General features: G+C 40.1%; 5 protein-coding genes, 3 long non-coding RNA genes, 1 other non-coding gene and 6 pseudogenes across 45 annotated transcripts in view; 6 read left to right on the top strand and 9 right to left on the bottom strand.

Annotated features, from left to right (window-relative positions):
* Positions 1–13,927: 13,927 nt before the first annotated feature.
* On the bottom strand, positions 13,928–19,047 carry LOC111561307. 5 transcript variants are annotated; one of them, XR_006600452.1, is made up of 6 exons: positions 18,894–19,047; positions 17,493–17,602; positions 17,023–17,127; positions 16,706–16,789; positions 15,794–15,931; positions 13,928–14,653 (listed from the first exon to the last, which is right to left on the bottom strand). It is a non-coding gene; the product is annotated as an uncharacterized LOC111561307 (long non-coding RNA). The 5 variants fall into 5 exon arrangements; XR_002743733.2 differs by having other exon boundaries at positions 13,928–14,211; XR_002743732.2 differs by having other exon boundaries at positions 13,928–15,934.
* A 36,412-nt stretch (positions 19,048–55,459) lies between these two features.
* Positions 55,460–55,632, top strand: LOC111561599 (annotated as a pseudogene).
* A 30,583-nt stretch (positions 55,633–86,215) lies between these two features.
* Positions 86,216–268,293, top strand: CECR2 (CECR2 histone acetyl-lysine reader). Of its 5 annotated transcripts, none has more exons than XM_045061150.1 (20): positions 86,217–86,682; positions 187,549–187,643; positions 209,682–209,865; positions 211,067–211,206; positions 212,159–212,263; positions 214,316–214,365; positions 215,379–215,548; positions 223,070–223,153; positions 232,916–233,069; positions 244,074–244,203; positions 244,709–244,746; positions 244,835–244,926; positions 245,142–245,268; positions 246,015–246,403; positions 247,022–247,150; positions 247,340–247,399; positions 248,081–248,186; positions 258,808–260,224; positions 262,433–262,544; positions 263,292–268,293. In XM_045061150.1, exons 1-20 carry the CDS (start codon positions 86,557–86,559, stop codon positions 263,295–263,297), a joined length of 3,714 nt encoding a protein of 1,237 aa, XP_044917085.1. In that variant the 5' UTR covers positions 86,217–86,556; the 3' UTR covers positions 263,298–268,293. The 5 variants fall into 5 exon arrangements, with proteins under 5 accessions (XP_023112356.2, XP_044917085.1, XP_023112359.2 ...); XM_023256591.2 differs by having other exon boundaries at positions 258,805–260,224; XM_023256588.2 differs by having other exon boundaries at positions 86,216–86,682; positions 247,340–248,186.
* Positions 181,597–181,664, bottom strand: LOC111561564 (annotated as a pseudogene).
* LOC101082669 lies at positions 200,570–201,381 on the bottom strand (annotated as a pseudogene).
* A 2,561-nt stretch (positions 268,294–270,854) lies between the features above and the next one.
* On the top strand, positions 270,855–300,909 carry SLC25A18 (solute carrier family 25 member 18). 12 transcript variants are annotated; one of them, XM_019834231.3, is made up of 12 exons: positions 270,856–271,561; positions 277,540–277,651; positions 277,867–277,940; positions 288,962–289,065; positions 290,417–290,539; positions 290,784–290,839; positions 291,983–292,073; positions 294,646–294,764; positions 297,898–298,063; positions 298,880–299,034; positions 299,622–299,697; positions 300,131–300,909. In XM_019834231.3, the coding sequence occupies exons 4-12, from the start codon at positions 289,046–289,048 to the stop codon at positions 300,270–300,272; spliced, it is 948 nt and encodes a 315-aa protein (XP_019689790.1). In that variant the 5' UTR covers positions 270,856–271,561; positions 277,540–277,651; positions 277,867–277,940; positions 288,962–289,045; the 3' UTR covers positions 300,273–300,909. The 12 variants fall into 12 exon arrangements, with proteins under 12 accessions (XP_011281997.1, XP_019689790.1, XP_044917084.1 ...); XM_045061149.1 differs by having other exon boundaries at positions 288,865–289,065; XM_019834233.3 differs by having other exon boundaries at positions 288,811–289,065.
* On the bottom strand, positions 271,715–277,555 carry LOC109501413. Its single transcript, XR_002159449.2, has 2 exons — positions 277,247–277,555; positions 271,715–271,966 (listed from the first exon to the last, which is right to left on the bottom strand). It is a non-coding gene; the product is annotated as an uncharacterized LOC109501413 (long non-coding RNA).
* A 961-nt stretch (positions 300,910–301,870) lies between the features above and the next one.
* ATP6V1E1 (ATPase H+ transporting V1 subunit E1) lies at positions 301,871–333,610 on the bottom strand. Its single transcript, XM_003988246.6, has 9 exons — positions 333,451–333,610; positions 327,850–327,915; positions 325,613–325,722; positions 325,171–325,237; positions 310,812–310,901; positions 310,160–310,228; positions 307,417–307,511; positions 303,959–304,046; positions 301,871–302,475 (listed from the first exon to the last, which is right to left on the bottom strand). Exons 1-9 carry the CDS (start codon positions 333,481–333,483, stop codon positions 302,413–302,415), a joined length of 681 nt encoding a protein of 226 aa, XP_003988295.1. The 5' UTR covers positions 333,484–333,610; the 3' UTR covers positions 301,871–302,412.
* TRNAR-UCU lies at positions 315,786–315,858 on the bottom strand. The gene has a single exon. It is a non-coding gene; the product is annotated as a tRNA-Arg (tRNA).
* Positions 333,611–333,639: 29 nt separating the features above from the next.
* LOC123386504 lies at positions 333,640–340,019 on the top strand. Its single transcript, XR_006600450.1, has 3 exons — positions 333,640–333,851; positions 335,882–335,916; positions 339,877–340,019. It is a non-coding gene; the product is annotated as an uncharacterized LOC123386504 (long non-coding RNA).
* Positions 340,020–343,876: 3,857 nt separating this feature from the next.
* BCL2L13 (BCL2 like 13) lies at positions 343,877–436,237 on the top strand. 18 transcript variants are annotated; one of them, XM_045061131.1, is made up of 9 exons: positions 343,877–344,046; positions 355,411–355,581; positions 378,364–378,453; positions 383,161–383,317; positions 387,428–387,521; positions 395,878–396,021; positions 413,078–413,115; positions 413,955–414,036; positions 429,688–432,082. In XM_045061131.1, the coding sequence occupies exons 2-9, from the start codon at positions 355,461–355,463 to the stop codon at positions 430,504–430,506; spliced, it is 1,545 nt and encodes a 514-aa protein (XP_044917066.1). In that variant the 5' UTR covers positions 343,877–344,046; positions 355,411–355,460; the 3' UTR covers positions 430,507–432,082. The 18 variants fall into 18 exon arrangements, with proteins under 18 accessions (XP_044917066.1, XP_044917069.1, XP_044917068.1 ...); XM_045061133.1 differs by having other exon boundaries at positions 343,879–344,046; positions 387,452–387,521; XM_045061132.1 differs by having other exon boundaries at positions 344,043–344,179; positions 429,688–436,237.
* On the bottom strand, positions 373,091–373,260 carry LOC123386502 (annotated as a pseudogene).
* On the bottom strand, positions 401,681–402,226 carry LOC123386793 (annotated as a pseudogene).
* LOC109501410 lies at positions 404,529–406,421 on the top strand (annotated as a pseudogene).
* Positions 436,238–437,455: 1,218 nt separating the features above from the next.
* Positions 437,456–453,476, bottom strand: part of BID (BH3 interacting domain death agonist) — a 29,050-nt gene continuing 13,029 nt past the window's right edge. Inside the window, exons 2-6 of the mRNA XM_003988294.6 lie at positions 449,767–449,842; positions 445,795–446,008; positions 442,528–442,667; positions 440,097–440,309; positions 437,456–438,910 (exon numbers count right to left, since the gene is read on the bottom strand). Coding sequence (XP_003988343.4) covers positions 438,899–438,910; positions 440,097–440,309; positions 442,528–442,667; positions 445,795–446,008; positions 449,767–449,778 — 591 coding nt within the window. The 5' untranslated portion in view covers positions 449,779–449,842 and the 3' untranslated portion in view covers positions 437,456–438,898. The remainder of the gene's footprint in view (positions 438,911–440,096; positions 440,310–442,527; positions 442,668–445,794; positions 446,009–449,766; positions 449,843–453,476) is intronic.

Genomic DNA, 453,476 nt, shown 5'->3' with positions numbered 1-453,476 from the left:
CGGACGCTTAACCGACTGCGCCACCCAGGTGCCCCCTGAATCTAAACTTTTCATGCTGAAAATGTGGGTTAAAAATTTGTGAGCACTGTGAACCTCCAACATGTAGAGACAGCCCTCCTTCCCCAGGCATTATGGAGCATTAGCAATGGTATTTTCAGTGCACCGCACTCAACAGCAGTATATAGCCCATCTCCCAGGAAGGAAAAGGAGAGGCCCACAGTCCAGGCTCAAGATGGGTAGATATGCTTTGTGACAAGAACACCTAATAATAAATGTATTCTTACTTGAAGGCTTCTATTGTGCCAGATGTTTTTACATGTTATTTCATTTAATCTTCTAGGTATTATTATTAAGGCGAGTTATATGATCTGAACAGAAACCAGAATATAGGTATTATTATTACCATTCCATTGTAGAGATGAAAAAACTGAGTCTCAAGAAGGTAACTAGCTTAGAGAGTTAACTTGCCTCAGATCATGTGGCTAGTAATTGGGGAAGGTAGAATTGAACTCAAATGACTCCATGGCCCACATAGTAACTACTAGGATTTACTCCCTCTCTCATAAACTGATATTGTCAATTCTCAGCTATCAGCAGGGTTGGTGCCTTTAAACACCAAAAGCAGGGCTGGAAAGACCTTAGGAATAACACAGCAGGCCTACAGCCTACAGGTCAAAAATTTTTTGTATTCTTTATTGAGGCATATTTTACATAATTCATCTATTTCAACTGTACAATTGAATGATCTTTAGTAAATTTACCAAGTTAAATTGCATAAACATTATCTTCAATACATTTTAAAACGTTTCCATTGCCCTAATAATGTCCTTTATACCCACTTACCTGCAATTCAAAATATGACCCACAGATGTTGTCTTTGGTCCATCAGATTTAAAATACTAAAAAAGGTTCTTTTTGCTAGTTTTATAAAATGAGACAATTTCACACAAAAATTTAAAATTTTAAGTTCTTGAAAAAACAAGATTGAACAAAATTGGACCTTCCTTTATGCAAGGCAAAACTGGTAGCTGGCTCCTTTCAAACAAAATGTACTTGCTGGGAATTAAAAGCAAAAATGAACTATTGGGACCTCATCAAGATAAAAAGTTTCTGCACTGCAAAGGAAACAATCAATAAAACTAAAAGGCAACCAACGGAACGGGAAAAGATATTTGCAAATGACATATTGGATAAAGGGCTAGTATCCAAAATCTATAAAGAACTCACCAAACTCCACACCCAAAAAACAAATAATCCAGTGAAGAAATAGGCAGAAGACACGAATAGACACTTTTCTAAAGAAGACATCCAGATGGCCAACAGGCACATTAAAAGAAGCTCAATGTCATTCCTCATCAGGGAAATACAAATCAAAACCACACTGAGATACCACCTCACACCGGTCAGAGTGGCTAAAATGAACAAATCAGGAGAGTATAAATGCTGGCGAGGATGTGGACTCGCCACACTTGCACTTTGCACTGTTGGTGGGAATGCAAACTGGTGCAGCCACTCTGGAAAACAGTGTGGAGGTTCCTCAAAAAATTAAAAATAGATCTACCCTATGGCCCAGGAATAGCACTGCTAGGAATTTACCCAAGGGATACAGGAGTGCTGATGCATAGGGGCACTTGTACCCCAATGTTTATAGCAGCACTCTCAACAATAGCCAAATTATGGAAAGAGCCTAAATGTCCACCAACTGACAAATGGATAAAGAAGATGTGGTTTATATATACAATGGAATACTACTTGGCAATGAGAAAGAATGAAATCTGGCCATTTGTAGCAACATGGATGGAACTGGAGAGTGTTATGCTAAGTGAAATAAGTCAGGCAGAGAAAGACAGATACCATATGTTTTCACTCATATGTGGATCTTGAGAAACTTAACAGAAGACCAGGGGGGAGGGGAAGGGGGAAAAAAAGAAGACCAGGGGGAGAGGGAAGGAGGCAAACCATAAGAGACTCTTAAATACTGAGAACACACTGAGGGTTGATGGGGGGTGAGGGAGAGGGGAAAGTGGGTCATGAGCATTGAGGAGGGCACCTGTTGGGATGAGCACTGGGTGTTGTATGGAAACCAATTTGACAATAAATTATATTAAATAAATAAATAAATAAATAAATAAATAAATAAATAAATATTGTTTTCATCTTCAAAAACAAACAAACAAAAACAAAACGTACTTGCCAGTTCCTCATGAAATTAGTGAGGGGGCCCAGGAGGGGGCCCCAGAACCATGGCCCCACATTTGCCCTACAGCCCCAGGCACCTGGCTGTATGGCTCTTGGCAGATGGCAGAGCCATTGGGTCTGCGTCGTTGTTACAAAGATAGCTTTTGGTTCTCACCGAAAAGGAGCTGCTCTTTTTACTTGGGCAAATTTCTGTGAAAGCAAAGCCACATGTCTTATTTTGAAACTTCATAATTAGGGTTTGTACCTGATGTGACAAAGGAAAGCTCAGAGTTTGCTTCTTTTCTTGCCGTCTCTTTGGAATCTACCTCTCCCTGCACATAAAGATGGCATTTCTTGAATCTTGCTTTTTGGCTTAACTTTGCTAGACTCAGTGCAGACACACTTCTCAGGGAGCTCGTAACGCAGCTGATCAGAGGATGACCTTCTTTAGTTACTAAGGTAGACTTTGCTGGTTGTCTACTCAATTTCTCCTTTGTTCCTTACCATTTTGTTCAGAGTGGCAATATTTTCAGGGAAGGTGGAGCCAGCCCTTGGGAGCCAAATACGACTGGCCTGACCCATGCTAGGGACCCAGGTCTCTTTGACAGTGATTGGCTTAGGATAGGTATATGACCTTCTCTAGTCAGAGACATAAGGGGATAAGGACATTGGCTGGGGGACATTTAGAGCAGATTCCCCCTTTTTGTCATCTTTGTTTATTGTCACAATGGTACGTAACACTTGGTGCTACAGCAGCCACCTTGTGATCATGAGGGCAAAGCCAAGAGAATCACAGAGAGGATGAAATAGAGCCCTGATGTTGTTGAGCTGCCAAATCATCCAGACATCTCCTGCTGGACTTCCAGTCATGTGAAATCAGTTATGCCCTTATTGTGCAGGCCACTTCTACTTATGCATTCTGTTATTTAAAACCTAAAGCATCCTGACCAAAGTGTAACATTCTAATCATAAGTCCTATTGCCAACTGGGACGCTTCCCTGCTCCCTATCACTTGCTCAACTTTTTAACCATATTTTGGGGTGGGTTTCTCATGTAGAAAGCTACGTTCAACCAATTTATGTTGGTATTGTTTTTAAATTTCAAGAGGTTGAGTTTTTCCTCATTTTGACTCCAGAGTTTATGTGCAAATGACATGACCCAAAAACTGTATTACAAAAGTCTCTGAGGTTAACCAAGGAAACAAAGGACAAATGCACAGACCTTGCCATGGCAGATGTACTTCCACCAGCAATCCCGGATTAAATTAGCAAGCAGGCAAAGAAGGTCACCTGCCAAACCATGTACTGGTGGCCAGCTCTGAAGGCCTGTGAAATGGCTTTGTTTGCTGCCAGCCTCCACCCATGGGTTTGTTTTAATTAGAGAATTAATAGTCCCTTATGTCAGGAAGGCTACAGCTGCTTCAAGCCTCACCCCACCCCAACACCTGGGGGAATAGTCTTCGGTCACCCTGTTGCTGGGCTGAGAAGAGGGCAGCCCCAAGCACCGGCCATGGGCCCGTTGCTGTGCCCAAAGCTCTACTCACTAATACCAGCTTCTATCTACTGAACACCCACTACGTGCCAGTTATCCCTTGTCATGATGCTACTCTCTAAAACTACACTACTATGTGGGATAATTACAGGGCCCATTTCATAGACAAGGAAACCAAGGCTCAAAGTGTGCAAGTAGGTTGCTTGAAACCAAAAAGCTGAAAAATTGCAGCGCTCCCTCTGTCTCTGAAGTCTGCTGGCCAATGCCACTCAGATCCAGAAGAAGGGGCCAGGGTTGTCACCACACTCCCAGGAGAGGCCTTCACTGCAGCTCACGGCTCTGAACAACTGCTTTCTGGCCATCAGGCTTTTACCCCTGAGTCCTGAGCCTGAGCCTGCCTCTTAAGCTCCCAGTCAGTAAAGGAAGGCTCCTGTGCCCGGGCACGCATGCTGAGATTTGTTATAGTAGCCAGCTGAGGGAAGTGCCAGGCCCTTTCATCCCACATTCTGCCTTTCTCACCTGTCCCCTACTCTGGAAATAGCCTCCTGATGACAACCTCTGTTACTAAGACAGAACCAGAGGCAATACCTAAGATGTGTTCTTGCCAAGAAGTTTTAACCAGAATCTAATCAAACCTTGTAGATTTAACTTTCAGTTTATAGGAAATATAAAGATAAAGGAACAAGTTAAACAATACAATGGGGAAATAATCAGACAAAATCATGGTATGAAATTGTGTATGAGATATACAGGTCAGTACCTGTCTCTTCAGGAATTGATGACACTGGGGCCCCTGGGTGGCTCAGTTGGTTAAGCAGACAACTTTGACTCAGGTCATGAACTGGTAGTTTGTGGTTTCAAGCCCCACATCGGGCTCACTGCTGTCAGTGTAGAGCGAACGTCGGATCCTCTGTCCCCCTCTCTCTACCTCTCTCTCTCTCTCTCTCTCTCTCTCTCTCATAAATAAACATTAAAAAAAAAACAAAGAAACAAAAAACAAAAAAAATGAGGGGCACCTGGGTGGCTCAGTTGGTTAAGTGTCTAACTTTGGCTCAGGTCGTGATCTCGTGCTTGCGTGGAGCCTGCCTGGGATTCTCTCTCTCTCTCTCTCTCTCTCTCTCTCTCTCTCTCTCTCTCTCTCCCCCTCCTCTCCTCTCTCTCTCTCTCTCTCTCTCTCTCTCTCTCTCCCTTAAAAAATAAACTTAAAAAAAAAAAAAGAATCACCAACACTGTAAAAGGAGAAGTGATTGTTCTAGATTAAAATGGATGAGAAAAATAACAACAAAACACAATTCATGATTCTTGATTGTGTCCTGGTTTCAAAAAACCAACTTCGAAAGATATTTGGGGGCAGATGGGAAACTTGAATATGGCCCTGTTATTAAATTAAATTAGATAATTAGTTTCTAGGACAATATCCTTACTTTCTGGAGATGTTTCTGAAGGGGAAAATCACTGTTTGTAATTTACTTTAAAATAATTCGAAGACATAGAGATAACAGGTAGGGGGATAGAGAATAGATAGAATGAGCAAATATGGCAAAATATTTACCATTGTTGAATCTGGGTGGTAGATATATGAAGATTCTTTGTACAGTTCTTTCTATTTGTATGTATTTCAAACATAATAAAAATGGGGGGGGGGGCTTTCATAACAAAAAGTTTACAAACTAAATGAAGATGATCATAGGATGGAGACCTGAAGCCAGGGCCTCTGTTGGTCAAGTTTTGCCCAGCTGGTCTCCTCCCTTGGTGTTCTGCCCAGCTGTTGGGCTCCCCTGATGCTTCAGCCTGGACTCTCTGAGGCTTGAAGGAGCTTAGAGTCTGCTGAGGCCCCTAGAAGCAGAGCAGGAAGAACTGGTTCTAGGGCTAGACAACCAAGGTGGGATTCCTAATTGGTGACTTGGAATGAAGATAAATATGTCTCCCATAAAGGGGCCCCTGAGGAAGACAGACCCTATACAGAAGAGCAAAAGTCCCTCCTGGGCATGCCTCCCAGCAAGAATAGGAACAGAGTTAAAAGCATAGTAAGATATAAATGTATCAATCAACACACTGTACACTTTAAACTTACAGGATGTCATGAGTCAATTTTATGTCAATAAAGATGGAAAAAAGAAATAGCACAGTAAGATAACGGGCAGCAAGTCTGGGCCCTGAAGTTAGAATGATTTACTAGAGTAGAAAGTCATTCCTGGCTATGAAGACCAAAAATGAGGTTGAGGCTCCCCAATCAATTAGCAGACTTAGCACATTTTCCATAAAACACCAATGAACTTAACAGAATTTGAGAAAATGATCACATAATTCATATGGAAAAGTGGGCCAAAAATACAGATTTGAAGAATATTTTTAGAGATTATAAGCTCCCTGAGAAGAATCACGCCTGACTTGTCTATCTCCCCACCCAAACCCTCATTCTGCCATAGGAGCTTGCATACAACAGGTCTTCAAAAAAGTTTTTTTGTGGGGTATTTTTTGGTATTCAAAAATTTTTTTAATTTTTTAAAATATTTATTTATTTTTGAGAGAGAGAGAAAGAGCACTACAGTGTGAGTCAGGGAGGGGCAGAGAGAGAGGGAGACACAGAATCTGAAGCAGGCTTCAGGCTCTGAGCTGTCAGCACAGAGCCCAATATGGGGATTGAACCCATGAACCATGAGATCATGACTTGAGCCAAAGTCAGACTCTTAACCAACTGAGCCACCCAGGCACCTCTTCTTTTTTTTCCTTTTAATTTTTTTGTTTATTCATTTATTTTGAGAGAGAGAGAGAGAGAGAGAGAGAGAGAGAACAGGTGGCAGAGGGGCAGAGAGAGAGAGAGAGAGAGAGAGAATCCCAAGAAGGCTCAGAGCTGTCAGCATGGAGCCTGATGTGGGACTCAAACTCACAAACAGTGAGATCATGACCTGAGCTGAAACCAACAGTCAGATGCTTAACTGGCTGAGTTACCCATGAGCCCAGATAGAGTACTTCTAAGTGCAATCTAACTGAATAAATTTCTCATAGCCAGTTTTCCTTTTTCTTTTTTAATTTATTTATTTTGAGAGAGAGAGAGAGAGAGAGAGAGAGAGAATCCCAAGCAGGCTCTGTGCTGTCAGACAGAGCCCAGCTTGGGGTTCGAGCTTAACGAACCATGAGATCACGACCTGTACTGAAATCAAGAGCCAGATGCTCAGCCAACCTGTGCCACCCAGGTGCCCCGGTCACAGCCAGTTTTCTTAGACATAGGAAGAAATTCCACTCTCATCTTCTTTTCCCATGTTCATTAAGGTTGTAGGGAGAATGGGAGATGTAGGACAGAATAGTCCTCTAATGGTCTCATATGTAAGCATTGGCTACCAACAGGTCAGCCAATTCTGTTAGGATCAGGACCAGGTCATATGTCCTCTGCATTCCTTTGGGTCCAGCAATGTTGGTCACAGACTAAGTGCTCAAAAAACATTTGGAAAATTGAACAGATTACATCTGAAGCCAAAGAGCACTAATCTTACTGGTATAAGGTGGAGCTCAGGGAACTTTCCAAAAGAGGGAGAAGGTATACATGGCACAGGAGGTCTGGTGGAGGGGCCGTTGATTCCATATAAAACTGGACAGGAATTGCTCAAAGTTGGTGTCCTGGCTCTTCTGCCCTTTGGAGCCCCCCGAACTGTAAGAAGGAAACTTCCAGAGCTTCCCCATGATGAAAGTTTTAACTGGGCTACAGCTAGAGCATCTGGGTTCAGGAAAACAGGCAGTCACTTGAGCTGGCTATATTAGTAACCACCATTAAGGGGTGATTTTATTTGGTTACCTGGCCTCTGGAAAAGGAAATGGGCTATAGGCAAAGAAATTAGCAATCTAAAAGCAAGCAAATTTGTCAAGTAGAAAAGGACTCTGAGATCAGAGGCTCTAGTCCTGCATTTTACACAGCAGGGTCCAGAGAAGGGAAATACCTAGCCCTGAACCACTTCCCTTGTTAGGAGCAAAACAGGTACTAACTAGAAGCTAGCCACTGACCCCACACTCCCACCCCTTCCCACTCGGGCCAGCCTCTCCCACGAGACAGTCACTCTGCCTCACCACCCCACAGACAGTCTCACTGTTCTTCCTTCCCCAAATCCATCCATCCGCCCACAGGCCTTTGCCATCCTTCCCACTCTGTGGGTGCCATACAGTTCTGATGGGCATTGTGCTCAGAGAGCAGCAAGCTGGGACTTGTGGTCTTCCTGAGTTGTTGTTTTGGGCTGTTAAAAAAGCTGGTGGCCACTGACTGCATCGGAGACGTATGCAAAAGGCATCTGTGTTTCTTAGTGTCCCCAAACACCAGGCTCAGTGCCAAAGAAGCAGACCCTTTGTCAACAGAGATGCCTTGGCTTTGTGCACTCAGAGGGAGGCAAAAAAAAGTCTGCTGGCATCAGACTCATCTCTAGGGGAGGAGGGAAAGGGAGTCATCTACAGAAGTTCCAGTAAATGTTCTCATTTAAACAAACAACAAGAAAATAATAAGACGGAGAAAGAGCCAACGGGGCGGGGACAAGCAAACTCTTGAAATTGCATTATAATTAGAGCATAACTTTGTTCCGGATCCTCAGGTGCAGAGAGGGCTGGTGTGTTTATTAACCTGGTCAAAAGACATCAAGGCAAATTGAGTTGCAGCCTAGCCTTGCCAACGAACAATTTAGCATGCAAATGTGACTAGCACTGGGGCTCGAAGGAGACCAATAAGGTCTTGGGCAGTTGAAGAGGGAAATCCAAACTGGGCTGCCTTGAAAGTGAGGGGAGTCACTGGGGAGAACAGAGCAGGGGTGGGGACAGGTATCCTGTTTCCACCAGGGACAATTTTCATTGGTTTGGTCCGGCTGATACCAAAGCTAAGAGCTAGCTGGTTGGCCCCCAAGGACCGTGCCAAGCCACATATGGGAGTACAGCAGACTAAGGCCCAGGAAAATTTACGTGATTCTGTGCCAGTATTAACCCAGCAGGAATGCCTACCCATCAGCACCGCTGCTCCAAGGCCAGGAGGGCATTGCCAGGGTGTTTGCCCAGCAGAAACTAGCATATGGGCCCCAAAGAAACCTTTCAGAGTAGGCGGAGGGCAGCCTATACCCCTGTGAATCACTCTCTGGTGGTTTTGCTGTGGTTTCAGAACCCGTGGCTAGGGCAGAGGGACCACGAGGGCCCCTGGCCGGGTTGCTTTCTCTTCTCCCAGCTGCTTCTGTCTCTCTCTCAGGCTCCTGGACACAAAACAGCTGAGCAGATAAACAAGTCACCACCTGCTCCCTCCTCCCCCATGACACCGCCCCTGTCCCCAAGTCCCACCCCTTCTTCCTAGCATTCTCTCCCTCCATTCCTCCCTGAAGCCAAACTTCCCAGCAGCAGCAGCTGCCGCCGGCTCTCCCCTCCTGTGCCTGCCTCCCCAGCACACCCTCAGCTCGCCCCTCCACAGCCCCCCTCTGCCCCTTGCTCCCCACCAATGGCAAATGAGGAACATGTGTACAGAGCCCTGGGCTCTCCCCCTTCCCAGAGCCATTTCAAACAAAACAGTTGTGCTTTCTGAAAGTAATTCGTGGAGCTCTGGGTCCCCAAGGAAAATGAGTTTATGGCATCCACAGCCCTGGAGCCAGTGAGTGTCTGGCCACTTGGCCCAGAGCCCCTCTGCCAAGCACAGGAAAGCTAGAAGGAAGGGGTTAACCTGAGCAGAAGCCAGGAGGGGCCCAGCTCCAATCCAGACTGCTGGGGAGGCAGATCCCTGGGATGGAGGGCAGCAGGAAACAGCTTAGAGAGGCCAGGAGGCCAAGGCCCAGTTTAAACCCTGAATAAAGGCCATCTTTTTGGTAGCCTGCATGCATGCTCTCTCTCTCTCTCTCTCTCTGTCTCTCACACACACACACACACACACACACACACACACATACATGGTATATTCTTATTACCAAAATAAAGGTTGTCACAACAGACTCTGGTAGGCAGAAGCTCTGAGTTGGTGCTGTTTAATAAGTCCCCAGTGCCAATGGTAGGCATTACTGAAGACCTCGGTGGGTGGGTGAGTGCCTCCCAGGGAGGGGAGGTGTGTGTCAGGAGGATCCCCCAGAGGACTCCTTGGCAATTTAGAGTTTAAATTTGGGTTACTACTGGCTCACCTGAGTTCTCAGAAGCTGAAGCCAATGTAACTGGGAAGACAGTGTACTAGCCTGTCTTCACCCTCAGGCTTCCCTATTTCCTCAGAGCTCTCAAAAAAAAAAAAAAAATTTGTAGGGGCACCTGGGTGGCTCAATCAGTTAAGTATTTGACTTTGGCTCAGGTCATGATCTCATGGTTCATGGGTTCGAGCCCTACAGTGGGCTCTGTGCTGACAGCTCAGGGCCTGGAGCCTGCTTCGGATTCTGTGTCTCCCTCTGTCTCTGCCCCTCCCGTGCTCACACTCTTTCTCTGTCTCTCAGAAATGAATAAACATTATAAATAAATAAATTGTAAAAATTGTAATTGAAGTATACTTGACATACAACTCAGAGCTCTCTCTTTACTGTTTTATGGACAAGCAGGGAGTGGATTTGTTTGAGGAAAATAAACCTGGCTTCCATTTGCTAAATGTTTCAAATCTGTTTGCAAAACCAATGCTGTTTTGTGGAAAGTAGCAGCAACATTAGACTGGATAGCAAGGAGCTGGGTTTGAAACGGTGAATGGTGGAATGACCCTGGACAAGTTACATTACCTCTCTGAGCCTGTTCTCTCATCGGTAAAATGGAAATACTATCACTACTCCATATTTTTCAGGTGAAGTGAAGTGACAAGGCAAAGTTAATGAAACATGCCTGCAACACCAAGCATTCTGCTGAGGCCCCACCTGGTGCTCAGTAAAATTGTTTATATTCTGTGGGAGACAAAATGGAAACACCAAATGGAAAATGGACAGTGGAAAGGCGGGTGCAAACCCAGAGACTCTGAAAAGGTCCATGTAGAACCACTGCATGAGGTGGGAGGAGGCAGGTGAAATATTCCAGGTAGAAGTAAGTGAACACTTCTTCCCTCCTTCTCCTTGGAGAGCAGGGTTTCCCAGCCTCAGCACTACTGACATTTTGGGTCAAGGAATTCTTTGCTGTGGGGACCTGTCTGGTGCCTTACACGGTTTTCGGTAGCATCCCTGGCCTCCACCCACTAGATGCTGGTACCACCAACCCCTCCTTATGACAATCGAAATGTCTCCAGACACTAGCTGGGTGTCCCCTGGGGGCAAAAGAGGACCTGGCTGAGAACTGGTGTCAGGAGCTAGGAGAACAGGCCTCCTTTTAGGAGTCTGAACCAAGGCTGTGCTCACAGTACGGAGTCAGTAAATGTTAGGATAGATGCTTGCTGATACCTTTCTTTTAAGCAAGAGAGGCTCTCACAACCCGAGAAGGAAGATGTAGTCATGGAAAAGGCAATGAGTGACCATTCTAAGAAATATGGTGGGTGTGGGAGGGGGAAGGAGAAGCAGTGGCTGCTATTGAACAGGCTGGAAGGAGAGGCTGGCCAGTGCCCACCACTGACGTCCCCCACCCTCCATCCAGGAGGCACTCACTGTCTTAGAGGGAATTCCCCACTTCTGGACTTTCCTCTCACCTTATTTGAAGAATGGAGTTGAATTTGTGCATCAAAGTGGAGAATGATTCAGGGTGGTAGGAGTCAGATCTGTTTCTGCCCTTGCTTTGTAACTAATGAGACGTGTGCCCTTAGACAAGCCATTTCATCTCTCTGCAACTGTTTCTTTGGCTGTGAAATGTGGGAGTTAAGAGTTGATGAGAACTAAGGTCCCTTCCAGCTGGAAGTTCTAAGGCCTGTGAGCACCACAAATGTGATTAAACCAACTGGCTAATTAGGGCAACGTAAAGTTCCGTCTTACTGCACTGCAAGCCAGCAGTGTAATTCTCCACTTGTCTTTGTTAAGACCTATTGCTGCCAGAAAAGCTTTTGCAAATTCCTACTAGAAAGCACTGTGCTAGCCACTGTGGGAGAGAGAAGACTTTCACTCTTTCCTTCACAATCTAATTAAAGAAAAAAATAATTCTAATTAAAGGCCATGAATTAAAAATGCCTCATACCCCCCAATGGCTTCAAAGTGAGACCAACCTGCGTTAGAAGGCTAGCTCCGTACTAGGATTCCTCAGGCAATCCACTGAATCTGTTTCTTCATCTGTGAAACTGGCATAATAATAGCACCAATATTACAGGGTAAAATTGTAAGGGTTAAATACTTGCAAGAAAATTAGCATGGTGCTTGGCATGTAAATAAGTGCAAAAAATTTTTTTTTGTTTGTAGCAAACACTTGTTGGATACTCTGAACCAGGCACTGTGCTAGGCCCTGGGAACATGGAGATGGGAGACAGGGCTCTACCTCTGGAGAAGCTCACCTGATGCTGGGGAAAGAAACAAGGACCAGCTACAGTATCCTGAGAGGGCTATGATGGAGCAGGGTAGGAGGACTGTGGACACAGGGAAACATCCGGCCCTGATCACAGGACACGGAGCGGAAATAATGTCTGTGCTGGATCTTGAAGCACGGCCAATGGTCTTCACTCAGATTAAGGAGGCAGAACATTCCAGATGAGAGAACACATGTGCCAAGGACCCGATGCCCTGTGCTTCTGCAGAAACTGCGTGCACTGGATCACAGCTGAGTACATATGGGATAGTGGTCATAAGTGAGCCTGGATGTTAGTTCCCAAAGGGACCTGCACAAGAAATACTTCTTTTTTTTTTTAATATTTTTTAACATTTATTTATTTTTGAGACAGAGACAGAGCATGAATGGGGGGAGGGCCAGAGAGAGAGGGAGACACAGAATCTGAAGCAGGCTCCAGGCTCTGAGCTGTCAGCACAGAGCCTGATGTGGGGCTTGAACTCACAGACCATGAGATCGTGACCTGAGCGAAGTCGGACGCTCAACCGACTGAGCCACCCAGGCGCCCCAAGAAATACTTCTTTTATCAGACACACTATTTCCCTTTTTGACACAACCACCAGGCAGCTCAGAGCTGATTTTTAGGCTCAGTGTTACACACTTCCCTGAATCTAGGTTGTCTGGTATAACTATTCTCTTGCCCTAGCTTCCTTTACAGCCTGGACCTCAACTATTAATCTGGTTTTTGGTTTTTGGTTTTATCCATTAATTATAAACTACCTTAATTCCTTTTTGAGTAAGGATGGCACATAAGTAAATGAATGAATGAACTGTGAAATACAAAAGTGCATGGATGAGAATGAAGTCAAGTCTTGTAGGGTGAGCTCCCCCAGGGTGGTGAGTTTGTTGTGTTTGCAGCTGTATCACCAGTACCTGGGCCAGTACCGGGCACACCATGGGAGCTCAACAAACCACTGCTGACTCAGAGAGTGACATTAGGAATTTTCACCTAAAAAAAGCCTTCTCTGTAAGATACAAAAGAACTGACCTGTGGGGCCATTCCCTGGCCCTATCACACCTTTGGGCTCCATATTGGACTTCCTTGTATATTGTTCCCCACTTGTTTGGGCTCATGGCCTTGCTGTTCCAGCCAGATGGCATGCTATACCTCACGGACAGATGCTTTGCCATATATGTCAGTGTCTCCCAAACCACACTTAGCACAGAGCTTGTCCCAAAGCAGCCTCCCTAAATTTCTGTGGTTTTAGCCTGATAAACACCTGCAATCCTTTGTAGTTGAAAAAGGGTGAGCAACCAGGACCCTTCCAAGTCAGGTTGGACTGGTTTTCCTCCCTGACCATGCATTTGACTGCATGGAATAGTATTTCTTTCATTCATCCAATTGATCAATGACTATTTGCTGGATGAAAGAAGGAAAGAACTGCTTCTTATTGGTGTGTTGAAGGCCTTTGTGCATTTTCATCAACTGCATTTGACCCCCCTCCCACAAAAGGCAGGGAAGGCAAGGAGGAGCTGCTGGTCCTCTGGAGAAGGGACAGAGGCTCCAAAGGAGAGAGGACAGAGGGGGATGGCAGGTGTGTAAAAGCCACGGGCACTGCTGCTCTCACACCCGGTAGACCTCTTCTCTCAGCTCTCCTCAAGAGTCAGCATCAGGCCAATGACTGGGGTAGGTGACACACGGAGCACTCATGGCCTAGCTGGGCCCAGTGCTGGGTCCCGAATGGCCTCTCTCACACCTTCCTTCCTTCCTCCTTCGCCTTCTTCCTCCCTCTCCCTGTCTCTCCCTGCCTCTCTTAGTGAAAGGACTCCCTTGACAACAGTATAAGGTTTCAATTGTCTGTGTCCTGGGAAATTACAAGATCTTTCCCCCTTTCTCTTTTTAACCAGGATTACACATTCAGAGTAAGCTGGCTCTCAGGGCCTGCCCAGCTGCTGCAGGGCTGGAGGATGCCAGAGACTTCTGGGCTTGGCCACCCAGTGCAGGGTGGTCAGGTCACAGTGAAAGCCACCAGGCCTGCTCTCCCCTCTTCTGAACTCCAGAACCCCCCTTTCAGAATTCTGAGAGTCCCAGGCGTCCTTGCAGAGGAGGGGGGTGCAGCTCAGACCTGCCCTCCCCAGTCAGGCGTCTGGCCACCAAGTCTCCTTCCATTCCAAGGACAACTACAGCAGCAGGGAAAGATGGGAGACACCAGGTTATTTGTGATCTGACCATTCTCCTTTAGAAAGAGAAGCATTTCACAATATATACATGGAGCAAACCGTTTTTTTATATCTTAAACTCATACAAATTATATGTTAATTATATCTCAATAAAAAATGGGTTAAAAAGAAAGAGAAGCAGGCCAAGAGGGTAGATAAGATTATGAGAACAGCAAAGGGGAGAGAGTGAAGAGAAACAAAAAAAAAAAAGGAGGGACTCTGCAAATTTCCGGTAGCCGTGGGCCCTGAGCTCTGGCCACCAAGAGGAAGTGGGGTTCTGAGGACATGGCCTGAAACAGTCTTCTTCAGAAAATTAGAAAGGATCAAGGGGCACCTGGCTGGCTTAGTTGGTAGAGCATATGACTCTTGATCTTGAGTTCAAGGCCCACATTGGGCATGGAGCCTACTTAAAAAAAAAAGAAAGAAAATTAGAAAAGTTCAAAATAGCGATTTTGGAGCGCAGGAGGAAGGCTGAGCTCTTCCATCATCAGTAACATTCACTGGGTACAGCTCTTCTCTACACTGATAATCAGAGCAAGTTGCTCCTGGGTGTAAAAGTGCACATACTGTCCCCTAATTTGAAAGGCCTGGGAAATGTGGCCACGTTTTGGCCATTCCCCCCACTCATGGACAGTGGAGGTTGTGCGCTCATAGCACATTGGAGGCTAGGCATCACCAAAGCCCTGATTGTACAGGGGGAAACCCTTGTTCTAGTGATGAAACCTACTCCAAGACCCAGGCCCCAACACACTGCCTCCCCCTCACACACCAGAGCAGGGGGTGCGGGGTGGGGGGTGGCCAACTAATGCCTCAGTGCAAAGTGATTTAAACAAATGAAATAGACACAGTGCCAAGGTACACAGGCTGTGGTTGTGGAGTTGGGTTCTTGAGGCAGAGGTTGGAAGTGGAAACAGTCAACTTTTGGCCTTTGAAGGTCTCTGAAAGGCCAGGCTGCTGTCAGCCTTCCCCAGTCCCCCAGGGCTCCTGCTTGGCTGCTGGGCGCTTGGTATTTTCCAGGACACAATATTGGGCACCTTAAAAGAGGACTGAGGGGAGTCAGGATCAGCGTCTGGCTCAGATTTCCTTACTCGGGGCGGACACGGTCTTAGGAAACTGCCCACAGTGCACAGTCCTATCATTCAAATGAAACATAAAACCCCAGCCCTGGGGAGTCACACGTGGTCACCAAGGACACCCCGGCCTGGGGCTAAGCCAAGGGCATTAGCCTGGGCGGCTCAGGACTGCTCTGCAGCTGGGATCAGTCCTTTTCTCAGACCCCCCCAGTACCACCCCACTCAGGACCCTCTCAGGACCCTCCAGCTGGTCCCTCTTAAGTGCAATATTCCCTGTGCTTACCTTGGGGCTCACTGTGCTATGGAAACAGCATGCAACTTCCCAGGTTATGAGAAATAACTTTCCTAAGAGTGTCACCAGCTGCAGACGCCCCTGTCATAAACTGTCCCAGCTCTAAGCCGCCTAGGGCTTTTATCCCCTCCCTCTTAGCTACTCATTACCCAGCTTAATTAGGCCAGGAAATGCTCACGCAGAGGACACTCTCGGCAGGAGGCGAGGCTGGAGGAGAGATTCTCAGCAGCTCCACTTCCTGAGGCTGGAACTGGGGGCTGGGGAAAGCCTGGTGAAGGACTGTGGAGATGGCAGGGCTGTGTCCTCCAGCGAACAGCTGCTGGGAAGGAGGCAGAGATGCGCACATTTGCTCCTCAGGCCCTCCAGGGAGCTGAGGGTTGTACTTGTTTACGGGAACAGCACCGGATCTGAAAGCTTGGATGCGCCTACTCACCCCCACCTTCCCCTCCCATCTCAATTAACCAGCCCCACCCCCCCAACCCCACGCTTTCACCCTCCTAACCACTTACAGTATTTCAGCCCAGTCTCTGACATAATCACAGCCAGACACAGCCTGAGACTGCCTCCCGTGTTCGGCCAGCCCCTGACCTTCACCCTAAACTGCTTTGGTTGTTTGTGTGGCCGGCTAGGCCTCCCCAGGAAGATAACGCCAAGGTTCTTATGAGGTGAATGCAGGAATGAGTTTGCCTTTCTGCTGCAGTGGTGGGCGAGAGGCAGGTAACACTGTCTGGTGGTTAATACAGGGGATTGAGAGTCTGAAGTCCAGCCTTGCTGTCCTCTGTAATTCTGTGACCTTGGATAAACTGTTTCATCTTTCTGAGCCTCAGTTTCCTTAGCTGTGAAAACAGAGAGAGTGCTACCGACCTCCTGCGAGGCTAAGACTATCTACTATATCCTCATGGCAGAGAACGTTCAGGAGGAACTAGCGAGTGTTACCTCGTCAGGACTTTGGCCAGTGGGCTTTGCCTCTGAGCAGTGAGGAGGTCTGCGTTTAGGGATGCCCCACCCCCACTTCTCTTTAAGGGAAACCTAAGAAAAGGGGAAAGTAATATTGGAGTTCTTAAGATCTGTCAGAGCCATTCATACTTACATGATTTCACTTAATTATTCAATTATCTGTTGAGGCTTCTGGATACAAGTGAGTGAACTGAGGCTCAGACAGGGTGGGTGATAGCTGAAAGGCAGAGCAGATCACGGGTTACAGGATCTGGTAAGTCTGAGACTGTGCCATGGCCTGGAAATGTCAGGCCACCAACCTACAGTGAGGAGGGTGACCTGAATCCCAGCACCAACCAGCAGATCGTCACTCTCCAAGAGAGGATTTTGAAGGCTTAGAGTCAGAATGTCATCCAAGAATGAGTCTGTCTGTGGTGGCTCTCTAGTCCCAAGGAACACACACCCACCGACCTTTTCAACAGTTCCTGGGTTCTGTTTTATGCCTTGCTGCTTCCATTGCAACAATGTTTTCTGAGAAAATGTACATTTCTTGACGAGTGACCTCATTTCCCTCACCTGTAGGAAGACAAAAATGATTCTTGGCTCTCGGATATCCAATAGTGCCATGATCAGAAGGTTCTTGTAACTTTGAAAAGTGCTTCCCATTCTACCAAGAAAAAATGAAAATGTTCCATGGTAGAGATGGGGTGGGGGTGTTGAGGAGGATGGGGACCTCCAATTGTATTCAGAGGAGGGCAGTAGTCTGTTTCCCCACAGAGAACACCTGGGGACCTAGGTCCTCCCCCACCCCAAGGGAATCTTCATCTGCTTTTGATCCACCTGAGAAATGGCACCCCTACCTCCCTAAACTCCTGTCCAGTGGTTTTGGGGGTCCACTGTTTTTAGGGGTCCATTTACTTGACCGGTAAAGTGGTTCTCACTTGAAATCCATAAAAGCAAAGGAAACTCCCAGCTGAGCAGTCAGGCGCACACTGAACCTTGGAATCCTAAACCTTGAGGGTCTCCGGCTTCATTGCTCTCTACTTGTGATCTGAGGTGAGTGAAGACAGGATAACGCAAACAACTCAGCGATTTCCCAGGATGCTAGAAATGTTCTCGTGCAGAACTTCTCTGCAGCTCTAGGGAATAAGACTTGAGTAAAGTTCCAGGGAAGCAGTGTGGGCTTTAGGCACAGAAGGCCCTAAGCTGTTGGCAAATCATTCTGACTGGCCAAGGAGGCAAGGCCCATGCGGGTGGGGGATGAAGGTTTAGGAAGGCCTAGGATGGCCTGTGCACTGGGCAAGGTGCGGGGCCTTCCACCCCAGGACTCCATTTACGAGGGTGTCGTGAAGTATGAGCTCAGAAGGGTGAGGGTGGGGGAGAGAGCTGCTGGGACACAGAACCAGGACACCGTCTCTGGCACACAGGAATTTCCCTTTCGGCACCATCTGCCGCACCTTGTAGGCCTGGCTCTCCTTCCTTCAATCTATGCCCCACCCCTCCCTCTTCCCACCCACTGGGAGGCATCCTCTTCCTCCAGGGAGGGGGGGGGCTCCCACACCAAGGCAGGAGTGGGAGATGCTGCCTCGCCCTGAGCAGCTTGGGGGCAAACATCTGCTCACTGTCATTGTTTCTCGCTACTTAGGGGGTGGGAGGGATCTGGTGGAGCTCAACAGAACCACACACAAGAGCTGCACTTCGGTGTCTCCTCCTCCAAGGGAGCAGGGAAAAGCTGAAAATTCCCCTGGGTCTCGGAGGAGGGATTTTCAGCGTGTCGTTCCCACAGGGCGGGGGCTGCTGCTGGCGGAGGAGCTGGAGGAAGGGTGATACTCACCCTCCTTGGCAACACCCCTCATTTGTTCCCTGGCTCCCTGGTGCCTGGCAAGGCCACGTGGCTGAGGGATACAGTCACCTGTGTCCCTCCCTCCCCTCTGGGTCTGCCCCTGTGCCACTTCTAACCACCAGGCTTGCAGCTGAGCACCTGGAGTCTTGGGTGTAGGCGGGCGTTCGTCTCACCAAACGGCCGATTGCCAGGGTGAGGGCACTGAATCACACATACCGCGGGGACTGTAGGTTCACATAGTCACCAGCTAACCCGCTCAGGAAATGCAGGGATTTGTTCCAGCATCTTCCTTGACAACCCCACCTACCTAACACCAAGTTTCAAATACCAGGTTTGAGATAGAGGGAACCACTGTGAAGTGATTCTGGAAGTATTGGTGTTAGGGATGTAGTGGTAAACAGAGAGGATGAAGCAGGCCCCTGTTCAGGGGATGCCCTGCAGTCTGCTGGAGGGGTAAGCGCCACAGGTGGTAAGCCCCAATGCAGATAGAAGGACAGACCGTGGGGAGCCCAGGAGGTAAGTGAGAGCTGCAGCAGGTGAAGGGAAGGTATCTCTGAGGATGTGACGTTTAAGCTGAGGTGAGCAGAGGTTAGGCAGGCTTGGCTAGTCTGGCAGGTGGCTGCCAGAGTTAAAGTTCTAAGACAGTATGAGGCAACACATTCCAGAACCCAGGCAGGCTCCAAGTCAGAGTTCTGATTCTGGGCTTTCTAATGATTCATTGTGTGGTCAGACTAGCAGCCCTTAATTACCCTATGGACGATGCTATCAGACTGTCTCCCAAGGATAAGAAATGTGTGCCTTAAAAGTGTTCTGAGATCTCCAGACAAGACCCAGCATATTGTTATTATCAGTGGCAACATGTTATTTCTAGTTTCTACCCACTCCACGAAAATAAGAGCCTTCTCAGAGTGGTGCCCCATCCCTTCCCAGCCTCAGCCAGGCACTTCCCCTTAAGGTTAATATAGATCATGCAGATGGTTCCAGGTACCTTTATTCCCTCCTTCCTAATGGATGTTCTTGCAAATGTAGAGAGATTCCTGTTTCTGCTGTCTCTCCTTCCATGTCATCTTTATCATGATTTTTTTTTTCAAGGACCGAAAGTATTTGGAGTGAGTCAAGTCACTGCCTCCCCCCCCCACCCACCCAGGGCATTATCACTGTCTACAATTCAGGGCATTTCCCATGGTGACCTCATTTGGACATACACGCATATCCACTGGAATCAAACTCTGGGTTTATGATTTATCTTCCAGTGTATGTCCTCATCTCTTGTTTTTAGCTACTGCATAGTATGACTTAGTCTGGGTATTATCACTTGTTTCTTATTTATTTGTATGCACTCCCATGTTTACTGCTACATTATTGACAATAGACAAGATATGGAAACAACGTAAGTGCCAGTCAATGGATGAATCCATAAAGATAAATACTGTATGATATCAACTTTATGGTCTATCTAAAAAGCCAAACTCATAAAAACAGAGTGTCAAATGGTGATTATCAGAGGCTGGGTGGTGGGAAAGTACGAATGATTTTTTTTTTTTTATGGTACAAACTTGCAACTAAGACACAAACAAATTATTTGTTCCTTATTGATGGATATTTGCCTCCCCTGCCCTTTTTTTTGCTATTGCATATGGGTGACTTCTTTACAAGGAGGGTTGGATTTCAGATATTTTTATTTTCTTAAAAAAATTTTTTTTAACGTTTATGTATTTTTGAGACAGGGAGAGACAGAGCATGAACGGGGGAGGGTCAGAGAGAGAGGGAGACACAGAATCTGAAACAGGCTCCAGGCTCTGAGCTGTCAGCACAGAGCCGGACGCGGGGCTCGAACTCACGGACCGCGAGATCATGACCTGAGCCGAAGTCAGACGCTTAACCGACTGAGCCACCCAGGAGCCCCAGATATTTTTATTTTCTAGAAAACTTTCTTCAACAGGGCAAGATGAGGTGAGAAATCCACCACTGATAATGCTATTTTTGTTTTTTCTTTTAGTTAAGTGCTGTCTTTGGAATCATGCCCATTTACTCAAGGGCCCGGCAAGCTCACTCTATGATGACCTTAACCTCATTGTCCAGTGCCACCCCCCAGCTCCCCATCAGTGATCATCCTCACCCTGGTATAAGGTGGTGACCATTCATTTCCCTCAGTTTGTCTGATACCCTGCCCCATCTCTGATGGACTAGGCTCATCATTTCCAGCTTGTGTGTGTCTCCCTCCCACAGTGGGAGGAAATTGGGGCCCTCACCCCTGCCCTTCAATGGAGCCCTTTGGACCAGAGTCATCTCTTACCTCAACCCACACCCCATCCTGAAGCTCCCCTCCCCTGGCAGGCTGTCCTCTGTGGCTATCTTTCTCTATTGAAGCTTTTCTCTGCCTGTCCTGATATCATTTGTCCATCTATATTTCCTCTCTATCTTCTCAGAACCTTGGTGTCTGGAGTTTCCCCCTCTAGCCTGAACCCCTCCTGGGCTCTCCACTCTGCTGCCTTTCTTTTCTCCCACCTCGGGACCTTTCGTTGCCCCCCACTATACTTTCCAGCTTTTGCCCCCTCCTCTTTCCCCTGTGGTCTCTTGTCCAACAGCCTCTGCTCCCAGCATCTCTTTCTTCAACGCGTCTTCGGTGGCCAGGTCTGTGTGGCACAAAGTGAAGAAGAAGGTTGGCAATCATCTAATGAGCCCACACAATGCAGACTGCCAATTAAAATATCATCGACACATTGATTCCCCTTCACTGAGCGTAAGGCTGAGCTCCAGTGAGGTCTGCCCTTCACAAAGTCTGCCACACCATCCAGATGATCCGGGTGACATTAACTCATGTTTATCTCACCATCAAGTAAAAATTTCAGGACCTCTCTGTCTGACTGCCATCTCCCCAGAGTAAAGGGTATTTAAATACACTGCAAATAAAAACAAAAAGAATGAAACACACAAGAAACTACTTTCTTAGAGTTGGTGTATAACTGTGAACTGAAATGCATCCTCAAAACAGGAAATTTCTGTGGAAAGTGCTGTTTGGGGGGCACCTGGGTGGCTCAGTCGGTTAAGTGTTCAACTCTTGGTTTCGGCTCAGGTTGTGCTCTCAAGCCCTGCATTGGGCTCTGTGCTGACAGCATGGATCCTGCTTGGGATTCTCTCTCTCCCTCTCTCTCTCTCTCTCTCTCTCTCTCTCTCTCTTCCCCGTTCACTCTCTCTATCTCTCTCAAAATAAATAAACTTAAAATAAAATTTAAAAAAAAGAGAAAGTGTTGTTTGCATGGTAATTTAAATTCCAGCATTTTATTCATAGATATGTCCTTTTGCAAAATACAGAGCAGAACTGAGAGCAGCAGCTTTTGTGGCTCCAAAGACCTTAACGTTCCTCCCTCTTTGCCTTGTCACAGAGGTACACACCAGAAGAATGCTATGGAATGAAACCCAGTTAGTTAGCATTGGTTTAGGTGCTAGGGGCTGGTTAAGGACAGAACCACTTCTCTAATTTCAGTACATTTAGTTTCTACTTGAAAATAGCAATCATAGAATATTTAATATTCTATCTCAATAGTTTTAGTAAACACTTAAATGATTTCAGTTGTTTTCCTGAGCTGACAGAGATACTATTTTATTTTGTTTTTGAAAATAAATCAATAACCAGGGACTTTTATCAATTTAAAAAGATTTGATTATTAATATTGAACTGGATTTAAAATAGCTTTGGGGAAAATATTAATTTAAAACATGGAGCATGCCTTTTTTTTTTTAAACGTTTATTTATTTTTGAGACAGAGAGAGACAGAGCATGAACGGGGGAGGGTCAGAGAGAGAGGGAGACACAGAATCTGAAACAGGCTCCAGGCTCTGAGCAGTCAGCACGGAGCTCGATGCGGGGCTCGAACTCACGGACTGTGAGATCACGACCTGAGCCGAAGTCAGCCGCTTAACCGACTGAGCCACCCAGGCGCCCCGAGCATGCCTTTTTGAATAAGTAAAACAAAAATAGATTTGAAGTTTTTCTGAAGCACATTCTCTAAAACAGCATCCTCTTGGGGCACCTGGGTGGCTCAGTCACTTAAGCATCCGACTCTTGGTTTCGGCTCAGGTCATGATCTCGTGATTCCTGAGTTCCAGCCCCACATCAGGCTCTGTGCTGACAGTGTGAAGCCTTCTTAGGATTCTCTCTGTCTCCCTTTCCCTCCCCCCACCCCCACCCCCGTTCTCTCTCCCTTGCTCTCAAAACAAATAAACTTAAAATATAAAATGAAATAAAACAGAATCCTCTTTCTTCCCATCTTTACACCTATTCTGGGCTATCAGCCTTGAAAATGGGATTTAGTAAAAGCATCCCTATACCAAAGCAAACACTCTCTGCCCCCACCTCCCTTAACCTACCTGCTGAGGCATCTCTCTAAATGTGAGCTGTAATCTAGATTTGGAGATCTACGGGTTGGTCTCAGGCCAACCACTAAGTGATTCAACCACTGTGTGTCTTTGGGCAAGTAACTGTCCCTCTGTGAGCCTCAGTTTTCTCACCTATATTACAGGAAACATAAGAACCACCTCCCAGGGTTGTGGTAAGACATAACTGAGACACCATATTTGTAAAAGTGCTTTAAAATAAAGCACAGGAGGGGCGCCTGGGTGGCTCAGTTGGTTGAGCGTCTGACTTCGGCTCAGGTCGTGATCTCGCAGTCCGTGAGTTGGAGCCCCGCGTCGGGCTCTGTGCTGACAGCTCAGAGCCTGGAGCCTGCTTCAGATTCTGTGTCTCCCTCTCTCTCTGACCCTCCCCCGTTCCTGCTCTGTCTATCTCTGTCTCTCTCTGTCTCAAAAATAAATAAACATTAAAAAAATTTTTTTTAAATAAAATAAAATAAAACACAGGAGCTCTGGATTGGGGTGCCTGGCTGGCTCAGTTTGTAGAGCATGTGACTCTTGATACCAGGGTTGTGAGTTCAAGCCCCACATTGGGTGTAGGACTTTAAAAAAAAAAGAAGAAGAAGCATGCTCTAGGGCATAAAATAAAACACAGGATGTCCCTGATTGGTTCTAATGTGGATAAAATTACAAGTACAAGTATTCTAGTGTGGATAAAATTACAAGTATTCTTTGTTTAATTGTGTGAGAAATACTCAAAGATATGGGGAGGGTCAGATTTAAACCTCCATGACTTATTAAATAAATTAAGAAAAATATCACAAAAACACTAGATTTTCTATGTTAGGGAAGGCTTCAGCAAACTTTCAAAAATGCCATCTTCATATTTCTCCCTTGTGAAGAATAAAATCTAGGATTTATCTAGTCTCACAGATCTTCAGGATTAGCAAAGAGACCCAAAGTTAGGAGGATAAACCAGGGCACATTCCTACAGAAACACCCTTTATGAGAGCATCACCCAGAGGAACAAAGATGTCCCTTCAGACACCTGGACTTGAGGACAGTCACCTTTCCTTTTTGTTTCTGCCCAGGGTCCCTCTTCTATGGTTCTTCTTTTACTGTAAGGTGAGAAATGTCTATGGCACAATCTGCACCCACTGGAGAGGCAATGCTGTGTGACGGGACAGAACAAAATCATCAGTGGCTTATGAGTTAGGAGAGCTTAGATGAGTCTCAAAGCATTTGGGCCTCAGCTTCCTAAAACTATGAAATGAAGATCATGATACTACCATTGTAGGAAATGTGTGAAGAGTAGATAAAAATGCATAATTGAAAACAGTCTGTATATTATATACTACTCTACACTATAAGCCATTATTATCATGATAGATAAATTTTTTAAGATTTATTTATTTATTTATTTATTTTACTTTTAAGTAATCTCTACACCTAACATGGGGTTTGAGAGTCCTACGCTCTACTGACCGGGCCAGCCAGGTGACCCATGACAGACAAATTTATTATTAGTTTGACTTAGTGTAGTACAATAATTGAATTTTTTATTTTTTTTTATTTTTTGGAGAGTGAGAGGGCATGTGAGCACACACACACTTCTGAGCAGGGGAGGGGCAGAAAGGATCTTTTTTTTGTTAAGTTTATTTATTTATTTATTTATTTTGAGAATGAGAGAGAGAGAGAGAGAGAGAGAGAGAGAGAGAATCCAAAACAGGTTCTGCACTGTCAGCACAGAGCCAAATGCAGAGCTTGAACCCGTGAACCATGAGATCATAACCTGAGCCAAAGTTGGACAATTAACCAACTGAGCCACCCAGGCACCCCTGCTTTTCAGTTTTCAAGGACTCTATTGATATATTCCTTAACTCAGAGATTCTTGCTTCAGCCGCATCCACATTCTTCATTTCTGTTACAGTGGTGCTGTTGTTGTTTACCTGGAGCATTTTGGTTGGGGCGGAGGTTCTTTGCATCTCTGTCTCTGCTTACTTTATCCATTAACGCTCTTCACATACTGATCATTATTTTAAATTCTTAATCTGATAATTCCAACATCCTTGCCATATCTGGTTCTGATGCTTGCTCTTCAAATTGTGTTTTTTGCTTTTTGGCATGCCTTGTAATTTTTTCTTGGTAGCCAGGCACATACTGGGTACAAGGAACTGCTCTAAATAGGCCTGTGGTAATGTGTTGGTGAGGCGGGGAGGGAGGGAAAGCATTATATAGTCCTATGATTAGGTCAGTCTTTTACTGAGACTGGGCCTGCATTGTGAACTTCACAAATTCTCAGTTCTTTTTCTCCCCCTGCCCCACCCCGTGAGTGGGACAGGATGGCTAGAGGGGCTGAAATTGGGTATTTCCCTTCCCCAGGTCACTTAGGCTCTGATAACACCATAGCAAGTTAGGTTTAGGTTAACTAGTGTCCCCTGAGGGTGGGCCTCATTAAGAACAGAAAGTTCTGGCTATTTCAAAATGGTCTCTTTCATCGTCCCCCTTCTGGAAGCCCAAGGGGATTTTCCTTCCTTTACTATGGAATCTGGAAGAGCTCCTGAGGCAAATCTCACCATATTGTCAGGGACCCTCTATTACTGGGTCCCCCTGGAGTTTTTGACCCTCAGACTTGTCCACAGGAGCCTCCAGCAATTTGTCAATTATAGTTCAGGTTTTCCTACCCTGGCCCTGGTTTCCAGTTTCTGCTTTGAGTCTCTGCTTTGGGAAGACATGACTTCCTGTACTTGTCTGTCTGTCTTTCCAATCTTGGGGGCAGCAGTTTACCCTATGTCCTTCCTCTCTTACAGATCCAAGAAAAAAAAGAAAAAAAAGAATCGTTGATTTTTCAGTCTGTTCAGCTTCTTACTTGTTGCTAGGATAAAGGGGCAACTCCTAGGCTCCTTTCAAGTTGAACCAACAACCAAAGTCTGGCCCCATTTTCCAGTGAGGTAAAAGAAATTCAGTTCTTAGCCTATAATTCCTTTCTTTCTTTCTTTTTGTTGTTTTTGCTGTTGTCTTGAGGTGTTTAAGATTTATAGCTCAGTTTGAGTGAAAGATGTAACTAGATATGTCTTAAATTGCTGGTGATTGATATGGTTTTTTTATCGTGACTTGAAGTTTTGCTTCTCCTCTCTCTTACTTTTAAAGAATTTATTCAATCTTTTATCTATTCAAAACTGAAGTAAACAAAACTTAGTGCCTAGGAAGGGAGGGAAAAAAACACGTGTAGCCTGAATCACAATACAAATGTAGATTCATGTTTGTGCTTGCTTCTCCTCTGTACCTGTCAGAGCTGTTGGCTGCAAACAACAACCAACTATGGATAACTCAGGAAGATCAGAAATTGACTGAAGGTGATCTCCAGGAAAACTGGAGAACCAGGCCTGGAAAATGGGCAAAATCCAAATCTACCCATGAACGCTAGCCAGAACCTGCCTCAGAAACAGTCTGGCTGATAAACCCCTGTTAGGCCTCTAGGGGACACTTGGCTCCATTTTTGTGAAGAAATAGTATTGGTAACCATTTCCACATCTCTGTGACACTCCTTCAAAGAATTGGGCTAAACCAGATTATTTTTCTCTGTGGGAAGAGGGAATACTAGGTCAGCCTTCCAGGTGGAAGACAGGATCCTTCATCTCACTAGGACTCCTTCACTAGGAAAGACTCATAAGTAGAATGGAGATTTGGAAGTGGACAACCAAAGCAATGACCCATGTTCATTATAGCCTACCTTTTTTATAGCCCAATATCCACATGTACTTCCCATACTTAATACTTCCCAGGAGGTGGGAGGCCCACACCTCTGGATCTACGTTGTCTAGCAGCAATCCTACTTCCCTTGAAGGAAGGAAGGGTCAGTGACCTAGCCAATGCTCCAACTCCCCTTTTTTCCTCTTTGCTTGATGACACAAGGAGACAAAACATTAGGTAGCTATATTAGCTGATATTTCAATATGTCTCCTGGTGGAAGCTTTCTTCTCATGGGCACTAAAACCTCTAAACCAGCAAAGAACAGGTACATGGGAATAGGAAACAAAAACATTTGTAAATGGGTCACTGAGTACAATTTTACCCACTTTCATTTCCTGATTCTTATCTCTGTATATTTTTTAAGGTAATCTCTACACCCACCATGGGGCTTGAACTCATGACGCTGAGATCAAGAAGTCACATGCTTTACCAACTGAGCCAACCAGGTGCCCTAGCTCTGTGTTCTTTGGTCATTGGTTCCAAGCATAAGCTACATCCTGCAGTATTGCACACCAATCTCTGAAAGTGCTATGTCTTTGGTAGCACGTGCAAACCAGTGTTCTCTGGCTTCTTGACAATGGGGTACATGATAAGACTACTGAATCTTATGACATCAGTGCATCACTTGTTTCTTTCACTGTAAAACAATGTCTGTGGGACAACTTGGGGATGTTTAGGGGCATTCATTATATTCACAATTTTTTAAATTAAAATTTAATTAAAAAATTTTTAAGTTTATTTATTTTTGAGAGACAGAGAATTACACAGAAGAGGGGGAAGAGGAAGAGGGAGGGAGCAGAGAGAGAGAGAGAGAGAGAGAAAGAGAGAGAGAGAGAGAGAATCCCAAGTCAGTGTGGAGCCTGACATGGGTCTCAAACCCATGAACCATGAAATCATGACCTGAGCCAAAATCAAGAGTTAGATGCTTAATAGATTGAACCATCCAGGTGCCCCTCTTTATTATTTTATTTTTAAGTAATCTCTACACCCAACCAACATGGGGCTCAAACTTACAACCTCAATCAAGAGTTACATGCTCTACCAACTGAACCAGCCAAGAGCCCCTAACTTCACAATTTTTATGTTAGCAGAATCAAGGAAAGCAAAAACAATCCAGGCTAAGCGTTTATTCTGATAAGGACAAAATAGAGGCACCCTTTTGATGACAGAAGGGGTCCAATGTAATAAAGCTGTCACCAGGTAGCTGGCTGGTCTTCCCAGTGAACAGAACCATAGCAAAGAGTCAGTGTGCTAAAAGTTGGTCTTACAGCAGTGGTGGGGGGCAGGTCAGCCTTGGTAAGAAGAAGTTCATATTATTGAGACCATTCATACATGATCTTCATTTTCCTGCCACCATGACCTTTATTCCTGAGCCCTGGGGTGGTGGAGAAGGAAGCTCCCTGACATCCACCTGGTGGTCATCTCATTATCTCACCCACCTGATTAAAAACTTTTTGTGAAATGGAAGCCTTTTGATAAGAATTCACAATGGGACACCAACCTACCACCCAGGAACACCCCCCTCCCTGGGTTATTGGAAGGGATCAATGAGCCAATAAATGTCAAATGCATGGCACATGGTTTGTGCTCGATAAATGGCACTTAGTACCGCTAAAAAACAGAATATGTAAATTGTATAAATACTCCCTGTAACTATGTTGAAAGAATATAGTAGAGAGAAAATATAAAGTATACCATTTATATAGTGCATAAAACAGCACTCATGACAGGCTCTAGAACATAAAGAAACTGTGTTTCTTTTCTGGGAAAATTTCTACTAACTTTGATCCAATCCAATAGCAGTTACTTTAATTAAAAAAAAAAAAAGTATTTTCATTTTGAAAACAAAATCCAAATGTCAAGTTTAGGTGCTGTGGTTGCTCAGAATTAAAAAAAAAAAAAAAAAGTTTTTTTTCCGTTTTGAGACAGAGTGGAGGGAAGGGCAGAGAGAGAGAGAGGGAGAGAGAATCCCCAACAGGCATTGGGCCAACAGCACAGAGCCCGATGCCGGCCTATCACAAACCGGGAGATCGTGAGCTGAACCGAAATCCAGAGTCAGATACTTAACCTATTGAGCCACCCAGGTGCCCCTGCTCAGAACTTTCTGATTGTATTATATTCATGAGTATATGTAAATTATAGTAAGGCTTATTCATGTGATACAGAAAACCACAAAGAGGAAACTATTAAAGGAAATTGTTTTGTAAGTTAATAATTTACTTTTATATGACTCTTTTGCCCCTAATGATCTAGAACTGCTTGGTGGGCAACTGTGGTCACCACTTTACAAAAAAGGCAATAAATTTCATTAATAATCCAATTGATATTTATTGCCCAGGACATTATGTGGGTTGTGGGCCCAGGCCAGAAGAGAAGTTTGCTCCAGCTGCTGGACAGCTGCAGTCCAATGTGGATGAGACACAATGTGATGTTGACAGTGGCACGTATACAGAATAATACAATAAAATAAAGAGCACCGGGATACCCAATACACGTTATATGATGGGTGAGTGTCCACAATATCCTTCTCCTTAGCCTTTGGGAAATAGCCTGTGTGTGAAGGGGGAGGGCAGTGTGGTGGAGGCTGAGCCCTTGACACAGCATAGCTCACTGGAGGTGGGGAGCAGGTCAGACTGAAGGAGAGGGTTGATTGAGCTGCCAGGGCAGTAGCAGGAAATGAAGGGAATGAGGCAGGATGAAGGTCTTAAGGTCACACTATATGTCAAGGACAGAGCTGGTCAAGAAAACTAGAAGTCAACACTCCCAGGCTCCTAACATTACTGGGAGACCCAGCTTCCTTGATATCTCATAAATCACAGTTGCCAGATAAATAAACTCATGTAATTCCCTCTTTTGGGGCTACCACTAACCTGGCATGTTTTCCCAGAGTTTCTAGCCTTATCACAGATTTGAGAGGTGGCAACCTGAAGGACGCTCACTAACTACAACCAGATGAAACATTGTCAGTTGGAAAACGCTATGATAGTCTGTAGTGCTCGTCTTCAGCATTACGGATGTGCCCCCACCCAGAGACATCCCAACCTTTACACCTTCATCCTAACGCTGGATGGCCACTTCAGGCCCGGTCCCTTTCCACACTCTGCACGAATGTGTGTGAGCGTGTATGCACATGCGTGTGTGCATGTACTACATTTGCCTTGAATGCTCAAGGTTTGTAGTTTTAACTCCCCTACATCCATTATCATTGTAGCAGCCACATAACTGGTTCCCAAAAAACACTAGCTCATCATCTGGAAAAAATTTATGGGTGAAGATACCCTTTTGGTGTTATTCCTTTGTTCTCTATTTGTAAGTGACCTTCAGTGAAATCCCTTGCTCTCGTGTTAATGTTCCCAGTATTTTCTGTTCAGTCTAGAAAGAGTCCATGAGTTGTCTCCCACACAAACCAGCCATGCAGTGCAAGTTTGACTTCTAAGAGTTTGTTGCTGCCTTTGAAGTGTGATTTGAGAGGCTAGGCATTTCTGCCTCCCTCCACTGATGCCTAAAATGTAACCATGAGAGATTATTCACCTGCACTCAGTATGTCATTTTCCCGATACCCTTTGTTCAGGCTTTTCCCTGAGCAGCAAAGAACACTGCGTGAGGAAGCCGGATGAGTCCTTCAGGAAGCCTTGAGATCTGTGAGGCCTTGGGCAAGTCACCCAAACTCTTCTGCTCTGAACACAGGATACCACCCCAGCCACACAAAACTACCTGAGAAGCAGGTGAAATAAGTCAGGAAGGTAGTTGGCACAGTGCTTGGCACAAAGTCAAGGCTCCAGTAGCAATTGCTTTCTTCATAACTTCCTCAGTTTGTCATCTATAAAATGGAGCGTATACTTGTCTACCTCACACAGATGACCTAAGAATCTGCCTCCATGCCTGTCCCCCTTCAGGGTCAGGTTCTCTCAGCATTATGGCTTTCAAGCATTCTAAATCTCAACTCGCAATAAGAAATATGCCTCATATGCACACCCCCAGTCTTGACTGGCTCCTTATCCCAAGGATTGCTCCTCTTTGCCAAAGTATCTGTGTATTCCACCTCCCCACTCCCCCATCCTACCTCGTAGAAAACCCCACCCCTGACCAGAGGCTTGATCTCCTTCTCCAGGAAGGAACATGCCCCTCCCTCCTGAGTACAAGTCGACGCCATGTGTTCATGTGATGTCATGTGATAATCAATGACCTCATCCCACAAGCCCTACTCATCTGTTGGAGTCTATTCTGGGCTCTAAGTCTTGCAGTGAGGTCCAAGGAGGGAGGATGGTGTCAGCCTATGAGTCAGAAGGTCCCTTTCGAATCCTGCTTTCAGTGTGAGTACACACGGCTCTCCCCACTCGCCAGCAGGTTACTGATGTATCAAACACACAGTTACACTGCTCGAGGACAAGCACTTCATAGAGGCAATTTAGTTTAAATGTCAGGTGGCACATCTCTCCTCAGAGCCAGCCCAGTCACATTATCATGCCAGACAGGGTTTAGTTCCTTTCCTTCATCACCCGCACACCTCCTTGCCCTTTCCCCTTCAGACCATCTGGTAGCAACACACAGGCCCTGGGCTAGGCCACACATCCCAGATACACCTCCCTTAGCTGTGCAAAAAAAAAAAAAAAGGAAGAAAGAAAGAAAGAAAAAAATGCTTACAGACTATGGCTCTCCTCAGACTCTAATAAATTCTTAGCCAGGAGCCTTCTTTCTCCATGGTGGCTGCTATCTGCAAGAAGAAAAAGGGAAGGCTTTATAAAAACCTCTGTAGAGGTTTTTATAAGAATGCAATGAAATAATAAAATTTAAAAGTTATCTTCATTATTGAAATACACCTTATACCATAGTTCCCCACACCTTAATACATGTGCATTTATCAGGCAATTTGCAACAAGAGATTTTATTTTTTTTAATTTTTAATGTTTATTTTTGAGAGACAGAGACAGAGACAGAGCACAAGCAGCAGAGGGGCAGAGAGAGAGGGAGACACAGAAACTGAAGCAGGCTCCAGGCTCTGAGCTGTCAGCACAGAGCCAGACACAGGGCTCAAACTCGTGAACTGCAAGAACATGACCTGAGCCAAAGTCGGATGCTTAACCAACTGAGCCACGCAGGCACCCTGCAACCAGAGATTTTAGAGAAAAGAAGAGCAGTAGGGGCAAGAAGGCAGAGAGGGGAGGAGGCAGTAAAAATAAAGTGGGGCATTGGAAAGTAAACATGGACACTGAACACAGGATGATTTTGAGCCTCAGTTCCAGAACCCAGCAACATATCTGAACTCCCTACCAGCCCACCAAAAAGATTGCTTCACAGATCCTTCTGTTTATTGAGACCTTCCTAAGCACATCCAACCAGGCACTGAGCTAAATCCTGGGGTCTCAAAGACACAGCCCCTGGCCTCAGAGAGTTTACTATTTAATGGAGAAAAGAAACGCAAACAGTAACAATATGGTAGTATATGTCTAATGGTATAATTTTTCACAGTGGAGAGGGTATCACTCCTGAGGGTCAGTGAGTCAAGGGAAGCCCCTAACTAAGGCATTTGAAGTAGAATGCTGAATGGCAGATAAGAGGTCGGTTGGACAAGGTGATGGGGGAGAGCTTTCAAGGCAGAACATCCAAGGCAAGGACACAGTCTATTGTGGAAGTGCTCAGTCTTGTGGAAAGCAGTGGGATAAGGGCAGACAAGCTGGCAGGGAGCCTCTTCTGTACCATGGGTGGGGGCTTAGGTTTCTCTCTTGGGAGACAGGCAATCGTGCAAGATTTTAAACAAGGCGGGTAATGGTGTCAGATGTGCATTTTTGAAAGACCCTTATAACATGTAGATGGAAGAGACGCCATAAAAGGGGGGCAGTAACTGCTATTAAGCAAACCATATCTGTGCACAAATGAACCAACATGGGAGATGTCAGAGCTATGGTTAACCTCCACGCGAAAGGAAATAATACCGGGGAAATGATGAGGTAGAAGTCATGGAGGATTGGAATGATGGGAGAGAAAAGGCCGATCGATTCACATGCATATTGCTCACTCGAGCAACTACTAGAGCACAGAGCAGTTTGTGGTGATGCAGATTCGTGAAAGGGGATTTTTAGGGGATGGTGAAGGCTTAGGTGTGGTTGTGTGCTGAAAGGGGAGAACCAGTGGAGCAGAATTTGAACATGGTTTTGAATAATGCATAGGAGCTAGGTAGGCAGAAGAGAGAAATGATCCCTGTAAAACTCATATTAACAAAACCTTTGGGACTAAAACTTTTTTGAACAAATTCATGCTGGGTCAGTGGGGGGGAAAGTTCTAGACTCAAGACTGGCTTCACAGCATGGACTCTGTTGGAGCCCGTGCTAGGAGTCTCAGGTGTGGCCTTTCAGGTGAGACTCCTGGGCTCCTGCACCTCACAGAATCCCGTCCCCAGAGAACTGGGGAAAGAATGCCTAGTTTTAACCATACTTCACTCTGAGTGAGGTAAGAATACCCTCTTCCAGGGTTGGGAGGCAAAGCTCACCTCTCTTGGAAGGGAAGACTTGTGGCTCTCTGTGAGAAGCCACCCCTGGAAGGCCTCCTGGGCCGCCCACCTCTGACTTCGACAGCCATTTGTCCTCACCTGTCAGGTGCGCCTATCGCACTGCATTGTAATCCTTTATTTACTTGACAAATAATTTGTCTTCCTTACCAAACAATAAGCTTCCTCCTTACAGAAACAGACTTAGTCATCCTGGCATCTCCTCCAGTGCCTGCAACCCAGCATGTGCTAAGACAGTCAATCAAGATTAGAAATGAATGAATGTGTACTGCCTGCCCTAGTTCCAGCCACCATTGCCTCTTCCCTAGATTAAGGCAACAACCTCTATCAGGAGCTCATCTCTGCTCTGGCCTCCCTCCCTGCTGCTTGCCACATGAAAGAGAGACCAGAGTGGCCTTTCTAATACACAAATCCTATCCCACTCCTTCCCTCCCCTCCCCTGCCCCAAACCCTTTGAATGATCACAACCCACCCAACAAGCCCAATGTGATCTGGCCAGCTTTTCTGTCAGACCCACTCCCTGCCTGGTCCTAGTGAACACCTTTAGGTCACCAGTGTGTCCTGCTGTCTTTATTGCCTCTGGTCCTTCACATATGCTGGCAACATCCTTAAATTCTCCTCCCCCTAGAAAATTCCTACAGGCCTAACTCACTTTCTTCCTATTGCCTTCACTAAACTCCCTAGAGAAGGTTAGATACCCTCTACTCAGTTTTCACAGTGCTCTGTGGGTCCCCTAACAAAGCACTTGTCTCTCTGGATTACAACTGCCTGCTGACTATCTGTGTCCTCTATTCAGCTGTAGAGCCTGCAGGAGCCGGGAACTTGTCTGTCTTGTTTGCCATGATAGCCCCAGAGCCTAGCACAATGCTTGGCACTCAGTGTACTAACTGTGCAATAAACAAATGAATTCTGGAAGAGGCAAAAGAAAGTGAAAGTTGCCAGCAGAAAAGGAATTGAAGGAGGAGGGGTAAATGTAAGAACAAAAGAGAAATACAAGGATATAATCTAGAGTCCGTGAGTAAATGAAATGGGGCTACAGGTGAAAGGCAGTAGGTCTGAGGGAGAATTCTGAGTTTGTTTAGGCAACGTTGAACTTTAGGTCCCTGTGGCATATCCAAGTAGAAATGACTAATAGGAAGTTGGAGATCAGCATCAAGAGAGGGGACAAAGTGAAACTAGGACCTTAAGAGTCTTAGGAGCAGAAGATGAAGTGAGGATATGCAGAGTAAGGGTGGACCCTGCCCAAGAGGGGATGGGAGGGGCAAGCGTGAAGGAGGGAGAGAGGGGGAAGGATCACAACAGTCAGGAAGGGTAATTTCAGGGCAGTGAGGTTTGGGGGCAAGTTGATAGGAAAGCCGCGGTGAGAGTACAAACCTCAGGGACAGGATGAGTGTAGGAGCAAGACCCTGGGGGAGGAGGGGGGAGGGGCTGGGTGCAGGGCATTGGGGGCAAAATTAGCTCTGGAAAGGAGTAAGGATGCCCCTTCTTTCTCTGAGCAAGGCAGAGAGAAGGAACCAATGAAGACAAAGATATCACGGATGTTGCAGGGAGGAAAGCCGAGGGAGTTCCTGCCAGACCACCTCTCTTTTCTCTGTGAAATTGAAGATTATCTCAGATAAGAGTCTGAGAGTTTAGTTCTAGCCCTATCAGGAATAGCCATGTGGCCTTGGGCTGTTCATGGAATCAATCTCCCCAGGCCTCATAGTGATTTGAAAACAACACCATCTATCCTGATGATTCAACAGCCTCCTTTATGGAGACTCTTCGTTTCCGTAAAAACCTTTATTTGCCACATAACACACATTTCAGCTAAACTGTCTGAACCTTGAAGGAATTGCCTTTTTGTTGAAGCAGAGTGAGTTCAAAGGGACAATAAAACAGGGCCACAAGGGGAGGAAAATAAGAAATTTGCTAGTCTCTAGCCCTGATATTCAGAGACGGGTTTAACCCTCATACTGGTGTATAGCATTGAGTGATCAGAAGGTAAGTACTGACTATATGAGTTATTCATTCTTATCATCTCTCTAGTAAGGAACTCTACATGTGGTGTAAAACTGCTTTGACTACATTGAATAATTTATTAATTTGCCCAACAAAAATTTATTGAGCACCTGCTCTGTGCAAGGCAAGGAGCCTATAGAGATGAATAAAAAACCAACCTGCATTACCAAGCCAAGCTAGGATGTTAGAGTAGAGCACTGTTCAGTAGAAATAGACTGTAAACCACATATGCAATTTATTTATTTATTTATTTTCATGAAATATTTTATTTTTAAGTAATCTCTACACCCAATGTGGGGCTCAAATTTACAACCCCGAGATCAAGAGTTGCATGCTCTACTGACTGAGCCAGCCAGGTGCCCCCACATATGCAATTTAAAGTTTTCTACTAGCCACGTTAAAAAAAGAATCAGTTGAAATTAATTCTAATGTTTTCTGAAACCCAGTATATCCAAAATGTTATCATTTCCACATATAGTAAATATTTTAAAATTATTAATAGTTATTCCATGTTCTTTTTTTTACAGCCCTGAAATCTTGATGTATTTTACCCCTACAACACATCTCAATTTGTTCTAGCCAAGTTGCAAGTGGCTCCTGGCTACTTTATTGACAGCACAGTTTCAGCATCCCTAAGTTTTAAGGTGAATGTCGAAGGGGGCTTCTGGGTCACCCCCATACCCTTGGTGCCTGTCAGAGGCTGGATAAATCAGGGGTATGCCTAGCAGTCATGTGTTTGTTCTGAGCTACTCACGACCAAGGAGGAAGACTGGCCTCATCTTTACCCCATTCTCCAGTCACCTTGATCCCCTTCTGCAGCCAGAGGCAGAGCCATAGCATTAAGCTGTCCAATCTCAACAAGCAATCACTGAACCAAACTTCCTCCCCAGGGGACAAAAGCAAAGATAGTTACTGTCTTTCTTCTTGGGGCCCATGTAGTCACCACAAGTGGTGAGGCTGTTTGTTCCATGCCTTGCAAGTTCAGTTACAAACGGCTTGCAGCTGTGAGATTGTTTTCAGGCCTCCTCTGGTCTCATTGGCTGGCCACACTCTGCTCCTCACCACCACTGTATTTACTCACAGTACTGGACCTCTGGGATTTTCTTTTTATTTGCCCAGCGTCCTTTCTTTTGGGGAACAGCCCTACTCCACTACCCCCATTTCATCTCATTTTAGTGGGTGGTCAATCTCAGGGGCCTTTTCCTACTCCTACCATGCAGATGGGCCCTTAACACATCCTCAGACAATAAGATATTCTCTCCTTGAAATTTAAATACAGGGGTACCTGGGTGGCTCAGTCAGTTAAACATTGGACTCTTGGTTTCGGCTCAGGTCATGATCTCACAGTCATGGGATGGAGCTCTGAGTAAGGCTCCCTCTCTGGGTGTGGAGCCTGGTTAAGATTCTCTCCTTCTATCTTTGTCCTTCCCCTGTGCACTTTCTCTCTCTTTCTCTCTCTCCCAAAATAAAATAAACTAAAAAATTGTAAAAAATACATTAAAAAAAAGAAATTTAAATATTAAGCAGAAACAGAGGGGCAGAAGGCAAGTTGGAACCAGAGTCTACAATCTAACCAAGTGACTGATTCCTGTCCTTTCAAAACTTGGTAGTTTAATTCTTCCTTTGATTCTGTGAGCTATCCTCCCAACATCTGTCTTCTCTCCTTCCTTTTTTCTCTACCTCACATTAGCCAGAATCCATTTCTGTTGCTTATAACCAAAGAAGCTTGATAAAAAATTTAAAAAAAAATTTTTTTTGAAGTTTATTTTGAGGGGGGAGGGGCAGGTGGAGGGGAGAGAGAGAGAGAGAGAGAGAGAGAGAGAATTCTAATCAGGCTCCTACTGGCAGCACAGAGTCTGACTCAGGGCTCCATGTCACGAACTATGAGACCATGACCAGGGCCGAGATCAAGAGTCAGAGGTTTAACTGACTGAGCCACCCAGGTGCCCCCTGATAGAAAATTTTAACTGTAGTTCTGCAAAAAAAGCTAAAAGTAAATACAGAATATATACATATATATTTGACTTCTGTCATATATATGCATGTATATGTATGCATGTATAATTTCCCTTTTTAAACTATGCTAAATATAAGCTTTTTGAGTTTTGCAACTAGGTTTGTTTGGTTTTATTTTTTGAAACAAGGATCATTGGAAGTTTCTTATGTCTCACCATACTCTAAAATCAGTATGTATCCAGGTGAAATCACACCACCTGCCACCTCCGGGCTTAGCAGCCAAGTGGCCAGAGGGATATTGAAATGAAGTGGGCCACCTTGGCTCTCAGCCTCTGGTGGGGAGGCTGCCCTTCAGACCACTTCCTACAGCAGCTTGCTCTTGGTGTTTGTCAGCTCTTCTTCTTCCCATTGAGAGACTGAATTCTAAATACTTTATTCAGACAGCTTCAGCAAAAACAAATGTATGATGAGGTGAATAACATACTTGTAGAATAAAAATACCATGCAAGAATATTCTTAGGGAGCCTGGCTGGCTTCTTCGATGGAATGTACGACTCTTCATCTCAGGGTTGTGGGTTCAAGCCCCACATTGGCTGTAGAGATTAAAGATAAAATCTTAAAAAAAAAAAAAAAAAGAATATTCTTTGTGTTCCAAATCATTGTGTGATGTAATCCCTGGGAGTGCATGGATTAGTGTTGCTTCAGAGGTAGTATATTTCCCGAAGTAGGAAAAGGTAAATAACACTCTTTATCTTAAGTGTTATACATTTAATTGAGAGTATGATGAAGGATTACACAAATTAAAATTCTGTTATTTAACCCACTCCCCTATGTATTAAGTATACATAAATATAGTTATGAATATTTATACATAGGATATTTGTAAAGAACAGAAGAAAGGGAGAATATTATGTCAATAATTGGATACTACACATTACTTTGTAGAAATATGTATCTATATAAATTTTGGTCTGTGATATTTTGGTCAACGACATAAAAACAACAAAAAAATCTAAGAGAATCTAAGAGAATAATAACCTTTCTCAAGTATGGAAGCACATGGTATCACAACAGCTAACAATGTAGGAGAGGTAGACCACTTGACTGTACAATTAACTTTCACACAGAAGACCAGAAAGTGGATTTAACCATAAGGAGATGAGAGGCATTTAAAAAATTTTTTTTAATTTTTTAATGTTTTAAAATTTATTTTTGACAGGCAGAGGGAGACAGAGCATGAGAGGGGAAGGGGCAGATAGAGAGAGAGGGAAACACAGAATCCGAAGCAGGCTCCAGGCTCTGAGCTGTCAGCACAGAGCCTGATGCGGGGCTCAAACCCAGGAGCCATGAGATCATGACCTGAGCAGAAGTCGGACACCTAACCGACTGAGCCACCCAGGTGCCCCTAAAAATTTTTTTTAATCTTTATTTATTTTTGAGAGAGAGAGAGAGAGAGGGAGAGATAGCCAGCAGGGGAGGGGCAGAGAGAGGGGGAGACCCAGAATCCGAAGCAAGCTCCAGGCTCAGAGCTATCAGCACAGAGCCCAACACAGGGCTCAAACTCATGAACTGCGAGATCATGACCTGAGCTGAATTTGGATGCTCAACTGACTGAGCCACCCAGGGGTCCCAGAGATGAGCTGCATTTTAAAGTTTGATGGCAAGTTGGGAATCATAAGAACTGATTTTTCCCCCCTGTTTATATGCTACTATTTACTAGCTGGGAACCCTTGGTGATGGTACTAAACCTCTTTATGCCCAACCAGCAAACAGAAGCGATGTGTGGATTCAGGTTTGCACTGGTGCTGCAGTGTAAGAACATGCGCCCTGAGTCAGACTGTCTGCATGTCCTGGCTCTGCTCCCCGCTTGCTTTTCACCTCCTGGGATCTCAGTGTCTTCAGCTGTCAGGTGGGGAGGTAATACCTCCTAGCATTGTTGGGATTATTAAATAATTAAGGCACCTAGCATGGTGTTCATGCTTAATAAATGCTAGTTCCTTTCCCTTTTCATTTTTTGGTTAAAATTTGAAATTTGCATGTTTTATTTTATGCAACTTGATTTAAAAATACAAAAGAAATAAATCTATACAAGACTTCAGGAATAAATCAGGGAGACACGGGGAATATAATTCAGACCTGGCACCCAGGGGATTCTTGCTTCAGCATCTCCTTCTAGGAAATTATTGCTAGTGAATCCAGTAGAGCCCAGGTGACCTGGCTCCAACATTAGGACACAAACAAAAACAGTTAAGCAGTGGAGACATCGTACTGCAAAACAAAAACAAAAAACACAGCATTTGACCCTTGCTGCTGCAACTAGACAAGGGAATGAGGGGGAAGCTCTTATGTGATTCGAGAAGATCCTCCTGAAAGCTGAGTGGCCTTAAAAACCCTTGCACTCCACAGCTTCATCTCAAATGCATTTGCATTAGAGAATTCTCTAGCATTTCTAATAGAAATTAGGAATAGGAACAGCTAGAAATAGAAAAATAATTGATGAAGGCAAGAAAGTCCATAAACAATGATGTTTCTGCGATTAATATGAATACTGAGAATTAACCAGCCCAGTAGTGCTTGTGGCCAGCACAAACAACAAAGGCTGAAGGGGCAGCTGACTGGGGCAAGCAACCTACACTGGGCCAGAAACTTGGTCCTAGTTGCCTCTGAGTAAGGGTTTTAAATAACATCCCAGTGAGAAGGGAACATTGCCTTTTTTACTTTCTATTATTTTCAATTTGGCTTATTTTTCCAAAAAAAGTGAATATGGTTAATTTCATGGTAAGGCTTCAACATAACTTCCCATTGGCTTTCTAAAGCTCTGAATTAAACAAACTGCCCTGCCCCCGTCACTGCTGCAAACTGAACCCTATTAGAATAGTTAAGGAGAGAGCTGAGTTCCTCTACAAGACTGTAAGCTCTTGGTCGTTGGACTCCCAGAGCCCAGTGCTGAGCCTGCACAAAGTCATTCTCTTAGCCTGCAACTCTGTTGGGTGGAAAGAGATGGACCCAGCCTCGGGTGTGGCAGCAACCAATTGCCCACAGCAAGCAGACAATGGGTCCTTCCCCGCGCGGAGTAGTACCTGTGAGGGTTTCTCTCAGTTTACGCGTAGTACTCCTTACAGCAGGAGTTAACTGAGGCAAAGAAGAAGGGTAGAGAAAAAAAGAGAAAAGAATATTTCGCGGTCCTACTACCAGCTGAGCCAGCCTGCCCTCTGTGGCGCAAATACTCCCATTCTCCCCACCCCCAGCGCCATGAACCTTTCTCTTCCCAGGATGACTCTCTTGGTGTGGTAATTTGCTAATGGCTAATAGAACACTAGAGGTGATATTCTTAGGCTCCTAGGTAGCAACTTCATTTTTAGTATTGGTTTTTGGGGAGACAATGCCTCTGCTACTGGAATTGTGAAAATACTGGAAATGTTGGAATAATCATCTTCATAATGGAGACGGATTCTTTGCAGTTCTGCCAAAAGGTTACAAGGCTGGTGTTGTAGAGTGAATTTTCTGAAATTCACATGTCAAAGCCCTAAGCCTCCAATGTGGCTGTTTTTGGGCCTTTAAAGAAGTAATTAAGGTTAAATAAAGCCATAAGAGTGGGGCCCTAATCCAACAGGAGTCATGTCTTTATAAGAAGAGGAAGGGACACCAGGAGTACGTGTGCACAGAGAAAAGGCCATGGGAAGACAGAGAAAAGGTGGCTGTCTGCAAACCAAGAGGAGAGGTCTCACAGAAACTAACTCTGCTGGCACCTTGATCTTGGACTTTCAGCCTCCAGAACTGTGAGAAAATAAATTTCTTTTATTAAAGCTACTCAATCGGTGGTATTTTGTTATGGTAGCTTAAGTACCACTGACTAATATAGATGGTCAGTGACTACATGGGGAGATCCCTATCAGTACACTAAGGAATAAGAAAAACAGTGCCACAGAACAAAGGTGAGGCATCTTTCTGGAGCTTCAAATTCACATTATAATTTCTGGGAAACAGGGGTGCCTGGATGGTTCAGTTCGTTAAGTGTCTGACTTCGGCTCAGGTCATGATCTCACAGTTCCTGAATTCAAGCCCCATATCAGGCTCTGTGCTGATAGCAAGGATCTTGATCTCCCTCTCTCTCTGTCCCTTCCCTGCTTGCACTCTCTCTCTCTCGAAAATAAATAAATAAACATTAAAAAATTTTCTGGGAAAATTATTTTCCTATTAAAACAAACACAGATATAAGCAAAATTCACTTGGTTTTTTAAGCAGATCATGATGTAGCATGTAGCATGTAGATCATGTTGGCCCTTCAACAGTGTTCTCTACTGTATCCGTCTGAATCCAGTCAAGAAAATAGACATTCCATGCAAGAAACTGGTTACATGGGTGTTGGAAGACCAAGGAGTTGAACAAGGGATAATGAGTTAATTGAGAGATTAGCAGAAAACATTGCCCCCACTAGAGTTAGAAGTACGCAGGGACCAGGTGATGTTCCCAGGGATGGTTGCTGGTGTTTAGGTGAGAGGGATACTCTGACCGTGAAAGGAGGCATGTCCAGATAGAGACGGAATATGGAGGAGACTCTGCCTTTGCAGCACATTCGGACTTTGTAGGAAGAGAAAGAGAAGCATTCTGGCTTCTTCCTTCTTTCCACCCTCCAGCCTAGGGAAAGGATGAGGGGCATTTCATCATCTGCCAGTTGGGGTACTTCTTCAGCCTCATTTACCTTTGACATGCAGAAACTTTAACTGGTGAATCTCTCTAGATGTTGTGTGTGTGCTTGATGTCATGATCAACCTACCACCTCTGGGTTCACACAAAAGCTTGGCCTCTCTGTGCCGGTTCCCAGTTCCCGTCCTCTCAAGTCAGGGCAGAACAAGGGCAACTTCAGTTCCTTGGGAATGTCCATGCAGTCAAATGTTCTAATTATTCTATGTCACAAAACAGATCAGGGCATTGAAAAGGCATTTGCTAACTCCTGGAGTCTCCTAGGTTTTTCTGGCATGTTGAGCCTCCATGGTTTTTCTCCTGCTGGTGCCTCAGCTGCTCCTGCCGGTCCAAATCCCACCTATTCATTGAGGCCCTGGCAAACGCCTTTCCCAAGGGTGAATGTGAACCTTTTCTTCCTCTGGGCTTCTTCAGCATGTTGATTTTCCATCTGCATGGCCCTTACTTTCACCTTTTTTTTTTTTTTTTTTTTTTTTAGACTGTTGCTGACAAGGCTATCTGTAACTGGACTGGAAAACCCTGGAAGGCAAGGACCCTGTTTTTTCATCTTTGTCGCCTTAGCAGTGCTTGGAGCAGTGCCTCACACTAGCACTTAATTTTGTCTATTGGAATTAAATCGGGGAGAATTTTGTATGATTTTAAAGGACGGGGCCTGTTATAAACCGAATGTAGCCCGCCAAAAAGTCTATGTTGACATCCTAACCTCCGATGTGATGGTATCAGAAGGTGAAGCCTTGGAGAGGTAATTGGGTCATGAGGGTGGAGGCTTCATGAATAGAATTATTGCCCTTACAAAAGAGACCCCAGAGAGCTCCCTCTCCTTCCTGCCAAGTGAGGACACAGGGAGATGATAACTATCTGTGAACCAGGAAGTGGACTCTCACCAGATACCAAATCCACTGGCAGCTTGATCTTAAACTTCAAACTCCAAAACTGTGAGAAATAAATATTTGTTGTTTATAAGCCACACAGTCTGTGATACTTTTATTAGAGCAGCCTGAAGAGACTAAGTCAAGGTCATTTCCCCATACCCTTGTGCCAAGCTATAAAGACCAGAGTGTCAAATGTACTGCCACGGTGCTGGGTGGCTGCAGGCTTCACAATAACTTGTTGGTGACTACGGAGTTAATTTTTACTTGAAGCAGATCCTCTATTTTCAGTTCTATTGCTCCTCCCTGCTTCTATTCTAGCAAATTAAAAATCACACCTTTACCTGACAGAAAGAATCTCACCCATTTTCCAGCTCAGGGAAAATCTGACTCCGTGCCTTAGTAACTGAAGGTTCAAAAAGGAAGGTTAAGTTTGCTGAAGTGCTCAGGCCATTGTAGCTAGAAGACAGAGTAATTCAGCCAAGAGAACTCACCTCTGATAGGGAAATCCTTTTCCTGACCTGCTGACAACCTTTAGTGAGTCATTTGTCCATTGAGTCTATTTGTCCATTTTTATAAAATGAAGGAATTGAACCAAATACCTTAAAAATCAGTTTCAGATCTAGAAATCTGATTCTGGGGCACCTGGCTGGCTCAGTCAGAACCCATGCGACTCTTAATATTGGGGTCATGAGTTTGAGCCCCACGTTGGGTGTAGAGATTACTAAAAAAAAACAAAAAATAAAAAAACTTTAAAAATCATCTGATTCTATAATTTATCGAGTCTGTAAAACTCCCTCCCCCCAGCTTTATTGAGGTATAATTGACACATAAAACTTGTATATACTTAGGGTTTGCCATACATATACATATGAAATGATTACCATGATCAATTCATTAACACATCCATCACTTCACATAGTTATCTTTTCTTGTGTGTAGTGAAAACACTTAAGATCTACTTTTTTAGCAAACTTCAAGTGTACAACACAGTATTTTATTTTTAACTATAGTCCCCATGCCATACCAATAATAATTTTTATGATTAAATCGATTTTTAAGTTTAAGTTCAGTTCAAAAAAGAGCTCTTATTGAATTATCCCAAAGGCAACAGTGCACCTTGGTTACTGGGAGGCTTTTCCAGCACCTGCCTTGAATCCCTGCTTTCAAGCGCATGGCTTACTTGTTCTCCCAAACCATGCTGCAGCTGAGCACTGACATGCTACTTGGAGAAACTAGAAATAGCTAGGGAGAATAAAGTGAAGAGAAAATTCCCCTTTATTTCGATTTAAGTCTCCTCTCCCCTGGCAGGTTGATCTCTTTCCTGTTCCTACCATTCAATCATCCCTTTGGAATCTGGTTAATTGCTCTTTCTTTCCCTTTTCTTTCTTCCTTCCTTTCTTTCTTTCCTTCTTTCTTTTTTTTTTTTTTTTTTTTTTTTTTTTTGCTTGCTCAGATAACACTCTGGTATCATCTTCAAAGACCAAAATGTCTGGTAGTAATAATTTACTGGCCTCTGCTTCTGATTAATAATTTTGGATGCTTTAACCTATAAGATCTGTTATTAGGAAGCTCAAAGTTTTAATTAGAAAGGGCAAGGAGATTTGTGTATTAAGAAGGGGTTAGTAGTTACTCTGAATTTTTTCTGGGAACACTCTAATGTATAAGGAAAGAAAATATAAATAAAAATAATCAAGAAGTGTCTGACCCAATGGGTATTTGTTTGTATTTTAAGTTGCTTTATTTTTAGAGATTTATTTTTCTAATTAAAAAAATTTTTTTAATGTTTTTTAGTTTTGAGAGAGAGACAGACAGAATGTGAGCAGGGAAGGGACAGAGAGAGAGGGAGACACAGAATCTGAAGCAGGCTTCAGGCTCTAAGTTGTCAACACATAGCCTAACGGGGGGCTCAAACCCACAAACTGCAGGATCATGACCTGAGCTGAAGTCAGACGTTCAACCGACTGAGCCACTGAGGCACCCCTATTTTTTTTAATTTTTAAAAAAAGTTTATTTATTTATTTTTGAGAGAGAGTGCAAGTGGGGGAGGGGCAGAGACAAAGGGAGAGAGAATCTCAAGCAGGCTCGGCACTGTCAGCACAGAGCCCAACTCAAGGCTCCATCCCACAAACTGTGGGATTATGACCTGAGCCAAAATCAAGAGCCAGACGCTCAACCAACTGAACTGCCTAGGCACCCCTTAACTTGTTTTATTTTTAAACCAAAGAGCAATTCCCAGGTGACAGTCCCATTACTCCCTTTTAAGAGTTACCTTAAAAAGCAAAGGAGCCACCAAACTCACATAGCATAGGAAGCTGATTTGAGATAAATTGTCTTTGTTGACCTGGAAAATATATCAGAAAACTTAATAGAGGTTAAAGTGGGTGCTTTCCTAATGCTTTGTCTGTGGTGTTCCAGAAACCAGCACTGGAAAAAATATTGGTAGCCTGTGAAGCCCTTCAGAAGTAAGGAGCCCTAATGTTTGCTGATGAACAAAACCCAAAATGGTTTCTTAAGGATTTTTTCCTGGCTTCTTTCCTCTGCAGTCAGCCACAAAGACATGGCTATGGCTGTTCACTAGCATTAACCAACCTTGCCTTTTTCTCTGGAGTCAGACTGCCTGGTTTGAGTCCTGGGTCCACCCTGGGTGGTGACTTATTCTTTCAGCCTATTTCCTCTATCATGTGCCAACATTTACAATAGATTGCACTGACAGATGAGACCAACAGGGAATTTTTCATAGCCCATGCCATTAAATCACTCTCTTGTCAAACTTGTCAGCTTGTGGGATGCATCAGCTATCTATTGCTGTGTAACAAATTACCCAAAACATAGCTGCATAGAGCAACAAATATTTATTTTCTCACTGTTTCTAAGAGTCAGGAGCCCCAGGCGTGGCCTAAGTGGTGATTCTGGCTCAGCATTGCTCATTAGTTTTAGTCAGAATGTGAGCTGGGCTTGTAATCTAGTCTTAGAAGTGATATCCCACCATTTTTGCCCCTCTTGTGGATGAAGAATTGAAAGCCCAGAAAGGGAAAGTAAATTTACCTAATTGTCTTCATCTTGTTCTTACAGATTTAGCCTGACAATTTTTTGGAGAGTGTCCTGCAGGGTAGAGGTAAGGTTTCAGGAGATTGACATAGATTCCTGGTGCTCAGACATGCTGGCTTAAGTCAACAGTGCTAAGAAAGTGAAGCAAATATAACCAAGCAGTGTGGCATGGTGGAAAGAGTGGTGCTTTAGACTCAGATAGGAATGGGTTCAAATCCAGGCTCTACCACTTTCCTATGTGACCATAGTTACCTCACTTATACATAAGAAACTACCTTATAGTGCTGTTGACATGTATAAATGAGATCCATAATAGTGGCAGTAAATATCAGACCCAGTTCTACAGTTTCTTTCTTGAAAATCTCTTTTAGATTTGTTCTTCCTGTTCTTTCAGCCATGGACACTCTAGTAGTCTGGTCCTCACCAGCTCATGCCCAAGTCCCCGACAGTCTTCCAAGTGACCTGCTGGCCTTGTGTTGGCTCTGCACCCTTATCCTTTTTCTTTCTCTTTCCTTCTCTGTATTACCTTCTCCTTTCTTTCAGCTTTGCTGTGTGCCACCAGGTTCATGTTCCTTTGCTACTTTCTCCTTTCACCAAGACATTTTCTGTTCTTATACTGCCTCCCAGTTGCCTGTGGCCTTAAGTATAATTTGTCTGCCTACCCACCTGTCAAGGCTTCCCACAGGCCTCAGTCTCCTCCTTGATGATCCCTGGGGCCCACACCATTCTCCATTCAGGGTTGCGTCTTCACTGCTCTTCCACTCCTGGACTCTTGCTCATTATTTCCCCAGGCCACAATGACCCCTCCCCACACTGATGAAAATCATGTCCCTATTTTAATGTCCAGGCCAAATACCACTTGCCACAAAGTCTTCTTCTATTACCCTAGCTTAACCCAGTTCAACCTCTATTTATTGAGCAACTGTTATGTGCAAGGAACTGTGATAGGAGAGGTCATACAGCTAGATAAAATACATAACATGTGTCTTTCTAAGGAAAAAAATTTTTAAGTGGCATTTAATCTGGGATTGGAAGGAGGGTTAGGATTTTTCTAGGATGAGGTTAAGTAAGGTAGAATGCAGTGGATCTGTTTGGTTGGATTTATTTTTTCAAGAAATTCTCCTCCCATCACCAAATGTCCCACACATAAGGAAGGGTTGTAAAGGCCATGTTTGTGTGATGAGACCCTACCCTCCCTGGCCATAGATGACACTTGACGCAAGCTACCATTCAGTTTTCTTATTCGTGAATTTGAAATCAACGTCCATTGGTATTGGTTAGTCTCTACCCTTGCAATTGAAGATTTTGAACTTAGAAAAGTAGCACAGCAATCCTCTACCATGTACCCAGGAGAAGAGGGGGAAGGAAATAAATATTCAGACAGGAGTTGGGACCATAAGGGTTCAGGGAGGGCCTGCATTTCCCAGGTCCACGTTCCAATCTCTTTTGAAGAGATGTTAGGCTGTGAGGTTAAATGAGATTTCTTTATATCCTTATAATAAGGTTTCACCTTTAAAAAAATTATTTTTTTAGGTAATTTCTATATCCAGTGTGGATCTCGAATTCACAACTCTGAGATCAAGAGTCACATGCACCACTGACTGAGACAGCCAGCCCCCACACCAAGCTTTCACCATTTTTGCTTGTTTATATGTTGCAGTTGCTTACAACCAAAAATGTCTAAGACACAGAGGCCTGAACATTGGGTTTTATAAAAAGAGGTGGAGTCTGAGATGCCCTCTTCCACCAGACTACAAGGTGAGGAGTACCTGGCCATGGGGCTGGAAGGGTAGGTTATTGTAGACACAATGTGGAGGGTTTTGAATGCCATATTTAGAAGTTGACATCATATTGCTTAAGAACTACTGAGGTTTTGTGTAGAAGAATAATACACAGTTTCAGAGGTAGACTTTAAAAAGTCCAGATGGAAGCAGTGGTATGTGGATTTGCCCAGCTGGTAAATGACAATATTTTCTAGCTATGTTTCTAGACCTTGGGCAAATTACCTAATCTCTTAACCTTGGTTTCTGCATTTGTAAAATGAGAATACTAATGCTTGGCTCAAAAGACTTGGGGAGACATTATATGAAATAAATTATAATAAATTGTCAAATGCTATGCATGCAAATGGTGACTAGTATTATTTTTATCTTTTCTTTCTCTAAATTCCTGTGACACTTATTACCAATACTATGCACATTAGCCTTATTTATTTTTAAATTATTTCAAGTATGCTGATTTTGTCTTATAATCAGATCAAAGGCCTCCATGAAATAATAACATCTTAAACTGTTTTTATATTTCTCATAATTCCTATACAAGCTTCTGGACCCAGAGTATGAAGAGCTAAATACTGTGATTGATTGCTTGTTGGCAGCAGCCAAACCATTCTGTTCTGGCATTTAGTGGCTGATAAACATTTCCACATGTTGCCTCTTCATGAACTGATGGTCTGTGTTTGGGGCTTAGCAGAAAAATGACCACATCACTGAAGCCACTTCCCAAATTACGAGATTTAATGAGCCAAGGAAATTTAATTATCCTCTGAAGTGTATTTTCTGTTTTAGATTATGACTCGGTGGCAGCAGTTGTTATCACCAAATCTCTGGGAAAAATTATACACAGATAAAAGTAGGCATATGATTTCATTCATTCATTCACATTAAGAATCTACTCTGTGAACAGTATTAAACCAAGGAAGTCTGATGCAAAGATATATACAGAAGAGGATCCCACCCACAAAATGTTTGCAGTCTATCAGGGGAGTCAAGCCATGGAAATAAATAATTACAATACAGGGCAATATGTGGTAACTATAATGTACTTATATATAAGGTAGAAATCTTGAAAGAGCTTAAGGGAACTGAGAAGTTAGGAAAGGCCTCCTGGAAGAAGTGGTCTGTACACTAGCCTCTGAAGGGTAAGTAGGACTTAGGATTTCAATAGCTGGAGTTGGGTAAAGAGCCATCATAAACTGAGCAATGTGATTAAAGACACAGAGACTGAAGAAGTCAAGGTGGCTAGAACGTGGGGTCCATGCAGATGTATGGGGAAGAAGGGGGAGACAGTTGGGAGCCAGAGCCAGGAAGACCTTAAATGCTAAGTTATGGATTTGGATTTTATATGCTAGACAAGAGATAGGTCCTAAAGTTTCCTGAGTAGAAGAATCTTGGGAAATTTTTTGTACGTTCTGTGATTAATTGATGTGCAGGTAAAAGAAACTCAAAGCAATTGGAACAATGCAGGTGTGAGGTCAGAAAGGCTGATATTAGGGGGTAGCACTGGAAATGGAAGGGATATAGATAACAAAGGATTATAAAGGGCTCATTAATTGTTTGAACATGGAAGTCTGGGAAGACATCAAAGAATATGTTTTCCTGAGATGATGAGTCTGGGATATCGGGATGTCAATTTTGGTACTATCGAGACAACCAAGTAAATGTCTGGTTGGCACTGGAAGTATGGCTGGAGTTCAGGAGGGAAATCAGAACCATCACAGAGTTCACCATCCTTTCCACACAATCATTCCCAGAGGAAGGATTACATACCTAAAAGAAAGAAAATGTGTAGAGAAGAAAAGATAAAGAGGCAAATTTTGAATCATATTCAGAGAACTGGAAGAGGAGCCAGAGAGAATTCAAATATAAAGTAATGACAACTAATCAAATGCTTATTATGTTCCAGGCACTATTGTCAGTATTTAAAATTTATTCACCCATTTAATTTTCATGATGATTTCATAATGTAAGAACTATCACTTAAAGATACCGAGAGTCAGAGAGCTTAAGCAACTTGCCTGAGCTCACCTAGCAAGGCTCAGAACCCAGAGTCAAACCCCAGCAGTGTGACTTCAGCATGTGTGTTCTTTTTTATTTTCTTCAGTGTGTGTTCTTTTTTATTTTTTTATTACAAAAATTTTTATTTATTTTTTATTTTTTTAAACTTCTTTTTTAATGTTTATTTATGTCTGAGAAGAGAGAGACAGAGCACAAGCAGGGAAGGGACAGAGAGAGAGGGAGACACAAAATTGGAAGCAGGCTCCAGGCTCTGAGCTGTCAGCACAGAGCCCCATGAGGGGCTTGAACTCATGAGCTGTGAGATCATGACCTGAGTTGAAGTCGGATGCTTAACCAACTGAGCCACCCATGCACCCCCATTACAAAAAAATTTAAAAATAATCTCTACACCTAAAGTAGAGCTCGAACTCATAAACCTGAGATCAAAAGTCACATGCTCATCAGACTGAGCCAGTCAATGCTGCCCCCTCCACAGTGCGAGTTCTTTTTTTTTTTTTTTAAATTTTTTTCAACGTTTTTATTTATTTTTGGGACAGAGAGAGACAGAGCGTGAACAGGGGAGGGGCAGAGAGAAAGGGAGACACAGAATCGGAAACAGGCTCCAGGCTCTGAGCCATTAGCCCAGAGCCTGATGTGGGGCTCGAACTCACGGACCGCGAGATCGTGACCTGGCTGAAGTCGGACGCTTAACCGACTGCGCCACCCAGGCGCCCCCACAGTGCAAGTTCTTAACTTCAATTGATTTTGCTTTGAAAGTAGTGGTACAGGGTTGTGTCACTGAAATCAAGGGATATAGGAGTTTCAGGGAAGGGGTTGGTCAAAAGTGCCAGTGCTGATGACAGGTCATGGAGAATGAGAGTCATTACCATGAAGCAAGACCTGGAAGGGGTATTCTAAAATGAGACACTGATTTTACAATTTCATGTATGTACAAGCACATACTCCACACTGGACTGATACCAGCCCAGCTCCCTTTAACAAGATTGATCAAGGATGACAAGAAGGTTTTCACTCAGGTGATTGTTCTGGAAACAAGGTGGCTAAATGCATTAGTCACCAGCCTTCTCTGTCATCATCTTAGATCCATTAAGCCCATTTAACCTGCCATTCAGGTGGTTGGAAAAGAATGCAAACCACATCCCAATTGTCCACCAAGCACCCTCTAATAAAAGGCCAGAGTAACTTAATGAAAGCTTCAGCTCTCCTCTGTGGTTGAGGCCAAAGAAAGGTGGGGAAAGGGACCTTACAATCAAGAGAATTTAAATAGGGCTTAAGTACCACTGAGAGTTCTGAACATTATCCTACAAAAACAATTGAGGACTATTGAGTTTTTAGGTAAACTTATATTGGGGCACTGGCTTGGGTTTTGATCCTAGCCAATTATCTTTGTGTAGAATTCAAGCATACCTTCAGGTTGTTGGGCAAACCCCACTTAGTCTCCTATAAGCTGGTTAAGGATGATTTCTGACCAATGTAAAGCACATGAGGCCTCTGGTCTATACTTCATTATGACAACTTTTCAAACTTCCCCATCTCAAATTCATATGTTGTAGAATTTCTGATTCTTCAGGCCCACATATCCTATTTGACCTTCTGTATTGTTCATACCACACCCTATAATATGGGATGCTGCAGCCATTCCTTTCTTCTTCATTCATTCATTTATCCATCTGAGAGCCTATTATGGATCAGGTGCTGTTCTAATTGGATAATATGAAAAATAATAAAATGAATTTGTAATTTGGCAAATGGTGGTAAGCAATATGAAGGAAAATAAGTAAGTGTAAGGGAATGAAGAATTAGGTGCGGCAATGGTGGCTATTTTAAAAAGTGGGATCATGGGGCGCCTGGGTGGCGCAGTCGGTTGAGCGTCCGACTTCAGCCAGGTCACGATCTCGCGGTCTGTGAGTTCGAGCCCCGCGTCGGGCTCTGGGCTGATGGCTCAGAGCCTGGAGCCTGTTTCCCATTCTGTGTCTCCCTCTCTCTCTGCCCCTCCCCCGTTCATGCTCTGTCTCTCTTTGTCTCAAAAATAAATAAATGTTGAAAAAAAAAAATTTAAAAAGTGGGATCAGAGTATGAGGTGACATTTGAGCAAAGGCTTGAGCAAAGAGAAGGCTCCAGACATAAGGAGTTCTGATTAGTTTATAAGCCACTCAAAAACAGGGAGTGTGTCTTGTTCATTTCATATCCCTCTAAACATCTACTGCTGTGCATCCACGGTTGGTATCTCAGGAAATACCAGGGGAATGGCTACTTGAATGTATAGGGAAAAAGAAAAAAAAGCAACCTACTGACTGTTACATTAGACTAGAGAAAACATTTATTGCACAAAAGCTTTCTTTAGAGGGAAGTTTTTGTAACTAGATGAACACAATATTTTTACACGGGACATAAATGATCATGGATTTGAAAAGGGTTCTTTTTGTTTGTTTGTTTTGTTTTAAGATTTTATTTTGGGGCACCTGGGTGGCTCAGTCCGTTAAGAGTCTGACTCTTGATTTGGGCTCAGGTCATGATCTCAGGGTCTTGGGAAAGAGTCTGCATATGACTCTTCCACTGGGCATGGATCCTCTTAAGAAACTCTTCCTCCCTCTTCCTTTGCCCCTCCCCCACTCACATGAGAGGACTTTCTCTCTCTCTCCCTTAAAAAAAAGAGAAAGAATTAAAAGTTTTATTTTTAAGTAAGCTCTACAGTGAACATGGGGCTCAAACTCACAACCCTAAGATCCAGAGTCACTGAATGAGCCAGCCAGGAGCCCCTGAAAAAGGTTTTATTATATTTTTATATAGAACTCTGCTTTGTAGCAATAATTATAATAATGAATTAACCAATTATTAGTTCAAGTTTTGTACACTTCATTACCTGTAAATTCCATTACAATTTTCTGCCAATTTTCTGCCTTTCCTATAAAAATAATTATTTCAAGTAGGCAATACATTTATAAGACTTAAAAATTAGAAAGTATAAATAGGTACACAATGAAAAATCTTCCTCCTACCTTTTGCCTTTCCACTGCCCAGTTCCCAACCTCACCCTTAATACACACACACACACACACACACACACACACAGCTATTACTATTATCTTGTGTATCCTTCCACAGTTTCTTCATGCGTATACAAGTAAGTACAAATATGTACTCTTATTCTCCCTTTTATTTTATTTTTTTTATTTTTTTACAACGTTTATTTATTTTTGGGACAGAGAGAGACAGAGCATGAACGGGGGAGGGGCAGAGAGAGAGGGACACACAGAATCGGAAACAGGCTCCAGGCTCTGAGCCATCAGCCCAGAGCCTGACGCGGGGCTTGAACTCACGGACCGCGAGATCGTGACCTGGTCGAAGTCGGACGCTTAACCGACTGCGCCACCCAGGCGCCCCTCCCTTTTAACACAAATAACCCATTCTGCACTTTTGCTGCATCTTGGAGGTCTTTCCATATAAATACATGTAGGATTTTTCATTCTATTTTACTGTTGCATAATGTTCCATTGTATAAAGGACCATGATTTATTTAAAGAGTGTCTCGCTAACGGATGATTAGGCTTTTGTTATTAAAACAAAGCTTCAATAAATAATGTGGAACATTTATCATTTTACATATGTATGACTATAGCTATAAAATCCCTACAAGAAAAGTTATTTGTTTTTTGCTTTTTATAAAGTGAGGCCACATTAAAACTTTTTTTTAACATTTGTTTATTATTGAGAGAGAGACACACACACACACAGAGCATGAGCAGGGGAGGGGCAGAGAGAGGGGGAGACACAGAATCTGAAGCAGGCTCCAGGTTCCGAGCTGTCAGCACAGAGCCTGACGTGGGGCTCGAACTCACAAACTGTGAGATCATGACCTGAGCCGAAGTCAGTCGCTCAACCAACTGACCCACCCAGTCTCCCCAAGAAAAATTATTTGTAACTGCTAAAGATATTGCTAAGTTGTATTCCCTGGAGCTTGTACTATTTAACTGCCCCACCAACATCAATGAGAAGGACATTCATTTCTTCTTGCCTTCATTCATTACATAAATATTTACTGAATATCCACTGCCTCTTAGGCAGCATGGGAAATATTAGGGATGTAACTAAGACATGGTTTCTGCCCTGAAGGAGCTCATAGTCTGGGACAGTAGTGCTTAACGGGGGCAATTTTACTCTCAAGGGGACATTTGACAATGTCTGGGGACACAACAAAGAAGTATGTGGTCCAAAGTGTCAACAGTGCTAAGACTGAGAAACCCTGGTCTGGTGGGAGTGACAGACATTGAAATGTAGAAAAGTTGTGTTCTTGAAACTTAGAGGAGAGGCTTCTGAAGGCCAATCAGAGAAGCAGGGATGGGAGAGAAGGAAAAGAGAACAGCCAGTGTGAGGGCATGGAGGTATGTAAGTGGCCTTGAGTGGCTAGCCTAGCGAAAGCTGTGTGAATGAGGCATGCGCAGTAAGGCCAGAGAAATCGTCATGGATCTCACTGTCAAGGGCCTTAGTTGCTAGGCTAAAGGATGTGATCTTTAAGCAATGTGGAGAGTCACTGAAAGGTTTTAAGCAGAGAAGTGGGGGTGCTTGGATGTGCATTTTAGAAACTTGCCTTGGCTGCAGGAGGGAGGATAGTTTGAGTGGGGGCCAGATTGGTGACAAGCAGAAGAGTTAGGAGGCTTGGCAGTAATCTAGATTGGAAGTGACAAGAGCCACAACCAAGGTGGAAATGGAGGGTAGGGGTTCAGGTGATACAAAGGAAGGTAAACTCAGAAGGACATGGAGCTAAGAAGGGAACTTATAGGACAATTCCTGGGTTTCTGATATGTAAGCAATAGGGTGGACAGAGAGGTCATTCTGTAGAATACAGAATACCAAAGAAGAGCAGATCTGGGGAGGGAGAGAAATGTTAATAGATGTGTTGAATTTGAGTCAATGAGCAGGGAATATTCAGACATGCAGTTCAGCAGAAAGTCCAGGACTAGCATACCCATTTAAGAGGCATCAACAAAGAACTGTCCTTTGAAACTTTGGGAGTGGATGAGGTCATCCAGGGGGAATGCAGAAAGAGAAGTGGGTGGAAAGCCACTCTTGGGAGCAGCTGTTGATTGGCCTCCATGAAAACTGAGGAGCTGAATGCTCATCTCTTTTACAGATTGCTATTCTCATTTCCTCTGGCTATGTTGACACTGCTGTTTCTCTATTCTCCTCAAAGTAAGCATCCCAATTTTTGACAACTCTTTAAAAGGCTATGCAAATCTAACTTGCTATTAATGCTATTATTTTCATTATCCCAATTGTTCTTCTGGTACCTGAAAGCCTTCTACAACATACCTTCTGCCACCTCCTGCAAATCCTTTGGCAACACTTTGTTCTTTAAAAACTCAGTTTAATATTACTCAGCAATCAAAAAGAATGAAATCTTGCCATTTGCAACTACATGGATGGAACTAGAGGGTATTATGTTAAGCCCTGAGAAATTAGTCACACTCAGAGAAAGGCAAATATCATATGACTTCACTCATATGAGGACTTTAAGAGACAAAACAGATAAACATAAGGGAAGGGAAGCAAAAATAATATAAAAACAGGGAGGGGAACAAAACATAAGAGACTCTTTAATATGGAGAACAGAGCATTACTGGAGGGGTTGTGGAAGGAGGAATGGGCTAAATGGGTAAGGGGCATTAAGGAATCTACTCCTGAAATCATTGTTGCACTATATGCTAATTAATTTGGATGTAAATTTTAAAAATAAAATTAAAAAAAACACGTCAGCTCAAGTATATTTCCTGCCTGCCTTACAGGGAACCCTGGGCAAATATCTGTCATAAAACTTAAATATCTCACTATAGTTGTCTGGGTTTTTTGTCTGCTTCCCCAACTATACTGAAAGGTCTTTAGTGCAGGAATCAGTTAGTTATCTTAGACTCTCCACACCTAATACAGAGCTTGGTACTTAGGCTTTTGAAAAATGGCTGTTGAATGAATGACTTTGATTGAGTTATAAGAAGTTTATTAACAGGGCTGCTATACATTCCAGGGCACTCTTGGTTTACACCTGTTGTCCTGGCACAGTTATTAATAATTACCCATTTTCATCACTTCTTGACCTTTTGGCCAAGATCAAGTGTAGTATCTGTTCTTATCAGTTTAATACCTGATATGCCTTCTATCCAAGAACAATATATTAAATGGATTTTTGGAGAAGGGAGATGGAATAGCAGCTTGCCCCATCTACTCTTCACATAAAACAGGTATTGTGATATTTCAGGAACAGTCCACTCCCTCAGGGACAAAAAATAATAATAATAATGTTATTATTATTATTATCCTTTTCAATCTCAAAAGTGCACTTATTTGAAAGATAAAATATATGGTTACCCTATTTATAGAATACCCGATTGTCATAGCTGCTCTTAACTTTTGGCAAGTGTCTCTGTTTACAAGACATTTCTACCAGGGAAACCAGAAGACAGAGTAGGGTCTGTTACTGGTTCTAGTCAACATTAAATAATTGGAATCACTTTTCTGAAATTATGAGACAGAAATGAGACCCCAGAGTTATGGGAAAGAGAGTGTGTAACATTGATAAAACTTCTTTCAAAACCAGCAAGCTATAAAATCAGTATGAAAAATGATTGACACAAATAGAATGGTGCAGTGCTAAGAATCTAAGAACCAACAACTATAGGATATTATAGATATGAGGCCTCACAAATTAGGTAGCTACAATAATTCATTATGTAAATAAGGAACTGAGGCCCAGAGAGATTATGTTGAATTGACCAGTTATAAAGTTAGTGTAAAAATGGGGCCTAAACATAAGGATAATCAAATATAACAAAGAAAGAAAATACAGAATTCAAAACTACACCCACATATATGCAATTATTTGATTTTCAGTGAAGGTACCAAAGCAATCCAATGGGGAAACTAAAGTATTTTCAACCAAATGGTGCTGGAACAACTAAATATCCATATGAGAAAAAAAAAATGAACCTTGACCCCCTACCTCACACCATTCACAAAGACTAATTTGAGATGGATTAGAGACTAAAATATAAAAAATAAAACTATAATTATAGCTTCTAGAAAAAAAAACCCACGGGAGGATATCTTTATGACTTGAGGGTAGGTAAGTATTTCTTACAGAGGACACAAAAAGCAATAAAAAGTTGATGAATTCAACTTCATCAAAATTTAAAATTTCTACTCTTCGAAAGATATTGTTAAGAATAGAGTAAGCAAGCAGGGGGAGCCTGGGTAGCTCAGTCAATTAGCCCTCCGACTTTGGCTCAGGTCATGATCTCACAGTTTATGAGTTCAAGCCCCACAGTGGGCTCTGTGCTGACAGCTCAGAGCCTGGAACCTTCTTCAGATTCTGTGTCTCCCTCCCTCTCTGCCCCTCCCCTGCTCATGCTCTCTCTCTCTCTCTCAAAAATAAATAAACATTAAAAAATAAAAAAAAAAAGAATAGAATAAGCAAGCCACATAGTGAGAAAAGAATTTGCAAAAGATATATCTAATAGATACCTATTAGCTACAAAGGAAAAAACAGTAACTTTTCAGTGCAAAAATAGAGCAGATTTTACCCTAACCAAATGATTAAAGTTAACAGTACCAGTAATGGTACAAATGGACATCATTTACCTCCTGATAGGATGCACTGAGAAGGACCCAACTTTCCTTCTGTGGTATTCCTGCCAAAAAATATATAACCTCAATCTAAACATGAGGGAACATCAAACAAACCCAAAATGAGGGAAATTCTATAAAATACCTAGTCTGTAATCCTAAAAGTGTCAAGGTTATAAAAGGCAAAGAAATACTGAGAAAGTGTTCCAGACTACCAGAGACTAAAGAAACATCATAACTGAATGAAATATGTGATCCCAGATATAATAAAGGGTATTAATGGGATGACTGATAAATTTTGAGTATGGTTAAAGTTTAGGTAATAGTATTATACCAATATTAATTTCCTAAATTTGATCATTGTACTGTTTTTGTGTAAGATAATGTTCTTTATTTTTTAAAAATGTTTATTTATTTATTTTTAAGAGGGAGAGAGAGAGAGAGAGAGAGAGAGAGACACCAGGAGAGGAGAGACCTTCTGCCCAGGAGAGGGGCAGAGAGAGAGAGAGAGAGAGAGACAGAAAATCCCAAGCAGGCTGCAAGCTGTCAGCAGAGCCCAACATGGGGCTCAAACTCACCAACTGTGAGAGCATGGTGTTTAACCAACTGAGCCACCCAGGTGCCCCAAGAGACTATTCTTTAAAGAAAAAAAGTAAATGCACACTGAAGAATTTAGAAGTAAAAATCATCATGTCTGCAATTTACTCTCAAACATATCAGAAATTGTTATATCTATCCATCTACCTATACTTATACACATATTATATGTACACATACATATATACACTGAAAGAGAATAATTGATATAGCAAGTAAGGTAAACTGTTAACATGTGAGGAATATGGGTAAAATGTATACGGGAATTCTCCATGTCATTTTTGTGACATTTTGGAAGTCTGAACTTAATGCAAAATAAAAAATAATATAATATCAATTATAATATACTATAAATAATAAATAATAAATAATATTATTAAATAATAGCATAAATAATAAATTAATATAATATAATGTGTAATATATAATATATATGACAAAATACTTGAATATAAAAAATACCTATGAAACAACAGACAACCCAATTAAAAACTAGACAAAACAGTTGAGGGACACTTCACAAAGAAAGATATATATATATATAGAGAGAGAGAGAGAGAGATAAATACACAGGAAAAGATGCTTAAAATCATTCATTATTAGGGCAATGCAAATTAAAACCACGACACAATACCACTGTACACCTATCAAATCAAAAAGGTTGACAACATTAAATGTTGATGAAGACATGGAGCAACTGGAACTTTCAAATACTGCTAGTGGAGTGTTAAGTGGTATAATTACATTGAGAAAAGTTTTAACAGTTTCTTATAAATCTTACTCTTTTTTAAGTTTATTTATTTACTTTTGAGACAAAGAGAGCAGGGGAGGGACAGAGCAAGAGGGAGGAAGAGAATTTGAATCACAATTCCACGCTTTCAGCAAAGAGCCTGATGTGGGACTCTATCAATGAACTGTGAGATCAGGCTTCACATGGTACACATTTTTTTGTGGACATGTGCTTTTATTCCTTTTGGGATTATAAAAGAGGCGTTGTTTAGTTTATAAGAAACTGTTGAGTGGGGCCTGGGTGGCTCAGTCAGTTAAGTGTCCAACTCTTGATTTCAGCTCAGGTCATGATCTCATGGTTCATGAGATGGAGCCCTGTGTCAGGCTCTGTGCTGACAGCACGGAGCCTGCTTGGGATTCTCTCCCCTCTCTTTCTGCCCTCTCACCCCACTTTTTCACTCTCTCTCTCTCTCAAAATAAATAAACATTAAAAAAATTTTTTTAAATGTGTACCAGAATGCTCATAGAAGCTTTATTCATAACGGTCCAAACCTGGAAACAACCTGAATATCCATCAACAGGAGAATGAATATAGAAACTGTAGTGTATTGAAACAAATATGTAACAACATAGATGAATCTCAAAAACATCATGCCGAATGAAAGAAGACTTATAGAAGCATTACATACAGTCTGAGCCCACTTAGAAAAAGTTCTGGAACAAGCAAAATTTATCTATTTGAAAAGAAATCAGAATAGCAGTTGCTTCTGGGAAATGTAGACACTAGAATTGACTAGAAAGGCTATGAGGGAACTTTCTGGGATAAAGGTAATATTCTATATTCTTGTTGGAAGTTTGGGTTATGGAGATGTCATCTGCCAAAGTTCATTGGATACAACACTTTAGATTTTTTTATTTCATTATATATAAATGTTACCTCAATAAAAAGAATTATAAACAGCTATTGAGCTCTAGTTATTAATATGCAGGTTGAAGTGTTTAGAGGTTTGGTATACTGATATCTGCAACTTATTTTGAAATGGATCAAAAAATAAGATCAACTGACACATGGTTAGATGGACTGGTAAATGATAAAGCAAATAAAGCAGAATGTTAACTGTAGAATGTGTGTGTGTGTGTGTGTGAATGTGCGTGTGTGTGTGTGTGTGTGTGTGTGTGTGTGTGTGTGTGTAATAGGTATATACACATACAATTCTTTCAACTGTTTTTTCCGTATGTTTGAAATTTTTCATAATAAAATATTGGGGGAAAGTTGAGCCCAAAATCCTGGACTCCAATCCCCATTTTGTTCTTTCCATTATATCATAGTTATCAAGCTTTCAGTGTCTAATCATCAGACATTAGCAATCCTTTTTGAAAAGTCAGACCAGACTAACAATAACATATAAAGGAGACATGACAAGATATGCCAGGAAAATCCTCCATAAAGCCAAGGAGATTTGTAAGCAATTCAGATCTGAAAAACAGTCCTCCAACTTAATTAAGGCCTAAGAATGCACGAAAAATCTAAGAGGAAACATCCCGAGGAAGGCCTATGTTGCCTTTTGGGGAACTGGCAAGTACAGTGTAAATGACGTCACCATAGCTGACATAGAATTTCAAAATATGTTAAGGACTTACATTGCCAAGATGAGGTTTTATTAGGCTTTATGTTTGTATGACTTCTGCCTTCCTTGGACTTCATATCTAATTTCTTAACACTTTCATCAACTTCATTCTTGAGTCAAACTTACATCACGAACAAGACAAGATCACCAGCAAGAAAGGTGCAAGGACATAACTGGTTTACCTGCATAGGAGCAAGGTATTTTGCAACTCCATTCGCTGAGCAAGACTCAAGAGGATGACTAAGAGGAATACCTATGAACAACTGCTGTGTAGTAAACAGGACCACAGTGGAGTGAGCTATCCACAGAAGCTCAGCTTTAAGCAACATTCTGTAACACTGAGTCACAGAATCAGCACACAATCCTGTTTGGCACAAGTAACACAATAATAGAGGACATCTTTGGCCAGCACTGTAGGACTTCTCCAGAGGTGAAAAGGCTGGGCTACGAATAGCTACCAATATTGATTCAGGCTTCAATAATGGCTGAATCCAAAAACCAAAGGGCAGCCAATCTTGACTTGTTTCTAACCTCAAAAGGATGGTCAAGCCTCATTGACCACTCAGACATCTGGATGGTACTTACTGACAGTGTCAACTTTGAATATTAAAGATATACAGAAGTAAACAGGGGCATTTAATACTGGTTTAAGCCTTAATTCGTTTGTAAAAATTCAAGTTTAGAAAGGACTTTAGTTAGGGATGATTTTTAAAAATATTTTATTGTAAAAATAATACATGCTTATATAAAAGAATTAGAAAAGTGGAAAATTGAGGGGCACCTGGGTGGTTCAGTCTGTTAAGCATCTGATTCTTGATCTCAGCTTAGATCTTGATCTCAGGGTGGTGAGTTCATGCCCCTTGAACATTGGGCTCTGTGCTGGGTGTGAAGCCTACTTGAAGAAGAAGGAGAAGGAGTGAGGGGAGAGAGGAAGAGAGGAGAGAGGAGAGAGAAGGAGAGAGGAGAGAGAAGGAGAGAGAAGGAGAGAGGAGAGAGAAGGAGAGAGGAGAATCAAATTGAAAAACGAGAGCTATTTTAATTTTTAGGTTTACAAATAATATTTCCCTATTATAAGAGTTAAGAGTTATACTTATTATGACATATTTGGGAAATAGAAGTGTAGAGAAAAAATTTTAAGTGGTGATTATTTTCATCTAAACAATTAACTGCAACATTTCTTAACATTTCAGCATCTCTTTTTCTCAAATGTTTAATATATGATTGACTTACACAACTCTTTCAAGAACACGTCTGTTATAAGCCTTTTTTTTTTTTTTAAGAAGCAGGGTATAATCAAAATCATTACTAAGTAACATTAAAATACTGATATTGTTAGTTCTGGTTTCAACATAATACTAACTTCCAAATTCCACCTCCTTAATCAAATAAATTGAATAAAACTGGACTCTACTTCACTCTCCCATGCTAAGAAAATGAATTTGCTGCAACGATGATGACCTCTATTCTGCTGTGCGGCCCCTGTCATTAAGGGAGCAATATGAAGATTTCCGCCCTCTTCACAGAGCAGACATGGTGGTGAGGCCACAGAAGCATCCCCAGTGTACTTGAACTTCGCTTGCTCTTCATTGGTACACCTGAGGGGGTGGGTCTGGGTTGTGCTGACTCTGGTGACCTGGGTTGTCTGCAAAGACCTGAGGCAGTGGTAGCAGGCCTCCTCGCCTTTTCCCTCTGGTCCGAGTGTGGAAAAACACAAAGGCTTCTTCCTTTCTCTTCCTAACACAGTTTGGGACTAGTGAGGATTTGCCAAAGGAACATTCCTAAAAATTCAGGGAAGCCAAAAAGAAAATAAACAAGGGAAACTCAAAAATAACAAAGTCAACAGACAGCATACAGGTTCTGAACTTACAATAGCTAACTCACTTACATGCCCATTTCCTGTTTTCCAGGGGCCTCTCAGTGTTTGGAAGTGAAACTAGAGTGGGACCCAATCTTCTAGGTATTTTTTGGTGTGTATAGTGTCCTGTGTGAGGAGAATGTCTGTGCACCAAGTTCTGTTTGAGAGATGGTACGATGATGTAATAACAAGAGCTGGCCCTGAAGTCATCCTCCTGGCCCAAGTCTGAATCAGACTTGGATGCTTCTTGGCTGTGTACTCTTTTTGTTTTAACCACTTTATTGAGACATAATTTACATACCATACAATTCGCGTAAAGTGTACAATTAAATGGTTGTATTATAGTCACTGAGTTGTGTAACCATCACCATAATCAATTTTAGAGCATTTTCATCACCTCTCTGAGAAGTGTCATATCCATTAGCAGTCACTCCCATTTCCCCCAAACCTATCCCCTCACCCGCCTACCCCTACCCTAAGCAACCACTCATCTTTCTGTCTCTACAGTTTTGTCTATTCTGCCAGTTGTGTACTCTTGAAAGCAGTATTTAACCTCTTTGACCCCTAATTTCTTCTTCTGTAAAATGGAATTTCATAGCTGCAGGACATAGGAGGCATTTAAAAATGTTCTTTCCAGGGCACCTGGGTGGCTCAGTCAGTTAAGTGTGTGACTTCAGCTCAGGTCATGATCTCACGGTTCACAGGTTTGAAACCCACTCAGGCTCTGTGCTGACAGCTCAGAGCTGGAGCCTGCTTTAGATTCTGTCTCCCTCTCTCACACTATGTATTTCTCTCTCTCTCTCTCTCTTTCTCTCTCTCTGTCTCAAAAATAAATAAACATTAAAAAAAATGTTCTTTCCTCCCCTTTCATCATGGGCCTTAAGATACTTGAGATACTCCTAATGGGCCTGGAGGAATTTGAAGCCCAGAGGAGTTAAATTACTTGCCCCAGTTACACAGCAGGTAGGTAAGTGGTGGAGCCATGTTTCGACCCAGGCAAGCTGCTCCAGAGCCTGCACACTGGATGGGGTCACACTGTACCTCTCCAGTACAAACCACCCTGTGCCTGCCACTCATCGTCCACCATGGTCACCGACAGAAAGTCTGTTGCAGCTCAAAGAATTTGTCCATTTCAGAACCATTCTTTTTGTTTTTGTTTTTTTAAGAGAGAGAGCATGAGTGGGGGAGAAGGGCAGAGAGGGAGAGAAAGAGAGAGATCCCAAGCAGGCTCCACACTCAGTGCAGAGCCCAACTCAGGGCTCGATCCCACGACCCTGGGATCATGACCTGAACCAAAATCAAGGGTCAGATTCTCAACTGACTGAGCCACCCAGGCGCCCCTCAGAGCTATTCTTTAATAAAACATTTCTATTCCACAGCAATAGCCTAGATCACCCGGAAAACATTTGTTTCTAGACTATACAGTGTATGAGTCTGAGTGATTTCGGGGAACTCAGAGGGCAGTCTATGAATTCAAATCAGGGAGATATGAAGGTATTTGTTTCTATAACATATCACTAAGCACAAAACCACTCTAGGATGGGAAGATCCTATTATTTCCAAATAGTGTGCAACTGTGCTGAACTGGCAGTAAACTTTGACCCTCAGTGAATGCCTTTATTATTGCTTACTAGACTGATTTCATACCCTCTACTTGTCTTAGTACTGACAACCCTTTATAGTTCATTTAAATTATGTATCTGTCTTCTCTTGATTTTCCAAGCTGTATGAGGACAGTGTCCATAACAGATCTATGTCTGTGTTTCTTAAATTAGTACAGTTCCTAGCACATAATAGATGCTTATGTTTTTTGAGGAGACTTAATTGAATTAAAGTGAACTGAATCAAATTTCCCTAGGCCTCATGGACCTAACCATTTATTCCTGAAAGATATCTCCAAATTCTTAACATAACTTCAGTTCTCTTCATATTTTGGCAGAGGCAAATTCCTAAAGTCTACTACCATAATTCTCTCCTGCTTGATGGTTGTTCTCTGGGGACCAGAAAGTCAGGTTTCAGCATGTGGTTTTGAGTCCTGTAGGAACAGAAAATCAGTTGAAATGAAAATTTAGGCTTCCCTTTTAGATCTGGCCTTAGTAAGAAATACAGAGTAAAGGAGGAAGAAAAAGGGAGTTTCCTGCACATTGTGAGGAAAGAGAGGGAGCACCCCTTCCTTCACTGTGCCCAGTTCCTAAGTTTATTGACCACAAAGTCTTGTGTGTGAACTCTGGCTGCTTGTCCTGGGCAGTTGGTCTCCCAGCCATGCTTTTACATCCTCTAGAACATGACTGCTCAGAATTGGTCCAAGAAAGCCAAATATTCATGACTATTTCCTATTTTCTTTTCCTCACCAATGACATGTGCCCAACTTGTAAGTAGACTTTCCTTTAGTTTCTAGCATCTTCCTGACTTGATTTTATGCAACAGACCAAGGAAGTTCTACTTCAATTGCTTTCTGTTAGACCAAACATCAAGTCTACCTTCCTTTGGCATACTTATTATTCTAGGTTTATGAATACTGCATGTGCATGTGGGTGGGAGGGTGTACATTCCCTACATATTAGGAATTTACTAATGTAAAGTAATTTATTCTTAGAATTGTCTAAACCGTGTAATTTTTCTTTGCTCCTTCATAAAAGAGGATTGATCCCTTATGGCCTGTTGTTTCATTTTGATTACCTATTTTACTCTTTCAGATATAACTGAGATACAAAAACAATAATATGCAAAGTATATGTACAAAAAGTTTGTAATAGCCTAATAAACACCCTCAGTCTAAAATAGCAAAACTGTTCCTAGATCTAGTCCAAAAGTCTCAAAAATGTTGGGTTTCTGATGGGTAACTGGGGGTGACCAGAATAGTTGGATTTGAGAGATACCAGCACTTTCCTTTCCTCTACAAACAGACAGACAGACAAACAATTTTCAGATACTTCTGAGTGTAAAGAAGCCGGCAATTCTACAGTGAGAAACCCATTTTGAAGGTTAAGCATTGTCCTTTCAAGGAGCTACACTTTTAAAATGGAAATGAAGGGATAATAAAAGAAGTTGCTACTATCATGGTATGAATTGCCTTGTAATATAGTGTTTCTCTCACCCAGGGTGGAAATAGAACAATATGAGGATATTGTGGGCTTGGAGGATGGGGAAGAGTGTTTAAAAGAAAGTAGAACAGTGAGGGGCACCTGGGTGGCTCAGTCAGTTAAGTATCTGACTTCAGTTCAGGTCATGATCTCACAGTTTGTGAGGTCGAGTCCCACATCCAGCTCTACACTGACAGCTCAGAGCCTGGAGCCTGTTTCAGATTTTGTGTCTCCCTCTCTCTCTGCCCCTCCCATGCTCACACTATGTATCTCTCTCTCTCTCTCTCAAAAATAAAACATTAAAAAAAAAAAAAAAAGAACAATGAGATGTGCCAGAAATACACGTACCTACTTTGAAAGTTTGCCTCAGATCCACTCTGGTTGTAAATAGAAGGAATCCAGTCTGAAAAAATAATATCTAACAGATGCTTTTACAAATCTCTATTCTCTCATTTTAATTAATTCATTTTACCTGGGTTTTTTTTTTGGGTTTTTTGGTTTTTTTGTTAAGTAGGCTTCATGCCAGTGTGGACACCAACATAGTGCTTGGAACTCGTGACTCTGAGATCAAGACCTGGGCTGAGACCAAGAGTTGGACACTTTCTTTTTGCTTTTTTAAATGTTTGTTCATTTATTTTGAGAGAGAGAAAGAGAAAGGGGGACAGCATGAGCAGGGGAGGGGCAGAGAGAGGGGAGAGAGAATCCTAAGCAGGCTCTCCACTGTGGGCATAGAGCCCCACGCAGGGCTTGATCCCAGGAGCCATGAGATCATGACCTGAGCCAACATCAAGAGTCAGACGCTCAACTGACTGAGCCACCCAGGCACCTCTAGAGTCAGATGTGTTAGTGAATTCATATTAAAGAGGGATCTTTTGTTAAGGAATCAATGTAGTATCTGAAAAATTCAGTATGATTTTCAGAATGTTCCTTTGAGTAATATTTTGACAATACATATACACATAATTTCATCTGGATATATACATTTCCAAAATATAATGAATGGAATATTTCTAGAATGTTTAAAGAGCAAATAACCAAGAAAAACAATTTGAATATGTATTGTTTAAATCAATTAAAGTTAACAGAGCAACAATTAAAGTCCTTCACCCTAACCTAACTACATTTCTATTATTTTTCAGCCTCTGCTAATCTTAGGACCAACACACAGAAAACAACTTTCTGGAGTCTATAGGAAGGGAAACCTTTAAATGGAATATAGTCCAACCCTCTCATTTTGCACATGAGGAAACCAAGATTCAAAAAGTGAGCTGATTTGCCAAAGGTCCCTTGCTTAGTTTACAACTAATGGAGAACTAGTACTCATTCTTAATTCCCAGTTCTTGGACTTTCCTAAAATACCTTGTTGCCTTATGAACAAAATACTAATTTTCTGTTTTTATAAATACATCTTCCAGCTTATTTAAAATTATTTACCAGGGCACCTGGGTGGCTCAGTCAGTTAAGCATCCAGCTCTTGGTTTTGGCTCAGATAATGATCTCACGGTACCTGTGTTTAAGCTCTGCATCAGGTTCTCTGTTGTCAGCAAGGAGCCTGCTTCAGATCCTCTGTATCCACCCCCCTCAAAAATAAAATTAAAAAAATTTTTAAATTAAAAAAATTAAAAAACAATTAAAAATTAATAAATTTATTAAATTTATTAAATTAATAAATTTATTAAAAAATAAATCGTTTACCATCTCAGGCAAGGCTGAGAATTTGGAATTGCTGTATTTCCATCCCTTCCTTTGACAGATATTGCAAATTGTCTCCCAACATTCATTCTTTCCTTCTTCCCTTAAAATGAAACCCCTAATTTTAGCTGGACCCAGGAATACTCAGAATAAAGAGGTTATTCCCATCCTTCCTTGTAGCTGGGTATGGCCACATGATTCATTTCTGGCCAATTGGGTGTAAGCCAAGGAGGGAGCATAATCATTTTCACCCCTTCTCCTTCCTGCTGATTGGAACACAGAGGTATGGCTGTGGGGATCATGAGATAGAAACTGTGTGCTGAGGATGTTAGAGTCCATAGAAAAAACCTGGGTCCCTGGTGACTGTAAAGCCTCTGTATCTAGCTTCCTTTGGACTATCTTCCTTTTTGAGAAATACACCTTATGTTGTTTAAGTAATTGTTGTTGTTGTTGTTGTTACCTGCAGCCAAATTCTCCTGAATCTAACTGTCACAGATGCGCCATCACGCCAACTCACATCTCTGCTCACAAAGGCCCTGTTTCCTGCTCTGTGCCTAAGTTCTATATCTTGGCTAAGAAGTCCCTCTCTGCCGGGATACTTGAGCCCTGCCTCTCTTGATTTCTAATCCTCTATACCTCTATTACAGACTAGCACATTGTCGGGCTGGTTATTCTCTAACACCTTCCCCCCCCCCCCATTCATCTTCTGACTCTTCTCCAGCCTATTTAATGATCCAACAGGCTGAGTTCTACAGACTTTATCATTTGAGCTTCCACCCCTGAGAAGTACCACCAAGGACCAGAAGCAGAGAGATATGGGAACATTTCTTACTCTGCCCTTTCCCTGCTGTGGTACCTTAGCTCTGGCCATGTTTTTCTATGACTATCACTCTGACAAGAGGTTCCTCCTCCTGACTCTGTTTCTCTCTGGGGCCTCATTGACACTGTTGCCACCCCTTGCCCTTTCAGGCTACAGATGGTGATGGCTGCCTGCCACTGCTCATTCCTGAATGCCTCAGCATCCCCTGTTGATCCCCCTCAGCTTGTCTACCCCTCTGAAAAAGTTTTCCACTTCCTGAAGAATTTCATTCTGAATTCCATCTGAAGGTACCTCTGCAACCTGCAGCAATCAAGACTAATAAAATTACAGTATGATCGTTTGCTCACTTCTCTCCTCTCCTTGACTGGAAGTTTCCTGAAGGTAGGGAGCTTCATCTCTCTTTTCACAGCTTATAGTATCATAACATGATTTTTGGCACATGAGTATTAGTTGAAGAATGAGGGGTGCCTGGGTGGCTCAGTCAGTTAAGCATCAACTTCGGCTCAGGTCATGATCTTGCAGCTTGTGAGTTCGAGCCCCACATCAGGCTCTGTGCTGACAGCTCAGAGCCTGGAGCCTGCTTCAGATTCTGTGTATCCCTCTCTTTCTGCCTCTCCCTGGCTCTCTTTCTCTTTCTCAAAAATAAATAAACATTATTTAAAAATATTTCTTTTAAAAATAATAAAGTATCTCCCTTCAGTGTACTTTTATTTAGACCTAAAAAAAATTATTTTATTTTAGGGTCATCTCAGTGGCTCAGTCAGTTAAGCGTCTGACTCTTGATTTCGGCTCAGGTCATGACCTCACAGTTCATGGGTTTGAGCCCCACATCGGGCTCTTTACTGACACTGCAGAACCTGCTTGGTATTCTCTCTCTCTCCCTCTCTCTCTTTGTCCCTACCCTACTCATGTCATCTGTCTCTTTCTCTCAAAATAAATAAATTAATTTTTTAAAAAGATTTTATTTTATTTTATTTTTAAAAGTTTATTTATTTTGACAGAGAGACAGAGAGAGAGAGCGTGTGCACATGCACAGGCAGGGGAGAGGCAAAGACAGAGGGAGAAAGAGAATCCCAAGCAGGCTCCATGCTATCAGCATAGAAGAGCCCAATGTGGGGCTCCATCTCACAAACTATGGGATCATGACCTGAGCTAAAATCAAGATGCTTGACCGACTGAACCACCCAGGTGCTCCCAAAAAGATTTTATTTTTAAATAATCTCTACACCCAATGTGGTGCTCAAACTAACAACCCCAAGATCAAGAGTCACACATTCTACTGACTGAGCCAGCCACTAATTTAGACCTTGAATTTTAGGTATTTTATTTGGAGTAAATTATGTCTTCCTTTCACAATTAGATCCCTTTCCTGAGGCAAACAATGTTTGCAATACCATTTGAATAAAATCTCTCTATATGAAATCAATGTTCAGCCAGATCTTTAAATTTAGTTACCACTGATTTAATATACTTTTTAATTTCTTGTTTTTTCAATATATGAAGTCTATTGTCAAATTGGTTTCCATACAACACCCAGTGCTCATCCCAAAAGGTGCCCTCCTCAATACCCTACTTTTTAATTTCTTAAGAAAGTGGAAGTCTTTGCAGTTTTTCTTTCTTTCTTCCTTCCTTCCTTCCTTCCTTCCTTCCTTCCTTCCTTCCTTCCTTCCTTCCTTTCTTTCTTTCTTTCTTTCTTTCTTTCTTTCTTTCTTTCTCTTTCATAGGCTCTATGCCCAACATGGGGCTTGAACTCATGACCCAGAGATCAAGAGTTGCATGCTCTACAGATTAAGCTAGTCAGATACCCCTGTAGTTTCTTGATTAAGATAAAATTTGGAAGTTTCAAAACATTATAGGCTCAAAGGACTTCCAAGGATACTAAAAGTTTTTAGTAAAAAAGAAAAAATGCATCTGAGTTGTTCTTAGCAAAAGTCCTCAGGAGTTTGGTGTGTAGAAGAGCTAGAGCAGCCCTCAAGCCTATGTCACTAGAGGAAGCAGACAGAACAGGCTGTTGGGGCATGCTATCCTCTTCCTAGAGGTGTTGGAACCTGGATTAGAACCTGATTTATTCACTTTCTCTGGTTTAAAATGTAGAAGGTATCTTTGACTCATCCATTTCCTTTAGACTAGATAGCCAAGCCAGCTTTCTGATTTTTATCTTCAAAACTTCTCTTCAACCATTGCTCTGCCCTCTCACTCCTGCAAAGCTAATCTTGGTCCCTATTACCTCTGTTCTGCCTTTTGCAACTATCCTAAAATAGCTGCACTGATTCCAATGCTTCTCTCGTAAGTCCTTCCTGGCCCTAGGCAACCTACCCAAGCTGTTTCTCAATCCTCTCTAACAAACACTCTCCACCAGAGAGCCTGGTCTAGTCCACCTCACAAGCATGCTTGCTCAATCCTGTCTCTGCCTGTCCCTTTGTTTATGTTGTTCCCCATATCTTAAATGCCTTTCTGCCTCTTCTCTGGCTATCCAAAATCTCACCCAAAGTTCAAGTTCAGCTTAGATTTCATTTTCCTTCCAGCAGCTCTAAATCGCAATAAATGCTCCTTTTCCAGTCATCCCATAGCACTTAGTTACAAAATCAAAGAGTTAGGAGGAAACTTAGTAATAAAAAAATCAAATATCATTTTACCAAATGAGAAAACAGAGTCAAGGAGATAATGAAGTGACCTATCCAGGGTTATATAGCTATTAAATGACAGAGGGGGGAAACAACCAAGACCCCCAATCTTAGTTTAGTGCTATGGCGTTTCTCTTCCACTTGTCTTTATATCTAATAGGAATTTGCTTGTATTATTCACATTTGTTTTGTGGAACAAAGTTGTATCTCCCTACAAAGATTGAAAGTCTCTCTTTTTTTAATTTTTAAAAATGTTTATCTATCTATTTATTTATTTATTTATTTATTTAATAAAAATGTTTATTTATTTATATAAATTTTATTTATTTAAAATCTTTATTATTTACTTTTTAATTTTTATTTTTTATTTTTAATTATTTTTAATTATTTTTAATTTTTTAATTTTTAAAAATGTTTACTTATTTATTTATTTAGAGAGTGGGAAGCAGAGGGGCAGAGAAGGAGAGACAGAATCCCAAGCAGGCTCCGTGCCACCAGTGCACTCACGAACTGTGAGATCATGACCTGAGCCAAGGTCAAGAGTCAGACACTTAACTGATTGTGCCACTCAGGCACCATGAAAGTCTCTCTTGGGATTAGAAACCATGTCTGTAAAAGAAGTAAATTCTTGATATTCCCACAGCAAATAATGGGCACTCAGAAAAAATCTTTGTAGTACTGAAATTCAAAATTTTAAAGTCTTTCGGCAGATCTGTTGTGCACATGGTGAGCACATAATAGATACTTCGAAAATACCAGTTGATTGACTAGCTGAGTGAAAGATGAACATATACTCTCATTCCTTCATTCATTCAGTTACGAAGTTATTATGTATCAAGCACCATCTAGCTGCTAGTACACAGATTATGACATGCATGAGGGGTATGCAGTGTGTCAGGCAAGATGAATATGTATACATCATGACCATAAAATAAAATAAGAACCTACTAGAGGTGTGCACGGGGGGGGGGGGGGGGGGAGGATAAGTATTGCAGGGGTGTGAGGAGGGAAACACAAAGACTTATCTTTTGAGTTAAGTTTTGGAGGAATAAAATCTAACTAAGTCTAGAAAAAGAAGAGGAATTCCTAGAATCAGGGTCAGCAGACACACAGAGGCAGGCAAGTGTGCATTGTCAAGGGACAGTGAAGAAGAGAAGAACTCTTGGAGAAGGTGAGTTTAGACAGGTGGATGGCATCAGCTTGTAAAGAACCTTTCGAGCAGGACTAAAGAGCTTGGACTTTATCCTGAAGGCAATGGGAGTCAGGAAACTTTTTTTTGAAGTTTTATTTATTTAAAATTTTTTTAAATCTTTATTTATTTTTGAGAGAGAGATAGCATGTGAGCAGGGGAGGAGCAGAGAGAGAGGGAGACACAGAATCTGAAGCAGGCTCTAGGCTCTGAGCTGTCAGCACAGAGACTGACTTGGGGCTCAAACTCACGAACTGTGAGATCATGACATGAGCCGAAGTCACACACTTAACCGAGTGAGCCACCCAGGTGTCCCTTATTATTTAAATTTTTAAAAATAAAAAAAATTATTTAAAATGTATTTAAAAATGTATTTAAAATGTATATTTAAAAAATAAAAAAATTAAAAATAAACATTTTTTCTTTTTTTGAGAGAGAGAGAGAGAGAACATGAGCAGGGGAGGAGCAGAGAAAGAAGGAGACACAGAATCCGAAGCCACCCAGATGCCCCAAAAGATTTTATTTTTAAGTGATCGCTACACCCAACATGGGGCTCCAACTCACAATCCCAAGATCAATCTCACACTCTGCTGAGTGAGCCAGCCAGGTGCCCTTACAGTTATTTTTAAGAAGCATTTACTGTATATCAGGAATACTTCACTCACTCAGTCCTCACCATAAAACTTGAGGGATAGAGAAATTAAGAAATTAGTCCAAGAAGAGAAAAATCGCGAATAGTGGAACTGGGACCATGTATTATTACTTAAAAAAAAAAAAAGCTTTATTAAGAAAATTTACATATCATCATATATTAATTTTAAATGGAACAAAATACATTTATTTATTTAAAAATCACAGAACACTCCAGTTCCCAGGGGAAAAAAAATCACTGTTGACATTTTGATATTCATCCCCCTTCTGTGAATGTGACCTTCTGTCACTGAGATCTCCCCTTCCCAGGCCTCAGAGAAAGGAACAGTATCAGATCCATGCCGTGAAGACAGCGAGAAGGATGGACTCAGAAACACAGAGGGGACTAGCACAGGAGTAGGGGGAAGGAGGAACAGAAGATGTGACCATAATTTAAGGACAAGAAAAGAGAAGTCAGGGAGGTGATCTCTGAAGCCTCTCTTTTCTCAACAATAGATGAGGGTGTCTGCTGACAATGAGATGGAGAGCCAGACCAGGCTTGGATTAGGGTCATGAGGCGACGTGGGAATAGGTTAGAACAGCTGTTATATGACTAGGAAAGGTTTGCTAACTTGGGACTCAGGAAAGGATCCTAACCATCCTCAGGACCCAGATGAGACAGAAAATCATAACTGTTTTTGGCAAAGCCAATTAGCACATGTGACATAATTTTTTTTCCTCCAGCAACAATACAACATAATCTCATTAGCTTCTTCCTCTAGGTCCTATTTTAAAATGCTTTTCTATAAGTACAGCGTAGGGAATATAGTCAATGATATTGTAATAATTTTGCATGGTTACAGATGGTAGCCCTAGTTACTGTGGTGAGCATTTTGTAATGTATAAAATGTTAAATCACTATGTTGTACACTTGAAACTAATACAATATTGTATGTGAACTATACTTCAATTAAGAATTTTAAAAATTGCTTTTCTGAAACTTCTTTACCTTCTCTACATGATACTAACATGTGGCACCTTTATTTTGACAGCGGGAAAAGGCCTGTTTAATGAGGGTTGAGGAGGTTGTCTTCTAGTAGGTAATTGTGAAATTGTGTAATCAGTTTCCAAATATCGATTATCGAAAAATAGTTGGAGAAGCCCTTGACCTCAGCATTTATTCCAAAATTTGGAGGTTTCAGTCGTCAATTAGCTCAATATGAACCAACAAGGTGATGAGCTGCAGAAAAGCTAATGCCATGTTGGTTGTTATCATATCGATACGCTTACCAGATCAGGGAAAGCAACACTATTGTACATGCGTTGGTGAAATCACTTCTGTATTTGTTTATTTGTTTGGTTATGTGCAATTCCAAGAAGAACCTTGGCAAAGAGTTTTTACGGGACTTTCAGAAGTCTTAAATCTACATTATGTGAGGAAGGAGTAAGGAAAGTCCTCTGCCCTTCGCCCTTTGTACGTCCCCTCGGGGGAGCCACACCAAAGTCTTGTACACATGTTGATGGTTCCCTCAACTGTATCTCTACCAAGACCTCTCTGCTGGTCTTATGTATCCAGCTGCCTGCTGGCTGTCCACCCTTGAATACCCACAGTGCCTCAAGGTCACTATGTATAAACCTGCTTGCATCCATATCTCTCAGAAATGACATTCATAATTTCAGGTAGTGATGTCATCATTGGCTCAGCCACTGAAGTCATCTAGGACACCTATTTCTTAAGCCACACACAGCAGTCAGCAAAGCCTACAGATTCTAACTCTGCAGTACTATCCCTGCTTTCCTTGTTCTCCATTTCTTCTGCTACTGCCTTCAGTTAGGATCTCACAGCGTTTTGGCCTGAATCACTGAATTCTGCATTTGTGACTTCAGTCTGTTTTCTACCTATTCTTTTAGACTTCAATCTCTCTTTGCTCCCTTTGCTGCTTCAAGCCATAACTTCCCAATTTTCTAAAAATAAAAACCCACTTATGTTATTCTCTTACTTACGATCTTTTAGTATCTTCTCCAAATATTTTAGCATAAAGCTTTCACTCTGAATGTAGCACTAACGGCCCAGGTTATGTTTCTACCCTCTTAGCACAACCAACCAAAATGCTCCACTCCAGCCACTCTGAGCCACTGTGGCTCTTTGCTTCCCCTCCTCTATCCAGCTGTCACTCTATCCTTCAAGCTCCACCCAAGTAGCTCCTTGTCCAGGAAGAATTCTCTGGAGTCCCACTTCAGTTTGGATATCCTTCTCGTGTGCTCCATACCACATTGTGCCTACACTTAAGACCGTAATACTTGATTTATTTGTTTGCCTTCCTCTCTAGACTTTAACTGCCAAAGTGCACGGACCCTGGTTTATTGAACTTCATAAATCTAAACCTGAAGCCAAATACCACGCATGGCAAGGAAAAGGCTCTCAGTAAGTGATTTTTGTTTTTGTTTTTGTTTGGCTTTACTTTACTACACTGGAGCACTGCTCTAGGTGCTAGGAATACAATAATGAACAACCCAGGTCTGAGCCCTACTCTAAATAACTGAACAAATAAATACTAACTAAATGAACTAAATGACTTATTTGGAGAAAGGAGAAATCTAAGAGTGACAATGACTAGCTTTCTATTAGGTACAAGAAAGACTAATGTATTTTTATCTTGCTGTTAAATTAAAAATCCTTGAGTAAAATCTACAGAGAGGTAGATTTCATTTCTTTGGGTAATTAGAAATGATAAAAACTGGACCGGTCTGGCTGATGATGTAGTGACTCCCCATCCCCGTAAGTGGAAAGTGATCAGGTAAAGGCTGACAGCACTCCTCAGTGGGTGGGTAGTAAGCTAACCCAGAGCACCTTTAAGGCATGTCTGGAGCATGAAACCATGATGCACTTCTAACTTGTGTTCCTTCTACTGCTCCATCTCGCCTTTGCATGGTGGCAGTCATAATCTCACCAACACTTTAAGTTCAATGATTTAATGTATTCCATTTTTACTTTCCACTTTATTTTTCTCATAGCCTATCCTTATTATGCATAAGCATATCCAGAAGCTTATCTGTACTCTTTACACCCATACCCAGCTTATCTGCTTCTGTTCTTGGCTCCTCAGTAATGGTGGCGAGGAGTCTTTGTTTCAGATGATAATGTGGGAAGACCTGAAAGAACATGGCTGGATTATTTCATATCCCACTTGGGTGGACAGGGTTGCTAGCAGCTGGGAATTATTCTTTTATATCAAACAGAGTCAACTGGATTGGAAAGCCAATGGGGAAGAAAGTAATTTTGTATCCTATAGTATTACGTTTATAGCTCCCATAGTTACCTATAGGGAGCACAAAAAAGAGCAGCTGCTAGCTCAGTACTTCAGTGACTAACCTGCAGACTGAGGCTTACTTAACACCAATGGCCAGGTACCAGGGGCAGCGTCAAGCGAACAGTTGTTGCAAGGTTTCTTTCTATTAGAATCAAAGAACTCTTATGCATGAAGGAAATAGAATGAGAGACGTGGAGATTCTGTGTCCAAGTCCTTGCTCTTCCCCATGAAAAGAGCAAGAGATGCTCAATCTTAGCACAGGCCTTTTTCACTTGCCTCATCACTGGGCTTCAATCCACACTTAGGGGAAATAATAATGTTTTTCACTTATATGATCTTTCACTCTTCCACCACTGCTGGCCATCATTAACCATCCCACCAGTACTCCCCTATTAGCTGTGGATGGTTCTTTCACCTCCATTGTTGGCCTCAGTGAGAATTGCCAACAAGAAATATCATTCTTTGTCATGTGTTATGGGTTTTGAGGTACAGACAGACACTTATACCCCTGAAAATGGATTGATGACATCAATTTATTTTTCACAGTTCACCATCCAGCCTTTAGTTAAAAGCTTGGTTGGGGCACCTGGGTGGCTCAGGTGGTTAAGTGTCCAATTTTGGCTCAATTCATGATCTCAAGGTTTGTGAGTTCGAGCCCCACAGCAGGCTCTGCAATGTCAGTGCCTGGAGGAATGAAATTAGAAAACAATGTTAATTTCACAGTTTTATTCCTGAAAAGTAGAAACTTTGGGGGGAGGTTGATAAAAGAATGAGGTAAGCTTAAACAAGGGAATAATGTGATCTTATATTGTAATAAAATGAATAGTATTTACTGTAGTTATTGAAAGTTACTCTAGACTATTAAAAATGTTTGCTCTTTATTCTAAGTTCAAAAATGAAGATAATAAGCAAAGAAAGTTAATTTCAATGTTATGCTTTTATTTATCTATTTTGAAAATATATTTATTTAAGTAATTTCTATACCCAACATGGGACTTGAACTCACAACTCCAAGATCAAGAGTCACATACTCTTCTGACTGAGGCAGCCAGGCACCCCTTCGTGTTCTGCTTGTAAAAATATACTCTTACTGGGGCATCTGGCTGGCTCAGTTGGTACAGCATGCAACTCTTGATCTTGAGGTTATAAGTTCAAGCCTCATGATGGATGTAGAGATTACTTAAAAATAAAATTTTAAAAATATACACATATACTCATTTCAAGAAATCAAGAGCTTACTTTTTTTTTAATTTTTAAAGATGTTTTTTATTTGTTTTTGAGAGAGAGAGAGAGAGAAAGCAGGGGAGGGGCAGAGAGAGAGGGAAATACAGAATGTGAAGCAGGCTCCAGGCTCTGAGTTGACAGCACAGAGCCTGATGTAGGCTTCAACCCATGGACCATCAGATCATGACCCAAGCCTAAGTCAGACGCTTAACTGACTGAGCCACCTAGGAAACCCAAAAACATACATGGTTTTTACAGTGATGGCACCTGAAACACATTTCATCCTTTTACTTTCTATTTTCTTATTAAAGGTGATAGGTACTTGGGGTGCCTGGCATTCTTAGTCGGTAGAGCATGTGACTCTTGACCTCAGGGTTGTAAGTTCAAGCCCCACATTGAGCCCCACATTGGGTGTAGAGATTACCTAAAAAAATAAAATCTTAAAAAAAAATGGTGATAGGTACTCAAAAAATGCTGTATGAATTAAATTCATCGGTTAATCCATACTCTACCAGAGGGAGATTTCATTACTGTTATGGAACACCTCTCAGTTTATTTAATTTTCTGAGCTCAACTTTGCAGACTTAATTGATATTTAACAATCAAATCAATGAAACAATAAAATAGATACTTGGTGCTTAATTAGAGATCCCAGAGAGGACATAGCTCCCACCTTCAAAAAGATTATGTTTGTTCAAATGTAAAATATATTATTTATTTATTTTTATTAAATTTTTTTAAATGCTTATTTATTTTTTTGAGAGAGAGAGAGACACGTAGAGACAGTATGTGAGTGGGGGAGGGGCAGAGAGAGGGAGACAGAATCTGAAGCAGGCTCCAAGCTGTCAGCACAGAGCCTGACACAGGGCTTAAACTCACAAACAGTGAGATCTTGACCTGAGCCGGAGTTGGATGCTTCAACTGAGCTGCCCAGGCACTCCTAAAATATATATTTTATGGTCCGTCCCACCTTCATCTTAAATATATGGGCATGGAATATAAATCAACAGAGAAAATATCTCACTTGAGACCTGTCTGGATAAAGTGAAAAGCTCATGTTTTTATGGAAATATATCACTTTTGAATTGACTAGGTTTAAAACAAAAAAAAAAAAATTTTTTTAAGTTTATGTATTTTGAGAGAGAGAAAGGGAGAAAGAGAATCCCAAGCAGACTTCATGCTATCAGTGCAGAGCCTGACGTGGGGCTTGACCTCATAAGCTGTGAGATCATGACCTAAGCCAAAATGAAGAGTCAGATTCTTAATGAACAGAGCCACACAGGCACCCCTAAAATTCTTTATATGTATATGGCAGTTTATTGTTTAAGTAATTATCTCCTTTGCTCCACATATCAATCATGGAGGCAAATGGAGTGAGAGTGTGTGCTATTATTATTTATTATTTGAGAAAATGCAATGTAATACTCAAGCTCACATAGATGCCGGGAACGAAAGTTATAATGAGAAGGTTAGGTCTTTTTGAATCCTAAAAAACATTACTCTTGCCTTTGCACTATGCTTCTTTCTCTACTAAATGTTACTTTAAGTTAAAAAATTTATTCTAATTTAATCAGTTTTGAATTCAGTAGAATTTTATTCAAGATGTTAAGCTCTGAACGAAGATAGCTAATAGGGTTTCTTGCCAATTCAAGATCCATCGTCCTTGTGAAGCCTCCCCAAACACTCAGTCTCACACTAAATATTTTCTTCCCTGAACTCCTCTCTAAAAGAAGCCAAATGAACTAGATTATTTCTTACAACCTTTATGACTTTAACATTATATAATATACTCACATTCTATACAACATGGATAATCTTATCAATTGCATTGCCAACTCCTTAAGGCTAGAGACTGAATTTTCTACCTAAATGTATATTTCTATATAGGATGAATCAAATTGGAGAGACAACTCTGGCCCAGCTAAGGAGTTTGAGGCCAGATTGTACACAACCCTGGGCACTTTGTCAACCAAAATAATGTGACCTTTAAACTGAGTAGGGACGGTTTGAGGCCAAAGGAACAACACAAGGAGCTAAAATAATTAAAAAGAAAGTTAAAGAAATTAAGGATTGTAGTCCCTTTGAAAAGAGATTAAGGGAAGAACTCATTAAGATTCGCCAGCTTCTGAATGGCACTGAGAATTGAGATGCTACAAAGCTATTTGACCTAGTGTCAAGAACAAGGGGAGATGCCACAATAAGATAGGCTAGGGATGGACACTCCAGGAATTCAGAGAGGAATTTTGGAACAGAACAGCATAAACATGGGCTAAGCCACCAGGGCAAGAGAGCTGATTCTTAGATATAGTTTCTAGAATAGAACTGAAGAAGAGTTCTTTGGCAGGCAATAAAATCTGATGAAGTTCTGAGCCCTGAATCAAAGAGGGGGGCCCATGGTAGAAAGGACCCTCAGCCCCCTTTCTATTCTCACCCACTGAGTACTGACATTTGTAATATCTCCTTTATGGCTACATGTGGTATTAAAACAGTATTTGTTAGCCCTCAGCTCTGGTCCAAGCTGGTTTAAGCCGGAACAAACAGAAGCAATGCACAGGAGAGCCACAGCCTCCATGCTCAGGGCTGAGCCTCCAAGAGTGCCAGCAGGCTTTCTCAACCAGGGTCAGGAGGGTTTCAAACCTGACACCTCAGTTTCTTGGCAATAACAAATTACCAGTCTTAAGGTCAAAAATAAAGAGAGCTGCTCCTGTAGCCCTGGTCCCAGGCAGCCTTGCGGCTGTTATTAAAGTGCGGTAGAAGGACACGGAGGCTTGCAAGCATCACAGTTCACAGTAATGAGAGTCCCCATCCTAAGAAGCTCTGAGGAAAGGTGTGGACAGGTGGAAAGGAGAACCATATTACTCTGAGTGTGTTTGTACTTCAATCTGGGCTTTAGGGAGGGCAATTAACTACAGAAATGCCAAAAGAAATTGCTGGAAATGTGGGGGGCGCTGGGGGGAGACATTTACACAGGGCACAATATGGTTAGTCAAATAATTTTTTTTTCCTTTAAAAAAAGTTTATTTATTTTTTGAGAGAATTCCTTTTTCTTTTCTTTTTTTTTTTAAGTTTTTATTGAAATTCCAATTCATTAACATACAGCGTAATATTATTTTCAGGCATACACTATAGTGATTCAACACTTCCATACAATACCCGGTGCTTATCACAAGTGCTGGTTAGCTAAAGAATTCCTGGGGCGCCTGGGTGGCTCCATCGTTTAAGCATCTGATTCTTGGTTTCGGCTCAGGTCATGATCTCACAGTTCATGGGTTCAAGCCCTGTGTCTGACTCAAGCTTGCTTGGGATGCTCTCTCTCTCTCCTTCCCACTCCCTCTGCCCCCTCCCCTGCTCTCTCACTCTCTCTCAAAATAAGTAATAAAATAAACTTTAAAAAAATTTTAACAAAGTCATTATAAATTGTTTACATAAAAGAAAATTAAGTTTATATGAAAGGCTTGAAAGTAATCTTAAAATTAGGTGGTTAACTAGATTGCATAGTAATAGGAAGCGTGTTGACACTTTAAAAGTTATAATCTGTGTTTTATCACAGACCTTTATGATTAAAAAAATAGTGAGATAGAGTAACTAATGTTTTCTAAGAACTTATTAGCAATGCACAATACACTTATTTCACAAACATTCATTTATGATCAATTATCTGTAGACTACTTTAAGGGAGCAGGTGGAGGACAGAAATAAAGGAGCTCTATGGGCTGTTCCCTGTGGAAGAGCTGAGATTTACTTAGTGAAATTAAGTATTCATGAAAGAGGTAAAATGGGAGATGCAGCAGTAGGCCAGGGTGGTTAGGGATGCCTCCCTGGGGTCTATAAGGAGGAGAGGCAGAGTTTGGATAGGTCAAGAACCAATGATTTAGAGGCGCACAGTGAGTACTGATCATTTTGGTTACTGTAGATCTGTAAGACCCAATGTGTGGCAGGTTGAGCACTGAAATGTGGCTAGTCCTGACTGAGATGTGCATCTAAGTATAAAATACACACCAGATTTCAAAGAGTTGGTATAAAAAAATGAACATAAAATATTTCATTGATAGTTTTTATATTGATTATGTGTTGAAACTATAATATTTTGGATATACTGGGATTAAGAAAATATATTATTAAGATTACATTCACCTTCTTGGGGCACACGGATGATTCGGTTGGTTAAGCATCTGACTCTTGATTTCATCCACGATCTCATGGTTCGTGAGTTCAAGCCCCACCTTGGGATCTGTGCTGACAGTGTGGAGCCTACTTGGCATTCTTTCTCTCCCTCTCTCTCTTTGTCCCTCCCCCGCTCATGCTCTCTCTCTGTCTCTCAAAATAAATAAATACACTTAAAAAAATAAATTCACCTTCTTCAAATTAATGCACTGTTTTAAGATAAATATGACTATTCTGGGCAAGACAGAGTAGGTCAGAGGCAACATGGAAAGAAAGCTAGTGAGGAAGCTTGCAAAATAGATGAAAAGGACTTGGATTAGAGTGGAAACTGAGGTTATCAAAAGGAAAAGGGATGCAAGAGACATCATGAAGGAAGAACTAATAAGACAGTGATTATTAACTAAGAGAAAAGGGAGAAGAAAGTGTCAGAAAAAAAGTGAACCCAGGAGTCTAGGAATACAGTTGTTCCATTAAAGGAATTAGGAAGTCAGTAAGGGTGTGTGAGGTGGATAGAAAAATTTAAGCTACTTGTTGCTGTTATTCTCCTTCCTTTCAAAGTTTTGAGTTTAAGGTAATGGGAGGCATGCAATTGGCATGTGAGGAAATGACACTGGAACTCAGGAGAAAAGTGAGACTGAAGATGTGTACTGAGAAAAACATGATGTTTAATGCTGAAAGAATAAGTTTCATGACGAGAAAGCAGAAAGGCAGAGGAAGGAATGAGGGAAAATAAATGAATCCACAATAGGCATTTAAAGAAGTTCTGAATTTCTTTTTTTTTAACTTATTTATTTATATTATTATTATTTTAATTTAAGGAAGTTCTGAATTTCTTGTTTTTTATGCCATCGCCTACATCATCATTATGTAATCAAATTAATCATTTAATTGCTGCATGTTAGGGAGAGTTCCCCCCCCCCCCAAAAGTCTAATAACCTGGCTGAGGAGAGGACAACCCCCATTATAGTAAAATATTTAAGTAGCACTTCAAAATAAATAGTAAAAGATGACCCAAAGGAGTGTTTGATAAGTGAATTATACAAACTGTAATTTCTTGTATAAGAGTACATGGAGAGACACCCAAGCTGGAGTGTTTCAGGAAAGCTTTAGGGAGGAGGTGAGTTTTCAGAGGGTCATGATCTGAGAGGTTGAGTTGTCTTTCCAAGCAATTGAAAAGGCATGATCAAAAAGGAGGAGGCAAGGATATCCAGGTGGGTGAGTGAACCAGTTTGGCAGGAGAAGTCATTGGATGGATGGGGATGGGGGTGGGGATAGCAGATAAGTCTGAGAAGGCAGGTTGAAGCCAGATTGTGGCAGGTCTTGAATAAGAATCTATCAGAATTGGGACTTTCTCTCATGGTCAAGGGAGACTCATTGAATTTTGAGTAAGTGAATGGTATGATTGAATTTAAATTTTAAGAAAATTAAGTTGGCTTTATTTTTTTAAATTTTCATTCTTTTTTAAATGTCTAATTTTGAGACAGAGAGCAAGTGGGGAAGGGGCAGAGAGAGGGAGACACAGACTCTGAAGCAGTCTCCCGGCTCTAATTGGGGGGGCTCGAACTCACGAACTGGTAGATCATGGTCTAAGGTGAATTAAGACACTTAACCTGGACATTTAACTGACTGAGCCACCCAGGCACCCCTATAGTTCCTTTCTTTATTTTTGAGGTCTTGCTCAAACTTGTTCAGCAAGTGTTGGCTCTCCTCCTCACAGTCAGGTTTATCTTCCAATAATAGGTTATTTTGGGCATAAGGCACAGACATTTGTTTTATAAGGTTCTGGTCACCGCCCGTCCCCCCAGTTTGGTTCTAGTTTAAAGGCAAAGCCAACAGAACTCAGGGACCATTTAGCTCAAGACCTTTTTCTCACAGAGGAAATACAAAGAGATTAAGAGCCTTTTCTAAGAGAGAACCCATGTTTTCTGACCTTTAATCTAATTTACTTTCTACAACTTTTAATTTTTAAAATTTGTCTGGCTTGCAGCACTCTTTGGGAATAGGTCCATTATAGAATGTAGCTCTCTAATGAGAAAGGAAGGTTGTATGTGAGGGTGTGTCAAGAATTTGTGAGGTACTTGGACATCAGTTATACACAGGCAACTAAAGTGACAAAATAATGGTTATACTGCATTCTCACTCCAGTTGGATTCTGGGACTGAAACAAGGAGTATCCAGGTCAAGTTGGTTACCCAAAAAAAAAAAAAGAAAGGGCAATTCAAGTAGAAGAGAGAAGCAGTATAACCCATTAGAGAGAAAACTGGATGACTAACTAGAAATTGGGGTTCTAGTTCTGGTTAGCTGTGGTTATGGGAGAAGCCACACTTTTATTTGTCACATCCCTTCCAGATTCAAATAAATGTTTTAGCCGATCATTTGGAACTTACAACATATTTCCTAAAGAAGTGGTTATTTTCCCAGATTATCCTCCAGGAATCTATAAAGATTCCATCAAAACTGAAATTAGTGCATATTTGCAATGAGAAATATAAATGTTTTTTTCGCAACATTAATGAATTAGCAAAATAGATTAGCCAAACTAATTATTGTGGGGTTTTTAAAATGGAAAACATTTAATTAGAAGAGGATATGGAACTGAAGGCTGTGGCAAATGTAAAAGACTATTACTTCTTGGCACTTTCAAGGTAATCTGAGGTTAATGGCACCAGCTCACAAACAGAAAAGATGCAAGAGAGAGAAACGGAAAGAAAGTATGAGCTGTGTGTGTTTTTAAGGAAGATGGTACAAACAGTGTTTAGAGGGTGAATGAATGGGCCAGGCTGGAAAAAGCCAGGAATGAGACACCACTCTGAAACTAAGGGAGAACTGATGGAGGGTCAGTGACCAACATATAGGTATAGAGGTCTTAATCTAGACTGTAGGAGATTAGGTCAAAAGTGGGTCCAGAAAGTAAATCAGAGGTAGTGAAGTCCCAGGGGAAAGGTGAGACAAATGTTCAAAGCAGGGTCAAAGACAGCCTATCAATTCCAACAGAGGCAGAGGCAGAGGCCTTGGCCTCCAAATGTGAAGCTCTAGTTGGAGTCCAAACTCAAGGAACTCAGAGGCCACACTTTCCATCAGATCAGAGACATAGAAGACTGCTTAGCCCCAGGGCCAGAATTGGTTCCAGACTGTTGGTGAAATTTGGGGTGGGCAAAGAGCACAGTGAGGGGAGGAACGAAGCAAAAAGTACAGAGACTGAACCAAAGAGGACAGAAAGAAACAGGTCAGGAAGGAAGGAAGGAAGGAAGGAAGGAAGGAAGGAAGGAAGGAAGGAAGGAAGGAAGGAAGGAAGGAAGGAAGAAAGGAAGGGGAGGGCGTAAAGTTGGTGTGCGGGTCCCTATGAACACTGAGGGGATCCTCAGAAGAAAAAAAGGCAGCACAGGGAAATAAACGCTAGTAAGAAAAAGGTGCTGAGAGATAGAATGACGACTCTCTAACCACCACCAGGGGGCACCTCCAGTTCCACGACAGTTTTGTTGATTCACAGGACTGGGCAGTGGTGGGGAGGGTGGGGGAGGGAAGAGGACAATAGACTAACTTCTACTTGAGGGGGGGGTTGTAACCAGTACTCAAACATACTAGAGTAACCACATCATCTCACCTTTCTGCTTCCTGGTATTGTTAACGTTCTAGGCACTATTATTACTTGGCCGGCTAGTAGTGAGGCAAGGTAAAAGGTTAAATAATGATAAAAGATACAGGCAAAAATGAGAAGACAGATGGAGAACCAGGAAAAAGAAGTTGGGGAAAGAAGAGTCAGGATATAATGGATTGGAAATGAACATGAAAAGTGGTAACCGTTTAAAAAAAGACAGAAGAAAAGGTGTGGAAAGTCAAACAGGTCTGAGGAAATGAAGAAAGACTGCAGAAGAAAGTCCTGAAAACCTCTAATTCAGGTTATGTGATTAATTCCACAGTGGCTTGTCACCCTTTTCACATTTCATCTATTAATAGGATATCTACAGAGGAGCTGTGCTTTATAAACACACTAAAATGTAGCCTTTGCTTTTGGGGAGCACTTAGATATATGCTCATTTTTGTCAAAGATGAAAGCATATAGTAGAATTTGGGTGGGAATTTTAAATCATTAGGTAGTCCCAGGTAATAAAAGAACAAACCTATGTAACTTTTGGGCTGTTTCTATGACAAGAGAGGGAGTGGGGGAGCCAGTGTTGGAAGTATTTTGACTCATAAAAGATACAATGAAATATATTTTAAGAATTTGGGGTTTTTTTCTTAATGCTTCCTGATAAAAACACAGCAGGTTATTAAACTGACCAGGAAAAGTGAGGGAGAAGTGGAGGAGAGACTCCAGATAGCCCACACCAAATTCTATTACATCAAGTGTTCATCATTTTTCTCCAGGTTTTACACTGCTCAAGATGGAGGAGAATCTTTGATTTAACCACTGTACACTGTATGACTGTGCCTGTCATTCAAGATATACTTGACTACTTTTGGGGAAGCATCAGGGGTAGTGTTTCCTAACTGAGAGGTGGATACAGAACCCAGCTAAGGCCCTCGCAGACCGAGGAGAATGCCGTACTAAAATACGTAAATTGCAATGACCAATACAAATATATAGGCATTCACTGTAGTTTTTCCACACTTCCGGTCTGTTTGTAAGGTGTTTTTTTTTTTTTTTTCTTCCTTCGGGCTTAGCAGAATTCTAATGTACTATAGAATTTAGTATCTCTGAAGCACATGCCTCAACACCCTCCTCCCTAAGTACATTCCCTTAGCCTTGTTGTGCAGATCTCCAACCCACCAGAGTACACTCCTCAGACTATCTCCCATTTCCCAACCCCCCCACCCCCACCCCCCGGCCCCCCAGCTTTCTAACTACATTGTGCTCACTCTTCCAGGCAGCTATTCCGCAGCCAGGGCAATTGCTGAGCTCCAAGATTGTCTTCTCTGGGGCGGTCACACGTGTCCATTCCCTGGGGTGGGCGGCCGGGGCGGGGGGGGGGGGGTTGTGGCTCTCCGCTCACGGTCGCTGATTGGTGCCTCCCCCTACCCCACCCTTCCCGCCGCACTCCGGCCTCCATCATACTTGGTTCCAGCTTAACCAGCCCCACCACCTTCTTTTCTTGGAGAAAAGAGCCACTTCAGAGCTCCTTGAAACACCGTTCTTGGATGGAATAAAAGTGAGAACAGGTGGAAATCACTTTATTTCTCTAGGCCTCATATTTCTGGAGTGCACAACCCACTGGTTCTCTGGTGCTATTACCAGCACCAATAATAACTGAACTCTCACACGTGCGTATTTCTGGATCTAGCCCCTACCGAAAGCACCACCCAGCGGGCCCTTTAAAAGGACGCGACCACTAAGGCCATGTGGGGGGGTGGGAAAGACCCTTATTGTCCTCATTGATCAAAGTCATTAAACTTCTCAGTCCCAAACACCTGGAAAACGGAGTGAGTATCATGGCAGTTCATGAGGTGCACCATGCTCCCTTCAAGTCACACTCCTCTTTTTTCTTGGGGTGCTCAGTTCCCTCTCCCCTCCCCCTCTCTTCCAGTGCAGCTGTCCGGACTGGGGGTGGGGAGTGGGGGCGGGGGTTGTTGTTGTGGTGAGGGCAGCCCCGCCCCCTCCTCGTGGGCGGCCCCTCCCCCAGGCCCTCTGTTCGGCCCCCTCCCCCCGCCCCCCCAGCCCCATCTGTTTTCCCCAGCGGTGAGATGATTATATTGTATGGTACTGGGGGCGGCCGCAGCCGCAGGATGGGGCGAGCGCGCGGACCCCGTCGGCAGCCGGAGCAGCAGCCACCTCAGTAACTCGGGCCCTCGAGCCGCCGCCCCCCGCCCGGGTCGCCCGCCCTCAGCTCATGCACTCGCCGAGCGGCGGCAGCAGCGGGAGTAGCAGCCGCCGCCGCCGCCACCCCCGCCCGAGGAGCTAAGGCGCTGCGCCGCGGCGGGAGTCCGAGGCGGGCGGGCGAGCGGTGCGCGGGCAGCGTGGGGCCGCCGAGGCGCGCTTGGGGTTCGGGGCCGCAGCCACCGCCGCGCCTGGGAGATGTGCCCGGAGGAGGGCGGCGCGGCCGGGCTGGGCGAGCTCCGCTCCTGGTGGGAAGTCCCGGCCATCGCGCACTTCTGCTCGCTCTTTCGCACCGCGTTCCGCCTGCCTGACTTTGAGATCGAGGTGAGTGGCCGCGAGGAGCGGGCGAGGTGGCGCACCCCGCGTCCCTTTCTCCCCTGCTCCCTCGGGAGTCCCGAAACACCGTGCGGGAGGGAGCGGGGCACGCGGAGACTTTGGCCGGTAGTCCGCAACCGGAGGAAGGGCTCGGAGGTGGGGGCACGAGGCGCGCCAGGGCCGGAGCGCGGCCGGGGGCCGCGCCAGGCTCCCCAGGGGACGCCAAGTGCCGGCGTCCAGGCTCGGGACGTTCGCTCGTGGCCGCCGTGCCCACCCGCGCCTTCCGGGACTTGGCGAAGCGGGCGGCGAGGGGGCGGGGGCGGAGTGCGCTTTTGTGGGAGCGGGACCCGGTCGGCTCTCCCGGGACTTCTCGGGCTGGAGGCTGAGTGTGTGGGGAGAGTGCGTGCGCGCGCTCCCTGCCCGGTGCCATTGAAGCGGCGAGCCAGCTGCTCCGGGCGGGGACGGGGTTGCGGGCTGGATTAACTCCGACCGGGCGGGGAGGCGGCCTGCGGTCGGTTGGGGGAGGGGTCTGTCGTGCCGGGGAGAGGCTCGCCCTCACTTCGGCGGGCGCGTGGAGGGGCAGTCGCACTTTGCAGACTGCCGGAGGCCCGCGACTCTCGGGGGCGCTTTGGGTTAACTTCGGGCAGGCGGAGATGGGGGCCCGGGCTCGGGGGCGCGCTCTCATCCGGGGAGCCGCCCGGCGCTCAGCCCTTGCCCAGAGCTCCGAGGCTGCGGAGAGAAAGTTTAGGACTCCGTTATTCTTTAACAGCGCCTTTCCTTTCGGAGCATACAGCCCTCTTTATTCGCGGACCTCGGGAGCTCTTTGAGTTGATTTCGCCACCATTATCCCTCCAGGCGGGCGTGGAGTAAAGGGATGGCTTTTCTGGCCAGGCCGAAGGTGCTTTCAAACCCGAGGCTTTGTGATAACCGGACTAAAATCAGGGGGTCCTAGTAGCAGGGATGGTGGCGGGAGTGTGAGGAATGGAATGTATTCGATGGCCCCGACGAGCAACTAGCCCTAGCAGCATCCATCCTTCTTTCTTTTATTTTTATTTTTGGAAGGGGGTGTGAATATTTGATTGGTTAGCAGGTTGAATTGCCTGTCCTCCTATGGCAGTATATATGTATTCACTTAATCACCTTTAGCCTTGGACAAAGGTAAATGGAAACTGTTGGTCAGTTTTTCTTCTCAGCTCTGCCAATGAGTTCGCCAATGGAGTAATCAAAATAAGAATTAACTCTTTAGGAAGAGCAAATCGTTGTTGCCTCCCCACCCCCACCTATCCTACTTTCTGCCATTTTCAGATTGATTTTAATTCGTTTAATCTTGAGGATTTTTGCCTTACCTTTATTTTTAGATTCAGTGTTGTTTGCGGAAATATCATTTGCTTCTCATATGAATGAAGTGTTGGGACTTGCTCTTGTTGCAGAGTTAATGAAATTGGAAAATAAAAAGATCAAAAGGGGTACGGTGGGAGAATGAAGCGGAATGTAGGCTGATAAACTAGGACCGCTCACTGGCTTTTGGCGATTCTTAGTTCCCGAAGCTAATTAAAACAATGTGATTAAATCGTAGGCTTCTGTTTTTAGGAAGATGTAATAACTTGGGCATTTTAGATAGCATCATAGCGTTTGTTTTCAAAGTTTGAACGTTATTGTAGCAAGCATGACTTTCACTAAAAATTTTAGTAGGGTGTTTGAAGAAGAGAAACAAGGCCACAAAAATGAAGGATTTGGGAATGCTTAAAGTCAAGAGATGTTTAACAGTTATTCTGATAATCATGTTTTCTTTTAGTTGGCATAAAATCGTGAGTAGTTTAATTACATCCTGCTGCTCAAAATGGTGGCTGTCGTGGAAGGTGTTGCTTGTGACCGACTGTGCCATCTTGGGTGCTGGCAAACTTGCCCCATAGACCATTTTCTTCCTTGCAAGATAATACAATTGAGGTGATGTTGAATTACAAGTTTAAAGCTTAAGGGCCCAGTCTAAAACTACTGTGGGAAAATTCATCTTTCAGCATCCATATAGTCCCATTTTGTTGATGGAAAAATAGAGGTAACTAATTTTGCCTTAAATTGTTGTGGATATCTAGAGTAATCTATAAATAACTTGTTTTATATTCTAAGAAATAAACTTATGGATTCTAAGTATTAGCTGGTATAATTCGTAAAGGAAATGTAAGCTGACCAAAGAGGTCAAATTTGTGTGTTTAATAGAAATGAAAAATCATTGTTATAGGGGAATAATTTGGGCTCTTTTAAATGACTGTCGTTTCTTTTGATTGGAGAGGTTCTTGGAAGTGACACTATTGTTTTTGAAGTGCATGCTGTGTGAAATACACGCAACACGAATGAATGTTTGAAATCTATATACACGTTTTTTAGAACTATCCATATCTGTTTTTATTAGATGTTCAGTAGATGGATAACAAATGATAGGGACTTTTAACCTCTGCAGTTCTTGTGTAATTCTCTCATGTAAGGTATGTTTTGATACAGTTAATGCAAATGGTGATTTAAAGTTTTCAGCAGTTATCAGAAATAAAATTAGCCTTTTTTTTTTTTTTTGGCTTTTAACAAATTTGACTCAGTGATGGTGCAGAACTCACTGAAAACATCAATTTTAGTTCAAGTGTAAAGCAAATTTATTATTTTTCTTAGATGATTTTTTAATTTAACAGTTGATTGTCCTGACGGTTTAAGAAACAACCCCTTGGGGCGCCTGGGTGGCTCAGTCGGTTAAGCGTCCGACTTTAACTCAGGTCATGATCTCGCGGTCTGTGAGTTCGAGCCCCGCGTCAGGCTCTGGGCTGATGGCTCAGAGCCTGGAGCCTGCTTCGGATTCTGTGTCTCCCTCTCTCTCTGCCCCTCCCCCATTCATGCTCTGTCACTCTCTGTCTCAAAAATAAATAAATGTTAAAAAAAATTAAAAAAAAAAAAAAGAAACAACCCCTTGGTTAGAGTGTATGATGTAATGGAAGGCCCTTAAAACAAGCAGACAAAAAAACCAATTCTGATGCTGAGTCGTACCTGTTAGGCCAACTGAAAAGGCCCTACCATCTTTAATTTACTGTAGCTTTAAAAGGTAAAAATGATGAATAATACCAAGTGGTAGAAATTGTATATCAGCTTTTTTAGGAAATCAGTTTTCAGCTATGGGGAAAGATCTTGTTTTACCCTTGACCACCAAGCTGAACTAGATTTATAGAAACTTTAGGTAGTAGAATTAGAATCCTCAAGGACTTGGCTTCCATTTACCTAGAGTGAAGTAATCTCTTAGATAGGTGAAGGGCTGGGAGGATTCATGATGCAATTCTGCAACTCCCACTCATAGAACTGGTCCCCAAAACATGGATAGTTTTATTTTTGCTTATAAAAAAGTCCTTTTACTCTGTTAATCAACCTTGAATGTACAGGGATTCTGTAATCATCAGATGGAAAATCTGTGAATGTATGGATAATGTTTCAAGTTCAAAATTTCTGGTGTTAAAAATAATGCAGATATTGGGGCGCCTGGGTGGCGCAGTCGGTTGAGCGTCCGACTTCAGCCAGGTCACGATCTCACGGTCCGTGAGTTCGAGCCCCGCGTCAGGCTCTAGGCTGATGGCTCAGAGCCTGGAGCCTGTTTCCGATTCTGTGTCTCCCTCTCTCTCTGCCCCTCCCCCGTTCATGCTCTGTCTCTCTCTGTCCCAAAAAATAAAAAAATAAAAAAAAAATAATGCAGATATTATATAAAACTTGAAAATTATAGCACACTGTAGGTAAGAGAATTAAAATCACCCATAATTCCTCCACTCAGATAAAAGCTGTTAACTGTTAACTTTGTATCCCTCCACTCAGGGATAAATGCTATTAATTGTTAACATATTTAGAAATTCCCAAATATGCTCACAATGTATTTGTGCCTTAGATTAGGTATTTTTATTTTTCAGATGAAGAGATTGAGGTATAGCTGGGCAACAATAGGTTAATGACACTGAATTCTGTAGTTGGTGTTACAGAAGCACACCTACTACTAGGTGCTTAACTTAGAACTGGGAGATTGCCAAAGAAGCTCCTAGCTCACCTCCTTTGCATCAGAAGATTATCTGTTAATAGTTCAGAACCACTTCATTTAAATCAAGTATTTTACAATTGTTTAGCATTCCAGTGGGTTAGGTTGGTTAAGTTTTGTCTTGATTTGAGAAATGAAGAATTGTGACTTGACCATTTAATGATAATTTAAAGCTAATTTTTTTCTTCCCTACCAGGTGTTCTTTATGGTGACTATAGGGGTCTTGATCAAAGTAAGGGAAGGGAATATAGAATCATTTTCAACAGTTTGGTCTGGAGTTAATAGTGATGGGTGTGGGGTTGGGGGCAAAAATCCCATCACAAACATCTTGGGAATATTTTCCTCTAGAGAAGAGAGCATGGTGCCTCTAGGTGGCTCTTTGAAAATGGGCATGTAGAATTATCTGAATGGTTTGTATATTAGCAACATGGTAAAAATAATCTGTCCCATCTACTTTTTCCCTAAGCTGCTTGCTGTTGAGTACAGAATCCTTTGCCTTCTTTGGTTGTATGATAGATAAAGTCCCTCACCTAATGGGCATGATGACCTGGGGTCACTATCTTTAATTCAGATTCCTGAGTTCCAGTCTTCGTGTTTCCTTAATCAAGGGCACCATGGCATGAATTATTTTTATTTTTTTTAAATTTCTTATATTTTTGAGTAATCTCTACACCCAACGAGGGGCTTGAACTTGGGACTGTCAAAAAACGAGAGTCGCGTGCTCTACTGAGCCAGGCAGGCTCCCCAAGGCATAAATTATTATTAAGCATAGAAAATAAATAATTAGAATTGCTGAGAGTAACTTATTAGTATAAACCAGTCATATCAGCAGTTCCTTAAGCCTGGGCCCATTGTTGGGCTACAGGAGATTTTGTGTTGGTATACATATGTGTACTTTGCTGGAGGAGAAGGCCTGTCACTTTCATCAAATTCTGAAAGAGGTCCCCAACCATACGAAGGTTGGAAAGCCCTGAACTAGATGAAAGAATAAGTAAACCTTGAATAAGGGAGCCAGAAACCTAGTTTTAGGACATAAGATGCCTTGCACTAGGAGTTAGAAACTTGAATTCTTACTCTAATGGTGCAACTTACTAGCTTTTTGACCTTGGGCAGGTCAGAATAGCTTAATGATAAATGACACTTATATACTACTTGGTACATTTTCTAAATGTTTTTTCACTTATTTATTTTAGTAAGCTCTATACCCAACCTATAGTTTGGACTCACCACCCTGAAATCAGCAGTCACATGCTTTACCAACTGAGTCAGCCAACTGCCTTCAAATGTTCTCATTTAATCCTTGGCTTGCTTGCTTGCTTGCTTGCTTTTTTTATTAAAAAAAAAAAAACAAAAAACTTTTTTTAATGTTTTCATTTATTTTTGGGAGAGAGACTGAGCACGAGCAGGGGAGGGGCAGAGAGAGAGGGAGACACAATCCAAAGCAGGCTCCAGACTCTGAGCTCAGCACAGAGCCCGATGCGGGGCTTGAACTTGTGAACCGCGAGATCATGACCTGAACCGAAGTCAGATGCTTAACCGACTGAGCCACCCAGGCACCCCGGCTTGCTTGCTTTCTTTATAAAATGTTTATAAATATATTTTATAAATTTTTTAAAGTTTTGCTTATTCTGAAAGAGAGTGTGCTCATGAGCAGAGGAGGGGCAGAGAGAGAAGGAGAGAGAGAATCTCAAGCAGGTTGTATGCTGACATCAGGGAGCCCAGTGTGGGACTTGAACTTGTGAACTGTGAGATCATGACCTGAGCCAAAATCCAGAGTGGGAGGCTTAATGGACTAAGCCACCCAGGTGCCTCATTCCTTGGCTATCTTTAACCATCACTATGAGATAGGAGTTATCCTTATTTTATTTTATTTTTAAAGTTTATTTATTTTGAGAGAGAGAGGGCATGCATATGAGCTGGAAAGGGGCAGAGAGGGAGAGAGAGAATCGCAAGCAAGCTCCTGTCTGTAAGCACAGAGCCTGATGTAGGGCTCCATCTCAGGAGCCATCAGATCATGACCTGAGGGGAGAGATCAAGAGTCAGACACTTAACCAACTGAGCCACCCAAGTGTCCCATTATCCACCTTTTATAGATGAGAGGCTGAGTTGCTTGCAGACTGACTCTCACCTGGATTAGGTTCTTTCATAACAAATTCTGTGCTGTTGCTACATTATTCTTTATATTTCATTATGTAAAATGAAGGGCTATACCTGTAAGTGATGGCTGGGCTTCCATAGTACAAATCTTGAGTTCTTTGATTCTTAATAATGTGGGGTACAGAAGATACTTTTAAAACTTCTGCTCAAGTAAGTACAGAGTCACGTTCGTGATTTCATTTCTTTCAGCAGGTATTTATTGAGCATCTGTGTGCTAGGCACACTGTATTAGATAATGGAGGTACAGATCTGAACGTAACACAAAAATACCTATCCTCTTTCCATTAGAAGGAGACAGACAGTAAATGAATTGGTATAGTATGTCAGAGGTTAGTTAAGAAACAAAGCAGTATGGAGGTATAGGGAGGCCCAGTTGAGGGAGTGGGTTGTAATTTAAAATAGGTTGGTTAGTATGGCCTCACTCAAGAAGATGACATTTGAGCAGGACTGAAGGAGATAAGTGATTTAAAATGCTTTAAAAATTAGTATTTTGTGACACTGTTCTATTTAACGTAAGATACCAGATGATAAATATTTTCTGAAGATTCAAAAATCTGTTCCTCCTCTGAGGAATAAAGCCCAAAAACAGATGTGAATTATAGAGTGGCAAATCTTTATGCAGTTTGAAATCCTGAAAGAGGAGAATGTTCTGTCAGAGCAGGTCTGTCTCCAAAAGTGAAGGACGCCTGGCTGGCTCATTCAGTAGAGCATGCGACTCTTGGTCTTGGGGTTGTGAGTTCCAGCCCCACATTGAGTGTGGAGATTACTTAAAAATTTATCTCTTTCCAGAAGTGAAAGAGATTCCCTTTCTGCTTATTTTGAGGGGGTGGGGGGCATCTTTTTTTGCCAACCATGTGAAGCTTCAAAGGGGTAGTTGGGAGCTTCTGCAGTTGCAGAAAGGGCAATACCCTCTCATCTCTGAAGGACAGCCTGTGTTACCATCTGGCTGGCTTTATGACGGAAGTTCAGTACGGTGTTGCTTAATTTTCTGGAACATAGTTAGGATAGCCGAAAATACACTTTGGCACCATTTGGTACAGCGGACAGTCTGCCCTTTGATCAGGAGAGGCTGGGCTGGAGTCTTGCTGTGTGTTAGGAGTCAGAAAGAAGAGCACTGGCACAGTGCTGAGAAACTGCAAGTGCAGAGGCTGATTTTGGTACAAATTCAAGTGTGGACAGAGCCGAGGGGGACAGAACCACACAGCTTCCAAACTATGTGGTTTTATAGCTAGTCGATGTGATCGAACATAGTCTCGGAAGGGATCAAGCAGAAAGTCAGAAACCTGGATCGTGGGCCTGTCTCTGTCATTAACTTGAGTTAGGATCTCAGGCAGATTTTTGGTTTCAGATGCTCCATACATATAATGGGAATCTTAGACTAGGTTTTTCCTAGGTCTTAAGTTCTGTCATTCTAGGAGTGTTTCTCACATGCATAGCACTATTAATTGATCCAGAAAATCACCAACCTCACTTGTTAGGATCAGGGTTGTGACCTGTGTTAGGATCCATGTTTTACAAATTAATTTTGTACCAGATGAAAGCCGCAAACCTGTACTTCATGTGTTTGTGAATTATATGAACTTCTTTTTCTGTGGAAATCTTGTCTGCAGTCATGTTACTTTGAAAGTAGCTTTTAGGGCTTGATGAGTAGTTAAGATTTTGTAACTACAATTGAAGGAATTGTGGAGGATGAAGATCTTCAGTTATGTTATTTTCCCTTCATTTTTGTTATATTTAACAGCATTCATACTTTGAACTTTGAATGAGATCCAGTTAGAGCTTTTAGGCATGTGGCTCGCTTTTCATTTGATACTGAAATCTTTCTAGATAACTGTGTCGTCCTCCTCTATGTTCATATTTCAGTAGATATTGTTCCTTGGATGCTTTTATTATACTTCTTTACATTAGCCTCTAACCAATATTAATTTATATTGGAAAGCTTTGGAGAAGTCTTTCAGTAATTCTTACAATTGAGAAAAGAATTGTTAGATAGTATTGAGCTCAGGATTCCGTGGGTTTCTTTAATGCTTGAGGTTTCTCAGCTCAGCACTCTTGATATTTTGGGCTAGATAAGTCTTTGTTGTGGAAAGCTGTCATTTGCATTTTAAGCTGTTTAGAGGCATCTCTGGCCTCTACCCTCTAGGTGCCAGTTGCATCCCCGGTCATGACAAAATTGTTCTCCAGACATTGCCAACTATCTCCTGGGGGCCCAAATCACCACATTTGTGATTTACTGCTTTAAGGTATAATGAGGGAAGACTTGTTTAGTGTAGGTCATTGTATAAAAGGTACACTGTGAAGAGGGTAAGTTTTTCTTTCTGATGCTAATTTTTTCCCCTAAACGCAAATCTTCAGTATATTTGTATATAAAAATTGAAGGAAGTTAAAGTTGTTCTCAGATATGCATGTCAGAAAACTGGGAAGCAGATGTTTTGTTACTATTATTTTTTCTTTCCTGGAGTCATTTAAGGGAAGAAGTGGTTTGGGGGCAATAGAGAGGGCATTGTGGGGCTAACTGGGTCCTTAAAGAAAGGCCTCCCTTTTGCAAAGCCTGGCTGCCTGGCACTGTTGGGGAAGCTGGGTGTTGAGCTATATAGCCTCAGGCTGGCTTCCACACTGCCATTGCCTGTCAGGGCACAGGCTCTTCTTGACAAATCTCTTGAGCCTTGCGTAGTGGTGGACTGTGGGGAGTGGGGGTAGCCAGTTATGACCAGGTCAAAAGTTCAGTGAAACCTAAGTTGAAGGGGTGTGTGTGCGCATGTTCCTATATGCTTACATGCCTGAGACGGATGTGTATATTGTTATACAAAGTTTATTCTACCAGAATCTTCAACTTAGAACACACCAATCACAGATTCTTTCTTGAGGTCACTCTAAATATTTTTCTTGATTTCGCCCATTGGATTTTCCTTGTAGGCAAGTATGGCAAAATATTTTATGGATCAAGTAGATTTTCATTTTGGTTTGGAGAAAAAAATGTATTGTGATGGTGACTTAGCAGTAAGCTAAGATAGCAGTAAGCTACAGAAAGATACTGTAGAACTTCCAGGGAGATGGTAACATTTATCTGTGGCTTCCAAAGGTGTCTTTCACATAGAGCATCCGTCTCAGACTCCATTTTTGCCATCTTGGGGTATTTGGTCCCCACAGGGATCCAGCACCTTAATTTTTGTTTTTATCTCTTGATTGGGAATGAAGTAAGTCCTGACCATATTATTTTTTCTCTCTTACTCCACATTGTTGTGCTAATCTACTGATGTCCTAGGTTTGTTTTGGGCTGTGGTGGAGTTAGGTAGAATTTCTGGTCCAAATCAGGATATTAAATTCCAGAATCTGTATAAATAAGTTGGTGTGAAGTTGGTCATGCTGCAGCGAAAAGCAGTTTTCTTCTAAAGGGTGAGTGACCCCTCTGAATAATTCTGTTATGTGCACTGTTTTGCACTTAATTACTCATGTACCCTTTAAAATGGAATATTGTTTATGTAAAAGTATATGAAATACAGTATTTCATTCTCCTTTTTAAAGCCCCTGACCTCATGTGACGTTTATGATTTGGTTGGCTTAAATGATGTCATGTTCTTCTAATCGTCAGCTTTTAGCTTTGATTCTACAGCCCAGACTCTTTAGGAGCAGTGCTGTTCTACTTTTTCCCTAGGGTGGGTTTGCTAGAGTAACTGCCTGACTTGGCAATATGTCACTGAGGCATGTGGCCACCTGAATTAAATGTGTGAATGGTTGTCATAGCAGACTGTGTGCATCCTTCAGTGCCCCTCCCCCCACCCATAACCTCTAAAGATAAGTGAAAATAGAGGAAGTGTTAGGGTCACAATTACACTAACCACTTCATGTTTTTAATGTTGAACATTTAAGTCACCTCTAATTAATAATTCCTAAGAATGGAATAAGTTCTTACAATTAAGAGGCTGTTAAGCAGTTTGGTTGGCCACAAGACTGTTTTTTTCTTCTGACCAGTTCCTCTTAATGAACACCCCTTCCCTGAGTGTTCATTGTTTCAGCAACAATGGCACTAAGGACAGTTGATTTGCTTGACAGAAAATGTGTTAAATTAACAGATCTACTTCTTTAGCAAATCTTTTCTGTCCCTCCTTCCCCATTGTGTCTCTTCTGTCTCCCTGAAAGGTTGTGTTTGCAGATTCTTTTAGGTGTGGGAGACAATTTCTATAGTCAGTGTCCTGAAGTTCTTTGTTCAGGGTACACTGTTTTATGGGAGAAAGGTGATTTAAAGAAAAATTTCACCTGTTGACATAATTAAGGGATTTAACTTTGGATGTTTTTACACTCTTAGACTGGTATTGATTTGGGTTAATATCCTACACAAATCTATTTTTTTTCCACATTGTTTCTCAAAGACTTTTCTCCCCTCATTTTCCATTGTGTGGTTAAAGCAGGCCTCCTTACAGGACATTGGGATTGGGAGTGGAATGTTCTAATTGATATTGGGGATACGTCTGTCCTCATAACACTATATTTTCATCACTTTAAGTGATGGAGCTCATCTTCATAACTGTACTAATTGCTGTACTTGGATTTCTGTAATCTGCAACTCTTTAATAGTGGAATTAAAAAGAAAAGGAAAATCTCAAATCTCAATCAGTCTTCTGTCTATTGTCATTGTTATTAATATTAAGGTTGCAGAGGTATGTGACAAAGGTTGCTATTTTCCACCTGCCCTAGGAAATTATAGTATTTTAAGAAAAAGCAGGTGAGTGGGTGGCAGTGATAGTGTAAAATTGAGTTATAGAGTATATGACTATGTGCCAAACGAGTTATAGAGTATATGACTGCTGTAGGAGTGCAGGGGCAGGCAGTGATCATGAATGAAATGCTTCCTGGAGAAAGCAGGATTTGGAGGTTCATAGTGAGTAAGTCAGCACAGAGCTAGCCAGGTCAGAGAGTTCTTTTATTATAGAGGGCTGATGAAAATGAGGTTGAGGAGTGCCTGGGCAGCCCAGTCTGTTAAGCGCCCAACTCTTGATTTCAGCTCAGGTCATGATCTCACAGTTCATGGGATTGAGCCCCATGTTAGGCTTTGCGCTGACAGCACAGAATCTGCTTGGAATTCTCTCCCTCTTTCTCTGCCCCTTTCTGTCTCTCTCTTTATCTCTCTCTCTCTCTCTCTCTCTCGAAAGAAACCTAAAAAAATTTTTTTTTTAAATGAGGTTGAGAAATAGTAGGCCAGACATTACAGCAAGCCTTGAATGGTAGGTTCACTGGTGTTAAACATTTTTTATTCAGGCATTGAAGTGTTAGACAAGAATGACGACAACGTTTCAGGCTAAGAATGTCCTGTGTGCTAAATGTTTTAGATTAAATCTAGTATTGGAAGCTGGGATAGAACAGTGGAGGAAGAGAGGCTGGTTTAATTATTGGGAGTGGAAGGAGCATAAAATGCCAAAGGTAGCAATAATAGGAAAGGACATTCATCACTGGCATTACTGAAGAATAAGTAGGACTATGTGATCAACAATGTTGGGTGCATAAAGAAGGTTGTATCCGTTGAGAATGTTTTTGGCTGCAAGGAAAGAATGCTCTACTAGCAGCAGCTTAAACCCTGGCACAGCCTGTAACGTAATCTGGAGGAACATGGTTTCTGGCAGGTGTGGCAGCTCTGTAAAGAATACAGCATTCCGCCATTGGTGTTCCTCATGGTCACAGGATGGATTCTGCAGCTCCAAGGTCTGCATTGCTGAGTGATGCAGAGAAGTCACAGGAAAATTACCATGGAAAACAGCCATTGAATTGGTGATTTGAAGAGGTCTGAGGTGACTTCAGAGACGCCTGTTTGAAAGAGGAGGAGAGGCTAAAACTGCATACTTCTGGAATGAGAGAGGAAAAGAGCTCTTTAGGAATGGTGGAAAAGAAAGAACTTTAAGAAATGTTTTTTTCAAAAATAACATATAGCCATCACAAGATCTCAGTTCTTACATGGTTAACATTTTAATGTACTGAGGGAGTCCATTGTAATTCCTCCCCACTCCTGCCTTTTTTTTTTTTTTTAGGCCATCCTGTTTCCAAACTCTTGATTTAAAAAAAAATTTTTTTTTCTTTAACATTTCTTCATTTTTGAGAGAGAGAGAGAGAGAGACAGAGCATGAGCGGGGGAGAGGCAGAGAGAGAGGGAGACACAGAATCTGAAGCAGGCTCCAGGCTCTGAGCTGTCAGCACAGGGCCCGACGTGGGGCTTGAACTCATGAGCTGTGAGATCATGACCTGAGCCGAAGTTGGACGCTTAACCGACTGAGCCACCCAGGTGCCCCAACCAAATTCTTAATTTTTTATACTAGCAATCCTAATCCTCTTTTCTTTCTCCCTCTGATTGTTGGGAGGGGGCTGGTAGTTACCCTACCCCAAGATTGTTAGTTGCTTAGTGTTTTAAAGATTTTTTTTTTAAGTTTGTTTATTTTTGAGAGAGGGAGAGACAGGGTGCTAGCAGGTGAAGGGCAGGGAGAGAGAAGGACAGAGAGACAGAGAATCTGAAGCAGATTCCAGGCTCCAAGCTGTCAGCACAGAGCCTGACCTGGTGCTTGAACCCACGAGCTGTGAGATCATGACCTGAGTCGAAGTCAGATACCAACTGACTGAGCCACCCAGACGTCCCCCGCCTTGTTGCTTAGTGTTTTAAACACTTCCTATTTAGTAAAATGAAAATCTGGATTAAGAAATGTACCTTTTTTATCATTAGAATTTTAGATTTGTTTTTGCTTAACTATTGAATGTTCGGAATACTTCAGATTTTAGTTTCTCTCTGTTAAGTATTTAATGATCTGTAAGACTGCTACTTAATGCAATTCTGTGATCCTTTTGTAATGGGCATTTGTGTACAAATAAGATAGTTGGGTATTAATAATAAGTGTTCTAATACCATGGTTTGCATGCCCAGGGAAGTTACAGTTCAACAGAAGGCTTTTTTTGTTTGTCTTATCTCCCCACTGGCTCTACAAAAATTTTTGGAAGTTATCTGGTAGTTCTTGCAGTGCCTTACCCTTTTTCCCCTTCTCCTGGGTCAAGTAAATCTATAGCCTGCCTAGTAGTCTTAACACATCTTGCAAGTAAAGATGAACTGGGTCAATCAAATTCCTGTTCTTGAGAGTGTAACCTAGGAAATGTAAGGATTATTGAATTAGTGTGGAAAAGAAGCTAAAAGGTGAGAAGCCATGAAACGAGCCAAAATGTTGCATGTGAGAGAGCGGAAACCGACAGAGATCCAGCATTAGAGCAATTTCTAGGAAGCCTCCAGCTCCAATCCATTGGTTTCTATCCTGTAGGAACCCCCAAGCATCTGAGGCATCAAGAGCCTAACACTTTGGGGTCACCTGGTTGATTCAGTCAGTTAAGCGTCCAACTTCAGGTCATGATCTCATGGCTTCTGAGTTCAAGCCCCACATTGGGCTCTGTGCTGACAGCTTAGCCTGGAGCTTGCTTTGGATTCTCTCTCTCTTTCTCTCTCTCTCTCTCTCTCTCAAAAATAAATGAAACATTAAAAAGAAAAAAGAGCCTAACACTTTCTTTTCTTTATGTGCATACATTAAATGTTTATAAAGGTAGGATCATACTTTTACATACTTTACAGCATTTTGTTTTATTTAGTTAACAATATTACGCGATATAGACTGCCCTTTTATCTCCTACATTATGACTTTTAATAGTTTCACATTATTGGCACTCTTATTTAACCAGTCCTCTATGGGACATTGAGGTTATTTTTAGTTGTTTTCTATCTTAACAGCCATGAACAGAAATCTTTTTTCTCCATGATGAGATTAGTGTTTTTATTTTTCTTAAGTTTATTTATTTTTTTTAGCAATCTCTTACACCAAACTTGGGGCTCAAACACATGACCCCAAGTTCAAGAGTCACGAACTCTTCCAACTGAGCCAGCCAGACACCCTGGGATTAGTGTTTTAAATCATTAGACTTTTCTTATAACCTACTGTTTTAAGTCTTTTTTAAAAAATGTTTTATTTATTTGTTTTGAGGGGCGGGGGGGGGGGGGTCAGAGAGAGAGGGAGAGAGAATCCCAATTTGGTTCCGCACTGTCAGCCCAGAGCCTGACACAGGGCTCAAACTCACGAACCCTGAGATCATGACTTGAGCCTAAATCAAGAGTCAGAAGCTTAAACCAATTGAACCACCCAGGTGCCAACCTTCTGTTTGAAGTCTTAAGTTTTGAGTTTTCTTCAGTCATTTTTAAATCTTCTGTTTCATGATATAAGCTAATATGAATTTGGTGCCCATGGTGGGTGCTCCAGGCACTACATCAAGTGTTTCTTATGCATGAACTTATCTATTCTTTTTCTTTTTTTTTTAATTTATTTATTTATTTTGAAAGAGAGAATACCACGAGCAGGGGAGGGGCAGAGAGAGACAGAATCCCAAGCAGACTCCGTGCTGTCAGCACAGAGCTAGACACAGGACTTCAAGTTCACAAACCGTGAGATCATGACCTGAGCTGAGATCCAGAGTTGGACTCTTAATCATCTGAGCCACCCAGGCGCCCCTATCTATTCTTTTTTAAAATTGTGATATAATTGACATACAGCGTTATGTTAATGTTTCAGGTGCACAACATAACGATTTGATATTATATACTGTGATGTGACAACCACAGTAAGTCTAGTTAAAACTACGTCCATCACCAGACATAATTGCAGACTTTTTTTCTTGTGATGAGAACTTTTAAAGACTTACTGTCTTAGGGGCACCTTGCTGGCTCAGTCAGTACAGCATGTAACTCTTGATCTCATGGTTGTGAGTTCAAGCCCTATATTGGGCGTGGAGCCTATTTAAAAAAAAAAAAAAAAGATCTACTCTTAGCAACCTTCAAATATATAGTATTGTATACTATGGTCACCATGCTATACATCACATCCCCAGGACCTATTTATTTTGTAACTTTTGACTACCATATTGCCCATCCCCTACTCTGCCTCTGGCAACCACCAGTCTGTTCTCCCTATCTATGAGTTTGGTGGAATTTTTGTTTTTCTTTTTTTTTTTTAAATCTTAAGGTTTTACATATAAATGAGGTCATACATTATTTGTCCTCTATCTGACTTATTTCACTGAGCATAATGCCCTCAGGCTCTATCCATGTTCTTGCAAATGGGAAGATCCTTCTTTTTTTTTTTTTTTTATTGCTGAATAATATCCCATTGGTGTGTGTATACCACATTTTCTTTATGGATTCATTGGTGGACCCTTAGATGCTTCCATACCTTGGCTGTTGTGAATAATGCTGCAGTGAACATGGCGTGCAGGTATCTTTTTCAATGTAGTGTTTTCACTTCTTTTGTATACACCTAGAGGTGGAATTATCGGATTGTGGGGTAGTTCCATTTTTAATTTTTTGAGGAACCTCTATACTGTATTACATAATTGGCTGCACCAATTTATATTCTCACCAATAGTGCAAAAGGTTTTCTTTTTTCCACATCCTCACTAAATGCTTGTTATTTTTTGTCTTTTTGATGATAGCCATTCTAACAGGTGTCCAGTAATATCTTACTGTAGTTTTGATTTGCATTTCCCTGATGATTAGTGATGTTGAGCACCTTTTCATGTTCCTGTTGGCCACTTGTGTGTCTTTGGAAATATGTCCATTCATATCTTCTGCCCATTTTTACTTCTTTTTTAAAATTTTATTTATTTATTTATTTTTAAGTTTATTTTGAGAGAGAGAAAGAGAGCGTGTGCGCAAGTAGGGGAGGGAAGAGAGAGGAGACCAAGAATCCCAGGTAGGCTCCACTCTGTCAGCACAGAGCCCAATGTGGGGCTTGAACCCATGAACCAAACTGTGAGATCATGACGTGAGCCGAAATCAAGAGTCAGACGCATAACCAACTGAGCCACCCAGGTGCCCCTTTCTGCCCATTTTTAAATCAGATTGTTCTTTTTTTTTGCTATTGAGTTGTATTTATCTATTTTTAATTCCCCCATGAGGTAAACATCACCTTTATCTCACCCTGCAAATGAAGAAATGGAGGCGTACAGGCGAAATGATTTGTCCAAGGTCACATAGCCAGCAGGTGGCAGAGCCCAGACACGAACCCAGAAAGTTCTCCGTAGAATGCCAAGACCTTTATTGGTAAAGGAACTGAATGTTAGTGTTTCTAAGAGTGGAAAATTGATATCCAGTGCAGGTTTTTTATGGGCTTGTTGGAAGGTAGGTAAAAGTAAATTTTCTTTAATATTGTGGCATTGAAAAGAACTTTTAAGCAAAACTGTCAGAGAAAAAAGAACATTAAAAAAGATTTTTATTTTTAAGTAATCCCTAAACCCAACATGGGGCTCAAACTCAAAACCCTGAGATCAAGAGTTGCATGCTCTACCAACTGAACCTGCCAGGCTCCCCAGGAAAAACGACATTTTATTTTACTATTTTTTTTTAAGTGTATTATTTATTTTGAGAGAGAGAAAGACAGAATCCCATACAGGCCCAGCGCTATCAGCATACAGCCCAACGTGAGGCTCGATTTCATGAACCATGAGATCATGACCTAAGCCGATGTCAAGAGTCGGATGCTCAACCGACTGAGCCACCAAGTGCCTCAAAAATGACATTTTAGAAGTGAGAGAAATCCAGTTTTTTCCCTTAATACTTAAATTATGTGCAGAGTGTATCAATATCTTTTAAGAATTATTTACTTTTGTTATTTTCCCATTCTACTGTAACACTGGCTAGTGCTCTTTAAACATTATTTAATTTTTAAATAATGTCAAACTTACAGAAAAGCTGTAAGACTAGTGCAGAATTCCTGAATCCCTTCACCCAGGTTCTATGTTTGCTTTATCATTAGCTCCCTCTTCCCATCATTCCTCCTCTATCCATCATCTGTTTGTTCATCCACTGTTTATACCTATATAATAATTTCTCCCCCCTGTACTGAGAGTTTCAGACATGTTACCTCTTGACATTTTCTCACATGACCATAGTACAGTTATCAAAATCAGGAAATTTAATACTAAATAAGATCTATAGATAATACATCGAATATTACCAACCTACCCCATACTAATATACATGTGATTTATATATTATATATTTTTAATGTATTATTTTAGAAATTATTTTTGTGGGTCAGGTTTTTAATCTAGGATCATGCATTGCATTTAGTTATTGGGTCTCTAAAGGCTCCTTTTTTGTTGTTGTTTTTTTAAGTTTATTTATTTTGAGAGAGACAGAGCCAGAACAAGTGGGGGAGTGGCAGAGAGAGGGAGACAGAGAATCCCAAGCAGGCTCCACACTGTCAGTATGGAGCCTGATGTGGGGCTCGAACTCACCGAAACTGTTGAAATCATGACCTGACCTAAAGCCAAGAGTTAAATGTTTAGCCGAATGAGCCATCCAAGTGCCCGTCTTTAGTCTCCTTTAATCTGGAATGATTTTTAAGCTAGTCTTTCATGACCTTGACCTTTTGGGAAGAGTACATTTTATTGATTGCCACTTAATTTGGGTTTGTTGAATATACACTCATGATTAGATTCAGTTCCTGTGTTTTGGCAGGAATGCTAAAGAAGTGGTGTAGTGTCCTTTGTGCATCATATCAGGAGTTACATTGATGCCATTTGGTCACTTTATCGTTGCTGGTTGTTATTAATTTTGGTCACTTGGTTTAAGATGGTATCTGCTAGGTCTCACCAATGTGAAGTTACTGTTTTTCCCTTATAATTAATACATATCTGGTGGGGGAATACTATACAAACATCCTATTTCTCATCGAAATTTTACCCATTAGTAATTTTAATCTGTGTGTGATTCTTTGCCTTATTCATTACATCATAGTTGCCAAATAGGTGATTTCAAGTTCATCATTCCTTTTTTCTTTTTTTAAAGTAGGCTGTACACCCAATGTGGGGCTGGAACCCAAGACTCTGAGTTCAGGAGTCGTATATTGTACTTACTGAGCCTGCCATGTGCCCCTCCATCATTCCTTTTATATTAAGTCAGCATTCACAATTTTCATTCATCAATTCTAAGTATTTGATTCAAAACTGTTTTTAGTGTCTTATAAGAATATAATTTTATAAATTTTTTTTTTCTTGGAAATTTTCTAAAGTGAATGTACATTGATATAACAATATTAAGAGTGAAGTCATTTTTCAAAGATTCAGATCTGTTTTTCTTTTTACTTTGAAAAAATTCAACCTCTAGTGAAGTTCAGAGACCTAAGTATAAGCGAACCCCTGTAAGTACTTGACTTTAGATTCACCAATTGTTAACATTTCACCATATCAGCTTTTTGTTTTCTTTTGCGCTGAACCATTAGAAAGTAAGTTGGCATTGTGATGATACTTTATCTAGAAAATATTTTGGTATGCACTTCTGAAGAATAGGGACCTTCCTCTAAATGACCGCAATAGTGTGTTCACATTTTAGAAAATTCTTTTTTTAAGTTTATTTATTTCTTTTGAGGGAGAGAGTGGGGGAGGGGCAGAGAGACCATCCCAAGCCAACCCTGCACTGCCAGCACAGGCCCAACGTGGGGCCCAAACTAACTGCAAGACCATGACCTGAGCCAAAACCAAGAGTCGGATGCCCAACTGACTGAGCCACCTAGGTGCCCCCAAGAAAATTAATAATTCTATAATAATATATTCAGATATCCTCAGTTGTCCCCACAGTGACTTTTACAGATGTTGTTCCCATCTCTATACTGGTTCTAACATTGTGTTTGGCTGTTAAGGGAATAGTTTTTAAGGGAAAGTTTGGTAAAATGATTTAAATTTCAAGCTGCAAGTTAATTAGGTGAAATAATAAGGAAAAAAGAGACAGTTTATTGGAATAACACTGGCTCCAGTCCAGGCTGTACTCAAGGTCTGGACAGCTAGCTACTTAACTTGTGTGAGCCTCAGTTTCATCATTGGCAAGTTCCTCACTTAGTCCTTAGGGTTAATTAGGAAATTTGAGTGAGCTAAAGCATATGAGGGATTTCATAAGTGGATTTCAATAACTGGTTATTATTACTAATTTTTTCTTAATATGGATTTTGAATTATGATAATGATACTATAACTGTGAATCATTTGGGAGAAAGGCATTTTATAATAAAGATGTTTTTTGACTTCCCGTATTTTGAAATCAAATTATAATGCAGTAAAATTGTTAAAACAAATCAGTGCGGTGTATTGTGCTTATGTGGATTAACGTGATCACAGAGTACAATTGAATAGTTTTATTGAGATAGAATTCAATACCATATAATTCACACATTCGAATTGTGAAATTTAGTGATTTTTAGTATGTTTACAGATAGGTGCAACTATCACCACAATCAATTTTAAAACATTTTCTTTGCCTATAAAAGATCCCTCTTTTGCTATTACTACTTCTGCTTTCGTAGTTACTTCTCCCCCAGCCTTAAGCAAACACTAATCTGCTTTCTGTTTCTATCGATACCCTTTTTCTAAGTTTTCATAATGAAAAAAAATCATATAATATATGGCCTAATGTGACTGTTTTTTTTTTCTCACTTAGTGTATTTTTTCAAGGTTCATCCAAGTTGCTGCAAATACCAGTACTTCATTCCTTTTTATGGCTGAATAATGATATTCCATTGTATGGACATACTATATTTTATTTACCTGTTGATGGGTATTTAGGTTATTTCTACCTTTTGGCAGTTATGAAAATACTGCTATGAACAGTGGTATAAAGTTTTTGTGTGGTCATATGTCTTCATTTTTCTTGGGTATATACCCAGGAGTGGGATTGCTGGGTCATACAGTAACTGTATTTGAGCATTTGAGAAACTGCCTGTTTACCAAAGAGGCTGCATCCATTGTCTTTCCCACCAGCAGTATATGAAGGTTCTGATTTTTCCACATCCTTGCCAACACTTGTTATCTTGTTATCTGACTGTAGTCTAGCCATCTAGTTGGTGTGAAGTAGTATCTCAGTGTGGTCTTGATTTGCATTTCCCTGATGAACTAATGCTGTTGTCATCTTTTTATTTGCTTATTGGCCATTTCTGTATATCTTGGAGAAATAGCAAATCACATTCTTTACTCATTTTAAAATTGGGTTGCCTTTTTTATTATTGAGTCAGGAGTTCTTTCTTTTCCTTTCCTTTCCTTTCCTTTCCTTTCCTTTCCTTTCCTTTCCTTTCCTTTCCTTTCCTCTCCTTTCCTCTCCTTTCCTCTCCTTTCCTCTCCTTTCCTCTCCTTTCCTCTCCTTTCCTCTCCTTTCCTCTCCTTTCCTCTCCTTTCCTCTCCTTTCCTCTCCTTTCCTCTCCTTTCCTCTCCTTTCCTCTCCTTTCCTCTCCTCTCCTTTCCCTTTCCTTTCCTTCCTTCCTTCCTTCCTTCCTTCCTTCCTTGCCTTCCTTGCCTTCCTGCCTTCCTGCCTTCCTGCCTTCCTTCCTTCCTTCCTTTTTTAATGTAAAATCTACTCCCAGTGTGGGGCTTGAACTCATAATCCTGAAATCATGAGTTGCATACTCTACTGGCCGAGCCAGCCAGGCACCCTGAATTATAAGAGTTCTTTATATATCTTAGATATAAGTTCTTTATCAGTTATATGAGATGAAAATATTTTCTCCCATTCTGTAGGGCTGCCTTTTCATCACTTTTTTGACGATGTCCTTTGAAAAACAAGTTTGAAATTTATTTTTTCTTTTATTGCTCATGCTATTGGTGTCATAGCTAAGAATCTTTTGCCAAATCCAAGGTCATGAAGATTTACCCTTGTGCTTTCTTCTATAAGTTTTATAGTATTTGGGTCTTTGATCCATTTTGTATTATTTTATATACGATGTGAGGTTAAGGGTCCAACTTCATTCTTTTTCATGTAGCTGTCCAGTTGTCCCAGCACAATTTGTTGAAAAGACTATTGTTTTTTTCTTTCTGTATTGAATTACCTTGACACCCTTGGCGAAAATAAGTTGACCATGCATATGTGGGTTTATTTCTAAATTTTTAATTCTTTGTCAATGAACTGTATGTGTGTCCTTGTTGTGCCCATATTCCATTGTGTTGATTAATGATGCTTTGTAGTGGGTTTTGAAATCTGGAGCTGTGAGCCCTCTTCTTTTGTTCTCTTTCGGGTTTGTTTTGGCTATGCTGGGTCCCTTGAGGGTCAGGTTGTCAATTTCTACTAAGAGGTCAGCTAAGATAGTTGTATCAGGTTCTGATAGGGATTGCTTTGCCTCTGTAGATCAGTTTTAACAATGTTGAGTCTTCTAACCCATGAACGTGGGATGTTTTCCCTTTTATTTAGATCTTTTATTTGACAAATGTTTTGTAATTTTTTTAAAGTTTATTTATTTTGATGGGGGGAGGGGTAGAAAGAGAGAGGGAGAGAGAATCCTAAGCCGGTTCCATGCTGTCAGCACAGAACACAAAGTGGGGCTCAGTCCCACAAACTGTGAGACCATGACCTGAGCTGAAGCCAAGAATGGAACGCTCAACCGATAGAGTGACCCAGGCGCCCCTGTAATTTTCCAAATACAAGTTTGGTGCTTCTTTTGTTAAATCTGTTCAGAAATATTTTGGGGTTTTTTGATGCTGTTGTGAATGAAATTGTTGTTTTTTTTTTTTAATTTTTTTTTTTTTAACATTTATTTATTTTTGAGACAGAGAGAGACAGAGCATGAACGGGGGAGGGTCAGAGAGAGGGAGACACAGAATCTGAAACAGGCTCCAGGCTCTGAGCTGTCAGCACAGAGCCTGACGCAGGGCTCGAACCCACAGACTGTGAGATCATGACCCGAGCCGAAGTCGGCCGCTTAACTGACTGAGCCACCCAGGCGCCCTGAAATTGTTTTATATTCAGATTGGTCATTGACAAATTTTTAAAATCAATTTTATTGAACTATAATTTAAATACAATCAAGGACATCCTTTTTTAAGTATGTAGTTTGAGTTTTGGTAAATGCATCCAACTTGTAATTACCACCATTTAAATCAAGACGTAGAACATTTTTTTTCATTTCCAAATATACGTATATTTGTTTTATCCCTTGGCAGTTGACCCTGACTTCCACTCTGGTGGATTACTGATCTGCTTTCTCTCACTATAGATTAGCTTACCTTTTCTAGAATTTCCTGTAAATATAGAGTGTGTTTTTTATATCTGGCTTCCTTTAACATAATGATTTTAAGATGCAGCCCCATTGTGTGTATCAGTGGTTAATCTTTTCTTTTTGAGAGAGAGTGGGCACAAATGAGGGAGGGGCATAGTGGGAGAGAGAGAAGCAGGGCCCCTTCTCATCAGACACAGGGCTCATTCTCACCAGAGAGGCTCAAACTGAGATAAAGTCCAATGCTTAACTGACAGAGCCACCCAGGTGCCCTTCGGTGGTTAGTTTTTTTTAATTGTAAAGTAGTACAAGTAAAACCTTGGGTTGTGAGTAACTTGTTCTGCAAGACGAGCAAACATTTATAAAAAAATTTTTAAATGTTTATTTATTTTTGAGAGAAAGAACAGAGCACGAGCAGGGGAGGGGCAGAGAGAGACACAGAATCCGAAGCACACTCCAGGCTCTGAGCTGTCAACACAGAGCCTGATGTGGGACTCAAAACTTACGAACCATGAGATCATGACCTGAGCTGAAGTCCATCCGATGCTTAACCAACTGACCCACCCAGACACCGCAAAGAGCAAACATTTCTAATACATATTTCATTATGTGGCTGTACCTCAGTTTATCCATTTTCTTACTGATGGACATATGGGTTATTTCCAGGTTTTGGCAGTTGTAAATAAAAGTGCTGAGTATATTCACATACAGGTAAGTCTTTGTGTGCACTTGTTTTTAATTGTCTTGAGTAAATATCTAGTAGAATTGCTAGATCATATGTAAGTGTATGTTTAACTCTATAAAACACCAAATTATTTTCCAAAGAAACTGCTTTTTTTATTATTTTTATTGATGTATAGTTTAGGTATATTAAAATCTTCCTCCTTCAGCTGTTAGTGAACATTTCTGTGACTTTTCATAGTTGTATAACCACTACCACAATCAAGGTGTAGAATAGCTACATCACCCAAGAAATTTACCGTATGCTCCTTTCCTCTAGTCCTTGGCAATCACTTGGTTTTTTCCCTTGTAATTTTGGCTATTGTCATAGAAGTGGCATCCTACAGTATGTAGCCTGTTGAGTGTGGTGTCTTTTATGTGGCATAATGCATTTAAGATTCATCCGTGTTGTTGTATGTTGTCAGCATTTCATTCCTTTTAATTGCCAAATAATTCCACTTTGGGGAGACAAGTTGGTTTTAGTGGAAGAATGTTTGAGTTGTTTCTAGTTTTGTTGATCATGAATAAAGTTCCTTAAGCATGTTTGTGTGAATACCTAGGAATAGAATTGTTGAGTCATATGGTAGGTAAGTGTATGTTTACCTTTGGAAAACACTTTGGTAGTTTGTGGTATTCCCACCAGCACTGTGTTTTGGTTCCTCTGCATCCATTGTTACTGTCAGTGTTACTGTTTTTTATTTTTTTATTTTTATTTTTATTTTTTAATTATTTTTTTTTCAACATTTATTTATTTTTGGGACAGAGAGAGACAGAGCATGAACGGGGGAGGGGCAGAGAGAGAGGGAGACACAGAATCTGAAACAGGCTCCAGGCTCTGAGCCATCAGCCCAGAGCCTGACGCGGGGCTCGAACTCACGGACCGCGAGATCGTGACCTGGCTGAAGTCGGACGCTTAACCGACTGCGCCACCCAGGCGCCCCAATGTTTATTTATTTTTGAGACAGGGAGAGACAGAGCATGAATGGGGGAGGGGCAGAGAGAGAGGGAGACACAGAATCGGAAGCAGGCTCCAGGCTCTGAGCCATCAGCCCAGAGCCTGACACGGGGCTCGAACTCCCGGACCGCGAGATCGTGACCTGGCTGAAGTCGGACGCTTAACTGACTGCGCCACCCAGGCGCCCCAGTGTTACTGTTTTTTAATCTATCCTAATTTGTGTGATGATATTGTGGTTTGATTTTTATGTTTACCTAACGACTAATTATACTGAATATCTTTTCATATGTTTATTTGCCATCCATACACTTGGTGAAGTATCTCTTAAAATCTTAACGCCCATTTAAAAAGTTGAGTTGTTGGGGAGCCCTGGTGGCTCAGTCCATTAAGTGTCCAACTTCTGTGCTAACAGCTCAGAGCCTAGAGCCTGCTTCAGATTCTGTCTCCATCTCTCTCTGCCCCTCCCCTGCTCTAGATTCTTTCTCCCTCTCTCTCTGCCACTCCCCCACTCATGCTTGCAGTCTGTCTCTTTCTTTCTAAAATATAAACATTAAAAAAATTTAAAAAGGAGCACCTGGTTGGCTCAGTTGGTTAAGCATCTGACTTCAGCTTAGGTTATGATCTCGTGGTTCATGAGTTTGAGTCCCACATTAGGCTGATCAGGCTCTGCCGCTGATAGCATGCAGCCTGCTTGGGATTCTGTCGTCTCCCCCCCCCCCCCCCCCCCCCCCCCGCTCCTGCTCTCTCTTTCTCAAAATAAAAAAAACAAAACCAGTGTCTCTTTAAGAGCAGAAATTTTTAAGTTTGAGAAGCTCATTTTGTCCAGTTTTTCTCTTCTGGATTATATTTTTGGCATTGTTTTTAAGAAATCTCTGCCTAATTTAAGATTGCAACAATTTCTTCCATGTTTTCTTCTAGAAATTTGAGGGTTGCTTTTCAAGTGTTTTTGTTGATAGTGTATAAAAAGTATTTTTATTGTTCCTCATTTAATTTCTAAGAAATGGGCGGTATTTCTATATTTGGATGGAACAGTTTTGTCTAGGACAGCCTACTGGGCTCTTAGAGACAAAGTTCTCATTTCTTTTTCCAGCTTAATTCTGGAGCATAGAGAATCATTCCACATTGAAAAAGACCAATCTTCCTTTTAGGTTGATCGAAGGGGATTTTCCTCCAAAGTTGGTTGCAAACTGGAATTTGATGGTGAAAATAAAGAATAGATTATCAAAATAGTTGGTACAGGATAATTTAAAAAGCCAACACAATTAGTTTTTTGTTTATCTTTGATTCCTCTAGTACTTAATGGCTTATACTCTGTAGATTAATGGGATAAAAAGTTATGAATGAACACTCAAATGTAAATTAGTATAAGTAAAAACTGGAAAAATGTGAATAAAATTTGTAGATGATATCAATGTCAGTGTCTTGGTTGTAATGTTATAGTTTTGTAAAATGTTACCTTTGGGGGAACTGAGCAAAGTATACAAATATCTCTCTCTGTTATTTCTTAGACCTGCATATGAATCTACAATTAGTGAAAAATTCAATTAAGACAGTAAATCTGGGTGGGTCAGTCGGTTAAGCTTCCGACTTCAGCTTAGTTCATGATCTCGGTTTGTGAGTTTGAGTCCCGCATTGTGCTATGCTGTCAGCAGATCCTGTCTGTCTGTCTGTCTGTCTGTCTGTCTCCTCTGTCCCTCCCCCACTCGAGTTCTGTCTCTCTCTCTCTCTCTGTCTCTCTCTCTTTCAAACATAAATAAACGTTAGAAAAATCTGTTAATTGGAGAAGAGGAACTAATCTGTTACCTTGATACTTTATAGATCATTTGATTATATGAATTATTTACGTAGTTTTTATTTTATTTTCCTTAAAGATTTCAAACCTACAGAAAATCTGAAAGTGGTGCAACGAACACCCACATACTCTCCATTTAGATTCAGTAGTTATCGGGGCGCCTGGGTGGCGCAGTCGGTTAAGCGTCCGACTTCAGCCAGGTCACGATCTCGCGGTCCGTGAGTTCGAGCCCCGCGTCGGGCTCTGGGCTGATGGCTCAGAGCCTGGAGCCTGTTTCAGATTCTGTGTCTCCCTCTCTCTCTGCCCCTCCCCCGTTCATGCTCTGTCTCTCTCTGTCCCAAAAATAAATAAACGTTGAAAAAAAAAATTTAGATTCAGTAGTTATCATTTTACTACATTTGTAGTAAATTTGTGTATGTGTGTGCATGTGTATATAAACATTTGTATATTAAACACAATTACTCATTTTTCTTCATGCATGCATCATGACATTTCACTCTTAAAAACTTTAGTGTACATTGCCTAAGCAATAAAAAAATAACATTCTCCCATACAACCACAATACCATTAATGCTTCTAAAGAACATTAAAAAGTTTCATAATATATTGGGCGCCTGGGTGGCTCAGTCCATTGAGTGTCTGACTTCCGGCTCAGGTCATGATCTCCCGCGTCAGCAGATTCTCGAGCCCTTCATCGGGTTCTGTGCTGACAGCTCAGAGCCTGGAGCCTGCTTCAGATTCTGTGTCTCCTCTCTCTCTGCCCCTCTGCTGCTCATGCTCTGTCTCTCTCATAAGTAAACGCTAAAAAAAATTTTTTTTTTAAACTTTCATAATGTAATGAGTTTTTATAGTATTATCTAAAAATATTTCATGATATTATTTAATTTAACATTCAAATCCCCCAACCCTGCATTACAAAAATACCATCATTGTATTTGTTGGTTTTTTGTCAAGGATCTGATCAGGGTGTCATGTTTTGCAGTTTGATACTACGAAATTTCTTTTTATCGAGAATAGTTCCTTTCACTGTTTGCTTTTTATAACCCTTTGAAGAGTCTGGGCCAGTTATCTTATAGAATATTCTACACTTAGGATTTTTCTGATTCCTTAGATTACATAGGTTCAAGTTAAACATTTTTGGTAAACTACTTTGTAGGTGGTGGTTGTTACTTATTGTTTCACATAGGAACCTCCATAATTTCAAGTTGCTTACTGTTAGTGATGCTTATTTTCATCACTTGGGTAAGGACATTTATCTTTTTGAGTGAGTGGTATTGAGTGAGGTTTCTTTTCTTTTCAATAAGGTTATCCCTGAGAGGATAGTTGTGTACACTAACCAGTGCCAGAAAGTGAGGTGAAAAGACATGGTTACTGCCTGTAAAATTTAAGAGATCAATGTTCAAACAGTAGTAGTAGGACAATAAGATGTTTGTTCTAAAGGAAGCGTGCAAACTACAGTGGAAGAAATGGTGAGGCCTGTCAAGGTTTCACAGCTTGAACAGAGCCTAGAGGGTTAAGTATGAATCCACAGTTGGACAGGTGGAAAGAAAGGGTCACTTGGCAGAGGTAACAATGTCTGTGGAAACATGGAAGAGAGCAAGTGTACCGGAAAGACAGACTAGGGAATATCAGGTTTTGGAGGAGCATATTTGCAAGGTTGATGGGAGTGGGAAGAAGAGAAGAGAAATATGTCAGTAGTGAGGTGGTGGTAAGATATGAAGACTACTTGATTAATTTAGATTTTATTCTGATGATTGGGGTTTTCAGACTTCTTTTAAAGCTGTGAATTATTTTGTTAAAGTTATGAATCAAGTTTCCTTTGCTAAAAGGAATCAATATATGAAATAGATAAAAGTGAAGCACTGTTTGAACAGTGCTGTAGATGATGAGCTGTAAAAGTGAGCAGGGGAGAGTGACGTGACTGAGTATTTAGAATGGGTCTGGTGTGTAATCTGTGTACAATAAATATTTGTTGATTGAATAGATAAATAATCTTTGGAGAGTATACAGTTCACTGTTAGTAGAGCAGTCTGGAAACAGAAAGGCAAGTAGCAAGGCTGTTATAATACCCTAGGTGAGAAATGACAGGACCTGAACTAGAGAAAGGATGACAGAGGTTGAGGAGAGGCCAGATGTGAGAATAGGAGATAGAATTAACTGGACATGGTTGGACAGTAGCTTGTAAGAGAGGAATAGTCTAGCTCAGTTGTACCATCCACAGGGCCAAATCATCCCCAAGGAGTGGTCTGAGAATTTATGGAGCCAGTTTTGGTCACAGAGATTGGAAGACAGTACTGGCATTTAGTGGACAGGGCAGGCATACTGGATGTTATACAATGCACAAGACATTCCCAACAGTGAAGAAATCACCCCATCCTACGAAGTGTCTCTTAGATGGGGAAAAATTTACATTTGAATCTAAATCCAAATTTCTATTTTACATATAAACACAAAGTAGTTTTTCACTGTTTTAACATATATTAAAAGATTTAGGAGTGTGACTCTTGCGTGAACCAAGAGAGTATACTGTTTTGTTTGGAATATTGCTAAGAGTTTTTTGCCATTTTGGAAAATTCTGTATCTATATCATCTTGTTTATCACTGGCTATATTTGGTTTACTTATACTAGAAAACTCAGTCTGCATTTGTACTTTTAGGTTCTGTGTTTAAGAATAGACATTTGGGGGGCACCTGGGTGGCTTAGTTGGTTAAGCACCTGACTTTGGCTCAGGTTATGATCTCACGGTTCGTGGGTATGAGCCCTTCATCGAACTCTCTCCTGTCAGGCTGGAGCCCCCTTCAGATCCTCTGTCCCTTTCTCTATCTGCCCCTCGCCTCCTCTCTTGTGTGCTCATGTATGCAATTTCTCTCTCTCTCTCTCAAAAATAAACATTGAGAAAAAAAAAAAAGAACATACATTTGGGGCACCTGGCTAGTTCAGTTGATAGAGCATGTGACTCTTCATCTTGGGATCATGAGTTCAAGCTCCCACATTGAGTGTAGAGCTTACCTAAAAAAAAACCAACCTGTTAGGTCATACTCAAGAGTATTCATTTTATTATATATTTTATTTTATGTCTCCTTTGATTACAGTTGTGGTAATATACTGATTGTTTATATATATGGATGTAGGAAGGTTTTATTACCTATGAATTTCACATCAGGATAATAAAAGGGGGGGCGTTACATAATTTGCATTACAAAGAAGGGAGCATTGGGTCTGACACAATTGAAGAATCACTGGTCTGGTGAGTCCCAGGTTTCTGGCTTGGTGACTGCCTAGATGTTGTTACTCTTCATCGAGATGGGGAAAATGGAAAGAGGTTTGAGGCTGGGGTGAAGGTAGTAAGATTGGGAATGTTAGTTTGAAGTCTGTGTGGGACATTAAAGTATTATGAATGGGGATTTGGAGTTAGGAGAGAGTTCTTGGCTGGGGAAAAAGTAACAGTTAACATTTATTGAGAATGGTTAATATTTATTTATTTATTTATTTATTTATTTATTTATTAAATTTTTAGTGTTAATTTTTGAGAGAGAAAGACCGAGCATGAGCAGGGGAGGGGAGAGAGAGAGGGAGACAACAGAATCTGAAGCAGGCTCCAGGCTCTGAGCTGTCAGCACAGGGCCCGACGTGAGGCTTGAACTCACGAACTGTGAGATCATGACCTGAGTCAGATGCTTAACCGACTGAGCCACCCAGGCTCCCCAAGAATGATTAACATTTATTGAAAGTTATGGGGTTAAGAATACAGAATGTGAGACCTGATTGAGTTTGTTTCCCATTGCCAAACTCAGTACCTGTCAATTTTACAAATTACTTAACTGCTCTTACACCTGGTTTCCTCATCTTTAAAAATGGGGATGAGAGTACCTATCCATTGACTTAATGTGAGAAATAAATGCCGTAAAACATGTAAAATACTCCTGTAGTGCCAACTTAAAAGCTGTACTCAAATTAGCCATTATTTACCAAACATTGAGTAAGTGCCAAGAATTACGGGTTAATATGTGAATTATCTCATTTGGTCCTTACTGAGCAATATTTTAATGAAAAAACTGGAGCTTAGGGAGATTTAATACAGTTTTGAGAGTCATAAATAACAGTCGTAAATAATAAGCTTAGATTGGATAGGATTGAATCAAATGCTATCAGACGGTTGTACTCCATCTCCATCTCTGTTCTAAGACCAGCAGCTTCAGCATCATCTGGGAACTTGTTAGAAATGCAGGACCTCAGACTTCACGCTAGATGTGCTGAATCAAACTCTACATTTAAATGAAGTTTCCAGTTCAGAAAATGTGGAGGCCTCATTAAATGGTGTAGTTAAAAGGCCCAGGATGTAGAACACCAGATTCGGATGGGCCTAGCTCTAGGTTTTAGCTTTGTGACATTGGCAGGTCTGTTTCTTCCTGTGGACCTCAATTTTCTCACCTTTAGGTGAGGCAAGTTGTCTTTTAGCTCTAACATTTTACGGTTCTAAGTCCCAGGTCTTCTACTGGGAAGGTGCTTCTGAAGGATGTTTAGAGTTTGGATAATGGAGGAGGTAAATGGTGGTTTGGGGTAGGAGGATCAACATAAGTACACTTAGGAATTCCTGAGTATGCCATGAATGGAAAATTGTGGATTTTACCAATTGTGGATTTATGAATTTCCATATAATTTTATCCTTTCTGAATTTTGTGTTTGAATTTAAGGGAAAATTTCTCCAGAATCTTAAAATTTAGGAAATACATCCTTTCAGCATGTCTTTAAATTTTGGGCCCCACATTTAATGCTGGCATGCTAATGTGGCAATTATTTTTTCATTATTAGGCTTATTGTAATTCTTAAGTTAACATGTCATAGTTGGATACATTTTATATTAAGTTCTAAAATGGTATTTTTTAATCTAAAATTCAAATTTTGTTTCCATATTTGCCAGAGTTTTGTCACTTTCCTTTAGACTTTCTGAAGGCATTAACAGTGTCTATTTCTTTGAACATGCAGGGAATTGTCTAAAATAAACACATTTTTGTGTGACTTTGGTAATCAGATAATAATGTTTAATTTGTGAGTGTTTTATTTACATACTTTTCCATAAAAATGTAATTAATTTCTTTGCAGATGAAAAAATCCAGATCTTTCCCCCTTGAACATAGTTTCAAAGTGTTCTTTAGGATTACCCTTAATTTTAATGTCAAACTCAGGTTGAGTGACTGAGGAAGAGGGATGGTATATATAAAAGTAAAGAAAGGTATGTGGGAAGTGGAGAACTTAGTGACAGGTGTATCTGATGTATAGTAAGGTAGAGAGTAACTTAGTGGTATAGGTGCTTGTGAGGGAGCTGAGTGAGGTTAAATTAGAAGCTAGAGATTACAAGTATACCTTGTTTTATTACACTTTGCAGATACTGTGTTTTTTACAGATTGAAGGTTTGTGGTAACCCTGGGTTGAGCAAGACCGCTCCATTTTTTCCAACAGCATTTGCTCACTTTGTGTCTCGATGTCATATTTTTGTAATTGCACAATATTTCACACTTTTTCATTATTTTATTTGTTACAGCGATCTGTGATTGGTGATCTTAGATGTTGGTTTTGTAATTGTTTTGGGGTTCTATGAACCACACCCATATAAGATGGCAGACTTAATGGATAAATGTGTGTGTTCTGACTGCTTCACTGACTTTGTTGTTCCCTCATCTCTGCTTCTCCTCGGGCCTCCCTATTCCCTGAGACTCAACAATGTTTAAGTTAGGCCAATTAATAACCCTGCAATGGTCCCTAAGTGAAAGGAAGAATCTCATGTCTCTCCCTTTAAATCAAAAGCTAGAAATGATTAAGCTTAGTGAGGAATCGTGTTGAAAGCCAAGATAGGCTGAAAACTAGGCCTCTTCTAGTTAGCCAAGTTGTGAATGCAAAAGAAACCTCTTAAAGGAAATTAAAAGTGCTACTCCAGTGAACTCAAGAATGACAAGAAAGCAAAACAGCCCTGTTGCTGATAGGGGGAGTGTTGTAGTGGTCTGCACAGGAGATCAAACCTGCTACAACGATCCCTTAAGCCAGTGCCTAATCCTGGGCACAGCCCATCTTTCAATTCTGTGAAGGCTGAAAGAGGCGAGGAGAGGAAGCTGCAGAAGAAGAGTTTGAAGCCAGCAGAGGTTGGTGTATGAGGTTTAAGGGAAAAAGCCATCTCCATGATATAAAAGTGCAAGGTGAAGGAGCAAGTGCTGATGTCGAAGCTGCAGCCAGTTATTCAGAATCTTATCTAGCTGAGATCATTAACAAATGTGACTACACTAAACAGCTTTTCAGTGTGGACAAAACAGCCTTCTGTTGGAAGGAGATGCCATCTAGGACTTTCCTAACTAGAGAGGCAAGGCAGTGCCTGACTCAAAACTTCATTTTGTTTTATTTATTTTAAATGTTTGTTTATTTATTTATTTTGAGAAAGAGAGCATGTGTGCAAGTGGAGGAGGGGCAGACAGAGAGAGAGGGAGAGAGAGAATCCCAAACAGGCTCTGCACTGTCAGCACAGAGCCTGACATGGGGCTTCAACTCAGGAACCATGAGATCATGACCTGAGCTGAAATCAAGAGTCAGATGCTTAACTGGCTGAGCCACCCAGGCTCCCCCTGGCCCAAAACTTCAAAGGACAGGCTGAGTCTCTTGGGTAGGGGCTAATGGAGCTGATGACTTTAAATTTTGATGCTCATTTACCATCCTGAAAATTCCAGGGCCCTTAAGAATTATGCTAAATCTACTCTACCTGTGCTCTACAAATGGAACAACAAAGCCTGGATGACAGCACATCTGTGTACAACATGGCTTACTAACTATTTTAAGCCCGCTGTTGAGATCTGCTCAGAAAAAAATATTCCTTTCAGAATATTCTTCTCAGTGACCTAAGAGCTCTGATAGTGTTGTTTTCCTGTTTGTTAACAACATTCATTCCACAGCCCGTGGATCAAGGAGTAATTCAATTTTTAAGTTTTATTATTTAAGAAATACATTTCATAAGGGTATATAGCTGCCATAGATAGTGATTCCTCTCATGCATCTGGGCAAAATAAGTTGAAAACTTCTGGAAAGGATTCACCATTCTAGACGCCATTAAGAACATCTGTGAGTCACAAGAAGAGGTCAGAATATCAACATGAGCAGGAGTTTGGAAGAAGTTGATTCCAGCGCTGGTGGATGACTTTCAGTGGAGGAGGTAACTGCACATGTGATGAAAACAGCAAGGGAACCAGAATTAGAAGTGGAGCCTGAAGACATCACTGAATTCCTGCAGTCTCATGATAAAACCGGAATGGATGAGGAGTTGCTTCTTGTGGATGAACAATGAAAGTGGTTTCTTGAGATGGAATCTAATCTTGGTGAAGATGCTGTGAAGATTGTTGAAATGACAACAAGGGTTTAGACTATTACATAAATTTAGTTGATAAAGCAGCAGAAGGATCTAATTTAGAAAGAAGTTCTCTGGGTAAAATGTTATCAAACAGCATTTCAAGCTACAGAGAAATAAGTTTGTGAAAGGAAGAGTCAGTCAATGTGACAGACTTCATTGTCTTTTTTTTTTTTTTTTTTAAATGTTTATTTTTGAGACAGGGCACAAGCGTGGGAGGGGCAGAGAGAGGGGGACATAGAATCTGAAGGAGGCTCCAGGCTCTGAGCTTTTAGCACAGAACGTGACATGGGGCTGGGACCCACGAGCTTCGAGATCATGACCTGAAGTCAGACGCTCAACCGACTGAACTGCCCAGGCGCCCCTTCATTGTGTTATTTTAAGAAATTGCCGCCGTCACCCCAGCCTTCAGCAGCCACCACCCTGATTAGTTAGCAGCCTGATCAATGTGGAGACAAGACCCTCTACAAGCAAAAAGATGACAACTCACTGAAATCTCAGATGATGGTTAGTTTAGCATCTTTTAGTAATAAAGTATTTGTAAATTAAATTATGGTATGTAGGGGTGCTGGGTGGTTCAGTCGGTTGAGCATCTGACTGCAGTTCAGGCCATGATCTCATGGTCTGTGAGTTGGAGCCCCGCATCGGGCTCTGTGCTGACAGTTCAGAGCCTGGAGCCTGCTTTGGATTCTGTGTCCCTCTCTTGCTCTGCGCCTCCCCTGTTCATGCTCTGTCTCTCTCTCTCAAGAATAAATAAAACATTTTTAAAAAAATTAAAAAAATTATGGTATGTACATTGTTTTATAAGACATGCTATTGCATACTAATAGATTAGATAGTGTAAACATAACTTTTTTATGCACTGGGGAATAAAAAATTTCATTTGACACACTTTATTACAATATGTGCTTTATTGTGATAGCTTGGGATTGAACCTGCAGTGTTTTAGAGCTATGCCTGTATCATCTCCAAACTCTTCTTTTATCCTCTAGGATAAAAAGCTGCGTTCTAACTCCTGTGCTGGCTACCATTTTCTTTTCTCCCAGGTTTAGGAACATAAAGAAAGACAGCAAGTCTGGGAGGGCCAGAGATAGAAGAGAGGTTGTTCTAAAGGTGGATGATAGGGGGAGGAAGTTTGTTCTGTAAGTAACATGCTTATCTGGGTAAGTGTGATCTCATTTGCCTCTGTAGCATTTGTTGGCAGGACCTCAAGAGAGTCTTGTGCTTGCAGGATTGTCTTTAGACTTCTTCTAGAACAAGTGTGGCTGTGATTTAAAACCCTCCTCCAAACAATAAATATTCTAGAGGAAGGAAGAAGTGGATTACAGCAATTGACAGCTGAAGAGATTTTGTTGATGGGTTAGTCTGTTTCTCCATACAACTGCTTGAGATTAGAAGACTAGATTTTTTTTTTAATCAAAGTAATTTGTTAAAAAAACAGGTTTATTGACATATAATTGACATACAATAAATTGTGTATATGTACACATATATGTACAATATGATAAGTTTTGACATGTAGACACTTGTATATCATCATCACAGTCAAGATAGTGAACATACCCATGATCCCCAAGAGTTCTCTTGAGCCCCTTTATAATCCTTACTTACAGTCCTTCCCTGCTTCCCTTTTCCTAGGTAACACTAGATCTGTTTCTGTCACTATATATTAGTTTGTATTTCCCAGAATTTGATATAAGTGGAATCATACAGTACATATTTTTCTGGAGGGCTGCTCTTCATCTACTCAACATAATTACTTTGAGATTCACCCATGTTGTAGAATGTGTTAATATCTCATTTCTTTTTATTGCTGAGTACTGTTCCACTTTGTGGATGTACATTATTTATCTAGTTCACCTATTGGCAAACATTTGTGTGCCATTCTGTGAGCAAGTGCTTTCATTTTTCTTGAGTAAATACCTAGAAGTAGAGTGACTAGATAATATGGTAGGTGAACTTTTAACTTAAAAGAAAAATAAATAAAAACTTTTAAGGGGCGCCTGGGTGGCTCAGTCAGCTAGTGTCTGACTCTTGATCTCAGCTCAGGTCTTGATCTCAGGGTCGTGAGTTCAAGCCCGGTGTTGGGCTCTGCACTGTGAAGCCTACTTAAAAAACAAAAACCAACTTTTAATTTTAGAATCATTTTAGATTTACAAAGAACTTACAGTGACAATACAAAGAGTTCATGTGTATTAGGAGTCAGGAAACTTCTCCTGTAAAAAATGGGATAGTAAATATTTTAGACTTTGTGGACCCAGTGATCTTTCTTAGAAGTACTCAACTCAGCCAACATAGGGCAAAACCAGCCATAAGACAGTAAGTGAATGAGCATGACTGTTCCAGTAAAACTTTATTTATAAAAACAGTTGGCAGATTGGATTTGGCCTGTGGGCTATAGCTTGCTGACCCCTGCTATATACCCTTTATCCAACTTCCCTAACGTTTAATCAGATACAGCTGTGGTGCATTTGTCAAAAGCTAAGATACTAACTTTGCTACAGTATTATTAACTACAAACTTTATTTGGACACCAGTGGTTTTCCTTCAGTGTCTTTTTGTTTCTGGTTTAAATCCTGCATACCACATTATATTTAGTTATTATGTCTGCTTAGCCTGTTGTTATCTGTATAGATTCGTGGATGTTCATTTTATTGTGGGTTTTAATCTAATACATTTTTTTTCTTGCTCATATTGTTGGTTTGACCATTGGGTTTTTTAGGTTGACTGTGCTATAGACATGTCTTCATTTTTTCTTGTTTGAATACTTACTTTCTGGCTGAATAGCATTCCCTTGTATGAATGTACTCCTTTTTGTTTATCCATTCATCAGATGGTGGACATTTGGGTTTCCACTGTCCACAACATTTGTTGTTTCTCCTTTTTGGCTTTTATGAATAATAGACATCCGTATGCATTTGCTAATAGGTGTTTGTGTGGCTGTGTATTTTCTTTTCTCTGGGGTGGGGACCTAGGAGTAGGATTAGTTACATTTAACTTTTTAATAAACTGCCAAACTTGTTTACCAAGTGGCTGCATCAGTTTATATTCTCAACAGCAATGTGTAAGAGTTCGAGTTTCTCCACATCATCAATATCTCTTATTGGCTGTCGTTTTGATTATAGACACCTAGTAGTTGTGAGGTTGTATTTCATTGTTGCTTTGATTGGTATCTCTCTAATGCTAATAACGTCCAGCAACTTTTTATGTATTTAGTAACTATTCACATATTTTTTGTGAAATTTCTAAGATCTCTTACTCATTTAAAAAATTGGGGAGGGTAACACCTAGGTGGCTCTGTCGGTTAAGCATCTGACTCTTGTTTTTTGTTCAGGTCATGATCTCATGGTTTATGAGATTGAGCCCCATGTTGGGCTCTGTGCTGACACTATGGAGCCTGGTTAAGATATTCATATTCTCTCTCTCTGTCTCCCTCTCTCTCCCTCTCCCTCTCTCTCTCTCTCTCTCTCTCTCTCCCTCCCCCCCCCTTGCATGCATGCCTGAACTCTCCCTCTCTCAAAATAAACATAAAATTATTTAAAGATTGGGCTGTCAGTATAAGTTATTTATATATCCTGGGTATAAGTCTTTTATCAGAAATATTCTTTTTCAGAAATAAGATAATACATTTTTTCTTAGTCTGTAGGTTTTCTTTTCAGAATTTAAAATTTTGATCAATTCTAATTTATCAATTATTTTGTAGGTGTGCTTTTATTATCATATCTAAGAAATTGTCCTTATTCAGGGTCACAGAGGTTTTCTCTTAAGTTAGTTTTTAGAAGTTTTATTGTCTTAGAGTTTATATCTAGGTCTATGAACCTTTTTTTGGGGGGGGGGGCATAGAGGGAGAGAGAATCCCAAGCAGGCTCTGTGCTATCAGTGCATAGCCCAACACAGGACTTGATCTCATGAACTGTGAGATCATGACCTGAGCCGAAACCAAGAGTAGGTTGCTTAACCAACTAAGCCACCCAGGTGCCCCTGTCTATGAACCATTTTGAGTTAGTTTTTGCATATTGCGTGAGGTATTGATCAAAGTTTTTGTTTTGGGGGCAGGTTTTTTTTTTTTCATACATTAAAAAATTTTTTTAATGTTTTATTTATTTTTGAGAGAGAGTATGAAGAGTAGGGGAGGGGCTGAGAGAGACGTAGACACAGAACTCAAAGCAGGCTCTAGGCCCTGGGCTGTCAGCACAGAACCTGATGAGGGGCTTGAACCCACAAACTGTGAGATCATGACCTGAGCTGAAGTGAGATGCTTAATCAACTGAACCCCCCAGGCGCCCCTGGGGGGAGGTTCTTTATTTTTTGTTTTTTGTTTTGTGTGTGTGTGTGGGGGGGTAGTTTTTGTTGTTGTTGTTTTTGCATGTGCTCTAGCACTATTTTGTTGAAAAGGCCATTCTTTACTGAATTGTCGTTCTACTTTTGTTGAAAATCAGTTGCTTATGAGCTTTTTTCTGGACTGTGTAGTCTATGTTATTCAATTTGTTTGTAGGCCATACCACATTGTCTTAATTACTATAGCTTTGTAATAAGTCTTAATATTAAATAATGTTAATAATTTTCACTCTGATGTTCATTTTCAGTTATGGCTATTTTTTGTCCTTTTTTACATATTCATTTACATATGAATTTTAGAATTAGTTTATCAGTTTCTATTAAAAAAGCCTGTGAGATTGTGTTGAATGTATGTATCAATTTGTGGAAAGTGGGTGCAGTAACAGTATTTAGTTTTCTGGCCAATAAAAATGTATCTCTATTTGTTCAGGTTTTCTTTAATTTCTCACAGAAAAACTAATTATTTTAAAGACTCCATTTGTTATTTGCTAGTATGTAAAAATACTATTGAGTTTTGTATATTGGTTTTATATCCTGTAACCTTTCTATACGCAACTCTTTTAGAAGCCTTTTTGTAGATTCCATTGAATTTTTTACATAGGTGATCATATGACCTGTGAATAAGATACTTTTCCTTCTTGTTTCCTAATCTGAATACCTCTTTTTTTTTTTTTTTTTTTTATGCACTGTCTAGAACTTCCCATAAAATAAATGTCTAATAGAAGTGGTCAGATCAGACATCCTTGTCTTGCTCCTCATTTTAGGGCAAAGCCTTCTGGTGTTTTCACTGTTGCCCTTTGATTTCTTCCTTCATTGTTTCCCTTTGATAATCCTTCCCATGGATTATTTAGAAGTATGTTATTTAGTTTCAGATATTTGAGGTTTTTTTCAGAGAACTTTGTATTGATTTCTGATTTAATTCCATTTTTGTCAGACAAGGTAATTTATATGATTGACATCCTTTTAAATTTATTGAGACTTGTTTTATAACCCTTTATTAGTAACAAGACACCCATGCCCCCTTAATGGCTCTGAATTTTTTCAGGAATGTGAATGAAGAACAAATATGTTTGAGAAATATATTTTGGTTATCTGAGTAACCAAATACATATTGCTTATAAATCATTATATTACAAGGTAAAATTAACATAAAATTAACCATTAATTATTTTTTTATAATGATAGTGATTCTTTTTTTTTTTAATTTTTTAAATGTTTTTATTTGTTTTTGAGAGAGACAGAGACAGAGACAGAGCACAAGGTGGGAAGGGACAGAGAGAGCTTGAGACACAGAATCTGAAGCAGGCTCCAGGTTCCAAGCTGTCGGCACAGAGCCCAACACAGGGCCCGAACTCACGAGTTGTGAGATCACGACCTGAGCTGAAGTCGGACACTCAACCAACTGAGCCACCAGGCGCCCCAACCATTAAGTATTTTCAAGTGTACAATTAAATGGCATTTAGCAGATTTGAAATGTTGTGCATCTATCATCTCTGTCTAGTTCCAAGACATTTTCATCACCCCAAAAGGAAACCTGTGACTTTATCTCCTGTCTGTATAGGTTCCAAGTTACTTTTATGTTTGCTTTTTTATGATGCTTTGGAAAGAACATTGGACAAGAAATCAAGAAGTGAACTTCACATACCAACTTCCCTGTTTTCCTCTTATCTGTGTGATTTGGGCAAGTCATTCATCTGTCCTAAGCCTCCGTTTCCACTTTATTTATGTGACAGCTTTAAACGAAATCTTTAAAGTCTGAAATTCTAGCCCACATTTTGTTTGATCGGAAGTTTTGTTGGACATCTGTGACAAATTTTCAATTCTACACTAACTTCTTTCTCACCCAGGGTGCTTCTAAGCCACCTTTTCCAGGTACTGAATTAAGTGTCCTTAGATTGATGTGCTTGGACTTACAAACTAATTTCAGTTTCAGCTTAAATAAAGTGATTAGGGAGGTAAAGATGCTTCAAGTTTAAATTCATCCAATTATTAAACAAATATATTTTGGGTTACCTGGTTTAGTTCCTAATTACCTTGTTTTATAATTTGGAAAACCAAAATTAAGGATATTCTATATTCTCATTCCTGTTTAAAATCCTCCAATAGCTTCATGCATTTAGAGTTAATTCTAAATTCCTTACCATTGCTTAGTGGGGTCCCCACAGAATCTTTCTGCTTTCACAGCCTTGCTTTGTGCCATTCTCTACCTAGTGCATGTGCTTGTCACATCAGCTTTTTTTTTTTTTTCCTCATAAAGGCTCTGAGCTTCTTAGGCCCTTTGCACCAGCTGTTTCCTCTATCTGGAAGTCATGGGGGAACATGGCCTATTACTACTTTTTAAATCTTAGCTCGGACGTCAGTTCATTGAAACCTTCCATGATTATCCTACCAATCTATGGCTTTAGAAATTTAAAGTAAATACTGTAGAGAGACTAATACAGTGAATTCCCATCATCAAGCTTCAGTAATTGTTAACATTCTGTTGTTTGTGATCAACCAACTTAAAGTAGTATCCCTGCATCTCCTCCTAACCCTGTCACTCTCTGTCATACTGCTCTTTTCATTTTTCTTTTTCTGCAGTTATGTTTTTTTGTTTACTTTATTGACTGTGTCCCCCACCCCCCCCCACCCCGCCTCCCCAAGAGTGTGAGTTCATTTGGACAAGGATCTTGTCTATTCTTTTTACTCTTAAGTCCCGAATACTGGAATTGTCTCTGTATATAGTAGGTGCTCAGTAAATATTTACCAAATGACATAATGAAATAAACTTCCTTAAAAGCAGGGACTGTGTTTTATGCATATTTGTATTCTTTTTTTTTTTTAATTTTTTTTAATGTTTATTTATTTTTGAGACAGAGAGACACAGAGCATGAATGGGGGAGAAGCAGAGAGAGAGGGAGACACAGAATTAGAAGCAGGCTCCAGGCTCTGAGCCATCAGCCCAGAGCCCGACGCAGGGCTCAAACTCACGGACTGCGAGATCGTGACCTGAGCTGAAGTCGGACCCTTAACCAACTGAGCCACCCAGGCGCCCCAATGCATATTTGTATTCTTTTTTTTTTTTTTTTAATTTTTTTTTTCAACGTTTATTTATTTTTGGGACAGAGAGAGACAGAGCATGAACGGGGGAGGGGCAGAGAGAGAGGGAGACACAGAATCAGAAACAGGCTCCAGGCTCCGAGCCATCAGCCCAGAGCCCGACGCGGGGCCCGAACTCACGGACCACGAGATCGTGACCTGGCTGAAGTCGGACGCTTAACCGACTGCGCCACCCAGGCGCCCCCATATTTGTATTCTTAACTGTGCCTAAAGAGATTCTTTACATATAGTAGATATTCAGTAAATACTCTAATTTTTTTAAAAAAAATTTAATGTTTAATTTTGAGAGAGAGAGACAAAATAGGAGTGGGGAGGGGCAGAGAGAGAGGAAGATCCAGAATCTGAAGCAGGGTCCAGGCTCTGAGCTGTCAGCACAGAGCCAGATGCAGGGCTCGAACCCACGCACTGTGAGATCATGACCTGAGCTGAAGTTGGCCACTTAACCAACTGAACCACCCAGACGCCCCTAATATTTTTCTTTTTCTAAGCTCTTGTTCCCTTTTACTGACAGTGGTCTTCAGGATTTTTCTAATAGAAGGGAGAAGAGTATACTTTTGTTTACTTTTTGATCACCCTGCTTATTTAATGAGAACAGATTTCTTATTGACTGGAGATTTTTTTCCCTTGCCAGGTTCACTTGGTTTTTAATCTTCCTTGTCTGCTTATAGGTGATTTGTAACATTCTGGAAGGATTTGTTGCAAGACCATTTATCTTTCCTTTCCTGATCTATTGTTTCTAGAACTATAGAAGGTTAAGAGCTGGAAAGGATGTTAGAGATAATTTAGCTTAAACTCACAGTTTTACAGATGAGGACATTGGCCAAGGTCATACAATGAAGTAGTGGGTTGAGTTGGGGTTAGAACCAAGATGGCCAAGCCTAGCAGTTAATAGTAGGCAAAGACTTAAAACATTTTCTCATTGTTTTGTATTTATGAGATCTGTTTTATCAGGTGGACTCTTACATTCTTTGTATTATACCCTTTTAATACCTTCTATAGCTTTTAGCACTAGGCACAGAGTAATATATTTGGATTTAAGAAAATAATGTGAAGGTATTGCTTTGAGAATTAATTTAATTTAATATTATATCTCTACCTGCCTTATGGGAAGAGCCACCTGGAGGGCAAATCTTGATTACTTGTGCAATGGGTATATAAAAAGAATTGGGAATGGGACAGATGAGATGGAGAGGATTAACAGAAGGCTGCAGATGGTGGCTTAGCATTTTGGAACGAGGCCATCAGTTCCTGCTGTCCAATCCAGTGTGAAAGATCCATCTGCGCCTCCCTTGAGTACAAGAATGTGATGTAATGGACTTAGGATGTAAAATCTGGGTTTTGTTGAAATTGTCAGGTTGAATAGACTTGGAAATGCTAGATATAGAGATGAGATACAAAGAACTGAAGACTTACGCAATGTAGGTCATGATAGAGTTCTCTTTCCATTCATCTAGTAAAATCCAGACCATTGGCACTTTGGTTTCTAGTTTAAGTCTTTATCAAAAAGCAAACTTAAGTAAATGTCCAATTTTTAAAATAGTACCTTTTTTTTGCAAAAATTTTATTGGAAAAACTTTAGAAAATTGAGGTAAGCAAAAAGAAGAAAATAAAATGATTATAATTAGTTCTTTTGAGCCTATATAGATCTATATATAGGCAGACACATAATTTTTCAATATATGATATCATTTTATGATATAATGTTTTATGTCCTTTTAAATTATTTATTTATTTATTTTTAGAGAGAGAGCTCACATAGCAGGTGAGGGACAGAGAGAGAGGGAGAGAGCGCGAATCCCAAGCAGGCTCTTGCACCAGGCACAGAGCCTGATGGGGCATTCAAACTCATTAACCATGGGATCATGATCTTGAGCTGAAACCAAGAGCTGGATGATGCTCCACCGACTGAGCGACCCAGGAGTCCATTTTATGTCCTTTTAAAAGAAGGGGCGCCTGGGTGGCGCAGTCGGTTAGGCGTCCGACTTCAGCCAGGTCACGATCTCGCGGTCCGTGAGTTCGAGCCCCATGTCAGGCTCTGGGCTGATGGCTCAGAACCTGGAGCCTGTTTCCGATTCTGTGTCTCCCTCTCTCTCTGCCCCTCCTCCGTTCATGCTCTGTCTCTCTCTGTCCCAAAAATAAATTTAAAAAAGTTGGAAAAAAAAATTTTAAAGTAACATATAATATAGTTGTGGTATTGTAATAGCATTGTATGGTGACAGGTGATACCTATACTTGTGAGCATAGCATAACTATAGAGTTGTTGAATCACTATGTTGTACACCTGAGGTGTGTCAATTATGCTTCAGTTTAAAAATAAGTAAATAAAGGTAATATACAAATTTTTTTCATATTCATATTTGTAATACTGTCATAATCAGATATGGCTATGCCATCATTTATAATCATTCCCCTGTTGTTGGGCATCTAGGATTTTCCCAGTCTTAAACTAATAGTGCTAAGATGACATCTTTGTTTATATGTATGTACGTGGCTTTTCCTTATGATAAAATTGATAGTGGAATTTTTGTGCTCAAAGTTATGTACCAGTTGTGTGTGTGTGTGTGTGTGTGTGTGTGTGTGTGTGTGTGTGTGTTTAGTGATATTTTCGATTGTCAGTTGTTACAGCTAATACTCTGATAACTTGCTTCATTTCTTCTGCATGTCAAATAAATGATGACCCATAATTGTGGTTGTAGTTCTGGTGTTCTATTATGAGTAGCTATGATTGGGAAAGTGTATTTTCTATTTACTCAAATAGAAGCTTCCCCAAATAAGCTAATAGGCATTTGTCACCACTGAGTCTTAATAATGTGATTAAGTCCAATTAATAAAGTCATTCTATTATTTCTTTTGACTACTCTTCATTTTTTGTTTCTAGCTTTTCTTTCCATTTTAATTTTCTACCCCACCCCTCACACTTATTCTTCAGCTACTTGTGTGTGTGTGTGTGTGTGTGTGTGTGTGTGTGTGTGCGCGCGCGCGCCTGAAGCAGCCTTGGGTTTGGCTTGGTTCCCATTCATAGTACTGAAGAAGCCTTTGGCTCCCAGTTCAAAATCCTGTGGCATTCACAGGTGGAGGGATATGAGGGCTATTTCCATTCTGTCCGACCTTCAGCACAAGTAATTGCTGGAAGGATACTGTTGTGGGACCAGAGAAAAGGTGGGAAAATCCTTTTCTTTGGAGGCTCTGCTAAAGGTAAATTAGGACTTCTGAGGTTGGGAAAATTGTGTCTAGGAGTCCTCAGTATGTCTATAAAAGCTTTTGGAAGTAAATGATGAAGATTAAATATGATTTGAGTCTCCATTAGTGGTATGTTGTGTCTTTATGAGGAGACGGTGGGCTTCCTTGGTGCACGTCTATTTATGTGTGCATTTACATTCCCTTTTGAGGAAGATGTTCTCCTTTTGCAGATAGGCTCCATTCTGACTTGTGGTTACCATTGTAACAATTTTCTTCAGGAAATGCCTGACACCCCTTTCAAAACTGCTCTGAGGCGGAGATTGTCTGGCCTCAACCTCCATACCCTCTCTTGGAGCAACAAACTTTCTTTGACCTTGTCGGAAATATACTTTTTGCAGAGCCTTAGAATTTTTGCAGCCTTTGCAGTTAGTTTTGAGGTTGGCTTTAGATGAGGGATATCTGTAATTATTGTGGAACCTCCTATAAAGGAATTAGAATCAGAAAATTATTCTTGTGCGAATAAAGAATAAAAATATTCTTGTGACCTTGGGAGCTAGAGTGTGAAGGAAAACAGGGATAAGTTGTATACTCATAGCGGCAGAGGATAGGAGTTACTCCTTTGCAAGATTTTTTTGTTTCCAGGCAAATACTCTTTATAATCTAGCACCGCACTTTGGAGAGGCCATGGGTCTATTTTTGTTTGTATTTTGCTTATAACTGTTCTTAACATATGGTCTTAATGTGTTGGCCTATGTTGGCTCTTGGCTGTGATTGCCCCATTTGGTCAAGCTTGCTATGCTTGCTTAGCTTGCTTACTCCTTAAGCATTTTTCAGATCCGAAGATCTGAGCAACAGGAAAAACAAAATGTTTGATGTCAGAGGATTTTCATCTGTCATTTAGCCTGACATTTTGGATATCCAAACAATTCTGTAAGCTAGATATATGGTTTAAATCTAGTCCAAATGTCATGTGAATTTGGAAGACAGATTCTAGAATCACTGTAGATCTCTAGAAAGACAGAGGTTCTCAATGACAGAATTGTGAAGTGTATTGTAAGTACTTTGTCAATTACCTTAGTTGGCAAATGACACACCTGAAAAATTAATTTGAGTAGATAGAAGGTTATTCTTGGACTATTTTCACATGCTTTCTAGGGAGAAAAATTGTTGGAGTGGATTATAGCTAGTATGGGCCAGAGACTGTATGTAATTTACCTTCAGCCTTTCTTTTTTTAAAAAACTTTTTTTTGATGTTTATTTTATTGTTGAGAGAGAGAGAGAGAGAGAGAGAATCCAAAGCAGGTTCCAGGCTCTGAGCTGTCAGCACACAGCCCGACGCAGGGCTTGAACCCACAAACTGCGAGATCATGACCTGAGTCGAAGTCAGACACTGAGCAAACTGAGCTGACTGAGCCACTCAGGCGCCCCTTACCTTTAGCCTTTCTTAATTAACATACCTATTGTGGAGTGCTTACATGTTTAAGGCATCTATTTCTAACCAAGAATTAATTCCTGAGGTGTGGTTTATAAAGTAAGAGCTGCTTGTTCACAATGTTAAAATATTTTTTTTTATTAAATTGTCTCTTATTTGGAGAGTAAAAATGTGTGTAAGGCAGTGACTTAATTCACCTAGAAGCCACTTGTGTTGGTGCCTACAGTGCTTCAGTATTTGAATAAATGAGAATTATTTTCTTTTTACTGTGGAATCTTATTAACAGATGTGTATTTAGCTTTTAGTCTTTGACTTTAATATTATATTAGTATTATTTTCTTACCTTCTTTATTCAACATTCTACCTTGCCATTTTGGCCCAGTTTTTTCATTCAATATGCTACTAAGGTAGAACATTAGGTGAACTGCTTTCTGCTATATATTTCAAATAAAGACTGTTTGTTTTTAAATTAATATTCTTGAGAGAGAGGGAGTGCATGCGTGAGCCTGGGAGGGGCAGAGAGAGGGGGAGAGAGAGAATCCCAAGCAGGCTCTGCACTATCAGTGCAGAGTTTGATGTGGGGCTCAAACTCAGGAATCAGGAGATCATGACCTGAGCCAGAATCAGGAGTCCGATGCTTAGCTTACTGAGCCACCCAGGTGCCCCTCAAATAAAGACTTTTATAACTTAACAGAATAATTCAGATGTAAATTGGTTCATGACTGGCATTTTAGATGCAATTCATTCATTTAGAGCACTGGCAGTATGACATGGCCCGTAGTTTCCTTCATATTTTATATGTTCCTCCAGAGAAATGCTGATAGACAAACAACATTCTCTAGATGACTCCAGGGTAGTAATTAACAGTTCCTAGTTTTACAAAATCCTCGGTTTTTCTGGTTACTTCACAGTGTTTTGAAACTCAAGGCACTTAAGATAAAATTTTAATTCACCCTAAGATGTAAGTCCATATAAAAAGATGTAAGGTACAGGGCTGCCTGGGTGGCCCAGTCGGTTAAGCATCTGACACTTGGTTTCAGCTCAGGTCAAGATCTCACAGTTTATGGGTTCAAGCCCCACATTGCACTCTATGCTGACAGTGCAGAGCCTGCTTGGGTTCCTCTCTCTGCCCCTTTCCTGCTCGTGGTCTGTCTCTGTCTCTCTCTCTCTCTCAAAATAAAGAAATAAACTGTTAAAAAAAGATGGAAGGTACAAAGCTAAAGTATTGTACAATATCTGAAATCTGAAATCACTCCTTTCACTGTGAACTAGAGAGAAGGGAAAGTGAATTGTTTGTACTTACAGAAGAGTCAGATTGTCTTGTCTTCTCTTTAAAATGTGCTGGTATAAAAATAAAAATAAAAATAAAAATAAAAATAAAAATAAATTAAAAATGTGCTAGTATTCAATAGTATTATCATTTAGTACCATGTGTGAAATATCTGGGCCTGCAGTTGAAATGAGATAGAGCTCTGGGAATGCAAGCTGGTGTAGGCACTCTGGAAAACAGTATGGAGGTTCCTCAAAAAACTAAAAATAGAACTACCCTACAACCCAGCAATTGCACTACTAGGCATTTATCTATGGGATACAGGTGTGCTGTTTCAAAGGGACACATGCACCCCCATGTTTATAGCAGCACTATCAACAATAGCCAAAGTATGGAAAGAGCCCAAATGTCTATCGATGGATGAATGGATAAAGATGTGGTATATGTATTCAATGGAGTATTACTCGGCAATCAAAAAGAATGAAATCTTGCCATTTGCAACTATGGGGATGGAACTGGAGGGTATTATGCTAAGTGAAATTAGTCAGAGAAAGACAAAAATCATATGACTTCATTCATATGAGGACTTTAAGAGACAAAACAGATGAACATAAGGGAAGGGAAATGAAAATAATATAAAAATAGGGAGGGGGACAAAACAGAAGAGACTCATAAATGTGGAGAACAAACTGAGGGCTGTTGGAGGGGTAGTGGGAGGGGGGATCGGCTAAATGGGTAAGGAGCACTAAGGAATCTACTCCTGAAATCATTGTTGCACTATATGCTAACTAATTTGGATGTAAATTCTAAAAAAGAAATGAGATAGAGACCAAAAGCATATGAACTCTTGGAAACAATGTTGACATATCTAAATATAGTAAAGTCTGAAAATCCAGTATTTAATATTCTGGAAAATCCTGGTGGTATGGCATCTATGTGCTAAACCATTAGGCATACAGAGATTTTTATTATAATTTGTGGATTGGTAGAGTGCATTTATTAGAACTATTTGGCTTGCTGGTGATAACAAAAATGTGGCAAATCTTTTTTTTTAATAAGTAAGCTCTATAAGCAGTGTGGGCTTGAACCCTGAGATCAAGAGTTACATGCTCTGCTGACTGAGCCAACCAGGTGCCCCAAATTGTGGTACATCTTAACTGAATGGAAGAGTATATCTTACATTCTTGATATATTTGCCATTTTATGTAATGCAGTTTGGAAGTCAAATGCTATATTTAGTTGTGATTATCTCAACATATTTTGACTTTTTATTTTGTATATAGTTTATGAAGGCCCTGAATAGCAAAGGTGTAGTAATGATGGTATGGATTAATTTTAGTCATACCATCAGAAAATAGCACTAGTAAAGTGACTTGAACAAGATGAAAACAGAAATGTGACCATTCAGAATTTCATTATAGGTTATCTACATTGCCTGTAATAATTTTCATATGTAAAGTTAAAGTTTATTTATTTTAAATTTTTTAAAATTCTTTTTAACGTTTATTTATTTTTGAGACAGAGAGAGACAGAGCATGAACAGCGGAGGGGCAGAGAGAGAAGGAGACACAGAATCGGAAGTAGGCTCCAGGCTCCGAGCCATCAGCCCAGAGCCTGACGCGGGGCTCAAACTCACGGACCGTGAGATCGTGACCTGAGTCGAAGTCGGACGCTTAACCGACTGAGCCACCCAGGCACCCCAATGTTTATTTATTTATGAGAGAGAGAACGTGAACAGAGGAAGGGGGGAGAGAGAGAGGGGGACACAGAATTCAAAGCAGGCTTCAGGCTCTGAGCAGTCAGCACAGAGCCCGACACGGTGCTCAAATTCACAGACTGGGAGATCATGACCTGAGCCAAAGTCAGATGCTTAACCGACTGAGCCACCCAGACACCCCGTAAAAGTTTATTTAAATAGGAGAAGAAACTTACACTTCAAATTTGTTATACTCTTTCAATGTTTGCAGTCCCCATTAGTATGCAGCACTAATACATTAATTCTATCAATAAATTCTCTTTTACAAATCATTTCTGTGGCATTGAAGAATTATACTTTTCTTTGTATTTGTGGATTTTATTGGGGCTTTTTAAGTTTTAATTCTAGTAAGTTACTACACAGTGTTATATCCGTTTTAGGTATACAATATAGTGATTCAACAATTCTATACATCATCCGGGGCTCATCACAAGAGTGCACTGCTTAATCCCCATCACCTATTTAACCCATCCAGCCCCCCTCTGGTAACCATCAGTTCGTTCTCCATAAGTCTTTTTCTTTTCTTTTCTTTTCTTTCTTTCTTTCTTTCTTTCTTTCTTTCTTTCTTTCTTTCTTTCTCTCTCTCTCTCTCTCTCTCTCTCTCTCTCTCTCTCTTCTTTCTTTCTTTCTTTCTTTCTTTCTTTCTTTCTTTCTTTCTTTCTTTCTTTCTTTCTTTCTTTCTTTCTTTCTTTCTTTCTTTCTTTCTTTCTTTCTTTCTTTCTTGTAATGTGTATCATTTATTTCTGAGAGAGAGAGGCAAAGCATGAGATGGGGAGGGGCAACAAGAGAGGGAGACAACAGAATCCAAAGCAGGCTCCAGGCTCTGAACTGTCAGCACAGAGTCCGACATGGGGCTCAAACTCACAAACTGGGAGATCAAGACCTGAGCCGAAGTCGGCCGCTTAACCAACTGAGCCATCCAGGTGCCCCAAGGGTCTGTTTCTTGATTTGTCTCTCTCTCTTGTTTTCCCCCTTTGCTCATTTGTTTAGTTTTTTAAATTCCACATGAGTGAAATCATATGGTATTTGTCTTTCTCAGATGAATGGGGTAAAGAAGATAGCGTGTGTGTGCGCACACACACCCACCACCCACCCACCCACACCGGAAAATTACTCAGCCATGAAAAAAATGAAATCTTCCCATGCAGCAGCGTGGACAGAACTAGAGAGCATAATGCTAAGCGAATCAGTGGACACTTGGTCTTGGTATATGGATCTTAGTGGGTATTTCTTCATATACGATGATTTAGTCAATGATTGAGGTACTCAATAAAGAGTACCTGAGTTCTATTGTTCTATGATAGTTCATTTAAATTACTATACCTTTTATAGTCAAAATGTGCACCATATGTGGGATATTGAGGAGATATCTTAAGGTAATGTAGAATAGTCTCAGTCTGGAGAATCTGATGCTGGGCTGTGGGAGATTAGCAATTATTCTGACTTCTTCTTTTGGCCTGCCTTATTTGTGGGAAGTAAATAACCTGATAGCATATCTTTTGAGATGGAGGGTTGTATTTCTAAGTGAGTCAGAATTTGGAGTTTGAAAATGTTGGCCTTAGCAATTTCAGTTTATCTAATTATTCTTTGCTTTATTCTGCAAATAATTTGAAGCTTTTTATCATTCAAACAATTAATTCATCATCCATCATTCCATCCCATCTGTAGCATTCACTGGAGATTCAAGTCCTCACCACTTCTCGAGGTCCAGGTTTTCCAATATATTGATGATTTCTGGGAAGAAATTGTTTTTAGGATTGCTTTTCTTATTTCCAGACTCTTTGCATTCTGTGTTGGAGAGGTTGAAGTGGTGGAATTATGAAGCCAGTAGTTAGCACTAAGGGAGTTGGATGGCATATTTACTGAAATACCTTTGAATGTGGCTCTCTTAATCATAGTTAATTTCAAATGAAAATACTTGAACCTAGGTAGCTAAGTGTTTGTGTAGAGTCAAAGTAAGCTAGAGACACAAAGAAAGGGGTAGTGATTTTTTTAATGCTTAGTTACGCTTCAGAATGATGACTAATACTGAATTTAGATTTTTAAAAAAATTTTGTGAGTCAGGAAGGTGTTCATATGTATCCGTTTTATTGTTTTCTTTTCCTAGATATTTATTGTCTCTTAACCATTTTTTGTGTTTGTTTCTTTGGCTTTATTTTTATTTATTTATTTAAAAAGGTTTTTTTAAATGTTTATTTTTGAGAGAGAGAGACAGACAGACAGACAGACAGACAGAGTGTGAGCAGGGGAGGGGCAGAGAGCAAGGGAGACACAGAATCCAAAGTAGGCTCCAGGCTGTCAGCTGTCAGCACAGAGCCCAATGTGTGGCTCAAACCCACGGACCGGACCGTGAGATCATGACCTGAGCTGAAGTTGGCTGCTTAACTGACTGAGCCACCCAGGCGCCCCCGTGTGTGTGTGTGTGTGTGTGTGTGTGTGTGTGTGTGTGTGTGTGTTTTTTTTTTTTTTTTTTTTTAAACATAAAGCTCAACCTGCCAACAGCTAAGTAGATTGAATGCACTGGGACTTATCCAATTATTCCTCCACAGTTTGGACCCTTAGATTGTTTCAGTGCCTTAAAAAAAAAAATAAAGTACCGGTGGATATCACATGTATGTGCACATTTATAATTATTTCCATATGATAAATTGCTAAAAGTATGAAAGGTGTGAATCTTTTTAAGGTTTTTTTAAAAAATATTTTTGATGTTTCTATTTATTTTTGAGACAGAAAACACAGGCTGGGGAGGGTGAGAGAGAGAGGGCGATTGGAACCTAAGTCGGTTCCTGGGCTGACAGCAGAGAGCCCAATGTGGGGCTCAGACCTAGGAAACCACGAGATCATGACCTGAACTGAAGTCAGATGCTCAGCTGACTGAGCCACCCAGGTGCCCCTAAAGTTTTAAGTACCTATGTCATATTGACATTGTTGTCAGATATGTTCTCTCACGACAGAGTAACATTCTTTAAGAATTTTAAAATCATTTTATCACAGAGCTAGCAGTTTGGTGTTTTCCTCTTGCTAATTATCAAAGAATAGACAATTTTTGATGGGCTTTATTAAATACATTCAGGTATGTGTTGCATGTGTTGTACATACTAAAACCTGTATTCAGGTTTTAGTAGAAATAGCACTTACATAATTTTAATATAAGCCTAGAAACAGTCATTGACTGGCATTATGGATTCTTTGAGGGTCACATCTTTTTTTCCCCCCCAATAACGTTTATTCAGTTTAGAGAGACCGAGACAGAGTGTGAGCGGGGGAGGGGCAGAGAGCCTCGGAGAGACAGAATCTGAAGCAGGCTCCAGGCTCTCAGCAGTCAGCCCAGAGCCGGACACAGGGCTCAAATTCAATGAACTGTGAGATCATGACGTGAGCCAACGTCAGCCGCTTAACTTACTGATCCACCCAGGCACCCCACGTCTTTTTTTTTGTTTTGTTTTTAAAGATTTTTCTTAAAGTACACCCGATGTGGGACTTGAACTCACAGCCCTGGAAATCAAGAGTCGCATGCTCTACTGACTGAGCCAGCCAGGTGCCCCAAGGGTCACCTCTTGATCATTTAGTTTTACTTTATAAAATGGGAAATTTTCTGTACTTTACTTGCTTCTTAGGCAGTAATTACTTTTATTTTTATAGAAGGAAAAGTTTTATAGTGGGTTAACAAGTTGTAGTTAGTGAAAGTAATATTATTGGTGAATTTGCTGACCAAGTTTTGCAAAGAGTAAGGGGAAAAAATGTTAGGATGCAGAATGTTATTGCTACAGTCTCTGCTTAGGGTGAATGGTAAAATTGTGTCTCTCTGGAATTTCCAAGGAAGCAGAGCTTTCTTGGGGGTAGCTGAGGTATCTATATATTGTGGAATTTACTACTGTTTATCACTTTCTGGCCTAAGTTTTTAATTTATGAATTTTGAGAAGAAATGTTGATAGAAAGTATTGTAGTTCCCACTCTTTAAAAACAAAAATCAAATTTATTGAAGTATAATATACTTACATTACACAAATTTCAAGTATACAGTTGAGTTTCAAAAACTATACACCTATATAACCACCACCCCAAACAAAATACAGATCATTTTCATTCCCTTAGAGTCATTCGTGCCTCTTTGAGTCATATTGACCCCCCATACATACACATGCACACACACATGCACACCCTGCCCTATGCAGTCACTGATCTGATTTCTGTCACTACAGATTAGATTTGTTTCTTAGAAAATAAATAGAATCATACAGTATGTGTTCTTTTATGTCCTTCCCATCCTAATACAGTGTATGGGATATACTTTTATCTAGTCCCAGTAACTGCGTTCTGATGCCTGCACTGCATTGATTTACTTTATTTCTGTTGACCTGTGTATGTCCTCGCCCACTTCGGTAGCTCCACACTTAGGTTTGGGTGTTAGGGTTCTGTGCTAGCTTTTTAGAAGATTGTTTCTGGCTCTTCACTTCGTCAGACAACTGACTACTAGATACCACTATGTTTCTTGCCATTTTTTCTGCATTTATATCTTTCATAGGCCAGGTCTATTAAACTTTCAAACTTTCCACTATGGTGATACATGATAAATGCACATAATCTATACTTATATTTGTTTAGCAAAATGGTGAACATGGGTTCCTGATAAGCATTGCAAATGTGAGTCTGCAGGAGTGACTTACCTTTCTGCACCCTTATCCCTGCCTTTCTTGCCACATGTCCTTTGGCCATCATTCCATGTGTCACTCTTATTTTGTCTCCTAATTCTCTAAGTTGTTATATCAGCCAATTTATCTTCCATCAGCTTTTGTAATTCATCACACTCAATTATCTCTAACCCTCTCCCCTTCTACCCCCAAACACACACCCCAGTGCTCCTGTCTCTCACGCTGTGATTGATTTCCTCTCCTGCCAGCTTTCTCTCTAGTCTAGGCTGCCCTGTCAGATTTTAATACTGGGGAAAGAAGTGTTCCACCCTAAGACTAAATTGTACTTTGTGCAGCCTGACTTGTTTCTCAACATCCAGCCAAGGCTTCTTTGAAAACATCCAGTGGGGGGGAGAAGAACAAGCTTGCATCATTCCTGTGGGTTGTGGCTACAGTGTCTTTGGCTGGTTTTAAAAAACAGCTACCTGCTTGGCTCTCAGATGATCCTATAAACAATTACTTTGTCTGTATAAGTTGCAGTAGTTAATACACCATTACTACCCATTATTTAATTATTACTTAGCAGAATTATGATAACACACATCATTAAATATATGCCAGATTGCCTCTGTTAGTTTATTTGACTAATACAGTGATCTTTGTTTGTAAATGCTTTGTTTTCATCGTTTGTTCCTTATGTTGCATGGTTAAGTGCTTATAACTAACTTAAAGAGAACCCTGGTGGACATGACAGTATTGATCTTTGAATATTGATCATAACCCTGATCATTTATACACGTGTTGCTAGCTTTCTGAATGCCGTACCCGTTTTTGCTGAAGTTAGGGTAAAAGAAACAAATTTGAGTGACTTTCATGTCAGGCTCTTAATATACCTTCTTTCATTTAGCTTTTATAATAACTCTGATGTAGATAGCATTGTTTGTTTTTTTTATTTAAAAAAATTTTTTTTAATGTTTATTTTTAAGACAGAGAGACAGAGCATGAACGGGGAGGGCAGAGAGAGAGGGAGACACAGAATCGGAAGCAGGCTCCAGGCTCTGAGCCATCAGCCTAGAGCCCGATGCGGGGCTCGAACTCACGGACCACGAGATCGTGTCCTGAGCTGAAGTCGGACGCTTAACCGACTGAGCCACCCAGGCGCCCCAAATAGCATTGTTACTGAACTGTTCTCCTCTTGTCTCGAGGATGTTGGGTCTTTGAACTATGTTATTTTATTTTATTATTTTTTTAAGTAATTTTGAGAGAGGGAGACACAGAAACTGAAGCATGCTCTGGGCTCTGAGGTGTCAGCACAGAGCATGACACGGGGCTCGAACTCACAAATCGCGAGATCGTGACCCGAGTTGAACTTGGATGCTTTACTGAGTAAGCCACCAGGCGCCCCAGTTTTTTGAACTGTTTTAAATGAAGACTGTAATACCTACCTTGCAAGGTTGTTGGGAAGATTACAAATAGTATATATGTAAAGCATCAAGCATAGTGCCTGACACTGAAACTTACACAGACATGTTTCCTGTTCTCAGGTACATTTATGATCTAGAACATTTTCTAAAACATACTAGCACTTGCTAGAATTTATTCATCTTCAAAGGTAGTTCATTTCATCTTGAACCACAGCATAAAATTATTTGTATAAAGGTCTTGAATAACTACCATCAGTACTTTGCTTTTATATACTACTGTTCAACTTGAATTCAATATAATTAAAATATAAGCATTAAAAAACCACATATCCATTTGAATGGTATCAGTGGAGCATTACTTTAAAATGAAAAACAACCACAGCCACAACCACAACCCATTTCCGATATTTTTTCAAAGACTGCCCTCCACCTTGCTCGTAACAGTTCATTGAGATATTCATACCCCATACAATTCAGTGGTTTTTGTATATTCACAGAGCCAACCTTTAATCACCACAATCAATTTTAGAACATTTTTCATCACCCCTTAAAAAAAAAACCAGACTGTTGGTAGTCACTCTCCTCTCCTCCCCACCCCGCTGTCTGGAAACCACCAGTCTATCTTCTGTCTCTGGATTTTTGCTTGTTCTGGGCATTTCCTGTAAGTGGAATCATTCAAAATACAGTCTTCTGACTTCTTTCACTTAACATGTTTTTAAGGTTTATCCATGTTGTACAGGAATTAGTACTTATTCCTTGATTGCGAAGTAGTATTCTCTTGTATGGATTTGCCACATTTTGTTTATCCATTCATCAACTGATGAACATTTGTGTTTCCACTTTTGGCTGTTATGAATATGCTGCTATGAACATTCATATGTAAGTTTTTGTGTGAACAAAGGTTTTCATTTCTCTTGAAGAACTGCCAGATTGTTCCATAGTGACTGCACATTTAATATTCCCACCAGTAGTGTATGAGGGTTCCAGTCCATATCCTTACCAACACGTTTTTATCTGTATTTTTTATTATAACTTTCATAGACTTTCACATATTGACCTTGATGACAGATGCTTCAATGATACTTGTACATGTAACATACTCTGCATCGTGTTTTCCTGGGCTTCTGATCGCCAAAGTGCTGCACTGACTTTGGGGTGGAACACTTCTGTCATTGGCAAACTGGAGGAGTAAATTCTTTGACTTAATATGAATGATACCACTTACTGGTTAAGATGTGTACGAAGGCCTAGTATTGCTGTATCTTAAAAATCTTCAGAGATATTTTTCATAAGTAGTTTATTTCAATAATAGATTTTAATGGGAATGCTGTTCTTCAGTTTGAGCAAAGTTTATGTGGAACTGATTAGAGTATTTTAAACTTTGTTGGTAACATATCAATTCAAATCATGTGGTGATCTGGTCAAAGAAGTTAAAATTAACTATTGTTAAGCATTAATTAGATTGATATTTCCCCCTTGTGACTCCATTGGTGTTTTGTTTTTTGTTGTTGTTGTTTTAAGCTTGTTTGTTTACTTAAGTAATCTCTGCACCCAACATGGTACTCAAACTCAGGGCCCTGAGATCAAGAGTTGTAAACTCTTCCTATTGAGCCAGCCAGGCGCCCCGCATTGTTAATATCCAAACACTATTAAATGCATTCTCAAGGGGGTGGTATTCCCCAAAGGGGTTAAAAACTGTTTTGGCGGGGTATGGAGTGAAAAAAACCCTTAGTTATTACAGTGATTTGTGACCCTTAAAAGGACCACAGTACGTAAACTGATACATAGTATATCTATAAGACTAAAATTTTATGGTTTGGGGATGATTAGGAAAATAATATCTAAAAAAGTTTCTTAAGGGGGTGGTAATGAAAAACAGGTTGAGAAACACTTCTTTGCTGCATAAAACAGATGCTAGAATATGCAATCATTAGAGATCATTTAACCAGATTACTTCCTAGAATAAAATGAGCGCCTCATATGTGCTAAGCACTCTATTATCCAGGAGGGTAAAAAATGAAAAGACCCTTTGCTTCTTTTGGGGGAAGTCTTATATATTAGTTAACATGGGATGATTATTGCTTTAGTTTAAGGAGGTATACTCAAGGTGAGAAGGCCATATAAGTTAGATTGAGGGAGACAGGGAAGAAGGGTCCAGAATAAGTATGGTGTGTAAGCTCTGAATCTTGACTTCTAGGCCTCTGTAGTAGAATTTATTTTTCAAACTTTTAGAACCACTGGATTATTGTTTAAAATGCAGCTTCTGGGGGGCACCTGGGTGGCTCAATCTGTTAAGCGTCCGGCTTCAACTCAGGTCATGATGTTGTGATTTGTGAGTTCAAGCCACACGTCAGGCTCAGAGCCTGTAGCCTGCAGCCTGCCTCGGATTCTGTGTCTCCCCCTCCCCTGCTCATGCTCTGTTTATCTCTCTCAAAAATAAACAGTAAAAAAAAATTAAAATGCAGCTTTCGAAGTCCCACCTCATGTAATATGATTTGGGATTGGGTCCTAGAGATTGTGATATGGGTAGCCTAAGGACCTTTTTTTTTTTTTTTTAATTTTATTATTATTATTATTTTTTTCTAGGGGTTGGGACCTGTCTTAAATGGTAGCAGTAGAAATTTCTCAGGGACAAACACTGGTCTAATTTTGTTTAATGGGAACTTCACCTATCCTTTCCTATTCACCTTTTCCAGCAACTTAGAAATAAACGCCCCCCAACCCTGTATTAGGACTTTTTATTCCTGGCTAAGCTGTCACTGTTTCTTGATTATGTTTTGTTTGTATATATTTTCTTTAGCAGTATCTTTTGTAGCCATTTAGGGTGATGGAATCCTTTACTTGTGTTCAGAAATAAAGACAGTGTTAGTCCTCTTTTCTTAACTAGTTGAAGAATATGTGTTAAATTCTAGATGCTGCAGGTGAAAGGATAGTGTCCAATCGAGGGTGACTTGAAGAGGAGAGGAGATGAGCATTATCTGGAACTGATGGAAAAAAGGAACCATGAATATTTAACCTGGGAAAGTACGCATACAGGGCCTAAACCTCTGCTCACTGAAGTTGTAGACCTGGACATCAAATTCAGATACCTGCAGGGCTAGACAGGTAGTTCAGCGAGGGGGGTGGGCCTGATGTACAGTCGATAAACTGGACGGTGCGTGTCCATCTTCAAAGGGGGCAGCCCCACTCATTAGCTTCAGCTGAATCTTGTCACGAAGGACCATGAGTCGGAATCAGATCCCCTTTTTCAAGAGAAGTGAGATATCCAGACTTTTATGTAAACTCTGCCAGATTTTTTTAACATTACACGACCAAATAAATAAAAACAAAACTACAGACCAAAACATTTCTCCATGCTATAGTTTGCATTCTTATATATCAGATGAATTTTGACCCATGAGTCTTTTCAAATTCTGTGATTAAGGTAGATAGCCCAAAATAGGGATTTATGTATTTGTAAGACCCAGACCTTGGCAGCAAGATTGTAAAGCAAAGTAGAGTTTGGAGAGGGTTGTGTAACATCAAGAGCATACTTCTATGAATTGTTGGTTGAAGTTAGGTCATCTCAAAGTGAGATTTATGGTGCACTGTCTCTTCATCTCTCTTCTCTAAATTTAGAGGACCCCAATTAGAGTTATGTATCCTGACAGAGGCAGGTTTTTGGGGAATTAGCAAGTGAGATTGGTCACAGAACATCCATTTTTGTTTAATCCAATGAAAATTCTGGACAGGCCATATGTACATTTAGCATAGAATAGGCCCACTGAATCTCCTTGTACTCCCTAAGAAAAATTAATAGGAGTGGGACTTAACTCACATAAATGATTATTTTCTCATGGTTGTATCCCCTTAGACTATCCAGCGTCTCTCTGGCCATTAATTAGTATGTCAAGATGTTCTGAAATACACTGTAATTCTGTTTGGGGCCATAGAATATGAATTCTCTACAGGTATTGGTCATCAGGAAAGTTGAATTCCCCAACTTCCTCACTTCGTTGGATCACAATTTGCTGTTAATTTTAATTATGCTTAATTACAGTCAGCTGAATTTGGTCTTTAGGTAACATTTTATGTACAAAAATGTACAGTATTTTGGTTATAGTAACATCACCTATGTTTAGTTTATCACATAAAAAGTTGGAGTGGCTTAAGACTTGAGTCAATTAAGAATTCTTTACATGCTGCTTATTTGTTCCTACCTTTGACATGTGTTTTAGTAAACTTGCTTAGTGGTCTTTCATCAAATGTGTAAGCTATGTCCCTTTTGAATAATTAACGTCCCTTTTGAATTAATTAATTACTCTTTGGGTAACTGATTTTGAAAAACCTATATGTGTATTGCTACTGATTCCGACAACCCTTTTCTCAAATTGAGATGCCTTCTATGCCTACTCATTGTTGACTGAGTTTGTCACCACTGAGTTTTTCCCAAACAGGGAAGGCTTATGGGACCAATATCAGTCCTCGGTCAGGAAGAGGTTGTATAAATAGCTGTGCACACACTCTAGAGTAGGGGAAGGAGGAGAATTTAAGTGTCTGTCCCCAGATGTGAACTCCTCCTGTTTTTGTTTTAGGGTAATTAATGTTTCCTTAGATTGAGCTAAACTTTGGTCTCTTGGGTTTCTGACTTTCAGTTCTGAATCAGCATCCTTTAGGCATAGGTTGGGGGTGGGGGAAATGGAGTTTGTATTTCATGTCATCCCAAAATGAATGAAGTAACATGAGAGCCATGCTTTTTTAAGCTTGGACTTGAGGCTAGAAAATTGGCTATATAAAGGTGAAAACTGTCACCCTAGAATCATAGGGACTTGAGAGGGATTAGACTGTAAGCAGTCTCTTGTTACACTATTGTGACTCCAATTCTTAAAGATCATGTTGGGTTTTGTGGTGTTTGCTTCTAGGTTCTCTGGTTGAATATTTGTGTTATAAGGTGGTCTTGTTCCTGCCTGCCATTCTGCCTCCCTTGGCCTTCTAAATTAGATACATTCCCCCTTCTGCTCCCAGACGTCTCCATCTCTTCGTCCCCTGACACAGCAATCATTTATCAAGTTGTTTCACGCGTTGTCGGGAGGGGGGCCCTGGGGACTCGAGTTTGTTTCGTCCCTTTGTTGGAGCTCCACAGGATCGTCCAGCTTAGTCTCCAGCCAACTGCTGAGAGTTGCTGGACTCCAGGAGCAAATGTTAAAGGGGCCCCCTTTCATCTACTTGCTGCTACTTCAATCTTTTATTTTAAATTCCAGCTTATTGCAACTGTAATCACACATACAGTTTCTAGACATGTATGTAATCCTGAGAGGGTTTTTTCCCCCCTTATTCCAGTCATTGAAGATATGGAAATAGATTTTTAGTCTGTCTTTTCTTTGTTGTTTCTTGTCCATTTTCTGTTCTCCCTTCATTACTACACTGCCTTTTTCCAAGTGGTAGATTATTATAGATAGATTTATTAAGTGGGAGTTTGTTTTTTTATTAAGTGGGAGTTTGTTTTTTTATAAGACACCTTCTTTTGGATATGCTGTAATTTATCAAGGTGTCCTTTTTTCCTGATGACATTTCATTATCAATAGAAATATCTAAACAGTATAGGAATAAAAAGATTTTAAAGTTAGTGAAATTTTAGTGCAAGGTGAAAGTTACTGTTTATTACTAGGGGTTATGCAGGTTATCTAAAGTGTCTTAAAAAGTAAAAGGAAAAATATAATTAGACATGTATGAATGTTAACCAGTTACCATGAATTTGAAAGATGGATATTGCTTGCTGTAACTTACATAGTTTAAAAGAACAGTGTTTCTTTGTGGGGTACTGGAAGTCAGACTGTAATAAGGTTTACGAGAATTTTTTTGGTGATTCTGGAACATTTCCTCCTAGTACTTTATTATAAAACTGCCAAATGAACAGAAAGGTTGAAAGGATTGTATGTTATATTTTGGGCTTAAATTTGTGTTTTTCTTTGCCAAGCTGAATAAAACATGCAGTAATCTCATAATGTATTATAAAGTTACTCTTGGAAGCAAAGTAATGAGAAAGAAAATACCCCAGATGATATGTGTTAAAAAGCCTGAATTCTGCAATGAGCCTATTTACTGTAGACAAGCTGAGCCTAGAACCTAAAGTTGTAGAGTATCACTAATCATCAAGTTTAGTGGGGAAAACTTGTGTTTTCCCTCCTCTTCAGGTATTTTATGTTGTAAATATAGCCATCGTGATTAGATTTGTCAGCTGAAAAATAGTTTATAATGAAAACTAAATTGTCTTGAGTGCTGTGACTTTAACATCAAAGTGAGCCCGATGATTTCCCTTAGAGTATATTCTTATTATTGGAATATTTTTCAGCTGTGAAACTGTAGTGCATTATTTCTCATTGATTTTCACAATAAAACTATAAAATTGCAATTGCTAATAAAAAGGATTTTTTCATATGTAATAGTACTATCCAAATATCAATAATATTCAGCTATATTTCAAGTCAAGAATATGAAAGCATGGCGACCTTATATTCTGAAAATTAATATGTATTATTTACCAGATGCTGTTTTAAACAGAGTATAGCAATAAATAAAATACACAAAAATCCTCTTGGAGCTTATATTCTATGGAGGGAGACATATCAGGTACTTCATCTTCTTTTCTTCACATTCAGTGGCAAGGTTGGTGAGTTTTTTTTTCTGTAAAGGGCCAGACCATTTTTTTTACAGTTACTTGACTTTGCTATAGAAATGATTGGGTAAGGCTGTGTTTCAGTAAAACTTTATTTAGTGGTACCAAGGAGCAGACCATAGTTTGCCAACCTCAGTTCTAAGCTGTAGAAGAAGGACAACTAGTAGATCATAAAATTTTTAAAAAGTGTATTTGTATAACAATAGATACTGTTAAGTGAGTGGACATAGATGAGGTTTAAGAAAAAAATTGGCAAAGCAGATGGCAAGGTGTCAAATACTGTTAGTACACATACATCCCAAGGGAACATGGGCAAAGGATATGAAGAAACAGGTCTTAGAAGAACAAATCTAAATGGCAAACAGATATCTTAAAAGATGCTCATCTGATTGGCAAAACTTACAAGGATGGTAGGTAATATGTATCAAAGTAGGCTCCCCTTATCCTCATGTTTATCTTCAGTGGTTTCAGTTGCCCACAGTCAAATCAGATGTCTGGAAGCAAATGATCCTCCTCCTAACTTCAGAAGGTTGGGGTGTGGCTGGCCCAGTCCAAAGAGTCTGCAACTCTTGATCTTGGAGTCTTGATCTTGAGTTTGAGCCCTATGTTGGTTGTAGAGATTACTTAGATACATTAAATTTTTTTAAAAAAAGGTTGGTAGTAGACTAATGCTGTGATACAGTGCCTACGTAGTTCACCTCCTTTCATGTCATCATGTTAGGCATTTTATCATCTCACATCATCGCAAGAAGAGTATGTACAGCATGGTAGGATATTTTGAGAGACATTGAGAGACCACATTCACGTAGCTTTGTTATAATGTTGTTATAACTTTTGTTATAATTTTTATTGTTAATAATCTTTCCATTTTATTTTATTATTTTTTTAATGTTTATTCATTTTTTGAGAGAAAGACAGAGCGTGGATGGGGGAAGGGCAGAGAGAGAGGGAGACGCAGAATCCAAAGCAGGCTCCAGGCTCTGAGCTGGCAGCACAGAGCAGGACTCAGAGCTTGAACATGAGACCATGACCTGGCCAAAGTCAGATGCTCAACCGATTGAGCCACCCAGGTGCCCCTCCACTTGATTTTTTATTATTAATTGTTTATTATGCTTAATTTCTAAATTTTTAAAAATGTTTTATTTATTGAGAGAGAAATAGAGAATGAGCGCGGGAGGAACAGAGTGAGACAGGGACACAGAATCCAAAGCAGGCCCCAGGCTCCAAGCTGTAAGCACAGAACGCAACGTGGGGCTCGAACGCACAAACCGTGAGATCATGACCTGAGCCAAAGTCGGACACTCAACTGACTGAGCCACCCAGGTGCCCCTACTGTGCTTAATTTCTAAGTTAAACATTATTATAGGCATGTAGGAAAAAATATAGTATATACAGAGTTTGGTACTGTCTGCAGTTTCGGGCATCCCCTGGGGGTCTTAATGTATACCCCTCAGATAATTGGGAAGTACTGTATTGGAAGATTAAAGGGTATTCTTATACATTGCTAATGTAAAATGAAATTGATGCTGCCATTTTGAAAAAATAATCTGACCTCTGTTAATAGTAAAACTACTTTCTTTGTCTCAGAAATGCAGCTCCTGGGATGGGTGTGTGTATGGTGGTATTTCATTGTGTTTTTATTTTTTTTTCTACTTTTTTTAGATTGTAGTAGAATACATACAACAAGTATATAGCTCATTGGTATTAAATACATTTGTAATATTTTACAGTCATCACTACCATATCCATCTCCAGAACTTTTTATCTTACTAAATTAAAACCTCATACCTATTAAACAGTAACTGTCCATTCCCCCTCAAACCCCCCTGCCCTGGCAACTACCATTCTACCTTTTTTTTTTTTAATGTTTCTTTATTATTTTGGAGAGAGAGACAGTGTGAGCAGGGGAGGGGCAGAGAGAGAAGGAGACATAGAATCTGAAGCAGGCTTCAGGCTAGAGCTGTCAACATAGAGCCCCGTGTGGGCTCGAATTCAGGAATTGTGAGATCATGACCTGAGTTGGAGGCTCAACCGACTGAGCCATCCAGGAGCCCCACCATTCTACCTTCTAAGATTTTGACTACTCTAAGTACTTCATATAAGTGGCATCATACAGTCTTTGGCCTTTTGTGACAGGCTTATTTCATTTAGTGTAATCTCCTATTTCATCCATGTTGTAGCATATGTCAGAATTTATTTCACTTTTAAGGCTAAATAATATTCTGTTGTATGTATATATCACATTTTGCTTGTCCATTCATCCATTGATGGCCACTTGGGTTGCTTCCACATACCAGCTTTTGTGAATAATGCTGCTGTGAACAGGAGTGTACAAATATCTCTTTGAGACCCTGCCTTCAGTTCTTTGGGGTTTATACCCAGAAGTGGAATTGCAGGATCATAGGGTGATTCTATTTTTCATTTTTTGATGACCCACCACATTGTATTTCTTTCTCAGTATCTCTTTGATAGTATATATTCCCATCAGCAGTGTACTGGGTTCCAGTTTCTTCGCATCTTTACCAACATGTTCTTCTATTTTTTTCTTTTTTTTACAGTGGTCATTCTAGTGGGTGTGAAGTTATATCCCATCGTAGTTTGGATTTGCATTTCTCTAGTGATTAGTGATACTAGGCAGTTTTTCATGTGTTTATTGGTCATTTGTCTTTTTTGAAGAAATGTGTTTTGAAGCCTTTTGCCCATTTATTTATTTTTAAAGATTTTATTTTTAATCTCTCCACCCAGTGTGGGGCTCAAACTCAGAACTCCAGGATCCAGAGTTGCATACTCTACCAACTGAGCTACCCAGGCACCCTTCTTTCACCCCCCCCTTAAAAAATTTTTTTTTAATGATTATTTATTTTTGAGACACAGAGACACAGCACAAGTAGGGGAGGGGACAGAGAGAGAGAGAGAGAGAGAGAGATACAGAATCTGAAGCAGGCTCCAGGCTCCCTGCTGACAGCACAGAGGCCGACAGAGCATAGAACCCACAAACCACAAGATTATGACCTGAGCCAAAGTCAGACACTCAACCAGTTGAGCCACCCAGGTGCCCCTCTTTTGCCCAGTTTTAAAACAGGTTCTTGGGCTTTTGGTTGGTTGAGTTGTAGTTCTCTATATATTTTGAATTTTAATCCCTTATCAGATACATGATTTACAGATGTTTTCTCACATTTGTGAGTTGCTTTTTACTCTGTTGATTAGTGTGTTTTGATGCATAAATTTTTTTTTAATTTTTTTTAAATGTTTATTTATTTTTGAAAGAGCGTGAGCAGGGGAAATTCAGAGAGGGAGACACAGAATCCAAAGCAGACTCCCGGCTCCAAGCTGTTCTCACAGAGCCTGACACGGGGCTCGAATCCACGAACTGCATGATCATGACCTAACCTGAAGCTGGACACTTAACCGACTGAGCCATCCAGGCACCCCTGATACATAAAAAATTTTAATTTTCATGAAGGTGATATTGTCAGTTTTTTCTTTTGTTGCCTGTACCTTTGGTGTCACATGCAAGAAAGCATCATGAAGATTTTTTGTCCTATTTAACTTTTAGGAGTTTTATACTTTCAGGTTTTACATTTAGATCTTTGATCCATTTTCAGTTAATTTTTGTATATGGTGTGAAGTAAGGGTTCAAATTCATTGTTTTGCATGTGGATATTCAGTTTTCCCAGCACCATTGATTGAGAAGACTCCTTTTCCTAGTGAGTGGTTTTGACACCCTTGTCAAAAATTATTTGACTGTATGTGCAAAGATTTATTTCTGGATTTTCTATTCCAATCCATCAGTCTATAGTTTTTTGTTTGTTTTTTTAAGTATAATGCACACATACCATGTTATTAGATTCAGGTATACAATATAATAATTCAGTGATTCTGTTCATCACTCAGGGCTCATCACAATAAGTGTAGTGTCAATCCCCTTTATTCTACCATCCTCCCACCCATCACTCCTTTGGCAACCACCAGTTCTTTGTATTTAAGAGTTTGGGGGTTTTTTTGGTTTGTCCCTTTTACTCATTTGTTTCTTAAATTCAACATATGGGTGAAATTGTATATTTGCCTGACTTAGCATTATAACCTCTGAGTTCCATTCTTTTTTATGGTTGAGTAACATTTGATGTGTATATATACTACATCTTCTTTAAACATTCATCTGTGGACGGGCTCTTAGGTTACTTCCATATCTTGGCTATTATAAGTAATGCTTCAGTAAACATAAGGGTGCATATATCTTCTCAAAGTACTGTTTTAATTTTCTTTGGGTAGATACCCGGTAGTGGAATTGCTGGATCATATGAGTAATACTATTTTTAAGTTTTTGAGGAACCTCCATACTGTTGTCCACAGTGGCTGCACCAGTTTGCATCCTCACCAAAAGCACACAAAGTTTCCCTTTTCTCCCCATCCTCACCACCACTTGTTATTTCTTGTGTATTTTTGATGGGTGTGAGGTGATACCTCATTGTGGTTTTGATTTGCATTTCCCTCTTGATAAGTGATGTTGAGCATCGTGTCATGTCATCTGTCTGTTGTCTATTTGTGTCTTCTTTTCAAAAATGCCTATTCAGATCCTCTGCCCATTTTTAAAATGGACTATTTGTGGTTTTTTGGTGTTGATTTGTGTAAGTTCTTTTATATATTTTGGATATTAACCCCTTATCTGATAGGTCATTTACAAATATCTTCTCCCATTCAGTATGTTGCCCTTTTTTGTTGATGGTTTCCTCTGCAAAAGCTTTTTATTTTGGTGTAGTCCTAATAATTGTTCTTTTGTTTCCCTTGCTTGAGGAGACCTATTTAGAAAAATATTTGTACAGCAAATGTTAAAGATATTACTGCCTATTTTTTTCACCTAGGATTATTATGGTTGCAGATCTCACATTTAGGTCTTGATTCTATTTTGAGTTTATTTTTGTGTAAGGTGTAAGAAGTGATCTGGGTTCATTCTTTTCTGCAGGCAACTGTCTAGTTTTCCCAGCAGAGACTGCCTTTTTCCCATTGTGTGTTCTTGCCCTTTTGTCATAGATAAGTTGACCATTTCAACGTGGGTTTTATTTCTGGGCTCTCTATTCTGTTTCATTGATTTATATGTCTGTTCTTGGGCCAGTATTATACTATTTCAGTTACTATAGCTTTGTAGGCTATCTTGCAATCTGGGATTGTGATGCCTCCAGTTTTCTTCTTTCTCAAGATTCCTTTGATTATTCAGGATCTTCTTTAAAATTTATTTATCAAGTTATTTATCAAGTTATTTATCAAGTTATTTATCAAGTTATCAAGAGGGGTTGGGGGGAAGAGAATCCCGAGCAGTCTCTGTGCTGCCAGTGCAGAGCCACCCGTGGGTCTTGAACTGACAAACTGAGATCATGACCTGATCTGAAATCAAGAGTCAGATGCTCAACCAACTCATCCATCCAGGTGCCCCTGACTATTCAGGATCTTTTGTGGTTCCATACAAATGTTAGTATTATTTATTCTAGTTCTGTGAAAAATGTTGTTGGTGTTTTGATAGGGATTATATTAAATCTGTAGATTGCTTTGGGTAGTATGGACATTTTAACAATATTGGTACTCCAGTCAGTAAGCATGGCTCCATTTTTCCATTTGTTTGTGTCATCCTCATGTCCTTTCATCACATGTTTTATAGTTTTCAGGGTACAAGTCTTTCACAAACATGGTTAAGTTTATTCCTAGGAACTTTATTATTCTTGGTGTAATTGTAAATGGGATTTATTTTCTTAATTTTTCTTTCTGCTGCTTCATTATTAGTATAGAGAAATGCAACAGATTTCTGTAGTTTTGTATCTTGAGACATTACTAGAGTTATTTATCAGTTCTAGTAGTTTTTGGGTGGAGTCCTCAGTGGGTTTTTGGTTTTTTTTTAATGTTTTTAATTTATTTTGAGAGTGCGAGGTAGGGGCAGAGAGAGGGAGAGGGAATCCCAAGCGGGCTCTGTGATGCGGGCTCGAACCCACCAACTGTGAGATCATGACCTGAGCCTAAATCAAGAGTTAGATGCTTAACCAACTGAGCCACAATGCGCCCCTAGTGTTTTCTATATATGACATATCATCAGTGAAAATTTTACTTCTTCCTCACAATTTGGATTCTTTTTATTTTCTTTCTTGTCTCACTGCTTTGGCTAAGACCTCTAGTGTTGTGTTGAGTAAAAGTGGTTAGAACGGTGGACATCCTTCTTTTGTTCCTGTTGTAGAGGAAATGTTCTCATTTTTTTTTACCAGTGAATATGTTAGCTGTTAGCTGTGGGTTTTATATATGTATATATCCTTTATTATGTTGAGGTATAGTTCCTTTAAATCTACTTTGTTGAGAGTTTTAAAATCGTGAATGGATGTTGTATTTTGTCATGCCTTTTCTGCCTCTATTCAGATGATCATATGATGTCTTTCTTTATGGTAGTACCACATTGTTTAAAAAAAATTTTTTTTAACGTTTATTTATTTTTGAGAGACAGAACGTGAGTGAGGGCAGGACAGAGAGAGAGAGAGGACAACACAGAGTCCAAAGCAGGCTCCAGGCTCTGAACTGTCAGCACACAGCCTGACACAGGGCTTGAACCCACAAACTGTGAGATCGTGACCTGAGCTGATGTTGGACGCTTAACCCACTGAGCCACTCAGGTGCCCCAGTACCACACTATTTTGATTACTATAGCTTTGTAAATTTTGAGATAAGGAAGTGTTGGTCCTCCAGGTTTGTTCTTTTTTCAAGATTGTCTTGTTATTTCAGATCCCTTCAGATTCAATATGAACTTCAGGATTTTTAGGATTAATTTAGGGCTTTTCTGTTTCTGCAGAAAAACATGGGGATTTTGATAAGGATTACATTTACTTTGTGGATTGCTTTGGGTGGTATTAACATCTTAATATTAAGTTTTTCAGTTCATGAACATGGAATATATTTTATGTCTTTATTTCAGCAATGTTTTGTAGTTTTATTTGTAGTTTATTTATAAAAGTCTTTTATTTTCTAGATTGAGTTAATTCCTAAGTATTTTATTCTTTTTGATGCTATTGTAAATGGAATTATTTTCACAATTTACTTTTTAATTGTTCATTATGTATAGAAATGTAACTGAATTTTGTGTTGACTTTGTGTCATGCTACTTTGTTGCATTTATTTGTTTTAAATGCTATCTTTAGAGTTTTCTCCATAAAAGATAATGTCATAAACAGAGGTAATTTTGTTTCTTCCTTTACAATTTGAATGCCTTTTGTTTATTTATTTATCTATTTTTGTCTAATTGCTGTGACTAGAACTTCCAGTACTGTGTTGAATAAAAGTGGTAACGTAGGCATACTTGCCTTGGTCTTGATCTTAGAGGAAAACTTTGTCTTTTACCACTCCTGGAATTTTAGCCCATAAATGCAAAACAACACCAAGGGCATATGCACATGGAAGCTCATTTTGACATGGTTCTAAGTGGCAAAAAATGGAAAACAAAATGAGAGGCTACCTGTCAGGGAGTAGATGAATAGAATATGGTATCTTCACACCATGGACTATTAGGTAGCCTTTAAAAGAGTAAGTTGATGGGGCGCCTGGGTGGCGCAGTCGGTTAAGCGTCCGACTTCAGCCAGGTCATGATCTCGTGGTCCGTGAGTTCGAGCCCCGCATCAGGCTCTGGGCTGATGGCTCAGAGCCTGGAGCCTGTTTCCGATTCTGTGTCTCCCTCTCTCTCTGCCCCTCCCCCGTTCATGCTCTGTCTCTCTCTGTCCCAAAAATAAATAAATGTTGAAAAAAAATTTTTTTTAAAGAGTAAGTTGGAGCTATATCCCTTGACTTGGAGGGATTTGCGTAACATAATGAGAAAAGCAATATGCAGGTAGGTATGGTTAACATTAATCTATTAAAATAAAGCTTATATTTATGTGTATATCTCCATGTATGTATGTGTAAATCTTACATGTGTGATTTTATGTGAATTGACAAAAGTGAAAAGGGATATATACTTGTTAACATGGATACATCAGTTATTGATGTTAAAGGTAGAGAAAAGAGGGGAAAGTTCCCCGAATTAATAGCATGATAGCTTTCTGAATTTATGTAGACTGTGTCTGTGTATCTATATATGTATATATTTATTTACAACATTTTTTTTTTAAGGAAAAACAGACACTGTTATTCAGTCTTTACAATTCTAGCAATTTGTCAATGGGCTTGCTAGCTCCCAAACTTGATGTCATAAGATACACTTGCCTTTATTGTGCACCTTTGATTGCTTGTCCAATTTGCCCTGTGGCTACAAAATTGAAGTCTTTTTCCCTGTTTTTATGGCACAAAAACTTTAAAAGATTGAAAAGTGCCTTAGAGAAATGAAGACTCTAGGTCATACAGCTAGTAACTGATGTTTGAATTGAATCCAGACCTATCCTTATACTTTGTACTATATACCATGTTGATAATCTTTGTCTCATGATTTCCTTCAAGCTTCTTTGTTGATGATTCACCTGGTACCTGATCCTGTACAGAATGTTGCTTTCCTTGGGATCAGTGAAAAGTAACGTTGTATAGAGGATTTATAAGAAAAACTTTATTTCAGTTATCTCTTAACAGATTTAATAAGAATGGAGTAATACCATTTCTTCACCACCCCCTCCACTCCCTCTCAGTCTGGGATTGAGAAGCTAGGGGTGGCTGTAGACACTCTTATTCCTCAAATATTAATTTCCAGGGCTAGGTGATTTAGCAGGTAGGTTTTACACACTTCTTGTCTTCTTTGGTCACTGTCTGCTATGTTTTTATTTTGGAGAAACCTTCAAAAAAACAACACTATCCAACATGATAATTGTACAGTCATTGTAGGCTTAATGTTTTCTGGCATATTTATTCAATAACTTAATGTCCAAAAGATAAATACTTTATGTTGATAAATTTGTTTCTATTTCCAGTTATTTTGAAGGTTATCAGGTCTTAAAAATTTTTTTTTTAACATTTGTTTATTTTGGAGAGAGACAGAGAATTATGAGTGGGGGAGGGGCAGAGAGAAAGGGAAACACAGAATCCGAAGCAGGTTTTAGGCTCCAAGCTGTCAGCACTCAGCCAGACATGGGGCTCGAACTCATGGACTCTGAGATCGTGACCTGAGCCAAAGTCAGACGCTTAACCAACTGAGCCACCCAGGTGCCCCTGATTTTGTAACTTTAGATAAGAGATTTTAATATCATGTGGTATTTCCCTTATTTTATTCTTTGTGTAGGATACTTAACATTTTTATGTGTGAATTTGCTTATACAAGTTAGAAACAGTGTGTTTAAAATATCACTGGATAATAATAGTGATTCACATGATTCCATAGAATCATTAGCAATTTTTGTTTAATGAGTTAATGAATCATAGTTGTATATGGGATTTTTGCTGGTATAGTAAGACCTTGGTTTGCAAGCGTAATTCATCCTGGAAACATGCATGTAATCTAGAGAACTTGCTTATCAAACCAAATTTCAAGAACCATTGGCTCAGTTGTAATCATGTGACATTTGGCATCACGTGTTATAAAACATCACTAGTTTATCAAGTTTAAATTCATTAGAAATGTTTGCTCATCTTGCAGAACTCCCTCAGAACAAGTTACTTGCAATCCAAGGTTTACTGTATTTGTTGAGGGGTGTGTGTGTGTGTGTGTGTGTGTGTGTGTGTGTGTGTGTGTGTGTTTCTAACTTGAAAAATCCCTTTTTTTCTCACTTAAAGAACTTATTTTGAATTTAATTGGTCTGTTTTTAATTGCTGTCCAGTCTTGCTCAGTGCTGTGTATTTCTTCATACTGTCTGCCTCTGAGCTCTTCTCTAGCTTGTTTTCTTAAAAAATAAACAAAACGTCCCACCAGCCATTCTACAAATCCTGGTATCTATAATGTATGAAAAAATGAAGCAGGTAGAAAGTTGAACATTACCTTAGAACTAAGAGCATGCTTTTAGAGTTAGTCTTACATGTTTGATCTTACCATTTGGTAATATTTCACAGGGTAATAGACCTATTATAATTCTGCTCAGCTATAAGTTGTTAGCAATTGAATCCTATTTTATTTATTTATTTTTAAAGATTTTATTTTTAAGTAATCTCTACACCCAATATGGGGCTCGAACTCACAACCCCAAGATCAAGAGTCGCACTCTCTACCAGCTGAGCCAGCCAGGAGCCCCCGTAATCCTATTTTAAACAGTTTATTATCTTTGAAATTAATCTTGGAAGATTCAAAAAAGAAGAAAGGAACAAGTTCCTTTAACCAACAGGAATCTTCTAAAGATTCCTTGAGAACCTTAGTGCATATGGTAGAAAGGCACCAGTGGGGAGGAGAGAAGATCATATTCAATCCTGAATGTTTACTCATTTCTAATTTTGACCCAACAGAAGGGAGAGGAAAAAGGTCCTAGCTGAAGTGACTTCAGCAGCTCCATTCCCTGGCTTAGCAGCGAGGGAGGTCTTCTCCCAGCAGCTCAGCTCTTCTCTGTGGAGACTGTGCTTCACTTCCTGTTCTCCCAGTGTCCTTTCTGCTTTAGCCTGCTTCACGTTTTTAGGGTTCCTGCCCCACTCTTGGTGTCATTTAAGTATATGCCCCTAAAATAAGAGGCTCTTGGCTAACCAGCTGACTACAGGAGCAGATGTGTTAAGAGTCTATTGAAACACAAAGATTTAAACTAGAAAAACATTTTGAAATGTAGAACAAAGAGAACAAAAAGCCATAATGTAAAGAAGTCAAATTTGATGATTAAAAGCAAGGTGATTTTTAGATTGTTCACCTGCTTCTTTTGTCTACTAGAAGATTGGTTAAACCCTTTTATGCTTCAAAATCATCTAGGTACCTGCCTACACATACACACACTCTGCTGGTATTCTCATAAGGACTAACAGTGCACCCCGTCTCTGGAGAGATCCTCTCCCATGGAACTGAATCTAGTGTCTTTCTTTCTTTCCTCCCCTCCCCTCTCTTCCCCTCCCCTCTTCACTTTCTTTAAAGTTTGTTTATTTTGTGTGTGAGAGAGAGGGGGAGACAGCATAAGTAGGGGCGAGGCAGAGAGAGGGAGAGAAAAAGAGACAGCATTAGTGGGGGAAGGGCAGAGAGAGAGGGAGAGTGAGACTTCCAAACAGGCTCCATAACTGTCAGCGTAGAGCCCAGTGCAGGGCTCGAACTCATGAACCCTGAGATCATTACCTGAGCTGAAATCAAGGGTCAGACACTCAACCAGCTCAGCCACCCAGGCACCCCCTGTTTCTTATCACTCTCCTCGACCTGGGTGGTTGTTTCTTCCATAGTTGATTGCAGGCGTGAAATTGTTGCTGGCTAATATAGATAATGTTAATTTCTTAGGTGGCACCCAAAGCACCAAATGATACATGAACAACCAAGTCTTTTAGGTTGTCAGGCTGGTAAGGAGTTACCTACAAATAGCTTTGAATTACCACCATCACTACCATAAGATTTCCTATAAGAGAAGTTATGTAAAATGAGAAATAGTAATAAAGTCCTGTAAACCCTGCCTAGAATTACTCTCTGAAATAGTTGAACTAGAAAGAGAAGTTATCCTTCTACACAGAATTAAAGAGTTAGTGAAAACTTACTAAGAAGGAACTTGAATGTACTGTGTTAATAATGTCAGAATAGTAGCAAAACTTCCTAGGAAGGTGATACAGACAGTACCCTCATAGCTACACTAAAAAGAATATTCAACAAATATACCCAAGTATTCTTACTTTAGATGAAAAAATATATATATCATGATTTCCTGTTGAAAAAGTGATTTGTTAATTTCCCAAATAGGTAAGATTTAATTTTTCTCTTGCTACTTTAATGTTCTTAAATGCTTTTGATCTCTACATATTAGTAACTTGGATCTGTTGGACAATTCAGTTACAAGTCTTTAATGTCCTATATAAGGGAAACATACTTTACGCCCTAAGATCTATAGATTTCCCTTTCAGCAGCAGCATTGATTCATAGCAGTTAAATTAGTTCTAAAGCCTTGCATCAACAGCATTAGCATGACCTCGGAGCTCGTTATTAATGCCTTATTCCAGACCTAGATGAATCAAAATCTGCATTTTAAGAAGTTCCCCCATGATTTCTGTGTGTACTCAAGTTTGAGAAGCACTTTCCTAGAGCAGTGGTTTTGTACTTTGACTGCATTTAAAAATCAGCCTAGTTTAAAAAAATATTTTGCCTAAATCTCATTTCTGGAGACTTAAAAAAAAAAAAGGCTTTTGACTAGGCATTAGGATTTAGAAACTTCTATGTGGTTTTATCACATAGGCAAGGTTGACAACCATTGTTCCAGAGCTACACTGTGCAGTGTAGTAGCCACTGTCCACATGTGGCTATGTAAATTTACATTACTTAAAATCAAATACAATTTTTAAATTCGTGCCTCAGTCACGATAACCACATTTCAAGTGTTTAATTAGCCATGTGGCTAATGGCTGCTCTATTGAATAGTGCATATTGAGAACACATAGAGATCCATCATCAGAAAAAGTTATATCTTAACATTTTGACAGCATTCTAGATAACTTATTTTCAGAGAGTTTTAATTTTAGGGAGTTGATTTATACTATTCTTATAAATTGTTTCCTGGGGAAGAATGCAAAAATAGGCATTCAAAGACTAGGAAATGAGTAGGCTGTGAAAAAACACCTATATTTTGGTTGAAACTTTCTTTTCACGTCAGTTCACAATAACCAGTTATGCTTTTGCTATATGTAATTAGTTCAAAAGACAAATGAGAGATTGATAGTGCATGTTCATGAGTTAAAAAACTGGTTAGACCTGACTACCTTTGGCAAATAAACACTTGATGTACTAATATGAAAAATGAAGTTAGATTATTTGTGTAACTAGTTAGTGTAATATCCAGCTTTGTTTTGTTACAATTTTTTAAATTTTTTAAATGTTTATTCACTTTTTGAGAGAGAGAAAGAGACTGAGAACGAGTCGGGGGGAGGGGGAAAGAGAGAGGGAGACAGAGAATCTGAAACAAGCTCCAGGCTCTGTGCTGTCAGTCCAGAGCCTGATGCTGTGTCTTGAACCCACGAACCATGAGGTCATAATCTGAGCTGAAGTCAGATGCTTAATCAACTGAGCCACACAAGCGCCCCTGTTTTGTTGTAATTTTTAAGTTAAAATTTTTAAATGTAATTAATACAATTTATTGTGTATAATGCATTTAAGAAAGTGGTACAAAGGAAGGTAACCTTGTTGTCAAACAGCAGTTTCTCCATTTACTAGCTGTGTGACCTTTGGTTTTCCCTGATGAATGTCTTTTTTTTGCATATATATAAAATATGGTTAGTAAAGTTACCTACTAATAGTATTGCTGAGGATTAAATGAAATAGTCAATGTAAAGCTCCAAACACTGCCTTGTATATACTAGGTTTTCAATAAGGGACAGCTAACATTATTAATAGTATATCTATTTATACTCTGGTGCTAAATAAATAGTTCTAGTGTTGATATTCTGCATCTATCCGTTGTTGTCTTCCTCCAGCAGGAGTCCAGGGTCTTTTTTAGGGCTATTGACTCCTAATGCCAAATCAATTGCTTCTTATTTTGAACTCTGTAAAACTTTCATTCCCTCCATCATGGCTTTCCAGATGCCCCTCTACTGACACTCTTTCAGCCTGCCTTTTCTTCTTTTCAAATTCCTTTTCTTTTACCTACCATTTAAATGTTAATATTCTCTTTTCTGCCCTGGGTGGTAAAATCCCTGAAACTATAGGAAGAGACCATTGTTTGAAAACAAACTCATCTCCTGTGCTCTACACTCCTTACTGATAACCCTCACCTGTTTGTTCTTCAGATACTTCGGACCCAACAAGCTTAAGCAGTGAATTCATTTCCCCCAAAACTCTCAAACCGATTATTCTACCTGTCTCCCCTGGATTGAACTGGTACCACCATTTATCTAATTAAGACAGAATTTTAGAAGTTTTCTCAGTTCTCCCGTTTTTCATAGTTGCACACATTTAGTCGGTAACCAGTTCTTACTTCCTAACATTATTCGATCTTTCCTTCTTCAGTACTTCAGCATCTTTTGTCTGAACAGTTGTGGTGGTCTGGTAAGTTTTCCCTGCCTGCAGCATGTCCGTCACAACAATCTAGAGACACACTTCTCTCAAACATACTTCATTTAAGTTATTCATGTGCACATAGCCACATTGCTATTAGACCAGGTTCCTTGAAGACAAACATGTCTCAGCACTGCGTCTTCAATACCATGCACAGTAAATGAATGTGAATAAACTGATGGTCCCTCAAATGCAGGGACTTGTGTGAGAAACCTCATTCTATTTGTAAGGATTGAGAATAATACGAAGCAGGATTCTTTGAACTCGCTCTCTTAGTGGCCTGAATTTTCTGTTGTTTTCTTACATGAAATTTGAATAGTCTTAAGTTTTAAATGTATGTGCAAACAGTTTAGATTCCTTTAGGAAAGGAATGGTATAATCTTTTTTATTTAAAATATATTTAGGCGCATCTGGGTGGTTCAGTTAAGTGTCTCTGACTTTAGCTCAGCTCATGATCTTGCAGTTCATAAGTTCCAGCCCCGTCTCCAGCTCTGTGCTGGCAGTGCAGAGCCAGTTTGGGATTCTCACTCTCTCTTCCTCTCTCTGCCCCTCCCCACTCGCACGCTCTCTCCAAATAAATAAACTTGGAAAAAAAAGTATATATATTTAAATACAATTAAAAAAAATTTCAACATAGTACTACAAGTCCTACCCAGAGCATTTAGGCAAGAAAAAGAAATAAAAGACATCCAGATTGGAAAGGAAGAAGTAAAATTGTCTCTGTTTGTAAATGGCGTGATACCAAATAACAGAAACCCCTAAAGACTCAACCGGAAAACTGTTAGAACTAATAAGTGAATTCAGTGAAGTTCCAGGATGCAAAATCAATATACAAAAATCACCTGCATTTCTGTATGTTAATAGTGAACTGCATTTCTGTACATTAACAGTGAACTATCAGGAAGAGACGTTTGGAAAACAGTTCCATTTATAATAGCATCAAGGGGCGCCTGGGTGGCTCAGTCGGTTAAGCGGCCGACTTCGGCTCAGGTCACGATCTCTCGGTCTGTGACTTCGAGCCCCGCGTCAGGCTCTGTGCTGACTGCTCAGAGCCTGGAGCCTGTTTCCGATTCTGTGTCTCCCTCTCTCTGCCCCTCCCCCGTTCATGCTCTGTCTCTCTCTGTCTCAAAAATAAAAAAACTAAAAAAAAACAAACAAAAAAACCGTTATAATAGCATCAAATAGAATAAGATCCTTAAGAATAAATTTAACGAAGGATGTGAAAGATGTATACACTGAAACTATAAGACAGTGATAAAAGAAACTGAAGACAAGTAAATGGGAAGATAATTCCATGCCCATGGATTGGAAAAATTAATATTGAAAAAATGTCCATACTAACCAAAGAGAACTATAGATTCAATACAATCCCTGTCAAAATTCCAATGGCATTTTTCACAGGAGTTGAACAAACAGTCCTAAAAGTTGTAGGGAACCACAAAATACCCTGAATATCCAAAGCAGTTTTGAAAAAGAACAAAGCTGGACACATCACACTCCTTGATTTCAAATTATATTACAAAGCTATAGTAATCAAAACGGTCTGCTATTGGCATAAAAGCAAAAGCATAAGTCAATGGAACAGAATAGAGAACCCAGAAATAAGCTCACGCATATATGGTTAATTTATTTTCAACAAAGGAGCTTAGAATATACAGTGCGCAAAGGATAGTCTCATCAATAAATGATTTGGGGAAAACAGTATTGGCATAAGCAAAAGAATGAAACTGGATGCCTATTTTAAACACCATACACAAAAATCAACTAAAAATGGATTTAACACTTGAACATAAAACCTGAAACCGTAAAAATCCTAGAAAATGTAAGAGGTAAGCTCCTTGCATTAGCCTTGGCAATGGTCTTTTGGATTTGACACCAATGGAAAAGACAACAAAAACAAAAATATATATGTGGGACTATATCAAACTAAAATGCTGTGCTCAGCAAAGAAATCACCAACAACATGAAAAGGCAGCCTATTGAATGGGAGAAAATATTTGCAAACATCGTATCTGATAAGGGGTTAATATTCAAAATATCTAAGGAACTGGTACAACTCCACAGGGAAAAAAAAATCTAAATAATAAAAAATGCCATTTGGAAAGACCTGAATACATATTTTTCCAAAGACATAAAAATGACCATTTTCATGGTACATGAAAAGTTGTTCAGCATCACTCATCATCATGCAAATGTGCAAATCAAAAGCACATTGAGGTGTTTCCTCACCCCTGTTAGGATGGCTGTTCTCAAAGAGTCAAGGAATAACAAACAAGTGCTGGGAAGGATGTAGAGAATAGAGAACCCTGGTGCATTGTTGGTGGGAATGTAAACTGATACAACCTCTATGGAAAACAGTATAGAAGTTCCTCAAGAAATTAAAAATAGAGCTACCATGTGACTCAGCAGTCCAACTTCTGGGTGTGTATCTGGAGGAAGCAAAAGCATTATCTGGAAGGGATACCTGCATGCATGCCCATGTTTCTTGCAGCATTATCACAATAGCCAAGCTATGAAAACAACCTAAGTGTCTGTCAGCGGATGGATGGATCAAGCAAATGAATCTTGTCTCTCTCTCACGCACACATACGCACGTGCGCGCGCGCACACACACACACACGAATATTATTCAGCCTTTAAAAAGAAGAAAATCCTGTCATTTGCAACATTCTGGATGGAACTGGAAGGCATTATGGCAAAGTGAAATTAAGCAAAGATAAATACTGTATGGTATCACTTACACTATGGAGTCTTAAAACACACACACACACACACACACACACACACACACATGAACTCACAGAAACAGTAGAAAAGCAGTTGCTGAGAGATGGGGAGAATAGGGAGTTTGTTAAAAGGGTAATCAACTTTTCATTGTAAGATAAATTCTGAGGATATGATGTATATAACACAGTGTCTATAGTTGATAACACTTTATTGTATAATTGAAATTTGCTAAGAGTAGAACTTAAATGTTCTCACGTACCCCCAAATGAGGTGATGGGTGGGAAGAATCCTTTCACAGTGTATGTGTATCAAATCATCACATTGTATACTTTAAATACCTTAGTTTTGTCAGTTGTATCTCCATAAAACTGAAAAAATCATTAAAAAATTTTTTTAATGTTTATTTTTGAGAGAGCATGCGAGTGAGGTAGGAACAGAGAGAGAGAGAGAGGGAGACACAGAATCCAAAGCAGGCTCCAGGATCTGAGCTGTCAGCACAGAGCCCAGTGTGGGGCTTGAATTCAGGAACCGTGAGATTATGACCTGAACTGAAGTCGGACACTTAACTGACCGAACCCCCCAGGGGCCCCTGAAAAAATAGTTTGTAATAAAAAATGATACATTAATGAATTTCTTAAAACATTGAAATGGTACAAAATCCTGTGCAATGAAAAGAACTCCTCATTAACCACTGGTCATATGTATCTTTCCAAAAATACTTTATGCATATATAACCACCACCTGCATGTATACATTTCCTTTTTCCTAGTTAATTACTTGATGTCAACTTGATTTCCCCAATCTCTAATCCAGGTTTATTGATTATAATGAATTGCATCATTATTCACTGAATTTTTGCCCACACCAAAATACTGAGTCTCTTTAGCTTCCTTCTTTCCCTTTGCCTCACACCTTTCTACCGACCAGCAATTATGTTGGTTTTGCTGTCAGCATAAATCTCGAATTTGTCCACTTCTGTTCATTACTTGTCCTGCTTTGACTTTATTCTAAACCACCATCATACCATAACTAGATTATCATAGTTCTGTTCTAACTGATCTCCTTGCTTTTCTTTGTCCCATCTAATCTTTTTTTTTTTAATATGTTATTTTATTTTTAATTTGTATCCAATTTAGTTAGCATATAGCGCAATAACGTTTTTCAGGAGTAGATTCCAGTGATTCATCCCCTATGTATAACACCCAGTGCTCCTCCCAGTAAGTGTCTTCCTTAATGGCCCTTACCCATTTAGCCCATCCCCCCACCTGCAATCCCTCCAGCAACCCTTAGTTTGTTCTCTATATTTAAGAGTCTCTTATGTTTTAACAGCCCCCTGTTTTTATATTATTTTTGCTTCCCTTCCCTTGTGTTTGTCTGTTTTGTACCTTAAATTTTATACATGAATGAAGTCATATATTTGTCTTTCTATGACTGACTTATTTCACATAGCATAATACCCTCTAGTTTCATCCACGTTGTTGTAAATGGCAAGATTTCATTCTTCTTGATCGCTGAGTAATATTCCATTGTTTATATATACCACATCTTCTTTATCCATTTATCCGTCAATGGACATTTGGGCTCTTTCCATACTTTGGCTATTGTCAATAGTGCTGCTGTAAACATTGGGGTGCGTGTGACTCTTCAAAACAGCACACCTGTATCCCTTGGATAAATACCTAGTAGTGCAATTGCTGGGTCGTTGGATAGTTCTATTATTAACTTTTTGAGGAAGCTCCATAGTGTTTTCCAGAGTGGCTGTACCAGTTTGCATTCCCACCAACAGTGCTAAAGGGTTCCTTTCTCCACATCTTTGCCAACATCTTTGTTGCCTGAGTTGTTAGTTTTGGCCAGTCTGACAGATGTGAGGTGGTATGTCACTGTGATTTTGACTTGTATTTCCCCGATGAAGAGTGATGTTGAGCATCTTTTCATGTGTCTGTTAGCCATCTGGATATCTTCTTTGGAAAAGTGTCTCTTCATGATTTTTGCCCATTTCTTCACTGGATTATCTGCTTTTGGGGGGTTGAGTTTGATAAGTTCTTTATAGATTTTGGATACTAACCCTTTATCCAGTATGTAATTTGCAAATATCTTCTCCCACTTCATCGGTTGCCTTTTAGTTTTGCTGATTGTTGCCTTCACTGTGCAGAAGCTTTATCTTGATGAGGTCCCAATAGTTCATTTTTGCTTTTTGTTTCCCTTGCCTCTGGAGACATGTCAAGTAAGAAGTTGCTGCAGCCAAGGTCAAAGAGGTTGTTGCCTGCTTTCTCCTCTAGAATTTTGATGGCTTTGTGTCTTACATATAGGTTTTTCATCCATTTTGAGTTTATTTTTATGTATGGCATAAGAAAGTCTTTGGTCCAGGTTCATTCTTCTGCATGTTGCTGTCCAGTTTTCCCAACACCTTTGCTGAAGAGACTGTCTTTTTTCCATTGGATATTCTTTCACGCTTTGTCAAAGAATTGTTGGCCATATGTTTTGAGTCCATTTCTGGGTTCTCTATTCTGTTCTATTGTCTGTTTTTGTGCCAGTACCATACTGTCTTGGTGATTACAGCTTTGTAATACAGCTTGAAGTCCAGAATTATGATGCCTCCAGCTTTGGTTTTCTTTTTCAACATTACTTTGGCTACTCGGAGTTTTTTCTGGTTCTATACAAAATTTAGAATTGTTTGTTCTAGCTCTGAAGAATGCTGGTGTTATTTTGATAGGGATTGCTCATTTGTCTTTTTTAATTCAACCCTCTAGAATACTAAAGTGGGGATGGAGGAGGGAGAACAGAAGGGAATTACTTTTCCTCCTCTATGTTATACTCCGTTAAACCACAAATTATGTCCTAGCAGTATAGGTTTTTATTTGACTCATTTATTATTTTTAACATTTATTATTAGTTTGAATGCTATTTTGTTTTATACTTTTATATATTTTATGTATTTTTCTACTTATTGTGATCCAGTAATTTGCTATTCAAATTGTTCGGCTGTGACCAGTGGGAGCTCTTTCCATTGGTTGATTTGGTTTGGTTAGAGTACTTTATTACTTTCAGATACCAAAAGATGCACCAGGCTCATATATTTCCTACCCCTGTCTTAAAATCTGCTGTTTCTCCAAGGAGCTCTGATTTCTTTTGTTGGATAATGAATACTAGAAACCAAGATTTGGGGATGCCTGGGTGGCTCAGTCGGTGAAGCATCTGACTTCGGCTCAGTTCATGATCTCACAGTCCGTGTGAGCCCCACGTCACGGGGCTTCTGGCAGAAGCTCTTGCCCAAATCACTTGACCCCTGCCGGGGTTTCCGGGAGATGATCCTTCACCGCTGCCTCCAGGGTCAAGCAGTCAGATGGTTTATTGAAACTGCCGAAGTGGGGAATCCTCAAAAGTGCCACATATGTGGCTTGAGCATTCCGTTTTGCTTTAAACACGAGTTCTCCAATATTTTGTCGTAAGACTCAAGACCCCTGCTTTCAATGGGAGCCCTGGTAGGGATGCCACTGAAGTCTTGCTTGGCGTGTCCATCACAGCACAGATGCATCGGCTTTTGATTTCCAGTTTCAGATTCTTCTCAAGTCGAGTGAGCGCTTCAAGGCATGGGGACCCAATCTGTGTGCAGAATGCTCGTATGTCACATTTCCAACTGACCCACCACTAAGACTTTGCAAAGCAATCAGCTTGGGTTTCAAAGAAATAAGAACTCTTCTTGTGCACACGTTTTATCCATCTAGGTAGCGTTGAATTACATTTCAAAAAAAAAAAAAGAGCCCACGTCAGGCTCTGTGCTGACAGCTCAGAGGCTGGATGGAGCCTGCTTCAGATTCTGTGTTTCCCTCTGTCTCTACCCCTCCCCCTCTCATGCTCTGTTTCTCACTATCAAAAATGAGATAAACATTAAAATTAAAAAAAAAACACCAAGATTTGAATGCTGGATATGCTCTTTGCTACTGGGTTATTTTTGCCCTCGGCCCTCTCAGCTGACAGAGTAAGAAGATACATGTGTGTATACTCACCTGTGTAAATACAAGTATGTATAAATATATCTGTATGTGACCATCTCTGTAGTAACATTAAACATTAGTTCACACTAAGGTCTCTAAGTTTAAGCTATTACTCCAGGGATCATCCTTGCCTCTTCCCCTTGCTTAATTGTAAATTCCCACTCCAACAATGAGAATCTTGGCAACCACCATTTGCCATTCATTTGTTCAGTTATTCAGTTCTAGTATATTATTGTATAGCAGTGTAAGAATTGTTAACCCATATCCTCATGAGAAATAGTTTTATCAACTAGAATACAGTGCTTCTGTAAAGTGTCTTGCCTTTTTTTTTTTTTTTAATTTTTTTTTCAACGGTTATTTATTTTTGGGACAGTGAGAGACAGAGCATGAATGGGGGAGGGGCAGAGAGAGAGGGAGACACAGAATCGGAAACAGGCTCCAGGCTCTGAGCCATCAGCCCAGAGCCCGACGTGGGGCTCGAACTCATGGACCGCGAGATCGTCACCTGGCTGAAGTAGGACGCTTAACCGACTGCGCCACCCAGGCGCCCCTGTCTTTTGCCTTTTAAATCTTACAGATCCCACTCATTTCTAAAGTCACTGAGGTCAGCATGCATGTATTTTATAGATTCATTATTTTTTAGACACTCCTTCTTCCTCCAGCACAGAAGGCAGTCTAGTGTCCTCAGTACCCCCTCATTTATGACACTGACCTGTTTACACTTGTAACTTGGAATCTCCTCTGATGTTTCTTCCCTCGTTTTGGACCCTTGAGATGGAGTTAAAGGTTGTTCATGCATGATTCGTGTATTCCCCAATCAGGTGTTTTGATTTTGGAGGTTCACCTTCTTGCACAGTGAGTTCTTTTGCCCCCTTTCATTTAACTTGCAAGCTTTAGGTTGACAAGTCTGGACGGAGACAGTCTTTACATTTATTTTATGGAGCGTCTCTTGTCTCTAGTCGTATGCCGTCACTCTTAGTATGTTAATCTATGCCTGGTAGTTAAATCAACCATCTTAAACACTGTATGCATTGCTACACCTGTATTTCATATCCCATGTTTTTCTCCGTAAACTCTAACTTCATTTTAGGGAGAAAGCCTCTCACATTTGCACCAAATATTCCTGCCTAGTATTTCATTTCTAGGTCTCTTCTGGTGTTAGTAGTCTTCCATCTCCATAAAAGCTAGTGGGATGTGGTTGACAGGTTTGGTTTAGTCTTAGCTGGCCTTTTGCCACATTCTGGAGACCTGTTTGTTGCTTCCCTAATTCCAAACATCAAAGAAACACTGAGTACCAGGATGGGTGTTCCCCCGTGGTTCTAGTAACAGCTGCAGTGCTGGTACCCCTTGTTACTCCTCTGCAGAAGCAGAAAATTGTTTTTATGCAGGTCTTAGTTAATCTTGCATGAGTGAGTTAAGTTCTTATTTTCTGTGTTGGTGCAGAGTTTATTCTTTTCTTCAAAGCCACTTCTCTTGCCAGATAAGTTGCTGACATTAGTTTTGATTCTCACCAATCTCCTAAAATAATGTTGAGTTTTTGAAAAAAACATTATTTACTTGCTCGTCTTTTAAATATTCTCTCTTGAGACAGTATTTTTCAGTCCCCTTTCCTTTTTCAAGCACTCATAGCTGATGGGTGTCTGAGGCAGAAAAATAAGTATAGCATACATCCTATATGCCTCACCTCCTCCCATACTTCCATACTTTCTTTCTTAGGTTAGGGCTCTTGTTTTAAGTTACTGTCATTTAAGAGACTCAGCCTCTTTCTCTTGAAAGTCCTAGGTACAAGAGTATGGTCGCATTCATTATCAGTAGACCAATTTGTCCAGGTGAAGGCAATTAGCAGTCTACAGTTAGCAGAAATCTGTTAGGGACCCAGGCTGACTTATAACTGAGACCAGACTTTCTCACAGGTGATCCTCTATGCGCCAGAGTGTGCAGAAAAGCAACTTTTCTTCCAGATGTTTGCCATGTTTGTCCCCTGTGATTGGATAGGGTGGTAGTGAATGAATGACATTTATTCTAACATGCAAGAGACGACAAGAGTAAAGATTGGGAAGTGTCTGTCATTTCTGAAAAATAACGTGTTTATTTAGCAGCAGGGAATGGATGGCTTTGTGCTTAACTGCCTGAAATATTTCTTTATGTAATACAGCTTTCAAGTAGCTTCCAGATCTATCTGGTAAGGGAGAAGTGTTCTGGAACACTTACCATTTAGTTCTCCACAAGATCTCTAGCTTAATGGGAGAATATTGAAAAGGTACATTGAGGTCTTTTCTAAATGGCTTTGAATGATAAGCTTAGTAGTTTGAGTGCATATGCTCAATTTGGTGAGTTGTGAGGAATCCTTGGAGGCTTCTAAACAAGCGATGTGACAACAATTGGAGCCAATTTAATATGGCAGCAGAGTAGATCAGTCTGTGTTGGAAATGGGAGACTGGAAGTTCAGGTGAGAACTGACAGTGCACAGCCTGTCTGTATTAACGCAGTGGCAGTGGAGATGGGGAAGAATCCATGGAGTTAATACTTAACTTAAAATAGAGCTCTCATTCAGTATTCAGCGCTCCCCAACACTACTAAGACCCCAAGAAGTGCTTCTGTATACCTTGTGTCTTAAACCCATAAGTGAGGTTAATTTTTCCTGAAACCAACACATGTATTTGCTGTGTTAGTGAATACCTACAGATTTAATTTTTGGAGTAAATAGTTTTCACAGACTAGGTAATTGTTTAATGACTTCAGATCAAACTTCAGAGAGTCATAAAACATTTCAGATGCTTTATTTTCATAACATGCTTCTCAATATTCATACCTTTATTATCCCTTGTAATAGCTGGGATTTAGGGCTTCTTTTATTGGGTTATAATCTTAAGGTTAGAATCTTGGCTGATGGATACTGCCTAACTTCTTTCAAAAATATTTCTAAGTACTGTGGGTAGGGACAATTTTGGGGAAATGGGCACAGAGTTCCTCAGGAGATTTACATAATTGCTGTGGAAGAAAGAATATAAATGCATATAATAGGTGAAAAGTGAATTACAAAAATAAAGCATAATAAATGAACTAGAGAATGATGTTCAGTAACTAAGAGGGCAAACCATGCAGATACTAGGGATTATGGTCTTAACAGCCACAGGAAGAGCAAGTGCAAAGGTCTGGGGCAGGAGCATTCTGAGGATCTAAGAGGAAGGTAAGAGGCTGCTATGCTGAGGGGAGTGAACAAGAATGAGAGTAGCACTGAAATGATAGAGGGTCAGCAGGAAGGTATTACTAGGTAAGGTCACGAAGGCCATAATATAAACTTAGCATTTTATTCTGAAGAAGATTTTTGCACAGAAGTGACATGTTCTGACTTAAGTTTTGTAGGTTCACTGGCTATTACAGGAACACATAAGGCAAGAAGCCAGGAGTTGGGTTTATAGGTTATTAAATAGTTGATGCTTAGACAGTGGGTAGTGGAGAAGATGCTAGCGAGATGAGAGATCAGTTTCTAAACCTGATTTGTTGAATGTGAAATGAGAGGAAAAAGAGAAGAATCAGGGATGACTCAAAGTTTACTGCTGGAACAACTGTGGGAAGATTCCATTTACTGAGGTTGAAAATGTCAGAGTGGAAGCAGGTTTAAGGAGGTCAAATAAAAAATTCAGTTTTGGTTATGTTTAGTTTGTTATGCCTGTTTGATTCCCAGTGGTACAGTTCGTTACAGGTACCCAGTTGGATAAGCCAACTTTGAAATCTGAGGATGGGTTATGAAGGTATAAATGAGAGAGAGTGATTGACTAGCATAATGGATGATATTTAAAGTCATGGCTGGATGAACTCATCAAAATGGGTGTAGGCCAAAAGGATAACAAAGAGAGGAGGTTCAAACACAGCCCGAGAGGTATTCACCAATTTTTAGAGTATAAGAAAGGGCAGAAACCAGCAAAGAAGGTTGAAAAGGAATACTAGTGAGGTGAGTGTTGTGAAGCCAGGAGATGAAAGTTTTAAGACGGAGAAAATAATCAGGGTCTCCCGGCTGGCTCTTTGGGTTAAGCATCTGAACTCTTGATCTCGGGTCAAGTCATGATCTCATGGTTTGTGGGTTTGAGCCCTCATCGGGCTCTGGGCTAGTGGTGTGGTGGAGCCTACTTGGGATTCTTTCTGTCTTTGCCACTGCCCCTCTCCTGCTTGTGTGCACACGCGCGCACTCTGTCTCTCTCTTTCTCTCTTTCTCTCTCTCCCTCCCTCCCTCTCTCTCTCTCTCAAAATAAACTTTTAAAAAGATGGGAAGAAATAAGTAGTTTACATACTTCTTCTTTTTTATTTTTTTATTAAAAAATGTTTATTTATTTTTGAGAGAGAGCGAGCATGAGCAGGGGAGGAGCAGAGAGAGAGGGAGACACAGAATGTGAAGCAGGCTCCAGGCTCTGAGCTGTCAACACAGAGCCTGACATGGGGCTCAAACCCATGAACTGCAAGATCATGACCTGAGCTGAAGTCGGACAATTAACCGACTGAGCCACCCAGGCACCCCAACATACTTCTGTTTTAGATCCGGTGTGATGAGGCTGTTGATTACTTTTGACTTGGTTACGGTAAAATGTTGGGAATGAAGATTGATTTGCACCACTAATATTGGTGATAATATTTTACACAAAGATTCTTTTTACCATCCCTTGAGGTTCAATCATTTTAGTGAACAGTTTCATCAAAAATGAACTACTGTTTAATTGGTTTGAGGCAAATAATCAGGAGCTTCATTGCTTACGGCCAGCTGATGAAATTTCTTGGCTAGTAATAAGTTTTAAAAGGTATCTACATGGGGCACCTGGGTGGCGCAGTCGGTTAAGCGTCCGACTTCAGCCAGGTCACGATCTCGCGGTCCGTGAGTTCGAGCCCCATGTCGGGCTCTGGGCTGATGGCTCGGAGCCTGGAGCCTGTTTCCGATTCTGTGTCTCCCTCTCTCTCTGCCTCTCCCCCATTCATGCTCTGTCTCTCTCTGTCCCAAAAATAAATAAAAACATTGAAAAAAAATTTTTAAAAAAAAAGGTATCTACATAATTTTAAAAAATTTTCCCAATTCTTAAGTTGTCAGACAAGTGAGTGTATTGCAGTTGGTTAACTGCTGCACATACTTGAAAAGGAGAGATTTGACAGAGTATCTTTGCTCTGTGATTCCTTTTTACAATTCCTAATTTTGGTAGTGACCACATGTACTTTAGGCTCATTACACTTTTGAGGAATAAAAGTCTTTCCAGTGCTTTCCAACACTTTTTTATTTTCTTTTTTGATGTTCTGGCCTGTCCTAGAGATGCCAGTTTCATCTCCATTTAAATGCCATCAGAATTTGTAATATTCTGCAAAGTGTCTAATATTTTTGTTAGAACCACTTGGTAACCCTATTTCTTGGTTTTGTCCTTTTTTTTTTTTGTATCCATAATCTACTTATATTATTCCTCTGTCCTTCAAGCTGTTTGCATCAAATTCTTTAATCAAATCCAGAGTCTTCTACCTAATATTCAAGGACCTTTACCAGTTTTTTCTTGTTACCTTTCAACTCTTCCCTGCCATTGACATTTCCCACTACAGATGTTGATAAAACCCAATTGGAAAACATTGGATTGTTTGCTTTATTATTCAACTTGATCAAATAGAAAACAGCAGTTCTTATGTGGAGAATGAGGGCAGATGGAAGGAAAAACATAAATAGGGAGGATCGATCTGGAAATTATAAAGATTCCTTCTAGATTGGAGCCCAGAGAACCAGAAGGATATGTATTAATAATTGGTGTAGGGGCACCTGGGTGGCTTAGTGAGTTGAGCATCTGACTTCAGCTCAGGTCATGATCTTGCAGTTCGTGAGTTCAAGCCCCGCATCGGGCTCTGTGCTGACAGTTCAGAGCCTGGAGTTGCTTCGGATTCTGTGTGTGTGTGTGTCTCTCTCTCTCAGCCCCTCCCTGTTCATGCTCTGCCTCTCTCTCTCTCAGAAATAAGTAATAAAACATTTAAAAAAATAAAAAGTAAATAAAAAATAATTGGTTGTAATGGGGTACTTTTTGGAGGATGGGTAATATCATGGGGTATAGGTAGTGATTCTTATCTGTTTGGAAGTTGAATACGTAATATAATGAATCAGGCTATGTTTTATTAGAAATAGGGTCATTGTAAAATATTGTTTTCCATGCCTGTTCCCCTTTCCAGATTTTTATGGTCTCTTCCTTTATGAGAGATGTGATTCTCTTTGATACAGTGGAAAGAGTATGAGTTATGATTCTTGTTCAGTCATTTTCGTAGTAGTATTAACATGTGTAAGTTGCCATAGAAGTTTCAATTTAGGCAATGCCCCATTTCCCAGTGAGATGATTCAATAAAACTTTGGGAGTATTGACTTATCATAGTATATAAAACTTGTAATAACACATACGAAATAGTCAAAGTTCTATTTGGAATCTTTATTTTGGGAATTTTACATGAACATTTGAGTTTTTAAATTTAGAAATAAATGCTTTTTCCATTTTTATTTCTAGAAATAACTTCTTCATCATCATTGGACCACTTTTGAAGAACTCAAAAGTACTCCAGCCTTGCTTCTATCTTAAGTTTCTGAATCAGTTCTTGATATGTTTTCTGAAAATTTTATCCCTAGCCACATGTATTTATTCATTCAATAGTAGGATAGTTTGGTTTTTCACTTGCTCTGTAGGTGTATATTCATGATCATTATAACATAAACACATATATTTCTATTTAAAATGATTTTTATAATGACATTTAACACCTGAAGTTTAGCTCCCACCCCCAGAGCAGTTACTGAGTCATTATAAGGGTTTTTTTACCTCCTTATAAAATAAATTCAATCAAATGACCTCTGTAAGATCCAAAATTAGCATTGATTGAGGTTGTTTCAGGCCAGTGTCTCTTTCCTAATTTCTGTTACCCAAAAGTAAAATGAGTGAGTATCTTTTAATAGAAGAAACTTGGCAAATGTATACAATCAAGGTAAATCTCTTATTTTTTTTTATTTAAAAAAAAAAATTTTTTTTTAACGTTTATTTATTTTTGAGACAGAGAGAGACAGAGCATGAATGGGGGAGGGGCAGAGAGAGAGGGAGACACAGAATATGAAACAGGCTCCAGGCTCTGAGCTGTCAGCACAGAGCCTGATGCGGGGCTCGAACTCACGGACCATGAGATCATGACCTGAGCCGAAGTCGGACGCTTAACCGACTGAGCCACCCAGGCGCCCCAAGGTAAATCTCTTTTATAAGAGAGAATTTTGCTGAGAAACCTTTGCCTCAGCCCAGCAGAATCCTGTCTGTTTGCCAGCTTTACTTCTAAGGTAAAAACAATTTCAGTAGACTCAGAGTTGCAGAATGACATTTTGTTTCTTTAAAATTGGAGGGGCGCCTGGGTGGCGCAGTCGGTTAAGTGTCCGACTTCAGCCAGGTCACGATCTCACGGTCCGTGAGTTCGAGCCCCGCGTCGGGCTCTGGGCTGATGGCTCAGAGCCTGGAGCCTGTTTCCAATTCTGTGTCTCCCTCTCTCTCTGCCCCTCCCCCGTTCATGCTCTGTCTCTCTCTGTCCCAAAAATAAATAAAAACGTTGGAAAAAAAATTAAAAAAAAAATTGGATAGGTATCTTTCCATTGTCGTATTCACACCTGCCATTCAACACACACCACCTTCCTAATACCAAGATCCACTTGGAAATGCTAATCAAGGATCTCAGAGGGGCACGTGGGTGGCTCATTTGGTTGAGCATCCACCTTTAGCTCAGGTCATGATCTTGAGGTTTGTGAGTTCAAGCCCCACGTCAGGCTCTGTGCTGACAGCTCAGAGCCTGGAGCCTCCTTCAGATTCTTTGTCTCCTTCTCTCTGCTCCTCCCCTGTTCGCTCTCTCTCCCTCCCTTCCTCCCTCTCTCTCAGAAATAAACATTAAAAAAAAAAAGCATCTCAGAATCAAAAGAGAATGGATTAGTCTTGAGGGGATAATTTCTTACGGGCCTGATGAAATATTCCTGCCCCATAACCAAGTGTCATCAGTACCTCTCCCTCAGCATCGAGCTTGTTAAACACTGCCAAATTCTTTACCTTGGGACATCTTTCCCATTATAGATAGCATATCCCCTTTCGGTTGTAACCCCCCCCCCCCCCCAACAAGATCTCAGTACTGTTTTCTTAGTTATAATCACACCCTGGTCATTTCTAGTTTGTCCTGCCTTTCCAGATTTCTTGATTGTATTTCAGGCATTTCTGCACTCACACATTCATCTTTTTATTTTATTTTTTTAAGTTTATTTATTTATTTTGAGAGAAAGTGAGAGAAAAATCAAGTGCAAGTGGGGAAGGGGCAGAGAGAGAGAATTCCAAGCAAGCTCCATGCTGTCAGCACAGAGCCCAGTGTGGGACTTAATCCCGCAAACCATGAGATCATGACCTGGGCCGAAATCAAGAGTCGGACGCTCAACCAACTGAACCATCCAGGCACCACACACATTCATCTTTTAGATTAGTTGTTCTCAGTGGCTAATTCCTTTCAGTTTTCTCTGAACATTCTGTGACACTTACTCTGTGGAGGCACTGGGCAGTACCAGGGGTTTTGACACCGGTCATTATTAAGTTTTCATTTTTAGTGGTAACCTAAATTTTATCAAGACCCTTACTGTTCCTACTACCCTTGTGTGAACTGGCTGCACCTTGCTCATCTTTTAGCCTATGCTAATTAATCTCCATAGCAGCATTTTGCTTGCTTATCTCCACAGCACTCTGCTGTAGCAGTCATCACATTGAATGGAAATTACTTATTTTCTTCCTGCCCCTCAGCTCCCCAGTTCTAGATCTTATGCTACATGAAGGTAGGGTTCTTTTTTTTTTTTTTTAATACATATTTATTTATTTTGAGAGAGAGAGAGGAAGCGCACACGCCACCAGCAGGGAAGGGGCAGAGAGAGAGAGAATCCCATGCAGGTTCCGTCTGCCATCACCAAGCCCAATATGGGGATCATGACCTGAGCCCATATCAAGAATTGGAAACTTAACCAACTGAGCCACCCAGGTGCCCCGAAGGTAGGGTTACTATTTTTCTCTTTGCATCCCCAGCGCTTAACACAGAGCCTGGCACATACTGTGTCTTCAGATGCTAGGGATGCCTTTTCACTTTATGGTATCCCACTGGCACATGCCCAAAATAACGTTGAACTGATCAAATTGATTCAAAGGGAGCCCTACCTCCCTGCACACACTAAAGTTTTAAATTTTAAATGTGTATGTACATTTTTCCCACTCTCACATAGGACACAAGGACACTGTCAAATATGAAAAACAGCATTTAGGACATTACAAGATTGTTTCCCACTTTAAAACTTCTAGGACCTTATTTTGAATATCAAGTCTTTGTTGTTTCTTCCCGCTGCCCCCTTCTTCCCATTCACCTTTCAACTTTAATCATCCTTAATTTCTGTTTACCAATTTAAAATACCATAATATTTTTTCAGGGGTGGGGGAGGATTAGAAATTGTTACCTAAAATTTCTTTGCCCTTTTCTTATCCACATACAGTTAGTTGCAAAGTCTTACTTATTGTCCTTCTGAAATCCTCTCCTTTCATCTCATCCTGTGTATTTCCACTATCCTCTTTCTCGTATTGGCCCTATCACTTCTTCCCTGGACTAGAACAGAAATCTTCTTACCCTGTAATCTCTCTCTCTAACAATGCGTCCTGCAAACCACATCCAGATTTTAGCCTTTCTCTTTTGATTATTCTTTTTTTTCCCCTGTTCTTTAGTGGCTCCCCTAAATACCTAAAATAACTTCCAACTAATCCAGTAGTGAGCTTCTAATGACAGGGAATGAAGACTGCGTAACTTGATAGGCCTAGATCTATAGCCGCAAGTGGCTCCAAACAAATTCTCTGATGAAGTCTCCTGTCTTCAATTCATGCAGATGTTTAAGTTAAAAATATCTTCTCAACAAGTAAAACAGTGAAAACAAACAAAAAATAAAAATAAGACTGACTCTCTAGAAGCTGTGCCATTTTAAACAGATGGTTTCCCATATTCTGACCACACATTGGAGCCCCAGGAACACATGTACCCTAGTTGGAAAGCCTTGTTCCAAGTGGTGAAGTCTAGACTACTTGACCTTGTGTCTGAGGTTGTATATGGTCTTTCAAGAACTTGCTTTTCCAGATCTCTTGCCTGCATGGCTATACAGTATACTATGTCCAGTACTGTAGCCTCATAGAACTTATTGAGGAGCTTTCCAAGTTTTTCAGTGCTCAGAAATTGTTTATATAATAATCATGGACATTTCCTTATGGGAGGGAGAATATCTATGAAACTTCTGAGCCTTTTTTTTTTAACTGCTAGAGCCAGTTTTGATAATTTATGCCTTTTCAGAAAATCATATTTTTCTAAATTTCCATATTTATTGGCATAATTAGTATTTTCCAGTTACCCTCATATTTTAGGGTAGCAGTCATTTGAGGGGAGAAGCTATTTTGGTTTCCTTTCTGTTACCCAGCAGCATAGCCAGTGACACAGCTGTTTCATGGATGGTTGAGAGGAATGGTATGGTTGCAGCAAAGCAGCGATACAGACCTGCTGGCCTTTGGGGACTCCTGGGATAAACCACTTGGCCAACTGAAAGTGTTATAATAGCCAGTTTCAGGTCCCTCACCATTATACCCACTCGAGCTGATTTATACTTTACAGTCTAAATTGGCATGGGGCAGGCCTTTGGGATTAAATTAATTTATACCAAGTTAGAAAGCATCAGCTGCCAAAGTCAGGGGTGCCTTCTGGAGGCTAGTGTGCTTATTTCTTCATGTATTCTAAGCTCACACTCCAGGCATTCTCTCTTGGAAAGCAGCTGGGATAGTCCTTCAGGAAGCCCTGCTTTGCATCTCCTTTGTGTAAGCACAGTTCTGGATCCTATACAGAAACCCCCATCTTCTTCGGAGACACTGCATTTCAGTTGGTCCTTGTGCAAATTAGGAAGATTTGTAAACCTTCTAAAATCAAATACAGCATGTATGATTATTTTTTATCTTTAGACCTTTTTTCCCTTCTTAAGTAAACTCAAAGAAATTATTGTACCTGAATGGCAGTAGTACAGATCTATGATCTTGATCCTTTACTTGGAAGTTGAAGAAAAGAAAGTTTATCTCTCTTTACCACCTTCTTTTCTTTAGCAAAAGATTAAAGAAAATTTCGAGAGATGAGAAGTGTGTCAAACAATAAAAAGTTACCTGTAATATTATTTAAGAAAAGGTGTTGAGTGGGTGGTTGTTGTCCATTAAAGGAATTGGTGATATTCTTCCTGTGTCGTTTGACTGTCTCTAGTCAGGCAGGCAGGCAGGACTTTTTAAAGTAACGAATTGTAAATAAACATTTTTCCACGACATATGTTAAAGGCCCTATTTCTCTCCCATTGCCAATCAGCATTCGAAGCCTTTCCCCTTGCTCAGTCCTGAGTTCTTTTCCCAGCAGCCCCTGCTTGTTCTTGAGGGTGGAGGAGGTGGAAAGACGTTAAACAGACTTGTCCCTAATGAGCTGTGACGCCAGCTGCAAAGAGGGCAAATCCTGTTACTCCCTCCAGCTACTCTCTGAAGCTGCAGAGGAGCAGTAGGGATGGGTCTCCCTTCTCTAGGCTGATTGGTGAGTTTTCTGCTCCCCCACCCCCACCTACCCACCCCTGCCTCTTCTGTCCCAGAGCATCTTGGCAAAGTTCAGATTTCTGTGCTCACAGCTCAGTGCCCACAGTGAAAAGGAAATACAAAAGGGGAGGAGAGAAAGTGGGGGGGGGGGTAGGGGGGATTTTAGAAGTGTATTCCTTATTGCCTTACTCTAAGACTTAAGCTCTGGGTTTGAAGGCCTAAGTAGTAAAGCTTTGAATAACCTGGGTTTCCAAATAGTTCCTTAGAGAACTGTTGGCTTTTATTGGCTTATGAACACGGTAGGCCATGTATTAAAAGGATTTTAATTTCTATTGTCCAGAAACCTCTGAATTTTGAAAAGGCCACTTTCTAGCTCTTCAGTCTTTGCCTTTTTCCACACACTTTCATTGTAAGGAAGATGACATAATTGTAATATTAACATGTTATAGAATATTTACTGTGTGTGCCAGGCTCCGCTGGCTTTTATAAGCATTGCCTCATTTAATCATTACAAAACCCTTGGTGGTGGACAATTTTTTGTCTAAATTGTGGTAAGAAGCATAATACACAATTTGGCTTCTTAACCATTTTTAAGTGCACAATTCAGTAGTGTTAAGTATATTCGCAATGTTGTTAAACAGAGTTCCAGAACCATTTCTTCCTGCAAATGTGGCACCATACCCATTAACGTGCACATTTTTTAACTGATGAGCCAGTTCTTCTGTTCAGGAGGATTGAAATTACCTTTCTTCTTTGCTGTCTTCCTATAACATTCTTAATCTTTATTTCCACCACAGGGTGAAAACTGAGGCCTATATATAGTGTGCCTTGGTTTATCCATTTGATCCCAACTACTGGGGTTAACAGTAACTAAGGGGAAAGTGGGGGGGGGGGAAGCTTTGCTCTCCAGAAGCTTCATTCTAATTCTAATTCTTCATTCTAATCTTTACTGATTCTGCATTTTAAGTTCTGCTGAGCTAGAGGGGAAAAGTTTACTGATAGCTTTGTCACCTTACAAGTTACCATGGCCTTGCATACTTTTTTGGTGGGTTATCTAGATAGCTGCTGATTTATGAAGCAAATAGAAATACATGTGAAAAGCAATTTTATATTTTGAGACCCATTTTCTTACTGATTTACAAGTTTACTGTATTCTATGGGTAGAATGGTGGACAAGGGAGAGGGGTTGAATTTTATTTGTAAATAACAGAATTCCTCTCAATACTTGTGTCATTTGAGGGACAATTCAAGTCTGCTTACTTCTCCTTGGAAGAGCGGATCCAAATCCCTGATATTCTACCTTTCTATGTAACCACTTTCCTTAGTTGCTCCCTCATTAGTTCATGGTTGTGCTGGAAAAAACAAACCTAGGTTCGCTGGGGAGAAGTTTTTACCAGTCCCCTTTAGCCTGTCCATCATAGTTGAGTATTGAACCAAGAGCATTTCATATTTTTATTTTTGAATTAAAATAAGGATGCTGGGCCTCAGTTTCTGCTGATAATGTTATGAAAACTATGGTTGAATCACCAGTGAAGCCTGGTTATTGAAGCAGGCAGAAAATACAGTGAAACAATTTTGTCTTTCCTTCTTTTTCTTTTGTAAATTTCAGATTCACAGATTTTATTAATCATTGTTCTTGATTCATGACACTCTCATCATTGATCTAGGAATCATTTTATTCATTTATAAGTGATATCATCTGAAAATCACCTCTATCAGAATTAGATCATCAATATCGATGCTGCTCTCCCATCCAATCTTCTGCCTCCTAGCACCTATGGGAATTTTTAATAATGCAGATAGAGAATAAAAAGTTACCTTAGATTTATTGAAGAAAATATAGATTTGTTAACAAATTAATAATCAACTATTGTGCGTAGTTTAAGATAAACAGTTCTTACACTTACTAATTATAACTTGACTAATTTTGATTTCTGCTAACTACCACAGATTAACAAGATGTTAGTAATTTCAGACTTGAAAATTCATAATCTACATGTAAGTAGAATGTAGGTTTAAGGACATCTTATCTTTTGGCCATATCTCCTGTAACCTTTGTAGGTCTTGGCTTTTATTTTGTCATTGAACATCTTGTTTCACTCTAATTTGTCTGTAATTCTACTTGATGACGCTCTGGAAATAGTGATAAAAGGATATTGGCAGTTGATAGTGTTTGGAGAACACTTTAACCAGAAATTTCATGTTATGTTCATATTCTAAATAGATTTATTGGTAGAAATGAGATTCTTCTATAGGGACCAAATAACCCACTCTTTCCACCAGTCACCACTAATCTTGTATTTAGAGGAGATTATTGAGTGGTTTGCCTGGATATCTGAATTACATTTCATTCTTCAGTCCTTTCAACAGGCTTCAGAGTTAGAGGCAGAACTGTAAATTCCACAGATATTGATAACCACATTTTATCTGCATGGTTTGATTATAATCATACATTCATGCTAGGGCTTTTAGATAAACAAGGGGCTTTAGCTTGAGATTAATCATTTGACTGTGTTTGGGGTTACATTATAAGGATTTAATTCAGTCCTTATGTCAGAAGTTGAATTTTGAGCTTTCTTATATGTTTTAGAGCATTTTTGGTCTATGGCATTATTTCATTTCTTTTGGTAATTATGCCTTTTGTTTTTTAAACCAGATTTATTCATCTTCCACGTGTTCTCAAATCCTCCCCTTCTTTATTCCCACAGCTGCTGTTTTATTTATCACAGACTCCGACCTTTTATCTTCCAGAATAGCACTTCCCAAACCATATATGCATATGAATCATGGGGCTCTCGTTAAAATGCAGATCCTGGATTCTGTAAGTCCATAGTGGCTCCTAGGTGCCCTACTTCCTGCACCCTTCCAGATGATGCTGACACTTGCCTCCATGGTCCTTACCTCTGGTACCACTCACAGTCATTCTGCACCCTGCTCTCAGAACTGTTTTTCTGAGATACAGATCTGATGATTTCACTCTCCTTCAGACTTGATTGCATATAGAAGTAAAATCTACATTCTTTAGTGTGGTTTTCATGGTTTTCAGAGAAGGTCCTCAAAGAATAGGCCTGTCCTATCTATGGTTCTCTAATTACCCTCTCCACTTTGAGGAGGGTCCTTGGTACTTTCTACACATGACATCAACTTTCGCATGCTCTTCCTTACTGTGCATTTGCCAGGTAAGAGTCTTCCCTTCAGGGCTCTGTGCGAATCTTACCTCTTTGGCAAAGTCTTACTCTACACTCCTCAGTTTCTCTAGTTTTCTCCATTTTCCCCTATCACTTTGTATATTTAATGTAGCATTTGTTACATTGTCCCCATAATTCTGTGCTATCATTCAGTCAAGAAAACATTTGAATTTCTACTGTTTCTGGTTGCTGGGGGAGACAGTACTGAACACAATGATAGATAGATAGATGGATGGATGGATAGATAGATAGATAGATAGATAGATAGATAGATAGATAAAATTTTCCATTCTGGCTTACATTTTAGCCTTCCCTCATTCCCTCCCTTCCATCTATCCATCCCTCCATCCATTCATCCATTCATCCATTCATCCATAAACATATTAGGACTTCATTCACTCTTGTATCTATTACCTGGCATATAGTAGGTAAATGAAATTCAGTCAAGAAAATATTTGAATTTCTACTGTTTCTGGTTGCTGGGGGAGACAGCACTGAACACAACGATAGATAGATAGATAGATAGATAGATAAGATTTTCCATTCTAGCTTACATTTTAGCCTTCCCTCCCATCCATCCATCCATCCATCTGTAAATATATCAGGACTTCATTCATTTTTGTGTCTCTATTACCTGGCATATAGTAGGTGAATGAAAAAAATTATAACTTAAAAAAAATTTATTTGAAAATTTTTTTGATGTTTATTTATTTTTGAGGTAGAGTATGAGCCAGAAAGGGGCAGAGAGAGAGGGAAACACAGTCTGAAGCAGGCTCCAGGCTCTGAGCTGTCAGCACAGGGCCCGACTCAGGGCTCAAACCCATGACCTGAGCCAAAGTTGGATGTTTAACTGACTGAGCCACCCAGGAGCCCCTATGTATATAAACTTTTTAAAGTTAATTTGATGACCACCTACTATTTGCTAATTTCTGTGCTAATGTTATAGGTAGGGCCACAGAAGAAAACAAGAATGTTCCTTTTCCATAAGCACCTTATGTAGATGAGTAAAACTAACACTGTTATGTTAATATTAAGGAACAGAAAGGTCATTCAGTGACTCTATTGCTATATTTTATTGTTTCCTCTTCAGAGGACAATACCATTAGGTATAAACTGGACAACTAGAACTTGGGTCTAATGAAAGTTACCCTGAAACATTCTTGTCCAGCGTTTCCACCTAAGCCAGAGGGGAATGTCTGTTGGTGGGAAGCAGGAAATGAAAAAGAAAGGGAATTCATAGCTTTAACTGTTCCTGTATGAATTATTTTTTTTTGTAGTCTCAGCTTAAAAATTAATGCAGATTTTACATTTTTCTCTGTAGTAGGACTCCTATAAAATTAATGTTTTGAATTATTTACTACTGAATAAAATTCATCCACATGTATCCTGTGGCTTCTAGGAATCCTGCCAGACCTCCATTTAATTTGGTACTTCTGTTCTTTAAAAACACTCAGAAGCATCAGTTAGTACTGACTATAGCACCTTTAGTCAAGAATCACATTGTGCTATTTAATTTAATTTAATTTAATTTAATTTAGTACACTGATGAGGAGGACAGCACCTCAACAGGAGCGTATAACAATATGTGAACACACATGGTGTTGAAGGAGTTCCTGGAGGAACCAGCAAAGTGAAACTTGACTAGGAAGATTTTATAGATAAAGGTTTTTCAAGTAAAGGACATACAGTCCTTGGCAGAAGGGGGAGCAGATAGGGATTTCTTTCTCCTTAGGGGAATGGTATATGTGAGGGCTTGGTTGGGAGTGATGGAAGTGGGTTATTGTCGCTATTATAACCATCAGCCTTTCTAGGATAGAGAGCATGGGCCAGTAGGAAGCAGTTTTACTCTGTGGGAAGAGCCTGGGTGGGGTGGTCTGGGTTTCACTGAGTTCTGGCACTTTTTGCTGAGTACAGCAAGAGGAGTCAGTTAACCTTCCTGGGCCTACCTAGTTTATTTATCCTGACATTGGGGGAGTTGAAATAATACAATCTATAATTGACCCTCCAGCTCTACCATTCAGTAATTCTGACTTCTCTATCAAACGAGATGGCCTGGGATTTTTTGCTTCAAGGGTTCAGCTTCTGTTATAATTGCAGTTTGCTTCGGAGTGTTGTCCAGTGACCAAGCCTAAAATATGAACCATTCAAATCTTCCCTTGTTTTGCATCACATTTACTTCTGTCAGATCTTGAGTTCGTGTTTCCTCATTGCTGCTATTTCTCTTGTTTGGGAAGTCCTTCAGAATCTTTCTCCCCAGGCTGTTGTTTGTGTTTAACCTCACCTCCCACCCTCCACCGCTAGAATTCATCTTAAATACACAGCAGCTGTGCCCTCTCAATAAAAATAACTGTAGTGAGTCTTCTTTGTCTTCCAAAGAAAAGCCAAACTCATTAGCTCAGTATTCAGTATCAGCTATCAATCTTAGCTCACATTACTCCCCTCATATGATCTAGAGAACAGTTAAACTGAAGCCAATATCCTCTTGGTGTCCTTGCTCCCGTTGTTCCCTACACCTGGTTATGCCTGCACTCCCCCCACATTGTCACACAGCCACAGTTTTCCCATCTCAGGTGCCACCGTCTTGATGCAATCTCTTGGGCTTCCTGCAGCCAGAAGTAATCCTTTTCTTCTCAATTCCCATAGCACCTATAGCACCTTTCCTGTACCTAATAGTGCTAATTAGTTGGTATGTCTACCTTTTTTGTATTCTTATCTCTCTAAACTAAACTAAACTCCCCAGTGTTTAGGAAGTACTATATTATCTTACACAGGGTGGGTGCCCAGTAAATATTAGTTGAGTGAATGAATTCGGGCTAATTATATTTCAGATCTTTGTTATCTCTGATTGGTAACGTTTCATGTTTTTCTGGATAATCTCTAACTAGAATGTAGAAAAGAACTCTGCAAACAGGAATTAATAAACTAATATAAGAATAAGAACTATTACTATAGATGTGTTATAATTCCCAAGTTTGTAATTAAAGCAAGCAAAATGTTTGCAAGCCTCAGCCTTGTCTTTGAATTTTGAGTCTCATTCACCAAGGCTTTCAACGTAGTATAGGGCAGATGAACCTTTTCAAGTGAACCACCTCAGGGTAGTTTCTGTTTTGCTTATTTGTGTCGGTTAATATGCTTAGCAGTTTTTTGTTTTATGAAAGTTTTACAAGTGATTCCCAACTTGAGAATTTTAAAAAATAATAAATGGAACAGTTAACTTACAAAATTATTTTTTAAAATTATTTTATTACAATTATAATTGTCACAAAAACTTTACTGTTTTTACAGTAGAAGCAGACTACCCTGCTAAGTATGCACTGTCCTATAATTGGTGTTAAGGCCAGAAATTGCTTCTTATGCACACCTCAGGCTTTCAGAGCCATTAATATGAGCCTTCAAAGTTTGGTTTTTCTGTGGTTAGAGATCTGGTCAATACAATAAGCAGTCAAACCATAAGCTTGGCAGACCCTTGGGAGATGGCCTGCATGCAGAAGACATCATCCTGGTTGAAACAGTGCTAGCAAACTTTGTGTCCCAGGAGTTGATGACTTAGAGCAAATTCCACCATCTTAGAAAATACTGGTTTATTATGGGAGATTGAAAAGAGAAATAGGATCTCCTAAAATTTCCCACTGTCACTTTTTGTCCAAATAGCTCCTCTCGACCAATCTTTGGTCAGAATAGTGTACTAAGACCAGCTAACTATTTGGCATTATCTGCTTGAATCCCAAGGAAGGAAAATATATCTCACCTAGGATTAGACCATTAACATAGACATTACCTCACTTCTGTCCAGATGATGTAAGATTAATCTCAGTTCTAGCAATCTCCTGTCATCAGTCCTCAAAATAAGAATCGCTACATTGCTCATTACCAGTGCTTTTTCTTTTCAATAAATTAGTGGTTCTTTAAAGCAGTTGCAGATGGTGTACCTGTTAAAACTGTTAAGTGAATGACTAATACTTTTTAATTATGTATTTGCCCCTTTATTCTCCTCTTATTAAAGTAGAGGGCATTGCAGCATATTTGTAGAAGTTAAGGTCTTTGAAATTATGTTAGCTAGCATGGACTTATAAAAAGAGATATAGGTGTGTTCTCACATGCAGAAAAAAAGGAGTGGAGCTTGGTAGTGGAGCAATGGGAGAAATAAATTCCATGGAAAAACAAAAAGTTGAACTCATTGCTCTTCTAGCAGTAACTATGGGAAGAAAGGCAGAGTTCATCCATGGCAAGCAGTTTGGCTGCTCTGACCATATAGTGGCTTAGAGGGTGATGTCAGTAGTGTGGGTAGTAGGAGGGGAGGGACAGGTAGATTTTAAGGAATCTCTATGTTTGATCTCTCAATTTCTGTCTCTTACCTCTTAGGAGTTAGAAGCAGCTCTTCACAGAGATGATGTAGAGTTTATCAGTGACCTGATCGCCTGCCTACTTCAGGGCTGCTATCAACGAAGGGATATCACGTGAGTAATCCTGATTTTACTATGTATTTTGTGCATAAAGAACTAATTAACCAGGTGCCATGATGTTTCAGGTCTCCTGTAACAAACCAGAACTGATCCTTAGTTGGTGGCATTTACAAATGGATTCCACAGACTTGTGTTTGGCTCCTTTTGCAGTTCAGTTTTAATTTTATTATAATCCTTGAGTTTATTTCACTCTCACAAATCTATATCCTTTACTTTTGGATCCACCAGTTAACATAATCAAGTGTAGAATTTCTTCCTGTCAGTATATGCCTTTCTTCCTCAGTTTTATAGAAATTATAGTCTCTTGCATTACTGGTAAAAGGTAGCCTAACAAATTAAAACTAGATTTTACATTTCTGCCACTTGAGTATCTTCTATTCATATAACCAGTAGTTATAACCATAACTACATAACATACATAATGTTTAACATGGAGCTTCTAGTCTCCCTCACACCATAACTGCTAAGTAAACCTCTTTCCAATACATTTGAGATTTGTAGAAATTTGGAGCAACATTTTATTTGTGTAGATAAATAAAGGATCTTCTTGATAAGCCTCATTCCTTCTTTTGACCCTAACTTGATAACACGTTTTCTTCACTACTACGTTTCTATACGGAACAGAAGTGTATAGAGCCAACTCTCAAAAAGCTGAGACAAAATGGTTTTCCGGTTTTTACCCTCTGGTGCCATGCAGGGCAGGGGTTTGGAATGTTATGGTTTGTATTTTTCATACAGTTAAAGATGGTATCTCAAATACTTCTGTTCAATTAAATCTACTCTTAGGTCTCTGCTTGGGCTGGGAAACTAGGCCCAGTATTAATGTGCAATAAACTTGTCATTACAAGATGAGTGAGAGATTGATGAAATGCCATTTTGTTCAGGGTAGAAGTTTGTATCCCTTAAGGGAGAGTTATTGCTCCTGGACTCACTGTGTTAATATAATGACTTTTTTCCCCGAGAATACCCAGATGGTTGTGCTAGACAAAGAATAGATGAAAGGGGGAAATCATCTATTGTTTTACTACTTGAACATGATAATTAAGTTCTTCCATTCTTTTATTGGGATGTAGATTTGGGAGTTTATGTGGTTTTTAAGCACAGTTGCGGTCATAGCGTGATAGAATTTTACATTTTCATGTCTTGAATTTTTCATTGTAACAATTTATTTTCTTAAACCACCTTTCCTTTAAACATGATTGTCAGATGATTCAATTTGATAGCTGGACATTTGCGTCTAGCTTTTAACTGTTGTAAACAGGCTATAATGCATAGCCTTGGACATAAAAGTTTGCTCATCTAGTGAATTGTCTTCTTAGTTTAAATTTCTGGAATTGTGGTCACTCAGAGGAAATGTCCCTTTAAGATTTTTAAAATGAATTGCCAGGCTGCCTATCACAGGGATTGTTCCATTTTATCCTTGAACCCTCAATGAATGAAGGCATCGGATCGCTTAAAACCTCCATCTGGATATTGCCCACTATTTGCTGGCCAGCATGTACTTGTATAACAAACAGACACTCTCAGGGCCTTCATGGAATTTACAGTATTAGGCAGGGGTGGTAGGGGTTCACTAATAATTACAGTAATGGTTATATAATTACTGTGATAAGTGTTCTAAAGTATAAAAATACAGAGTGTTAACAGAGCATATAACCTCGTATGAGAAAATGATATGTGAACTGAGCCTTTATATTTGGACTTCCTTAGGCCAGTGCCCATGTCTTATAAAGCACAAGAAATAAGTAAATGAATAAATGAATGAATGAACAAATGAAATGACCAAAGATTTACAAGTAGAAGGAGTGATAACCTTAGAGCAGAGCCTAGAGATTATAGACTTAGAAGGTCTCATGTGGTTCAGAGGCGTGATTTGTTTACAGTCTTGGCCCCCCAGTGTTAAATTGTAATTTGTTGCCAACATCTAAAATGAGATGTCACATTTCAAATTCCAGCTTATAGCTTTTAGAAAACATCTAATCGTCTGCTAACTATGAAGACAGCCATCAACTAGAGGGCAAACAGGGTCTGGTCTGCCTTAGTCCTCAGCATTCCTGATTACTCTCCCTTGAGGAGGCTGATTGTCACTCATCATCTGTCATGTTCACTTGGCCCACCATATTTATTTACTTTATTTATTTATTTATTTATTTATTAACATTTATTCATTTTTGAGAGAGACAAGAGTGTGAGTGGGGGAGGGACAGAGAGAGGGAGACACAGAATCTGAAGCAGGCTCTAGGCTCTGAGCTGCCAGCACAGAGCCCTACATGGGGCTCGAACTCATGAACTGTGAGATGACCTGAGCCAAAGTCAGACATTTAACCGACTGAGCCACCCAGGTGCCCCTCATCTTCTTGATTAATTGATTGATTTTTAAACCTCCCAGTCCCCTGCACACATTTTGGTTTAAGGAATCTAATATGGCACAATAGGAATTGGAGCCTACTAGGCTTTGTAGGCTGGGTTAAGAATTTGGGGGTATAATCCTAAAAGCAGTCTCCAGCAGGGGACTGGTCAGGTAAGCATTCTGGGCAAGCAGGGGGGTAAGCAGGAAGACCAGTTAGGGGCTAATCATTTAATCGGGGGAGAAAGGAGAGATGTACACAGAAAGAGGGACTGTTATGAAGGTAAAATTAACTGGACTTGATGTCTCTAATCTTGACCAGTCCAATAGGTATAAAGTTGTTTTAATTTGCATTTCATTGATCAGTCTTCACATGCTCAATATCTTTTCTTAAGGTTTATTGGGCACATTTGAAATCCTTGTATACTTGAACTTCTTGTTGTATGCTTTGGTCATTTTACTGGTGTGTTGATTGAAGATCAGGGAAAAGAAATGCTCACTTAAAATTTGTGAGGCTTGGGGGGCCTGGGTGGCTCAGTCGGTTGGACAGTCGATGATAGCTCAGATTATGATCTCGCAGTATGTGAGTTCAAGCCCTGCGTCAGGCTCTGTCCTGAGCGCTCAGAGCCTGGAGCCTGCTTCCGATTCTGCGTCTCCGTCTCTCTCTTCCCCTTCCCTGCTTGCTGTCTCTCTGTCTCTCTGTCTCTCAAAAATTATAAACAATAAATTAAAAAAAAATTTTTGTGAGGCTTTCCTCCTCTTGGCTCTTCTGTTTCACTCTTGCACGAGAGTCTTCCTTTATCCTTGCTAGTGCTGGACATTGCTCATAACATGCCAGCCCCTAGGTGCTAGTAGGATAAAACAGTGTCCTATCTCTTGTGGAGACTATGGTCTTCAATGTGTGACAGTGGAGGCAGAGGGGACAGTCTGTGGTTAAACATTTAAATAGCTAAAGTCATCTCATCATTTATGGAATAAATCTCCTCATCCCTGTTGGTGTGATATCCTCTTTGATCTTTACTAAGTTTTTGCTCATGTTAGAATCTTCTTGGTTCTTTGTAATTGTACCTGTCAGTCTCTTTTGGCTCTGATACCACACTGTGTGTCCCTAATATTTTCACTAGTTTTGTGAGCTTTGCCTCAGTTTTTTCATGTATAAAATGTGTTTAATGATAGTATCTACTTGTTGGATTATTGTTAAGGATGAAGTAACATTATGTATATGAAACAGGGATATCGTCTGGACACAACAACTAATAACATGAGTGATTATTCCTTTATATTATATTTTAATGTTCAATGAGGATAGTCCCTCTAATTAATCCCTCTATTTAAAAATTGTCTTGAGGCGTGTGGGTGGCTTGGTTAAGTGTCCAGCTCTTGGTTTTGACTCAGGTCATGATGTCACAGTTTGTGAGTTGAGGCTTCACATCAGGCTCTGTGCTGACAGCGTGGAGCCTGCTTGGGATTCTCTCTCCCTCTCTTTCTCCTTCTCTCTCTGCTCCTCCCCCACTCATTTTCTCTCTCTCTCTCTCTCTCTCTCTCTCTCTCTCTCTCTCTCTCTCCTCTTTTTCTCAAAATAAGTAAACTTTTAAAAATCTATTTACAAAAAATAGAATAAATTTTGTCTTTACTAATCTTGCTTCTTCATTCTTCTGGAAAATGATTACTTTATCTCATCATGTTCTGTAAGAAATCCCCTTATATTGATTAGAGTCAAATAAACCTATGAGTAAATTCAAGCAGAATTGACCTCTTCACAATATTGAGATTGCTTTTTTATTCAGACTCTATTACCCAGTAAAATTGTATAGCCTGATTCATCTATGTCAGGTAACATACCTGGCTATCTTAGTTTTTGTTGCCATTAAGAGTAGAATCCCATTCACACTATAAGTACTTTGGAAATATATTCTTCTGAATAGATCTTGAATCTGCCCAGTTTATTGATCCTGATTATTTTTTAAGTTGCTTCTCTTCTGATTTTCTAGGATTATCATCCCTCTTTCCTTTTGGTGTTTTTATTTCTTGTCTCTTTTATGCTGTACTAGTTATCCACTATGATGTAACAAATTACCCTAAAATTTACCAACTTAAAAACCACAAAATATTATTATATCACAGTTTCTGTGGGTTAAGAATCTGGCTGCAGCTTAGCTGGGTGTGTCTAACATAAGATCACTTACAAAACTGCAATCCAGGTACCCAGGACCTTGAATAGGATTACAGTCCTCTCAAGGCTTGACTGGAGCAAGGATCCACGTATTTGTTTTATGTTGCTGCATAACAAATTTCTCCAAACTTAGTAGCTTAAAAAATCTATTTATTATCTCAAAGTTTTATAGGTCAGAAGTCTGCGTGGGGCTCACCCGGATTGTCTGCTCAGTTTCTCACAGGGCTACAGTCAGGGTGTCAGCCGGGCCGTATTCTAATTTGGAGGCTTACCTAGGGAGCAGTCCAAGTTCAGTCAGGTTGACGGCAGAGTCCTCTCCTTGCAGTTGTAGGACTGAGGTCCTCATTTTCTTGCTGGCTGTTGACTGGGAGCTGCTGTCAGCTCCCACAGGTCACCCACAGTTTTTTTCCAAGTGGGCTCTTCATGGCTGTTCGTGTTCAAGGCTAGCAGGAAAATAGAGAGTCTTATCTGCTATAATCATGGGAGTGACATCCTTTTGCCATATTCTGTCGATCACAGGCAAGATATAGACAGTCTGTCACACTTAAAGGGAAAGGATTGTACAAGGGGATGAATACCAGGAGGCAGAAATCATTCTGGGCCTCTTAAAGGCTGCCTGCTATACATGTTTTTATCATATTGACCAGATCTTCCAGAACAAAACTAAATAATAATGGTAAGATGGGGGCACCTGGGTGGCTCAGTCGGTTAAGTGTACGACTTCAGCTCAGGTCATGATCTCACTGTTCATGAGTTCGAGCCCCGCATCAGGCTCTGTGCTGACAGCTCAGAGCCCGGAGCCTGCTTCAGATGCTGTGTCCCCCTCTCTCTCTCTGCCCATTTCTCTCCCTCTCTCTCTCTCTCTCTCTCTCTCTCTCTCTCTCTCTGAAAAATTAATAAACATTAAAAAAATTAAAAAAAAATAATGGTAAGATGTATGTATGCTTGCATCTAATTACATTTACTTAGTTATTAATATTTCATAAATTGTGTGGGTAGTTTGGATTTTTTGTGGACAAGAACCAATTAATTGATTTTTGCATAATCATATTTAGTATTAATGGATCTTATATATATGTGTGTGCATTTGAATTATATATATGAATCATAGCATATATAAACATATAAGAATCATATATATGTGAATTATTAATGAGAGATTTTGACTTGCCCCTTTGTTTTTTGGTTTTTTTTTGTTTTTTAACATTTATTTATTTTTGAGACAGAGAGAGACACAGCATGAACGGGGGAGGGGCAGAGAGAGAGGGAGACACAGAATCAGAAGCAGGCTCCAGGCTCTGAGCCATCAGCCCAGAGCCCGACGCGGGGCTCGAACTATTTAGAAGGTGAATAATTCCTGGGGCACCTGGGTGGCCCAGTCAGTTAAGCATCTGACTTCGGCTCAGGTCATGATCTCACAGTCTGTGAGTTTGAACCCCGCGTTGGGCTCTGTGCTGACAGCTCAGAGCCCTGGAGCCTGCTTCAGATTCTGTGTTTCTCTCTCACTTGCCTCTCCCCTGTTCATGTTCTGCCTATCTCTCACTCAAAAATAAATACACGTTAAAAAAAATTTTTTTTAGAAGGTGAATAATTGCCACAAAGAATTGAAAGAACAAGAGTTTGAATATTAGAATCTGAATTTTAGGCCTATAACTCAGACCCTTTCATATTTTTTCTTAACATAAAACTAATGCATTTTTGCAGTATTAAAAAATTTTTTTTTCATGAAACAAGTGTTGTTGAGGATGTGGAGAAAATGGAACTATTGGTGGGAATGCAAATTGGGGCAGGCATTGTGGAAAACAGTATGGAGGTTCCTCAAAAAATTAAATTAAAACTACCCTGTGATCTAGTAATCACTCTACTGGGTATTTACCCAGAATACAAAAACACTAATTTGAAAGGATATATACTCCCCTATGTTAATTGCAGCATTGGAAGTAGCCAAAGAGTCCATCAATTGATTAATGAATAAAGAAGAGTATATGTGTGTGTGTGTGTGTGTGTGTGTGTGTGTGTGTGTGTGTGTGTGTGTATATATATATATACACGTATATATATATACATATATATATATACACACGTGTATATATATATACGTATATATATACACACGCACGCACACACACACACTGGATTATTATTCAGCCATAAAAAGAATGAAATCTTGCCATTTGCAACAATTCAGTGGATCTAGAAAGTATAATGCTAAGTGGAATAAGTCAGTCAGAAAACAAATATCCTATGATTTCACTCATATGTGAAATTTAAGAAACAAAGGAAAAAAAGAGGAGAGACAAACTGACTCTTAACTATAGAGAACAAACTGATGGTTACTGGATGGGAGGTGAGTGGGGGATGGGTGAAAATGGTGATGAGGATTAAAAGCACACTTACCATGATGAGCACTGAGTAATGTTTAGAATTACTGAATCACCATATTGTACACCTCAAACTAATACGACACCCTATGTTAATTATACTGGAATTCAAATTAAAAAAAAAACAATAAAATTTCAAAAATATAATATAAAAAAAAAATCACCAAACATAGTATAGAGTAGGCATCCCCATCCCCTTCCTGAAGATGGGGTAGGTACAGGATGAGCTGTACAGACTAGGTTTTATTTGTCACATAAGTATATATACCTAGAGGTAAAAATAGCATTTATAGATTTCAGAATGTATTTTTCTCATCAAAAGTGTATTGGCTCACCAGTCACATTCAAATGCCCAGTTTCATTCTGTCATCTGTTTCTTATACGTCCTCTCCACAGTTTATGCCTTTCTAAGACCGCACAGAGGCCAGAAGTGGGAAAAGTGCATTGCCTGCTCCCCTTCCACAGTGCTGAATTATAGCAGCTTTTATAAATACTTTTCCTCCTTATCACAACACTGTATCAGTTACTCCTAAATGATTTCTTTTGAAATGAGGGATTAATTTCTTTAAAAAAAAAAGGCCTCAGATTTCATAAAATTTCAAATACTTGTAACGGGTAAGAAAGAAAGGAGTTTTTCCCCTCCCCTTTTGCCAGCAGCTACTTCTTTGACTTTTCTGCTACTGAAGGAATATATGAAAGAGAGTCTCAGATAGACAGAAGGGAAAAAGAGCCCAGGGCTCTCAGTCCTCTTAATATTCATCATCCTTTGGTAGGGGGGTGTGGGGGAAGCACAGGTCCTACCAGTAGTGATGAAGAGTTCTTCCTGACAAAGCAGAACCTGCTGTTCTGTGCTGGGGCAGGGAGGCAAGCAGTTTTCCAGCATTTTTCAAACCACATTCTGCTAAACACACCTATAAGATGTCAGAGTATTGTGGAAAACAATCAGTTAATTTTATCTGTGTAAGTACAGATGAAATAAAAATATTTCTGGATGGCCAGATAAATTTGGGGACTGGCAGCCCAGAGATTTCTGAATTAATTGTTCTGGAATGAGACTCTGACCTCAGCCTTTTAAAAACTTGTTATTATTGATATATAATATACACACAGAAAAATGTGTATTCTGTAGTTCTACAGTTAAGTGAATACTTACTTACAGAACACACCTGTATAATGAGCACCCAGACTAGAAAGTACACTACAGGGCACCTGGATGGCTTAGTTGGTTAAGCGTCCAGCTTCACCTCAGGTGCTGATCTCGAGGTTCCTGAGTTCAAGCCTTGATTGCGTTCTCTGCTGACAGTGCAGAGCCTGCTTCTGATCCTCTGTATCCTTCTCTCTCTGTCCCTTCCCTGCTCACACTCTTCTGTCTCAAAAATAAATAAACATTTTTAAAAAATGCTACAATGGGTTTTACTTTTTCCATTGAGAGGAATTGCCCAAAGTGATGGTCATTTTGTCCCACGAGTGGTATCCACTAGCAGTTAGAGTGAATGCATGCTTTCTGAAGCTTTACTTTCATCACATCCTAAAGGGAAGTTTGACAAATGAAGTCTTGGCTTTTCTGGTTCTGAGATTTACCTGATATGTGGAGGTAAGACAGCTGCTTAATCTCTTCATGTATAACTTGCCTCATCTCAGAATGAGAACAGTACTAAAGTTATTGTGAGGCTTAAATGAAATAATTTATAAGAAGCCTTAAAACAGTCTCAAGCTACTAATAAATACCAATTTATTGTATCAGTGTATGTAGAAACATTTTCATGAGTTTCTACACGTGCTGAGTAGAAAGCAGACATTGGTTCAAGCAGCTTTCCATCTCTTATCTATTATGGTTTGCATGTTTTGAAACTGGGGTCAGCAGACTTTTTCTGTAAAGGCCCAGAGAATAGATATTTTGGGCTTTGTGTATATCACATGATCTGTTGGAACCACTCCACCCTGTAGTGCAGAAGCGGTGCCTAAATGACTGATTGGGGCTGTGGCATTTTTAGAACTTTATGTACATTGAAATTTGAATTTTATAACATTTTCACATGCCATGAAATAGTATTGTTTTGATTTTTTTTCCCCCCAAAGCATTTACAAAAGGATGGTTTTTTACATTCTTAGCTTACAGGTTGTTTAAAAAAAACAGCAGCGAAAAAGACAGGCAGGCCAGATTGGGCCCACAACCCATAGTTTGCCAGCTCCTGTTTTTAGAAAACTAAAAATGATTACTATTCTAGTTTCCACTAACTCATTCTAACCTTTAAACTAGCATACGGAACCCACATTTGTTTTTCATTGCGTTCTGCAAACTGAGATTCTTGCCTTTACAGGATAGAATAATGCTTGTTTGTTTATTCTTACTGTCCTAGCCAATGCTGCAAATGCTTTTCAGGAACTTTTATTGAATCCTTCTGATGCCTAATATAAATTCCTTTCTCATCTATTAAGGATGATGAGTTTGAGGCACAGAGAGGTTAAATAACTTGTCCAAGGTTACACAGCTGGTAATTGATATAGGATAGATTTGGCCCTTAGCAGTGTGATCCCAGACCTCCAGCTCTAACCCACAGCCCCATTCTATAAAGGAATTAAAAGAAAAACATTACAGGTTTTCATCTAAAACAGGATTTTTAACTATTTTGAACTATGTACTTCTTTGGCATTCTAATGAAGTCTATATCTAAGAATATGATTTGAAATCATAAAATAAATAGAATTACAATAGGATCCAAATATACTGAAATATGGATAGTAAAATTTAATGAAACAAATTTTTGATACAGTAATGTATTTTTTGTTAACTCATTAACATAATCTAGCAGCAGGCTTTATTTCTCAAGATTACTATCTTCCAAGTATTCATGATTACAAATGTTTATTTTGGGATATTTACAGTATCTGTAATGTATCTGTAATGTGATACAAAAATACCTGATTTCTTTTGACAAAAAGTACTCATGCTACTATTTTGTTGCCTACATTTACAATTGAGCAGAATGTAAAATTTCTGTTATAGGTTAGTAAAATAAAAATATTTTCTTAGCTTCATGAACCATGTGAATTGTCTCTGGGAACCTCTGCTTTAAGAGGTTTTCAAATCTCGTATCATCTGGTGTAATTTTTTTTTTAATTTTTTTTTTTAATCTTTATTTTTGAGAGAGAGAGAGACAGAGTGCGAGTGGAGGAGGAACAGAGAGAGGGAGACACAGAATCCGAAGCAGACTGCACAGAGCCCGATGTGGGGCTCGAACTCACAAACCGTGAGGTCATGACCTGAGCCGAAGTCGGACGCTTAACCGACTGAGACACCCAGGTGCCCCATAATTTGTTTTTTTAATCCATGAGGAAACTAAAGTAAGCAGCAAAACTGTACCCAAGTCATGACTGTCACTTTCACATGTGTTCCATTGTATGCTATTGTAATATTTGCTCTCATATATGTCTAAATATTTTCTGCATCATACAGCAGGATTCGTTTGCAAATCTTTGGTTTGGGTTTGTGTTAGTAATAACTGTGTTTAGTAATTTGTTGTATCTGAGAGACATTTAGAATAAAGTCTCAGTTCAGAAGTTTTTCGGGAATTTGTTCACTTTGTTGCCAAGGAAGAGTGGTACAGTAAGTAGTAGTCCCTCATCTGCAGAGGGTACGTTCCAGGACCCCCAGTGGATGCCTGAAACTGGCTAGTATTGAATCCTGTATATTCTGTATTTTTTCCTATACATACTTACGATAAACTTTAATTTCTAAATTAGGCACAGTAAAAACTGAAATTTAGATAAATACTTAAAAATTAAAAATTAGGCACAGTTTATTGACAATAAAAATAAAATAGAACAATAACAATCTACTGTGATGAAAGTTAAATATGCACACACACACTCTCAAAGTGTCTCACTGTACTGTACTTACAGTGTATTATACTTCTGTACTAACCATGATGATGTGAGATGATAAAATGCCTAAACTATGAGATGAAATGAGGTGAATGATGTAGGCATTTTGATGTAGCATTAAGGCTACTGTTGATAAGTCAGAAGGAGTTTCATCAGCTTGGACTTCAGGTTACTGAAACTGGAATGTGAAACCACAAAGACAGGACTGCTGCATCTGAATGGGTAGTGGACTTGGCATTTCGACTCTGAGTAGGTCCTCAGAAATTCTGTGTCTTTGTGTGATTCCTTCCCTTTGAGTGTGGGGTAGCATCTGCTCCTAACCGATAAAATGTGGCAACACTGATGGGATGTCACTTTCCTGATTATTTCATACCATATAGGACTTCATCTTGCTATCAGGTGCTCTAGAGACTCTCTTTATTGCTTTGATGAAGTAAGCAACCATGTTGGGAAAGCTCACATGACTAAGAACTGCAGTGGCCTCTAGGAGCCCAGGGCAGCCAAAGCACAGCTCTATACATAACCATGGATAAATCAGGCCAGAAAATAATGTTGAGCAAATAAATCACAGAAGCATATGTACCAGTGATTATGTTTTTATAAATGTCAAACAAGAAAAACTAAGGATAAATATATGTAGGAAACTTATAAAGAAAATCAAGGGATGGGGCCCCTGGGTGGCGCAGTCGGTTAAGCGTCCGACTTCAGCCAGGTCACGATCTCGCAGTCCGTGAGTTCAAGCCCCGCGTCAGGCTCTGGACTGACGGCTCAGAGCCTGGAGCCTGTTTCCGATTCTGTGTCTCCCTCTCTCTCTGCCCCTCCCCCGTTCATGCTCTGTCTCTCTCTGTCCCAAAAATAAATACACGTTGAAAAAAAAAAAATTAAAAAAAAAAAATCAAGGGAATGATTAACACAATTCAGGAAAGTGATTCTACCTGGTTGGAAGGGAGAATACTGTAGCTAGGGATAAGCATAAATGGTAATAACATCTAAAGTAGTGATTCTTAAACATTAGGGAACATCAGAATCAATTAGAGGACTTGTTAAAAGATTGCTGGCCCCACGGCTATCTAATTCAGTAGGTTGGAATCTGCTGAGAATTTGCATTCTTTTTTTTTTTTTAATGTTCATTTTTTTTTTAATTTTTTTTTTCAACATTTATTTATTTTTGGGACAGAGAGAGACAGAGCATGAACGGGGGAGGGGCAGAGAGAGAGGGAGACACAGAATCGGAAACAGGCTCCAGGCTCTGAGCTGTCAGCCCAGAGCCCGACGCGGGGCTCGAACTCACACACCTCGAGATCATGACCTGAGCTGAAGTCAGACGCTTAACGGACTGAGCCACCCAGGCGCCCTGAGAATTTGCATTCTTTACCTAATTCAGTAGGTTGGAATCTGGCTGAGACTTTGCATTCTTTACAAGTTCCAGATGATGCTAATGTGCTGGTCCGGGACCATCCTTGCAGTGCCACAGATCTAAGGAACTGCTAATTTTCTTTTTCTCAAGCTTGATGGTGGACACATGGGTTCTTATTTTGTTTTGTTTTTGCACTTTCTCTACTGATTTATCCCCTTCAGTATATAAACTTAAAAGCAGAGTAACATACTTTGAGTTGGTAACATACTTGTTATGGCTTTTGAAACACTATGTACTTTTCCTCCTGTTAGTCTCCCTGGAATTGCAATTCTAGCCAGTTGATTTTATGAGCCTGTATCAATAAAAACTGTAGGCATTTAAAGTGATTCTTCAACTACTTGCTCTAAGCAACAGTTCTTTTTCTTCATTGGGAAGTAGCCTACCCTAATTGAGCAAGGGATTGGAAATCAGGAACTTCTGGTTTGCTCTTAGCTGTCAAAGTGAAGATAAGATTGCTTCAGTGTCTTGAGCAATGTCTTTAAGCTTTATAAAAATATCCCCCATCAAATGCTCATTGTGATGATATTTGACACCAAAAGATTTTTTCCTTTTATCATCTTTAGTAGAGTGCTTTTTAGATAATCTAGACTAATTTTTGTTTCAGTGTGGTCTTTGTTTTGCTTTCTTGTGGTTTCCACTCAAAGTGGAAACTCATAACAATTACACATTTTGCTTCTCGGGGTTAATTCTGTACCTAACTTTATGTAATAGATTCTCTTTTTTAATTTGAAAATAGTCGTTTATTAACTGACCAGATTACAAAAATAATCATGGTAGATACCTTAGTTCATTCTTCTAATAAGCCTATTGATCTGGTCTTCCCTGTTGTCAGCATCTCCACCTTCTACAAAATCGGTGGTCTTCTTTTTCATTCCCCCTCGTGGAGAAGATAATTTGAAGGGCCAAAAAAGTTGTTTGCTTCTTTGAAATGTTTTCCAACAGTATAGATCTCATGAATCAGATCCTCCATGCAGATGATGCCGTATTTACCAAGAGATCGAGTGATCAATGTGTTATCTGTCAGGACAATTTGCTTCTTGTTGATTTTGCCATAACCACACTTGTAGATCAGTTCATTCACTGACTTCAGGTTTGGGTACCTCCATGCTATATATGGTTCCACAATCCTTAGCATGTTAACTGAAGCTTTGTTGAGTTTAACAAAGGTGCCATTGAAGATCTGGTGAAGGCGAAGAAGCTGCAACACCTTTTGAACCTTTGGGCTCACACCATTGATACCTCTGATCCTAATGACAAATGCCAATTTGGGTTCCGTAGGTACGTAGAAGTTGCCAATTTTTCTTGCCATTCTAGCCATTCGAATCTCAGTTCTGTACATCTGCCTGTATTCCTTGTGGTTAATGCTTAGCTTTTTCATAAATAACCTTCCTCCTTGCCATTTGAAACATCTTTTGGGCAAACTTCTTTCTCAGATGCTTGATCTTCAACTCTGCGAAATTCCTTCGCTTTTTCTTAAGAGTTTCTGGCACAGTAGGAACTTTCTTTTTCTTCTCTTCTGCACCCTCCATGGTTCCAGCCAGAAAAAGGAAGTTCTGTAATACATTCTCTAAAGACTCTTAAACATTTAATATTTAGAGCTCTTATCTGCCCTCTGTAGAAATATTATTTATCTTTTTGGAAATTACAATACTTCTGTGAAATGAGTCAATTTAGCTCCTCTTTATTAAGATATAATTTAGATACAATAAAATTCACACAGTTTAAGTGTACAGGTTTTTTGTGGACAAATGAATACACCGTGTTTTCACCATCTTACTCAAGATGACAGGACATTTCCACCTCTGCAGAAGGTGCACTTTGCCACTAAATCTACGCTGCCTGCCTCCCCCACGTTGCACCCCAGGCAACCAGTGATCTGATTTTTTATCACTATAAAGTTTTACCTTATTCTAGAATTTTATATGAGTGAGACTATACAGTATATACTCGTGTCTAATTTCTCAGTCAGCATAACGTCTGTGTGATATTTGTTGACACTGCTGTTTCTATCAGTAATTTTCTCCTTTTTGAAGAGGGGGAGTCTAAATTGTATTCTATTGTGAAAGGAAATATCACAATTTGTTTACCTGTTCACTAGTTGATGGACTTGTATGTTCCTTCTGGTCTATGATGAGTAAAGCAACTATAAACATTTGCATACAAATGTTTTTGTGGTCATATGTTTTCATTTTTCTTGGGAATTACTAAATCATGTTATAAGAATATGGTTAAGAAACTGCCTATTTTCTAAGTAGTTGAAACATTAATATTCCTACTAATAACATATAAACAGTCCAGTTGCTCCATATCTTTACCAACGTTTGCCACTTTTAATTTTACCCAGTTTTTAAGTTTACTGATTCTAGTGGGTATAACATGATAACTCATTGTGGTTTTAATTTGCACTTCCCTGATGACTAGATATATAATAGGTTATGAATATTTTTTCCTGGTATGTAGCTTGCCTTTCCATTTGTTTTGCAGAGTATTTTGTTGAAATCCAATTTATCAGTTTTTTCTAAGTATGTTTCATATTTTTTGTTTCCTGTCAAAGAAATCAGGACCTATCTCAACATCAGGATTTTCTTCTAGTTTTAGTTTTAGCTTTTTGCAGTTGGAATATGATGAACTTTGAGTTCGTATTTGTATTGGGTGTGAAGTAGAAGGTAAATGTTATATATATATATATATATGTGTGTATATATATATATATATATACATATATATATACAGGTATAGATATATAAGTTTTATTTATTTTGAGAAAGAGCAAGAGAGGATGAACAGGGGAGGTGAAGAGAGAAGGAGAGAGTCCCAAGCAGGCTCCGTGCTGAGAGCGCAGAACCCAATGCAGGGCTTGAACTCCTGAACCATGAGATCATGACCTGAGCCAAAACCGGGAGTCAGATGTTTAACTGACTGAGCCACCCAAGTGCCCCCTTAATGTTTATTTTTGAGAGAGAGAGGAGAGAACGATCCAGGGAAGGGCAGAGAAAGAGAGAGACAGAGAATCCGAAGCAGGCTCTACGCTATCCGTGCAGACCCTGATGCCAGGCTCAAATTTACAAACCATGAGATCCCTGGGATTGTGACCTGAGCCAAAGTCAGATGCTTAACTGACTGAGCCACCTAGACACCCTTTCATTTTTTCCCCCACTTATGAATATATATATATATATATATATATATATATATATATATATATTCAGTCCATTTCTGGACTTTGCCTCATTCCATAAATCAATATATCTTATATTTGCACATATACCAGATTGTCTTGAATATCCAGAGAGTAAGTTCTCCAATTTTATTGGGAGGGGATTTTTTTTTTCACTGTTTCGACTGTTCCAAGTTTGTTGCATTCCCATATAAATTTTTAAGTAGCTTGTTAATTTCTCAAAAAAATAAATAAAAAGGCAGCAACCTGCTAGAGGCAGTAGACATTTTGAGGAGCATTGAATTTCCCTGTCCTTGAAACCTGTATTTGTTTCTCCATTTGTTTTTCTTCTTTAGTTTCATAAATATTTTGTAGTGTTCTGTGTGAAAATATTGGACATCTTTTTGTTTGCTTTTAAGTATTTTACATTTTTGATGATACTGTAAATGGAATTACTTAAACTTTTATTTTTTCTTAAATTTTTTAAAATGTTTTATTTATTTTTAAGACAGAGAGGCAGAGCATGAGTGGGGAGGGGCAGAGAGAGAGGGAGACACAGAATCTGAAGTAGGCTCCAGGCTCCGAGCTGTCAGCACAGAGCCTGACATGGGACTCGAACTCACGAACTGTGAGATCATGACCTGAGCTGAAGTTGGACGCTTAACCAACTGAGCCATCCAGGTGCCCCTTAAATTTTTATTTTTTAGTTATTTGTTTCCAGTATATACAAAATACAATAGATTTCTATATATTGACCATGTTTATAGTCTTCCTGAATTGACTTTTTAGTTTTACTGGTTTTGTTGTAGATTCCTGATGATTTTTATCTAGTCTGCAATTAAAAACAGTTTTGCTTCCTCCATGCCATTCTGTGTGTCCCTTTTATTTCCTCTCTTGTCTTATTCTACTGGCTAAGACAACTCAATATATATTCTTTTAATTCTAGGGGAAAAGTATTCTGTCTTTCACCATTAAGTATAAAGTGTTGACTCCCTTTGTATATTGCTGAATTTGATTTGCTGATAATCTGTTGAGGATTTTTACCTGTATGTTCATGAGGAATATTGTTCTAATTTTATTTTCTATCTTTGTCCAATTTTGGTACAAGGATTAAAAGTATTCTCTTCTCTTTTCTGAAAGAATTGGTGTAATTTCTTTATACTTCTTTGAGTATTTGGAAGAATTGACCACCTTTGGGTTTGTAGTTTTCTTTGTGCAAGCATTTGATTATTATTGATTCCCTTTCTTTAATAGATTAAGGCTGTCCACATGTTCTATTTCTTAAGTAATTTTTGGTAGGTTGTTTTGGCATTTTTCAAGGAATTTGTCTATTTTATCTAAGTTTTTTTTTTTTAATATTTATTTTTGAAAGAGATAGTGTGATCAGGGAAGGGGCTGAGGAGGTGGGGTACAGAGGCTCCAAGGTGGGCTCTACTCTGACAGCAGCGAGCCCACGTGGGGCTTGAACTCACAAAATTTAAGTTCATGTCCTGAGCTGAAGTCAGACGCTCAACCAACTGAGCCACCCAAGCACCCCTTTAAGTTTTAAAATTTATTTCCATATTGCTGATAATAATACCCTCTTCTCCTTTTAATTTCTGTGTGATTTACAGTGATAACTTCACTTTTTGTTCTTGATATATAATTTGTTGTTCCTCTCTCCCTCTTTAGTCTTTCTGCTGGTTTATCAACTTTTCAAATATTTATTTAAGGAACCAACTTTTTACTTTACCTGCTGTTTGCTATCCTGTTTGTATTTTTGTATTTAAATTGTGTTTTATAGATGATATCCTACAGTTGGTCTTGGTTTTTTTCACTCCGTCTGACAATTTCTGCCTTTTAGTTGGGATGTTTACTCCATTTACATTTAATGCAATTGTTGATAAGGTTGGTTTTCCACTTATTCCTCTGGTTTTTTCAAGTGTACAATTCTGTGTACAATTCACAGAATTGTGTAATATCATTCCCAAAAGACACTTAATACCTCTTGGCAGCCACAACCCATTTCCTCCAATCTGTATTCCCAGGCAACCACTAAACTGCTTCTTATCTCTGTGTTTTTTCCTGTTTTAGGTATTTGTTATAGGGCTTATCATATAATATTTGCCTTTTTGTGTTTGGCTTCTTTCACTTAGCACAGTGTTTTCAAGGTTCCTCTGTGTTGTAGCATGAATCATGTACTTCATTCCTTTTTATGGCTGAAACATATTCTGTTGTATTGATACACATTTTATCTATCCTTCAGTTCATGGACATTTGCACTGCTTCAGCTTTTTGGCTATTGTAAATTATGCTGCTATGTATGCACATGTGTGTCCATGTTTTTGTATGGATGTATATTTTCATTTCTACTAAGAGTGGAACAGTCTGAGTCATATGGTAATTCTTTATTTAACTTTAAAAAGAATTTTTTTAATGTGTTTTCATTTTTGTGAGAGAGAGACAGAGCATGAGTCAGGGAGGAGCAGAAAGAGAGGGAGACACAGAACTCAAAGCGGGCTCCAGGCTCTGAGCTGTCAGCACAGAGCCTGACAAAGGGACTCGAACTGTGAGGATCATGACCTGAGACAAAATTGGTCGCTCACTCAACCGACTGAGCCACCCAGGTGCCCCTGTGTTTAACTTTTAGAGCACCATGCCAAACTTTCCCAAAGTGGCTGCACCATTTTACTATTCCACCAACAGTATGTGAGGGTTCCAGTTTCTCCACATCCTAGTCAGCACTTGTTATTATCCATCTTTTAATTTTCACTCTGCTAGTCTCATTGTGGGTTTAATTTGCATTTTCAAATGATTGATGATGTTGAGCATCTTTTCTTGTTCTTTCTGATATTTTGTTCCTCTGTTGGCCCTTCAGTGCTTTCTTTTTGGGTTATTTTTGTTAGTATGTTACTTTATTTCCTCTGTTGGGTGTGTGTGTGCGTGTGTGTCTGTGTCCGTATCTGTGTGTTTTAGTGGGTCTAGAGCTAGCAATATGCATCCTTAAATTATAAATAGCTATTCAGGGGTACCCGGGTGGCTCAGTCAGTTAAGTGGGTTCAAACCCTGTATGGAGCTCCATGCTATCAATGTGAAGCCTGCTTGGGATTCTCTCTTTCTGACCCTTCCTCTCTCTCTCTCTCTCTCTCTCTCTCTCTCTCTCTCTCTCAGTAGATAGATAGATAGATCAATTTAAAAGAAGATATTCAGAATTCTTATTGTGCCTTTTCACATATTACCTGACGCTTCAGTTTTCTCAATGCCAATATTTAAGGTCCCATCCAGCTTCCATTCAAAAAAGATATTTTGTCTTTTTAAAGATTATTACATATTGATTTCCAGTTGACTTTTAGTACTTTTTTGTTACCCAACATAAATAATCATAAAGGCATGTAAAATTTATATTATATGTATGCTTCTCTGCTAAAAGATATATTTCATATTTTAATTTAAATTCTTTAATTTAATTAAATTCTTTAAAATTACCATGATTTTTTAACTTATCCTGGCTGTCATGTTGATTTTAGGATGTTTGGGTACGGCAGCCACTATATGGCCCTAGAAAAGATATGTTATTTAAATTTTTTTGTTCTGTGTCTTTGTATCATCTTTAATAAACAGTTTATTTAAAAAAAAAAAAAAGAATAAACAGTTTCTCAGATGTTCTTAGCCTTTTACTTGTTGCTTCACTTGGAACCAAAATCTTTCTCCTAATCCAGTGCTTGGTGTTAAATGTGGCTTAACTGTTCACACATGTATTTCATCTGCTTCAGAAATACTTGTAGCCAATGAAAGAAATGTAATTTTTTCATTTAGGTCTCCATTATGCTACCCATGATGACATGTCTTAATTGTTCCCCTGCAAGTAGACTGTGGGATACCCTTTCGTGTCTCAGAGAACTAACACATGCCTCAAAGAACTCAAGAGTCTTCTTTTCATCTGTGATCATTTAATATAGATTGCAGATATTAAAATGTGTTGCCCTGCATCATCAAGAGGCCAGCTCCAAGCAGCCAAGATTTGTGCTAACATACTTTACTCTGGTCATGCCATCCTTGCAAAATTGGTCTCACCCGCAGAAGCATATACTGTCTGAAGCTAATTGGTGGGGTTCTCAAAAATGGCTAACTTTGCGAGTTTGGAATAAGGAAAAGAGCGGTGTTTAAGAGCATTTGGAACTTTTTCAGACCAGAAAAAAGTGTAACTGGTTGTGTTCAGAACTTTTGGTTAGTTTGATTTTTCTGTTAACCATATTCTATTGAGACATTTCATTATAATTCAGAATTTCATTTTAATTCATTATATTTCAGAAAGTTGAGAGGTATTTGAGCCATTAAGAGAGAATTGCATTGAGCTACATAGATGAAAAAGTCAGGAATGTTCCAGCAATTTTCAGCAGCATGGTGCCCATACAGTCTTCTTCAAGAAACAAAATCTGATCATCCACACAAAATTGTGGGCGTGCTCTTTTTCAGGGGGAGAGAGTATATGGTCTTAATCAAATTCTTGAAGAGCTTTATGTCCTATAGATTAAGAACCACTAAATGGAAAGTGTTAGCCTGATTTTTGGCTTCCTGCAGGCTTTTTGTTTTAAATGCCTTTGAAACATTTTTCCCCCTTTTGAATTTATGATGTTTTAAGAAAGGGATATAGATTTATATGAGGCGGTTTATCTAGCTTGAATTCTAAGCCCTCAAGTATCTCTTGGTAAGGTATGGAGATGTCTTAAGAAAACTTTAGCAAAAGCAATGTAATTGAAACTGAGTAGGATAATAGGGCTATTGGAAAGGAATCTCAAACATGCACTTCTTTGAGACAAGTAGAGGCTTTCAGACAGATTGTAGGCACAAAGAACAACACTGTTTATACACATTCAGTGTTTGCAGGACTGGTATGCTGGTGCTTCCTTTGCCTCACATTGGAATTAGAAGTTTCCCTAGCCTGGTCCAGCCTGACTCCTGCCACATCCTCCAGCAAAGCTGCCATTCTGGTGAAATAATCTCAGTATTATAGATTCCATATTTTATTTTACTGCAAGAAAAACATGCCTTGTTGCTTGGAGTACTATGTGTACATCAGAAATTATAGAGGGGTGCCTGGGTGGCTCAGTCGGTGAAGCATTCAACTTCAGCTCAGGTCACGGTCTCATGGCTCCTGGGTGCAAGCCCCACGTCAGGCTCTGTACTGACAGCTCAGAGCCTGGAGCCTGCTTCGAATTCTGTATCTCTCTCCCTCTCTGCCTCTCCCTTGCTTGCACTCTGTCTCTCTCACGTGCTCTCAAAAATAAACAATTTTTTTTCTAGAAAGCATGTATTAAAGGGCTATTGTACCAAAGAGATTGTAATCTTCATACACTTTGCTACCAAAAAAACAATTTTAAAAATACACCCCATTTTATTTTCTAATTCACCATTGCCACAGTATCTGCTTTTTACCGCCAGTTTGAGCTATTCTTTGTCCAGCTCCTCCCTCCTGAAGGGGCAGTAGCAGCTTCACAGGCAGTGGAGAGAGGAAGTAGTCCATACCCACTAAGGTTCAAGCCCAGGTATTCATATGCCAGTGCTTATGCTTTGAATGTGAATGCTGCAATCAAATCAAATTTGTGAGAGCCTTGATATGCGGAGGTATTTTGCTGCATAATAAGCTAACTCTGTTCACATTTTCCCCAGTTGATGTATCAATAGTAAGGAGGTAGTGTCTTCTCTCTTTGAAAAAGCAAAATGTTTAATTTCTTATATGCATAAGGCCCTTTGATTTTTTTTCCCATGAATATTTCCTCTGACTTTTTCTACAAACATAATTACCACAGATTGTCAGTCAACATGGTACATGCCTCTTTTTAAAATTACATTGACATACAACTTCTTTAGAGCTCCTTGCTTAGTGAGAAAAAAATTTTAATCAAGCAATAGGTGAAATTGTGCCCAGATTTGTTAATAGTTGAGAGATAGAATAACCATCCAACAACTAAACCTCTTTATTTTATATTAAATACAAGGCACATTTAGGTACTAATCAAAATGCAGTTTATAGAATTGCCGAACTCTAATCAAGAAAAATTTAAGTTGCCATCAAACTGTCTTAAATGTTTCCTATAGAAAAATCAATCTTCAAAATTTAGAATATAGTATTTTGTGATAAGCTTTAAAGTGTATGTAACAATACAAAATGGTAGTTGCATATAGGAATAGCTGCTTGTATTCTAGAGAAGTTTTTTCCATCTTTGTTTCTTAACCTGAAATATGAATTAATTAGGTTAGGCAAACACTGAATTTCTTTTTTTGTTTGCCATCTCAGTTACAGATCTAATTTTGACTGCTATCCATTCAAACTGTATAGTCTCTTTTTAATTGCATGAGTGAAGGTAAGACTTGCCTGTTTCACAATCTATACCATTGATTATTAGAACTTTTATCTATTCACCAGAACATGCTGTTTGTGGTTTGAAGTACAACAACTTATTCTGTGAGAAACCTCTTACCATATTTATCTTCTTTGGAATTTGACAGTATATGGTCCAAGTAGATGGTATAATAACATGAAACTTCAGTAAGGGGCTTTGAGACCCCTTTTTACTTCCTGCTTTCTGTTTAAGATTTGTCAACTATCAAGCCATCAGTTCTCTCCCCCTTTCCTACCCATCCTCTGTAATTTATACTAATGTATTTTTGTGTTTGGGGCCGTATGGTTAGGCCTCAGACATTCCACAGCTACCTAGAGGACATCATCAACTACCGCTGGGAGCTTGAAGAAGGGAAGCCCAACCCTCTGAGAGAAGCCAGTTTCCAAGACCTACCCCTTCGTACTCGTGTGGAAATCCTACACCGCCTCTGTGATTATCGGCTAGATGCAGATGATGTCTTCGATCTTCTCAAGGTGCTCAACTGGCAAACCTTTTCCTAGAGCAAAAAAAGCAGACAATCAGGATATAAAATCTGATGATGTTAAGAAAAGCTAGTTTGGCTTATGTTCCTAGTCTTGGGACTCTTAATTAATGCTAACAATGTATGCAATGACCGCTGTAGCCAAGGCAATCGAAGCCATACATTTAGATGACTATATGTTATTTTGGTTTAATTTCTAGTTTGGTTTTGTCTTTATGTGGCTGAGTTCCAGCTGACAAAGGAACAGTCAGGCACCTATTTATTCACCCTTTCATCAGCCAAAATTGCAACTAAATTAGCTACTGAATTTTGTTTCCCAGGTTTTAAAATTTGATTTTATTTAATTGAAATATTTATTGAAAACTACAAAGACTATAACCCACATATGCAAGTGAGTGAGTTTCATCCCTACTATATACATACATTCATACATGTTACAAAAAATGCGTTGGAGAAGGAAGATATAATATCTCTTCCCTTCTCCTTATTCTACTGTTACCTGTTTTGGAAGTCTATCTCAGAGGGAGAGTGTGAGCTATTGCTTTTCACTCATAGGAGGTCAGTTTCTAATCCTGTTCAGTCAGAAATGATTAAATGTGTTGATGACTTCTCATTTCAGCCCTGCTCATGGACTCAGTATAAAATCATTGTGCAATTTAAGTACAGTCTTAGCTGAGGACTCAAGATTTTCAATAGCAGTGGGGAGGCCAAAATAGGTCAGAGCCTGGGGTAAATTGGGAGCTGTATTACTGGATCTCAGCTAGAAAAAGAGGTTACTGTAGGTTACGGTGGAGCTGCAGTAGAGCTCACGTGGGACAAAGCTTTCACAACATTGGATTCTACTCTGTTATAATTGTCTTTCCTTTTATGGATACACACATAAATAACAGTAAGGCCAAACCAAATACATGTTCATCAAAATTCCTTTTTTGTTGTTTTGTTTTGTTGGTAAAATGGGGGCAGTGATGGGGGTGGGAAACATTTGAAATATTTCCATATCCTGCTCTTCAAAGAAGGTACCATCTTCCCATTCTATCTGTGTTTCAGATGTCCTGATTGAACATTACATAAGATGCTTAGGCATTTTAAAATATGAGGTCTATCTGACTATAAATTTGAAATTTCATTTTAGTTTTCCCGTTTTGTTTTGTTTCCTACTTCCCCAAACCTCTTTTCCCTGTTCTTCAACCAAGGGTCTGGATGCAGACAGTCTCCGTGTGGAACCATTGGGTGAAGACAATTCTGGGGCACTCTATTGGTATTTCTATGGAACACGAATGTATAAGGAGGACCCAGTGCAAGGAAAATCCAATGGAGAACTCTCTTTGAGCAGGTATAATCTGTGAGGTCAGGGCTGGGATAGCTACGATACAGAAATGTCATTAAAATTAAATACATCGGAATTCTGCAGCACAAATTTTTTTCTTCTGAAGGAGTCAGATATAACAGCATGTGTATAAAGAGTTGGCAAAGAGTTATTTCATGCAGAAATAAAAACGAATTCATAATGTAGCCTCTGCTATCAGAATGGTGAAAGATACTGTTGTTTGGACTTGAGGTTCCCAAGGAGTCCCACTGCCTTAACATAGACTGCTCTATACAGTAGGTTGCCCATAGTACCACCACATCACTGCAGTGGTTTTCCTGTCATAATCGACTCTTGATAGCTCCTTTTTTCTACTAGAATTAACGATCTGCTTCATCAGCATAGGACCGAAAGGACCTTAAAGAATGCCTGAAATGTACGCCTTACTAAATGCTTCCTAAGTGAGGAAGGGACCTTGTTTCCATAGTGTCCCAAAATAATGCTACCATCTAACTTTTTTTTTTGTATTAAAAAAAATTTTTTTTTAATGTTTATTTTTTGAGAGAGCGAGAGAGAGACAGAGAGAGAGAGAGAGAGACAGAGCACGAGCAGGGGAGGGGCAGAGAGAGAGAGGGAGACACAGAATCCGAAACAGGCTCCAGGCTCTGAGCTGTCAGCACAGAGCCCGACGCGGGGCTCGAACTCACAAACTGTGAGATCATGACCTGAGCCTAAGCCAGACGCTCAACCAATTGAGCCACCCAGGTGCCCCTTTTGTATTTTTTTAAATGTTTGTTTTTGAGAGAGAGCGAGAGCAGGGGAGGGGCAGAGAGAGAGAGGAAGACACAGAATCTGAAGCAGGCTCCAAGCTGTCAGCACAGAGCCCAACACAGGACTTGAACTCAGGAACTCAAGATCATGACTGAGCTGAGTATCAATTCTATTACAGAACATTTTGATTTAATGTGCTATTTCGTAGGGAAAGTGAAGGCCAAAAAAGTGTCTTAGCTGTTCCTGGGAAAACCGGAAAAAGAAGAGGAAGACCCCCAAAACGGAAGAAAGTACAGGAGGAGATTATAGTGAGGTAAGACATTCGTGTTAGTCTATGAGGGTCATAAACCCGCACACTAGAAAGGGCCTTAATTCACTTGCTCTTTCATCCTTGATTTTCCTTCGTGCCACTGGAAGGATATAGGACTTAGATTATGAAGGCTTGGGTCAGAATCTTCATAAAATTACCAAGTGTACACTAGGGCTTCCCTAGCTGCATGAACTGCCCTCTCTAAGCCTATTCTTTTACTGGACAGTAGGTATACTACTAATAATAAGGATTAAGTTGAACAGGATAATGAATGTAACAGTATAAATGACTGAAAACCATGCATGACCTACAGAAAGTGCTCAATATGTATTAACTTTCAAAATTGGTTGTGCCACACGTTTTTTTCATAGGAGTGTAGAGCTAAGTTAATTCTGGTTAACTGTTGACTAATAATCAGGATTTAATAGGTTTATATATGCTATATAAGTTTAAGAGTTAATTCTTTCCCTATAAGGAGATTTTAGTAGCAAATATGTTTTATTGTGTTTAGAATACAATTTCCTATGGTAAACTACAGGTAAGAGCTTAATCTTAGCAAGGAAACAGATTGTTACATATGGGAAATTTTGTTTTATACATCGTGATCTTTTAGGAAATTTTACCATGTTAATTTTAATGTAAGGATTTTGAAAATCTGGCCTATACTGTATAAATATATTTTCTTTAAGGATCAGATCTGTCATTCTATACCTATGAAAGTTAAGTCATATTCTTAAAAATTCTAATAACAGAAGACAAACCACTTCTTTCCTCTAAATTATAGAACTACTAAATAATCTAAATGCTTGAAGTAGGCCAGATTTCTCTTTGTTGCTTATTAACTACTAAGAAGTATTTATTTCTAGGAATCATTATGAATAAATCAGTCAGAATTCGATTTTTTTTTTTTAACTTAAGAATCAGTGTTCCACTTAACTTTCCAGGAATTTGATTACAAAGCATAGCTTTCCTCTATTGGTTTTGTGAGAGATGTTTTATAATCATGTTGTATACACATGGCATCCATTTCAGAGTTTTGTTAGCAGTCTAGACTTTCTTATAGATTCAGGAAGCTATTTTATACCTATCTCCATTTCCCTGTTCAGTACCAACAATTAAGGTATCTTACTATGAGGATTTTAGAATCATTTTAACATCATATGTGGACTTGTGCTACCCTCTGCTGGTGATTTTATTCTTTAGAGCTCTGTATGCAGTACAGTATTTGTATATTTTTAAATTAAATAAAATTGAAAATTCAGTTCCTCAGTCATACCAGCTACATTTCAAGTACCTAGTAGCCACATACGGCTCATGGCTACCATACTGGACAGTGACAATACAGAACATTTTCATCCTCGCAGAAAGTTCTATAGAGCAGCACTATTATAGATAATTGAAAACAAACAGAAGGCCATAGAGAGTGACCTACATGATTCAGGTATACAAATGATGATGATACTTAACACTATTTCGCTGAACGCTTCTGTATTTAATAATTTAATCTCCAACATCCCTGTGATGTAGGCATTATTTATAGCCTATTTTAAGGAAAGTTAATTAACTTTCCTGAGGTCACATGGTAAGACGCAAGCCTTGAATGGGGACAGTCTGACTTTAGAGCCTGCGTTCTTAACCTCTACCTTAATATGAGGTTAAATTAAACATGCTTTTCTTCAGTATAGCCCTGATCAGGGAGGAAGACACTAGAATCCCTATTGTTTAGGGCAGGGCAGATGGGGCAGGCATTTAACTGGTAACACTTAACTCCTCTGTTTGACTTCCAAAAAAATGTTTTAAAACCTAATATTTTCCTGTACATAAAGTGTTATCATTACACTGGATTTCTCTATGTCAGTCTTTCCCCTCAATACCAACACACCAACATCCTGGTATTCATTTATTCAGTAGAGTCATTCCTCCTCCTGACTTTGTCCCATTGAAACACACACACCCTTGTATTAATATTAATTGGGTCTAACTTAACGGGGGAAGTACAGAACAATTTTGAACATGTCTTTGTTTTAATTGGTGCCTCCTTTCCCTGTGTTTCAGTGAAAAACAGGAAGAAAACTCCTTGGCATCCGAGCCACAGACAAGAAATGGTAATGACTTTTGTTGGAGTTTAGAAAAGATTGGGGCACCTGAGTGGTAGCTCATTCGGTTAAGCATCTGACTCTTGATTTCAGCTCAGATCACCATCCCAGGTTTGTGGGATCCAGCCCCACATCAGGCTCCACACTGAACATATGTTTAGCCTGCTTAGGAGTCTCTCTCTCTCTCTCTCTCTCTCTCTCTCTCTCTCTCTCTCTCTCTCTCTCTCTCTCTCTTTGCCTCTGTGCCTATCTCTATCTCTACACCCCCCCTTTCCCTCCCCACCCCATGCATGCCTGTCTCCCGCACTCATGCTCTCTTGCTAAGATACAAAAATAACTAGAAAAGATTAAGTAAATATGATTGATTTATATTATGATGACAACTCTTTTTCCGGAGCCATGCAAAGCAATTAAGATTATTGCAGTAGCCTCCTGACTGGTTTATTTGCCCTTCTTCAGTTCTCTCTTCCTCACACTTATCTGTGCCTATCTCTCCATCTGATGGATAACTTCAGATCTTCACTTGTGCTTTCTAACCTGGGCACAGTGTAATGGGCACATTACATTTGGATAAATGAGCAACTTCTCAAAGACCTATCTTTTTAATGTAAAATGCTATGTAAGGGATTATATTGGATTCCTAACCAGATTTCAGTTCCGTAATCCAAATTGCCTAAAACTGGGAGTGGGAGAGGAATATCAATTTATATACAGTATGTCAACATAAATGAAACAGGAAGACTGCAGAAGATCAAATCAGAACCTTTTGAATAGAAAAGTAAGTATATTTAAGCATTTCTATTAAAATCTGTAATTACGATGGTCACAATACTTTTAGGTGTAAATAGTAACAGGAAAATCAAAATTATACATTATCAACTTTTTAAAATTAATACCCTTTTTAAAAAAATTTTTTTTTATTTCCTGGTTTTGTTCATACCCGGGGGGGGAATGAAATTGAGAATAAACAGAAAAAAGGTCCTAGTGGTATCTATCTAATGAACCTATCCTTTCTTTTTTAGGGTCCCAAGGGCCAGGTCAAGGGACCTGGTGGCTCCTGTGCCAAACAGAAGAAGAATGGAGACAGGTCACTGAGAGTTTTCGGGAGAGAACCTCTCTTCGAGAACGGCAGCTCTATAAGCTCCTCAGCGAGGACTTCTTGCCTGAGATCTGCAACATGATTGCCCAAAAGGTATGCAAATAGGTGGTTCCTCCTCTTTAGTAGCTATAAAGCTGCTTTATTTAAGGATGATTCATTAAGTTTTGAATACATTTCTAGTGTCTCCTGGAAGCGCTACAAGCCCTTCACTTTGATCTGGAATGTTAAAAAGGGACCTCATGCCACCCACTCTCCTTCACTGTGGATCATCCAGTATCCTCCTTAGCCCCACAAAATCCTCAGTGACTCGCATTCCATAGTACTTAGGATGGCTTTTCACAGTTTAGAACCAACTTCCCTTCTATAACATTCCTCAGAAAGTGTTCCCCAAGCCCCCAGGTGTATCTCCTATCAGCCTGTGCAAACTTCTGTATATATATGCTGCTTTTTTGGTGGGGGGGCCAGAAATCCTCTCTCTCCCAGTAAGCAGCAAGTTCTGAAGGGTATTTGTCTTTGTAGCTCCAGGGCCACTCTGCCAGCTCCAAATGTGTGATGCTTTTTCTGGTTTCACATTATAGTTCCATAAATCACACTTTCTATATTTTCATGCATATACACCCTCATGTATGCCTTTTTTTTTAAATGTTTATTTTTAAGAGAGACAGAACTGGAGTGGGGGAGGGGCAGAGAGAGAGGGAAACACAGAATCTGAGGCAGGCTCCAGGATCCAAGCTGTCAGCACAGAGCCTGGTGTGGGGCTCGAACCCACGGACTGTGAGATCATGACCTGAGCCAAAGTAAGACGCCCAACCAACTGAGCTACCCAGGTGCCCCGTCTTTTCTCAAGCATCTTTCTCCTTCCACTTCCCTGCCTATTTGAATACTACTCTCTGTAAGATCTCCCGTGTCTCCTAATTTTAGGATTTTCTCCCTTATGTTTTTTTTCTTTTAATGTTTATGTATTTTTGAGAGACAGTGAGCAGGGGTGGGGGAGGGGCAGAGAGAGAGAGACAGAGGATCCGAAGCAGGCTCTGTGCTGTCAGCGCAAAGCCTGACACAGGGCTCGAACCCACAAATCATGAGATCATGACCTGAGCTGAAGTCATATGCTCAACTGACTGAACCACTCAGGCGCCCCTACCTAACACATTTTGTCATGACTTAATTCTGTTTTGAGTTGTTTAAGCTTTGTTTAGATTAGGCACCATATCTCACTGTTTTAAACCCCATAACACCTAATGTAAAGCCTTTTCCATGGTGGATGCTCAAGAGTCATTGACTTTGCTTATTTCATTGCAATAATTCTAATACTTCTGACTGTTGCACATGTTCATAGAAGTCAGAAAATTTTGACCACCTGCCACTGAAATCTGAAGAGAAAGAGTAAATTAATTGCTGTAGCACCTCCAGGGAAAAACAGAAGGAGAAATATATTAATTTGTTGTGAATCCAGTGATATTTCTAACTTTTCTAAGTGGGTTGGTGCTTTAAAAGGAAAATTGTAGAAAGTCACCATTCTTATTAGAGATCTTAAAGAGTGCTTCAATAATTACATTTTCATGGATGAGCAAAAAAAGAATCTCCATTTCCCCATCACCATACTTAATTCTATATACTATAATTATACTTAAGTTTGTGACCTGCTACCCACTGTGACAATTTTTCCAGGAATTGAAACACATAATCTGATTTTTTTTTAACTTTATTTTTTTTTTGAGAGAGAGAACACTTGTGAGAGCAAGTGATAGAGGAGCAGAGAGAGAGAGAGAGAGAGACAGAGAGAGATTGAATCCCAAGCAAGCTTTGCATTCAGCGCAGAGCCCAACACGGAGCTCAGTCTCACGATCTTGAAATCGTGACCTAAGGTAAAATCAAGAATGGGAAGCTTAACCAACTGAGCTACCCAAGCACCCTTAATCTAATTTTCTTAAAGTAACTATTATATGGAGATGGTTTTATAACTTTACGTGACTTTATATATAATGATGACACATTAAATCATCAATAAAGCATATGACTATTCTGCTTAATCCTTCTTTTGTAATTTTTGCCCTTTTTTTTTTTTTTTTTTTAAAGTAATCTCTAGGGGCACCTGGGTGGCTCAGTCGGTTAAGCGTCCGACTTCGGCTCAGGTCATGATCTCACGGCCCGTGAGTTTGAGCCCTACATCGGGCTCTGTGCTGACAGCTCGGAGTCTGGAGCCTGCTTCAGATTCTGTTTCTCATTCTCTGTCTGCCCTTCCCCCGCTTGTGCTCTGTCTCTCTCTGTCTTTCAAAAATAAGTGAATGTAATCTCTACATCCATTGTGTTCAATCCCTTGACCCGAAGATCAGCGGTCACACGTTCTACCAACTGAGCCAGCCAGGTGCTCTTATAATTTCTGCTTTTTTACTGCAGTGTTCAACCTATGATTTTTTTGAATAGATGAACTAAGAAAAAAAAACTTACAAGCATAAAACTGATGGTTTTAATGGGAAAAATTTCAAAAGTTATTCTTTGCAAGAAAAGAAAAATTTTTAAAATAAGATAAACATGAATTATAATTCTCAAGAAACATGAAATTACAAGCCAAATAATAACAGATTTGGTATTTTGAAAGGTGTATAGTGCTATAAATTAGCAAACCTTAGTAAAATAGGGTATTGATTACAAAAACAAGAGAATCTAAATTGTGCAGTAGAAAAATCTAAGGGGCACCTGGGTGGCTCAATCTGTTAAGTGTCCGACTTCAACTCAGGTCATGATCTTGCGGTTTGTGAGTTCAAGCCCCATGTCGGGTTCTGTGCTGATAGCTCAGAGCCTGGAGCCTGCTTCGGATTCTATGTCTCCCTCTCTCTCTGTCCCTTCCCTGCTTGCTTACTCTCTCTCTGTCTTTATCTCTCTCAAAAATTTAAAAATTTTAAAAATGAAGAGAAAAATCTTAGCAGTTCAGTAATTAGGGGAAAAGAGTTATCACAAAGGGATCCCATCAAAAACTCCAGAATCAGGGGCGCCTGGGTGGCACAGTCGGTTAAGCGTCCAACTTCAGCTCAGATCATGATCTCGTGATCTGTGAGTTCGAGCCCCACGTCGGGCTCTGTGCTGACAGCTCAGAGCCTGGAGCCTGCTTTGGATTCTGTGTCTCCCCTTCTATCTGCCCCTCCCCTGCTCGTGCTCTGTCTCTGTTTCTCAATAATAAATAAACATTTTTAAAAATTAAAAACAAAAAACAAAAAAAATTCCAGAATCACTTGAATGTATTCACAGGTAAATTTTTCTAAACCCTTAAAATAAGATAACTTCTAAACATTTCAAAAATGAAGAAAGAAATGGGTACTTGTTCATTCAGATACAGATATCTTAGATTCCTATTCTTCATATAAACACACCCTCTTCATTCAGTAATATAAATGTCAAGTCCTTAATACTAACAAATAAAAGCCATCCTTCACCAAAAGAATAATAATTCTTTTGTTCCTAATAATCCCTAGGTTCTAATATTGGTAACATTGTCTTGGAAGTTTTATCTAGTATAATGATACAAACAAGAGTTAGAGGCAAAACATTTTGCCTGGAGGAATATGATGAATCTGCTTAGAAGTCTGTTAATTAGAAGTTAGTAATAGTGCTGGGTAACTAGACTTTCTGCATCAGAATCACATTGCACACTTATTAAAAGCTCAGATTCTTGACAGTATACCACTCCCAACCCCTATCAGAATTGTTAGAGGTGTTATTTGTTAATATGCAGTTGTAGAAGCTCTCAGGTGATTATTAGGCATACTGATATTTAAAGATTGCTGAAAAAATCCCATTTACAGTAGCAACAAAACAAATTTTGCTGTGAAACTAACTTGAGTTGTACATGGTTGATAAGAAAGAAAAAGCTACAGAACTGTTAGTAGATACATATTTTTAAAATCTCAAGTAAAAGTAGATACATATTTTTTAAATCTCATGTAAATATATTAAGATCTCTGTTCCTAGAAGGAAAGATTTTTTTTTAAGTTTATTTATTTATTTTGAGAGAGACAGCACGAGTGGGGAAGAGACAGAGAGAGAATCCCAAGCAGGCTCTGCACTGTCAGCATGGAGCCCAACATGGAGCTCGAACCCACGAAACCGTGAGATCATGACCTGAGCCAAAACTGAGAGTTGGACGCTTAACCAACTCAGCCACACAGGCGCCATGGAAAGATGCTTAGATATCAATATTCACCAAGATAAATTGAGATTTATTATAGCCTTAGCCAAATCCCAAGATAATAAAAATTTTTCTCCAAAATAATAGGTGGATAAAAAGTATTGTAAAATAGGAGTGTTAGGAGAGGTGGATAAGAAGCATATGTATTATCACTTAAATCAGCATATTGGAAGCGTTCTGAAGGGTCCTTCATGTAACAGACATGCTTATCATAAATGATTTACTCAAGGCAGTACAAATGTACCAATCTTCACGGTCTTTGCTGAACTTGACATTTAGCAATTTTTTTTAATGTTTATTTAGTTTTGAAAGAGAGCGAGAGAGACAGAGTGAATGGGGGTGGGGCAGAGCGAGGGGTACAGAGGATCCGAGGCAGGCTCTGAGCTGACAGCAGCAAGCCCGATGTGGGACTTGCACTCACGAACTGTGAAATCATGACCTGAGCCAAAGTCGGATGCTCAACAGACCTAGCCACTCAGGTGCCTTGGCATTTAGCATTTAAGACATATGTTCATCAACATTTGTAATATTTTTACAAATGTGTTTGTGTTTATTGTACTTGTTACAGTAATTACACAAATATTATGAAGTCAATAAAATATGAGCATAAAAATTTCTTTGAAAATTTTCCATTAAAAAAAATCATTGAATATGAGTTGCTTTAAAAACTTGACTCTCTAGGGGCGCTTGGGTGGCTCAGTCAGTTAAGGGTCTGACTTCAGCTCAGGTCATGATCTCCAGTTTGTGGGTTTGAGTCCCGCATCAGGCTCTGTGCTGACAGCTCAAAGCCTGGAGCCTGCTTTAGATGCTGTATCTCTCTCTCTCTCTGCTCCTCCCCTGCTCACTCTCTTTCTCTCTCTCAAAAAATAAATAATAAACATTTCTTTAAAAAGTTGACTCTCAGGGCAGTGCACCTAGCTGGCTCAATCAGGAGAGCATGGGACTCTTAATCTCGGGGCTGTGAGTTCAAGCCCCATGTTGGGTGTAGAGTTTACTTTAAAAATAAAAAATAAAAAGCTAATTCTCAAATTAGAGCAAAGCAGGAAAAGATTGAATAGGACAAAAATCATTAAAATGATAAGGTTTCTGCATATGGATTACAAATCCAATCTCCTTAACATCTCACTTTCACTTAAACAAAACTGGTAGGACAGATAATGGCTTAAGAGGTTAATTTATATGACTGACTCATAGGAAACCCCTCTCAATGGGGTACTGCATCATATGATTGGTGAATGGCAGGCAGTACATTTATACATTAAGTAAAATACATGCTTGAAGTATATACATTTTTTAAATTCCTTGCTTTAACTATGTCACCCTACCACTACCCATCCTAATTATATTGGCCAAGAGAGATTTTTTTTTTTTTGTAATAATGAAAAACGCCAGTGATTCAAATGTGACATTTGAAACATATTATCAGTAGAACATAATGTGGTGCTCACAGATACACCCATTATATATAAAATACAGTATGGGAACGCCTGGGTGGTACAGCTCAGTTGGTTAAGCATCCAACTCTTGATTTCAGCTCAGGTCATCATCTTAGTATGTAAAAGCACAAAACAGCTAGGACAGTGGACAGAGGGTTAATATGGCATAGCAGGAGTTAAGAGCTTTTCTTTCAAACTTCATTGAATAATGGTGCTTCCTTCCCTTTTCTAGTTATCCCTTTGGATAAGTTACTTGATATCTCTAAATTTTTATTTTTTGTTAGTAAAATGAAAGCTCTAACTTCACAGAAGTTTCTATGGGAATTAAGCAAAAGAAACCACATCAGTGTACCTGGCATAGTACACAGCTACCAGTAGGTACTTGTCCCATCCATTGTTCATGGTTGTAGATAATTGGTGAGAAACCTTGGTAGAAAACTAAATCTTACCAAAATAAATGCAAGTGTGAAGAAAGTTAAAACAGATTAATAAATAAATAATTCTCTAAATGTTGAAATAATAAAAGAATCAGTAAGCTTTCTTTGACCATATAAAAGTTAAGCTTTTATGGTAAGGTTTAAATAAAAGATCTAAGCTAGTAAAAGTATTTGTTACTAATATTACAGGCAGTAATATTTAAACAGCTTATAAACATTAGGTCTTTAACAAATGAATTGCCTTAGAGTATAGATAATTCACACAAAAGAGTAAAGTTGTAGGAAAACAAGTTCATCTTCTTTATCAAGACTACCATTCTCCACATTAGTAACTTTTGTCTGATTTGGCAAAGTTTGGAGTCAAGTAGATATTAGCCGCTATTGCTACTAGCATGGTAAACTCGTACAATCCCTTCAAAAGAGAATTCCATGGTAAATTTTCACATTTACTTAAAATTGAAGAGCTCTTCCTCTTGGGGTCTTTAAGCTCGTAAAGGAGTCGCTCATAGGCATATTTGAGGAAACTGCTGTGGTAGCTTTTGTGAAAAAGAGGGGGTCGTGACACTTTGACGGTTAGATTACATTTGTACTGAGGCCTGGTCATTCTAACAGGAAAGCTTTCTAAAGCTTCTTTTTAAATCTACCACAATTGCTTTGCAGTATGTTTGCATTGTATAGACCACACCTTTTTGTCACTGACTTTTTTTTCTACCCTTTGTGCCTTTACCTCATTGATTCTTCAAGTTTCAAGACTTTGGAATAAGTGGTACTGGAACCAAACCTGGGTAATGCTGATACTGATACTGAAGCCACAAAATTACTCATCTTAACTGCAAATCCTTTGCTTACCACCTCAATATAGGTTACATTGGCGAAGCTATGGGGCTCATTCCACAAAAATTCCAAAACTTATGCTGACCTTAGGTAAATACCTAGCGCTAGTTAAGTTTCAAAACTCCTTTCTTGAAATGTCCTATAGTGATTGTTTTCAAGCTTTTAAATTTTGTCAAGTCTAATCTTCTCAGGCAAGCTCTCTGATTTCTGGTCCCTGAGTCTTTTTCCCCACTTCTGTCTTGCTACTTTGGTTCTCAGCTGAGGCAGCCACCCTCACTTCTCACTGCTGCCACTGAGCTGCCTTTTAGGGGAGTTCTGCCTCCATCTGCTCGTAATGCCTCCTTTCAGAGCCATTCCCTTCAGTGAAAAGTGGTAAAACATGGCTTTCTCTTAATAATTTGCAACAAAATATTTTTTTTAGTGTCTAAATAGTTAAAAGAGTTTCTTGCCAGTGATAAAGATTGATAGAGGAGACACTTGGTGTCTGTAAGTTTTTTGCTTTTTGTTTTTTTCTTTTTTTCTTTTAAGAAAATAAACTGGCTTGGTACCTTATGGAATTGAATAGTCATTTTATTGACTGTCCAAAGGATACCTTTGGCTCTTATTTAGGTAAAGCCGTAACCCATGTGCCTTAAAGGCCACTCTAATCCTGGCAGCAGCAGTAGCAGTAGCTGAGAACACCCTAATCTGTCTTTTCCTTTCTTTTCCTCACTTCTAACTATAGGGAAAGCGTCCACAGCGCACAAAGGCAGAATTGCAGCCTAGGTGGATGTCTGACCACCTGTCCGTCAAATCCATCAAGCAAGAGGTGAGTGTGTGTGAGAGTAGAGAGGAGTTTTAAGTGTTCAAAAGGATTGTTCCATTTTTATTTCAGGTACTCCTTTTATTCCTACTTTTTAATTTACCTTTACCTCAATTTCTAAATCTCAGACTTTTATGGAGGATTCTTATACATGAGATGCACTACTAGAAAAAGAAGTCATTAAAAAGTAAGATATGACATTGCACTCTTTTGGATCTTAACAATTAATTTCCAGTGATGATAAACATATACATATCTAATATAGGTGAGAATGATAAGCACTATAATAGATATCTATGTAGTAGAAATTCATGACTGCAAAAATGGAAAAAATTAGTAGTGGGCAAAGAAAGGGGAGTTGAGGCAAGCAGAACTATACTTCACCTGAACCTTGGAGAATGACTAAGATTTTGATGGTGGATAGTGGGGGCAGAAGAGTAATATACAAGAATAATATAAACAAAGCACAGAGGCATGATGATATATAAATGTGGTAAAAGAACAGTATATATTTGGATGTGTCTGGCATATACGATGTGTTGTTATATATAGTGGAAGAAAATGCCAGAATGATGAAATTTTTGAGTCTCCGGACTCTCAAGCTTATATTTTCAATAGACAGGCAGTAGTTAGTGAGGTTATGTCATTAGAGCTTTGTTTTAGGAAGCTACCTTTCTGGTCACACCATGATAAATGATTTTTGAAGGAAACACTGGAAAGTAGATCCATTAGCAGTGTACTTCCAGCAGGAAAAAATAGTGGAATCCCTGCTACTGAAAATGTAGGTCTAAAATGGAGGAAATGAGGGGTGCTTGGGTGGCTCAGTTGGTTAAGTGTCTGACATCAGCTCAGGTCGTGATCTCACAGTTCGTGAGTTCGAGCCCTGTGTTGGGCTTGTGCTGACAGCTCAGAGCCTAGAGCCTGGAGATTTTGTGTCTCCCTGTCTCTCTGCCCCTCCTTCTCTCTCTTCTCTCAAAAATAGATAAACATTTAAAATAATAAAATGGAGGAAATGGTGGAGGTCGGGGAGTGGCAGGTGAGGGTCATTAGTGCATGAGGGTCATTAGTATCATGGTACTTGTTGTTTTGAAAAATATGACAGTTGGGGCGCCTGGGTGACTCAGTCGGTTGAGCGTCCGACTTCAGCTCAGGTCATGATCTCGCGGTCCGTGGGTTCGAGCCCCACGTCGGGCTCTGTGCTGACAGCTCAGAGCCTGGAGCCTGCTTCAGATTCTGTGTCTCCCTCTTTCTCTGCCCCTCCCTTGCTCATGCTCTGTCTCTGTCTCAAAAATAAATAAAACATTAAAAAAAAATTAAAAAAAAAAAAGAAAAATATGACAGTGAAAGAAAACAAATTGTGAAAAAGTAAAGAGGAAGCAGGGTTGAGGAGAGCTTGTGGAATTTTCATTTTTTTAAATTGAGATGTAGCATGGACATGAAAGATGTCCATGAATGAGAAAGAGACTGCATGTAGCTGACTCTGGTAAGGTGAAGTGCCTACGAAGCAGGGCCTCGCCATGGAGTTTCTCCCGTTTCTCCTAAGTTAAAGACACAAACTTTGATGGGGCAGGAAAACGTTAGGAGTTCACATTGGATGTTCATCTATCCTCTGAAGGTGAGAATGGAGATCTAATGAAGACACAATATTTAGGTCAACAACTAATTTATTAAAAAAAGGGTTTCCCCACATCCAGAAGCCGACTATGTTTGGGCATTTTCATTTTGTACCATAGTTTAGGGTAGTTAAATGACTTTAGCAGCACACGTATAGGAAGGGACAAAATTGATACATTTACTGAGATTTAAAAATTGTCAAGGTGGTAAAGGAATGTGAGGCCAAAGGAACTTGATTGCAGGTGATGATACATTTGATGCTGGAAGTCCAATAGGAGAGTGGAATTCAGGGAGAGACAGTCACAATGAAAGCACCCAGCAAGTGATTTCCCTAGATCCCCCTTCCCAGTCTGTGAAGGTTATATAGAAGGTGCCTTGTACTCACGGCTCTCAATCCTCTGAAACCTCCATTTCCTCACTCTTCTTTTACCAGAGGTTTTTCTTTGTTGCTAATTTCAATCTCAAATCCAGACTCTGTGCTGGGCAGTTCTTACAGTCTCTGTACTTTTTAACTTTTTAATACCTTTTAGCATTATGTTTTGTTGAATATCACATTGTTTAGTGGTCTTAGAAAGTATGGAGCTTCTTACTGCCTCAGAGTAATGTTTTCATGACTTAAATTCAGGTAACAGCATAATTTGTTTTACAGAGATCTTATTAACTAAATACATTCTACCTTGAGCCTATAAAAAGGAAAAAATTAATTTATAAATTTTTATTTACTTAAATATATTTGCATTTAACCTTTATTTCTGTTTTTCAGTTCATAGACATGTTCTTGCCAGTAGATAAATTGCCCAACTTATAATGATTGGCAATTCTGTCATGACTGACTTCAGTCTCCCCAGTCTCTTCTTTCCTATAGCATCATTAGTTTCGGAATGGCCTTTGGTAATTGGTATCCAGCCATAGTTCTCAAATGGTTTTCTAGCTCCTTTTGTTTTGTTGTGTCCTCTCCACTTTCTTCAATACCTTAAGAGTTAACACCTCTTTGAAAGTTCTCTTTCTTATTTTCTGTTCATTGTCCCTGTACTGAGTCCTAAGTGCCTTAATGTACATTTCACATTACATAGTAATCTGAATACAGACCTAAAATTTGTTTTTCATGGCTGTAAGCAAAGCTTACTTCAGATACTAAAGTTTCTTCTTTTAGTTATTCTTTGTAATATTCTTTTTTTTCTGTTTTCTTTAGTTTTAGTTGTAACTAACCATGGAATTGTAGAGCTCCTGAATATCTGTTCCGGTACCCAGTGTCCTAGAGAAAACCTTAGATGTGTTATGAGTTTTGTGCTTTTGTTTAAGCAGCAGAGAATCATCAGGCCATTAAAACCTTTTAGGCAGCATGTCTGACCTATATTGGTTACCTAGGAGTCCAATCTTTTTGCCTCAAAAAGTCTTTTAATTGTGACTCCTGGGGAAAATATTAGCGAAGGGAGATAGTCTTTCTAAATTCTGAGATTAGGGCTGCATTAGTTATTTTTGTCAGGACACTCTGGACGTTACTCTTACTAGGGACCTCTTTGTGGTGGTATGGTCTCAAGTGTGCTACTAAAGGTGGCAAGGGTGCCAGGGTGTCTGATAACCTGCTCTGGGTGAGGGGGGAGCACGGAAGGGGAGTCTAGGCACTGCTTCAACCGGATTCTATTTATAATACTTTAGAGGATTTCAAAGTGGTGTCTCTAATTAGCTTCTCATTAAAATCCCCCCCCCCTTGATTCTAGCAGGTCTCTTATCTATAAAACATTTAAAAAATAAAAAACTAAAAATAAAGAATTTAGATACCCCCTCCCCCCCCCCCCACACTTATACAACTGACCACTTCTAAAGGAAAAACAAATGCAGTGTCAAACAGCATAAGAATTTTGTTAACTGTTCAGGGTTTTTTTGTTTTGTTTTTGTTCCTTTGGTTGTGCTTGTTCTTTAAACTCTTAGTGTTTAAACTATTAAAAATTAAAACATTACTAAAAGTGTCTCCAGGCAGTGAGTCTGATCCTTCAGTGGTATTTTCATTAATATTTGCTTTAGCTTGGGGTGGTGTACTGCTGGAAATGAGAACAAAAATTTTTAATTTTTTTTTAATGTTTATTTATTTTTGAGAGAGAGACACGGAGTTTGAGCAGGGGAGGGGCAGAGAGAGAGGAAGACACAGAATCCAAAACAGGCTCCAGGCTCTGACCTGTCAGCACAGTGCCTGATGCTGGCTCGAAATTCAGGAACGGCAAGATCATGACCTGAGCCGAAGTCAAGACACTTAACCAACTGAGCCACCCACGCACCCCAAGAACAAAAGTTTTAAAACAGATTCTTGGTACATAGCATGGATTTTTTTTTTTCAGATTTGTATGATGCAATTTGTATAAAATAATAATTGTTGAGAATTCATATCAGATAAGAACTGCTGAAATTATAGCACATGATGAAACAAAGCCACACACCAATTTACATTCCCACCAACAGTGCATGAGGGTTTCCTTTTCTCTGCATCCTTGCCAACACTTGTTATTTCTTGTCTTTTTACTGATAGCCATTCTAACAGGTGTGAAGTAATAACATCTCATTGTGGTTTTGATTTTCATTTCCCTGATGATTAGGAATGTTTCATGTACCTGTTGGCTTTCTGGGTCTTTTCTTTGGAAAAATGTTCAGGTTCTCTGCTCATTTTTTTTTTAATTTTTTTTAATGTTTACTTATTTTTGAGAGAGACAGACAGAATGCAAGTGGGTTAGGGGCAGAGAGAGGGAGACACAGAATCTGAAGCAGGCTCCAGGCTCTGAGCCGTCAGCACAGAGCCCAATGTGGGGCTCGAACCCACAGAGCTGTGAGATCATGACCTGAGCCAAAGTCAGGCGCTCAACTGACTGAGCCACCCAGGCGCCCCTCTGCTCATTTTTTTTAAGAAGAAAAAGATTGGGGTTTTTTTTGCTATTGAATTGTCTAATAAGCTTTTTTAATATGCTATAAATTTAAGTTACTCAACTGTTGTATCTTACATGCTTAGTATAAATATTAATTCATTGAAAACACAACTGAAGAGATACATACTGTGTAATTCCAATCATATGACATATTCAGAGCAAGTAAATCCACAGAGACAGAGCAGATCAGTGGTTGCCAGGTGCTGCAGGAGTGGGGAGTAAGGACTGGCTGGCTGATGGGTTCAGTGTTTTCTTTTGGGGTACTAAAAATATTTTGCAACCTAATGTAGGTAGTGGTTACATAACATAGTGAATGTACTAAATACCACTGAGTTATTGAGAGTAAGTTTTATATAGTTTTTAAATGATGTAGGGCCTCTGATTTAGCAGAAAATTTTTTACATCTGTAATTATCCCAAACTTTGGGATTCCTGCTTCATTGTTACTAAAATAACTTAAGCTATTTATAATCAATTTTTAGTACCTCATCTTAAAAAATCTGCAAGTTCTGGGGTACCTGTGTGGTTCTGTCAATTAAGCATCTCACTTCAGCTCAGATCATGATCTGGCCTTTTGTGAGTTCAAGCCCCACATCTGGCTTGCTGCTGTCAGTGCAGAGCCCACTTCAGATCTCCCCCCACCACCACCACTCTCTTGCTCCTGTGCACCAGCTCTCATTTACAAAATAAACATTAAAAAAAAATTTTTTTTTTTTTTTTAAGTAAAAAATCTACATGTTCTAACCTTTGGGTACTTTAACATATTTTAATTTTTGACTTTTAACAGGGATCATATAGAGGGAGTAAAAAGTCAATAAAAATTACATCATTTCAGAATATGTAATACTAGTTCATTCCCCCTTACTTGGGAAGGAGTTATTTTAAATCCAGAAGAATTTACCTGCTCTTCAAGAAAACTTGGCGGACTACATTAAAAGACTATAGTACTCTAACAATTCACAAATCATCAGTACTGCACTTTTACCTATTTGCTTCAGGCTCTTTCTCTAGGCATTTATTACAAAACTGGCATTTTTTTTTTTAATGTTTGTTTAATTTTGAGAGAGAGAAACCGAACTCAAGTGGGGATGGGACAGAGAGGGAGACAGAGTCTGAAGCAGGCTTCAGGCTCTGAGCTGTCAGCACAGAGCCCAACAAGGGACTTAAACTCACGAACCGCAACATCATGACCTGAGCTGAAGTTGGACCCTTAACCAACTGAGCCACCCAGGGGCCCCTAGCGTTCTTGATTTTTATATCCAAACTATCCTCCAAACCACCTGTGCTCCAACAAGTTGATAGCATTCACTTTACCACATTTTTACAAATGTATCACCTTTTATCATCCTTCACTTTTTTGTAAGTGAAAATGCTATTTTAGGAGAAGATATTTGCAAACAACATATCAAATAAAGGATTTTAGCATCCAAAATCTATAAAGAACTTACCAGACTCAACACCCAGAAAATAAATAACCCAGTGAAGAAATGGGTAAAAGACATGAATAGACACTTCTCCAAAGAAGACATCCAGAAGGCCAACTAACACATGAAAAGATTCTCAACATCACTCACCATCAGGGAAATACAAATCAAAACCAGAGTGAGATACCACCTCACACCTGTCAGAATGGCTAACATTAACAACTCAGGCAACAACAGATGTTGGCAAGGATGCAGAGAAAAAGTATCTATTCTGCCCTGCTGGTGGTAATGCAAACTGGTGCAGCCACTCTGAAAGACAGTATGGAGGTTCCTCAAAAAATTACAAATAGAACTACCCTATGGCCCAGCAATTGCACTACTCGGTATTTATCCAAGGGATACAGATAAGCTGTTTTGAAGGGGCACATGCACCCCGATGTTTATAGCAGCACTATCAACAATAGCCAAAGTATGGAAAGAGCCCAAATGTCCATCGATGGATGAATGGATAAGGAAGATGTGGTATATATATATACAATGGAGTATTACTCAGCAATCAAAAATAATGAAATCTTGCCATTTGCAACTACGTGGATGGAACTAGAGGGTATTATGCTAAGTGAAATTAGTCAGAGAAGGACAGATATCATAGGACTTCACTCATGAGGACTTTAAGAGACAAAACAGATGAACATAAGTGAAGGGAAGCAAAAATAATATAAAAACAGGGAGGGGGACAAAACATAAGAGACTCTTATTTATGGAGACCAAACAGGTTGCTGGAGGGGTTGTGTGAGGGGGGGGATGGGCTAAATGGGTAAGGGGCATTAAGGAATCTACTCCTGAAATCATTGTTGCACTATATGCTAACTAACTTGGATGTAAATTTTAAAAAAGAAATTAATTAAAATATGAAAAAAAAAGAAAAGGCTGTTTTACTTTTCTTTTTGATCATGGATGTGGTTTATATATCTCTTCTGAATTTGATATTCATGTTCCATTTGTTTTGTGGGGGGGCTATTGTTAATTGATTTGTAAGGTATCTTTACATAGTAAGAATAATACTTTGTTGGGGTGCTTCAGTAGCTCAGTTGGTTAAGTGTCTGTCTGACTTCAGTTCAGGTGATGATCTGCCTGTTCAGGTGTTCAAGCCCCACATCAGGCTGTTAGCCCCACATGGGCTCTTAGCTATCAGGCTCTTAGCTCTTAGTCTGCTTTGGATCCTCTGCTTCCCTCTCTGTGCCTCTCCCCCCTCTTAAAAATAAATAAACATTACAGGAGTCTGGGTGGCTCAATCGGTTGGGTGTCTGACTTCAGTTAAGGTCACGATCTCGCAGTTGGTGAGTTCAAGCCCTGCATCAGGCTCTGTGCTGACAGTTCAGAGCCTGGAGCCTGCTTCAGATTCTGTGTCTGCCTCTCCCCACTGTGTACTCGCTCTGTCTCTCCCCCTCTCTCTCTCTCTCTCAAAAATAAATAAACATTAAGGAAAAATATTTAAATAAATAATAAATAAATAAATATTTTTTAAAAAACAATAATACGATCACCCGGGTGCCTTAGTCAGTTAAGCATCCAACTTCGGCTCAGGTCATGATCTCACAGTTTGTGAGTTCAGAAACCTTTGTCGGGCTCTGTGCTGACAGCTCAGAGCCTGGTTCCTGCTTCAGATTCTGTGTCTTTCTCTACCCCTCCCTCGCTTGTGCTCTGTCTCTCTCTCTCAAAAATAAATAAGCATTAAAAAAAAATTTTTTTAAGAATAATTATATTCGTTGCAAAAAGAATTTTATAGATATTCTTTTGGTTAATTAAATAATTAACTATTTTTCACCCCTTCCATCGTCTTCAAACATGAAACACCTCCCATGTTTATTTACAGATGATTCTTATGTGACTTAATGCTTCCATTCATAAGTCATTAGCTTGAATTGCTTTAGTCCTTAATAAAATGCTGACCCTAATTAATATCCCCTTGTGCTGGTTGAAGGAAGAATATTTCACATGTTCTCACCTGCTATCCTTTGGCAAGGAGAAGCAGAATACACACATACATTATATAGAAACCACTACAGTTTTATTCAAGTGAAATAATTCCTTTGACCAGGCTTAGTTTTCCTCTCCTCCACTTCTCCCATCCTATCAGTTGTTAGGGGTATCTGTTCCATTATAACTTCTCAGCTGGGTTGCAGTAATTAAGGACTTGGGGGGGGGGGCAGCTACTTGTGTAATGGAGAGAAGGTGCTTAACTAACATTTAGCAGGCCATGGCTAGATTAGCATTCTTCAGAAGAATGTTCCTTAATGTCAGTAGCATCCCCATTTCAGAAAAAATATCCAGTGTATCTCAACTACCTGCTCTGGTTATAGGATAAAGATTTTAGGAAACTTCCTTTAGTTTTACAATGTTAGGTGTGATAATGGTTATTTTGTTTTTCAGTTTGTTTGGGTGTTTTGGGTTTGTTTTTTGGGGTTTGTTTTTTTTTTTCCATATTCATCTCTCCTTTCTCATTCATTTTAGATTTTTACCTTGTAGGTAACAAACTTAGGCTCATAGAATTTGAAAGGTCAAGTGACTTTGGGAAGGTCTACTATCTAGGCAAGAGCACTTCTGAATTCTGCGTCAAATGAGAATCTGAACTTGGTTTCAAAGACCATAAAGAAAATAATAGAAAATTTTAATCAGAGCACTTTCAGTGTTCAGTGGAGACTTATAAGTAACTTGTAAAGGTCAATATGCATTTGTCTCTTTACTCCCTTTAAAAAGAGCACTTGTGTAATGTCTATGGCATAAAATTTTTTGAAAATGTATCCAGTACAGCAGATTCCTTAGGTCTTCTTACTACCAAAAAGATGTGTGATGAAAAGCTTCACATTCCTGATTAAGGTTTCCTTAAAATGGAATAGTTAATGGTATCTTTTCTGTGAGGGTATTGTGAATTCTCCCTTTGTTGATACTGGATTCATTTTTCCGTCTCTGCAATTCTATATACAGGGAACAGTTACTCGTCAATAAAAATTTTTCTTAAAAGTTCTAGCTTTCACATCACAAAAGGCAAAGGAAGAATTGAAAATAAACAATTTCAGCCCTAGCTTCACTATTCTGGTTTACAGAATGGCTTGGAACTAGTTATATTGGAAAATATGCAGAGTAAAACTTTCATACATTATGATGGTAATGGTCCTATTTCCCCTTATCTTTAGTTAGATTTCGTAGATAATCACTTTCCCAGTTACCATCTGAAATGTTTATATTAATTGTTTGTGTGAAAAACAAGGGAAGATGATAGCCAATCTGAGTAATTTTATGAATTTCTGTACAATTGCCTCTAGGTATCTTAAGGCAAAATGGTAGCCCCTTCCACCAAACTCTTAACTTTATTCATTGTTTTGTTTGTAAAGTATTAAAGTTAAGGGTTTTAAAGTCATGCACCCTGAAATCGTGACCCTATGTTCTTCTTTTTTGAAGTTTGTTTAGATGAGAGTACTTTTTAAGATGTCACTTTTCTCAAATAGTAAATCTGTAAGAGTGATGTCTCCAAACTGCCTCAGTTTCTTTTCTCTGGTCCAGCATATTCATAGCATTATCTCCCAAAATGTAGATTGTTGAGACCAACACGTTTACCTTGGTTTAAATTGCCATTGTGTTTTAATGTTCATCCATATATTTATTCTATAGATAAGATCAACTTGTGGGTATAAGCTCCCTACCTAATATTATTTATTAAATAAATTGAATTCAGTAAAAACTTGAATCTTAGAGCAGAGAACTGATCTTACATGATTGTGTATTGACTCTATACACTTGATTGGCTCTTTCCAGGAGACCCCTGTGCTTACCAGAATAGAAAAACAGAAGCGCAAAGAGGAGGAGGAAGAACGTCAGATTCTCCTAGCAGTGCAGAAGAAGGAGCAGGAGCAGATGTTAAAGGAAGAGAGGAAACGAGAGTTGGAGGAAAAGGTCAAGGCAGTGGAAGGTACGTAGGTTCTGCACAGTACATGGGGTATGGGAATAACCCTCCTCTGGCAATTTCTATTAAATATCTTGTTAACTGTGCTGTGTCTTGGATCCAGTCTTCTTACATTTGCTTTCCTTCTACAGCACTTGTATTTGTCATTCTTGGTTTTCCTTTCAGTCTCGTGCTCCTTCCTCTCATCTATATACATTCCTCATGTAACATAGAAAACAATACTAACGTATTGATGACAGGTTTCACAGAAATAGCTTTAAGCACAGTTGAAATGTGCTAAAGAAAAGTCTTACAGATTTTTTTTCATGTATGGCACTATACAAATTTAGAATATTACCATTAATTTTATTAGGACAGAATAGTTTTCTCAGACTTACGTCCAGGTGTTCGTCTGGTGTAATGAGATTTTTCTTTCATTTACAATTAATACGAAGGATAATGACTGTCCCTAGATGTGTCAGATAGCAGTTGTATTTATAAGCTGAACCTAATAAATCATGTGGTAACAGATCATTTGGCTTAGCTGAATATAGATCAGTAATTTCTTTTCTTTTAAGTAAACGTATTGAATATTTTAAGTTTTTTTTTTTTTTTAATTTTTTTTTTTCGATGTTTATTTTTGGGACAGAGAGAGACAGAGCATGAACGGGGGAGGGGCAGAGAGAGAGGGAGACACAGAATCGGAAACAGGCTCCAGGCTCTGAGCCATCAGCCCAGAGCCCGACGCGGGGCTCGAACTCACGGACCGCGAGATCGTGACCTGGCTGAAGTCGGACGTTTAACCGACTGCGCCACCCAGGCGCCCCAGAATATTTTAAGTTTTTTAATAAAACTACATGGCCTGTGTTTTCCTCTTTAATGCAGTGTTTCATTGCAAAATTTAAATAAATTTTGGGTGTGAAATTTAATGGATTCTGGCCTTATTAAGTGCTTTTCTTCCTCCCATTAAGAGGAAGTGGTGCCTTCTGTTTCTTCATAGGTTAACCCCATTCCAACTTTGATCATTTCTTCATTATAAAACCCTTAGGGCATTTAATCTACAAATTTAGCCTGTGTCACAGTATGTAGTATGTCCTACTTGTAAAATGTTTCATAGGTTTTATTTCCAGTGCTAGATTTAAATTCCTTGAGACAGCAACTATGGCTTTTATTCCTTTATATTTTTTAAGGGGATTCTGTAATTTTCACTGGGACTCTTAACTGGCTACACTATTGTCATTTGACTTTTATACAAACAGGTTTAAAATTTATTTTTATGGCTTAGTATCTATACCTGTATGATTAATAATGCCTATGTTATAGATTGTTCTTTAAATCAACAAATATATTTAGAGCACCCATTCTATGCCAGGTGTTGTTCTTGGAATGTAGATATTAAACAGAATAAATTAATCCTTTCATGGAGTTTCCATTTCAGTGGTGGGAAGAAACAATAAACAAATATTGTAGAATCATCAATAGTAGTGAAAGACTTAAAGAAGAAAACAGGTTTAGAGATAAAGAGTGACATGATGCAGGTGGCATTTAAGTAAGATTGTCACGAAAGCCCTCTATGTGGACATCTACGTGGATCGGTCAATTAAGTGTCCTACTCTTGGTTTCAACTCAGGTCATGATCTTAGGATCAAGCCCTGTATCAGGCTCTGCACTGACAGTGCCAAATCTGTATGGGGTTCTCTCTCTCTCTCTCCCTTTCCCTCTCTCCCCCCACCCCTTACTCCCTCCCTCCCTCTCTCCTCCCACTGCCTCCCTCCCTGTCTCCCTCCCTCTGCTTGCACATGTGCTCACTTGCTCTCGCTCTCTCTCTCAAAATAAATAAATAAACTTAAAGCCCTTTCTGAATATGTGACATATAGTAATGAAGTGAATGAAGGTCCCATATGAACATCTGATGGGAGAAGAGCATAGCAAGCAGAGGAAATAGCAAGTGCAAAAGCACTGTGGAGGGAATATACACGGAAGAAGGTCATTGTGGCTGGATCAAAGTGAACAAAGCAGGGGGAAGATTGGCAGGAAGTGAGTTCACAGAGATAACCAGGGGTCAGACCATGGCTTTGTAGACCTTGTTAGAAGGATTAAATTAAAAAATGGGTAGTCCCCAGCACACAACAAGCTCACAAATAATAGTTATCATGGGGGAACTGTAGAGAGAGTTTTTACAGGCTGTAAAATAGCAACAAACTTTTCCTGAATTCTTAGAAGCTAAGTGAAAAGGGCAGGGAGAATAATGGATTTTTTTATTGAGAATTTATTCACTGATAACTTTAAAGTTTAAAATAGTTAATTCAGAGAAATAAGCTTTTTGTGACAGTAAATTCAAAGAGGATTTCATTATGTAGGTCCTTTTACCATAACGAATAATACTTATCTGTGGTGATGGTAAAACAAAAAATTTTACACTGTTTAAGATCAGTCTGTAAAGGGAGCACAGAACCTATCAGTTAGTTTTAGTCTATTATGCGTTTCTCTTTCTACCCTGTCATCCCAGCAGTGTTGACAGGCAGTCACTAGAATAGGGATCCCCTGAAATTGCTGGCAAAATTAATGTGATAGGACATGAACACTTATTTCCAAGGAAAGGGCTCATAGCTTTCACTTGTTTCAAGAAATTTGAAAAGTGAGAAGTGGATTAAGAAAAAGTAGAAGCCAAAAGATGGAAAGAACCGAAATGTTCAGAAATGCATGAATGGATAAGCAAAGTAAGGTTTATACCGATGATGGTTTATTATTCATCCTTAAAAAGGAATGAAATTCTGACACAGTCTACAACATGGATGAACCTTGAAGATATTATAATAAATAAAATAAGCCAAGAGGAAGGAAATGGGGAGTTCTTACTAAAGGTACAGAGTTTCTAATGTTAGGGTGATGTAAAAGTTCTGGAAATGGTAACAGTTGCACAATACTGTGAGTGTACTTAATATTACTGAATTGTACACTTAAAATGATTTAAAAGGTAAATTTTACTCTTTTTTAAAAGTTTTTTTAAGCCGGGTCACCTGGGTGGCTCAGTCACTTAAGCCTCTGACTTCGGTTCAGGTCACAATCTCCGGTTCGTGGGTTCAGACCCCACATTGGGCCTGCACTGACAGCTCAGAGCCTGGAGCCTGCCTCAGATTCTGTGTCTCCCTCTCTCTCTGCCCCACCCTCGCTTGCACTCTGTCTCTGTCAAAAATGAATAAACGTTAAAAAAAAGGTTTTTTTTTTTTTAAACCAAAAGAAAGAAAAGCCCAAATAAATGCACTGCTTTTTATTAGTATGATACTTGTATAGGAAGTAAAACTGGATTGTTACATAAATATTCATACCAAGTTGAACAAATCAGTATGGAAATGGACATCATTGAGACTTTCTCATCTCTCAGTATGGTTGATATGTAACCTAAAAATTCTTCTTGCCTCAAATACATAGAAATTCTTTATTCTCCTTAATGTTTATTTATTTTTGAAAGAGAAAGCATGAACAGGGGAGGGACAGAAAGGGGGACAGAGGATCTGAAGCAGGCTCTACATTGACAGCAGCAAGCTCAATGTGGAGTTCAGACTCACAAACCATGAGATCATGACCTGAGCTGAAGTCAGACGCTCAATCTACTGAGCCGTCCAGGCACCCCTCAAATACATATAAATTCTATTTGTAATATATATGTTACAATATTTTGTCTAACATTGTATAAACACCCTTTTTAAGAACATATCTGAGGGTGATTGGGTGGCTCAGTTGTTTAAGTGTCCAACTCTTGGTTTCAGCTTAGGTCATGATCTCATGGTTTCATGCGTTCAAGTCCCATGTCAGGCTCTGCACGGCCAACACAGAGCCTGCTTGGGATTCTCTCTGTCTTCCTCTCTGTCTCCCACCCCTCCAACAGGCTATCTCTGTCTCTCTCAAAATAAATAAATAAGCTTAAAAAAAAAAAAAGCATATCTGATATCTTAGCCAAGTAAAGGAAGTTATCAGGCACTGTTTTTATGGTAACTAAAAACAGGGTAAGTTGTGGGTATGGAGTGGTCTGTCTAGGGATGCTCTACCCCTACCCCAGAAATGACAACCATCAGTAAATTCCTGACAAGGATGAAAAGGTGATAAGAATTTCAAAGCAAATAAGAAAGCACCACTGTGAGCAGTAGTTGTTGGTAGTTACAGCAGACAAAAAAGAAATAGATTCAGTACTATCAGATATTTAAAAAAGAAGATATTGGAAACATAAGGAAAAAGTAACCTTGTTGAAAATGGCAGGCAGATTCAAGGAAACAAATAGAACTCCTGGAAATGTAAGGTATAGGTTATTGGAATATTAAACAGCTTTGGGTATGTGTGAAAAGAGAATCAGTCAACTAGAAGGTATGTCTGGGATATTACATGGAATGCAGCACTAAGATAAAAAGTTACTTGTTAATCTTTCAGTGTCCAGTCATGAAAACAAAACTTATGCTAGATATTTCAACACAAAGAATTTTACTTTTTTTTTATGTAAAAAAGAGAGAGCTCATGCACATACATGGGGGGAGGGGCAGAGAGAGAGAGAGAGAGAGAGAGAGAGAGAGAGAGAGAGAGAGAGAATCCTAAGCAGGCTCTGCGCTGTAAGCGTAGAGCCCAACATGGGGCTCAGACTCACAAACCACGAGATCATGGCCTGAGCCAAAATCAAGAGTCAGATGCTAATTGACTGAACCACCTCAACACAAAGAATTTCAAATGGATCTTTGGTTAAATGGAAGTCAGAAAAATAAAAAAGTTAAAAGAGACTTGTGAGATAGCACAAAGAAGAGCAAAGAGAAGAAGTTAGGTTATCACATCCTAGAAGTTGAGGGGCTCTGCCCAGTTGGAACAGGCAAGCAGCAAGCCTGGTTCTGGGACTACCAAAAAGAACCCGCTTATCAAAACCAACTGGGTTGGTTCATCTGGTCCCAGATGAAGGACCATTCCTAGCATGGTGTTGAACAGCGATAACAAACAGGAAGAAAGAAAACCCTTCCCCTCATCCTATCATTCTTCCTCTGGTACTCCCTTTTGGCAAAATATAAAACTAGCAAAGAATGGAAGAATAATGGATTTAGAGCTTACAAGCTTGATATTGATAGCTTAATAACTTAGGTGTTATCTAACATGAAAAATCCAGTGTGTGCCTACTATAGGTTCTAAAATGAAAGAATCAAGAGAATGGGGCAGAGAAAATATTTAGAATGGTTGAGAATTTTCTTGATTTGATCAAAAACACAAATCCTCAAAGTTAAAAGAAGAAGAAATGTAAACTGGATATAAATTACATGTAGACCCATGGTAATGAATTATAGAACCTATGACCCACAGATATTTGAAGTAATCAGTTTGGAGAGGCACCTGGGTGGCTCAGCCAGTTGAGCATCCAACTTCGGCTCAGGTCATGATCTCCTGGTTTTGAGTTTGAGCCCCCAGGTCAGGCTCTGTGCTGACTGCTCAGAGCCTGGAGCCTGCTTCAGAATCTGTGGCTCTCTTTCTCTGCCCCGCCCCCACTCACACTCAGTCTCTCAAAAAATAAAGGTTAAGAAAATGTTTTTATAGTAATCAGCTTGGCAAAGATAAATTACCTTAAAGGATGTTCTGTAACAGTGATAGACTTCTCAGGAGTAATAATAGGATTCGGGAGAAAATGGGTTGAATTTTATATTAATTTTCCAAGCCTCCATAACTAGATAGTTTAAAACAGAAATTTAATTTTCTCATAGTTCTGGAAGCTAGAAATCTGAATTCTAGATTATGGCAATCTCCATAGACTTACAATAGAAGGGAACTTCCTTAACCAATATCCACTTTAATGGGAAACGTTAGAGGTATTCCTTCTTAAAGTCAAGAAGAAAAGATTTTTTTCTATCATTGCTTTTATTCTGTATTGTATTGTTTCACAGGGTGTTCTCTACAAAGGAAGAATATTTGTGTATTTATATTATAGAACTATATACATATTAAAAGTATAGTTTAAGGAATGTATGATTTGAAACTCCAATAAAATGTCAAGAAACTTTCATAACTAATAAGAATAAAGCCAAGTAGTTGGATTCATTTTAAGTGTTAATATGAATAATTTGTAAACATGACTTAATAACAATGGGAATTTTTACTACACAGATAGTGGCCTCTAAATATCATTTCCTTCCAGAAGGAACCAAGATTCTTTGGAGAAATGACTGATTTCAGTACTAGGGCAGAAAAAATATAAGGTGTGAGCCTAGATTATTTTATAAGAGAAAGCAAGGAAGCATCAAAGACTCCTGAAAGTTCTATCAAAAGATACATTCTCACTGGCCAACATTGGATTTTTGTTTGTTTGTTTGTTTTATTTATTTTTGAGAGCGAGAGAGTGCGAGTGGGGGAGGGGCAGAGAAAAGAGGGAGACAGAATCCAAAGCAGGCTCCAGGCTCTGAGCTGTCAGCACAGAGCCCAACGCGGGGCTCAAACTCATGAACCATGAGACCATGACCTGAGCTGAACTCAGATCTGAACTGACTGAGCCACCCAGGCACCCGATCATTGGATATTTTTGAGCACTAAAAAAAGAAAATGAACAAAAAACATGAAATAAGTTTAAAATCTAGTTTATTTTTGAGAGAGTATGCACCCATGGAGTAGGCAAGGGCAAGATAGAGAGAGAGAGAATCCCAAGCAACCTTCATGCTGTCAGCTTGGAGCCAGATGCATAGGGCATCTGTAGGGCTCAGTTGGTTAAGCATCCAACTTTGGCTCAGGTCATGACCTCATGGTTTGTGGGTTCAAGCCCCGCGTTGGACTCTGTGCTGACAGCTCAGAGCCTGGAGTCTGCTTCAGATTCTGTGTCTCCCTCTCCCTGCCCCTCCCCAGCTCATGCTCGCTCTCTCTCTCTCTCTCTCTCTCTCAAAATAAATAAACATTAAAAAAAAAGAAAAAGAATGGTAACACTGGTGGCAAGAACTTAAAAAGAAAGAAAGAAAACAACTGTGAGATCATTGACCTGAGCTGATATCAGGGGTCAGACGCTTAACCAACTGACTTACCTAGGTGCCCCCATAATGATATTTTATAAAAATCAATGATTACCTTAGGAGTTTAATGGGACAACTTGTTATTTTCAGACCTAGTAAAATAGAAAGACTGACAGACTGTATTTGAGAATATGCAAATAATTGGTGAGGAAAATAATTTGGTCAATAAATAATGGCAATTATAATAGAATGACAAATAATAAAAAAATGGACCTGGGCAGAGCTTTTCTCCACCGAGGCTTCCAAGAGACTATTAAACCCTAAAGTAGAGATCAGCTAACTTTTTTTAAAGTTTTAAAATATAAAGCTTTTTATTTATTTATTTTTTTATTTATTATTTTAAGCAGGCTCCATGCCCAGTGTGGAACTTGAACTCACAACCCAGAGATCCAGAGTCTTATGCTCCACTGACTGAGCCATCCAGGCACCCCTGAAATCAGCTAACTTTCTATAAACGGTCAGATAGTAAATATTTTAAGCTTAGAGATAATACAGGGCTGTGTTCCCATTAATCTTTCATTCTTTCCCTCTTTTCCTTTCTTTTTCTTTCTTTTCTTTTTCTTCCTTTTTCTCTTTTTCTCTTTTTCTCTTTTCTTTTCTTTTCTTTCTTTCTTTCTTTCTTTCTTTCTTTCTTTCTTTCTTTCTTTTCTTTCTTTCTTTCTTTCTTTCTTTCTTTCCTTCTTTCCTTCTTTCCTTCTTTCCTTCTTTCCTTCTTTCCTTCTTTCCTTCTTTCCTTCTTTCCTTCTTTCCTTCTTTCCTTCTTTCCTTCTTTCCTTCTTTCCTTCTTTCCTTCTTTCTTTCTTCCTTTCTTCCTTTCTTCCTTTCTTCCTTTCTTCCTTTCTTCCTTTCTTCCTTTCTTCCTTTCTTCCTTTCTTCCTTTCTTCCTTTCTTCCTTTCTTCCTTTCTTCCTTTCTTCCTTTCTTCCTTTCTTCCTTTCTTCCTTTCTTTCTTTCTTTCTTTCTACAATCAGCTAACCGTCCTACATTCTGTAGTTTGCTATTTGCAAACCCCTGCCCTAAGACATCCATCGTATTTAATGAACTGACTTCTCTCATGCATTTTTACTAGGTATATGTAGGTATATGTATACTAGGTATATTGAAATTACTGAGAAAATGATCATACAAATAATTTTGTCTGCAGCTTAATTCTGTTTTGGAACTCTAGTTAATCATCAATTGAAAGACTGATGAGGAACTTAGTAATGGAAAGATGAAGTTAACGCTGATATAATACAAAATCACAAAAGACAGATAAGTAGATATTATATCTGCTGATGTAATGAAAAAAGATATATACAACACCATCTATGAAATAATATTGCCCAAAAAATCAAACATGTTTGTCTGATCAAAGCCTCTAGATATAATTCAATTTACAGAAATCCAAGAGGTATGGGAACACATTAACACCACAGTGAGGATGCCATCAGCTAAATCCAGAATGCAGGAAATTACACAAAGACAAAATGACCCAATTTTTCCAACAAATTGGAGGGAACACTATTACAAATTCAGCTAAATTTAGACACAGACAAATGCAGTATATAGACCTTTTTAGTTTTGATTTGAACAAACCAACTTAAAAAAATTATTGCACTAGAGAGAAAGTTTGACCTTGACTCAATATTTGATATTAAATAAATCCTTTTACATTCCTAAAGTTCATACAGAAGAGCAAAGGGCTAAGAATAGCCAAGATAATAATTTCCAAAAACAGTATGGTGGGGACACTTATTTTACAGATAACAAAATAAAAATAACAGTGAATAAAAGAATGGTATTGGGGTGCCTGGGTGGCTCAGTCAGTTAAGCTACAGGTCAAGATCTCACAGTTTTGTGAGTTCTAGTCCTGCACTGGGCTCGCTGCTGTCAGCACAGAGCCTGCTTTGGATCCTCTGTCCCCCATTCTCTCTGCGCCTCCCCTGCTGTTTCTCTCTCTCTCAAAAATAAATAAAAACATAAAAAAAGAGAATGATATTGGCATAGAGATAGAAATGAACCCAGTAAACTACATAGAAACAGGCCTTGGGAAGGAATGTGGGTTCTCCAGTACCACATAACCAGTACAATTGCTTACTAATCAGAGGAAGAAAATTATATGTCTGCTTCCCATTTGTGTTCCAGATGAACTAAAGGCCCAAACCAAATTGAAGACAGTATAGATGAATGTTTTCAAGATGTCAGAATAAAAAAGAATGTTATAAGTACAAAAAACACAAGCTATAAAGGGAGCGAGATTGATGTTCGGCTACACAAATTGTTCAAAACTTACATATGACACAAACATAAACAAAGTGAAAAGATGAGTCAAAGTGGAAGATTTTTTTTTTTTTTTTGAGTGGGGGAGGTGCAAGTGAGTAAGGGGCAGAGAAAGGGGAAGAGAGAAGCTGGGCTCACCTGATGCGGGTCTGGGACTCCTGAACCGTGAGATCATGTCCTAAGCCAACGTCAGATGCCTAACTGACTGAGCCACCCAGGCACCCTGGAAGAAGATAATTTTAACACATAATCAACAACAAAGTCTTATTATCCAGATTATTAAAAGCATTTATCTAAATCAGAAATGTAGCAACCCAAAGAAAATAGGGCAAAGTAATCACTCCAGTCAGGAAAATGCAGATGAAAACATCAAAATTCCTTATCAATACTCAGTAGTTTGTCAAAAATGCGCCTTTTATCCTACCAAGTGAGTGTGAGTTCACTCAAATTGCTGTTGAGAGAAAAGCTGTACCCCTTTGGAAATCACCTTGACCAGGCCTGATGAAGTTCACTATCTGGAAGTTCCGCTGCTGGTTGTGGACCCTAAAAATCTCACATGAATGCGTGAGAAGATATGTCAAAAGAATTGTCATTATAATACCATTTACAAGATGCAGACATATTGCAACCAACTGGAAAGTGGATTATTAAGCTGTGGAGTACTGTATTAAATTAATAAAGCAAAAATCTTAAAATCTGCCAGTTAGGTTCATGGATATTCATTAACTTGGTTACATTGTTCTTTAATCTTGAAATCGTTTTTTAAAAAGTAGTATTACAAGTCATTGATAGCCAAGTGCCTTTCACTAATTAAAGCAGATAAAGATTTAAGTTTATAAGGGATAATGTAAGAACAAAAACAAAATTAGCAGGGTCATGTCATACTCATAGCAGTGGGCAGATGTGGAGTCTGTCTCTCGGGTAAGAAAATAGAAGGTCTGTCCTGGCTTCTCCCTTCCATTTTTGTGTCTTTCTGTCTGACAGTGTTCTTTATCTTCCTGGCTCTTTTCTTTACTCGTGACCTTCCGGTTCCCTGCTGGCAGTGAGTGTCCCATCAGACTAATAGTGGAATGCCAAGTGTGTTTCTCATGGCTGTGGCTGTGAGCCAGAAAAAAAATCATCCATGCCTTCCAGATCTTTGCCCATTCCAGCTGGCATCTTTCTCTTTTTCCCAGCCAAATTTATTACTACCCTGGCTTGGTAGGGTCCAGCTGCCAGTGGTGGGGGTGGATTGAAGAGCAAAGACAATTGGGGTGCAAGGATATTTTTGCAAATGCAAAACCTTGAGTGCTTACATGTGCATATAAAATCTTGTATATGTTTTGGATTGAGAATCTGGTCCTTAAAAGGGGATGTTGCTTTTCTGAGAGAACTAGGAAAGTCCTCAGGTATTGAAAGAAGGATAATCTTCATTCAATCTTTTTTTTTTTCTTTTTCTTCTAATTCTGTTTTTTCATTCTTGCTCTTTCCTCCCTCTCCATCCCAGTGCCTGCCATACCACCCTCATCCCTCCCCCCCCAACCATTGATTTCAATATGCATAAAAGAAATGAGTTCCACAAGATTATATTTTTCATAAAGCATTCCTTCTATAGAATCATCCTAATTATCAAAAGAGGATAGCAGAAGAAGCAAGAATAATTTTATGATACTGTTTTGGTGATCTTTGTTTCTTCTCAAAATGCTTAACATATAATCTAATCCTCTAAAAAGCACTTACCTCACTTGTACCGTAATGCACTGTGTTCATTGTAGATCGAGCAAAGAGGAGAAAGCTCAGGGAAGAAAGGGCGTGGCTGCTGGCCCAAGGGAAGGAGCTCCCCCCAGAACTTTCCCATCTGGACCCTAACTCCCCCATGAGAGAAGAAAAAAAGACTAAAGACCTGTGAGTATTTAATGATACTAACAGTAGCAAACAGTAACATTTAGGAAGCACTCAGGAATTGTGCTAAGCACTTTGCTCATTTAATTCTTACAACAACCCTGTGTGGTAGGTAATATTCAGTGTTCATAAGCTTCTCATTCTTCTGTATGCCTTTCTGTATTACTGTTATTTAGATTATAAAAATATTCATTAAGGGAAAATATAGCCCAAGAAATAATGTGCTATGAAATAAATAACATTATAGAATCATAAGTTATGGATCATCTGAGTCAACCCCAGCATTTTATGGATGAGGAAAATGATACTCCGTTTTTTGCTTAGGTTTACTAACCATCATCTTCACAATTCTTTTCTGGAGATTATCAGTGTCACAAACTTACCTTAAAAACAGTTTATTGGGACTCTTCCAAACCTTGGTACAATCAGCTGCCTGTCTGTGATTGAAGTAAGAGAGCTAAGGAGAGAAGGTTGTCAAAGTTACTATTTCTTATTTTGTGATTCACAGCTTTGAGTTGGATGATGATTTCACTGCCATGTATAAAGGTCAGTTCCCATTCTCAACTATTAACTATTTCTGATAGAAATACTCTTGTGTGACTGAGTTAATGCAGCTCTCTTCTTTGGCTTTCAGTTCTCGATGTGGTAAAGGCTCACAAGGATTCTTGGCCCTTTTTAGAACCTGTGGATGAATCGTATGCCCCAAACTATTACCAGATTATTAAGGTAGAGGCTGCCTTTACAGTTATACCTTCTATGGTGTGTGTTTCTTTCTTGATTTTTGTCACTGTTTTTAAGTTCACCTGTTGTTCTTGAGAATCAGAGTTGCTGGATATATGCCATGCTCCTGAGCATCTCATAATAGCATGATTCCTTTGCCTCACAGGGACTACAAGATGGTTTTTCTCCAGGATGTTATAATTTAATGTGTCCTATTTTAGGTCCCCATGGATATCTCAAGCATGGAGAAGAAACTGAATGGAGGTTTATACTGTACCAAGGAGGAATTTGTAAATGACATGAAGACTATGTTCAGGAATTGTCGAAAATACAATGGGGAAAGTAGTGGTAAGTGGGGAAGGAGTCTCCTATGGATACACTTATTATACCATTTCAACCAAGAATAAAATGCCTTCTTTTTTAGAAATACACAAAAATAGAAGTGCATCTCTTTCAGAAGTGAATCAGACCTTTCTTTGGGGCTATGAACACAATGCACATTAAAAGCCATAGGATTGGCCATTGTAACCACTTACACAATATGTGCCAGAACCACTCCTATCCTGTGTGACAAGAGAGTATATCTGGTGGCTAACTGGGCTCAGGTTAGTTTTCATTATCTTCAAGACCAGGCTGGGCTTAGTTTGTACTGCGCTTCCTTCATTCAGCAAGTTAACCATTGACAAGACTGACCTAGATTTGTAAGTCATCTTGAGAAGTCCATAGAGTATATCTCCAATAATAAATAATATAAAAGGCTCTAGTAGCTTAAATGCTTAAGTTTAAAAACTAAGCAGCTTCTAACTAAATACAGTCACTGTATTTAATAATTCTGCATTTTAGCCTTTATTTGTACTCATTTAAGGTAATAGTCCTAGAGTCATCTTCCAGCCATACAGCCTAGAGCCTCTTAGGACAAAAACAGTACCTTCTTCTTGTGTCCATAGCTGTACAACATAATATGCACTCAAGCCAGATTAAGCTCAAGAGTTTACCCAAATAGCATCTTTTATTGTCTATTGGTAGGAGATTTTTTTTTTTTTTATGTCCTGTAAAAGCTGTATCTGGAAGTCAATCCTTGTATCTTCCCACAGAATATACCAAGATGTCTGATAATTTAGAGAGGTGTTTCCATCGGGCAATGATGAAGCATTTTCCTGGGGAAGATGGAGACACAGATGAAGAATTTTGGATCAGAGAGGATGAAAAGCGAGAGAAGAGACGGAGCCGGGCTGGGAGAAGTGGCGGAAGCCACGTTTGGACCCGCTCCAGGGACTCTGAAGGGCCCAGCAAGAAACAGCAACCAGTGGAGAATGGAGGAAAGTCCTTGCCACCTGCACGCCGAGCTCCCTCTTCTGGAGATAATCCTAGCAGTAGTTCCACACAGCTCCCTCGGGAGGGGAGCACCTCAAACGGCCGAGGCTTTTCTCGTCCCCTACATTATGGGGGTATGCCCAACCAGGCACCCCTTTTAAACCAGATGGTAAGGAATAGCTTAAAATTCTGTTGTGATTGCTCCTAGTTGGTGAATTCAAAGAGAGGTGAAGCCTTTTTAATTGGTTCCTCTTCCAAAATAATTTTTCTGTATGTGGATGATTTCTTTGCCTCTCATCTGTCCATTCTTTCTTCTTTTTTCCTCTTATTTTTAATTTCCTTTCTCTTAATCTGACATACTCTCGGTATGGGCCAAAATTGGGATTTTAAAAAAACTCTTTGTGTATGAAGCGCAGAAATACATACAGTACTTAAAATACACAGCATATCTGTAGCATTAAAATTATATGTTGCAGGGCAGTTAGGGGAAAATTGGCTTAAGAGGCTCTTGGAAGGAAGCAGTTATGAAAAAAAGATTAAGAAACAGCAGTCTGTCCTATAGAGAGAGATTGCTTTCGGCCCAGGAACTAGCCCTGATCTGGGTGAGCCCATGTGCTGACGTTCTTCCCTTTCTTGGCCCTATGCTGAGTTGTTCAAGGTCTTTGTGTTATTTTAGCAGTACATCCATATGCAGGAACATCCTTGTTTTCTACTTAATGTCTTCTGTGCTTTTTTTTTTTTTTTTTTTAAACCTCTCCCCAACTTGCCTTTACTCAACACCCTCCAGAGGCCAGCAGTACCAGGAACATTTGGCCCTCTTCGAGGATCAGATCCTGCCAATTTATATGTCTCCTCTAGAGTCCCAGAACCACACCCTGGAGAGCCTGTACAGCAGCATCAGCCTTTTGCCATGCAGGTAAGCAACCTGATACTCAGAATATGCAGATGCAAAGGATTTCATAATAAATTTCAGAAATCTAGTCTCTTCCCAGGTTAAATTTAATTCATTATCTCCTATTCTGTAGGGTCTGTTATTATAGATTAAGCACATTACTTATTCTATGCGTCTGTTGAACATTGCTTTCTTCTCTTTTCTTGTTGCCAGCCTCCAGTTGGAATTAACAACCACCGAGGACCCAGGCTAGGCACACCAGAAGAGAAGCAAGTGTGTGGGGGACTGACACACCTTACTAACATGGGATCACATCCTGGATCCTTGCAGCTTAGGCAGATGGGTGGCCCCAGTCAGGATGGAAATATTTATCCCCCAACTCAATTCCAGTCAGGATTTATTCCTCCCAGGCATGGTGGGGCTCCAGCCCGACCCCTAGACTTTCCTGAAAGCTCAGAAATTCCTCCCAGCCACATGTACCGATCATACAAGTACCTGAATCGAGTACACTCTGCTGTCTGGAATGGGAACCATGGTGCTACAAACCCAGGACCCTTGGGCACAGATGAGAAGCCCCCCATGGGGCCAGGACCCTCTCACCAACCTCGCACTCTTGGTCATATGATGGATTCCCGAGTGATGAGACCTCCTCTCCCCCCAAACCAGTGGACTGAACAATCAAGCTTTCTACCTCATGGAGTTGCTTCTTCAGGGTATATGCGACCACCCTGTAAATCTGGTGGACTTCGGTTACAGCCACCTCCAGCCCCAACGCCAAGTTCTTTATTTGGAGCACCCTCCCAGGCTCTGCGGGGGGTGCAAGGAGGGGACTCCATGATGGACAGCCCAGAGATGATTGCCATGCAGCAGCTTTCTTCCCGAGTTTGCCCACCAGGTGTGCCTTACCACCCCCGACAGCCTACACCGCCCCATTTACCTGGCCCTTTTCCACAGGTAGCTCACTCGGCATCAGTAAGTGTGTCAGCCCCCAAGCCTACCTTGGGGAATCCTGGGAGGACACAGGATAACAGTGAAACACAAGAGCCTGAAAATGACCGAGGTAATTTACACCATCACTTTTGTCTGACTTCTGACATTTAAGCTATTAATTCATAAGCAATCTTTTTTATGAAGACTATCAAACTCATTTACAGCCTCTTTTTCTTGAACCACTCACTCAGGATTGGGCCAAAGATCTGAAAGGATTTCTGGTGGTAATGATCATTATACAAATGTAGTCCTTACCATAATGTGCAGTCTTTTTGAGACTTGTACGTATAGTAATTCAATTCTCAAAACAAACTTTTGAGCTAGCTACTATTTAATGATCCTTGTTTGTACAGGTGGAAAATCTGAGGCACAAAGGTTTAGATTGGTTGCCCTCATCTCACTAGTAAGTGGTGGAGCTGACATTTGAACCCAGACCTACTCAGTCCAGCACCCATGCTTTCAACCATGGCATCATCAAACTGCCTTTAAAAATGGCTGTCTTGGTGCGCCTGGGTGGCTCAATCTGTTAAGCCTCTGACTCTTGACTTCAGCTCAGTCATGATCTCAAAGGTTTGTGAGGTCGAGCTCCACGCTTCTAACGCAGGGTCTGCTTGGGATTCTCTCTCCCTTTCCCTCTCCCTCTCTCTCTCTCTCTCTCTCTCTCTCAGAATAATTAAACTTTAAAAAAATATTATTAATGGCTGTCTTAAAATTTATCATGAAATAACTTTTTAGTACTTTACTTAAAGCCTAATTATTTCCATCCTTCTATTCCTTGGACACATAGCTATAGCTACTAAGAATGAAAAAAAGTGAGACCTAGCAAATCCTGAAGAAATGTCTTAGAAATGTCATTTAAGAGAGTAAACCTGAAAATTGAGAAGAAAAATTAAAAGAGTAATTTGTGTAATTAGTGCTTTTTTCTGGGATAGAGGTCAACCACGTATTGTATATAATTTTCTTAATGCATGACTGGAGAATAGACACCTAGACTTTTATCAAATATGAAAATTCCACATAAGATTGATGGTAGGCCTAGAATGCAATTACTTTTGTTTTAATTAATGTATTTAGTTACTAGGATATCTACTGAAACTTTTTTTTTTTTTTTTAACTTCCACTGTAGTTAACATATAGTGTTATATTCGTTTCAGGTATACAATATAGTGATTCAACAGCTCTATACATTACAGAGTGCTCATGATAAGTGTACTCTTTGTCTGCTTTGCCTGTTTCACCTGTCCCCACACTCACCTCCCCTTTGGTAACCATTAGTTTGTTCTCTATAGTTTTTCAGTTTGTCTCTCTTGTTTTTCAGTTTGTTTCTCTTTTCTCTGTTTTTTTATATTTCACTTAGCATTAATACCCTGTAGATTCCTTCATGTTATTGCATATGGCAATGTTTTGTTGTTTTTGAATGGCTAATACTCCATTGTACATATGTGCCACTTCTTTATCCATTCTTTTTTTTTTTTTTAATGTTTATTTATTTTTGAAGAGAGACAGAGACAGAATGCGAGTGGGTTAAGGCAGAGAGAGAGGGAGGCACAGAATCCGGGCTCTGAGCCGTCAGCACAGAGCCTGACATGGGGCTCGAACTCACAAGCTGTGAGATCATGACCTGAGTCGAAGTCGGTCACTTAACCAACTGAGCCACCCAGGCACCTCTATCCATTTATCTCTTGATGGTCACTTGGGTTGCTTCCATATCTTGGCTATTATAAATAATGCTGCAATAAACACAGGTGTGCATACACCTTTTCAAATTAGCGTTTCATATTCTTTGGGTAAATACCCAGTGGTGGAATTAATGGATCATGTGGTAATTCTATTTTTAATTTTTTGAGGAACCTCCTACTGTTTTCCACAGTGGCTGTACCAGTTTGCTTTCCCACCAACAGTGCAAGAGGGTTTTTTTTTTCTTCACATCTTCACCAACATTTGTTGTTTCTTATTTTTCTTATTTTAGCCATTCTGACAGACATGAGGTGATACCTCATTCTGTTTTGATTTCTATTTCCATGATAATAAGTGATGTTGAGCATCTGTTCATGTGTCTGTTAGTGATCTGAATGTCTTCTTTGGAGAATTGTCTGTTCATTTCATCTGCCCATTTTTTAATCGGATTATTTATTTTTTGGGGTGTTGAGTTATATAAGTTCTTAATATATTTGGCTACTCACTCTTTATCAGACATGTCATTTGCATATATCTTCTCCCATTCCGTAGGTTGTCTTTTAGTTTTATTCACTGTTTTCCTTTGCTCTACAGAAGCTTTTTATTTTGATGTAGTCCCAGTACTTAATTTTTGCTTTCATTTCCCTTGCCTCAGGAGACTTATTTTTAAAATGTTGCTATGGCCAATGTCAGAGAAATTACTGTTTGTGTTCTCTTCCAGGGTTTTGATTTCGGTCTCACATTTAGGTCTTTAATCCATTTTGAGTTGGTTTTTGTGTAAGGTGTGAGAAAATTGGTCCACTTTCATCCTTTTGCATGTGGTTGTCCAGTTTTCCCAACACCATTTGTTGACGAGACTGTCTTTTTCCCATTGTGTATTCTTGCCTCCTTTGTCAAAGATTAATTGGCCATATAATTGTGGGTTTATTTCTGGGCTCTCTGTTTTGTTTTTGATCTATATGACTTTTTTTGTGCCAGTACCATTCTGTTTTGATTATTACAACTTTGTAGTATAGCTTGATACCTGGGATTGGGACACCTCCAGCTTTGTTTTTCTTTTTCAAGATCACTTTGGCTATTTGGGGTCTTTTGTGGTTCCATACAAATGTTAGGATTACTTTTTGTAGTTCTGTGAAAAATGCTGTTAGTGTTTTGATAGGGATTGCATTAAATGTGTAGATTGCTTTGGGTGGCATGGACATTTTAACAATATCTGTTCTTCTAATCCGTTGGCATGGAATGTCTTTCCATTTGTGTCATCTTCAGTTTCTTTCATCAGTGTTTTATAGTTTTCAGAGTTTAGGCCTTTCAACTCCTTGGTTAAAGTTTCTTCCTAGGTATTTTGTTACTTTTGGTAAAATTGTAAATGGGAGTTTTTTTCTTATTTTCTCTTTCTACTACTAGTGTATAGAAATTGAACAGATTTATGTATATTGATTTTTGTATCTTGTGACTTTTATTGAAGTCATTTATGGTTGTAGTAGTTTTTGGTGGAGTCTTTAGTGTTTTCTATATGTAGTATCATGTCATCTGGAAGTAATAAAAGTTTTCCATTTTCCATACCAGTTTGGATGCCTTTTATTTCTTTTTGTTGTCTGATTGCTGTGGCTAGAACTTCCAGTGCTCTGTTGAATAAAGGTACTGCTGAAAGTGGGCATTCTTTTCTTCTTCCTTATCTTAGGAAAAAGCTCTCAGTTTTTCAGCATTGAGTGTGATGTTAGCTATGAGTTTTTAATATGTGGCCTTTATTATATTGAGGTATGTTCCCTCTAAACCTACTTTGTTGAAGGTTTTTTATCATGAATGGGTTTTGTACTTTGTCGAATGTTTTTTCTGCATCTATTGAAATGATCATATATTTTTAAGCCTTTCTCTTGTTGAGGTGATGTATCATGTTGATTAATTTGCCCTTGCATCCTAGGAATAAATCCCACTTGATCATGGTGAATGATTTTTTTTAGTGTATTGTTGTGTTTGGTTTGTTGAACATTTTTGTGTCTTCATTCATCACAGATACTGGCCTATAGGTCTCTTGTTTTTGTTTGTTTGTTTTGTTTTTGTTGTTTTTTGTTTTTTGTTTGTTTTTTTTGTTTTTTGTTTTTTGTTTTTTGTTTTGTAGTATCTTTATGCGGTGTTGGTATCAGGGTAATGTTGGTCTTATAGTATGAATTTGGCAGCTATCCTTCGTCTTCTATCTTCCAGAATAGTTTGAGAAGAATAGGTATTAACTCGTCTTTAAATGTTTGGTAGAATTCACCTGTAAAGTTGTCTGGTCCTGGACTTTTGTTTGTTGGAAGTTTTTTGATTATTGACTCTATTTGCTGGAAATGGCCTGTTCAAATTTTCCATTTCTTCCTGATTCAGTTTTGTTAGGTTATGTTTCTAGTAATTTATTCATTTCTTCTTGGTTGTTCAATTTGTTGGCATATAATTTTTCATAATCTTTTATAATCCTTTGTATTTCTGTGGTGTTGGTTGTTATTTCTCTCTCTCTCTCTCCTCTCTCTCTCTCTCTCTCTCTCTCTCTCTCTCTCTCTCTTTTTGAGTTTGGCTAAAGATTTGTCAATTTCATTGATCTTTTCAAAGAACCAGCTCCTGGTTTCATCTACTATATTGTTTTTTTTTAGTTTCTATTTTGTTTGTTTCTCCTTTAATCTTTATTATTTTCTTCTACTGGTTTGGGCTTTATTCTTTTTCTAGCTCCTTTAGGTATGAGGCTAGGTTGTTTATTTGAGATTTTTCTTTTTGAGGTAGACCTACATTCCTATAAACATCCCTCTTTTTTTTTTTTTTTTTTTAATGTTTATTTACTTTTGAGAAAATGTGCAAATGAGCAGGAGAGGACCAGAGAGGGAGACCAAGGATCTGAAGCGGGCTCTGTGCTGATAGTGGAGGCCTGGTATTGGGCTCAATCTCACAAACTGTGAGATCATGACCTGAGCCAAAGTTGTATGCTTAACCGACTAAGTCACCCAGGTGCCCCTAAACATCCCTCTTTGGAATAGTTTTTGCTATATCCAAAAGATTTTGGACTGTAGTATTTTCATTCGTCTCCATGTGTTTTTTGATTGCCTCTTTGATTTCTTGATTAACCCATTCATTCTTTAGTAATATGTTATTTAACTTTCATGTGTTCTTTCCAGATTTCTTGTGGTTGATTTCTACTTTCATGCCATTATGGTCAGAAAAGTTGCATGGTACAACTTCAGTCTTTTCAAATTTGTTGAGACTTGTTTTGTGGCCTGTCATGTGATCTGTTCTGGAGAATGTTCCGTGTGCACTTGAAAAGAATGTGTATTCTGCCCTTTTAGTTTGGAATTCTTTAGAATATATCTGGTAGATCCATATGGTCAAGTATGTCATTCAAAAAGCAACTGTTTCCTTGCTGATTTTCTGTTTCGATCTTTCTGTTCATGTAAGTGTGGCATTAAAGTCTCCTACTATTGGGGCACTTGGGTGACTTAGTTAAGCGCCTGACTCTGTTTCAGCTCAGGTCATCTCACAGTTCGTGAGTTACAAGTCCCACATCCAGCTCTGTGCTGACAGTGCAGAGCCTGCTTTGGATCCTCTTTCTCCCGCTCTGCCCTTCCCCTGCTCTCACATGTGCACACTCTGTCTCTTTCCCTCCCTCCTAACTTCCCTCCCTCCCTCTCTCTCTCAAAATAAATTTTTTTAATGTTTATTTTTGAAAGACAGAGTGTGAGCGGGGGAGGGACAGGGAGACAGGGAGACACAGAATCTGAAGCAGGCTCCAATCCAGGCTCCAAGCTGTCAGCACAGAGCCTGACGCAGGGCTCAAACTCAAGAGCCATGAGATCATGACCTGAGCCAAAGTCAGCTGCCCAACTGACTGAGCCACCCAGGTACCCCTAAATAAATAAACTTTTAAAAATAAAATAGGGGTGCCTGGGTGGCTCAGTTGGTTAAGCGTCCGACTCTTGATTTCAGTTCGGGTCATGATCTCACGGTTCATGAGTTCGAGCCCCAATGGGGCTCTGCGCTGACAGCATGGAACCTTCTTCAGATTCTCTCCCATCTTTCTGCCCCTCCCCTCCTCATGCCTTCTTTCTCAAAATAAATAAACTTTAAAAAGTTTATGTTAAAAATAATAAAGTCTCCTACTATTATTCCTAGTGATTACTTCCTTATGTTTGTTGTTAGTTGCTTTATGTATTTGGGTGCTGCCATGTTAAGTGCATAAATATTTACAGTTGCTGTTTCTTGTTGAATCTGTCCCTTACTGATTATGTAGTGTCCTTTGTCTCTTGTTATTAATAGTCTTTGTTTAAAGTCTGTTTTGTCTGATACAAGTATTGCTACCTGGGCTTTCTTCTGGCATTCATTTGCATGATAAAGTCTTCTCCTTCCCTTCACTTTCAATCTGTGGGTGTTTTTCAGTCTGAAATGAGTCTCTTATAGGCTGCATATCGATGGGTTTTGTTTTTGTTTTTGTTTTTGTTTTTTTAATCCATTCCATCACCCTGTCTTTTGATTGGAATGTTTAGCCCATTTACATTCAAGGTAGTATGTAGGTATGTACATATTACTATTTTGTTACTTGTTTTATGAATGTTTTTGTAGATCCCTGTTCCACTGTTCCTTCTCTTGCTCTCTTGTCGTGACTTAGTGCCTTTCTGTAGTGATAATAGTTGGATTCCTTTCTCTTTATTTTTTGCATATTAGTTGCCAGTTTTTGATCTGTGATTACCATTATGTATGTATGTGTATGTATATATATATTTGTATGTGTATTCATATACATTCGCCATCTTCTGCACATAATATGTAAGTTGATGGTCACTTACGTTTGAATCTATTCTTAACTCCCACCATCCCACTCCCAGGTTTTAGGTATATCCTATCATAATTTCTACCCTTTTATTTGTAAATCACTTGACTGATTTTTATAGATATACTTAATTTTACTGCTTTTGTGCTTCCTACCTTTTTTACTCCTGCTTATGGTCTTTCCTTTCCACTCAGTCCCCTTTAACATTTCTCATAGGGCTGGGGTAGTGGTCATGAATTCCTTTTTTTTTTTTTTTTTTTCTTTTTGGTCTGGGAAATTCTCCTATTATGAATGAGAGCCTTGCTGAATAGAGTATTCTTGGCTGCTGTTTTTTTTTTCTTTCAGAACTTTGAATACATTATACCACTCCCTCTGGCCTGCAAAATTTCTGCTGAAAAATGAGCTGAAACAGGGTTTCCCTTGTATGTAACAGTTTTCTTTTCTCTTGCTACTTTTAAAATTTGTTCTTGGGGCACCTGGGTGGCTCAGTCAGTTAAGCCTCTGACGTTAGCTCAGGTCATGATCTCACAGTCCATTAGTTCAAGCCCCACATGGGGCTCTATGCTGACAGTTCAGAGCCTGGAGCCGGATTCAGATTCTGTGTCTCCCTTTCTTTCTGCCCCTCCCCCACTCACACTCTGTCTCTGTCTCTCAAAAATGAATAAATGCTAAAAATTTTGGGGGAGGGGGTGCCTGGATGGCTCAGTCGCTTAAGCATCCAACTTCGGTTCAGGTCATGATCTCGCGATTTGTGAGTTCGAGCCCTGCTTCAGGCTCTGTGCTGACAGCTCAGAGCCTGGAGCCTGCTTCAGATTCTGTGCCCATCTCCCTGCCCCTCCCATACTCATGCTCTGTCTCTCAATAATAAGTAAACGTTAAAAATTAAAAAAAAAAAATTTTTTTTTAACTTGCTCTTTATTACTACATTTTTGTCATTTTAATTCCTGTGTGTGTCTTCGTGTGAACCTCCTTGGGTTGATTTTGTTGAGGACTCGCTATGCTTCCTAGATCTAAATTTCTGCTTCCTTCCCCAGATTCAGGAAGTTTTCAGCCATTATTTCTTCAAATAAATTTTCTGACCCCTTTTCTCTCTCTTCTGAGATCCATACACTTGTTGTCACTGAGTTCCCTAAATCTTTTTTTCTTTTTTTTTTTTTTTTTTTTTTGCCTGTGAAGCTTGATTGCTTTCCATTACTTGGTCCTCCCAGTCACTGATTTTTTCTTCTGCTTCCTCTAGTCTGTCTGTTTATTCCCTCTAGTGTATTTTTAATTTCAGTTATTGAGTTCTTCATCTCTGATTTGTTTTGTTTTGTTTTGTTTTCTGTTTGTTGAGAGTTTTACTGAAGAGTTCCACTCCTTTCTAACTTGAGTATCTTTATGACCATTACTTTAAATTCTCTATTGAGCATATTACTTACCTGTTTCATTTAGCTCTCTTGCTGTGATTATGTCTTGCTTGGTTCTTTCCTTTGGGACATAGTCCTCTATGTCCTTGTTTTGTCTAACTCTGTGTTAGGAAAGTCAGCTATGTCTCCTGCTCTTAAAAATAGTGGCGTTGTGAAGAAGAGGTCCTGTAGTGCCCTTCAGTGCAGTGTCCCCTGTTCACCACGACCTAGCACTTTAGGGGTGTCTCCTATGTATGTTGTGTGCACCCTGGTATTGTAACTGAGCCACATTTGCCTTCATTCCAGTTGTGTGCAATGGCTCTCTTTGTCTTGGGTAAGGTTTGATCCCTGTGTTGTCAGTGGCCCAGTCTGGGGCTGCCTTGGGCTTGAGCTGAATCAATCCAGGCATTTGCTAGAGATGCGGTAGCACCAAACTGCTGGGCACTTTCCTTCTTTTGTCCTCCGAGAAGCTTTCAATGGTGGACTTGGCCTTCAGTCAGAACACCTGTCTTCCCCCAGCCCACTGCTAGGGCCATAGTCAGACTGGTATGTGTAGTTATCTTCCCCGTTCTCTGGGGCAGGAGGAGTCTCTTTGCAGTAGTGTTTGGCCTTGTTGGGGCTGCCTGTACCTTGCCAGGCTTGTGCCATCACTTTGGATGGGCTCTGGCCAAGGGCATATTGGAGGGGCCAGGTCAACAGGGCAATGGGGGTAGGGCCCATACAGTTCCAGGAAGCTCCAAGCCAGTCCGATGCAGGAGGGAACTGCAGCTGCCCAGGAAAAGTTCACCTGGGCTTGGATGGAGTGTTTCTGCAGGAGAATGCTGGGGCTGGGCTCTTTGTTAGCAACCCAGGTAACAAGTATTGGCACTGCTCTGATTCCTATAAGTGTCCATCTATCTAGCCTTGGGCGGGGGAGACAATGTTGCCTTTCAACTCTTTTGTTCTTGGAGAGGTGTCCCAAAAATCCCTACCCTCTAGCATACACTCAAGATTAGTAAATAAATCTCCTTACCATATATATACACCAGGTCTTCAAACTGCTGCTTCTAAGCTTTATCTCAGTGGGGCTGTTTATGTTTGTTGTGCCGTCTCTTTTAAGGGCAGGGACTCTGCCCTCCTGTCTCTCCCAGAGCCAAGCCCACTGATTTTTAGTTTCAGGTGTTAAGTCATCCTCCCCCGCCCTCCGTCCCAGAAATTTGGTCCTCTTTGGTTTTCAAAGCCAAATGTTATGGGAATTCATCTTCCCCATGTAATTTCCTTGTGCCTGGGGTGCCTGCCTTGGGGAACTGCTTCTCTCCTCTCTCTGTGTCTGCTGTATCCTTCCCTCCTGTGGACAGTCCTAGAGTCCATTTGACTCCTGTCAATGCCTTTGTTCTTCCTACCCTCTTTGATGTGGCCCCTGCTCTACATATAGCTGTGGGGAGTCTTTTCTTTCAGCCTTAAAGTCATTTTTTGGGTTATTGATACTAATCCTCCTACTCTGCCATCTTCCCCAAGTCAGACTTTTTAAAAGTGTTTCTTTTGAGGAGCATCTCAGTGGTTCAGTCAGTTTGAGCATCTGACTTTAGCTCAGGTCATGATCTCACAGTTCATAAGCTTAAGTCCCTCATCAAGCTCTGTGCTGACAGCTTGGAGCCTGGAACCTGCTTCAGATTCTGTGTCTCCCTCTCTTTCTACCCCTCCCTGCTTGTGCTCTTTCTGTCTCAAAAATAAACATTTTAAGAATTAACAAAAATAAAAAATAAAAATGTTTCTTTTGAGATAGGGCCTGCTTTGTGAAAACCAGCTCTAACAGAATTGTCTAATACTGATTTCACATGGAGTCTGGAAGAAGCTTTAGAAGTAGAGTCCCTCTGGTGAAACTAGATAAGCCTATTTCTTAGTTGCCATGTTTTATGTTGATAAAATAATGATAAGTGTAGATTTAATTTTCATTGTATAGCTCCTGCCTTTGATTTTTGAAGACAGCATTATTAGTTCATTAGTTGACCGAGATTTTAGTCGGTCTTTAAAAGTTGTTATGAATCCTTAATCTTGTCTTTAAAATTTGTTAGCAGAATTGTATTTTGATCCACCTGAGCAACAACTCTGTCCTGTTCAAAGGATTGTAATAGTAAGACCATATTTTTGGTTTGATACAATAGCAAGGTAAAGAATTCTGAATTTCTAATTAAGCATTTGAGTCTAGTAAATTAATTTATTTGGGTTTATTAAATTTCTGTAATGTGTTAAAGATGCCTTTCGAGTTTTATCCTGTAGGACATCTTGTTCTCAAGACATCCAGACAAGATATTTTCATTCATTCAGCAAATATCAATTGAGTCCCTGTTTTGTGCAAGTACTAAGAGTGGTAGGGAACAAAAGAAAGTCCCTGCTGCTGTGGAACTTGTGTTCTGAAGGGGCACAAGTCAGGGATCCAGCCCTCTTGATACATACTCATCATGTCCTCGTCCTTCTCATTGTATCTTATTGTATCTCCATATGTGACATGCATCTCTGTGGAATCCATGAGCCATGAATTATCTCCCCCTCACTTAGTGATCTGTGACCACACAAGAAGAGGGAAACAAGGACATCTCCATTCTTTGGCAGACTTTATGAGTAGCTGTAGAGGTGCTAGGTCTTACCTCTTGGTCTATAAGAGGGAGTTTGCAAGGACCTCAATATCATCATCCTTTCCAGGCACTCAATTTCTAGCTGAAGTTTCAATGGCCGCACATCTACCCCAACCCTATCTCTCCTTATCTGACAGCTTTCATGTTCTTTTTACTACTAACTCCATCAGTGTCATCATTTCAGCTACCGAATTACTATTTTGTTCTGTGCTTCGCTTACAGCAGATCCCTTGCCTGGGCTTGAGGAGAAACCACCAAACATTGGTGGTTCAGAGGGCGTGTACCTCAAACAACTACCTCACCCTACACCTCCCTTGCAGACCGACTGTACCAGGCAGAGCTCACCACAAGAAAGGGAAACAGAGGGCCCAGAGCTCAAAAGCGACTCCTCAGATTCTGGAGACAACTGTAAAGCAACAAAGAACAAGAATACCTGGCCCTCAGAGAGCGGCTATACCAGCCCAGCCACTCAAGGATGTATGCGAGACCTCTCCACTCTGGCAGATAGAGGGGCTCTACCTGAAAATGGAGTAGTTGTTGAAGCATCCCCTTGTGGATCAGAGGGGAAGGGCCTTGGTGGTAGTGGTTCAGAAAAGCCACTCTGCCCCAGAGGTAAAACACTACAGGAAACCATGCCATGTGCGGGACAGAACCCAGCTACACCTCCCAACACAGACCCCAGTTTGATGGGAGGCACTGTAAGCCAGTTTTCTCCCTTGTACATGCCCGGCCTGGAATACCCAAATTCAGCTACCCATTACCACATCAGTCCAGGCCTGCAAGGTTTGGGCCCTGTGATGGGAAGTAAACCCTCAGTATCCCATCCTCAGCATTTTCCCCCTAGGGGCTTTCAATCTAGCAACCCTCATTCTGGAGTCTTTCCCCGGTATCGCCCCCACCAAGGAATGAGGTATTCCTACCAGTCACCACCTCAGCCTTCCTACCATCACTATCAGCGAACTCCTTATTATCCGTGTCCACAGGGCTTTTCTGACTGGCAGAGACATCTTCATCCCCCGGGAAGCCCAAGTGGGCTCCCACCTAATCCACCTCCCCCACCAAGGCCCCTCTTCTCAGATAAGAGCACCTTGGCTAATCTGCAAGGCTGTGAGACACTGAATGCTGCCTTAACTTCCCCAACCCAAATGGATGCAGTGGCTGCTAAAGTAGTCTCAGCTGATGGGCAGAATCCTGTTCCAGAAGAAGAAAAGCTGGATGAATCTATGGAGAGACCAGAGAGTCCCAAAGAATTTTTAGACCTGGACAACCATAATGCAGCTACCAAGCGACAGAGCTCATTGTCAGCCAATGAATATCTTTATGGAACTCCTCCACCTCTGAGTTCAGGGATGGGATTTGGTTCATCTACTTTCCAACCCCATGGTGTGATGCTGCAGACAGGGCCTCCTTATACACCTCAGCGGCCAGCCAGTCATTTCCAGCCCAGAGCTTACTCCTCCCCTGTGGCTGCTCACCCACCTCACCATCCAGTGGCTGCCCAGCCCAACGGCCTCTCTCAGGAGGGCCCCATCTATCGCTGCCAGGAAGATGGCCTGGGTCACTTTCAAGCTGTAATGATGGAACAGATTGGCACTGGAAGTGGAATAAGGGGACCTTTCCAAGAAATGTACAGATCATCAGGGTAAGGTTACATTAGGTGGTTTTGGGGTTGTTTTTTTTTTGGTTTTTGGGGTTTTTTTGTTTTTCTGAAAAAAGAAATAGATGTTAGTTTTGAAGAGCAAAATGACCTTAGGAATGACGATAAATGTTAGCAGTCTAGGTCCAAGAAAAACATGTGACTCATTGGTAATTGAAGACTTAATGGAAGTATATCAGCCTTAGAGTCTGATTTTATCTTTGGCACTTTTTTTCCCTCGTGAAAGTGAATTCGCATTTAAATGACAGGTTTTGACCCTGGAAACTTGATAGCTCCAGTTGAGAGCTATAGACAGGCGTCAATATGCTGCTAAGTTCAGATACTCTGACTAGGGTAAAATGGGTCTTTCTCAAATCCTGAGGTTATGGGATCACATGTAATGCTCAGGTTTTATCCCTTATCTGTCATTTCTTCTTAAAACAAGTCAAATACTGTCCCCATAAGAGTTCTTGCAAATAGTGATGAGGTGACCTATGATCCATGAAATTTTCAAATTAATAATATATAAAAGGTGGTTAAATGAAGTTGTTTATATAAAGTTATAAAGCCTAGGGGCACCTGGGTGGCCCAGTTGGTTAAATATCCAACTCGATTTCAGTCAGGTCATGATTTCAGAGTTCATGCGGTTGAGCCCGGAGTCAGGCTCCTCACTGAGGGTGGAAGGGTGGAGCCTGCTTAGGATTCTCTCTCTCTCTCTCTCTCTCTCTCTCTCTCTCTCTCTCTGCCTCTACCCCACTTGTTTTCTCGCTCTCTCTCAAAATACTTAAAAAAAATGAAGTTATGAAGCTTAATCTTAAAACCAATACCATCCAACTTAAAAACTAATGTGCCTCTCTTCAGTGCCAACCTAAGAAGACCTTACCTCCAAAACCTCTCCTCCATTTAATGTTGTGCCCTATTTGTTTTATGCCTCACTAAGTACATTATGTTTCTTTTCTTTGTCTTTTCTTTTAAACCATTGGGAAGTAGTAAGTTGCAGACATCCTGACCCTTTCTCCCTAAATATGTCAGCACGCATCTGCTAAGAATAACGACATTTTCCTGGAGCACAATCTCAAACTATTTTCACACCCAAGGAAAATAACACTAATAGTATTTAATACAGAGTTCTTACTTAATTTCTCCAGTTGTCCTCAAAATATCTTTTAAAAAAATTTTTTTAATGTTTATTAATTATTGAGAGAGAGACAGAGCATGAGCAGGGGAGGGGCAGAGAGAGGAGGAGACACAGAATCCGAAACAGGCTCCAGGCTCTGAGCTGTCAGCACAGAGCCCAATGCGGGGCTCAAACCCACAGACCGTGAGATCATTACCTGAGCTGCAGCCGGATGCTTAACCAACTGAGCCACCCAGGCGCCCCTCAAAATATCTTTTAAAACTACATTTGTTGGGGCACCTGAGTGGTTCAGTTAGTTAAGTGTGTTACTTCAGCTCAGGTCATGATCTCAAGGTTCATGAGTTGGAACCCCACAACGGGCACTGTGCTGATGCTCAGAGCCTGCTGCCTGCTTCAGATTCTCTCTCTCTCTCTCTCTCTCTCTCTCTCTCTCTCTCTCTCTCTCTGCCCCTCCTCTGCTCACGCTCTGTCATTCTCGAAAAATGAAACATTGAAGCTACATTTCTTTGTTTTATTTTTTTTTCCCCATCCAGGATTCATTTAAGGTTAATATATATGTTTGGTTGCTATGTCTGTTTAATCTCTTAGTTTGAGACATTTATGCTATCATTGTTTTGTTTTCTTTTGTTTTTCAAAGACTCCAGGCTAGTTCTCATGTAGACTGTCCCAGTCTCTGGATTCTTCTCATTGTTTCCTCATGTTTGGAGTCCAATTAAACATTTGTCAAGAACACTACATAGGTGGTGTCATGTACTTACTTTTTTTTTTAAGTTGGCTTCACGCCCAGCATGGAGCCCAACATCATGCTTGAACTCAACCCTGAGATCAAGATCTGAGCTGAGATCAAGGGTGGGATGCTTAACCGACTGAGCCACCTAGGTGCCCCAGTGTCATATACTTCTTATTGCATCTCATCTGGAGGCACACGATGGCACTTTGTCCCAGTATTGATTTCAAGTTTGATTACCTAGATAATTAAGGCAGTATCTGCCAGATTTTTGTGATTAAAGTGTCTCTTTTCATCTTTAATTAATGTGTCTTCATTAATTCTTAACTTTGCTTTCTTGTGGCTACAGAATGCAAATGCATCCGGTCCAGTCACAGTCCTCGTTCCCAAAGACCCCAGCACCAGCAACGTCACAGGAAGAGCTGCCACCACATAAACCTCCAACACTTCCTCTTGATCAGGTAAAAATTACCAGCAATTAGAATTTTTGTTATTCTTTGAGGTGGCAGGGAATAGTTTATTGTGAATTTGTTGTGATTCTGAAAAAATCTTTTAAGGTGTTCTGGGAAGTGCTTCATGTCCTACTGGCAGCCAAGTAAAAAGGGCCCCTCGGGCCCTGTGCTCCAAGTAGATTCAGTGGTGGGAAAAGCCAGGAGAAGATGACCTCGGAAGTAGCTCCTGTGCTGTCTCCGTATGTTCCTTTTTTCTGTCCTTGTGGTAATCAGCTATTTGGGGTTATTTAAGCCTCATGTTTCCTAACTGGCCACTAGCATTTATTTTGATAAGATAGCTTTGTTTTTTTTTTTATTCTACCAATTTCATCTTAGAGAGACTGGTTAGTCCAGTTTTAAAAGAACTGTAGCTACCTTCAAGTGCTGCTTTTCTGCCAGGCACCGTGCTAAGGGTTTCTGCATGCAGCATCTCATTTAATCTCTTTCTTGACTGCCGTGAATTAATTATCTTCACCAACATCAGTTCCATTCCCTAATGTGCAAGAAATCCCACAGCTCCTGAGTGACGAGGTTGGGGTCTGGATCAGGAGGTCCAGAATTTTAGATCCCACCCTCCAGAAGTAAACTGATGGCTGAAACCAAAACCAAGCCATTTTTCAGGTGGAGAGGAATGTGTACAGCTCTTCGGCTTACTTAATTTTTTTAAACAATACAGCTGTCAATTTTGTTTACATTGTCTTTATTTGCTTCTCTCAGAGCTAGTCCAAGGAGGAAATAAACCCCAAGGAAACAGAAGGCTGCGCATGAAGACTGGAACATGGAGAATTTAGGGGAACGGTCCCTGCCCATCTCTGTTCCTGTTCCCCCGCCACACCCCTTCACAGTGCATCACTCGTGCCATCCAAGAGCTGGAGCCATTCCCAGAGTCCTAGACTAATACCAGCTTGCAGCGGTCCTTGGGCAGGGATCTTTGCATGGCTGATAGTTAAAAACAGATGAACTGAAATTAGTGACAGCTTTTCTAAGTCCTGAGACTCTTTTTTCAGGGAAGATCATCCTAAACTTGGGGGAGGGGTCATACTTATGAATGGAGTGGTGCTTGTAAACTTTCATGAGCAGCTAAACTCAGGTATATATTTGGGGAAGGGACTACTCGTAGTATTAATGTGTTTGGAGCTGGGTCCAGTTTACAGAATTTTCATGTTGCCTTTTAAAAATAATTTTTGTTGTTGGTGGTGAATGTATTGTACATAAAGTGGGAAGGGTGGGTGGGGGTGTGGAAGAAATGGAAGTCCTAACTATGGTGGGCACGCAGCACTAGAGTGATCCTCATTTGTTTACAATCATATCACACTGAATACTTTCAGGAGCTGGAGAAGAGGGTAGGGTAAATTTACTCTTGTAAAATGTCACTGTTTCCTCAGTGGCTAGCAGTCCTTTGTTAGCTAAAGGCCTTCTTTCCGATCAGCCGTAGAGGGTACCATTGCACTACACCCTGGTTGTGGGCTTTCTCCATTGGAAGGCAGAGTGCTCTCACATGTTCTACCAGGAGCGTCTGCCCACAAGACTGGCTTCCCTCTCATCCAGTGGCCTAAATCCTGGATTTCAGAGAGCAGTGCCCTTCCTGATTTGCCACCAGCCCTACCAGATAGTTGTAAACCAATATCAGGAATTGGGATCACTAGAGTGTTTTGCTTATTAAAATACAAAATGAATCATCCTCGTCACAGACCTGCTGGGACTGTGATCTGGTAGGCATCACACAAAGCTTTCTGACACGAATCACATTTTGTGGAAGTGACTACTCAGGTTTGTATATGTTAGTACAATAAAGAAATTGCACAGTTTTGAATAGGAAAAATGTATTCTATAGATTTACAGGTTGAATTTAGGAATATCTCGGTATATATAGGTTTTATTCATTTTAAGTGAATCATAGTAAGATAAGTCATGGTGATTTAAAATAGCTTTCAGGAACAAGTTCTTGGAAATCATTTGTCATACCTGTGATAGGAAACAATTTTACAGTATTAAATTACTTTGTTACAGTTTTAGAAGTGAATTACACTGGATTGTCCCTGGTTAGCATTCTATATTTGATTTTAGCTGAGATGCCACCAAAGTTAGGACTCCTATGTTTTAAACTTTTGAATATCCCACAAAGAAAAAAATAAGACTAAGGAAAAATGCCCTGAAATTACAGGTTTTTGTAAAGAATAGCATATTTTTAAGCATGCCTTTGGGATAGTAGAAAAGCTTCCATATATTATTAATCTGCCCTAGTTTCTTACAAATTCAGCCTTGTGAAGGGCCAGTAGAATCTTTTCCCTCCAATTCCAGCATCATTGATGAAACGTGGAGCCAACATGTTTAAAGTTTGCTAAGCATGTGCTATCAGGAAGAGAAACAGATTGGAAATAATCCATGTTATACCGATGGAAACGCAAGATACCAGCTCCAGTGTAATGGAGACTCATAAAAATAAGGGAATGCTTTTGACCTGGCGTTGTGGCTCACAGCTCAGGTAGGATTAAGAGTTGCATAGGGAACACAGGGAGCCTTTAAGATACAATGCACAAAAATACAAGTTTTTCTCTAATAGACTTCAGTTTTAAATTTGATGTGCTTTTATGTGGAATGAGTTTTGAGCCTGTGTTCTCATTTGATCCTAATTCTTGTTAGAGAGCTATCACTGGCATAATCTGGTTTGGAGGAGTGAAGAGGTCAGCCTTATCCATGTAGGAAGAACAGATTCCATGTTAGCCCCTAAGCTAGTGTAAGCTAGCATGGCCGAAGGATTACCTCTTCTGTTTTTGTGTTTGTGTAGAAGCAGGGAGGAGAGAAAGACCAACTGGTCTTGACAGCCAGTTTGGGTCTGTTTAGAGCTGGTCTAGGCCCAGAGCCTTGTGCTGGTGACAGCCTTTCTCTTTTTGCATGAAAGCTGGTTTGGGTGAGAGGCCTCTGGCTGCTGTATAACTGGGAGCACAGTGAGCACAGGGTCTGTTCCCCTGGCACCAAAGTTGGAGGCATTGCTTTGTGCTGAATGACCCTGGGGCGTGGGTAGGAGCGGACCATAAGCAATAGTTGGGTTGATTTGTTCCCTTTCCTTCCACCCACTCAAGGCAACCTTTTCTCCACACTCCCCTAGCCCCTCACCCCCTGTTCCCTGTTGCTAGAAGCTGTGAACAATATAGGAAGAAATCCATAAATTCTTACATCCTTAACCTCCCTTCTCAGTATGTAGAGAGGTGAGAAGGTATTAAGGAAGAAGAGTATCAAGGATTGAACTACTGTTTCATATCGTAACACTGGGAACAAGGGCAACAGCAAACTTGTCAGCCTTGTTGCATCCCATGTGGGAATTGGGTCATGCATTACAGGTCCCAGCACTTCAGCCCTTGTCTGGTATATCCTGAGCTTTTACTGGTCTTTGAAGTGCAGATCTACTAAAAGCAGTCAGGAGCTGAAAGATTGCAGGAACACATGTGACCGTTGAGCTGCTGTGAACCACTGATCTGCAGGACCTCTTTCCTCGTCTTTCTCCTTTGGCACTTCTCTTCCCAAGTGTCTTAAGCAGATGCAAATGCATTTGCCGTCTTCTCCATAATGGGGATGATGGTCATGTGATATGCTGTAACTAGAAAGTAGTGTGTGAGGAGGTCCTAAAAATGACCTTTCTCAGGCTAGAAGGACTTTCACATGGTGGGTCAGTGTGCTGGCTCTCAGCTCTCAGTAGTCTGCAGAAGGGGATAGCTGGGGTCCACGGGTAATGAGAATGCTCTCACACCTGTTTGATTTGATAGTCATGGCTAGCCTTTATTAGACTTGTTAATAAGTTAGAATCTGTTTCCCTAAGACCCAAGAGAAATAAATGATCCAGAAAGAAAACTAAAGCCTTTGGAAGGTTTCTGTTTGGGTTTTTGTTTTTGTTTTCCATCAGAGTCTGTTCATTTAAAAAGTAGCTGTTGGCTAAAATTATGGTAGATGCATGTGAAGAGTAAATGAGGGCAAAATGCGCAGATCCATAGAACTTTCCATCCCACTTTCTAAAAATAAAATTAAAGCCACTCCACCTCTCCTTAATCACGTTGGTTTAGTTCTTCTGGCAGTGCACATGAGCTTGTTATTAAGGATTCTTTTTTCTCAGTGAGCCCAAGTCAAACCACTCCAAAGGCAAAACTCTTTCATGCTCATCTTCATTTTTACATTTATTGAAAACCTCAAGACCCATAGTATTTTTGTGCCTTAGTTCACTCACACCTCAGCTTGAAATGTCATTGTGCCGTAGCTTAGCCCTCAGACCTTGGAAATGCTTCTCTTGACTAAGCATGTGGTGGTGTTATCCTGTGGCATTGTCTGCTGTGTAATTTTTCCTGCTAATTCCCATGGAGTCCAAGAGTATGTCCAAAACACATACTCCAAAACAAAGCGCTGTCCAAAACACGCAAAATCCCAGTGTTGCAGTCACCACAAATGTCAGAAACAAGCTTTTAATCCATACCACTAGGTTGAAATTTTTCCCTTTTTTTTTTTTAATGGAAGTTCAAATCTATAAATAATAAACTGCTCTTAAGACCTAATCTGAATTTCACAGGAAGTCTTAACCCAGCAGTCCCAAGGCAAGGACAGTCACATAGTGTCAGAATCCTGTCATGCTTTCAAAGAAACTGTTTTCAAAGAAATGAAAGGCTTAAGAGTTTTCTAGCATTATTGCTACCCCCTGCGTTGTGACCGAGTGTCAGTGCATTCGCCCCCTGCCAGATTCTGCATGGGCCTCCAATGAGGAAGTCAGCTCCGTGTGCGTGTGAGTCAGGATTGTGCCACTGTCGGGGGTTCTGGGATGCAGGGTCCCTGTGGATAGCTCTCTGTTCAACACTCCAGTGAGGATACTGGGAATCTTGGCTGAGCATGCAGAGGCTTTTATTCCGGGGCTCACGTCACTGTCTAGGAACTAAGAATGTGATTGAGGCTTGCTGCATGAGAAGAAACCCCTTTTTCTTTTCTAGTGGGTTGGACTCTAACATGGAGCCTTAGGACACCCAGCCTTGCCCTGCTTTCCCATTGGGAAAACGGAACTTGAGTGAACATTTCTGCATCCCATCTCTCATGAAGCTGTGACACAAGCCTTAGCTCCAGGTTGCGTGTTCATCTGTCTCTGCTTTGTAGGCCTTTGCTAAACAGACATTAGTGAGGCTGTCTCCCCAGCTAGTCTTGGTCTCTCACTGTGTACCAGGGGACTGACTGAACCTTTATGTAGAAATACCTGAGAAGCAGCTGATTGTCTTGCATGTGTTTTTGAAAAGGGCGGGATGGGGTTGGGAACAGGGGCGTGGATAATAAGTTATTGAAGTGCTGAACCCCATTCAGTGTCCTCCGTGTGACCCCTTTCCCCTAGCTGGGACCTGGGTACCTCACTCTCCTGCCTTGCACACAGCTCCTGGGAGCCCAGGCCAGTCTCCACCAGCCTGTGGCACAGTGTCAGGGATTCTTTGCTCCTGCTGCAAAAGCCGTGAGAACTTTCCTGGCCAGTACTGGAAAGGGGAATGCTATTTATTTTTATATTGTGTATATTTTGTCGTGGTCTGCTGATTCCCTGTTTCACTGAGAGCGACACTTACCTCAATAGTTAGTTCGATATTGTGTGTTGGATAATTTTTTAAAAGAACTTTTTAAAAAGCTTTTTGATCCTCAGAGATCTGTAGATTTTATTTCCATATGAACTGGTTATTTTGTATAAAGTACATTCTTAAAATAGCAAGGCTCTGATATGTGTGAGTTGTGTGTGTCCATGTGTCACTTTTATCATCGGGAAGGTTTGAACTAGGCCCCAACGCCACCACCCATCTCCCCTGGCTTCATCAAGACGGGCAGGCGGTGTTGGGGCAGACAACAGAGTGTGCCCTGGGCAGGTGATGGCGGTGCATGCTCTGTGGAGAGCCTCAGAACGGCACGAAAACTGGCAGTTCCACATGATGTCTGGGATACAGTACCCCCCAGCCAGCCCCATCAACACCCACCTTGTTGTGCCCACTCCCAATACCACCCACAGACCCCCAGCCCTTGGTACACACCTTTGACACACTTGTATACACTACTTTTGCTCTCCTTCCAAGATCTAGGGCAGCCTGGGGTCTGGCAGGCAGCTGTGTGTGAATTACAAGTGGTCCGAAGTGGGAGCTGCAAGGCTAGGTAAGCAGGGGCTCTTCTACCTGTTCTACCTGCTCGGTTCATTTAGGTTTTATTTCCAGTTCCTAGGAGGGTTTTTGTTACGGGGGAGAGGGAGAATAGATAAAAAGTGGCCACCTTGGGACAACTGGCCCAGTCATGGAACATATGACTCATTCTCAGGGTCGTGAGTTTGAGCCCTACGTTGGTTATAGATTGCTTGAAAAAAAAGAACAAGGAAGCCATCTTAAAGTAGCTGTAATCCCAAAACCCCACAATTTCTGGACTGTTTTATCCTTACTTGGCCTTGTGAGTAATCTCATTCAGTAAAAATTCTACCACAAATAGTACCAGTTTCCAACTCTGTTGTTCACTCAGTTTTACCACTTTCCAGGACAGTGACAGATCTCTCTTGACCTCCCGATTATGTGGTATTAAGTTATCCCTATTAATCTATTATTATTGACTAACATATATTTGAGACTTCTATCCTGTCGACTGCTTTAAAACTGTACTTTCCAGGGGCGCCTGGGTGGCTCAGTCGGTTAAGTGGCTGACTTTGGCTCAGGTCATGATTTTGCGGTTCCTGAGTTTGAGCCCCGCATCGGGCTCTGTGCTGACCGCTCAGAGCCTGGAGCCTGTTTCAGATTCTGTGTCTCCCTCTCTCTGACCCTGCCCCGTTCATGCTCTGTCTCTCTGTCTCAAAAATAAATAAATGTTAAAGAAAAAAATAAAAGTGTACCTTCCATAAAAAGTATTTTTCCTAGGGGCGCCTGGGTGGTTCAGTCGGTTGAGCGTCCGACCTTGGCTCAGTCATGATCTCAGTTTGAGTTCAAGCCCCGTGTCGGGCTCTGTGCTGACGGCCCGGAGCCTGGAGCCTGCTTCGGATTCTGTGTCTCCCTCTCTCTCTGCCCCTCCCCTCTGCTCACGCTTTGTCTTTCTGGCTCTCAAAAATAAATAAACCTTTAAAAATATTTTTCCTAAAAAATATTATATCAGTCACATTTTCTAGTTTAGTTGAATTTCCATATAATTTTTTTTCTTAATGTTTATTTATTTTTGAGAGAGACACAGAATCCAAAGCAGGCTTCAGGTTCTGAGCTGTCAGCCCGACACAGGGCTCAAACTCACAAACCATGAGATCATGACCTCACCCGAAGTCAGAAACTTAACTAACTAAACCACCCAGGCGCCCCTAATTTCCATATGATTTTTGAAGCAAAAAAAAAAAAAAAAAAGCAACACCACCAACTTTAAGTGAAAATCATTAGTAAACCCCAGATTTGACATGATGCTGGTTAGATGTTTTGCAGTGTCTCCTTTTGCACTGGTGGGACAGGGTGGGTGGGCCACTCACTGCTCTGGCCTGGCTTCCTTTGTTGTCGTGGCAACTGTGACACTGACATGGTCTACATCTACTCCCAGTTCGTATTAGTATCACATCCTTACGATGCATGAAAAAACTAATTGCTGACTTCTGGATTCCTAACTGCAACCACTTCTGTGACCTGAATTCCTCACCAAGCAAAGGGTAAAATTCTTTGTTTCAGCTAATGATCGGGTTTAATTTACTTTGTAATAGGAACTTAGCTCTTAGCTTAGTGCCCCTAGAGTGTTCCCAGATTTATCTCCTTGGGATCAAAACAAAGTATCTTCCACAAGTGAACTGTGTTTCAAAATTTGATACAGTAGGCAGTGTTAATCCAGCTCTATTTTTGGAACTATGATTTGACATTAACGCTTATTAAACCCTATGTGTACATAACTTACACAACAGTTATAATCGGTGAGCTGCTTACTTCAAATTGGAGCATGAAAAGAAAGCCGGCAGGGCAAGATTTAGGGAAAACGAAGGAAGTCACAAATTGTCCATGAGGATTAGTCTCAAAACTCTGTGGAACTTTCTTTTTTGACATTTGGAAACATCCAAAGTGCTTCTCTTGTTAAGCGTTAGTGTCTTATGTCTCTAAACCAATTCCTGTCATTGGGGAAGGAAAGTATCTTAATTATATAAACAAGTAGCCCCTATAGGGTTCAGTTTTGTCATAATCTACACTCTCTGGGAGTGGTATTAACAGAATGGAGAAAATAACCCACAGTTGGACTCTTGGAAGTCAACCTTCACCCTTTAATCTAACTAGAGGTGAAAGGCCTATGTCAGTAAACTGTTGTGCAAGGGGTGCCTTTGGAAGAAGTGCCATTGGACCTTTTCTCCCCGAGGCTGGATTCTAGACCAACTGGGAATGAGGCAGAGCTCTGAGTGTCCAGACTGCTGTAGCCTGCACTGTCCCCTCCCCCATGGGATTCTCTACAGAGAATCTACAGATTGGCCATGCAGGTCTGTTTCCCTGGCCTCATGATTTTCCCCTGGGTTTTTTAATGGAGAACATCTGTGTGTGTTTTAGTCCCCTCTCTGCTTACCAATGCTCACTCTAGTTTCCTTAGGCAATTTTCACGAAAACCTTCAGTGTAAGATGGACTGTGAAACACCAGCCAAGGAGGCAGCTGGAAAATCCCCAGATTTGGCTATTGTGTGCTGAAATCCCAGCCCCCTTCTGTTTCCATGACCTGCATATAAATTCAGGTCCCCTTGAGAAGTCTTCAGGTTTGGAAAAGCACTACCTGCTCCTAGAATCTTGGATTTGAACCTCATTTTGGACAGCGAATGACAAGAAAGGAGTAACTCTATTCTAGCCAGTTAATGCTAGATAGAATTTTTTAACAAAGTGGAGTCAGTTCCTCGGATTGGATTCAAGGTTTTTGCTTTGGGGAGGAATTGAGTCCACAGTAGGAAGGCAAAGACATCCAAGTGAAGCCTGGCCTGTGTGTGCCCCAAGAACTAACTCGCAGTCAACTTGTCAGTAAGTATTAAATTCCAGCTGTATGCCTAGTTACTTTGCCTAATTACTAACAGTGGAAAAGGGGGGGGGGTGGGAATAGCTCAGAGTTCACTGTAAAGGGAGAAAAACAATACAAAGAAATTGGACTACAGTACAGTGTTAGAACACACTGCATAAAGTAGTAGAAAGATTTTTATTCCCCCCCTGAAATGTAATCATTGCAGGAGGGTGGGGTGTTGTTAGCCATTTGATTTGGACAGCCATTTGACTTGATGTTCTGGTGAAGAACACAGAGCCGGGATCTCCTCGGTCTGGGCCTGCTGTCTCAGCTTGTTCTGTTCAGTCTCTGCCTAGTTTTCTCAGAGTCCTTGCTGCAGCTTGAATTCCTCTTCCCTTTCATCCTGGTTCTGTTGCCGTGAGGCTACACTGTAGTGATGAAGACAGAGCAAACGGTTCTGACACCAGTAATTCTCCCCAGGGGCTACTAGGAGGACGTTTCCTAGAAACAACATAGGTCTGAGGAAAAAAGCATGTTTTTGTAGAGGCCATGGCATGGCCCCGCTACAGCAGCCTTCCATATTGTCTGCTGTCTTCTTGTGGTCACATCATCTATTATGCTTCTGAGTGTAGTCTCTGGACCAAAGCATCACCTGGGAATTTGTTACAAATGCAAATTCTGGGGGCACCTAGGTGGCTCAGTTGGTTGAGTGTCCGACTTCAGCTCCGGTCATGATCTTATGATTCGTGGGTTTGAGCCCCACATCAGGCTCTGTGCTGAGAGCACAGAACCTGGAGCCTACTTCGGATTCTGTCTCCCTCTCTCTCTGCCCCTCCCCTGCCTCTGCTCACCCTCTGTCTCTCTCTCAAATAAACATTAAGAAAAATTTTAAGTCTCACTCCCAGTTTCCACATCCTCTGTCTCATCTGCAGTGTTGGGTGTTTTGGGAGATCTAAACCTAACCAACCATTGCCAGTCCAGGGTCTTGCCATCCAGTAATGTCAAGACTCCCTGCTGGTCAACGATCTGTGTACTCCAGGCAACATCTCCCACGTCTGCTGTTGTGACTTATTTAACAAATTTTAGTGAGCTTATGTCTGTGGCTTTGCAATGCTAAGCCAATGGTGGCCAATCTAGGGTGCCCACTTAGGGGTTTAAAAACCTGGGCTTCAGGGGAGTCTGGCTGGCTCAGTTGGTGAAGCATGTGATTCTTGATCTCGGGATTGTTAAGTTCGAGCCCCACGTTGGATGTAGAGATTAAAATCTTAAAAAATCAGATGCCTGAGCACTACCCCACAGGGTTTTTCATTGGTCTGGGGTGCAGCCTGGGCAACAGGATTTTTCAAAGCTTTCCTGGTAATTCTGTTGCCCAGTCAACATTGTATAAACCACTTTCCAAAACCAGTGGCTTGCAGACTTGAATAAGCCCATGAATCACCTGGAGAATCTTGTTCAGATCAGATTCTGGTTCACTAGGCCTGGACTGGGTCCTGAGGTTCTGCACATTTAACAAGCTCATTGCTCACTGCATTTTGAGAGCAGAACGACCTCAAACCCATCCATGCTTTCCAACACTGCTGGACTTGCCTTTTTATTTAAAGAGGGAGACGACCAGGGCGCCGGGGTGGCTCAGGCGGTTAAGCGTCCGACTTCAGCTCAGGTCATGATCTCAAAGTTCATGAGTTTGAGCCCCATATCAGGTGCTGTGCTGACAGCTCAGAGCCTGGAACCTGCTTCAGATTCTGTCTCCCTCTCTCTCTGCCCCTTCCCCACTGTTTCTCTCTCTCCTTCAAAAATAAACATTAAAAAAAAATGATGGAGACTCCCTCATGTGGTCCTCTAACATTGTGCTTTTCCAAATCTTCACCTTTTTTCTTTTCTGCTGGTAATGTCCCCTCATCAAAGCTGACTTTCCCTTGTGCGAGGCATTCCAGCCTCCCCTGTCTACCTCCTTACCAAATGCCATCAGTTAGCCTCTCCTCCTTTCTTCCCTCCCTATGAAGGTTGTTCCAGTTCCCTCTATTTGAATATCACACATTTACCTCTTTATCTTCATGCAAGCTTTTTTTTAAGTTTTCTTTGTTGGGGTTTTTTTTTTTAGTAATTTCTACACCCAACGTGGGGCTGGAACTCACAACCCCAAGATCAAGAGTCACATGCTCTTCTGACTGAGCCAGCCAAGTGACCCATACCTTCATCCAAACTCTTCACTAATAGAACCTGGCTTTTTTTCCTGACATTTGGCTTCCTCCCTACCTTTCTACAACTACTGACTTACATAGAGCCTTAGCCCTTTCGCAGCACTTAACAACCTGTGTGGCCTCTGACAGCTTGATCAACCCCCTCTTGACCTGGTTCTCACTGGTGCTGTGACCCACACTCACCCAGCTGTGACACGGCCTGCCCTTCCAGTGACCTTCTTCCACTTCCCAAAGGTGTGCTCTTCCTAAGACTTGCTTTCTTCTCTTTTTTTTTTTTTTTTTTTTTTTTGAGACTTATTAAAAAATGATCTCTAGGGGCGCCTGGGTGGCGCAGTCGGTTAAGCGTCCAACTTCAGCCAGGTCACGATCTGGCGGTCCGTGAGTTCGAGCCCTGCCTCGGGCTCTGGGCTGATGGCTGAGAGCCTGGAGCCTGTTTCCGATTCTGTGTCTCCCTCTCTCTCTGCCCCTCGCCCATTCATGCTCTGTCTCTCTCTGTCCCAAAAATAAATAAACGTTGAAAAAAAAATTTTTTTAATAAAAAAATAAAAAATGATCTCTACACCCAACATGGGCCCAAATTCACAACCCCAAGATCAAGAGTCACACGCTGTGCCGACCAAGCCCAGGCAAGCACCCCTCTTCTCTTCATCACGCAGTCAGTGCACCTTCCTCTAAATGACTTTCACTTTTACCTACAACTTAAGATGTCCCTCTGTACAATCAACTTCTATCTTCAATTCAGACTTTTTTGCCATGTTCTGGTCACCCTTTCCAAGTTCCTGTTGGACATTGACACCAAATGTCCCTACTGCCATTGTTCCGGGATTTTTATTTGCCACTGTTTTAAATTTTTTACCGAAATGGTTTACAATTTTATTTCCTACATCTTGTTAGTTTGTAACATTCTTCCTTAACCATTTTATTATAATTCCACATTAAAACTGATTGGGGCACCTGGGTGGCTCAAGTCAGTTAAGCGTCCAACTTTGCTCAAGTCATGATGTTGTGGTCCATGAGTTCAGGCCCCACATCAGGCTTTGTGCTGACAGCTCAGAGCCTGAAGCCTGCTTTGGATTCTGTATGTCTCTCTCTGCCTCTCTCTTTCTCTCTCTCTTGAAAATAAGTAAACATTTTTTGAAAATTAAAAAAAAAAGCTGACATCTTCACTTCCTCCAATGCCATCCATTTATGTTTAAATGTAATATACTGCCTTCATTGCTTATCTCTTTTCCTTTCTACCCTGGTAAAATACACATAAAATATACCATTTTAACCATTTTTTAAAATGCATTTGCTTTTTTTTTTTTTAATGTTTATTTATTTTTGAGACACAGCACAAGTGGGAGAAGGGCAGAGAGAGAGGGAGACACAAAATCTGAAGCAGACTCCAGGCTTCTAGCTGACAGCACAGAGCCCAATGCGGGGCTTGAGCTCACAAACTGAGATCACAACCTGAGCCCAAGTGAGATACTTAACCGACTGAGCCACCCAGGTGCCCCAAATGCTTTTGTTTTTTTGAAATTTTAAATGTTTATTTTTGAGAGAGAATATGCACAAGCAGGGGAAGGACAGAGAGAGAGGGAGACACAGAATCTAAAGCAGGCTCCAGGCTCCAAGCTGTCAGCACAGAGCCCAATGTGCAGCTCGAACCCACAAGCTGTGAGATCATGACCTGAGCCGAAGTCAGACGCTTAGGCAACTGAGCCACCAAGGCGCCCTTGACCATTTTTAAGTGTATACTTCAGTTGCATTGAGTACAATCACCTCATTATACAACCATGACTACTATCCATCTCCAGAACTTCTTTATCCCATAGTGAAACTCTATACCCATTAAACTAATACCCCACCTCCCTTCTCCCCCAACCCCTGGTAACCACTTTTCTTTCTGTGTGTATGAATTTGGCTATTCTAGGTACCCCAGATAAGTGGAATCATACAGTATTTTTCCTTCTTCTGGCTTAGCATATTTTCAAGGTGTATCCATGTTGTAGCATGTAACAGAATTTTATTCCTTTTTGAGGCTAAAGAATATCCCATTGTGTGTATATACCGCATTTTGTGTATCCATTTATCCACCAAAGGACGTTTGAGATGTTTCCCCTTTTGGCTATTGTGAATAATGTTGCAATGAACATGAGTGTACAGATAGTGTTTAAGGCACTGCTTTCAAATCTGGATGTATACCCAGAAGTGGAACTGCTGGGTCATGTGGTAATTGTATTTTTAACTCTTTGAGAACCTGCCATACCGATTTCCACAGCCACTGCATCATTTTACATTCCCATCAGCAACACACAAGAGTTCCAATTTCCCCACATCCTTGCCCACATGTGTAGTTTTCTGTTTGTTTGATAATCGCACCCTAGCAGGTGTGGTACCACTCTTTCTAGTGCACACTGCCATCCCCTGTTTTGTGGCTGCCACTTTAAACTCAATAGCCATCCAAACTTTTCTTCCCTCCCCATTCTCCTTACCTACCCACCCCTTCTGATGCTACTAGTTGGGGTGATAATATATCTTTTCTTGCTGATCCATGTGTCAAACCTGATACTTGTCCCTGGCATGTTTAATCAGCTGCCAAGTCCTATTGATTCTTCACAGAAATCAGTCACATCTCTTTCCTCCTGCATGCACGTTCTGATTTTATTTCTCACCTGGATTATTGTAATCTCCTGGCCTGTCCAGACCACTTGGCACTGCCATAAACCTGACCTCTGACCAAAAAAAAAAAAAAAAAAAGGGAGTGGGGGGGCACCTGGCTGGCTCAGTCAGTAGAGCATGTGACTCTTGATCTCAGGGTCATGAGTTCAAGCCCCATGTTGGGCATGGAGCCTACTTAAAAAAAAAAAAAAAAAACTGAACTGTGCCCTCTGGGCCCCCATTCCACATCCTATGTTAGCTTTCCATTGCCCACCAGGAAAAGAGAGGAAAAAAATGTTATCATTTAGTGAGCACCTTTTATGTGCCAGGCACTCAATGCTAAATGTACCAAATGTACTAAATGCTCTACATCTGAGTCTCATTTCACAGAGGAGGTAGCAGGCACAGAGAAGTTACGTAATTTAAGGTCATGCAGCTAGTAAGTGGTAAACTAGAATTCAAACCAGTTCAAAAGCAGTCTTACTCCAAAGCCCACTCAACCACTCTGCTCTCCTACCTCATTAGCAGTCTTATGAACTGGATATCTCAAGCCCCTTTTGAGGAAGAAAAGCACTAAGTTAAATAACTTGCTTAAAGTGAGGTAGTTATTAACTTGGAAGCTGGAATTTGAACCTGGGTCTCTGACATCAAAGTCTGTCCCATGCTGATTCTTCATCTCTCCCAAATCCTTGGCCGGGCAACAAGGTCCTCTACCTTTGGGACCCAATATGTTACCAGCTTTATACTCCCCCCTACTGTCTCATCCCTTGCCCCAGATTAGACACTTTGCCACTAAAGAGAAGCTGGGTTTTAATTTTACCTCTCTGCCTCCGGTCTTCAAGGCCAAAACCAGTGACTACTTACCAAAACTTTTCCAGCTGTCTATGCTGGAAGAAATCCTCAGCTGCAGCTCTGAGTTCACAACTCAGCTGTACCACTTGTGAGTGCAGGGAATGTGCCAAATCAGCACTGCGGCCCTGCCACAGCGGAGCACGTGGTGGACCACTGAAAATACAGAACCACTGAAATAGGCAATCACTTGTAGTTAGAAAAGTGTGAGTCTGACAAGCAGAGGCTGGCTTCTGACCCCAAAAGTCTGGCAGAAGCATTTGCATTGCATTGATTTTCCCTTGTTTGTCCTCCTCCCTGACTTCCAGGTCTCTGAGTGGGTGGCCAGTCTCCCCTCACCCCCACCCCCACACCATCCTGAATTTTTGTCTCAGTCGTTCCACAACCAAGTAAACAGCCACCTGCTTGCCACCTAGGGAGGTAGGACTGGGCTTGACTAGGCTGCAGAGTGGCCTCTTTGGGGTTTCATTCAAACCCAATCTGTTTACAGGTGTGGGAGGTGGGAGAGAAGCTGGGGACCCAGAGTAGAGGATGGCTTAGTGACGACCTGCCCCAGGGGAAGGGGCTGTGTGGGCATGAAGAGGGAGGGCCACTAACGATACCAAAAGAGGATGGTAAACCAACCCTTCCTGCAGTTCCTGCAGTTCAGCAGTGATCTGGCCTATATCTTGGCATCCAGAAAAGACAGAACGTTCCTTACTAAAAGCAGGTAAGTGTTTGTCTTGTTTGTATCAAGCTTAGAGTTGCTAGGGAAAGACCCACTTCTAGCAAATAAACATCTGAGAAAGGTCAGAGCAGCCTGGGGGAAAGGGTCTCCATTTGCTGCACAGAGTTGGAAGGAGGTGGGCAAGAGGAAGTGGCCAGTCCCTGACAATAGTCCCAGATGACGTCTAAGTCAGGAAGCAAGTTATTTCCTTGGCACTGCTCATGTAAGGGGCTCGTCTCTGAAGAACTCTGGCTTGCCCTGCTAATTAGAGTAGGTAGAGAGAGGATGCCTCTCTTCCCTGAGTGCCTCCTCACAAGGTGTAGAGAGGAGAGACAACTGAAGAGCAGAACTGTCTGTCTCATGATGAGACTGACTGCAAGGTTAAAGGAGGTAGCTACCTCATGGTTCACTGATTCCAACATCTTTATTGAATGCCTCTGCACCAGGCTCCGGGGGCACAACCCTAAGACTTTCGTCTCCCAGTAACGAGGGGGGGCCTGGGTAGCTCAGTGGGTTAAGCGTCTGACTCTTAATTTCGGCTCAGGTCATTATCTCATGTTTGGCTGTGAGACAAGCCCCGTGTCAGACTCTGCATTGAGTGTGGAGCCTGGTTGGGCTTCTCTCTCAAAATAAATAAAACTTAAAAAAAAAAAAAAAGAGGGGCTCATGGGAGGAAGCCCAAAAAACTTTTTTTTTTCTTTTTTGTTTTCCAAAAAACAAATTGTAATTCGTCAGGTACAGATGGGGCAAGAGTGTCCTACTCAACAGGACAGTATGTGCAAGGCTCAAACGCAAGAGACCGTGATATGTTCCCAGAAGTGAGAGTTCTCGATGGCTGGCAGGGAGAGTAGACTTGGTGATTTGGGAGGGTACAGTCAAGTAGGAAAGTAGGGTCCAGGTCTGGGCAAAGAGCTGGGAAACTGTCCTAAGAGTGGAGGGAAGTTAGCGTTGCACTTTAGGCAGGGAAGTGCTTAAATGGCAGGCTGGCAGTTGGGTCCAGACTTGCACTTCTGCTCACTTGGCCATGTTGTGGAGCTCAGATTTGAGGGGAGCAAGGAGGGAGACAGAGGGGGGAGACTGCCAGGTGCTCCAGACAGTGGATGACGCCCATGTGATCAAGCAGTGGCTGGTGGGCCCACGAGAGACTTAGGACAGCTTTTTTCTACCCATGATGAAAGACCTGTTTATCCTAGTTTATTATGGAGCAATAATTTTGTAAAATACAATAAAAATCAATTGATAGAAAAATAGAAATTTTATTTAAATTTTTTTTTTAAGTTTTATTTACTTATTTTGAGAGAGAAGGCATGAGCAGGGGAGGGGCAGAGAGAGGGAGAGAGAGAACCCTAGCAGGCTCCATGCTGCCAGTGCAGAGCCCAATGTGGGGCTTGAACTCACAAATTGTGAAATTGTGATCTGAGCTGAAATCAAGAGCCAGACACAAACGACTGAGCCACGCGGCACCCCAAAAAATAAAAATTTTTTAAATGATAGAATATAAGCTCACATTTTTCTCAGTAAATTGTAAAACATGAAATTCCTCAAGATGCCATAAAAATTCCTAAGCATTTATTCTCAATTTCTGTAGTTGTCACAGATCAGCACTGAACCACATGCCCTGAGTAGCACTGACTTTAGGAGGAAGAATTGCCAGAACATGATGACTGATTAGTTGTGGAAACATAAGGGGGAAAGGATGAATCAAAGATGGCTCACGGACTTGGCCTGGATAATTGAATGGCTGGTGGTGCAGCTTCCCGAGCTAGGAAACCAGGAAGAGAAACAGCAGGTCTACAGGGGTGGATACAAGTAAAAAGAGGTATTACTATACTCTGTGAGGCCAGACTGCTAAGATGGGGACGGCTGGGAGCTGGTTAAGATAATGGTGAGGGGCTCAGGGCAGAAATCCTCAGCTGCAGGTACATCATGAGCAAGTAGACAATGACTGAAGCCCAGGAGAAGATGGGTTTTCAGGATGATTGTGTGGAGTGGAGTGGAGTAGAGTGGAGTGGAAGGAGTCAAGAATCTTGGCAGGACTTTATGGGTACCAGTGACCAAAGACACTGGTCATGGGAGGCTGGGAAGCCACTGGAGAGAGCCAAGGAGTCACAGAAGTCAAGATAATAGAATGTTTTAATGTGGGAGGAATGAAAAGTGGTGGAATCAGGAGCTCAGAGAACCGTGGCCTGCTCTGGTCCCTGCAACTCACCACCTAGAATCATCCTTCTAAATAGATGTGTCTCTGGACAGTCTCATTCAAAATATGATCCTGGGAAACCATGTAATAATTACTTTAGGAGTGCCTGGTTGACTCAGTCCATAGAGCATGCAATTCTTGATCTACGGGTCTTGAGTTCAAGCCCCACATTGGGCGTAGAGCTTACTTTAAAAAAAAAAAAAGAAAAGAAAATTACTATACAGTTTTCTGTGCTTTCCAAATTTCTAATTTTTTTCTAGTACTTTAAATACTTTAAGAAATAGAACAATTGTTCATATTAACAAAAGGGAACTGATCACCTCCTAAGCATCTGTTAACTAGCTATCTCCTAAAGAAATACACAGGATGGGTCACAGTTTCTTTTTAATTTATTTAAGTTTATTTGTTTTGAGAGAGAGAGAGAGAGAGAGAGAGCAGGGGAGGGGTAGAGACAGAGGGAGAAAGAATCCCAAGCCGGCACCCCACTATCAGCACAGGGCCCAACACGGGGCTCAATCCCATGAACCGTGAGACCATGACCTGAGCCGAAATCAAGAGCCAGTAGCTCACCCAACTGAGCCACCCAGGCACCCCAAAATGGGTTACAGTTTTGATGTTAGGGGCAGAACCCCTGGACAAGACAGGGTAGGTAAGCCGACTGGGCCCTGCCATGCAGACTCCCTCCCAGGCCCTCCAAGGACCTGTCTGCTTCTGGCTCTTCGACCAGTACGGCCCTTAGCCAGCTTCTTGCTCGCAAAACAGTCAGCAGGAGAGTGGAGAAGGGGCAGACGACCCCTCTGAGTGCACACACACACACCGAGCAGAGATACTTCTGGAAATGCACACATAAGGGATCAAAAAATGTCTGGCTCTGCGCGCCAGCTGAGTGGTGTCCTGCCTGCCATACAAGGGGCACCTTGTCACTGACTTCCCACAGAACTGGAGGAAACTGTTCCCAGAGCCTCAACTTCTCTCGCAGTGCCAGACCCTCCCTGTGGGCAGCCTCCTCTCCTGCCTTGCCTTTCACTCCTCAGCCCCTCAGGTTTCAGGCCTCCACCAGCTCCATGGTTCTTCAGCCCTGGACAGTCGCCAAGCCCAGACCCTTTCTTTAAAAAGTTCTCTCCCAAGGCACCTGGGTGGCTCAGTTGGTTAAGTGGCCGACTTCGGCTCAGGTCATGATTTCGCGGTCCTTGAGTTCAAGCCCCGTGTCGGGCTCTGTGCTGACAGCTCAGAGCCTGGAGCCTGTTTCAGATTCTGTGTCTCCCTCTCTCTGACCCTCCCCTGTTCATGCTCTGTCTCTCTCTGTCTCAAAAGTAAATAAACATTAAAAAAAAAAAGTTCTCTCCCAACTAACCCTTGCCCTCTGCACTCTCCACCACCCCCCTTTTCTCTCTACCTCATTGCTTTGCCATCATGCCACCTATCTGGCTTCTCGCACGAAATTTCCTTTTCTCAACCTGTTCTTCCTGCATTGTCCTCATACCACATTCAACAGTGTGCTTTCCCCCTTAAAAGTATTCAGTATTTTTTTACTGCCTGCAGGATCAAATTGGTGAAAAGTTAACTTAGGGGGCACAAACTATATTGGGCAAGCCCCAGGTTCTCCATGCCTGACCTAACCTACTTTTGTAGCCCTTTTCCACCATTCTGGTGAGCCAGCCAGGGCGGTGAGCTGTGCCCTCAGCCCTTTGCTTGGCCCCCTTCGGTGCTCACACAGTGCTGTGTCCAGGCCACCTCCCCCTCCTCTTCTTAGAAACTTTCCCTTATTTTTTTTTAGTACATGTGCTGGTGAAGCAAGCACCTCCCTATGTTTTTTTTTTTTTTAAGTTTATTTATTTAGAGACAGAGAATGGAAGTGGAGAAGGGGCAGAGAGAGAGGGAGAGAGAGAATCCCAAGCAGGCTCCATGCTATCAGCGCAGAGCCCAGCGTGGTACTCAGTCCCATGAACTGTGAGATCATGTCCTGAGCCAAGATCAGAGTCAGACGCTTAACTGACTGAGCCACCCTGGCGCCCTTCCCTTATTTTTTTGTTTTTTTAATTTAAAATTTTTTTTAACGTTTATTTATTTTTGAGACAGAGCGAGACAGAGCATGAACGGGGGAGGGTCAGAGAGAGAGGGAGACACAGAATCGGAAACAGGCTCCAGGCTCTGAGCTGTCAGCACAGAGCCCGACATGGGGCTCGAACCCACGGACTGTGAGATCATGACCTGAACCGAAGTCGGATGCCCAACCGACTGAGCCACCCAGGCACCCCGCTTCCCTTATTTTTTAAGACCACTTCTAGATCCTCCAAGCCAGGCTGGAATGGCCTTGCACATCTCTGAACACTTACAGTATTCACTATCTAAGCATCTCAATTGCAATAAAATGGAATTTGAGAGTTCTTTAAAAAGTTTGCTTATTAGTTAAGAACTCTTTGTCTACTTGGGCGCCTGGGTGGCTCAGTCGGTTAAGCACTTGACTTCAGCTCAGGTCATGATCTCATGGTTCATGAGTTTGAGTCCCATTTCAGGTGAGCTTGAGCCCCACTTCAGGCTCAGCCCTGACAGTGCAGAGCCTGCATGGGATTCTCTCTCTCCTTCTCTCTCTATCCCTTGCTCACTCATGCCCGGTCTCTCTCTCTCTCAAAAAAAAAAAAAAAAAAAAAAAAAGAGAGAGAGAAAAGAAAAAAAAAAAACCTCTGGCTACCCAATTACAAAAACTAATTTTAATTTGCTTAAGACAATAAGTCATAACACCCCAAAACAACAGCAACAAGACAATAAGTCAATTCATGAAATATCCCTTTGGTACCTAAGGTCGAGAATGAAGTGGGTCACTGTATAGTCAGGGCTTCAAACCCCACCAGAACTCTGCTCTCTCTCTTGTTCTGCTTTATCCATCTCTCTTGCTACAAATGATCTCTCTGTTTCCCAAACCACATACCACATGACAGTAAACATGACTGCAGATCAGTCCCAAGTGTTATGTTACAGACAAAATCTGTAAAGAAGCTACACAATCTCTTCTTTAAGATAACTATAGAGGTCAGGGCTTCTGGGTGGCTCAGTTGGTTAAGCGTCCCAACTCCCTTTTTTTTTTTTTTTTTTTTTTAATGTTTATTTATTTTTGAGAGAGATAGAGTGAGCTGGGGAGGGGCAGAGAGAGAGGGAGACAGAATCTGAAGCAGCCTCCAGGTCAGCACAGAGCCCGATGCAGGGCTCCAACTCACAAACTATGAGATCATGACCTGAGCTGAAGGCAGATGCTTAACCGACTGAGCCACACAGGTGCCCCAGGGTCCCAACTCTTGATTTCAGCTCAGGTCATGATCTCAAGGTTGTGGGATCGAGCCCCAAACCCCGCGTCAACCTCTGCATCGAGCCTACCTCTTGTCAAGCCCTGCAGGCATAGAGCCTGCTTAAGATTCTTTCCTCCTCTGCCCCACCCCCACTCATTTGTGCACACCTGAGTGCTCTCTCTGTAAAAATTAATTAAGGGGCACCTGGGTGACTCAGTCCGTTAAGCATCCGACTTCAGCTCAGGTCATGATCTCAAAGTTCATGAGTTCAAGCCCCATGTCAGGCTCTGTGCTGACAGCTCAGAGCCTGGAGCCTGCTTCAGATTCTGTGTCTCCCTCTCTCTCTCTCTCTGCCCCCCTGCCCACTCATGCTCTCTCTCTGTCTCTGTCTGTCTGTCTCTCTCTCAAAAATAAACATTTTAAAAAATTTAAAAAAAATACCTATAGGGGAAATTAAATGACCTATTAAGTCAGGGGCCCATCCTCAGGTAATCAACACTACCCAGGAGAATAGCATCACATTTTAGGAACATGGTAGTCCCCACCAAGTGAACGGTAAGAGAGAATGGGGGTTCCTGGAAATGCAGTAATGAAGAGCTACAACAGTTGTATCACTGCATCCCACCCTTTGATGCCTGGGGACGTGCAGAGGCATACCATTTCCCATTCATTCACATTTTTTCCTTTTTTAAAAAAAATATTTTGGGGCGCCTGGGTGGCACAGTCGGTTAAGCGTCTGACTTCAGCCAGGTCACGATCTCGCGGTCCGTGAGTTCGAGCCCCGCGTCGGGCTCTGGGCTGATGGCTCAGAGCCTGGAGCCTGCTTCCGATTCTGTGTCTCCCTCTCTCTCTGCCCTTCGCCCATTCATGCTCTGTCTCTCTCTGTCCCAAAAATAAAATAAAATAAAATAAAATAAAATAAAATAAAATAAAATAAAATAAAATAAAAACGTTGAAAAAAAATTAAAAAAAAATATTTTATTTTTTTCATGTGATCTCTGTCCCCCAGTGTGGGGCTCAAACTTACAACCTCAAGATCAAGAGTCACATGTTCTATCGACGGAGCCAGCCAGTTGCCCCTAAATTTCCCCCTTCTAAATATGGATCAATAATCACGTGTCAAACTATAAATGCACTTATCTTCCCAATGTGAGATAATTCAATGTCATGACCAGATAGTGCAGCCAGAGGCAATGACAGGGAGCCTCTGTTATCCAGATAAAGATTACTTTTTTTATATGTATATATCCTGTCCTTCTCTCCTTTGGTCTCAAAGAGTTCCAGATGTAGATACTCATAATTCTGTATCCCAGTGCTTAAATAATTAGTATTACTATCCCAGTACTCCCCAAATACTATTTTTCTAAATTCCATTTCGAAGAGAGAACAGGTGAAATATTATCTATTGGCCAATAGTCTAACACATAGAGCACACCTGGCTCAGTCAGAGGAGTCTACTACGCTTGACCTTGGAGTTGTGAATTCGAGCCCCACGTTGGGTGTAGAGATTACTAAAAAAAGGAAATTAAACAAGGTGCCTGGGTGGCTCAGTAGGTTAGGCATGTGCCTTTGGCTCAGGTCATGATCTAATGATTCATGGGTTTGAACCCAGCATCAGGCTCTGTGCTGTCCCAGCAGAGCCTACTTTGGATCCTCTGTCCCCTTCTTTCTCTGCCTCTCCCCCACTTGCATGCATGCACGTGCTCTCTCTGTCTGTCTTAAAAATGAATAAATAAAAACTTTTTTTAAAAATCCTAAAAAAAAAAATTTTTTTTTTAAGGCTAAATATTTTAGTCAGTATCCATTTGCTTACTAAATTCTTTGGCAGTAGGGAGCAACTTGGTCAGGCAAATGGCTGCCCCAAGGCTGGGCTTGCCGGAAGAATTTCCTTTGCCTGGGATCCTTCAAGTCCTATACATGGAGAGAACAGTGCCCAGGAGTGCCCCTGGTGGGAGGGTGTGCTGTATCGCTCTGGAAGTCTATTCCTGTCAGGGCTGGAACCAGCAGGGACCTTGTTTTTGTTCTCAGCTGCATCCCGGCTGCCTGAAACTGTGGCCACTGGCACAGTCAGCACTCCCCACGCGTTTCTAGGGTGACTAACACTTGGGCCAATGGATTACCTGAGGTATTGAGCAAGTACGAACTCTGTTGCCAAGTTTGGGATTTGGGGAGTGATGACTCCTTTAAAATGTTCACTGGCTCACTGTCAGTTTCCTCTTTGTTGACTCCGTTTGCTAATGTGTTTACTGGCGCCAGAAATCTTGTGTGGCCCAGTCCTTGAATACTAAGTCTGTCCAAGAGAACTGCCTAGCCTGGGACTTACAGTGGCATGGCCCAGTCCCATGGGGTGGGGGTGCTCTGCAGTGCGTGCCCACACTACACACCAACAGGCAAATGCACTTAGAGGTTGGAGACATTATCACATCTGCCTCGTGAAAGCACTATGGCCCTGGGATTCGGGTGTCCCTAATTTCTCTGGCTTCTCTTAAATACCCCTATTCCAAAATCCAGTGAACCACAATTTATAAACTAATAATTTTGTTCTAGAAAAAGCAGGGAATATGGCTGCAAGATTCTCAATTATTTGAATCTCTGCTTTCAGACTGACAGGGTTTTTTAAATGTCCCATTGTTTCTTATCTACTTTTAAGGTGCCGTTCCGGGATTACAACACATCTTTCTCTCATAACAACTTTGTGAGTGTCTCAAAGAACAGCTGACACACTTTAATTTCCTGACATTTTGTGCCTGAGTTGCTTAAGCGTCTGACTTTGGCTCAGGTCATGATCTCACAGTCTGTGAGTTCGAGCCCCTCATAGGGCTCTGTGCTGACAGCTCAGAGCCTGGAGCCTGCTTTGGATTCTGTGTCTCCTTCTCTCCCTGCCCCTCCCCCACCCACACTCTGTTTTTCTCTCTCAAAAATAAATAAACATCAAAAGTTTTTTTTTCCTGGCATTTTCCCACAAGTTCCCTAAAGCTCCAGCTTTTGGAGGCACGTGGTTGGAGCCTCAAGAGTGACTGGGGGCACCACACAAGAACTGCCAGCCTCTCAGCCTGGAAAAGGGTTTCTTCACAGCCTGATCCCTGCTTTCTCTGAGTCCATGCTTCAGGTTTATAATTTGCAAATCCTCCCCTCTCCTAGTTTAGGGGATAGAAGTCTCTTTTGGTTGGGAGTATCAGAAACACATTCTAGCAAGTTAAGCAATAATGACGATTGACAGGACTGTTGAGTGTCTCACAAAATCCAAGGACAGGAATGCAACTGGCATCCAGGAGTGAACTGGAAACTGGGATTTTAAACAACATTAGGACTATCTCCGTCTTTTGTTTCTCCTCCAGATATCTTTGCTTCACTTTTCTGTTTCTTTCTCTGCAGACCAGCTTCCTATTTCTCCAACAGATCCAAGTTTTACACATTCTGGGTCCAAACACCATGTTCGAAATTTCCAGTTTCTCAGACAAAAACTTTGGTGTCTCCTTAACTAGTCCCTTTGTCTCTCACATCTGTTCTGTCAGGAAATCCTGTTGGCCTTGCGTTCAACATACACCCATAATTAAACCACTTCTCACTCCCTCTCCACCCATATACCCTGAGCAAGCAGACTTTTTACCTCTTGCCTAGATTCCTGCAATAATTTAATTGATCTTTCTGCTTTTATCTTGAGCCCTCTGTTGCCTATTCTCAACACAGCAGCCAAATAGTCCTGTCAAGAGCATGTCATTTCTCTGCTCAAAACTCTCCAGTTGTTTCTCTTTTCATTCAGAATAACAGCCAAAGAGCTTCCAAGGCCTTACAAGGTCATGCTTCTGCCCGTTATCGCTCTTTGTCTTTATTGCACATCCCTGTTCACGCTTCCTGGCCACCTCACTGTTCCTTCAACTCACCAGTCTCTGCTTACAGGGTCTTTGCACTTGCTCTGCCTTGAGTGTGCTTTCCCACAAACCCGCATGGCTTGCCCTCTCACCTCCTCTGAATCCTCAAGTCACCTCAATGAATCCTTTCTTGGTTAAGCCACCAAACACCCACCCCACTGACATTTTCCTATCTTCCTTCCCTTCTACATTTTTTTCTCCAGAGAATTTATCAGTATCTGGTTTAGGATTTACTTATTTCATTTTTTAAAGTTTATTTATTTATTTTGAGAGAGCACACACATGGGGGGAGGGGCAGAGAGAGAGAGAGAGAGAGAGAGAATCCCCAAGCAGGCTCCATGCTGTCGGCTCGAACTCATGAACCATGAGATAATGGCCTGAGCCAAAGTTAGATGCTTAACTGACTAAGCCACCCAGGTGCCTGTTTTACTTATTTCATTTATTGCTTGTCTCCTCCTTTAAAATTTAAGCCCCTGACAACTAGGATTGTACTCTTTGGTTCAGTCTTCTATCCCCAGATCTGGAACAGTCAGTGCCTGGCACTCAATAAATTTTTTCTGCATGGGTCAATATACACCAAGAGAACTGATCTCTCTCTGGTCTTCCCCAAAACAAAACCCTTGGAGACAACAGAAAATTGCCAGCAGCCTCAGGGACCAATGAGGAGCATGGGAGAGGAGGGGGACCCTAACACAGCTTGAAGTGAGCCTGGAGAAAGACTCCTCAGAGCTCAAGCCAGCCTCCATGGGAGCACCCAGAGAACTCTTCCTGACACTGACCCACTGGGGTCAAACAGGACCTCCCCCTCCCAAAAAAAGCTGCAATAATTACTATTCTTGTAGCTTTGACTTTTTGACACCGTCCCTGACTTTTTGACACCTGCTTTCCATATGTATCCATTATACATAAGCCCCGAGACTTAAAGCAGCTTAGTCTTTCAACAGGATCATAGGAAGTTCAGAAAACACATTTTAAGAGCCAAAAAATAACTTCAGAACATTTCTGTGTTATATTGTGGTTCATGGGCCCGACAAGAGGCGTTCCTAGTCCATAGCAACTCTTAAAATCCCGGTTTTGGGGGCGCCTGGGTAGCGCAGTCGGTTAAGCGTCCGACTTCAGCCAGGTCACGATCTCGCGGTCCGTGAGTTCGAGCCCCGCGTCAGGCTCTGGGCTGATGGCTCGGAGCCTGGAGCCTGTTTCCGATTCTGTGTCTCCCTCTCTCTCTGCCCCTCCCCCGTTCATGCTCTGTCTCTCTCTGTCCCAAAAATAAATAAACGTTGGAAAAATAAAAATAAAAAAAAAAAATCCCGGTTTTGTACCATCAGCTTCCCTCACCACCGCTTCCAGGCTCTTCTTCCAAATGTCCCAGAACTCCTCTCCTTGAGCCTAGTTTGGGCCCGTTGCCCTTCTCTCTCATTGCCTTTCTTCCGATCTCAATCCCCAAAGTCCAAAAAGTTTCATGAAGGAAAAGTAACGGAGCCAGTTGGCAGTATTGATCCATTAATAATGTTCTGTCCCAGTACATGCAAGGTTTCTCATACCATGAGATGAGTGCTGTTCTGATCATGTCATAGAGGAGGAAACTGGCCTGCGGAGGCTCATCAGGAGGGTGGCTCAGGCCAGTCTCCACTGACACCCGTGTTCTCTCCACTCTGCTGCGGTGGGCCACAGTCCAGGACACAGGCACCACATCTGCCTCGGCCAGCCATCTCCCTGAGGAGCCAGCAGCCTGTGTCCCAGGGACCCACCAGCAGAATGTCCAGCCAGGATTTGAGGTAAACTGGCTGAGATGGCCAACTCTCTGGGCTGGGTTTCTGTGGTAACATGTGGTAACAACACATCATTCAGCTTCTTTACCAGAGTCCTGGGGAGGAGCAAGCGAGACTCATTTCCCCCCAGTATACTATGTGTATATATACATATATACATATATATATATATATATATATATATATATATATGTATGTGTGTGTGTGTATATAATCTATAGTGTCATTGTTTGAACTACATCTTCTCAGACTGCAGAATTTCAGTCACAATTCTATTTGTTTTCACAAAGTTGCTTGTTTGTGAAATCAGGGTTCAGATGTGAGAAAATCTATTATCTATTCCTACTACTTCCAGGTAATCTACCCCCAAATATTTTGCTCACAGTTGCCCTTGGCCTGAAAGATAATGAGATATTACTAGGTTCCAAGGAGACTGAGGAAGCTTTATTTTCTGTTTTCAGTCTTTCAGTTTCTATTTTCAGTCTTCTAAAATTTCTGGATAAGGGGGCTCACATTATGTAAAGTGTGACTTTTTTTTTTTTTTTTTTTTACTTTTGGCTAGAATCAGATAATCTCAATACTTTAACCCTGGTTATCTTACGCTGATTAGAAGCAAGTTCTCTTATTATAAATAATAGCTATCATTTACCAAGTGCATTAACTTATTTAATCCTCACAAAATCCCTTGAGGCCAGTTTTACAGCGGGGGGGGGGGGGGGGGGGGGGGGAGGGGGGGTGGACAAAGGATCAGAGAAGTGAGGTAACTTGTTTAAGTAAACAGCATAGCCAGGATTGAAATTCCATTCTGAGTGACCTTAAGCCAAAATAAAATTGCAATCTGTTTGAAAACTTCCTTATGTGGCTCTAAAGGTGGGGATCAGCTGAAAAACAGGCCCTGGGTGGAAGCTGTGAGGGACTGCTCTGAGGTGAGCTGAGGACTTCCTGCACCCTGGCAGGGCCCCAGGGGGCAGAGTTGGCACTCTGGACCTCCTTCCCAAAAGCCTTTGCAGCATCCTAGCTTGAGGAACATTTTCCTGGAGGGGTTAAGATGCCTAAGTCCTGGTGAGTGCAGAGCCCCTGGAGGGGGCCCTGGCCCCCAGCCCCTCACCTGTCTCTGGGGGAGGGAGCCCCAGGTTAGGTTGGCCAAGGAGGTGCTGCAGTCAGGGAAGCAGGCTGAGGAGAGGGGTCTCTGGTGTGGAGCTGAGGTGGGGCTGCTGTTCCCACCCTCTCTGCCCCCACCCCCACCCCCCATCTAGTCCTGGCTTTGTGCAGCTTTCTGCAGCCAGCCTCCCTCAGAACTCCTGTGTCTCTCTGCCTCCCTCACTTATTCTTTGCCTCCCTCCTCCTCACGGACTAGTATTACAGCAAAACTCATCAATGGAGGTGTGGCAGGGCTTGTTGGGGTGACTTGTGTGTTCCCCATCGACTTGGCCAAGACTCGGCTGCAGAATCAACATGGAAAAGATATCTACAAAGGAATGTAAGTATTGGTGAGGGGAATGGGGTGAGCAGGGAGAGGGGGACTCCCAAGGGAGGAATATGGGGCCTCATTCTTTCCCATCTCTTTATTTAGAGAGTCATGCATTGTGGGGGTGGAGTGGGGTCAGGGGAGGTGGTCAACTGGGGTGTGACCAGCAGGATTAGGACACGGGGGTAGGGGAAGCGGGGCTGATGGAGCAGCGTCTTGCTCACCACTGACTTCATTTTCTGGCCTCTGCTTCTAGGATAGACTGCCTGGTGAAAACTGCCAGGGCGGAAGGCTTCTTGGGCATGTACCGAGGTGGGCTTATCATGCATCCCTGGGGGAAGGCTGGCTTGGGTAAAGTGAGAACAGAGGGTGCAGTACAGGACACCAGACTTTGTGGGTTTATAGAACATTGGGAATTGGTGTTTCTTCTGCCCAGGGAGCTCCCGGGGCAGGGCCTGGGCTACACGTGATCCTAAGCCACATTTGTTTTTCACACCGCCCCCCCCCCCCGCCTCGTTCCTTGGTGGAGACAGAGGCAGTTATGGTGAGGTTTTAGGGAGCACCAGTGAGCACACTGGAGCAACCCAGGAGCCCTAGTTTTCATCATGGCACCACTACTGTCTCACTGGGTGATGCTGGCCCCCACATTTCCCTTCCCCCCCACTTCTCATTTAGGGCTGAAGGGGGAGAGGCTGACAGGGAAGAGAATGGAAAGGGTTTTGAGCTCCTGAAAGGGAGTTACTGGATGGCTCTTCCCTGACACAAGCCAGTGCTGTCCCTGTCCCTTGCAGTGTCCCCGCACAGCCATGATTACAGATTGGAAAGTGGATACAAAACTGACGTTGAGAAGGAGCTGATGTAGAACCCCTGAGAAATAAAGTAAAAACCTCTGTGACTCAAAGAGCTGCCAGTGGGACTGGGCTAGTAAAGCACAGAGTAATGGAAAGCGATCCCTGTCCCCCAGGACCTTCTTACTGGGGCTTGATTTGGGGAACTGTTCACTTATCATCAGAGATGGGCAGCACTAGCAAAGACAAAAATACCTTCCTTATAACTGCACCAATAAGCCCATAAAGGAAACACATACGTGAAAAAGGGAAATGTGGAGGGAGGGGAGTCAAAGTAGGGAGATGAAAAAAAAAAATCATGTTTCTATAAAATAGGCAGAGGAGCCCTCCTCAACACCCCTTCCTCCCAAGACCCCAGTTACTCCCAGAAACCTACCTGGCTAGGTCTGAGAGGAGGTTGTTTATATGAGTGGAAGACTCAGATAACTGTTCCTTTTTAAAATAGTTTTTATTTAAATGTTTACGTAAACTCTACACCCAATGTGGGGCTTGAATTTGAACAATCCTGAGATCAAGAGTCACATGCTCTACCAACTGAGCCAGCCAGGTGCTCCAAGAATTGTTACTTTTCAGATGGCCTTAGCTCATCCTGGTTTTTTACTTGCAGGGGCTGCAGTGAACCTAACCTTGGTCACTCCAGAGAAGGCCATCAAGCTGGCAGCCAATGACTTCTTCCGGCAGCTGCTAATGGAGGATGGGTATGGCCAGGCCAGGGGCCTGTGGGATGGAAGTCCTTCACCCTATGTCTGTAGTTTGGGGGAAGGTGACAGGGAGAGGAATGTGCTGGTTTACCTGTCTTCATGTATCTAAACGTGCACACAAATGGCTGAAGGTTGGCTGCAGATGTTCGGGCAAGTGCAAACTCAAGGAGAAAATGAACTGTTGTAATTTGAAAGTTCTAGATGATAGGTGATAGATGATAGACCATTATAGAATATATATACACATATATTCATCAACTAGCTGATGAACATCTTTTTGGTTTTATTGAGCCATAATTGCAGTACCACACTGTATAAGCTTATACAGTGTGTAATGTTTGTGCCGTATAATGACCTGAGGTAGATATACTGTGAAATGCTTACAATGAGTTTAGTTAACATCCATGACTTCATATAGTTACCAAAAAAAGTTTTTTTCCTCTCAGTGAGAACATTTAGGATCTGTTCTCTTAGCAACTTTCAAATGTACCATAGAGCAGTGTTGACCATAGTCATCATGCTGTCATTACTTATTATAACTGGAAGTTTGTGCCTACAGACCACCTTCACTTAATTCCTGTCCCCCACCTCCCACCCCCAGCCTCTGATAACCATAAACCTGATCCCTTTTTCAATGAGTTTGGATTTTTTTTAGATTCCTCATGTAAACAAGACCATTGAGTTATTCGTTTTACTCTTGTCTGCCTTATTTCACTTAGCATAGTGCCCTCAAAGTCCATGTTTAGATGGCAAGATTTCCTTGTTTTATGGCTGAATAACATTGCATTGTGTTATATATATATATATATATATACACACACACACACACACACACACACACACACACATTTTCTGTATCTACTTATCTGTCCATGAACACGTGGGTTGTTTCCATATCTTGGCTGTTGTGAACATGGGGGTGCAGATATCTTGACATAGTGTTTTGTCTCCTTCGGATATATACACAGAAATGGAATTACTGGATCATGTGGTAGTTCTGTTTTTAACTTTTGAGGAACCTCCATACTGTTTCCCATACTGACTGCACCAATTTACATTCCCACCAGTAGTGCACAGGGTTCCCTTTTCACCACATCCATGCCAGCATTTACCATCTCTTTGATGATAAACATTCTAACAGGTGTGCAGTGATATCTCATTGTGGTCTTGATGTGCATTTCCCTGATGGCTAATGATGTTGAGCACCTTTTCATGTACCTGTTGGTCATTTATCTTCTTTGGAGGGGAGCCTGGGTGGCTCAGTCAGTTAAGCGTCCAACTTCAGCTCAGGTCATGATCTCACAGTTCATGAGTTCGAGCCCCATGTCAGGCTCTGTGCTGACAGCTCAGAGCCTGAAGCCTGCTTCAGATTCTGTCTCCCCCTCTCTCTCTCTTTCTGTCTCCCTCTCTTCCTTTCTCTCTCTCAAAAATAAAAAGTTAAAAAAATAATATATTCTTTGGAAAATATCTTTTCAGGTCCTTTGCCTATTTTTAATTGGATTATTTGTTGTTCTTTGCTATTCAGTTGTATGATTGCTTTGTATATTTGGATATTAAGCCTTTGTCGGATATATGATTTATTTAATTACAAATATTTATTTCCATTCCATAAGTTGCTTTTTCGTGTTGTTGACGTTCCCTTTGCTGTTTGAAGTAGCCACACTTTTTTTTTTTCTCCTGTTGCTTGTGCTTTAGGTGACCCATATCAAGGGGCTTTGCCTGTGTTTTCTTCTAGGAGTTTTATGATTTCAGGTCTTACATTTAAGTCTTTAATACATTTTGAATTAATTTTCATAAGTGGTGTAAGATAGGGGTTTAAGTGTCATTCTTTTACATGTGAATATCTGATTTTTCCCAGCACAATTTATCAAGGAGACTGTCATTTCGCCACTGAGAATTCTTGGCTCCCTTGTGAGATATTGGTTAACTGTATATTCGGGGGTATATTTCTGGGCTTTCAATTCTGTTCCATTGATCTATGTGTCTGTTTTTATGCTGATAAGTTTTTGAAAATCAACCCAAACACTTTCTAATACTCTCTGTGCCTCCCATTGCCCTAGTGATATTGCTGAAGGGATCAGGGACAATCAAATCCCTGCAATGGGTAGTTTCATTTTACTAGTTTCAACTTCTATGCAGGTGCTACCTCCCTGGCAGCCTGATTTAAAGGTAGTTTCATGTTTTAATTTTTTTTTTCAACGTTTATTTATTTTGGGGACAGAGAGAGACAGAGCATGAACGGGGGAGGGGCAGAGAGAGAGGGAGACACAGAATCGGAAACAGGCTCCAGGCTCTGAGCCATCAGCCCAGAGCCTGATGCGGGGCTCGAACTCACGGACCGCGAGATCGTGACCTGGCTGAAGTCGGACGCTTAACCGACTGCGCCACCCAGGCGCCCCTTGTTTTAAAGAGGCTTAGTTTGAGGGCCAGGTGATTATTCACCCAGCTGATCTGAACACAGCTAAATACCATGCATGGAAAGCCCCAACTACCAAGGGAAGGTAGATGGGGCCAGGGTGGGTGGCAGGGCTAGCCTGACGCTGAAAGAGCCTGACTCATGGTCCCACAGGATGCAGCGGAACCTGAAGATGGAGATGCTAGCTGGATGTGGAGCTGGAATGTGCCAAGTGGTGGTCACTTGTCCCATGGAAATGCTCAAGATTCAGCTGCAGGATGCTGGCCGCTTGGGTGAGGTCTCTCCCAACTCCACATGAGATTAATAAAGGGCTGTGATCAGAATAGATTCCCCCACATTCTACACTCATTTGCTAGACTGTGTTATTGAATCAGCTTTCTGGGTCAGTAGAAGTCTTTTTTTTATTTTGAGAGAGAAGGGGAGAGTGAGCACGAGTGGGTGAGGGTCAGAGAGAGAGGGAGAGAGAATCCAAATCAGGGTCCACACTCTCAGCACAGAGCCCAGCCTAGGACTCAGACTCACAAACCATGAGATCACGACCTGAGCTGATATCAGAGTCGGATGCTTGACCAACTGAGCGACCCTGGAGCCTTTTTTTTTTTTTTTTAAGATTTATTTATTTATTTATTTAAGCTTATTTATTTATTTGGGGGGAGAGGGCCAGAGAGAGAGAAAAAGAGAATCCCAAGCAAGCTCTGCACTGTCAGCTCAGAGCCCAACATGCAGCTCGAACTCACAAACTGTGAGATCATGGCCTGAGCCAGTATCAGGAGTCAGACATTTAACAGACTGAGCCACCCAAGCGCCTCAAGATTTTTTGTGTTTTTAAGTCTTTATACCCATTGCAGGGCTCAAACTTACAACCCCAAGATCAAGAGTCACATGTTCTACTGATGAGCCAGCTAGGCACCCTTAGAAGTCTTATGTTAACCATCTTAACAGTTTGGTCAGATGGTCTTAATAGTAACCATCTATTCTAGATTTCAACACTTCCAGTTCAGAAAAAATAGCAGAAATGAGAAACTTGACTCAGAGGGACAGAAAATTCCCTCATACCTCTATCATATCACCATGACATTTAGGCTTGATTTTTAAAGATTTTAAGAAGTGTCAACATCCTGATCACAAATATTTCTCTCAATAGACATTCTATTATGCTACAGAAGCTGGCTGTTAGTGGGAAGGCATAACAAGGGACAAGAGAACCATTTCTATTGTTTTTGTTTTCTCTGGAAGAGAATTTTCCTAAATCCTGATCCTTTCAAAAATATAGAGTGGTGTAGGAACCAAGGCATACATTAAGAACAAGCATTAGCTATCTGGTAGAAGGGAGGCCAGCCCCAGGGGTGGAGCAGAGGGCTTCTCCTCAGAGGGAAACCACAATGCCTGAATTAAATGAGTCAATGTGTGACGTGCCTAACATGGCACCTGGGAAGGTCGTCAATGAATGTGGGTGTCCTTCCCCTCCTCAAACCAAGTAGGCACGTGTGTGCTAGAATCAACTGGCTTTCTGGGTTGGATCAGACTAGCCTGAAGCACATAACACTGCAGCAAAAATAAAGTTTGGGCACTGGAAAGAGTGTTTTGATCTACAAAGAGTAAAAGCTCTGGAAGATTTTGTTTTTTAACTCAGATGAGAGTTTTCAATATTCCTAAAACACATAAAAAGTGAAAGACAGGCTATGAATGAATGGATGAATTATGTACCTATCTAAAGCAGACAGTGGGGAAAATAATGTCCATTGATTAATTACCTTTTCTTTTAATATATTTTTGAGAGAGAGAGAGAGAGAAAGAGAGAAAGGAAGCAGCAGAGAGAGAATCCCAAGCAGGCTCCATACTGTCAGCATGGAGCCCAAGGTGGGGCCTGAACCTACAAACTGTGAGATCATGACCTGGGTGGAAACCAAGAATCAGATGCCTAACTGATGGAGCCACCCAGGTGCCTCTGATAAACTACCTTCTTAAAGCTAATTGTTTGAGGCCTGCACCTAGATTGCTACCACAAGAAAATGTGTGGCAACTAGCTTTCTTAATATGAAATGTTGCCCTGCTAGGTATCAAACAAAATTGGGATATGAAATAACTTCTTTTTAGCAAGGACCTAAAATCTAGACAAAGCTTCTCAGTGAGAAGAAAACAAATACACAATTTCAGTGTGTTGAAGCCTGTGGTCATTAAGGAGACTCACCCACATATGAAATGCTTGTACTTGAAATGCTCAGGAGAAAAAAATTCCATTCTATTTATTAGATGTTTAACTCATCAAATTGCAGGCTCCGAATTATTCAACTAAAATGAAGAATCAAATTCTATCAAATGGTGAAGGGTATAAAGACCACGTTCACTTAATTTTGGAATACTGGATCAAGGAGGCACCTCTGGAAGTCTGAAGGAGAAAGCGTTTGGACAAAAATAATTTGCTGCTTTACACATTAGGCAGAAGGCATATGGGACTCCAATGTCCCAAAGTGCCAATAGGATCTCTGTAAATAGCTCAGAGATGGTTTAGAAATGGCAGCCAGACCAAAAGCAAGTTTTAACAGGAGGATAAGGACCTGGCAGGTAGGGGCAGGTGCTGCTATAGCTTCCTATGAAGGGAGCTGGGCAGGCTGTGGCTGTGCTCTTACGAAGCACCTTGTACAGTAGGGACAACAAATTAGATAACCATCTTAGGAAGATTTCCTTGGAGCCAAAAACTAATGTTCTAAAATTAGGACAGGGGCGCCTGGGTGGCTCAATTGGTTGAGCATTGGACTCTTGGTGTCATCTCAGGTCATGATCTCGAGGTTTGGGGGATGGAGCCCCACATCAGGTTCTGTACTGACAGTGTGGAGCCTGCTTGAGATTCACTCTTCCTCTCTCTTTCCCTCTGCCCTTCCCCGCTCACATGCTCTCTCTCTCTCAAAATAAATAAACATTTTTTTTTTTTTTTTTTTTTTTAATTAGGACAATCCAGGGCTCCTGGCTGGCAAAGTAGGTGGAGTGTGTAATTCTTGATCTCGGGGTTGTGATTTCAAGCCCCACGTTAGGTATAGAAATACTTAAAAATAAAAATCTTTGGGGTGCCTGGGTGGCTCAGGCAGTTTTGTGGCAGACTCTTGATTTCAGCTCAGGCCATCATCCCAGGGTGGTGCGATCGAGCCCTGCATTGGACTCCATCCACACTGAGTGTGGAGCCTGCTTGAGATTCTTTGTCTCTGCCCTTCTCACTCTCTTTCAAATTAAAAAAAAAAAAAAAACAAAACTTAAATAAAAATTAGGACAAGCCTCAGAATTCTATCAGGATGTCAGCCTTGCCCCCAAGGTGTCCCAGGGGTAGGAAGTGGGGGGTACACTCCTGTGAGTGTTTTGCAATACCTGCTGGGGCCTGGCTTGTGACAGTGTCTGTCCTCTCCCTTTCAGCAGTTCATCGTCAGGGCTCGGCCTCAGCGCCTTCCTCCTCCAGGTCCTACACTACCCGCTCGGCTCCCACCCACAAGCGCCCGTCTGCCACCCTTATTGCCTGGGAACTACTTCGCACCCGGGGCCTGTCTGGTCTCTATAAGGGTCTGGGCGCCACTCTCCTCAGGTGAGACTTTCTTCCTGAGCTTGGGACACAGAAGGGTCCCAGTGAACAGGAAGAGGGGCCAGAGGGCCAGAGGCACTGCTGCTCCAATCTGTCTGCATTCTTCCTAGAACATTTAAACCCCAGAAAGCAAACTATCTTGATGCTTCCTATTTTGTCCAGAATTGGGCAGAATTGCAGAGGATGGGTATAACCTGGAAGACTAGTTTGAGGCCCCTGCTCCAGTAACCAGGCCCACATGAGTATTGGGTGTTCTGTGGTCCAAAGGCACCTAAGAATGCCCTGTGTACAAAGGACTTTGGGTCATTTATAAGCAAATGAGTGCACAGATCCCTCATTTTACTTTGCTACTTGGCCAAAATCCTTAAAGTTGGTCTGAAGTGTCCCAGGCCAGGGGATAGTTTCCTTGCATCAGATCTCATTAGGAGATCTATTACCTAATAGATAAATGAACTTCACCCTCCTGCCTACCCCATCCCCTCAACACTTAGCTTGGATAGCCCTTCACCAGACACTTGCTCAACTCATTAACTCTAACGTAGCCTGTCACCCTTTCTCACTGAACGCACTGCCAGTCTCTGCACCCGCTGCTGGCTCCTCACAGAATGGCTGCGGGTGGGGAGACAAACCCATCGTCTCTCTTCCATCGTCTCCCTTACACCCTGCATTATCACAGGGTGCCAGAGAGGGAACAGGTAACTGGGCTTGTCTTTGACCATCTGCTGGGCTCTACAGCTCTTGGAAAGGCGTACCGCATGAACTTGGGTGGGAGCCCCGGAAGCAGCAGGTAGCTCAGTGTTTCCTCTTGCTCTCCTGCAGAGACATTCCCTTCTCCATCATCTACTTCCCACTGTTTGCCAACCTTAACAACCTTGGGTTCAACGAGCGTACCGGGAAGGCCTCCTTTGCTCATTCCTTTATGTCAGGCTGTGTTGCGGGTTCCATAGCTGCTGTCACAGTAACACCTCTGGATGGTAAGTGCATCAGAGATGAGGGTCTTCAAGGGTTGCTTTACAAATTAGATAGCTGTATAGTTGTCTATAGGATAAATAGGAATCTTCCACTTTCAGGACAGAAATGAAACAGTTCCAACCTGAAACCCCTCTTGGGTCACAACCTGTGGTCACTGGCAGAAACTCACCAAGAGTCTTCCCAGATAAAGTGGCAACAGTGAGACCTTTGCTCTATTTCTTATCACCGACAAATCCCTTCACCTCCTAGGTGCTGATTTCATTAGTTTTTTGTTCCTCGAGGTGGGGGCAGTTAAAATCTAAAAGGCTAAAGGCAGGAGTTAAGCAGTATGGGAAGAACGGGCTTCTCCTATCTTCAGGGCTATACTCGGCTGCTCCAACAGGCAGGTGGACCCTCACACTTTTCCTACAGAAACTATGTCATTTCTAATTCCTCCAGGAAGATCTTCTATTCCAGATCACACAATGGCAGAGCTGGCCTCAGGATTCCGTTTTCTCTACACTGGCTCTGCTAGGAAACCACTTCGTGTGGAGGATAGGATGCCAAAAGCAAGACGTTCATTACTTATTTTAACTTTTGCTTGATTTAGTTTTGAAAACTCGAATCCAAACCCTCAAAAAAGGCCTGGGTGAGGACAGCTACAGTGGGATCACCGACTGCGCCAGGTGAGAGCTCTGTCGCCCCTCACAGGCCCTCACAGGCTGCGTCCGTGTCTACCTACACCCCACCTAGGGCAACAGTTTATCACCGCACTACGCTGAGCTCTGGATTTCTTTGAGATCTGCTCCTTCCCCTCACCTCTCAACAGAAACAGGATGTAGAGGGAGCTTTTTTCTCCTTGCATCCCTGCAGCATCTTTCTCCCAGAAAGACAGATTGAACCACTTTCCCAGGGCTCAGCCCGGCTGCTTAGTAACCAGACTGCACACACATGATGGGTGGGGCAAGGCTCCCACAGGCCCGGGAGGTGCTATTGCTATGAAAAATGACATCTACCTTCCCTGGAGAGATGTGCACATGTTGGAGGAGAGCGGATCACTTCACACCGTCTGCAGTGCGCTCCTGTCAATCAGCTCACAGGGCTCTTCTCTCTCTGCAGGAAAATCTGGATTCAGGAGGGACCATCCGCCCTCATGAAGGGAGCAGGCTGCCGGGCCCTGGTCATAGCCCCTCTCTTTGGGATTGCCCAAGGGGTCTACTTCATTGGTATTGGAGAGCGGATCTTAAAGTGTTTCGAGTAGAGAGCTGGAGCTCAAGTCCCTTTACTTGCTGCCAGCTCTCTAGCATATTCTACTTAGATTAGAGAGGGATGAGCGAGACGCCCCCCATGTCATACTCTGTCCTCTAACCTGTAGTGCTACCTCACTCTCAGAAGACACACTCTTATCCCAATAAGCAAGCTGGGTATGGTCCCGTTCTCCCTTCGTGATATCTGCATCTGTTTTTTGGCGGGGTTATAGCTACCAGGGAGCTTCAGAAGCCCTTAAGCACCTACTTTTCAACAGCAAACATAGTATGTCCTTGGGGTGTATTAACTGCGGGACCCTGACACATAGTAAGATAGAGGGGTTGTTTCTCCATTGTACATTTCTAGTTCACACTCAAACTCCATACACTTGAGTCAGTTTGAAGATTTAGTGTTATTTCTGAGTTAAATAACTTATGGTTAGTTCTAGCACTGATTTGGGGGAAAAGGAGGATCAGAAGTTCAAGGGGACCATGAAAGCCCTCAAAGTCAGCACCTTGTTCAAAACCAAGCAGCTGAGAGATTAGGCCGATGAGCGGCCTGGGCTGTCAGGGCGGCTGTTCTGCACCACACAGACTCTCACAGAACAATGTCCATGGAACATGGTTTTAAATAAAACTGATTAAACTCTCGTCTTGTAATTAGTGGGAGCAGTAGACCTGCTGCAATAGATTGTTTTCCCTCCACCTTTCCCCATCCATCCCAGAACCAAAATGCATGAAAATGAGCTCTGAGGCAGGTCTTTAGCACGTACCCTTCAAATCACCACTCATGAGGTCAGAGGACAGCCATGGGGATACTTTATCTTTCAGTTACACTGGGTTTGAAGTCTTAACCCCATCATTTCCTAACTGCATCACCTTGAGGAATGGGATCCACTGTGACAGTTCCCATGCACCAGTGCCTTCGCCGGAGGGCTGCCACAGAGAAATGCTATCAGCATGCAGGCTCAAGTCTTAGGTAAAAAATGCCTGTTCCGAGAATTGGTATTTACATTAGTCCCCATCTAATCTCACTTATGTTAATGAAAAAACGGCCAGCCTCAGTAGCCTCATTCTCTCTAGAGAAGCCCACACTGGAGTCTGGCTGCAGAGACAGACCCGAGTTAGATTGCAACTCTGCCTACCGGTAAGATCTTGGGCAGTTATTAGTCGTCATCTGAGAAAAAAATAAAGAACGAGGAGAGGAAGAAAAGGCCCTTTGTGAAAGGGTTTAGGCCTAACACACAGTAACCCTTCTCCTCCAATAAGCCCCTAGATGCTTTTCTTTTCTGACTCTGCCAAAGCTAATAAAACTATTTCCTCAATAAAGCTGTCGAACCCTCTGGAGGACAGGTAATATTGAACACCTGTGCGTGTGGTGTGTGTGAAAGATCCTAAGGGGCTACAAGGAACACCTCTGGATAAGGGCCTGGTAAAAGTGAGCAGGAAGTGCCAGAGGACACAGAGGGTTAATGGTTTCAAGTAGTGACAGCTGTCGACCAGCAAATGCTATGGGGATTAGGAAAATGCTGCTTATCTAGATACCTCAGGAAGAACTGGACCCTCTCAAACGACAAACTTGTAGAACCTTGCATAATAAAACACAGTGAAATCCATGTAAACCTTTTGTTTTAATAAATAAAACATATTCATGGCTTAGATTTTAAATCACATTTACAAATGAGGAACACTTCTAGGCCCAAACAGGTTAACAGTGAAGCTACTACTGCTGGAAGGAATGCGTGCCCCCACCCCCCACCATGCATTTTAAGCCTAAAAGCAGAGATTTAATATCAGAGAACACTATACACGTCACCCTCTAGACTGGAGAACTGAAATCAGAGGAAGAGCAAAGACTTGGTGAAGCTCCCATAACCACCATCTGATACCCTCACCTTCATGCTACAGAAGCAAATGAAAGCTGTGCTACTTTTAGAGTAGCTAGAAGGAGGTTTCCTGATTACATTAAGTGGAACTTGCTCTCATTGTTAACAATTAGGCCATAGGCATTAGCTACAGAAGAGTATCCACGGATAAATACAGAATATTAGAACAGTGAAGAGGAAGCCACACAGATATCTTGTTTCTTCAAATATTAGAAACTTCCACATCACAGCCAGAGAGCAGTGGATCAACTCCACCTCTCCCAAAGGCTTAGTCCAGAAACTTCCTGTTGGCATTTGCACCAAATAAGGCTCCCCGAACTTCTGGCATCATCTGTGAAGAAATAAGTTCTTTAATAGGGAAGTGTTGTCAATTGGAAAATATGGAAAGAACTGCACATCTTTAAAAAATTTTTTTTTTCAACGTTTATTTATTTTTGGGACAGAGAGAGACAGAGCCTGAACGGGGGAGGGGAAGAGAGAGAGGGAGACACAGAATCGGAAACAGGCTCCAGGCTCTGAGCCATCAGCCCAGAGCCCGACGTGGGGCTCGAACTCACGGACCGCGAGATCGTGACCTGGCTGAAGTCGGACACTTAACCGACTGCGCCACCCAGGCGCCCCAGAACTGCACATCTTAACTGCAAGTGGAGAGTCACTGACCCTTACGTGGCTGGGAAAGAAATCACAAAGCTACGTGCTTTGTGTAAGGACCAATCTGTCCTTACTTATCCAAAAAACTATTAACAGAATCCTTGGCGAGAAACTTAACCAATCGCAAATTTGTGGTTATGACTGACTACTTAAGGGGATGAAGAAAAAAAACTATAAAGCCATTATCGTTTAAGGCATCCTTTTTTTTTTTTTTTTAAAGTAATCTCTACATCCAATGTGGGGCTCGAACACACACCCCGAGACCAAGAGTCCCACACTACCGATTGAGCCAGGCACATGCCCTTATGGCTTAAGGCTTCTGTTACTCTGTGATGTAGGGAGAAGAGATGATGCCTTAACAATACTCTGGATCAGCTATGTTTCTTTCAACAGTTACTGAGTGCCTACTATGTGCCAAGCAGAACACACATAATGCCAGTTTGTAATGAGGCACTCATTCGTACAGCAACTGAAAAATCTTTAGGATGTAAGTTCAAACTTCTAAGGCTATGCTGTCCGACAGAGGCCACTAGCCACATTTGGTTGTTACTGTGCATTTGAAATATGGTCAGTGCAACCATGGGACTCATTTTTTAATTCTACTTAATTTTAATTTATTCATATGTGGGTAGTGGCTACTCTAATGGGAAACACAGCTTTACGGTGTAAGTTACCAGCAGATGATACTCTAGGTCAAAGTGATTTCACTGTAAGCCAAGTTAGCAGCCACAGCAGCAGACTACCACCGCTGAAAGAGGCCCCACATTTTGAGATAACTGGATTTTCCTGGCTTGTTTCCTAGAGCTCATTTGTGCAAACCTGGAAACATCTGGAGAGCCAGCAGCCCTATGGGAATTCCTTTAAACAATATTTACTTTAGATCCCACCATTATTACTGGAGAAAAGGACTCTGCTCAGCACCTCTACATGTAGTAAAATGTTTACATTAGAATCCTAAATAAACCTTCATTCAACCCTAAATCCACTCTCACGTAAATGGTATCACCTCAGTAAATGCCACTAAGTGCCCACTGCCCATTCAAGAAAATGCCACAAAATGTGGAAAGAGTGACAAACCCCAAATACCAGGGAATGGACATATGTTCTCTGTACCACTTCAAAGTAACAACAGACCAACTAATAAGAAGTATTCCCACACTCACCTGCTGGGCTATGAGATCCAGCCGGCTTTCTAGGGTATTGGAAACTTTTATTTTACGATCTCCATTATAGATCTCAACTCCACCAGCTCTACAAAGAACACAGGAAATAACAATTTTTATAGATTTGAGGAAGACAGACACATGGTACATTTACTTTCTTCCCTTGGAAGAAAGCTGTTTTGGTGTGTGGAGCGTCTAAATACTATAAGGGACCAATAAACATAAGCAAAAAGCTTAAAAGTAATTCAAAAAGCCTCTGAGGATTTAAGGTATGGATGGTGATAATAACTGTCACTTACCAAGTGACTGCTATGTGCCAATCTGATTTTATGCTTAGCACCTAACTTAATTCTAACAACCAGCCCTCCTCAACAAAATGGAAAGGGGGAGGATTTGGTCCCATTTTGCGTATCAGTGGAGTCCTCATCTGAATATTTCTTAAATGCCCAATCCTGCTAATTACCAGCAAGTACTGATAAAGCAATATTCATAACTGCACTGTATATCAGATTAAAGGTACAACAGCAATATTGTGCCAAACTTGCCCTTAGAAAATTCTGCCTCTAGGGGCGCCTGAGTGGCTCAGTCAATTGAGCACCCAAATTCAGCTTAGGGCATCTCACGGTTTGTGGGTTCAAGTCCTGTGTCGGGCTCTGTGCTAACAGCTCAGAGCCTGGAGCCTGCTTCAGATTCTGTGTCTCCCTCTCTCTCTCCCTCTCTCTCTGCCTCTCCCCCACCCACACTCTGTCTCTCAAAAATAAACAAACATTAAAAAAATTTTTTAAATTAAAAAAACAAAGAAAGAAAGAAAGTCCTGCCTCTAGAGGCATCTGAGTGGCTCAGTCCATTAAACATCCAACTCTTGATTTTGGATCAGGTCTCACGTAATCTCATGGTTGTGAGACTGAGCTCCGAGTTGGGCTCTGTGCTGAGTGTGGAGTCTGCCTAAGATTTTCTCTCTCTCTCTCTCTCTCTCTCTCTCTCTCTCTCTCTCTCTCTCTCCCCCCCTCCCTCCCTCCACCCTTTCCCCACCTACGCAAGTGCACTCTTTCTCAAAGAAAAAAAAAAAGGTCTGCCTCTAGACACAACTCATTTCTTCTTCTTGCTTTGTGTTTATTTTTGTTTAGTAATCTTTTTAAGTTTATTTATTTACTGAGAGAGAGAATGAGGGAGTATGAGCAGGGGAGGGGCAGAGAGAGAGAATCTCAAGCAGCCTCCACACTGGGTATAAGGGGCTCCATCTCATGACTGTGAGATCATGATCTGAGCCAAAATCAAGAGTCTGACGCTTAACTGACTGAGCCACCCAGGTGCCCCAATTTTTGTTTACTCTTGTTTAGTAATCTCTCCAACATGGGGCTCGAACCCACAAACCCAAGGATCAAGAGTCACATGCTCCTTTGACTAAGCCAGCCAGGTGCCCCAAGCCACACCTCACTTCTGTCATTTCTAAAGTTTCTAGCACTTAGAGGCTTAAGGCATATAATAGGCCAACTCTTAAAAGGAGCTCCCCGGGAATGACATTCGTTTACTACATTAGAGTTTTATGAAATAATTTTATTAAATGAGCAAGCTATATGACAAAGCCTGGGAAAAGGTTTTGCAAATTTTCTTTGAAAAATTTTAATGGACTATTGCGTTAATATTATTTTCTTACTCTGTCCTCCCTCCCCCTGGCATTTCTTTGTTTAATCTACCTTTGGTTTCTCTAAACAGACTATATCCTTCATAAGGACATGGTTGGTTCTTTGCGGAAATCCTGACCCCAATGTCTGTGAGAGAATACTTTGTCCTCACAGAGGGAGTAAGGAGGAAGACCACCACTGTCTGAGAATATCGACTGTGTGCCAGGCACTCATAGAATGGAAAGCCGAGGGCTGCCCACAACTTCTGTCTTCACAGCAACCCCACCAGTGTCTTGGTATCCTCACCATTTTACAAACAGGAAAACAGGTTTAAAGAGATTCAATAGAATAAACTGATTGAATAAAACAACAATATTTAAAATTCTACTTCAAATTAGCACTAGAGTAAGTCTGCAGTTCCTTATCTACATTTCTGAAATTCAAAAAGCTGTCAGAACATAAGTCTAGTTTGTGTGTCTCCACAAGCTGAACTGATCTCTAGTACTTGGCAGCTAATGACTTAGTGCATCTTTATGTATTTATCCCTTGTAGTGTGAATATTCCTAGTTTCCCATTCAGAAATATTAATGTATTTGATCACAGGTGTGATGCCTCAGACCCTGTTGGAGATATTATGTAATGTGTAGCATATGCACTTTATTGCTTTTCTAAACGCATATTCAAAACATCTGGCCCCCAAAGGTTTCAGGACTGAAACCCATTATTTACCAGACTCTGAACCAAGTGTCTTATGTCCTGTCTGCTTAATCTCCATAACAATGATCATCTGCCAGTTGAATAACTATGTATATTGCATGTACCAGGCATTGCATTAAGTGCTGTATGGACATTATCTCATTTAAGCTTCCAAGAATTCTGTGAGGCAAGAATTCATTCCAATTTAGAGGTGAGGAAATAAGTCTCCGTGAAATTAAGTAACTAGTCCAAGAGTACCTGGCTAGTATGTGGCAGAGTGGAGAATCAAGCCTAAATCTGACAATACTGAAGCTTTTGTCACCAGCTTATACACCTCGGTATATAAAGCATTTTCACATGTACTATCTCATCTCTTTCCTCAGTTCATGAAACAAAAAAGCTAAAAGCATTGGCCCTATCTTATAAATGATGGCAATCAGTATCCAGGTCCCATAGCTAACAAAAGGCTGACTCGGGACTCAAACCTACATCTGGTGCTCTTTCGACTAGGTTCACATGTCTCAAGGACTTTCTGCAATGTTAGTCAATGTGTGCCTACGCAGCATCAGACACACAGACGCAATCAAGGAAATGACCTTGGCTGACCTTGTCAGGAGTTCCTGTTGCCTATCCCAATTGCACCAAGCTTATTAGGGATGCTGAAGAAATGTCCTGTCATTTCCTCACAGCAGAAGTACCACTGGTATTTACAATTCTATATCTAAGGAACCTAACTATTAGAAAGTTCTATTAGTCTATACAGTAGTCACTATTATATGGGATTACTTTCCTTATTTCCAAGAAACTTAGAGGTAACAATTCTCTTCCTTAGCATCTGATACAGAGATGTGGACCCAGCTTTGAGTTCTGGGTAAAGAATTAGTGCTACCTCTTTGCAGAATAAACTAAGTGCCCATAGGAAGCAGGATGTTTAGAGTATGTCCAGCTGTTTAACAAGAGGGAACAACACAGTAGTGACAGGAAAAAAAAAAAACAGCAATAATTACAAGTGGAACACCACCACACCTCCATTCTTGTAGTAAAGAGTGCCTTGGAGAAAACTTTAAAAAAGACTCAGCACAGAAGCCATTCTCATAGTGAAAGAAGCTTAGATGTTAAAAGCAGAATACTCCTTACATTTCCTCAGGCAGATAGGCCTCCTGATCAATTTGGACATCAACATCTTTTTTGGTGGCAATTTTGTACATAGGAATCGCTTTTTGCACTGCAGCCTGAAAAACAGAAAACAAGAGGTTTTAGTAGAGACTCAGCAACAGGTATCAAAAAAAATCAGCCAACTATACAAGAAAGGGTATTCCTATTTATCCAGTAAAAGAACAGATGCACTGCTGGTGAGAACATAAATGATGCAGCTGCTGTGGAAAATGGTACGGCAGTTCCTCAAAAAAAAATTAAACTCTGAATTACCATATGATCCAGCAATTCTATCTCTGAGTATATACCCAAAAGTGAAAGGAGACACTTGAACAGGTATTAATACAACCACGTTCACAGCAGCATTATTCAATTGCCAAAAGGTAGGTAGAAACAACCCAAGTGTTTAACAGATGCATGGATAAACAAAAGATATATGCATGTAATTCAGCCTTAAAAAGGAAGGAAATTTGGGTGCCCTGGTGGCTCAGTTGGTTGAATGTCCAACTCTTGATTTCAGCTCAGATCATGATCTCATAGTTCCTGAGTTCCAGCCCTGAGTTGGGTTCTGCGCTGACAGCGTGGAGCCTGCATGGGATTCTTTGTCTCCCCTTCTCTCTGCCACTCTCCTGCTCATGCTCTCCCTCCCCTCCTCTCTCAAAGCAAATAAACATTAAAAAAAAGGGAGGTGGGGGGGGGAGGTAATTCTGACACATGCTACCACATGACGAACCTCGAAAACCTCACAAAAGGACAAATACTGTATGATTCTACCAGTAAGAGGTACACAGTGTAGTCAAATTCAAAGAGACAGAAAGTAGAATGGTGGCTACCAGGGATTGCAGATAGGGGAATGGGGAGTCAGTGCTTAATGGGGACAGAATTTCAGTTTGGGAAAATGAAAATGTTCCGGAGAGGGATGGGGTGATGGGGTGATGACTGCACAACAGTGTACACGTACTTAAGGCCACTGTACAGCTAGAATGCTAATTTTATACCAAGTACATTTTATAATTTTAAAAACAAATGAGCACATCAGGAGGAAAAAAATGCTATACTGCAATTAGGGTGATAAAATGTAATTAGTGGAAAGTCCTATCTAAATAACATTCTGTGGGAGTAGACATGTAAATAACATTTTCTAAAAGGAACTTTAGTTGGAAGCTCAGACCTGCCTCCATAGAATGCTTATCACCCTGGCAAACTCTCCAGTATGTCTAGCTTTCTGTTTTACAAGTTCATACATGAGGCTGTCAGCACAAACATGAGTTCAGGTTACTGGGATGATTTATAAACTAGAATCACAATTTATTTTTTTTATTTTAGAGAAAGAGCATGTGAGTGTGCGAGCAGGGGGGTAGGGAAGCACGCAGAGAGAGAGAGAGAGAGAGAGAGAGAGAGAGAGAGAGAGAGAGAGAGAGAGAGAGAGAGAGACTATATTAACCACACGCTGAGCGTGGACCTGACTCAGAGCTCAATCCCACAAGCCTGGGATCTTGACCTGAGCCAAAATCAAGAGTCAGACGCTTACTGACTGAGCCACCCAGGTGCCCCTAGAATCACACTTAATTAATTTATAGTGGAGAGTGAGAGGAATGAACACCTGTGTTCTCCAGCTGGCACTTTTTCTTTCCTAGAAGACAAGTTGCTTGAGAAACAAATTATAGTAAGAATGCAAATATATTATGTACTATTAAGTGTACTCATTTACAATAAGAAATATAATTGCTAAGGAAATGTTAGCTAGGGGAGGCTGGGTGGCTCAGTCGGTTAAGCTTTGGACTCTGGCTCAGGTCATGATCTTGTGGTTTGTGATTTGAAGCCCCACATCTGGTGAACTCAAGCCCTGTTTTGGGTGAGCCCCACTTCTCTCTCTCCCTCTCTCTCAAAAACAAAACAAAACAAAAAAACAAACAAAATAAATATAATTGCTAAGGGATCAAGCACTCAATCCTTTCCTGAAAGCAAACTGCATGGAAATGTTTTATTTTTTTAAAGTTTTATTTAAGTAACCTCTACACCCAACATGGGGTTCGAACTCATAATCCCAAGATCAAGAGTCACATGCTCTTCTGACTGAGCCATCACTCCACATGAAAGAATTTTAATCTGAAGAGCAACACAATGACACAGAATCAGAGCTAGGAGAGCTCATTCTGATTCAAGGTCCTTTGGTCTAGAGCATCCTTCTAATGCTACAGCCTGTATGTACCTGCCATGGTGCCAGCAGTCACCCCTCACACTGGGGCATATTCTCCATTGGACAGGACATGGAGGAACAACTTAGTATTTGCCTCTGGGCCTGCAGCTATATTTTCACTGCTGACCAACCTTTTTTTCTGGTACCCACATTATTACTTCAAGTATAGGAATACACTGGGTTACAGCCAAACTTTGCTAGTCTGGGAGTAGTGTGCCTCTTTTAGATGGTACTGTCTGCCCATCTTTGTTCCAATCCAGTATGGACTGTTTTTATTGCTGAACTTTCAGAACATTATGGTACTACAATGTTCCCAGAAAGGGAAGAGGGTACTAACTCAGATGGGGCAATTTGACCTCTTTATGAAAAGAAATCAAGAGGCTTAGGTACACTTAATGTCCATAATGTGTTAAGATACCCCTAATTTCCATGGTTGAGCTATCATCTATTTAAAGCATGCAATATAATCTCTAACATTTCAATGTATTAAAAAAAAAAAATAGATGTCTTCTTTAAGCTCTTTACCTTTACCAGAGGGAAATCCTGTTTCCTGCAACGAACAATCATTCGCGGCTCCAACAATTGGTACAAACCCTTTAAAACACAATCAGATTCAATTAGTAGGAAATGCAATTCATAAAACCCAATACCAAACAAAATATTTTTATAATTCTTTCATGTAATTTGGAAAAAGACAGAACACACAGTATGAGAACATGATAAAAAGCTTTTGATATCACAAACGAGATAAATACACCCAACACTCCAGTGGTAGAAACAAAATTTATATGGGAATCTTCTCTTACATCAACTAGGCAGAGGCCAAATGTTATTGTAATTAACGTAAGTAAAATAAGAATTCACAAACAAGCAGCAAACATTTAAGATGCATACTGTCTCTGGTCTGAACCTCATAATTTAAAGCAAGTATTTTAGTGGTGCAATCAAATTAAGGAAGTTTAAGGCCGGAGGTTGCAAGCATATTTGACCCTTGTGTTCTAAAGGACTAGTAAGACTATATAAAAGAGTGGTAAAGTCTGGAAGTCTTAACCACCAGACTTTACTGTCCTCCCATGCATTTGTCTATTAGACAAGGAAAAGAGCGAAAGGAAGAAAGCTGAGATGACAAAACAGACCTGGTCTCTTAACACATCTTATTGATAACCTATAAAGTTACCTGGAGCACCAGACCATCCAGCAGCACCTGGTACCTGGTTGTATCTTTTACCACTTTGCTGAGTCTTTGTTTTGCTTCATTTAGTAGGTCCTACAAAGAGCAGAGAAGAATAAGTTTCTGGGTCATCAGCTCAGAACCCACCGTGAGGATGGTTCCTGGCTCACACCCAATTGCTTCACATTATATTACTGTTTTCATTCAAAACACATTCCAAGACAGATGATAAACCAGATGTCATACCAAGTCCTATACGTCAATACAAGGAAGCATGAAGAATCATCCATAACTCCTGGGGAGTTCACACTCAAGCAGAATAGCCCAGATTATCAATCAATTCAGAAATCTACAAAACTAACATAGAAAGAGCTACATGGTAAAGATTTTAAAAGCAAGCTATTAGGACAATTGTGCAATAGGATTATATTTTTTATTAGGAAAAACACAAATAATATCTGGATAGATAGCAAAGCGTCAACAATGTTTACCTCTGGGAGGCTAGGTTATCAATGATTTCAATTTTCTTTTTTAAGTGTTTATTTAAATTCCAGTTAGTTAACATACAGTATAAGTTTCAGGTGTACAATATAGTGATTCAACATGTCCGTATAACACCTGGTGCTCATCAGCAGTGCCCTCCTTAATTCCTATCACCTACTTAACCCATCCCCTCACCCACCAATGATTTCAGTGTTCTTTATGCTAGTTTGTATTTTCTAAGTTTTTATTTATTTATTTTTGAGAGACAGAGAGATAGAGCAGAGGAGGGGCAGAGAGAGAGGGACAGAGAGAGAATCCTAAGCAGGCTCCACACTGTCAATACAGAGCCCATTGAGGGGCTTGAATTCACAAACCATGAGATCATGACCTGAGCTGAAACCAAGAGTCGGATGCTTAACTAACTGAGCCACCCAGGTGCCCCTGTATTTTCTATAATAAACATTGACTTCTATAATAAAAGTAACTAAAATAAAAATTAAAAGGGATTATTAGGAAACATAACAAAGAGAACACATTGGAAATCATTAAGTAACAAGCATTTATTGGCTTACTGGCAAAAAACGGAGTCTCGTCTTTTAAAAGGCAGAGATAATGCCTCTTAAATTCTCCGACACAGTCTATTCTAGTTAGTATAATCCTTGGAAAGTTATGTTTTTTGGTGTTTTAAGGAGGAAGGAGAGACACATGCTCACCTAGAGACCAGAGTTTGGGGAGAGAGGGTGGAGGGGAGGAAGTGGCCCTCTATGTTGAAAAGCCCTTTGTTCTGAGAGTCACCCTTCATCCCCACCCCTCTGAGAACCACTGCCATGCAGGACACCTGCAGTGAGCTCTTGCTCCACAATGGGCACCTAGGTGAGGGCATTCAGTCTGACATTCAAATCACACATCTAATTTCAAGCAAACGTTTCTTTCATCGTTTGACATTCACTAAGTGCAAATACACCAAGATTTATTAAAAAAAAAAAATCAGAAGTATTCACTTTAGTGCCAATTAAAAAAAAGCTTTTAATAGAAAGTAAAATAAATTCAAAGACTTCAATAGCACCACTTCAATCGTATCATGGTATGAGCCTGGGTGGCTCAGTTGGTTAGGTGTCTTCTCAGAAGACTGGCTCGGCTCATGAGCTCACGGTTCATGGGCTCGAGCCTCCCGCGTCGGGCTCTGTGCTGACAGCTCAGAGCCTGGAGCCTGCTTCAGATCCTGTGTCTCCCTCTCTTTCTGTTCCTTCCCTGCTGGTGCTCTGTCTCTCAAAAATGAATAAATGTTTAAAAAAAATTTTTTTTAAGATGAAGAAGAATGGTGGCCCTTCACCTGTACAGACTAACTTTGCAAGCAATTTTCTGTCAATTTTGACATTAGACAACTAATCAAAGTTCAAACACATACATGCTTTCATATGAAGACTGTTTCTAACATACTAACAAATGAAAAACTAAACAATACGAGCATACACTACTGTGGAAGATTTTTTTTCATTTTGGTCAATATACAGTACAAAATTGGTTTCTGTAGATTTTTTTGTTTTTTTAATGTTTATTTTTGAGAGAGACAGAGCGTGAGCAGAGGAGGGGCATAGCAAGGAGACACAGAATCTGAAGCAGGCTCCAGGTTCTGAGCTGTCAGCACAGAGCCTGACGTGGGGCTCGAACTCACGAGCCATGAGATCATGACCTGAACCAAAGTCGAACGCTCAAGCCATTCAGGTGCCTCGCTGTAGAAGATTTCTAATCTGTGGCTGGACACCCCCAAAAATTTCATGAAGGTGTTCTGAGAATCCATGTCATTAGAGTTTATAATGCGAACTACTTAAAATTTCTCTTTTTCAAAAGCAAATAAAATAGTTGAAAAAAATTCTAATTCACATATTATTATACACCTTAAGGTTATCTTCACTGAATTCAACATCTGTACAAAAAACCTTATACTGATTGCAATGTCTCTAGAACATCCAGAACTAAGGGAAAACAAAAATACAGTGGTAGTATATCCAAGTTGACTTTCTGTTTATCTGAAAACAAAGACTAACCACACGTACAGTGAGTTATTTGCAAAGAAATGCTTGTTATAAAGCTGCCCAAATGCTCTTATGTTGTTATTAGAGCGCTTTCCTCCCCAAATTATGAAAATAAATGGGTTGATCCAAAATGCAAGGATTCCAAACATCAAGTGATGACTGCAGTTTGTCTCCTTTAGAAACTTTTAACATGAATATAGTTTACCTATTCTTGTATTTCAGTCTATGTTACAATATATACTCTGTCCCCAAACCAAACATGACCAAATGCCATTCACTGGTCAATGATTCATACTTTTCACCTATAACTGTGTATGTGTATGTGTGTATATATACACATATATACATATGTATATATGTATGTGTGTATGTATGTGTATATATGTATGTGTATATGTGTATATACACATACATACATATATACACACACATACATATGTGTATATGCATGTATATATACACATATATACATGTGTATATACACATACATTCATATGTGTATGTGTATATATATACACACATATATATATATATACACATACACATATTTTAATGTTTATTTATTTATTTATTTTTAACATTTATTTTATTTTTGAGACAGAGAGAGACAGAGCATGAACGGGGGAGGGTCAAAGAGAGAGGGAGACACAGAATCTGAAACAGGCTCCAGGCTCTGAGCGGTCAGCACAGAGCCCGACGTGAGGCTTGAACTCGCATACCGCGAGATCGTGACCTGAGCCGAAGTCGGACGCTTAACCGACTGAGCCACCCAGGCACCCTGTTAATGTTTATTTTTGAGAGAGACAGAGTGTGAGCAGGAAAGGAGCAGAGAGAGAGGAAGATACAGAATCTGAAGCAGGCTCCAGGCTCTGAGCTGTCAGCACAGAGCCCAACACAGGGCTTGAACTCGTGAATTGCGAGATCATGACCTGAGCCAAAGTTGGATGCTTAACCGACTGAACCACCCAGGTGCCCGACTTATATTTTTAAAAATTATTAATTTTGAGAGAGAGAGAAAGAGAGAGAGAACGCAAGTGGGGAAGGGCAGAGAGAAAGAATCCCAAGCAGGCTCTACACTGTTAGCCTGGTGCCCAATACAGGGCTTGAACTCATAAACCATGAGATCATGACCTGAGCCGAAGTCAGACAGTTAATTGACTGAGCCACCCAGGCACCCCCACTTTTAATTAATTACCATATATATATTTTTTAAGTTTATTTGAGAGAGAGAGAGAGAGAGAGAGAGAGAGAGAGAGAGAGAGAGAGAGAGAGAACGTGCTCGCACACATGGGGGAGGAGTAGAGAGAGGGAGAGAAAGAATCCCAAGCAGTCTTCTGTCAGCACAGAGCCGGAGGCGGGGCTCTACCCCCTGAAATATGAGATCATGACCTGAGCTAAAACCAAGAATCAGATGCTCAACCACCTGAACCACCCAGGAACCCCAGCATAATTATATTTTAACTAGATTATACCACTTGTTAAATGGAAGATAGGAGTATTATAATTGTTTTAAACTTTAAAATGCAGTTTTAATATACTAATTAAGTTTTTTTCCCTAAAAGAAAAAAAATCACTCTTTTATTACATTCTGCACAAAACTGAAAAAGTAGTTAAAATTCCCAGAGGAGTTTGCAAGATTCTAGTTCATTAATAAATCAGAAAAGGATAGAAAGTTCTTTTACTGTTTCCCTGCTTATGACCCAAAGTAGGAGTCCTTTCCCAACAAGGCCCTATTGAGAGATGGGCCCAAGTAACAGCAAAATAGTATAGTTTGAAGCCTGAAACAAGTTAACAGGCATGTTTTGCTAAATTTACCTAAGCAAAACCAAGTACTTTTTTTTGTTACCGAAGTACAGTTGACATACAATGTTATATTCCTTTCAGGTGTGCTACCTAGTAACTGGACAATTCTACCCACTACTCAGTGTTCACCACCTTTAGTCACCATCTGTTACCATATGACATTACATTATTGACTATATTTCCTACGCTGTACTTTTCATCTCCATGACTTGACTTATATCTGTACCTCTTAATCCCCTTCACCTCACCCAACACCTTCCCTTCTAGCAACCACCAGCTTGTTCTCTGTATCTGTTTGTTCACTTGTTTGTTTTTCAAATTCCACATATAAGCAGAATCATATGGTGCCTGTCTTTCTCAGACTCATTTCACTTGGCACAATAGTCTTTTATCCATCTACGTTGTCACAAATAGTTAAGATTTCTCTTTATGGTTAATATTCCATTGTGTATATACACCCCGTTCTTTATTCATCTATCAATGGACATTTGGGACATTTGTCTTGGCTATTGTAAATAATGCTATAGTAGGGCTGCATATATCTTTTTGATTAGTGTTTCCATTTTCTTTGGGTAAATACCCTGTAGGAGAAGTACTGGATCATATGGTATTTCTCCTTTTAAAGAGATATTTTTATTATTTTTTAAGGTCATCTCTACACCCGATATGGGGCTTGAACTCATGACACTGAGATCAGAAGTCACATGCTCTACCAACTGAGCCAGCCAGGCATCCCTGGATCATATGGTATTTCTATTTTTAATTTTTTGAGGAACCTCCATACTGTTTTCTAGAATGGCTGCACCAGTTTACACTCCTTCCAACAGTGCATGAAGGTTCCCTTTTCTCCACACCCTTGCCACCACTTATTTCTTATCTTTTTGACAGTAGCCATTCTGAAAGGTATGAGCTGATACTGTGGTTTTGATTTACATTTCCCTGATGATTACTGATATCGAACACCATTTTAAAAATGTCTATTTAGGTCCTCCACCCACTTTTTAACCAGATTATTTCAGGGAGGTGGTGTGGTGTTTAGGTGTAGAAGTTGTTTATATATTTTTATATTTACCCTTTATTGAATGTATTACTTGCAAATATCTTCTCCCATTCAGTAAGCTCCCATTTTGGCTGTTTTGTTGTTGTTGTTTTTTAAGTTTATTTTTTAAAATTCATTTTGAGAGGGAGAGAGTACATGGGAGGAGCAGAGAAAGGGGGAGAGAGAGAATCCCAAGCAGGTTTTGCACTATCAGTGCAGAGCCCAGTGTGGGGCTTGAACTCACAAACCATGAGCTCATGACCCGGGCTGAAGTCAAGAGTCAGACGCTTAACTGACTGAGCCACCCAGGTGCCCCCCTATTTTGTTTTAATGATGAAAACCAAATACACTTAAATTAACAACAAGGGTACCCAGCTGACTCAATCAGTGGAACATGCAACTCTTGATCTAAGGTTGTGAGTTTGAACCCCACATTGGGTATACAGATTAAAAATAAAATCTTAAAAAAAAAAAGTTGGGGCGCCTGGGTGGCGCAGTCGGTTAAGCGTCCGACTTCAGCCAGGTCACGATCTCGCGGTCCGTGAGTTCGAGCCCCGCGTCGGGCTCTGGGCTGATGGCTCAGAGCCTGGAGCCTGTTTCCGATTCTGTGTCTCCCTCTCTCTCTGCCCCTCCCCCGTTCATGCTCTGTCTCTCTCTGTCCCAAAAAAATAAATAAACGTTGGAAAAAAAAAAAAAGTTAACAACAAAATGTCAAAAAGGACAATCCTTTTCCTTCTTCTAAGTATGTAATTATTAGACGATAGTCACTTTCTTTTTCACATTTTCCCCATGGTGGTATTATCTCAGTGGTTGTATCAGGTTGGCTTTATTTCCATTTGTTACAGAACATCAGCTAGCTTTTGCTTTAAAGCATTTATCTGACAGAGGTATTTCTATGGATAACCACTAATAAAGGAATCTACTAAAGAAACTGTAAGACTATTACCCTTTTAATACACTGAGTGTGATTAGCTTTTAAGATTTTTCTAGTCCCTCCATAAGAGACTCTTAGTTTAGTGAACAAACTGAGGGCTGATGGAGGGAAGTGGGCAGGAGGATGGGTTAAGTGGGTGATGGGTATTAAGGAGGGCACTTGTGATGAGCACTGGATGTTATACGTGATGAATCACTAAATTCTCCTGAAACCAAAAATCAAATAAAAACAAAAACAAAAAACAAAGCCAAATAAAATAACCAACAAAAATGACTTTTCTAGTCCCTGAGGGCTCAAGAGAAAGTAAACCCTCAAAATCTCCCCCACAGCAACAGTCAATCTCAAATATATTCTACACAAAGCAGACTAAACCCTCAGAGCAAGAAATATTTAAACAGTAATCCATCTCCTCACAAAGACCTGGAGTCTGAAGACAGGGTTATAATTTTGAGTTAGTCCAGACACTGAAAGACATGATGACAGCAGTAATATAAAAAACATTCTTTAAGTTCAAAGGAGGAAGAGCATAGATTTAAAAAGAAAAAAAAAAAAAAAGAAAGAAAGAAAGAAAGAAAAAGGTGGATCAATTTGTCAGGGGTTGGTGGGGGGGGTTAAAGAAACTGGGTGGAAAATGATACCCTGACAAAACAATTAAAATTTCTTCCTTTTTTTTTTTTAGAATTAAAATTTCTACGTGAACATAGTGAAACTATTAAGAGGTACTCAAAAATCAACCTCTAATTTTTTAATTTATTTTTAATGTTTTTATTTATTTTTGAGACAGAGACAGAACATGAGCAGGGGAGGGGCAGAGAGAGAGGGAGACACAGCATCTGAAGCAGGCTCCAGGCTCTAAGCTGTCAGCACAGAGCCTGATGTGGGGCTCGAACTCACAGACTGTGAGATCATGACCTGAGCTGAAGTCTGATGCTTAACCGACTGAGCCACCCAGGCGCCCCTCAACCTCTAATTTTAAGTGTCCATCAGAACAACCTAACCCCGAGAAGTATTATCACTTCAATCCGAACAGTCTGGTTAAGAAGTCATTTAAGGCTTCACACAATCTAGGAAGCTTATGAGCACAAGGATTTAAAGCATACACTCTGTAAGATGTTTGGCTGAAAGAAACTGTAGCCCCTCCTCATCGTGGAATCCCTCAAGCATTTTCTCTGGGCTGGAATTGACCAATCAACTATGGTCAAGCAAAGAGGAGTGGAGTATGGAGATAGGTTTGCTGTAAGAGAATAAAATTAAATAAAGACGACTTGTAAAGAGCAATACTAGCCATCTGTAAAAGTAGCCCACTATGAAAAATCTGGAAATAGGTTAAGTGAGGACTTTTAACACCATCTAAAACTCCAATCAAGGAGGTAGGGAAGCCAGAATAAACCCAAACTCTAGCTACGAAGGCTGAAACCTGACTGACATAAATTATACTGTCCCTTGAGTATTCCTATAACTTAAAAGATATGTCATCATAGGTGAAAGAGGCAAATTATGATCAACAATGGTACAAACCACTAATATCTTAGTGACACTCTTTGATACTAAATTCAAACTTTCTGGAGCACCTGGGTGGCTCAGTTGGTTAAGTGTCCAACTCTTGATATTGACTCACAGTTTGTGAGATGGAGCCCCACATCAGGCTCTGTGCTGACAGTACAAAGCCTGCTTGGGATTCTCTCTCTCTCAAAATAAATAAACATTTAAAAAATAAATAAATTCCAACCTTCTGATTATCATCTGGCTCCCCAAGCAGCTTTTCCAAGGAGAGATGTGTAAATTACTGCAGTTCACATGTCAGTTTACATTTTATTATCAGTATTTTGGAAGGACATATCTGCCCACTTGAACCTGACTGCCTCTAACCTAACTGCCCTCTTTTTTTTTTTTTTAATTTTTTTTTTTTCCAACGTTTATTTATTTTTGGGACAGAGAGAGACAGAGCATGAACGGGGGAGGGGCAGAGAGAGAAGGAGACACAGAATCGGAAACAGGCTCCAGGCTCTGAGCCATCAGCCCAGAGCCAGGCTCCAGGCTCTGAGCCGTCAGCCCAGAGCCTGACGCGGGGCTCTGGGCTCACAGACCGCAAGATCGTGACCTGGCTGAAGTCGGACGCTTAACCGACTGCGCCACCCAGGCGCCCCCTAACTGCCCTCTTAAACCTGACTGTTTTATAGGAAACAGAAGGTTCAAAGTGCTTAAAAAATTTGCCCACCGAATAGCTGATACCGGGAAACAGAAATTCAAATCTCACAGGAATTCCAAAGCTTGTGCTCTTAAACATCAGGGCAGGCAAGGAAAAAGGATAAACATCAGAGAAAATAACTACTAGAAATAAAATGTTTTCAAACAGCAAAATCCATTTAAAGCAGGTATGTATGCTTCGATGAATATGTAACCCTGTCTGCTCTGTTTCCTCAGCCCTCTAAGCCTCTTACTGTGTTTGCTAAACTGTAAATTACTTGATGGTAAGAAGTTAGACTTGGCAAAGGGCTAAGGAAACACATGTCTTTAGAACTAAAATTATAGAAATGTTTATTTTCACAAAATTCTCACTATAAATTAAAAAAATAAAAGCTCCGCTGTACACTGAACTCAAGTTGCATGCTATAGAATACTTGTAACTTTGTATCTGAGATCAATGCACCAGCAGCTCCCACAGCCCCGCTCCTTAGGAGGCCATGCACATGCCTCCAGTTCCTCACCACACACTTACTTACACCACACACTTTTCAGGCCATTACAGTCTGGCTTTCTTTCTGCCTTCATTAATCCAATGAAAGTGCTCTGGCAAAAGTCAGAAATGACACCTTGAATGCCAAATCTGTGCTCTACCTACTCTGATTCTTAGAAGCATTAGCTGCTATTTTAGATTCTCATTTTGTTCAAGTTTTCTGTTCCCTTAGCTTCTTATTCTTCTCCAACACGACTGCTTTTTTCTTCATGTTTCCTTAGCAATCCCTTATCTTCCTGCCTATTAAATATGATGCTTCTTGGGGGTACCTGGCTAGCTCAGTTGGTAGAGTATGCAACTCTTGATCTTGGGGTCATGAGTTTAAGCCCCACATTGAGTGCAGAGCTTACTTAATTAAAAAAAAAAAAAAAAAAGATGCTTCTCAGTTTGTTTACTTGGCCCTATAATTTGACATCCACAACCTTGGTGATCTCATCCATTCCTTCAGCTCCACCTGGAATCAGTGTGCTGTCCATATAGAAGTTCCAACCTCTCAGGACGCCTGGCTGGCTTAGTCAGTGCAGTGTGCACCTCTTGATCTCAGGGCTATGGGTTCGAATCTCACAATGGGTGTAGAAATTACTTAAAAATAAAATTTTGGGGGCGCCTGGGTGGCTCAGTAGGTTGAGCGTCCGACTTCGGCTCAGGTCATGATCTCGCGGTCCATGGGTTCGAGCCCCGCATCGGGCTCTGTGCTGACAGCTCAGAGCCTGGAGCCTGTTTCAGATTCTGTGTCTCCCTCTCTCTCTGACCCTCCCCGACTTGCACTCTGTCTCTGTCTCAAAAATAAATAAACGTTAAAAAAAATTAAAAAAAATAAAAATAAAAATAAAAATAAAATTTTGGGGGTGCCTGGGTGGTTCAGTTGTTTAAGCATCAGACTCTTGATTTTTGCTCAGGTCATGATCTCAAGGTTTGTGAGTTCGAGCCCCATGTTGGGCTCTGCAGTGACAGTGCAGAGCCTGCTCAGGATTCTTTCTCTCTGCCCCTCCAGCTCTCTCTCAAAAAAAAAAAAAAAAAAAAAAAAAATCAATCAACTTACAACCACAACTCATACACAGCATACTAGGATATTAAATTCCATAAAAGCAGGAGCTAAATTTTATTATATCTCTAGTAATTAGAATTGTGCTTGCACCTGGTAAGAATTCAAATATTTGATAATAAATGATTAATCTAAATTTTAGATATTAATGGGGTGCCTGGATGGCTTAGGCGGTTAAGCAGCCGACTTTGGCTCAGGTCATGATCTCAGGGAGTTCAAGCTCTGCATCAGATGAGCTCCAGGCCCACTTCGAATAGTGCGGAGTCTGAGTGGAATTCTCTCTCACCCTCCCTCTCTGCCCCTTGCTCACTTGCACCCTCTCAAAAATAAGTGAATTTTTAAAAATCACTTAAAAATAAAAACTAAATAAATAAAAATAAAAGTACTATTTTTTTTTAATTAAAAAAACAATACATGCTATAACCCTTGGCACTCATATTGAGGCCTGCTACTGAGATATTTTAAGTTACAGGTCTCTAAACTCTTGACTATACAAATAACAGCATCTACACAGTAGCTGACACAGTTGTCATTTTTGACTCCAGGCATATATCAAAGATGTAGCAACTTAAATAGTTCAGGCCTTTCTGAGCACTGGCACCAAACAGCTGGGAGAATATTTCAACTATCCAGACCAATTAAGAGAAGGGTCACCACAGGAGTAGATGGGGTGGGGAAAGTGAAGTAACACTTCTTAAACAAATACTATATGCCAAGTGTTAAGCTAGAGTATTTAAATGCATTCTTGCATTCGATCCTTATGAGAGCCTAAGAACCCTGTGTTTCAACTGGGCCAAGAGACTGATATTTGTTGGTATAAGCCTTATAGATTTGATTCCTTAAATTTTAAATTTTTATTTTTATTTTAGAGAGAGAGTGCACGTATGTAAGACACAGGAGGGCAGAGAGAGAGAGAGAGAGAGAGAGAGAGAGAGAGAGAGAGAGAGAGAGAGAATCTCAACCAGTCTCCACACTTAGTACAGAGCCCAACTCAGGACTCGATCCCACAACCCTGGGATCATTACCCAAGCCAAAACCAAAAGTCAGATGCTCAACCAAGCTACCCTAGTATCCGATTCTTTAAATTTTTAATGTGCATGTAACACTACGTAAAAATAAATTTGATGTTTTAAATATTTTATTTAATTTTGAAGTTTATTTACTTTAAGAGAGATAGAATAAGTGGGGAGGGGCAAAGAGAGAGGGAGAAAGAGAATCCCAAGCAGGCTCCATGCTGTCAGTGCACAACCTGACATGGGGCTCGATCTCACAAACCATGAGATCACGACCTGAACCGTTATCAAAAGTTGGACACTGAACCAACTGGGCCACCCACATGCCCCTTTATTTTTTAAAAGTAGGCTCCACACCTAACTTGGGGCTTGAACTCACGACCCCAAGATCAAGAGTTGCATGCTCTACCAACTGAGTCAGGTACCCCAAAATAAATTTTAAACAGTTTAAAAATTATTTTTAAAAAGAGAAAAACCCAGAAGCACCTGGGTGGCTCAGTCAGTTAAGTGTCTGACTTTGGTTTAGGTCATGATCTCACAGTTTGGGAGTTCGAGCCCCATGTCAAGCTCTGTGCTGACAGCTCAAGCCTGGAGCCTGCTTCGGATTCTGTGTCTCCCTCTCTCTCTGTCCCTTGGCCACTCATGCTCTGTCTCTCTCTCTCTCACTCTCTCTCAAAAATAAACAAACCTTAAAAAAAAAATTAAAATAAAAAAGAGAAAAACCCAGCCCTCTGAACCAAGCACCATAATTAATACATACCAAAGAGGAAATTGAGGGTCAGAAATAATAATTTACTCAAACTAATATGGCAAAGCTGAAAGACTTGTAAGCCCAAATTCTTTTACAACAAACTACCTTCCCTAAGCACATACTATTATTTTAAGAGAAGCGTATAAACTAGGTCAATCAATTCTGGTTGCTAAAGAAATCTGAATCCTGTGGAAAAAAATCAACCACTGGTTACTGAAACTCAACATTTTAGTGAAGACACTAGGTAACAACTACCCTCAGGTGTTAACATTTTGCAGTCAACATTTCCACAAAAAGCTGTCTAGTCCTCCTTTTATATTTTATAGAGTATGAACTATTCATTCCCATGTAACAAGATAATTTAGCAACACATTCCCTATTTTCCCATATTCCTAGAATTTAAAAGCATTCACATTTGAAGTGCTATAAAGGTTATGTTAATTAGCAATCTCTGTTGTCCTGAACTTCAGCCCCTCACTTAACATCCTGACAGACACATCCAACTGGAGATTTCTTGGCCCCTTAAAGTATGTCCAAAAGTAAGCTAGCTATTTTTTTGTTTTGTTTTTGTTTTTTGTTTGTTTGTTTGTTTTAAGCTAGCTATTCTTAAAAGACCTTGCCCTCCAGGAGCACCTGGGTGGCCCAGTTGGTTAAGCATCCAACTTCAGCTCAGGTCAGGATCTCACAGTTTGTGAGTTGGAGCCCCAGGTTGGCTTCTGCACTGACAGCTAGAACCTGGAGCCTGCTTCAGATTGTGTCTCTTTCTCCCTCTCTGCCCCTCCCCCACTTGTGTGTGCACATTCGCTCTCTCTCAAAAATAAACTTAAAAAAAAAAAAAAAAAAAAGAGCTTGCCCTCCTAACTTCCCATTTCATTAACACAATCACCATTCTCCTAGTTAACCACATCTGAAATTCAGTATTTAGCACTGAATTTGGAAGAAGAAGAGTTAGTAGTCAATGTCTGGAAAGTCTTCCTGCAAAATGTGTCAACACTGACACACTTATATTCGTTTGTGTTTCTTTAATCTTCTAAGAAAGTGGTATGTTTTTAGGGCACCTGGGTGGCTCAGTCACTTAGGCATCCAACTCTTGATTTCAGCACAGGTCATGATCTCAGGATCATGAGATTGAGCCCCCACATCAGGCTCCATGATGGGCCTGGAGCCTGCTTGGGATTCTCCCTCTCCTTCTGCTCCCCTGCTTGCATGAACAGACACACTCTCTCAAACAAACAAACCAAAGAAAGGTATGTTTGCCATTTATTCAAATTTTATATTTTTAGTTTTATAGCTTTTTCATATGAATGCTGGCTTATTCACTAGCATTTACCCATAGTTTTTGTAACCATTTATCCGTAGTTTTTGTAACCACTACAAAGGAATCTACTTTTTATTTTACTTGCTAATTGGTTATTGTTGGTATATAGAAAAACTATTCATTTTTTATACTCTCTTTATAGCCAGTCACCACTTTGAACTAATCACTAGTTCTTACAGTTTTTCAGATGTTATATTTTTTGTATAGGCAATCATATCTGCAAAAAAAATTATTCCTTCTTAATTTGTGTATAATTCCTATTTCTCCACCTTAAAGGAATCTAAGGCCTCCACCACAATGAAGAACAGTGGAAACAGCAGGCATCCTTGTTGGTTCCTGAAATATAATTTATATGAATATTTTTTTTCAGTAAACACTACACACAATGTGAGGCTCAAACTCACAACCCTGATATCAAGACTCACATGCTCTCATGACTGAGCCAGTCAAGAGTCCCTAATTCAAATACCTTTAAACTTTCTCAACTAAATGTATGTTTCAGTAGGTTTCTGCCTTCTTCCTCAGATGACAATACTTCCCAAATGGTTATCTTGTGTCTAACCTCTTCCCTCTTATTTTTTTTTTTAATATTTATTCATTTTTGAGACAGAGTGTGAGTGGGGGAGGGGCAAAGAGAGAGGGAGACACAGAATCGGAAGCAGGCTCCAGGCTCTGAGCTGTCAGCACAGAGCCCAACACAGGGCTCAAACTCACGGACTGTGAGATCATGACCTCACCTGAAGTCAAATGCTTAATTGACTGAGCCACCCAGGTGCTCCTAACCTCTTCCCTCTTAAATTTAGCCTACATACTCATACCATGAACCCTATTTATGATAATTCTCATAAAATAAAATAAAAACTTCAATAGCTTCTACTGAAAATAGGTGAAGTCTTTTAGCCTTGCACTCTTGACCATAATTTTACTAATTTTATTCGTCTCTATCACCCTCACATACTGTATGGTCCACCCATAATGTGCTGTATAACCAAAAAAGTCTATACGCTCTGTGAGATCAGAGGGTCTTTGAAGACATGGCAATATCTTATTCACTTTGTATTTACTACAACACCTAGTATAATGATTTGCTGACCAAATGTTTTCTAAAAACCATTCACCTCCTTAATTAGCTAATGCTAACTAGTGCATTCTCTATAATAGGTGAATAAACACTTTACAATTTTATAATAGGGGCTAATTACTCACTGTAATAAGGTCATCTCTCGCTCTGAGGACTTTGAGCCTTGCTTGATTCATCAAATTAGACATCTGACTGCAAAAGATATGGAAAAATAGTAGCAGTACAGCATAAAAATATAGAAACTGTAGAAAAAATATACAGCTTCCTACATACGCACAAATACTCCTCTTTGCATATACTCGAGTGGCTTCTATAAACTTATTTTCAAAGATAAAGAAGCACTTTTATATCAGTTATTCCCACTGTTTTTTCAATAATCCTGTGAAGCTTCCATTTTCACAAAGGAAGGAAAATAATTAAGCAACTTGCCCAAGGTGAGAAAAGTGTAAGTTGGTCCAGTTAAGACTTGAATCCATACCTCCCTGACTCCAAAGCACATGCTCTGTCTTTTGTCCCACTGACTTTTCAAAGCTTCCTTAGCTAATATTGTGACCAGGATCTACTTACATTTTCTTCTGCTGCTCAATCTGCTTTTCTTTCTTCTCATAGTATTCCATAATCTTCAGTCTTTGGGTTTGCACAAGACGACCTTTCTCAATGTTGAACTCTTCCTCTGCCTACCAAGGAATTAATTATTATTAATTCATTACAGCAGATCTGGAGTTTTATTTTAAGCAGCTGGTAACCAGAGGTACTTGCTTATAATTATCATTTTCCATATCAAACATAGGAAGTTTATTATGACTTGTCTTCAAGAATTATTTCTAATTTACTTAAAAGAGATAACCATTGATTTTCATCATAAATGATGAACCAGAAAACTAAAAACCTGATCAAAAATAATCATACCCAGTGGTGCCTGGCTGGATCAGTTGGTAGAGCATGCCACTCTTGATCTAAGGGTCCTAAGTTCAAGCCCCACGTTGGGTGTAGAGCCTACTTAAACTAAAAATTAAAAAAAAAAGAAAAAGAAAAAGGATAATAGTACCTACCCACAAAGTCATAAAGGATATATTGATAGAAGGTTCTGTATGTGAAAAAAATCATTGGGGCGCCTTGGTTGAGCATCCGACTTCCGCTCAGTTCATGATTTTGTGGTTCATGGGTTTGAGCCCCGCATCAGGCTCTCTGCCATCTGTGTGGAGCCCACTTAACATCCTCTGTACCCCAGCCTCTCTCTGAACCTCTCCAACTCACACTCACTCTCTCTCAAAAATAATAAACATAAAAAAAAAATCATTATGTATTCTAAATTTAATCCATTTGCTTACTAGAGGGCTAATGAAAAGAACACAGAATTTGGAGTTTAGAAGATCTGGGTTACTGCCTAAAGAATCTGGTCAAGTAATCTCAGTTTTAGTCCTCCCTTATAAAAATAAAAGAATTATAACAGCATTCTTGCCTCCATTGATCAGAAAAATAAGATGAATCTAACAGTCGTTTTAAAATTATAAATTAGGGGTGCCTCAGTCAGTTAAGTGGCCAACTCTTGGTTTCGGCTCAGGTTATTATCTCACAGTTCATTGAGTTTGAGACCCGCATTGGGCTCTGTGTAGACAGTGTGGACCCTGTTTAGGATTCTCTCTTCCTCCCTATTTCTCCACCCCTCCCACGTGCTCTCTCTAAATAAATAAACTTTTAAAAAACTTAAAAAGAGGGGCGCCTGGGTGGCGCAGTTGGTTAAGCATCCGACTTCAGCCAGGTCACGATCTCGCGGTCTGTGAGTTCGAGCCCCGCGTCAGGCTCTGGGCTGATGGCTCAGAGCCTGGAGCCTGTTTCCGATTCTGTGTCTCCCTCTCTCTCTGCCCCTCCCCCGTTCATGCTCTGTCTCTCTCTGTCCCAAAAATAAATAAACGTTGAAAAAAAAAAAATTAAAAAAATAAATAAATAAATAAACGTTAAAAAAAATAAAAAAAAACTTAAAAAGAAAAAAACAAGCACAAATTAATGAAAAAGCAAAATAACAACATAAAAATACTACACCTCTTTAAAAAAAATTTTTTTTAATGTTTATTTATTTTTGAGAGAAAGAGAGAGACAGAGTGTGAGCAGGGGAGGGGCAGAGAGAGGGAGACACAGAATCTGAAGCAGGCTCCAGGCTCTCAGCTGTCAGCACAGAGCCCAACATGGGGCTCAAACCCATGAACTGTGAGATCATGACCTGAGCCGAAGTCAGACCCTCAGTCAACTGAGCCACCCAGGCGCCCAATACTACACCCTCCTTAACCAGCTATCATAATTACCCATAGATGCTAAATGTCTAGATTCCAGATTCCATGAGAAAATTAACCCATTACTTTTCTACTCCCTACCATAAAATTTCAGGACACTTATTGACAATCAGGATGTTTAGAAAGGAAAGTTTATTTTTTAATATTAAAGATAAGAGCTATTTGGAGTGCCTGGGTGGCTCAGTTGGTTAAGTGTCCAACTTTGGCTCAAATCATGATCTCATGGTTCCTGAGTTCAAGCCTCACACTGAGTCTCGAATCATGGCATCGGGCTCTGCTGTCAACACAGAGCCTGCTTCGGATCCTCTGTCCCCCTCTCTCTCTGCCTCTTCCCCGCTCATGTTTTCTCTCTCTCTCAAAAATAAACATTAAAAAAATATTTAAAAAAGAGAAAAGATATTCTTAGCAGTCCTATGTGATGTGTTGTTAAACAACTAGTAAAATTACTCCTTACCAAAGCAAAAACAATACGAAATTTTGATAATTTCTTAAACCTAGAAAAGGAAATCTCACCTTTGCATCTATTTCTTCTGCTTTCTCATTGGCTTCCTGTTCAATAAAAGCCATCATATGCTTAATCTGTAAGAAAAAAATGAAAAGATTATTTTATTTTTGAGTATAACAAGAAAAGAAAATGTACCTATCTTTTCTGATTCATTCAACAATCAATCATTATTGAATGCATATTATGTGCCAGGCATTGTATACAAGGATAAATGAGATAATTTCTGGTCTCAGATATCTTATAATCTGGAATTTGCTCTAGCAAATGGACCAGATGCAATATTCAATATCACAGAACATTATCCTGTTCTCAAAGCACTTAGAGTTTATGGGGGAGGATGGACTAAATATATACCCTCCTCTACTTCATACCCCTTTTGGCCAGGACCCTCTTTTTCTCTTTTCCATTTCTAATAAAATGGATCAAAGACCTATTTAGATTTACTTTTTCAACTTTTTAAAAAAGATTTTATTTTTAAGATTTTTTTATTTTTTATTTTTAAGTAATCTCTGTACCCAACATGGAACTTGAACTTATAACACTGAGATCAAGAGTCACATGCTCTACTGACTGAGCCAGCCAGGTGCCCCATACTTTTTCAACTTTCTTACCTTCTACTCTCAACATACTTTAATTCACTTCTACCCCTTCAGTCCACTGAAATTACTCTCATAAAATGACAATAATCTCCTAGTCCTTAAATCTTGGCCTTACCTTAATTGACATTTCAGCATCTCTTGTTATGTTGACCAATCCTCCCTTCTTAAACAATCTCTTCCTTTTGACTTCCTTGTTCTCCTTCAGTGCCTCTGCCTCCTAGACTGCTCTTTTTTAGATATCCTACTCACAGCAACCTAAATCCAAAACACTCACTAATGAACTGTTAACCACTCCAGGCCCCCAACTTTGATCTCTATCTGGAGGATTAGTACAACATTCAACTTTGACTCTTCCTTGTACCTCAGTCCTCACATCCAATCAACCACCAAGTCCAATCAATTCTCTCTTCCAATGGTTCTTTTATTTGTCCACATCTCTCTATCTTCTTAGCCACTATCCTAGTCTTTGCTATCACCATCTCTCAGCTGAATTATGGCCACAGCTTCCAAATCTGTCTACTGGCCTCCAGCCCTGTTTCCTCTTTCATCAACTCTACACTGCAACCAGAAAGATCCTTTAAAAAATGTTGGTCTCATCACATATCACGTTCCCCCACACCCCAACTTGCTTTATGATCAAGCTCAAAGATTTTAGAAGGTACATGATCTGGTCAATGCTTACCTTGCCAGCATTATATGAAAAATAACTTTCACCACTCGCCACTCTTCAGACTCTTGGTTCCTATCCTACTAAACTTATTTCAGTTTTTCTGTTCCTTGAGTTCACTACTCTCTCCCTCATTTCCGAGATTTCAAATATGTTGTTCCTTCCACTTGGAATACTCTTCCTCCTGCTTCATCTAGCTAACTTCTTGGGATTCAGCTTGCTTAACTGCCTTTGGAAAATCTTTTCTGAATTTCTCACCTACATGCATCTAGGGCACTCCACACTTCCTCTACCTAAATACATATTCATAATTCCTTGCTTACTTGTCCCTATCCACAACTAAACTATAAGGTGAGGTCCTTGTTAAAGGGGTTTAGAGCTCTGGCTACAGAGAATAAAGTCCACTGAAGTCTTCTGAATGGGGCTTGGGGTGACTGATCCAATTTAGACTCATAAATGAAGTATTGTCTACGGTGAAGATGTAAAATACACCCAAGTGAATATACAAGTAACACAGCTCACCAAACTCACTAGTAGTTTCATTTCATAGGGGCTCTATATGAAAGAAATGATGAATAAAAAAAAAGCTGATTTTAAAAACATCAATAAGCTCTAGGTTAATTCATTGTGTTTATTAATTCTCCCATCTAAGGTAAGCTCCATGAGTACTGAGATCTTGTCTTTTATATCATCATAACTCCAGAAGGGAACAACTGCCACTACAGTGGGTAATCAATAAACATTTGTGAATGAATGAGAACCTGCTGGGTATTTTAAGCCTGTTGAGATATCCCAAGTACTTTTTATTTTTATATAAATATATTTTTTTACTTAAAAAAATTTTTTTAACGTTTTTATTTATTTTTGAAGGAGAGAGACAGAGCATAAACGGGGGAGGAGCAGAGAGAGAGGGAGACACAGAATCTGCAGCAGGCTCCAGGCTCTGAGCTGTCAGCACAGAGCCCAACGCGGGGCTCGAACTCACGAACCATGAGATCATGACCTGAGCTGAAGTCGGATACTTAACCGACTGAGCCACCCAGGCGCCCTATATTTTTTTAAATGTTTATTTATCTTTGAGAGGGAGAGACAGTGTGAGTGGGGGAGGGGCAGAGAGAGAGAGAGAGACAGAGACAGAGACAGAGAGAGACAGAGAGACAGAACTCGAAGCAGCCTGAGCTGTCAGCGCAGAGCCTGATGCAGGGCTTGAATCATCAGATCATGCTTAGTTGGATGCTTAACCAACTGAGCCACCTATGCGCCACCCCCCCCCCCCAGTACATTTGAGAGTTTAACAATCTGGAAACAATTCCCAGCTTCTCCATATACCACAAAGATATCATAAAATTAAGGTACACACAGATGTACAAAAGTGAGTCAAGATTTGTTTCATAATAAGGTGAACAAACTTAACACTACTGAACTATACACTTAAAAATGGCTGAGTAAGTTTGTTTTATATATTTTTTAAAAAGTGTATTAATAGGGGCGCCTGGGTGGCTCAGTCAGTTAAGCATCTGACTTCGGCTCACGTCATGATCTCGCGGTTTGTGAGTTCAAGCCCCGCATCGGGCTCTGTGCTGACAGCTCAGAGCCTGGAGCCTGTTTCATATTCTGTGTCTCCCTCTCTCTCTCTGACCCTCCCCCGTTCATGCTCTGTCTCTCTCTGTCTCAAAAATAAATAAACGTTAAAAAAAATTTTTAATAAAAAAATAATAATTTAATATAAAGTGCATTAATAATACAAGCTCATGCCATCAAAGTCTTAAAGAAAACACACAGTATGGTTTTAAAAGGTAAGATTTCCTTTTTATCAAAATTCTTAGCAGCTACCCTATGCTTGAGGAACCAAAATAAGTATGATAATCAGAGCCTATTTCATAGGTAATACAATACTTATGAAGTCTCAGGCCTTGAAATATTTGTAGTACCTAATCCAGAGGTACATTGTATAGAAAAACTGTGACCTTGCTAAAAGCATTAACCCCCACAGATTTGTGTGTGTGTTCACGGTAAGGAATCTTATCTCCACACGTTCAGTTTGAAGCCTTACTGAACTCAGTTTGGAATTTTAAAGTAGTTAGTTTAAATACAGTAATCAAAACAGGTGTTTATAAATGCCACAAGGCATGGGCCTGTAGAGGTGAACTCTGATTCAAACCTGCATTATCGGCCTTTATCACTCATGGTGGACCCTCTGCTACCAGATTTGACTAGATCAGCACAGCCTAGAGCAAAACACACTCATTTTAACCCAGGTCAGAGAACCTGTTTACAGCCAACATGATCATATTCTGTCTTCAGGAGTTCCAACAAGAGAAATAGTGAAACCCTTCAGGACATTTAACTCCGCACCTAAGGCAGAAAAATCTGGCCTTTAGAAAATACTTTTCTTCTTCCTGCTAACCCTACTAGGTTTTAAGTTTTTTGAAGTCAGATTCCTTCGAAAATTTAATGAAATAACCATACTCCCCACATAAAAACAAATATATATAAATTTTTTTTTTAGATTTGTTTATTTTTGAGATATAAAGAGACAGAGTAAGAGCAGGGGAGGGGCAGAGACAGAAGGAGACACAGAATTTGAAGCAGGCTCCAGGCTCCCAGTTGTCAGCACAGAGTCCCATGAAAGGCTCGAACTCACAAACCGTGAGATCATGACCTGAGCCAAAGTCGGATGCCCAACCACCTAAGCCACCCAGGCACCCCTACATAAATATTTTAATACAATAGGGAAGACATCAGGGAATCCTCTATTTATAAACACTTACTACATGCTTGGTGCCTGGCCTATTCACTGCTGCAAATACAGGGAACAAAATACACTGCCCTTATGGAGCTTAGAGTGTGGAGAGGCAGAGAACAGATTTCTTCATCTTTCAATTTTACAGAAAAAACAAATAGTTTCAGTCTAAGGAAATATACCACTTTATCTTTATAATATATTTTTCCTGGGGAAGCCTTATTCTTCAATAAGTAGGGTAGGAAAAAGATGAAGGAACAAGTGGAAGAAGAGAATCAGCACTGTAATTGTGACTACTAGAAGGTATGGAAGGCACAGTACTTTTCCACTGCACCAAGTTTCTCCTATAGTAAAAATCAGAAATAGCAGTTTATATGTTAAAAACCCCATTGTTTTGTAAGAATATTGTTAAGATTTCTTAATCTTCTCCATAGACACTATTTTTGTTACACGATTTCCCCTTTAAGATTAGCATAAGACCACTGATGAAGAAACACTCCATTCTTAGTGCATACTAGATTAAAATGCAGAGTCATTTCCTAGGAAAAGGAAAAAATATTTTATTGGTCACTTAAGATTCATAAGGCAGTGAGTGAGCTTTAGTCAGAGAATTTTCCCAGCACTTCAAAAAGAAATGGACTTAGTTCTCTAAATTACCTAAAGATTAAATTGCAGGCTTAAGCTTCTTTCTCTGAAAAACCTTTTGGCAATATGACTACTAAATTCAAGGACCCTGGTTGCAAAGTATCTATGCAGGGCAAATGGAAACCACTTTTTCCTGTTACTTACAGGCCTATCAATGCCAATATATTATCCTGGGAGACTTTCAAATTATAACTTTCTCAATGCCTACAAACTCGAAGGTATGACACCTTAAAAACACAAAAACAAAAAACCCCTAAAGTTTCCCAGGACTGTTTATACACTTGCAAAAATAATGTAGGTTCACGACTTCCATCATTTTTTTCCACTGACCTGGACTTACTTACTTTATGCCAAACACTGGCGCTAGAGTTCATAAATGTTAAGAGAGGAATTCTACATTATGATTAATAAATATTTACAAAATATTAACGTACACACTTACTGAGAGAGCAACCATTACAATTCATTATGATAGAGGGGATTCTTCCAAGATGAAGATAAACAGTTCATAAAATGAATGACCTCAAAACAACATTGGAAGCAGCGGTCTCCCATCAGCACTTTATCCTACTGTGAACCCTTCTCCCAGGGTTAAAAATCAAACGAAAAAGAGGTTTTTAATCCTTGCATTCAATTTGCATTTCAACCCTTGTTTTCAATTCTCTGCTCTAACAACCACAGCGAGTACCCTGGGAAAATAGGGAATGCCGAGGTGGGAGGCAAAAAGCCAGCAGCACATCAAGGAGGCGGCACGCGAAACCCCAGCTGAAGACATAAGGCTGTGAGTCAAACCTCCCTCCCGCAGACAGACCACTAAGCCCTGGGGACTTGAGGTAAGGGACCCCTCCTTCGGCATCTGGGCTGCCCGAGGCCCGCGTCCTCCCTGAGCCGGGTTCCAGCCCGTCACCCCGGGACTGACGCTGCGACTACGCCAGACCCAACCGCAGGCCCTCACCTGCTTTTGCACGTCAGCATCGCTGAGAGCCATAGCGAAAGTGGTGCTAGGCCGGAGGCACACTGGCTGGAACGCGATTAGAACAGGGAGGTAAAAGGAAGGGGAAAAGAAAACCCGGCGCAGGTTTTGGCTTCCTTTGCTTTATAACTCCAGCTTCCGGTTCCTGCCAGGTGACGGCACACTCCCGCCCTTCTCAGCCAGTGGGAAAAGAGCTGGTTCGGGGAAGTCCCGCCCTGGCCCCGCCTTTCCCTGGCTGGGCGCCTGCGCGGGCAGTCCTTCTTGGTTCAGTCCCAGTTCCTTTGGTCACTGGCTCGTGACTTCCGAGCTGTTTTCTTCAAAAGCCTCTTCCTCGGTAGAAGGGAGAGATTTGGAGTTCTGGTGTCTGCAATTAGTTGAATTATGTGAGTTTTTGTAGCCTTATAGCCCTTGAATTTTTTTTAGGTTTAAATTTTTAGCACAAAATCAGAATTTATTATTTTGCTTTCTTGGCCTTAATAAAAGCAAATTTCACCAATATTTTATTAATGGATTTTATTTTTAGAACAGCTTTAGATGTACAGAAAAATTAAGCAGATGAAACAGGGTTTTCGTGTATCTTTCTCCCCCTCACACACTGGTTACTGTATTAACATCTTACATTACTATGGCACATTTGTTCCAATTAATTAAGCAATATTGATGTATTGACCCAAGTCCATCATTTATTCGGATTTCTTTAGTTTTAACCTAGTGCGCTTATTCTTTTTCAGGATCCCATCCAGGATACTGTGTTTCATTTAATTGTTATGTCTCCTAAATTTGGTGGCTGTGAATGTTAACTCAACTTTTCCTTTTTGATGACCTTGACACCTTTGAGGGATACTAATTAGGTATACTATAGGATGTTCGGCTCTTGGAATTTTTCTTATGATTGGTCAGTGGTTTCGGTTGGAAGATTACAGGGGTAAAGTGCCATTTCATCACATAATACCTAGGATTCATGCTGTCAGTATGATTTTTGAGGGGTGCCTGGCCGGCTCCCTCTGAGGAGCATGTGACTTGTGGTCTCAGAGTGGTGAGTTCAAGCCCCACACTGGGTGTAGAGATTACTTAAATAAAAATTAAAAAAAATTTTTTTTAATTTTTTTTAATGTTTATTTTTGACAGAAACAGAGCATAAGTGGGGGAGGGGCAGAGAGCGAGGGAGACACAGAATCCAAAGCAGGCTCCAGGCTCCCAGCCGTCGGCACAGAGCCCAATGCAGGGCTCGAACTCACAGACCGCGAGATCATGAGCTGAGCTGAAGTCGGACGCTCAACCGACTGAGCCACCCAGGTGCCCCCAAAATTTAAAAATTTTTAAAAATACTATTTTTGATTGCTGATGCCTACTTTGGTCACATGGCAGCTTTCTCCGTTAAAGTTAAACGTTTTTCCCTTTCCATACTGTAATCTTGGGAAGGAAGTACTATGTGAAGTGCACATGTAAGGAGTGAGAAGTTATTTTCCACTTCCTTAAAGGTGGAGTATGTACAGAATTTATTTGGAATTCTTTTTTTTTTAATTTTTTTTAACGTTTTTATTTATTTTTGAGACACAGACAGAGCATGAATGGGGGAGTGGCAGAGAGAGAAGGAGACACAGAATCGGAAGCAGGCTCCAGGCTCTGAGCCATCAGCCCAGAGCCCAACGCGGGGCTTGAACTCACGGACCGTGAGATCGTGACCTGAGCCGAAGTCGGATGCTTAACTGACTGAGCCACCCAGGCGCCCCAAGAATTTATTTGGAATTCTGAATGAGCCTATGCCTTTTCCAACATCATTCCCAAGACCCGCTTAAAGGGAGTTATTCAGAAAATTAGGGCAGAAATTTCCACAGATTTGTTTGCCTCAAGCCCCATTTTCCCCCCAACTGTAAGACAAGAACTTTTGAGGGGCACCTGGGTGGCTCAGTTGGTTAAGCATACCACTCTTGATTTCAGCTCAGGTCATGATCATACAGTTTGTGAGTTTGAGCCCCGGATTCTCTCTCCCTCTCTGCCCTCCCTGGCTCGCATACCCTAAATGAATGAATGAATGAATGAATGAATGAATGAATGAATGAATGAATAAACAAACACATATGTACATACATACACTAACTAACTTAAATTGTAAACAATTTTATAGGGGTGCCTGGATGACCCAGTCGGTTAAACTTCTGACTTTGGCCTTTGGCTCAAGTCATGATCTCACAGTTCGTGAGTTTAAGCCCCGCTTTGGGCTCTCTGCTGTCAGTGCAGAGCCTGATTCAGATCCTTTGTCCCCCTCCCCCACCTCTCTGCCCCTACTTCACTCTGGAGCGGGTGAGTGCACTTGTGCTCCCTCCCTCTCTTTCTCAAAAATAACTAAAACATTAAGCATTTTTTAAATCTTTATTTAAAAAATGACTTTTGAAAATTTGTTTATTTTTAGGACAGACTCCTAGCAGTAGAATTATAGGTCGAAAGGTACGTACATTTTTATTACCAACTTTTTATTTTGAGGAAATTTCAAATGTAATAAGTTGTAAGAACAATGCAATAAACTCCATTCATCTGCATTCACCAATTGTTAACATTTTGCTGTATTTGCTTTATCACTTTTCATCAATCAAATTCAGGAAATTTAACAAGTCCATTATCAGATTTTGCCATATGTCCCACCAATATCCTCTGTAGCATTTTTTTTTCCTGATCCAGGATGCAGTCCAAGATCACCTACTGTATTATCATGTCTTTTTAGTCTCCTTTAATACGGAATGGTTCTTCAGACTTTGTCTTTCCTGATAGTGACATTTTTGAAGAGTTCCACACATTTGATACTGATACTTTTCTCATAATTAGATTCAGGTTATGCATTTTGGAAGGAGCACTACATCTGTGATATTGTATCCTCAGTGCATCTCATCAGAAAACCACATTTCAGTTTGTCCTTTAATGAGAATGGTACACACATTTTTAAGGCTCTTAATACATGTTGCCAAATTGTTTTCCAGCTGTACTGGTATACAGTGATCTTTATAGTATGTGATGGATTGGTGCACATATTTGAAAACATTGGTAATGTTGGATAAGGGAAGGATTCGGCCACTAACAGAGCAATAGAAATCGGTGCAGTTGACCTTAACTTGATCAGTATTGTAATCAACTGAGCTAAACCAGTTGATAGGTGTATTTCTCTCATCTTGTTAGTTATTGTATTAATAACTTCATTCTTTGCCATCTCAGAAGACAGATTTCCAGGATTATGCCTCTTTCTAGCATCCCTAGGGCAGGGTGAGGTAGTATTCATTCATTTGAATTACAATCCCTCTTCCCATTTAATTTTTACAATGTTCTGCAAATAACAGGGTTGGGGAGTGAGAGCAGCAATCTGATGCCACATGTCTAATCATTTGTGAAATTAATGTCTAACAGATCAATGTGTTTTGGGTTTATGGAAAACAGTGTGCTGATTTTTATGATTTGTTATTAATTTGAGACAATAAAAAATATAGAAAAATACAAAGAATAATTTCAATATTCATGTAGCATGTACCAGCACCCAGAATCAACAAATAATATTTTTCACATTTACTTTAAGACTTCATTTCTAAAGTTAAATAGTGTTACAGATATAGTTGACATTCCCTTTTGTGCAACTTTCTCCTCCTCTATGTTAATGCTCTTTATAACTAGTTTCTGCAGTATTTTGCTGATTCACCAAGGAATGGACCAGGTCCTATCTGGTAAGAATATGTGTAAGCTTCATAGAGACAGTCTCTGGAGTGGAAAAGTTATTATAAGTACAATAAAAGGTTAACTAGTTGGTAGTTTTCTAAATCCAATCTCTTAGGTCTTGTGAAGCTTTTTTATTTTATTTTATTAATGTTTATTTTATTTTTGAGGGAGAGCGCATGAGGGAGAGGGGCAGAGAGAGAGGGGGACAGGCTCCTTCAGGCTCTAACTCAGGAACCATGAGATCATGACCTGAATCAAAGTCAGCCGCTCAACCAACTGAGCCATCCAGGCGCCCCTTGTGAAGCTCTTTTATATTGATTGATTGATTGATTGATGATTGGAGAGCACAAGCAGGGGAGGGGCAGAGAGAGGGGACAGAGGATCCCAAGTGGGCACTGCACTGACAGGCCGACAGCAGTGAACCTGATGTGGGGCTGGATCTCACGAACTGTGAGATCATGACCTGAGCCAAAGTTGGACGCTCAACTGAGTGAGCCACCCAGGTGCCCCTGAAGCTTTTTTAAAACAGCTTTTCAGATGGGGGTGCCTGGGTGGCTCAGTCAGTTGAACATCCGACTCTTGATTTCTGCTGGGATCATGATCCCAGGGTCAGCCGTGGGATTGAGCCCTGCGTTGGCCTGGTGCTGAGTGTGAAGCCTGCTTGTGATTCTGTCTCTCCCCCTACCCCTCTCCCCCTCACTCCCTCCCTCCCTCTCTCTCTCTCTCTCTCTCTCTCTCTCTCTCAAATTTAAAAAAAAAAAAATTAAAACAGCTTTACAGATAAATTCCAAAAATCCCACTCCTAGATGAGCCTAAATATACTTATGGCTTCACAAAATCACTGTCCTAGATTCCCGTCGGGTTAGTCACAGAAATTGTCTCACCTGCTCCCAAGCTGAGACTTCAGTCTGTGTCTTAGATGTTGAATCAGCAGAATAAAGTAACTCTTGAACTGGTTTGCTGGGGAGGACACACAGAGAGACTAGAGGTAAATGTAAATCCTCAGGGTACCTGGCTGGCTCAGTCACTAGGGCACATGACTCTTGATCTGGGGTTTGTGAGTTTGAGCCCCATGTTAGGTGTACAGATCACTAAAAAAAATAAACTTGGGGTGTCTGGGTGGCTCAGTTGGTTAAGCCTCTGACTTCGGCTCAGGTCCTGATCTCACAGTTCATAAGTTCAATCCTCATGCCGGGCTCTGTGCTGACAGCTCAGAGCCTGGAGCCTGTGTGTATCCCTCTCTCTCTGTCCCTGCCCCGCTCACGCTCTGTTATTCTCTCAAAAATAAATAAACATTAAAAAAAATAAAAATAAACTTAAAAAAAGTGTAAGTCACCTCTCTCTTTGAATGTTGAAAAATTAGGTGTTCTTTTTAAGATTTTATTTTATTTTTTTTAATTTTTTTTCAACGTTTATTTATTTTTGGGACAGAGAGAGACAGAGCATGAACAGGGGAGGGGCAGAGAGAGAGGGAGACACAGAATCGGAAACAGGCTCCAGGCTCCGAGCCATCAGCCCAGAGCCTGACGCGGGGCTCGAACTCACGGACCGCGAGATCGTGACCTGGCTGAAGTTGGACGCTTAACCGACTGCGCCACCCAGGCGCCCCTAAGATTTTATTTTTAAGTAATCTCTACACCCAATGTGGGTGCGGCTCAAACTCACAACCCTGAGACCCAAGAGTTGCATGCTCTATCGACTGAGCCAGCCAGGCGACTCTTGAAGAATTAATTTTAAAAAGAAAAAGCAAATGATACCAGAACACAGTGAAACTCTAATTTAGGTGCCCACACTTCTTACCCCTTTCCAGCTAATTTCCTACACAACAGAAAGAGTGGTTTAAAACCTAGATGGCAGAGCACCTGGGGGGCTCAATCGGTTAAACATGACCCTTGATTTTGGTTCCTAATCTCACTGTTCTTGAGTTTGAGCCCCACCTGGGGCTCTGTGCTGTCACATCATGGGGCCTGCTGGGGATTCTGTTTCCCTCTCTCTCTGCTCCTCCACCTTCCTTCCTCTCTCTCTCTCTCTCTCTCTCTCTCTCTCTCTCTCTCTCTCTCTCATTCAAAAATAAATAAACATTAAAAAAAAAAAAACAAAACTAGGGGCGCCTGGTGGCTCAATCGGTTACAGGTCCGACTTCGGCTCAGGTCATGATCTCACAGTTCGTGAGTTCAAGCCCCACATTGAACTCAGAGCCTGACAGGTCAGAGCCTGGAGCCTGCTTCAGATTCTGTGTCTCCCTCTCTCCCTGTCCCTCCCCCATTCACACTCTTGTCTCTCAAAAATGAATAAAAAAAAAAAACAAAACAAAAAAACTAAATGGCATCTAGTAACTCCCTAATTTATAACCCTCTAATGGTTTCCAATTGCTTGAGAACACTTCGCAGCTCACATGGTCTGTGTGAGTGCTGCCCAATCTGACCCTGTCTGCTTCTCTGACCTCATTGCTCCTCTTCCCTTTGCTCACCACCTTATAGCTTTACTGGTTTCTTCTCAACTCCTGGAAAACACCAAGCTTTTTGCCTGAATTCTTTTCCTGCACTTCTCACTTAGCTTGTTTTTCCTTCTTTAAGATCTCAACTTAAAATATCACCTCCTTAGAGAAAGCTTTTCATAAAGACCCTTTCACCTTCCTTTCTATTCCCGCCCCTTGTTTACCTTAGGACATGCCACAATTAAAAAAAGTTTTTCTCTTTTTGATTTTAGGTTTTTATGTGGTTTTCCAATGAAAATATCTGCTTCATAGCAGAGACTATGTATGATCTACTCATCACTGTTTTTGCAAGAATCCAGCACACTGCCTGGTAAATAGTAGGGGTTCTATAAATAATGAAAATGAGAAGGAATAAAATGACGAGTCTAGAGTTTAGATTTTATTTATTATTATTATTTTTTTTGAGTTTAGGCTTATTAATCACATCAGGCTACAGAGTAGACTTCTGTGTAACTTATAAGATCTGTCAAAAAAAAAAAAACCCACAAACAGGGCACCTGGGTGGCTCAGTCGGTTGAGCATCCGACTTTGGCTCGGGTCATGATCTGGAGGCTTGTGAGTTTGAGCCCCGCGTTGGGCTCTGTGCTGAGAGCTCAGAGCCTGGAGCCTGTTTCGGATTCTGTGTCCCTCTCTCACTCTGCTCCTCCCCTGCTTGTGCTCTGTCTCTCTCTCTCTCTCTCTCTCTCTCTCTCTCTCTCTCGGGAGTAAATAAAACATAAAAAAAATTGCTTTAAAAAAACACAAAAAAACCCATAAGCTGCTGTGATTAAAGTCAAATAATACCTGTAAAAGGACCATATTATTCTATACCATTTACTGTAAAGACTATCCCTTTTCCCATTGAATTGTCTTGACACCTCTGTCGAAAATCAGTTGCCCATTCTGGACTTTCTATTCTGTTCCATTGACCTACGTTCCATCCTTAGAGTATACATTCAAAAAAATAATAATAATAAGGAAAAACAGCAAACCTTAAAACTGGAAGCAATTTGAAAGAAATGAACCTAACCACCTATCAAATTTGTAACATAACCATAGAGAATTATTTCATGTGGCTTTAAAAAATTTACATACAATAATCTGCAGAGACTTACAAAGTACAATTAGATGAATTCTGATGCCTGTGTGATCAAGATACAGACTATTTCCACCACCCTAGAAAGTTCCTTTCTAGTCAGTCCCAGACTCTCTGCCTCCAGGCATCAGTGTGCTGATTTCTATAACCATTGACTAATTTTGCTTATTCCTGAAATTCATGTAATTGGAATTACGTAATTTGTACATTTTATGTCTGGCTTCTTTCACTCAACACAATGCTTTTGAGATTAATTCATATTGTCACATGTAATATTAACCTTAAAAATAAAACTGTCAGGGGTTTTTTTGTTTGTTTTGCCAGCAAAAATGGGTTTATTCAGAAATTGCAGAGAATTGCAATTCAGGACATTCAAGCTCTGGCAAATCCAGAGAACAAAGGAGAGGACTGCTCTTTATTATAGAGGAAAATGGCTAGATGGGATATTATACTGGCTCAGTCAGAAGAGCATGAAGCTCTTGACCTCAGGGACATGAGTTAGAACCCCATGTTGGGTGTAGGGATTACTAAATAAAAACAAAAAACAAAGTAACTCCACTCAGTAAACCGGGAGTTCCAAGTATAGTAGAGTAGCTTTTCTTTAGCTAAGTTGTGACCATCTCTCATTGGCTCATTTGTTGCCGAGGGAAGGGAAAAACCTATCCTTCTACTGGGGTAGTAAGGTAGTATGGACTTGCAAAGTACCCCCTCTTCCTTTTTTTTTAATTTTACTTTTTTTAAGTTTATTTATTTTGAGAGAAAGAGAAAGAGCAAGCAGGGGAGTGGCAGAGAGAAAGGGAGAGAGAATACCAAGCAGGATTTGCACTGACAGCAAGGAGCCCAACACGGGGCTTGACTTCAGGAACCATGAGATCATGATATGAGCAGAAACCAAGAGTTGGACACTTAATTGACTGAGCCACCTAGGCACTCCTTATTTTTATTTTATTTTAAAGATTTTAAGTAATTTCACACCCAATGTGGAATTGGAATTCACAATCTAGAGATCAAGAGTCACAAGCTCTAACAACTGAGCCAGCCAGTGCCCCGCCCCCCCCAACCATTGGATCAGCAATTGACAGATTGATAGGGCATGAGAGCTCCCCCTTCTGGCTTCTTACTCTATTTTATCTATTTATTTTTTAAGGTTTTTGTTTGTTTTGAGGTTTGGGTTTTGTTTTTGTTTAATAATCTATATACCCAACATAGAGTTCTAACTCACGACCCTGAGATCAAGAGCTTCATGCTCTGCCGACTGAGACAGCCAGGCACTCCCTCTATTTTAAATGAGGTTTCCATTTGTTAATTTTCACAATATCACAATATTTTTGTTTTATTATTGAATAATTTCCATTGTGTGAATATGCTTGAAAAAATGTTATTAAAAATAAAACTAGGAAACTAATAAAATATGTAACAGCCAAATGCATGATCCTGGTTAAAACAAACAAACAAACAAAAAAGTTATTGGGGCCCTGGCTGTCTCAGTTGGAGTACGCAACTCTCCATCTGAGGGTCCTGAGTTCACACCTCACATTGAATGTAAAGCCTACTTAAAAAAAAAAAAAAAAGCCTATAAAAACCATTACTTGGACATTGAGGAAATTTATTTATTTTTTTTCTGTAAGTGTTTATCATTGAAGAAAAAAACACAGCAGCAAGTTCTGTGTTGGCTTCAACAAGGCCCAATTTTTAACATACCTACAACACTCCAAAATTGAAGTCAACACAGTCATTACTACAAATTACTTGTTGAAACAATCCATCCTGAAGAGAAAGGAAGTTAGGAAAAAGAATTTAAACAATTGGACATTGAAGAAATTTAAATATCAACTGGTTATTAGGTACTATTAGGTAGGTTTGTTTTTTTTGTTTTTGTTTTTGTTTTTGTTTTAATCTGTGTCCTTTTGGATTGGAGACACCAGGAACACCCAGGGTTCCACAGGAACCCTTCAAAAAAAATTTTTTTTAATTTTATTTAAATCCAAGTTAGTTAACATATAGTGACTCTTAGAGAATTATTGATCGTTTTACTAGCTCACTAAGCTTTTCTTGGCAAATCTCTGTCCAATTTGTCAACTAATGGCACTTACTGTTCCCTCAGTCACTCAGGCTTAAAGCCTGTTATGACACCAGCTCCAACCTTTTTGCTTCCACCCCACTCGCCCTCATATCAGTTCAGGTTTTCATCACTTTTTTCCACAACTTTATTGAGACATAACTCACATACCATACAATTCACCTATTTAAAATGGTTTCAAGTATATTCAGAGGGTGTACAACCATCAAAAATCAATTTGAGAACATTTTCATCATCTCCCTCCAAAAAACGCTGTACTCATTAGCTGTCACTCCTTATTAGGTTTTCATCACTTCTTCTTATCTGGCTCCTTATAACAGTCTTCTAATTCATCATCTTCAGCGCTTTCCTTCTTTCAATTTATTTCATGTACACCAGACAATTCGGTTTCCCTAAAGCATGGTTTAGATATTACACCTTCTTAACTAGATACCTTCTGTGACTCCCCCCAAAGGACGTTTGGATTCAAGTAAATAAACACCCATTATTACACATTCTGTTCTGGCATTGTGCTAGGTGCTGTGAGCAAAATGGGTATTACTGAAGACTTCCTTTACTGCATAGTGTCTGTGCTTTATGGACCCTCCGCCTAGAATGCCTCTTTACCCCCACCCACCCGCAACCGCTAGAAAACTTTCCCAACTTTCAAGGACCGTCTTCCCCGACAAATGGCTGCGAACTCTGCAGCTCTCTTGAACTCTCCAGACGCTTCTCTAACCCGTTCGCTTGCACACACTTAAACCTCAATACTTGTTAGCCCAATACATCCCCAGAACGTTCTGCAAAAGGAGCAATGCTCCTTTCCGCGGGAACGGCCAGCCTCTCTCCCCACACGATTGGCTCTTCAATATCCCAATACCCTTTCTCCAGCCATCAAAGACCTCCGCCCCCCGAATCATAGACGTGAGCGACTCCTGGTAAGAGCAGGCTAAGAGAGGTCGGCTCTTCCGGGTCACATCTGCGAAGACATCTCCGGACCTCTATGATTCGCGCTTCCGCTCGGAAGAACAGCACCACCTCTCTTCCGGCGTTCCTCTGCGCTCCCGGCCCGCCCCGACGCTGTCGGTGACGGAAGCACGCCGGGGGTGACCTCACCTTCCAACATGGCGGCGGCGGTAGATTAGGGCCGCGGGTCGAAGCAGCCACCGCCGCTGGGGGACCCTGTCGGAAACGACTGCCGCCGCCGCCGCCCCTTCCATCTCTTCTGGGGCAAGGGGCCAGGGCCAGGTGAGGGGAGTGGGGTTCTGGGCAAGGCAGAGTTGGGTCCTTATCCAGCTCCTCAGGCGGTTTTCACTGGGCAGGAAGGTATCCAGAGACTGTGCCGAACCACTGGCTCCCCAGTGGTTCCGACGACGCGTGAGTGAGTGTCAGTGAGTGTGTGACTGTGAGTGAAAGAGTGTGTGTGTGTACCGGCGCTCCTTTGCCCGAGGGTTCTCAAAGCATGAGGGGCCCATTTCTTTGTAACCGGACCTGTCCAGCGTGGTCCCACCGCGGACGCTTGTTGAGCGGGGCTTCCTGAGAGGGCTGCCAGAGGCGGAGGAGCTCAGCCCTTGCCCTACACCGCTGCTGTTCCCCACAAAGACCTTCACGTGGAAAACCCGTGTCCATTTTTAGGACCAGGCTGGGGAACGTGGATTTCTTTTTGGTCGAGGGAGAAGGTCTCATGCGATTCGTTTGGAATGATTGTAGATTAGGTCTGCCAGTCCTAGTTGTTTCTTCTCACAGATTGTTAGAAATTTTTTAGCCTTTATTCACTGCTGTTCTGACACCCCTTATTACTTATTTTGCAGAAAAATCTGCTTTCTTATTCTTGGAGGCAGTACAGTTCACACTAAGTCCTTTCTTCCTTTGATTTTTATCCTCTCACTATTCCAAGGAAATGCCAAGTTTCTTTCCTTCATAACCAGCTATGAAGCAGAACTCCTAGACTTTGATTTGAGGCTTTAAACCTGGGTTGAAAATCAGACGGATCTGACCAGTTCACACGCTCCCCATTGGGATCTTTGTCTTAACCACTCCCCGCTCAAGTATTTGTTTGTTTATACAAAATAGCTGTCTCACTGTCTCTATTTAGAAGTTTTAAGCTGAACTGAGGTTAATCTCTAGCCTCTCCCCCCCCCACCCCGTGTTTGTTTTTTGTTTTTTGTTTTCATGATATAAAGCAAAACAAACATAAAGTCTTTTGCGAAATTGTCAGTAAGATTTCCTCTGGAGGTTTGGTGTAAACCAGAATGTTGATCTCTGCCCTAACTTGTTGTGACCTTGGATGAGTTGCCACACCCTTCTAGTACCTTCTTTTTTATCTCAGAAAATTAAGCAAATGTTTTTGTAGGTAGTAAACTATTTATGCCTCATATACATAATTGGATAAATGTACAGTGCACATCTGCACCTGCAAATTGAACTATTTAAGCCATTTTGGAATATTCTTCCTTTGATAACAGGCCAATAAGGGTTTTGGAAATCTTTACTCTGGTCGGGTACTATTTTCAGTATTTTTTTTTTTTTTAAATGATTCATTTTCTCATACAGGCTTGTACCCCAGCAGTTGAGTTTAGTTGAAGGATATATAAAGTTGAGTCCAACCAGTTTTGTAAAGGAAAGATATGCTCTCTATCATGTAAGTTAGTCAGTACTAAATACCTTCTATACTAAACTTTAGGACAAATAATTTGCAACAGTAATCATTGTTTTAAAACTACATTTCTCTTATGAAATACTTTAGACATGCAAAACAAGTTTTAAACAGTCTTGCTTTCTTTTTATCATTGTTTTTCAAATATTTTGATTCATATCTTTTTCCAAATAGTCACCAAGATTTCTTATTTAATATATATTACAGCGTTGAAGGGAGGGGGTTATTTTCAGAGTAGCTGATTATTTAACACCTTTATCAAGATCTAATTAACATACAATTCATCAATTGCATGATTTAATTTTTTTGAAATGGTTTTTAGTATATTCACAGAGTGTGAAACCACCAACTCAATTTTGATCACCCCCAAAAGAAACCTTGTAGCCTTTAGCAGTCATTCATTATTCCCCACCTCCGCTAGGTAGGCAAGCATCGCTTTACTTTCTATTTCTATAGATTCACCAATTCTGGATATTTCATATAAACAGGATTATACAACATGTGGTCGTTTGTGACTGGCCTCTTTTACTTTGCATGATGTTTTCAGGATTCTTGCATGTTGTAGCATGTATCAGTACTTATTTTTATGGTCACATAATATGGCATCGGGATATACCAATTTTCTTTATTCATCAGTTGATGGGCAGTTATTTCCACTATGTGGCTGTTAAATATTATGCTGCTGTAACTGTTCATGTGCAAGTTTTTGTTTAGACACGTGTTTTCATTTCTTTAGCATATACGTAGGAGTGAGACAGAGTAACTGAATTTTATGCCTCCCTTTTACAAAGCTATTTACACATGCATGGGAAGCCTAATTATGTTGAAAGGCAGAGTGAGAGTGAGGCATTCCTCTATAAGTACATTATCTTCATACATTATCTTTGAATGCCAACTGCTGAGTGAAAACATTTTGAGGCAGCTCTTAACACAAGATTGACCTAGGATATTTCGATTAAGCACGTTTCGGTGTGAAAGGGACTATCTACACTAGAATATTTAGTGTCTGCTGAGTTTTAAAAATGACACCCTCGCCCAGTTGCATTTCTCAGTTGGGTGGGGTGAATTTTTTAAATTTAACAATTTTTATTAGGATTATTTAATTTTATTTCTTTTATTTTGGAGAAAGTTCTAGAATTCTATACGGGCTAATAAAGTATGGATTTAAAAAATATAGTTATTGGACCTAATTTATAGATCTTTAAAAAACTCCCTATTGAAAACACTAGTGAGTCTTGAAACTAGAGATCTGGTAACCCAAAAACGTTGTTAATGTTTACAATTCCAGAGTTTTGATTTGTGATTGAGTTATCTGTGGATTTTTCTTTTTCTTTTTATAAACTGGGATTATAGATCTGTTCAACTGTATTACTGGAGTATGTAACAGTCTTATTACATTGTAATTTTATTTTAGTAGACAGAAATGATCTAAAAACAAAGCTTGAAGTAATTTAATTAAACCATGTTAAATTGTAATCTGTTTCTGTTTTGGCTCTGTGGGGTTTAAAGAATACAATATAGCTATGATATTCTAACTCCTGTGTTGGAGGTGGTACTAGAAATTTGTGTTCCACGAACATTCAAGGTGATTACGATCAGACAAGTTTGGGAAACAACTACAAAAAACTCTCATGTTGCTGCAGATTTGCTTTTCATAAGAATTTAAAGTCGAATTTAACAGTTGCTGCCTACCTTCTGGTTGTAGTTCATAAATGTGCTTTAATTCCTGTAGTACTATTGGTGCTAGCATCCTGAAATTTGCACTAGTATTCATTAATAGAAGACTGGTTAAAAAAAATAAAGCAAACTATTTATTGTAAATTGTGGATGTTACATTTGTTACTGGAGGATCATGGATGTTTTATTTGTGCCTAGTTTTGGAGATGTCACCAAATGAATGTATAAACATAGGATTAAGTTACCCTAAGCTTCCACAGGCTGTCCATCTGGCTGACAACTGCCTGTAATTTAATAGAGGAGCAAACTAAAGGTATAAGTTTGAGAAGGAAACAGGTAGGTGACACAGATATATTCAGTGGCTTGTTAGAATTGTGCAAAAGATAGTTTTTATATTTTCTAATTTAAAAAAATTTTTTTTAACGTTTATTTATTTTTGAGACAGAGAGAGACAGAGCATGAATGGGGGAGGGTCAGAGAGAGGGAGACACAGAATCTGAAACAGGCTCCAGGCTCTGAGCTGTCAGCACAGAGCCTGATGCGGGGCTCAAACTCAGGGACCGCGAGTTCATGACTTGAGCCGAAGTCCGCTGCTTAACCGACTGAGCCACCTACACGCCCCCCCCCTTTTTTTTTTTTAATTTTTTTTTTTAACGTTTATTTATTTTTGAGACAGAGAGAGACAGAGCATGAACGGGGGAGGGTCAGAGAGAGGGAGACACAGAATCTGAAACAGGCTCCAGGCTCTGAGCTGTCAGCAGAGAGCCTGACGCGGGGCTTGAACTCACGGACCGCGAGATCATGACCTGAGCCGAAGTCAGCTGCTTAACCGACTGAGCCACCCAGGCGCCCCCCCTTTTTTTTTTTTTAAAGTAAGCTCTATGTCTGACATGGGGTTTGCACTCAGCGAGGACCGTAAGATCAAGAGTCACATGCTCCACCAACTGAGCCAGCCAGGCACCTGGATAGTTTTTGTATTTAAAATTGTATTTAAACTTCTGGATACCAAGAATACTTATACTTAATTTGAATTCTAAAGGGTTCTACTGGACTCTACTTAGAGTAAAAGTAACTATATTCTTCTTACCATTTAAAAGGAAGCTTGGGCTGTCTTAGATATGAAATGTACTCTGTGTTGGTCAGGCAGTAGTGGGGTGGACCTGAGCATTGTATTCTGTTTCCAGGAAAGCTCTGGGTGGTTATCTCAGATCATATTTACCTTTCATCCATTCTTTTTCCTTTTTTTCCTTGCCCCATTCTTAAAATTGACAAATTTGTTTCTTTCAGTACTCTGCAAAAACACCCTGTTAGTCTACCAGTTCTCCCTATTATTGTTGTTAGTGTCTTCACCTCTGCGTTTTTCTCACCCAGTACCTTGCCTGGCATACAGTAAATATGCGTTGAGCAAATGCAAGGCTCAGAGCTCGGAACTGAAGAGGATGTATGTACCTGACCAAGTGATTGCACTGTTAATTAGCTGTATGATTTTGTGTAAATAAATTATCTATTCTTGTTTCTTCATCAATAAATTGAGACTATTACCTTTTCCTTCTAGCATAGAGGATTGTCTGACAACACATGGAAGAGTGCTTTAGAAATAGAGGTCTCGTGCAGATGTAATTTATTTCTATTTGTTTGAAATGCAAGAGCCCATTGTGCAATATGGGCTACTCTGCACTACAGAATGTTGCAATGGAAGTGGATGCCCTCTCTTCCCAGAATACCCTTAGAGTACTGACCCTGTAGTAGTGTTGTGGAGTTTACATTTTGCACATTCTCAATGCCTTTGTTCTGTAATTTAATACAAACACACTAGATGGGTAATAGTGTTCCTAGGGTCTGTCTACTGCACCACCTAACCACAGGCCTGAGTGAGCTGCTTTGTTGCTATACGACTGGAAGCTCATACTATAAGTCTGGCATGTTTAGGTCTGATATGTTTATAACTAGATTCTCTGATACACATTTAAAGCCTAAAAACTGTATATTGAATTTAAATGATTAAAGTTTGTAGTATCATCTCCATTAGTGTCCATCATTGAAAAATGATTGAATAGAATATAACCATCCACCAAATATAAGGATATGTGGGTATTAACATGTATACTAGAGCTGAGGACTTTGTTGCAAATAGAATAGTGAGTATGGAAGATGGGAAATTATGAAATCTATGATTAAGATTTGCATTTATGGTTAGGCAATTGGGATTTGTAAGAAAATTTGAAGAGCACTAGGCTAAAAATGAAATTTGGAAATTCAGTGAACTATGCTTTTTCTATGGCATCTGGGTCAGAGAATGACTAAAATTGTCTTCAGATACCAATGCTTGATAAATACAGGAATTTGAATATAACAAATTTGAGAACAGGAGTTTTTTATTTAAAGCATTATTCAAAATGTGAATACTTTATTCCTGTTACCAAAAAATTCTGAGACCTTTGTAGAGCTGAAGTTTTGTTACTGATTTGCTGTGCTCTCCCCTCTCTTTTGGAACTTCATAATTTATTCCTTGCTTTCTATATTTATTTATATCTCATTTGACTCCACTTGAGTGTAAACATGCTTAAGACTCTGTGTACAAAAACAAAACAAATGGACTCTCAAACGTTGTCTGTCTCTCTCTGGCCTCTATTCTTTTCTTCTCTTCCAACCCAGGCTCTTTGAAAGAATAGCTTACAACTCCTTTCTCTACGTTTTCACTTCCCATTCATTCTTCAACTCCCTACCTTCTGCCATTGACCTTGCCAGCCACATAGAACTGGACTTTCAGGGATCATTACCTTGATATTTTCGTTCTTTTTGGTGTGTTGTTGCATTTTGTACATGTCTTCACTATCTTCTTGTTGAAGTGCCTCCCCTGATTCTGTGACCACACTCTTTTCTGGTTTTCTTCCTACCTTTCTGACTGTTTCAGTCCTGATTTTAGAGGTCATCTCTGCCAGCTTTTCATCTTTTGGCCACACCTGAAATGTTAGTTTTGCCCTGAATTCTAGTGGTGTTTGTTTTTCAGATTAAACCAGTATATCTCATCATATTTTTTTGAAGTTTATTTATTTTGAGAGAGAGAGAAGGGCAGAGAGGGAGAGGAATCCCAAGCAGGCTCTGTGTTGTCACCACAGAGCCCAATATGGGGATTGATCTTGTAAAGCATGAGATCGTGACCTGAGCCGAACCAAAAGTCAGATACTTAACCAACTGAGCCACTTAGGCGCCCCACTCACATGTTTTTTTTTTTTTTTAATGTTTATTTATTTTTGGGACAGAGAGAGACAGAGCATGAACGGGGGAGGGGCAGAGAGAGAGGGAGACACAGAACCGGAAACAGGCTCCAGGCTCTGAGCCATCAGCCCAGAGCCCGACGCGGGGCTCGAACCCACAGACCGCGAGATCGTGACCTGAGCTGAAGTCGGACGCCTAACCGACTGCGCCACCCAGGCGCCCCTCACATGTTTTTTTAAACCATGTCTCCTTTTGGTAAATAAAAAATTCTCTGGCTCCTATTCTGATGGTAGTGCTTGGGGTAGGGAGTGATAGGTGTATTTATTCTTCCCTCCCATCCCTGCATGAAGTCACTGTTACAAAGAAGGTTGAAGATTTACTGAGCTTTATTTTCTATACTTTTAATCAGAAAACAGTAGGTAATATTTCCTTCTCCAGTGTGAAACTATCTATTGAATATGGGTTTTGAAATGTAGTACTCTTTCTCACTCCTTCTGGAAATTTTGACACTTCTACCTATAGGAAGTCACTAACTCTCCATTCACTCTCCTTAGATAATTTCATTGACTTGTATCTATGTAGAGCACAATTTTGTATCTCCAGTCCAGACCTCTTAGTATAAGACTTGTATGTCCAACTACTTGTACATCTTCACCTGGACAACTCATAGGTATTTTGAAATTCAGTATGCCCTAAAGTGAACCTGTTATCCTCTCCTAAGCCAGCTTTTCCTATATTACCTGATTTGAGAAATAGGAATAAACACTACTTTCAGGGCACTTCAGTCGGTCAGGTGTCCAACTCTTAATACCGCCTTGAGTCATAGTCCCAGGGTTGTGGGATTGAGCTCTGCGTTGGGCTCTGCACTGAGCATGGAGCTTGCTTAAGATTCTCTCCCCCCCACCCCGCCTCCCTCTCACTCCCCCTCCCCCTCCCCCTTCCCCACTGCCCATCTCCCCTGCTCACTTTCTAAAATAAAATGAAAAAAAAATTTTAAATACCACTTTCCATATACTGCCTAGATTACCCTTTTATTGAGTTAGCTAACAAATCTTTGAAACTTTTTATATTTTTCCCATTTATCCCCCTTTCTGTTGTTCCTGCTCTAATTTATGCCTTCATACATCTCTTGTTTAGATTATTCCTATATTCCCCTAACTTGTGTCCTTTCCTCCAATTTCTATCTTTAATACCTCCTCCAGGATGATTTTTTCTAAAATATAATCTGTTGGGGTGCCTGGCTAGCTCAGTTGTAGAGCATCCAACTCTTGATCTCAGGGTTGTGAGTTCAGGCCCCACATTGTGTGTGGAGCCTACCTTAAAAAAAACATACAAATATACATGTTTATATGTATATATATATATACATATATATGTGTATATATATACATATATATGTGTATATATATATACATACATATACACATACATATATGTATGATCTCTTGATATGCTTTTCTTGCTTAAAACCCTTCAATAGTTGTAGTAGTGTTTAGCCTGTTTTACATCATGATCTAATTTGAAAATCTAATGAAAGAAATGGAATGATTTTTCTCTCCAGAAAAAAAATGCACATGCACATAGAATTTGCATTTAGGGGGTTCATTCATGAATATGGTTAAAATAATTCCTTGCTTATAGGATAAAACCTAAACTTCCTCACATCCCATAGCATAAAAAGCATACCAAATGCTGACTGCTGCTTACTCCTGCTAAACCTCATCCCCCTTGTATCTTATGATTTAGCCATGTTAAATTCCATAGTTTTTATGTTCTATGCTGTTTCAAAACATTCCTGTGCTTTTTTTCTGGTCATCTTCACATCTGAATTCCTTCATTCCATCCCCCTAAACTGGTTCAGTTAGTGAATATCTACTCATGTTCCAAGATTGGTTCGTATTTTACTTTCTAAAGCCTTTCCTGGTTTCTACTTTTTCCCTGTCCCAGAGAGACTCTTTTGGGTTGCCCTTCCCTACTCTGGATACTGACTTGTATCATAGAATGTTATTGTTATTGGTATTTTTTGTTTTCTTTTACTTGGTCAAAAACTCCAGAGGGCAGATGATTTATCTTAATGCCTGGAGAGTACCTTGTATCTTAAGAAATAAGTGTGTGTTGAATGAACACAAAAAATTATCAGAAGATACTGTCTTCTGTTTCAGGAGGTATAATTACTAGGTTGATATGTGGACTTTGCAGAATTTGAAGATTTTTCTAAACTAAATTAATAATCTTCACATGAAAGTAGTGTATTAAAATTGTTGAGAAACTGCCTTAGAAGTTTTAAGAAAATTAGGTTCCAGTCTTGGCCTGTGTTCCAGTTACATCTTGGTTGCCAACAACACAAAGTGATTTTAGCTTATTTAAGCAGAAAAGGAACTTATGAAAAGGGCATTGGATAGCTCACAGAATGGACGGGAAAGCAGGAAGGAACCAAGGGAGACTCAGCCAGGGTCAGGCCAAGGAATAGAAGAGATAGGACATTGCTATTGGATCTGCACCACTGCCTCTGCTGACCTAGGACCACAAGCTTATCCATGAATTATCATTATGTGTCTTTCCAGATTCTAGATCCTAGTGTGAGTCTCTGACTTGGCTGGCGCTGCATGCCACAGAACAGAACAGGAGAGAAAAAGTCTAGTTGTTTTAGTTTTTGTAGTGGGGTTGGGAGATTTGTTTCCAACCAAGATTGACACAGTGTTGGATACATAGGAAATTGGGTTCAGATGGCAGGCAGGAGCTAAACAACAACAACAAAAACAAGTACAGCACTGCTGCTAGTTAATCCCTGGCTGATAGGCCTCAGAAAACTTATTTTATCTCTATGGGTATCCCTTTTCATATTTTTAATTTTGAAATTCTGTCTTCTCACCATTAAATGGTAACAGTGTAAAAGTATGAAATATTTGGTAAAACACCAGGTAAGAACATAGTGGTTGTGGCTTTCATTTCTGTGAAGTAAAGTGTAACACTTTTTCCCTTTCTTTGGAGTATGTATTCGTAATTTTGAAATACCTTTTTGAAGTTCATAAACTTCTAAAGTTGAGCAGGGTAGTCCAAGGCTTGTTGTTTGAATTATTGTATGTTTTGGTATAATTTGGTAGCATTGTTCCCTGAAGATGGGAAACAATAGGGATTTTTAAATGTTGAACTAAGATTTCTTTTGACAGCCTAAGTGAATACTGATAATAGCAACCATAATTGCATTTTTTAAAGTTTATTTATTTTTGAGAGAGAGCACAAGCAAAGTGGGGGAGGGGCAGAGAGAAAGAAAATCCCAAGCAGGCTCTGTCCTGTAAGCACAGTTTCATCCCGTGAACCATGAGATCAGTACCTGAGCCAAAATCTAATCGGACGCTTAACTGACTGAGCCACCCAGGCACTCTCATTTTTTAAAGACCGTATTTAACCATTGAAAGCATGTTTGCTTTCATATGGTTTCATATGCTTTCATGAATGCTATGTTTCCTTTTTATCTCTTTATATAGTCACTGTTTTATTTTGTGTATCTCAAATCCTGCATGTATTTTTTCATCGTCAGTCTTGGACATTTCTCTTAGTTTGTTTATAGATCTTAAATTTTGTCAACGTTGCTTGTCTCTTTTTTTTTTTATATTTATTTATTTATTTTGAGAGAGTGTGTGAGCAGGAGAGGGGCAGAGAAAGAGAGGGAGAGAGAGAATCCCAAGCAGGCTCCTCACTGTCAGTGCAGAGCCCAATGTGGGGCTTGATCCCAGAAACTCTGATTGTGATCTGAGCTGAAGTCAAGAGTCAGACACTTAACCGACTGAGCCACCCAGGCTCACCCCCTGCCTGCCTCTGTCTTATATTGTTAGTTATCTGGACCTCTTTTTCTTTCCTTCCTTCCTTTTTTTTTTTTTTTTTTTTTAAGATTTTATTTATTTATTTATTTATTTATTTATTTATTTATTTATTTATTTATTTATTTTTCTTAGATTTTATTTAAATGAAATATTTTATTTTATTCTAAGTCATCTCTACACCCAACATGAGGCTCGAACGCACAACCTTGAGATCAAGAGTCGCATGCTCTGCCAACTGAGCCAACCAGGCACTCCTGAACCTCTTTTTCTTTTACTGAATATTTCTTGCGATCTTAAAGCAGTTAGTATTATTTAAGTAGAAAACAAAGTTATTTGCAAACTTCTTATTATAATTTTTTATTTGAAACAACTGTTACGGTACATGGTAGGTACAACAGCTACTAAGTCTGTGTGAAGAGGTAAAAGCTGTAGTTATATTAATTAGGGTACATGTTAATGAAGAGATTTCAGAACGAAGTGCCTTAAATAATAGTACAGAGGTGGTTGGTTCAGGCCGGCAGGGCGGTTCTGCTACACATTGTCATTCAAGAGCCCAGTTCCTTTTCTCTTTACCATCCCCTACGGTGGGGTCCTTGTTTGCATGTTAGAACGGGTATCTGCCGTATTCACATTCCAAACCATAGCAAGGAGGAAAGAGAAAGTAAGGAGAGACCCACAGATTGTACATATAACTTCTCATATTCCCCTCACTCAGGCTAATCATATGGCACATTAAGCTGCTAAGGAACTGGGAAATGTGGTCTGCAGTTGTGTGGCCATGTGTCTAACAAGACTAGGAGGGTTTATTTTTCTTTTAATTTTTTTTTTTTTACAATTTTATTTTTAAGTAATCTCCATACCCAACATGGGGTTCAATCTCACAACCCTGAGATAAAGAGTCAGTTCTACTGATTGAGCCAGCCAGGTGCCCCTGGGAGGTTTTATTATTAAAAAGAAATAAGAGAACATATATTGGGGTGGGGGAAGTGGGGACATAGCCAGTTTTTTTGCCACATAGGTGAAAACAGAGAAACTAGGGAGAGATAGATTTGCCTTTGATTTGAAATTTGAATTAATAAATTCCCACTTGTAAGTAAACTAAAGTTACAATTTTTAAAGATTACTGAGAAGAATAGTCAAATATTTATTTTGGTATCTAGTTGAATAATTGGAGTCCATGGGGAAATGTATAGCATGTAATAAACTTTAAACTGAAAAAATACTTTTATGTTTTAGGTTTTACACATCCATAAGTAGACCTTTTTGGAGCTCTGCCAGCAAACTCAATGGCGTCCTCTACTACTGTGCCTCTAGGATTTCACTATGAAACAAAGTATGTTGTTCTCAGCTACTTGGGACTCCTCTCTCAGGAGAAGCTGCAAGAGCAACATCTTTCCTCACCCCAAGGTATTATCTTTGGCTTATGATGGTTCTGTTGAGTACTAATAATTACTTCATATTTAAAAGTACATATATTTAAATAATTTATATCTGTGGTTATAAGATCAAACAATACTAATAATTTTTTTAAAGAATAAACCCTTATCCCATCCCTTCCCACCCCCTGATCCATTCTCAGAAAAGACTTTTAATGCTTTTTAAGAGCATGATAATGTAAATGACTGCTGTTGGTACATGTGAAAATGTACTAAGTACCTGTAAATGAACAGAAATCTACCCTTCTTTAGAGATTTTATACTTAACAAGACATAGATTAGAATTACACAATTATGTTAAAACTTTTAATATAGTTGTTTCTTGAATTGACTTTTTTCAAGGATATTAGTTTTTAAAAAATTTTTATTTTTAAAATAGTTAGCATATAGTGCAACAATTATTTCAGCAGTAGATTCCTTAATGCCCCTTACCCATTTAGTCCATCCCCCCTCCCACAACCCCTCCAGTAACCTTTTGTTTGCTTTCCATATTTAAGAGTCTTTTATGTTTTGTCCCCTCCCTGTTTTTATATATTTTTGCTTCCCTTCCCTTGTTTTCATCTGTTCTGTGTCTTAAAGTCCTCATATGAGTGAAGTCATATAATAGTTGTCTTTCTCTGACTAATTTCGCTTAGCATAATACCCTCTAGTTCCATTCACGTAGTTACAAATGGTAAGATTTCATTCTTTTTGATTGCCGAGTAATATTCCGTTGTATATATATACCACATCTTCTTTATCCATTCATCCATCAGTGGACATTTGGGCTCTTTCTATACTTTGGCTATTGTTGATAGTGCTGCCCTAAACATTGGGGTGCATGTGCCCTTTCAAAACAGCATACCTGTATCCCTTGGATAAATACCTAATAGTGCAGTTGCTGGGTTGTAGGGTAGTTCTATTTGTAATTTTTTGAGGAACCTCCATATTGTTTTCCAGAGTGACTGCACCAGTTTGCATTCCCACCAGCAGGGCAAAAGAGATCCTTTTTCTCTGCATTCTTGCCAACATCTGTTGTTGCCTCAGTTGTTAATGTTAGCCATTCTAACACGTGTGAGGTGGTATCTCATTTTGGTTTTGATTTGTATTTCCCTGATGATGAGTGAAGTTGAGCATTTTTTCATGTGTCGGTTGGCCATCTGGTTGTCTTCTTTGCAAAAGTGTCTATTCATGTCTTTGCCTTTTTTTTTCCACTGGATTATTTATTTTTTGGGTGTTGGATTTGATTAAGTTCTTTATAGATTTTGGATACCAACCCTTTATTTGATGTGTCGTTTGCAAATATCTTCTCCCATTCCATCAGTTGCCTTTTAGTTTTGCTGATTGTTTCCTTTGCTGTGTAAAAGCTTTTTATTTTGATGAGGTCCCGATAGTTCATTTTTCCTTTTGTTTCCCTTGCCTCAGGAGACATATTGAGTAAGAAGTTGCTGTGGCCAAGGTCAAAGAGGTTTTTGCCTGCTTTCTCGATGGCTTCCTGTCTTGTACTTAGGTCTTTCATCTGTTTTGAGTTTATTTTTGTGTATGGTGTAAGAAAGTGGTCCAGGTTCATTTTTCTGCATGTCGCTGTCCAGTTTTCCCAGTACCACTTGCTGAAGAAACTGTCTTTATTCCACTGGATATTCCTTCCTGCTTTGTCAAAGATTAGTTGGTCATACGTCTGTGGGTCTGTTTCTGGGTTCTCTATTCTGTTCCATTGATCTGAGTGTCTGTTTTTGTGCCCTCAAGGATATTAGATTTAAACAATAGATTTATGTATCTGATAGGCTTAAGAGAGTTTTTAGCATAATTCTTTGTATTGTGAAGTTGTATGTATTCTTCTGTAAATAGTTTACCAAATGAAGCTTAAAACAGTTACCGGAGTCTAAATTAGCCTTCTTCATAAGATATAACATCATCATAAATGTTCTTTTTTTTTAAATTTTTTAACGTTTATTATATATTTTTAAGAGAGAGAGAGACAGAACACAAGCAGAGGAAGGCAGAGAGAGAGGGAGACACAGAATCTGAGGCAGGCTTCAGGCTCTGAGCTGTCAGCACAGAGCCTGACGCAGGGCTCGAACTCACAAACAATGAGATCATGACCTGAGCCGAAGTTGGATGCTTAACCGACTGAGCCACCCGGGCACCCCATAAATGTTACTTTCTTTTTTTTTTTTTAAATTTTTTAACGTTTATTTTTTATTATTGAGAGACAGAGAGACACAGACTATGAGCAGGGGAGGGGTAGAGAGAGGGGGAGAACAGAATCTGAAGTAGGCTCCAGGCTCTGAGCTGTCAGCACAGAGTCCGATGCGGGGCTCAAACTCACAAACTGCGAGATCATGACCCGAGCTGAAGTCAGTTGCCTAAGCAACTGAGCCACCCAGGTGCCCCTAAATGTTCTTTTTTAAAAAAATATTTATTTATTTTGAGTGAGAGTGTTCGCACGAGTAGGGCAGGGGCAGAGAGAGGGAGAAAGAGAATCCCAAACAGGCTCCACCTTGTCAGCACACGGTAGGATTCGAATTCACAAACTGTGACATCATTTCCTGAGCCAATATCGAGTCACCACTTAACTGACCGAACCACCCAGGTATCCCAACAGGTTTCTGTTTTAACAAAATTGCATCAAAATAACTTTAAAAACTCCTAAAAGAAAATGCAATACCAACTATTTAATTTATAATTTATAACCAAAGTCACACAGTAACTCTTTTACTTTCTTATTTTCTATTTAAAAAAATTTTTTTTACGTTTATTTACTTATTTGAGAGAGACAGAGACAGCACAAGCAGGGGTGGAGCAGAGAGAGATGGAGAGAGAAACCCAAGCAGGCTGCATGCTGTCAGCTTAGAGCCCGATATGGGGCTCGAACCCGTATCGTGAGATTGTGACCTGAGCCGGAACCAAGAGTCAGATGCTCAACCCACTGAGCCACCCAGGCACCCCTAATTTTTTTTAATGTTTATTTTTGAGGGAAAGAGACAGAGCGTGGGTGGGGAGGGTCAGAGAGAGGGAGAGACACAGAATCTGAAGCAGGCTCCATGCTCTAGCCCACTTCCAGTTCTGTGTCTCCCTCTCTCTCTGCCCCTCCCCCACTCAATGCTCTCTTTCTCAAAAATAAAAAGTAAACATTAAAAAAAAGAAATTTTAACTTAAAATGTTAATGGATATACATTTATTTAGCAATTTTGGTGAAAGGTCATGTCTTTTTAAAAAAAATATGTGTTTGTTGATGTCCATGTCATCTTTCTAGCATAAATCATTTCTATTACCTATATTTTCCAATTTGTTTAAAGCTGAGTTAGAACATAAAGACACTTATAAAACAGTATGAAGAGTCATTCTAGATTTTTATGATTTCCTCCCAATCTTTTACAGTTGTTTCTGTCACACCAATTTGATATAGTATTTAAAAAAAAAATTTTTTTTTTAGTGTTTATTTTTGAGAGAGAGAGAGAGAGAGCCAGAGTGCAAGCTGGGGAGGGGCAGAGAGAGAGGGAGACACAGAATCCGAAGCAGGTTCCAGGCTCTGAGCTGTCAGTACAGAGCCAGATGTGGGGCTCGAAACTACAGGCTGTGAGATCATGACCTGAGCTGAAGTTGGACGCTTAACTGACTTAGCCACCCAGGCGCCCATAGTTTTGTTTTTTTTTAATGTTTATTTATTTTTGAGAAAGAGAGCGAGAACTAGTGCATGCGAGTGGGAGGGGACAGAAAGAGAGGGGAACAGAGGATCTGAAGTGGGCTCTGCTCTGACAGCAGAGAGCCAGATTCAGGGCTTGACCTCAAAACTGTGAGATCATAACCTCAGCCAAAATCAGGAGTCGGTCATTTAAGTGATTGAGCCACCCAGGCACTCTGATACAGTATTTTTATTTTTTTAAATTTTTTTAATTTTAAATTAATTCTATTATTATTATTAAAATTTTTTTTAATGTTTATTTTTTGAGAGAGAGTGAAACAGAGCATGAGTGGGGGAGGGCTAGATAGAGGGAGACACAGAATCTGAAGCAGGCTCCAGGCTCTGAGCTGTCAGCACAGAGCCTGATGCAGGGCTCAAACCCACAAGCCGTGAGATCAGGACCTGAGCTGAAGTCGGACGCTTAACTGACTGAGCCACCCAGGTGCCCCTAATACGGTATTTTTAAAGCAACTTTATAAAATATTTAATTTAGAGAAGTGTCAAGTCTCTTTGCACAATCATATTAGTAATGTCTGTGATTTTAAATAAATTGTACAATTTAAGTGACAAGTACAACTTTCATAAATAGATCAGGAGAAAATAGCTGATTCTTGGTAAGCATATAACTTACATGTGCTAGAAAGTAGTCTGCTAGCTGTATGTGTTCAGCTTGCAGCGGGCATATTCAGTATATTTTATAGTGAAATCGTAATGGGTTACTTAATTCACCAAATCACTTCAGTAGAGGTTAGTTAAGAATGCTTTAGGGGCTCCTGGGTGGCCCATCGGTTAAGTGACTGGCTTCGACTCAGGTCATGATCTCATGGTCCATGGGTTTGAGCCCCGTGTCAGGCTCTGTGCTGACGGCTCAGAGCCTGGAGCCTGCTTCAGATTCTGTGTCTCCTTCTCTCTTTGCCCCTCCCCCGCTTGTGCTCTGTCTTACTCTGTCTCTCAAAAATAAATAAATGTAAAAAAAAAATTAAAAAGAATGCTTTTATATATTGCTTTTTTTCATTTATTTACTTTTGCTAAATCATCTAGAGTCAAACTATTGGATCAAGGAATAACAATATTTTTATAAGGAGTTTGTCATTTAAAATAAATATGTGGCTTCTAAATTGTCATACCATATAGTATAACTTTTTAAGTTTTTACACATTGTTTTAAAAACTAGTTATAACTTCTGAAAGTGCTGGATTCCATTGTTTTAAGACTTAGGTGTCTAGACTCAGTGAACATATACCATAATAGACATACAGGGAATCCAACCAAGTAGTTGTGTTGATAGTGATTAATGCATACGTTGTTAGCACACCTGAGGTAGGAATTGTATCAGGAACAACATTTTGCTTTGGGAGGAAGATTCTGGGGATTAATTTTATGGAACACATGTGGTTTTTATACTTCAGTCTCCTAGAACTTCATAGATGCCAAAGTGGACATCAAGACCCAGTGAATAAGAGTGAGACCATGTATTACTGCCCTAGCCTAACAAACACCAAGAATGTTACATGATAACACTGGTTCACCCTGCCTCGATCTACCAAGGGGTAATGTGATGAGCCCACTTGATGGCATTTTATGTAGTGGGTTGTACTGCAGCTGAGGTACCCAGTACTAAGGGCTTAGCACCTTTTGTAGCAAGCCAGTTACCTATTTCAGAGAGTGAACAGTCACTTTGTGGTCATTTTGACCTATCTAATTGTCTTCATTACTAGTTATAAAAATGGCTTAGAGTCAGAGGACAGTTAGGTCTTCAGTTTGTCATACTCAGTAAGGACATACAGGGATCCTTGGGATTCATTGCAGGCTATTGCAATCTACCCTTGAAAATTAGATGCAGTGACATTCAGTGAAATCCATTTAGTTTGTCTTGTATAACACTAGATTAAGGCTATTCTTTTTTTTTTTAATTTTTTAAAGTATTTATTCATTTTTGAGAGACAGAGCATGAGTGGGGGAGGGGCAGAGAGAGAGAGGGAGGAGACACAGAATCTGAAGCAGGCTCCAGGCTCCAAGCTATCATCACAGAGCCCAGCGCAGGGCCCGAATTTATAGATGGCGAGATCGTGACCTGAGCTGAAGTTGGTCACCTAACCGGCTGAGCCACCAAGGTGCCCCTAGATTAAGGCTATTCTGAACAGGATCCCAATTAGCAGGATGAAGGCATTCTGCAATGTGGATCTCAGCTATCCACCTCAGGATCCCAGATTCAGCCAAGTGAGTAAGTCTCAGAAGGGACTAGTAGGTGTCTTCAGAGTTCAGATTAGTTTCCTTTCCTTAGCATGTATGGCTTGTTCCACTTAACCAGTAGTATTAATCCAACTCAGTAGGAGGTATTGGCCAGAATGTAGTCCAAGGCCAGTCTTCTACCCATTATAATCCAAGCAAGGACATTTAGACCTATCTGCTGATGTGCTAGGGCTTGTGCCATTGCATTGGCTGTGGTAGCTAGGTTAAGGACAGGTGACTGACCATTTTATTAAATTAATTAATTCATTTTTAAATTTACATCCAACTTAGTTAACATATGGTATAATAATGATTTCAAGAGTAGAATTTAGTGATTCATCACTTACATAAAACACCCAGTGCTCATCCCAACAAGTGTCCTCTTTAATTACCTTTGCCCATTTAGCACATCCCCCCACCCAAAATCCCTCCAGCAACCCTCAGTTTATTCTTTGTATTTAAGAGCCTCTTATGGTTTGTTCTTCTCCCTGTTTTTGTATTATTTTTGCTTCTCTTCCCTTATGTTCATCTGTTTTGTATCTTAAATTCCATAGTCGGACGCTTAACCGACTGAGCCACCCAGGCACCCCTGCCATGTCTTCTTTATCCATTCATCAGTCAGTGGACATTTGGGCTCTTTCTGTACTTTGGCTATTGCTGGTAGTGCTGCCATAAGCACTGGGGTGCATGTGCTCCTTCGAATCAGCATTTTTGTATCCTTTGGATAAATACCTCGCAGTGCAATTGCTGGGTTTTAGGGTAGTTCTATTTTTAATTTTTTGAGGAACTTCCATACTATTTTCCAGAGTGGCTGCACCAGTTTGCATTCCCACCAGCGCAAAAGGGTTCCTTTTTCTCTACATCCTCGCCAACATCTGTTGTTGCCTGAATTGTTAATTTTAGCCATTCTGACAGGTATGAGGTGGTATCTCATTGTGGTTTGATTTGTATATGCCTGATGATGAGTGATGTTGAGCATCTTTTCATGTGTCTTAGCCATCTGTATGTCTTCTTTGGAAAAATGTCCATTCGTGTCTTTTGCCCATTTCTTCACTAGATTATTTGTTTTTTTGGGGGGTGTTGAGTTTGAAAAGTTCTTTATAGATTCTGGATACTAACCCTTTATCTGTCATTTGCCACTATCTTCTCCCATTCTGTCAGTTCCCTTTTAGTTTGACGATTGTTTCCTTTGCTGTATAAAAGCTTTTTATCTTGATGAGGTCCCGACAGTTAGTTTTTGCTTTTGTTTCCCTCGCCTCCTCCTCCGGAGACATGTCAAGTAAGAAGTTGCTGCGGCTAAGGTCAAAGAGGTTGTTGCCTGCTTTCTTCTTTAGGATTTTGATGGCTTCCTGTCTTACATGTAGGTCTTTCATCCATTTTGAGTTTATTTTTGTGTATGGTGTAAGAAAGTGGTCCAGGTTCAATTCTTCTACATATCACTGTCCATTTTTCCCAGCCACCATTTGCTGAAGAGACTGTCTTTTTTCCATTGGATATTCTTTCCTGCTTTGTCGAAGTTTAGTTGGCCATATGTTTGTGGGTCAATTTCTGGGTTCTCTATTTTGTTCCATTGATCTATGTATTTTTGTGCCAGTACCATACTGTCTTGATGATTACCACTTTGTAATACAGCTTGAAGTCTGGAATTGTGATACCTCCAGCTTTGGTTTTCTTTTTCAGGATTACTTTGGCTATTCAGGGTCTTTTCTGGTTCCATACAAATTTTAAGAATGTTTGTTCTAGCTCTGTGAAGAAAGCTGGGGTTATTTTGATAGGGATTGCATAGAATATGTAGATTGCTTTGGGAGGTATCTACCAGGTTACAGATTGTTACTTGTGGGGCATGAACTCCGTTATCAGGGAACAATACTTGCTCTGTTGTATGGAACCAGGAGTGAGTGTATCTCTCTGTAGGACAGACTTCTTTCCCTGGGGACCCAACAAGGAGAATGTAGTCCAAGGGGTAGTGTCACTGACTCTTAGGAACATTGTCTAGGGCAGTGTTGGCAAACGGTAGGCCTTGTAATTTTAGATTCAGTTATTAAGAAACATTTTTTACGTCTGCAGTGAAAGGTAATTTCTATAGCTATTTGTTATTTGATAATAGTGGTTGGGCGTGGCTCTTCTTGTTCAGAAAAATTTCAGTCTCATTCTTGAGCTCAAAAAATTGCAGTGAAACACTTCCACTGCTTAGCATTGAACTGCTGTGTGGTAGGGTAGGTCAGAACATTCAGCTTCTATTTCTGACAAAAATTCATGAAACTGACAGTAATTAAGTCCACAACAGCAAATGAAGTTCACTGTTGAAACTCCCGGTTCATTAACATGAGATAGATTCTGATATTTTCCAGAGTACCTACTGATGAACACTACTGTGAATAACCATAGGTTTTAAATACTTTACATTTTGATAATCTGTCAAACTAATTTTGTCAAACTAATAAGACTTTTTCTGCTCCACACATATTTTGCCATTATCAGTAACATATCTTAGCAGATTCCACTTTGCATTGTAGTGAATTAGTGTTTTCTCAATTTCTTTGAAAATATTCTCACCCATAATTATTTTGTGTAGGCTATGCCAGTTCTTTAGTCACTTCAAACTCGTCATTGACTCCTTGAATAAACAACAGCTGAGCAGTGCATCAAGAGCCAAAGAAAACCACTCAAAATTGTTTGCCTTGTATTTCAATTGACTGTTGATGTTGTTCCTATTGTCCCCAACTCCTTGAGCAACTATTCTCTCCAAAAGGCTAATCTTGAACTTTTGTCTTTCTGACATGCTTCTTCAGCTGCTTCAGGAGAATACAGATTAATTAACTCAACATCTGGAAATGGCTTTCCTTATTGGATTAACCACTGAGCCACTTAGAAACTTACTTTGGGTGCAGCCTCATTTTCATTTTTATTAAATTCATAAAAATTTTAATTTTAATTTTATTGAATTCATAAAAATAGGAATTTTATGAAAATTTCATTTTTCATGTTTTATTTCATTTATTATTTTTATGAAGAAATTGTACAATGAAAAGTTCCATTTTAAATTCTTTTCTTTCTTTTTTTTTTTTGAGAAAGAGAGTAGGGAAGGGGTGGGGGGGAGAGAGAGAGAGAGAGAGAGAGAGAGAGAGAGAGAGAGAGAGAGGGAGAGAGAGAGAGAGAGAGAGAGAGAGAGAGAGAGAGAGAATCTCAAGTGGATTCCATGCCGAGCAGGGAGCCTGACGCAGGACTCAATCCTACAACCGTGAGATCATGACCTGAGCCGAAATTGAGAGACGCCAGCTCAACTAATTGAGCCACCCAGGTGCCCCTCCATTTTAAATTAAAAATTTTCCATTTAAAATTTTCTATTTAAAATTTTCTAATATTCCTGACTTGCTTTCCTGTGAGTTGGGAATACTCTGATGGTGCTATTTTATTTTATTTTATTTTATTTTATTTTATTTTATTTTATTTTTTTGATGAGTGCTTTATAGTCTGGTAATATCAGTGTATGTGGTGTGCTTCTAGCACAGCTATAATGCCACTGCATAATAAGCACAATACTTTGCCGCCTAATTTGATAACAAGGTAATGTATATTCCATTGTGTCTTAAGAGTAAGTAGGATATTCAAAGCCCACTTTTCAATTTGTTTTGTTTTGACATGATGGGTATGCATAGGTAAAATAAAAGTTGTGGTATGGCAGTATGCATGGTGATTGACATGCTGTGTAGTTATAACTGTCACTGCAGTATGTAGTGTGCTGAGCAACAGTGTGAAGCTGCGAGAGCGCCACACACAGGCTTTGGTACAACCATTCATTGCCGCTGTTGTAGCATGAAACAACTGGCTGTATTCCAGTTAAATTTTACTTGTAGGCACTGTAATTTTTATGTCACGAAATAGTAATCTTTTTATTTTTTTCAACCATTTAAAAATGGCCTGTAGAAAAATATGCAGTGGGCCAGATTTGGCCCATGGGTTATAGTTTGCTGACACTTGTTATCAGTGCAGGGAACCTTATTTTACTCATTACTGTTGAGGAGTGCATTCCATTTATGCACAAAACTAAATGATGTTAGTGTTAAGTCCAAGTCTGTCTCCTTGTCACTTCCAATCTTTAATTGTATTTCTTTTTTTATTAAAATGTTTTTAATATATGTGAAAGTATTTGGAAAAGTAAAAGAATAAAAGGCAGTAAGAAAAAAAATCCTATAATCCAATAATTAAAATAACATTTTTTTCTCTACTTATATAGGAACATGTAAATTTGAATTTATGGTTTATAAAAATGAAGTAATACCTGTGCCATTTGATAACATTTTAAAAATTAACAACATTTTTGAACATCTATCCATGTCAGTAATTAAATATCTGTAGTCTCCTGCTGTGGGACATGTAAGGTGTTCATCAGCCTTCTTTGGAATGGGTGAATGACAGTCCTTCAGTTAGCCCACAAATTCCTTAAAACTTGTCTTTTTCAGTTTCTAGTTTCATTTACTTTTCTAAAACCTTCTTCTGATTAGTGATAGCCGGATAGGTCTAGAAAAATACTAATTAATAGAACTTTGGGCAGTTTTGAGCATGTTGTGTATGTGCCCTGTCCAATATTGTAGTCACAAGTCATATGAGATAGTTGAATGCTTGAAGTATGACTAGTGTGACTAAGGAACTGAATTTTTAATTTTATTTAATTTTTATTTAAACTTAAAAAGTTGCATGTGGCTAGTGACGTGTAATATTAGACACTCAGGTCTAGAACTCAGGTTTTTATTTTCCCTTCTAAGCCAACCCCTGTTTTTACAATAATTTGTTCACAATACCACCTGCTACCCAGGCTTGAAACATAGGAGTCATCCTTTAGCTTTTTTCTCTGCCTCCTGCCCTCTCCCTTCCTCCCTCCTTTCCTTCTTTCCTTCCTTTCTTTTTTAGTAAGCTCTACACCCAGCACGGGGCTTGAACTCACCACCCTGAGATTAAGAGTCACATGCTCTACTGACTGAGTCAGCCAGGCACCTCTCCTGCCCTCTTTCTTTGTCAGCTGTTACTAACTGTCCCAATTTTGTGCTGATTCTCCCATTATCCTACAGGTCCTGCCTCAAGTTATTGCAAATATATCCTGATTTTTCTCCTTCATGTTATGTCTTCTCCATTATTCATTTTGCATGCTACAAGCCCATATTGAACTTCCTCACATTGCCCCTTACATTGGGAACCCACAGTTGCTCCCTTTCCCTTAAGGCTACTTTATAAAACTTTCATTGGTTTCTATGATTTGGTCATCACCTATTACATCTTATGTCTCTTACTGTCTTATTTGTTTATTTAATTTTATTTGAGAGAGAGAGAGAGTGTGCGAGTGTGGGAGAGGGGCAAAAGGAGAGAGAGAGAGAGAGAGAGAGAGAGAGAGAGAGAGAGAGAGAGAGAGAAAATCCTACGCAGGCTCCATGCTCAGCATGGAGCCTGATGTGGGGCTCGATCCCACAAGCCCGGGATCATGACCTCAACTGAAATCAAGAGTCAGAGGCTAACCAACTGAGCCACCCAGGTGCTTGATTGATTGATTGATTGATTGATTGATTGATTTTAAAGATTTTATTTGGAAATAATCTCTACGTCCAACGTGTGGCTTGAACTCACAACCTTGAAATCAAGAGTCTCGTGCTGAACTGACTGACCTAGCCAGGTGCCCCTGTTTGGTATTTTAAACAAACCATGCTTGGGACACCTGGGTGGCTCAGTTGGTTAAACGTCTGACTTCGGCTCAGGTCATGACTTCAGGGTTTGTGGGTTTGAGCCCCATGTCAGGCACTGTACTGACATCTCACAACCTGGAGCCTGCTTCGGATTCTGTGCCTCCCTCTCTTTCTGTCCCTCCCCCCCGCTCATTCTCTCTATCCCTCTCTATCTCTTTCTCTCTTTTTCAAAAATAAATAAACTTAAAAAAATAAATAAACAAACTATGCTTATTCCTGTCTGGATTTTTTCACTCAAACTGAGCTGCTCTGGAATGGTAGATTCCTGTGATAGTGATTACTAATGTTCACCCGTATCTTATTCTTATCTCCTTGCTAGACCCAGGGAAAAATTGCATTTAGGCAGAGCCATATAGACTAGTCATAGCCAAAGGAATTTGAGTAGTATGATTTGTGTCACTTCTAGGCTGTAGCATTTAAGAACCAATATGCCTTTCTCCCTTGCTTTGTGGGAGTGTGTAGATGTAGGAGAGATCATATGTTCCAAATGGCATTGTTATAGTAGGGCAGAGCTACCAGCAATAAGGGTTGCTAAGTGACTACATGGAGCATGTCTTCCAGTTCCCTAAGTTAGATATGTAACATGGGAGGGAGAGAGTGGACTTTTGAGTTAAGTTGCTGAAATTTCTGGCTTCATTTATTACATAGCACAGACTAGCCTGTCCTAATTAACATGTTTCCCAAATATACATATTAAATTAATCAAGTGTCCAGTTTGCCCAGGATTGAAAATTGGGAAGGTCCTGGACCAACTGGCATCCTAATACATACACACTTCCCCACCTATTCAAATTCCACTTGTTTATGTTATTTCCCATTTAAAAACATTTTATTTACTTAAAAAAAAATTTTTTTTTAATTTTAGAGAGTGTGTGCAAGTGGGGGAAAGGGATGGTGGGAAAGAGAGAGAGATTCTTAAGCAGGTTCCACACTGAGCTTTGGATTGACACAGGGCTCTATCCCATGACCCTGGGATCATGATCTGAACCGAAATCAAGAGTCGGACGCTCAACTGACTGAGCCACACAAGCGCCCCTATTTTTCAATTGTAACAGACTCTATGCTCAACAAAACCCAGGATTTTTCACCTCCGGTGGTTGACTAAATTTGTAAGAACTCTAATGATTACATGTGCCTGTATTGGTCAGTTCTTTTTCATGCTTGAGCATAGAATTTTTTCCAACTGAGCACTGTAGGATTTGAGGAGTTTACCTGCTTTACTGTTTTCGTTTCATTTTGTTTTTGAAACTTGGTTGTTACCATTATATTATTTTCTTGTAAGCCTGAGTACAGAGTATTTATACTTAAATTTAAAAATATGCAGGCTAACTTTTTAGAGGAAAAAATTAAGTTCTTGTTGCTGTCTTTGCTGCTTTGCTATCCTATTTGTTATCTAAAATGTGATGTATGGTTTACTCTCATGACATGCTATTATACATAGGGTCTGCTGTAGCATCCATTGGTATAATGTGGGTAGAGTAGGGTTGGTTTCAAGTTCATAAAGCAGTTAAGGGTGAGAAGGAGAGGCTAAGGGAAGTGACCCAATTCATGACCCAAGATTTCTGTTAAATTGAACGTTTTTCATTTTTTCCTGACTCATGTGCTGGTTATAGACTTTTCCATAAATAGTTAACTCTACACTTTTTCAGAACTAGCCAACTCTTTCAGTGTTAGTTTGTGCTGAATATAGTCAACCCTGTTCTGAATTATGTATTCTGACTGGTAGAAGTCCTGCTGACTTGTGTATTTGATGTCAAATAATAATTTCTGTTATACACAATTTTGTGATTATTAATATAGAGAACTTTGATGCTGAAGTAATTAGCATGGATTTATTAATAAGACATTTCTTTCTTAGGTTAGAAAGGAGAGTAAGTTCCTGTATCTTAATTAGTTATGTGACTATCAAACACATGTAGTTGTGATACTGGTTTGTTATTCATCCAACCATTCAAACAGTAACTTCCCATTTTCCCCTCTTCCTTTCAGCCCCAGGCAACCACTATTCTACTGCATGTCTCTATGAATTTAACTATTCTAGGCATCTCATTTGAGTGCAATCAAACATTTATCCTTTTGTGTCTGATTTATTTCACTTAGCATAATGTCTTCAGGGTTCATCCATGCTGTCGCATGTGTCAGAATTTCCTTCCTTTTATTTTTAAGTAATCTCTATGCTCAACCCGGGGCTTGAACTCATGACCCTGAGATCAAGAGTTGTATGCTTTACTGACTGAGCCAGCTGGCACCCCTCATTCCTTTTTTTTTTTTTTTTTTTTTTTAGAAAAACTTTTTAAACTGTAAAATTTTTCTTTAATTTTTATTTTTTAGAGAGAGAGAGTGCACAAGCAGGGGAGTGGGGCAGAGGGAAAGAGAGAGGGAATCTTAAGTGGGCTCCATGCTCACCTCGGAGTCAGACATGGGGCTCAACCCCATGACCCTGGGATCATGATGTGACCTGAAATCAAGGGTCGGATGCTCTACTACCCAGGCGCGCTCGATTCCTTTTTTTAAAGCTGAATAATATTCTAATGTATGCATGTAGCATATTTTGCTTATGCATTCATCTGTTGATGGACATTTGGGTTATTTCTCCCTTTTGGCTATTGTGAATAATGCTATCAACATTGGTGTTACAAATATCTGTTTGAGTCTCTGCTTTCAGGTATTTTTTGGTATATGCTCAGGTATAGATTTGCTGGATCACATGGTAATTCTGTTTAATTTTCTGAGGAACTGCCTTACTTTTTTCCACAGTAGCTGTATCATTTTATATTCCCATCAGTAATACACAGGGGTTCCAATTTCTCCACATCCTCACCAATACTTGTTTTCTGGGTTTGTTTTTGTTTTTTGTTGTTTTTGTTTTGTTTTTTATAATAGCCATCCTAATGGGTGTGAAGTGTGGTGTCTCATTGTGGTAACTCATTTCTTTTATTGCTGAATAATATTTCATTGTATGGATATACCATAGTTTATTTCTCCATTCACCTGTTGAAGAACATTTTCATTGCTTCCAAGTTTTGACAGTTACGAATAAAACTATTTTAAACATTCATATGCAAGTTTTGTGTAGATGTAAGTTTTCACCTCATTTGGGTAAATACCAAGAAGCATGATTGCTAGATCATATGGTAAGAGTATACTTAGTTTTGTAATAAACTACCAAGCTGTCTTCCACAGTAGTTGTATCATTTTGCATTTCCACCAGCAATGAATGGAGGTTCCCCTTTCTAAATTCTACATCTTTGCCAAACTTGCTATTATTTCTATTTAAAAAAAAATATTTTAATTTATTTGAGAGAGACAGAGTGCATGGGGGAGAGGGACAGAAGGAGAGAGACAGAGACACAGAGAGAGAGAGAATCTCAAGCAGGCTCCATGCTTAGCACAGAGCTTGATGTACGGTTCAATCCCATAATCCTGGATCATGACCTAAGCAAAATCAAGAGTTGGATGCTTAATGGACTAATCCACCCAGGTGCCCTATCATTGCTATTTTTGATTATAGCTACCCTGGTGGGTATGCAGTGGTATCTCACTAAGGTTTTATTTTCCCTCATTTTTTTTTAAGTTTTTTTTTTTTTTTTTTTTTAAGTTTATTTATCTTGAGAGAGAGAGAGAGAGAGAAGCAGAGGGAGAGAGAGAGAATCCCAAACAGGCTCTGCACTGTCAGCACGGAGCCCAATGTGGGGCTCAAACTCATGAACCGTGAGATCTTGACCTGAGCTGACATCAAGAGTCAAATGCTTAACCAACTGAGCCACCCAGGTGTCCCTCCCTATGACTTTAATTTGCATTTCCCTAATTGCTAATGATGTTGAACATCTTTTCATGTGTTTATTGGTCATTTGTATATCTTTAGAGAAATGTCTGTTAATATCCTTTGCCCATTTTTTGATTGGGTTATTTGTCTCTGTGTTATTGAGTTGTAAGGATTCTATATATATTTTAGATACCAGACCCTTATCAGATATATGATTTCCAGATATTTTCTTCCATTCTGTGGTTTGTATTGATAGTGTACTTTTTTGTAATGTTTATTTTTAAGAGAGTATGTGTGTCCACGAATGGGGGAGGGGCAGAGAGAGAGAGAGGTAGAGAGAGAATCCCAAGCAGGTTCCATGCTGAGTGTGGAGCCTGACCTCATAACCCTGAGATCATGACCTGAGCTGAAATCAAGAGTTGGACACTCAACCAACTGACCAACCTAGGCGCCATGGTATTATACTTTGATATACAGAAGTGTGTAATTTTTATGAAGACCAGTTTATCTGTGTTTGATATGTTTTTAGTGTCTAAGGAATCATTCCATAATCCAGGGCTGTGCACATTTTCACCTACGTTTTCTTTTAAGAGTTCTATAGTTTTGGGGCACCTGGGTGTCTTAGTTGGCTAAGTGTTGGACTTCAACTCAGGTCATAATCTCAGGGTTGTGGAGTCAAGATCATGACCTGAGATGAAGTACTATGCTTAACCGATTGAGCCATCCAGGAGTCCCTGAAGGTTTGTTTTTTTTGTTTTTGTTTTTTTTTAATGTTTATTTATTTTTGAGAGAGAGAGATTGCCAGGGAGGGGCAGAGAGAGAGGGAAACAGTCTCTGTGCTGTCAGTGAAGAGCCCATTGCAGGGCTCAAACCCACAAACTGTGAGATCATGACCTGAGCTAAAGTCGAATGCTCAAATGACTGACCCATCCAGGCACCTGATAGTTTTAGCTTTTAAATTTAGATCTTTGATGGATGCCTGGCTGGCTTGGTTGGTGGAGGGTGTGACTCTTGATCTTGGGGTTATGGGTTTGAGTCCTACGTGGTGTGTAGAGATTACTTTAAAAAAAATTAAAATCTTCAAAACAATTTAGATCTTTTATCCATTTTGAATTAATTTTTGTATTTGCTGTGAAGTAGGGGTACAGATTCATTATTTTGCATGGGAAAATCTAGTTTTCCCAGCACTATTTGTTGAAAAGGTTCTTCTTCTGTTGAATGGTCTTCGTACCCTTCTCAAAAATCAGTTGACCTTAAATATATGTATTTATTTCTGGACCCTTAATTAGGTTCCATTGCTCTATTTGTCCTTATTCCATAACCACCCTATCTTGATTACTGTAGCTTTATTTATAGTAAGTTTTGAAATTGTGAAGTTTGAGTCCTCCAACTTCATTCTTTTTCAAAATTGCTTGGACTATTTTGTGTCTGTTGCAATTCTCTATGAATTTTAGGATTGTCTTGTCCATTTCTGGAAAAAGAGAAGTTGGAAATTTGTTTTAAGATTTTATTTTTAAATAATCTCTATACCCAGAGTGGGGCTCAAACTTACAACTTTCAAGGTTGAGTCACGTGCTGTACTGACTGAACCTGCCAGGCACCCTGCAGTTGGAATTTTGATAGGGATTGCATTGAATCTGTGGATCAGTTTGGAGACTGTTGCCATCTCAAATCAACTTTTTTAAGACAGATTTTCATAATCCCATCCCAAATTTTGACTCACAGTTCATTATTTCAGGAGATGTGTACTCTTTTATTCTTTTCTCCGCTTTTCTATCAGGAACAGATATTTGATCCTGAAACCAGACTTTGAGTGGGTGCGTGGTGAAGTTTCCCTGCATTCTTCTCTTTCAAATCTGTCCTCTCTCAAATCTGTTTCCCAGTGTGCAGGATACCTGGGGGTATGGAAACACTAGAGCCTGAAAACTACCATTGTGATTGGCTATTTTGTACTTTTATTTTTTTTAAACATTCATAATTGAAGTATTTTCATTTTGTATACAATGAGTCAGCATGAAGGTAGGTATCTTGGATATCTACAGTTAAGGTAGGTCTCTTGGATGACCCATTGAAGGAAGTTCACTTAATCCAACTTAATGAAGCCTATATCCTTTCATACTGATGGAAGCACTGGGGCATATAATTGAGGCCATATTTCTGGATCAGACCACATGGGTTTGAGCAGATGTGGCAAGAATAAGAACCTTAGCCAAATTTCCTTGGATGGCTCCAGTAGAGCCGCTGGTGACCCATCTTGCTCTCTCAGATGCAACGAGGCAAAAGTTTATTTTGTGTTTCTAAAAATCTGTCTAGTATGGTATCATTTGGGGTATTTGTTTTTGCTATTGAGTAAATAATTGAACCATGTTCTCAATATATTTAGCAGATGTTTTTAATTTGATTATATGAGTTTTTAAGAGCAGTATTTGTCAAGACTAATTGCCTGAATGCTTTTGAAGAAAAGATCATGGCATGCCTGGCTGGCTCAGTTGGTAGAGCATGCGACTCTTGATCTCGGGGTTTTAAGTTCCAGCCCCACGTTGGATATGGAGATTACTTTAAAAAAAAAAAAAAAGATCTTGTGTGCATAGCTGGCTTAGTTAAGCATCCAACTCTTGATTTCGGCTCAGGTCATGATCTCACTGTTTGTGGAATCAGGCTCTGCATTGGGCTCTGCACTGACAGCATGGAGCCTGCTCGGGAGTCTCTTTCTCTGCCCTGCCCCCAGCATGCAAGCACTCTCTCTCTCAAAGAAATAAACCAAAAAAAAAAAAAAAAAAAAAAAGAAAGAAAAAGAAAAAAAATCTTTATTTTAAATCTTTTTTTTTAAGTTTTTTTAAAATTTATTTTGAGATAGAATGTGTGAGTGGAGGGTGGGGGAGAGAGAGAGAGACAGAGAGAGAGAGAGAGAGAGAGAATGAATGAGAATCCCAAGCAGGCTCTGCACTGTCAGCACAGAGTCCAATGTGGGGCTCAGACTCATGAACCGTGAAATCATGACCTGAACTGAAGTCAGATGCTTAACCAATGGAGCCACTCAGATACTGCCCCACACCCCCAAAAAAGTATTTAAAAAGAAAATCATGAGCCTTTACCCTGAACCCACCAGATGTTCCATGATGGGGCTTAATAATCTTTTTTTTTTTACATTTATTTATTTTTGAGAGACAGAGTGAAACAGAGTGTGAGCAAGGGAGGGGCAGAGAAAGAAGGAGATACAGAATCTGAAGCAGCCTCCAGGCTGAGCAAGTGGTCAGCACAGAGCCTGACATGGGGCTCAAACCCACGAGCCGTGAGATCATGACCTGAGCCGAAGTCAGAGGCCCAACCGACTGAGCCACCCAGGTGCCCTGAGAATCTGTATTTTTAATATATTCACTCAGTAATTTTAATGTGTGTCCAGTTTGGGGGCCCACAGATTTAGAAAGTATTTTGCTCTGCCCATACAACTCTTCTAAACTTGTTGACCTGATACTCATTTTGAAAGCCCTGAGTGTATTTCAGGGCTGGAATATGATGATTGCTGACTCACTTGACTCTTCATTTGACACTGAAGTGGGTGGGATTTGGTGTGCTAAAGTCTGTTTATCTTTGAAATATTTTTCTCTGGGTTTGTAGTGGAGGATTTATACTGCATTGCTGCTACTGCATAGCTCTATGCTTTTGAAAGTCTGGGTTGGGGGGGGTTGATTAAATGAAAATCACTGAATCTGTCTGTGTCATTGGTTAGCTAAATAAATAGCCTTTTGTGTCCTGATGGCAGTAGACTTTTTCTGGTTTAGGTTTTCCACATGACTTATTATCAAGTATGACAACTTGTCGTGTGTAATCAGCATCACATTAGTCTCATGAGAATAGACACTCCTTTAATCAGCTGCTTTTCTTTAATCTGGCATGTGAGGCATATGGTAACCAAGACATTATTGTCTTTTACTTTGTGGCATGGTGGTAGTATTGGTGGTGGTGTGATTGGGTATGTGGGTGTGTGTATGTTTTAGGTATGTAGATTTTCCAAAAGGAAGCAGATGGCAGATAAAACATTCATGTATTCCTTATTTTTCACTGTACATAAAAAATTATCATGTTTTAGAATTCAGTAATAATTTTACTTGTCAGATGTACGTTCTTAAAGATTTTTATTTTTAAGTAATCTCTGCACCCATTGTGGGGCTTGAACTCACAACCCTGAGATCAAGAGTCACATGCTCCATGGACTGAGCCAGCCAGGTACCCCCAAAAGAGCTACTTGCTAATGTTGTTTTTATATGATTTATTTTAGGGTGAATCTTTTCAATTTCTCTAAGTCCCATATTTATATAATGAGGAAGATGGATTAGATGGCCTTTATTTTACAGATCCTTTCAAATCTAAAATTAAATAATTCAGGCATTGACTAAACCTCTTCATAAACATGGAGATAATAGTTGAGGTCTTATTGTTTTTTTTAAGTTTATTTACTTATTTTGAGAGAGAGAGCAAGCGAGCATGTGCACAAGTAGGGGAGGGGCAGAGAAAGGGAGAGAGAATCCCAAGCTGGCTCCAAGCTATCAGCGAGGAGTGCATTGTAGGGCTCAAGCCCATGAACTGTGAGATCATGACTTGAGCTGAAATCAAGAGTCAGACGCTCAACTGACAGCTACCTAGGCACCCCAAGGTCTTATTCTTTCCATTCCTCTTTCATAATGTTGTCTTATCATAATTCTATCACCATAAATAAATGGCTCTGTACTCTTACTGTCTTACATAAAATGACTTTCAAAACATGTTTTTAATGTTTATTTATTTTTGAGAGAGAGAGTGTGAGTCGGGGAGGGGTGGGGGGTGAGGGGGACACAGAATCCAAAGCAAGCTCTAGGCTCTGAGCTGTCAGCACAGAGCCTAGTGAAGGGGGAGGGGGAGCCTTGAACTCACAAACTGTGAGATCATGACTTGAGCCGAAGTTGGTTGCTTAACTGACTGAGCTACCCAGGCAACCCAAAACGACTTCTCATTTCATGTCTCTTTTGTCATTTGAGCTGGCCTTAAAATATACTGATAACTTTTTAAATTCCTGTAATTTACTGATTTGTTTTTAAGTTTTTACTTATTTATTTTGAAAGAGCAGGGGAGGGGCAGAGAGAGGGAGAAGGAGAGAATCCCCATGCGGGGCTCGATCTCACAACTGTGAGATCATGACCTGAGCTGAAAGCAAGAGTCGGACACTTAGCCAACTGAGCCACCCAGTCACCCCTAAATTTCTGTAATTTAAAAATAACTTTAATTTTTGTTTAATTTTGTTTTTCTTTTTTTTTTTTAATAAAGATTATTTATTTTGAGGCAGAGAGCAAGATCAGGGGAGGGGCAGAGAGAGAGAGGGAGAGAGGGAATCCCAAGCAGGCTCCAAACTGTCAGCACAGAGCCCTACGTGGGGCCTGATCTCATGAACCGTGAGACTATGACCTGAGCCGAAATCAGGGGTTGGATGCTTAACCAACTGAGTCACCTATGTGCCACTTTGTTTTATTTTTTCGTAAGCGTCTTCTCTTGCCAACAATGTTGTCATTTATACACATGAGCCACCCAGGTGCCCCTATTATAACTTTTATTAAATGTTGAGAGCTTGCTGAGCACCAGACATTTTGCACACAGCATTTTTAAAAAAAGTTTTATTTAGGGGTGCCTGGGTGGCTCAGTCAGTTGGGCATCTGATTTCGGCTCAGGTCATGATCTTGCGGTCTCTGGGTTCAAGCCCCACACAGGCTCTGAGCTGTCAGCACAGAGCCTGCTTCAGATTCTGTCTGTCTCTCTGTCTCTGCCCCTCCCCCTGCTCATGCTCTCTTTCTCAAAAATAAACATTAAAAAGAAATTTTAAAAAAACAAAGCTTATTTATATTTAGAGAGCCCACATAAGCAGGGGAGGGGCAGAGAGAGAAGCCCAAGCACTGACTCTGTCAGTGCAAAGCCCAACTTAGGTCTTGATCCCATGAACTGTGAGCTCATGACCTGAGCCGGGATCAAGAGTCGGACGCTGAACCAACTGAGCCACCCAGGTGCCCTTTATTTGAGTACTTTTTAGTCCTTGCTTGACAAATCTACAACTAAGGGAGTATCTCAAATAGTTTGTAATGTGGTCAGAATGGTAATAAACTATAAACTCATTGAACAGTATAAGAAAATGTGTACTTAAGTGTTAAACTATGTGGCACAGACGAAACTATATAAATGTGCAAATGTCAGCGATGCAGTAGTAATCATTGGACAAGATGTTGTAGAGAAGTACAGAGGCTTAAATTGGTCCTTGACAGAATTTGAGTAATCCGGAAGAAGGAAGGCAGTCTGGGTTAGGTAGAAATGTAGCACGTTATGTCCTTTTTGTTAGTTAAGAAATTGGCAGTTGAGTTCATACTGAGTAGGAGCAGGAATAAATTTTTTTTTAAATGTTTATTTATTTTGAGAGAGAGAGAGAGAGAGAGAGCGAGCGAGCTGGGGAGGGAAAGAGAGAGGGAGAGAAAGAATCCCAAGCAGGCTGTGTTATCAGTGCAGGTAATAAATGGCAAATCCATCTTTCTAAAACTTGTCATTGGTAGAAAATAGTGATAGAAACAATTGAAAATGTCCTGGAAATATATCTATAATATATTCTGAATGGGAGGTGTGGGGTGTCATATTTGGATTCAGTGCTTTAGACAAAATGATAAGGCTCTGCTCCAAATACCCGAGAAATTAGTAAATTGTAAAGCATCTGGTGTAATTTTCTCCTTCAGAGCTCTTCCCCTTTGTCTCCATTCTGTGTCACAGACCAAGACCTTCTTTTCCTCTTACTGCATGATAATACCTTGTAGGCAGTACTTTTGGTATATTCATAGTTAAGTTGGAGGCTGTATTCTCTTTGGAAGATAATGGGCCTTCTTTTGGGCTGTAGTTTGCATGAAGATGTGAAGATAAAGGACCACAAATATCAATGTTAGAAGGCATTTATCACTTATTTAGACAACTTTTTGGGTTTCCTTTTGTATTATTATGTCAAAAAGGTTTCTGAGATATTTCCTTCCTAGCTTCCCAACCAGAAGATGAGGAGGACACAGCCCAGATTAATGATTTTATATTCATACTGACCTGAGTTCAATTAACAGCTCCTCCATCATGGGTGGTCTAACCTACCCAAGCCTCAATTTCCTCATCTTTAAATTTAAATATCTTCTAGACCAGTAGCCTTGATAACGACCTTTGATTTGTATTTTCTAAGTTAAATAGTTAAAATACTACCCATATTCTAATGGCTTTCTCTCTCCCTCTCTCTCTCTCTCTCTCTCTCTCTCTTTCTCTCTCTCTCTCTCTCTCTCTCTCTCTCTCTCTCTCTCTCTCTCTCTCTCGTAGCTTCACAATCTCTGGATCAAGAAGTTTTATTAAAAATTAAAACTGAAATTGAAGAAGAGCTAGAATCCCTGGACAAGGAAATTTCTGAAGGTCTGTTTATTCTTATTTTCCTAGTTAATTAGTAGACTCAGTTTGGTGTGGTTGATTTACTGTTGGTTTGATATTTTACAGTAGAACATTCTAAACAGTACAGAATTGCATTGGAATAGAATTATAAGGGTGAAACTAGAAGGTATCCTTTTTCTTTCCTGGAGGATAGGTTTATAAATGTTTCCAAACCATACCTGACAGCCTTTTCTGTTGTTAACTAATAGAGTAAACAGTCATTTAATGTAGTTTGATTTGTATTTGGTATTTTTATAGTTAATAACAACATTAAAGGGGAAAATGTAAGTAAGTTGCTTCTATGTTTGCATGTATGTATGCTATAGATAGTTGTAATAGTAATATGCATATAATTTTGTAGCCACATATCTTGTACTTAATATTATACCATAAACTTTAAAAAAAATAGTTATTCTGGTTACCTGGCTGGCTTGGTAGAGCATTTGACTCTTTTTTTTTCTTAAGTTTTTTTTTAAGTTTTTAAATTTATTTTTGACAGTGAGAGCCAGTGTGAGCTGGGGAGGGGCAGAGAGAGAGGGAGACACAGAATCTGAAGCAGGCTCCAGGTTTGAGCTGTCAGCACAGAGCCCAATGCGGGGCTTGAACTCACGAACCATGAGATCATGACCTGGGCCAAAGTTGGACGCTTAACCAACTGAACCACCCAGGTGCCCCTAGAGCATTTGACTCTTGATCTCAGGGTTGTGAGTTCAAGCCCCATGTTGGGTGTAGAGCTTACTTAAAAAAAAAAAAAAAAAAAAATAGGGGTGCCTGGGTGGCTCAGTCAGTTGAGCATCTGACTTCAGCTCAGGTCATGATCTCACAGTCTGTGAGTTTGAGCCCTGCGTCAGGCTCTGTGCTGACAGCTCAGAGCCTGAAGCCTGCTTCGGATTCTGTGTCTCCCTCTCTTTCTGCCCCTCCCTTGCTCATGCTCTGTCTCTCTCTGTCTCAAAAATAAATAAAAACATTGAAAAAATAATAATAATAAAATAAAATACTTAAAAAACCAGTTATTCTACTAACTGCATGAAATTCCATACATTGAATGAATATTTAGCTAATCATTTCCTTATAATTGAGGGAACATTTGGGTTTTTTCTTAATTTGCTTTCCATAATTAATTGCATTGAACATCTTGCCCAATGATTTTTTGGTACAGTTTTATATTAAGTTTACCCATATATTTAAATGTTAAAATTAGTAAATTGTAAAGATCTGGTCCAATTTTCTCTTTCAGAGCTCTTCCCCTCTGTCTCCATTCTGTACCACAGACTAAGACCTTCTTTTCCTTTTACTGCATGATAATAGCTTGTAGGCAGTACTTTTGGTATGGGTATATTTAAATGTACCCATGTAAAATGTACAGTTCAGGAGTGCCTGGCTGGCTCAGTCGGTGGAGTGTGCAATTCTTGATCTTGGAGTTGTGAGTTCGAACCCCATGTCAGATATAAAGATTACTTAAAAGTAAAATCTTTAAAAAATAAAATAAGATGGGGACACCTGGGTGGCTCAGTTTGTTGAGTGTCTGACTTCAGCTCAGGTCACAATCTCACGGTTTGTGAGTTCAAGCCCCATGTCGGGCTCAGTGCTGACAGCGTGGAGCTTGGAGCCTGCTTCGGATTCTGTGTCTCCCGCTCTCTCTGCCCCTCACCTGCTTGCTCTCTGTCTCTCTCTCCTTCAAAAATAAACATTAAAGAAAATTATTTTTTTACTCTTAAAAAAAATGTACAGTTCAGTGGGTTTTAATATATTAATAGAATTATATAATCATTACCACAATCAAAATAGAACATTTTTCACATCCCAAAAAGAAACACTGTACCTATTAATGGTCACTTCCCATTTCTGCTCTCACCAGTCCTTGCCCTCATCCCTGCCCATGGCAAGCACTGATTTGCTTTCTGTCTCTATATTTGTTTGCCTATTATGGATATACACATAAATGGAATCATACACTATGTAGTCTTTTGTGGCTGGCTTCTTTCACTTAGCATAGTGTTTTCAAGGCTTATCCATGTGGTAGCATGTAACAGTACTTCATTCCACTTTACAGTGTGTGAATATACCACATTTTGTTTATCCATTCATCAGTTGATGGACATTTAGGTTGTTTCTACTTTTATATATTATGTATAATGCTGCTGTGAGTATTCTTGGACAAGTTTTTATGTGGATGTATATTGCCCAGTAATTTTTAACAAGAAAAATTATTATAAATCATGTTTATAAATTGGTTCCCTGTTAGTTGAAAGATAAATTCATGAACTAGTTCTCTGTTAGAGAAAGAATATGAATAGAAATTCAAATATTCCAGAAACTTTTTTTTTTAATTTTTAAAGTTTATTTATTTTGAGAGAGAAAGAGCACAAGCAGGGTAGGGGTGAAGAGAGGAGAAAGGAGAGAGAGGAGAGAGAGAATCCCAAGCAGGCCCAGTGCTGTCAGCACAGCCCGATACGGAGCTTGAATCCAGGAGCCACAAGACCAGGACCTAAGCCAAAAAGATAGACGCTTAACCAACTGAGCCACTCAGGCACCCCCAAATATTCCAGAAACTTAATTTTAGTCTTTTTATTTTCCTTTACCAACATTTTTGAATGGTTAAAGTTCCAAAACAATGTTAAGCCTTTGTCCACTTCTGGTAACAAGTGCTTATGCATGGTAAAATAGGCAGAAGGCAGAAAGGAAGAAAACAACAAAGTTACATGCATTCACTTACCAAAGCCCCATATTATCCTAGACCAATTATTAAAATGGATGATCTCAGTTTGCTCACACACCAGAATTATTGGGAACTTTGCAGCCATTTACATCTTCCATGAAGGCAAGTACTTTATAAAGAAGTATGTAGTTTAGTAAAATTTGCCGCCTTCTGGGTGCAAGCCTTAGATTAATGCAGTGAATACATTATGGAGGTTATTAGTAACTTTTGGGAATGGGTGCTAGCTGCTTGCTTTCCTGGGATTTTCTGCTCTGTATCCCATTTGTACCTTGGAGCAACAATAATTCTGCTTGTTCTTCCTCTAGTTATTAGAGTATGGCAGTATAACATGGAAACCAATGAGAAGCTAGTAGTTTGAGCTGAGGAGAGAGAAGCTGTGATTGCTTCTTTTATGTGCAACTCGTGTACTTGTATCACTTGCATAGTTTTAAAATTTATCCACATGCAGGAATATTGAGTTTGAAAGTTCATTTTAACAAGGAAATGAAGGCCGCCTGGTGGTTCAGCGGAGCCTGCTTAAGATTTTCTCTCTCTTTTTCTCTCTTCCTCTGCCCCTCTCTTGCTCGCGTGCACGTGCTTTTTCTCTCAAAAAAAAAAAAAAAACAAACAAAACAAAACCAAAAAAACCCAAAAGGGAATGAAAGTTCTAGAATTGTTGAATCACTGTATTGTATACCTGAAACTAATATAACTCTGTATGTTAACTCTACTGGAATTAAAATAAAAAACTTTGAAAAAAAGGAATGAGGAGCACCAGGTAGTATAGTAGGTTAAGCTTTCGATTTCAGCTCAAGGCATGATCTCATGGTTCATGAGTTTGAGCCCCAGATTGGGCTCTCTCCTGTCAGTGCAGAGCCTGCTTTGGACCCTCTGTCTCCCCCACTCTCTCTCTACCTCCCTTGTGCTCTTGCTCTCTCTCAAAAATAAATAAACATTAAAAATAATAATAAAAAATTAAAAAAGGGATGAAAGTAATTGACTCATCCTGTAAGGTAGAATAAGCTGATTAGAGTCTGATTTAAGAAGTGCCACATTTTGGGGCGCCTGGGTAGTTCAGTTGGCTGGGTGACTGACTTTTCAGCTCAGGTCATGATGTCATGGTTTGTGAGTTGGAGCCCCACATTGGCCTCTGGAGCCCCACACCAGGGGCTTGAGATTCTCTATCTCCTTCTCTCTTTGCCCACCACCCCCATCCCCATGTGCCCTCTCTCTCTCAAAATAAATAAACTTAAAAAAAAAATAGGTGCCACATTTATAAAGGTAAAAACAAAATCTTAAAACCAACATATAAGGTGAGGGGCACCTGGGTGGCTCAGTCGGGTAAGCATCTGACTTCAGCTCAGGTCATGATCTCACAGCTTGTGAGTTTGAGCCCCACATCAGGCTCTATGCTCATAGCTCAGAGCCTGGAGCCTCCTTCGGTTTCTGTGTCTCTCTCTCTCTCTCTCTCTCTCTCTCTCTCTCTCTGCCCCTTCCCCACTCATGCTCTGTCTCCCTCTGTCTCTCAAAAATAAAGAAACATTAAAAAAAAAAAACATACAAAATGGGATGATAGAGCTAGGAGTTGCCTTCCATTTATCATTCTTACTTGAAATTGGTATGTAGTAACATACTAAATTGGCTTGTGTATTTTAGCATGTCAGTTTAGTCTTTTTTTCCTCCTAAAACTAAGATTTTCCATAAAAATCTTTCCTTAAAAATTTTTTTTAAATGTTTATTTATCTTGAGAGAGAGCATGAGCGAGCGAGCAAGCAAGCAGAGAAGGGGGAGAGAGGGAGAGAGAAAATCCCAAGCAGGCTCTGTGCTGTCAGCGCAGAGCCTGACTCAGGACTTGATGTTACGAATGTGAGATCATGACCTGAGCTGAGATCAAGAGTTGGATGTTTAACTGACTGAGCCACCCAGTTACCCCCCTGTAGCACAACTTTTGATATTATGTATTAAAATTGATTTTTCTTTTACCCTGTCTTCAGCCTTTACCAGCACAGGCTTTGACCGTCATACTTCTCCCGTGTTCAGCCCTGCTAACCCAGAAAGCTCAGTGGAAGACTGCTTGGCTCATCTTGGAGAAAAAGTATTGCAGGAACTGAAAGAGCCTCTACAAAAGGCATTGCAGATGCTCCTCAGCCAGTGAGTTACCCTTGCTGAGGGGGAAGGTGGTTTTCTAAGTAGTCTCTGGATCTCTCAGGCAGCACTGGATTGGTTAAGGCTTTGTTTTAAATGAACAGTGTCCCTTCTTCTACTTTTCTTCACTTTTTCTTTCTTTTGCTTTCCTAAAGCATCTCTGTGTTTTGAGTGACAACTTTTACATCAAAGTGGTAATTTAACTGTTCCAGCATGGAACAGTTGATTGATCATTTGTGTTTCCTTGTTGACCTGTCAGGTTTCAACAAATGCTTTAACTGCTTTGTAAATATAAATATAAGCTATTTCACTTGTCCTGACCACTTTTTACTACCATTCTGTCTAGAGGCCAACATAAATGTAAGGGTTAGGTCTTCATGCATTATAATATGGGGTTAGCATCATATCAGTATTTTAGGTATCCCAAATGTGGCTAAACTTTGGGCTTGTCCATGGAACTACTGCCACGTTTTTATAGTGGGAACTTCTCTACGATGGTTTTGATCATTAAAGCTAAAGGCAAGAAGCTCCTAGTGAAAGTATATTAAAATAGAACCAAGTCATTTATTGTAAATCTCAAAATTTCTTTTCCTCTGATTCTTGCTGAGAATCATTAAGGAATTGGTATGAATTAGAAAAAATTTGTTTTAGTGAAGAATGATATCTAAAACAGGATGAAGACTGGTTTCTTCACTAAAAGGGTCAAAATTCAGATGCTAAATTACTGTTGTAAGGTAATTCCTTATTTTCACGTAGGCAAACTTTGTGTGTTACTGTTTATTAGAAGGAAGCACTTTGCATTTAAGGAAAATTCAGTTTGTTTCTGCATATTCTGGTGACATGAGCAAATGTAAAAATCCAAATTACGTGTAGGACACTGAAATGAAAATCATGTTTGGATTTTCTTAATTTTATATAAATGTGAAGAGAAGATTATGGGTGTCAGAAAATAGATAGGAAATTTGGATGGACAGCAGTAGCTTTTAGAGTGTTCTGTGGAGCCTTTAGGGGCTCCGAGAAGGTAAGGGATGGGGTGAGTGGGTGGAACTTGTTAGGCCTTCTCCTGCTTCTTAAACCAGAATAGCTATCTTTTCATGTATTTTATATATCAAGGGTTAATGTAAGATTTGAAGAAACCTACTGTTTTGCCAAAAACAAAACAATTTTTAGAAGCTATTGGGATGTGGAGTAAAATAACTGAGTAGTAGAAGGGAAAACATTGTATTTCTAGCTTGGATATAAACTATTAGTGGCTTTAAGAAAACCATTTCTTTCTATGTCTAAATTTCCCCACCTATTAATTTCAACTTTACTGGGATATTATAAACACTCTGAAGAACAGTGTTATATAGGTAAAGTATTTTTTTTTTTTTGGCATCCTTTTCATAATCTAGAGGAAATACTGATATCTTCTCACTGCAAAGTAGATTATATTTTAAAATACACATTTAGGTGAATACTTGGTGATTTTTTTCGCCCAAACCCTGAATACTGAAATAATTATTTGTTTGTTTTAAGATTTTATTTTTAAGTAATCTCTACACCCAATGTGGGGCTCTAACTCACAACCCTGAGATAAAGAGTTACACGTTCCACTGATTGAGCCAGCCAGGCGCCCTTGACATAATTATTTTTTAAATCGGTACCTCTGGTACCAATCAGAGTCTGGCTTCTTTATGAATAAATTTTTTTCAGTAATTTACTCTTGAAAGTTGTTAAGCTCTGTTACTAATACCTTAAAAATAGCTAATTGATGATGGACTAGAAGTATTAAACAGGTTGGTGAGAATAATATTTAAGGTGGAAAATACCACCTACTCCAAACAGTTTTGTTCAAGTAGGAAGTTAATCCAGAATGCTTCGTAGAGTCAAGCACCAGCATTTTGAAAAGGTTTCCTCCTGCCCCTTTTTCTTCTTTGCTCTGTTCAAATAGCTCATCAGATAGGGCTGATTTTTCAGCTACTTGCTTTTCTATGTATTAAATTTTCTTTGAATATTTTAATCTGCTGGATCTTTTATGTGCATATATGTGTGTACATATAATGATTCAAATCATGTTTCATTCTGAAGGATGCTAAAGTACTCTAGCCTGATAGACAAACTACCAATAAGGACTACTGTGACCCACAGCAGCCTCAAACAGCTCAGGAAAGGAAGTGAAGGGACTGATATACACAAGTAAAGCTTCAGGGAGAATATAGGTAGGTAGACTATCAAGTTCAAGTTTTATAACTATCAAGTATCAAGTTCAAGTTTTATAACTACCTGGTATTTAGTGTAGGGCTTCTAAGAAATTCTAAGCGTACTTTAATGGTAATGTAATATCAGGAAGGTAGTACATAACATCTTATTAAAGAGGTCACCCATGCATCTTACCTCCTTGCAGCATCACTGTAGTATTAATTTGATATTGACCTGTATAAAAGAATGATACCTGTGTCATCAGAACTATTTTCTGAAGTATGTAGACCAGCACTGTACAATAGATACAATGCAAATCACATATATGTAATTTAAAGTTTTCTAGCAACCATATTAAAAATTGAGATTTTTAATATATTTTATTTAACCCAATATATTCAAAATATTAGTTTTAACATGTACTCAATATAAAAATATTAATGAGCTATTTTACATTCTTTTTTCCTTACTAAGTCTTAGAAATCTAGTGTGCATATTGCATTTTCAATACATCAGTAGCTACATTTCAAATTAAAAAAAATTTTTTTTTACATTTATTTATTTTTGAGAGACAGAGAGAGACAGAGCACAAGTGGGGGTGGGGCAGAGAGAGAGAGAGAGGGAGACACAGAACCCAAAGCAGGCTCCAGGCTCTGAGCTGTCAGCACAGAGCCCTATGTGGGACTCTAAACCACAAACCGTGAGATCATGACCTGAGCTGAAGTCAGACACTTAACCAACTGAGCCACCCAGGTGCCCCAGTCACTAGCCACATTTCAAATGGTCATTAGCTGTATGTAGTGTCTAGACATTATTGTGTCATGTGTCACAATCCTAATTAAAATACGAATAGTGTGGCCTTTGGACCCAGAGCTAGCTGGGTGTGAATTCCTACATTGCTGCTTGCCAGCTGTGTGGATTAGGGATAGTCTCTTCGCTTTTCTGAGCTTCAATTTCCTAATGTGTAAAATGATAATAGGTAATATAAAATATAAACATATAAAAATATAAAACTGAACAGTAGGCTGCCAATAAGTGGTAGCTATCATCAATATTAAATATTCTTAGGCTGAAGAGATCACAGACCAGATTCAGAGTAGAAATGCCTTTGGAATGGATTTCAAAATCCTATAAAAAGCAAGATTCCTCTCCTTTTTTTACATATATGTTAATACTTTGCCCACAAAAGTTGGGGAGGTAAATTTTATTAAATCTAATATTCAAGCTATTGATGCTTTCATATGCTACTTGGTACCAAGTATTTTTTGTTGTTGTTAATTTGTACATGAAACCAACCATGTCTTACACATAGTGCCTAAAACCCTCAATAAATTAGTGAGTGTTGTCATCCTTCAGTGATTTGAGATTTTGGTATGACTAGAACTTACATGGAAATAATCAGAAAGGCTTATCTCTGCCCTCCAGGATTTTATGTCATAAGACTCCAAGTTAAAAATAGAGCTCCATTTACTGCCCTAGTTTATTCCAACTCCTTATATCCTCAATTGGAGAAGTCTTTCAGTGACATGTGTCTTTAATTTTTAAGTGTTTTAAATTTTTTGCCTTTTAAAAAAGTTAAATTTGTGCTTTTAATTTTATTAATGAGATCATTTTATTACTATTTGATCTTATTTTAATAACCCAAGTGTTTGTTTATCTGCAACATGGAAATCCTGTTGGATAAGTTTCAATTATTTTAAAAGTGTGATTGTTTATCTTGCTGTGTTGTTAACTGCTTTCCCAAGCTGGTAGCGTACCTCTCAGCCTATAGGGAGTGATTGAAGAGAAATGCATACCAAATGTTAAAAGCCACATCTCATACAAAACAATATGTAGAATATATTCTTGGGTACTTTAGCAAAAAGTTCAACAGCAGAATAGTGATTGTATATTTATTCATCTGGAAATTTAGAATTTTCCTTCTTTGTGACCCAGACTTTTAAAAAAAAATCTCTACAGGCCAGTGACATATCAGGCATATCGGGAATGTACACTGGAGACCACAGTTCATGCCAGCGGCTGGAATAAGGTATTAACCAAATTATCTTTTCTCTTACAAAATTTTAGTGTGTTGATAAAGTGCAGGAGAAATTGCTAACGTCATAGAAGTGAAAACTGTTAGAGCTCATTATTTAATGCATAAATCCAATTGTGTAAGTGGATGTTTTTGATTAAAGTGGTTTTTTGGTTAATGCTACAAGTTTTTGGTTGGCCCAAAAATATGTGTCCCATAGTGTGCTGCTCTTCCTATCTGTTCTCAATTTTCCATCATTTCTTCATTTTTCTATATTGGATATGACATTTATCTCCAGGTGGTTATTTGTTACCCTGTGTGTATGTCTTGCAGTAGAAAAGAATAAGAGCTTCACATGGGAGACCACTTCTTCTGGTTTTCTCTTTCTCTCTTTCTGTCTCTCTCTTTTGTTTTTTTGTTTTTTTATTCCTCTGGTTCTCTTAAATGAGTAATACCATTTATGTTTACAAGGTATCTCATGTCACATCTCATTGGATCGTTACAACCATCTTCTGCAGAGAGCAGAATGGACTTTATTACCTTTTGTTTTGTTATTTTTTTATTTAGTTACATCAGGTGAGTAATCAGAGAAAAAAGTTAAATGAATTGTCCAGGACCCCTTGGTTAGGAAATATTGGAACCAGCACTAGAGCTGAGATCTCAGATCTTCTGATCCCGGCTTTCGTGTTTTTTCCACTGTACCATACTGCTTATCCATAATCTCAGAGTGTATTATCTATTTATCACCTTGAAAAGGCAGAAAGTCTCAGGAGATGCAATATAGGAAGGCTCAGCTCAGGAAGAAGTGTGGCCCTTAGTGATATTGTGCTAGGAATAAGAAAATTCAGTAGAATTACTTTTATAAATAGGCACGTCTACTCTGAATTTAAGTTTTTATTTCAGACAACAATTCCATATATCCATATATATTCCGTATATCATCATAACAGTTGCACTCCTTAATCTCCATCACCTATTTATTTATTTATTTTTTTTCAACGTTTATTTATTTTTGGGACAGAGAGAGACAAAGCATGAACCGGGGAGGGGCAGAGAGAGAGGGAGACACAGAATCGGAAACAGGCTCCAGGCTCCGAGCCATCAGCCCAGAGCCCGAAGCGGGGCTCGAACTCACGGACCGCGAGATCGTGACCTGGCTGAAGTCGGACGCTTAACCGACTGCGCCACCCAGGCGCCCCTCTCCATCACCTATTTAAAAAAAATTTTTTTAATGTTTATTTTTGAGAGAGAGAGACAGAGACAGAGACAGAGACAGAGCATGAGTGGGGGAGGGGCAGAGAGAGAGGGAGACACAGAACTCAAAGCAGGCTCCAGACTCCATGCACAGAGCCCAACGTGGGGCTCGAACTCATGAACCACGAGATCATGACCTGAGCTGAAGTTGGACACTTAACCAGCTGAGTCACCCAGGTGCCCCTCCCCATCACCTATTTAACCCATCCCCCCACCCCTGCCCCTCTACTCAGAATTGTTAATAGTATGAGTCCAATCATGTGACCTTACTACCTAATTGATGAGTATTATTTTTATTCACCTTATAATACAGGCTTTAGAAACATTATAGTGTAATAATTATCATCATAGTCTTTGTAACTGGACTTGTTTCAAATATCAGCTTTGCCACAGACTAGATGCATATCTTTGGACAGTCCATTAAGCTCTCTAAATCTTAATTTTCTTGTTTTTTTTTTTTTTTTTTTTGTTATTTATTTAAGTAATCTCTATACCCAACATGGGGCTGAAACTTACAACCTTGAGATCAAGAGTTGCTTGCTCTTCCAACTGAGCCAGCCAGGTACCCCTCTAAATCTGAATTTTCATATACATAAAATGGACCTAATAACAACTTATAAATTTTACTAGATTTAAATGACATAATATAGTTAAATGCTTATTTAGCACATTGCCTGACACCATAGTAAGCACTCAGTAAACAGTGACTATTAACATTACATTTAACACCTAAGAACTTGTTCTCAAATAGTCACTATTATGGATGGGGTTCTACTATGTTATTTAACTACAAATAACTTATTTAAGAACTTTGTTTTATTTCCTTTCTTGGAATAAAAAAACACTCTTATTTGGATGTTTGAAATAGATTTGTTTGTTATATAAATAAAAATGAGCTTAGTTATGATATATTTCTTAGTATATCAAATAACACATATTTAGTTACCTAATTACTAGCCTTCTTCCCCTATTTTATGTTATCTTTCTATCACTCTTGACTAGTGACTGTTAATCAATTCTTGTATGTTCTCCTCCCCTTGATCCTGTGGTTATCCTAAAAAAAAAATCTGAGTAAACCCCAGACTTCATTATTTTGTCTTCACCCATCTGAATTTTCCATTCTCTGCTTCATTTTAGTCTCTTATCTGGACCAAAGGCCATGGCTGTGGCTTGAATACCTCATGTAAATGAGGCATGCCAGTTAGAGTATTACTTGCTCTGCTGAATCCATTATTACTCTCCTATTAAGTCCTCTAGGGCTGAAAAGAATATGGCTGTCTGGTAGGTAAAGACAGCTCGAATGAAACACCCATCAGAGAGAAGAGAGTAAAATGTCCACAGAGCATGCCACATTAGGGATAAACTAAATATCAGTTTATCTGTACAGGGATTCTAAAAGCATCTTGGTAGAATACTCTTTATATCAAAAGAAGAGGAAAAATGTTGGTCACAAACCTGTATTAATAGTTTATTTTTTTTTCATGTTTAACAGTCTTTAATTCAAATGTGAAAATTCAATACAAGCCATTTATAGGACTTGAGACTTGTTCTTTTAAAAACAAGAATGGAGGAATGCAACAAAATGATCTTTCCGCTTTTTCTTCAGAAACTTTCAAAGAAAGGATAGATCATAGGGCAATAAAGATCCATTTAGTCATACCCACTTTTTCCCCCTACCAAGTCTTTCACCCATTCCAAAATTTTAATACACATTCCTGAAGGAAGATGTACTGTTAAGCTTGCTTACTTAATCATTTAAAAATACTTAGCACCAGCTTGCTTCCTATAATGGCAAACAAATCAAATCGTGAAATGACTTCAATATGCATTTCTTCTTTTTAAACCAAGGGGGTACTTATTTGTAGAAAGCAATGCTTAGCCTACAGATACATTTCCCAGAAATGGCATATGCCATTCAAAGGCCTAGATACGCTCATGCTTTCAAACGGAATACCTAGCCTAATGTGCATACAAGCATGAATGGCAAAGTTGAAGATCAATATTATAACTATTTTTTCTATTTATTTGAAGCATAGTAAAGGAAAAATTGGTACACTTTGGAAATTCAGTGGTGTAATATTATGATTCTTTAGGAAAAGAAATTACATATATAAATGTAGGTATGTATGGGGCGCCTAGGTGGCTCAGTCATTTAAGCATCTGACCTTTGGTTTTGGCTCAGGCCATGATCTCACAGTTGGGTTCCTCAGCGCTGACAGTGCCAGGCCTGCTTGGGATTCTCGGTCTCTTCTCTCTGCCCCTCTCCGCCCCTCTCCGACTTGCGCTGTCTCTGTCTCTCTCAAAATAAATGAACTTAAGAAAAATGTAGGTATGTGTATGACTAGAAAAATAATTGAAATATGTGCCAAAATATTAAATAATATGTAGTAATTATCTCCAAATTATACGTTCTTTTATTTCTCTCCACCACCCCTACATGGCTATTGTTTTTTCCCTATGTACTTATCTGCTTCTGAGGAAAAAAGAACACAACCATCGAAGAGAAAAAGCCTTGAAATGCTTAGCTTTGCCTTTTCTTGGGGGTATAGACTCTGCCAGAAATACAGTTATGCTCAAGTGCGTGTGCCATTGGACTGCTAACTATAATTATGTTACTTGTAAAATTCCATAACTGGTTATGGCACATTCATAATCACTGTATTTTTCGACCTTGAGTGTAAATGGCATCCAGAGATACACCACACTGCCTTCTATTTTTCTCACTCTCCTTATATCCTTTTTGTTAAACTAAACATTGTAGGGGCACCTAGCTGGCTCAGTTGGTAGAGCGTGCGACTCTTGACCTCAGGGCTATGGGTTTGGGCCCCACATTGGGTGTAGAGATTACTTAAAAACAAAATATTTAGGGGCACTTGGGTGACTCAGTCAGTTACGCATCCAACTTCAGCTCAGGTCATGATCTCACAGTTCGTGAGTTTGAGCCCCACATTGGGCTCTGTGCTGACAGCTCAGAGCTTGGAGCCTGCTTCAGATTCTGTGTCTCCTCTCTCTCTGCCCGTCCCCTGCTCACACACGCGTTCTCTCAAAAAAATTAAATAAATAAACCTTAAAAAAAATCTTTAAAAAATAATAATAAAATAGAATAAACATTGTAACTGTAAAAAGAGAACCAGCTATAGTGTTAGTACGTACTGTTCATAGTATAATAAACTTTAGAAAAATAATAGCAAAAATAAAAATAAATATATTTGCCTTGGTTAATTTTTAGTGGCATATTTAATCACTAATATTTAAAATCTTTATTATTAAAATTTCAAGCATATGCAAAATCACTCAGCTTCAATAAGTATCAACATATGGCTGGTCTTGTTTCATCTATTTCCCCCATACTCTTCTCACTCTCCCCGCAGATTACTTTGAAGTAGACCCTAGAAATCATTTTTTAAAAATATTTTTTAAAAGTTTTTATTTATTTATTTTGAGAGAGAAGGAGAGAGCATATGGGTGCATGAGCAGGGGTGGGGAAAAGAGAGAGGGAGAAAGAGAATCTCAAACAGGCTCTGTGCTGTCAGTGCAGAGCCTGGCACGGGGCTTGATCTCACATGAGATCATGACCTGAGCCTAAATCAAGAGTCAGATGCTTAACTGACTGAGCCTCCTAGATGCCTCTCCTAAATATCATTTTTTTCAAAAATATGTTAATATGTATTTTAAGGATGATATACCCCTTTTTTAACCAACTGATAATACCACTATTTTACCTCAAAATATGAACAGTAATTCTGTCATCACATAATCTACTCAGTATTCAAAAATTTCCACTTATCTCTTAAAGGTATTTTTCTAAGATGATTTGTTTGAATTGGGATCCAAACAAGGCCCATGCATTGCATTTGGTTGATAATTCTCTTGTCTTTACTTTTAAAAGAAATTAGGATATAATTCATACCATAAAATTTACCATTTTAAAGTATATAGTTCAGTGGTTTTTTTAGTACATTCACAGAGCTGTACAGTCATTTCTACCATCTGATTCTGGAACGTTTTTATCTTTCCATAAAGAAACCCAGTACTTAGTAGTAGTCACTCTCCATTTCCTGTTCCTCTCAGCCCCTGGCAACATTACTGTCTTTTTAAATTTGCCTATTCTGGATATTTCATATAAATGTGATCATGTAACATGTGACTTAAGTGTCTTTTAATATGTAGGCTTATCCTCTCTCTTGTGTTTTTCTTTACTTACAAGTTATTTCTCTTAAATTTCCTACTTTCTGGATTTTATTGACATCATTGAGATGTCACTTAACGTTCTTCTGTATCTATATTTCCTTTCCCTTGGTAGGTAGATCTAGAAGCCTAATCATATTTAGGTTTAATCTTTTTGGCAAGAATACCTCATTGGTCATGTTCCCTATTTCCTGTTGCATTACACTGTGTGATACATAATGCCTGGTAGTCTCAAATTTTATTTTGAGGTAGATAGGACAAACATTCAAACCTAATCAATTGATTAGATACAGATAAAATTTGTGGGATATGACATTTATTAGAATTGTTAAGTTATAGCATGGTTACTGAATAGTAGATTGATGGATCAAAATATGTATTTTATAATCACAAATATCTATTCTCCTGGAAGAGACCCTTGACGCTGTAAACTAGTATATTTTATTTCTGCACCAGGCAAGCTCATATATTCTTTAATAAAAAGATAATGTTGTTAGCAAAGTCTAACCTATTGGAGGAAGGTGCCATGTAGTACATATGAGGAGACAGTAAATGGAGGTATTCCTTTTTGTTGGTCAAAATTGCTTTAGCATTTCTTTACCAAAGTTATTAGAGGAAAAAATAACTTCTATGTTTTTGGGGATTACTATCATTTAGCAAGGAAATGATTTACAGAGAGGAATTCAAAGACTAAGACTATTTGGTTGCTTTTGAATCCTAGAGATATGAATAGTGGAGACCTTCTAGGTATGGATGCTTGGGGATCCAGGTTTTTTTTAAAACACTTTCTTTAGTACTGTGGGAGGGGGAACACAAAAAAAACTATCGGGTATAAGGTGATAAGTATTGCCGATAGTACGTTGCCAAGTTGATGGAATTGGTTGTAGAAATAACTCATGAAGTTTTGTGTGTGATCACAAAAATTACAGGGCAAGTGAGTTTAACTATATTAAGACCATCTAAATTGTTACATAAAAGATAGTGGGCTTGGAAGTCCCCACATAGGTCCTTGAAGATAGTATGTCAAATAGGTAAAATAGAGCATGTATCACCAAGAGTGTTACAATTAGAATTTGTTAGTCCTGTAAAATAACATTTCTGCACTCTGGTTACTGAGTTGCAAGAAAGATATAATTGGGTTGGAGAAGATCTGGGAAGGAATAACTTAAATGATTAAAGCAATGGAAGAATGGCCATGTGAAGAACAGACTAAAAGATTAGTAAATTTCAGCCTAAAAAGTATAGTGAACGAGAGGTAATATGATTAAGGACTGAAATTAAGACAGTAGTGAAAGAGGATTACAGATTTATCTCTAGACGATTACATAGTAAAACTAGGGCATCTACTTTTTGATATATGAAAGATAAATTTGGAACAAATAAAAATAAGTATTATATAGCAAGTATAAAGTGTTTACAACTCATTTCCCTAAGACATAATAGAGCTTAAATATGAATAACTTTAAAATATTTCATATTTGTAGATTATTAGGGGAATTTAGAATGTTTTGAGGTACAGAACATCGCAGGCCTTTGAAGTTGATATGATCTAAGTCAGACTGATCAACAAGCTGTACCTTACTGCTTCCGCTAAGACAAAATACTGGATCTAGATGAACAATAGGTTTTTGGGTGGGTTTTTTTTTTTTGTTTTTAATAGTATGACATGTTTTCTAATTGTGAAGAAAGCCTAATATATATATTCTTTATAGCCCTAATAGCCCTATACCCCTCCATTAGTGTTAAGGGGTTTTTAAGTATATTTTGGACTGGAGTTCTTTTACAATATTAAAAAAGGAAGATATGTGTTTGTTGCATTCTTTCTTTCAGTCTTTGAAATAGATTCCCTCAGGACTACTTTTACTTGAAAGCCAAAGAATATTAGTAAGGCTATAAACTCATTGTCTTTTCTGTTTGTCCTCTTCTGCAGAAATATTTTGTTAATCCTCAGTTATTACCTTGGCAATTCAGTAATAAGGAACTGGAATTGGTTTCATTTCCTTTTGCATTCCTTTTCCAGGAATGTGGAGCCTTCTTGATGTTTTAGACTAAAGGGATTGCATGCAGATGGTTAATTGAAAATGGTTCGTTCTTTTTAGTGTGCAGCTGTTTTTGGAAGGCAAGGGACTCTAGCACGACTCTGTTATAAATTTGATGGTTTTTAAATATTGAGCAATAAGGTTATTTGGAATGATAATAATACCTCCTTAGATTTTTGATGACTTTTTATAAAATAGCTGATAATTTTGAAAGTTTTTATTTTCAAATAGATAATAAAAGAACATGGTACAAAATGCAGTAAGTACAGAGAGAAACGTACTGAAAACTATTTTCCTACCCTATCACGAGTTACTTCCTTCTTTTCTTAGACTGCCACTATTACCAGTTTTTTCTGTATTTTTCCAGAGATACTATAGCATTATGCAAGTGTGTGTGTGTGTGTGTGTGTGTGTGTGCGCGCGCGCACGTGCGCTTTAAACACAAATGTACCATTATTATACACACTCTCCTGTAACTTTTCTCACTGAAAATAAGTCTTGGTGATTGGGCAGTAAATAATCTAATTCTTTTTAACAACTATATAATATTTTACCAAAATTGACTTAACCAGTCCCTGTTGGGTTGTTTTCAGTCTTTTGCTATTATAAATAATACTTTCAGTGAATTTCCTGTACATGTTTCACAAAAACACACATTCACAGGAGCCCAGTTATTTTCATATAATGATAATTTCTACCACCCTATGGTATAAAAATCTACATGCAGTATTCACAGACATTCTAGTAGGGGGTCAATGTTTTATTCCTTTATTGTGATAAAAGTGAGATTCTATAATGATGCATCCAAGTATCATTTTCTAGTAGTCAACATATAAAATGAATTATAAGAATTTCTGTTTGTTTTTTACTCTCTCATCTTTGCATTGAAGATTTTGGTGCCTCTGATTTTGCTACAACAAATGCTTTTGGAGTTGACAAGACGTGGTCAAGAGCCTCTGAGTGCATTGCTGCAGTTTGGTGTGACATACCTGGAGGACTATGCTGCAGAGTACATCATTCAACAAGGTGGCTGGGTATGAGCTGTTGTGTGTTTTCTTATCTTTTAAAAAAGGTTAAGCTACTCATGGTGCTTGTTTTTATCAACATAGGTTTAATATCAATATTATCATTTAATATTATTTAATATTGATTGCGTGATGATAGCAAAGCAAGACTATTAATACAGTTTTGCTATTAATATTTTACTTAGAGTAATGTGATAGGTGGTGTTTTTAAATAGTTCTTTTAAGTAGTTCTAATTATGAAACATTTTGTACTAACAAAAAACATATAAATAAGAGGAATAATAAAGTGAACGCCTATGTATTTGCCAGCTCATTTGAAGAAAAGAACACAGCAAACATGTTTGGATCCTTTCATGTGCCCCTCCTAGATTCCAGCATGCTTCTACAAGGATAGCTTCTATTCTGAAATTTGTTTTTTTTTATAGCTTAGCCATGTGTATATATATATATATATATATATATATATATATATATATATAATGAGGATATGTATATATGAGGTATATATAAAATATATAATATATTATAATATATAATATATATAATATATTAATTATGTATAGTATATATAATATATATATAATGAGGTATATATAATATATATAATGTATACATGTATATATGTATGTATATATATGTATATTATATATACCACACATACCTAGACAATATATTACTTTGTACATTTTTAACTTTATGTGAATAATACCACATTAAATGTATTTTTCTAAACTTGCTTTTTTTTTGCGCAGTGTTACATTCTTGAGACTGTCCTAGGTCATTGTTTCTGAATTATTTTTTCTTTCTCAGTCCCCTATGGATCCTTTTTTAGACATTTGTATCCTAATCATCTCCCTCCTTTCCCATGAAATTTTAATACCATAGATCTAAGTGTATTTATGTACTGTTGCCTTCTGGAGGGCCACAAGCGATTGTAATACCTAAGATTCCCCCATCTTGCCAAACCAGTTTTAACCCTCGAAATCATCCACACTGAGAATATATGATCTAGGTTAATGTATTGACTGGTGTTTGGTATTCCATTGTGTAAATATATCACATAATTTATTTATCTATTATCTTGTCAGTAGACATTTTCACCTTTTTGCTATTACAAATATTGCTGTTATGAACATTGTTATACATATGTATACGAGTTTCTCTGAGTATATACTTGGGAGTAGAATTTCTGGGTCTAAGAGTATAGACATGTTCAGTTTACATGATAATGCCAAAGTATTTTCCAAAGTGGTTTTCCAACGTACACTCTGTCAGCAGTACATAAGAATTTTTTGTTGCTCTTCATCTTCTCTAATACTTAATATTATCAGACTTCTTAATTTTTAAAATCGTTTGTAATCTTTTAAAATAAGATTATTTTGGGGCGCCTGGGTGGCGCAGTCGGTTAAGCGTCCGACTTCAGCCAGGTCACGATCTCGCGGTCCGTGAGTTCGAGCCCCGCGTCGGGCTCTGGGCTGATGGCTGAGAGCCTGGAGCCTGTTTCCGATTCTGTGTCTCCCTCTCTCTCTGCCCCTCCCCCGTTCATGCTCTGTCTCTCTCTCTGTCCCAAAAATAAATGTTGAAAAAAAAATTAAAAAAAAAATAAATAAGATTATTTTGTAATAAGTTTCGATTCACAAAACTGTGTAAAGTGTTCCTGTATATCCTCCACCCAGTTTTCCCTAGTGTTGATATCTTACTCAGCTATGGTACCCTTATCAAATTGACTTTTCCATATTGATTTCATATCCAGCAAATTTGTTGAACTGTATGATTATCCTCATTATTTATCTCCAGGTTTCTTTGGGTTGGTCTTCTACTTTGACAATCGTACTGTGAATGATGATAATTTTTTTCCTTGACAAGTCTCTTTTAAATTTATTTATTACACTTATTGCACTAATCAGAATCTCCAGTACAGTATTAATGAAATTGGTATTAAAACTCATCCTTGTCTTTTTCCTGATGTTAAAATGAGTGCTTTTAATTATTTTACCATTTAGTTGTATCAGTCTAAATGAGTGAGGTTGGCTTGTAATTTTCTTGTATGTCTTCGGTTAAAAAATTTTTTTAATGTTTATTTTTGAGAGAGAGAGAATATGTGCATGCATGTGCATGTGAGTGGGGGAAGAGCAGAGAGAGAGGGAGACAGAAGTTCTGAGGCAGGCTCTGCACTGCACTGATAACAGCGAGCCCAGTGTGGGGCTCAAACCCAGGAACCGTGAGATCATGACTGTTAGGGTCAGGCTTCTGGCAGGGTAAAGACAGGAGTCAGAGGCTAAGAAATTTTAGCAGTCAAAGGCTTTATTGGGAACTAAGGTCTCGGGCGAGGTTCCGTGACTCAGGGAGGGAGGGAAAGAGAGAGAGAGAGAGGAGAGACAGGAGAGACAGGAGAGAGAGGAGAGAGAGAGAGGAGAGAGAGGAGAGTCAGGGAAGTCGTGCCGGGTGTGGTGGGGTAGGGTTTTTAAGCTGCAGCGGTTCACAGTTTAGGTCCACGTGGGCCTTTTTCCGCGCCAGGTTGTGCTGTCGCTTGGTGATTGGTTGACCTCCAATTCGTTTTGGCGCACAGCTTTGGGCTTTCCGTTGGGTTGTGCTGGCGCTGGATAATTGGTTGACCTTCAGTTCGTTCTGGCGCGCCGCTTGGGGCTTTCCATTGGGTTGCACTGGCGAGATGGCTGTCCCTTCCACTGTGGTTCCAGGGACATCCTAATAATGACTTGAGCCAAAACCAAGAGTCGGATGCTTAACTGAGTCACATAGGCGCCCCTAAGGATATGCTAGCTTCGTAAAATATACAGTTGGGAAGGGAAGAGTGTTTCCTCTTTTTCTATACTCTGGAATAGTATATATGAGGTTTAATTTATTGTGCCTTATCATGCCTGCAAAATCACCTGGTGTTTTCTTTGGGGTAAGTTTTCTGGTTTTTCCTGTCAACTTTCGATAATTTTTCTGGATATTATCCCTAGATTTTCAGATTTATTGGCATAGAGCTGTTCATAATACCCTTTTATTTATTTATTTATTTATTTATTTATTTATTTATTTATTATTTATTTATTATTTTTGGAGGAGAATACAGTGGATTTTTATTTCTTAATTGTCTTATACCACTTACTTTTAAAAAACATTTTAGGGTGTCTTGGTGGCTCAGTCAGTTCAGCATCTGACTCGAGTTCAGCTCAGGTCTCTTGATTTCAGCTTTTCATGATCTCGTGGTTTGTTGGATCAAGCCCCGGGTCTGGCTCTACACTGATAGCACAGAGCCTGCTTGGGATTTTCTCTCTCTCTGCCCCTCTCCTGTTTGCACTCTCTTTCTCTCCTTCAAAATAGATAAGTAAACATTAATTAATAAATAAATTAATAAACATTTTATGTTGGAGAATTTTGAACATGTATGAAAATAGATAAGATAGTATAATGACCCCCATCATTTAAGCCCTAACAGCCATTAACACATTGCTAGTTATGCTTTTTTCACACCCTAGTCATGTCTCTTAATATTATTTTGGAGCAAAATCTAGGCATCATATACTTTTATCTATAAAAATTTCAGTATGTAGGGAGGTGGGGGGATGGGTGAAATAGGTGGGGAGGATAAATTAAGAGTATACTTATCATGAGCACTGAGTAATATATAGAATTGAATCACTATATTGTGCACTTTAATCAGCACTGTATTTTAAGTATAGCGGAATTAAAAATTTTTTCAGTATGTATCTCTAAAAAATAAATATTTTATTTTTATTTTTTTTAGTTTTATTTGTTTCAAGAATTTATTTTCTTTTTTAATTTTTTTTAATGCTTATTTATTTTTGAGAGAGAGGGAGAGACAGAGCGTGAGCAGGGGAGGGGCAGAGAGAGAGGGAGACACAGAATCCAAAGCAGGCTCCAAGCTCTGAGCTTTCAGCACAGAGCCTGACACAGGGCTTGAACTCACAGACTGTGAGATCATGACCTGAGCCAAAGTTAGATGCTCAGCTAAGTGAGCCACCCAGACGCCCCACTTAAGATTTTATTTTTAATTACACTACCATTATCACATCAAAAAAGTTAAAAATGATTTCTTCATCAAATATCCTGTTGGCATTCAAGTTTCTTTCTTTTTTTTTTTTTTAAGTTTATGAGAGAGAGAGAGAGGGTGAGTACATGCAGGCAGGGGAGGGGCAGAGAGAGAGGGAGAGGGAATCCCAAGCAGGCTCTGTGCTAATAACATGGGGCTCGATCCCACAAACCATGAGATCATGACCTGCCAAGATCAAGAGTCGAATGCTAAACCGACTGAGCCACCTGGGTGCCCCAGCGTACAGATTTCTAAGTGTCTCAAAAATATCCTCTCTTTTGGATGGGAAGGCAATCTGGCTGCAACATCTGTCACCCTATTGATCACCAGGGCTGATTTGGCTGATCTAGCTGGCTAGGCCCATCTCCCCTTCCTCCCTCAATGCTCCATGTGCATTTCCTGAGGCTGCACACTGGGTTGAAGAGGATGCCGTTTTGTCAAGGGTGTAGGAATGGCCGCACTCCACTGCTAGAGCCTCCAAACAGGCTCTCAAGCTCCATTTGTAGGAGAACATATGGTAGTCTAGCTTCTAAGACTCCAGACACATCTGAATGAGGTGCTGCATGTGGCAGTCTGCTTTTCTTTAAAAAAAAAAAAAAAAAAAAAAAAATCCTTTCTTTTAATCTTTACAATGTATGGAGTTGTATCTCCCTTTCCATTTTATTATATCTTAATTTCTTCTTAGTTTTTGGTTTAAAATATTTTTTTATTGCCCTGGATATTTGTGTGTATATGTCTTGTTTGTTTTTGTTTTGTTTTTTAATTTTTTTTAACGTTTATTTATTTTTGAAACAGAGAGAAACCGAGCATGAATGGGGGAGGGTCAGAGAGAGAGAGGGAGACACAGAATTTGAAACAGGCTCCGGGCTCTGAGCTGTCAGCACAGAGCCCGATGGGGGGCTCAAACTCACAGACTGTGAGATCATGACCTGAGTCGAAGTCGGACGCTCAACCAACTGAGCCACCCAGGCACCCCTGTTTTTGTTTTTTTTAAGTAAGCTCTAGGCTCAATGTGGGGCTGGAACCCACAACCCCAAAATTAAGAGTCATATACTCTCTACTGACTGAGCCAACCAGGTGCCCCTCTTTTCTTTTTTAATAACTGTAAATTCAAACTTAGAGAAGCTTGCCTTTGTCTTGAAAAACAAAACAAAATAAAACAACAAAGCATCTTATCATTTGCTAACCTGATTTCGTTTTAAGAAATAGGTGGTAGTTACATTGCAGGAGTAAAATTTATACCATGAATGATGCAGGTCTTAGTCTGGTGGTAATAAAAGACAATAACATTGTTGCCAAAATTTTAATCTATTGGTGGCATTTGTGGGAAAAGAAGCCCTTGCTAGACAGCAGCCAACTGCTAGGAAATTCTAAAGTGTCATAGGCTAAAGAGGGAATGAGGTTAGTAAAATGCCTCAACAGAGTTTGAATAAAATACTGGATTTGAGAGTTACTGGAACTTGGATATGTAAAAATAGGGTGGTAGGTTGGGTCAGGCTTGTCATGGTCTCAAGTTCAAGTAAACTACTATGGTAATACACTACTTCACAGGTCTCACACTTTTCAGGGGCCTTTTCTTTTCCTCAGTAGGTTCTAGCAGAGGTGTGCTCATTTATTTTCAGTATAGATGCCTAGCTCCAAAGACAAAACATGAGGAAGGAAGAGAGATGGAATGAAGAGAGTGTGCAGAGAAAATACCCCTCTTCTTCCTGTTTTTTCTTTTCCTCATGCTTAAAAGATACAGAGAGTGCCTGAAGAGGAACTAACTCCCCAGGGGAATGGTTTCAGGCCTACAGGATCAGTCAGACATACAGTCTATACTTTCCTTCAAAGCATCAACTTCTTTCTTTTCTTTTATTACTTCTGACTGAGAGCTGTGGTCTCTGCTGCTGTGCATTTCTACATCAAACAGAAAATCTACTCATCTTCTTATGGGGAAGGGCTGTCACAGTAATCACTTCCTCTTAAACTGCTCTGTCCTAATTCCTGTTGTGCATTCAAAAGAATCTCCTCCATGTCTCCATGGTAGATAGAGGATGAGGAAAGTACATGAGCCAGCCCCCCATTTTCCTCGTTGCCATTATCATTGCCATTGCTGCTGTTCATGGGTAGCTCCACTCAGGAATCTTCCTCACTTATATGGTGTTTTACAACAAGGGAAGAAACAAAATACAGGGGATGTTATTCATTCCCTTCTCCATTTTCAGTTTTATTATGATGTAGTATATTGATGTATATTGTTGTATTGGTGTATATTGTTTGTTATTATAATTTGTTACAGAGAGTATTTTATTCAACTGAAATGTGTGTGCTAAAGAAAAAGCAAAAATATGAATAACTAGTTGTTAATATTAAAAAATTTATAAATGTGTTTTTAATCTCTAAATTTGAATGCCCAATCTATATTTCACATTGTTAGGTCTAAGCACTCTGTTTTTTGTGTGTGTGTTTAAAACTAAGAGATTGCTTTTTCAGCTAATTGATGAAAATGTATCCTCTGATACAAAGTATCAACATGAATCACCTTTAAGGTACTTTGTGTTAAATGTTACATTGACAGGTCTTAAAACCATAATGGTCATTCTTCTAGAGGTCATTGACAATTATGGTCATTGTCTACATGAAGTTGCATGTCAGTTATATAAAGTCTGTATATGATTTCCATGGGTGATGTGTTTGTCTTCAGCCACTTGAATACAACATCAGGGTAAAACAAATTACCTAGCTCTCAAAGTGGAACTAGTTTTGAAAACCTACAGGGAAGGAGGAGGTGATGGCAGCTATAATATGTTAGATGAAGGTTTTGGGCTTATAAATTTGTAGAGGACAGTAATATTTTGTTCTCTGAGTTATAAAAAGAAATGCCTAGGATGAATGCCATTTAGAGTTCTACAGATAATTTTTTTTTCCTATGATTTATGTTTTGTGATTGTTTTTGCAGTATATTTGAGATGATTTTTCCATTGTACTGGTATTGAGAAGAACACTTTATTGAGGTTTAGAAGTAATATGACTGGTTTGAATTTTTTTAAACGGACTGTAGAGCAGTTCTAGGTTCACAGAAATACTGAACAGAATTTACAGAGATTTCTCATATACTATCTGACTGTACACATGCATAGCCTTCCCCATTATCAACATCTCCCACCAGAGTCGTACATTTGTTGCAACTGATGAACCTCCATGGAAACATCATTGTCACCCAGAGACCATAGTTTACATTGCAGTTTACTTGGTGTATATTCCATAATTTGGACAAATTTATAATATGACATATATCTGGTGCACCTGGGTGGCTTAGTCATTTAAGCGTCTGACTTCGGCTCAGGTCATGATCCCACGGTTTGTGAGTTTGAGCTCTGTGTCAGACTCTGTGCTTACAGCTCAAAAAAATAAACATTTAAAAATTTTAAGTATAATGACATATCCACCCTTGTAGTATTATATACAGAGTAGTTTCACTGTTCTGAAAATCCTGTGTTCCGCTTGTTTGACCCTCCCACCCACCTAACCTCTGGCAACCACTGATCTTTTTACTGTCTCCTTGATTTTGCTTTTCCAGAATGTCAGACAGTTGAGACCATGCAGTATGTAGCCTTTTCAGACTGGCTTCTTTAACTTAGTAAGTGCATTTAAGTTTCTTCCATGTGTTTTTTTTTTATTTTTTATTTTTATTTTTTTTAGCCTTTATTTATTTTTGAGAGAGAGGGAGAGAGACAGAGTGCAAGTGTGGGAGGAACAGAAAGAGAAGGAGACACAGAATCCAAAGCAAGCTCCAGGCTCTGAGCTGTCAGCACAGAGCCAGATGCAGGGCTCAAACTCATGAACCATGAGTTCATGACCTGAGCCGAAGTCAGACGCCTGACTGACTGAGCCACCCAGGTGCCCCTCCTCCATTTCTTATTATGGCTTGATAGCTCATCTCATTTTAGCATTGAATTTTTAGCACTCCTTTGGATGTTTATTTACCCATTCACCTACTGAGGGAGATCTCGGTTGCTTCCAAGTTCTAGCAATTATCAGTAAAGCTGCTATAAACATCTGTGTGCAAGTTTTTATGTGGGCATAAGTTTTAAACTTCTTTTTTTTTTTTTTTTTTTTTTTTTTTTTTTTGAGAGGGAAAATGAACATACATGAACAGGGGAAGGGCAGAGGGAGAGAGAAAATCTTAAGGGCTTCACGCCCAGTGTGGGGTTGATGCGGGGCTCAGTCTCAACGAAACATGAGATCATGACCTAAGCCAAAACCAAGAATCTGATACTTTTAAAAAAAATGTTTATTTATTTTTGAGGGAGACAGAGAGAGAGAGAGGGAGACAGAATCTGACAGGCTCCAGGCTCCAAGCTGTCAGCACATAGCCTAACACAGGGCTCCAACTCACAAACTGACATCATGACCCTAGCTAAAGTTGGATGCTTAACCGACTGAGCCACCCAGGCACCCCCATATCTCATTAGTTTAATTTGCATTTTCCTGATGACATATGATGTGAAGCATCTATTCATATGCTTATTTGCCATCTGTATATCTTTGGTGAGGTGTCTGTTAAGATGTTTGGCCCATTTTTAAACTCAGGTTGGCTTCTCTCACAGTGGGTTTGTTGCCAGAACGCAGGTGTTATGAAAACCACCTCTAAACCTAAACCAAAATGGGAAAGGAAAAGACCCACATCAACATCATCATCATTGGACACGTAGGTTTGGGCAAGGCTACCACTACTGGTCATCTGATCTATATATGTGACAGGATTGACAAAAGAACTTTAGAAAAATTTAAGAAGGAGGCTGCTGAGATGGGAAAGGGCTCCTTCATGTATGCCTAGGTCTTGGATCAACTGAAAGCTGAAAATGAACATGGTTATCACCATTGATATCTCCCTGTAGAAATTTGAGACCAGCAAGTCTATGTGACCATTATTGATGCCCCAGGACACAAAGACTTTATCAAGAATATGATTATAAGCACATCTCAGGCTGACTCTGCTGTCCTGATCGTTGCTGCTGGTGTTGGCGAATTTGAAGCTGGTATCTCCAAGAATAGGCAGACCTGTGAGCATGACCTAGCTTATACACTGGGTGTAAAATAACTTATTGTTGGTGTTAACAAAATGGGTTCCACTGAGACACCCTACAGCCAGAAGAGATAGGAGGAAATCATTAAGGAAGTCAGCACCTACATTAAGAAAATTGGCTATAGCCCCAACACAGTAGCATTTGTGCCAGTTTCTGGTTGGAATGGTGACAACATGCTGGAGCCAAGTGCGAACATGCCATGGTTCAAGGGATGGAAAGTCACCCATAAAGATGGCAATGACAGTGGAACCACACTGCTTGAAGCTCTGGATTGTATTCTGCCACCAACTCATCTAACTGACAAGCCCTTATGTCTGCCCCTCCAGGATGTCTACAAAATTAGTAGTATTGGTACTGTCCCTATGGGCCAAGTGGAAACTGGTGTTCTTAAATCAGGCATGGTCGTCACTTTTGCTCTAGTCAGTGTTACAACTGAAGGAAAGTCTGTTGAAATGCACCATGTAGCTTTGAGTGGCTTTGAGTGAGGCTCTTTCTGGGAAAAATGTGGGCTTCAAAGTCAAGAACATATCTGTCAAAGATGTTCATTGTGACAGTGTCGCTGGTGATAGCAAAATGATGCACCAATGGAAGCAGCTGGCTTCACAGCTCAGGTGATTATCCTGAACCATCCAGGCCAGATCAGCACTTGATATGCACCTGTGGTGGATGGTCACACAGCTCATATTGCCTGCAAGTCCACTGAGCTGAAGGAGAAGACTGATCGTCATTCTGGAAAAAAGCTGGAAGATGGTCCCAAGTTCTTGAGATCTGGTGATGCTATCATCGTTGATATGGTTCCTGGCAAGCCTGTGTGTCTTGAGAGCTTCTCTGACTATCCTCCCCTGGGCCATTTTGCTATTCGTGATATGAGGTGGTTGCTGTGGGTGTCATCAAAGCAGTGAATAAGAAGGCGGCTGGAGCTGGCAAGTCACCAAGTCTTCCCAAAAAGCTCAGGAGACTAAATGAATATTATCTCTGCCACTCCAGTCTCAATCAGTGGTGGAAGAACGGTCTCAGAACTGTTTGTGTCAATTGGCCATTTAATAGTAAAAGAATGGTTAATGATAGCAAATGCATCGTAAAACCTTCAGAAGGAACGAAGAATGTTTTGTGGGCCATTTGTTTTGTATGTGTGTGTGGCAGTTTTAAGTTACTAGTTTTTAAAACCAGTACTTTTTAATGGAAACAACTTGACCAAAAATCTGTCGCAGAATTTTGAGACCCATTAAAACAAAAGTTTAATGAGAAAAAAAAAAAAATCAGGTTCTTTTTTTTTTTTTTTTCAACGTTTATTTATTTTTGGGACAGAGAGAGACAGAGCATGAACGGGGGAGGGGCAGAGAGAGAGGGAGACACAGAATCGGAAACAGGCTCCAGGCTCCGAGCCATCAGCCCAGAGCCTGACGCGGGGCTCGAACTCACGGACCGCGAGATCGTGACCTGGCTGAAGTCGGACGCTTAACCGACTGCGCCACCCAGGCGCCCCTCTTTTTTTTTTTTATGTTTATTTTTGAGAGAGAGTGTGAATGGAGGAGCAGCAGAGAGAGAGAGAGAGAGAGAGAGAGAGAGAGAGAGAGACATCTGAATTAGGCACAGAGCCTGATGCAGGGCTCAAACCCATGAACCATGAGATCATGACCTGAGCCAAAGCCAGACACTTAACTGATTGAGCCACCCAGGGGCCCCATTTTTTTTTCTTATTTAAGAGTTCTTTGTCCCCACTATAAGGGAGAACTACAGACCAATTTCCCTGATGAACATGGATGCAAAAATTCTCAACAAGATACTAGCAAACCAGATCCAACAATACATTAAGAGAATTATTTGCCATAATCAAGTGGGATTTGTTGCTGGGATGCAGGGCTGGTTTGATATCTGCAATCAATCAATGTGATACATAACATTAATAAAATAAAGGATAAGAACCACATGATCTGCTCAATAGATGCAGAAAAAGTATTTGACAAAATATAGCATCATTTCTTGATAAAAACCCTCAACAAAGTAGGGATAAAAGGAACATACCTCAAGATCACAAAGGCCATATATGAAAGACCTACAGCTAATAGCATCCTCAATGGGGATGCTTTCCCCCTAAGGAACACGACAGAGATGTCCACTCTCACCACTGTTATTCAACATAGTGTTAGAAGTCTTAGCCTCAGCAATCAGACAACAAAAAGAAATAAAAGGCATCCAGACCGGCAGGGAGGAAGTCAAACTTTCACTCTTCACAGATGACATGATGCTCTATGTGGAAAACCCAAAAGACTCCACCAAAAAAAATTCCAGAACTGATACATAAATTCAGCAAAGTCATGGGATATTAAATCAATGTACAGGAATCAGTTGCATTTCTATACACCAATAATGAAGTAACAGAAAGAGAAATCAAGGAATTGATCCCATTTACAGTTGCACCCAAACCCGTAATAAACCCTTGGAATAAACCTTACCAAAGAGGTGAAAAATCTGTACACTCAAAACTATAGAAAGCTTATGAAAGAAATTGAAGAAGACACAAAAAATGGGGAAAAAATTCCATGCTCATGGATTGGAAGAAAAAATATTGTTAAAATGTCAGTACTACCCAAAGCAATCTATATATTCAGTGCAACCCTATCAAAATAACACCAGCATTCTTCACAGAGCTAGAACAAACATTCCTAAAATTTGTGTGGAACCAGAAAGGACTCTCAATAGTCGAAGTAATGTTAAAAAAAAACAAAACAAAACTGGAGGCATCACAATTCCAGACTTCAAGCTGTATTACACAGCTGTAATCATCAAGACAGTATGGTACTGGCACAAAAACAGACATTCAGATCAATGGAACAGAATAGAGAACCCCCAAAATGGACCACAAACATATGACCAACTAATCTTAGACAAAGCAGGAAAGAATATCCAATGGAGGGGCACCTGGGTGGCTCAGTCGGTTGAGTATCCGACTTTGGCTCAGGTCACGATCACCGAGTCCATGGGTTCGGGCTCTGTGTCAGGCTCTGTGCTGACAGCTCAGAGCCTGCACCCTGCTTCAGATTCTGTGTCTCCCTCTCTCTCTCTGCCCCTCCCCTGTTCACACTCTGTCTCTCTCTCAAAAATAAATAAACATTATAAATTAAAAAAAATATATCCAGTGGAAAAAAGACAGTCTCTTCAGCAAACAGTGTTGGGAAAAATGGACAGTGACATGCAGAAGAATGAACCTGGACTGCTTCTTTACACCATACACAAAGATATTCAAAATGGATGAAAGACCTAAATGTAACACAAGGAAGCCATCAAAATCCTACAGGAGAAAACAGGCAACAACCTCTTTGACCTTGGCCGCAGCAACTTCTTACTTGATATGTCCTCAGAGGCAAGGGAAACCAAAGCGAAAATGAACTATTGGGACCTCATCAAGATAAAAAGCTTCTGCACAGCAAAGGAAACAATCACCAAACTAAAAGGCAACTGATGGAATGAGAGAAGATAGGAAGATAGTGGCAAATGACATATCAGATAAAGGGTTAATAACCAAAATGTATAAAAAACTTTTCAAACTCAACACCCAAAAAACAAATAATCCAGTGAAGAAATGGGCAAAAGACAGGAATAGACATTTTTCCAAAGAAGACATCCAGGTGGCTAACAGACACATGGAAAGATGCTCAACGTCACCCATCATCATGGAAACACAAATCAAAACCACAATGAGATACCATCTCATACCTGCTAGAATGGCTAAAATTAACAACTCAGACAACAACAGATATTGGCAAGGATGAGGAGAAAGAGAAACCATTTTGCACTCCTGGTGGGAATGCAAACTGGTGCAGCCACTTTGCAAAACAGTATAGACGTTCCTCAAAAATTAAAAATAGAACTACCCTAAAACCCAGCACTACTAGGTATTTATCCAAAGGATACAAACATGCTGATTCGAAGGGGCACATGCACCCCAATGTTTATAGCAGCACTGTCAGCAATAGCCAAAGTATGGAAAGAGCCCAAATGTCCATCGGCTGAAGAATGGATAAAGAAGACATAGTATATATTTCTATACAATGGAATATTATTTGGTGATCCAAACGAATGAAATCTTGCCATTTGCAACAACATGGATAGAATTAGAGATACTGTGCTAAGCGAAATAAGTCAGAGAAAGTCAAGTATCATACGATTTCACTCATATGTGGAATTTAAGAAACAACAAAACAGGTGACCATAGGGGAAGGGAAGCAAAAGTAAGATAAAAACAGAGAGGGAGGGGCGCCTGGGTGGCTCAGTCCGTTAAGCGGCCGACTTTGGCTCAGGTCATGATCTCACGGTTTGTGAGTTCGAGCCCCGCGTCGGGCTCTGTGCTGACAGCTCAGAGCCTGGAACCTGCTTCAGATTCTGTGTCTCCCTCTCTCTGACCCTCCCCCGTTCATGCTCTGTCTCTCTCTGTCTCAAAAATAAATAAACGTTAAAAAAAAATAAAAAAATAAACAGAGAGGGAAACAAACCATAAGAGACTCTTAAATATAGAGAACAAATTGAGGGTTGCTGGCAGGTTGAGGGGATGGCCTAAATGGGTGATGGGCATTAAGGAGGGCACTTGTTGGGATGATCACTGGGTGTTATATGTAAGTGATGAATCGCTGAATTCTATTCCTGAAATCATTATTACCCAATGTGTTAACTAACTTGGATTTTAAAAAAGTGTTCTTTGTATATTTTGGGTAATGGTTCTTTATCAGGTGTGTCTTTTGAAATTTTTCTCCCAGGGGTGCCTGGGTGGCTCAGTTAGTTAAGCATCTGACTTTGGCTCAGATCATGATCTCACAGTTTGTGAGTTTGAGCCCTGCATCAGGCTGTCTATTGTCAGCCCAGAACATGCTTTGGATCCTCTGTCTCCCTGTCATTCTGCCTCCCAGCTTGTACAGTGCTCTGTCTGAAAAATAAATGAACATTTTAAAAAAATGGAATTGTTTTTTCCCAGTCTGTGGCTTGTCTTTTCATTCTCTCAACACTGTGTTTCATAGACCGATATTTTAATTGTAATAAAGTCCAGCTTATCAACCATTTCTTTCCTTGACTGTGTCTTAGTGTTGTATCTAAAAAGTCATCACCAAGCCCAAGGTCATCTAGGTTTTATCTTACGTTATTTTCTAGGAATTTTAGTTTTGTGTTTTGTATTCAGGTCTGTGACCCATTTGGGGTTAAATTTTTAAAGGGTGTAAAGTCTGTGTCTAGATTCATTTCTGTGCATGTGCATGTCTAGTTGTTCCAGCACCATTGTTTGAAAAGACTATTTTTTCTCCATTGTATTGCCTTTGCTCCTTTTTCAAAGATCACTGTATGGGGCACCTATGTGGTTCAGTGTGTTGAGCATCCAACTCTTCATTTCTGCTCAGGTCGTGATCCCAGGGTGTGGGATCAAGCCCTACATTGGGCTCCATGCTGAATGTTGGTTGAGCCCACTTAGGATTCTCTCTCTCTCTCTCTCTCTCTCTCTCTCTCTCTCTTTGACCCTTTCCCCTGCTCATGTGCTCTCTCTCTCTAAAATAAGATAAAATAAAAAGATCAGTTGATTGTATTTATGTGGATCTGTTTCTGGGCTCTCTATTCTATTCCACTGATCTATTGTTCTTTCACCAATACCATGCTGTCTTGATTACTCTAGCTTTATATAGTAAGTCTTGAAGTCATGTGGTGTCAGTCTTTCAGCTTTGTTCTTCAATATTGTGTAGACTATCGCTGGTCTTTTGTTGCTCCATGTAAACTTAAGAATTAGTTTGTCAATATTTGCTGAGAGTTTGGTTAGGATTGCAGTGAATCATAGATCTAGTTGAGAAGAACTGATATTTTAACCATATTGAGACTTTATATCCATGAACATGGACTATCTCTATTTAGTTTTTTTTTTTATTTCTTTCATCAGAGTTTTGTAGTTTGCCTTATATAGATCTTGTACCTATTTTGTTATACCTAAACATTTTGTTTTGGGGGATATTCATGTAATTAGTATTAGGTCTTTAATTTCCATTTCCATTTGTTCATTGTTAGTATATAGAAAAGCAGTTGGCTTTTGTATATTAACCTTGTATTCTACAACCTTGCTATTATTGCTTATTAGTTTTAGTATTTTTGTCGCTTCTTTTGGATTTTCATTACATAGATGATCATGTCATCTGTGAACAAGACAGTTTTATTTCTTCTGTAAAATAAAAATTCAACTGAGTAAATTTGATGACCTAATTGACTTTATTCAGTGATTCATGAATCAGGCAGCATCCCATCTAGCAAATAAAAGAAGTATGTATTTATGTATTTATTTAGAGTATCCACACAAGTGGGGAAAGAGCTGAAGGGGAGAGGGAGGGAGAGATTCTTAAGCAGGCTTCATGCCCAGCACAGAGCCCAGTGTGGGGCTAGATCTCATGACTGACTGTGAGATCATGACTGACTGAGCCACCCAGGTGACCCAAGGAAAGGCTTTTAAAGGCAGAAAGGAGGTGGGACAAGGAAGTCATAAACAAAAGAAAGGATTATTTCAGGCAAGGTCACCTTTTTTAGGGAGGTAAATGGAGTCTATTGGGTGAATTACCTCACTAGTGCTGACTAGGAAATTCCAGACTGACTGGTTAAGATCACATTCTTAAAGAAGGTTGAACTTGCAGTTAGGTTAGGTATTAAGTCTTGGTTGGTGACAGGGGTTTAGCTCAAGTAAATCCATTTGGGGCCTGTTGTCTTCTTTTTAACAATTCCTTCCCAATCTGTATACATTTTATTTCCGTATCTTACTGCATTAGCTAGGACTTCCAGTACAGTGTTGAAAAGCAGTGGTGAGAGATGACATCCTTGCCTTGTTCTTCATCTAAATGGAAACTTTATAGTTTCACACCATTAAACATGTTAGCAGTAGGTTTTTTTTATAGATATTCTTTGTCAAGTTGAAGTTCCCCTCTGCCCTAATTTACTATAAAAGTTTTATGATGACTGGATGTTAGATTTTGTCAGATGCTTTCTCTGTCTGTTGACATGATCTTATGACTTTGTTTTTTGGTCTGTAGCCTGTTGATGTGATGGATTACATTAACTGATTTTTTTAATGTTGACCCAACCTTGTCTATCTGGGATAAATCCTATTTGGTTGTGGCATATAATTCTTTTTATATATTGTTGGGTTCTATTTGCCAATATTTGGTTAAAGATTTTGCATCTATGTTCATAAGAGGTATTGGTCTGTAGTTTTCTTATCTGTCTGATTTTAGAATTAGTGTAATGCTGGCCTCATAGATTTTTCTTGTGTGAGTTTTGACAGATTACGTCTTTTATAGAATTGGTCCATTTCATCCAGGTTATCAAATTTATAGTTATGGAACACAATATTCCTTTATTTTTTTTAATGTCCGTGGGATCTGTAGTGATGTCCCATTTTTCATTTCTGATATTAGTGATTTGTGTGTGTGTGTGTGTGTGTGTGTGTTTCTTACTGAATTTATTGATCTCAAATAATCAGCTTTTGGTTTTATTGATTTTCTCAATTGATTTCCTATTTTCAATTTCATTGATTTCTGCTCTTATTTTTACTATGTTTTTTTTCTTCTGTTTACTTTGGACTTAATCTTCTCTTCCTTTTCTAGTTTCCTATGTTGGAAGCTTAGGTGATTGATTTTGGGTGTTTCTTCTTTTCTAATATATGCATATAATATTTAATCCTATAAATTTCCATCTAAGCATTGCTCTTACGGCCTCATACAAAGTTTAAGTTGTGTTTTCATTTTCATTTAGTTCAAGTATTTTTAAATGTCTCTGGAGATTTATTCTCTGACCCATGTATTATTCAGAAATATATTGTTTAATAACCAAGTATTTGGGGATTTTCCCTTTATGTTATTGTATTTTGTTGTATTCCATTATGGTCCTGAGAGCAGACATTGTATGATTTCTATTCTTTTAGATTTGTAAAGATGTGTTTCATGTCCCAGAATGGTCTAGGTGAGTATTCCATGTGAGCTTGGGAAGAATGTATATTCTTCTATTATTGGATGAGGTAGTTTATAGATGCCCATTATATCCAATTGCTGAATATAACTATGTCATTTGTGACTTTTCGGTCTATTTCTACTGGAAAGGTGTCAAAGTCTCCAATTATAATAGTAGATTAATTTATTTCTCCTTGCACTTCTATTAGTTTTAGCCTCCCATAGTTTGACACTCTGTTGTTAGATGTGTACACATTAAAGATTATTATATCTTTTTGGAGGTTTAACCCCTTTCTCATTATGTAATGCCCTCTTTATTCCTGATAACTTTTCTTGCTCTGAAGTCTGCTCTGTTTGAAATTAATACTCCCACTTTTTTTTTTTTAAGATTTTATTTCTTAAGTAATCTCTCCATCCAACGTGGGGCTCAAATTTACAACCCCAAGATCAAGAGTCACAGACTCTACCTACCGAGTCAGCCAGGTGCCCCTACTTTCTTTTGATTAGCTGTTAGCATAGTATATTTTTCTCCATCCGTTTACTTTTACTGTGTATGTGTCTTTATATTTAGAGTTTCTTGTAGACAACGTATAGTTGGGTCTTGTTTTTTGATCCACTCTGTCTTTTAATTGGTGTATTTGGACTGTTGAAGTTCAAAGTGATTATTGATATAATTGGATTAATGTCTAGCATATTTGTTATTGTTTTCTACTTGTTGCCCTTATTCTTTGTTCCCATTTTTGTCTTCCACTCTTTCTCTGCCTTTTGTGGTTTTAATTGAGCATGTTGTATGATTCCATTTTCTTTCCTTTCTTAACATGTCCATTACATTTCTCTTTTTACTTTTTTTAGTGCTTGCCCCAGAGTTTGCAATATACATTTACAACTAGTCCAAGTTCACTTTCAGATAACACTGTGCTGCTTCATGAGTAATGTGAGTACCTTATCATAACAAAATAATCTTAATTCCTCTCTGTCATCTCTGTATCACTGGTGTCATTTATTTCACTTATATAAGCATGCATATGTATGTATATGTGTATGTGCATATATATACTGTATATGTACGCATACATGATTGAGTTGCTTTGAATAAACTATTATCAGGTATATCAATTAAGAATAAGAAAAGTAAAAATTTTTATTTTACCTTCACTTATTCCTTCTTTGATGCTCTTCCTTTCTTAACGGAGAGCCAAGTTTCTGACTTATATTATTTTCCTTCTCTCTAATAAGCCTCTTTTAACATTGCTTCCAACGCAAGTCTAACAGCACATTTCCTCAGTTTTTGCTTGTCTGAGATTTTTTGCTTGCCCTTCATTTTTGAGGGGTAATTTTACATGTATAGAACTCTACATTGGTGGGTTTTGTTCTCTCAACATTTTTTTAATATTTTAGTCCACTCTGTTCTTGCTTGCATGGTTTCTGAGGTGAATTTCAATATAATTCTTATCTTTGTTCCTCTACAGGTAAGATGTTTTTAACTCTGGCTTGCCTTAAGATTTTTTCTTTGATTTTTATTTTTGTAGTTTGAAAATGATATTCCTAGATGTAGGGTGGGGTTTTTTTTGGGGGGTGGGGGGACATTTATTTTGCTAGATGTTCTCTGAGCTTCCTGAATCTGTGTTTGGTGTCTGACATTAATTTGAAGAAGCTCTTAGACATTATTGTTTTAAATATTTCTTCTGTTCCTTTCTCTTTTTCTTTTCCTTTTTATATTCTAATTTTGTATATTTATGCTTTTTGTAGTTGTTCCACAGTCCTTGGATATCCCGTTCTTTTTTTCCTGTCTTTGTTGTCTTTGCTTTTCAGTTTTGGATGTTTCTATTGAGATATCCTCAAGCTCAGAGATTCTTTCCTTACCCGTGTCTAGTCTAATGGAAGCCCATCAAAGTATTCTTCATTTCCGTTACAGATCTTTTTGATCTCATGGTTCCTTCTTATTATTTCTGTCGCTTTGCTTACGTTGTTCTTACATGCTATCTCCTTTATCTACGAGAGTCCTTAGCTTATTTAAAAAAAAATTTTTTTTAAGTTGTTATTTATTTTTGAGAGAGAGAAAGAGAGAGAGGGACAGAGAGAGAGGAGAGTCACAAGCAGGCTCCATGTTGCTAGCACAGAGCCAGACGTGGGGCTTGAACCCACAAACTGTGAGATCATGACCTGAACTGAAACCAAGAGTCGGACACTTTGACCAACTGAGCCATGCAGGCGCCCCCCTGAGTCCTTAGCTTATTAATCATAATTGCTTTAAATTCTCAGTGTGGTAATTTCAACGTCTGTAATGTCTGGTTCTGATGCTTGCTCCATCTTTTCAAATTATGTTTTTGCCTTTTGGTATGCCTTGTGATTTTTTTCTTGATAGCTGGACATGGTGCGCTGGGTGAAAGGAACTGCTGTAAAGAGGCCTTAGGGGAAAGGTGAGGGATTTTTTATAGTCCTATGATTAGGTCAGTCTTTTTACTGAGCCTGTGGCTCACTGTAAACTTCACAAATGTTTTTCTCAGTTTTTTCTTCCTGTATTAGGTGGGATGAGATGGCTAGAGTGGGCTGGAGTTGGGTATTTCTCTGCCCATAGGTTGTTTAGGCTCTGATTAACTAGTTTCTCTTGAGGACAAAACAGAGTGCCCTGATGTATTTCAAGATAGTTCTTTTTCCTCCTTCTCCTGTCAGAAGCATGAGGGGATTTTTCTTTGGTATTTATTGAGAGCACCTGGTTAATCTCCTGGAGGTAAATCTCACAAAATTGCAGGGGTCTTCCTATGAGGGAGTCCTCCTGGAGTTTTAAACTCTGTGTTGGCCACACTGAGCCTCCAGCAATTCATCAATTATAGTTCAGGTTTGCCTACCTCAGTGCTCGTCCCCTGCACAATTCCCAGCCTGGTAAGCTGTGATTCCCCATATTCTTCTGTGTGTCTCTCCAGTCTTGGGGGCAGTAGTTTGCCCTGTGCCATCACCTCTCTACTTACAGATCCTCGAATAGTTGTGGATTTTTCAGTTTGATCAGCGTTTTACTGGTTTGGGTAGAGTGGTGACTTTCAAGCTCCTTACATGCAGAACCGGAAACTGAAAGGCTGTCTGAAGTTTTATCTCTCAGTTTTGTCCACCCTGAGCCTCCAGCAGTTAGACAGCTCCAGTTCATTTCCCTAACTAGGCACTGGTTCCTGGGGAGGTTACTGCTCATGAGTTTCTCCTCTGTTAAGCTGTGATTCCCTGTGTTGCCTGTTGGTCACTCCTGTCTTGGGGGCAACGGTTTGCTCTGTGACCTCAGTTCTCTTACAGATCTAAGCAGAGTCACAGATTTCTCCATTTGGTCAGCTTTTTTACTTGTTGTTAGGGTGGAGTGGTAATTTCCAGGCTTCTTACTGGTCTCCCAGAAACCAGAAGTTAAAATGACATCAAGCTGAGGCTTTACAAGGATCTGTATCATTTTGTTTTTAGTTACTTTATCCATGGGCATTATTCCTCAAACTGGGACATTAGTCATATAGTTACAATTTCTATATCTTAGATGTGAAAGATTCTCAATCTGCTTCTGATCATTCCTAATTACTGATACTCACCATCATGTGAGGTCAAAATATAGTTCTATAATTCCTTTGAAATGTCTGTGTGGAATAGAAACTGAGGCTCCTGTTCCGTGGAGCAATACTTGTAGGTATCACCAGTTCGTGTACTTTGTCTTGGTTTTCCTTGAGAAGGAGTATGGCCTAGGAGTGTTTATTACTGTCTAATTACATGGCCTTAGATGAATCATTTCCCCGAATATCCTTCAGTTTATTTATAAAGTCTAGTTTCTAAGGCAGTCATTAATAGTGTCAGCCCATTTACAATGAGTTGGTGAAGATTAATTAAATAAGTTAATTTCTATACTTTTTAAGCCCTTCAGAGATTAATTTTCAATATGCAGTAAACCTTACTTGATGGCGGCATATGTTATGGTAAGCACGATGCTAGATGCTAAGTATACAAAAGTTAAATAAAATATAGGTCCTACTTTTGAGCTCAGAGCTGGTTGAGAGGATATAAATGTCAGTAACCACGTGTAGCATGTTACATGCTATGAGATAGGTGTGTTCAGAGATACAAGGAGAGGGTGATTAATTGGGGTGCAATTAGAAATATAAATTCAATTAGGAATACACACCTTAATTGTAATTAACAGTTAGCTTTTCAGAGTTAAACTGGATTATAATTTTTTATTACTGTTTATATTGACATTAGAATTACAAGATAGGGCTTTTTATTTTCTTTTTTTACCTGCCAGAGTGGTGAGTTAACAGGATTGGAAATCACAAAATGAATTTGTGGCCCCAACTCTGCCTTGTGTTTTGGGGGGAATTCATTTAACTTCTTTGAACTTCAATTTTATCAATTAGAAAATAGAAAGATTAGCTCTCTATCTCACAGAAATAATGATATAAAAGTGTTTTGTGAAAATGTTACATTTTTACAAATGTCAAGTTTTCAGATATGTCTTTAAGAGCGTGTATTTTTTTCCTCTTCCTGAGTCTGATGATTCCTTTGCGTTTTGACTCTGACTTTTAATTGCCCTGCAGTGCACGTAGGGCACAGATTCGTTGGCATATTACGATTCTCCCTGACTCATCCCTTGTTCCCTCCCTCCTCTTTCTCACTGTCTTTCATTTCCTGGGATTGTGTTGCTACATTAGAAAGAAGTAAGTCTGTCTCCTGAAAAGGGCAGTACAAATCCACTGTGGTAAGGCTTCACTTTTATTTTCTCCTGTGTCATGTACTAAACTAAATACTTATGAAAGATTTAGTTTTAAATTACATAAGAAATTATTGGTGAAAATGTCATCTGATGTCTACCATAATATTTAATATTTAAGTAGTTCGAATAAAATTTATTTTTGTCTTTTTTCTCTTTGACTTAAAGCTTCTTGTTTCTATTTTAAGAATAGAAAGCCACAAAAAGGTTTTTGTTTTTAATCAGGGATATTTGAAGACTGTCTTTTGGGAACTTTTAGGTAAGAATTTGTTAGAACAGAGTTTTTATACTGTGGGAGGTGACACAGTTTGTGATCTAAAATCAATAAGTGGATTTTGCAACTGAAATGATTTTAGTGTAATGAGGATAAGTACTGTTTCATGAAATCTGTATGTTTTATATGTGAGTGTGAGCATTTACTGCATTGTGCTCCAAAATATATTTTTTGTGGGTCTTGGTCATCATATTACGTGGAAAATTACTTCTCTGGAATTTCTTTCACATTTTCCATTTTCTTATTTTCTTATTTTAGATTTGTAGTGATCTAAGAGGCTTTTAATATCCTGTTTGAATGTTAGAAGAGCAATTATCTGTTTTTATTTTTTAAGGGGAGTACTTGAGAAATAGATATTACATGATGACTGAGAAGTAATGATAAAGGTTTGTTGGTATTTCTTAAGGGAGGTGAGTCCCTAGATGAGTTTATGAGGGAATGGAGTTCTGCCAAAGCATCTTCAGATGGGAAAGTTAAGTCTGTAAGGAGCTCAGTTTATCAGCAGCTATGACTCTCAGGGTAAAATACTGCTTGAAGTGACAAAATAATTTGTAACTGATGTGAACCAAAGGTGGGGGCTGCGGGGGGAAGGAAGCAAAATGTAGTCAATACAGGTAGAATAAAGTAGCTGCCGCACATTTTAAAAATGGTTCTTTGAATGATCTGCAAACTGTTTTTACTTTGTTCCTATCACCAAAACCAAAGTTACATTTATATTTCATTTTATATTTATTTAAAAATATTCCCCCTTGTCTCCATATTTCAGGTTCTTCTCTCTTTCCCTTTTTATTTGAACAGTTTATTTGCTTGGGTTTTATTTGAAGGGTTTTGTGTACTGCTTGAAGAAAATTCCAAGAATAACCTTTTCTATTTGCTTCTTGCTGTAAACTTGCTGTATGGTAACCAGGGGACTTCAGCCTAAGAGTTGGGGTTAAGTAGTTAAGTAATTGATAAAAGCATGGTCCCTAGAGGTGAACTGCCTGAGCTTAAATTTAGTTCCATGACTGAATGGATTACTTATCCTCCTCAGTTGGTTCAGTTTTCTCATCTGTAAAATGGAAATAATAATAAGGCTTACCTCACAGAGTTGTGAGGTTTAAATAGATTAATATAAATAAAATCTTCAGAAGGGCAGATGATAAGAGTCACATAAGGGCTACCTATTATTATTGACATCCAGTTCTCTTTGCAGGCTAAGAGGCCTTGGGGCAAGTTACTTAATCTTTCTGGGCTTTATCTATTTTTTTTTTTTTAAAGATACAATTCTCTGATTCTTTGTGCATATTTAAACTCTGATAGTTGATCCAAATAAGTTTTATGTTTTTGAGCACTTGAAGTTACTCCTTTTTGTTTTTTTAATCAATGGAACTAAAAAATATTTCCAACAATATAAATATTTTGTGCTAAAAATGATTTTAGATTGTTGGAATGGCTCTAATATTACCTGTAGATGTTAGTCTCTCCAATGCAGTAAATTTTATGTAAAGTATTATCCAGAGAAGTCTTTTATCTTTCAGTGAAAGCCTACTCTTCACTAATAACAGGAATTGTTAAGAGAGAGGCCTCTATTTTTATATTTTTGCTTTATATGAATTGGCCCCAGGAGTAAAAGTGTTAGTGTCAGTCTTTCATTAATGCTTCTCACATAAGAGCACAAAATTTTTGGTGAATCTTCATTAAAATGTCATGTTCCAAGTACAGAAATAAGTTATAAGATAGCGAAGGCCATAACAGCAAAGAACAAAATAATTAAGTCTGAATTGACTTCTGAGCAATATATTATTCCAAAGTTGTAATTTGACAGAGTTATTGATCAAGGGAACAAAGAGTGTTCTTAACTCTTTGTTAGCTTTAAGCTGTTAAAAATAAAGCAAAATGTTTACAGTAAATTCTATTTCAGTTTGTTAACTTTTCCCTTATTTCTTCATGATGGAAGTTTTGAAATTTCTATTTCATTTGTTTTGGCTTACAGCCCTAAAGAAAAAGTAGCAAAGGTCTTTCTGAGGATTAAAATTTTTACCTTCTGTATTATGGTTCTTTTGTTTTTGCCTTTTTTTTTTTATATGAAATTTATTGACAAATTGGTTTCCATACAACACCCCGTACTCATCCCAAAAGGTGCCCTCCTCAATACCCATCACCCACCCTCTCCTCCCTCCCACCCCCCTTGTTTTTGCTTTTTTAATCAGTTCTTGCTATGAGAGTTTCTGTTTTTAGAAGTACAGATAAGTTAACTTGTTGAGAATTCTTATCAATGAGCACTTAAGACCGCTCTGACCCTTGAATAACCCTTCTGTTTGAAGAGCTCTGTAATTGTAGGCTGCTCTGTGAATCCAGCTGTACTGTACGTCTTTTGAAGCGGCACAAAAACAGATTACAAAATTTGTAGAGTGTGAACAGAATGAGAGCAGATGTGATTCTAAGACTAAGAATAAACAACGTAAGAAATTACATTCCTTATCTTCTAAATAATTCAGTTGGGAGGTAGGGGTGGTTAGAAGCAATTTTTTTTTTGAGGTTTTTAGATGAAAATGTGAAAATGTCCTTGGAAAGTGAACAAGAATATATTGTTTTTTGTTTTTTTAATGTTTATTTATTTTTGAGACAGGGAGAGACAGAGCATGAATGGGGGAGGGTCAGAGAGAAAGGGAGACACAGAATCCGAAACAGGCTCCAGGCTCTGAGCTGTCAGCACAGAGCCTGACGCGGGGCTTGAATTCACGGACCGCAAGATCATGACCTGAGCCAAAGTCGGATGCTTAACCGACTGAGCCACCCAGGCGCCCCAAGAATATATTGTTTTAGGTTGCTTGTAGTGGAGTAACTGATGTTCTTTGACTATTTTCTGTAACTTTGAAATGCAATTTCTTTGAGAAAACGGTAGTTTTACTTGCTTCTTGGGGTGGCACACTGTGATTGGTTCATTTAGTGGCATAATTCTGTTAACTTTCTTTTCCAGTGTTTTACTCTTCACTTAACAAAAAGAGCCCAGTTTAGTGTTTGTGTTTTTTTTAAGTTTTATTTATTTACTTTGAGAGAGAGAACGAGTGCAAGCCAGGAGGGCAGAGAGAGAGAGAATCCCAAGAAGCTGGCTCCTTGCTGTCAGCTCAGAGCCTGATGTGGGGCTCAAACTCAACAAACCGTGAGATCGTGACCTGAGCTGAAATCAAGAGTCGGATGCTTCACTGACTGAGCCACCCAGGCGTTCCAAGTACCCAGTTTTTAAATGTTGAGTTTCAATAGTGAAGAAAAAAAGATTTAATCTTAAGCAATGCCTCATTACCCTTCTTTTTAGCTACTTTGCAAGGCTTTGAAGGTTGAGGATTATAAAGCTGCTGAACCATACTTAGTTTCTCATTTGGAGATTTTGAGAAAGCAAATAAATAAACAAGTGTACTAAAGTCAATAGGGATAATTATGAACTTTGTGTTACTTTATACTATTACTACTCTTCTTTACTACCTTTTTCCCCTCCTTATAAACTTATTCTTTATATGAGCCTTTATTTCTGGTTTTCATAAATGGAACTCCTTGAAGAGATGATTTAATAAACAGATAAACTTTTGAGTATATAAATTTTGTGGTAGGGCACCTGGGTGGTTCATTCGGTTAAGTGTCTAATTTTTGGTTTCAGCTCAGGTCATGATCTCATGGTTCGTGGGATCAAGCCCTGTGTTGGGCTCTCTACCCTGACAGCTCAAGCCTGCTTGGGATTCTATCTCTCCCTCTCTCTGCTCCTCCTCCCACTTGCTCACACACTCTCTCTCAAATAAACATTTAAAAAATATATATATTTAATAAAGAAAATTATATGGCAAAGAGAAATCCCTTTGTAATAAGTGTTAGAGGATTTGCATGACTAATTAGAATTGTGTTCTGGCAAAGAGATAGGTAAATACAGCTTTATTTTATTTTATTTCATTTTATTTTAATTTTATTTTTTTCTAGTAATCTCTACACCCAACGTAGGGCTCGAATCCAGCTCTGTTGTTCTCTCTTCTTTCTCTCTTTTTTTTAAGATTTTATTTATTTTATTTTTTTAATTTTTTTTTTCAACGTTTTTTATTTTTATTTTTGGGACAGAGAGAGACAGAGCATGAACGGGGGAGGGGCAGAGAGAGAGGGAGACACAGAATCGGAAACAGGCTCCAGGCTCCGAGCCATCAGCCCAGAGCCCGACGCGGGGCTCAAACTCACGGACCGCGAGATCGTGACCTGGCTGAAGTCGGACGCTTAACCGACTGCGCCACCCAGGCGTCCCTAAGATTTTATTTTTAAGGGTCACTTGGGTGGCTCATTTAAGCATCTGACTTTGGCTCAGGTCATGATCTCACAGTTCTTGAGTTCTAGCCCTGCCTTGGACTCTCTGTTGTCAGTGCAGAGCCTGCTTCAGATCCTCTGTCCCTGTCTCTCTGCCCCTCCCTGCTCCTGCTTGCTCTCTCCCTCTCAAAAATAAATAAACATTAAAAAAAAATTGGGGGACTCCTGGGGGGCTCAATCGATTAAGTGTCTGACTCTTGATTTTGGCTCAGGTTATGATCTCACAGTTTGTGAGTTCAAGCCCTGCTTCAGGCTCTGTGCTGACAGTACGGAGCCTGCTTGGGATTCTCTCTCTCCCCCTCACTCTCTGCCCCTCCCCCACCTCTCTTTCTGTCTCTCAAATAAATAAAACTTAAAAAAAAAAAAAGATTTTATTTTTAAGTAATCTCTACACCCAGTGTGGGTCTCAAATTTACAACCTTGGGATTAAGAGTTGCATGCTCCACCAACTGAACCAGCCAGATACCCCTGTTATTCTCTGTCTTCTAAGAAGCTTTCCATGAATCCCCAAATAAGTTTCTCTTCTTCTGTGTTTGTCTCCTTCACTAGGTTTTAAACTCTATTTTAAACTCTTTGGGGACAGAGATTATAGTGTTTTGTCACTACCATTTATATAGCACAATTCCCAACAATGAGAAGCAAACTACTTTCAAGAATAGGAGAAATCCAGTATGACTCCCAGGTTTTTGGTTTAGCTGACTGGTGAAATGTTTTTTTTATTTTTCATCTCTAAATTGGATTGCAGCATCAAAGAGACAGGAGGCTTTGGTGAAAAATAATGATTGCTTATATTAGAGTGATAGCAGAAAATGTTGAGAGGAAGGGAAAAATATATCTTGATATGTTAGGATACATTAAGAATAAATGTTTTGAGATATAGTTAGCACTTTATGATTAGATTAAATAGAGGGAGAGGAAGATGATGAGGTAGATGGTAGCCAAAATAAAGTTACTAACAATGGGATAAGATAGAGAAACGATATAGAAGTGTTATTTGTAGTTTGTATTCTTCAGTAGAACAAGTAGTATCTCCTGGCAATCAGTAATTAATGACTTCTGCTGTTGGTGGGTATACAGTCTTTATGTGATACATTTGGTTGCAAAGGGACTCTGTTATCATTCATTATTGATAAAGTCCCAGAACTGTTGAGTGGTTTTATATTACCATTGTACTGATGAAAATCTGAGAATTCAAAAGAGGTGAAATCCCATAAGATTATAGTTATGAAGGTCTCATTTAGATGCAGTTTAAGCCTGGGAAAGGAATCCATATGAAGGACAGTACTAATGGCAGATCTTATTAAAAATAAAAAATAAGATTATTAACTAGCATAGACTACTGGTTACTTTAGTACTTTACCTCCTCTGTTTTCTTTAGTCTCAACCTTTTTTACAAGCATCCTTGCCCCCAATTATTTTATTATTTTTTAAAAGTTTATCTATTTTGAGAGAGAGAGAGAGAGAGAGAGCAGGAAAGGGGCAGAGAGAAACAGAATCCCAAGCAGGCTCTGCACAGTCAGCTTGGAGTCCAGCGCAGGGCTCAAACTCAGACTGTGAGATCATAACCTGAGCCAAAACCAAGAGTCTGATGCTTAACCCACTGAACGACCTAGGCACCCTTGTTTTTTGTTTTGTTGAAGAGTAAAAGATAAAAGTCCTAACAGTTCAATAATAAAAAGGCAATAGAATTTTAAAGTGGGAAAAAGATTTAAATAGACATTGTTCCAGAGAAGATAAACAAATGGACAATAAGCAAATGAAAAGATGTTTAGTATCATTGGTCATTAGTGAAATGCAAATAAAGACCCAAATGAGATACCACCTCACATTCCTTAGGATGGCACTGATAAAAAAAAAAGAAACGGTCAATAACAAGTGTTAGGATGTGGAGAAATTAGAACCCTTCTACATTCCTGGGGGGAATATAAAATGGTACAGTTGCTTTGAGAAATAGTTTGGCAGTTCCTCAGTAAATTAAACAGAATTACATGACCCAGCAGTTTCACTTGTAGCTATGTACTGAAAAGAATTGAAAATAGGTGGTCAAACAAAAACTTATATGTGGATATTCACAATCACCAAAGGGTGGAAATGTCAACCAACTGATGAATGTCAACCAACAACTGATGTCAACCAATTGATAAAACCCAAATGTCAACCAACTGATGAATTAATAAACAAAATGTGGTATATCCATTTAGTGAACTACTGCAAAGCCACAGAAAGAAAGTGCTGATATACACTACAACATGGACAAACCTTGAAAACATGTGAAGTGACAGAACCTAAACATGAAAGGTCACGTATTGTATGATTCCATTTATATGAACTTCCCAGAATAGGCATATCTAGAGGCAGAGAATGATTAGTGGTTGCCAGGGGAAGGAGGAGGGGAGAATTGGGAGTGATTGTCAAAAGCTTTCTCTTTGAGATGGTGGAAATGTTCAGGAATTAAATAAAGTGGGGTGATGTTTGCACACATTGTGAATATACTAAGCACCACTGAATTGCACACCTAAAAATGGTGAATGTTAGGTTACGTAATTTTATGAATGTGTTTATCGTGTATTAATACTAAAAAAAGAATAAAATATTTAAAAAAAAAAAAACACCAATTTCTAATGGTGTTCTAATATGCCCTGCCCTTTGTTTTAGGGACATGTACAAAAGATATTCAGGAGATCCTCTTCATCTGACTCAAATTATTTCACAGCTCATGTTGAGATTGTTGAATGTCCACTAATCTCAAGTTTCTAGGAGGCAGCAGACCACAATTTATATGTAACAGTCTTTTAAAAAAATGGAGATAGATTTATTTATTATTTTCAAATAGATTAAAAAAATTTTTTATACAAAGTCATGATCATTGTAAAAAATTTATAGAATACACACTTTTCTTATAGTTCTGTCCCATAGAAATAAGCTGTATATTGGTTTGATATTGTAATTAAAAAAATGATTTTTTTTAATGTTTATTTATTTTTGAGAGAGCGCAAGCAGGAAAAGGGCAGAGAGAGAGACACAGATCCGAAGCAGGCTCCATGTTCTGAGCTGTCAGCACTAAGTCTGATGCAGAGTTCAAACTCATGAACTGCAAGATCATGATCTGAGCCAAATGAGCCACCCAGGCACCCTTATACTATTGTAATTTTCTAAAGAGAGATTTTTACTTTCCAGTTTTGTGATACCTCTATTTAGGAGAGATGAGGATGTTAATTACCTTTTTGTACCCAAGGAAGGGTATTGTTTCAAATTGCTTTTAGTTTTAAAATTTTTTCAGTCTACGTGACTCTTTCTCCTACCACCACACCAAAAACAGTAGCAAAAAAACAATGACAACAAAAACAATAATAATGAAAAAACAGCATAATTTATTGATTGCTTACTATGTACAAGGTTCTGTGCTAAGCATGATAAATACTATATCTAAGTTTTGTTATAAAACTTACCAAGGCATTCATATTCCATTTATGAATAAATTGAACTTTAAATGGTTAAGCAAAGGGGCGCCTGGGTGGCTTAGTTAAGCGTCCAACTTTGGCTCAGGTCCTGATCTCCCGGTTCATGGATTTGAGCCCTGCATGGGCCTCTGTGCTGACAGCTCCGAGCCTGGAATCTGCTTCAGATTCTGTGTCTTCCTGGCTCTCTGCCCCTACCGTCCCCCCACCCCCGCCCGCTGCCAAAATAAATAAACATTAAAAAGTTTTTTTTAATGGTTAAGCAAGCAAGGCCTTCAGATATACACATCTGGTATGTGTGGAGCTGGGGTTCAAACCAGTTCTTTTTTCCTACAAATACTGTATTTTTAATTACTCCACTGTTGTATCTCTCTGCGTATGTTCATTCACAGACTATCCCTGATGACCTCTAGGGCTTCTTAAGGAGATTGAAACAAGGGTTGAGGTGGAATGTGGGGCAGTTAGAATCTTGATGTTATGATCATGTTATTTGTTTAGTTGCTTTTCTGGTTTCTTTTTATGTAGGGCTAATAGAGGGACTACTGGTTTATATTAGAGCCTTAATGTATGCAGAAAGCTTTCAGTTTTAAAAAAAAATTTTTTTTAATGTTTTTTAATTTATTTTTGAGACAGAGACAGAGCATGAGCAGGGGAGGGGCAGAGAGAGGAGGAGACACAGAATCTGAAGCCGGCTCCAGGCTCTGAGCTGTCAGCACAGAGCCCGACGTGGGGCTTAAACTCACAGAGTGTGAGATCATGACCAGAGCTGAAGTTGGACGCTCAACCTACTGAGCCACCCAGGTGCCCCCCGAGAGCTTTCAGTTTTGATTGAAGAATAAAATTATTCTACTTCCTATGAATAGCAGCTATAATCACAAAATAAAATAGGAATTAATTTGCTTTACATACTCTATTCAAACTCTCTGCAGCATTTATGAGTGTTACCCAGACTTTTTGTGAAGCTTTCTTTAGGTCTTTATGAACATTACCCTCCATTAGTTCTCTCTTCCTCTAGGTTATGCTATCATCCTGTGCATATACCTGTCTTAAAGCTTTCTGTATCATACTGAAATTATTCATGTCAGTCTTCACATCTAGACGGTGAATTTTTTTTTAATAAACTTTTTATTTTAAGTAGGCTCCATGCTCTGTTGAACTCAACGACCCTGAGATCAAGAGACAGGTGCTCTAGCAACTAAGCCAGCCAGGCGCCCCTGACGTTATTTATTTTTATTGCTTTTGTGTCAAGACTCTTGCTAAAGAGAGAAGCAAGAGTCTTACATTTCTGGTGTTCCTCTGACCACTGCTCTCAAGTCATTTTAAAGTGGAGCTGTGATTGTCCTTGTGTAGCTAAAACACTTCATTGACCATTTCCTGTTGAATAAAGTCCATATTTCTTAGTTCTGTGTCAGGTTTTCCAGGGTCCCTTTCCTAATGGAAATTTCTATTCTTCATGTACATTGTACACTACTCAGACTGGGTTACATACTGTTACCCTTTTTTATTATTTATTTATTTATTTTTATTTTAAAAAATTTATTTATTTTTGGGGCGCCTGGGTGGCTCAGTCGCTTGAGCGTCTGACTTCGGCTCAGGTCATGATCTCGCGGTTTGTGAGTTCGGGCCCCGCGACGGGCTCTGTGCTGACAGCTTGGAGCCTGCAGCCTGCTTCGAATTCTGTATCTTCCTCTCTCTCTGCCCCTCCCCTGCTCATGCTCTGTCTCTCTCTGTCTCTCAAAAATAAATAAATGTTAAAAAAAATTTTTTTTAATTAATTTATTTTTTAATTTCTATCCAAGTTAGTTAGCAAATAGTGCAACAATGATTTCAGGAGTAGATTCCTTAATGCCCCTTACCCATTTAGCCCATCCCCACCTCCCACAACCCCTCCAGCAACTCTGTTCTCCATATTTAAGAGTCTCTTATGTTTTGTCCCCCTCCCTGTTTTTATATTATTTTTGCTTCCTTTCCCTTATATTCATCTGTTTTGTATCTTAAAGTCCTTATATGAGTGAAGTCATATGATACTTGTCTTTCTCTGACTAATTTCGCTTAGCATAATACCCTCTAGTTCCATCCATGTAGTTACAAATGGCAAGATTTCATTCCTTTTGATTGCCGAGTAATACTCCATTGTATATATACACATCTTTATCCATTCATCCATCGATGGACATTTGGGCTCTTTCCATACTTTGGCTATTGTTGAAGTGCTGCAATAAACATGGGGGTACATGTGCCCTTTCAAAACAGCATACCTGTATCCCTTGGATAAATACCTAGTAGTGCAATTGCTGGGCTTTAGGGTAGTTCTATTTTTAATATTTTGAGGAACCTTCATACAGTTTTTCAGAGTGATTGCACCAGTTTGCATTCCCACCAGCAGGGCAAAAGAGATCCTCTTTCTCTACATCCTCACCAACATCTGTTGTTGCCTGAATTGTTAATGTTAGTCATTCTGACAGGTGTGAAGTGGTATCTCACTCTGGTTTTGATTTGTATTTCCCTGATGATGAGTGATGTTGAGCATCTTTTCATGTGTCAGTTGGCCTTCTGGATGTCTTCTTTGGAGAAGTGTCTATTCAAGTCTTGTGCCCATTTCTTCACTGGATTATTTGTGTTTTGGGTGTTGAGTTTGATAAGGTCTTTATAGATTTTGGATACTAACCCTTTATCTGATATGTCATTTGCAAATATCTTCTCCCATTCCGTTGATTGCCTTTTAGTTTTGCTGATTGTTTCCTTTGCTGTGCAGACTAGAAGTTTTTATTTTGATGAGGTCCCGATAGTTCATTTTTGATTGGGTTTCCCTTGCCTCTGGAGACGTGTTGAGTAAGAAATTGCTGCAGCCAAGGTCAAAGAGGTTTTTGCCTGCTTTCTCCTCAAGGATTTTGATGGCTTCCTGTCTTATTACATTTAGGTCTTTCATCCATTTTGAGTTTATTTTTGTGTATGGTGTAAGAAAGTGGTCCAGGTTCATTTTTCTGCATGTTGCTGTCTGTCCAGTTTTCCCAGCACTTGCTGAAGAGACTGTTTTTATTCCGTTGGATATTCTTTCCTACTGTCAGAAATTAGTTGGCCATACGTTTGTGGGTTAATTTCTGGGTTCTGTATTCTATTCCATTGATCTGAGTGTCTGTTTTTGTGACATCCTCTTTTTTATATTTATACACTTTTGCGGGTATTGTGTCTTGTCCATGGTTTTCACCATACACTCTGACCCATTCTCCTGATAGCCACTGTAAATGCTGGTTTCTCCACAAAGCTCTCAGGCATCTCCCTGACTGCTGCAGCCTCCACCAGAAGAAGTTGCCATCTCTCCAGCTGAACTCTTACTAGCACTTGGACTGTCAGATAGCATTGCCTTACTAAGTGATAAATTCCTTGAGAGCAAGTTTCTTGCCTTTGTTTTCTCTGCTATTTTGCATTAATTATTGCATTGTATATATATATACACATCGAATTGAATATAAAAATCACATTTTGGTTTTTTAGTTTCAAGGAAATTGTTCAGAGGACTATCTTGTTAAAAATTCTTCCTCTGAGGACACTTGTTGGGATGAGCACTGGGTGTTGTATGTAAGCCAGTTTAACAATATATTCATAAAAAAATGAATAAAAGAAAAAAATTCTTCCTCTTCATTGGTCTACAGGTAAATGCATTCAATCCAGAAATTACATAGCTGTAAACAATGTATTTATTCCTAGAACTTCAGTTTGGGAAAGAATTTTTATCCAGATTTATATTTATTTTAAATATATTTACCATTCTTTGTATTGACTCTCTTCCTTCTCTTCTAGGGCACTGTCTTTAACCTTGAATCAGAGGAGGAGGAATACCCTGGAATCGTTGCAGAAGATAGCAATGACATTTATATCCTGCCCAGTGACAACTCTGGACAAGTCAGTCCTCCAGAGTCTCCTACTGTGACCACTTCTTGGCAGTCAGAGAGCTTACCTGTTTCACTCTCAGCCAGTCAGAGTTGGCACACAGAAAGCCTACCAGTGTCCCTAGGTCCTGAGTCCTGGCAACAGATTGCAATGGATCCTGAAGAAGTCAAAAGCTTAGATAGCAATGGGGCTGGAGAGAAGAGCGAGAACAATTCTTCTAATTCTGACATTGTGCATGTGGAAAAAGAAGAAATACCTGAAAGTGTGGAAGAGGCTGCTGTGGCGTCTGTAGTCTTGCCAACCAAGGAGCTGCAGGAGGCATTCCCTGAAGCACCTGCTCCCTTGCTTCCGCATATCACTGCTACTTCCATGCTGGAGGTGAGGGAACCTGACACAGAAGCGATTGCAGTTGAGAAAGTCAGCCCTGCTACATCGTTGTTTGTGGAACTTGATGAAGAAGAGAACTTGATGAAGACAAAAGCAGCAGCAGTTGAATCTGTTGAACTAGAAGAGGAAGTGATCCCTGCACTGGAACCCACAGAAACACTGCTGAGTGAAAAGGAGATGCATGTAAAGAGAGAGAGTCTTCAAGAAGGGCCCTCCCCTGCTGCAGAAGAGAAGGCCTTCCCCCTGTCTGAGGGCAAGTCTATACTGCTGTTTGGAGGGGCCGCCGCTGTTGCCATCCTGGCAGTGGCAGTTGGGGTAGCACTGGCTCTGAGAAAGAAATAGCAGATCTTTCAGAAGAGAAAGAAGACAAAAAATATGTAAAGTCTTAGCTGTACTGACTGAATTGGATCCACCAACAACTGATTGGACATTTGTGGAACACTCTGGGATAATGGGGGACTTCTGCTCAACAAGGCATAAATTGATCCACATAGTAGGGCTTGAGGTAGAGGGCATTCATGTTTGTCTGTTAAGTTCCAAGGACCGTGGCTCATGCTCAATTCAGAATCTCTTGAGTAAAGTACTCCCTCTAGAACAGGGTTTCTCAACCTTGCCATCAATGACATCATGATTAATCCTATGTTGTAGGGGGCTGTCCTGTGCACTGTAGGATGTTTAGCAACATCTGTGGCCTCTACCCACTAAATACCAGTAGCACCATTCCCCCAGTTGTGACAACCAAAAATGTCTCCCAACATTGCCAAATGTCCCCTGGGGGCAAAATTGTTCCCACTGAGAGCCACAGCTTTAGAGGGAGAGAGTTAATTTAAGAGAATCTGTGATAGAAATTCCTAGGCCAACAGGGCTTAGCTGTGGGCTCCTCAGCTACTGATTTGTTCCTGCCCTTGGAAATTCATCTTTCCTGATCAACATGCTGTGTTTTGCAGCCATTCCTTTGTGGATCTTCTTTTTTCCCCCACCTTCTTAGTCCTGTAGCATGAGGGTGCTCTCCCCTTATGTCTCTGCTGCCTCTCAGGTACTGCACCGTTCCTCTTCACCCCCACGTTCTTTGTTAAGATCCCACGGGAGAGCACTTGCTCTGTGCCCACTAAGTCCCTGATGCTTCCTACGGCTCCACCTTGTAAAGATGTTACCTTTAGTAATCTTTAAAAAAAATAAATATAACAGAGACCTAGGGCTCCCTGCCTGTGAATGCAAAGGCAAGTAACTGGCTAAAGAGGGACATTTGTCTCATTTAGAAGCAGAAGGATGACTTAGATGGCCTGTCAAAGTCTCTTCTGGCCCTTTTGTGTATGGCCACCCTATGGAGCTTATGGTTACTCGGTAGCAGCATCTCTGTTGCTGGATGGTCGCTGTCTAGAACCTGCATTAGTGTGTTTTCCCTTTATCTGGCCTAGTCTTCTTACTGGTCAGCCAGCTTCTCTGTGGTCTTTTGCCATGTGATAAGGATGTTAATACTTGGGCTTACAGACCAACTGAATCATAACTCTTATTAAATACAGAAGGTCTCCTAAATACCATTGAAATAAAAAGTAGTAAAAGAGAAGCTTGACTTTCTTGAGGCTACCCTCGAGATTTTAGTTTGGCTTTCAGAGTTCGAGAATTAGACTTCTTCCCTGAACTCTTTACAGTCCAAATGCCAGAGTGATAAACAAAATGATTCTAATCAGTATGTGCTAGTTGAGAATCAGTGTAATTTTCTTTCATCTGGCTGATCCCATCCCTAAAGCAGGGGGGGTGGAACCATGTCTTTTCATGCCTGAGGATCACAGTGTCACTATGCAGGACACACATGCTTGATACAGGTCATCTCAGATTTATCTTAGTAAATGTAACAAATTACTTTTTAGATCCTGAAATTTGTAATAAAATTACTTTACTATCCTGATCACCAAAACTTGACGTTTTAAATGTGCTTTCTTTTTTAAATTTATTTTTTAAAATTAAATCTTCTCCCTAAAGCAATACTATTTAAAAGCTGGTCAAGGAAAGGTCTGAAGTGTGTTTGTCTATTCAGCTTTATCATGCACTGTATCTGTATGTTCTGAGTTGTAGCGTCTTAGGGAGTGATATTTTTAAGGGTTTTGGTGCACCTTGATTAGTGTAGCTAGAGAAGAGGTGGGAGGATGGGAATTAATGTAGTAAAGATGGTTTTCACTCCTTGGACTCTGACAGTTGGCTCCGACATTGGGGTTTCTCTGTATTCTAGTTCCTACTTTTGTGCTTGCATAGGATAAGAGCACACTGGTGAGTTATCTTGATTTTTTTTTTTTCTCTTTTATAATAAAATATTTTCCTTCCAGTGTTGACACTTTTAAACTCCGGAGCCCAAACCCATTAGCTGAACACATTTAAGCACTAATAGAAACCGGGTTTACTTCTGAGCTACTACAAGGAGATCTGTGGCTTAGGATATTTGGGTCTGTGTTCTCCACTAAAGGAAAGACTGAGACATGTGATAGGATGCTGCCACGTGCTGGTTTATTTTCCTATCTGTTGAACATTCACCCAAAGTGATTCGGCCAATTGCCTCTTGCTGGGTAATGGTTAATACTCTTTTCCATTGGCTTTCTCTAGGTTGAATCATTGATAGTTCTGAATAATAGTGTGTCAGGGTGCCTGAATGCTTCTTCACTTCCTTATCCTCTGCCTCTGGCACTGGAGGGGAAATACCCTAATGAGGACCACTGCTTACAGCAGTTCCTATTTTTTGCTTATTAAAAAAATTATTTCTCAGCCTCCCACCTCCCTCGTTTTTGGTGGGGCTGGTAGTCAGAGGCCATTTCTTCTCCCCCACGCCTCCCCAACTTAACATTACATCTAAATCTAAGGTAAAAAGGCAGATTAGGGATAAATCTCACTTGCTTATGGAACTCAAATGTGGAATTGAGTATCACCATTTATCATTCCTCATTCTTTAAACTATTGAGCAAAAGTTTGTATTAGTAAGTTTTCTAGATTTCTTCTTAATTGCTTTATTGACTGTAATGATTTCTGAAAACTTGGTAAAAAACCAATGAAGGTTTCTTGAGAAAAATACCAGAATTAAAGAATGCCACTTTATCGTCTTTGTATTAAAATAATAATTCTGAGCCAATAGAAATCAGTGTCTACAGTGTGCCTTACAGGGACTCTTGTATCATCATTGCCCTCTAGAAAGCTTTCTAGAAAATGAAAAGCGACTGTTGACCATCTGGTTCACACGTTCACCACACAAAGGCATCCTTGATACCTCCTCTTGCCTGTGTTTCTGTACCATCTCATATCAAAATGCAGCTACTTGACTGGGTCTGTCCTGGGAGAATAAACAATGAACCCAGGAATGTGGTTTTTTGGAAGTACAGCTACCATTAATTTCTTGTGGAAATCAATTTCCCCAGCCTTCATGCTAATTCCCTCTAATAATACAAAAGTAATGCCTGCTCTTTGCCTTTTTCTCTAAAAGGCATGATGTGGACAAATGTCATACCCACAGAATTTTAAAATTATTTTGAGATGTCTTATAGAAATAAAAGGTACTACAGGTAAAATTTGAGTTGGTGATCATATTTCATAGAGGGCCTGTAGACTATTTGATTACCTTTACAGAAACAGATTCTGGCCTCTGAACTGATTTCCTCACAAATCCCCTTGTCTGCAGTTTCGTTTTCTGCGGTTCAGTTACCAGCAGTCAGCCGTGGCCCAGAAGTAGATGATACTTACTCCCATATCCTGAGGTCAGTAGTAGCCTAATGGTTCATCATAGTGCCTGCATCGCTCACCTCACTCATCTCATCGAGTAGGCATTTTGTCATCTCATGTCGTCATGAGGGTATTAGTATAAGATAGTTTGAGAGGAAGACCACATTCACAGAACTCATCACAGTATATTATCTTAATTCTATTTTCTTGTTAATGTCTACTATGCCTAATTTATAAACTAACTTTACCATAGATATGTATGGGGGGAAAAACATACATAGGGCTCAGTATTCTCTGTGGTTTCAGGCATCCACTGGGGAGGATGAGGGGGCACTACTGTATCTCATTTAAAGCCTCAGCAACACCATACCAGAAAAATGTAGCTTCTCTGGAGGAACGAGATCTGCCATTAGTGACAACTTCCCATTACAGCATTCGTCACTGAGGAGGTTCAACTGTGAGATGGGTTTCAGTTTAGGGTGCATATTTTTCTGTATTAGAGTATCCTTTTCCTTAAAAAGTGTGGGTCATTATAATTTTAACAATAGTTGAACATTTACAGTTTGCCAGAGATTGTTCTTGTGCACCATCATGTACCTTATTCCACCTTCACAGTTGCAATGGATATTCATAGTCCTCATCCCCAGCTTATGCTGTGAAGAGACCTAATGGGAGTTTAATGACTTTTCAAAAGCCTAGCATGGGAGAGGAAAAGGTGACTGGATTTTTCTGACTCCAAGTCTAGTGCTTTTTTCGGTTTTTACCATGTTTATGACACTGCCAAGCAGGATTGGTAGGCTCTCTACAAATGGCTGTGCCAATCATGGACTGCACAAGGGCAGCCAGGCGCACCAGACTGTGCCCTGGAAGAAAGGGAGTTTTTTTCTTGATTTGTACAACGGTTCCATCTGGCCTAATCTAAAATTTGAGCATGTTCTACAGAAATAGTGAAGGTTATGTCCAGAGTTATTCCGAACTTGTATGATTTTCTCTTAGTGAATGTGATGCCTTGTGGCTAAAGAATGTGCAGTTATAGTTGGTATGGATCTTTATCTTTTTTAGTGTGTCACATAAGTACTTCTGCTTATAAACAAGAGTAAGGCAGTCTGACACAGGAATCATCACCAAATGACTTGAAGACAGCGCCTTGATGCTTTCTCTTCCCTTTTCTCTACCTTTCCCCCTGCCTATGCCATGGGTTGTGAAGTGGGATGAGATGAAGTGGGGGATACCGCCAGTCATTGGCCTCTCAACATTCGAGAGGTGACTGACTTGAGAGCTGGCAAGGTACAGCCACAGACACATCTTGCTCAGAAGCTGACACTAGATAACTTTCCAGTGAAACATCTCAGTTCCACAGTACACTGGGGCCTTGGCTGTAGGATACCCGTTTAAAATTTAGTCACTATTTCTTAGTTACCTCATACATAGAACTCCATAGAGAGTAGAAACGGTCATGAAACTAAAATATTAAGACATCCTGGTCTTCCCTTTATTTACATAAGACTAGCCTCTGGCTGGCCATGTTCCTGTGAATTTAAACCATCAGGGCCCTCCCGATGTTTATGTTTACACTGCAGTAGCTCTAGCCAGGCAGCTGCTTCATAGTAAGCTCAGGTAGGAGATGTTCTCAGGGATATTTGCAAGGCCTTGTAATAAGTTAAAAAGTAGCAGCTGGTTTAAGGTGATCTTTGCCCCCTTCTCAAACTTCTAAGGGGAAATTTTATAGTGATCTTGCTCAGTGAGTGTTTTTTTGCACCACAAGAAATTGGTTAATCAGTGTATTGTTATGAACAAAAGTTTTGACATTTTACTACTGTTTGTTCCAGGAATAAAAGGAAGTTGAAATACAATCTTCCCTGTTAACGGAGTCTGGAATAACTTGGGTCCTGATTTTTAGCAAGACAATTGTATTACATAGGTTGGTCCTTGGCCAGCACCAAAGGAAAAGATAGAATTTGTGTATTTTTCCAGCTATCTTAGGCTTTCATTTCTCTTTTCCTTTACATTAAAAGTGCCTCTCTCTACCTCATTCCTTGACTGAGTTCAATTTATTATTGGTTCTAATGCTCTCATCTCCTCAAAATTACTGGAATTAAATGGTAATTTTGGTAACACAGGCATTTTACTTAAGTGCATGTATTTACTTTCTCTGTATGAATTTCCATTAGCTCTCCTAACAACTCTGATTTGCTCACCTTATTTGTGGTTTATTCTGGCTCCTCCTCTTCCCTCCTGTTATCTGCCTTTTGGCCAATCTACTCTTCATCAGGGGAAAAGAACAAAATTCAAATCTATGAATTGTGCTGTTAGAAGCAGTGTGTTGGGGAGAATACATTGGAGGTTGAAATAAAGTGAGATCTGAAGATTATTGATGGACGACTCTTTGTATTCACATGGTAATCTTAGGCCTTGGACTTCAGAGGGATTTCAGATAATCTTGGGGTCTTGATAGGTACACACTTATTTGCTTTGCCTTCAGGTTCTGAAAACATGATCTTAGCATTCAAAGGACACTCCATATTCAGGTTCCCAGTCAGCAGTGAAATTGTTGGAAAATAAAAGGCTCTGGTGCTATGACCCTTTAAGGTAGCCCTGAGCATCTCAGCAGTTAGTGCTGGATCCTAAGTGGTGAGATCAGGAATGATTTGACCTTCTGACTATACCCGATAATCCACCTGACTTTCAGATATGCCAAGCAGCTTCTGGAGAAGAAAGCTTTTTACTTTTTATTCATTTAAGAATCCAGCCTTGTTAAGCTGCTAGAGGTGAGGCAAGAATTTTTTTTTTAATGTATTATTTTAAGAGAGACAGAGTGTGAGTGGGGGAGAGGGGGAAGACCACAGAGAGGGGGAGAATCCCAAGCAGGCTCCAGACAGCACAGAGCCCAATGCGGGGTTCAAACTCACAAAACTGTGAGTTCGATCATGACCTGAGCTGAGATCAAGAGTTGGACATTTAAGTGACTGAGCCCCAGGTGCCCCAGAAAACTTTTTATCTTTAACCAAGGAATTTCCATTGCTTAATTCAAATATTTAAAAAAACTGGATGAAACACATTCTTTAAATTAAAAAAACTTTGTTATATCCATGACGAGTAAAATCCACCAACTTCCAGGATAGGTCTCAGTCATTCTGGCTGGGATGTGCTCAAGACTGGGAACATTCGTTTTTGATACAGTGGACTCTTTTCATAATGCTGGTTTGGGGACAAGAAGGTGATAATTTTGCCTCATGGCTGAGAAAATCTAACTTGGTCTGAAAAAATTTACACCAACACGTATGTGTAAGCTGTATGAAAATGGTGGCCTACTGTATCAATTTAAGCAAAACTGGCAGATAAAGATGTGAAAAGTTGTATTATAAGAGATAGTCTGGAATTATCTGTCGTTTTTAGAGCTCTTTTTTTCTTCCATTAGAGTTGACTTTGTATTTAAATTGTTCCTTTCAGAAGAAAGTGTCCCCCCACCCCTAGTGAGAATCTGATTGAACTGATACACGTATGGATGAGTGGGTATGTATGTATATGTGTGATTCAACCTGTTTTCACTGTGATATGAATCCTTCAAAAAAAAGTCCACTCCAAAACATAACAGCATTACCGGTTTATTTCCAAATGGTGGCCTTCTTACTGCACGGCTTTTAGTATTTGCAACATACTGCAGATAGCAGATTGAGGCCCAGCCCTAGTGTGGTATTTAATGCTGAACAATGCAGTCATATTTCTTTTCTGATTAAACTCTCAAGGAACAGAAAAGTGTTTTTGGTAACAAGAAAGTATTTCTTAGTACCTATTACTCTTGTTCATACCCTTTCCCAGAGTGTTCTATTCATAGTAACGACGGTATTACTGGTAAGCCTAACATTAATGTGTGTGATATGGACCCAGCATCCACCACTGTACCTTTAAACAGAATCCTAGGAAATGCTTATCGCTGGGAACAACAGACCAGTATTGCACTGTTTCTAAATGTAAGCTCTCTCTGGTTTATTTTGGCACTACCTAAGTGACTTACTTTTGTTATTACTTGCATTCTGACTGTGTCTCTAAGAAAGGGAACCACCTCAACTGTTGAATTTTTAAAAGTCTAACTATTGTTTTATCTTTATGGCTAGAAACCTGTTTTCTTCAGATATCACTTCTTAGGCAAGGGTAAGCTGAGGGATATGGGAGGAAAATGAAAATGGAAGATTATTAACAGACATTCCCCCATGGGCTGTATGTAGTAGCTTCTGGTACTGCATCAGCTTAAAATTTTTATCAGAGCCTTGACTTCTTGGAAAGAAAAGGTGCATTTGGTTACCTGATTTTGGAAGCTGTGGCTGACGTGGGTCCTTAAATGATCGCCACACCTTTCAATTGCCTGTGGTCCTTCTTAACTCAAAAGGAAATCGAGTTGAAAAAAATCATGTTTTGAGGCCTGATTTTCCCATTGTTTGAGTACAGAACTTTAGTCCAGAACCTCTTGTACTGTTTGGTTTTTAAATGGGAAGACTGTTAACTTCCTTAGTATCAGGTGTGCCCTACATTGAAAGGAATTTTTCATTTGTGAGGGGTAAGTTCATCCGTCTCCAGACCTTACTCTCCTCATATTGCCTGCTGTCAGACCACACCTCAAGGTTGCACTTTAATAAACAGTATTTTTTTTTAAACAAAAAAACATGGGTTTTTTTCTTAAACAAAAAAACCTTTTTTTCTGCCTTACAATCTGTTCTTAAATTTAATTTTCAAGTGAAGACAGCTGAAATAAGATAAAGGCACAGTGTGTAGTGGATTTGGAAGATGGTATGAAACTCCTTCAAATCTGTGCAAGTTGACATTTTCATTCAAGTATGTTAAGGTAAAGTTTCTAAATGAATCACTTGCTTAAAACATCATCTTTAAAATAGTAAGAAATAAATAGCTATTACTTCGCGCCTATCTTCTCTAAGAACTTTGTTTACACAGCCATGGCTCCATCTCCACTGGAGGCAGGTGTACTGTTGTCACCATATCAAGTTTTAACCAGTTGTACTTTTGCAGAGTTGTCCACTCAGTCCATCTCCTGCAGCAAGAAAGGAAAATAGAATTAGCCAGTCTGATTCACTAACCAGGATTTAGTACTTAAGGACTCTGGTGCCACAATCAATAGATGTGAAGCCGGGGTTGTGCAAAACACACTCTCTGGAGCCCTGTCATCCTTAGATCGCTGCATCCTCCTTTTTGCTACATGGGAGCAATTGCAAAGACATAGGCTTTCAAGGTGCTGAGATCTGGATATTCACATCTATTGAATCACTTCTGGTGCTAAGAAGCATCTTGGTCCAAGGAATGAAGATTCTGTTTCAGCCCTTCAGTATTCGGGAGGCTGTTAATACAGATAGCTGTTGACATCTTGCCCGCTTATTGTCCAGCTAGATGGTTGTTGGTGAAAGCTGTTACGAACTTTCTCAGGCTTACCTTCTCCCAACAATTCAGCTTCAAGATTTGTATTCGTTCTCCTGTTTTAAAATGCTGCCATAAATGAAGACCATGGCACACAGAGAAAGGCATCAGGGGTTAGATGCCTGAGTAATGCCTCTGACACACAAAATCCCAAACATTCACTAAACTTACAGATAAGATACAACCACTTAATTTCCAGTTAAAGTGAAGCAACAGACTTTACTACCTGTCTGGCCCTTCTTCCTAGGCAGCATCATGAAGAATTGTGACTTTTAATATCTTGGACAGGTTTTCTGGGCAAGATTTTAGATAGTTTTTCCCCCTTTTTGACTATCCATTTTGGCATCTCTCCCCAACATCCTTTTTGGTAAACATCTTTTTAAATGTAAATTATACTTATGTTTGTGATGAGGTGGAGGTGAAGGCAGATGAAGCCCAGCTGGGGACACTCCCACCACATTCTCTCATGCTCTACCCGTAACCTACACTGTATGACTTGGATCCTAGCAAGAGTAGAGTGTGCAGGGTGCTCTGATAGCAGGGTGTCTTAAAAATAAAGTTGATGAAGCTCAAAGGGGTGCTCATCACCACCTTCTACAACACAACTTTCTCACAGAAGCAAAGCCACACCTTCTACCTGAGTAGCAAGGTCCCTTTCGTGTGGTCTGGTCACCAGAAGCAGGGGAGAAAGGATGAAAGAAGCCCGGCAGCAGAGAGCTCTGCTGTGTTTCCAGACCTTAGAAGGAGCAGGCAGAGACCAAGAGGATTCAGCGAAATGCCAAGGAGGTGACATCACTGGTTCTTACATTTCTGACTAAGTTCCTCACATATGTGAGTAGGTTCTGGTTAATAAAGTTCACTGTTGTGCGAAAGACATCACGGAGCAAGGACGGTGTGTGATCGGCCACCTTTTTGGCCAATACCATGGCCAACATGAGCACGGTCTTCTCCCTCTCCATGTCCTTCGGGTAAGTCTGTAGGACCTGCTCCAGTGCAGCAGCAAGGTGCTTCCTTCTGTCCTGCAGGTAGACACAGGGTCACATGAAACTTCATTCACTAATATTCTGCCCTCGGAAAGGAGAACAGTCCACCAATGTTAAGTAGGAAGAAGCATGCTTTCATTTTGAGGGAAGAACTTATTAAACAGCTGAGGAGGCTGGAGGAGAGTGAGAATTTAATTTGGAGAGGCAATGGAAAGGGTAGGCTGAGCTCAGTCCCCATAGCTGGACACACATTCATCAAATACATCTTGAGTGTGTGTGTTCACATAGACAAATGAGTCATTCCCTGCCTCTAAGGCACTTAAAATAAAGAATTAATTAAATACCCAAGACGTCTTAGACCTATCTTACCAGTGCAGACCTAGCTACCGGAAGGAGATGAAGGGGGCTAAACATGACATTCTCACTACATGGCAGGGGCACATCACAGACCACCAGACTCTTAAGGACCTTCAAGCTCATCAACTCATATGCAAAATTAAGTTAACATTGTGGGAGAGGACCCGAGGCAGAACAATACCACGGCTATGACAGCTGCTGATCCAGAGGGGACAAACCTTCCTGGAGGCAGGAGGCTGCCCTGGAGGACAGACACATTTCTGGGTAGTGAGGGGTGTTTGCATTTGCAGCTCCAGTCAAAAGGATGGAATCTTTCCCCTCCTCCAAACTCATGTAGCCATAGATTTGACAGCCTTGGGGCATCTCTCCCACTAAGTTTCTTCAGGAAGGCTAGAGGAGCTAGTTTACAGTACCCGCAAGGGACAGAAGCTCTATACTGATTTTAACCATGAAGTTAAGAGTAGCGGGCTAAATAAAATGTCACTCTTGTCACATGTGGTAAGTGACCTGATGTTCTCACTCACATTTTTATTCAACTCTCTAAAACTGAGGAAAGAATAAGTTAGTCCTGGAAGAGTCATATATGTTTTGTTAATCTTTTTTGGAAGGTTTTATATCAAACTCTTAACTCTGACTTAAGGTTCAGGTTTCCTAAATACCAAGTAAGTTAATTCTTCTGAAAGACAATTAACCATGCTATGATTCTATTTCCAATTGTTTTGTAGGCACTGAATTACCTCACTGGACACTGGTTTGTCTGATACGAGACAAAGGACAGACCTTGGTGTTTTAATTAACAACTGGAAACTAAAAGGCAGTCTGTGGACTGAGAGAAGAGGTTTTCAGACATAACTGATAAAGAGTTAGTACCCAAAATCTATAGAGAACTTCTATAACTCGAAAAAACAAACAATCCAATTAAAAAATGGGCAGAAGACATGAACAGACATTTCTCTAAGAAGACATAGTGGCCAATAGACACATGAAAATATGCTCAACATCACTCATCACCAGGGAAATGCAAATCAAAACCATAATGAGATACCATCTCACACCTGTGAGAATGGCTAAAATCAACAACAAAAAACACAACTGGTGTTGATGAGAACGTGGAGAAAAAAGGAACCTCATGCACTGTTGGTAGGAATGCAAACTGGAGCAGCCTCTGTAGAAAACAGTATGGAGATTCCTCAAAAAGTTAAAAATAGAACTACCCTACCATCTACTAATCACACTACTGGGTATTTAACCAAATAATACAAAAACACTAATTGAAGGGATATTTGTACCCCTATATCTACTGCAGCATTATTTACAATAGCCAAACTATGGAAGCAGCCCAAGTGTCCATGGATAGATGAATAAAGAAAATGTGGTGTATACAAAATGGAACATTACTCAGCTGTAAAAAAGAATGAAATCTTGCCTTTTGCAACAACATGGATAGATCTAGAGAGCATAATCCTAAGCTAAATAAGCCAGTCAGAGAAAGACAAATACCATGTGATTTCACTCATATATGGAATTTAAGAAACAAAACAAAGGAACAAAGGGGGAAAAAGAAGAGACAAACCAAAAAACAGACTCTTAACATAGAGAACACACTGATGGTTAACAGAGATGGAAGTGGATTGGGGGGATAAGTAAAATAGGTGAAGAGGCTTATGAGTACACTTTATCGTGCTGAAAACTGAGTAATACATAGAACTGTTAAATCACTATATTGTACACCTGAAAATAATATAACCCTGTATGTTAACTACATTGGAATTAAAAAACAAAAACAAAAACAAAAACAAAAACACACACACACACACACACACACACCTGACAACTGAAAAAGTTCTCACACTTCCTGACTAACCCAGAAAGGGCACTGGTGAATATTCTCACTTACTTCTTCTGACAGGTTCACATTCATAAACTGCATTGCCAGGTTATTCACCACTCTTGGGTGGATGCTGTGATCCATCCTATCCCCGATTTGGGCGAGCTGCCTGGCGATATCTTGGATGATTTCCTCTTGACTCTCAGAATCTGAATGTTCAGGCAGGGACACAGAGACACAGCAGATTCAAAAAATGGTCCTGTTTGACCCCTCCTCCCAATCCATCCCATACCAGAAAAAGAAAGGGATTCTGCTTTGGAACAAAGCTAGTTCCTGCTTCCACAGCTCACCATGGTGGGCTTGCTGACGGCACATGCTCCATTCTACTAGAGCTGCTATGTGAGGACCTGGGTGCAGTCAGGGGAGCAGGGGTGGAGTGCTGGGGCCAGGAAAGGGTCTAAATGAGCAGAAGACTGGAGAAGTGGGCCTCACCCTGCAAAGAGTCAACATTTGTCCACAAAAAAGACAGTGATGCAAGGGCATCCATGACTTGCAAGGCATCATGACTCTGAGCAGCCATGGCATGAATCTGATGGCAAGCTTCACGGCTGCCAGTTCTAGACCCCATCATATAACAGGTGTCAGCCTAAGAAGGTATTAGGGCAGAGGCTCTGCTGTTAGACTGAGTTAGAGCCCCGCATCTGCCACCAGAGAACACAGCTCCTTCTCTCTCTTCCTTTAGGTCTACTCAAACGCCACTCTGTCCGAGATTATTAACACTGCCACTTGCACTGCCACCTGCCCTCTCCGTCGCCCTCCCTTTTCCTTCCTCAGCACTCACTACCACCATATATTTTACCTGTCCGTGTTCTTTGTCTAACTCCCTTGCCAGAAGGTAAGTTTCCTAACAGCTCCAATTTTTAAATCTGTTTTGTTTACTGCCAAATATGCAGCACTGAAAACAAAGCAAGGCACACGGTAGGGCTCAACAGACAACTACACAAATTAATGAATGTGTAAATGAATGGATCCTGTACCTAGCTCCTAGTAAGTAATCAACAAATGCCAGCCATTGTTATTTCTCCCATTAAATCTTATATTCTGTGTTTGCACCTTCCCTCCGGGTTCTTATTTACCCAGGACAGAAATCTCAATCTCCCCAGTCCTTGCAGGCATCCTCAAGCAATTGTCCAATCTTATCTCACAGATACAACCATCTGTCCCACCATTACCACTGCCACCACCTGGGTGTGGATTCTCCATCAGCTCTCATCTGTAGCCTCTTAGCCTTCTCACTGCCCTCCAGGCCCTTCTCCACTCTCCACAATATACTTTGGCAAGCAAGGCACTGAGAGGGTGAAGTGTCCTGGTGTGCCCCTGGAGACAGTTCCTCCTTAAATTTTGTGCCTTCAGCATTTCACCTGCCCTAGACTGCCTACTGTGGTCTTGACTGTGATCCTTGAATCTCTGTGATCTCTGTGATCTCTACTCATTCATGTGCTCACACCTTGCTCAAGTGACAAGCTATAACCTAGCTTCCAAACACCTTGGACCATAACTTCCACTATTCCCTCCAAACACTCTAGCCAAACAACTATTCACAGTACCTTTTACAGACCCTAATCTTTTCATCTTCAAGTGTCTGCTTAAGCTGTTGCCATTCCCTCTTCCCAGTTTCCAAAGAGCCAAAATGTACCCCTCCCTCCATAGCCCAGCTCAACTGCAGTTATAGCTGTGAAGTCTTTCCTGATCCCTTGTGGAGGACCATGCTCTCCGTAGCTCCCACCATACTGACTCTGCCTCACTGATTTCTCTGTGCTTTTCCACTTTATTGCGGCAACTTCAGGAGCCGTGGCGGATTCGGTGTCCAGCTGAGTAAATGAATTCACCAGTGAAACTGTGGTGTACAGAGCCTCTAGTTTGCCTTTTGCTTCCAAATCTCATCAGGTACTTAATCTACACGCTAGTTTTCCACCAGCAGTGAAGTTAAGTGTACCTTTGCAAATGCCATTTGAGTTAAGCCAGGCTTGTGGGGTTCCATAGTGTAATGGTTAGCACTCTGGACACTGAGTTAAGCCAGGCTTTGCAGTCTAAGGGCAAGGAATGGTGCAGAAGAGCAAAAGACAGCCCAGGGGACAGCCTCTGGTTACAGTTACTCCGGCCACAGCTTCTGACAGCAAAGCCATTCCTGCCCTTCACCCCCTCCTAAGCCTTCCCCAAAGGGGGCCAGTTGCCCTTATTCAAATTTAGAGCTACCCAGGAGATACAGTAGCTGGATTCTAAAGCACAGAAGTCTTTGGCACACCCTGGCTAGTGGGGGAACTCTGCCATATCCCCCATCCACTCAATTTAACATAGAGCTGGAGGTCCAAAAGCTGGATCAGCTGTTGGTCTCCCCCATGGCCACAAGAGGGCAGTGCAATCTCTTATGCCAGGAGATACCTGGGCGGCAGGAGGCAGGATTTCAGTCCTTTGGCTAGGTTGTGAGGACTGGGTCCAAGACCTCAGAGTCCCTTTGGCAGTGATTCTAACCAGGACATATACCCCAGAAACACCTGAGAGTCTTCCACCCTAGAACATGTTGGTTCAGACAGCTGCAGTCAAGCCCAAAGGCTATGCATTTTGAAAATGTTCCTCATGGAATTCCAATGTGCACACTACTGAGAACCACTGTTCCAGGCCCAAATCTGGGAGTGGCTGATCCTTATCTTGCTTCCCAGCCCTGCTCCCTCAGCCTTAGAGTTCAGAATGGCCTCCCTCTGTGGAGGCCTCACCAGTGACAAAGAAGAGTAAAAAGTGAGGTTGGAAGGGCAGCACAGGGATGTGGGTGAGGAAAAGTGAAGAAAGCCTCGAAACCATGATATACTGGGAGGCAGCAGCAGAGGACGATGGAGCCCAGCTTAAGGAAACAGGCCTGGCCCGAGACCTGGTTGGACTGTGTCCAGTAGTTGCCTGACTTGGGGTTTGTAATTGACCCTTTTTTGGGCCTCAGTTTCCTCACTTGGAAATTAGGTTCAGAATACTTCAATGCCCTAGTTATGTTGTAGATAATCATGCCGTAATACATATGAAAGTGAAAGTGTGAGGTACTATACAGATTCAAAGAATCATTATAAAGAAACTGAGTGGATTTCAACTGATTGGAAACTAGAGAGTCTTGCTCCACTGGAGTCATGAGGTACAAACCAAACAACCATATGACACAAACATATGCAGTGGACTGAAACCACGTAGGTGGACACTGAGTCCAAAGGTTCCTTCCAGGGCTTAAGTTCCCTAAAAGTTAGTGGAGAGAGCAAAGCCCAGATTTGGGGCAGAGGAGGCTATGCTAGGTACCTGTCTCCTCGCTATCCAAGAAGCGGCTGCACCGGTTGCCATCTGTCTGGAGCCCATCATCGTGGTCCTCCTGCAGGTAAGCTGGTGGCACAGGCAGTTCACGGCCCAACACCTCTAACTCTTTATGGAAATTATAGTTGGAGCAGTTTTGGAGGAAGCCAAACACCAGCAAGTTTGTGATGCGCTCATCCTGGAGGCTTGAACCATTGCTGACCTAAGATGAAAAGGGAGTCAAATCAAGGAGACCTGTGGGAAGCTAGTCCAGGACCAGAGGCCCTTCATACAGCTGAGCTTGGCAAAAGGGCTCTGAGGGTAGCTGAGCCTGAAATAGCCTCACTGGCCCAAGATATCTGAATAACCTGTGCATACAAGAGGACTCAGTGGGCAGAGGCCAAATCTGCAGAGCCTGCTTTAAGCAACACCACCTGTAGATTCCAAAGAGGAAGCTCCAATTCTGCAGAAGGTGGTTCATCTACCATATGCTTGACATCCTGAAAACATTGAGCTGGGGTGAGCTTACTTTCGGAGGAGGAAAGTACAAAGGCTGTTTTAGGTAAGTCAGCCAATATCATCACTTAGATATCATCCTTATACATCTACATGCTTATGCTAACTCTCACGTGTCTTTTACCAACTTTAGCCCACCTTACCAGCTACGCATCCAGCAGTTAGAAATTCTTTCATAATCTTCTTTGTGGGCCAAGATGGTATTGTGCAACCAGCAAATTTTCCATAAATACTGGGTAATAATGACCACAGATAACATTTGCCTTTGGGTAGGCTTGGTTTGCTTCATATAGGGGGATGGCTCCTGCTCTAATGTGAGAGGCTGGTGGTCTCTGCCTGCCAGCTCTCCATCTGTTAGCAACACTTGCAGGGGAGCTCTGGGGGCCAAGAGGGACATCTGTACTCTGGGATCCAGGAGGGACATTTCTAGTGTGCCGAGTGCATCTGGGATGGTGTTCTTGGCAAACAAAGGTGAAAACTCGCAGACCTGGCAGCCAGGGGTGCTCAGAGCAATCGAAGACCTAGGATGAAAGAGGGAATCATCTGAAAGCCTAGGGATACTGAGATTTTCCCAAATAAATGTAAAATACACATACTAGACTGTAAGAGAAGGTCAACAGAAGAAGATGAAGGTGCTTGTAATGTTTATTTCTGTCTTCTAAGTCCTGAATATTTTTCATTAGAAAAAAATAAGAAAACTTTTAGGACAGTTTTTAGAGGGCAAATGGCTTTAAATAAATAAAATGCACAAAATAAGGAGCTAACGTATTGTTAACCAGTTTTTACTTCTCCAGAATTATCCCTTAAAAGGGGGAAAAATCCAGGGCACTTGGGTGGCTCAGCTGGTTAAGTGTCCAACTCTTGGTTTCAGCTCAGGCCATGACCTCATGGTTCTTGAGGCCGAGCCCCACGTCAGAGCAGAACCTGCTTGAGATTCTCTCTACCCACCCCCCCGCCCCTCCCCTGCTTGCTCTTTCTCTCAAAATACATAAATAAACTTAAAAAAAAAAACGGGGGTGTGTGTGTATCCTTATAATTACTGTATAATGAGGCCAGGTGGCACAAGACAGCTTAGAAACTCAAGAACATCCTTCATTTCTTCCTTAAGGAGATGTCCTGCCCAGAAGAGAAGAAAGGAAGGCTGGGGCAGGGTTGTGGGTTGAATTACCACAAACTCAAACATTTAGTACAGGTGGTTGGAAAGCAGTTTGACAGACACTGTTAGATGGGCATGTCAGACCAGACTACATCACAAATCAGAAAGCAGGCTCAGGAAAGAAAAGAAAGAAAAGAAAGAAAGAAGAGAAAGAAGAGGAAAGAAAGAAAAGAAAGAAAGATAAAAGCAAGCGGGCTCAGGAGCTGACAGCATTAAACAAAAAAATTAATGTTTATTTATTTTTGAGAGAAAGAGAGAGAGCACACAAGTGGGGTAGGGGCAGAGAGAGAGGGAGACACAGAATCAGAAGCAGACTCCAGGTTCCGGGCTGTCAGCACAGAGCCCAACTTGGGGCCCAAACCCTCAGACTGTGAGATCATGACCTGAGCTGAAGTCAGACGCTTAACCAACTGAGCCACCCAGGCACCCAGGAGCTGATAGTATTTAATTCAAGGACAAATAGAGCTTGTGGCAAACTGAGTACAAAACTATGACCCTTTTTGATCTTCTAGTGATAAAAGTTGAAATGGATGTCTCAGAAGATGCAAGATTTGATAGCTATTTATCCTTTTAAATCACAAGAAAAAGTATGTTAAGAAAAATGATCAAGACTTAGGAAACCTTGAAGGACATACTACAAAATTGATTTAAAGGAAGCAAAAATAACTCTCATGCTATAAAATCAGTTTCAGTGCAGAGAAAAAAATGGAAAGCCATCAATGTGTTTTGATAAATTGGGATAATCCAGGTGCTCAAACCTGGCAAAACCAGCACCGTACAAATAGTTAAAAAATAAATAAAAGGCAACCCCCCCCCGCAAAAAAAACTCCAAAATCCAAACCAATCTCTTATTTTGTTTTTCTAAAAAAGAAAAAAAATCAAAGAACACTAAAATGTGGATGAACAGTACCATAATAGTAAAACAAACAAACAAACAAACAAACACAAGATATTATGCTAAGCCAGACACAAAGGAACAAATATTGTTGGATTCCACTTCTCTGAGGGACTCAGAATAGTCAGATCCACAGAGACAGAAAGTGGAGTGGGGTTTGCCAGAGATGGGGACAGGAGGATGGGAGTTAGTGTTTAATGGGAACAGAGTTTCAGTTGGAAAGATGAAAAGTCCTGGAGATGGATGGTGGTGATGGAGACACAATGTGAATGTGCTCAGTGCTAATTAATGAATTGTGTTCTTAAAAGAGGTTAAAATGGTAAATTTTATCCTATGTATATTTTACCATAATTTTTTAAAAACTGGAAAACTGGAGCCCTTGGGTAGCTCAGTCAGTTAAGCTTGGTTTTGGCTCAGGTCATGATCTCCTGGTTCGTGAGATCTCTGTGCTGTGTGTGGAGTTTACTTAAAAAAAATAAATTAAGTAAACAAAAATATAGCAGTAGACCTGCCCTACAAGAAATACTAAAGGAAATCTTAAAAAATAACAACGAATGAATACAACAAGAATGGTGGGCAGGTTTAAACGGCACCAAATGGAAGGGAATTCTGAACACTGAGAACAGACTTTCATCAGGACAAGAGGATCTGCAGAAATCTCCTGGTCAAGCAACCACCATCTCTGCTGAGCCTGCCATGTCTCAGTCCTTCCAGCTAGCAACCTGAAAAACCATGTGGTTTCCATCCTTTAGAAGGATATTTAACAAGCATATATGAGAACCTTCCAGGCATCAGATGTTGCTACGCTTAGGGATTCAGAAACTGTGAGCCACTAAGTTTAACCATCAAATCCTTAGATTTTTTGCAGTTACCTCTCACAATAGCTGGTGAGAAGAGAAGGCTGATACATACAGTGTAGACACAGAAAAGCCTCTGGTGCTAGGGGCCTCTACAGAATTTGGAAAAGAAAGGAAGCAAAAAGACTATAGTAAGAAAATAAAGAGCTTTTGATTGGATAGGCTATGATTTTCTCTTCCAGCTAATTAAAAGGTAAGTACAGACAAGGCAGTTTAGGTACCATCCTACTGAAGCCAGGGGAATGGCCTATATGACCTTAGGGTGATTGCTTCCAAGAATTCTAGAGTTTCTAAATGGTCCTGAATCAGAAAGCCGCCTTGCCCTTCCAGTGAGTGATCAGGCACAAGGTGGAGGGAAGAGAAGAGGAGAGAGAACAGGTATTTCTTTTTTTACTGTGCTACAGCAAGTTGTGAATGTGAGGCTCCTCTCTGCAGCGCTGTCAAAGAAGGGGTCAGCTAGGTGCACACTGACTGCACACACACAAGGAACAAGCTGGCCCCAGTCACCCTTGCTCCCCCTCCCAAAGCATTCCTCCAGGAGAAGTGCATGGGCTGACCTGAGAATCCATGGCACAAGCAGCCTTGCAGGGCTCTGTCTGGTTTCCGGCCTTGTAGGTGTCCCAAGTCAGCAACCTGGAAAAGGACACACATGCACACAGGGTAGTCAGCTGTTCCCTGCAGGGACACCCCTTTCCAGGACCCTCAGGAAAGAATTGAGGGAGTCATCCTGGACCCTGGCTCAAAGGCGCCCTGGCCACAGTGGCCAGGCTCACACCTCACCCATCCCAACCACACTCACTCAGGCTGCTCCTTGCTCCACAGCATGGAACCTGGGCAGCAGCCCAAGTGAGTGGACTTTGGAGTTTTCCTCACTATAGAGACTTGCCAAGGCATGGAGAGCTCCCCAAAATCAATCCTCCAACCTCAGAGCTCAGCTCTCCCGCCCCGAGCTCACTGATCAGGCAAATAGGGCAATATAGCTTATGAATTATTTTCAGGCAAATACTTACACTAGTGCACTTTTTACAAGAATAAAGTTAGCTGATAAGTATACCTAGAAGTTTTAGGGACTCTTTTATTATTACTACGACCACTGATATGACTACTACATAACCATTACTTCAGCGTGCAGCCATTCTCAGAGCATTCACGTTATCTGTTCTGTTCCACACAACTATGCTGAGAGGCAGGCAGTGTACAGTGTTGATCCGGGTGGGTGAGAAAATTAGGTTTGGGGAGTAAGAGACAGCAAGGCAGACCATTTCTCTCCAGAGGCCACATGATTTCAGTGGCATTCATTCAAAAAGAGCTCTTATAAAATGTATATTAAAAAAAAAGAAGCCTTGAAATAAAATGTTTTCTAGCATTTGGTGGTAAAAAAAGGAAAGAAAGAAGAAAAAAGAATATATTTGACAATTACACAAAAGATTAAAGGTCCTCTATGGCACATTTTCCAAACTAAATAACCCATAACAATTGACCAGACAAAAGGCAACTGGGAATTGAGTTCAAAAAATTATGCCCATGAAGTAGAATACATAGAACGTGAGGGAAAAAAAAAAAAAAAAAGGATGAGAGATCTAGGTGTGCATCAGTAGAGAAAGATGTCCAAGACAGACCAAAGTTTCTAAAGAACAGTCTCAACAATATAATCCTATCTTAAAATGCACTTGCCTGCGTATGTGTGTGTTTACACACAATATTAGTTTTAACCAAATGAAATCATCATTTTGTAGGGTAAAAAACAGCCAAATTTGGCAATTTTATCTTGGGTCCTTAAACAGAAGAGATAAAAAACAAGAACAGACAACCAATTCCTCTTTAGGAAGCACGGGTGGGGCTCCCACATGCACGTGAAAAGGAGGCTAGGACAAGACCAGCATGGAGGACATGCCTTCCACACCAGGCAGCCGTGCACATTTGTGGGACACAGTTACTCTCGATCTGCCCATGCCCCTGTCTCAGGTGCTCCTGTTGGCCTTAGAGATCGTGCAAAGCTGGAGGCTGCACCCTAACCCTCACACTGGGAATCTGGCAGAACCCATGGCTGGGTATGGCTGAGTGGGAGGAAAGGGGGCCAAGAGCAAAGGACTCAGGTGTATTTGGACAGACAGGGAACCTACGGATGCTGGCTTACCCACAGGCCCTCCATAGGGAAGGAGGCAAGAGCTGGTACCATTATCAGAATCGGGACAAAGAATAAAACAGAATACGCCCCTCAGGAAAAAGGCCACAGAAGCCAAATGATGTCCACAAGCCACTAACAATGTAAAGGTGCAGTGGACTGAATGCTGGCCTCCACCTTGTTCTCTCAAGAAGTAACTTTAGAAAACTATGTGGGGGAGATAGCACTCAAGAGATAATTAACATAAACATTTAATTGATTTCCTCCAGACTTTGATACTGTGAAAATAAAAGGAAACCTCATTTAGAATGGCTGCAGCAAGCCAGCAGGGGGCGCTCTCACGCCCCATGGCTCCTCATGAATTGCAGACCCAGAAGGAACAAAGGTACCTTACAAGTCTGACACTACTTTACTATCGTTATTACCCCAGCAGGAGGAAGAAAGCTTTTCCTCTTCCCCCAGCAACAGCCCAGCCAATGAGGAGCCACCATAATTGGAGCTCCTGGTTCATCCAATTGGGCTTTTTGTTTTGTTTATTACAGCCCTCCCAGCTTCCAATTTCCTCTGGAAAAGCACAGTCCTCTCCTTTGCTCTGTGAACTTGCTATGGTTTTGCCATAGTTTGCTTGTTCTAAATTACAGTTCTCTGCTATTCCCAAATAAATCCACAGCTGCTGGTGAAATCACTGGCAGTTCGATTTTTAAGGTTAATATTATTTAATGATCAGAAGTGGGAAATTTGAGACGACCCCAACAGCTCCACAGCTGGTGAGCAAACAGGGACCGGGTGCCCACAAAGCCAAGTGGCCTCACTGCTTTCTCAGTGACCCCAAAGTTTGAGGGTAAGTTCTCTCCTGGATTTCAGGCTCTGCTCTCTTTATGCCCAAGCTCTCCAGGCTTTATGTGGGATTTGTTTTAAGGTCTTGTCCTTTCTGAGAGTATGAACTGACTATTGCTCTTGGAATTGTGCTGGCCATCAGTCTGACTCCTTTGGAACTAGGATGTTCCTGTCAAAACTTTGCTGTTTAGGAACTCTCCTTTTTGCTCTAGAGAAAAAAACCAACCAAACAAAAAAAAAAAATACCCAAGAAAGGGGATCCAAGTTGTACAAATGCTTTGAGGATGTCCCCTTCTGGGGCCCTGGCCAGTTTTTTATTTAAAAACTGCACTCCTTACTCATGTGCATTTCTTTTCTTTTTTTTTAATGTTTATTTATTTTTTGAGAGAGAGAGGGAGCACAAGCGGGGGAGGGGCAGAGAGGGAGACAGACTCTGAAGCAGGCTCCAGGCTCTGAGCTGTCAGTGCATAGCCCGACCCAAACTCATGAACAGTGAGATCATGACCTGAGCCAAGGTCGGATGCTCAACCGACTGACCCACCAAGGCGCCCCTAAAATGCAGTATTTTAAAAAATTTGTTAATAAGCAACAAGAAATGATATTTTCAAGTGAATCAACAAATACTTTAAAATTTTGTTTTATTTTTTTAACTTTTTTTTTTTTTTGGAGAGAGGGAGGGCAAAAGTGAGTGAGCAGAGAGACAAGGAGAGAGAGAGAATCTCAAGAGAGACAAGAGAAAGAAGGAGAAAGAGTATGGAACCCAAAGTGGGGTTCAAGCTCATCCGACGTGGGACTTAAACTCATGAACGGTGAGATCATGACCTGAGCCAAAGTCAGATGCTTAACTGACTGAGCCCCCCAAGCACCCAAAAATTTCTCAGGTTTAATTTCAAACACAGAAAATATAATAGATAAAACCCACTTAATCAAAAGCTTTTGGGGGTCCTCAATAATTCCTATGTGTAAAAGAGTCCAACAATCCAGCTTCTCTGTCATCCTCATTCAACAGAGAATAGTCTATAAAGACCAGCACCTGATGAGACCACACAGCCAAATCCTCCATCACTGCTGTCACCAATGGGAATAACTGATCTGCATGTGCAAACCAAGCCAAAACAAAACACAAAGTCAGGAGAGTGACAGAGACAGACAGAGACAGAGGGAGAGAGGGAGGGGGAGAGAGAGGGAGGGGGAGAGAGAGGGAGGGGGAGAGAGAGGGAGGGGGAGAGAGAGGGATGGGGAGAGAGAGGGAGGGGCGGAGAGAGAGAGGGAGGGAGGGAGAGAGAGAGGGAGGGAGGGAGAGAG

The sequence above is a fragment of the Felis catus genome, chromosome B4 (genome assembly GCF_018350175.1).
Source record: "Felis catus isolate Fca126 chromosome B4, F.catus_Fca126_mat1.0, whole genome shotgun sequence".
Lineage (NCBI taxonomy): Eukaryota > Metazoa > Chordata > Mammalia > Carnivora > Felidae > Felis > Felis catus.
The sequence above is the reverse complement of the archived record's forward strand: the minus strand, read 5'-3'. Positions and strand labels throughout refer to the sequence as shown.

Coding starts and splice junctions, on each gene's coding strand:
- SLC25A18 (XM_045061146.1), top strand. CDS start 277,843: ATGGTAAACCAACCCTTCCTGCAGTTCCTGCAGTTCAGCAGTGATCTG. Junction 277,941..288,864: donor ACGTTCCTTACTAAAAGCAG/GTAAGTGTTTGT, acceptor ATCATGTCATAG/AGGAGGAAACTGGCCTGCGG. Junction 298,064..298,879: donor CTGGGCGCCACTCTCCTCAG/GTGAGACTTTCT, acceptor GCTCTCCTGCAG/AGACATTCCCTTCTCCATCA.
- BCL2L13 (XM_045061132.1), top strand. CDS start 355,461: ATGGCGTCCTCTACTACTGTGCCTCTAGGATTTCACTATGAAACAAAG. Junction 355,582..378,363: donor ACATCTTTCCTCACCCCAAG/GTATTATCTTTG, acceptor TCTCTCTCGTAG/CTTCACAATCTCTGGATCAA. Junction 383,318..387,427: donor TTGCAGATGCTCCTCAGCCA/GTGAGTTACCCT, acceptor TTTGTGACCCAG/ACTTTTAAAAAAAAATCTCT.
- CECR2 (XM_023256587.2), top strand. CDS start 86,557: ATGTGCCCGGAGGAGGGCGGCGCGGCCGGGCTGGGCGAGCTCCGCTCC. Junction 215,549..223,069: donor GCAACATGATTGCCCAAAAG/GTATGCAAATAG, acceptor TTCTAACTATAG/GGAAAGCGTCCACAGCGCAC. Junction 246,404..247,021: donor CACCCCTTTTAAACCAGATG/GTAAGGAATAGC, acceptor AACACCCTCCAG/AGGCCAGCAGTACCAGGAAC.
- ATP6V1E1 (XM_003988246.6), bottom strand. CDS start 333,483: ATGGCTCTCAGCGATGCTGACGTGCAAAAGCAG. Junction 327,916..333,450: donor ATGCTGACGTGCAAAAGCAG/GTGAGGGCCTGC, acceptor TTTTTCTTACAG/ATTAAGCATATGATGGCTTT. Junction 325,238..325,612: donor ATTGAGCAGCAGAAGAAAAT/GTAAGTAGATCC, acceptor TATCTTTTGCAG/TCAGATGTCTAATTTGATGA.